General features: G+C 39.9%; 2 protein-coding genes and 2 pseudogenes across 4 annotated transcripts; 2 read left to right on the top strand and 2 right to left on the bottom strand.

Moving 5' to 3' along the window:
* Positions 1-5,280: 5,280 nt before the first annotated feature.
* LOC129061897 (protein FAM118B-like) lies at positions 5,281-14,329 on the bottom strand (annotated as a pseudogene).
* Positions 14,330-14,901: 572 nt separating this feature from the next.
* On the top strand, positions 14,902-288,410 carry STK39 (serine/threonine kinase 39). Its single transcript, XM_054562783.1, has 18 exons — positions 14,902-15,223; positions 69,824-69,936; positions 83,451-83,559; positions 86,677-86,818; positions 87,993-88,048; positions 108,143-108,252; positions 108,503-108,604; positions 110,727-110,860; positions 118,523-118,571; positions 118,674-118,739; positions 169,256-169,378; positions 169,481-169,510; positions 174,077-174,139; positions 175,902-175,969; positions 226,493-226,545; positions 230,858-230,926; positions 273,088-273,152; positions 286,860-288,410. Exons 1-18 carry the CDS (start codon positions 15,028-15,030, stop codon positions 286,932-286,934), a joined length of 1,623 nt encoding a protein of 540 aa, XP_054418758.1. The 5' UTR covers positions 14,902-15,027; the 3' UTR covers positions 286,935-288,410.
* A 74,038-nt stretch (positions 288,411-362,448) lies between these two features.
* Positions 362,449-472,486, bottom strand: B3GALT1 (beta-1,3-galactosyltransferase 1). 3 transcript variants are annotated; one of them, XM_054562305.1, is made up of 4 exons: positions 472,306-472,486; positions 403,102-403,229; positions 366,044-366,108; positions 362,449-363,702 (listed from the first exon to the last, which is right to left on the bottom strand). In XM_054562305.1, exon 4 carries the CDS (start codon positions 363,471-363,473, stop codon positions 362,493-362,495), a length of 981 nt encoding a protein of 326 aa, XP_054418280.1. In that variant the 5' UTR covers positions 363,474-363,702; positions 366,044-366,108; positions 403,102-403,229; positions 472,306-472,486; the 3' UTR covers positions 362,449-362,492. The 3 variants fall into 3 exon arrangements, with proteins under 3 accessions (XP_054418280.1, XP_054418281.1, XP_054418283.1); XM_054562306.1 differs by having other exon boundaries at positions 472,422-472,486; XM_054562308.1 differs by lacking the exons at positions 403,102-403,229; positions 472,306-472,486 and adding an exon at positions 398,590-399,429.
* LOC129061896 (lymphokine-activated killer T-cell-originated protein kinase-like) lies at positions 425,290-426,230 on the top strand (annotated as a pseudogene).
* Positions 472,487-487,587: the final 15,101 nt, after the last annotated feature.

The following is a 487,587-nucleotide window of genomic DNA, read 5'->3' as shown; positions in this document are numbered from 1 at the left end:
GAGATCACCTCCATTCTTAGTTTTCTATAGACAACTATGTCTCTGAAGTTAAGTAATTTAAAAAATCTAATGCTGGTAATTTTTTAATTCAAGTAAGAATTTCACAAACTGTAGCTGTACTGATACCTGGTGGATTGGTATTTAACATCTGTCCTCTTTCTGTAGAGTGGAGGATGGAAAACTAATAACTATAATTTTCAGACTCTCTTGCAGCTAGGGTTTTAGATGTGATTTTTTTGGATCAACCAATCAAATGCTCTTGCCACTGTGAAACCTTGGCTGTACTTCTACTGCATTTTTTCCTCCACTGATAGAAAAAAAAAACAATGATAGAGACATTTCATTTTCCTGTCGGAATGTTAGCTAAAATCCCACTGTTCAAAAATCATTCCCTGGTTTCTTAAGAGAAGCTATGAACTGTTTGCACCAGTTGTGGCACAGTTATGGAACCAGTAGAAGTTGTGATCCTTCCCAACCGTGGCAGCTACCTCTTTCTGGTTGGTTTCCTGAGTGTAGTACTTTGCTGGTCTTTAAGTCTTACTAACTAAGAAGATAAAAATATAGCTCTAGAACTGGAGGATCTCTTACTGTGAAAACTTAAACAGCTCCCTTAGTACCTATATTAATTTTCTAGAGCTGCCCTAACAAAGTACCATAAATTGGTACTTTTAAAACAATGAAAATTTAATTTTTAACAATTCTGGTTACTAGAAGTCTGAAATCAAGGTATCAGTAGAGTCATGCTCTTTCTAGGGTTATGAGGGGAATTGTTCCTTGCCTCTTTTAGTTTCTTGTCTGTGGCAATTCTTGGAATTCCTTGGAATTCTTGGATTGCAGATGTACCACTCCAATCTTTACCTCCAGCTTCCCATGTTTTTCTTTCATGTGTCTGTGTCTCTTCTGTTTTCTTTTAAGGACACCAGTCATTGGATTAAGGCACTGTAATCCACTTCAACCTCATCTGGATTACATCTGCAAGATCCTATTTCCAAATAAGGTCACATTTACAGGTTTCAGGAAGACAAGAATTGGGGTGGAAGGAGACTATAGTATTCAACCCAGTACAGTGCCCCAATACTGCAATGTAGATATTGAAATCTTTTTTGAAAATTCAATCCAGACTCAATCCCCTTATTCCCCCACCAAAATCTGAAAATCTTTTAATATCCTGTAATAAATGTTTTTTAACTAGCTCAAATCGATTCTATTCTTTGCAAATGAACTCTGACAATATGTCTTTATACATTATTTTTCCTTAAGTGTTCAACTGAAGGCTTTGCTTTTTATCATAGGTATTGGTAAAAGAAAATGCTTTCTAATTTGAAACCTAAGTCTTTCATAACCAGTACCTTTGAAACCTCAAGAATTTTGTTTTTAATTGCTACTTCTGGGTCTACCAATAAAGTCCTAATTAGATACATTTGGGAGGAAGAGAGCCCACATTTATTGAGAGACTGCTATATGCCAAATACTTTATTGGTTAATTTGGCAGTACAATTTGTTATCTGAATTTAACAGAAAAGAAAAGTGAGGCCTGGAAAAAGAGAAATAGCTTTAGCAATATTTTGCTGCTAATAAGTGGGAGTCTAATTAATTAAACAATAGTTTCTTTCCATTACTCTATTGTTCCATGAAGTACTTTATTGGAGGGGAGAGAGTCGTTAAAGGATTTTAAGTGTCCCTAATTGATAAATCAACATAGCATAAATATGTAATTATCAAGCAATGAAACCAATTTAAAATAATAACTTATAAATCTAAGGAAGGTTACTTACAAATAAGTCAGATTGGGAGCTATGTAGTGATTTCAATTATTGCCCCAGGTTGATTCAATCTCTTCTTTTGGAATTGCCATTAGAGCTAGAGTTATGCTCATTGGAATATCCTCAATAGTGAGATTTCTTTTTCCTTTTGGGTTGCTTGGGTTGCTTTTTTTCAACTTTTTTTTAAAGACCAGGCAAAAGTCATTCAGGGCAAAATGTAGTGAATAAAATGGTTGATCAAGCAATGATTAGTGCAGCACACAATTCCACAAATGTTTTAGAATTTCTGCCTAATAACCCCTCTACCCAGTTGTATGATCCTGTAGATAAATTCTGCATGGGCAATACCACTGATATTGAAGAAACAAATTAACACCATCTTCATTTGTGATGCAGGCAGGCCTACTTTCTTAGATCTTTGGTTTCTTGGAGTTTTTCATTTGAGATATTGGCTTCTTCTTTTTGGGCTCTACTGGAAATACCGAGTTTCCTCAAGTATCTACTGCCCTGAAAAAAGCGTTACTCTGTCCAGCTTTTCCTGAAAGGTCAGAATAAATGTCAAGTCTGTGTGTCTGTTCATCACTCCAAATGCATGGCAGAGTCTTCACAGTACCTTTGCTTTTGCTCAAGTTTTCTTTTGAAATGAAGATGTTTCACGGCTTCTAAATACAGAAAAAAAAGACACTCAGCATTCCTCCAAATAAGAAAAACAAAGTTAAGTCTACAAGTACACTTTTTTCACCTATCTGATGAGCAAAGATCAAAAAGTTTAATAACACAGTATACTGCAAAAGAAGCCTTCATAAATGTTAATAGGAGTAAAAATTAATATAACCCCATGGTAAATAATTTGTCAATACCCTTCTAAATTAAAAATGCACATACCCTTTGATCCAGCAAGTCCACTTGCAGGAATTTTCCCAGAGGTATATTTGGACACATGCAATATCATGTGAGTATATATTATTCACTGTGACTGTGTTTACAACAGCAAAATAGTCCATCAATAAAGATATGGTTAAATCAATCATGGCACATCCATACAATGGACTATTAGCTCTTAAGAAAAATAATTATTGAATATTCTATATTTTGTTTTAGAAGGTGGTTATATAATGTATTCAACTTTCAAAATATAGCCAGCTGTACCTATGCATCTTAGTGAATGCAAATTATACCTCAATTAAAAAAACAAAACAAAACATGGCCAGCATAAGAGTTAGATTTTAAAAACTCCATGATATCCTCTCCAAGACTTTTTTTTTTTAAGATTTTATATCCCAGAGAGAGGGAAAGGGAGGGAGAGAAGGAAAGAAGCATCAATGTGTGGTTGCATCACATGAGCCCCCAACTGGGGACCTGGCCCACAACCCAGGCATGCGCCTTGACTGGGAATCGAACCAGCAACCCTTCAATTTGCAGGCTGGCACTCTGTCTGCTGAGCCACACCAGCCAGGACAGCCAAGACATTAATTAAGTGAACAGAATGGAGCTATGGATCAATATGTATGTTACTATTAGTATAGAAAACAATATGTGATTATAGTTGTAAATGCATAAGTATCTCTTGAAGGATGCAAGAACAATTATAGGATTTAATTCTAGGAAAGAGAACTACATGGGTGGAAGATAAGGGCAGGAGGGAGATTTAGTTTTCACTCCACACTCTTTCTACCTTTAAATTTTTATAACTTGTACATGTAATATGTATTCAAAAGGAAAACAATTTATTTAAATGAAGCACTTTTGTAATCTTCATTTGTAATAGTCACTATTCCCATACTGAATTGCTTATTTGAAAGAACAAATCTCTAATTCTGTCAATAGACATATGAACCCTTTGTCCTGGACTGCTACTTTCCACTTCACAATAAACATTCTTGCATTTATGCCAATAAAGAATTTTGACATAATATTACCTCCATAGGACCTTTCTTTTAGTATGGCGAGTACTCACTTGCTGAATTATATCCATATAATATCTATGGAAAATACAAAATGGGCCACACATTTTCATGAGAGAGGAAAAAATAATAACCAGCACTGGTTCAGGTAGTGACCAACCTATTTTCAAAGCCCAGCTGCAGGAACACAAAATGGTAAGCCTGCTATGATTCTCAACATTCACATAATATGTGCATTAAATGACTTGAAAATAACACCAAAAATCATAATTTTATTTTTCCAACTTTTTCTTTCATGTTCCATTGTAATTTTTAAAGACTTAAACTAAATAAAATGAAAAATATTGGGTTATTTGTTAAAATGCTTCAAATTTCTTTAATATTATTTGGCCTTTTCTAGTCTCTTGAATTGCTTATATGTACCGCTATCTGTTGTGTCTGATTTGAAGATTATTCAGTACCTGACGGAATCAACTCCTCCAGCTAGTTAATGAACCATGAAATACTGTTACATAGCTTTTTCTTAATTTGGAGATCAAACTAATAAATTGTTTATATTGATAATTCAAACTAAGAATTACTTCAGCATTTTTAAAACAGATTAATAATGGCCATTGTTCACGGAGTTTTGTCAAAGGTGCATGAAGATAGTTTTGGAACTAATACTAATAATATTTGGATGGAAGAATAGAGGTACATATGGAATATTTGTCTCCAAACTACAAGTTGCTAAAAACTGGTGCTTTAAGAAGGAACGCTGTACTCCATTTTGGTGATGGTTTCCTGGCTCTCTGTACAGCCTTACCTTCTAGTTTTAAGCGTCATCAAGCTGCATAGCACATCAGTAAACTTTTGTTTAAAAGTTTTAATGTAATAATAGCAAATATGCCTTTGTCAAGAGATTGAGGAATACAGTGAAGTGTAATTTTCAGGCTTTAGGGTTGAATGGAACAAATTTCAATCTTTGCTCTGCTACGGGTAAACTGTGATTAGGGTTTGGATTAAGTTATTTAACCATTGTGACGTTCAGTTACTGCATCTATGAAAATGTGATCTATATCATCAGGTAAGATGAATATTATTGACAACATATCTAAAATGCTCCCTACAGTGTCTCCAAAACCTGGAGTTACTGTTATTGTTGTAAACAGAAATTTATAACAATGCTTTGCATTGTCAACATTTCTGAAAATTATCCTAAAGCTATATATTAAGATCCAACGTTATCTTTGTTATGAGGATTCAAATTTCATTTATTCACCGATGATACATTCACACATGGGGTTCTGAAAGAGAAAGTCACATGATGTCTCCTTTATATCAAAGAAAAAAATCTCTAAATATCAAGGAAAAAACTTAATTTTGTGTATAACCCTGATTAATTTATGGTAAGAGCATTCTTTCAAGACTGGTCATTTTTGAACCTTTTGTATGTTAACAATGTGGGAAGTTTCAGTTGTTTTCAGTTGCCCTTCCCCTTCCTGCGCTCTTCTTTCCCAGCTTCGCTGGGCTCTCCACCAAATCCAAGCCGCCAGAGAAGGGTCAAAAGAGGACCCTTCGGCCCAATAATGTGAATGTTCTAGTTTTGGAGTCTTTGAGGCAAAACTGTAATCTTACTCACATGACCAGTCTATCTCCCTTTCCCTGAGGGACAAGTTGTTCCTCCACGTGGCTGTCCCGATTAGCCAGTAGCTCCTCTGGGAGCAAGGACTTGTCCCATTCATCTTGCCCTCACTTGACAGTCCCATGCAGAAAGCTTGCACATGGTAGGTACAGTTTGTTTTTTAAAAATAATTCAATTAATAGTGTTTTATTCTGCGTTGATGAACTTGCTTAAAAAAACAGTTACTATTTCAACAGTTATTTAAATTTTCTTATTTCAAAAAGACTGAGTCCTTTGTAACGGGCATCTTGCCTTCATTGTTATTTGTTATGACTAATTCAGGAAAGCCACCAGTGACCACTGAGCATTTGCAGGTTGTCTCCTTGCTAGGAGCCTCTTGACCTGGTGCTTTTCTAATTGTTGTGGCTTTCCTGTGTCACAATGGTGTTCTCAGTGCTGTCACAATTATTTTTGACTCTGGCTGCACATCAGAATAGCTGACCAGTTTGTGTTTGCAGTTATGGTTTAGCAGAATACAGGTGATGCCCAGGCATGAGGAATTTTAACAAGCTGCACAGGTGATTCTGATGCCCAGCCAGGCTGAAAAACACTTGCACCACCTGTGCTTTGCTTTGGGGATGACCGAAGCGCTGTTCTTCCTGGTCCAACCTGAGCGTGGGCTCTAGGCCTTTTGAAGCCCACTATGCAAATGCTGCAGAATGGTGCTCCACCGGTTGGCTGGGGCCTGCAAAGGTTTGGCCTACACAGTATTATTGTTTTATAATTGTGACGTATTTCAAACATACAGAGCGGTAGGAACAATAATGTAATAAAAACTTATGAACCTACCGACCGGTCCACCAAATATTATTTTCTTATATTTAATACAGATTTTTATTAAAGCAATAAAACATTGCAGGTGCCATGGAAGCCCTTTGAGTGTCTTTCCCCTGCCTCTCTCTCCAGGGGTAACGACCACCATGAATTTGGAGTTTACCATTCTGACCCATGTTTTACTAAATATGTATTTATTCAAAGACGGTGCTTCGTGTTTTCTTGTTTTCAAACATTATGTATATGGAATTAGATTCTGTGCAGTATTTTATAAAGTTGGGCCAGTCTTTACAAACTGAAAAATTTCACATAAAATCAGATTTGTTGGCTTCTCTTGAAAGAACCAGAAGATCTGGCAACATTAGGCTGGCTTTCTGGCCTGGCCGTGTGCCGTGCTGGGCCAGCGCTGTTCTGTGTGACACAGTCCCACAGCTCACACTGTGGAGACATATGCGCCTGCACCTGTACTTGTCTCCTTTGATGCAGGTTTGGTCCCTTGTTCTGAACTTCCTTCCATTATAATCCTTTTCTTTCTTCAAGGCCATTTCTGCTGTGCTCTCCTAACTGCTCAATATCAAATGTATTTACCTCTCAATGTACCCCTAGCTGCTTCTAATCTCTTCCTCTCCTACTCCTGACTCTCTTTTGTCTGGTCTTCACTTGAATTTTCTTGCCATTTTCTGTCATTTTGCTTAGAGTTCTTGACTTTAGCACCAGAAAGGCATGCATTTTTTGTTTTTGTTTTAGATTTTGCCAGTTAATAGTAAACGAAGTTATTTATTTTGGTCAGCAAATGAGCCCATCATATTACATTTATTTCTGTGACATCTGGTTTTGGCTATTTTCCCTATTTTAAGTGTCATTCACATGTTTTGGTAAATTTAGGGGGCAGCTGGGGTGTTCGAAGACTGGCCATTAAGTAAAGTGGGGTTTTATGGGTCACATTTCTTAAGGACTGAAATAAAGTTGTCTTTTATTTTCCTGCTGCATTTGGCAAAATGCCATGCAAATTATAGTCCCCAAAATAGATTTGCTGAATGAAAGAATATTAATAAGTTGAATTATAAGTGTTTTATTACACACTCCTTCTTACAAGCCGGAGCAGCCCCGGCCCTCCTTTGTTTTGCAGAATGCACGTAACCCAAGAGGCCTCTCCTGATAAAGATCTGGGCCTGGCAGGGAGGCCAGAAAGGCAGAGATGGAAGTGTATTCAGGGTTGGTAGAAGGATTTTTAATAGAGAGGAAGAAAGGAGCTTTGAGACATTCTTGGTGTTTGGAAAAACCTGAAGGTGAGAGGGTTGAACAAAACATTGTCCGAAAGTGCTATTTTGTGTGCTGAGTGGGATTTGTATTTGTGGCTCTTCAGTAAAGACAGGGCTAAAGAATAGAATTGCTTTTAATTACATTTTTACGCTCTTCTACCTGGGACAGGACTATCAGGTTTTAGACAGATTACATGGTAAAAGAAATATGTATGCCGAGCAGATTTACTACAGTGACTTTGGATGTTTTAGCAAAGGACACGCCTTGCTAAATACAGAGGTCTTCCACTGTGTGTAGAGAAAGTAGGGCCTCTTGTGAGACCTCTCTCACCAGGAGTCAAATCATGGTCAGAATCCTCTGAGGTTAATGAAGAGGCATTAACTACCCCCAGAGCAATTTTGCCTGCAACATAAAATGCAACAGAAAGTCAATATCAAGAGCTGGTTGGGAAATAAATGAAAACACATGTCTGGAAGTTATAGTTCATATAAGTTTAATTCCTTAAATCATATGCTATGCATTTAAAACACAGGGTCTTTGTAATAATTCGGCTTAAAATAGACTTAAGTCTCTCTTTTCATTTATGGTTGGTAAACAGGCACTCATGACACCTTAACACTAAATTGTGTTAAACCTAATAAAATCAAATCACTCTAGTGTGGACATGGGAAAATCTGTAGCATCAGCTGTGTCCATGAAAGGCCACGACATCTCTGACAGCCTGCCAAGTGTAAGACGTCTTGGTCTTCAAAACTGGAAAGGTTCATATATTCCTGAATACATTTTTCAAGTGGACATTTGCCATCTCTGCCAATAATTCATTCACATATTTACTCTGCTGTGTTTTTTAAAATTTAAAATAACATTAAAAACAAGTTGTAGTGTAAAGTTCAGGGCTTTGGTAGAGTGGTGGTTCCACAACAGTGGCGAACTTCCATTAGTGCTCATTGTAAAGTTGGTCTACATAAAGTGCAGCTGGCTAAAGAGCAAATCCTGTAATCCCACTGCATTAGTTCCCTTGGGCTGCTGTAACAGAGTACCACAAACTGCGGTGCTTACAACAATGGAAATTTATTCTCTCACAGTCTGAAGGCTAGAAGTCCAAGATTAAGGTGTTGGCAGCATCGATACCTACTGGAGGCTCTGAGGGAGAATCTGTTCCGTGCCTCTCTCCTAGCATCTGGTTGCTGCCAGCAACCTTTGGCATTCCTTGCCGTGTAGACATGTCACTCCAATCTCTGCTTCCCTCATAGTCACATGGCATTCTCCCTGTGTGTCTGTGTCTCTGGGTCCAAATTTCCTTTTCTTATAAGAACACCAGTGATTGGAACACAGCCCAGCTTCATCCAGTTGACCTAATCTTAACTCAGTTACATTTGCCAAGACTCTATTTGCAAATAAGGTCACATTCACAAGTATCAGAGTTTAGGATTTCAATATATCTCTTTGGGGGACACAATTTAACCTATAATACCCACCTTATAGGCCACCACCCTGGAGTCCCTCCCAGTCGTAAACTCTGGAGCCACAGTGCATGCCATGGGTCAGGTGTATTACACACGCCAGCTCACTTCATCCTTACAGCAACCAGTCATCCTGGGATGACTGTCCTTACGTTATGGAAACAGAGTCTCAAAGAGTTTAAGCTGCCACCTAGTAAGTATGGAGCAGATATTTAAATCCAACTATTACTGGCTTTAACCCATACCTTTTCTCTTATTCCCAGCCATCATCCTAACAACAACAACAAAAAAGCATTGTATTCTTGTCTTTGGAACCAATCATTTAAATCAAATATAGCTCTTCAAACAACTTTCCTCTAGAACATAATTACTTAAACAGTCAGTAGGAGAGAGCTGGGGATGACAACTATCATGATAGGTTTTCTTCAGACCTGGTCTTTCCCGTCGTTCAAGGGCAGTGACTTCAGACTAAATGAGAGGTGAACCATGGGAGGAAGACCATCTACCGATCAAGAGAGCCTCCTTTCCTTCAATAGATGAATTTATAAAATATTTTATGAATTACACTTGTGCATATCTCCTTTTTAATTCATTGAGGCATTTGACATTTATTGATTCATTTCTTTTTAAAGGAATTCTTTTTAAAATTGATTTTAGAGAGAAAGAGGAAGGGGCAGGAAGAGAGAAGGAAAGAGAGAGAGAAAGACAGAGATGGAAAGAAACATTGATTTCTTGTTCCCTTTAGTTATGCATTTATTGGTTGATTCTTGTATGTGTCCTGACTGGGGATCAAACCTGCAACCTTGGGGTACTGGGATGATGCTCTAACCAACTGAGATACCTGGTTAGGGCCCAATTTGCCTTTTGAAGGAATCTTATCTATCATCAAGTGCCATTTAAGTGCTCTTTAAATAATTCTTAAATCTACCCCCTCATCATTATACTCAATATCATGCCTTTATTCACATACACATTTCTCTAACTTGACTACTGCATTGGCCTCCAAATAGGTCTCTCTGCCTCCACTTTTCTCTCATCTAATCCACCCTTCACATTGCTGATTCATTCTGATGCTTAAAAGCATGTTTTTATACATTTAAAAAGTGTTATATTCATTGAAGAAATATTTACTGAGGATATTCTGTGTCAAATGTTATTCCAGGCAGTAGGATACAGCAGTGAACCAAAGGAACAAAAATCCCTGCCCTCAGGCAGCATATATTCTGTACAGTTCATGATTGCCATTATTATATATTTTTCTCTTATATATTTTGCTACAAATCTTGGCAGATAAGAAAAATGATGATAATGTCATTGATGAGGGTTTTTATCTTATTGAACATTTACTGTATATCAGCCATTATGCTAAGCTGTTTGCATATAAATTATGTTGTAACACCTTATGTGCAAGTTATTATGAGGCTAATTTTGTGAAGAAGGAAATTGAGACTTAGAGAGTTTAAGTCCAAAGTCAGAGATTAAAAAAAGAGAAGTTGGAGTCACAATTTGAATCTGACACTTTCTTTCTTTAAGGCCTTGGCTCGTACACTACAAATCTCCTGTTAGATGTTCAAAGTGTTTTAGAGGATGAAAACATTTTTCCTCTAAGCTCTCAAATTTAATAACTAGAGGCCTGCAAATTAAACCAACAAAAGACATTAGCAAGAGGAGAAAAGGTTTATTTGCCTATGCAATGCACATACACAAGGGAGTACTCAATGATGAATAATTCAAAAGGTGATATGAATTGGGGGCTATATACCATTTTTAAAGAGGGTGATAAATTGTGGAGAAGTGACTAGACAAAGGAAAAGGGTGTTTGGGCTCCTAGGCAGGATAAATTGTGGGAAGGTGACTAGGAAATACATGAGGGAAACTAACGGTAGATATGGATTGTTTATGCAGATTCATCTCACCACCATCTCTGGCGATAAAACTCATTCTTATTTTCCTGCTATCCAGTGCGGGGGGGCACCTTTACCAATGGAAATTTTCTTTATAAATGGAAATTTATACCCTTATTTTAGGCACTAGGGGAAGGGCAGAGAGGTCATCCTGTGTCTGCTGTTTCTTTTTTTCAAATGAACAAACTTTTAATACAGCGCAGGTATGTAAAATACTGCACACTGTAAACGTTCTAGAAAGCTAGAGCTTCAAGCTTGTTTTACAAAACAGCCATTAAGCTTAACTGAAAACCCAAGTATAGAGAATAAAGCTGAAACAAGGGCCATGGTGAGTCCATGGCATCTACACCCCAAGGCCTTCATGCAGAGCAGCAGCCTCTCTCAGCAGATTTGATCCCGATCTGCTGTGTAGACATGAAGAGTGTCCAGCCAAGGGGTGGGCTGGGAGCTGCACTTGGGTCCCATTGTCACTTGGGTATTTTCGAACTGGAACAGGCCGCATAAGACCCAGAACCAAAAAAAGAAAAACAAACACACAATAAAACCCCAAGAACCAGCTGGCACAAAGTAAACACTGTCGGGGCAGGGCCTTACACCTCGGTCTACTGGTGGGGACTTCTGCAGTGCTCGCAGGCACTGCGGTCTGATCTGGCCCTCCGGGGACATCTTACAGGTCAGTCACTAGAAATATTCGGAAAGATCAGCATATTCATTTCCATAAGAGACAACATAAATCCCTTTGTCCTTTGTCCTCCATGTCTCTTCGAAGCCTCTGGAGCTCATCTGCCTCTCCTTTCTGAACCAGCATGAACTGCTGTATGTCAGATTTATTTTTGATGGCCTCTGGTAAGGAGATTGGAAAGTGGAGTCATATCCACAGTCCGGCCACAATCCAGGAAAAGGAATGACTTGTTTTCACGGAGTATCTGACTCTCTCGTAGCACTTCAGTGTTCCAGGGCACATTGTGACACCCAGGTGGATAAAGCGCACGCCACTAGGGTTGGTGTAGACCTCACGGATGTGTAACACGCTCACCTTCTGCTTCTCTTCCACCCACTCTAGGACCTTTTCTTCATCGGTCAATCAAGGGATTCAAGTTGTTTTCCCTGACCTGCTGCATACAGTTCCAGGAGACTGTTGCACCTTTTAGTCAATGCCAGGGCTCCATTTCCATCGGGCGGAGGACTGACCGAAGTAGCTCTTTTCCAGAGTCTTCCATCTTTGACACAAAGCCAGGGAATGCTGCATATGTATGGCCCTTGAACCTCATGGCTTCAACAGTAGATACAAGTAGAGAGTTTCTGAAAAAGGTCCTGGGCAACATGAACAGGACTCTTGTGTCCACAGAGACAACTCTGAAAATTGTCATGGTCCTCACGTGTTAGAAGTGCAGAATCAACGCCTTCCAGGACCTTAGGGCTGGAACCTGAGGTGTCACCATAGCACTAATGCCTACTCTAATCACCAGCACAAGTCCCCCAGGCTTCTTACTTGTTAAGCTTGGAGGCACTACCCTTTTGGTTGGGGGTGCATCACAGGAGAAGCCAAAAATGTGTGGATATGTAGGAGCCACTGAGTTTCCAGGTCTGTTTTAAACGCCAGTGCACTCTAACTCTGTCGTTTCTTAATTGCCTTTAACTCAAAATAATCCTTATGCCAAAGTGGCATATTTTGGGGTACCACAATATGATCCCCTTCAGCATTTATGAATAAATACCTGAACACTATTTAAACTCCTTGCAAATCAAATAACAACTTCAGTGCTCTCTTTATAAAATGCCAATGTCGTATATTCAGTTTCCCTGAAACAGTGCTTTGCTCTTAGGGGACATTTGGCAATGTCTGGAAACACATTTGAGAGTCATGACTGACAAAAGGGTGTTACCAGCATCTATCTTATGGGTAGAAGCCTAGGGAACAGCCCTCCACAACATAGACTGGAGAATTGTCTGGCACTAAATAACAATGTTGAGGAACCCTGAGGCAATTGTAAACACAACAGAATTTCAGCTCATGTTTTTCCTATCCTTTAAAGTCTGACTGAATGTATACTTTATGTATTGAAATTAATCTTGTTTATATTTTAAAGCTTTCCTCTTCCGACATCTTTTAGTAATGGGTTTTCCCTGAATTTACTGCATATCAGTTAAATACAATTTAAATACAAATATTTCTGCATTTTAAGTACCATTTTGCTCAATTGTTTATGGAAACATCGACTTTAAATTCTAACCTGATGCTTTTAGATAACTTAAAAATATATTCGTATTCTGTTCTTTATATATAAAAATGATGCCAGAGAGTGCTGAGAGTAGACATCCTTCTTTAGACTGATTTACTGGTAGTAGCAATAGGCCTACACTGAGTCATCAGTTTTTGCAAGTCATCATCCTGGTAGCCATTTGGAAAGTGATGGCCAGGTACAAATAGCTGGTATGAGGCTATTGAACACTTGTTCTTTGCGGGAAATTAAGTGATCTCTGTTTGACCAAATTTTATTGATCTTAATAGCATCATGTTTTCCTATTAAGTTCCAAGAACTTTCCTCACCTTCACAGTCTCACTTCATGGTTTGAAAGTTAAAATTTAAATTCATATGGCAAAATGGAAATCATGTTCACTTAATCATTTTTATTTTCCCTTACAAATAGTTCTCAGAGGTTCTTTGGGGTGCAGCACTTGAAAAGGTGAGCAGGTATAGAAAGCTCCCTTGTTTTCTATTCCTTTCCACTTAACACATCAGAGGCCTAGAATTTATTGGTTCATGAAGTTGTCTGTTTCTTGACAGACATTAAAATCTAGACACAGTTTTAAACACCCATGCAAAAAAAAAAAAAGTACATTTTTTAATTCAGCATAAATTTCTGCTCATACACTAGAACACCATAGTTGCTTTATGTGAAGTGTTCCATAATGCTAAGAGATTAACTCATTTTAGTTTACATCAATGTTTTGATTAGATATATAAGGTTTCTAATTAATTTCTGGGTTTCCTCTGAATTATCTTTAAAAAAATATAAGGTGATTTTTGTGCATTAAAGCAGGAGACAAAGTATCACAATTAAAAAAAGGTTAATGTTCATTATTTTTACTAATTTATTTAGTGGTCATCACCATGAAAACTACCTAAGATAATTTTGGTCAAATGACCAATATGAGCATTGGTTCGCTGAATCTTTTCGGCTTAGGACAAGGATGGTGTAATCTTGGTCATTTCAACCAACGGAACACAGAGAGCATTCAGAGTTAAACATGACATATAATTAGAAAGACCTATAGTTATACCACAGCAATTTTAAGGATGAGGTAATCTGGGGAGAGCTGAAAAAGCAGCAACTAATTAAAAAGTTTTCAATGCAGTTTATTTATGCTGCAGGGCATTCTTTGACATCCAGAATGCTCTGTAAAAGAAACTCCTTCTACCTGTTGTCCTAACGGGTTAATGTCGCATGTAATTAATGGTATAGAAATAAAGTGTCCTAATCTCTCTTACTTTTCATATTCTAACTTCACAGGCCTTATACCACCTGGGATCCATGCGGCTTGGAACAAACGAAAAAAGCCTATGAAACAGCCAGAACCCTGAAGAATCATGTTTCAGTAAGAAAAAGTAGAAGGGCGGCGATTAGATTAGGCAAGGTGGGAAAGTGATATTGGCAGGTAAAGCGTTGGAAAGTTACAACTTGGGTTATTTTTTAACTGGCGTCCTACAAACGGCCGGCGTGTAGGCATCTCACTCGCTAACTTGTAAATGAACTTCAGGTTCTCTTTAGTTGGGGAGACTGCTGAATCTGAGAACCTGGCGGCGGTTCAACGACCCCGCCCTCGGGGTTCCCAGGGGGCATCTTCTGGAGAGCCTGATTGTCTGGGGCGAAGGCGCAAGGAAAGCAGGGAGTCCAGGGAGCCAGGGCCGTGGGCCCCTAAACCAAACACAAACCGGCCTTGCTCCCCTTGGGTGGAAACTTCCCCGGCCGCAAGCAGAGCGGGAGGGAGTGGCTGGGTGGCGGTTCCCCTTGCGGAGGCAGAGAACCGCGAGCACGAGGTTCGGGGCGCGCGGCGAGAGCGGCGGCCGCCGCCTCCTCCCCTCCCCGCCTCCGCTGCCTCCTCCCTCTGCTCGGCTCGGCCTCCCTAGCTCCCTCCCCTCGTTGCTGGCTCCGGCGGCGGCGGCGGCGGCGGCGGCAGGCGGGGAGGGCGTGCGCCGGTAGAGAGGTGTCAGCGGCGAGGAAAGGGAAGTTTCAAGTGGAAGGTCGTCCGTCGACCGGCGCGTCCTCCTGCTCTCCTCCGGCAGCATCATGGCGGAGCCAAGCGGCTCGCCCGTGCACGTCCAGCAGCCCCAGCAGGCGGCTCCGGTGACAGCGGCGGCGGCGGCGGTCCCGGCGGCCGCGACAGCAGTGCCGGCCCCAGCGGCGCCGGCGGCCCCGGCCCCGGCGGCACAGGCCGTCGGCTGGCCCATCTGCAGGGACGCGTACGAGCTGCAGGAGGTTATCGGTCAGTGCAGCGGGCGCGGCAGGGCCGGCCCAGGCTAGGCGCTGAGGCCGGGTGGGAGGCGCGGCCGGGGGCGGGAGGGGGCGCGGGATGCTCGGCTCGCCTGCATGCATGCCCGGGAGGCAGAGCGGCCGGCTTCGGGGCCTACCGGCTTCAACATTTTTTTTTTTTTTAATTTATTTGTTCGTCTGTGAGCGCTGGTGCTGCAGGAGGCGGCGCGGCGGATGTGACTCGCACTGCAGACAAGCCGCATGCTGCAAACTTTTATCTCCCAGATCGCCGGGGCGGAGGAGCAGGGGACCCGGCAACCCGCCGCATCTCCCTCCACCCGCGCGCCGGGGCCGCAGTCCGTGGCCAGTGGCCACGCGGGAAGGCAGCTGCGGGAGGGGTGGGGTTGTGGGGGCGCCGCCCTGGGCTTCCAGCGACCCCGCCTCGCGCCCCAGGGGACCCTGAGGGCGCAGCCGCGCCTCTGCTTTCCAAGCTCCGCGTCTCTGCCCCTAGTCAGCAGCCACTCGCCGTGGGTAATCGAGCTACGTATAAGTCTTGGAGGCCCAGGTTCTTCCTCGAGGCCAGGAGGATGCTGGCCTCCCTCCCTGTCAGCCACTGCTCCAAGTCCGCCGTGCAACCCGGCTCTCCGCGCCGCCCGGGTACCCGCCTCTCTCGGTGCCGGGGCGCGCCGCCTGCTGCCCAGCCCGGCAGCCCGCGGAAAGCAGGCGCCCTGGCCTCCTGCCCTGCACCGGGCGGATGCTTTCTTCTGGTATAGGGCTGAGCTGCTAGGGTGAAACCCGAAGCTGTCGGTGATCTGCTCCCTGCCTTCGGTGCCTTCTAGTCGGCTCACAAATATCACCTTATCTTACATTTTTAAAAACCTGGCCAAGTCGACCGGCAAGAAGCCGGACTTACTTTCCTGGGGCCAAGCACGAGAAGGGCCAGGAGATTTGTTTTATCCCTTAGCACCTTTCCTATTCGATCATCCTATTTGAGAGGCTTGTTAAACCCAGTTAGGGAAGCATTCAGGTCAAGTGCGCCCTCAGCTTCTAACCTTACCGGCGCTGGGATGGGATGCTGCCTTCCCATATTTTGATAGTTAAGTACGGTGATGAAAAAAGGATTCAGAATACTTACCTTAAATACTTTTTTGCTTTTCATTAAAATAATTCTCCAACCCGCTCTTTAAAAAAAAGGTAATTTCATTAGGTGTTTAGATAAGCCTTTATCACTTGCTGCAGTGTGAATGAAACAGTGCAGACTGGAATTATATATATGGGAAAATGATGGGCAGAACAGTAATCTAGCATATAAAAGCTTCAAATAACCTAAAATGGTATGTCTACATAAAATTCTTTGAAATCCCAACCCTTTCGTAACTTTTGGCAAAAGACTCTCAAGGGATGAGTCTTGGTCACTGCCTGAATTGAATAACTTCAAGAGTGTCTGAAAGCCTAGAGTACTCAATGACAGTCCCTTGAACCTGGCATATAAACCCTGTTATGTTTCCAGTTTTACTACCTGCCCTCAACTCTCCCATGTTCTGCTTACATTAATTGTACCCGAATAGTCATCTGTCCCAGGACACATCTGATCTTTTAGTCCTTGCTGCCTTTGCACAGGCTCTTAAAGTGCCCATCTTTGTAGTGAATCTCATTCAGCTTCCAAGGCTGCCACAGTGCATGTTCTTGAGAAGCCTTCTGCTTCTTCTGAGGCAAAGTACTGTGCTTTTCCTACCCCTCTTTACATACCTCATAGTATGAAACCCCGTAGTGTTTGTTTGCTCTACAGAATCTGAGGGTCTTCTGTGTCCCTAGCATTTTGCTGGGTGCTTGCAGTATAGAAATTAATAACAATGGTCCCTGCCCTCCTGGACCTCAGGTATTTATGTAAATGATTGTGTAGGATGTGACGAGTTAGTACGGGGAGAGCACAAAGGAGGGAGTGACTGTTAGGAGAAAGAAGGAAGCCGGATATTCCACTGAAGACACCGAATTTGAGCCAGATTCTGAAGTCTGAGTAAGAGTTTGTAAGGTGCTTAATTATTTCTCTTTCTGCCCTCTCTAACCATCTGTGAACTCCAGGGTGGTCTTATTTAAACCTCTGCCTGCAGCTTGTTGGGATGGTCCATACAAATTGAATTATGATATCTACCCCATAGTTTTCCATAGGGTTGGGACCAGAATTTACTTATAATTAGTTTATATGCTTATTTTGTTAATTTTTAGGGTTAAAATGTAAGCTTTGTCATTTGAAAATGTAAAACTTTTAGTTAACCAGTTTTGTGAAGTAATGAATAAAATCTTATTTCAGTTTAATTTAAGTGATGATATTAATTGCAGGGCCTCTTTTGGCTTGCAGTAACAGCATTGTTAATTATGGTTGATCAATTTAATAATAATCAAAAGAAGTTTACCTGAAGCACCTGCTTATTATTTCTGTCCTGATTTTTTCACGTTCATACTGTGGGAAGAACTTTTCCGTATTTTAAATTTATCTCATCTTTTTCCAATTAAAAGAGATGGCCTGTGTGGAGGACATGCTATATTGAAAAGTCAAATTGTTGGAATAGATTTTTGCAAGGGCTTTATGTTTATAGGGAATTAAACCATTTCCATTCAGTGTGTAATGCTAGTTGAGTAATTAAGAGTGAATGTGGTTAAGTTCTTTTGCTTAAACATTACATGCAGAAGTTAGTAGTTTAAACACTGAATCAGTTTGGACATGAATGTGAGGGGACAGCCTTTGCCTTTCCCCCCGCCAAACAGCAGGTGACATCTGATAGGGTTCCAGCAATGTGAACGGTGACCAGCAGGAGGCTCAGATGTGCCTGAGCAGAAGGCCAAGGTGTTTCACTTTCCAGCGTGGCACGGAGCACTTTTGTAAAAATTTCCTTCTGGGCAGAGTTTGGGGCCTCCAGATTGGGAGAGAATAGGTTTGCTAATATTGAAACAAAGCAAGTTCAGTTGTCTGACTTCTGTTTTAGAAAAATAAACACAGGGTTTTGCAAGTCTAAAAATAAAGTTTCCTCTTTGTTGTATTGTTCTTGTGTTGTAAAAGATCAATGGAGAATTTGTAATGCTCTTAGGGGTAATCTGATTCAGAAAGTTTTACATAACCTAGAAATGATGTAAACTCTGTGGGAGAGAGATTTATACTTTGAGAAGGGTTAGCAATGTTGTGAAATTATTAAATTTTCTTTTAGCCATTGGTATTCTTTGTAGATTTCAAATATTTATGTCTTCTATAGGAGTAACTGCTCTTCAGAGGCTTTCTAACTTATTTATAGTCTTCAGGTTCATTAATCTTTGTTTCTCCTACCACCCCCCATCTCATCCCCAGATTCCTTTTTTAGAAGTATAAGGGCACACAAAGGTATACCATCTGAAATCTTAGTTTATTTGTTGATGCTATTACTGTGATCACCTTGATTTACTAAATAACAAAGAATAAAAATGAGCTGTGTACATGATGACTTGAGTATCCCTAAAAGAATTGAACAACTTCAAGGAACCTTTCTGTCAAAGAGGGGTAGTCATTGCAATATCACCTTCTGTGTTTGAATCAGACAGTGCTAGCAAAGCCTGTTATCTTTGCTGATTTTCCTCACAGAAACCACAAATACACTTGTGCCTCAAAGTATATTTGATTTTATTAGATTTTTTTTAAATAGGATAAGACCTTCTGTAGTTTTGCACTTGATTTCTCAGTGTTGTTTTGCTTTTATCCTGGGTGGTCATTTAGAATGATCTAGAAGTAACACCTACTGAATTTGTAGTCCTAGGAAACAAAAAGAATTTGATTCCTAGACTCCTAGCCATAGTTTGAAGAGGGGTCCTTTGAGTATTTTGTTCAGTTCTCTTTTGAGGCTCTGTTGAACCATTCAGGTGCAGTTTCCCCTGGCCCAAGTAGTAGACCCATTGGTGAGGTCTTCGAGGAGCAACAGCCTTTCTTCCCACATTGAGACCCGCAACAGCCCAGAGCACTTCTGCTTTTCTCTGGGCCCTCAGAGTTCCTGTGGAGTTCTGTGGTTTGGGGATTAGACCTGGTATTAGAGACGTTCTGGAGGGATCTCGAGGACAGTAGGAGCCACACTGGGTCACTGTTGTTTTTGAAGGACCTCAGATGGCTAGAGCACTGAGTGTGTATTCTGGCCTCTCAGCTCTTTAAATCCGTCTTGTTCTGTCGCTGTGGCTAGCCTGTTAATTTGGCATTTTGGTTTTTTTGTTTGTTTGTTTGTTTTTAACTAAAAAAGTCCTGAGATGCTTAGCCTAAGAAAGGACTTCTGATTTTCATATTTCATTTTGCTTTTGGTAAAGAGAAAAATTTATCGAGAAATACTCTTTTTGTATTTTTTTAAATTATTGTGGTAAAATATACAAATATACATAGGATTTAACATTTTGACTATTTTCTAAGTGTACAGTTCAGTGGCATTAATTACATTCATAACAATAATGCTCTTTTAAATGTGCTCTTCAAACTTCCACATGGGAAAAAAATCTGTAAGTGAAAAGAAAGCTATGGTAGAATTACTACGATACTTGCTTTATTCATGTATTTGATTTGTGATAGATAATATTATGAAATTTTTCCTGATTGTTAGAGTCTGTTGCAGACTACATTTTTGATGGTATTTGAGAGTAAATTAAAACATTGCGGGCTCTGGAGTCAGAGGGCCTGGTCTATTTCATATCTTGGCAATGGCAGTCACTGGCCTTGCGACCTTGAGCAAATTACTTAGATGTGTCTGCATTCAGATCCCTCATTTGTAACATTGAGATGATAAAAATAGGGTTGGGAGAATTGAGAGAATGCAAAGCACTTTAGAATAGGGCCTGGCACAGTGCGTACTCTCAATAAGTCTTAGCCGTAACTACTATAAACTGCATTTGCTAATCAGATTCAGGTTATCAGGAGAGAACACAGTCTGTCTCTGGCAAGATTTTGGAGTGGCTTGAAGTTTCTTCTACTGAGTTTCTATCAGGGGGGAAGCAGGAGGAAGAGGGTGCCTTGTAGTCTCCTCCTTCCAGTGGGTGGCTAGAAGGTGGCTTTCAGAGGCCCACGTGATACTGGCTTCCCCTCGCACCTCTGCGCCTCTGCCGTGAGAGGAAGCTGGAGAGGCCTGTGGAGCTCCTGGTGATTTGGGCAGCCCAGGGGTTTAGGTGCCAAATGGCCCTCTGACAAGTGGTGAGAGCACCCTGCGGGAAGGTGGCTGGGAGGAACGGCCCATTAGGAAAAGGCTCTGAGAACAACCTGCTAAGACTGCACTTTTCTTCCACCTCTGAGTTTGCCCTGTGGAGGCTGCCATGCTGGCAGGAAATGCTGCTGACTAAAAGAAATAGTCACTGTCCCAGTGAGTGAAAGGACAGGGGCATTTGTTTTCAGATAAAGTCATCACTATTGCTCCCCTATCGCCTTCCTTCCCTCTCTGCTTTTCCCTCAGCTTATAAATATTCTCAAATCTCTCTCTCTCTCTCTTATCTTGAACAACAAAAGAGAACAAAACAAGACACTCTTACTACTCCTTCCTCCTCAAGCTACGACCGTATCTCTTTCTTTCCTTTCACACAGCTGAGCCCTTTGAAAGAACCTCCATTCACTTCTCAGCCCACTGCAACCTGGCTTCTGCCCTTCTGCTGAGAAACCAAAGTTGCAGTCTCTACAATTACCGTGACCCTTCTGCGGCCAGAGCCAGTGGGTGCGGCGGCCTTCTCCCTTTTCCTCTCTGCAGGATTTGACACCATTCTCCTTCTGCTTTCCTGCCTGACCTGCTCCAGGATCCACTTCGGTTTCTGTCGGAGGCTTCAGCCACCACCTACAATCCCGAGGGTCTCCTTGATCTTTGGGTCGGTGTGTGGGCCTCCTTTTATATGTCCTTGTTTAGATATTCTGTGGAACTTCATACTCAAAATTAAACTCACTGTCTTTCCACTTTGCTTCAAACTTAATTCTACTCCTTCACCATTCTCTGTCTTCCTTAAGACCCTCAGGTGGGAAACGGAAACCTGCCCGTCATCCTCCACTTTCCCATCTCCCTCCATCTCCGACGTGTAATCGGTCATCAGTCCTAAATATTCGGCATACGTGGTGTCTGTGCTCTGTCTCTGACTGTTCTTCTTGGCCATCACCAGTTTAGTTCAGGCCCTTACCCGTTCTTACTTGGATTATTTGTAATGGCCTCCGAACCAGGTTCTCATCTCCATTCTTGCCCCCAGCCCTAGTACGCATGGCCACCAAAGTGATGCTGCTGTCCCCAAATTTTTATCAGTTACTCTCAGGCTTCAGTGGCTCTCCCATCATCCCCAAGATGAACTCTGAGCCCAGTGTTGAAGGGCTTTTGGGAACTGTCTGTTGCATCCCTTTCCAGTCATACCTTGTCATTTCCATTCTCAGCTCAGACTCCCAGCCTGTACAGACCTTTCGCAGTTGCTGAAATGCTTCATGCTTTGCTAGCCTCTGCTGGGTAAGTTTTCCCCTCCGTGGAAAACCATTCCACCACCCTTTCCTTCCATTTCCATCTGTTTAACACAGAGCTGTGTCTTTTCTTTTGTCTCGCGTTTATTGAAGTATACTATGCATGTGGAAAAGTGTACACATCATACGTGTGTAGCTTGATGCGTGTTCATAAGTTGAACACACCCTGATCCTTTTAAGACTTGGAGTAAGTGATCTCTCTTCGCAGAAACTCTCTCTGCCCCTGAGCCTCCTTCCCCCTTTGCCCCCTGCTCTGGCAGGTAGCTCACCCCCTAGCAGTCCTTGCAGTGTACAAAAATTGCTTGCCTTCTTGCCTGTCCTGGTGCTAGATGTTAATCCTTAATTCCTTCTTGAGTACAGCATCTCTTGCCTCCATACGCTACACCTCACATTAAGTATTTGATAAGTGTTTTCTGGATGAAAGTCTGAATTCTGGGAATACTCCCTCCTTGTGGAAGAGGAACAGTGTTGGACTTCTAAAAATTTGCCTCTCTGGTTCCTGAAGATTTGCTCTGTCTATGGCTAAAGACGGTGCTTAGTTATTTGCATTTGGACGAGTCAGCTTAAAGGGTTTTGTGTAAAGTAGCTCCTTAATTTTCCCAGATCAAGAGTAAGCCCTTAGAGTGCTTCCACCTGCCTGTGTTGTGCAGGTGGGCGGGCAGGCAGAGGCCAGGCTTTCCTGGAATCATCTGACTGTGAGGTGGCCTCTCTGGATTGAAGGACCCAGAGCTCCCTGCACGGCTGCGACATCCTTATACTCAGACATTGCAGGGCAGGACAGGAAAGTCCCAACACCTCTCTCTTCTCCTCTAGAACTTCCCTTTCTTGAGTATACCCACGCTCTCCCTCTGGTTTAAGTGTTTGTAGGGAACCCAGCCTCTTGAAGAACTCTGCGGGGCCTCTTGCTGAGAAGAAATGGGGGCTGCTGGAGAAGGTCAGGGATTCAGGTGAAACACAGGAGCGGACCGTCAGGACAGGTGGTTTTCAAAGGTGGTTATAATGGCAGGGGTTGTGTTTTCGAAAACAAAAAGGAACCAAGGGTGATAGGATTGGTGTGGTACGTGCAAAAACCATAGAACAGGGTCTTTTTAAGTGAAAACCCATCTAATAGGTGTTATAATTTCCTTTGTGGTTTTTTTTTGTGGGGGGGGCTTTTTTTTCTATTTAAATAGAATTCCTCATTTCATCATGTGACATTTTACATTCCGCCCCCCCCCCCAGAACAGTTTTGTTTCAATTATAACCAAAACAACTCCAAGATGTTGAAGTGATTCAAGTGTTTCAAGTATTTCTTTTTCCAAATCTGCTCTCCATTGGTCAAGTTATCGCTACTAAAGAAGAATTCAATATGTTAATTAAAAAGGCATTTTAGATTTGGCTTAACTGGGAAGCAGAGAGGACATAGCAGTCCTTTAGAGAATGGATTGGCAGTGCTTTAACTCTAGAATTGATTTAGATAAACACTTTGGAAGCTGATGTGAGTAATGCTGATGTATTTCAAGTTTCTTCTCACTTGCCAAACAGTTATTTGAGCATAAAGTCTGGCTAAGCTTTAAGAAACTTCTTGGATGTTGAGGAATTACATGAATTGACCTTTTAAGCTGATTGTATATTTTGGTATATGGGAAAACATCATTTTAAGGTAGTTTTATTTTCAAACTTCTTCTAAGTAAGTGGCATTTATTGTAACTCTCAGAGGCCTAGTGCTGGGTGTGCTCATGCAGTTCTTCCCTTAGGTGAAAGTACACATTTTGGTGGCATCTGTGGGGTTTAGGTTTCCCAATCTTTACGCGCTACTAGCGAGAGCTATTTACCAGAAGAATTGGTATGATAAGCAGAGATTGATTGACTTTCTGTCATGTGAATGTTAGATCTTCATTTGAGGAGTATTTTGAAGCCAGTGACCTGTGACAGTTCTGAGACTTCTCACAATCAGTCCACTGATGGTTGAGGTCTTAGCAGAATCTGTGATCCTGTTTTGAACTGGTAGCATCAGCTTGTGTATTCCAATTGCTTTTGTTCCTGCCCTGTTTAGTTTGGAGATTGAAAAAGGGTTGTATTTTCTGGCTTGGTGCCTATTGGCTTATCTCGTGTTGCTTATTTTAATTTATCTGGTCAGTTTGTCCTCCCTCCCTTGATCCTTCCTTCCCTCCCTCCTGGCCTCCCTCCCTCCCTCCCTTCCTTCCTTTCTTCCTTCCTTCCTTCTTAATTGGCAATGTCACTATCCCCTTGGCTTAATTGTGAGTGACTTAAGAAATCGGGGGAGAGTGCTCAGGGGAAGGAATGATAAGTCCGTGCTGGCTTTCACAAGTCAGCTCTTAAACGAGGAATCGCAGAAAAACGTAGAGGGATAATGAAATTTAATACTGGAGAAGACTGAAGAGAAAATCCTTTCGTGCTCCTTTGTTTTGCAGCTGAAGACCCTAACAGCCTAATTTGAAGTAATTTGTCCCTGGTCCAGAAGTTCTTAGACTCTCAGGCTCATGATTCCTACCTCGTTCACGGCTTTCTTCTACTTACATCACATTAATTCCTCAAGAAATTTGAAAAGTATCAACTCAGTGAATTTTGTAACTATCTATCTGGGAATATATTTACCATGGAGATGGCATAGTAAAAGTCTTATTTATTCATTTAGAGGCATTAAGATCAGATTTATCTATGTTTTTCATTCTTTACCAGGCATGCTTCTTTAACACGTAAACCAGGTGATTTATAAACATAAAATAGTTTCTTTTCAACCATCATCTTTTGCCTGGTCTGTTACAATACTGTATTTTTAATCTTTGGTTATAACCTGTCAGTGAGGAGGAGGAAGGGTGCGCGTGCTGGAAAGTATTGTAAAAGGTTGAGGACAGCAAGTTGAGGGCGGAGACGGCACAGGAAGCAGATGACTTCGCGGCTGATCGTGACTGGAGCAAAGTTTCTGAAGACTGGCAACAGCTTTTCTAGCAGAGCGTCTAGCTTTAAGCTGTCCAGTACGGCAGCCACTAGCCACATGTAGTTATTTCAATTTAAATTAATTAAAATTAAATAAAATTGAGGAGAGGGATGACTAGACAGAGCGCAGAGGACATTTAGGGCAGTGAAACTCACTCTGCATGATATTATAATGGTGGATACATGTCATTATTCATTTGTCCAAACCTGTAGAATGTACAACACCAAGAGTGAACCCTAACGTGAACTATGGACTTTGGGTGATAATGGTGTGCCAATGTAGGTTCATCAGTTGGGACAGATAAACCACTTTGTGTGGGGGATGTTGTTAATGGGGGAAGCTATGCGTGTGTTGGGGGAGGGGATATATGGGAAATTTCTGCCTTCCTCTCAGCTTTGCTGTGAACCTAAAACTGCTTTTAAAAAAAACACACAAAACTCTTTAAAATAATTAAATAAAATACAGTCCCTCGGTTGTACTAGCCACATTTCAAGTGCTCAATAGCCAGTTGTGGCTAGGGCGCCTGAAGGACTGTATTTTAATTAATTTTAAGTCTATAATTCTTATTATTCTATAAAGTACTTTATTGGGTAGTGTAGATACAGACTATTTCTATCACCACAAAGTTTTATTAGCACTGGATGGCCGTTTGTCAGAATGTTTAAAAAAACTGACTAAGTATTACTGTGATGGCTGTAAATGTCACAAGGTCCCCTCCTGATAACATGCTAAGGCAGTGCCGCTGACTTAGAAATGCAAAAAGGAGACAGGCAATGCTAACCTGACTAAAAAATAATCTTTCATTTTTACTCTGTGCTCCATATGAAAGCCAATTGATTCATATTTTCAGAACAACAGTCATTCCTCTTTGAGTGTGGTGAAACAGATACTCCTGTTGACGTAGGAAGGTAGTTTTGAGGCATGAGTTTTTATCTTACCCACTTAACTCATTCTGGGATGTTCTTGTGACTACTATTAACACAAGAGAATCCTCTCAAGTGAAATCCAGTATTTTCATAAGTATCAAAATGTTACATTTTCTTAAGAAATCTCTTCAGAGGCTTGGGGTTGGATGTGGTAGACAGAATCACTTCAGTTTATCTTTTATGCTCCGAAGAAGGAACTGACTAGGTTTTTTGTTTTTTTAAATGAAATTTCAAAAAAGTTGTGAAATTACCTCTATTTAGAAAAAATACCTAATTTAAGTCACTCAAACCATATCTTTGAAACATGGTCCCTTCCTTTCCCTTGAGTTTAAAACATTTTGATATTTGAATAATTAAAGAATTAATGGTTTAGCCCAGGTTATAATATCATGAAGTAAATAAAATATCCAGTATTAAGTCAGTGCATTAATAGAAGTTCAGACTCAATAATCGCTTTTGGGTAGGATGCCTGCTTTGTTGCGAGAGGGAATCAAGGACTGGGGGGTGAAAAAAAAAATCTGTGTAAAGAGGTTAACTGGATTTAATTTTGGGCATTTTAAGTACAGTCTCTACTTTCTCACAGTTAGTGTTCCTTGGGTGACCAGGGCCGTAAAAGAGAATGTTTTACTGTGTGATCCTTTATTTTCCCTTGTAGATGCCCTTTCAAGTTTTGGAGCCCTAACTCCAGTGCCTGACCTTCAACAAGGGTTGTTGTGGAACCATTTTTAATAGGGGGCCTTTCCTGGGCACTTGGATGGCTGAAATAGGGCTAGGAGAAGTGTTTCTGTGTAGTTTCAAATTGTGATCATTAGGACAAACAGTATTTTTGGCATAAGGCAAGATCAGAGCTAGATTGTTTATCTTCACTAAAATAAATATTCATTAGTTGTTTAAAAAGTGACAGTCTCTAGGGCTAAGAGATAACGAGCCTTCCAGTTATCTCCCTGTTTCCATAGAAGCGGCAAGACTTTTTAAGGGCTATAATTTTGTGTCCTGCTTTTTAACACCCATTAGAAATAGACAGTATAGGCAGCTTTGTAGCTTGTATATTTGCTTGGGTAGTCTTAAAGGTAAAGGGGGATAGCAGATGTGCAGTCGCTAGAATAGGTAAAAGTTACAGTCAGGCACATGTTTTGCTGTGCTTATCGGTGAGAGCCCATTTCGTTTCTCATATTAAGAGTGAATTGTTTTCAGTTGTATGTTGTTGTTTTAAAATTAAATGTTCCTTTGTCTCTTAGAGCTACTCAGAAGCACGAGAGGGACAAAAATATGAAACATGATCTTTTCGAGGGAGACTTGACTTACCAGAGTTTATTATGTATTATTATTATGTATAAAGAAGTTCTGTTTCCTTTAAGGGGACATGGTGGACAGTATCAACTTAGAATTTATAGCTACATTTTATTTTAAATTTAAAAAATTACCCATTTCTATCAGCCTTCCTAATGAAGAAATGAGACTGATTTTCCAATGTGACAGGACTCTGCTCTTAAGATATTTCCAGAAATGTTTGAAATAGTTGTGGCCCTACTGGAATAATTACTTAACATTACAAAATGACTCTAGCTTGGAGAATGCTGTTAGCTGTTTAAAGTCAGATTTGTTTACAGTTATTTTTAATAGATTCTGTATCATTACTTCGTGGACGTAATGAGATTATCCAGGACTGGGGACTGGGATTACAATGAGCTGTTTGTAACAAAAGCAAGAGCAGAAGCTGATGGTGGACTGCGAGGATGAGGGGTAGAGTGGAGGGTAGGATTCCCCCATCAAATCTGCAAAGCCAGCGACGCGATGGGATGCCTGACATGCAAAGACTAGCACAAGGCAGCCGAAGACCTCATACCTGAGCAAGGGTAAGTAAGAGAGACAGAAATCAGGGAAGTGTCCAAGTTTAAAATTTTCAGGGGTTCAGCAAGAGGTCAAGGCAAGCAGGGACAATGTAAGTTGTTTTCCAGAAAGTTTTAGTGGCAGCATTTTGTTGAGCCGGGCACCTCATTTGAAGTTTTACCTTGGGTGCTTCTGACACACTCAAAGCCTCAGTGCTCTGAGTGTGGATTTTTGCCAGTCTCTGTATCAGCTATGTATAGCTGTGTAACAAACCATCCCAAAATTTAGTGGCTTAACATAATGACCATTTTTTATGCTTACAATTCTGTGGGTTGGCAATTAGGGCTTGGCTGGGCTGGGCAGTTCTGCTTGTCTCACTTAGGGGCAGTCCATGGCCAGTTGGGCTGGGGTGGCCTATTTTAAGATGGTCTGCCTTATGCGTGTGGTGGTTGGCGCTGGCTGTTGGCTGGCCCTCTCTTTCCACAGTTTCCGCATTGTCGAGGAGCCTTGCCTGTACGCCATTCCTTGCCTGTGGCAGTGTTCCAGGGTGGCTGGAGAGGAGCTGCAGGGACTCCTGGGGCCCAGGTTTGGTAGTCACACAGTGCCGCTCTGCCTCATTCATTTGGTTGGAGCACATTGCAAGGCCAGCTCAGATTCAAGGGAAGTTGGCTCCCCGCTTGTTGGGACGAGTGGTAGAATCACATGGCAAAGGGACACGTGTACGAGGACGGGAGGAGTGCTTACTGCCATGTTTGTGAACTCACTACCACAGAAGCTTTATTTAGCTCAAGGAGGATGAATATACATCATTTGTCATTCATTTAACTTTTGTTTTTAGATTGTGATGGAGGCGTTAAATCTCCAGTGAACTTTACCCTGGTGGTGGTAGTGTGGTTATTATAGGTTTCATAAACCAATTGGCTGTGTGAACTATCCATCAGAGTGATTTTTGCTTGAAAAGTGACTTTAGAAATGTATAACTTGCTAAAAAAGTCTAAAGATGTTGATTCTAATGTGACATTTGAAGGGCGAAAGGGGGTGTGTGTGTAAGGCTGATCCTTTTTAGCCTTGAGGTGTTTTATTCCAGACTGACTTTCTTAAACTTCAACACCACATTAAAAATACAGATTGTTTGCATGCATATGTAATTATTTCTCCTGCCACCTAGAAGTTAGCGAAGTAGATCTATCACAGCCCTAAAAATAACACGTCTATGCATCATCACTTGGTTTGCGGGTAGATTGGTGCTTAGGCAATTATGAACATTGCTTTACTTTGAAGTCAATCCAGCAATATTTTACTGCCAGCTGTATTGTCAGTTTTTTTTAAAAAAGAATTGCTGTCTATTAGGATAAAATGATGACAAACCTAGTAATAGTTATTGACATAATTTGCCCATTTTTCTTTAGTTTGTCATATACTAGTGGCAGAAAGAGGAGGGTGAGAGATATGCAGGTATACCATTTATTAAATCGCCAAGTTTCTGGCAAAAGCCCTTATCATAAAATACCTGCTATTAGATGTGGAAAGAGGATTGAATGTTATCTTTATAAATTTACAGATTTAAAGGCTAAGTGATTTGCCCTTTATTTCAAAAGGGAGACAGATCTGTACAGGGATTAGCATCATGGGGTGCCCTGCTGTGGTTGGCCGCCGCGTCTTTGTCATGTAAGGAAGGATGAGAAAAGAATGTTACCCAGACCTCTGAGCAGTAAGAAACTCCAAGCTGATTTATTTTAAACTTCCCAAATATTATACAAGTAATTGAAATGATCATTATAGAAAATGGTGTAATGGGGAGGATAAAAAGGGGAAAAGTGACTAGTTAGCTCGTCACCCAAGGCTAGACCCTGTTTGAATTTTGGTACAAGAGTGTAATTTTAAGTGGGAAAGGAGTTTTTTTTAAAGAAAAAGTAAACTGATATTTTTGGAAATGGGTATTTTTTAGCATGCCAAGAACTTTCATATTTAATTTGTTTAGAGTAAGAAAAATAAAAGTAAAAGTCTTAGATTAATAACTACTTGGCAAAAGTGATTCGTTTCTTGAGAATTTGGTATACACTGAGAGCCAAGCGCACTTTATCATCTCTGGACAGAGTATGTATGTGTATTTCTCTTACACGTAAATGGTTGCAGAATGCCAGAATACATTTATAAACTAATTTTAACACCTATGTTACATTTTCGTGTTTCTTAGAAGTGCCTGTTATACTTGGCCTTCAGTCCTCTGGGTGCCATGGATTGCCCTATTCTGATATTTGTTACTTTGCGAACTGAAGTTCTGGGATAGAGGGATGTCAAGAGTAAGTAACTTTCTCTTGTGCTTGTGGGTGCATTTGAGCTCTATGTTTGATATGAGAGGTCATATCAAACATAGACTGGCCGTGTGAGAATTTTCTAGGTTGGTTAAGTATGTGATCTCTTTGTACAACTAGTTATTGATTTCATGGGAATGTGGGAGAAATGAATCTCTACAAATTTAATTTGATGATCTGAATGTTGAATTTTTGTCTTTCAAATTTCAAGGATTTCAGAGCATTTTGAACAGAATCACTAGTGGCATTACTAGTCTTTATTTAAAAAGGCTTTTAAACTACAGAGATATAATAAATACGTTTCTATCAGTTAGGTCAAAATAGTACCCCTCAATTTTAATTTCCCAGAGATTCCCTTTTATGGTCATTTTGGTGCATATCTTTCCAGATGTTTTTCTGTGTATATACATATACACAAAGATTTTTCCAAAATACCACTATTTTACATCTAATGTGGTAGCTAGGCATATTATTCTACAACTATAAACTTTGCTACTACAAAGTAATATATATTACATGTATATTTTACCTCTGTGTATTTTCTGAATATATTTATAGTAAAATAAACAGCTGTCATTCTAGACCATTTCTCATAGATCCACCTCATTAAAAATATGCCAGTTTATTTTGGTTCTGGGTCCACTTCTATCCTGTGCCTGTATCAATACTTTAACTAATTCTTTATTGATTAACGTACTGGTTGCCTCCAGGTTTCCATAGTTCTGTAGGATGGTATCTAGAAGGAGGATTGCAGAGGACAAATGGTACTGCATTTGTACTTTTGATAGATAACTGAAAATTTCCTACAATTGTTTTGCCCTCAGTTAATTGCCTGCTTAGTTGTTCTCCTTTCTGCCTTACAGGTCGACGGGAAGTAGTTAGACTGAGAAGGCATCCTGCCTTACTCCTTATCTGACCCAGACCTAAAATATCTATGACTGCGAGGAGAAAATGGTGGATGGGGTGGGGTGTGGTGTATTGGGAAAAAGAAAAACTACCATCCGAGTTTAGGAAATGAAAGTTGCATCATTTTATGGATGACAAAATATGAAATGTCATGGAATTTAATGCTATGAGAAAATTTATGGAAAGGTTTTCTGAATTGGTGAAAAGTCTAGGGTATAGAATGTAACAACTTTGATTAATATGGCCTTTTGGTTACAAGGACTAGAGATTCATTAAAATTACCCACAAGTTAACAGGTCATTCCTTATAAAGATAGGTGTAGGACTAGGGAGGCAGGAATCTCATCCTGAATCCCAGGTTTTCCAACAGCCCGGGTCTTCAGGAATTGCAGTCCAGTGTGTTTTCATGGACTTGGGGAGTGGACATGACCTCAGCAGCAGGAATTTGCACCTCAGTTCTGGGTCCTCTGCCCTCAGCGTGACAGCCAATCGGCGTGTATGTGTCTGCCTTTGTTCAGGGTTACCTGTTCATCTCTTTCTATCCTGTACTTTTGGCTGAGTCAGAATTTTGGCTCATTGAGAGCCTCTATGGTTCTTTCAGCTTCCCTCTTCACTATAGCTACAGCTGCTAATTGTTGTGTTCTCTTTTTATTTCACAAATTTAATCCCAAAGATTGAGAAGCCAGTTTTTACCAGGGTCCCCTGTATGGGACACCTGCCAACCTATGAATTGCTGCCTTAAGCACAGATGCTCTCCTCCTGTAAGTGTTGATAAGGGTGTAATATGGAAAGCTCTTGCCTGGGAAGGGAACTTGGGTGTTGTGGCAGGTACTACTGAGTTAGAATTTATGTAACATTACCGTTAGGTTAGGAACCTATCCAAAATGTAATCCTGATTAATGTACTTTGTTGTTAAAAATACTTATAATGTCTTAGAAAGCATTTCATCCTTTAAAGTCATTAAATACTTTTCCTGGGAAGCGTCCTCCCTTTTTCCATATGGCGTGTCAATTGGGAAAATTTGTGCCCCTTCTCAGCTGTAAAATGTCAATTCTGAAATACCGATGTCTGGAACTATGAAATATGGTCATGCCTTTCTGCTGGACTTAAAAGTACTGTGAAACAGCTCATTCAGTTTGTGTAAAGAAGGCAAAGCTCTGAAAATACCTGGAACCTGATACTGCTGGAATAACTCACCTTCTCATGTGAACAGGTTTATCTCAGATGTGTCTTCCGCTTGTATATTGGGAAGAGAATCAAGTCTTCCCTAATTTTATTAGGTGTTTGGCACGCCATTGTTTCAGAGATGAGAGGTCGTTAATATTTCTCTGAACATTTCTCTTGGATGCTTTGTTTTCTTCCTGAGGGTCACAGTCAGACATCCTCTTTTTTCCTGTTCTCCCTCCTCACCCTCAGTCCGCTTCTCTTTCAAAGTAATGGCTGGCAGGTTGAGGGATTTAGTGGCTTGAATTCCTGAGCCCTTAACTTCAGTGTCTGTTTCTTCAGCATCGCAAAGGGCAGTTTCCCTGTTATATTTTAAAAACGAGAACCATGCTTATAAAATGCTCTTTTAGTTTGGTTTCAGATCACTTGAAATGTAATCTGATTTGAGAGGCAGCATAAGCTCCCATTTAACAAAAGGTTTTGATTGTCATTTTGTAGGAATTTTTGTTGGGTAAAAGAAAGATGAACAACATATTTGCCTTTGGAAAAGACAACCAAATGGTTTTCTTTAAATTTGGAAAGTTTCCTCTGGTGGTATTGAATTCTGTGTTTTAATTTGCTTTAAAATGCCTTTTTAGCACATAAACAAAATTAAACATTGTTTTATTAAAGTCTGTGCAATGTTCTTTATTATTTAGGAGAAAAAAATCTTTTAATTACTTTTTGGTAAGGGCGTGTGTAATTTAAAACTCTCATTTTGACAGCCTGATCTTAGCTGATAGACATGTTAATCTCGATTTGATTGCTTTGGTGGGTAGTTGAAAATGACCTAATGCCTGGCTTAGAGTGCGCTTATAAATGTTCTTTATTTTGGTTTTAATTTTGTGAAATAATAAAGTAAATTTTCCTGCATTTTTTTAAAAAAATAGATTTGAATATATTTTTTAATCTGATTGCCAGATTTAAAGAAAAAGTTACCCATTTTTCCTCTTGGTTATATGTCCCCTTTGTTTGTTTGTTTTCTTCACATTCTGGTGTCTGTGTGTATGCGCAGCAAGCCGCCCTTTCATCAGTTCCTTTGTAGCAGGATAGTGCTCTAGGAAAGTGAGTTTTCTGGCTTTATAAGAATTTCTCACTCTCTTCTATGTAGGTTTAATTTTCGTTACACTCTTTTCTTTCTCCCTTTGGAAATGCCGAAAGGTATGTAAAAATGATTGCATGTGCAAGTATTATATATAACTACTTATTTTATGTATGTAGAGGCAAAAGATGTATGTCTGTAATTATATATGACCAAAGAAAAAAGTTATTTGACTCTTGGGGGAGAATTTAATTGTATTTCTTGAGGTATAGCGACCTTTGGGAACAAAGTTGAGAAATAAAATTCTTGGTGGGTTTTTTTCTCTATAACATTTAGATTTGAGGCCATGTAAAGGTGATTCAAGCAGACAAGGTGATTCTGGTACAAATTTACGGAGTACCCGCCGTGTGCCAAGGACGAAACCAAGTACTTTACAAACTTTTTGTCTCATCCTTATCTCATTCCTTCCAGGATTGGTATGATTATCCCAATTTTACAAATTAGGAAGCAGACATGGGCCCTCGCGTGATCTTCCGAAGGTCACACAGCTGGCCCAGAACCCAGAGGCCTCTGGTTGCAAAGCCCCGGCCCTCCCCAAGGTTCCCATTGCCTCCTCTGCTTTTGCTATCTAATCGCCTCTAGGATTCTCAAGCTATCAGGGCAAGGAGTTAATTCTACAAGAAGCGTCCCTATTTTTAAAGCAGCATCACATGGCAGTTAGAGCTGAAACTTGCCCATCAGGCCGACTTGGGCTTGGATCCCTCTGGCATCATTTACCAGCTTTGTGACTGAGCTGGTTTCTTGGTCTCATTGTGTTTCATGGTGTTTTATCATCAAAATCAGGACCATCAAATCAGCCTTGCAGGATAATATAATGCATAATAAATAATAATGGTGATGTTGATTATAATAATAACATTTAGCACTGAGGAGCTATTATGTGTCATCCTCTAGGCTAAAAGCTTTTATTTAATCCTCACAACCCAGTGGGGCAGGTTCAGTTATCACTGTTTTATATACAGAATAAGGCTTTTTTTGTTTATATTTTCTACACCGTGCACCTTTCCATTGGTATAGACAATTGAGTATTCACTGACTTAGAGAATTCATTGTCATTCAATAAACTTTAATTGACACCTATTGAATGGTCATTAAGATAGATAAAATTTCTTCCTCCAAGCCTTTCATTTTAGTGATAACTTTTTACATATAACTAATATTTCAACAGGTTTCTTTTGTGTTGTTAAAAAGTACTTATTTTGCCCTGGTCAGTGTGGCTGAGTAGGTTGGGCATTATCCCACAGACTGAAATGTTGCGGGTTCTATTCCTGGTCAGGGCACATGCTTAGGTTGTGGCTTGGTCCTGGTCATGGCACATTTGAAAAGCTACCGATCATAGTTTCTCTCTCACATCCATGTTTTTCTCTCTCTCATTCTCCCTCCCTTCCCCTCTAAAATCAATAAGCATGTCCTTGAGAGAGGATTTTAAACAAACGAAAAAAAAGTATTGATCTTATGATAACTAAACACTGATTGAACATTCTGCAAACAGATCATGGATGGAAGTGCCTATATTCCAGGCCAGTTTTTATGTGTCCTCAAAATAAACTAGTGCTAATACATTGGTAGAAATGGTCCTGGAGATTATAGGAGAGGGCAAGGAATCTTTTAAAGTATCCTCTCCTAATCGACCTCTCGTCTTTTCTTCTCTATCATATAAAGTACCTAAGAATTTAATCAATAAGTAGCTACATAAAGCAGCAGTCCTCATGGCCTGTCATCTACTGAAATCAATGATGGGGACATTGAGAGGTTTAAAAAAGTTATTAATATTAATGCTAATGTGTTGACAACTATAAAGAACACAGAATTTTGGCAGTGAACTCAAATATATTTCATTGTAGAAGAGGGAGAAAAGCATAGGGCTTTTGTTCATGTACTTCCCAACATTGAAACCCAGCTAAAAAAAGCCCAAGCACTGGACTATTAAATATTTAAAAGAAAAAAAATCATGCCAGCACACTACTCTCTAAACACGCCTATAGTAGCCTGGAATCACCTGGTAGATAGTAGGAGACTTGGTATTGGTTCAAAAGTTCTTACATTTTGGAGACAGTGGAACCATGCTTCTCAGAGCTTGAGAAAGAGGATGGGGAGAGTCATGAGTCCATTCTTTAGAAAGACCTGAGCAATTGTGAGCTGGCTGAAGGTCAGAATTTATACTTGCCTGTGTTTACTTGATCAGAGAGTAGGTTAATTGTCTGTCCTCTGTCTATTTAGTGGGTGTATTTTGAGCTCTAGTGTGTGCCAGGCATTGCTACATCCTGGTGACATAAAGAGGAAGCCCCTTTGGGGTCTTATCTTGAAGAACTTAGAAAATCTACGGGAGAAAACAGAGAAGGACCGAAGTACCCCCAATGAGGCAGTGCTCTAGTGCAGGTGAGTATCTGAAATTCAGCGCTAATTGCCTCATCTCCAAAGCCCTTCTGTATTTCAACAACAGCATGTCACATATTTATTGTCAGAATCCTAAAGGAAGGAATTTAAATTCAGTTTGTGAAATTCTTGCCATATGCTGTGTGTTGTAAAGTTTGTTCCAAGGCAGAATTATAGACAGAAATAGACAGGACTAACGTTTTAATCAGTCTTGGTAATGCTCTTTATAAAACAATTTCTGTAGTTTAGTGCTATCTATACAAACGTGGGGTACAGGCTAATATTAGTTGAATATACAGGATGGAACAAAGGTAGGTTTACAGTTGTATGTGAAACACAGGGTTTATCCTTGTATTATTATTTATTAATTATTGTATTATTTTCCATATGAACAACTATAAACCTACTTTTGCCCCATTGTGTGTATGTGTATCCGGCTTTTTGATGTGCATATATTAACATAATACTTTTATCTTATATGTAAACTGTGGGCTGTGAGACAATCAGTGTTTAAACTTTCAACAAGGAAGAGAAATAATGACAAGGAACAATGGTTTTTTGTTTTCCCAGTAACTAAATTTGCCATTGTTCTAAGAACTCAACAAATGACCACAGGATGTGAATTTAATCAAGTTGTGCCTTTGAACAAAGGTATCCTGGTTATAGTGGATTTTTTTTACTTCCCATTATCCTGTTCACGTCTCCCTGCGTTGAAATGGACAGTTCGCTGTGATTTAACCAAGTTCACAAATAATGATTTCAATACTAAGGACATAGATTTGGGAAACAAAAGGAAGGGTTATTTCTGACTCCGTCTTTTAGATCAGCATTTGAAGTCAAGGATTTTTACCTTTTACTGGGAAAATAGTTTTCTAGGTCAGGTGGCCCCACTTTAAAATATAACCCCTTTAGTGCAGCCTAGATTTAATTGGAGACGCTTTGATTGGCAGTGAGTCAGGATGTATCATCTTAATCTTTCATCTCCTCAATTGCACACAGGTATAGTTATCTTTGACAATTTAAATAAAAGGCTTTTTTTGGTCTGTTTTTGTTTTTTGTTTTTGTTTTTCCCATTCAGAAGAAACTAAAGCCTTTAGTGGAGAACAGTTTAGAGCCTGAACTTTCCTCAGAAATACTGGCTTTCGTTTATGGACTGACCCATTTACTTCATCATTTACTTGATCCATTCGAAATGTCTTGCCTTTGATTTTGATGTCCCTTGGCATGGCCTGCGCATGTCATCTCCGAGAGGCTCTGAGTCCATGTGACTAGTCCTCTCTTACACTTCATCCGTGCTGCTTTCATAGCTCCTCTGCCGAGTACTTCACAAGCACATCTCATTTAATACTCGCAGCGAGCCAACGAGGAAGCCAAAGCCTAAAGATTAAAAAAATTGGCCAGAGTCTCTTCAAAGTCTGTCCCCCTTGCCATTTCTGCAGTTAGAGCCTGGCGTGGTTTTCTCTCTGTCCCTGGAGAACTCTCTCTGGCTAAACCTGACAGCATAGTCCCTGCATCCCTGTCAAAGTGCTTTGTTTAGTATTTATTGTTGTTGCTAATGGAGGCATTTAGTTTCATTCCATTACTTCTTCTCACCTCAAAATTTGTTGATTATCACAATTATTCAAATACACAAGCAAACGCGACTCTTCATCTCTTTTCTGTGTGAGTGCTCCATAGCATGCCATTCTATTTGGAGGTGCACTCCACAGTGATATAAGCAAATAAATGCTTACATGATACAGTTAAAGTAGCTTGTGACTCAAAATTAGCAATATATGAGTACTTATAAAAAGTAGTCGACAGTAGGAAAAACGGGTTCAAGAAACTGGACTTGTCTTCCATTCTAACATCAGGGTAAGCAAGGGCGAAGTTGCCTGTGAAGTTGCGAACATGGACTCATCTTTTTAAAGGTTGATTCTAGGAAGTGGCTTCTTTTGTTCCTAAGCCTGAATCCATTAGACGACACTGGGATTGCTAGGAAAGCAACTGAGAGACCAGAGAGTTGTTTTTCTTTATTTTATTATTATTTTTTTGCATTGAGGGAGAAGTGCCAGCTTGCTCCACAGCATGTGGAGAGAAGATCAGAGAAGAGTTAGAAGTGTTCTTTATCAGAGTGCATCTGAGCGGCATGGGGTTTGCACAGCAGAGGACGGAGGAGGCCTGCAGGCAGCCCTCCGTGCTCTGATAGGAGGGAAGCAGAAGAAGCTGAGGGAAAGCCTTCTCTTTCGCTGAGGAAGGCGGCCGGCGAGGACTGGGCTGTGCGGCCTCAGCACGGGGTGCAAGGAATACCCCTTAGTCGTGACTTGCCTGTGCTCTGTGAGGCAGCTGACCAACACATTGAGAGTTAAGTATACATGGAAAGTATCAGAACACACCCAAAATATCTGAAATTTTTCTTCCTTTCTTTCTTTTTTTCCACGTACGGGGCATAGACATTTTTGGGCCACCAACGTGCCATAGGCACCACATGAGACTGGTGAGAAAATCAAGACTTTGCTTGGCTCAGATAACACTGCTCCACAATGGCCAGTGTTACCCTCCTGGCTTCCTGGGGTCACTGCTCCTCTGTTGGACCAATTCGGTGTCTCTTCTTTCTGCAAGAAACAGTGCTGAATGGCAAAGGGACCGAGAAAGGCAACAGTCATCCCGCATTTCACGCTGCTCTGCTTGGTTCTACTTTGAAGGTTGTGCCATCAGTGAGCATAGCAGGTGACGCTGGTTGCCCGGATATCTCTCTGCTCCTCCTACTCCAGGCATTGCTAGTCTGCTGTTGGAGGATTCAGCTTCTTTCTTATGCATTATTTAAGCTCATCCATGATTTGTTTCCAGTCTGCTTTTTTTTAAAGTGATCTTTCATTATTCCTCATTAGTACTGTTTCCTGCTTCCTGAAAATAAATGGCTAGTCCAACTTCTTTTGCCTTCGTTGCTCGTTTGGCCACTTTCCAGAGTGCTAGCATCTCTTGTTATTTTTTTATGTTTTTGTTGTTTGTTTTGTTTTTATCTTCTAATATATGTTTTTATCTTCTAATAGATATTATATAAATCTGTTAAGGTTCAACCCAAATGCCCATCCCAAATTCTTGACTCATACAGTTCTTAGCAAGAAAATCACCTATAGTTGGAAAATGCAGCTGTTTAGGCCTAAAGCTTATTTGCTCTGGTAGATTTTAAGTTCCTTGAGAATAGGGAACATGTCTGTCCTAGGTTTTGTATCCTGAGCGATGTTTAACATGGGTCTGGTCATGCAGAGAGAGCTGGCCAGATAGCGTGGCTGCAGGAACATTGATGTGCTAACTGCTTTGGTTCCTCTGTGCTCTGCGGCCCAGGCTTTCTCATTTCCCTTGCAGACTTTTTTATTTATTTATTTATTTATTTATTTATTATTATTATTTTTTTGTATAGAACACATGAGTTTCCAGGGCTGGCTTTGAGATCTATATATCTATGTCTCCTTCATATGGCTCTCCTTCTCTGATAAGGAAGGTCAGTGGGAAATTGAACTAGGTAGATCTATCATGGAATACCTTCCCTGTGTGACTTCAGAAATTCCAACACCTTTACTTTCCAGGCACCTGTAATGTGCTCCTTGGATAACTTGGGAGAGTGGGATGCTTTGGAAGATCCTGGTAGAGCTGCAGTGAAACACACATCACTTATTTGGGTTTTGGTAGTTTGTTCAGATTCATAAGGAAGTGTCTTGTGGTAATGGAGTCCCTAGTAGGCCTGCGAGAAATCCCTTTCATCTGACACAGCACATCTCTTGTGGCACCTGGGCTGACTGTTTAAAGAACGTTGTCCCCAGGCACTATTGGGGGGAAACTCCCCTGTACTGAGAATGGGCGGCATGTGCAGGCAGTCACCGGGCCCGGGAGTGCCTGACACAGGCCTGATGGAGACCTCGGGAGATCCAGGTCCCCTTGTCCTTGTGTCATCGCTGGATAAGAGGTGCCCTGGTGGAATGAGCTTCGCCTGTAGAAGGCTGAAAGCACATGGATTATTGTCTTCTTTTGAAGGTGGCTTATAACGGTGTTTCTTTGCCGAAAGACTTGAATTTCTGTAAGGTTTACCCAAGCTAAGAATGGGGATTTGCCACTTAATTAGATGACTGACTTCCCTGAAAAATGACATGGGTGCCCTTCTGGACTGCCCCGACCCAGAAATTCCTTGCAGGAATTCCAAGAAAATTTTTAAACAAGCAAACACTACTTGGGTCTGTGTGTAGGCACACTTCTGTTCTGTCAAAATAAATTAGACCGGTCGGCCATAAATTAGGAAAATATTTTTGTGACTTGTGTTTATTATTTAACAAGTAGCATAACTAGCTGGCCTCAAGAAAATAAAAAACAGACATAAATCTAAACTAATCCCGGGTTGCCTGACAGAAGATCTCTTACTCTTCGCCAGCAGTGAGGATGTGCCTTCTCTGAGAGATGGAAGCCTTCCCCTGTCATCCTCAGATTTTAGTCACTGTTCCCTTGCGTCTTTCTTTGGTCCTCTAGCTCTGACTGCCGTGCCCTGTGGCCAGGGTGGGGAGGTGGAAACCTAGGAGGGAAGTGCCTGGGAGGCCTTTCCATATCTTCACTGTTTATTTCCCTTCTTTGCTCCTTGTTACAAAGTTTCTCCTTACTTTGCTTTTATCAAGTCTATGAATGACTCCCTTTGTTAAGGCTATTGGAATGCCCTGTGGGAGGGATGCTATGCAAAAAAAATAATTGTATTGCATAACTGTCCAGCCCTTAGAGATGCCAGATTGCCCTTGGCACAGGAACAGACCCTCTTCTCTGGCAGGTCCAATGAGAGCAGGGAGCAGTGCATCTGAGAGGTGGCTCTGTCCTCCGCCCAAGTACCACGGGGATGACCTTTACCCTAGCTCTGATAAAAGGCTTATTTTAGATTTCTGAAATGCTTGTCTTTCCTTAGCCCAGAAGGGAATGTTTCCCCTGTGTCTATTTTCCCCGGAGTGATTCTTTCCAGCTGCTGTTTTTTCACAAATGTCAAGTTTGTCCCTTCTGTGTCACCTTGAGGCAAATGACATTCGTGACTAATTATTTAAAAGGGCAGTCTTTTAGTTTATTTGGATGAAAACAGAATCCCAGAGAACTCTATTACATACACTCTAATTGAGCAGGTGACACTCTGGTGTTCGGGGTTTGGAAAGTAGATCCAGAAGCGAGTTTTTGACATGATAGTTGGAGGAGCCAAAAGCTCCAAGGCGAACTTCAGGGACTTATTACTGACACTGTGTGTATCCTCTGAACTAATTCCAGGCCTTTAAACTTAATACCAGACAGCCATGCCAGGCGGTCACTGGGCTTAGGGGAGGACCATCTGGGAGCAGAGAAGCATACAATGAACTCCTATGCAGCTAACTTTTTTTTTTCTCCACTGTAAAATCAAATTAAACCAACTTTGGTTTAGAGGGTGGGGAGTTGGAGGGGGCTTCATTGCATGCACTCTTTTAGCTGTTTGTTGGAAGCAGTAGTGGTTGAGGGAGGGGTTTGGCTATGAAGGATGCGTATTAAATAGCTCTAAGAACTAATTTTAGAATAGGGTTTGATTTCGGTATAGGCAGTTGCATACCATATTCGATGCTTCATTATTAAACTTCTATTAATTGGCATATTATGTATGATCAGGTAAAGGAAGTGGAAAATGTGTGGATCATGGTAGTGCTCTAGAGCTTCAAGATTACAAAGGTGTACATACTAAAAAGAAGAGAGTTCAAAGATATACAAGGTCTGTCTGGAAAAAGTCCAGCCTTTGTTAATATAATGAGAACAGTTTGCTTGACATTGATGTAACCTGGCAGCCAAGGAGAGTGGACTGGAATGCATATGTGTGAACAGTGGCGACTTCACTGTACTAGTCAGTTGGGTGGTAGATGGCATTGAGTGAGCATGTGTACTGAGTGGCTGTCATATTCAAAATGACTGAATGAGTAGAGCAACGAATCTGCATCAAATTTTCCATTAAGCTTGAACATTCCTCCATGGAAACTATTCTCATGATTCAGAAGGCCGCAGCTATGGGCAGCTGGTGATTGGCAGCTTCGTCATGACAACACGCCCGCTCATGCATCATGTCTGGGGCAGAGTTTTTTGGTGAAACATCAAATCACCCAGGTGACTCAGTTCCCCTACAGCCCAGATTTGGCACCCTGCAACTTCTGGCTTTTCCAAAAACTAAAATCAGCTTTGAAAGGGAAGAGATTTCAGACTGTTGATGAGATTCAGGAAAATACGATGGAGCAGCTGATGGCAATGGGAGAACTGTGTGAGGTCCCAAGGGGCCTACTTTGAAGGGGACTGAAGGGTCATGGTCCTATGTACAGTGTTTCTTGTGTCTTGTATCTTCTCCAATAAATGTCTCTATTTTTCATATTATGTGGTTGGATACCTTCTGGACAGACCTTGTATATCAGTGGGTAGAAATAGCAAATGGCAAAGAATAGAGGTGAATATCATTTCTTTAAAACAAAACAAAAGGAAACAAAAAGGCAGCAAACCCAGACCATGTTTGGCTCCCAGGTGTAGAGGATTTACCTGTCCTGTGTCACATGGCACACTGTCACCATTTGGCCGGGCAGGGCTCTTCTCAGAATTATGCTGTATCACATGATTTTTTGGCTTTCAGTTATGCTTGTTCCCCTTACCCAGTGTTTTCCCCCTTTCAGCCTTTGTGAATGGTTATGTATTTATTCTTGTAAAACATTTTGTTGTTTTGCATGCATGTATTTTTTTCCTTAAGGAGAAATTCAGATAGTGTAAGGTTAACACTTTTTGAGCAAACAATAATCAGTTGCATTGAGTACATTCACAGCGTTATGCAACCACTGCCTCTATCTAGCTCCAGAACTTCATCTCTCTGTAATATAAACACCCAGGGTTTACTCATCAGCTATTCTCTAGCCTCCCCTTTCTCCAGCCTCTGGCAACCACCAGTCTGCTTTCTGTTTCTAAGGATTTACCTATCCTGGGTATTTCATAAAAGTGGAATTATACAATATGTGACCTTTTGTGTGGGTGTGTGTATTTTAAAATCAAGTTTATTGAGGCTTAATTTACGTAAATAAAATGCACACCTTCTTTAGTGGACCTGATGCATAGGTTTTTTGGTTTTACATCTTTCACATTTATTTACAGTGACCCCACGAGGGGCACTGTCATCGCCTTGGTTTGGCAGGTGGGGACCGCGGTTCAGGGATCACCTGCCGGTGACCAGCTCCTGAGTGGCAGACAGGATGTGAGCGTGGGCGGGCGGGCTCCACAGCCCATGCTGATGGCCACTGCTGTCCACTGCCTCTCAGGCCTCTGGCCTGTGCATCTCCGGAGCTTGCTTTTCCTCACACAGCAGTATGGATTTTCCCACATTGACAAAAAGTGGCTATAATATATTCTGCTATTTGCATGTGCCATAACCCCATTGATGGATTTTGGGGATGTTTCTTTTTTCAGTCACGAATTATATAGTTTTATTTTTATTAAATAGCATATTTTTGTTATGAATTATGAAAGGAACACTAAGGACCAAAGAAAGTTCTAAAGGAATAGTCATTCATTACAGAAATATGGCTGAGTAAGGAGAAGCTAAAACACACATGATTCCCCTCAGAGGTAACTACTGTAAATATCTTTAGCATAGCTTTTCAGTCTCATACATTTTTTTAAAACAGGGCAAAAGAAAGCCCTTTAGGGAAAGGATGATACTGTAAATGAAGTTTTATAATAGAAGGTTTACACTATATTGTGAACATCTTTCAATCTGATTAATGACAGTGAATATTTACTGAGTGCTTAAAATATGACAGGAACTATTTTTAGTGTTTTATGCCATTTCACGGGAATCATGTGATGTATGTGCGGTTATTGTAGCAGATGAGGGGATTTATGTATGTTATAAATTTACATAAATGGTTTCGTTCTCTAGCTCTTACTATTTCTTACTTTTAAAATTCAGCCCTATGTTCTGATGAGTCATCTATTTACCTTGCTGTGTTTACCTAACATTGGTTCCCCCCATGGATTTCCTTATCCTTTCCTCCAACTCCCTGCACGGGACTCCAAGGGAACCTACTTGGACCTGCCCCCATGGAGCCGTGGGAGGAGCTGTTGGGACACACGTCGGGGAGCAGGATAAGTGGATCACGAGAGTGTGGACGGGGTGGGCAAAAGTAGGTTCACAGTTGTAATACAAATAAATAATGCAATAATTAATACGTAATAATACAAGAATAAACGCTGCTTTCTGTACTCACAACTGTATGTACTTATGACTAAGTACTCACAGAGGCAGATTCTTCTCCAGAGTGACTGTGCTGGGGTCTCCACTCCTCTATGTTTTGTGTGGTTTCAGAGAAATGTGTATAAATGCCTAGGAAAAGGACCAGCGACACTGCGACATGCACTGGGGCACCAGGAGGGACACGATGGTCAGAGGGCACTCGAGCCTTATTGGTCATGATTTGATATATTATAAGGGGAATGTCTGTGTGTGTCACTTGTCATTGTAATTTACTGTTTAGGAAAGATCTGGGAAGATGACCTTTATCTAAAGTTTACAGTTTTATTCGGTGGACACATTTGGAATTAAGAATGTGTGGGTTAACATTAGTCATGGCACATGGGGAGCTCCTTTGCAGCTTGGTGCTTTTTGAGACCTGCTCTGAACCGTTATCCTAGTAATACCTGTAAGTCCTCCTTCGACATTTAATTCAGGTCCCCCACATGTCGGGTGGCTCAGAGAGGGTAAGTGATATTCCCAGGGGCCCGGGGTCAGGAGACCTGGCCGAGTTTGATGTGGAGGGGCGGTGCTGCAGAGGAGGGCTAGACCTGAAGACTTCTTTCTGGAGGCCATATTGATTTTAAACGAAGTTTAGGGAGGAACTGGGTGCAGTTTTCCTGCAGGTGAGATGAAGAGGAAACATTCTCAGGAACAGTAAGTTTCAGTAACTTCCTTGTGCAAACACTTAACTGAATGAATGTATTAGTCTGGCCTGTTTACTAAGTGCAAGGAATTAAGATAATCTTTGCCAAAGATTAAGGCAGTCTTTGCCAAGCGCTTCTCTATAAAAGAGAGTGTGTGGTCTTCAGGTCAGGACTCAAGCTTCCTTCTTTTCACCTCTTCTAAAGTGAGAAAAATAAAGATCTGATTGACTGAAATGATGTGTTTTAAGGTGCCATTCAGGTTCCTCTTGGAATTTTTTTTTTTTAATCCTCACCCAAGGCCATGCACGTTGATTTTTAGAGAGAAGGGAGGGAGGGAGGGAGGGAGAAAGAGGGAAACATCGATATGAGAGAGAAACATTGATCGGTTGCCTCTCGTACCCCTCTGACTAGGGACCGAACCTGCAACCTAGGCATGTGCCCTGATTGAGAATCAAACTGGTAGGTAGCCTTTCGGTTTACAGGACAACGCTCCAACCAACTGAGCCACACCAGCCAGGGCTCCTCTTGGATTTTAATTTCAACTGAGATGCCTTATTCTTTATATAGAGCCCGAAATGAATAACAACAGAGCACACTTTAAATAATGGTGATAGAGCAGGGCGATTTTCTACAAGGATCTCTCTTAAGTCTCTGGTCCAGTCACCTTCATCACACCCAGTGGGTGTTTGGGTCTGAGTTTCACTTTCAGAACTAAAAACAGGAATATTTACACAAATTCATGGTGCTGAAAGAGGAGGTGTTTGCACACAGCTACACTGATAGGTTCTTTTTCACTGTAGCCCAGCGATAATACCAATAATGAGACAGATGAGCAACTCAGAGGCAAAAGATGGAATGTTGGTGATACTTTATGAAGTACACATGTGTTTGCTGCTTACAACTAAGTAAAATAAAAAATTAAAGAAAAAATTGGAAGGCGGACACAGATATAAAGTCACATCTCTAAGGCAGAAATGTTCCCTACCACTAAATAGGTGTAGGAACTCACTGGTTTAGAGATTAAAGGCACAATGCATGGTTGAGAAGGCAGACCTTCCCGGCTTGTTTGTTGTTCCCAGGGTTGGTGAACTCTGTATAAACTGTGGAACAGAAATGACCCTTATAAACAGTTGCACACATGTGATAAGTACCTGATGGATGTGTGCTGACCAATAAATAATTACTGCTACTTCCTCCTGACTCATACGGTTGAAATAAAGCATAGTCACTCTAATGGCAATACATACTTGTTCTTGAGCAGGGGCGTTGAGCAATCCTGCCACATTTGGTAACACTCTTGAGGTGAAATAGGTGGGTTTGTCCTTGTTTTCCTTTTAGGTGTGAATCCAAGTTAAAACCTTTTTATTGTCTAGATTTGTAGCTACTTCATAATCTTTTGCCCTAGAATATTAAAGGTGCAAGATTTTTAAATTGGGTTGAGAGAAATTGAAGTTTCAGTTTGTTCGGTGTGATTAGATGAACATGGAGAAAATGGGCTAATTAATTACACTTTCCTTTTAAACACTGTGATGGTTGATCAGGACCGAAATGTTGGTGAGCACATTTTTGCTTTTTTTCAGAGAAAGACAAGTGGAGTAATAATTAAATTATATATCATTTTGTGTAGATTGTCTTTTAGATAAAAAGCAAACAAAAGGATTAAAGATTTTTCTGAGTGCAGATTTTATATCCTTTATTCAAACTATAACAGTTTGCTTAACTGGTAGGTAAACAAATGGGAGTCTGTGTCTTGATGTTTCTGTGCAGCTTGTAGGATCTGAGAACTGGTAATGAAATTCACAATACTTGTAAGCTAGAGTTTGTTTGTTTGTTTGTTTATTTATGAATGAAACCACATATATATATATTTTCTTTCATAGCTCTTTTCTGAACCTGCAGGAAGGAGTGGGGAAAATGGTGATCAATGACTTTTGAAGTAAACCTTTGATATTTGCATTACAGTTCTGTGGGTTTAAGATTTTACTTTTTACAATTGCAGGTGATATTTGTAAGGAGTGTCAGTTTCCAGTATGTTCTGAGTAGTGGCAACATGACCCTTAAAAAAAAAGTCAGCACATGCCTATTTTATCTGCTCTGACGCCTTCAGAGTTGGCATGCCCTTGCAGGGTGAGTGGGAATTGAGATTGTTTCATTTACATTAGTTTTGAAGTTATATATCTAAGTAGATATTCAACTTCATGATTGAGCCTTTTTCCCCCCAATTAAATGTTTTTTTTTTCTTGTGATCTCTTGATAATTTCCATTTTTCTTTTTAAAGTCTAGCTTATTAAAATTCATTTGGTTTTGGTCTTAAGCCAAAATCACCGTCAATAAAAATTTGTCAGACTGCTTTGTGCAATTTCTTCGTCTGGGCCTGGGGATACAAAGGAGAGGGGCAGAACTTAGATTCTGGGGGTTAAGCAAGATAGAAGGTAAATAGGCTTCGCTGGGTTTAGGTGGCAGTAGGTGGAGAATTTGATTTTAGATGGAGTTTTGGTACCCCTGGGATGTCCGCCAAGCCTGTTCTGTCAGGTAGGTGAGGGGCTTTGGTGTGGTACCAGACAACCCTGAAATCACAGGAACCTCCCACAACTACAGTTATTTCTTGCTCTGAGCCTTCTGGGAGCCTGCGCGATGCTCCAGGTAGGCGGTCCTTCCTGCACCAACTCAGGTTGCCTCCATCTTGTGGCTTTGTTTTCTGGTTGCTGGGAGGCGGTCAGTTTTGGGGAGCTTTCCTCTGCCTCCTTGATGAAGAGTCACTGGTCACTGCTCACAAGGGCCCAGTCGCTTACATGGCTCTGTCTTTTGCAAGGTAACACAGTGCTGTAACTCTGTAGGCGTCAGAGCAGATAAAATAGGCATGTGCTGACTTTTTTTTTAAGGGTCATATTGCCACTACTCAGAACATACTGGAAACTGACACTCCTTACAAATATCACCTGCAATTGTAAAAAGTATTGCTGAACCCTGATGGTGTCTACCACGTCTGTCTCACTGTGGACTGGCATATCCGAGAAGAGGCTGGAACTAGAAATCAAGATGTAAGAGAAGTCATTTACAGTAAGTGGAATGGTGGAGTGAGTTTATGAGGGAAAGAGTTCACTTAGAGAGGGTGGAGTATTCCATGATGGTTTCGCTGGGTTACGCTTCCTTCAGCACCCGGGGGTGTGGTGCTCTAGAAGAGGGGTAGGGCTGACTCTTGCTGCTTTCAGGAAAGTCTAAAAGATTCTCTTGGTCCTGTTGTTGATTTTAGTTCTATATTGACATTGTCTGCCTCCAAAAGTTTACTTGCACTTGATGGATTGATCATTTTAGGTTGGTGTGATCTTGTAGGTGAGCAGATCCTTAAATCTTGAGGACGGCAGGTTGTCTTTGCCAGAGCTTAGGTGGAATCTGGTAAAAATGCTTATTGTTGTTGTTGTTGTTGTTGTTGTTGTTATTCTCAATCGGATTAGGAGAGAGTTTGTATGCACTCTGTTGCATATTAAACATTGTGAGGACACTGGTTTTCTATTACTTTCTTTTCCGAGAGTGTTTGTTTCTTGGCTTCGGCATTGTGATGTATAACCCTGCTACTTCTGCCACTATACCTAGAGCATCCACAGAGAAGCAATCTGCTGGGTCAGATGATGTACTTTTTGTGGGTGTTTGTTTACTGCTCTGGTTCTTCATCTCTGGTCTTGCCTTTCCCATCCCTGTTCTTTCTTCTCAGCAACTCTTCCCATTTACTCTTCCCTCCAAGGTCTTGGGGAACAGGTAGGCCTGAATTTAGAACTTATTCCTTTGACCAGATGTTTGACTTTGAGCAAATCACTCTCCAAGTCTCAGCGTCTTTATCTGTCATATGGGACTAAATAAAATAGCTGCCTCATGGGATTTTTCGTGTTTAGGGTTTAGGGATGCATGCAAAATACCACAGTACGTGGTATGTTTAAATTGCTCAATAAGTATTAGCTATGATTAGGGTATTGTCATTTCTCATAGTTCAGGACACATGTTAAATAATTTTTTCATGAAAACATCTCATTCTTTCACCAGACAGTGGATATGATTTACTCCATCGAGCTGCCAAAGCACTTTAGATCTTTGTTGACATTTTGTGTTATTCTTTTTGTGTGCTTATATTGTGCACTGACACTTAACGTCCCACAGGACAATGGGTATCCTTCATTCATTGCTCTGTCTGCTTCATTGGCGTGGTGCAAGTAATAGGATTTCAATTAAGGTTAAAGTTTGTCAAAATGAGATATAAGGGGAGAGGGCTCTAATACACAAGATCTGTCTAGAAAGCATCCAGCGATGTAATATGAAAAATGCTATTTATTGAAGAAGATACAATATACAAGAAACATTGTACTTAGGACAATGACTCCTCAGTCCCCTTCCAAGTAGGCACCTTGGGACCTCACACAGTTCTCCCAGTCACCATCAGCTGCCCTGTCATGTTTTCCTGAATCTCATGGATGGTCTGAAATCTCTTCCCTTTCAAAGGTGGTTTTAGTTTTGGGAAAAGCCAGAAGTCTTCTGTATCTGGGCTGTAGACATCTAGGCTGTAGGTAGGGGGCTAAGTCATCTGGATGATTTGATGTTTCGCCAAAAAACTCTGCATGAGATGTGAGGCATAACTGGGTACATTGTTGTGATGAAGTTGCCAGTTACCGGGTACCCATAGCTGTGGCCTTCTGAATTTCCATGGAGGAATGTTTAAGCTTAACACAGAATTTGATCCAAATTCCTTGCTCTACTTGCTCAGTCATTTTGAATGTGACGGCCACACAGTACACATGCTCACTGAGCAGCATCTACTGCCCCCACTCACCACTACAGTGAAGTCACCATTGTTCCTGCATGCACATTCCAGTCCACTCTCCTTGGCTGCCAGGTTACATCAATGTTGCTCAAACCAGTCTTGTTATATTAACAATGGTTGGATTTTGTCTGGACAGACCTCGTATTTATAAAATTGTTTCCCTATTTGGGTGAATTCTCGTAAGTTGGAAAACATAACCAGTCTTGAACTAGTACTTAATTACGTCCCTGATTAGAGTATATATATATTCTCACTGTTTATGTAATTGAAACTTCATGCAAAAAGAAAAAAAGAGAAAATGAAAAGAAATAAGGAACACCATGCAGATGGCATAAAGGATTATCATTATCATAAAGTAGCAGTTCATGAGTACTCGGAGGAGAACAGAATACAACCTTGGTTATTTATACAGCTGAGAAGGTAGCTTTCATTTCTCTGTGCTCAGCAGCTTGCAAGACTCGCAACTTTCTGACTGGTTCTGCCTGGTTATGGGAAATTGTATCTGGTAAAGTAAAAGAGGACTATTAAATGAATCTCTCCTGAAGTTGGAGTGTCATAAAGTGGGTAGCTTTACCTGGACTTATGCTCATATTCTGGACCCAGTTTGCATTAATGGAGTTGGTTTACTTTCCTCTGGAAGGGCATGGTTAGTCTTCTTGCCTCTCTGCCCAAGGGCGTCCCAGGAAGCTTGGAGAGGGTGGATGCGATCTCTTCTCCCTTAATACCTACCTCCAATTGATCACCAGCCATCTTTGAACACCGGATTGTCAAAGATACCCATGAGAAAACCTTTGTTTTTTTCATTTCTTTATTCTCTCCTAGAAGTGAATGAAATGTTGAGTATCTATAATACTATAAAATGTTAAAGAATGTAGAGACACCGTAGGAGGCCAAGACAAGCACTCTCATTTTACGGTTAGAGGTCTTATGATTTGCTCACCGAAGGCACCTTGATCTCATGTCTGCCACAACACGACTCATCAGGGATATCGTTTTGCTCATGCCAGGAAGTAGGTATTGTCCTCTATGCACTGGACAGAGAAACAAGAGTAGATGTGACAGCTGTCTTTGAGGAAACTAAAGGAGGCTTCCATGAGGACATTGCTGTCGGATTGTGCCATGAGTTGGTGGTGAACCATATGGATGTTATGGGGCTGGTAGAATTATATGATTTGGGGAATTTGACTTGAAAATCTGCTTAAAAGGAATGACTACTAAAACACAGTATCTTATATTCTTGTTTTAATTGTCACAAGTAAGGCTTATAGCATCCTCTTCTGCTGAGCTGCTGCTTCAAAAATTTGCTAAGAGTGTTGAACTATATTTAAAAAAATCCACTGCAGTAAAACTCGTTATAGTCCATATAATTCTCAGTAGTAAGTAATTTAGATTTGGCTTTAGAGGTTTTGTTTTCTTAAAGTAATGTTATAAAGTAGTTTTTTTAGTTGCAAAACAATGCATGTTCATTGAGGAAAAATGTGAAAACATAGAAAAACACAAAGAAAAAAAGTCACCCATAATCCTGTCTCCAAAAGAGAAACAGTATTTTAGTGTTTACTGTATATTCACAAAATCGGGATTATTATTGTATGTAATACTTTATAGCCTGTTAACTTCTATTAAATATATTATTAATTTCTCCTTGTTATTACATATTATTCAAAGATAAAAACAGTTATTTGAAAATCGCTTTCAGCATTTTCTTATGAATAATTTTCAAACATGCAACAAAGTCAGAAGAAATTTACAGAGTCCATCACCTGTATTCTTCCATCAGCCACCACCCCCGGCCCCCAATCCATTTGCCAATCTATCTTACTGCTTTTCCCCTGCATTTCTAAGTGAATTTTAGCATGGCATATTGCTTTTAACCAAACTAGTTTACCTTCAAAGTGGTGTTTGGTTTACACCAATATTCAAAAGGATTTGCATTCTCTGAGTACACACAAAGGAAAGCCCAGAAAACTTTCAGAGTTTTGTTGGGTGTAGTGAGAAAGGACATCCAAGGATTTAAAATTTGCCCTGGAGCTGAGTGTGCATCTTTAGCATCTGAGGAGGCAAATAAAGAGCCAGGAAGAATGTCTTCCTTCTCACTCCTCAGCTTTTATGCTAAGTCACTCTCCAGCATGGGGACCAGGAAAACCTCCAGAGGGGCTAGTACTTTTCTCCCATGTGATTCTCAACACTCTTAGAAATTCTGATGCTTGGTAAATGGGGAACCTGGACTGACTTGGTAGGAAGAGCACTTCAGCCTGGTTCCTCACCTGCAGGCTGGCGACTGCCAACTGCCCTGTGGACCAGGATCCTGTCCCCTACACCCCCTCGACTTTCTTCCACGGTTTCCCTGGGTGGGAGGTTGAGGCACTGTTGCTCTGCCCTGTAACTTCACTCTGCTGTAGACAAATTTCTGGCCAGTTTACCTGGCCTTTCTTTTTGAATGACAGGTTCTTTGGTATTTTGGTGGTGGTGGTGGAATATTGAGGGCCCAGCACAGGATGACCTCAGAGGCACAGAAAACATGTCTTGAATGTATCTCTCCAATACCCTCTTCAAAGTTGCCTTAAGCTCTATGTCCCAAGGGGTAAAGGCCAGGTGTGAGGACCTTGCTTTGTGTACAGTTCCCATCATAGCACCTCATGTATTTAGGCACTTGTGCGCTGACTGACAAAGAGCCTGCCCCGGTTAAACCGTCCTAAATCCCTGTGGTTGTTCTTCCCTGTGAGCATGTGGTACCTTTCACAAGCATTTCAGGATCACTTGTCAGTTCTCCAAGTCATATAAGCTTTTCTTGTTCCTTCAAGTGCCTGGAGGCCCTTAAGAGAGCGCAGGCTCTGTTTCTCCCGCCACCTTCTTTCTCACGGTTCATGTTCCAGAGGGCTCAATCTCAGTGTCACGTCGGCATCATTTAAAATGATAAGAAGCCTCAACTCTGACTTTGGTGACAGCTCCGACATGTTCTTTCTCATAAACTCAACCTTGGCTGGAGCCCCCTCCTAGGAACGAGGGTCTATGGAGCCCTGGCTTTATGTAACCGGGTCTCCTGGGCAAAGAGAGTCCTCTTTTCTTCTTTGGTCCCCATCTCTTCTTTTTTGTTGTTTTCCTGAGGGCGGCCTGTCATCGGCCATCGCAGGCAGATCATTCAGTGTCTGGGTTACCCAGATACCACGGTTTTTCCCTCAGGCAGTTTCAGTTCTCAATGACTGGCCTGGCCAGGACCTTGACACTTGGATAGGACATCTGGTTTTTCTCCCATACCACCCCTCTTCCCTCTTTCAGACAAATACCCCCTTAACTCATAGTTGTGGTTCTCAACTGAGGGAGATTTTGACCTCTTCTCCCTCTATTCTCTGGGACATTTGTCAATGTCTGGAGACACCTTTGATTGTTACAACTGGGGAGAGGTGAGAGAATGCTACTGGCCAGGAATGCTGTTAAACATCCTACAATACAGGACAGGCCCCTACAACAAAGAATGATCTGGCTCCACCTGTCAATGGTGTCAGGGTTGAGACACCCTGCCCTAGATATAAAGTTGCCTTTTTTTGAAAATCTTCCCATCAGTAGTATTATATAGTCTCCATGCCAGTACTACACTATTGCCTATCAGAAAGTTCTTCCACGTATCTAACCTAAGTCCCTTATGTTTCAGTCAGTTGGTCTGAAGTGGAGGTGAAAATGTGTGCTCATCATCTTCTGCATGTGATCCTGGTCTGATCTCAGTTAACTTTAAAAATGTATACTCTTATAGCCTCTCTCCTTTTTTTTTTATTTTTTAAATTTATTTTTGATTTTAGAAAGAGGGGAAGGGAGGGAGAAAGAGAGGAAGAGAAACATCAACGTGAGAGAGACACATCAATTGGACGCTCTCCGTACATACCCTGACTGGGGATTGAATATGCAACCCAGGCATGTGCCTTGACTGGAGAATTGAACCAGCAGTCTTTTGGTTTGTGGGACAATGCCTAACCAACTGAGCCACACTGGCTGGGGCTCTTTTTTAGCCTCTTGAGGTGTTTCCTGAACTCTTCATGTATTATGTCTCTCAAGTTGTAGTGACCCAGTCCAGAGGCAGCTGTCTGGTGGTTTGGCCAGTGCCGCATATCATGGAAGTGGTTATCCTTGGGTGAAATTGGGGGCGGGGCACGTATCGTCCCTGACCATGTAAATGACCAGTAGGAGGGTAGATAAATAGTTGGTTACTTCTTGTGCTTAGTAGATGGAGTCACATCCACACCAGAGAGACCTGCATCTGTATGAAAAGCGATCTTGGGCCTCAGTTTCCTGAGGCATAAAATGGGGATAAAGTACTTCCTAGGGTTGTTGGGAGTATAAATGAATTGGACTGTGTCTGTACTGATGATCATTAGCACTTGTGAGTAAGCAGGGACCCGGCGTTTTAATTTATTGTGCCCTTTATTCCTGTTGGAGAAGGAGGAGCCTTAGCTTTCTTAGGAAACCTCATCTCTGGCTAGTTGTTTTCTGTTTTCCTGGGACCATTGACAAAGAATAATGTTTTAGAGCTATTTCAAGAAGGACAAAACTGTTTTGTTCTTGTTTTTAATGACACCTAGAGAGATCTTTTTATTGGATGGTCTCCTTGAGCCCTACTTTGACTTAAGAGTGCTAAGTCTTTTGGGAACCAGCTCAGAAACCCAGGCTGGGAAAACCTCCTTGTTCATTGGCTGATGGAATTGTGATTTAGGGCGGGGATGGGGGAGGTTGGACAGAGATGGAGTTTATTCTCAACAGGGGTTTTGGAAGTCTGTGGGGAAAAAACAGGTGAGACATGCACAGGATTTTATCCCAGCTCTAAATTGTATTCCTTTAGGAATGGGATGAAAATGACCATATTCCATCCACTTGCAAATTATTTATGTCTAGTTCGTCTTTTCTCTCATTGTATTATGCCTGGCAATCTAGAATATTGACTGCATTCATATTTTAAAGAGTTTTTGTTTGCATTTGAGGTTCAGGGGATGAGCCTGGCTCACCGAGTGGACCTGTGATGACCAGAGCTTGCTAACGTCTAAAATGCATGTTGGTAATTTCCTGACATAAGGACAAAATAATCATCCCAGGCCTGCCCAGAAATATATTTTAGCGCTTCTCCTGCGCCTCTCTGCTGGGGCTGTGAGTGAGTATTCTCACAGAGCTCTTTTGCTGTGGGATAGTTTGACCCACACTTTTTTTTTTCAGGCACGTCTTGCTGCCAGCCAAGGGTTGGCCTCTGCAATTTGGGACTTGAGTCCAAAATATTTAAAAAGGAAATCTTGGAAGGAATTTTCATCACTTATTTAATAAATGGAAGTGTGAGGTAGAAATTAAAAGTCAACTGGGGAATGTAGTTGGAAAATGTAAACCATGTGAGATGTGCCATTAGAGTTTTAACTTCTTGCTAAATTTCTTTTTTCTCTAAGTACCCCCTTGAAAGTCCTGTCAGTTGAATTTAATGAGCTTGAAGTTGTGAATGTGAATCTTCCATGAAAAGTATGTAAATCAAAGAGTCAAGTTGTTCTTGGTTGCTCTTTTTCAATTGCACATGTAAGATTTTTGTTAAAAAGTCTTAGCCTGATGGAGTTAATACGATTGTTCTGTTTGATATTTTTGGGTCCCTGAGCCTATGGCAGGTAGACATTTCTGTAGATTTCATCATAATAAAACCAAGTAGAGGACATAAAATTATTTATAAACTGGTACAAATATAAAAGACAAATATTTAATGGTTAAATAGTAGTGAAAAATGAGAAAGAAAGAATGAGCTGAACTGAGTAGTTTTTTATTCCAGTTTTAGTTAGAGGTATTTTTTAAATACATTTGATTTTAAGAGTTGAAAGTGAGGTGAAATGGTAGTCGGGTGTGCATGTTTCTCACAGATTTACAGTGTGTTGATTGCTAAGACCAATGGCATTGCATTCAAATTTTCTGTGGATTTTTTTTTTTTTTTTTGTCTACTTAGTCAAAGCCTTTCCCGCTTCTTAAATAATTGGTGAGTAGTCTTTGAAAGACAGATGAAAAAAAGCATGGCAATGTTATTTTAAAGTTCAAGAGAAAAATGAAGGTGAATGGAAAATAAACTTTGTGTTGGCCCTATTTGGTCACTTTGGTTCTGGCTGGAGAATGTGAGGAATTGTAATGCAGGTCAGATACTATCGTGAAACATAATATGACCTGCAGATACCCTTATAGCCAAACATTTCCAAGGCCCTGCTGACAGCTTAATTATTTCAAGCAGTACTTGATAGGGCTGAATACCAGTTGTCCAAGAATTTGGACGTCCTTTGGAGTCTTTGTCCAGTGTAAGCCGTGGAAGATGTGGAAGTCGTGGAAGCCTGCACTGACATGCCGTGAAAATCCAGGGTTACTGTTTCCCTTTACAAAGGGAATCATCATGGAATGCTGTAAAGTGGCTCCACCAGTGGCTTTGAAGTATGGTAGTTTGCAGAACTCCCTTAGCCTTTCAGGATGGAGTATAGCCTCTCTCCCGTGCTGAGATCGGATCTGTAGATAGCCGTCACGTTTCACCCTTCTCGCATTCTCCTGGAGTGGTTGGACTCAAAACTTAAGAATGGCGAATAAAAACACGGGAGAGGTGACCCATTTTGGTCTCGAAGCCTCGTGAGAGTCCTTGCAGACTTCCTCTGGTCTCCTTTGAAAGCCGAGAACAGACTTCAGTGGAGCCAGCTTCTTGTCTGCTGAACAGTATAGCCCCTTGAGTATCATGGTATCAAGGGATATGGGATTTTTCTTTTAAACATTTCCTGAAGCTAAAGCCCTGCAGTTCCCCCGCCCCTCTGCTACTTTTAGCATTGCCTAAAATATGGTGCCATAGTGAGAATGTGGAGGACAGCTGGGACCCTGGCGATTGCATGAGCATGTGACATTATTTTAGACATGCATTGAGGAGTTAGGAAGCCTGAAAGGAAAGACACCTTTAGAACACAGTACAGTATTCTGTCCATATATAACACGCATCTGTATGTTATTTACATGTCTGAATTACCCACACATTTAAATATAGTAACCTATTTTAATGTAGTACTATTCTTAAACCATTCAAAGAGTTGTCCCTTGCAGTGTTTCCATCTGTGGACTCTTAACAGTACTTAGCCACCTGGCGAAAGCTAAGACTTGGGTGAAATTCTAGTGCAGAGAATGTGATGTCCCGTCTGAGTCTGTGGTCCATTCACTCATTTAGAAAAAAAAAAGTTCACATTTTCGATGTGGGTTCAACTGATTTCGTGTTGTGCTTTCTGAAGTATTCTAGTATCCTAGGTGAATAATCCTGGAATGCAATTAATGTATTTCTTTTTACTCACTTGGTTTGGCAAATCATTGCCAGATAAATGATTTTATAAGTAATTTAGTGAGTTACCAAATATGGTGACTTTACAAGAGCCTCGATGCTTATGCATTTGACATTGTTTTAGCTTTTATTTGCACCAAAGGTGGTTTATCCCTTTAAAATTATTATACAAGACTGAGAGAAAGGAGGATTCAAATGCCCAATTTTAGGGTTAAAGGCAGTAATTTCTGGTTCAGTAGCAAGTTAGGATGTTGTGTTGCAACTAATATAAACATATTTTAGAAACACGAAAAATGTTTATAACTAATTCACAATGTAAGTAGCAGAATACAGAATCATAATTATTACTTTATATATGTGAGTATATAAATTATGCGTGTGTCTGTGTATGAATAAGGATTAGAAGGTAATATGCTGCCATGAAAATAGTTGTGTTTGGGTAGTGGAATTTTTAAAAACTTACTTAAAATACTCTTTGTCATTTTTATTTAGTATGGTTTAATTTTAGGGAAGAGAAGGAGAAAGTATCATTTGACTGATTAATTACTTCTTTTCAGCCTCTAAGAGTAAAATAGTAGGATGGGAAAAATACCTTTAAATATCAAATGTATATATTTCTTCACTTGTTTTTATAAAATGCTTCTTCATAGGGGACAGTGCACACAAAATATCCCTTTGTAAGAGATGAGTGCACAATTCTTTTTTTTCTCCCAGGACTGTCTCTTGAGTATGTGGAAACACATCCCCCCTCTTGCCTGCCTCTCCGCACTGAGTAAGTGGGAGAGAGCAGGAAGGAGGCTTTCACATCTCCTTCTCCTGCCTCCTCACCCTTCCTTGTTCTGATGTTGGAGTTTGATCAGACTGCATGGGAGCCCAAGCCTTTGCAATTGTCATCTGGTGATGGACCAACTCTGGTGGCAGAATTTTGGGGAGGACTCTTCGTTATATAATGCAGTGATGATTGTAGTAGAGGTGAGCACGCATTTTGTTTTAGTACCTAAATGATTTCTTCCCCCCTCCCCAGATATTTTCCAATCCATCAGCAAAACCTGTGGCTCTACCTCCAAAAATATTCCTAGTTCAACCACTTTTCTCCTTCTCCACTCAGTCCCCCCAGCTCCCGCCGTCGTGACGTTGTGCCTGGACACAGACAGCAGCTCACACAGCCAATGTGCTGCTCCTGTTCTTGCCCCACCTACCCGCTTATTGCCACAGAGCCGCCAGAGTGAGCTTTGTAAAATGAGAGCTAGGTCACATAATTCTTCTTTTCAAAATTCTCCAGGGCACTTATTTTAGTCTCGAGGGCTCTTCGCATGTGTCCAGTCCCCTTCCGCCCTGCCCGGCTGTCAATTTTCCACCAGCCCTTTCAGTCAGCAAGCTGTCGCCACACCACCCTTGTCTCTCTCTGTCCCTGGAGCTCCCCAAATTCATTCCTTTATATGTCAGGGGCTGATCAAACAATGCACGGGAGCCTAAGCCGTTGACATCGTCATCTGGAGCGATGAGAATATAGGCTGGTGGAGGGACCAGCTCTGGTGGCAGAAGCCTGGGGAAGGACTGTTCATTATAAAATGCAGTCTCGATTTTATAGATGTGATCACATATTTTGTTTTACCAGCTAAATGTGTTTTCCCCCAGATCGTTTTCTGGGGGGAAGGGGCTTCGGGCTCTTTATATGAGCTGCCCCTTCCCCTGGAATGCTTCATCCACAGAGGATTGCTGGGCAGCCCCTTCTCATCAGCCCAGATACTGGCTCCTCAGGGAGGATTCCTGACCATCGCGGGTCAGATGCCCTCCTCACCAACCGATGGCATGCCTTAGTTTTATTTTGATTGTAGCACTTACCACTAAGTGAAATGATCTTATTTATGATTTTTAAAAAATCTACTCCTTCCTCCCTCCTATTAAAATATAAACCATATAAGGGCAGACACTTTTTTCTAGCACCTTAAGTAGTGCCTGGCATATTCCAGAAGCTCAATTAAATCTGCCAAATGAGTAAATAAGTACGTATTCTCTGTCGTTACATGATGGTATGAGTTATAAATTGAAATTCTTTCCAACTCCAAGATGCTGTTATTCTTCGTGTGTGGAAGGCATTGATTGTTCCAATTGTCATAGGTACATAGTAGATCTAGTAGATGATGTGCTCTGGTCGCTCCTGCCCACCCCAGCTCTGTTAGCATGGTGGTATTGTAACGCCTGTCTATCCAGTTTATTCTCCTTACCAGGTGGATGGGCTGAAGTAACAAGGGGAAGCTAATTGACGCACGAGGAGACTAAATCTGAAACTTGGGCTTTTTCAGGATTTTAGTCCGTGTTCTGTACCTATTAGCCCAGAGCCCAGCCCTGAGGGCTTGGCCATTATTACCAACAGGTTTTTATAGCGTTGTGTGCAGGAGGGGTCATCTTGCTGCGAACAAGGCAAATCAAGGGTGTAGGTAACTACCTTCTGAGAGCTTAGAGTTCAAGGCAGAAATATTAGTTGACCAAAAACTTGACATCAAAGACATAAAATTAAATATTCTCATTTGTTGAGTAAATGAAACGAAAGGAATAAACAAGTTGGTTTGTTAAAAGATCAATTTAACAAGTACTTATCAAGCTAATCAGTCTCGCTATCAAAAAAAGGTAATAAATTGGTGATTCTGAGTCATATTTAAACTTCCAGCATCCTAATCAGTGCTCCATAGAACACGCACCTGCTGCCCAGTACAAGTATGGTCACAGATACCGAGACTTCATGCCATAAGGAAGTAGTTTTAATTAAAAAAAAAACCCTCCAAAGAAACCAATATTTGTAATGACTTTTTTACTGGAAATATTGTACCAGGTAATCCATTAATGTTGAATTTAGACACACTGTTGCAATGAGAAGGGTAGTCATTAAGTGTGAGTGTGACTGGGGGCCGAATATATGTTAAATTAAAAGCATATATAGTGATCTGGCTGTTCAACTTTGTTTACTGTGTGTCCTTAACTTACCCGTGATAGCTGAGGAATTATGTTTTCTGGGTCAATAAAATACATTTCTAGATAACTGAAGCCCAACTAAATTTCAACCATGGATGCTGAAAACAACTCTGAAATTTAATTGCACTTCATCCATTGAGGCAGGAAGGTGTAGTTGTCCTCGTCTTTCATTTGTAGTGAAATTTCTGAAAACATACCTGAACAATGGGATAGTAAACTTACATATTACAGGGAGGAGCATTCACTCTTCATTTCTGAAGGGCTAAATGCACATAAAATTCCCCAGTGGGGTTCCTTGGCGAGGCATTTGCTCCTCCTGGACTCCTGCAGGCCCGGGAGTGCCCTCCCCAGGCTGCTGCCTGTCCTCCCTGACTCTTCAGGCGTCTGCTTTCCCAGGACTCAAGCTTCCCTCCCTGATCTGCTGGGGACTAGGAACGGGGCAGGAAGTTTCTAAGCCTTCTGCTCCTTTGTGAGGAGGTGGGTACCAGCAAACTTTTGGGTGATTGGTGTCAGCGGTATCCCCTAGCTCTAGCAATTCAAAGTGGGGCCTGTGGACTGGATACATCAGATCCCCTGGAAGCCTGTGCTAACAAGGATCTCAGACCCCACCCAAACCTACTAAATCGTAAGTCAGCATCGATATTTTCACAGGACATCCAGGTGACCCCTTATGTCCTCTGCACATATTGTAGTTCTAACACTTTGGCCCCCAGACCCAAGACTAAGGGAGGGGGAGTTCTCCTGATGTCCTGCCAGCCTCCCACTGGTGTAAGGTGGGACCTTGCTGGTAGCTTCCATTAGGAGGCTCCCCCAGGTGGGGCGGAGGCAGGAACTGAAAGCATGCTGCTGCTTCCGGGCCTAGTGGGTTGTTAGGGCGCTTCATGAAGCGTCTTTGCTGTCATTTCAGAATGTGGCATCATCCCCCTGTTTCTGGGTGAGAGTGCATCAAAAGGGAGGGGGAGGGAAGAACTCTATGCTGTAGGTGTTCCTTTACTTCCTGTTGTGTGGTTTTAACTTGGGGTAGAGCCTCAGGTTGCTAGGGGAGAACAGATAAACAGGAATTCGATTAAGTAAAATCAAATCAGATGGAAAGATAGGGAGGGGTAGGTGGCATTAATGTGAAGGTTATTTTTCCCTTCTGTCCTTGAGCTCGGAGAAATTTGTTAGGTACTTACTGTTTCATAGATGTAGTTGGCAAGGATATTTGATTACCGGGGAAGCGGATCTGGAACAATGAATCATTTCCCTCCATAATCTTCTGTATACCCAATCATGTGGTATAGAAGAAGTTGTCAGCGCTGGCTACCCAAAGCAGGGTTCAACGAGATGGCGCTAACAAGAAGCTGGCAGGAAATGGGGCTCTGTGGGAGCTGAGATGATGAGGGAGGCCAATCACTAGGCATTTTCTCAGAAACTGTAGTAGACCTAGTATCCTTCTAGGTGTCTAGGGTCATCATATGGTTTATAATATTTACAGTTAAAAGATGATTAAACACTAAAGTGCCAGGTATGTGCGTTTGTATTATTAATGTTTGCATGCATTATCTCATTTAATATTAAAAGCCATCCTGCGAGGTCGATGCTGTTGTCATTCTCTCTTTATAATTGATGAAATTGAGGCACAGACGGACGCACAAGTGGCTCGCCTAGGGTCACATGGCTGGAAGAGCTGTCTGGCCGCAGACTCCCACTCCTTAGGTACTGCATGGCCAAGAGGAGGCGCAGTGGCTTGGGCTGGGCTTAGAGGGACAGAGTGAACATCTCGGGAGTGTAAGACACTAAAAAGGGTCATGTTAGGAATTCTGTTTGAAAACAGTGAATGAGAAAGGTGGTGGGGGGAGCGGGGAAGCCTGGCCTTTGTTAGGTAGAGCTTGGAACAGGCCCGCCCTCTCCTTGGAACTGCTGCGTGCTGTGCTCCCTGGGCTCCCGATTAGGTGGTTGTCTTGAAGCGTTAGACAGACCTTTCTAGACTGGCATGTGTACTGGACTGGCACTAGGCAAAGCACCTACCTTTCTTCTTTGCCTGCTGTTTCCCTGTTAAACCTTCTAATAGAGGGTGCTAGGGGGATTCTGGGAAGCTGGAGGAGGGAGAAGGGATACGCGTCATCCTCTTTGTCTGCTGTTCCCGTCAGCTCCTTCCTGGAAGCGTCTTTCACTCTGCCGGCCACCGTGGTTCTGGTCACCAGCTGCCCTTTCCATCCTGGCGCCCCTCAGAGATGCCATCCGTAGCCATTCCTCAGGAATTTGGCCCCAGCCCCATGTGGACTCTCACTGAGTGTCCTTCCTCAGAGATCCTGAGGGTCCGGGCCTGCCCCTGTGAGATCTGGGCCTGCCTTTGTGGGACTCTTCTAAGCGGTTAGATTCTTATCACCACGCGGCTCTTTGATTTCCCTAGCCCTGGGGGTGGCTGCTGCTTCCTAAAGTCCCTCTGCTCTGTGTCATTCAGTCTTTTCAGGTCTCTTAAAACCTGTTGGGCCAATTATTTATATTAAAGAATATTTGTTACAGTACCTAGTGTAGCTAGTTTTCCAAACTGTCCCCTGGCTACATGTCCCCAAGTCCTGGTGTTCTGGCCTCCTGGCAGGGGAGGAGAGGAGAGAAGCTGCTATCCCGGATCCATGGTTTTCAAGACGATAGGGGAATGGCTGGAGAAACTTATTAAGAATGCAGATTCCAGGCCTCCAGTTACAATAATTCTGATTCAATAGATTCGATATGGGCTTAAGAATCAGCTTTATAAACAGACATCTTAGTTAATTCTAATGTAGTTGTTTGTCTCAGAGGCTTTGAGAAAAATCTCTCTTAACCCAGGGTCTTCTCATGGGGCTATTTCTTGAGTGTAGGGTTGTTGTCCTGGAACTTAGAAACAAACTTATTTTATTGTTTTTCTAGAGTGGGGGCTGTGCATATGCTCATCTTTGACCTACGGCCACCAAGGTCGTACATTGCGCCTGGAGGCCGAACATCTAACTAGTTCAGCCCAATGAGCTCTGATGCAATTGGCTAGAGGAAGGAGCTTCCCCTCTAACTGCACTGCCCACTCGTCAGGCCTCGTACTCCCACATTGCTGCTGTCCATTCAGTCCCATTCTTCTTCATACAAAGGCAACATTCATGGAGCTGAGAAGGGGTGAATGGGACTGATGTCAAAGTAGATACTGGCTCTTCTTTTTGCATTTAGATCCCGTCCCATTTCCATGTGGCCTCAGGTTGGAGCCGCAAGGAATTGGAGACCACCGTCCTGCCGTCCTGCCGTATTGGAACCAGGACATTCGTGTCTCTTGGCCTTTGTCAGTGGGTGTATCTGTTTATCTGTGTGAATAGCAATGGACATTCCTTTGTGGAATGTTGGCTTCTGTTTGGTCGATTTAATCAGTAAAATGAGTGGGTTTTGCCGGGAGTTGTTGCTACCCCCTCAGAGCAGAACAGGAAGTTTTTCAGTCCTGCCAGATCATGGGGCTTTGAGTTTGCGGGGTACCAGGGCCTCAATGTGACCTTTAACAGTATAAAAATCCAGTTTGCTCTGTAGGAATGTGTCCCTCCTGCAATCTAGAGCCTGATGCCGTGTTTCCTGGGGTGCATTTTGAGGGCTGTCGACAGCTCCTATCTGTCACCTCTTCACGTTGTTAGGTGTTTTATATCACCTCTTTATATGCAAGTAGAATTATAGAAGGTCCTGCTTTATTTTAGCCTGCCTCATTTCGTATGGCCTCTGTGTGCTCAGCATTGACTAGGGGGTTCAGTTTTTTTTTTTAAGTTGAGGCTCCCAGCTCGTTCCAGTGGAACATTGCTCCTCAGTATGAGCTTTCCTGTGACTCCTGAGTACAGAACTGAAAGGAGTGTTCTGCAGATCAGAACAGCCTCCAGGCAGATGACAGATGGCCTACTTCGGTTCGTTCTTGAGCACAACTGCCACATCCACCAAACATATTGAAAAAAGTGCTCTTTTTCTTTGCGTCTGGGTTATATAGTCTCTACTGGGTGTACTCTCCTGTGTGTGGACCTGGCTGTGAGCACAGCTTCACCTCCCTTGTCCACAGGTGGCCTCCCTAGGGATGGGTTGGTAGAAGCTTCATTCACTTAGCAAACCCTTAACAAGGGCCTCCTGCCCAGCGGACTCAGTGAAAAGGCTGCTTCTAGAAGTAACAAGGCTGAGGGAGACTGCCCCATGAGGATGTCAGTGCTACGATGAGGGAGTAACGAATCTTTGGGAGCAGAGAGGAAGTTACTAACTCTGCTTGGGGTTGTTAAAGGAGACCGCATCTCAGGTGATTCATTGCCAATCCCTGGGACTGGGCTGTCGACAGCGGGGTCCCCCCAAATCAAAATAAGATGGCCTTTTTCTGAAAAAAAGTCCATTCACTGACAGCAATGATATGTTTGCTCCCTGTTTTGTGTTGGTCAGTGTCAGTGCTAGGGTTAGGATCCTAGAATACAGTTTTCCTTTTGGGGGTCTGGCCTCGGAGTACTCTTCAGACTAATCTTTATTTTTTTAAACTGGCAATTAAACATATTCACAGAATGATTATTTAGCTAGTGTGTGTTATTAAGAAAACAAAAAGTGACTAGGTGTAAATCCCAATATTAATCACATTGGATAAGATGGAAATTTAATTAGATGGATTAAGGAGTTATTTAACAACTCCTTATCACATATAAACCATTCCCTTTTAAAATTGGTGCTTAGAATTTCTCTCTACCTCCTTGTAACTTCTTCAATGATTTTCTTTGTTAGATAATCCCAATCCATCCCCTTTTGATTTTTAGTAAGTGTAGAAAAGGTTTTTTTTTTTTTTAAAGGGTTTAAACTTTTTTTTTTTTTTTTTAGGTCTAAGGTGAGTTAATTGACATTTCATTTATTCCAGTTTGATTCTACGCATCAGTTTTCCTCTATCTCTCTTAAGATCAGAACCCCAGGGTACTTTCTGTTTTCCTTTGCTATCAGATGGTTCTTGCTGAGTTATATAAATGCCGGTTTTCTTTGGTAAGGTCTGTGACCTCTAAAGGTATTAACAAGCCACACGTTCCCAAGTTATCCAGGTCAATGGTGAAATGTAGCACACTCACCGAGTGGCCATTCCTCCACCTCACCCCGGTCTTTATTTATTTATTTATTTATTTTGGGATAAGCTCTAAATCTGCTCCAACAACCTCAGAAGTCAGCTCTACTAACTCGTTCTTTTGATGGAGGCAGAAGGACAAAACTCAGACAGCTTGGCTGTAACACAAACCAGGTCACTTGGGAGGGTCACCTGGTTGTAGCTGCCTGGATACGCGAGGCCTTCCTGTGTTCAGCCCGGTGTGTACACGAGGTCTGTGTACCATCTATCCAGCAGTCGCATCTGTTTTGTAAAGGAATCTGTATGGCAAATTGCACATAACACCTGCCTCACTGTTTCTGCTCTTTGCATTTGACTTCACAGTTGACAGTGCTCATGTTTCTTCCACATACAATGCACCAAGTGACCGATGAATAGTGCTGATACTTTTCTCTTTGGGTGAAATAGTAGGATGAGGTGGGATGGTGACACGCAGTGAATTGGTTTAGGCCTATATCCTGAGTCCATTTCTCTTTTACGTTGAGCCCTAGGAAATGTGATCGTTTTTTATCTAGGAGAATGGCAACTTCATATGTGTAATCTAATCAATAATTTAAAACTTGGGCCATCCAGTAAGGAAGTGTACACCTTTGAAGCCCAACAGCAGTAATGCAGGGAAGTAGAGATCATGGCCTACAGAAAGCTTTATGTGACTCACAATATTTCAATATTAAAAAAAATTAATTGCTAGCGTTATCATATTAGGAGGTCTCACAGAAAATTCTGAATTTTTAGCTTTCCTGAAAAAATCAGAATCTTGCCATGCTAGGTCAGCCATCTCACACAGGGACAATGGGAAGAAGCAGAGTGGCAGCTGACCCCTGCAGAGCTCACGTGTGTCCATTCATACTCTGGCCAGCTCTGGCCCTCATGTGACCTGATTGCCCACAGGGGCTCTGAAGTTGGACACAGGAGATAAACAGAGCACGTAGAATAAGCTGGGTAAAGAGAGGACAGGAAGAAATCGTCAGCGGGATCCAAAGCCGTTGGTTTTGTTTACTACACGCCCCCAGCCAGCAACTCTATCTATAAAGAAAGCCTGATACAGCCCTGGACTGTCACTGAGAAAGGGCAGGTAAGCATATCATTGAGAAGTCCTTTCATGTGCTAAGGAGACGGGCGAATGCTTATTCTAAACTTGGCCTGGAGCTCCTCATTTTACTTGGGCGTAGTGACAGAACTTCCTTCCACTGGCCACCATTCGTGCCCGAGGCTAATGTAGTACCTTTTGCTGGTTTATTTTTTTAAATCCTGACATTTCTGGGCTTCTGGACAGTTGACTACTTTGTGTCCTAACTTTAACATACAGAAATGTTTGTAGACTAACCTATATTTTAAAAGTACCAGATGTTTATTGCTGTACTTTTCCTTGGGGCGGGGGCTGGAAATAAAGGGAATACTCATCAACACGAGAAGGGCTGAATAAATTGTGGTACATCAGCATCATGAAAGATTATGTAGTATTAAAGCAACAAATTGGCAGGACACCAGTTGACCTGGAGGAATTTCCCCGAGGAGCAATACTAGCTAAGATTCAATTAGTGCTTCCTATGTGCTAGACACAGTTCCAGGAGCTTTCGCTGTATTAACTCATTTGATCATCACAGCCACCCGATGAGCGTGGTGCTGTTCATCTTATAAATGAAGAAACTGAGGCATGGAGAAATGAAGAAGGTCATCCAAGGATAAGCAGTTAATACATGGCAGGGCCTAGGAGATGAACTCATGGACTCAGGATGGACAAAGGTTTTTTAAAATCAGTTTTTAGACTAATAAAGTACATTGTCAGTGAGAAATTTAACTGTAGAATATTAACTCATAGCTGTTCCTTAATTTTCTGGTTTATTCTCTTATATTTTAGATACTTAGATTCATCATATCGTATCAGACTTTAGGCATCATTTTGTCTTAGCCATCCTCCCTACTTTTAAGCCAACTGAATATTTTTGGTAAGCAAAATAAAACTTACTCATAACCTGGAGCTACTTTGCCCTCTCTCTTTTCTCTTGGGCACCATATAAGCTACAGATAGAGTCTACCCCTGTCATGTTACAGATGCATAAGTGAACCCCAGAGAGAGAGCCGGACAGTTATTGAGTGAATGTTTCCAGGGACGTGAGCCCCATTATATTATTAGGCCTTACAATTAGATTTTATTATGCCCATTAAGGAATCTGAGGCTTAGAGAGAAATTAGGCCCAACATTACACAGGGAATCAGTACTAGGATCCCTGTCTAAGCTGCTTTTCAAGGGTCTTGCCAATCTAAGACTTGGGAACAACAGTGGCCTGCCAGAGGCCCTTCAGTTGAATCTTTCCTCTTATTGCTGTAAACTTAATTAGGAGGTTCTTGAGAACTTCTGATTTGTATGGCGTTATTTACCGCACGTGATAGTGGGACAGTGACTTAGAAGAGACAATGAAAGGCTTTTGGATTAGTCATCTCGGGTTGCCATAACAAAATGCCAAAGAACGGGTGCATTAAACAACAGAAGTTTATTTCTCACTGTTTGGAGGCTGGGAAGTCCTTATGAAGGTGCTGGCCCACTGGGTTTCAGGTGAGAGGTCTCTTCCCTTCCCAACCTCCTTCATAAAGTGAGGGGTTGGACTTGGTGGTGTTTAAGGCTCCCTGCACCTCTGATATTGTTCTTGATCTCTCTTGTAGTTGAAGGGACTCTTTGGATTCAAAGCAGGGTCTCCCAAATTGTCTCATGAATGGTTATAAACCCAGTCACGCTATGACAATAATCTCAGGTCAGGAAGTTGCATATTTATTCTCTCTGGAGATGAGAAGCTACCAGTCGTTCTTCAGGCAGCTGTAGTTGTAAAGTGATAACACTTCTCCAGTTGTAGAGCTCTAATAAAAGCTCTCCCCTAGCGCTCCCTCCTGCCCATGGAATTCTTACTTGTGTCCATATTCTCACATGTGTCTGTGGAAGTCAGGAGGCTTTAATAGCCAAGGACTTGACTATGAGAGGTAGCCCCCCATTACATGCACTTGTTTTGTCCCTTCTGGGAATTTGCTTTCTTTTTCCTGTTTTTCAGTTCCCCGATTAGAGAATGTTCCGAAATGTGGACTGAGGTTGGAAGGGTGGGATTGGAGGGAGATGTACCACAGGTAGGGCTGAGAATGGCTTCCCATCAGCAGCTGGTTAGAGATGTTTATTGGTTTCTCCACTGGCGCCAGACCCGCAGCTAGCGAGCTACTTACCCCTTTTGGTGCTGCTGCTTCAGTGATGACCTCTTGCTCTGGGTGCTCTGGAGACCTTGACTGGGAAATGCACTTTGTTGTCAGCAGGGTCCTTTGTAGTGTTTGGCTCTGGTGTCTGCAGTGCTGTGGGTGCGTCCTAGCATGCTGTGATCTGCAGGTCAGTGAGGCCAATCCAGTGGGGCTTGGAGTAGCAGCCGAGGGAGCAGGCATTGAGGTTAGGGACAGGGAGCCCCTCTTTAATAGCCTCTGACAATACCACCCTCTCCTGGAACTGAGCTCCAGAGAGAGAGAGGCTGACCCAAACCTTCCCTCTTGGTGGTTTCTCTTTTCTTCAATGATAGAGGGCAGAAGAAAATATTTTCTTAGCAAGGCCACAGCAAGTGAGGAAGTGAGGAGCGTGCTGTAGCTTGTATGAGGTAGGAGCAAGTCTGGAGCTTGGGGTCACGCAGACCTGCCTCAGACCCCAGCTCAGGCACTTAGCAGCTGTGTGGGTAAGTATCCTGAGTCCCAGTCTTCTCACATATGAAATGTGTAAAGGCTAATACAAAGCGTAAACCTTGTAAGGAGAATCATATGAGCAAAGTGCCCAGTATGTGTGGATTTTTCTTCCCTAGTGAACCTGGGTTGGACTTCCTGGAACAGGGTCTTGAAGTTGGAGATTGGGGTTTGGAGCATTAAGGTGATTTGCTCTAGGCACCAGGTCAGTCAGGTGCCAGAGCTGATGATGAGACCATAGGGCAGGAGAAAGGGCAGAACTTTAGCTCTAAAGACACCCATTCGGGCTCTTCCTTAGGCTGGTAGAGACTTGCTCTGCATTAGAGATGTCTTGCCTTTCTGTCAATACTGATCTCTCTTCCTTATAGCCAAAAGGTGCTCCTTCTCCCCTTTGAAAATATTTCATGACTCATTTGGGAAGTAGTGTCTAAAAAAACTTTAAGGAAAAAGGTGTATGGTCGCATCTGGCCCCCCTTTTGCACAGTCCTGAGCACAGGCTGTTTTTCTCAGTTGGCCTATGTATAGTGGCAGAAGATTTATGAGATTAGAGTGGGATTTTTGGTATTCCTTGCAGAATTGAGATGCCTTAACCTAGAGGTTGTTTTTGCCCCTATGGAATAGAAATCCGATTAGGAGCTCTTTGTGCTCTGCCACAAATCATTACATGTCTACATTTTGCTCTCATAAAATATGAATAACGACATGACTTGGTCTCCTAGGAGTTTTGAGTGCATTAGCTAACGATCACTAAACCTTAGGAATAGGAAATTCACGTGAATGCCGAGAGAGCTTTTGTAATTACACATTTACATCATTTGCTTGGCATCCTTGAAAGTCATGCTTTCCACATGCGAATACTCAGGTTGATTTCTGGTTTTCTAATTGTAGAGCAAGCTCAGAAGAAATAATCTCAAAGGGTGCTCGGAGCAGATAAGTTGCCACAGCACCTCATAGAAACCCTGAAGTAGCCCAGGCTGGAGTGGTTTGTTTTGGGCTGAAGTGGAAGAAGAAAGAGCCTGAGCTTTTGAAAAGGCACTGAAGTTAGAAAATATCAGGACTGGAGGATAGTAAAGGCTTCCATGCAGGGTTGTGCTTAGATGCTCATGTCCTTGTCCCTGTTCCCTCAGACCCGGCACTTTCTCAGCCCTTGTTCTCAGGTGGCAGTACACAAGCTGCATTGTGATGGGGCTCTTTTGATGGGGGTCACCTTCCTGGAGCACAGATACTGTCTTTGTATCCTGTACCAAAGTCCAGTTTTTCCTTTTTTTCCCTCTCCAGATAATTATTTTCATACTTAAGAAATTCTTTTGAAAAGATGTCAAAAGAGCCCCGGCCTGAGTGGCTCAGTTGGTTGGGCATTGTCCTGCAAACCAAAAGGTTGCAGGTTCGATCCCTGGTCAGGGCACATTCCTAAGCTGCGGGTTCAGTCCCCGGTTGGGGTGCATACAAAAAGCAACCAATTGATATTTCTCTCCCTTTCTTTATCCCTCCCTCCTCCTCTCTCTCTCAAATAAATAAATAAAAGATGTCAAAAGAAATTCTTTAAAAAGATGTCAAATGATAATATTTTGAATACCTTGAATATTCAATATCTTTGAATTCAATTTCTTGAGTATTGAATGTCTTTGAGGCCTTTTTTAAAAAACAGATATTTATGAAGGGGGTCATGAATAGTTATCAGAAAGTGTGCCATTTGATAGCTGATGTTGTTGTTATTTTGTTTCAGGCAGTGGAGCTACTGCTGTGGTTCAGGCCGCCCTATGCAAACCCAGGCAGGAACGTGTGGCAATAAAGCGGATCAACTTGGAAAAATGCCAGACCAGTATGGATGAACTATTAGTAAGTAAAAGTGACGGCGATACCTGCTGGTTGCTTTTTTTTTTTTTAACTCATGGTATGGGTATGTGGAATGGGTGGGAGAAGCAGGAGAGGAGAGAGCTAAGGCAGCTGGGTGTGATCTCCTGTTTGGACACATGCATTCCTTGGAATGCCGCCCACACCACTTTTTCCTCCCCCGTTCATTATCTTGCGTGCTATGATTGTGTCGTATAGTGTACAACTTACTTTGCTTTGACAAACGGTATTTTGCTCAGTCCTCCTCATTCCTGGGTGGGACTGGTCTCCGTGTTGACACTCTATTTTATGAAACGAGGGAACAGGCTCAGATGACCTAAGGTCTTGTGATACTGAGTCGGATGGGGAGCATCTGGCCCTTGGTCTGGAATCATGACACAAATGGAAATTACTCCCTAAACAATTTGTGGGTCATTTTGGTTTTCATAAATTACAAAATCACCTACAAATACCAGTTACTCAAAATACTGCAGGGTAGCATGCATTTGGCCAAAAAGAGGACTTTGTTTTTGTATACCGCAACTTGCCCTTCTTCTTGTAAACGAAGGACGTCACATAAATAATTGGTTCCTGTCAGTATGTCTATGACACTACCTAGTAGCATTGGTTGGTTGAAGGAACATTTGCTTTTGGCTTAACTGACTCATTATTAAATGAGCAGCTTGGCAAATGGTTATTAGTTGCCCTGCAAACTGTGAAGGGTTTGAGAGTTTAATCTCATAAATATAGTTGTCGTTCTGCCTGCCAACTTTCTTTGCTTTTGGCCATTTATGTGAGGATAATAGAAGACTGCAGTGGAGGAGTTAACTGACTGGTTATCCTAACACTAATCCCAGTACAAATATTAGTCCAATAGCCCCATACAAGCTACAAGCTATAATGACGGTTGGCTCCAAATGAAGAAGGCTTTTGTTATATTCTACATTGGGAATGGAATGCCATTAACAAGAGCTTTTTGTCTTTACTCAGAATATAGCTTTTATTTCAGGCTTAATTACAGCACACTATAGTATAAATTAAGTACAAGGATAGGCTGTATTTTTCCAGATCTGTTTGCGTTACATTTTAAATTAGGCTACACAAGCCATTAGATTTCACTGGGATTGAAGCAACAGATTGCCAGCTAAGACTCAGATTAAAGCGAGGGCTTCCATAATTTAATATGAACTTAAAAAATGTGTGTACATTTAAGGAATTTACTCTCTTTGTGCTTTGCTCTTACTGCAACTATTAGAGTGTACTTGTCTTGTGTTGCTTGTTATTCCCGTGACCAGTAAAATTGTGCCTTTGTCATCTGACCAGTTTTCAAGGTCACTTACCCTGAGCAGAAAAAGTGTTTCACAAACTGGGGAGAGTCAGCTCCTGCTTTTGCTACCAACTTGTTTTTTAACTGTAGCTACCTAACAGCTTTGCCCTGTTTAAAAAGTTAAATTGGAAGATCTCTAAGATCCTCCCTCAGGAGCCTCCACTTCTGTGGCTGTTACTAAGTATACGTTAGTTTCTTTAAAAAAATACTTGGGAGTATACCTTTGAACTTATGCAGTGTTTGAAAAGATCACTGAAGAATTTGCCCAAGTCTTTGATTGTAGTGCTCTGGGGTAGGTGTCACAGTCACCTTTCTGCCATCAGTTGAACACTCTATAGAATATGTGTAAGGTGTATGGGCCTGGATCTGACAGTTCTGGAACCAGCCTTCTGGGCCACTGCTGTGGTCCTTGGTCTCTACCAAGACCTCATAGTTGCCCAGAGCTTCCATGTTTCCCCTCTACTGGCTTTTTATCAACAGTCGGCTGTAAGGAGTGGTAACGCTAAGGGTCTGAGTTGGGGTCATCAGGAGACAGTCATTCCAGTCCTTTCCTCTGTGACCGTGGGACCAGGGAGCCTATTAGTATCATTTGAAGATACAAGTAATTTAGGCAGAGCTGCCAATGTAAGGACTGGCATGTGTATGGTTTTGTGCTTACCTCCATTACTCTGAGGATTTAGGATTTATAAGTTTGTTTATTACCAGTTAATTAATCTGTCTTGTTCTCCCCCCGTTAATGCCCATATTCTGTTAATAAATTCATATATGCATGATTACTGATTTTCATTTAAAAAGCTGTATTGTTTTGTTGCTTTGATCTTTTTTAAAAATCTTGAGGCTCTGACCTTGATATTTCTCGAGATGGGGTGGTGGTGCCTGTGGTTTTCCAGAATATGTTACTCCAAGATCCTTTTCAAACAAAAAGAAATGGAATTTACAGTATAGGTTGTCTAATGTTGCTAGGCTTTTGTGGCCTAGCTATTGGCACATGAGATTGTGTGGCACAAAGTTGCTGTAATCCTTTCCATTTCTGGCCCTGCTGTTGCCAGCATTTTTATTATCTCTGGGGGTTCACATTTTGGCAGTGTTTGGACATCCGGTCTCCTAATAATCCTTTAATTCCATGTGTGTACGTATTATATACAGGTCAGTGCTCTGTATCATTTCACACCCTGTGCCATGTGTTAACTGGAAACCATTGTTATTAAGAGGAACAATAGTCACTGGAACCCTTATCTGGTGTGTGTTATGTCATAGAAGTCACAGTTATCAACTGTCTGTTGGCTCTCGGAACATCTGCCCCCCCCCCACCCGCCGCCACCCCGCTGAAGCTATGTCACCTCCCACCCCTTACTCAGCTCTTCCCTGCCCTCTTAAACCCCAGCTCCCATAGCAAGGTGGGAGTTACACATAGCGGTCCGATGTGATGGAACAGAACAGCTTTAGACAGCTGGCCCTGAACTGCTTCTTTATGGGGTAGAGGCTATTAGTAGGTACTCCTGCAGTCATGGACTTTGTTCCAGGTTTTGCTGAAGAAGGATTCAAGTGGTTGCTTGATTTCTGAAACATAATTAAATAGTGCCAGCTTCTCTTAACATGAAAGGAAGAATGTTAGATGAGATCACTGGTGCTAAATAATTGGCCATTTAAATAAAATGTGTACTATTGAAATGAGTACAGTAATATTCCTGAAAGATAGTTTGGTTCTAGATCTAATGTACATTTATTAATTTATTTGATAAATACTTAATGAGTCTCTACATTGTGTGTAGGTCCATAAAAAGGAAGAGTTTTGGCTGTATATATGGGAGAACAAAAATACATGCTCACTGGAAAATTCCTTTTATTTCAACAACAATTAAAACACTTTAGAATAAATGTTTTCCTTGTCATATGAATAGCATTTAGTTCATCTAAACTAATTATTTTTGCTATGCAGGCTTTTAAATTTTCATATATGTTTGGGACTTTGGCCTTTAACCATGTCCTGATCTGTCTGGGTACGATGGTCTTGGTGGTTAATTGTCCAGGAGCCAGGGGAGTGTCTCCGGTCTATTCTGTGTTCCTGGTCATCGCAACACAGATGCTTAGATAATTTCTGAGATTAGTTAACCCCACATTTGTTATTTGTTACGAATCCCACATTTGTTAATCCTACAGTAGTGTAAATGACTATAATTAACTTAACACCTGTTGGGAAATATTTATAGTTTTGGAGCAGAACTTATTAAATCCATAATTAGACGCTACTAGATGGTAGGAACCGAACTAGGTGATGGGAAAACAAAGAGCGGTCGTGTTCCTTGGGGAGCCTTTGACTAGTAAATGAGTCATACGTGTCATTTCATTTTTGTATTGGGTCAGTGAGGATTTTTTTTTTAAGCTATGGATATCATTCTGCACCATTATCCTCCATTTGCCTAGAAATGATTTAGCAGATTGATAGAGTCGTTCATGTGTATTCCATTGAGGAAGTTCTTGCTTTCCAGTAGGAACTGACGACTTGCTAAAAGGATCTGACCCACTGTCATGGCCTTGAGGTTTCTTGAAAAAGCTTGGTTCTCTGGTTTGTGGTCAACCTCAAAGGTTAGAGATGCTACTCCAGGGCACACTTGGCTTCCCTTCAAATCCATTACATGAGCGAGGAATTAATCTGCCCTTTCTGAAATCATCTCTCTTTTCAATCTCTATCACCAGGTGACAGTGAATTCCATAAATGTGAATAGTCCTTTTATTTATCCTAAAGCCCGCTTTTCCAAACTCTGGGGGCACTCTTCTTTATTTTTATCCAGGGATTGATTAACATTTTGATTCATTATTGTACTTGACTTTATGATTTTTAGACTTTAACCATATCATTCTCATTTTTTTCTCTAGACTTGGGTTCTTATAATTTTAGTCTGTCCTTAGTCAGTCATAGAAAACTGAGTAGCATTTTCTCATTTTTTTCTCATACATCAATCACCAAAACTTACCGTTTAATTCTTAGGGGCAGGTGAGCTGTATGTGTAGGAGAAGTCATGGCCCCAGGGCCAGGCAAAGTGCTTGTTTCTTTAAAAAAAGAAAGAAAGAAAAAAAAGTCTAGTCTAGTGATTATGAAATAATATGTAATGATCATTAAAATATTTTAGTTTGTATTGGGTGACAAATGTGAGCAAAGTTATTTAAAAAAAGAAAAAAGGGAAAACTCATGGGCATGGACAACAGTGTGGTGATTGCAGGGGGTTTATAAGGGGGATAAAATGTAATGGAGAAAATACAATAAAGATAAATTTTTAAAAAACTACACAGAAGTGATGAATATAGAAACATATGACAGAGGGGAAAGAGTTTGCCGGGTCAGAGGGCTTATGTTCTTCACTGGGATCATGGACTGTGGACAAATCAGCTTCACTTCTGGTTTTCAGTTTCCTCGTTCATTCAATGAGGAACTCTACTCAATGGTAAAAATTTATATTCAACATCAAAGTTCTTTGGCTCCATGTATTTTTAAATGAATTATGTAATGAAATTGCTTGAATCAAAACAAATTACTAGAGAATTATGCTTTATAACTTAGGCGTTAAGTCGCTCCGGTAATGTGGTGTAACAATAAAAATCCACTCTCAATTCATAGATTTGAACTTAGAACCTGCCATCTGTTTCTCTGATGTCCACAATGAAGGAGTTTCTCAGCTGAACTAGAAAAATTCTGGCATATTTCCTTCTCTTCCTGTATCATCTCTATAAAGATATTATATTCATTTCATCGATAGTATTAGTAGATAAATCAAGAACTTTATTTCCTCCGAACAAAGCCACTGCCCTCATTTTGCTTTCTGCTGCAGTGTTGTTTTATTATTTCTCATTTCTTTTGATTTGCTGTTCCCAGTGTACTCCCCCTCCCTTGCTCCCTCCCTTTTCTCTCCCTCTTCCCTTCCTTTCTGCTTTCTTTCCTTTTCTTTTGTGGAATGAATTAGCTATGATTTGTATGTTATTTTGGAGGATAAGATTCTATATATTTACTTTGCCTAATGGTAATTTCTTTTTGCTATTTTTACGACATCTTTATTCTTACTTATTTATATATTAAATTTGAAAGTATAGTTATTCCCTGACCATTACTGACACAGGCTTTTCTTATCATTTTAAAGTTAAATTATAATACATGGGGACCTCTGGGCAGTTCCTCTAGTCATAAGTGTTTTTAAAATTTCTTTTAAATTGAGGTTTAAAAAATTAAAAAAAATATTTTTTGTGCTGTTTTAACTAATCTCTGTAATTATGTTAATATGTTTGCATAGCTTATTTATTGTAGGAAAAAAATTATACCAGTTTAAGGATGTCAGCCTAAAAGTTGGAAGCTATAATGTGTGTGTGTGTGTTCTTTTTTGTAGCAACAAAAGTATTTTTCCATTCTCCTTCAACTAAAGAATTTTCTAAGTAGTAAATTAATTACATTCCAGCTGATCCTTCATCATACATGGTAACAAATTACATTTGGCTGTTTCTTATAGAATATTTTATACCAAGGATACAGAATTAAAATACAAGCCTACTTAACTGTATATGGTACTGTTTTGAGCATTTCAGTACCATTGAATTTTGTGTTGTCATTTGTCTCTTGACACTTAGCTTTGTAATTATTTTTACCCTTGCCACTTAGTTTTGTATTTATTTTCATGTGATTTGGTGTTTTTATTTACCTACGTACAGTCCAACTGATAGCACAATGAGAAATGGGAAGTCTTTGGATATTTTGACGATATACATTTTAAGAAATTAGAGAATAAATACTATGTATGTAAGACTAATTTATTTTTACAGCTCTGAAGTTACATTATCTTAGGAATGTGTATGATTGGTTGGAGAAAATAATTTTCATTTTTGGAACATCAAATTTAAAAGTTATATCATAGTTGACTCAGATAATTAAACTAATTGAATTTACTTTTAAGTGTTTTTACACATTTGTTGGAACTGGCTTGCTAAAATGTTTAACATTTTATTAAAAAAAAAAAAGTGGAAATGAACATTGCAAGGACATGTGTTTCTGGACTTACACATGCTCAATAACAAAGAGACCCAACACAGACTCATCTTCAGAGTTGGAGAAAGTGGTGAAAACCTTCTCAGGTTGAATACAGCTTCAGTTACTTTTCTTTTTTTTTTTTGTACCTCATTTTTGCCATCTTTGTAGACTTCTGGAAAAATGCTGTTGCTTGGGTTGTTTTTTCCTATATTATCTTCTTTCTTATTTTGGTTTGGTTGTTTCCACAATTAATTAAGCTGCCCCTTAAAGAGATGGACTCAGAAAGAAGGTCAGAGAGTGTTAGGCGAGGTTTCTGCTGCTTTTTGTAGGAGGGTTGTTCCCTGGCAGAATCCCAGACTTCAGGTTGTACCCAGGAATGGGGCAGGACCCACCACAACAAAAAAGACACCTCTCTTTTACCCCACTTCTCCTCTTTCTGTGATAAAACCAAATGCAGCAGCAGTGCTAAAGGTTGGCCTGGTGGTTTCCAGCAGCGTGAATCGGCTGACTAGAAAATTTCTTCGTCTTTCTGTTAACGAAGTCTTCCCCTTTACTTTTTCCATACTCCCAGTCATTGACAGTTAAATGATCACATAGTCGTCATTGATGGGTGAGTCTGAGTCCGATTCCATGATGACCAACTGCAGAGCTTTCCGAACCTCTAAGGCATCCTTAGGACTGCTTGCTGAAGAACCTTTTAGCCAACGCTAAAAGAAAATGGCTCTTCCCTGTTGAGTTTCCCTGTAGTATTTCAACATCACTCTTTTATTCTTTGCTTTCTCCCCCTTCCTTGTGTCTTTTCACGAAGGTAACCATACCAGTGGCTTCTACATTTTCAAGAAAATTCTTTAGCTTGTTTTCAGACAGCTTTTGCCAAGCGCCTGATTTTGTGACATCATAATCAATGTCCTGGGAGGTACGTTCTGTTCTGTCAGCAAGTAGATATTTACCCATCATGATTTCCCTGGGAATTCTGAGGGATTTTCCAGACCTCCAGTTCCCATGACACTTCACCTTTTTAAAACTGCTCTCTATAGCTTTAAAAACTTATACAAACACTGATTAAGGCTATCGCAGAATTTTTGCTTCCCTTTTTCTGATTTCTTAAAATGTGTCTCTATTTTCAAAATATGTAGACTTACTCTATTTCTAATCCTGCCTTCAACTGGACTCTACTCAGATAGAGATACCAAATCATATGAAAATAATTACAAAAGTGGTAAGGGACATTGGTTGATTCATTTTTAAGTGGCACAAGTCAGAATATTTGACTTACTCTTCCTTGACTTTTTCCCTATTGCTTCTGTTATTCTAAAAGAGGCAAGAGTTTTCTGCATGTGTGGTATAAAATTTCTCACAATGATATTTTTCATGATTGAAAATGACAGTGCAGAAAAAAAATGCATGACTTTTATAAGAGCTTTGTCAATCTTTTCTTCCATTGCTTGGCTGACATTTGGAATCATTGAAGTTTATGGATTCTTTTTCTTTTTGAAAAAACTCTGCTACTTAACATATTGGGTTATTTAGAATATTGATTAGGTCACCCTTCATAATGATGCCGATGTGATGGATGTACAAGCTGGAGAACAACTTTCTGCAAAGGTTTATTTCATTTATTTATTTGTTTATTTAACATGGTTATCCTCCTATCATTTAGGGAATTCTTTCAATACTTAGATGGTGTTCAGTACATCTTAAAGATGTACTTGGTTATCTCTTGCATTTGGCAGTAGATTTCTTATTTAATAGTATTTGTAGAGCCTATCTAGTTTTTCCTTTTTGGATTAAGTTGCCGAGTAGAAATGGGCCCGGGTGGCAGGTGTGTCTCTCAGCATTTCCCTGGAAGGGCGATGCATCTCAGTGCTTCGCTTGGACACAGTGGTTTTCAACCTTGGCTGCGCATTAGAATCACCCGGGAGCTTTTGAAAATTTTTATTCCTAGGCCATATCCTAAACCAATTTACATCAGTATCCCCGGGGCTGGGATCCAGGCATTAGTACTTTCTAAAGCTCCCCAGGCGATTTCGGTGTGCAGCCAAGGTTGAGAACTCCTGCTTTAGAATGTCGTTAGATGTAGCATCTCCTCCGATTTAACAGTACATAATGTTGGAGCGTAGGTTTGATGTCTTAACTAAGGCTGCGTAGGATATTTTGCCATCAATATCAGATAAAGAAGAATTTACTTAGAATTTACATAAGTTGTGAAAATATGCTAAATTTGGGTAAGTATAGTTTAATATTTTGAATTCAGAAATCATTTAAACTTTTTTTTTTTTTCAGTGTGAATCTCATGGCCATAAAGGACAAAACAATCTAGGCTTTAACTTTTCCCTAATTCTTATATCTTTAAACTCTCTTATTTTCTTTGATCTGAGCCCTTTGCGAATGTATGTGTTTAGATTTCTTATTCCAAAAGGGTTTGAGGCAGTGTACAAGGATGCATGAAGTATGACAATGTGGTATAAATTACACGGGATGACATGAGATAACTAGGAAAAACTCAGGCAGGGGCCTTGGAGGCTCAGGAATAAAGCTAAAAACTCATGGCCCAATGACCTGTGCACAGAAGACACTCCTTGAGCCAGCAGGGCGCACAGAGTGCGTTCTGTGACGTTTCTCTGGGAAAAGCCGCTGCCAGGGTCAGGCTCTGTGCCTTTGAGGTTCAGTCTGGAACTTGGGACACTTGAGATTAGTGATCAATGTAGGGGGTGCTCACAGCCTAAGCAGGGACTGAGGCATTGAGAGACTGACTTTTAACATTTCTTTTATGTGCTAGGCATTTTGTAAGGAGTTTGATACATCTCATTTCACTGACGTCAAAATCATCCTATGTAGATGGCATTCTTAAGCTCCTTTTATAGGAAGGGAAACTGACGCTCAAATATGCTTCATAATTTGCCCAGGTTATCAAGCTGGTCAGTGACATAGCCTCACTTCAAAGCCAGCTGTGTCTTAGACTGTAGCTCTTTTTATATGGCTCCTGTGGGTCACATCCTTGTTAATTACAGTTTCTGCATGTCCTCAGTACTATTTATAGGAGAATAATTTGGCAGGGGGCAGGGCTGGGGGAGGGAAACAAATGCTATATAGCCATATCAGAAAATCTCTCATGAATGTTTTTGTTTTTTTGCAGTTTCTTTTCTTCCCAGGCCCAGCATATTTCTAGAGTAGGATACTCTATGAGTTTTGTGTCCCCCACCAAACCTAGTGTATCGCACCGGAGACGCCTGTGCCACGCCTGGCCTCACGGCTCCGGCTGGGCTGGCGCAGCAGCAGTGTGGGCGCTGGCCCTCTTTGGTCTGTCTTCTGCCCACACGGCGCCCAGCAGAGGTGTGCTGCTGTGGCTGCCACTTCAGTGACAGCAGATGCGAAGGCCTTTTACTTGCTACCCCATTTTAGGTTGGTTTTCTCACTCTCGTGAAATCCGATCTGTGACATGTTTCAGATGAAGCTGCACGAGCACACCCAGCTCTCCAAGCCCCAGGGAAGATTAAATACTGTGCCATAGCGTGGTTTGGTACTTGGTGACATGCTCAAGTCTCATTTCACTAGACTTTGGAGGGAGACACTGTGTCGTATTCCTTGACAGTAGTTTCAGCAAATGCATTGGCTGGATTTCAGAGTCCTTTGAGTTCTTCTGTCTTTGACCTCATGTTCTTTTTCTCCCTTTGACTTTTTACCCTTTCCCCTAGTTGTGAAATTCAAACCATCTTTGCTTTCTACCCCTTTTTTCAGGTCAGACGCAGCTGGGCCACGACGCCCGGCCTGCTCTCCTGCTCAGGTCTGTCTTTCTTGGTCCTGCCACCCATGTGCCTCTCTGCCTGCCCTCTACCACTTTGTCACTCAAAGTCTGGGTTTTGAACCTGAAGCCTATTAGAAAAGCAGACTCTCAGCCCCTCCCCCTGCGCCCCCCCCCCCCCGCCCTACTGGATCAGAACCTGCATTTTCACAAGGTCCCCAGGGGATCTGTGTGCATAATCGAGTTTGGGAAGCCGGGCTCTAACTCCTGCCTCTTCCATAGGTTGTGTGCTAATTATGGGAACAGAATATTAGCACTCATTCATTCTATAGGAAGAATTGGATGAAAAGGTTTTTAAAATCATATCCATTTATTCTTTGGCCAATACTTTTGTCACTTTTAGGGACAGGGAGAAATGCATATGTTTGGCAATAAATGGCTTGCCTACTACCCTGTGAGTGAAGGTGGGGCATTGGGAAAAGCTGGATAGTTGAGCTGATAGATTGTCACCAAGAAATGATTCCAAAAAGCAACCATTGTCACTGTTTTGAAAAGAAATGGAGAAAGTTCTGCAGAAAGACTACTTGAGCCAAGAAATACTTACATTTTTCAAAATATAAAGGATAAAAATATATAAAACTGTCTTAATTAGTTTGGGCTGCTGTACCAAAACTACCACAGACTGGGTTGCTTATAAACAAAAGAAATTTATTTCTCACAGTTCTGGGGGCTGGATGCCTGAGGTCAGGGTGCCAACATGTTTGGGGGACATCTTTCAGGTTGCAGACTTCTCATTGCTTCCCCCCAGGGCAGAAGGGGAGAATGAGTTCTCTGGGGTCTTTCTTATAAGGGCACTGATCTCATTCATGGGGGCTTTACTCTGATGATCCAGTCACCCTCCAGGGCCCCCCCCGCCCCCAGCGCCATTGACTTTAGAATTTCGGTGGGGACACCAACATTCAGACCATAGCAAAAATATAAACATAGAAATTTCGTACCTCTCTAGAAGACAACTACACAAAAAGTTTAAATATGAACCAAAATATGGGTTGGACAGGCAGATAGAACACCTAGTTCTGTCTTCTTTAAGTTTCCTTCTATCCCATTTGTGGAAATATTTCTTACCATGGGGTTTCAACGGTAGCACAAGGAGGGGTAACTAGTGTTTTTCTTTAAGGCAAGTTGTGTTATTCTTTAAGCGTTAGAGGCTCTACCGCATGGAAAGGTGGTGCAGTAAAATGGATGGCGTAGGAATGGGGGATATGGACCCCATGGCCAGGCAGTGAGGAGGAACAGTGAGGGTGCATGGAAGAAGAACGTGAGGTTATGAGTGGTCAGACTGAGGCAAGTCCACTCTCAGACCCTCTGCCTCTTTCTCCATCTTCCATGGGGGCGTATTAGTTAGGGGTGGTGTCTGTATTCCTTGCCCTTTTTTTCTTTTAAATCTTCAGGGCCTTTGATTGTCCAGCTGGTACCATAGCTCATCTAAAAGAATTCCTCCCTAGGTTACTTAAAAGAGTTTCTCTTCCTCCCATCCTCCACCGCCCCCCAACCCCCAATATCCCCGCCCCCCCCCCAGCCGCCTCCCCCACACACAGTTTTCACAGTTTGCTCACCACCATATCAGAGAGCCTCACACTCTGGGTAGGAAATGGCACAGGCCATCTAAATGCAAAGGGCTAAAAAAGGTGTTTTTCCACCCTCCAACCCAACTTTGCATCAATGCAAACGAATTTCTTTTCGTGTGACAGTTGTTTATTGTGCGTTTTGATTAAGATTTAAAAGTTTGAAATTTGAAAGCTGGAAAGGCATTCATTTACATTAAATACGGAATGGTGAGAATGCAAAGCACACATATTTTCAAGAAACATTATTCCCATTTCCGTGAAAAATGGAAGCATCTGTTTAAACTGGACCCTCCCTAATGCTGCAGGCCTTCAAAGTGGGCCATCCCCACCACGAGCAGATGCTAGCGACTTGAAATAGGAATGGCCCGGGCAGTGTTCCATTTCTCCTTCAGAAGCATCTTATGGCATCAAAACCTAACACCAGAGACAGATGGAAACTGGAACTCAGGTTTCAGATCTTGTTCAAAGGACGGGAGTTGCCGTATTGAAAAGTGTCAGATTTAGAAAACCTGTAATCAGTTAAATGAGGGAAACAATGAAGGGAAAGTGTTGTTAAATAATGAAAAGAAAATGGAAAACTTAGTGATTTTCCTAAGAGTTTGTTTCAGGTGTATGTATGTGTTACATGTCATGGTATTTTGGCAAAGTTATCTGACATATAGGGTCTTAGTAATTTGAGGATTAATTAGTATCGAATATGTAAAGATTGTGGCCCAAATTGGAATGTTATTGTCAGGCAATTTTAAGTTAACTAGACACTCATTGTTATTGAAAATATTTATAGGATGTGTAAATACTCTTTTTCTTTCATCATAAATACTTAATAGCATAAAATGAGGTTTCTCTGATGACTTAGGTTATTCTTGTGGCTTTTACCTTAAAAGTGAGTTACCCTCGTCTGATACCTTTGATTACAGGTTTTCTTTTGGCTGAAGCTTTATAGGAGTCATCTGGCAGCACCTTACAGTGACAAACCAAAACCAGAATGCACTTGACTATTGCAGTAATGTGTAGTTTCCTAAAGTTTCCCATTTGTCTGGTTTCAAAACTGTGCTGTTTTCTGTGTATAAAACTTTTTTTTTTCTGCAGTAGTGTTTTCTAAACTGTGACACATAAAGATTGTTTTCCTGCGTGGCTAATCTAGATTCAACTGTGAGTTTATCTGCTGCAGGACCTCTCAGGGCCTTTGACAGTACTCATATTCCTTGTGACTGACTCCTTTAGAGTGAGATTCAGTATCTGATGTTTCCCAAGCCAGTTCTACTTTACCAGTCCCACTCTGCCCCTTTACTTTCTCGATGGAATATCTCCCATGGAAGATAGCGTGGGAAATGATACTCGAGCATTTTTTCATGTATTTTCTCGTTTATCGTCACAGCAGTCCTGGGAAACAGAAACAGTTTTGTGGCCCCATTTTAGATGAGGGAGGAGCTACGACACGCACCAGAGTTCGTGCTGGCACCGGGACCCATGTCTCCTAATAACTCACCCAGCCTTGTCTCTGTGGAGGCCTTCAGTTCGGGGCGGAGGCACCTAGTCACGTAGGGCGGGGGTCTGTGCTGGCAGAGTTGGGGGTCATCGGGCCTGTGGCTGGTGAACAGGGCTCTGGGGTCTCCTGGAGATCATGAGGGTAAGCAGGTTAGTGCTTATGTAGCTCCTTCAAAGTAAAGGTTTAGGCAGCCCCTCCACCCCCACCCCAGGTATACTTTCAAGCAGCAAAGTTAGCTAGATATTTGACTGTGGTTCATTTGTGTTTTGCTTCCTGATTTTCACCTTGTGATACTACTATGTCATGTTTTGCTTTTCTTATAGAAAGAAATTCAAGCCATGAGTCAGTGCAGCCATCCCAACGTAGTGACCTATTACACCTCTTTTGTGGTAAAAGATGAACTTTGGCTGGTCATGAAATTACTAAGTGGAGGTAAGTGGATTTTGTCATTGTTTGTTTTCCTTCCGTGCAAACCAGCCCATTGAATAAGATTTCAGATTTGATCCCCATACTCCTCTATTTAAAAGTTTTGCTTGATTTATTATTTGCTTAGAGATAAAGTCCAATTCAGCTTAACTCCTAGAATATGTGTCCCCTTGCATCCTGGTCTTCCGGTGTGGGTCAGTCTCCTTAAATACCTCTGTACTCTAACGTCTCTCTGGCCTCACCTACGCTGTTCCTCAGCCCCAGATCTCCCCTTCCCTCTCCACGCGTTCAAGTCTTAAAAGGTCACCTCCTCTCTGCAGCTATTCAAAAAAGTTAACCTATCCTTCTTCTTAAAAACCTTTGTTTATAACATTATTCAAGTCCTTAGCGCTTTGCCATGTAATGAATTATTTCCATGCTGTGGCGGTGGAAACATCCTGTAGCTGTGCTCTCCAGTTTCTGCTAGTTACATGTGGCTCTTGAGCACTTGACATGTGGCTGGTGTTACTGAGGGAATGAATGTCTATGCTCTTCTAATTCACTTAGGCTTCAATAACTTGGGCGGCTAGTGGCTGCAGTGTTGGACTGGGCAGATTTACATTGTGGACTTCATGAAGAAAGCACAGTAAAATGCTCTTCTAATCCATTGAACCTGGTGCCCAGCGAGTGCCCAGTAAATGTTGTCTCAACTGAAATGGAGAGAGACTTCTTGCATGCTGAATTATTTCTGTGCAGTGTTGATCAGACGTGGTACTGTTTTCATCACATGTTTGCATTTGGGCAGGGAAAACAACTTTCCCTCACTAGCCTCAGCTCACTGAAGTTGTAAGAGCCATGGACAATATAATTAATGAAGCATTTTCGCATTCCTTTATTTTATTTCTCTTTATCTCTTAACTTCACTAATTGATAGGGAATGATAACAATAACCGTTAACTTTGCTGAACACTTAGTCTGTGGCTAGATCCTGTTCAAGGCTATTTACCTTGTTTCACTTAATGTGCACAACACCCTTAAGGGGCAGATGGCACCATCCCTGTTTTTCAGAAAGTTCACCAAAGCTCAAGAAAGTTAAGCAGCTTGCCCAAGGTCACACACATAGTAACTGTTAGTGTTGGAATTTGTGACCATTGGACCTGTTGACCTTAAAGCAACACTGGAGGTATTATCACATTTATCTTACACACCCCAGAATTGAAGCCTAGGAAGAACGAGCTAGTCCCTTCCTAACACCCACCACGCCCCCTTCTCTAGTGTGTTCTCTTTCCAGGGCGTCACTTGCTGCCTACCTCCCTGAGACATGAACTGTGGTGTAGGAGCAGAGGAGAACATTTTGTGGTGCTGAGAGGAAGCCAAAACTGGCGTAGCAGAACTTACACTGTACAGCCCAGTTTTATGGGCAGACCCACTTCCAGCTAAAGCTCAACCAGGGAGGCATTTTAATTTTTTTTTTATTATTTTTATTTTTTTTAAGAAAGTGTCTTGGATCAAGCAGACGCCCAGAAATGAGATGATGAATGCATTGTAATTGTCTCGGGTCTGCCTGTGTCGGGCTCAGTAGGGAGCCTGGAGCTTTTAGTTGGGTTCTGTTCCCAGTCTTGTCATCAATCCTATTTGTCATTGTTTCCTTGAGTGCCTACTTGGTTTTTAATTAAAAAGTGAAAGAAAAAGGAAAGAAAAAAGCAAAAGGAAGCTTGCTGGAGCTGGATCACAGTGTCTAGTGCCAGGCCTGCTTCTTGGTTCTTTGGAGGATGGTGCTTAAGAGATCTTAACCTGGTGGTAAGAGATCTTAACCTGGTCTCTCTCCTGTAGGGTCCACCAGCTGTGAGGAAACAAGAAATTCTGGCCACCTGGGACCCTGGGTAGCCCCAAATATTCTGTTCAAGCGAAGGATTTTACTTCCTCTTTTTCATTTATTTTTATCCCAATTAACCTTTTATACACCTGAGAGTCTCTATCCCCTGTCCACTCTGCTGAGGATTTGATAGAAAATTTCATTGTGTTTTTAAAAGAATACAATTTAATCTCATGGGCTTTGGTGGGTAAGAGGAACAGGTTTCAAACAGGTTTCCACAGGGAAGGGGAATGTGGGTGGATGTGGACTCTTGCTCAGTTTTCCTTCAGCAAGCCAGAAATACACATATGCCTGGTATGGTATATTCTAATAAGATAAAAATACACTGTTTTTGGAGGTATAATATTCTGAATGATCCAAAAATCCAAAGGTCTATGAATAAACATGTTTTGTTTTTTTCTGAGGTAGAAAAGGTGTATATGTTTTCTTCTCTAATATTTTATCACATTCAATCTCTTAATGAGGGGTGGGTGGTTAGTCTGGTGTAGTAATATCTGATGGGGAAACTCAGACCTCTTGGTTAATCATTGAGAGCCAAAAGCCAAATTCAGGTCCTGAGGTAAGCTAGTTGTTAACTCTTCAGAAATGTTGAACCCCCAGGTAATTATGGTTTTTAAAGTGACCTGGAGGGCGGTTTGGAATATTAATTAATACGTGTTGAAACATGAATTCAGCTTGCCAAGGATACTAATCTGTTTATTGTAACACAGTACTGTGTATTCATTTCTTTATTATAAAAGTCAGTTTGCCAAGCACCAAGTAAGTAAAAATAAAGATTGCCTAGAGGCACAGAAAGGAATCTTCTGGTGACAGGCAGGGTCTAGAGGCACTATATCTTGTTCTCTCCCCTTCCACCTGGGCTTCAGACGTCACAGAAGAGCAGGCCACTCGCTCTGAGGGGTCCACTGCTGCCTCTCTCCTGGCCTCCTGTTCTTTTTCAGTTCAGACACCTTGAACCCTCTTTTGAACCTGTAACCAATCGCATGTTTGGGGAAAAGGGACTAACTGGGAAGTGGCCCTGAATAGTCTTCGGGTTCCTGACCCAGAATCCTTCTCATTTACTTCAAGCCGAAAGTGAGTTTGCAAACTTGCACGTAGTGTGTCTGGCCACGAGCTGCCTTGAGATTGTATGCCCTGGGAATATTTGTGTTAAATAAACAAAGGCCATTTTTATGTCCTCACTTAGTTTTCTAAATTAGGGACCCTATTCTGGAAAGGTAATGAAAATGCTTACCTGATTTTTTCAATTCTTCTCTCTGCCCACTCAGGTTCAATGTTGGATATCATAAAATACATTGTCAACCGCGGAGAACATAAGAATGGAGTTCTGGAAGAGGCAATAATAGCAACAATTCTTAAAGAGGTTTTGGAAGGCCTAGACTATCTACACAGAAATGGTCAGATTCACAGGTATGACCTGTGCAGAGATGTTTAAAGTCACCTCTATCTTTAGTCCTAGTCAGTAAAGAGTATCAAGGAAAGACATATTACAGGTAGTAGGTATTGGCATTATTTCTGACTTAAGCTAAATAGGTAAAGGAAAAAAGTTCTTAAGGAAGAAATAAGAAAGAGAATTTTGATGAAATATATTGATAGCTTCAGAACTGGCTTATCTGCTTTCACTGGAGTAAGAATAGGATATAAAAAGTAATGAGTGTACTCATTAAAAAACATCAGTTAACATACTACTTTTGAAGTATGCTCATTTGAACTCAATATCATTTCTGACTTTCTAATCTGTGCAAGACTGTTTTAAGCATTGTAATATGTTAATTACTTTTTACAGAATGGTGAGAAGGAAGGAGGAGGCACTGGTTTTATCTTCCTTGCGCCATAAAATGCCAATTTAGATAGCGAAACAGCATAGGCTATGATTGCCTGGTGTTTCTAATGGGTTCTTAGGAATAGTTGCAAGTAAATAACCATTTACCAGTGGTACTTATTTTAATTTCCCTACCCTGAACTAAGTGAGCTATTTATTTTCTTTCAGTAATTAGGAAAAAAATATTACTTTAGAAATCAAACTTATAGATTGTCATTTTTCTTTTTTTTTTCTTTTAAGTTTTAAGACTACCCAGCAACACTTCTATATAGTGAAGAAATATATTATAGAATATTATAATTAGTGTTCATAATCAGTCTCTCCTCAGAGGAGAGACTGATGAAAGCAATTGTTTAAGAGGCTGATAGGATTAATTTGGAATTACACCGCAGACAAATTTAAGTGGAAATAGAACAGCTTTACATAGGCTGGGCTTTAATTCTTGATCAAATGATAGTATCGTGAGTATACAGACAATCTCTAACTATAACATAAAATGAAGAATTTACTCACTGTTGATTTAATTAAATCTGGATAATGATTTTACATAAAATATTTGTTACTAAAATCCTAACCATTCCCCAGGAGCAAACTATAAAATCATATGTATTTTGTAATGTTAAAAATCTATGATATAATTTTAGTATTTATAAAATAATGTCAAATAGCTTCTTATATTATATGTTTGGAAATCTCCTTGAGTGAATTAATGCAATATAATATCTGTATTGCATAATTTATTCTTTTTTTTTTTCCTAATAGGGATTTGAAAGCTGGTAATATTCTTTTGGGTGAGGATGGTTCAGTGCAAATAGCAGGTAAATTTGATAAAAGATTAAAAAAAATTCTTGTTTACAGAAGTGATACATTTTCAAGGATTATGGAATCATTCCTAAAAATGAATAAATGCATGTAATCTGTTTTAAGAATGTATTTGGGCTGCCATGTTATAGAATATTGGGTTCTTAGGTATAACACGTTTTCCTGTTGTTCTGATCAATCTTTGTTAGATCATCCTATAAAATGCTATTTTAGAATATAGCCCTTTGATAAAGAACAATTTTACTTTTAATTTTATATTTTCCACCTTTTAGATTGAATAATGGTAATATTTATATAACTGCAAGAAAAACACTTTCAGAGTTTTTGATGAGTTTGAAAGTTTAAAACATTGTACACATTAATTTAAAACCTTTTATTTCTGAAGAGGTGGCTGAAAGAATTGTGAGCTCTTAAAATCTAGGGCTTACTGTTGCTCTTAAATCTGACCCTGCCTAGCTATTCTTGACAGTTGTTTGGCGTGCCTCCAAGTAAATGTCTACTGAGTAAGTACACCAGCCCAGCCTCTTCTATGTATAGAACCTCTCGTTTTGTAGCTGCTCCTTGAGTAACCCGAGTGGCCTGGGGTAAAATGCAGCCATATGCAGATTGACTCTTGTTTTACCCCTTGTCCATGTAGGGGTGTCTGAGCAATCCTCTTAGCTCTCTGTGCTTTTGGAACTTTTGGCTGAACAGTCCTTCCGTGTAATGGACTGTCCCTGTAATGGAAGGGTGCTCAGCCTTCGGGCCCTGGGCGTTAAGAATTACTGGCAGCGTGCTTGGTGAGAATCTGTTCTTGAAGAATGTTGACGTTGGCCCCAAATGTTGAATCAGCCTAATCTGCTTCTTTTTGAGTTGGAGTGAAAGAGTCCTATTTTTTAGTGTAGGATTAGGCTCTTCACATGAATTTTGTTATTAGACCAAAGTTGATCACAGTCCTTGGTCCCAGTCTTATTTCCAGACAAATCTGAGGGTTTGGGGTTATTACTGAAAATGCCAGAGTTTCAACAGAAAACAGACAAAAACCCAGCACAAGGATAAGCGTTGAGTCATCTCTTTGATTTATTGCTTGCAGCCCTATGTTTAGTGTAGAACTTCTACAACATTTCGATTTTAAATCATGTAAAGTCTGGCTTAGTAAAACAAATGAAAGTAAATGACTCAGTAAACTTCATGAACTCTCAATAGTCAAAGCCATTTTCAAACCTCTTATTATGAAAATTTTCAAGCATAGCCCAAAGTGGCGAGAAAATTGGAAGAACCTTCTTGTACCCATCACCTGGCTCTACTAATTACCAGTTTTTGGCCCTTCTTGATTTATCTGTCTTCTCCTTCTCTGCTTTGGTGACGTATTATTAATGCTGAGTTTTGTTCTGGAGGCATCCAAGTTAGTGCCTTATGTATGTGTATCTTGTCCGCATTTGAAAGAGTGGCTCTTATTCCACAAGCTAGGGGCAGTTTGGAAAAAAAAAAACTTAAGCCAAACAAGGAACACCTGAAAAAAACTGCAGACAAAAGCTTCAAACCATCCAGCACCAGAGTAGCCCCTAAGAATTCAATCTCTGGGGTCATTAGGCTTGGCTAAAATTCCTAAAGCTCTGTGTGACCTTGGTCAAGTTACCTAACCTCCTTAAGACTCACTTTCCTTAAAGGGGAATACAGATGTAACCACCTTATCATTTCTTTCTTTCGTGTGTGTGTGTATGTGTGTGTGTGTGTGTGTGTGTGTGTGTGTGTGTGTATGATATCAAATGAAGCTTTTTATATTCTGTGACTTTCCCGGTGGCTAGCGTGCATGTAACAGGCATGCAGTGCATAGCCACAGCAGTTGCGCTGCTGCTGCTGCTGGTATTTGCATCTAGTACTGTTACTACTGTCACTCCTGTCATTGCTGTCATTACAACCAACAAGGTCTCACTGACTCTCGCTTGCACTGCCTGGACATCATAGGTGCCTCAAATTTGTTTTGTAAAAGGTTTAACTCTGAGGGGCTTTATGAGTTATAAAAAGGTAATGCTTACTAATTATGAAAACTTAGAAGTCAGCTTATTAATCTTGCTCTAAGCTGATAAGGAAGTGTAACTGACTTTCTCTGTTTTGTGATGAAATGGTCATTTCTCACTAAGATGATCAAAATAGCAGTGAACTGCCTTTGAAACCTGGAGGTGGGTCAACCCCTGCCTTATTCTGCCACGAGGTACCCTGACAGTCCCCTCATCCCATTATTCTCGTAGATTAATGACCTGAGGGCCTTCTCTGGGTCTTTGGGAGCACATTGTCTTCTTTTTCTCAGTTAGGATCCCCTGAGGTTAAGTTTCCTGACCTTTCTCTCCCTGTTGGGCCTTTGGGACTTTTCTTCACAGTGGGTGGTGGTGTTGGGTGTAACCCAGGACACATTTGTTCTGTGGGGGCTGCTGGGTTCTGAAGGGCCACGTGTGGAAGGCCACCACCTGGGTTGTTGTGAGGATTAAATGGGTCGAAGTGAAGTGCCCAGAACAGTGCCTGGCACTGTAGTAAGGACTTTGTGTACAGCCACTCTGGGCTTTCCTTGGTACTCTTTTTGTGCCTGTGACCTCAGGCATGTGTAATAAAGAAAACAACTGGAATTGCCATTCCCAGATGCACCTTGATGGGTTAACAGGCACTTTTATTGTAGTCTCTGCATCCTTGGAGCTGTAACTTTCAAGAATTCACCTTTAATTTTCTCCATATCCTCTGACCTGAGCAGAACATTGAATTCCTAAAGTATTTAGAATTAATTTTTTTTGTTTTTGTTTTAACTGTAAGATAAGAATTATTGCTTTCAAAGCATTTGGAATGTTTCCTTGGAACAGGTAGGTGTTGCTGCTCTCCCCGTTTGATAGGAGTTTGACGACTTGGGCAGGCGGTTGGTCATGGAACAAAAACTGGACCCAGAGTCATAAGTCTGTTGCTGGCATCTGTGTCTGGTGGCGGAGCTGAAAGTGGAGACTCCCAGCAACAGCAGAGCTCGGCCGGCTCCTTTTGTTGCTGCCTATTGTATGTGAACAAATAGCCCATTTCTTTCACTCAGGCTGTTTGTGCCCTCTTCCTACATCTTTATGCTCTTTAGGCCTTGTATTTTGAAATAAAAGTTAAGCAGGGGAGAAGTTTGCATTTATTACTTTGAATGCGGTGTTTGCTTATCTTGAGAGTATTATTATGAGCATTGTTTTTAAAAAGAGTATTTTTGTTAATCTAATAGAAAACAGAATTTTTATTTTTAAAAAAACACTCCCTCTACTGTAAATACACATATTCCTTTTCTCAGAACTTGTTAAGAAGGGGAAAATTAAGGGGCCTGGTTCAAAGCACAAAAAACTCCCACCCAGTTATGCAGCCAACAAGTGAGAATAAGGCTAATATACTTGGTTCTATTTCCAATAGTGCAAATTTGTGGACATAATATATACTTTTTTTGACTGGATATAAAATCAGGAACTACAGTAATGTGTATTAAGTGCTTCCTTTGTGCTCGGCCAGGTTCTCTGTGCTGACACTTTGTGACTCATTCCGTCCTCACCACAGGCCCATGGGGAACGTGCTGTTCTTATACCCATTTTATAGACGAGAGGCTGAGGTTCTGCAAGGGGGAGGGAGGAGCCCAAGTCACACGTGGAATAAATGCTGGAGTCAGGCTTCAGCTACGGGCAGTCTGGCTCCAGAGCCTGGGACTCCACATCTGTGGGATTTCCAGGAGGAGAGACTCCCAAATCTGGGTTGAGATGATCTCCGTTTTGGGTGGAAGACCAAGAGCAATCACTCACTCTTCTACATTTCCGGATTTTTTCCGGAAAAATCTACATAAATGGATTTTATTTGGGGATTTTCAGGAAACATAGTCAGCACCTTTTCCCCATTTTTCAAGTTGAGACACACAGCATCGTTGGGGAGGTTTTAGGGGAAGCCGTCGTCTGAGGTTCCACTTGGTGCAGAATTAAGCTCCGTGGTGGCACCACACTCCTCTTAGCCTGGAAACATCAGGTTTGATGTAATGAATGAAAACCCAAGGACTGTCTCCTCAGGGTTTAAGAGAAAATGCTTTACTTCTTATTATTTCTTCTGTGCTTGGGCAGCCTGTATGTATGACTTACTGATAATAAACCTGGTCAGGATGCCTTGGTAAGTGTAGTTGCTTTTGCTGTAATATACGAGAGAAAGAGTGGCTCTTTGAAAGTCATGCTCTTCCCACGGTCTTGCATTTTATTTCCCAGTTTCATGCTCTGTCATATTGTCAGGAAGAGCTTAGTGCTTTGTCTGGCAAGTGACTAAGCCAGTTTGTCCGGAATTAATGAGAGATGGTATTCTAAGCAAACAGAAATTCATATAAAACAGGTACCTTTGGGATGGTCACTGTACGTATATTTGTCTTAAGAGTCTTTTAAATAGTGATCACTCTTAATATACTACGAAAATGCTGATTTCACATTTCTTTTCTAAAGAACTTTTTAGAAGCATATTATTACATTATATAAGGTAGACCTCATGCTCATTTTTTACTTACTTTTGCTTTTCTAGGTGTGCGTCTGTGTGTATATGTGTAAATCTGAATTTCCCATCCCCAGTTTTCCTACCAGAAATCAGATCTGGTTCTGAGTTAAGGCAGCCAGAACTCTGGAACATTATCATCGTGTCTCTCTCAATGTATCTGAGGCCATCAGGTCAAACTTAAGCACCAGGCGTTTTACTGCCTAAGGCACATTGGTTATGACTTTGGGTAGCATCTTGATTTTCTGGAAGGGAGACATATCCTTAGTCAGCCTTTGAATACATGTTCAGCTGCAGTCTGCATCTCGAACAACTGAAAACCCTGTGACTAAAACTTCTGCCAGGAAAACAGGCAGCTAGACTTAACTTGCTTCCAGTGTCAGAGGGTGATGTGTAACGTAGAGCTTTTATGCCCATCGCTGTGAGCTTCTTTTTTTGTCCTTCTGTGTTCTTTGCCTTCAGTAAAGTGCACTTTGATGGAGAGAAAAAAGAAAGTATTTCACGTGTTGTAAGGAAGACAGGCTGCTGCTTCCAGCAGGCAATGTGGGCTCCTTGAATCCTAGTGTCAGAAAACTGGGAAAGCTCCTGAGGCATCCCGCTCAGGAAGTGAGGATGTCATCGTCTTTAGGAGTGTGTGGGCTCTGCTGTGAGACTGCTGTGGTTCACATCCTGGCTGTTGAACGTCTAACCCTGTAACCAAGATATTTAACCTCTTTGCACCTCAGTTTCCACATCTGTGCAAAGGGAAAATGCTAGAGGGTTGAAGGAGTTAACACCCATTCCAGTTTAGAATTAGTTTGATTGCATTGCTTTTGTATTAAAATGGGGATGGTGCCCCTTAGTTATTTAGGCTGTTGTAATATCAGGAGGAGGCAGCGAGGGAGCCCTGGCTGTAGGCACCCCATCGCACCTGCTGGATCATTTCTTCCTTCCTCCTCCTTTACCCCTTTGATTTCCCTAATATGGCCAGAGTGAAAAAATCTACAGTGCCAGCCTGACCAGATAGTTCCCTGGCATCAAGTTAAAAACTGTTGCTGATGGAATAAAGCGCCAGCTCCCCTACATGGCACAAGAAGCCCCCGCCTGTTTCTCCCATTTCCCTGCCCCGTGTGCTCCCCGCCCCGTGCTTTCTGCTTCACTCCTTTGTGATCCTCCTTCTTTACCTGATTCACTTCTCTTTCATGACTCAATTTGGAGCGTTCTTTCCTTGAGAAACCGTTTCTCACCCTGTCTCTACTGGCCCCACCCTCACTATGTCTAGCCCTTACCTTGGTGACTTGAAGTACACTCCTTTACACACTCCAACTAGATGGCCTGTGACGCAGGTTAGTGAACTTGGGTATGCGTGTCCCCCTTTTCCCTCCAGGCCAAATACTAACCAGTGGTAGACGGTACATGGTGTTCATCTCGACACCTCCCAGGAGTGCCTGTCACCTGGCAGGTGCTGCCATACTTTTGGTTGGTGTGGTCTGAACGGCAGGCGTGCCGGACACCCCATCTCGTCAGGCTGCGCCTGCGCCTGGGCCTGACGGTGGTAGAGGGTGCTGTGCGCATGCCAGTCCCAGCTGAGAGCTCACACAGGTCCGAATGGATCAGCTTAACAGGGAGGGAGGCAAAAATATTTCAGATAGGTATGTATACTAATACAGAGTTTTAAGGCTGAAAATAGTTTTTTAATGACCATTTTTCAGCTCTGATTTTAGGCAAGCTCTGCCTTAGCTAAATGACCAAGAAATAATTAATAATGCTACGGGAGAGTGAAGCAGAGCATGAGTTAGGAGACATTGGGTGCACTCAGACAGCAGAGGACAAGCTCACAGTCAAACCTTTGGGGGCATAATGTGCTTTATAGTGAACCATACAATATATGGTTTGAGTTCAAGGAAGTTTATAATTGTGTGAATTACGGTTAAACAAACTTGCCAAAATTCTCATATATTCTTTTTTTGGGGGGGGGGTAAGTAAATAAGGTCAGCAAATTAATGTGGTCCCTGAGTTTGGGGATGTTGTTAAATGATAACATCTGTGAAGCCTCTAGCAGGCACGGAGAATGCAGTCAGTTCTGGAAACTTGGTTTTCCATTCCATCTGTACACCATCGGTGAGAAATACTGGGGGAGATTTTAAGCAGCTTCCCATCCCTGGAACAGCTGCCGGCAGTTGCTTGAGTAACAACTTTAGGGAGCCTTACTGGGTGAACCCCAGGGGGGAGAATCGCTTTGCTTGCTTTCCTGCTGGAAGTTCTCCTCAGCTGTGCATGTTTAGCGAGCAGCGTAGGGGACAGGGCTGCGCTTCAAGGAAGAGTGTCTGGGAGGACATGAGGCAGATGGCTTTAGTCGTTCTTCCCTGCTTCCTCCCTCCCCCCTTCGTTTCTTCTGTCCTGCCTTAAAGGGCCTTCTGTGTCATTTTTAAATTAAATTATTCATCTATTATCATAAGCTGTTCAAGTCTGGGAAAAACAAGGATTTTTAGACTGCAAGCAGAGCAATTCAAGTCAGTTCTCTGCTGGATCTTTTCTTTTTTTTAATTTAATTTTTTTTCTGTTTCCCAGAACCTCCATTTGTTAAAATAAAAAACGGTCCTTCTGTGAGGAACAGGTGAACATTAGGTGTGTGGGTTCATCCATCCTTGAGTGGTCAGCTGACAGATTTTTCCTGAGTGTTTACCATGTTCTCAGCACAGTCGTCTGAGCTGATACGGTGGTAAGCAGTGGAGACACATGTCTACTCTCTTGGAGCTTACGGTTCAGGTGAAACAGGCATTAAACAGTTAGCTGTAGAATTAAATCTCAAAAATTTGTAAGTGGCTAACAATGCCTACACTTGAGGAATCTGGTAGCCACGTTGGATCTAGTTTGGTAGGTAGTCCTAGGTATTGTAGCTGTGAATGATTTAGGAATAGCTGTTTTTGACTAATAACACAAGTTACTGCATATGTCATAAGTAGATTAGAGATTTTTTAAGAAATTTAAACAGTTCACAAGTATTTATACTCTATGGAATATGGTTTAATACTTGATTTTATAGTGTGTACTTGGGACCAGTAGCCAAGGATTATCCAGCCCCCTGGGTCACTAACTTTGTGCCCTCTGCCAAGTTCTTTGCTGGCTCTGTATCACCTGTGAAATGGTGTTCTTGAGTTCTTGAGTTTTCCTTCTCGTCTACAGAGTGTATCCCAGCCATATAGGAGAACTCTGTAGCCCCAGATCCCCAGCAAATTGCCCTTCTCGCAGTCTTCCCCACTTCTAATAACAGCTCCGTCCTTCTGTTGAACAGACCAGACATTTGCTCTTCCTCGATGCGTCTCTTTCTCTCACACCTTATGTCCTGTCCAGTTTGTCAGCGAGTCCTGTTGTTAACCATGTCTCCCCACCTCCCCTGCTGTCATCCTGGTCCCATCCACCATCAGCTCTTGCCTGGGTTAATTCGGTCACCTCCTGAGTGGTGCTCTTCTTCTTGCTCTTCCCTTCCGTGCTGACTCCTGGCACCCAGAACGATGCTGTTAAACTAAGTTAAAGACTTGTCTCGTGCCTTTACTCAAAACCCTCTAATGTTTCTCCATCTCAGAGCAGAGTCAAAAGTCCTAATGGTGGCCGACTGGGCCTTACAAGTTTTGGGGCTTCATTATCTTCTTGACCTCATGTCCTGCTTTCCTGTCTTTCTTTCTCCACTCCAGTCAAACTGGCCTCCTTGCTGAGCCTGCTTTTGCCCCAGGACCCTTGCCTTGGCTGCTGCTCCTATCTGGAATACTCTTCCCAGTTCCCCCTTCAGATTCTTGCCTCCAACATCACAGCAGTGAGGCTTCCGTGGCCACCCTGTGGTCAACTGCAGCTCCCCTACCCCTCCTCCCTGTCTGCTGATCTATGAGTGGTTCTCAAGGCGTGATTCTAGACCAGCAGCGTCACCCATCACCTGGGAAACTTGATAATTGCAAACTCTTGTGCTTTTCCACCCCCAGATCTGCTGAATCAGAAACTGGAGGTAGGGCCCAACAATCTGTATTTTTAAGAGCCCTCCAGTGATTCTGGTGCCCACTGAAGTCTGAAAACCATTGCTGAACATTATGCTTCATACTTTTGTTTATTATCTGTATTTACCGCTTCACCCCACCCCCGCCCCAGTTTACAGTTCCTCTCCACAAAGGCAGGGGCTTCTGTTCTGTAGTCCCAGTGTTTTGAACCGGAAATGACACTTAGCAAAGAGCTCCATAAACAGTTGTTAAAAGAATTTCTGAATATATGACTGTGTAGTAAATTCAGATTAAAAGAATACTGAGCACCAGAGTTTAATGGGTGATCCTCATATTTTAGTGACTTTTCAGGGTTAGGAGTTTTACTGTAGATGTAAAGTTTTCTTTATCACAGATTTAAAAAACTCCAGATTCTTTGAAGATTCTTTGAAGCCCCCTTGAGTCCTTTGAAAAACAATGTGGAAATGATGTAAATTGTTGCTTTAAATACTTGTGGCAACTGGAATTGTGCTATTTTAATCATCTCCCATAGGGATGATCTCTTTAAAAGTGTACAGATGGGTTATTCTGGTTTATTGGAAGCTTCTAATAGTTAGTGGAAATTTGTATGGAAAAGGCCACCTGCAGATATATGAATATTGCATTGGACATTTAGACTTATTAATATTTGATCTAAGTTACTTATGCCTGTCTTTGCGGATATGGCCATCCAGGAGCCCCCATTGACTCCAGGGCATGCTTCTGGCTTGGGAAATGAAAATACCTATGTAATATGCTTAATATGCTTACCTAGTGCTCTCCTTTTATAGCAACTCTATCAGTTCAGCTGAGTAGGTCTGATAGATGAGGTGACTGAGGGCTGCTGGGCGATCGGGGACTTATTTAAGGTCATTCTGATGACTGTAAAAGCGATCACTCTCAGATCCCCTGGTATCACTGTCAGACCTTGACTTTGCCTGCCCCCTGCTCCCCAAGCCCCCTGCCCTCTTGCCTCTTCGCCGTATACTTTTTGACAGTTCAGCCGCCCAGGGGTTCAGTTTTTTTTACGTATAAAATAAAGAAGGTTGACAGGACTTTCTCCAAGGACCTGTGTCGCATCAAAATGTTCTGAATGTCCCCTTCATTAGCCTTAGTTCCCAACTGAAAGCATTCAAATCAGAGGAGGGCAAGGAGGGGAGAGGAGGCTGAGTGTTTGTCCTGTGGCTACTTTTACCAGAGCATCTTAAAAAATATCCTCCTGCCTCCCACTGGGAGCCAGGGAATAATGGATTTTTGATTTAGAGATTATCTGCGGTTTTCCTTAATGCACTGTAATTATCGTGCTTGATAGAAAGTTGACCACTAGTGAGTTCTTGGTCATGCCTGTCATTGGGCTTGACAAAGCCAGCCCTTGCCTGGCACCTGCAGCACAGCTGGCCTGGGTTTACTGCTCCATCCTTTATGGCCCTCCTCCCTTCTGCCCCACCAGGTGTGGCGTCTGGCTGCAGTCTCACTAGAAATTCACCTGCTCTCGGGAAGGGTCCTGTGGCTCTTACATATGTGGGCAGATTATCTGCAGTTTGCTTTTACCTTCAGCTAATGCTCTCCTTCACACTGTGTCTAATGATCTGTATTAGTCAGCTGAACCATGAGCCAAGTGTAAATTGACATCACCCACCATGTTTTTTCTATCCCTTTGTCCCCTTTAAGCTTCTGTTGTCTTGATTGGGAGAAGGTTGAGGAATTGGGGAGAGACACAGCTTATATAGCCTTGGCATTTTTACCAAGAATCGTCCCTTTTGAATTTTTCTTATCATTTGTCTATGCCCTCGTAAATTGATGTTGATTCCATGTACAAAGTGCAAGCAAGTGTTCCTTCTCCCTTATGAGTAAAAATACAACACATTTGAAGGATACCAGTTGATGGCAATTTCAAGAGCCTGCCCAGATGAGATGCCAGTCATGGGAACGTTTGTTTCTTTGTGTGACTTTTATTTTGAAAGGTGAAACTCTACCTTCAGGGAACAATAAGGCTATGTCTTCTGATTTCTTTTCTTCTTTTGCTGTCAGGAAAGGCTATAAAATTGTCATTCTTTGATGTTTCAAAGAAGGTCAGGACTTCCTCTCTGTCATTCATAGATGGGAAATATGGATTTGACTAGAGCAGCTGAGAAGTGACTCTCTAGGCCCCAAACTCTGGAAACAGGGTAGATTGTATTTTCTGACAGTGAAATGCCTTGGACACCATGCCTTGGGTTGGTGGGGGCTACAGCCTATATAGAACGAGACCAGGTCATTGAGCACCATTTGCTTGCAAGACGGAATAAATGCAGTTGAAAACCAGGAGTATAATGGGAGGGAAGGAGATTGGGTGAAGAACGAGGGTTTCAGAAAACTCTTTATCGGTTCTGTCCGGTCCCTCTTAGAGCCCCTCCCTCCTGGCAGGCCAGGTGGTGTTTCCCAATCCATAGTGAAGTGGTGTGTGAGTAATTGATTACTAATTGTAGATCAGGTGCCTACATAATTATTACTGACTTGCTTCAGATTCAGTGTTACCGCTTTAATAATGTACTGACACCACCTGCACACAGTTGCATTTCGGAGGCTCTCATGAGCGGGAGGGAAAGCGTTCGTGTTACAAACATCTGCGCTGAGAACGATACTTACCTGCTGCTTGTCTCCTCTGAGCCCCAGCCCCTCCAGTGAGCAGCTGTTACTAATGGACTGTTAATAATATTATGATTTTAAATTTTTTTCATGTATTAAAAAAAGGTTTTGCACAAATCTGAGTATTCCCATAGAGGTGTGCCATGTGTGTGCATTTGTTTGTCCTGCTTGTGTCCCTGAGTCAGACAGTTCTGCGTAGGATATGATTGTTCCTTTTAGTATAGTTGTCCCCTCTTATCCGTGGGCAGTATGTTCCAACAGCCCCAGTGGATGCCTGAAACCATGGATAGTACCAGACCCGACATATGTTTTCTCCTGCACATACAGACCTATGATAAAGTTTAAACTACTCTTGTACTGCAGGGCCGTTATTAAGTAAAATAAGTGTTACTCAAATCACCAGCACTGCGATACAGGGACGGTCGGTCTGATAACTGAGATGGCTCCTACGTGACTGACGAGTGGGTGGCATGTACAGGGTGCGTATGTGAGACAAGGGATAATTCACATCTGGGATGGGACACAGTAGGATAGCAAGAGATTTTGTCACACTACTCAGTATGGAATTTAAAACTTACGGCTTTTTCCCGCCAGGAATTTTATTTCTGGAATTTTCCATTTAATATTTTTGGACTGTGGTTGACCACAGGTAACTGAAGCCGTGGAAAGTGAAATGTAGGGTAAGGGAGGACTACTGTATTGCCCTTGTTCTTACTGTGTCATAAGATACATGAGTGTGTGCTGAGCGATTTTCCCTGCTACTTTCTTTCCACTCCCATGGTTCTCTCCATCTCAGGGGTGAAGGAGGGAAGCTGTGGACTGGCTGTACGTTGAGGGCTCCCAGTCATACTGAGTCAGTCCATAGCCCTGGAAGGAAGGCAGTGTTCCCGAGCTGTGCGCCTCCAGCGTGAGCATCAGATCAGCTGGGATCTTGCTACAATGCAGATTCTGATTCAGTGGGACCAGGGTGGGACCTGAGATTCTGCATCTCTTCACCACTCCCAGGTGACACTGGTGACTTTGGTCTGGGGACCCCATTTTAACTGGCAAGGGTCAAGGCCAGAATGTTGAAGATGCTTTTCTCTCCTATTTTCCTACAATTATATTCTTCTGTTTCTGAAACATCTAAGTGCAGCCCCGAACAGAAACAATTGGCAAAGAAGTGAAATAGAATCTTCTTGCAGTGCGTGTTTTACGCCTTGGGACGTCTGTGCATTTATTTGTTTTGATTTGTGCCCCGGGCATTAAAAGCCACACTTAATACTGGAGCTGTTTAAAATTCCAAAATTGCACAGTGTGCTAAATTGTTTTCTTGCTGATTTTTTTTTAACCAAGTCCTTTTGGGGATTGCAACCACTTTGGCCCCTGATGCAATGCTTAACCCGTAGCAGTCAGGGAGTATGAACAAACATGGCTGGACTGGGAAGGACGGGGCTGTAACAGCTAAGAAGCCTTTGGGTACAAATACCAGAGTGGTCGACTGGCGGGAGATTAAGCAATGCGGACATTTAATTATCTCACATGACAGACGTCTCAGACATTCGTCACTAGGGTTGGTGCAGAAGCCCATGGATGCCACAGAGGTCATGGGCTCTTTCCTACTTCCTGTCCTGCACCCCAGTAATGTCAGGCAGCTCATGTCCCCATGGGCGGTTCTTGCTCCCAGCATCACACCCTCACATGACAGTGTCCCAAACAGGCAGATGAGAGGGGAACAGAGAGCCTTATAAGGTGGTTCTTATATTGAGGTGAAAAATTTCCCTACAAAAGCCTGCACCATAGTTCCCTTGGATCTCATGGGCCTGGACTAGGGCAGACCCTCAGACCATTCGCTGGTGGGAGGAACCAAGCTCCTTGCTCGCCTAGATCACTTCAGTTAAAACAGTATGGCATTACGTACGCAACAAATAGTATGCACTACAGTATTACTGAGAACCTAAAATCTATATTCTCTGCTCCCCATTTTATAGCACGTTAAACTGTTGTTCAGATAAGCTACGTAAACTAGCAGGGAGTGTAATTGGGATCGCACGCAGGCCCATTAGATTCCAGAGGACCCCCTCAGGTCCTTCGTACCCCATATTCTCCCGTCTCCGCCTCTCCTCTTCGTTTGAGTTTCCGGGATGGGTGACTGCAGCTTCCCTAGGAAGGGTCGGGACCCTGTGTATGCCTCTGCACTGGCCACACATCCCACACCAAGGCATCACTCTTTGGCCTCTTGCTAGTTACGCTCACATTCGTGGTACAATGGAATATCACTATTAGAATTGTGAGAAAACTTCCTATGAGCGAAGTAGCATTATTTCAGAAGGAAATGAGCCCAGTGAGTGTTGGCAGCTGCCGTCCTAGACGTTGTCATGTTCTGACTTGGTCCCCTGGGCTCTGGGCTCTGTTTCTTGCCCTGGGTCTACTGAGTTCTGCTGAACATAGCACAGGTACCCAGGAGAGGTATGGCATCCACCGGGGGCCTCGATGCTTGCCCTCCACTCCGCGCTCTCCCCTGCCTCGGTTTGCAGGGATTCCCAGCAGGCACAAGAGGCAGCACCCCGCCCCCCGCCCGTTCCCACTCAGACTCTTCTTGCCTGGAGGTCTGATGACACCCTGAGGATGGCAAGGCTCCAAGAGAGTGAGCAGTTGTTCCAATTTAATATGAAAACAAAAACCCAACAAACAGAAAACCTGGTAGAAGAGACTAGGTTTAATTATACCTTAAGAAATATGTTAAATATACTACACTCAGAACTAAGGGTGTCATCTTCAGTTTGCTGGTAATTCCTAGATGCCCTTTCCCCCAGATTCTCTCTGTAAGAAAACGAAAACACAGAGCAGGGAAAGGCACGGCTTTCGCAGTCACGGAATCAGAGGCGTGCCTCGTCCAACTACGGACCAGATTCCTTGTTCCATCCAGAATAGCTTTCCTAAAAGGCACTTCTGATCATAGTACTCTAGTCAAAATCTCTTTCCCCACAGGCTCTTGAGGAAGAACAAGGTAGCCATACCTGGCCATAATTCGTCATGTGTTTGGAAGCTAACAGGCTTCCAGTACTGTTTCCTTCTAACTGCAATGCTTACCCAATTATCACACCCTTTAGCAGAGTGTTTTCAGCTTCTTGAACTGACCACATCATCCAGCGTTGGTGGTACAACATTGAAGGAAACCTGTGCGTCTCCGGCGGGCCGGATGCTGGCAGCCCTGACAGTGTTCCTAGGTGTTGAGAAGTACATTTCAGTTTAGCCAATAGAGTCTTGAGCCTCTCACGAGAAGAAACAAAACAAAACTGGGAATCAAACCAGATTACGAAGGGATTGTTTTTTGACCGTATAAATATGACATTTAGGATTAACGAGAGAAGCTCAAACAAGTTTTCCTTTGTTGGGTAATCACAACTTGATCTTTACTCAGAGAAGAGCCTAGGAGTTGTGGAGTATTAACCCCATTATTTCATTTTACATTTCCTTTTCATTACAGAAGAATACACCAACCTTTTCCGAAAAGGAGACTGAGGCTGAGTGGCTGACTCCTCTGTGAAGTAACAGTCGATTTCATTCAGCCCCTCAATAACTTGCTGTGTAGTCTTTGGCTAGTCATTTAATCTTTTGTTATTCCTTCCTTTCTGTCAATTCCAGTAGCCACTAAGTCATCCTATTTTCTTAAGGATTTGTCTATCCTTTTGCATTTCCAGAATCTCTATTGAAATACAGGCCTTGTTGCTTTTACTCCTAGGCTGTAGCTGTGATACTCTTCTTTGCCTCTAGTCTTCCTCATTTCCTGAACACTCCTGCAGGATTGCTCCCTGCCCCCTTCTTCACTAGAGAGAGGGCAGCCGAAGTCCAGGTGCTAATAGGATCAGGGACAGCTTCCCTTACCTGCTACTCAGACTCCGTGGCTGGGCTCCTCAGCAGTCTCAGTGCTTCTTTGCTTTTCTCAACCGTGGCCTCTGGAGAGAAGAGGCAGCTTCCAGCAAGGAGTTGTGAGGGGCCCCTGCAGCTCTGGTGGCTCCCGCCCCCGCAGCCCTAGCCAGCCACTCGGAGGTCTGAAGGGGTCAGTACTGTAACCCATTTTGGAATACATTTCAGGAAACTCTGAACTATCAAATGTTGATTCCATTACTCTCTAGCCAAGTGTTGAGTTGACCTTAGGGATTTGCTTCACGCACAACTCCACTTCCTTTCGTGGGTACTTTGAGGCAGGTAGGGGTTGACCTCTCAGCTACATCATCACTCCCAAGTTTTAAGGAAATTAAGTTTCAGGCCAAATTTTGCCATTCATCAGCAAGCAAGCCCCTAAAGAGTCCTCACAGTTTGTTCTGTAAGCGCCAGGAAATCCCTGTTCACTGTTCTTCTAGGTGAAAAATTCACTGGAAGCACACACGCAAAATTTCAGGTGCAGTTTTCTTGTGCACTTGGACTTGGCTGGCATCAAGAAGCTCACTAGATAGAGAACTGGTTAGGGATTTAGCGTATACTTAGGCCTAGCTGATTTCTTTCTATTCATGCAAAAGTGGGCAGTATATCTAAATAGTTTTAGCTACTCTCTGTGTGCTAACTACCTTGACTTTCACCAATGAAATCCCATTTCTAACATGCGTCATGCCTGTCAGCATGACTCTCTTCCCTGATCATATCCTTGTTTGGGGCATTTACCTAGCTCATACTTATCTTAGATACAGAAAACAGAAATATATCCTGCAGCTGCCTCTGGCGTCCTGAATCCATTGCTGCCAAAATTCGTTCCGCACTGGGCATTGTGGGTCAGAATGCCAGGGGACCACCTGGGCCGTACTATCATGGCAACGTCATGTGGTGTGTGTTGATGTATTTTAGGTAAATTTTAGACACCATAACAACACAGCCGGCAGACTAGTTTTACAGGCTAAATCAAGCAGGCAGAATTGCTTTATTTTGCTTTTCCACTAAAAAAAAAAAAAGAACTTATTCCAACAACAACAAAAAAAGAGGTTTTACATAAAAATCTTGATGTTTGGCCTTCTCTGGGAAAATTGGAACATCTGCAACACCCAGTCCACATTCCTCTGCGGCAGCTCTCTTTTCCTGCTGAAGGGCCCAAGTCTGTCTTACACTGAGAATGGTCTCCTGGGAAGGGCCCAGCACTTCCTAATATCTCCTTGTGCTGAGAACAAGTGCCAAGCGCCCTTAATCGTTGAGATTGTGCAGTTGGTTTTCAGGGCCCTTTATATTCCTGTCTGGCCCCTGGAAGTACTTGAGTTTTTGACCCTTGCAGCTGTCGGGCAGTTTTTCTTGTTGGCTCAACACTTGTGCTTTGCTCATGCTGATTCTTAGGAATGTCATTTCCTTTCAGGCTCACCTGTCCAAATCTTAACCTCATCCTCAAGGCCATGTCCAAGGCCCACTGGGATGCAGAGTCTCGCATGGCTATTATAGCCCTGGCTCCTTGTGCACAGCATAGTGTAGCATTGGGTTTAACACATTGTTCTGTTGTTTATTGTTTCACATCTTCTTTCTCATAAGTGGTAATATGTTTCCTTAAGGTCAGGAAACATATCTTTCTCATATTTTGTATTGATCAGTTAAAATGTTAATGCTCAGCCTGGTTACCTCATTTTTTTAAAAGGCAGAGAACAGTACCTTATTGATTTATTTAACAGTTATTGTAAAGCATATTTATACATGGTGTAAAGAAGTAGGACAGTGTTATAAATATGAAAATTATATAAAAATAGGTGTGACCAAGAAGTCTGATAAAAGAACAGAGACCGAGCGAGGGTAGGTGCCTTGCAGGAGTCACGCAGTTGGCGGATAGCCTAGCCTTCGCTCTAACCACTGAGCTACCCGCCCTTGCCAGCTAGGGCTGCGCAGTTTCCTGGGGGACCTGCCATTCTGCAAATCAGATAGCTAGCTACATTGCAAAACCCTGCAGATCTTCCTTAAGGCTTAGCATTCGCATATCAAAATAAGACAACTCCCAAAGTTACTTTAGTAGCACACCACAAATTAGGCAAAGGTGATGGATGCCCATCAAACTCTCCACACCCTGACACAAAGGGGACTGCGAAAAATCCCCGAGGCACGAAGAGTCAAGATGCCAAAGATGCTTCCGGCAGCAGAATGGCCTCTGCTGACAGCCCTCCGCTTAGTGGTGGGGGCAGCGTGGCCCGGACCGGACAAGGCCAGAGTCTCGAGTGCAGAGGCAGCGCTGTGAGGGCAAGGAGTAAAAAGTAAGCAGTTTAGCAGGCCTGGAACTCAAGGTCTGCCTCTAGGCGTAGCGACAGCAAGGCAGGCAAGGAAAACGAGTCAGATTTGCGTGTTGTGCCGAGGGATTTTGACTTTCTCCTGGGGGAGCTGGGAGGAAGGGTCTGGTCTGGTCTGGTTGCTGGAGCATGGCTCCGGGGAAGCAACAGCAGGGTGGTGACTTAGGGGGCTGCCACAGGAATCTTGGCTTGACCTGAGGCAGCGGCAGGGGGCTAGGAGAGAAGTGGGTGGATTCCAAAGAAGTGAGAACTTTTGAAAAAGTTACAGGATGACAGCGTTCTTTCTGGGGTGAGACCCAGTTATTCCTGGAGACAGGAAGCAGGGCTGGCCAACTATGTGCAGCCTTGGATTCCATGTGTCCAGAGAAGTGTTGGTGGCTTCTGACTCAGGTGTCGTTGGCTCTACTCCCTTTGGCTGTATGGATGGATCCCTTAGGAAACAAGGGTGCTTTTCACTGTTCCTGCTCGGCCACCTCCTTCTCCATATCATATGGAACCTGTCTACACAGAATATAGCAATTTTCCTGTTTACACAAGCACACTATGTACTTTGGTCAAAATGTCCTGTTTCTCAGTACACGTAAGTCTTTCTGCATACACATTAGCCATACACAGGAACAAATTGTATTTATTCTGTAGTCGTCAGTGTGAGTAGATGTTAAGGGTGGTGTTTTCTGCTTATGGAATTTTTTGTTTTGGGCTTTAAAGACGTTTAACCATCTGTTTATGACTTTAAAGTGAGTGTTCTAAGTGGAAGCTATGAATACATATGTGAATCATGAAAGATATATTGAAGGGGTATGTAGTATAATGAATTGCTACTATACATCTTAGCTGTTTTTGCAGCTTTAAGAAAACGGTCTAATGTAATCAGATGGCATTTTTAAGGAATTTAAGAAAATCTAATATTAAATGTAGTCTTTTAAATCTATATTATATCTTTTAGGGGAGAGACTTTGAGTTTGCTTCAACTGCATTTAAAATAATCTTTTTTTTTTTTCCTTAAAGCAACTTTTACCCATGTTCTTAGTTATTTACAGATGATATGTATTTACAGAATATTATGTTACAAAATTATTTTAATAAAATGGAATGTCTGATTCATTGTTGAACTTCTTTTCAGAAATATAAATAAGGTTGAAAATAATATTTTTGAAAGCCTTGTCATATTCTTTCCTCCAGCCTAACAAATGATGCAATTCACCTTGCTCTTCCATAAGAGAATGAATTTTTTCTTCTCCCTGCAGGTGACTGGTTCACAGGTTCCAGAGATTCCACCTCCCCCCACTCCCCACAACAAGCTTCATTTTTCTGACCATAATTTGAAAATTCTAAGACTTTTAGAGTTTGGTCCATATGTGCAAATTAAATTTTTTAGCATTTTCAAAATATACTTCTCAATATTAACATGAGAATAGCTGTTGGAACAAAGATTCCATTTGTCAGTTTTATTCCATTTGCTTGTAGTTGACATCCATTGGGATCTGAGTAAATTTAAATGTAAATAAAATGAAATACTCAGCATTTTCAACCCAGGGAACAGTGTTATTGCGTAACTCAGTGCTATAGACCGAAAGCTAATGGTAATATATTTTGACCTTGGTTTGTACTTGATGTTTTCTGGTACTTGCTGACATCCTGGCAGTCAACAAAGGCGACCAGCAAAGGAGAGGTATATGAGAGCCGTTTGAAGGGGCTCATACTGCAGGGTTTTGAGGTGTTGACTGCCCTTTTTCTTACTATTTACCAGCTTACTATCAAGCTGTTCTTGAGTTGGGTCCTACTGGTAGGTCTATACTAGCCCTAAGTAATTGATGTTTACTAACTAATTTTAACCTTTAGTAAGAAGTTAAGAAATCATTGGGCATTTCCTTATCTACTGTCATATACAAACACCACTTTTTTGCATATATGCATGTATGTATATATAATGGGCCTAAGTAACCTACTCTCTCACAGAAAGAACTTATAGTGTATAGTGGATATGAAGAACAGTATTACTTCGTTCCATCTATACCTAGGAAAATTGTCCAGAAAGCAGACACTGGAAAAAAAAACAACCTCACCGTTTGAGCTTTTTCCTTTGTTTGAATTGAAACATGGAGACAAACCTGGGCATGTTGGCTTTAAGCACATGGGTTTGTGGATGTGCTATTACCATTTTAGGCTAAAGTGTTTTGTTGAAGCAAGGGCACGGGGATGTGGAAAATGGATGATATTCATCCTTTTGTTTAAAAAAAAAATTTATATCCTAAACATTGATGGTATGGAATTAAAGAGACTAGAAAATAATCATAATAAAAGAAAAACAAAAAGAAACTGCATCACACACTGGTTTTATTGCCTCTGCTGTTGTTCTTATAAATTATTTTCCAAAATGAATATCAGCTAAATGCCAAGATCCTTTACATTTAGGGCTTTGGGAATGTGTTTATATTTTTGTTGAGGTAAGCATTTGTGGTTAGTTAGGACTTTTGATACCTTTTCGGTGGGCACTATAATTTGGTAGGCTGAGCTTTTGGACCAGTGGGCTTGCTGACCCACCTCTGGCATGGTGTTCTCTAAAGTGCAGCGGATGGCGGACGCCAGGACTTCCCTGGTGTGTAACTGGGAGAGCTCCGTGGTGTCTGCGACAATTCAGCGCCACTGGAAACCTCACCAGGAAAGGAGATGTTCATAAAGTCAGAATTTGTAAGCAATGACGGCTTCCATAAAATAAGGGTGATTTTTTTTTTCCTTTCAGATTTTGGGGTAAGTGCATTCTTAGCAACAGGGGGTGATGTTACCCGGAATAAAGTAAGAAAAACCTTTGTTGGTACCCCGTGTTGGATGGCCCCTGAAGTCATGGAACAGGTAAAAAAAAGTGATGATTTGATTGACATAGTGCAGTAGTACATTATTAGTAATATACTGACATTTCATTCAGATCAACCGTTTTACTAGAACGTATTGTGTAATTGAATTTTAATTCCCACTTGCTGGGCTGTAACAAACTAGTATCAAAGGTCTGCATTCACAGCTGTGGACTTCCGACACAATGTGGACTTCATGATGTGTGATGTGCCTGTTATATAATTTTGTTTTTTCCTGGTTTCTTTCTTAGGTGAGGGGCTATGACTTCAAGGCTGACATGTGGAGTTTCGGAATCACTGCCATTGAATTAGCGACAGGAGCAGCGCCGTATCACAAGTATCCTCCCATGAAAGTAATTACCTTTGGAAATCATATGTCGGGTTTGAAATATGGCTTCATGGAATCTATTCTGTAGTCCTCTTAAACATGGTCATTTTTCTCTGAGACTTGAGGAGAATTAATAGAGGAATGCAGCCAAGTTAAATGTCTGATGTTCTCAGTGGACACAGTAGGACAAAAGTAGTAAAATGCCCGGCTTTGAAGCTTGCTTTACATTCTTAGCACACAGCTGAGGAAAGAATGTGAACAGATTGGTCAATCTGTTCGAAAAAACAGATTATAGGGATTATAAAATCGAAAAAGAGATTATAGGGATATCGTCTTTTCAGATGAATTTCCCAAATTTTCAGGCCTTTTAAAAAAAAATCTCTAAATTTTACTTCTGTTTTCATAGTGTCATATTGGTGACTCATTTGAAATAAGCAAGCCTAGTATTTTTGGAAAACAACATACATTTGGATACTATTTTCAGATTTTTGTTGTTCTTGTAACTGGCCTATATTATTATTTCTCTTAGTTTTTGAGAGGATGGTATCAGGGTGAATTTACCCATCTGGATTTTGTTTTGAGGATGAAGTAGTTGAATAGAAATTATGAAGGTATTTTACAGAGAATATGGTCCATGTTTTTTTCAACTTTTTCCTAGGAAAATATTGGAAGAATTTAGGAGGATTAAAAAAGCCCATGAGAATAAAAAAGTTAAATAATTTTACTGATTAAAAAGTTAATACGTACTTAGTGTTGAAAATCTAGAAGTACAAATAAGAATAATGAAGAAAACAATCATTTATAATCTCATCAACTACAGATAATCCCTGTTAAGGTTTTAGTATAATTCATTATATCCTCTCTCTCTCTCTCTCCAAACACACACACACACACACACACACACACACACACACACACACGTATAAATATATATTTTTTTAATATAATTTAAGACTTTGGTGTGCATACCTGATTTTGTTAGTAAGTTGTGTAAACAATTGAAGTTACCTTTCAAAGGAAAAGCACTGAAGCAACTCTGAGGATTTTTTCCTTCCATTTGTTTTTTCTGTATTATTTTTTTCTTATTTCTTGTTTTCTTTCTTTCCCTGTGTAGTGTTTCCCTCCTGAACCCAGAGTCACATTGCTAATCCCGGCCTAAGTCCTGGGGACTTTTCTTCAGACTTTACAGTTCTCCCGCTTTCTTCTGTTTGCTATTATACTCCACAAACAATAAACTGTCACTCTAATCCTTCATCTATTCACACATCTGCAAAGTATTTGAAAAGTGGCTTGGCATGTATAGCATTTGCATAAATTAAGACTGATTTATGCATTAATGAGCTTTATTCATTGCATAGGTCAGTAGTTTACTACAAATTCTTTTTCTTAAGCAACTAATTCTGATGTGTGAAAGGGTAGAATTTTTACCTTTTTGATTTGAAGCTGTATTTTACTTCGTTCCCTCCAAGAGCAGCTTCGCCTTTTGCTCTCGTTATGGTTTTTAGCAACTCAGCTGCATTCTGGGTATCTCTCTGTGTCTTTAACTCTCAGTGCTGCCAAGCCTATAAGTGACTTTCTGTATGTTTTTTTTCACTTAAAAAAAAAAAAGGAAATCATGTGCTACCTTCTGGGATGTTGTGAATTTATTTTTAGGGTTGGTAATGTTACAGAAGCCTTGAGTACAGGCAGTTCCTTGCTTATGAATGACCTGTACTCATGAACATTCACTGCTGCCCTGGCCCCACCCCCCGCCCCCTCTCCTCCCCTCCCCCCCTCCACCACCCCCTTTTCCAGCCAGAGCCCTGTCTTCTCTAAGCCCAGGCTGGAGCTACGTGCTTCTCGAGGCTGAGTGAGAGCCAGTTCCCAGGAAGTTCTGTCCCCGTGGCTTTGGGAGATCATTCTTAACACATAGAGCAGATTTTGTAAGTTCTGTCAGTGGAATAACAAAAAGGTTAAAGGGCACATGAACAGATGATTTGCAAAGAGAAATGAATACTTTCAAGACACATTTTCTGTAAAGTTATAATCATGGGAAAGCACGTTTGTGCCTAATCAAGGTTGGGGTTTGATGTTTTGCGAAAAATTAAAACCTCAATTGTAGCAATTGCTATACTGAGGTTTTGTCTTTATGTTTGTTTCTGCTGCAGGTGTTAATGTTGACTTTGCAAAATGATCCACCCACTTTAGAAACTGGAGTAGAGGATAAGGAAATGATGAAAAAGTATGGCAAGTCCTTTAGAAAATTACTTTCACTGTGTCTTCAGAAAGACCCTTCCAAAAGGTAGGTCAGACTTGCTGGATCAGTTATTGACCTGGTTTGAGTCACAGCAAAGCTTTGTTTGTGGGGGTCTGGGGAAGGCTGGGTGAGGACACCTGCAAGGTCCTTCCAGTTCAAGGGAAATCCCACTCTGATCCCCAGATTTCCAGCCTGTTAGTGGGAGACAGCATGGGTCCAAAGGGAAAGAAGTAGATGGGGATAGGGGAGAGGCAGCGGGAAATTTTAGTGGCAGTAAGATTCACTGTGCTTGTTAGGTGTGGGCTCTGTCATCAAAGGAAATGAAAAAACAAATCAAAAGAAATTGGCAGCGGTGCATTCGGAAGCTGAGCTAATATTCTGCACTGTGTAGGTTGAGCTGACCTCTCAGGATTTGAATATCCTGCTAGCTCCAGTCTAAACCAGGCAGGGCTATTGAATTTTACATGAGCTTCCTTTTAGCTGCAGAACAAGTTGTTTGTACTGTTTCAAAGATTATCAGTAAAGAAGATTAATATTTTTGCACTAGAAAGATTAATCACATAAACAGAAGTAAATTGTTTTAAATTAACTTTAGAATTTCTTCTTTATTCTCCAGTGGTCCCCCCCATACTGTAGTGTGTCTGAGTTTGTTTCTTCCTTTTAATTTCTGAGACTTTGCAATATGCTGAGTGGTAATAATAGAGCAGGTGTCCTCTGTCACTTAAAGGAGAATGTGAATGATATGAACCACACATTCTACCCAGGCCGGGTCTGGGTAGAGTCCCTTTGGAGGGCTTGGCTGTGTGTGACGGCACCCTCCTAACGGACGGCGAATGGAGGTTACAGGCCTGGGGAGGTTACAGGCCTGGGGAGGGCTCCGAAGTTACTTGCTACCCTCCTCCACCCTAGGGGTCCAATTTGCTACTTATATTTTAAAATGTGAAAACTGGCTTCTTTTCTGAAACTTTCTTTTTTAGGTAGGGACCCTGCTTTTTAAAAAAGAATTCCTTTATTTTTATCTTCAATTCCTTAGGAAACTTAAGCCCTTTAGCATTACACAGTAATCTACTGTTTGAGGAGGCCATCCTTCTCTTCATTAAACACCATTGACATTATTTCATCCATGCTTTGTAGTTCTTCATTCTTTTACACTTTACTAACTTCAGCCTTTTCTTTATCAGTTATCTTTCTCTTGGAGTCAGGTCTAAACACTGCTATTAAGCATCTTGAAATTCTTTATTTTAAAAGGATGATTATTTTGTCACCTTTTTGAAATGTTTCTACTTAAATATCTTAGTTGCCCTTTTTTATTTGATTTGTAAGGCTTGTTTTTCCTCTGAAGCTATACTGCTCTTTCATTAAGATTACTTCTTCACTCTCCAATTTGGTGAAAATCCTTCTAGATTTTAATTTTGTTCTTCAGCCCTTGCTTACCTTCCCCTGGTATTTGGTGTCATCTCCAAACATAAATATTTGGCATCATCAAGGAAGCAGTTTAATTCTCCATAGCCCGACGAGAGAAGTACTTGTCTTCCCAGATGTGTTTTTACTGATGGTATTTGTGGTGCTTGAGCTGGTTGAGATCCCACCTAGTGGTGGTGATGTGTAATGTCACACAATTCCAGCTCCTCAATAAATGACTCTGTAGTGTAGAATTGTTAGTGTGCTTACTGGTGTAACAGTATCTTTCTTGAAAAGATCTGTAATTTGGTCAAAATAAATTAGATTAGATCATTATACATTATATTTAATAACCCATCCTTAATAATCTTGAAAGTCTTTCCAGGTTCTATTTATTTTATGAATTCAAATACCAGGTATCTACTACAACTTCCCCAAAAAGTTTTTTAGAAAAGAGCCATATACCCAAATTTTCACATAGTCTTTCCCTCAGAATTACTCTTTTAGTAACATGATTGATCTATGAAGTATTAATAGTTTAAGGGCTTCTTTTAGATATTGTTTCTGTATCATAATCTATTCTCACTGTTGTACAATTGTCCTCTGTAGCAGAGTGCACAAACTTCCCACATGATTCTTTATTTTACTAAAGAGACATGGATGTGGGAAGTTTAGCGGGGAGGAGAGCTTCATGAACTGTGAGAATGGAAAAAAGGGAATACTGTTTAATTACTTATTATATATGATGCAATTTAAAAATATGTATTCATTCCTGAATTAGAAAGTCAACATTAAATTACTGCACAATTCTGAAGAAACCACAAATATTTCCTGCCTTCTCTGCCTTTGCTTATGTTGTCCAAGGGTTCTTCCTTTTCCCCTCCCCTTCCCACCTGTCTTTCTACACCGAGTTCAAAGGCTCCATCTTGTTAGAGTGAGATACCCCATGGGTGAGATTCTTAGCTCTGCCTTATCGTCATCTGCATGACTTAGTTTCCTTGTCTGTAAAATGGGCCTAATAACACCTACTTCATAAGATTGCTGTGAGGATGGAGTAAGATAATATGGTTAGAGCAGATAGCACAGTGTCTGAGGTTCCTAAATATTCAAGAGATTGGGATTGCCATTCATCATTTGCCTTTTTCTTCCTCATCGAATGTAGTTTTTGCAAAGTTTAGTTTTCCTACCTTATGTTGAATACATGTCCCTTGTAAAACTTATCACACCATGTTCATATATTGACTTACATATCAATTTCCTCCTGAGTTTGTAAATTTTTTAGAAAGAGAGCCTGTGCCACTCATTTTTATATCTTTCTGTCTGTCTCACATAGTCAGTGGTATTTCTTGAATAACTGGAGACACTTGAGTGTTTGCAACTTGGGGATGATTTTGGACTCACTCAGAGGGGTTTTAGAAACAACCCCATTCTAGCAGGTTGAGGAGTGAATGCAAGATTTTTGATAATTTGTATTTATTTGTTGTCTGCATATAGATTATATACTTATAATCTGAAAGCAGTTGGATGGTGCCAAAACCCAGGCCTTGCTCAGTACCTTTTTAGCAGAGAATGGAAACATATCACAGGGCAACAGGGACCAGGACAGAGTCACTCCAGAGCAGGAGCCCTTGGGCTAGTGGGGAAGGGGTCATGCCTTCCCTCACCCTTGAGACTCATGGAACTTTCCTAAAAGAAGAGAGTTGGCATGTCTGAACCGTTTGTCTCATTTAAGTCTGTGCGCTCTGCATAGGCATAGACAAAGAATTCTATTTGCATAGCAAAAGGTTTTGCTGTTTCTTTAAAAAATGAGCCCTAATCTTGTAGATTTCATGGTTCCTATGGATCGCAGTATAAAAGGAATGAGAATTTCCTCTGAGCAACAAGGGTGTGGATGTTGCATAAATATATCCATTAGAAACTAATAAAACCTGAGTATTTCATTTGGGGGGAAGGGGAGAAATGCAGCTCAGCCTGAGGTCAGCGAGCTATTAGGAATTATAATGCAAATTGTTAGAACTACTTATGCTGTGTCATATTCATCCTGAATCCTTTGAAAATTATTTCAAGTCTCAGTGGACTTTGGTTCATCCATATGTATTAACTGAATTCTTTAACAGATTTTCTTTTGAGAATGTTGGTACTTGCAGACTCCCGCATTGTTTTTAAGGTTTTAAAATGGAATCATCATTCAAAACTAAGACTGTTATTTTGTTTGCTGGTATAACATTTCTCATAAAACGGTGTTTGTATATATACTACATTGCGTTGCTTGATCACTGATAGCAGCCGTGTAAGACGCAACTGCTTGCAGAATTCCTTCTCCTGTAGTACTTAGCTAAGAGGCGGGCAGCATTAATGGTTCCACGTTAACTCTACACTGGCGGTTGCTATGGCATAAAACTAAAACAAACAACACACACAAAAAGCTGAAGTCAGGTGGGTAGCACACACCTCAACTTTTCTCATACCTTATATCGCTTTCTTCTCTGTCGCACTTCCTCATTCCTTCCAGTTCTGTTTTTCCATACTTTCTCATTGGGTCAGTTTGACACATGGGTTTGACTCCAAAGCTAGAGACACCTGAGCTAATTTGAGCACCAAAGGACCTGCTGTTTAGTACTCCGTTCAAATAGAAATCCCCTATTGGTTAACATAAATACTAAGCGTATATAAAAAAAAAAGAGTGTGCCTTCTTTAAACCCTTTCTCAATTCTCGTGTCATTGTATTTATTGATGAAAGCTACAAGTGGAGTGCAAAGAAGGGAATTTTCTCTTGTAGCCTGCTTTTTCCCTTTACAGTTTGGTTGCCATGGAAATGACCTTGCTGGGGAAGGGAAAGTATTTTCCCAGCCCTGAGTCTCAAGGTATGTCTGGCATTTCCCAGCCTTCTCTCTACGTTGGTCCTACACTTGACCCTTCGTGTGCAGAAGGAGGGGGTGGGGGTGCAGAGGAGAGATGGAAGCATTTTGGCTCTTCACCTCAGTACATTCACTGTGTACAGACTTTCCCGTTTTGGGGGGATGGGGGGTGTCTCTAGCATGAGTCTTATTTTCATTACATCATTCTATTATTTCCTTCTATACCGAACAGATGTTTAGACTTTGAGTGCTGACTAAGTCTAGCCCAAGGAGTTATGGTTCTGTGTCTGAATGGCTAGTAGCATTTCCTTTACTCTGTTTTTGTTGTGGTATGACATTGAGCTGTAGCCATTTTCTGCTCTGTGCTAGGCATTAGGTAGATAAAAATGAATACTGTGTGGTGCCTGTCATGGAAGGGGTTATAACTTAGTGGGGGAGGGGGGAAATGTGGGGAGATAGGAACAGAAAGTTACAGAATGGGAGAGTGGCTGGATTGGTATGTGAGCACCAAGTAGGGAGCAGTGAATTTGACTTGTAGAAACTTGGAGGAGTATCTCTGAAGATGCTGACATTTAAATTGGCTCTTGACCTCTGAGCAAGGGTGTGCCAGGTATTTACAAAAAATGTTAAAGCAAGAAAAGCAGGGTGTGCTTTGTCATGAAAGAGATAGGTGGGTGAGAACATCATTGCAACTGGAAGATAGAGTTCACATAGGATGTGATGCGAAATGAGGATAGAGATGTCAGAGCCTCTCAGACCACTGAAATCTATTAAGACAAATAAGAAGTTGGGTCTCTTTAGAGGCCGAGTTTAGGGCCGCTGGAGACGTATACAGTTTGTACATCACTGCACTCAGTGACGTTTCCTGATTCTTTTATATGCTTGGATGGTGGGCTGGAATGAGGAAGAGAGAAGTGGCAGAGAATCTACCTGGGAGGCTGCTATAATGGTTTTGGCCAGAGGCAAGGAGAGGTTCAACCAAAACAGTGGCCCTGAGTTCTTTAATCATCTTAATTGCCCTAGGTTTCTTTTCACTTTTAAAACATTCAATCTAAGTTATTTTGTGTGCCTCCTGGTTTTTTGAAAATTTGTTTCATGTTTTGAAGTCCCACACATGGCACCAGATCTTGCTCAGTCCCTTGTGTGACGCGTGGTTCTCCTGCGCCGTCCTCAGTAGCCCTCCCCTTCCTCCCAAACACGGTTCTGACGCGCCTCTTTCAGCCCAACCTCACACGCTCTTATCTGCCGGAAGTCAGCTGCTGAAGGTCAGATTTATATCTGTCATATTCGCTTCTCCTGTAGTGTGTCTGTCATGTAGTGTAATGCCTGACAGATAGGAGATGCTCAGTAAGTATGCATTTACCGAGAGAATGAAAGATGAATTTGGCGTAGCGGGAAGCCAGAAACGTTGCTGGTGATCAGTAAGAATACATGTTAAAATAACAACCGAAGTTAAATCACGTAGAAGAGTAGCATCATTTTAGTTCTAGTGGCTGTTTAACAAGGTACATATTCATGAATTTGAATGAGTTTACCAAGGGATTTGGCATAGAAAATGCAAACCGTGGCCCACCTGTTGTTTAGACCGTTATTTACTCAAAGCAGTGAGCAAGTTGCACTTGTTTATTGCAGTAGATGTGGCCATTGGGGGTCTTTTCAGGTACCTGTAGCCAGTGTTCCACTTGATCACAAGGGAAAGAGCAGTAACAATTTAAATTTCCGTTTCTTTGCACAGAAATACAGTTTAGGGCCCTTTGTAGGCTTAGGCAATTTGTGCATCATTGCACTTAGTGACATTTCCTAATTCTTTTATATGCTTGGTCTTGGTCCCTGGAAACATTTTAATAGAGCTTCCTGGTTCCAAAGAAGTGGTTTCTACCCTCTTCAAATATGAGAATCCTTTTCAGCCTGCCCCCTATTAACATAATGCTATTTGTACCTTTGCTAATCGTTGCCTGAGAGAATACCTAATGATACTCAAAATGGTTCTCTCCCTCCGCCCATTTTTTTTGTTATGAAAAATGTAAAACATACAGAAAAGGCAAAAACACAGTACAATGTTTACCTCTATACCACCATCTAGATTCAACAATTTTTAACATTTTTCATATCTGCTATATCTATTTATCTACATTTTACTTGCTGAACAGTTTGAAAATAAGTAACAGACTTAATCCTTCAGCTTGCATTCCATACAAATAGAGACATGTTCCTACGTAACCACAGTACTTTTCCACATCTAAGAAAATGAACAGTCATTTCCTAAAATTGTCTAATACCTGGCATATTCACTTACCTCTAATTATTTCCAAATGTCTTGTGTAGCTTCTCCTTCCCTTTCAAATGCAGGATTCAGGCCAGGGTCACATGTTGCAATTGGGGTTAGGTTTCTTTAGTCTTTTAAGATCTGGAACGCTACCCTTACACCTCCCTTTTTCCTCTTTGACACTGATTTTTGAGGCGATCAGGTCAGCTGTCTTGCTGACTGTCCTGAAGTCTAGATTTATGTGATTTTACGAACAATTCTTCTGCGTTGTTGCTGGTTTTAGAAGGAACTGTCGATGAAGGAAGTTGTTCTTTATGGAATAGAGCCAGCTAACAAACCACAGGAGTAGAAAAATCAGTATTGTGCCACCTCCTATGAAATATTTATTTAAGGCAAAGATGCTAATATCATCAGGTAAAATGTTTTGGGGAATAGGAAATTCATGTAGTGGAAAGATTGCAGGCCTGGGGACCAACCAGTTAAGCTTAGCATCATCCCTTCCAGTGAAATTGCCTAACATCCTGTGCTCCTGACATGCTGCAGTGAGACGCACGCGGCGTCATCCAGGTAGCATTTCCCCCAAATGCTTGATTCATCCTAGTCAAGCCTTCAGACCTGACGTTCAGTTAATAGGAAATGAATTTGCATTTTATTAATCACCATCACATTTACCTTCCCCTGAAGAACAGTACCCTTGAGACAGTGTTACTTGGTGGGGGGCGGGGGGTGGGCTTGCATGCACTGTGTGTGGACCCCCTTGCAGCTCCTGCCTCTCTTGGGGAATCTTCGAGCCCTGTGGACGGTAGTTTCTCGGCAGAGTCACACTGCAGCTTGCGTGGCTTCTTAATAACTGTAGGGATTTAGCGCACAGATGTGTCAGTGTGCCTGCTTTTAGAAACCCTGCATTCGCTTAGGGAAGTGTGAGGATGAAGGATGGAAAATGGAGTGTGCCCCAAATATTTAGCTTAGAGGAGTGTGTGTGTTTTTCAGTAGCGGAGTTAGGAAGGAACTGGAAAATTAGCACTATTTTATTTGGTGCCAGCTTGTGATTAATTTAGTGTCTGGTTTTGCTCTTCCTAAAACCGGTCTTACAGAAATACTCTAGGATTAAGTTGTTTCATCAAGGCAGTGTATTTATCGAGTGGTCATTGTTTCAACTCTAATTTATTATTGATCTTTCAGGCCCACAGCAGCAGAACTTTTAAAATGCAAATTCTTCCAGAAAGCCAAGGTAACATGCTTAAAAACCCAAGTAAATCTGCTATTTTGAAATCGCTATGAATTTCTATGTATAGTATTTGATGTTAAAGTGTTGGGAATATTTGTTTTGCAGAACAGAGAGTACCTGATCGAGAAGCTGCTCACAAGGACACCAGACATAGCCCAAAGAGCCAAAAAGGTAAGTGCTGTTAGCCCTCCTGACTCAGTGGGAGCTGCTCCCCACCCAGGAAAACAAAACCCATAGGAAAAGGAGGAAAGAGATTTCCACATACTCAGGATATGATTATTTAGAGGCTATCTGATTAGGGGTTACTCACTTAACTGCATTCTGCCTTTTGGTTATCTCAGCTTGCTGTCCCGGGTCTGGGTGTGGGAACAATGGGAAGCTCAAATGATTTCATTTTTCCATTCATCTGCTTTGCTTAAAGAAGGTCAAGAGGGGAGGGGACTGTCATCAGTTTTGAACACTGGAGAGGTAAAATGCCCTTGAAAACCTTTTGTCTGGATTTTACAGAAGAGGAACAGTGTTTTTAAAGCAATTTTAAATGACAAAAGGAAAAACAGAATTTTGTAGCGGTTATTTGGAATATCTGTAGCATATACATTCTTTTCCTCATAAAAGACCCTGTGGTGCCTTTTAGAGCCTACTTTATGTTAACTAAATTATATTAATGATGACTTGAGAAACTCTTCATTCTAGCTTTGAGAATTTTACAATGGAATGTATCTGTGAGTGTATTTATGTGTTTAACCAGAGTTTTATTTATCTGTAATTACTGATTTCATTATGAAACCTAACAAAATTTAAGCTCTGTTTTGGTTTAGGTGGGTCTTAAAATTGTATTCAATATTTATAATTAAAAATAGTTATGCAGTCACAGATTCAGAGGGGGAAGCCCTGTTTCCCCCTTTTTTACAGTCATTAGGGAAGCCGACGTGACTCTGGGTTGTCCGCTCTGTAGGTGAAGTTGTCAGAGAAGTGTGCATTAGTGATCGCGCCTTATCGTGCCTTGCCACACATAACTTTGAATGTTAACTTCCAGACATTGCCTTTCTGAAAACACTGTGTGTGGAATGCATGTAGCTAATGCTTTAGAATTGTTTTAAATAGACTTCAAGAAATGACCCATTCTGTTCAGGTATCTGAGGTGCCTTCGCGGGGCCAGCAGACTTCTGTGGGGTGGGCTGGTTCTTGGGCTGTGGGCCTGGGCTAGGAGACGGGTTGCTGTGCAGAGACCTGGGCAAGGTTGGCCTGTGGGACATCTCTGAGGGGAAAGTGAACGCTGGGCAGATAGCCCTTCAGAGTGGCACATCTCCAGGGCAGCAGAGAGAGTGAAAGCTCCCGTTAGAGGCCGCTGAAACTAGAAGTGCCCGACCAGAGCCTGAGGGTGCTGCAGAGAAAACTGGAGGAGGAGCCTGGAGAGATTCCCTGGGGCACCACAGTGGAGCACGAGGTATTTTAATCAGATGTCTAAAATGTCAGCCCGAGTTGGGAAAAAAGCTGTTAGAAAGCCATTGGTTTGTACAGTGTATGTCCCCAAAGAACTTTTTTTTCCTTTCTATTTTTGGCTGGGAGTTTCATTTGATCTCGTCCTGTATATTCCCCGAGAAAAGGTTTCCCAGGCCTGCTCTCCCCGTAGGGCTTCAGTGTCACACCTCCAGCTCCTTGCTACGTGGCCGGCCCGCCTCGCAGGTGCAGTGTTCCCAAAGGGTTTCCTTCCCTCCCAAACCTAACCTCCCTGCTCCGTGCAGCTTTCTCAGTTGCCCAGCCTCAGAACAGTGGGATTGTTTTTGTACGTAAGACTCCTTTCTCTCCTTGTCTTCCCCGTCTAATCCCTCTCCTCATTTCCTTCCACAACATGGCTCCAAATGTTTTCCTCCTGTTTTTAGCTGGACAGTTGCAGTAGATTTCTAACTGTTCTCTCTTTATTCCTCTTTTCTGTTTCTTCTTAGACACTAGGGCAGGGTTGACTTTCTGACCACGTCATTTAACTGCTCAAAAGTGGTTTCCAAAATTAAGCAAAAAACTAAAGCAAATAAATGGTGGTCGTGGGGGGGCAGGGGGAGGGGGAGTCCTATCACATAAAAGCCAGGCTCATTAGCCTTGAATTCATGGTACCATTTCAAAGTCTAGCCTTATATTCTAAACTCCAGCTACTTGAACCCCTTAGAGTTTTCACTGCACCATCCACACTTTCCTTTGGAACTTCTTTCATCAGCCTGAGAAAAGGGAGACTCTATTCAGGCTGTGACTTTATTTCCTTCCTTTAAAAAAGATATTTCAATGATTTATCACATACTTGTGTGCTATGCATTCCAGGTCCTGTTTGGTACATATCTGAAACAAGAAGCAGCTAGAGTTTGGGGAAATGTGATTTTTCAACCCTTTCACGTGCCATTTCCTTGCTCTTTGATTTTAGACTTAAACCTTGGGGCTTGTTTCCTCATCCATCCCTCACGTGGAAAATGGCCACACATCTCAGTGTCCCCTGGAGGAGTAAAGGGAGAATGTAAATTACTTCCTTAAACATCTTATACAAAAGGCTCATTGTAATATCATCCTGAGCTTCATTCAGTTGGCTGGGTTCCTGTCATAATGATCATTTTAAAGTGCATTGGGTTCTGAGCTCCACTCCACTCCCTGCTCACAGGTTTGTGGTAGGTATGCTGACCAGATCAACACTGTTCACAGTGCACATCCTGTTCATAGTAAGTGCCCAAGGATGTTTGCTTGCTCAGTGACCACCCGCCCTTGAGTGCACCAAGGAAAGATTGTTTGAATCTGTTGTCCACTCTCCTGAATCCCCCACGTGCTTGGCGTACCCTTGTTCCTGGGATCCTTATTAACAGCAGACAGGCCTCCTCTCTGGCGGCTCATGATGTTGAAAGCAGCCCCGCCGTTCTTTGTTTGACACTTCTGCTGCAGCCTGGCCACCCGGAAGTCAATATTATTTTCATCACCGCATGCACTGATAACCATTGTTGTAGGATGTCTTTGCTTGTCTTAGGTGCTTACCGTGTCTAAGTAAATTTAATTTAGAAGTTGGTACAGGGGAGTCTTTCTTTGTGTTGTTTGTGTGGCTCATTTTTGGACTTCTCTTCATCGACATCTGCTCAGCTGCGACCTTTCCTGTTTGCAGTGGTGCCTCCCTCTTGATGGAGCTCTGGTTTCCTGGTGTAGGTTTGCTCCTCAGAGACTACTTGTTGATGTTAGTCCTTTGGTTTTTGTCTCCTCAGTTTGTTGTTTTTTTAAGGTAGAAACAGACAGTCCATTGATATACCAGTGTTTACATGACAGCTGGGCCTGTGGACCTACCTCTGGACACCTAGACAGCCATGTTGCTTTGAAATGTGTTGTCCTAAACAGTTTCTTTTCCTCTCTGTGGTAAACAAAATTAAGAAATATTTTTCAAGATGTATTTTTATTTACCATGAATGACTCATATTTAAAAGAGAGAGGGGCTGTTTCTGTAGTTATTCTCAGGAAGTTGCATGGAGCCCACCGGTGTGCTCCTTCGCAGGGAGAGAGGCAGAAGCCTCTCACACTGATGAGTTTGGCTCAAATGTGAAGCATTAGTTGGAAGCCACATAGTTCCATGTGAGTAGGTGGTCTTGTCTTCATCCTGATGGACTCCTTTCAACCAGGGGAAAAATTATTAAAAAATAGAAACAGAGCAGAGTGGCTTCCCTGGTAATTCAGTGATATAAATGATTTTGTGTGTGTGGTAACTGTAGAAATTAGCAATATTTGTCTTCTTCCTGAAGGCAGAGTATTTGGTCCATTCTGGGTTCTTTTGCTGATAGGCAGTGTGGTTTAGGAATCATCTTAATTTTCTTTTGCCCTAATTTTTCGGTCTGTAAAATGGAATTTATGTCTGACCCAGGGATGTGGTGAAGAATAATGAGAGGTTTGATATTCCTGGGCCATAGTACACTTTGTAAATTCTAAATGAGGTCATGCTGTTAATGACTCAGGAGAAAAGAGCTAAGTGCAGCTGTATAACTTCTTTTCAACTTTTCACTTATCCTTGTACACGAGAAGAAAAGACTTCATAGCCATTACTCCTTCTCACATGACTTTTTAGGAGCCTGTCTCCAGCCATCTTTTAGGGTTTGAAACGTGACCAGGTGGTGTTCTACCATTTACTGGATTCACTGGGTGGGGATGGGCATAAAGTATTCTGTTAAAATCAAACACTTGGGGCTGTGTGTATTTTCTGTTGGAGCATCTAAGCTTCAGAGTTGGCTGGTGTCTCTGAGTTACGTTAGTGAGATGAACCTAGAGTCACCACATTCACACTCATAGCCACGTATTTTCTGTTGCCAAACCCACCGATAACAGGACAAAGGACAAAGGGTCAGAAGCTACACAGATGTCTAAATTCCAACTGCTCAGCTAAAAGAAAACCTAAGGCACAGCTCTTTTTATTTCAGTGGCTTTTGTTTTCATGGGAAGTGGAATCACTGGAGGATTTTTGTTTGAATTTTCTGAATTGTGAAATTGAGAAGTTAGAAATAGTCATTATCAGAAGAAGGGAAGGGATATTTTATCACTGCTGCATTTGGGTGGAACTATTGTGAACTGGAACAGCTGAGATCGTCTCTGTGGATCCCCAAATTTCTTACGTCAACCTGTATATTGGTTCCATAGGAAGGACTTCATTTCATCCTCCTTCATGCTTAGGAGTAAATGATAGGGATATTGTAACTCACATTTATTTAATATAGTTGGCCCTGGAACAACACTGATTTGAACTGTGTGGGTCCACTTATATGTAGGTTTTTTTCAATAAATACACAGTCAGCCCACTGTGTCTCTGGGTTTCACATCCACGAATTCAACCAATCTCATATCAAAAACAGTACTTATTTCCAACCCATGGTTGGGAATCTGTGGATGTCAGGGGTCGGCTATACTTAATATGTGTTCAATTATTGTCCTGTTTCTGTATTTTATTTTAAAATAACCTCAGACATACAAAAAAGTTACAGAAACAGTAAAACAAAATTTTTGTACATATTTTCTCTCTTACTGTTTTTAAAAAATATTTCAAAGTTGTACACTATGATGCTCTTCGCCTTTAAATATACTTCAATGTATATTTCCTAAAAACAAGGACATCATTAACATGTAATTATCAAAATCAAGAAATTAACACTGGCACAGTTCTGTTATTTAATTTTCAGATCTTATCCAGATTTTGCAACTAGTCATTTATCTGGTCTAGGATCTAATCCAGAATCATATGGTTATTCTGTCTCCTTTAGTCCCTTTAACTCTGGAATAGTCTTTCTTTCCCAATTGTGACACTTCTGAAGAATATAGACCGATTACTTTGTGGGATGGCCCTCAGGTTGGGTTTGCCTGATATTTCTTCAGAATTAGATTCAGTTTGTGCATTTAAAATTTTTTTTAAATGTTACATCGAGCTAAATTTTTTAAATGATTTTATTTATTTTTAGAGAGAGAGGAAGGGAAGGAGAAAGAGAAGGAGAAAAACATGTGCAAGATCAGTCGGTCGCCGCCCACACACCCCAAACGGGAGACCTGGCCCGTAACCCAGGCCTGTTCCCTGACCGGAAATCAAACTTGAAACCTTCCAGTTTGCAGAGCAGCACTCAGTCCACTGAGTCACACCAGCCAGGGCAGTTCATGCCTATTTTGACAGGAATATGATGCTGTGTTCTTCTCAGTGTATCGGTTAAGAGGCACATGGTATTGATTTATTGCTTTACTGGTGATGTTAACTCTGACCATATGATTAAGGTGGTAACTGCTATTACAAAAACTTCCTTGTAAACACAGTTGCTTCTTTACAGAAGGGATTTATTAATATTATATTTTTTCATTATAATAAACATTAAAAGGTAAAGTGAGTGTTACTTACTATACAGGATCATTTTTCTTTTTTCCAGGAAGCATTTATGCTGTCTGTCATGCCGGCCATACATTCACAGGATACTGATGATAGGATTTCCCTGTGGTTTCTAAGCAATCTTGCCGACAGAGAACACTTTGCTAGGGTGATGTTCAGATTCAGGCAGGAAATGGGAATGGCCTCTGTGTCTGGTGTGGAAGCAGCAGTAGCTGGATCCGTGTGCTTCACTGGGGGAGCTGGCTGGTCTCTCTGAGCCTCACCCATCAGATGGAGCCAAGGACACTTACATTGTGTGGCCCTGAGGGTGAGATGGTCCATGTAGGACGTCTGGTTCTGTGTTTGGCATGCAGGGGTGCTCAGTCCCGCCGCGGCTGCCGTGTGACCCCCCAGGTAAATAAAGAGAATGATTATTTTGGTTACTTTTGAAGTATGTGGTAAGATAGGGTGTGAGGAAAGAGTCGTGGTAGAAGGGTGGATGTAAAGGTTGTTTCTCTTTTTCGGTTTCTTTGGAAGGAAGGCAGAAATAGCGCGCGAGACCTCCCAAAAGAAGGAAGAGAAGGACATCGCCATTGTCTCTCCACCTGCCTTCATGTTCTCTCTTCTGCCCCGCCACGCTGCTGGCAACCATCTTCTCTAACATGAGAAGTGCAGGGGGTGTGTTTGTGAAGAGCCTTAAGAATAGTAAGAATTAAATAGCCATGGTAGCTGACATCCATTTACAGCTTTTAGAAAATTGTCATATATGCTTCTTTATTCTAAACAATCGTGCTTGAAGACAGGTAGGGCAGGTATTATTATCACACATCACAGATGAATATATGAGAGCTGACATGATTTGCCTAAAGTCACAAGGCTAATAACAGGTAATTCTTATTTTTGGTTCCATGCTGTTCCCAGTAAATTCTACCTCAGAAGGTAGAGGATAGGAAGGAGATACAGACGGAGAAGAGTAGCGGAGTTCAGTGGCGTAAATTGGAAAGGGGGTGCTGCTTTTGTCATTCTCAATGCAAGTAGCCTGCCACCTCAGATGTGCTGGGGTGTCCACACCATTCACAGGCACTCAGAGATGCTGTGAGCATCATTGTAGGAACCTGGAAGTTTGCCAGAGTTCTAGCGGATGTGGAGAGAATAGGTAGTACAAGGACATTAGGGTTCTGAAGGGGAGAGAGATGGCTCGTGAGAGTTTGGTAGCATCAGTAGTTGTTAAAAATCTGCGAGACGCTCAGCTTCTCATTCATAAAATTGGGAAACTAATAATACCTATCTGTGCTTTTTGAGGCCACATTTGAAAGGGTAGAAGTATATAGCACAGTGGTTGGCACAAACTAATAAATGGCACTCGGTGTTATTAAAATTACAGTAAATTTTATTTTTTATGATCCCATATATTGCTTTATTATTCGTTTTCTTATTATAAGGTCATTATCATTTTTGTAACTTTTTTTGTTGCTGCTGCTGCGGGCGTGACTGCTGCTGCTGTAACAGTGGCTGCCATTATAGCCACTGCTACCAGTGACGGGCACTGAGGGGCAGGCAGGTAAGGGACGCAGTCCAGACAGTGAAGCTCGCCTTTTGGTGGGAACACAGTGCAAGCATCTCAAGACATGAAAGACTTGAGGAACAGCAGAGAGTAAGTGCTTGAGGATATGGTCATAGAACGAGGGCAGTCGGAGTGGGCAGAGTCATGGAACTGCTGCATGGGACAGCCGGGGGGGTGGGTGGGGAAGAGAAAGAGGAAAACTTCACACTTATTGTGCTCCTTTGTGCACCATACTAGACACTTGGTTTACATGGATCTCCATTATTGCAGCCTTGTAACAATCAATGAAGTCATGAGTAACAGGACTGAGGGTAAGTAAGATACGTTAGGTTTTTAAAACTGATTTAGAAAGAACACTATAAATATTTTGAACTATGAGTGGAAAAGAACAATGAGGATCCTAGTTCACAAGCCTCTAATTTGAAGACTTGATAATTGAGACGCAGAGGGGTGGGGCCTTGACCAAACTCACACGTCATGTAGTGGCAGAGTCTGAGGCCCGGCGACCAGTTCGCTACCATTTAATGTCTCCTTTCAGGCAATAAAAGGGGGAAAGTCACTATGAATTTCTGAAAATATGTCTTTTTTCCCTTCCTGCCATCATATATTAATTTATAAGATTTTGAAGGTTATATACTATCTAGAAACTGGAGAAGAAATAAGGTGATCTCAAATGCTTTACAAATGGATTTTAGTTTTGCTCCAAGTTTGCCCAGTAGAGGGCAACAATGGGTTTTAATTCAGTGAGGTTGTGCAAAGCAAACGGAACAAAAGTTTCTGACTTTGTTGAAGGTCTCATATTTAGAGTAGAAGGACTAAAGGTACGTTAGGTCCTTACTGAGCCATGAATGTTAGGCATCTTAGTCAGTTGGAGGGTTTTGTTTGTTTGTTTGTTTGTTTTTACTGGGCAAGAGGATGAAGGGTGATAATTTTAAGCACTTTTTACTATTACCACTTTTGTTTTAAGTGACAAATCAAAGTAATCTAACATTTGTATTTTACATAATTCATGTCAAAACCAAAAATCTAAATGTCGAAGGTGGGTTTGGAGTGTTTCTAGTATTTCCTGGTCAGACCAATGCAGTTCTGGGGGGCGGCAGACTATTTGCAGAAAGTTCTTTAGTTCCTGCGGTTCCCAGGGCCTAGTAAATACAGGAAGGAGGGAGTCGAAGTGTTTGAGAAATCTGAAGGAAGAGTGACCTGATCTCTGTAGTGATCACATTTATTATGGGTTTAATGTAAAATAGTCCTGAACATTCAGGTATAGGCCTGAGAGTGCGTGCTCGCCTATTACTTTGTGTCCCCCGCACTATCACCCCGCCCCCCCCACACCCCCAATCCTCTTGTTTACAAGCAGCCATCTGTGTCAGTGATGTATCTTACTGAGGAACTCACATGCTCAAAGGGAAGAAGGAGGAATATGTGGTGGTTGAGGTTGTTATTTTTCCTATTTTAGAGAGAACAGGTGGCCAGAGAGTTTCAAGTTATTGGTTTAACTGACTCTGTAGCTGGGACAGATGTTCCCTTAGTATATAAGCCCATGGCTGTTTTCATTAATTTTTTATTTTAAATGCATGACTTTGGTCAGTTGCGAATATAGAGTCAGAAAAATGCTTTTGGACACTAGGGGGTGCTATCAGAATAGTTCATTTAAGAATCTGTGCCCAGGAATTGCCTACAAGTCTATGAAAACCCCAGCAGTTACAGATTTTTTCCTTTGCACTGTGCCCACTGTAAGGAGCTTAACTGATGTTTGTGCTGGGGATGAACTAGGCAGAGGTGAGGACAGAGGAGAGAACAAGTGGAAAAAGCATCATAAATTACTTTCAGTTCAATCAGTGATGGGAATAAAAAATGCATGCATTCTGGGTAAGTGGCCCTTTCTGGTAAGCCAAAAGAATCCACACTGGAAATTGTGATTTGCCACCCCGATAGCCCCATTTAGGGGGGATATTTGTATTTTCAGATTGAGGCGCCTTTTAAAGATACCAGTTGCTTGAGAGAGCTTTCTAAATTTTTACAGATCTTATAAATCCACTTTTAGAAATTTAAAAATAATAACATACATTTTGTAAATAGCATTTTGAGCAATACTCTCTGTACAACTGTACTTTGTAGAGAACTGACTGTTTTCTTTTACTGGAAATGAATAGGCAGAATCAATGACCTTATTTCATATCCAGTTAGCTCTTTGAGATCTGTGTGTTCAAATGCATTATGTGACTCAATTTTTTCCCTTTAGGATGTTTGTTAACCCTTCCAAAGCTTGTGTACATCAGCTAACTGTTCTGGAACTTAACTGGCATATGTGTGCCCAGAGAAGTCCTCAACTACCTGCTCACCCAGCGTCCACTGAGCATCCCTTGTAACGAACGAGCACTGACTGCCACGAAGGCGGCTTAATTTTTTGCACCTTTCCAGCTCACTCTAATACCAGCGTACCCTTTCCTTTAAAAGGAGGTACACCAGGAAGAGTGGAAAGGAAATGGGCTGACGTTGCAGAAAAACTAGTATTAAAAGCTAGATACCTTTTTGGTCATGTAAACTAACGGTGTGATTATGCCTTCTCTCTGGTTTAAAACCCTTCCATGGCTTCTTGTTAATTATGGGATAAACTCCAAGTTCCTGCTGCTTATAGGATGAGGGCCACATCACTTAGGGGGTAAGGACCACCCAAGGCTCCCGTGACCTCTGTTCTGGCCACTTCTATAGTCTTCCCATCGGCCACCCACCATCTCACCCTTAACACACATCCTTAGAGAATTACTGATTCTACTTTTCTACCAATACACTCCTGAAATTCTCACATGTGTTTTCCATAAAGGAGCATGTACTGGCCCTTCTGTTCAAAAGCCTTCTCCTTGAACTCATATCTTTCCAAGTCTAGCACCTCTTTGGTGAGGCTTTCTCATACCATCCCCCCTGCTCCCTAAAGAGTTCATCAGCCTTTTGTCTTTACTGCTTCTGTACTTTGTTTTCGTCTTTACTGCTTCTGTACTTTGGGCATAATTCCCCGGTTGCACTCAGCATCATATATAGTTTATTTCCTCACCATTGTGCCTTCTATACCAGACTGTGAGCTCCTTGGCTGCATGAATATTGTTAGGTTGTTCCCTGGGTCCACAGAACCCAGCACAGTGTCTCGGTCGACCAACAACGATGTGTACAATTGGAGTTCAGTGAGCCAGACTGCAAAGTGATGGTGATGGCCTTTTCCGGAAGTTGGTGGGAGAGCACAAGGGGAGACAAAGTAAATCTGCTTTTATTTTGATAGGAGAATAGTTAAGATGTTTTTTTAGTTGGTGCTGTATTGTTTCACATTTAGGACTCAAAGTTTAGGTTTAAAATCCTTTGTTATCACCAACTTGCTAAGGTTCTTGAGTGAGCCTATTAATTTGACACACCTTTGCCACCTTATCATAAAATAGAATGGTTGGATTTTATTTTCTAACAATTGTGTATTTTCTACTTTGGATTATTTAACAGCGAAAAATTAGTCCTTAGCACTCAGCATATTCTACATTGGCATTTCCGTCTACAGCTGGCATGTACATTAAATTTTCCTGTTACCTGAAGCCACATCTAATTAGAAGCTATTTCAAAACTAGATTTAAATTAGCCTTTAGTCCTTTATAATTTTAGACTAGCTGTTATTTATCCCCTCGTTTAGGGGAAATAATTTAAACTTTTAATTTAACTATATATCATGATCCTATAAATCTTTAAAATGAATATGACATTTTGGAGATGAAAAGGTGAAGGAGAGATAAAGTAATGGAATTTTTGTGCGTAACTGGGAAGGGAAGAAGTCTATGCTAATAGAAAAAATCCAGGCATCTTCCTCAGCCCCTTACACTGCACTCATTCAGGAAATGCGGTGAGGCCAGCAGAGGGCGTGATACACATACTTAAAAAATCCTTGTGGGTGGGGGGCTCTGCTTGTTCTATTGTATGCTAATCAAATTGGATTGTTATAATAGAGATGCAGGGGTTTATAATATTTTTAAGGCCAGATTTTTTTTTTGTAGTTTCTTTTTACTTTGATATTAAGTAGTTTTAAAACAAATTAAAATTGAAGAGGCCCAGTTAAGCCTGCGCTTTGATTCAGCATTTTCTAAGCTTCCCATTAAATTACTTCTCACAAATTCTAATACTGATTTAGAAGAGTGTATAATAACTTTTAATTTTTTCTCACATATAGAAAGGAAAGGGGCCCTTGTTCAACTTACAAAGCAATAATAGAGCTAAGAAATTAAAACAATAGTCTTTAAGCCTCATTTAAAAGGCCATTTGAAATTGTTAGGGTGGTTATCAGCCAGGCTGTTCGCTGATATAACTCAGTGGAGGAGAAACTGGGAAGATCCTGTTTTATGTAGACTGGAAGAACCCCTGAGGGCATAAAGACAAAGTACTCAGTGGTGGGCTTCCTCTGTGACTTTTCTCTGTGGAAAGCAGCATGAGATCATAAGAAGAAAAAGAAAGAGGCAGGTAGAACCCAAGCCTGGAGAGAGGTAGAAAAGGAACAGCACTAGCCCTCTTGGCCACAAAAGCATGTGCTTGAAGGTAAGACCAAGCGTGGACTCTAGCCAGGCCTGGCCAGGCCCTGGCTCTCCCACGCATTGTTGGGTAAGCTTGGGCATTAGCTGAGCACCCCCCCGCCCCCGCCCCTGACCCTTTGCCTCATTGGTGACATGCAGTTTCTTCCGTGGCTTCTCAATGATTCTCTGGGTTGAAAATCAAATTCTTAGTTGGGCCTTCAGTGCTTGGCATGGTCTAGTCCCTTCCTCCTCTTTATAACCTGTTTCGTACTGTCCTTCCTCAGTTTTCCATATGTCCATTTAGCCAAGGCTCTTGCACTGGCTGTGTGTCCCTTCTGCTTGGAAGTGTCAGCTGCCTTTATCCTCAGCAGACCTCGGTGTCAGCTCAGAATCATGCGTTTGTGGCTCTGTGAGCGACCTGCGTTTTCATTTAAGACACCTGTGGGTCAAGAAACGTACCTTTACTTAATCATTTTTCATGGCTGCAAGAATTGCAAGGATGACTATATTTAATGATCCGTTCTTTCTTGATAGATGTTTAGATTATTTGCAGTTTTTAAATTGTTAACCACACTGAGATGAATATCACTGTGTATTCATTATTGCATTTAGTGCTACTTATTTTGTTAGGCTATGTTCTTAGGAATTGCTTAGTCAAAGAGTGTGTGTGTGTGTGTGTGTGTGTGTGTGTGTATGCCCTGTAATTATCATGCATATGGGCATACTAATGTTTAAAATTAATGTTCAAATCTCAGTCCAAGTCTTAAGTCTTTCACCTGTAGAATAATATGCTATTTATACACATACACAAATTCAGTGCCCAGCATATGGTATTTAATATTATTATTATTTATTTTTGGTCGTGATATGTGTTACTGTGCCGTTGTTTTATAGGGTTAGCCATAAAGTTCATTTAGTCTTTTTTCTGTACAATGGCTCTAGTAGTGCTTAGTTGGCTTTATTAGAAACAGTTTTGTTAGATTGTATTATGACAGCTGTCATATGAGCATGCATTTAGAAGAAAAACTTTTCCAAATTGGTGAATTTTTGTGCAGCCATTTTAATATTGAAGATGGAAGAAAATAGGTAACATTTTTGGTGTATTATTCTTTATTATTTCAAGAAAGATAAAAATGCAACTGAAATACAAAAAAAGAAAAGATTACTGCAGTGTATGGAGAAGAGTCTGTGATTGATCGAATGTGTCAAAAGTGGTTTGTGAAGTTTCTTGGTGCTATTGACATTTTGACCAAGTAATTCTTTGCTGTGGGGCTGTCTTATGCATTGGGAGATGTTTAGCAGCACCCCTGGCCCCTACCCACTTGAAATCAAGAGCAGGAGACAGCCAACATACTCAAAATATCCAAATCAATAATGTTATTGGTGAAGATGAAAAATGTGTCTTTTATTTTATGGACAAGACTTTTTGGCCAACGCCATATTTCATTTTTTTCCTAGATATGCAGGTAGCTATTCTGTAGAGAACATTCCAGGTCTTCTGGCAGTTTTTGCAATCTTGAAACTTTGAGTAACTTTAGAAAAGAATGTACCATGCACTGAAAGCTGATTGACATCGAGCCTGTTATGGGGTCACAGCGAGGGGTCCTGAGCTCTTAGGGCCACTAAAGGGAGTTAGAGAGCCATCGGTGGTGAGAACTACGGGTGCAGCCCTGTTGTGCTGCAGCCTGTCCTTGGATAAGGAATTACTTTCAGAGTAGGGAATGGGGCTGAGTGTGCGCTGTCACGAGGCGTTTTTGCTCATTATTCTGTCACTGCAATCTCTCCTGTCCAGAACAAACAAATGATACACCAGCTGCCTGCCCGAGAGTAATGATCAAACCATTTCCATCATCCCCGGGTTCCTGGTTTCAGAGTGCTCATTACAGAGGTTCGACGCCAGCCCTTTGTGCTGCACCAGCCTCTACAGTCACAGGAAGCACTGCGCAGTTTGGATACTGAGCTTTTCCTTTTTTATTTGCTTTTGTCATATACTAGCGAACTGCTTCAGATCCCCTACGATCTTAATTATTTATAGCTTTTAGTGTGGGAAACCCCATATTTCTGAATCATTGCATAGATATTTTAAAAAATATAACCTTGTGATTACATCCTCACTGCCCCTTGGTGGGCACCAAACCTTGGGTGAGTCATTTGGCTCCTTTGAGTCTTGATTTCTTTACCTCTCGAACCTCCGAGGGTTTTGGTGACGTTTAAACATGACAGTTTATATCAAACACTTATGCAGCATCTGGAACATAACAAGGGATTCCATAAATGCTTTTGTCTTCTCTCTTCCCTCACACATAAGGGAAATGTTTTCTAAGGAGGGAGCTGTGTGTTATACAAGAGGGCATAAGGAAGTGTTTAAATGTCATGCGAGGATTGCCTTTTATTTTCTAAAGGAAATTAATGTCTAAGGTTAGTGAATTTCATCTCACGCTTTTCCTCTTTCTGTCTCTTTAGAGCCCCAGTAGCTAATCCTTGTTCTTCAAATAAAACTGTTCTTGCTCTTCCGGCAACACATACAGTCTTGCTAGTTTCCTTAAGGACTTCACATTGTAGAAGTTTATTTAGAATTCTGTTTTTCTTTTCTAATTGTAAGGTTTCTGATTTCTTCATTTATTTATGACTTTTAAGTTATAATTAGAAAGGTTTCCTATTTAGTGTATATGATTAACAATTATATTGAATTTACCTGTTAGAGCAAAGTAAAAGTTTTCTGAAATAAATGACTTCCAGATCAACCTCCCCCACTGACTTTTCTGTAATATGATATTATTTCTATCGGTTACCTGCTGCACTTCTACTACTTACCACTTTGAGAGATGTTCTCCTGTCCCCTTTCCTTACAAAAGCTTAATGCCTACTTGTTCTGAAACTTACTATGCGGATTCCCAGGCCTCTTAACTAAAGATTCACACTCAGTAGGCGGGGCAGTTACCCAGGACCTTGCAAGTGACTGAGACAGACCTGGTGTGTCTCCAGGTTTGGAAGGAAACATATTGCTAAGCTCGCTTTAATTCTATAGACATAATTAAATGCCCGTGTTTCATCTACTGCTCTTCTCCCTTTGCCTACTGGCCTCTGGGCAATGCTCTTCCCACCTCTGTGTCACTTACACTCTGACCTCTGCTGGAGCAGGACCTCCTGGCTGTTGCAGGTAAGGTCTATCTTATCTGCATCCTACTAGTTGCAAGGTGAGCAATACAATGTGAAGCAGAGCTGCAGGATCTTCTTAAACCACGGCTTCTTTTGGCATTGCTTAATACATCTTATATTCATTATTAAAGTGGGCACATCTGTCTTCAGAGCGCTCTGACTTTACTAGCATTATTAATATAGCCGCTCATTTTTACCATCCTCATAATGCTAGTTTCTTTGATGCATAAAATAGGTGTGTGGCAGCCTAACAAGGCAAGATGGATGAATGAGCCCTTGTTCTGCCCTTGTGCAGAGTGGGGGATACGGTGATGTGGATGGAGAGTTCATATTTGGACAGTGAAGAGAGGGTTCGGGAGCCGCTTTGAGCTCATACTTTAGGAGAGGTTCTCATAATGGACATTAAAGATTAAATAGGCTGGAATTAAAAATCATGAAGGAACGGAAGAGACCCTAGCTGTCATCTCAGTCAGAGCTTCCCCACCAGTGGCCAGTGCACACTGGTGGGGTGGGAGTGGGTTACAGGTGAGCCATAGTATTGATCCCCTTATCCCTCAGGGCATTTGAGCAGGGCGTGGGATGGCTGGAGGTCTGGGCCAATTGCTGGGAGTCACTTTAGCAGATTATCCCAATATGTGGTATAGATGTTATCATTTTCTGCATGTGCCATGAACTGCACAGTTTGTAAAATTATTTTCCAAATCACTGGTATTAAAATCCTGTGAGTCATCAAAAAATCTCATCTGGAAGTCCAAAAATTTGCATATAGATTTTGAGAAAGTTTAGGAGTTCAAAGACTTCAGTTTGAAAGCTACTACTGACTGGTCTGAACCTGGTCAGATAGCGAGTTCTGGGGAGAGGGAATGAATTTTTAATCAGTGACCAAGACCTAGATCACTGCCTTTCACTCCTGGTTCAGTGCTATATTTTTTTTAATGTTGCTTAAGCCGAAGCTAGATGACACAAATTAGAAGAATTAATGGACTGCAAGTTCATCAAAGAGCAGGGACTCTCCTGCTTGTTCACCTTCAGTGCTTACCGTGCTCTGGGACAGAATAGGGGCTGAGCAGACTTTGGCCGATGAGTTAAATGTGATAGGATTTCCTTTTGTCTCTCCATAAATGTGATAGGATTTCCTTTTGTCTCTCCGGGAGGTCGGGCTGGAAGGCTTTAATCCTCCTCCAGTAAACATTCAATATTTGTTTTTTATCAGTATTTGCAGCGAAGGAGGGCAGGCTTTTTTTTTCTGTTGGAATTGAGGACAGCAAAAGCTCCTCCATGTTTAAAAATGGCAAGTCATATTTAAACTTCCAAGAGCCGTAGGAAGTGCAGAAGAATTAGAAAGTGGAATTTAAGTAGATATTGAAAACTTCTCTTTGAATTTGTAAAGAAAAGATTGCTCATTTTTTGGAATGAATTTTGCTTTAAGTTTTAGCGTATTTTTTCCTTACCTTAAGCAGAGATTACATTGTATTTCTGGGTTTGCAGAAAGTGGAGACAGCATGTAAAGATCGAAAAGAGAAAGAAAAAGCCAAAAGCTGAAATGTGAGCGGGGTGTTGCATCTGATGGTAAATGTCGGTGTCTGCTCTGCAGCAGCGAGAGAAGAGCACGGTGTCTCACCTGTTCCGCCTGTGCACTGATGTTTTATTTATTCTTAAAGCTGACAATTAAAAGCTCTGGCTGAGACTCCTGAATTAAGCTAACAGAAAGGTGGCTAAAATGTCCCTGAATGGATGATGTCTCTTGACTTTTGGCAGAAGCAAACACAAGTATTCTTGGAAGGAACAATTTTCTCCGAAGATAAATAAAACATTAGAAATAAACCACTAATTTAGGTGCCCCCCTAAAGAAATTCAGATATTGGAAATATCTATAATATGTATTCTATATAAATAATTATATATGAAATGTTTAAATAAATAAAGGATACAGTCATAAAAATGAACAAGAAACAAAATGTAAAAACTGACCAGGCAGACTTGAAAAAGAAACAGCTTTTAGAAATGAATTGTATAACTGTTAAAATAATAAAAATAAAAACAAACAAGCAAAACCCTCAGTGGAAGGAGTTAGATGAAAAAGACAAATTAGTCATGATAAAAAGAAAATCAGGGAACAGAAGAAATTACCAAGAATGCCACGCAGAGAGACAGGAAGGTGGAAATTACGAAAGAAAGAGAGGTTGACAGATGTAGGGGACAGACTGTGAAATGGTGAGAGAAATCTAATTATTGATTCAGAGGAACATCGAGAAAATACAGGTGAAGTAATAGTTGAATAATTTTTCAGAATTCATGAAAGATAGCAGTCCACAGAAATAGGAAAAATATTGTGAACAATCAAGATACATAAAGAGAAATATGCAGTTTGGTATTTTGAAGTACAACTGCAGAACTCAAGAGATAAAAGGAAGATCTTAAAGTCAGGTGGAAACATAGAACAGATCACCTGTAAGGGAGCGGTAACCAGAACAACAGCAGGTGTCCCAACAGCAACAGTGAAAGCCTCTGGACAGAGGAGAAACAGTATCTTCAAAATATTGAAAGAAAATCAAGATTTTCATGAGTGAGGATGAAATAAAGGTATCTTAACATGAACAAAAACTGAGAAAATTGATCCTTAATAGACCTATGTTAAGGGAACCTCTGGGAGGAAGGAAAGTGAGAAGGAAGGAGTCGATGAAGGCATGAGCAAAAATTAATGAAATCGAAACAACAAAAAGGTACAACAAATTAACCTACAATTGCAGGAGAGATTAAAAAGAAACTGTAATAATGCTATGACTTACTATGTGCCCTATATCTAGAGGAGATGGATAAATTCTAAGAAAATATAACTCACCAAAACTGAATCAAGAAACAAAAAGAAAAACTGAGTAGTCCTAAAGGGTAACAGGACAGTATATTATTTATTATTTCTAGTACCTTATTAAATAAATCTAACAAAGTATATGAGAATTTCAGGTGGAAAAAGTATAAAACTTATTCAGAAGATATTGAAGAAAACCTAATAACTGGACAGAAAAATCATGCTCATCAATAAGAAGACTCGGTATAAAAAGGAAATCAGTTATCCTCAAAATGATTGATAGAGTCAGTGCTGCTCCAGATCAGATTTTCTACAAAGATCTTTGAGAAATTTGACAAACTAATTCAAAAATTTATTTGCATAAAAAAGGCTCACAAATACACAATGTCACTTGATAAGATGTTGTGATACTGGGGAGAGACAAATGATCAATGGAATAAAATAAAGAACTCAGAAACAGAGCCTTGATAGATGGCGGAGATGTATTGCAGATGTGGATAGAGGGACTGTTATATTAAGTAAATAGTTTGGGGACAAGAGATACATATATATGGAAAAATATCCTATGTTGAAAACAATGTAAAGGCAAAAGTTTAAAACTTTTAGAGAAAAGAAAACATTACTTTGGAGCAGGAAAGTTTTTCTTAAACAAGATTCAAAAGGTGTATCTGTAAAAGAAAAGACTACTAAAATCACCTGCATTAAAATTAAGGACAACTGTTCATCAGAGGATACCATTAATTCAATAGAAAAATAAAACTTGACCTAGGAAAAGATATTTTAAAGACATACAACAAACAAGTGATTGGTGTCTATAATATATAGAGAAATTATTCAGATCAATAGAAAAATGAATATAAGTACACAAACAAGCATTCCCCAGATGAAGAAATACAAATGGCCCAGAAACATATCAAGAGATGGTATTAACAGTGTGTTTAACGCTAGAAAAAAATGTTAATTTGAAGAAAATGGAAGCTAGGAGCTGACAAAGGCATGAGCAAATATTGGTGAAATTTGAAACAACAAAAAAGATACCACAAATTAAACTACAGTTTCAGCGCAGATTAAAAAGAAACTAGATGGTACCAAACATATCAATATCATTAGTATTCAACAAAATGTGAACCAGAAAAACAATGTGGTACCATTTTACCCATATTAGATTAACCAGAATTGAGAAGTGTAGTAATAGCTCTATTTTGTTGAGGATGTAGACCTGCTGCACCTCTTATAAATAGCTGGGCAGTAAAGAGTAGTACAGTTTATTTGAAAGGGAATGCAGTTTCTTTTAAATTACATTTCTATATCTTTTGCACACCATGCCAGGAGACATGTATGAGAATGTTCAGAACAGCATTGCTTGTAATTATAAATGCAAAAAGTTACCCAGATATCCTGATGCAGGAGAATCATTAAATGTGTGCCCACATAATAAAATATCATATAGCAGTGAAAATGATCAGGTAAGTTTCAGAAATATAGCACTGAGAAAATAAGCACACTCCTGAAGTCTACAGAGCATGATACCATTTTTATAAAGATCAAAAACAAGCAAAACTAATGATAAAACATTGAGCGATATGTATTTGAGGTATTACTACTTTTTTAAAAAGGTAAATGACAAACAGAAAATTCATGTTAGTGGCCAGGACTGGGACCTAACTTACACAATGATACATACATATGTTCATTTGTGTGTATCAAATATCAGATAACATCAACATAAAGAATGAGTCATGGCACCTCTGTTCCCCAAAGATTGAACAGTGGACCAGTTACCTGACCTCTTCAAAGCTCAGTTTCCTTATCTGAAAAATGGGCGATAGTAGTATTACCTGCATCACTGAGTTGTGATTATTAAAGGGGACACTCCACAAGCTAGAGCCTAAGACAGGGGAAGTGCACAGCATATTTGGTTTGTGTTATTTCCTTATTTTTCCTTAAAGCCGGATGTGTGATGCTATGTACTTCATTCACCTCGAATTAAAGGAGATAGTGCTCCTACATGGATATACACTTCTGTTCTGGTTGTGTGATAGAGATGAGATGTTCACAATATGCATTTCAGTATGCATCGATAATACATACTGATTTATTCAGAAAGGTCCATGAGTTAAGTAGCGATTTGTTGCTTCTTACAGACCACAGAATAGGCCCTCTGAAGGGAGAAGCACATTTATGCCCCCTCAGTCTTTCAAATTCTGGGATGTTAGCAGAAGTGCTGCATCATTCCTGAACTACAGCCAGGGGATACTGGAGAAAGGCAGTTTTCTAGAGTGGGTTACAGGTTGCAATACTGCGGGGTCGAGGCACTGCAAACCATCTGTGGTCTTGACTTGGTGGTGGCATTTACTGGTAACTCCAGCAGTTATGAATGGCTAGAAGGCATTTTAGAAAGTGTGCGATGGATAATTTAATGGCATCCTGTTTCTTCTGGGAGCTCCTGGGTGAAGTCTGAAACCGGCCCCATACTCAGAGGGCAGGGAGACAATGAAGAAAGAGGGAGACCGCTCCAGGTTGATAGCTGGCACGTTCAATAAGAAAACTTACTTCCCAGGCTTGTCTCGAATGGTCACATGATGAGCAGTTTTCCGCCCCTGCCTGCTAGGATCTTACATGTTTATATAGAGGCCTTAAAGGGGTTCAGTCATGTAAAACGTCCAGAGAGTGTCCACACCACATGGCGCTCTCAAGGCTGTGACCTTGAACACTGGTCCCACTGTTGAAGCAGCGGGGAGAGCGGACGTTCCAAGCAGAGGAGGGGGGGTGAGCAGCCTCCGAATGCCATGGTCTCCAGGTCCAGCTCCCAGGTCAGCTGGCGGTCATGCCCTCTTGATTAGCTCCTCCAACACATTCTGTAGTAAGTAGAATTTTTCCAAAGTTGTTGAAACAACAGTTGTGTTGAATTAGGAAGAGAATATCTAAAAATGGTTGGTTTGAAGAGTTTTGACCGCACGCATTGGGAAACACTAACTGGATTTGTCAAAAATAGCATTGTTATCACAAGAGCAGAAGTTTCTGTAAAGAGAGTGATTCTTTGGTCTATTACCTGAAGCTTACGAAAGTATAAAAATGTTTTTCTCTGTGTGGTCACAGGGCATAGTCACCATGAACAGAGTTACAGTAGCTATTACCACTTTCGGTGGATTAATAAAGAATGTGAAAGTGAGTAAAATTCCCAATAATATCCCACAGTTTGGGTTTTATTTGCACATATTTTTATTTTACTATTCAATGTAACTTCAAGGCAAACAGCAGACCAGACGTTACACAGGGCAGTTCGTATGTTTCAAAGTGGAACGTAGGTACGTAATAGATATGAAGTGGGTATTTTTTGGTGGCGTCAAGTAGGCAGTCAGTGAGTAAAGATTTCCTCTGAGGGCAGCTCCCTGATAAGAAGAAATGTTCGAGCCAGTTCCACACTTAAGTGCTTTGCAGAGGCCGACAGACAGACACAGTGCTTGCAGAGCAGTAAGTATAGTTAGTCTCAGGTCTTTCAGGACAGGAGCTTTCTTCTTTCAAGTAGGTACGTGGTAAGTGAGGTGAGACATCATGTAGAAAGCCCCAGATGCCGAGGTTTCCCTATAGCAAGTGGTGCTACAGAAGAGCTCCCAAGTTCAACCCAAGGGTTTTTGAAAGACCAATTCATCATGCTGTAAAGTTAATTCATCTGAGAATTAGAATCAGAAAAAAGCAGAGATTGCAGTATTTGAGAGTAAAGCCTGAGGATAAAATCGCAGTCACCCTCTGATTTTCAATTAAATAGCCATGAAGTTAACCAAAGATTACTTTTAAAGTATTGTTTAAGTAGTGACACAGATCCTAATGGATGTTTATGGTAAAATCACTAACTGTGATAATTTTTTTAAAGGTAAAGCCATTTCATATGAAATAACTGCCATTCTCCAGGTGACTCATCGACGATAAAAATAGATCATCAAAATGATTATTTTTGAGTGAGTTTTATATTATCATGTATTCTTTAATTCTAGATTACAGTATAAACTTTAACCCAGGTGCAGCTTAATCTGGAATATAATCTCTTCTTTCACATTTTAGTTCTTAACGTATGGATAGTCAGTAGGACAGAAGGTAACAACCATAACAGTAACAAGAATAACGACAATAATAGCTCATCTTTATTGAGCTGAAACTACACCAAATACTGTGCCAAGTGCTTCACTGACATTTTCTCATTGAGTCATCGCAAGATCTATATAAGGCAGGTACTAACGAACCTTCGTATTGTAGGTAAGGAAACTGCGATGCATAGGATGTAATTTGTCTGGAGTCTCCCAGCTGGTGTCAGATTGGGGGTTTGTACAGAGGCGGTTTGATTCTAAAGCTAATGTTACAAATATTATGCAGTCTTGCCTCCACACTGAGTATTGTTACTTCAGACATACATCAGAGTCTTGATATATTACTGTTCTCAAAATCCATGCACTAGGACAGCAAGGCAAGACTGCCTTGAACAAAATCCTCCCTGCTTTTTAAAGGAAGACAGCATTCTTATCTTAAATTTCAGTGCCAAAGTGAGGGTATAGAATAAATACAACCCTTCAATAGGACATAGCCGATTTCATTTCTCCCAGAACTGGAGTCATAACTCACACAAGGTCTTGCCTTTATTGTTATGAATCCTGCAAACTCTGCTTTTAAAAATCTCAATTAAGTGTGTACCGCTTCATGAAATCCTTCTAAAAGACACAATTGCTATTTCCTGCAGATGTAAGCGCCTCTAAGAAATAATGTTTGCTTATTTAAAAATTTCCCTCTAATTTTGAAGATTTTATAGCTGTACTTTGTCAGACAGAACTTGCATTTGAAGTTGATTTACAAGCAGACATCCTTTCCCAAGACCCTTTATTTTTATGCCAGATAGATCACAGCAGGTTGTGGGGGTTTTCTGAAGTAAGTCCACTGGAAGAAGGGAGTTCTGAGGCCTGATCTGCTGACTTTATTGTTTTATACAATGACTCAAGGTACAGGCAGGGTCGGAACTGGTTTGCCTTTGGCAGTTGGTAAAATCGTTGAGTAGCATTGTACCTAATGGCTGTGTTTTGTTCCCAGTGAAAATCAAGTTGGAAAAGATCAGGGAAAGGCTGTGATGCTATTTGGAATGAGTAGAATGGATTGAGTTCTCTTTTATTCTCATGTTAATGGATTTTCTGGCTGTAAAGGTTCTAATGAAGAAGCACTCTGAAAATCCAGCCTACCTACCACTGCCAGAATCGCCTTTTTGAAATTGTTTTTCATGTGCTTATCTGCCCAATATGAACATAGAGTTTTAGTTTTTACTCATTTACAGTTCTTTGCCTTGTCTTTTTTCATTGAATACATTTCCACACCTGCATGCAACTTCCTTCATTCTTTTTTGTATTGCTACCCAATATGGATATACTAGTGTAAGACATACTACAATTTATCTAACCAGTTCCCTACTGTTGGGCACCTGGGTGTTTCCAAAGTTTTGCAAACACAAGTATTACTTCATTAATTATTCTTGTATACATATCATTTCATATGTATTTAAATTTTTCTGTGGGATAAATACTCAAACTAGAAGGGCAGGATCAAAGGGTGTGTGTGTATATGATTTTGGTAGCTATTGCCTAGTTATCTTCCAAAGCATCATGGTTTTTCGAACCCTCATTTTCCACTACTCTTCAGTTGGAATGCTAAGCTTCATCTAAACTGAATCGGAGCCCTAATTAGTGGCATTGGCAAATACATAGACTTTCACCTGTTTTCTGAATTTATGAAAACATTACTTTCTTGTAGTCTATTCTACTGCTTCACACCTTTCCCCCCAAATACACAGGAAACTCCCCTCTAATGGGCTCTCAGCTTCACAGTTTATGTTGCTTTTCTTTTCTGAGCTTTTATGGTCTGTGCACACTGTACTCCTGTTGAAACTCCATCTTCTACTACTTGCAACTTAATTGTTTCTTTGGCAATGTCTGGCTTTTCAAGCATGATTATCAGCAGTTTGAGAATTCTTTGTTTTCTTTATCTCATTTTGTATTCCTTCTTCATGCCCAGGACAATGCTTTGCACATTGTGGGTTTCTTTTTTAATCTGCTGAGGAAAAGAGATTTATTGTTTTGGTAAAAAATAATCCATACTTATTTTGAGGAAAAAATGATACAGAAAGTGCCAAATAAGTAAAAACTCCCTGAAATATAACTATGCAGAAAAAATTACTCTTGGCATCGTGTTACATATTCTGCCATTTATCTCTTTACACACACATACACATATTCAGATAGTTGTGTAGTTTTACACATAACCTCACTATTACAACTGTTGGGTACCTTGCTTTTCTTCAATGATAGGAGTTGGATCTTTCCCCATGTCAACTGGTGTGACTATAATTTTTAATGACTACATAGCAGTTATTTCTATAAACAAACCTTAGTTATTTCAGTCAATGCTGAAGTGATTGACATTTGTGGTTTATAGTTTTCTGTTTGAGTTAATGTAGCTGTTGGCACTAGTGAGTGCAGTTACCTCCTTAGGTAAAAGGTAAAAATCTTTGGCATGAGAGAGCTGTGTTAAAGTGGGGGTTCACGTTGTGGGATCTAAATAAACACTTAGATAAGAGAAGAAGGTTTACAGAAATGTTGAGTTTCTTTTTCCTAGGCAGCTGTCAAGTTCTAATAGTTAGTGGAGGCCTTCGGTAGCAGCATTCAGTCATCAAAAAGTATTGAGAAATTTTATTATGTAAATAAAAGGAAAAAATCTCAAAGAGACACTCTAGGAGAAATAACATTTGCATGTATTCATAAGTGTGCAAATGAATCATTGCTTTCTTCTTTGTATCCTGCTGGGTGATAACTACCTGTCTTTTTCCTTCCCCAAACAGTTTTGGGAAGCTTATCTAATTTAGAATATTAAAAACGCATTTTCCCTCCTGCCAAGGTACAGGGAAGAGCAATGTTTTCTGTTCTTAGAGAACAGTTTGCTTAGGAAAATACATTCTCTAACGAAAGGGCCTATAGCTGGGGACTATTTTGAAGCCCACTTAGAAACGTTTTGGGGTGATTTTTTTCTTTAGTACGACTCCACTTGATTTCAGAGAAGATTGGGGATGGTTTACAAAGATGCCCACAGTGGGCTGGGTAAAATTGGATAGATGACAAAAAGGAAGTGAAGGGAAAATAAGGCTAAGAAAGTAAAAGAAAGCCAAGGAGTAAGGTTAATTCACAAAATACACATGAAACACGAAATTTCCATCTCTGGAGTTCCAAAAAAGTTGAATATGAGCAATTTTCTATCGTTTAACCACAACCTTAAGTCCTTTGCACTTGCTTGAGGCAAACATCAGATTTGGTTGTGAGCCAGCGCCTCTTTGTTGTATGATAAGAACACAAACCTCCGACTTAGAAGAAGTCCAAATGTTCCTGCTGTTGAGGCCAAAGAGAAAATTCACTGAGAGGAGAGATTTTTAAACAGTGTAAATTCATGATCCCAGAAAGTCAGAGCTGGAAGGGCCTCGAGGGGCTGCCCTATTCAACTTTCTTAGGGTTTCGTGAGGCCTGGTGGTTGTCAGTGCGTGAGCGGGGCCTCTGTGGGGCGCAGAGCCTGCATGGACTCTGACCTTGATTCAGTGGCTTAACCTCTCCAATCCACAGCTTTCTTGTTTTTGAAATAGGAATAAGGATTGGTTCTTACCTCCTAAGGTGGTCATGAAGATTAAATAAGATAATGCAAGAGAGGGAAATGCAAATCCAAACTACACTGAAATTCTACTTCATACCCAGAATGTTGGCCATAGTAAAATAGACATAACATGTATTGGTAAGGATGTGAAGTAATTGTGACCCTCACACATTACTAGTAGGAATGTAAAATGGTGCAGCTGCTTTGCAAAAAAAAGTCTGGCAGTTCCCCAGAAGGTGAACATAACACTCAGAAATTCCACTCTTATGTACATATTAAGGAGAAAGCACCACACTTGTACACAAATGTTCATAGCAGCATTATTCATAAGAGTCCAAGCTGAAACAACCCAAATACCATCAGCTAATGGAAGGAAAAAGCAATGCTGCATTGCATGATTTTATGTGAGATTTCCAGAAGAGGCAAATCCATAGAGACAGAAAGTAGATCTGTGCTTTCCTAGGGCTGGAGGCTAGGGGGAAATGGGGAGTAATTGCTATTGGGCAGGGGGTTTCTTTGGAGGTTGGTAAAATTTTTTCTAGAATCGATTATGGTGATGGTTGCACAGTTCTGTGAATGTATTAAAAACCATTGACTTATACACTTTAAATAGGTGTCTTGTATGGTAAGTGAATTCTCTCTCCCTTCCCCGAATATATGTATATACGTGTGTGTGTGTGTGTGTGTGTTTTGTGTGTGTGTGTGTGTGTGTATAAAAATAAAAAGATGCCCTGGCTGGTGTGGATCAGGGGATTGATTGCCAGCTTGTGAACCAAAGAGTCGCCTGTTTGATTCCCAGTCAGGGCACATGCCTTGCATGCCAGGTCCCCAGTAGGGGACATGTGAGAGGCCACCACACATTGATGTTTCTTTCTCCCTCCGTTCCTCTCTCTCTAAAAATAAATAAATAAAATCTTTTTTTAAAAAAGGACCCATGGCAAAGTTCTTAGTATAGTATAGTCAGCAGTATACTACATAAGCACTCCATAAATGTAGTTTTTTTTTCTTCTCTAAACAATGATGAAACTGGGGTTGAGAGCAGTGAAATGCCTTGTCCTGACCTCAACTTGACCCTAGTTCTCTTGCAGACCTGAATCAGCGTGCTTCCCGCTGCGGGAGAGCAGCTGTGAATGTCTGCACTGGCTTGCTTTCCCTTCTAACGTGGTCCTCAATTGTTTAGACTTCAGTTAGCCTTCGTTTGGTCTTGAACTTCTCTGCGGTAAAGATTTTCAAGAATCTCAATTTTGGATGCAATATAAACCTTGATATAGTCAGCAAAATTTTCAGTTAGCCATGATAAGCTGTTTGAAAAATTGATTCATGGCCCTGCCTGCTATTGACTTTTCAGAGACTGATTTGCCTGTCTAAGAATCACCCAGACACTTTGTTTTCTTTCTTTTTTCCCCGTTCAGCCTGTCTTTGGCCGTTTCACTTTTCAAATGTTTCTATTTGAAGTAGGGAGGGCAATCAAAAGCAACGGAGACCTATTCCTCCTGAGTTTTCCTAGAAGCAAATCCAGCATAACTTTTGAATTTGTAGTGTTGGTATGAAATGAAGTTTGTGTTTCCTATTATAGTTTTTTGTATGTTTATGTTACGGTATTTAAAAAAACAACTTTATTTAGCTACTGCACCTGGGTAATGCTGTCATTTTGATGTAAAGAAATTATGAGGCTCAATGTCAACCTAGTATTTTTAATCCAGTGAAACTGACAGGGTTGTAGATCATTTAAATTTTATTAGTTTGCTATAGATTGGTGTTAAGAAAAACATAAATTATCAACAACCTGAACAAGATGCATGGTTAATTTTGTATAACGTTTAATACTTTAAAGGGTATAGCTGAGGGTTTGACAAATATCAGTAAAATAGAAGCTTTCTGAAAATCAGATTTCAGAAATTCTCAGGTTTCTGTAGAAGTTGGGGAATAAAGTAACAGGTCCCCTCTTTGGAGCATGAAATTAGCCACCAAGTAATAAACATTAATTAATACAAAATTAACAAGAGATGAACTCTTCATTATAATAGCCCACTTTTGTTTGGATTGGTATTTTCACTCTGCAGATGTTAAGGCACATAATGTATTTGGCCATATTGATTATTATCTGTTGGTTATCTATTGCTGTATAATGAGTCATCCCAAAATGGAGAGGTTTAACTAAGCGGCGATCATTTTATTATTATCTCTCATGGTTCTGGAGCATAACTGGGCTCAGCCAGTGAGTCCTGCTTGAGCTATACCTTGTAGTTGCAGCATGAGTGACTGGTGGCTTCTTTAGACGAGCCCGCTGACATGGCTGGGGGCAATTGAAGATGGCTGTTGTCCGGGACGTCAATTGGGACAGTTGGCTAGACACCGAAACATGGCCTTGCTGTGTGGTTTCTCTTCCTTGTTACATAGTGACTGGGTTCCTAGAGTGAACTTCCCAAGAGTACGAGGCAGAACCTGCATGGCCTTTTATGACCTATCCTGGGGAGGCACGTAGCATCATTGCTTCTGCGGTTACAGACTTACCCAGATTAAGGAGGAAGGAATGTAGATTCTATGATGAGTGTCAGTGACACATTGTAAAAAGAGCATTTGGGATGGGAGATCCTGTGATTCGTTGGAAGATGCAATCTGTGCAGTCACTTTTTGAGTAAAAACCATTAATAGGAGGAGGAGGCGGTGGCAAACAGAAATAAGGAAATTAACTTCCGGGGTTGGTCGTGGAGTAGCAACAGTGAGCTGCAGCCAGCCTAAATGAGAGCAGGAGACAACGGCAGGAGACAGAACGGCTCAGGTGAAGGTGTGGGGGAGGCAGGACAGACATTCCCTGGTGAATAGGGCATCCTTGATACTTACTGGGCCCATGGCCATAGGAACTGTACCGGAGGGAATGCCTTTGACAGTAGCCCACAGAGGAGAACAAGGTATATTAACTAATCATGTTCAGCTTCTGGAAAACAGTAGAGTTTCTCTCTAGTTACTCTAATACACTGGCCAGGAAGTGGTAAAGTAACAAATAGGTGAAGTATCAAAAATCACCTTGTGTTTGAAATAAATTTCTAGTATTCCTATAAGGGTAAGGAAAAGATACTAGTGTAAAATGAATGTGTAGACCTCGAATGAGAAAATGGGTGCTTATAGTGTCCTTTCTTACTTCCTCCTTCCCTTGCAACAAATATTTATTTTTACTATTAAAATACGTACAATTAATTAAAAAGTCAAATATTTATTGGGTGCTTACGACATGCTAGGCACTGTTTTAATTTGGGGTGTTTTACTGAAGAATAGTGAAGAATAAATCTAGTGATCATATAGTATTATTGTTTTGTACAGTCATTTCATTCACCTTTTATGAATTCTGAGAAAGGATTAGTATTATCTTGCTCTGAGGCATCCAGTAAATCATTTAGCTTCTAAATGACTCCATTTTTCAGATTCTATCTGTAATACCCATTTGCACAGCTCTTGTGGGTATTGGAGACATGTTTGTAAAGTGAAAAGCACACAAGGAAACATTTCATAAATACTGAATTTTATACCTTTATAGACAGCGATTCAAGCAGATGCTGGAAAGCAGCATCCTGTGACACACTGATATAAATTCAAGCCTTTAACGATTGTATGCATTCATTCATTCCACTGATCTTAGTTAAACACCTGGCTTGTGACAGTTAGTGTTCCAGGCTCTGGGATTCGAGGATGAACAACCTGGAGTAGTATCTGTTCTGTGGAACCTACATGAGGAAAGTTCCTCAGGAAAATCTGCAAATGTGCCCTGGCTGGTATGGCTCAGTAGACTGAGCACTGGCCTGTGAACCAGAGGGTTGCTGGTTCGATTCTCAGTCAGGGCATGTGCATGGGTTGTGGGCCCGGTCCCCAGTTGGTGTGCAAGAGGCAACTCTACATTGATGTTTCTCTCTCAGTCTCTCTCCCTCCCTTCCCTTCTCTCTGAAAATAAATAAATAAAATCCTTTAAAAATTTTTCTTTAAAAAAAAGATCTAAAAAGCTTTATGACTTACTGAAAAGGTGAAATGGATACATAAGGAAGTATAGTCACCTGTGTGCATTTTCAGAAGGGGTACTTATATTTCAGGTAAATATGATGTGGAAAGGGTTTTGAGTGGCTAAAAAGCAGTGATCAGCAATGAAGCAGTAGAATTTGGGTGTTTTCAAAGAAGTCATCTCTGAGTCAATGCATTGCCTGAATAGTTTTGGAATGCTGGATAAAAATGGTTTATTTGGAGGTACCCAGGCTGGTGTTAGAAAATCAAGTTTAGGAGGACAAGGACATGTAGAAGCGTGTGGTAAGAAGGAAGGATCATAGAACGGTGAGTTAACAGCTTACTTTTTTCTCTCCCCTTTAGTTTTTGGGCACAATTTTATCTGTTGCAAGATTTTTTCCTATGCTTACTGACTCTATGTTTTTATATATATATATCTAATCCAGGATGTAAATATGAAAAAAATTTCTCATAAGGAAGTTTATTTTTAACTCAGACATTATATCATTAATAATTTAAATCTCATAACATTATAACCTGAGTGCCACATCCTTCTTCCTATAGGAAGACCTTAGAGAAAAATTCTGGCCTGATGCCATCTTCATTCATTCATTTATTATTAGTGTTCATAATGATGATCTCAAATATCCAAAAATAGCTTAGGCCATACACTTCTAAGAAAATAGATAAGTTTGTGGTAGGTTTTTAAACTCTGTGTATTTGGATGTAGTCCACAGTGATTCATTATCTGAGAGTTCTGGAGGTTGAAGACATACCCAATTTTTGTTTTTTTCCAGAGTATGATCAATGCAAACCAGAGTTTTTAGACACATCCTATGTTTCGGGCACCAGACTGTTTTATACACATTGTCTCATTTGTCCTTATAATAACCTGTTTAAGTACATGGCGTCGCTCAGTTTTGTAGGTGAAGAAGCCAAGACTTAGGCCAAGTGATGATGTCCAATGAGCTGTCAAGTTGGAATTTAGTGTCAGGTCTGTTTCATGCGAAAGCCCTTTTGTTAGTAACTGCTATGTTGTACTGTGGAAGGATTCTAAGTTTGCCCTTGTTCTCTCCTTATTTCCTAAATTTTCTATCAGTGTGAATGAATTTTATGTACTAAAAATATCAACCACTATAATTTAAAACGTGTTGTGATACAGTTAGATTTCGAAGCGTATTTTTGGTGTCTGGTGTGAAAAATATAAAACTACATAAACCTGAACACTATAACCCCACATTTAACAATTAAATTGATATTATAATTAATGCTTAAAATGAAATGCAATAGACATACACTGTGAGTATTAAGTTTTCTCCTTCAGTTATTTTTTTCTTGGAAAGGTAACACTTGTTGACTTTCTATCTTTAGTTCCAGATTCTACATGAATTTTACTTCATTGTCAACACGATTAGGGAATTGTCTTTTGGCAAGGACAAGAAAAGTATATTCTTGTTTGTAGGCATTTATGTATATAAAGCAGTTATGATTTTTGAGGAAGTTTGGTGATTCAAAGAAGAGAGAGATACCTGAGTGGCCAGAAGACTCAGTAAAGGTTTCCGATGATAGCGGGGATTTGAGCATGTTTTCCCTCTTCTTCCCCCCTGCCCCCACCATAGTTTGATTTCTGGTTCTGCAGTCATTACTGCAGGACACAAATTAATTTAGATGATTAAATCATCTAAATTTAACCGGTTTCTTTAGTTCTCCCTCTCTCTCTCTCTCTCTCTCACCCCCTTCCTCACACACCTACTTTCAAAAGCTCATTCCTTTTTGGCCTTAAGCTTGTCCCAAAGATCCTTTGAAGGTTTTGCCTCGGGGCCTTGGACCTGGAAATCTGAATTTTAACAAATGACCTAGATAAGTTGTATAGTCAGGCATATTTGAGAACTCCTAAGCTAGAGTAAAGCCTGTATGGAGAAAAGCAGTAGAAAATGAGATTTTAAAGTTGGATGGGCCCAGAATGTGTAGAGCCTTAGACCGTAAGCCACGGGCTTGGGAGGTGGTGCCGTAAGCAGCGGGCAGCCGAAGATGGGCACACTGCAAGTGGGGACGCGACTGTAGACGTTGAGTTGGGAGGGGCAGCGGAGTAGGGGACAATCTAAAGGAGGAGGTGGCGGTGGGCAGAAATTGGTACAGACATCTCAGCATGACCTAATGAGAGTGTGAACTAGAAATGTGGCAGAGGGGCGGGAAGGAAGGAACAAGAGTGAGCGCTCCTGAAGCTCGGGGCTTGGAAAAGCCTGAGGAGCGATGGGATGTGGAGGATGGATCACAGGAAGGAGGCAACAGAAAGGGTCTGAGGCTCTGTGGCCAGAAGGAGGGTGATGGGGGGACATTTAGGAGGGAAGAGGGATGTAAGTGTGTTGGCATCTGTTTGAGCGTGAAGTTCCACTGGGACCTGCACTTGAGGCGTCCTGTAGGCTGATGGAAGTGTGTCGCTCAGGAGAGACTATCTCTGAAGAGGACTATATTTGGCACTTTTTCCCATGGAGATGATTGTGGAAACCATGTGATTAGATGAGATGGCCAAGGAGGACATTACAGAGAGGTGGAGGTGTCCTGGGGGAACAGTTCAGGGACAGGTGGAGGAGGAGAGAGCTGGTAGAGGACAAAAACGGAAGTGCTGTCACAGGAACCGCGGAGGTGTGGAGGTGGTCAGCAGGTCTGAAGTTTGCAGAGAGGGTAAGGAGAATGAGGTCTGATAAAAGGACATTGGATTTAGCTCAGTTTTAATAATAAAGAGGGGAGCTGGATGGTAAGATGTAGTAAGTAAAAAGATGGTGAGGGAGTTCAAGTAGGCAATTTTGTAAAGTTTTATGGTAAAAGGCAGACAGAGACCTTCATAGCCTGGCATGTGAGAAGGCATTTGAGGTCAGTGGAGACTTATGTATATTCAGAAGCTCAGTGTGGAGGAGGAGAAGGACGAGTGAGGTAGGGTGTGCGTCATGGAGGGCCCTAGAGGGTGGTCGTTCACAAAGACAGGTACTCCTTTGGTGCACACCTAGTCCTCATGTTCAAGTTCAGGACTGCAGTCGGGCTACGGAGATAAGACTTGGTCTTATCCTGTAAGTAACCCCAGAGAAGAATGAAAGTTGACAGTGTCAATTTGAGACTGGGTGACTCGAGGTGGAGGCCCCACAGACGAGGGGAGGACTTGGTCAGGAAACCACAGTTGGGCATCAGGATAAAGACTACGATGACACGGTATACAGAGCCCTGGGGCTTGTAGACAAGGGCGGAAGATGAGATGGACAAGGACTTCATCAAGGACGCAGTGCGTTAGTTACCCTGTGCAGGACACGGGGCAGCCTCCCTTCACCAGAGGCAAGGAAGCGTGTCTCAGGTTGTGGGGGGTGGTCCAGCATGGGCAGATTCTTCAAATGTATTGGAAGAACAATTGTCTGTATGAGTGAAGCAGAGAGAAGATATTCAGAGGCGAGGCTGTGAAAGTGGGCAGGGGCCAGAGCAAAAAAATGTCATGTCTCTTGATGAGGAGTTGAGAGGGTGTGCGTGTGTCTGTGTGTATGGGTTTTTCCTGGAAGCTCTGGGGACACTGTGATGAGGATTTAAGCAAAAACATCCAGTGACCTAGTTTGCCTTTACAAAGACTGCGTTGGCGGCAGCATGGACGCTGGCTTAGAAGGGCAACACTGGAAGCCTCAGCCAGGTTCATAGGCTGCTGTGTAGTCCAGGAGAGAATCCGTGGACTTTAGAGTAGAGCAGGCAAAGGACAGGTAGAAGAGATTTAGGAAGGAAAGTGGATGTGACTTCAGTTTTGATAGCTTTTCGTGGGGATGGGAGATTTTGGGAAAAGCTGAGGTTGACTTCCTGCTTTCTGCAGAGACTGTTTGGGATGTAGGAGGAAACAATTTACAGGGGAAGATGCTGAATGTTTTCAATGTGTTGGGCTTGCGGTGCTCACGGGATGCCTCACCTCAAACGGAGAAGCAGGGTGGATGAGTGTCCGTGTGGACAGGTCATGGGAGGGCGTGGCCTGGAGAGGGAAGCAGGACGGCCTCTGCACAGCAGTGGTAGCTAAGATGAGAGAGTGCAAAAGATACCCTGGGAGAGCGTGGTCCCCAACGCCCACCGCGCGCGGACACAGCCTCCAACTCAACTAGTGATCCATTTTCTGTATTTTCTGGAGGGTCTTCTGCCTTTCCATTCTTCGCTATCTACAGATTAGCTGTTGGACTCCTATCAGGATTAGGCAGAAAAAGAAAAAAGATGATGGCACTCCAATATATGTAGTTTCACTACCAATTAGCAGATGTGCTGAGAGGATTGGATCCTTAGAAGAGGATCCTATCCCACAGTGAGACTGGGATTACTTGTGAAACTCATGTGTTGACACTTGCTCTCCCCCACTCCCTACCAAGGACCCTGATGCTCCTATTTAAAAGAAGAAGAAGAAAGGAAAAAATTCACCCCATGAAAATAGACAACTATGTTATTTCTTTGTTTCTTTTTAAAATCAGTGGTTGGACAGATACTGTCTTCGTTTGGAAAATACATGAATTAGAATATATAGTTTTTCAGAATCTTTTATTTTGCTGCCCTGGCAATCTCTTTTTGGTCTTAAATGAACTAACAAAAATAGAATTTATGGCCTCTTTCAGAATTGAATTGAAATACAGTTGAGACATTGCCCCAGAAATAGAACTCCCGTCTAGAGCATTTTTACACTGGAGCTTTTATCATGGCTTTCATTTATTACGGAGAAGTAATTTTCCCAGTGATGTAAAGGATGTGAATGCTATCCCTGTGCGGGGGGGGGGGGGGGTGTTTCCTGGTAGCAGTAGCAAAACAACGAAGTTTTTACACTGTCCTTTCAGTTGAAAAAGCAAGATCTAAATCAGAGCTCGCTTAAGTGGGTATGATGACTGGCTTCCTAAGAGAGACCCTGATATGAACTGTGTGTAAATTTACAAGTGGAAACCACATGTGGGCCTTCTTTAGACCCTGTTTGGAATAAATAAATGGAAAAAGATATTTTTGAGACAGTGGGACAAGATGGAACATAGGCTGACATTACATCCCACTGAGGAATTAGTGGTGATTTTGGTGTGTGTGAAAATGATATCGTGATCATGTTTTAAAGCGTCCTTATCTATGAGAGATGTGTGTTGAAGCATTTATAGGCAAAATGGTATGATGTCTAAGATTTACTTTAAAACACTGAAGCAAGAAGAGCTTGGGTGCTCAGATGGAAGCTCAATGGCAGAGTGTTGATAATTGTTGATGTGGGTGAACACACTTCATCCTACTGTCCTCACCTTGCTGGAATCTATGAACACTTCCTTTTTAAAGAGCTTTATCACAGGCGAGTAAGGTGATAATCCTTCTGCCTTTCTGACCCAGGAATCAATGTGACAGCTAGGATGTGTTTCTGAGGTAATAATGTGATAGCATCCGGACTTGGGCAGTGATCTCGGCAGTTCCTGTTTCATCCTCCTTGGAGGCTTTGGTCTCCAGGAGAAATGACCATACAGGGGATCCCTTGTCTCCTCATATTTTTGACACTTTTCAATGAGTGAGACATGGGCTGGTAAGTTGGGTAGAGTGATCTGTAAAGAGAGATGGAGTGGAAGAGTAGAAATTTAAATATGAACCATGTTTCCACATGTAGACCTTGTGATGGAGTACATGGGCCCTTCTTAATTCTGACCTGTGCTGGACTGAGACCCTTCACTCTCTCAAGCCAAAGTGTGAGTCAGGGCTGTGTGGGGCTTCTTTTGCACTGAACTCCCACCTGCAGCCTCTTCTCTTTGCGGACAGCAGGATAGAGAAGCAGTTGGTTACAAAGGGACTGTGATTTCAGTGACCCCACAGGACCCTGGTTGCTGCTTTGAATTATTCCCAGCACAGCAGGGTGTTAATAGCTCATCTCAGAGGCACACAGGCCCATCGATTTTGATCACCATCCTTGCTGTTATTTGGCCTTTAGAACCACGCCTTCCCTCTCAGACTCTTCAGAGGCTTAGGGGAAGGCCCAGAGTTTCCCTGATGCCAGCTGCTGCTTTGCTCATGGAGGTAGAATGAGTTAAGCCCTTTAGCCTCACAATACTTATCTGGGCTCTGTCACCACAGTGCCATGGCCCATGATGGCAAAGAGTCATGTTTCCTGAGGACATGATAAAATGCCTTCGAGTTGCAGGTTGATATATCGTGGCCCAGAACAATCCCGTGCCTTTGTATTCCAGCCCAGAATAACTTATTCATTTGATCAACTAACATTTATTAAGTACTTTGCACTTACTAGTGGGGGTGCACTGTTGGGTGCTGGTTCACAGACCAAGGGTTTGTTCATGGCAGCACATTTCAGCTCTGTCCTGGATCTGGGGAATATGGACATGAAGATGTGAAAGGGTTTCAGGACATAATGGGGTCTTAACTCTGCTTTCCCCTCATATCCCTTCAGTAACTCTATGACTCTGTGTCTCCAGCCCCTGACATCCCTCTCGGACGGGAAATGGTGGGAGAAGGGTAGGGAGAAACCTTGGTGCAGGATTTTCTTTTGGCAAAGCTTTTTTTTGGGGGGGGGATGGGGGCAGCTGAAAAGTGTTATTCATTCATTTAACAAATTTATATTTGGTGCTTATAAATTATAAGATACTCTGAATATAAGGATTCAGAACAGATATAACTACATCTTACCCCCAGGGCATGTGCTTTCCCAGCTTCAAAATTTCTTAATTTATAGTAAATACCAGAGTAACAAAAGCAACAGAATCCATTATTCTGTAGACCTAATTTAGAAGAGCACAGACTCATCTACCTCACTGAGAGAAACACAGGGCAGAGCATTAGCAATCAGGAACTCTTACCATTATATTTCCTATGTGTTCAAAAATTTGATGATATTTTCATGGACTGGACCAATAGTTTATTATAATGAGTTTATTTCAGAATTCATTGCATAAACATCAAATATTAAAAATTTCAGAAATCCTAAATTGTTACATTTATTGCAATAAAAGCTAATGAACATAAGTTAATACTCTTGTTTTGATTCTATTGTCATGTCAAGATTTCAGAAGTTTTTTTGCATTTGTTATTTCTTGAAAATTTGTTAGGCAACTCATCTTTCCATCAGTCCCTCCCCTCTGGAAAAGTCACAGTCCTTAAACATTTTTTTTTAGAAGTAGGAAGCAGTTACTTTACTTTCTGTTTTATACACTACCATGTTGTCTGAATTTTTAAAGAAAAGTTTTATTTATTTCGAGAGAGAGAGTAAGGGAGGGAGAAAGAGAGGGAGAGAATCATCAGTGTGTGGTTGCCTCTCACGTGCCCCCCACTGGGGACCTGGCCCAGGCACGTGCCCTGACTGGGAATGGAACTGGCGACCCTTTGGTTTACAGGCCAGCGCTCAGTCCACTGAGCCACAGCAGCCAGGGCATGTTGTCCGAATTTTTTAAAAGAAGTATGTCTGTCTTTAATTATTAAATACTTGGGTTTTGACTGACAGCATTATACATAATTATGGTAAAAATTCATATGATTCAAGACGATATCCCAGGTGAAGAGGCAGAGGAAATGTTTCTTCTCCACTGCCAGTGCTCTTTTCGCAAAACATTCCTGGCCTCTCTCCGCCCAGTGACTTATCTGATTGGTGAGCCTGGAGCGGGAAGTCAGGCACGAGTGGCCCAGCGCCTTCCCCTCCCTGTCTCCCTTTTGCCAGCCTCCTCAGGGAGAGGCGCTCTCAGTCATTGTGGCCCTGCCTGGTGAGGGAGCAGCGGCTGGTCATCCTTGCTGGGGACTGGATAGGTAAGTCTTGTCTAACTAAATGCAAGGGTCGGCTCATCAAGAAAGGGTGCTGGCTCAGCATTGGAGGCCACATGCTCAGATACCACCTTTATAAGGAATGAGGCGACATTTTGACCTCTCTATGCTTATTGGCCTTATTTCTTAATTAGTGAAGGACTAGGGAGGGGGAGAAGGGTGTTTCTTACTGCAGTCCCCTAAGGTGCACGGTATAGTGGGAAAGAAGTTCCTCGCTGAGCCCACCATCACCAAGTCCTATAAGTTCTTCCAGGAATGCTCTGTGCATATACAGAGGCATCTAGGAATAGGTGTGTGCACTTCCCTTCTTTTTATGTTAAACAGTGACAAATGTCCTGTTCTCAACTAGCTTTCTCCATTTTGATGATCTATTTGATACCTGTTGTTGGCTGCATACTATTCCATAATGTGGATATTATACTTATTTTATAACCAGAAGGAATGAATTTGAGCCTCACACCCTGATAAACCATGAGAAACTGTAGGCCTCTGCTGCTGGCTGCTTTCTGTAGTTTCTTTTTGATAGTGAAGAAGCATGTTATGTACCTCAAGGTCCTTGGTCCTTGGTATTGGAGAGGATGCTGGAAATCCTGAATGTGGGGACCTACTTTTTTCAGAGAACCTTCTGTTGACATTTAACTGGGAACTATAAGCTGAGAAATAGCTAAAATGTGTCGTTAGGGCAGCTGGTTTTCATGAAGGAACGCCTCGGTACTGGCATCTAAAAGTCACTCTAAAATGTTTAAAAACATAAAAAAAAATAAAATGTATAAATGTGTATATTTTAAAAGTCAGATATCTTGGAGAAATTATAATATTGCAAATATTTTCTGTATTATAGCCTGTGTGAGAGTTGCAGAGTCTATATGCAATTTCCATTCTACAAAACGCAATGCATTTGGGTATCTTTCATGGGTCATTACTCCCTGTGCAGATTTAGGTCTTGCCTCTGGTGCTGATTGTTGGTGCTGATGTTGATTGTATTATTCAGGATTAACAGAATGATGTTTAACCAGTAGCCCCTAATCTTTATGTTGGGTGTTTCTACAAGGCACGACCAGCTTGTGTTAAGTTATGGTAGTTCATATCATCTCAGTTATTTTTTGTTTTATTGTCCTTTCTGTTCAACCCTCATTGTATCTCATTTTGGGACATTAACATATTCCATTACCAAAGACCAGTGGATGCTGTTAATTGGTATCGCTCTTCTGCTTGCTAACTTGCCTTTGTTTTTCAGTACCAATGGTGAGGTCGCTAGATTTAGTGTGTGTGTTAGTCAGGCCACAACCGGAGAAGCAGACCAGCAGGAGATATATGAAAAGATTTATTGCAAGCGATTGGCTTACGTGCGTACAGGGACGGGCTAGGCAGGTCTGACATCTATAGTGCAGGCCTTCAAGAAGGGCAGGCTGGGAACTTGAGGGCATGGCTGAAGCTCTTGTCCGCAGGTGGAATTTCTTCTCCAGAGAAGCTTCAGCTCAGCTGTTAAGGCCTTTCAACTATTGAATCAAGCATATCGAGATCATCAAGGATAATTTCCCTCGTTTAAAGTCAATAATGGGCTTTAATCGCAGCAACTAAATGCCTTCACGACACCACCCAGATCCCTGTTTGGCTGAATAACTGGCCTGTAGCATAGCCAAGTTACACCTAAAACGGACGGTCCCCGTGTGTTTCTCTGTTGCTTGTTAGAATTCTTCTGGTCCTACTGGTCAGTTATGCTGCCTGCCTGGAGTTGTATTCAGCTGGCTGTATGCCCCTCTTTCTCTTTCCCACGCCTCCTTTTTCTGCAATTAAGTTAACTTTGCAACTTATTGCTGTATCCAGAGCAGCTCTGACTCCAGTGCCGAAGAACATTTCTTTTCTCTCTTTTTTTCTTTTTTCCCTTTTTGGTTTTATGTGAAGTGTGTTTTCTTGTTTGTGTTATTTGTCTAACCAGGACAGAGCGTTCCATTGTTTTCTTTATTAGCTAAAGTTACAGATCAGCTTGGCACCCATTCCAGCAGGAGCTTTAGTTCTCAAAAACAATAGTAGCAAAATTGGATGCTGCTTTCTTGGCTCCTAGCTGTTGTCATTGTTCATTGTCACCCTAACTTGGGGAAATGCCATATTGGAGGTTTGATAGGACTAAAATGGAATAAGGAGTTTAATTGCTTCTCTGTGTTTTGTGCAGCTTCTTCATAGTAGCTCCCTCATAGCTTCCAGAACATTCTTTTTTAAGACATTGCCCTTTGATGTTGTATTTTCAAAGTTACAAAATTCCATTATCATTACCTGAAGAGCAGCATTTATCAAATTTGATTCTTTTCACATGAGAATATGTTAAACTATCATAAGGGAGTTGCTACAAGTGTGTCCTTCACTGAAGTAGCCCAGTTTTGAATTGTTATTATTGAATTATAAAAGTTTTTGTTTCTCTAAATTTTTTCTAATTTTTTACAGAACACTTTAATATTCTCATTCCTTTACTCTATCCTTTTACACTCTATGAAAAGGAAATGCTAGATTTTGGTAGAACTAGATAAGCATTGAATTAATTCTGAGAGGTCAAAAAAATGTTAATAGGAATCATGGGCAAAAAGGTCTAAGATTTAGCTGTAGCCACTTATCTGCGATTAGTAGAAATGGGCTTTTTTTTTTCCTTCTTGGTATTTTAATGAGTAATAACATGGTCAGATGGAAAATATTTGTAAGGTTAAATTAAAATCTGAGTATACAGAGGCCCAGCGTGCCCACAGAAAACACTGACCCAGAAACAAAGTGTGGTAGAGTCTGTTAGTTTTATGGTGAGGGGTGTCAACTCTGAGCTACTAGTTTTCAAAGAATTACTAAGTATACAGAAATGGAAATGAAATTCAAGAAGTTACTTTATGACTGTTTTTGATTATCTGTTGCTGTGTAACAAATAAACTGAATTGTAGCAGCTTAAGACAATAATCATTTTATTCAGTTTCAGTGGCCAGGGTTTGGGGAGAGCCGGGCAGTCAGACCTTCTCAGCAGGGGGCGCAGCCCGTCTGGGCGCCCACAGCACCGAGGCTGCGAGGCAGTCAGGCTGCTTCCGTGGGGGCTGAAGGCACCGCTTGTGAGTGTTCCGTGAGCAAGGTGGAAGTCGCATCACTCTTTCTGACCTGGCCCTGGTAGCCACGTTGCTTAGTTCTGTTGTTTACAAGGGAGTCACAAATCCACCAAAATTTATGGAGAGGGCACTGGACTCCATCTTTTGATAGCGGAATGGCAAGGTTTTGGAAGAACACACAGGACAGGAGATACTGTTATGGGTGTCTTAGGAAAGAACACTCTGCCATGGCCTACTGCCTGCCCTCAACAATTCACATCTCTCCCACGTGCATAATATACTCTTGCGCTTCCAGGACCCTCCAGAACTCTTGTCCCATTAGTAGCTTCAGGCTCAGGTTCAAAGTCAGGGACCTGCCTGCCATCTAAATCAGGTCTGGGTACCAACGACACTCCTCAGAACCAGTTCCTTGGGAATAATTCCTCGAGTGCCCTTCTCAAGTGTCTGCCCAATGCCCACCCAAAGCACAGCAGGAGGACAAGTGCCTTAAAGGAGGGGTCCCCAATCCAGGGTCCCTGTCCCGTTAGGATCCGGGCGCCAGGAAGCTCTGCCACCCGTCGTCGCCCCGCCCCCACCCCACCCCACAGTGGGCGAAGCTCACCTAAGCCCCATGCCGTCCCTGGTGCCAAAATGGGTTGGGGACCGCGGCCTTAAAGGCCTGCCCCAGCGCGGGGAATGGGAGCACACGGTCCGTGGCAGTCAGGATTCCAGCCAGATCGGCCAGGTCCTCGGTGGTCAGTTCCTGTCCGCTGTTCCCCGTGGCTCTAGCGTCCGCTCTCCGAGCCCTCGGTTCTGCTCGCTAAGTCATCCGTTTCCAGTAGAAGGAGCCAGCGTTTGCAGCTGGGTAGCCTTCTCAACACTTCCTGCCCATAGAAGTTTGGGGCTCTTTAACTTTGTATTCATTCTGTTTCTTTTAGTCTAACCTGGCAATAATTGTATAGTACAAATACCTTTTTTAAAAATTGCAGATTTTCTGTGAATCTTGTTGGGTTCTTGCCATTAGACAAGAGCCATGATCTCAAGATGCTTTGTCTACCATGGGCTCCTTGTGAGGCTGCTGAGGGACAACACCCTGAAGATTGGTAGGAGCTTTATTATTTAATGTGGAGTTTCTACAAGGTACGCTCGTAAGACCCATAGAAGGCCTTGGTCCGTTTGAAAGTGTCTAGGAGGCAGTGCCTTAAATCGTTCTGAAGTCTTAACAAAGTGTCAGGCCATCAGGCCCGGATTTGATCCTTGCTCTGAAGCCGTTTCTTGATTTGAGAATTGCATGACATCTGGGGAGGCTGGAAATGAGAAACAGTTTTATACATAACACTGTGTTCTTTCGCCTTCTCTCTCTGCTCACATTTTATCTTAGGCAACAGGCAGAACCCAGGTGTCTCTTTAAGTATTTGGCCTGAAAATCTTTGTAGTTACATCATTGAGTTCACCGTGTACATTCCCATTTTTCACTTTCCCGTACATATCAGCGTTGCCAAACTGTCACCGCATAGCAGCTCCTCTTTGTCCTCCAGCTTCCGGTAACATTTTCCTCACTTTCCTTTAAGCCTTCGCTGACAACCTTCTTCCAACAACAGTCTTTTCATTGTCTCGCACTATTTTTGTGTGTCAGGAATCAGGGGAGGCTTGTCCTGACTCGGGGTCCTCACACATTTGCTGTCAGAACGCATGCACTTGTGCTGGGGCCCTGCGCAACCGAGGAAGCCAGTCTGGCCGCCCCGGGGCCCCTGGGATTGTTGTTGCTGTAAGTCACTCGGTTTGGGGGTGATTAGTGGCATGTCAGTAGTAGCGAGGGAAATGAACAGTACTGATTTCTTTCTGGCCTTTGTCACCCTCAAGCCCCAGTACATGTTCAGCTCAGGAGTCCAAATATGGTCATTCCCTTCCTGTGTTTTTTTCCGTTGTCTGAATTCTAAGCCCTCGGACATCGTGTACAGCAGAGGGTACTAACTCACACACAAGTTTATCCCGTGGATGCACCATTTTTCAGGCTGTGCAGGAGAGGTTTTTTTTTTTGTTTTTGTTTTTTAACTTGACATGCTTGTTAGCATTTTTAAAAAACCAAGAGCATTCACATAGCACTCCACACCGTCCACTTCTCTGGAAGGGTCAGAAGACCTGGCAGCACTGAGTCTGCCTTCCTGCGGCGGCGGTCGCCTAACGCTGGGCCTGCCCGTGGGAGGGGCAGGCCCTCTCCGGGTTACCCAGGTCCTCACTGGCTCTGCTTCCCATTTCCCGCCTCCCTCTCTAGTCCTTTGAATTTGCCAGTCTTGTAGTACAGGTTCTCCACACAGCTTTTCCAGCCTTATTCTTAGTTGTTTCCTTAACCCACTCCCTAGGCCCCTGTGCCTTTTGACCCAGCCGTTTCCCCGAGGCAGCAGAATTGGGTAAGTTCTTACCTTTTCTCAGGTGGAGTGATTTATCTGCTTCCTCTGCCTGGTGGGCTCTAGGAAGAGCTCCATGAACAGCCAGCCTCCATGCGGTCCTGCAGTGATGGACAGGTGTTCTGCAGTCTCACAGCATTCTCATCTTTCTTGTAGCGTTCACGTTTTATTGAAATTATTAGTGAAAATGCCCGTTCACCTCCCTGGATTGTGAACTACTCCAAGGCATAGGCTTTTGTTTTATTTGCCTTTTCTCTAGAACTTGTCACGTAGGTATTAAATAAAACTTTGTTGACTTAATGAATAAATAGGTGATTGATTCCTTAAAAAGGCTAAGGCTAGCTTTCTACCCTGAAGGAATTTACAGACTGGCATGCCATTCATTAACTGTAACACAGCGTAGAATGGTGTGAAAAGGCGCGGGCAAAATGCCAATTGAGAGTGGCAAAGCCTCTTCGATCAGAGGAAAAGAGGGAAGTAGAGAATGTGGAAGGGCAGATCAGGCCAAGATATGTATGTAATAAATATGTAAAAAGGCAGAGTCTTGAAGGTATGTAGTTTATACTCAGCTGGACTGGAGGTATTTAAAGGAACATGGTGGGAAATAAGCCTTGAAAAGGTAATTTAGAGCTTGTGTTGCGGAGAGACTTGAATACTAAGGAGTCTAGACTCATTCTGTAGGCAATCATGAACTCTTATTGTTGTTTTCTGTTTTGTTTTTTGTTTTTTTTGAGAAAGTGCTAATGTCAGACCAGCAGCAGGAAAAAGGATAAAGGAGGCGAGAGATTAGAGGTCAGAAAATTGGTTAGCAATGTGTGTGGATAGGAGGGACAAGGGATCGACGTTGAAGGGGACATGACCTAGCACAGCAGAAGCTGAGGAGTTAAAATTTGCTGAATATGACGCTTGATAGATTTGGGTTGTGAGAAAGATAAAATGTATTATGACAATAGCACCTGTCATGTCTTGAGTGTTTATTAGGTGCCAGTGTCATGTTAAGGACTTTATATGACAGTGTCCTTTGCCAGGATGACAGGTGGGAGAGTTTTGGAGGGTTTTTTTTTTTTAACCCAAAATGAAATTTTATTTTAAATGCTTTGTGATTCAAATAACTTACAGGGATTTTATGCCTTGTTCAGCCAATATCCAGTGAATACTACATGCAGACCATTTCTACAAGTGTATATCTAGTGACATGCTCAGTAGAAGCAATGCATTTATATATTTCTGTTCTCCTGGGATTACAAGGTACAAATAGTAATATCAAACAGACCAGTACTTCTTCTTTTACGTTTTACTTTTCCCACTTATGCTATCAAATAATCAAGGTTCCAAATTGTTATAATCAAAATGAATAATTTTTCAGTGACATTTGTGTTTCTCATCAACCTATTATCAATATTTGCAGGACATTTGAGAACCTAATTTTATGCTTTAATTGACAAGCATCTGTATTTTCATTTTGCAGAAAAATTACCAGGTGTAAAATTCTTGTTCCCATTTGCAAAATTTATCTTGCATCTCTAATTATAAAGGAAACTTGAAAATAATGTGGTATTTTTCCAAATTTAAAGATTAGAAAAAAAGTTTTCTGGTCCATTTAAACATATGAACACTCGGGAACATACATAAAATATCTACATATAATAATGTATCAGTATAATTATATGTGACAATGTTAAATAACATGTCCATACAGAACTTTTTTTATTGAGAAATACATTAGTGGTTTTCCTTTCTTACTTTGTATGAAGCAGCGTTGCTTAGGCTCCTGACGTGCGGAACTGGCATTGGCCGTCAGAGAGCCGGTTTTCGCATCGCCCTCACAGTTCTTCGGAGGGCACCCTTTTGACTTTCATTCAAAATACATAGCACTGGTGCTGCTCCATGATGCTTTTGTAAGAAACGTTATCCAAGCCACATGTACCAATTTGAGTAATGTTAATATTGTTTCCCCCTCCCCAGGACTTATGTTGGTGTACATTTGGTACATAAAAATCAGTGTGTCACTTTTAAAGGTGAAATTTGAGAGTCTTGTACAATAAAATTGAGATATTTGCCATTGTAAAGAAAAGCACTCATTCCCTGGAATAACTGCTAAATCCATGTTAGCTGCGTCTGTCAGATTCTGTAAGAGTTTACCCTCTGTGGTGTGCTGATGGGCCCTGGCCCTGGGGTGCGGGGGGGGGCGCACAGCATGTTCTCATTTCCGTTGTATTAATACTCCCACTCTGGCCAATCGTGAGTGACTCACGTGAAGTCAGCTGTCTGGCAAACTTTCTGAAACTTCACCAGCGGGCTCTCCTGAGCCAGTGTGAGGCACCGCCAGCGTGGAGGTGTTGATTCTCGGAGACAGTGCTGGAGAGGTGCCAGGACGAGGCTGGGGGTGGAGCCTTCACGAACGGGTTGGAGAGGGCGAGCTAGAATTGGACCAGTGGTTCATACCTAAAACAGCATTTGGAGAATGCTAAGGGATGAAGTTTTTAAAGGCATCAGCTTAAAATAGGCAAGGAGAGGGCCTGGAGAATGTGTGTTCACTCAGAGAGATACTGCGTAGTGAGCTATGAGTATGCAGTGCCCTCAGAGTAGCCAGGTGTATGGTAAAGACCGAACGAAGAACGGTAGGAGATGGAGAAGGACGCGGGGAGTAGGAGGAGGAACGTAATGAACTCAGGCTGGGAGAGAACGGGAAGTGGAAGAATGGGATTCAGCTGTGTCTACCAAGTAGCCCTGGAGCAACAGAGAGGAACCTCTCTCATTCATTGGCCAGGTTCCTCTCTGTTGCTCCAGGGCTACTTGGTAGCTTGGAGAGGGAGGGAGAAAGTGCAAGTTTTGGAAAATGGATGTAGAGGAGCCGGGGCCTGCCTGTCAGTGTCTTGAAGGAATAAGTGAGTGGATAAATGAGGAAAAGAAGTCCAGTCCTTACACACAGGAGGGAAAGAGGCGGACAGCAGGGAAGCGTGAAGAAGTGTATTAGGAGCAGAAGGTTGGGTGTAAGTTGGTGCTGTCAGGGTAGCACGTGAAGGCATGCGGAGTGATTGGGCTCTCCGGTGAGTGACAGAACCAGGGGCTGGCAGTGGACAGCTGGGGTCAGACCCCGGTCTCACTGCCTGCTAGTGTCTCTCCCAGCTGTATGAGCTTGAGCTGGTATGAACCACACTTCAGTTTTCCCTCTGAAAAATGGGGTGACAAGGTGATTGTTAGTTCATAGGGAAGCCACTGTAATTAAAGTGCTCAGAGTGTGGTTAACTATCATTATATTGACTACCATTGGTATTATAGGCTGGGGAGAGGAATAGGCTAACAATGAGTGAAAGTATCGTCTAACCCAGTACTTACTACACCTGTGTGAGAATATGAGTCACCTGGGGATCTTGCTAAAAGGAAGGTTCGGATTTAGTGGGACTGGGGTGGGTGGGGCCCGTGATCCTACGGCTGCTGGTCCCAGGACCACCCTCGGAGTGGCAGGGGTGTAGCAGTATTAGGGCCCCCGCTAGGAGGGGCCGGTGGGCGTCTGTCACAGCAGCAGGCAGCATGGCTGCTCTCCGTTTGTTCAGGACTACAGAACGGCTGTCCCGGCTGAGCCCGTGGCCTTCCTCCCGGGTGTGGATTGGGCAGGTGAGGGCACAGGGGCGTGAGGTACTCATAAGTGCAGCATCGAGAGCCAGCTCTGAGCTCCAGACCTCATATGACGGGGGTGAAGCCAGCAGGGGCTGATGGGAGAGGCAGGGGAGGACGGACGGCCGCAGAGCACGGTGAGGCGGACAGCAGGTGTGGGACAGAGGTGTCAGAGAGGTGATGGTTATGGGGTAATGTCAGAGTGAAAGATGTGGGACTAGTAAAATGTTTACTGCTGAAACCTCACGGAGTCTGATTTCATTTTTAAATTTTTGATGATTTAGAAAACTTTTTGTTTGCTTGGCAGTGCCTCAAGCACATTATAAACAGCCGTTGATTAGAGACATGACTTATACTTCTGGTCAGTAGAATGCCTGACAAGACAAAAATGACTGGGTGTTTTCTACCAGACCCAGTCCGTCCTGGGTGGGCAGACATGAGATGGGTGGGCGCCCTGGGTCGCTCGGGGTCGGGCTGCAGTCAGGCGCGTGGTCTGTCCAACCAGGGGAGAAGTGGGTGCAGGGTTCCCAGGGATGGGAGCGCCATTCCAAGGAGACTCGGAAATCCCACCTCCGGGGAGAAGTTACTGTGACAGTGGAAGCTGCTGGCAGGTGCCTTGGAGTGGGGGGAGGAGACACGCACGATTGGACAGATGCTATAAATTTTGGTCAGTATGTCTTTGTTTTCTGCCTTCCTGGGGTCAGCAGTAAAATCTTTACACAAACAGCAAAGCAGTCACATCTGTCCTTTATTTAGAGTGTATTTGAGAAACACACTTCAATTCTAACATTTAACACCCTGTAAACTTAGTTCATGCGCAGGCTGTCTCATATTCTCCTTCCTATCCTTCCTGTCCTGGGGTCAGGGACCAGGTGGCAACCGGAGCCAATGTGTGGAGACCCTGGGTCCTGATATTTACAGAAAGCTCCTGTTCAGAGGGGCACTGTTGGGAAGACGAGTCAGACCCCTCCGGCGACTGTTTGCCTAGTTGCTGTTCCGCCCCCGCCCCGGCTGCTCCACCCCAGCTCTGCCTGTGACACCTGGCCTAGTGGCCACCAGCACGTTCCTCTGTCTGTCCGAGCCTGACTTCTTTTCTTGGGAGAATCAGGGCTTCAGTTCACTTCTTTAGTGGTTTTTCATAAGGAGGCTGTTTAAAGAAAGAAAAGGAAATATTACTTTCCTTTCCAGATATAAGTAGAACTGCTCAGTTGTGGCTTACCTCCAGTCTTGGGAATAAATGTCACTGCACGTAAAACTTTTCCAACCTCACTGTTGTCAGCTGTGACCTGAGGAGTTTGTGGGTTTATGAATGTCTCTAGCTGCCACTTACATTGAACTCATCTCTCTGAGAATCATTGGATTATATTTTTAAACCTGCAGCAGGGAAAAAAAAATCATTGTATCACTTCTTTCTTGGCTTTATTAAGTGAGTAAATCACCTACTAGAATAAAGAGGAATGTAATGATAATACAGAGTTCTGAGGGTGAAAACCTCCATTCTCTTCATTGTAGGGGTTGGGGAGAAGGGCAGCATTTACACACATCTTGTTTTGCAGTTTTCATTCTGTAGAATATTCTTCAGTTCCTAAATAAGAAGCGTGTTTTATTAAACTATGTGAAACTTAGTTGCCAGGGCTCTGTAGGGTAGAATTTGTTTCTGGTCCTCTCTACAAATGCCTGCAAGGATGTAACTTTGTAAAATTGCTTTCTGGTCTCTTCAGGGGAGAGGTCAGTGTCACATAAATACACAATGAAGCCTGGATGTCAAATTGTGCAAGCAAGATTTTTCCCGTCCAGTGAACTGAGAGGACATTCTTAATAAACAAATATGCATTCTTATTCTTGCTATTGTTATACCAATATTTTATGCTACATAGATGTTTGAATGTTCTTTGTCTTAATTTCTACATTTATTTGTTCAGCCAATATTTATTACTTAAAAGTCCATGCTACCATTTTTTTTTCAATGTTTGAGCCTATAGTGCAAGACATTTTGCTTTATCTTTCTCTCTTCAAGCAAATAAAACCAAGAGGGAGACAGCCAAGAGTTCTAAAGTAACATAGAAATAGAAGATGGCCATTTTATTGTCCGTTGCTGGATCCTTCTTGTAGAAATGAAATGACAGATCTTACCAACACAGTGAGAGGAAAAGAAACATAAACTAAATGTTACAGTGTTAGGCTGTGGTATATTTGACTATTTTCAGAAAGAGGGAGATTTCCTTAGTATAATCTTTTATATGAGTACTTGAACACTAATTTATCAGCCATGGTTGCATTTACAATTTCAGTAAAAGTAGTTTCATTCTATTTCTAAAACACAATTTTGCTTGTTTTCTCACTGTTTAATTTGTTTTGTAATAAATGTGGCTTTAAAATCTTTCTTTTAGATGTAGCCATTAACAAATTTTCCTCTATGCTGCTATCATGATTAGTGTTGTTAAGAAAATAATTAATTTTGTTTTATGTCAACAGAAAATTATTTTCTCTCCTCCTATCCATTTCTTTGTAGCTTTAAAATGAACAATCTGTTCAGAAAAGACTGAAGTGCATTTCAGCATGTTTTCTACCACACTTTGCCAGCCTCTATAAGCACCATTAAAATCACTGTCGTTAGGTCTCAATGATTTAAAATGCAAGTGGAAAAAAATAACTTATTGCCAAACACAGAAGGGGTTTTACTAAGTGCTAAGTGTTTCAAAGGAGAATTGATTAAAAAAAAAATTTTGGAGTGGAGAAAAAGCTTTTTATTCCTTTTTCTTTTTAAGTTGAGCATAACTGTTTGCAGTTATGAGTAAAGAACTTTTTTTTACTTGCCTTTTAACTTTCCACGTTGGAGCTCACATCTTGAGGACAAGTGGTCAGGCTTACTGTTTCAGCTTCCAGGCGGTCAAGTCTTATTAAACTCAGGCCCAGACTCTGAGCTTGCACTGTTATGATTTCATATTGATTGGACACATGTGTGTAAATGATTACTTTACATACAAGCTCCGTGATGTTTCCCTTGGGATTAGTGAAGCTCCTGCAATAACGAAGGAGTTTCTATTAGGGAAAATAACCCTCCTTCACAATCATAGTCTTTCAAAATCTTCACAGGACATTTTTAGACAACTTCTTTTTCACAGTTATCAGTCAGTGGTATAAGAAGACTCTTGCATTTGATTGGAAGTTTGAAAGCTTTTTTTCTTGCCTGAATTTTGCTCTTGTAGCTTTGGTCTTGGGTCAATTTCTGGGCCTTTGTTTTTTTTATCTGTAAAATGAGGAGGTTGAACTAGATAGTGTCCAGGGTCCCTTTCCACTGGAAGTTTCTCTGAATCAGTGGGTCACTCGCTTTTGTGTTCAAATTATGTTCATCTGTTACATTGCTTTGTTTAATTATGTCTCAGTCCTTTTCTTTTTTTTTCCCCCTTTAAAGCAAATAACTTTAGTCAGAAGTTCATCATTCTCAGTCATCCTATCCTTTTAAAAGTTTTGCTTTTTCAACCACAAAAATGTTTGGAAAGCGATGCCCCATGGATGATGTCTCTACCCTAGTTAAAAAAAAAAATTCTATTTTAAATAATTGCAGAAGACAGATTGTAACCTCTGTAGACTCTCTGGTATGGCTGCTCATTATCTTGCTGTGTCCCTAGCAGTCTCACAAGTCTCAGAGTGTGCCACAAGGTGTGTTAAGAGTAGTCTGATGCTGTTTTGTTTTGCTCTGATTAGAATCGTGGGAAAACAAGCTTGATGTCAGGTTCTGGAAAAGAACAACAACAGGAATATTTGCTTCTGTCTTAGGTTTAGATTGCCGATAGCTCTCATCTAGTGGGCTTCATTAGGCTGCCTGCCTCCCTGCCTTCTCTCAGTCAGCAGTCTGTTGCTTGAATGCCTTTCCTCAGGCACTTTTGAAGCTTACCATGTGACCTTTTCTGTGTAGTAATTAATAAAGTGTGCACTGCAGCAAAAGCTAAAGATGAACTTGATACTTAATGGCTGATGCGTGTGATATTCTTCCAAAATATTTGGTTCTACACGTGCATCGTAATGCATTTTGAGAACACAGCATCTTTGGAAAAGAGGCTGAGTGTGGGAGTCTGGAGGCTGTGCCGTGTGTCTGGGTGTTAACTGCTAGTGATCCCGGATCCGTAACCACTTATGTGATTTTCAGGGTAGATGTGGGCTGTGTAACCCAAGTGGCAACACCAGTGAGCACTGTTCACATTCGACTGGTGAAGAATTGGAGTTTTTTTTCCCCTATTCAGGTGAGAAGAGTTCCTGGATCAAGTGGTCACCTTCATAAAACCGAAGACGGTGACTGGGAGTGGAGCGATGATGAGATGGATGAAAAAAGTGAAGAAGGGAAAGCAGCTTTTTCTCAAGAAAAGGTAAATAGCACCGATGATGATTAGCCTGCCTGTGTAAATTTTATTTTTGTGGTATTCTTGTGTGTATGTGTGTGTATTAATTGATACTTAATTATTTTACAGTCACGAAGAGTAAAAGAAGAAAATCCAGAGGTGAGTGGTAGTTATTAATTGATTTAAAATTTTTTTTGCCACTTCATTTGCCACCGCCCCTGTAGTATCAAGAGTTTTATCCATTTGAGGAAGAGACTTCAAAATACCGTTCTCATGCGGTAGTGGAAAAAAGAAAATGGACATAGATTTTGCAGGTCCCGATTCCTTCTGAATTACTTTTGACCTGTATGAATCAGAGCAGGCTCCATCACCCTCTCAGCCTCAGTTTCCTCCTCTGTCGAATGGGATGATCACAGTGCTTATCATGTTGCTGTGAGGATCGTTGAAGGCACCCCCATAACGCGCTCAGTGGAGCCCTCAGTGCAGAGCAGGAACACGGTCTTAACTCCTGCTATTGCCGTTGTTAGGAAACATAGTAGGCATACAGGAACAATTTCTTGTAGGTTTATGGTTTTCAATAAAGCAAGACTTTAAGATGGTTAGCAACTCTAGGTTGAATCTGTTGGTCTTGATTTTTAAATCTCCTGGGGAAATAAGTGGGGAGGGGACACTCTTTTGTCAGCTTCCCTTTGAGACTTGGTCATCTTCCTGTTAGCATTAGTTCCTCCATCTGCTTAATTATCCTGATGCCTAATGGGTAGTGGCAACTGTAGTTCAAAGGACTTGCTATTCCTCCTAGAGGAAATTGGAGCATATTTAAATGGCTCCAAATATTTTGCAGACCTAGTAATTAATTTGTACCTTGATAAATGCTCATGAAGAAAACAGAAGACTTTGGGTTATAAATGAATCCATCTTAACTATTTTTTAAACTAGCAGACATTTTCTTTTGGTGAAATGGAGTAAATCCTATTCCGCTTTAAGTGGCAATAGCCAGCTGGTCCTTCTAAGAAGATGACATCAGAGCCACAAGCCACTCCTTCTCCTGTTATTGTCCCCTCCCTCTGTTTTCTTTTCATCCACGAGCCACGCTGATAGGCCTTTTCAAATGGCTTTTCAGCCTGCCTGCCTCCCATGGAGAACTCTCTTTTAGATCCTGTTTGCTCCTATCTTATCAATTTATCTTTCTATTTTTTACGAGAAATATAAGCTTTGGTCAAGGAGGGTACACTGTGAGTTAGGAATGACGGTGACGAACTTTGCAATAGGACACGTTGACTACACAGATGCGCTGGGCATTTAGAATGATCTTAACCAGGTATCATGAATTCTGCCCTCGTTTTGCTCTCTTTCCTACTGTATCTAGAGTAAAGTGGAGAGTTAACGTTTTTTTTCATTTATTCCAAAAAGTATTTCTAAGTCAAATTGTCAGTTCCTCTTAGAAACAGAGTAAGACATCATGATCCAAGTAGCACCACAGATCCAAAAAGCATGCACTGTCGGTTCATAACAGGGCATCTACATTGGATAATATTCACTGAGTCCTTCCATGCTAGTTCAGACTGAGGATTTGTTCATTTTGTTGTGGCAATATCTTACTATGTGCTCGTCAAAATTGCTCTAACTAATGTGTTACTTGGATAATAACAGTATCTTTTTGGTAAGAATATTTTCTGCATAGGCAGGAAAGAGTTATTTATATGTACATTGGGGTGGGGAGGACCTCAACAACAGAAATTTATTTTCTCACAATTGTGGAGGCTTTAAGTCCAAGTTGTTGGCAGGTTTGGTTTCTTCTGAGGCCTCTCTGCTTGGCTTGCAGATGGCTGTCTTCTCACTGTGTCCTTACAACGTCTCCCCTCTGAAGTGCTAAAAATAAAAATAATAATAATAATAATAAAAATAAAAATAGGACCTTTAGGGTGGGCCCAAATCAATCTGACTGGTGTCCTTATAAGAAAAGGACATTTGGACACATGAGACAACAGTGATATGCGTGCACAAGGGGCATATTGAAGAATTTTGTTACAGAGTCTAGGCTACGGTAATTGTGCACTGTTCTGTTTCCCAACTCTGATTATTTATTTTCTGCAGAGGAAATACTTTTTGGTGTGGATTTAGGTTGAGTTAATTTTACTACAAACTAGTCACAATGTGAAAGCTAATGTTACTCCAATAAGTACCATGCGTGATGATTATTAAAACTGTGTTTAGATTAAAAAATTTTTTATAACATGGTGTTTTCCAAATGCCTGTTAGAGAGAGAGAGAGAGAGAGATGTGTGTGTGTGTGTGTGTGTGTGTGTATACATATATATATGTATGTATGTATGTATATGTAGGGAAATATTTGATTTCTCCCTCCAAATTTTTATACTTAGCCCTTGAAATCTCAGACAACTTTAATTTAACACTTTTATGGTACCACTTATTAAAAGGTAGTCTTGTTGCAGGTGATTGGCTTTCTGACTAGCTGTAATAAAACTTACATTTTGAAGAGAAATCAGTTTTCCTGAAAATCTTATTTTGGAATAATTTTAAATTTCCAGAAAGGTTGCAGAGGGACAGCACGTAGTCTCCACGCCCCCCCCCCCCCCCCCCCCCCCGCAGCCAGGCCCCTCCCCCGCATCAGCTGCCCGTGCAACCCTGGGATGCTGTCACAGCTGAGAAACCCGTGGTGCTGCATTACTATCCACTCTGCCCTCCCTGTCAGGCTTCATTTGCATGTCACTAGTTTGCCCACAAACATCCTTACTCTGTTCCGGGATCCACCGCAGGTTGACAGGTTGCATTTAGCCGCAGTAATTTTAAAAATAGAAAAAGAGAAGATTAGGCAGAGCTCTACGAAAAATTAGAAGGCAAACACTGTCCCTTTCTTCTCTCCATTCCAGGAGGTTTTCCTCTTTTGCCCAGTCCTGGGGGCCTATTTCCAGGACGGTGTCCACTACAAATCTGTTGTTTTTCCTTCCCCCTCCTATCAAAACACCATTCTCTCAAATATTCTTATAAGCAAACTGTTTAACAGCTGAAAAATATCAGTAGACAAATTTATATTATACTGTTGATGAAAGGCAGCTGCTTATTGTGTTAGCTTTCTTATAAGTTTTTACATGTGAAAATGTATGCTCAAAAGGCACGCCCTAAACAGGTAGAATGGAGCCTGTAATGGTGAGATTCGGGAGATTACAGTTGGTTGTCAAGGAAGATGTGATGTGGAGGGAGCCTTCCCCTCTACCACTCCCGTGCATCTCTGCCTGTTTTCAGAGGAGTCTCCTGTACTGCTTGTGAACCAGTGAGAGCCTAAGGCTGATCCCTTCGTTACATGTGTGGTTGCATCTGCACAGTGAGTGAGTTTACGGAGGGCGTGGGGTTCCAGCCCCGAGTCAACTGATGATCGCCCAGGAATAAGAGGGCTTCTCGGACGAAAGAGAGGTGATCGCCTCTAGTAAATGCCATTAAGGTTTCTCAGATTACAGTGATTCTTTGCCTAAATGTGGAGATATTCTGGAAGTGCTGATGTGTCCTTTGGTTGCATCTCAAGCTTTAATTAAGATTGTGGACTCAGCCCGGAAGATTCTTTATAAGAAGTCATTTAGTGTAGGTCCAGGCCCTCTGTCTGGATAAGGAAGACAGGTCATTTGTTCTTCTGATGTAGTTATTTTCCCCCAACAGTTTAGTATGAAAACATTTTTAAATGTGGGGACATTAAAAACATGTTATAGTGAACATCCACATGCCTATCACCTAGATCCTACCGTTACTATATTTGCTTTATCACATGCACATTTATCGATTCATCCACCAGTCTATCCTCATTTCGTGATGTATTTCAAAGTAAATTGCAGACACCCATACTCTGCCCCATTACTTCATTGCTAACATAGTTATTTTTGAGGAAGCACAGAGACTAAGAATTTTAAACCCTTATAGAAAACTCTTGGTACAAAGAATTTTGGATGACTTCTTATTTCAGAATTTATAGTAAATTTAGAAACGGACACTTCTTTTTATTTTTTTCATATTTGTTTCCTCTTTGAGGTTTTTTTTGTTTTGTTTTGTTTTGTTTTTTTGTCTTTCAATTTTGTTCAGGGCAGAGTTCAAAAAAGCGGACTTGAGGCTAAAATATTTTGGGTATCACATGAGGGTCAGGTTTCCAACTTTGAGAGAAAAATATAACCTATCACTCTGGCATTTCTGTTTGAGAAAATGTTTTAAAAACCCAGCTACCCTTTTATATTTTTGAAATCCAGTGAATAAGTTGTTTAAAGTAATCATGAAAGGGGCAGCTTGTATTAATCCTTATATCCTTTCATTATTAGGAGGCCGTTAAGTTGAGGTGAAATCATGGGATAAGAAAAAGTGGGCCTGGGACCTCTTTCTGATATAGAGTTGAAAATGTCAAATCGCCCATGCCTTTCACTTTAGCTCAGTGGTTCTGTGAATGCACAACCACTGATCATCTGGGACACTTGTTGAAGATACAATTCTTTCTTATCTTCATGAAATTCTGAATTAGTGTGGGTGGGGCGCAGGAATCTTTAATACATGTCCTAGGTAATTCCAGTGCAGCGAGGGAAAGGACAGAATTCTGGGAAATAGCACTCTTAACATTACTTAAATTATTTAAAAATTTTTGTCTCTGATAATTGGGGCTAATTGTAATCGCACTGACCCTGATGTCTCATTTGGGTTTCCCTAAGTGCTGTAACGGTGGCTCTCTTAACAGATCGCGGTGAATGCCAGCAGTATACCCGAGCAAATACAGTCCCTTTCTGTGCAGGACTCTCAGGTATGTTTTTCTGCCAGTCATTTATGTTTAAGATGCTTTGTGAACAGTTTTTTTTTTGTGTTTTGGTTTTTTTTTTTAGAAAAACTCACACTTTAGAAAGATAGACAGTTTCGGTGTAGTGCTTCCACATCGGGGTCTTGTAAATTCTCTTTTTTAAATTGATATAGAGAAAAGAATACGGTCACTATTGACCATGGTTTTCAAGACCTCCAACCTTTAAACGATGGGTTCAAAAAAGAATTGATTACCGGACTGCTTCTGAAATTGCTGGTACTCTGTGAAATAAGGAAACAGAATCACTTACGATTCTGTTAAGATTCCAACCACAGAACACTGTAGTTAATTGATACTTTTCTTCTTTGCTCCTGGTTGGATTTCTACAACCTGTTTTCATAATTCTTTTATCATTGAATTTCATGGGCCAATTTATCTCTACAAATTGCCCTGTAAAAATAATAGTTGCGTTACTGTGAAACGCATTTTATAGTAAACGTTATATGATGGAAGACGTGTGCCACGTGCCGTGTTGGGTGCTGATGAAGGGCAAGGAGCGGGACGGGGAAACGAGGGACGTGGGGCCTGAGTGCGGGCGCCCACTCTGGTTGTGCTGTATCCTTAACGGGCACGCCCCCTGCTCTCACTCTGGTTATGCTATCGAGCTTTAGTAGCCTTAGGAATCACAATTTTTTTGCCCCAAATCTGCATATTCGGTTGAAATTCACTTCTATCCTACATGATCTGTGTTTTGTGAAACGGCTGTATACTGAGGAGACAGAGTCTGATTTCATGGTGGCAGAAGCCTGTCTGAGGTCAGATATCTAGTCCTTGGTCCTTATTTTACAGCTAAGGAAGCAAAGATTCCCAGAGGTTAAGTGGCTCACCCAAGGAGGCACAACTGGTTAGCGGCGGAGGCAGGATTCAGTTTAGGTCTTTGCACTGTCTCGGGCAACTCAGTAAAACACCTGGAGGTAAACTGTAAGGATTGGTTGAATGATGAAAGGCAAGTTAGGAATAATAATGAGTCAGAAGGCAAAAAGAGTCAATAGGAAAAGGGATTAGGATAACTAGTGTTGTATAACATGTTGTAGTTTATGCCTTACTTTAATTTATTGTTTTGTTCTCCCAGCAACCCTTTGAGGCAGGCGTTATCCCCATTTTACAAATGGAAAAATTGGTTCAGAGAATGACTTGCCCTCAGTTACAAAGCTAATGAGTGGCCAAGCCAAGGTTTGACCTGAAATCCCTTATTTTCCCACGCTAACAGGATGGTCTCCTCATGTCCAGGGATTCATAGGACTGGGGATAGGCTATGTAGTAGAGGCATCCATGGTGGAAGACCTGTATTCAAGGAAGCGGGATCTAGGTGAGAAAGGCAGGAAAGCTGAACAGTGGCCTGACCTACTGGGTTCCACCTTCCTCTGCATCCTGAGGTTTAAGGCGCCCCAACAAATCTTTATGCATCACCAAGGCAGCAAGGTGCCTGATTAGATGGCTGTGCCTTCTTCTTTGGACTTACTGAAACTTGTACCAATTGTTTAAAGGTCTCATCCTACAATGAGGCTGCCTATGTGAAATATTAGTGTTCACAGTTGTGATGGGAATGAAGCGTCATTCTAACCTTCACTCAGAGGTGGTTATGTGGCTAAATAAGACTAGCACATGTAAAGATGTAGCTTTGAAATTTCCAGGAAGAAAGGAATATATGAATCAAGGGATGTCATGATTTTATTTGTTTCCTGAGCTTGCTGTTTTGTTTTTAAAGGGCCTACCCAACGCTAGTGAGGACCATAGAGAATCTTCTTGTGCTGTGAACCTCGTTTTAAGATTAAGGTAAGCAATAGTGTTGTTTATTTTGCATTGTTTATTGTGTAGTAAGATATTCTGACCTTCTCTATTAACTTTTCATAGTATTAGCACAAAATGAAATAAACTTATTTGATTTCCCGAATGAGCCAGTGTGTGCTGTGTTCCCGGGACTAATTGCTCTCGTCTGGTTGCTTGCTGGAAGGGCATAAGAGAGAAAAGCGCCATCTGAGTGTGTTGCAGGCTCAGGGTGCCCTTCATTACGTTTTTTTTCCTTGCTTTTCATTCTTGGGTTTTTCTTTTTTCTTTTTTACAATGTGAGATCACAGTCAGAGATTTTTAATGAGTTTCCTTCACCCTTCAGCAGTCGGTCTCTGTCAGAAAGAATCCATGCTTGTGCTACAAGTTGCCTGTTCAGAACATCTTTCAGTGGCAGGTTTGATCAGCCACTGTGGAGAAATGACAGCTCTGTTTTGAAAGAAACCTCAGTCTTGTAGCACATGGATACAAACAGAGTGCCTGGCAGTATAGTCTTTGTATCTAGTGAATGAGAAGCTCCTTCCAGTTCAAGGATTTTTAAATTTGAAGGTCCAACTTAATGTATATTCTTTGTTAAGAATGCGGTATCTCAAAACAAAAGAAATAAGCTTAAACTTAATTGTAAACAGCCTAATGTACCAGCTCAGTCAGAGTACGGTCACATTCTTGAAGGTGTTTTAAAGTAAAGTTATACGCGTTTCCTCTGACAATTAAACACATAAAGCACATGGCGAATGGACCATTTTTAGAGCCGCGGCTGTAGAGCGCAGGTTCATTTTCAAGGTTAGTTTCCAGCCCTCTGCTTATCGTAGTCTGTCAGGGCAGATTATCATTGCCATAATCACCCCTTCCTTCTGATGGTCATTTACAGTGTGCGTTGCATTTTCACACACTTACCAGGGGACCCTCACAACAACCCTAGATGTGATTTAATTCAGACTTGATTTCCCATTCAAGAAGTGAAATTATTACAAGACTGCTTTCCTTATATTTGAAAATAGGCTTGATTATGAGTCACAATTAGTGTATTCTGCAATCCCCGAAGAATGAAATAGCTCATTCCCTTCTCATTTGACTGTGGAACCAGGGAGTCCTTTCATTTATTTTTCGCTTGCTTGTTTATTCCTTCAGTCCGCCTGTATTTACGAGAAGCCCACTCTGTGCCTGTCCCAGTGTTTGTCACTGAGATGCAGGGGTGGGCAAGACTCTGAAGGGTGCAGTCTAGTCCACTGAGTGTGCAGTGTTGGAAGTGACCTTTGGAATCCAGTCATCTGCTCTCTTACTTACTTTATGCAGGAATATTTACCCAGCCTCTGTGCATCCTTCAGCTCACTCTTTTTCTATAATTACTCCTATGAACCTAAAAAGCTTTCATTGGGATAGCTTATCTTCCTCCTGAAAATTCAGCTGACCCTCCTGTTCTGGGCTCTTATAGGCTCCAATTCTGGCCCTCAGAGCAACTATCAGTTTCTCTGGATAAAAGTCTTCTGAAGAGTGTATTAAAATGCATACTTAAAGCCTCACCTTCAAGTATTATTTTGTTCAAACTATTAGAACAATATAGAACTAATGCATTTTCTCATTTTTCTGAGAGTTGTTTGTTCAGTATAAGTCATACCTCGGTATTTGAAAGCTTCAGAACTCGTCAAACCCTGTACTTGTCGCATTTTGATGAGAAAAAAATGTTTCAGCACTCGGCGCTTGCTAAGGACTCGCCGCAATTGCTAGCACTCACAGGAGTCGTGAGCTGCCTCACAAGAGAAAATGCTCCGTTGTCAGTGTTCTTTGGTTTCGATACTTGTCACAAGTTCTGGAACAAAGTAATGATGAGTACTGAGGTACCACTGTATTTGTAAGGCTTGTTTTTCTCTTTTCTTAGGCACAACAGTGCATTGAACTTCAGCCATGCTTCTCATAATAAATTTCTGTATCCCCCTCATAATCCTGGTGGTTCACTTTTACTGACATTTAGTCTGCACATGCTTTTGTTGCTTTTTTCCTCACGGGTTTAGGTGGTGGTTTTCCCGAGCTTGTAAATTAAGAAACAGTGTGCATGGCATCCATGTATTTTACACACACACACACACACACACACACACACACACACCCACCCCCCACCCACCCCCACCCCCACCCTTTTTTGGAAATCACAAGGAACATTCACACACGCCCCTTTTTTGGAAATCACAAGGAACATTAACATTAAAGTTCTAAGAAAAGTCTTGTAGGAAAGGAATTGTAAAAGTTATTTTACCTCAGGATCCTCTTTATGTACTTGTTTTCCAGTTTAACATTGTTGCTTTTAAATGTAGCCCCTATATTTACATACAGGCCTCTAGATGTGGTCTGGGCAGACTGGAATGAGGTAGTAAGATGTGTGACTTCGCTATATTTTTCCTAAATCAGCTCAAGTTTCCATTGCCTTTTGAAATATTCATGTCCCTGGGGGGCAAATTTAGCGTAACCTTAACAGTCAAATTAAACCTGATTTTGATTTTTTTACTCATTTGCAGGGCAATCAAGCCTAACTCTGAACTGCAATGTGTTTTAACACTCTCTCTGTCTTAACATTTATCACTACAGTAATGAATCTGTTGGTTTTGACTCATCACCTGCCCACCATACATTTCATGTCAGTGTGTCACATTAGTTGCAGTGTTTGGATATTATCACTTGCCAACCTGATAAACCTATCTCTGACACTTTATCCAAAACATTGCTTCACATGTTCTCAAGTAGAACAGAGCCTCTGGCATCTGTTAGAAACTTCTCACTGTCTAAGTGACTTTCAAGTAACTAGTATTTATGTTATAGTGACTCAACCAGAACCCAATCCTATCGACTTCCTACCTTTAAGTGGATGTTAAGTCTTCAGAAGGATATCATAAAAGGATCCATTGAAGGTGTTGCTGAAATTGACATACTATAACATGGTATTGTCCTCAGTCGAACCACCTAGAAACACCTTCAAAATATGGAAATGATTTTTAGTATAATTTATTTTCAGAGAACATATGTTGTTGCCCAGTTGTTTATATTCATTTTTCCCCTGTAGTTTTACAAGATTTTTGTTTAAATGTGTTTTTTATATTTAAGAACTTGTGAATCTTTCAGAATATACTGTTAGACTTCTTGAAGGGTAGTCCTTGTACGTTAGCTTGAGAAATAGCCTTTGAAAGTTAAAAGTTAAGTGCTATCAGTTTTTTGTGATCATTCTGTGCTGATATAAATGTAAATAGCAAATATATTCTTCCTATAAATATTTATTAGGTACCTACTGTGTGCATGGTGCTCTTCTAGGTGCTGTGTAAACACATCTCAGGAGGAAAAAAAAGACAAATTTTTGCCCTCTAGAAGTTTACGTTTTAGAGGTGAGGAGAGGAATGATTCAAATATTTATATTATAATGATACACCAAGTTCTCTGAAGGAAAAGCTACAGCAGGAGGACAGAAGGTACATGGAATGCTATTCTATATTGAGGAAGGCATATTAGTTTTCTACTGCTGTGTCACAGTACTATCTCACAGTTTCCCTAGGTCAGAAGTCTGGGCCCAGCCTCGATGGTTTCCCTGCTGTATCTCGCAGGCTGTCATTCGGGCACTCCCATTCGGAGCTCGAGGTCTCCTCCCAGGCTCATCTGGGTGATGTCGGAATTCAGTTCCTAGCAGTATAGACTGACATCCTCAGCTCCTTCAGACCCCCTCGTTCTACAACGTGACTTTGCTTATTTCAGGGGCAACAGGAGACCATCTCCCTTCTCCTCCAAGGACTTAGTCTCCCTGTTAAGGGTTTAAGCCAGTCCTGTTAAGCCAGTGCTATCTAGGAGTAGCTGCCTTTTTAGTAAGTCAAAATTAGCCAATTTGGAAATTTTCTTACATTTGTAAAATCCCATCACCTTTTCCACGTAACGTAACTCAGTCATGGGAATGGCCGCCCATCATATTTAAAGATCCCATTCACCATTGGGGTGAGGATTATGTGGGACATATAAAAGGGAAGACCCCCCCAAAACTGGAATTTATTTATTAAAAATTGTGTGTGTATTCTTACATGTTTAACTTCAGTCACCTTCAGAGCACTCTCCATTTACTGCAGTGCACCTATCAAAACATTTTTTCTACTGTTCAAAACAGTTTTTGAATTTTTAGAGTTTGATGCCTTTTAGTGCTTGTGCAGTTTTTTGTTTCACTGTTTCCATATGGGGAAAACATGTTCCTTTGAGGACTTTTTTTCATCCAGGGAAACAAACAACAAAAGACACTTGGGGTGAGATTGGTTGAATAGGGAGGGTGGAGCGTAGGGGTCATGCCGTTTTTGGTCAAAAACTGCTGAACACTCAGCACAGTGTGGGCAGGTGCACTCGTAAATCAGCCATCATTAAATGGGCAATATACTGAAGGAGTCTTAAAAAAAATTCATTGAAGCCGGTCACAGCCTCTCACAACAACGCCAGCTGGTGCACTGATACTGATAAGTTCCTAGAATACCCACATAGTGGGGGAACCTTGTACTACAAGGGGCCCGCCCTCCAGAAGCTAATTCTGGCTTTCATGGGTGTCCTCTCATCCACCTGGGGGATGGGAATATTGGAGGCATCATAAAGTTCTGTTCCCACAGAAAGGCTCTCTAAATAAAGTGACCTTTGGGCAGACCACTAATGGAACTGAGGATTCAAGCCATACAGTTGTTTGGAGAAAAAGTTCTGGGCAGAGCAACCAATGATTGCAAATGTTCTGAGCGGGAAGCATGTTACGAGCAGCAGTGAAAAGAGCCAGGACACCAGACTGGACAAAGAGGTAGGGGATAAGGTCAGAAAGTTAGGAGGAGCTGAATTCTGTAGCACTGTGTAGCCTGTGGTTAAGAATTTGGATTTCATTGTTGGTGGGAACCGTTGGAGGTTTGCAAGCAGAAGAGTGTGATATAATGAGTTAAATTTTAAAATGAGCACTGTGACTGCTTTATGGAGAGACATTTCAGATGGAAGCGGAGAGTATGACGTGGCCTGGACTAGTGCGGGGAGTAATGGAGGTGGCATGCAATTATTGGGCTCTGGTGGGAGGAGAGAGAGAAAACTCAGAGATGACTCAAGGTTTGGGCCTGGAAACATGGATGATTAGAGTTGCTGTTTCCTGAGACGGAGAAGAGAGTTGGAGTTGCTGGTTGGGGTAGAGTCAGGAGTTCAATTTTGGACACATTAAATTTGGGTTGTTTAATGGACATCTATCTGATGATAGGGTGCATGAGTCTAGATTTCAAAGGGAATGTTCCTGGGCTAGAGATAAATATTAGAGAAGTGTTGGTACATAGGGCACTTAAAGCTACGAAATGATATGAGATCACGTAAGGAGTGATGCAGGTAAAGAAGGGGAGTGGTCTGCTGTGCTCTCTGGTGGTGCCTGCACGTGGAGCAGTCATCTGATTGACAAGGAGAGGTGGCGAAGGCAGAGGAAAGAACCGGGTCCCGTAGACAAGAGGAAGGGTCTCAAGAAAGGACGGGTGAGAAAAACTCCATCTTGTAATAGATCAAGTAGAATGGGAAGTAAGAATTCATCATTGTATTTCACAAAATGCAGCACATTATTGACCATGGCAAGAGTTGTCTGGACTGATGGAGACAAAAGCCTGAATGAGCTGGGTTCAGGGCACAGTAGCAGGAGAGAACATGAGGCAGCGAGGATACGTAACTTGTTAGTATAACCAAGTCTTGGTAGAAATTTGCCACATACAGGGGACTAAAGAAATGGGGTGATAGCTCCACGAGAATGTGGGGCGAAGGGATTTTTTTAAAAAAGCATGTTTATAGAGTAGGGAAAATGGAATGAGAGAGGGGACAGTGTAAGACTGATGTCCTCAGGTGGGTGGGAAGGGCTGGTAGCTACGTGTGCACATAGATGTCAGCCTTAGGGGCACGGAGAGGCTACCTGTTGGATAGGGCAGCCCCCGCAAGGAGGCCAGGCCGAGGTGCAAGGAGATGGGTGGATTCGGGTCAGGACGTGTGGAAGTCCTCTTCCTGTGAGTCTATTTCCACAGTAAAATAAGACATGTCATCATTTGAGAGTAAGGAAGGGAAAGATCAGGGTTTGAGAAACGGGGAGATGACTGTGTAGGCGAGCCGGAGGGTAGCCTTGCCGGGGAGATGTGGGGGGATGGACAGGCTGCACCAGCGGTCACTTGAGAGGGGTGATTGTGAGTTTAAAGACATGGTCCTGGAGTCTCCATATAAATGTTGTGTCCCCGATAGTAATTGAAGCGGGAATACAACATTGAAAACATTCATGGAGGCTTCTATGAGCACACACACAGGCCCCAGCTTTGGAATCAACTGTTTACATTGTAAACAAATATGGTTATAGAATTGTTCTCAGTGACCTCTTGTGTGTAGGGGGCTGGTCTTCCACCCCCTCTGTCACCACCAGCACCCACTCATAGGTCTGACTTCTTCTTTTAGAACCCACAAAGCCACAGGCTCTTTGAGTACCAGAAAACTGCCATACGATTTCTTTATGCCTCACTCCCCACGTGACATTCACTGTGGATCACTCGCACCACCGCGGGGCCCAGAAAAGCCACCTCCATAACCAGCCTGTGTGAGACGAAGCTGGAAGGTTGTTCTGGCCGGTGTTTATCGGATTTTAGAAAATGCATGCCCTCTGTTACCCTTCTCATTCCTTTCCATTTCCACATCAAGATTCTGATACATGTGTATTTATATATATAAATAAGCACACATACACACACCCAAATTTACAGTCTTTCCAATCGCTGGCCTAGACAACGTGTGGCTCTCGGTATTGGGAGAGAGCATACCGTGCTTGCCTTTCACATCCAGAGGTCATTTGGGCATGACATTTATGTGCATTATGCTCCACAGGCTAGTGGGTAGAGACTTCAGTTCAAGCCAGCCTTTCATGAGTTCATAACTAATGCTGTAGGGATGGCTGCCCTCTCCACCTCTTAGAAAGGTCATTCCGGCTTTCTTTTTGACATAGCCTTTTACAGACCTACCTGCTAGGAATGCGCTTCCCCTACCCCAGTCCCTGGTTGCCAGGTAAACCTCACCTTTATTCTGTAAGTAGGAAACCGGGTAGTATTTTACTTCTCAAAATGTCATATTCTGAAAGAAAAGACAAATACGTAGTAGCTACAAGTAGTGTATTTATTTCTGCCTTAATTTCATTATTCTTTTCTGGTAACCGTAGGCAAAAGACTGAGGAAGCAAAGGTTAATTCCTTCCTTGAAAAAAAAAATATAATACTGCTTTAACTTTTAAAACTGACTTGTTTTACCTAAGGATGGAGAAAAAGGATTTGACTTTAGATTTCAAAGTTAAATGCTGGATGGAGAGAGTTAAAACATAGATTTTTTTAAAATGTACTTTTCTGTAAATGTTCTCTTGTCCATTGTGTATATCATAATGTAAGCTGTTATTTTTTTAAAAAAAGACTGAGCATCATAAAGTTAGATACAAGATAAGAAAATCCTCTTACACACATCTCAGAAGGAAAACACAAAGTGGGCCACCTCATAATTTATATACTGTCAGTAGATGGTAGTACAATTTCTGGCTTGAGCTAAACATTATACCCATATTTCTCCATTAGTGTATTTTTCATAAGATAGAATAGTCAGGTATTTGACATGAAGCATATGTTTTTTAGAATCAGGATCAATGATTTGTTAAAACAGTGAATTTGGTTAAATTGTTAATTCCTTTGTGTCGGATACAGTTCATACTTTGACAGCTCTGCCCTGTGGATTATGGTTACGTTTTGCTGAAGGCAGCCATGCCAGCTGTCCTCATACACAGATGCTGTGGTATAGCTTAACCCATCAATTTGCTCATAATGAATTCACCTTGTCATTATGTAGCACTACCATTAGACCTTCAAGGGCCAGTTAAAGACCCCAGACAAACAAAACAGCTCTCCTGCTTATAGGGAAAAATGACCTTTAGAATAGGATATTTATTTTAAAAATAATTCTTTGGTATGACAGTATTGCCTCATTTGGCTTATTATTTTAATTTATTTAAATAACTGAGCTTATAGTTAGTAAATTATAATTTCATAAAGAAAGTTGAAGTTGATAAAAAAAAACAATGTTGATCACTGTTTTAACATCAGTATTCCTGAATTCAAATTCCAGATCATCATCATTCAGGAAGGATTATAATTGTTAAGTTGTTCTCTAGCCTGTAAAAAAATCAGGTTAATTGCATATTCTTACTAGTCAAGTGGTTTGAAGGCTTGATTAATTTTTCCCCAAAAGGTTAAGTAGTATGGGCCTAGTGTTCAATTGTGGCAATGTTTTTAAGCGCATGTTGTCCCCCTCACCCCCCAGCAAACCACTTATTTATGGCTCTCTTTGTGTGCATGGCTTTGTTGAACATCCAGAGATGGGTTTCTGCACTCAAAGAGCTTACCGTGTAGGTGGAGCAATCAGACCCCGCACAAGTGACTCTAACACAAGGTAGAAAGTGACAAATGCAGTAAGAAGATGATAAAAAGAAGGGCTATGGGTAGTTAAAGGAAGGTGAGAGCGCTTTTCTCTGAACGCTACCTTTGGGCTTCTTGTTCCCATAGTAACCAGTGTTTATTTTTTTCACCATCCAAATTTCGAGTAGAGTAATGGGTAGGTTGAATCTAGGGGCATTGTCAGACTATGGTCTTTGATAAGGGCCTTATCAGACTTAATAATTTCTAACAAAACCATGTTTGTTTTCCAGTAGCAGTATGTAGTATTATGTAGGCAACAAATTACAAGAAATGCAGTTTTTCAATAGGAAAAGCACTTGGCATTTTACTTAATTTTTTTTAAAGTTCTCTTTTGGTTATTTCCATTTCTCTGGAAATTGAAGTCATTGTCACACATGTTGGCTTTATTGTTAGTGAGGTCCTTCAATAAGCTGGCATTCCTGTGTGTGCTTTGTGTTGTTTAATCGTCATAAAATCTCCACAACATCAATTCTGTTACTGGTATCTCATGGCTGAGGAGATCAAGGTGTAAAATCATGGCAAAAATTTTTCCAATGCTGTACCGCTCAGAAGCAACGGAAACGGGTTTTGAATCCAGGTCTGTTTAGGACACTGGTCCCTGCTCTTTCGCACTTGGCCATACTCTCTTCAGTTCCATTTTAAGTGCAATAAGAAGCTTAGGTACTTTGAGGACCATTACATTTACCTGTCTTTCCATTAATGTTTCACACAAAATTTCTTGGAACACTGTTTCCTGATAAGGTCGTCATTAAATATTGTGGCAAGAATACCTGAAAATATTTTGGAGGAGATGCTAAAGACAATGATGCAAAGAGCAGCCAACTTTCATGGTGTTTTATAATTTCGAAAGCACTGTCACATCACCTGCCCAATTTTATTTTTCCTTTCATTCTGTTTGTGTTGCCCACAGATTAAAGGAAAGATTGAAAATGTAAAGTAACTCTCCTACAGTCACAGCTTTAACAGCCCCCGGCTGGAGACTGATGTTAATTTAGCATTGTTGGTGGTACGGTGCAGGGAGATTGGGTCAGTATAGGTGATACGGAGTAGTAGAGCGCTATAGGCCTTTTGCATTTACGAAATTTTCCTGCTGGTAAACATGCTAAAGGAAGGCAGATTTATATTCAGAAAAAAAATGTAGTAATGGAAGGGAAGCAAATTAGAAAAATTAAAAACCATTCTTTGTGAGATAATGCCACTTTTTTCTGACAAGATGTTTATGAGTACAAATACCTTCAGCATTAGAGAATGTGTAGACATTTTTTATTTTTTAGCAATACATGGTCATCTTAGAAATTTAGAAAGTCAAAAAAAAAAAATTAAAGAAAAATGAGAACAAGAGGTCTTGGGTTGGCCAAGAGCATTGTTTAGTTTTTTCTGCACAATGGCTCTCGTAGCGCTTAGTTGGCTTTAACTTCAGTTGAAACAATTTGGTTAGATTGTATTGTGACAGCTGTCGTATCAGAGTGCATTTTTTAAAAACTTATCAAAATTGGTGAATTTTTGTGCAGCCATTTTAATATTGAAGATGGAAGAATATACGCAATATTTTCACCATATTATGCTTTATTATTTCAAGAAAGGCAAAAATACCACTGAACCACAAAAAAAAAAAGATTTGTGCAGTGTATGGAGGAGGTGCTTTGTCTAATTGAACATGTCAAAAGTGGTTTGCAAAGTTTCTTGGAACTATTGGCACTTTGTCCTAGTAATTCTTTGCTGTGGGGCTGTCTTATGCATTAGAAGATGTTTAGCAGCACCCCTGGCCTCTACCCACTAGAAGCCAATAGTGGGAGATAGCCAACATACTAGAATTTCCAAATCAATAAAGTTATTGGTAAAAATGAAAAATGTGTCTTTATTTTACAGAAAAAAATGTAGCAGAATTTTTGGCCAAGCCAATAAAATCCTTCTTAATCTCAGTACCCAGATATACATCACTATTAGCCTCTTGATAAATATTCTTCTAGCCTTTTTTCTGGATCTGTGTTAATGTGTAATTTACATTTTTTAAATGTTATTGTGTAATTATTTTTATTAAACATAGTGTTTTATGATCTTCATTTAGTAATATCTTTGATCTTTTTTCATATTAATAAGTCTACACAATCCTTTTAACTGGCTGCCTTATATTTTGATTGAATGTGCCAAGACATAATACTTTCAAATTATTATTTGATATTTACAGAGTTCCCAGTTTTTAAGTAAAACAACATGTAAAAGCTTAGATGTGTAAAAATGATGTTTGAAAACGGCCCAGTAGAAAAATCCCTTATAGCATTGAATTTCGACCATGGGGAAATGCTCTCAGACTTTGAGAAACCTGGAGATACATAACTAAATAAGCCCAGAATCAAGGCACATGGGGATTATAAGGGCTGGCTGTGGCACTTGGGCCGGGAGAGGGTGTCACTATCCACGTAGCATCTGGCACCGCCTCCGCACCCTGTGTTCGGCTGGATTCTTACTTAGCACAGCGTCCTAACTAAGGCTCTGCAGTGAAGCTGCGAAAGTGTGGGATTCCTGAGTGTGACTTGCAACAATAGAATACAAACACAGGGTTCCATTTTTGCCTCTGTTCTTCGGGGTTCTTCCTTTTGGTGCATGTTCTTTAAGAGATCCTCCCCTGGCTGCTTGCAGGGCTTAAAGGAAATGATGTGTGAGACACACATTTGGAGAGGTGACACTATGTGTGTGCCTTTAGAGGTTTACACAGCACCTAGCATGTAACAGACACTTCGTAAGTGTGTGGGACACAAGTGCCAACTGAAGGACTCTTAACTAGAGGCATGTTTCACAAGCGCCTAGTATCAAGATGCCTCACAAGACCTTTGTGTGTGTAGCTTTTTATTTGTGATGTAGTAGAAATGTGTACAAAACAAAACTTTTTACTAGATTTCCTCTTCAATAATTCCCAACTAAGGTAATACTTTGGATATAATGTCTATATCATACTTTGTAAAGCCCATGGACTCCAAGCCGGAAGAACTGTGAGACATATGTTCTGCGGCAGAGATATGGAAGTCGTACTGAATGATGGTCCTTACAGGAGCTTCTTCCTCTTCCCTTCCTAGCCACACAGCTGGGATTTCTTCTCCTAGGGTATCCATTGGTTCTTCCTGACTCAGGGTCTCAGGACCAAGTCTCAGCATGTGAGTTTTCTGTGTGATATCCTTCCTCTTCTAGACCGCCTCCCTGGTAGAAGTTTCCCTAGTTTAAAAAAAAAAAAAAAAAGCCTGCCTCCTTAGGCTGTTCCACAGTGGGAGCTGGCAGCCTCTGGAGTTTACCCGTAACTGCAGCGCTGATGCAGGCTGTTTTCAGGGGGATCTTACCTAACTTCAGAGAACCTCAGTGACTTGTGCAGTGTCACATGACCAGGCACTGGCAGTGCTGGAAACAGCGCCCCAGCACCAGCCTGCCCAGGAGCAGCGGTCTCTCGCTATAAGTGCTCTGGCCTGCTGATCCTGTTTGCTGGACTAATTGTTTTGTCACATTTCTGGACTTTCATATCTTCCCTGAACTCTTCTTTCCCAAGAGCTTTTTAATGTCATTGCACACATAGACATGAAGAGGAAATATATTAAAAATAGTGGATACCTTAAAAGCTTTGGTGGCATTTAAGTGAATGTTAATTACATGATCCCTTGGCTGGTAAGAGCCTGCAATTTTAACAAATGCCTTAGTGTTTCAAGTTATCCTTTCTGTGACTACACAGAGGCCATCTCCCTTACCCTTTTTATATTCTGCATGTCGTAACTGCTTCAGAAGTAACCTGCTGCTCTTAGCGTTCTAAAAAATTCTCCTCTGCAGTTTTATTGGGGAATGTTATCTCTTAGGACTTGTCCTCTTGATCAGAGCTGAATAATTCTGAGGACTATTTGCACAGTTATTTCAGTTCTTAGTTACCATATCCCTGGAGATAATGAGTGGTAAGGTTTCTTTTTCGAAATGTTGAAGGTAACAAGTATCTTTCAGTTTGGAGGCTTTCTTTGCATTAACTTTTCTTTCCCTATTGAAATCAGACTTCCTGGAATATATGTTCAACCTAATTTTGCAATTCCCAGAGTTCTAGAAAACTTTGTTCTCCTTGCAGTTGTTAACTGGTAATATAGTGGAAAACCTCTGCTCCTTAGTGAATTTCACTGGTTGGTCTTTGTATTAGTTTTCTATCTCTGCCTTAAGAGATTACCACATGGTAGTGGCTTAACACAGGACGCATTATTTTCTTACGGTTCTGTTAGTCAGAAGTCTAACACTGAGCTAAAATCAAGTAGTCAGCTGGGCTGCGTCCCTTTTAGGAGGCTCTAAAGGAGAATCTGTTTCCTGGACTTTTTTGTAAGACTTAATTTTTTTATAGTTGTTTTAGTTTTACATCAAAATTAAGATATACAGACTTCTAATTTACCCCCTGACTCCACAGATTCATAGCCTTCCCATTTGCAACATCCCCAACAGTGTGGTATATTTGTCACAACCTATGAACTTATTTTGACCCATCCTTAATTACCGAAAGTCCATAATCTACATTAGGGTTCACTCTTGGTGTTGTAAATTCTGTGGGTTTGGGCAAATGTGTGATGACATGTATCCACCATTATAGTGTCATACAGTATTTTCACCACCCTAAAAAGTCTTTGCACTCCATCTATGAATCCTCTTCCACACTTCTGTCAACCACGGATCTTTTTTCTGTCTCCATAGTTTTGCCTTTGCCCAGAATGCCATCTAGTTGAAATCATGCAATATGTGGCCTTTCAGATTGGCTTCTTCTGCTTAGTAATATGCATTTAAGGTTCCTCCATATCTTTTCATGTTTTAATAGCTTGTTTCCTTCTCTGTGAATATTATGCATTGACTGCATGCTCCACAGTTTACTTACTCATTCACCTACTGAAGGCCACCTTGGTTGCTTCCAAGTTTTGCAATTATGAATAAAGCTGCTGTAAACATCCATGTGCAGGTTTTTGTGTGGTCATACATTTTCAGTTCCTTTGGATTATTGGAAAGAGCATTTTTAGTTTTGTTAAGAAATTGCCACATTGTCTTACAAAGTGGCTGTACCATTTTATGTTCCACCAGCAATGAATGAGAGTTCTTGTTGCTTCACATCCTCATCAGTATTTGGAGTTGTTGCTGTTAGTGTTCCAGAATGTGGCCCTTCTAATAGGTGTGTAATGGTACCTTGCTGTTGTTTTAATGTGCATTTCCTTGATGACATATGATGTGGAACATGTTTATTTGCCATCCGTGTATCTTCTTTGGTGAGGTGTCTGTTAAGATATCTGGCCCAATTATCTTTTCTCCTTTGTTTTCTTATCATTGAGTTTGAAGAGTTCTTTGTATGTTTTGGACCACTCTCCTTTATCATAAGTGTCATTTACAAATGTTTTCTCCAGATCTGTGGCTTGTCTTCTCATTCTCTTGATACTGTTGTCTTTCACAGAGCAGAAGTTTTTAAATTTAATGAAGTACAGGTTATCAGTTATTTCTTTAATGGATTGTGACTTTGGTATTGTATCTAAAAAGGCATCACCATACTCAAGGTCATATATGGTTTTCTCCTAGCATTTTTGTAGTTTTGCATTTTACATTTAGGTCTATAACCCGTTTTGAGTAAACTTTTATGAAGACTGTAAGGTCTGTGTCTAGATGATCTTTTGCATGCGTACATACTGTTGTTCGAGTACCTTTTCTTGAGAAGACCATCTTTGTTTCATTCTGTCATCTTTACTCCTTTGTCAAAGGTCAGTTGACTAGATTTATAGAGTATATTTTTGGGTTTTGTAATCTGTTCCATTGATCTAGTTTTCTGTTCTTTCACCACTACCACACTGTCATGATTTTGCAGCTTTATAAGTTGGGGAGTATTGGTCCTCCGTTTGTTCTTCACCTTTAATATTGCGTTGGCTGTTTTGGGTCTTCAGTGTCTTCATATAAACTTTAGAGTAAGTTTGTTAGTATCCACAAAATAACTTGCTGGGATTTTGTCAGAATTACATTGACTCTAGTAGGGAAGAACTGACATCTTGACAATATGGGTTTTTTTATCTAGGAATATGGAATATATCTCTATTTATTTAGTTCTTTGATTTCTTTCATCAGAGTTTTGGAGTTTTCCTTATATGTATGTTGTACATATTTTACTAGATTTATATCTAAGTATTCCATAGGGGGGTGCTAATGTAAATGATATTTATTAAATCACCTTTTTTAACAGATATTTTTTTTTCATCCTCACCCAAGGACTTTTTTTCATTGTTTTTAGAGAGGAATGCGGGGAGAGAGAGAGAGATGGGGGGAAGAAGGAAGGCAGCGAGGGAGGGAGGGGAGGAAACATGGATATGAGAGAGAAACATCCACTGACTGCCTTCTTGTTCATGCCCTGACTAGGGATTGAACCCACATCCTGGGTATGTGCCCTGACTGGGAATCAAACTTGTGACCTTTTGATCTATGGGACAACGATGCCCCAACTAACAGAGCCATACCAGCCAGGACGGTGCTGTTTTTAATTTCCAGTTTTACTTGTTTGTTGCTGGTATACAAGGGGGGGCCCCAAAATTACCAGAATTATCTCCTGCAGGGTAGGCCCTTGTAGTACAGGCTTCCCTCACTAGGTGTTCTAGGAACCCATCTGTATCACTGTACTAGCTGGAGTTGTTTTGAGAGGCTGTGTTTGGCTTCAGTGATTTTTTTTTTTAAGACTCTTTCAACTCATTTGTCCATTTCATAATGGGTGATTTACAAGTTCACCTGCCCATGCTGTGCTGAGTGTTCAGCAGTTTTTGACCCAAAATGGCATGACCCCTGTACTCCACCCTCTCTATTGACCTGCTCTTGCCCCAAGCAACGGTTTTTGTTTTCCCCCATGAAAAAAGTCCTGAAAGGGAAAAGTTTTGCCAATGTGGAAGAGGTGAAACAAAAAGCAACAGAGGCAGTAAAAAGCATCAAAATCAATGAGTTTGAGAACTGTTTTGAGCAGTGGAAAGCATCTCAATGCATGTACCCCATCAAATGGAGAGTACTTTTAATGGGACTGAAGTTTAAACATAGAAGAATAAATACACAATTTTTATAAATAAACTCCAGGTTTTTTGGATTCCCCTTCATGGAGGAAAGCAGTGGAGTTCTGTATATTCACCTTGAATTCTGTGACCTTGTTATTATTACGTATTAGTTCCAGGAGTCTTTTTTTCACCCTCCCTTTTTTTTTTTTTTTTAATTTCTACATAGATGATGGAGTCATCTATGAAGACAGTTTTATTTCTTTCTTCCCAGTCTGTATACTTTTTCATTTTTTTATCTTAATGCACTGGCTAGTACTCCCAGTGCGGTGTTGACAAGAAGTGCTGAGAGGGGGCATCTCGGCCTTCCCCTGGTGTTAGGGAGAAGCTTCGAGTTTCTCGACATCAAGTATGACGTTTGCTGTAGGTATCTTAGGTATCCTTTATCAAGTTCAGGAAGTTCCCCTCTAATCCTAGTTTCCTGAGTTTTTATCGTTAATTTACCTGAACTTAAAAGCATAAACTGAGGAAGAGGTACAAAGTATGCACTATATTTTAGGGAACAGTAACACGATTAAGACCCATTACTTGATAAGGACCTTAATTATATCAGAATTTGGCTTCACAACTAGAGATTATCTGAAGGGCTCCCAGTCTCTGGGCATAAGGAAATCAGACTAGCACAGGAGTATGAGAACTCCTCCTTTTAAAACTTTTCAGAAAGTAAAACTATACTCTCCTCTGGTAACTTACTTATCTCAGTAAGTTTCCCCGATGAGGTAAGTAATTAAGTAACTGTGATCTCCAAAAGAAAATGAGTTTTGATGGGTTTTTAAATAAATTTGGATACCGGAGATGCTGTAAAGTATACCTGGCCACAACATGTTTGTGTAAATCGTCTTCAAAACCTTTGGCTCATTTTTATTTTCAGAAGTCTGTCTCTTTTCAAGGAAGTGCTGGAGGGCTTCTGTCCTGGGTAAGAAAGCAAACCACTTTCTCTGACTCAGGGAGTCCTGGGGATCTGGGGTTGGCTTTCCATACTCATTAGTTTGGGGCCCCCTGTTTGCACTGATTGTATAAGTCAGAGCACATGGCAGTGGGTACTTTAAGATGACTTTTTAATTCCCTACATAGAAAATTTGCCTGTGTGCCAGCTGATTGCTTTGTTGGCTTAATGGAGAAGCTCTGGGGATTCAGTAAAATCATACTTCACATTTTGTCTGAAATTAGTTCTAGGTTTTCTGGCAGTGGAGTAGATAAAAGGTCAGCTCAGTGAAAAAGCTATTGGGTTTTTGTACTTTGATACAGTCTCTTTTTATGGCTTCATTGTACCATTTTGCTCCCTCCTGCAAACGGAGAGCTTTCTTTGAGAATGTTCAGATGAAGTATTAGTCCTTTAAAAGGCTTAAAATGAATGTTTATTACCACAACATGGGCTACACCATTTTAAACTCTTACATTGTAAATCACACCAAGGATCCTTGTCACGTTGGCCTTTTGACTGCATTAGGCTAACTGCTCTGTTGAAGGAAAGTATAGATTTTGTTTAGAGTATTTTTAGCAATATCCAGGTAACTAAAGTGAACCTTTTTTATTTCTCAAAATATTCACTCTCTCTCCCCTTCCCCCTCCCAGAAGGTCTAAAAGAAAATGAGAAACTGAAAAAATCAGGACTACTAGATAATTTAATTCTTCCTTTCTTCCTTCCTTCCTTCCTAAATTCTTTCTTCCTTCTTTTTCCGTCATTTTATTGGATAATCTATACTTTCTAGTATAAAGAAGTGAAAGTTTTATTTTTCTTTAGTCATTCACTTCAGAGAGCTTTGTTGAGTCTTCCATTCCCATCTTTTAATGGCATATTGTGCAGCAAACCATCATTTCCCAGTCAGTCAGGATATGAAAATCAAGCCTAATCTAGACTTCGACCTTATATTCCGTTTAGCCTTTATCCCCTCCCCCACCTGTCCCCTCTGGCTGAGAAGGGGACCCAGTGAGCTCTTTCATCCTCCCTTTTCTGAACTACTTTCTCCTCTTGGTTGTCCCCTTTTTCCTCAAAGACTAACAGCCAGTGTCCTCTGAGGCAGTTGTGCAAGGCTGGCTCTTTGGTGGGGACCTGAGCGGGGCACTCTGAAAAATTCTAGGCCAGATTCAATTCTTCCTGTCACCCAGGCAGGTGGAAAATAGGTCCTCAGGAGTAGAGTTGTAGCAAGATGGCTTGATTTGGCTACTTTCCAGTTGGCTCTTCTGGCAAATTATGCCACGAGCATGTCTGTAGGCTCTACAGCTCCTGCTTCTCTCTGCTATCCTGTGAGTTACCAGTTTTCTTTTCCTCGTTCAGGTAGTTAGGGGTAGGGCCAACAGAGAAATTTTCCCCGGAGCAAATAAGCATCTGGGGAGTGAGGCGCCAACCTTCCCTCCTCGCAGATACCTCTGGCGTTTTGAGCGACTCTTTGGGAGAATGCCACAGTAGGCCTGGTAGCGAGGAGTCCCTTCACACTGCCTGGACTGATGAGTCACAGCTACAGATTTCCTCTCATTCTGTACCTTAGCTCCGCCCCTCCCAGTTTTTCTTTTATAGATAGGGGCTGAAGGAATCAGAGGTCATAGTTGGGTCTAGAGAGCTCTTTTAGCCACTTACTAGTAAGTGCTGGAGGGACAGACCCCTAATATTTGCAGCTCTCTTTAGAATATGGGGTGCTTGATGCCTGTTTATTTTTAGCTTAGCATCCTGGGAACTAATCCTTGGGCAACAGGAAAAGGTCCACTCAGTATCCACTGATACAGTCATTCATCCCCGAGTAGATTGAACTACTTCTGAGCAAGTCACCATGGGGAATATCGTGAAACTTAACCCTGGCCTTCAAGGATCATAATACATTTCAGCTTCAGGAAATAAAGATATAAACTTAGGAAATAATAAATAATTACATTAGGCAGTATGTAATGAATTGCTCAAATAAGTATAATTGTGAATAAATCGTGCAGTTTTTTAGATATCGGTGTCCGTGGAGGAGCCCAGCAAGGCTGCCCCTCTGCCCTGGTGTGAGTGTGTGAGTCAGGAGGCAGCGGGCGGTGATGCCTGCCAGGTCTGCTTGTTGCGGCTCCCGGCCGTGGCCCGCAGAGTACAGGCACGGGAGGGACGGGAGGGGAGATGTGGCAAGGTACCAGTGCACAGTTGAGAACTGACTTGATTTTTTTTTTTTTAACCAGACTGAATTTTGAAATAGCATCATATCCTTTAACATGGGGCGGAAGGAGGGTCTGTCACATTTTCTAAGGCATAAATGAGCAATATATACTTAAGGATTGTTCCTCTACTCTTCAGGTATTAAATAAAAGTTGTAAGGACCTTGCTGTTTACTAACTGCTTTACTTTCTTGTCTGTTATCAGGTTTATTCATCTTCAATGCACTCATTTATTTTTATTCTGTATTTATTTGAAAGGAGAATTTACCATAATTACCCATTTTGGCAGTGGTCCTGCTAGAATTGTTACTGTGTTTGGGCTTTTATATATGGTTTGTTGGTTTGCCCGGGGTTTGTGGTATGCTGCATTCTCCGCTGCGTTCCCCCAGTCTTATGAGTCTACTGCAGACCGTGCCCAACCAGCTTATTACCATCTTTGTTCACTCTAGAAGTTTTCACTCACCACCCCAAAGAGATGTCATTGACTTCCCTGGGTTTGCCCTACCACAGTGCAGCAGAGAGTGCGTGAATTTGGGTGTTGGTAGATTTGGTGGCATGCATATTTTAATCTTTCTGCTTTCTTCTCTTTTTGTAAAGTCTTGGTCTTTTTACACTTTCTGGTTCTTAGAAAATTACTAGAGGCTATTCTTTTCAGTGTTTTCATCTTTTCTATAAACAGACTCAGGGTCATATTTCAGTATTTTATCAAGATTAATGACAAACCAAGCTGATGCTAAGGAACTTCTCTGAGGCTACAATTGACTTTATGACGTTCATTAAGTCACCATGTTTAAAGACTCCAAATCTCATAATGGCCTTGGACTTCAATTGCATATCGACCGATAAGGAAAAGATTTTTTTCTCCTTTTATTCTCTAGTATATTATTAGTGCTGAAACTGTGGAAAGGTCTGTGAAGTCTAAGCTTACCTTAGAGGGAAGGTATCTCTGCCATTCAATTAACAGTGCCCTTTATATACTCAACAGTATTTCAGGAACCTTTCCCTGTCCCTCAAAAGTCAGCTCCTGTTATTTACTGTGCTCCTGCATAATTAAGGAAAAAGGGAGCCATGTAAAGATGATACATTTTAATTGGCTTTTGGATACATTCAGTGGCCTGCAGAGCTGCTGTCAAGGAGCCTGGGCTGCGGACGCTGTCTTGGCATTGCCTGCTGCCTTGCTCCAGCTCGCTGGCGTCTCCCAGAAAGGAGCTTACACACTTGTCTGGAGCCACACTTTTTGCAGTTGCCACCAGGGACACCTCCAGATTACCTGGTACTGGTGGCTAATGGGGCTTACACTTGCAGCCCCTCAGGACTTTACATGTTTGCATCCTTTTATTTTTTTAATCAAATTTATTGGGGTGACAGTGGTTAAAAGGGTTATATAGGTTTCAAGTGTACAATCCTATGGTACATCACCTATATATTGCATGGTGTGCCCACCACCCAAAGTCAGATCTTCTGGCGCCATGAATTTGACCCCCTTGACCTTTTACTGCCACCTCTTTCCTTCTTTCTGGTAATCAACATACGGTTGTCTGTGTCTATGAGTTGTTTGTTTTTGTTTTTTTCTTGTTCATTCATTTGTTGCGCTCAGTTTTATATCCCATATATAATTGAACTCATATGGTTCTTAACTTTTCCTGTCTGACTTATTTCACTTTGCATGATATTCTCAAGATCCATCCATGTTGTTTCAAATGTCAGTATTTCATCTTTTCTTATAGCTGAGTAGTGTTCCATTGTGTATATGCACCATGCGTTCTTTATCCAGTCCTTTATTGAAGGACACTGGTTGTTGCGTATCCGGGCCACAATGAATAATGCTGCAATGAACAAGGCTGCCGCCTGAGAGTCTGGGTTCCGGTCATCCTGAATCTAGATACTGAGATCCTCCCTTTAGGACACTGACAGGTTTTGGCACATCTTCAACTACTGGGAGCTATTAAAGATGTAATAGGCTGCTTGGACAAACACAGAGGCTTGAGAGAAGACCACGATTTGGGGCAGAACTGATTAAAACGTTCCATTTCTTACGTGTGCCCACTCCTTCAAGACTGGAAGAGCTGGTTTTCTTATACACCATCACAGACCGTCAAAATGAAGAAAAAGTGGAAACACAGAATGGGCGAAAGTAGGCTTACAGTTGTGAGTACCTGAAACATAGAGTTTATTCTTGTATTATTATATATTATTTATTGTATTATTTTCCATATGAACAACTGCAAACCTACTTTTGCCCACCCTGTATATTCCAAATGGGAGAATACAATGAAGCCTCAGAAAAAATTTTTTTACTGAAATGGAGAAAACTGATTTACCGCACAGAGTTCAAAGTAATTGATATAGAGATGTTCACCAGACTGGGGTAAAGCGTGAATGAACACAGTGAAAATGTCAACAAAAAGATGGAAAATATAAGAAAGTACCAAATAGAAGTCACAGAGCTGAAGAATACAGTAATTGAACTGAAAAGTACACTAGAGGTGTTCAAAATCAAACTAGATGAAGCAGAAAAAATGATCAGTCATCTTGAAGAAAAAGTGGTACTCACCTAATCAGAGCAGAAAAAAGAAAAAAAGAATGATAAAATGTGGAGATAGCTTGAAGGACTTATGGAACAACATCAAATGAACTAATTTGCACTATAGGGGTCTCAGAAGGAGAAGGGAGAGAGAGGAAGGTACAGAAATACTATTTAAAGAAAAAAATGGCTGAAAACCCCCCCCACCGTGGAGAAGGAAGGAGACATTCAGATCCAGGAATTCCAGAGAGTTAGAAATGAGCCCAAAGAGACCTACACAAAGACAGACACATTATAAATAAACCATCAAAGGTTAAAGACAATGAGAAAATACAAAAAGCAGCAAGACCAAAAACAACTTGTATACAAGGAGACCCCATAAGACTAAGAGCAGATTTTTCAGCACAGACTTTGCAGCTCAGAAGAGAGTGTCGTGATATGTTGAAAATTCTAAAAGAAAACAGACTTCCTACCAAGAATACTCTGCCTGTCAAAGATATCATTCCGAATTAGGTAGTTTTTCAGAAAAGCAAAAACTAAAGGAGTTTATCACCACTAAATTGACCTTACATGAAATGTTAGTGTACTTCTTTAAGCTGAAGAGAAGGGGTGCTAAGTAGTAACAAATACACACATTAAAAAATAAATTTCATAGAAAAAGTAAATATATAGTAAAGGTAACAGATTACTTACTTATAAAGCTAGGATGAAGGTTAAAAGACAAAAAAGTAATAAATATTACTACATGTAGCTAAGCGGCACACAGTATGAAATATAACATCAAAAACATAAAACATGGGAGAAGACTAAAAATGTTGAGCTCTAGAATGGGATAAAACTTAAGTTATTTTCAACTTAAAGTACACTGCTATAGATATAAGTTGTTATATGGAAACCACAAAGCAAAACTCTGTAGTAAATACACAAAATGTAAAGAGACAGAAATGTAAGCATATCACTAAAGAAAGTCATCAAACCACAGAGACAACAAGAGAAAATGAAAGGAACTGAGAGGAACACAAAAACAGCTAGAAAACAATTAACAAAATGTCAATAAGCACATACCTATAAATAATAACTTTAAATGTAAATCAACTAAATTATCCAATCAAAAGACATAGAGTGGCTAAATGTGTTTTAAAAAAACAGGACCCATCTGTAAAGGGGTCAGTCCAACAAAAGAATATAACATTTGCAAATATTTATGCATCCAGCATAGTACATAATATATAGCAAATGCTACCAGACATAAAGAGTAATAGACAGCCTTACAATAATCATAGAGGACTTTAATACCTTGACTTACACAAATGATTAGATCACCCAGACAGAAAATCAGTAAGGAAGCATTAGCCTTGAGTAACATGTTATAACAGATGGAGGTAACAGGTATTTAAAGAGCATTTTGTCCAAAAGCAATAGAATACACATTTTCCTCAAGTGCACCTGAAACATTTTTCAAGATACATCACATGTTAGGCCATGTAACAAGTCTTAGCAACTTTAAGAATATTGAAATTATATGAAGCGTCTTTTCCAACCATCATGATATGAAACTGGAAATTAATTACATAAAGAAAATGATAAAATTCACAAATGTTTGGAGATAAACAACATGCTGTTGAATAACCAATGAGAAAAAAAAGGAAATTAAAGAGGCAATAAAAAATACCTTGAGAAGAACAAAAATAGAAATTAATGTACCGGAATTTATGGGGCACAGCAAAAGCAGTTATAAGAGGAAGTTGATGCCAATAAATACCTAGAACAAGAAAAAAAAAGTCTCAAACCTAACTTTATACTTCAAGTAACTTGCAAAAGAAAAATGAAGCCCAAAGTTAACTAGAAGGAAAAAGTTAACAAAGATTAGTGTAGAAATGAGTGAAACACACTAGAAAGACAGTAGGAGTATCAATAAAACTAAGAGCTTGTTCTTTGAAATGATAAAATTGATAAATCTTTAGGATCACAAAGAAAAAGGACTCGAAATCAGATATTAAAGAGGAAGTGTTACATCTGACACCACAGAAATACAAAGAATCATAAGAGACTACTGTGCACAATTACATGTCAACATGTTGGACAACCTAAATAAAATGGATAAATTCCTAGAAACAAAAAACCTATCAAGAATGACTCATGGTAACATAGAAAATCTGAACAAATTACTGGCAAGAAGATTGAATCAGTAATTAACCTCCCAACAAACAAAAATCCAGGACTAGATGCTTTCATTGAATTCTACCAGACATTCAAGATATAAATAATATCAGTCTTTCTCAAAATTTTCCAAAACATAGAAGATGGTGGAAGTCTTCCAGACACATTTTATGAGGCCAGCATTACCCTGATGCCAGAACCAGGCAGGGATGCCACAAAAAGAGAGAGAGAGAGAGAGAGAGAGAGAGAAGGAATTACAGGCCAATATCCCTGATGAACATAGATGCAAAAATCGTCAACAAAATATTAACACTCATTTCAGTGATACATTAAATAATCATCCACCATGATCATGTGAGATTTATTTCAGGGATGCAGGGATGTTTCAACATTTGCAAATCAGACCACATTAACAAAAGGAAGGGTTAAAATCCTATGCTCATTTCAATAGATGTAAAAAAAAGCATTTAACAAAATTCAGCATCCATTTATGATTAAAAAAGAAAATCTCACAATAAAGTTGGTCTAGAGGGAACATACCTCAACATAATAAAGGCCATATATGGCACACCCACAGCTAACATCTACATGGTGAGTAACAGTGAAAAGCTGAAATCTTTTGATGTATGATCAGAAACAAGTTCATTCACTCTTCCCAATTCTATTTATCATAGTATTGGAAGTCCTAGCCAGGGAAATTAGGAAATTAAAAAAAAATAATAAAAAGCATCCATATTGGAAAGGGAGAAATAAACTGCCAACTATTTGCAGACAGTATGATTTTATATATGGGAAATCCTAGAGACCCCACAAAAAAACTGCTAGACCTAATAGATGAATTCAGTAAAGTTTCAGGGTACAAAATCAATATACAAAAACATGTTTCTTTTTACAAACTATCAGAGAAATTATAAAAACAATCCCATATAATTGCATCAAAAAGAATAAAATAACTAGGAATAAATATAACCAAAGAGATCAAAGACCTGTATATTGAAAACTACAAGGCATTAATGAAAGAAATTGAAAAGGACAAAAATAAAAGCTGGTGGGTTGGAAGAATTAACATTGCTAAAATGCTCATACTACCCAAAGCAATATACAGATTCAGTGCAATCTCTACGAAAACCCAGTAGTATTTTTCACAGAAATACAACAAGACAATTCTAAAATTTGCATGGAACCATGGAAGATCCCAAGTAGCCAAAGCAATCTTGAGAATCAGAAGGCATCACTGTTCCTGATTTCAAACTTTATTACAACAGCTATAGTAATTAAAACAGTACAACATTGGCATAAAAACTGACACAGATCAGTGGAACAGAATAGAGAGCCCAGAAATAAATCCACATGTGTATGGTCAATTATTTATGATAAAGGAGGCAAGAATATACAATGGGGAAATGACAGTCTCTCAAATAAATGGTACTGAGAAAATTGGACAGCCACTTGCAAAAGAATGAAACTGTACCACCATCTTATACCACACACAAAAAATAACTCAAAGTGAATAAAGACTTGAACATAAGACCTGAAACCATAAAACTCCTATAAGAAAACATAGGCAGCGAGTTCCTTGACAGTGGTCTTGGAGATGATTTTTTTAATCTAACACCAAAAACAAAACAACAAAAATGAGAAACGTATTACTACGTCAAACTAAAAGTAAACAAAAAACTTTGCACATCAAATAAAACCAACAAAATGAAAAGGTGACCTATGGAATGGGAGAAAATAATTACAAATTATATATCTGATAAAGGGCTAGCACTCAAATATACAAAGAAATAGGTACATGGTAAGATCCTCTGTCTATACCATTGATCATCAGGGAAATGCAAATAAAAACCACAATGAGCTATCACTTCGCAGCAGATAGAGTGTGTGTTATTATAAAGCCCTCAGATAACAGGTGTTGGCGATTATGTGGAGAAGAGGGAACCCTGTGCACTGTTGGTGGGAATGTAAATTGGTGCAGCCACTATAGAAAACAGTATGGCGGTTACTTTAAAAATTTTAAATAGAACTACCACATCGTCTAGCAATTCTGCTTCTGGGTATTTAGAGAAAGTGCAAAGTCTTAATCCAGAAAGATATCTGCATCACTATGTTTATTGTAGCATTATTTACAATAGGCAAGATATGGAAACAGTCTAAATGTTTATATCTCTGATTGAATGGATAAAGAAGTGGTAGCATATATACACAAAGGTATATTATTCGGCCATAACAGATAATGAAATCTTGCCATTTGGACAACACAGGTGGAACTCAAGAGCATTACACTAAGTGAAATAGAGAAAGACAAGTAACTATGATTTCTCCTATAAGGGGAATCCAAAACAAAACACGCCAAGCTCTTAGACACCAAAGATTGCAATGACGGTATGCTGAGAAATGGCTAAACTGTATTTGTTGTTGTTGTTGTTGTTTATTTAAATAAATTGAATAATTATTTTTAAAACTTGAGGCAATGAGTAAAATAAAAATTATAACATGTTGCAGATGCGAACAAGGGCTTTAAAACAACTTCTCTAGAGTTGTTTTAAACTGAATAATTACTAATTGCTGTCCTCTCCCCTGTTTGAAAGGTTGCTCTCCACTAGCTAAATCCTCAATAATAATGCCCATGTTTATTATTGTTTTTATATAAAGAATCATGTGGGATTTCATATAAAGTGATTCTCCCTCTAGGGGATTTGATAATCTGTAGCCTCTTGAGTTCATATCAAAAATGTAAATTAGAACCCTTTATATTTCAAGTATATACAAAAATGCTGCCAAAAATACAAGGTCAGAAATTATGAGAAGAAAAGTCTGCACCAGCTACGATGTGCTTATGACAAAGTTTAGGAGAGAAACCAGGGAAAGGACTGCAGAAGGACTGGTGGCCTTAGCCGCATCTTTGACAGGTTCAGAGACTGTGCCCGTGTTGTGCTTTGACTTCATTGTAAGCTAATGGAGCTCTTCTCGCCGAATCACTCCTGCAAGGAGAATTTGCAGAGAAAATTCACATTTGCATTGCTTCCATGTTTTAAGATTTAGAAGCAGCTGCAACATAATTTAATCAAGCAGGGAAATATTGTTTAGCTATATTTGGGGGGTTGTTTGTTTGCCTTTTTTCCCTTTACATACACATTTAATTGTTCCTATTAGGTTTATATTTTTTTCAATTAAAAATTAGGAATCATTAGCCTCCAGATTAGACTTGCCTCTATTAGTTTTTGGTAGTGTTTTTGGTTTTGTTTTGTTTTCTATTTTTGCTATCAACAACTAATAAATAGAACTCCTCAGGTTAATTAATTCTGTTTGTTCAACAAACAGGTTTTTTTAGTGCCCACCACATGTCAAGCATTGTGCTTGGGGGTACAAAAATGAATAGAACAAGTTAAAAGATAAAGGGAAGTGTGCTCTGTTTTCTGAGTGAAAGGTGACCTTTGTGTTTGTTGTCCACATTCTGCTAGTTGACAATTGATTGGATGGAGACAGGCAATAGGGACAGATGGATGAAACAGGTAATAGTTCTTTACCTTTGTATGGGCTGGTTATAGAATTTAAAAAATCAGATTAAGCCCTGGCTGGTGTGGCTCAGTGCACTGATCACCCATCTACGAACCTAAAGGTTGCCGGTTCGATTCCTAGTCAGGGCACATGCCTGGGTTGCAGGCTAGGTCTCCAGCTGGGGATTTTTAAGAGGCAACTGATCAATGTTTCTGTCTCACATCGATGTTTCTCTCCTCCTCTTTCTCCCTCTCCTCTTTCTATAAATCAATCAATCAATCTATCTATCTATCTTTATTAAAAAGTCAGATGAAGCTATGGCGTGCCCACCCATGCCCTAAGTGCTTATTTAACATTTATTTACAGAGCAACTTGTGTGCAGCTTGGGTGGGTTTGCTGACCCTCAGAAATGTACCTGTAGACCCCCAAAATCCCCTGGTTTAGAAGAAAGGGAGCTAGAATTAAAACCCTTATAGCCTGTTGTTAACTCTTACTTTTCCATAAATGCCCAGGCTCCATCAAACCTCTGTCTTTGAACTTTGCTAACCTGACTCAAAATATAACTTTGTGTTGTCACATATTTTTTGGCTGTTTGGAATATGCCGAGGGAAGATTGCTCATGTCTACAGTGAAGTGTAGACAATGTGCAAACGTGATTTTTAAAAGGAGAACTCTTTTGTGAACAGGCAGATAGATGGTCTGATACTAATCCAGTAGCAGAGCAGAAGAATTAAAATTGCCATAAATGTCCTCAAAATAATTTCTATGTATTCGACTCCTTTTTTTAGTTTGTACTCCTGCTTATTGTTCATTGAAATAATTAGATATTTGTGAAAAACGGAACAGGAAAGGAGGTAAGTAGGGATTCAAGCTAGGAGACATGAACAGATAAAAACAAAACAAAACAAAACAAAAAATCAATAAAACCATGCATTTAACTCAGATGCCCATGGAAACCCCACAAGCTTCAACCAGCAGGCTCTCTCCTTCTACCCAGCGTCTATGTTCATTGGCGTTTGCTTCCATCTTGCTTCCCTTTCTCCATTCCCAGAACCCTAGATCATCCTCTGGCTTCTTACCTTATTTTTCACTTATCTAATTTGGTGATTCCCTTAGATGTCCTTCTGGAGTTTCTTTTAATTATCAGCTCTACTTTCTTCTCTATCTGAATTTGTGTCCTCCTTTGTCAGAGGCCAGAAATATAAGAGAGGAACCAAAATAACCCAACAACAACAACAACAAACCTGAAATTTATTTATTTAAAAAATGTGTGCGTACTCTTACCTGTTTAAACTTCAGTCACCTTCAAAGTACTCCCCTTTGATGCAGTGCCCTTATTATGATGTTTTGTCCATTTCTCAAAAACAGTTTTTGAACTCATTGATTTTGATTCCTTTTAGTTCTGTTGGTTTTTGTTTCAGTTCTTCCATATCAGCAAAACATTTCCCTTTGAGGCCTTTTTCATCCCAGGGAACAAAAAAAAGTCACCGGGTGGAATAAGGGAGAGTGGGGCACGGGGGTCACGCCAGAGTTTTTTTGGTCAAAAACTGCTGAACACTCGGCACAGTGTGGGCAGGTGGACTCACAAGTCAACCATCATGAAATGGGCAAATCTGTTGAAAGAGTCTTGAAAAAAAATTCACTGAAGCCAAATGCAGCCTCTCACAACAATGCCAGCTGTTACACTGATGCAGACGGGTTCCCAGAACACTACCTAGTGAGGGAAACCTGTACTACAAGGAGCCCACCCTAAAGAAGATATTTCAGGTGTTTTGGGGGGTCCCCCCTCGTATCCCACATGAGCCAGTCTCCAGGCTCTCTGTGAAGGTATGCTGGTAGACTAAGACATAATTCATGAAAAATTATGGGGAGACTTATATGTGTTTGACAGTATGCTAGCTACTGGAAATGGGGGAGTAAACATTGTAAGAAAATATACATTTTAAAATTGTGTTATTTTAAACTAAGCAAGAATTACTTAACCAGAGGAGCTTTGTGATGTGCATGGAAAACATTGAATAATGACTTGGAGAGAAATGGAATTGACGTGACATACCATAAAGGTTTTTAGAGGAACCAAAATTTAAGTAAGCATTGATTTAACCGCATGAAGTAAATGAATGATGCGTTATTTCTACCTTGCCTTTTTCCAGAAAAGATTTGAGGTAACTTACAATATGAAAAAATAAAGTAGGAGAAGGAAAATGCAGCCAACATGAGTTTTTAGTAGTATTTTGAGACTGGAAAGAGAATTGGACCAGGAACCCAATGTGATAAACTTACAATCACTGAGAAGAAAATTTAGCTTTCAGCTTCTTAGCAACGAGGCAATTATAGTTGTCTATATAGTTCTCTCCTGATAAATGTAAACCTGTACAATTAAAAGATTATATAGAGAGGAAGCTTTTGCTTGAAACTGAAATCATGAGAAATTTATCTCATGGTTCTTTTTGTAAAGAACCTTGGTTAATGGGAGAAAATTTAACCTATTGTGTTTTTTCCAAAAAGTGCAGAAGTGTTCTTGAATTGCTTCTTCTTAGATTGGACCCACCCCCCCAAGAGTCAAGGGCTTGTCCTCATTGAATTACAGCATAAAGTTAATTCTTTAGGGGGTAAATTAAGTTTGAGTCTTTTTTCTTTTTCCTGTCTTGTGATCAACTCTGACAGGGGCTGAGCTTAGAGAAGCTAGGGCAATGCTTTCAGCAGGGAGAGGAAAGCAGCTAGGTCAAGTTAAGGGTTCCGACAACCAAAGCGCTTGTTTGCAGTTTACTGATCAAAGGGAATTCTTATGTGTACATATTACAGAAGCAGCTAGCAATGTTGCCATTCTCACAGGAACATTCAAGAAGCTGTTTTGTCTGTCACCCAGATGGAGGAGCCCTCATTTGTAAACATGCCGCAGAGAAGAAGCTGTGGGGATTGACCATGTACATTTTTTAAAAATGGGTGTCTAATACTTTTCTCCAACTATTCAGTTTACACCCCACAATTCTAAACTGTACATATAAGAGAAGTGCTTTTAGCATGGGCAAATCACTTTGCAAGTAGTCATGACCAATGGCTTCCTCTTCCAAAAGCCTGAGGTACATCCCTTGGAACTTTGATTACGTTAAATGCTGCATTCTAAATTCATCTCTAAGAATTTGGCTTTAAGCGTTGGAAAGATTTGGATATTTTTCATTTTGGTGTTAGCAAATATTTATCCTCACAAACAATAAATTTGGTTTTTGCATGCTAATATTTTACTTGTTAGGAACAAAGTCAGAAAGATCAGCTGCTCCTAGTGAGAACGGTCCTGTGATGTTCTCACTAGGCGGTAAGCTCCCGGCAGGTAAGGACCAAGTATGTTTTGTTCACCTGGTTATGGTCTGTGCCTAGCATGGTTTCTGCCAAAGAAAACACTTGTTAAAGAAAATAAATGAAGCACATCCTTACCTTCCTGTATGCTATGTTAATAGGCATAATACCAAGTAATTTATAAACGAAGATGTTACTTAGATGCATTGATGAAAGAAATGGGAAAGAAGCCCTTTAAAAGTGGAATAGGTATGTTAGGATATTTTAGAAGATATATTATGCCCTCAGTTTCCATAGTGCATAAAATTTAAGGGGGCGTGTGCATGATTTGTGCAGCTCTCTCTGTGTTCATGTAGTAAAAGAGAGCTCTTCTCATGCAGCCTGATTATTTGAGGTTGAATGATTATATGAAGTCTCATATATTCAGATTGAATGAAATAGAGAACAAAAAGACGATACAAAAAATTAATACAACAAAGAGCTGGTTCTTTGAAAAGATTAATAAAATTGACAGACCCCTGACTAGATTCACTGTGTTTAACTTTTTAAAATAAAACTAACAGTTTCAGAAGTAGATTTTCCATTGTATATTCCTACCTGCAGTGTACGAGAGTTCTGGCTCTACCACATCCCTGCTGGTACTGGGTATTCTTTTATTTGGCCATTCTAATGGGTGTGTAGTAGTATTTCATTATGGTTTTAATGTTTATTTCTCTGATTAGAAACACTGAGAATTTTCTCATGTGATTAGTAGCTATTCAAAACTTTACTCAATATTTTTTATTGAATTTTGTGAATTCTTATTACTGAGCTGTAGGAATTCTTTAGATATTCTGAATATGAGTCCTTTGTGAGAGAGAGAGAGAGAGAGAGATAAAATATTTATATATATTTATATATATAAAATATTTATATATAATTTATATATATTTATATATATAAAATATTTATATATAATTTATATATATATAAATTCACTATATATATAGTGAATTTCTTTTTCATACTATGGCTTGCATTTTGGTTTCTTAATAGTCTCCTTTGGAAAAAAAGTTTTAAATCTTGATAAAAAGTTTAACTTTTTATGGTTTATACTGTTTGTGCACTATTTAAGAAATTTTTACCTACCTTGAGGTTGCAAAAAGAGTGCTTTTTCCTCCTATTTTTTCCTGTGTTTTCTTCCAGAAGTTTTATCATTTTACCTTTTACATTTAGATCTGTGGATATTTTAAGTTAATGTTTGCGTATGGGGTAAAGTAAATGTTAATGTTCACGGTTTTTCCTTATAGGTATTCAGTTGTCTGAGCCTCGTTGGTTCAGTGAGCTAAACATTTGAAATAAGTTCATCATAATAAAAATTGTGAGGGTTTTTGTTTTGTTTTTTCAGGGAGTGGGGTATTTCAAAAGAATAAATGCAGTCTCCCACCTAAGCGATGCACCTGTCAATGTTTTGGTGTCCTCCCCGCGCGCGCGCGTGTGTGTGCGTGCGTGCGTGCGTGTGTGTGTGTGTGTGTGTGTGTAACGATACCACACCAAGGCTTTGTAACCAAGTCCAGCTACTGTCATGTAACATTTCTCTGAATGTTTCAGATTATCATCTAAACGTCACCCAGGTCGTTCCTCTTTTACTGTCCCCCCAACCATTAGTGACCAAAAGACACATACTGTGATGCCTTTATTTTTTAAGTTTTAGCTCAGTTATCTGCCTTTTCAAGTCTTTTTTTTACCTAAATGATGCTGAATCATAGCACAGCATCTCTTTCAAATCTTAGTAATATTTTTAAAGGAACTTTTTATTCCCCTGCATTATAAAAGTAATGGATATTTATTAGAGGAAAAGTGCAGACAGTTATAAAAATGAAAATTACCCATCAAACCACCTTTCAGGGATAAGCATGATTAACATTTTGGTGTATTTTCTTCTGTTTCTTTTACTCTACATTTTTTTATTGTTTTAGTTATATTACAAAGACAGTTTTGCACCCTGCTTTTATACTTATTATTACATTATTATACTTTCTCATGTCATTAAAAGCCTTTTATAAAGAACATTTTAATAACTATATAATATTGCATCCTGTGGTTGTTCCACTGCAACTTATTTAACTATCTTTCTAGCATTGGAAATTAAATTTGGTTCTAGATTTTTGCTACACAGAAATGCTCTAAAGATTGGTCTTATTCAGAAAACTCAAATGTATAATTTATTTCATAGATGTAGAATTGGTATATCAAGGGGTAAACCTCTTTTAAAATTCTGAAAACATATTGCCAACCTACCTTCTCAGAAGGTACTTATCAATTTATATTCTCTATAGCAATGTAGGAAGGTCTGATAGACTGTATCCCTGTGAGCATTTCACATTTCCTATTATACCATTCTGTAATCTTTGTTAATTTAATTTGGTAGATTAAAAAGTAGTTATATTTTTTTTAGTTTGCATTTCTGATGAACCACATCTCAAAATCCCCCCGTGGACAGAGTCAGGGAGGACATGACAAGATCCTTTGATCATTATAAAGTAAAATGATTTATTCCCTATAAGTAGAAACTGATATTTCTATTATTACTCTAAAAGAATTCACACCATGTCCCAAAATGTGCATTGATCTTAACAAAGCACGCCTAAGGCTTTCCTTTGGAATTGAAAGTTTATCATCATAATGAAGAAAGAAATTAGGTTATTCCAAACTTATTGTTCTTAGCGATTATCTACTGGAGTCCAGTGATCATTATTTTTTCTTTTGAGTGCTCTCAAATCATCCCTTTAATAATGAGATGCTGAGGAGAAGCCTCTTCATAGCTGCCTCTTTGTTTCTTTTCCTTCCCTGACTTTTCCCTAAAATGACTTTGCCAATGCTCTTGGCCTCACCTGGCTCTATCAGTGGCCAATAGGACTGCTGTTGCCAGGTATCCTCACGGGCTTGTAGAAAGCAGAAGCAAAGCACCTGGGGCAAACCCTGGACTTACGAGTGTCCAGTGGACGCTACTCTTCTGAGAGGTTCACCAGCCAGAGATACCCAGATAAGTCTGGATATACCTCGACTTCTCCCTTTAAAATCTCTGCTCTTGAACCTGTTGTCTAATTATTTGAATAAACGTTTTTGCTCCATTGAGAACAGTGAAGCCCATTTTTAGAGAGCTTAGCAGAGCTATGGAGCCAATACTGTCTTCTCAACTCTAGGGCCAGAATCATTAGGCTTTCCTGACAACAGAAAGAAATCAATAATATGGCATCTGTTTTCCCCTAAAAGCACATGCTGGTATGTTTCTGACTCTGCTGGGGTTCTGTAGTATAACCTTCTAATGATTAAAAATTACTAGACCAGGTAAGGGCAGGGAGTCTACTCCATGAGCTTTCTTCACCAGCTTTATCATCTTTTGACTAAAGCTGCAAGTCTCTTCCCTGTGCAGCTGCGCAGCTGTGCACTTTTGGCATTGGCAGAGTAGCCACGTGGGCTTGGACTGAACCCACAGAAAATATACCGAGTGATGCATTGTTCCTCGGTGAACCCATTCTCATCTGTCTTAATGTAAGAAACCTGCAAAGTGATGCTAAAATTCCTGTCACTTTTTCCCTAGTTTGATAGACTTGACTTTTACGCGTGTACATGTAAGTTCACTTGAGGAAATGTGGAGTCTAGGGATGACATTGGTTCTGTTACCACTTCCTTTATAGTATAAGCAGCTCCTAGCTCTTTAAATACGTGTGTTTAAGGAGACAATGGTGGGATGGGGAGTAGCAGGGTGTGATAGTGTAGATGTTCGAAAGGTAGAGAAAGAAGCTCATGGTCCCAACATCTGAGATCACAATTCTAAGGGACAACACACCAGTTTTTTTTAGGATTGTATTTATTTTTAGAGCAATGGAGAGAGAGAGGGAGAGAAACATCAATGCATGGAGGAAACAACCATCAGTAGCCTCTGGTACGTACCTCCAGCTGGGGACCTGGCTCCACAACCCAGACGTGTGCCCTGACTGCGAATTGAACCAATGACCTTTGGCTTTGTGGGACGACACCCAACCAGCTGAGCCACACCAGTCAGGGCCTAACACGTTTCATGCACTTTAGCTTGTTCACCTGTAGAGTTTCTCTCCAGATCTGAATTCTGTGATTGGTCATAGGCTCATTGAGCTTTGTTGGTGCTTAATTTCACCTCTTTATGTCCTCTTTTCCCAAGTCTTTCACGTTGCCTAGATGTGTCCAGTGTGTATCTAAACTGAGTGAGTTTCTCTACTTACCTCACTTTTAACTCACCATCCATGTAACATCGATCTTAGTTCCCAGATTTGATTACATCTAATCAACTAAATGGCATATTATGTATTTCTTTTGAGGTTTAAAGCATATTTTACTTATTTTTGTCAGAAGAAAGGGAAGGCAAAGTAAAATATCAAACTCTTATTTTCTTTTGAGAACTACCCATTAGTATATTTCAGAATTGTACAAGTAATAATATTTTTATTTTAAATTATTAGTCTAAAATTGAAAGGAGCTTATAAGAAAGCATGTTAATGATCCTACATCAGGCACTAAAGTGAAATTAAACCAAGTCTTAATGTGTCCCAAGCAAAGCAAGGGCATCATCTTACTTCCGGCTTTTACAACTCCTCAGAAGTGGAAGTCTCTTTTCATTTGTAATCAATCAAAAGTGTAAACAGCATTCTGGATACAGGAGGTTCCCAGAACAAGCTTGTATCATCTACAGCCAACCATGATACCAATTCCAAGTTTTTCAAGCACACAGCTGTTTGGCAGCCAGATCCAGGCTCTAGTTATAAAAAGCCTTTTCAGGTCACTTTAAAATGTTTTATAAATGGCCACATCAACAGGCTGGAGGAGGTCAGTATGCTGAAGCGCAGATAGAAATGAGCATCATGTTTTTGGGTTTTTTTCCCCCCTCCCAGTTGGGGATACTATTAGTGTTCTAAAAAGTTGTATAATTAGCGTGGCACCCGCTGCTCATTTGGTGAGCCAAACGGGTTTTTAATGTTCAGAATACAAAACATGGAAATGTCATCCTCATAACGCTCCATGCTGTCACTGATAGCCGAGAGCATTTCTGAATGACAGATCCATAATAACAGTGATGATGAGAGCCACAATTAAATAGCACTCTGAGCTTGGGGCACCATTCCTTCAGGCCTTCCCGCCTCCAAAGAGGCCCTGGACGGTGGAGAGTATGTAATGATGTATGCGCTGCACTGTCTTCTTGTGCAAAGGACGAAAGTTCCCAGAAATGCTGGCTGAACCACCGACAAGATGAATACTTTTCTTGTCTCTTTTTCTCAGGGAATTCCCCAACTCTGACAGGTAGGTTTGCGTACCTTAGGCACATTTCCATCTTAACTGCTATACTTTCCTACCTTCACTTAAAGCAGAGAATTTAAGTTATTCATAAGAAAAAGAGGTATGGGATGGATTACCAGGAGAATTCCCTGTTCCTCGTGTGTCCATTGCATTGTTGGAGGATTCTCAAGGATTCCAAAGCAGCTCCAGTTACCAGTCTGCATTTCTCCACACCCTCAGCTGGAAAGTCCAACTCCAAACAATCGGGCCCTAGTTATTCAATCATTGTTGGGATGTTTAAAGAGATAGAGAGACCTCTACCCCCTGAAATCTTATGTTGGGGTTTGTGGTTAGCTACATTCCTGCTCAGGTTAGGGGAAAGGATGAGAAAGAACAGCTCTCAGGGCAGGGTCCAGTATCTGACCCCTGATGTTGGTAACCCGTGATAACCCATGGAGAACTCAAGGGTTAAAGACTATATTTATCTTGTGTTGTTTAACCAGTACTGAAGGAGGACTTGCTGTCTGTCACTACCTAAACCTTCTTATACCTAATCCTCTTAGCTACCTACTTGGTAGTTACTGTTAGAGATAATGGTAGAGAGATATACTACTGATAGAGAGACTTAAGACTTGAAAGGTTAAGTGAATCACCAGAGGGTCTTATAGTTTACCAACGGTACAGTCGCTGTTTAAATTCATGAATGTTTTCTTCAGAAACCAAGTTGTAACCGGCCAAGTGGACCTCTTCAAAAAAGATGTTTTCTTCTCCTTTGATTCCCCATAAAACCAGCTCAAAGCTTAGAGGTAAGGGTAGGGGAGGAGATGAGGTGGAAAAGAAGCCTGTTATCAGGAGATGTGCTCCCTTGGCTTCTATATGTAAATAAAAATAAGTATGTTACAGATACTAGAATAGCCTGGAGCTCAGTGCACAGCTGTAGCATTTTCTAACTGTAGATGTAAAACCTTTTCAGCCACCCGGAGCCTTGGAGTCAGGCAGACTAGTCCACAGCTTATGTTTAATGCAAGTCTTGTTCGGGTTGAGCCCACCACCCCGCATGTTGACTGTTGGCTCCCTGCTCCTGGGAAATAGCTGCTTGGTCAGAAATCTCTTCAATATAACAGACTCTCATTACCTCTCCCACATTCATTCTTAATGTGATATCTATCAATCATATCAATCACTGAATGCCCTCATCCCAAAAACTTTTTGGGGGGGAAGTTACTGAGTTGTTTATATAAGGCTGGTTACCTCCATATGTAGGAGCTTTGTCAAATGTGCTTACATTTAATATAATGTCATGCAACAGGTAAGGAGGAATAATGTACTGCTTGATCCAATTCAATTTCTTGAATATTCAGCTTCCTTATGTGGTCTGCCCTGTGCTAGGCACTCCTGGGAGAGACACAACATAGCAGCACAGCATCCATGGCCCTTCTTTTGACTTCTGTATATTTGCTTAGAATGCCTATAGTTGTTCACTCGTACCATTCCTTCATCTTTCTTAATGGATATTCAGTGGCATGCGTAAATTTTTTTTAATCAACTAATGCTCTTAAACTTGACTAATAATCACTGGTTATTTTATTTTGCCTCAAGGCGATAGAGAAAGGGCCTACTGTTATGTTAATCATTTTGGAGCCCCCTGACTTTTCCTGTGAACCCCATCCCTTCCCTAGTCCAGCAGCACTGTTTTTTGTATTCCCTTCATGAAAAGCACATGTATCAATTTACAGTAAAGAAGCAATAGAAAGTTGTTTGCAGGGTGCACTGTATAAAATTTCTCTAGAGTGAGAACTCTTTTTTTATCCAGCCTGACCTACTTTATTCAGTTTTTACTTATCAAGAGATTTGGAAAGCCAATTAGTCTTAAAACTTGTCAGAGATCAACAGGCAGGATATAAAGGTAGGTTACTGGGGAAAAAAATCATGAAGGAAATTTTGGGGTATACCTTTTTATTAGTGATTCTTAGATAAGAGAAGTATGGGATCCCCAGCCTCGGTAAGCCCTTCACTTTGTGGTGCGGTTACATACATGGGAGCCGCTAATTAAACATTCTCAAGCACGTTTTTCAAAAATCATCAAAAATGTGAGGATGGTTCTAAAATAGGGATTCTATGACTCACACATGAAAGTCAGTTACATTATTTGACAACCTTGCAGTGCGAATTTGAACCCAGGCAAACAATTGTTTTGAGCATTTGGAATGAGATCATGTATTACATGGGTCTGCTTTTGAGCCTTCTGCTCGCCTGCGCCATTCATGGTGGAGGTGGTGGGGCACCACTGCAGAATCAGTTTCATGACTGAGCCAGGGGTCCTTCCCGTTTGGGTGACTTACCGGTACTTGGAATTTTCCAATTAGGGTGGCTTGATTTCTGTGCTAAGTGATTAATGCCATTTTGTTCACTTTATCTGAAAATGAAAGGGGGATTGTTTTTATACCTGAGGCGTTCTAGTATTGAGCGCCACAAATTAGTGCCCCAAAGACCAAGCACAGATTTAGTGTTTGCCCGTGGTGTAAAGGTTGACTTATCAAGATTCGCCAGGGTCAGATGAGAAGAGAGAAGGCATCGCACGGTGGTTGCACTTCATGGACCACTTGACAGTAGTAAGAAGAGTTGTGTGTTGAGGCCCCAGTGGGGCTTTCGAAAGGGCATCCAAGAGATGCAGAGAGGATCAACTTCTGACTTCTCTCACTTGTAGCAATCTGCAGATTTAGAATGAAAATCTATCTTGTAAAAATACTGGAAGCGTTTTCAGGTATTAGCCTTCACTTTAAACCATGCAAATAGCAAACGCCTTTCCTTCCCTTTGTCTTCCCGGGGTGTGATAACCCAGACAAAGGTTCTCGCACTCTGCTCTTGGGCACCTGCTCTGCTCTTAGTGGTTTTTGACCCTGGGGGTGTCAGTGGCCACCACTGTGGGGACGTCCCATAACTTCAAGCCAGTGGCTACTTTTTATTTGTTTGTTTGTTGCTTTGTTTGCCTTGAGAAAGTTTTTGGATTTTTTTTTTTTATTGCTTTTACATTATTTAGAATAAAAGGCCTGCCCTAATCCAGCCTCCTGACAAGTGTGGCCTGCTGTGCTCTAACAGACATAGATTTCCTTCCGATGCCCACCAGCAACCTATCAGATGCCTAGTAGCAAGATTATTCTGCTGAAGCAATTTCAGAGAAATCCATCTTGAGGAGTAATGATGTCTTTGCCAAAGGATCATCCACACCAGACTGTACATACATTTACTTATAGGCCATTTCTGTGAAATGGATCAAAAGGGAAAATATTTGTTCATTCTCATTTATCATTAAATTTGATTGTCTTAAGACACCACCAGTGGAAAATCTGAGAAGGATTCTGCTTACGTTTCCGACCTACAGGACACATTATTCATTAGTACTTTATACTTTTCTCTGTTGTTGAGTGAGTATTTTAAAACTAATTCAAAGTGATCATGTTCCCTTTAAATTCTCTAGTTTTTCCATGTGCTGCCCCTGAATGTGGCGATACATATAAATTAATAGGAAATTTATAAGAATAGGAAAGTTACAATAAAACATGGTTCTTGCCGCTTTTGTGATTACCTGGCTAAAATGTAAAGAATTTTATTGTTGTCTGCTCACTTCATAGTATCGAAGCTTACACTAAATTTTTTTTAATATGGTTAACTCTCTTGAGTAGTAGCACACACCCTTTAAAACTTTTAAGCAAAATGTTACCCTTTCTCTGTTCTAAAGCAACAAAGTTTGATGTTCAGCTGAGCATACATCCAAGTTCTTGGCCAGACACAGAGCTCCCTTTTGAAGTTCAGACACCCTGCAGCCCGTCTCTGCTAGCAGTCAGACAATTCCCCAGGGGAGGACGTAAGTCTGTTTCCTGCACGTTCATAGCAGAATGTGACTTCTGCATCCCTCATGTTTTAAGTAAGGTGAGAGATCTATGTTTAATCAACACACAGGCCGCCAGATGCCTTCAAATACTTGTCAGAGTTCAGTCATGACATCGCCCATTGCAGAACTTAACAAAGGTAATTTTGTGGCATCAGGAAGCAGCCTATATAGGCCGTTCATTTCTCCAGGTTCTTGGAGCTTCCTTTATTGAGGTAAATCATCAGGAAACAATGTACCTCAGCTGTATTATTTCCGTTCCCAGCAGAAATGCCATCACTCAGGTAAGATTTAATATTGTGCCTTCAGCACATGGGAAAAAAAATTCTCATCTTTTGCACTGCAGAGTTGAAGACATTTATATGAAAAAGTTTCTGTCTTCTATAGCACAGAGTTGAAGACATTACTCAGTGTCTCTTATAAAGTGGCTTCCACAAAAAGTTTCTCCTTGGTATTAATGCCAAGGGGGAAAAAATTTTGCCTTGCATGTTTCTTTTTTGATAAAGTAAGAACTGTATCATGCACTATCCTCCACCCTTTTTTCCTTCGCTGCAGACAAAGCTAAATTCAGTGCTCAGTGGGAGTAACTGACTATATATAGTATCTCTTTTACTATTCTCTTTAATTTCTGTTACTTGTAATAATCAAATGTTCACTTGTTTATTTGGTTTAATTTCGAAACTACCTACTACCCTTTTTGTAAGAATTAAACCAAATAAATTCTTGGCAAGGAATTAACCTTCCATTATTTCAAAAATGTACTCATCCTGGAATCTGCAAACATGTGCAGCACCAACCACCTCCGCATATACTACTGTATTGACCTGTTTAAATATACCAACCATGACATGATGTCCAGAGCCCAGACAGACATTTATTGGATCAATGGCTTAGAGATGGCTTTACATTTTTTAGTATAATGGACTTGGTATGTTGACTTGGAAGCGTGTTGCGTTCGAGAGAGCTGTCTGTCGTGGAAACATGGAGTCTGGTTTTCTGCAGTTAGCCCTAGCACACTCCAAACTTTCAAGCACAAATGATGCTAATAAAGGCAGTTTCTGTACTTAGGTCAGTAAGTTTCTATCAAGAGACATACACAAAATCTTCTAAGTAATAAGTGTCCTTAACAATTTTCCTTCTACTAAAAAATGTGAACTTTGACTAGACTATAATGTTGCTGCTCCTCCCAGCTGTACATATGATTGTAGTTTTTATGAGGCCATTCCATTTCCCTTTCACCCTATAGGTAGAAAATCAGTTCAATAAATATATTCACAGGACATTCTAAATGCTGAAAAAGACTGCTACCCATGAAAATATAGTTCTGTAACCCTGACATGAAGCAGAGTCCTTACACAGTAATCTGTTCACTCAACGATTTGCTGCAGTTGGGATGTAATGCAATCAATTTTGTATTGTAAGTTAATATTAAAAATGTATGTACTAAGTTCTGAAGTAAAAATGACAAATTGTTACCATTTCAAAAGTTCTGGATGGTAGGTCATGTGCATTTATTTTATTACTGTTTCCACTTTCTTGTATGTTGAGATTTTTTTCATGATTTTCCAAAGCATGTACTAGAACAGAAAAATAAACGTGTTTGTTTAGGTTGGAGAGTGGGGGAGAGAGAGAGCGGAAACAGCTATGGCTTCCTCCTGGCAGGCATGGGGATTTTCAAGAGATTTCTGTTAAAGGGAAAGAGGCTTAACTGAGGTCGATGAAAACAGGGGGTTTTTTTGTAGACAGTAAAGACAGTTATTGATGATAATATTTTTGCATATGATTTATTCACGGTACCTTTTAGAGTGTCAATTTCTCTGTGCCGGGCTCTGCACAGGCACCTAATTTAGGTGTCAGCTGTGTGAAATCATATACAGCCAGACTGCTCCCTGCTGGTTACAAGTCTATGGTCCCCCAGGCTGCCCAGTACCCACAGAGAGGCATCCAAGTCCTTAGCCTGAGGTTTTTAGTTGCAGAAAACCCTGCAGACAACTGGTATGTAAGGTCAAATTCTTTAAGATATGTCCAGATACCTTATTTGAAGAAAATCTTGCTTGTGTGTGTGCACATGTGTGCATATGTATGTTAGTCTCTGCTCTTTCTGTGCTGCTGCTGTTAAAGGGGACAATAGGAGGACTCCCTGATCTATTTGACATTGACCATGGGCTGCGTGATGCTGCATGGCTTGGTATAGTCTAGAATTGGATGCAACCAAATTACAGTAACTTCTAGGTCCTAAGCATATTTCTGGGTGCCTGGAACTACAATGCTGAAAGGAATTTTCATTTTCACTTTTTAGGAGACTCACTGCTCCAGGAGGCTCTTTTGAGGCAAGTCAAATGCAAGGCCAGGGGTTGGGGGAGCGGTAGTTATATGACTGAGTTATTCACCCACCCTCAGAGCACATAGCTCATGGTAGATGGAGCTGTATGCTTCTAGGAGAGCTCCCATTTCAGGCAGGGCTTTGGTGGAGCACGGTCACAGAGGGTACAGCAGTAGCTCTCACCTTTTATTTCCGCCACCGCATCCATGAGATGCAAGACACGTTCTCATCTGTAACATCTCTGCTGTACTTCTGCATGCAGTACTTCTTAACGAGGTGCAGGGGTGTGATTGTGGGGGGAAGTTCTTTCATTAGAGGTTGCACCTCAGCTCATCCTGCCTGCATTTTGGGAACCACCAAGTGAGAATAAAAAGCTATCATCTGGAAGTGTTTGTCCCACGTTTGGGTGTCACTTCTGCTATTAATGGCTCCTAGGATACGCTGGACACCTAGTAGGTAATCAATAAGTATTTATGGAGTGCGGCATGAACTAACCAGCTGTGTAGTCTTAAGCAAGACACTTCATCTCTTTGCCTTCAGTTTCTTCACCTATGGAATGAGGGGAATGGATTAGGTGACCTCTAGGGCCCCTTCCAGTTGTGTAATTACAAGATTCTGTGATTGGACCTTTACCTCAGAGACGATGAATTTGACAGGAACGTGAAGGATGAATGAAATGAGGGGGAAATGCTCCTTTCTCTGAATTAGCCTATTTCTTTCTTGAGTAGTATTTTTTTTAATGCTTATTTAACTCGGGGTCTTCCTGGTAGTTTTCCACACGTTAGCTGTCATTCTCTGAGAAGATTGTAAGCTCTTTAAGGACCAGAACCGTGACTTCCCCCTACTTCTGCGCACCTCCAAATATGATGTCGTAACAGCAAACAGCAATGCGAGGGGGTCCACAGGGTTTTCACGCAGCTCATCTAATTCATAAGAGAAGCGTCATCTCCCCTTTTTTCCTGTAGAGGAAAATGAAGGTTAGAGAGGTGATGTGGCCAACTGGATGTCACTGCTGCTGAGTGGCTGACTTGCAGTTAAGCTCAGCTGGCCACTGAGCAGGTGGGTGTCTCTGGTTTTAAGGCAGTCTGGTTAGCTGACTCAAAGACCCAGCTCCAGGAACGCTCAGGGGAGGCCATAAACACTGCTTCCGAGCAGCCATCCAAGCTGGCCACGAGAAGCTGCTTTTTCCTGTTCCTGGTGTTTTTTTTTGTTTGTTTGTTTGTTTGTTTCTGGCCTTATGTGATAGGCGTCCTTCAACTTATTGTTATATTGGCACCATTTTTCACATCTCATGAAGTCCAACAATTTTCTTCCTGGGCTATAACATGGTCATCTGTCAAAGATTGCCAGGAGCAATAGGTCCCTCAACCTTTTAAGGCCCTTTTCCTTTTTGCTGTTCATCTCTGACTTCCCTAGGTGCATATGGGTGGGGTCCATGAGTGTGGATAAAATAGCCTTTGTTCATTACATCTTTTCTTCTCATCTTTGGCAGATAGTGGTGACCTGCCCTTGGTCGGTAGTAGCGGAGTTTTAGAGAAATCTATGATTTGAGAAATCTTAAGGGGGTATAACCCACAGGTTACGCTAGTTGGCTGTTACCACCACTTATTGTTGCAGGGAGCAGAGGGAGAAAAGTGCGTTTGAAGGGAAAAATGGTGCATTCCATTTTGGACGTGGTGAGTTCCTGTTTAGACATTGTGTGGAGAGAGGCTCCGGGGCAGTACCTGGGTTTGAGTTGTGGGTTCGGAATTAATCATCCACGGAGAGAATGAGAAGACAAGATGGTGGAGGATGAACATTAGCGTTGACGGCACAAGCAGACAGAGGTAGGGGAGTGTCGGGGGCACGCAGGGAAAGGGCAGCTGGGGAACTGGGGATGCCCGGGAGAAGGTTGCCTCACAGAGGCCATGACTTGTAAACTCTTCATCCATTCATTTATTCATGTATAGACTCATTCACCAAATACCCTCTGTGGGCTCCCTAGGCAGCTGTGCTGGGTGCTGAGGGGAAGAACAGTGAACAAGGCAAGATGAGGGCCTTTGTCTTTTGGAACTTACTGTCTAGTGGGTGAGACACGCACTGAAGTAATAACCATATGATTGCATCTGTGTGAAATTGAGCACAGAACTGCAGGCTAGAGGAGCAAACAGGAAAGGGGCTTACCCTCGTCTGCCCGCCTGAATCTCCTTTCCTCGTCGCCCTGGAAAGACAGCCAGGTCCCGGAGCATGACTGGTGGAGGGAGCATGAGAGTGACAGATTTCCAAGCAGGAGGAGAAGCTGGCTCCTCCAGGAGCAATCTTGTGTTCCCTCCCTCATCATCAACTTCCCTCTTTATTAGCTATGTTTTACTGGCACACATATGTTTCTCTTCTCCCATCTTATACACACCGTCTGTTTACCTTGTTACAGCTATTCTCTTCATCCCCTTACAGCTGAATTTTTGAAAAGCCTTGCCCCACTTCAATTCCTTTTCTACCACAGTCTCCTGAATCCACTCCTGGCAGGCTTTTGACATCCCTGCTCCATTCAAAATGTTAGTTGCAAATTTCAGTCTGGGAAAGGCGGGCAGGTGAGAGATGGCGGCCAGGTGAGCAGGGGAAGACGTGGGCGAGACGAGGGTGGGCAGACAGGCAGAAGCAGGTCCTGCGGGGCCATGCTAAGGATTTTGAATTTTGGTTTAAGAATGAAGGCGAAAGATGGAGTGTTTCAGCAAAGGAGTGACACGGTCAGATTTGCAGGGAACAAGATGACTGACCCCACTGCAGACTGTGAGCTTGAATAAGGAGACCCGTTGGAGCACCTGCTGATGTGCAGGGTGGGGCCGACCCTGGCTGGGGAAAGGGCTGTGCACTGCAGAAGGGGGTGGGTAACGCTTACCAAGTTTTAGATTTAATTCAGATTTGCTGTTCAGAAACATGTTTTAGAGACATCCTTTCCCTTTCCCAAGCCAAATCTGTAAAATAATAGGGGGTCACAGCCATCCTTGTTTCCAGGGCTGTTTCCAGCATGGAATGAAATTACCTATGTGAAGCACTGAATATGTACCAGCAGAGAGCAAATGCTATCAATTATTATTTTTCCCATCTCACAGTTGAGGAAACAGATCACAGGGGCCACATAAGTAGCCAGTGGACTTGAACACAGACCGCTGTCTGCACAGCTCACACGATCTCCCCATTCTGCACCCGGCCGCCTCCTGGTGTGGAGAGAAATGCCCAGCTTGCTCAGTGGGAACTGTCGTCCCATGTCTCTTCCTAAATCTGTGGGAAAGGATTTCATTCCGAGAGTGGGAAAGATGCAAGCTGAACTAAAAATATAGATAGTCCTGATTCTTGGCCCAGCTTCTTTGAAAGGTCCCCGTCCAGTCCCGAGAGTGGGGGAACATTCCAGGAGTATGTGGGAGTCCCCTGGGAAGTCCTTGGCCACCAACAGCTTCACCCTGACCTGGAGTTTCAGGTTAAAGAAAGAAAGAAAAGGGCTGTTGGCTAAGAAAATCCTCAGCTGCTTAGGAGGGTGGGGCCCCTCTGGGTCCCTGAGAAACACTGTACCTACCTTACAGGGTTCATGGGAGATGTTGCCCCAACCGCAGCCCTCCACCTGAGCTTGGGAAAGTGGGTGACATCCAGCCGCACTGGGAGCACCCCTGTGATGGAGGGTATGCAGGGCCAGTGGTCGTTACACTTTATAATACCCTTTGTCAACCCGTGGACTTCAGACTTCTAAGCCCTTTGATCGCATCCGGTTGTTAGGGCGTGCGTGCCCCCATGCATTGGTTGCCATGGGCAACCAATGTGGAGCTGAAGCATGCAAATAGTCCTCAGCTGGCATTTTGGCTTTGGAGCCCTCCAGGAGCAATAACTCTGCCCGATTGTCCTGACAGGATATATTAAGAGGTGCAGAAAAATGCTACATCTGGTAAAACATGTCTGTCTACTGCATGGGCCTTTTTTTTTTTTAATGTTTTATTGTTTGTGCTATTATAGTTGTCCTATTTTCCCTGTAACCCCCCTCCGCCCGGTCTGCCCCCCACTTCCATAGCCCATCCCCACACTGTTGTGCATGTCCATGGGTCCTTCATGTATGTTCTTTGACTCATCCCTTCACCTTCTTTCAGTCAGTCCCCACCTTTTGTTCTCTTCCACCAGAAAGGGTTATGTGTGCACCTGAGTGTTCGTTGTCACCACCCCTCTTAGGCAGCTGCCTCGTTTGGTCAGTCTGTTCCCTGCAGACGAACTGAAAGTGCAAGAAGAAAAACATGACAATCTGTATCTCTGAACTTCCTACTTTGCATGGGGTGGGGGAGGGAGGGAGAGAGAGAGAGAGAGAGGGAGAGAGAGAGAGGGAGAGGGGGAGGGGGGGAGAGAGAGAGAGAGAGAGAGACTGATTTAACACAGTTGAGCCCCCTTTCCTAAAAACATGACGATCTGTATCTCTGAACTTCCTACTTTGCATGGGGTGTGGGATGGGGGAGAGAGAGAGAGATTGATTTAACACAACTGAAAGTGGTTTCCTACCTGGCCTAACCAGCTGGTCCTGAGTAGTAGTTACCCCCTTAAATGGCTAAGAACCTTTTCAGCTGGTAGTTACCCCATCTCCCTGTTTTCCTTTTTTTAAATACATTTTCTGCTTTATCTTGTTTAAAGTTCCTGCAGTGGTGCTTACAAATAGTTTGTGAGAGCGTAAATTGGTACAATTATGAAACGAAGGGATATTTGACAGTCTCTATCAAATTGCAAATGTATAGATCCTTCAATCAAGCAGTTTGCCTCTAGAATTTATTTTTATACTCATATTTGCAAAATGACATACGAACAAGGTTATTCATTGAAGCATTGTTTAGACTAGTGGAAGACTAGAAACAGTCTGGTTGTAGAATGGGAACTGGTCTTTTAAAAAAAGGATATAGTATACACTGGCATGCTATATAGCTATAAAAAAGGTATGAGAACACTCTCCTGTATGAACCAATAAGGGGAAATCATTCCAAGGTATGTTACTGAGTTTTGAAAAAAAGGCCAGGTGCAGAATACTGCATAGCCCACTACCATTTGTATTAAACAGAGGGAACTGTGTGTGTGCATTTGCTCATGTATGTGCAGCAGATCTCAGGAAGGATGCAGAGAGAGCCTGCAGCAGTGATCTCCTCTGCGAGGGCAACCTGGTAATTGGGTGGCAGGAGTTGGAGGGTGAGTTTTTATACAATATCCTGTTGTACCTTTTTATTGTCAAGCCATGTAATGGTAGCACCTATTTAAAAATATTTGTTGCCTGAACATTTGTGATGCAGTACATACATACAGTGAGAAATAAGGGTCTGTGCCATCCCAAATTTAAGAGTTTAGTTTTGGTTGTTTTTTTTTTTTTTTAAGGTTTAGGGAGTTTTATTAAAAGTTATCAAAGGTGGCTTGGGTCTTGAACCTGTAACTCTTAACGTTTTTAATGTTTCCTCTATTGAATTACACAGACTTATTAAAGTTTCTGGCCTTAAATCATACCTATTTCCAGCTTCCCTGAAAGCAAGGGTACCCTGTGCCATATCAATTAAAGTAAATGTACTTTCAATTAAAGGTGTTAAGTATGAGTCTGAAAAGATTAATTCTGTATAAAAGTATGACCTTCAGTAGTTAGATCCAATTAGGCATTTTCCCAACTACATTTCATCCTGATTGGATAAGTCTACTACTCACAATCAATCACTGTGATCTTTTCAAAGGTGGGTATTTTAGGTTCAGAGTCATAAAAGGATGACTTGACTAGGCAACCTCTATAATTTGAGCATTAGTTGATGCAGATAAGAAATTATGGGAGCTGGATATTACTTTTGTGACATTAACATTTAAAGAGTCAGGGTGTGCCTTAAGATATTCTAAGTACAGTCCTTACACCTCTCTTCTTACGGCCTTAGTAGAACAAAATAATTTAGACAAGACGAAAGGACAGAAGGGAAAGGAACAATGACATCAATTAGCATCAAACCAAATTCTTTTTCATGCTTTTATTCTTCTATCATTTCATTATTAAGGCACTATAAATACTTGCTTTCCTGGTGACCCTTTTTTTTTATTTGTTAGTTTTAGTTCTAATTCAACCTTCGCTGATATACAGCACACACAAACCAAGGCTAAATGAACTAGATAAATGAATGCATGTAGATCTTTTTATGGTAACATAAAATCTTGGGGAATTTTTTTCCCTCAAAAATGAAAGGAATTTGGCATTTCTATTTGTATTAGTTATTTCCAATATAGAATTCTTGGTCCTCACTGCCACTCGTCAAATTTATAAACTTGGAAAAGCTTCGAACATACCTTAAACCAAAAAAAAAAAAAAGAAGGGGGAAACAAATAATACCTACTTTGTATACCTCAAAGGTTGATTGTGGGATAAAATGAGATTTAATATGAGTGTTTCTCAAAGTGTGGTCCTGGGACCCTGTAGGGATCCTTGAGACCCTTTCAGGGAACCCATGAGATCAAGACTACTTTTATGATAATATTAGGAAATTTGGCCCTGACTGGTGTGGCTCAGTGGATTCGGTGCCGGCCTGCAAACCAAAGGGTCACTGGTTCAAAACCAAAGGGTCGCCTGGGTTGCTGGCTGGGTCCCCAGGATGGGGCAGGCAAGATGCAACCACACATTGATGTTGCTCTCCCTCTCATTCTCCCTCCCTTCTCCTCTCTCTAAAGATAAATAAATAAAATCTTTTAAAAAAGAGAGATTATTTGCCTTCATCACTCTTATTCTTTCAGACATGTACAGTGAAGTTTCTCAGTGGCTGGCTACATGACATATGTGATATTACAACAGAATGAAAATAGAAGCAAATGTAAGAATCCAGCTATCTTAAGCCAGATATTAAAGAGGTTTACAAAAATAGAAAACAGTGAACTCTTCACCGATTTGTTTTTCTTTTGGAAAGTAATTTTGCATAAAAAATTTTTGCAGTATCATGTGATGGGTTAGTGTCCTTTTCAGATAAGGTAACATGTATTTTAAAATTTATCAGTTTTAATTTCCAATACAATAGATCTTGATAGATATTATCACTGTAAACAAATGCTCCTTTGGGGTCCTTACTAATTTTTTAAGACTGGAAAGGGTTTCCAAGACTAAAAAGTTTGAGAACTGCTGATATGTATGAAAGCACTATGTAACTGTGTGGTACATTGGTAGTTTATGGAGAAAATGTAGGCTCTTTAGACAATCCAGCGCGCAGGCGGTCTTTGCACCGCAGGCACTGGTCACTCTGGGCACACTCCACCTCCAGGGTAGGGTTGCTCATTCCAGGGTGCGAGCTGATCTCTGAACCACCCACAGTTGTCTGCAATGTCATGTGTTGTTCATGTGTCTTTTTTTTTTTTTTTTTTTTTTTTAGAGAGTTCAGAATTTTCACAGTATTCAGGTTCTCAGGAGGTCCTAAAAGAAGCACAGCTGTAGGAATTGCTGATGTCACCAGCCCCATTCTATGTCTGAGGGCCTGAAAAGAGAGGCAGAGTTGTTCAGTGGTCTTTCTGTCTGTGGCCTGCACTTGAGCATCCCTTGACTTCTTGACTCCCTACTTCTCTGCGTGTGGAAAGGTGTTAGACTTGGGCCGGCGTCCTAGGCACTGGGGAGAAGGGCTTTTCCTCAGTCCCTGCCATGCTTTTGCCGTCTTTCTGGGCTTCCTGGCACTTTGAGTGGCAGGATGTGGTAGGATATAGAGACGAGGACATAGCACCCAGAGTTTGAGAGTACCAAGCCTGGAGTACTAATGGGATTCGATCGGACTCTCGGCACTGGGGGGTCAGTGTTTAACGGTGGGTGTTCAGGCTATTTCTGTGTCTTGGACCCCTGAGGCAGCTGAGCACGTAGTGGAGTGCTTACAGAAATTACGATTTCATATTTTCTGCTGCAGTGTTTCAAGGTGTTTGTATTACTTTTAATTTAGCATCTGTTAAGTTAGTCATAACATTTAAGTGTTCTTATGAAAATTTAAAACCATTCTAATTATAGCTCATTGCCACTTATCATTTTTTTAAATTAATATGAATAGAAAACTCACATCTTAGTTACTTGTTTCATAGTTCCTCAGTGTCACTTAATTTTTTTATTGACTCTACACAAGGTGGGGCAAAAGTAGGTCTATAGTAGTTCATATGGAAAGTAATATAATAAATAATTAATGATAATACAAGAAGAAGCTGTTTCATGAACTCAAAACTCTAAATCTACTTTTTCTTTACCCAGTGTGTATATATTATAGTTTTATGTAAGCATTTTATATTCACTGAAATAAAGTTTTATATATTCAGTAGGTAATTTCACAACATTCAGACGTCCCCTTCTATTTAGATTTTTAAAAAATTAACTCTAAAACACATACCTTACTTTGGGCATTTTGTTGTATGATTTAATGTATAGTGCTGTCATGAACTTTATTGCCATAAGTATTTTCTCATTTCAGTTTAAAAAATAATTTGATAAAATACTATTTTCTCAGAAAAATATGAAAAGTATATTAAATATCACTTATTCTAATCTGGAAGCTTCTGAAAATTTGTTATGAAATTATATTTAAGGTTACTGGTTTAGTGTAGATTTATAAAATGAACATTTTGTTTTTTGATTTTTATGATATGAGTAGGTTTATATAAATAAGGTCAACTCAATCACTCAAACAAATATCTCCCTTTATTATTGTCATAACTATCACTTTCAGTTGAGGAAGTGTTTGGAGGTAACCCAAGGCTGTAAAATGCTATCTATATGTTAGTAGCATCTTGTAAAAATTGTAATATATTTAGTTTGATTAAACTCTGTTTATTATACCTTAATGTGCTGTATGTTATATATTTCAGAAACTCCAGAAAGGAACTCAATGATATACGATTTGAGTTTACTCCAGGAAGAGGTGAGTTTTAACTGAAATTATTTTTTTATTGCTACCAAGAACATTTCATAAATTGATTACAAGCACATATTTATAATTTGTTATTCAAAAAATGCTTTTTCTAAAAACAAAGGAAAGGAGTTAGGGAAGGAAGGACTTGCAATTATTGTAGGGAATCCAAAATGAACCACTACTGACTATATAAATTCCTGTGACAAGTGCTGCACCGTGTGTGTGTGTGTGTGTGTGTGTGTGTGTGTGTGTGTGTAAATCAAGCACATTAGCTCACACAGGAAAGGAAGTACTGGCATGGTGGTGCAGGACCTAAAGGATATTATGAATGCAGTGAGAAGCATGTAGCAATTCTAAGGAGGGCTGAGCAGCAAACAGTGAGATCATGGCAAGAGGTAACATACTTGGCATCTGTTCTCAGTTCAGGTTACACAAAGCCCGTGTTGGGGAGTGTCTATGATCTCCGTTTGCTGCAGACACAATCGGTAGGAATAATGCCAGTAATGCAGCTGAACACAGTTTTAGTATTTCAAATAGCTACTAAAACAGCTTAAGGACTTGACTGGTTGCTTTTTCAGCTCCTGAACGCCTGGAAGGCATATTCTTGGTCTCTCCTATCACCTGGCAAGAGGTGATTTTTGTAAATTAATAGATAAGCAACACATATGAATAGGCTTCAGAGACCACAAGACTAATTGTTTAACAGAAATTGCTAATTTTACTGTGTAGTTTATAACCAAAACAATCTAGAGAAGTAAAAATAAGATGCAAATGCTAAGGCTCTAACTGCTATCCCTGACCTCTGGTTCCAGACCTTCATGTACATGAAAACAGCCTCCATGTCTATATTGAGTATCTTTCTAAAATACATTAGTCTCCTACATTTGATTGTATTAATTGATAAGCTGATAACATTGTATTTATTTTATGGATTAGATCTCCATGTAAATTTTGATTCATTAGTAAATAAATTGTATTTGCTAAAATTTTGCTAACCCTGAATTACTAGATTTTTTTTTAAAATTGGGGTGACATTGGTTAACTGCTTGAAAAACACAAACTTGAAGTTTACAGGAGCCAAAGTTAATGGTGGGGACTTCGAGAAACTAGAGAGTTTCGTCTAAATACATTCAAGTTCAGATTTTAAAAAATACTGCCAGTCAAACCAAGTATGTTCCTGGGCCACACATGCTAGTGGACACACTGGCTCTGATCACTAGTCCTGTGTACGCACAAAGATCTAATGATTCCCTTAGTATTTGAATTGAACTAACATTTGGAGCACCTTTTACAAAATAATATAAATAAGGCCCTGATGAATTTGCTAATTGATCTTTCTAGGAACATCCATCTTTCACAATTTCGAGCCTGTCTGTAAAATTGTACAGTGCAGGTTACTGCTGTCAAAAGGCTATGTATCTAAAATGTTTTTTCTCTTTTTTTAAAATTGTTGTTCAAGTACAGTCATCTCCATTTTCCCGCACCACTCCCCACCTCCCGCCGTCAGTGCCTTGGCCCCATCCATGGGTCCCCTGCACACACTCCCCAGTGACCCCTCCCTTTCTCCCCCCCCCCCCCGCCGTTATCCTCTCCGCCTTCTACAGTATTTTGTCATAATATAAGAATACTGACCACTCAATGTGTTGATAAAATCTGATAATTATATAATAAATGCTTCAAGTACAATAAATAGGAGAACAGATTCTTATTTTAAGGTTTGTTCTTTTCATCTGATTGTTTAAAATTGATGGTGGCAATAAAAATCAATTTTAATTTAAAGAGCTAACAAAGAAATGAATTTCTGAGTGGAGGATATTTGGCGCTCACACAGCCCTATCAGCATTACCTGGCCCTTTGTGCTGGCTCTGGCAGCCTCGTTTGTCATAGTTAGATCAGGAGTCTCTGCTTTTGTTGCCTGGACAGAAACCGTAGCGTTAGCTTCTGGGTGATGACTGACCTTCCCTGGGCAGCGAGCACAGGCCCCTTAGTAATGGAAACATCGTGGATATATCACTGTGCCTCTGTGATCCCTGATGCTGTCTGCATTTCAGACATTGTCTGCACCACCTCTGTGCATGCACACCGCAGAGGTGCTGTGTCTGCGCCGTATATGCACATACTTTTGTACATACGGCTACAATACATAACTCACACCTATCCAGTATTCTCTGTCCTCCTTTGTGTCTATTATGTCACTCTGTGTTCTGGAATCCAGAGCATATATGATTATTTAACTTGTTTATACATCAAGAATGATAAGCAGCTTGAAGAAAAATTATCAATTACCTTCAGGTTTCTGCTCTACCCTATTATTGATATATTATTTATGTGCATACAAAATAACTGCTTAATGGCACACACACACAAACATGGAACATTCCATTTTTGGCCAGCTAGCATGATCTGTTTGCTATTTTAATATGATTCATTTGGTACCTAGAAGTCCTGAAAATAGTAGGAGATGCTGTACACTTTAACCATTTGTGAATGTCATTTGCTTTGGTTCTGTTTGAGTGCTAGCCCTCAATGTGGCTTTGATTATTCCATTTTTAACTGCATTCTGTGATTGTAGCTCCTTACTCAAGTACAAGGTCTTACTGATACTTTGGAGATGATGGGAACACATTTAGGTGCTTTAACAGATGATCAGTCGATAAAAATATAATGACTTCCTGCCGTGTGCCCTAGTAAGCCCCTTAATTCAATAGGCTTCTTTTCCTGAAGTTTCTGGTGTCGTTTTTAAAGATGGAGATTGTGAGGCTGAATGTTCTGGTCGCCTTCATAAGTCCAAATCACATTCAGAGTAGAACCTTTCATTACGCTGCCATAGGTTTCATGGTAGGTGATCATTTTATTCCAAGGAGAATTTTTTAAGGTGTTTTCCAGCAGTAAGGACAAGGCCCAAGATAAGCCTACCTTACATGGAATTTTATAGTTTAGTTAGATCTCTGTATATTTATTTCCCATTTCCATTTTACTTTATTCATTATGAAATGGAATAAGTGAAATGACAGAATACCACAATTTCTTGGAAGTACAAAGAATACATATTGACTCTCAGGTTTTTATTAGAGATTTGGAAATTCAGGCCATGTATACAAGGGGAAAGGTAGTGCACAAGAGTGTAAGATGCATATCGGAAGATCATCTCTGCTTCATCATCACCACAGTTTGTTAATTGAGTAATTACTGTGTGTCAGATACCGGGCTGAGCCCTTTAAAGCCCCAAAATTATGAAAGATAGTTGTGCTTCCGTGTTACATGTTTTCGAATGCATGTGTACACACATGGTTACAAGATCTAAAACACAGATTAAGCAAGGAAACCGTGTTCAGGGCAGCCTGTGGCATATCAAGCTGCAGTCAGCTTAGATGCTTGTTTGATTCAGTAGCTATACTTTCACATTTTCCCTGACTTTAGAAGACACAAAGTCAAACGTCTGTCTAGGTTGTTACTTGCCACTAAGCTGGTTTCTTTTTATCCGGCTACAGTTTTGGGTGTTTCTGAGAATATCAGAAGGCCATGGAGACCACGTCCTCTCCCTTACAAAAATTTAGGGGTGCATAATGGTCCTTTTGAGCACATTGCAGATTATCGATTTCTCTTTACAAGGTCTTCAAAGCAGACTTCTTACTATCACCATGTTCATTCATAGCCTTTCAATTAAGTAATTTCAGCCATATTCACTTGCTGCAAGCTGTTCAGTCCCATCTTTATGAGATTGCTAACTGCTGTCGCTTATCACCGAGAACTGTATTCTTTTATTCAACTACTTTTTCTGAGGAAATGAATCTGTTGCTATCAAGTGATCAGTGTCATGTTAAAGGAATTTCCTAGTAGCTTACATTTAAGTAGCTCATTTCAGTAGTCCAACAAACACATAGATGCTTATACCAAATATAAAGCTGTATCAAATGCTACCTAGTCAACCCTTGCCATAAATTCTGACTCAGTAGCTGCTAATGATAGAAAAAGATAGGTGGTGACTGGAACTGACCTCAGGAAGAGAGCGAAGCCGTGCCAGAGGAGCAGTTATGAGGTAACTTCTAGCGGTGCATCTGACGATTAATTTAGGCTGCATTAAAAGGCAGAAGTTTTTTGGTTCACCAAAACTGAAACAATAATTGTGTATAACTTCTGTTGAATAAATAGCAAGATGTGAATTGTACATGGCAATGATTTTTTCCTCCTGATAGAGAATCTGAATTGTTGAATTAAAACACATGTGGGTAATTTTTGTAAATTAAAGTATATTTTTTACATTGTACTGGATTGCTGAATTTTTTCGTTACTAATACATATTCATTTCATGTTTGGACAGATACGGCAGATGGCGTTTCTCAGGAGCTCTTCTCTGCTGGCTTGGTTGATGGTCATGATGTAGTTATAGGTAAATCATCTTTTAGTATGCGGTGTCATTTTGTTGATATCAAATGGAAATGCATTTAGAAAAAAACAGTTTCATAAAAGGAATTATGTATTCTATGGATTTTTGAACATTTCTTTTTGAATTCTCATCTTTAATGTGAAGGAAATACATATATTTAAGAGTCATATTTAATTTTCTTTTTAAAAAACCTTTTAATGTAATTCTGACCTATTTATCTGGATATGATTTAGCCAATAAGGAACTTGTTAGAAATATAACAAAGAACCTAGTAGTAAGACCCAAAAGTCCATGACATAGCAAAAATAAGATGCTGTCAATTCTGCGCACCAACATACGGCATCTCTGAGGTCCTTTAATGAAAGCTTCTCTGTTCTTTCTTTGCCCACAGTTCTAATAAACTGAGACGTTAGTTTTGTCAGCCCTTGGTAAGGTTCCTCATAAAGCCTTAAGGCCGGACTTAAAGATCATTCCAGCCAGTTCTGTCATCGTGTAGACAAGGAGACAAACTCCTGCAGTGATTCAGTGGGTTGCCCAGGCCACACTGCGGGGTTGTGGCAGACCCACTCACTTGGAGACTATGGCTCTTTCTGCCACTTTTCGAATCAAGGGAGCTCCATGGAGACAGGGATGCCTGCTAAGTAGCAGATACATGATAGGAGCAAGAATTGACGGGTGGCCTCCGACAAGGCAAAGGAAGCAGAAGGCTGTAAGAAGCAGAGCTGCCGTCTAAGAAAAAAGGAGAGCCTGATTCTATTTAGGGTGAGGGTGAATAGCTCCACATTCCTCAGCAAATCTCAGTTATGAAGATTTTATAATCTCAGTCTGTTGCTGGATATTCATAATGATGTCCCTAAGTGATACAGATTAGTTCGACATTATGTTAATGTTAATTATGGCATTATGTTAATTATATTGTGGATTATAATATTATTATATTAGAGAAATATGTATTGTGATAAAACTTTCTTCAAAAATACTCAAATCAAAACCAATGCTTAAAATGAGTTGGACCCCTTAAATGATACATTTTAACTAAGAAACCCCACTTACTCAAAGTAAGTCGTTCCCCAATAACGCTGCAGCGTGTGACTGGGAGGGAGCTTGAAGCAGATATGCTCACCCATCAGAGTAATTTCTTCGTAGCAACTCGATAACATAGATCATTATAAAGTGAATTATTTTGTTTAAATCAGAGGGTAGTCATACCTCAGTACTTCTCAGCTTCAGACTTGCCAAACCCTGTGCTCGTCGCATTTTGACTAGGACAAAAACGTTTCAGCACTCCGTTGGTTGTCCACTCGCTCCCCTCTCTTGCGTTGAAACAGAGGTTGACCTGTCAGTCTCACGGGAGCTGGGAAACAGCGTGGCCCGCACTGGTTTCCGCCCTTGCTAGGAGTTGTAGAGTGAGTTAGTGATGAGTAGTGAGGTATCACTGCAACTGAGCTTTTAGTGGACAATTAGAATTATGGCTAAAGAATCAATATCTTTATTAGATACTGATCATTTGTTTATTATTCATATACAAATACTATTTCATAAATGTAAGAATACAAAAAAATCTTTGAATTTGAAAAAATTAAGCTTTTTCCTATTATATGTAAAATGTACACATCGATTTCACAAGGTAGCTCTGATTCCTCTGCCAAGTGGTGTGTGCATAAGGAGATAAGGTATTTTAAAGGAAAGTGTGTGTGTGTATCTCCTCATATATTCTTTCTTTCACACTTTAAAATCTTGCCACATCTCCTGACCAACACAATTTTTAGCTAAGTTTTCTGAGCTAAGTAAAAAAGTCAGTTAAAATTTGTCACCTACTGTAAATTCTGTATCTGAGTTCTTTATGTTAATAGTTCCTACATAACATAATAGAGGAAAAAAGTAATCAAAAAAACTTCTTTTAAATAATTAATGTCTCTTATTGGACTAGCAGTTGAGGATCAAATAATCTTGTGATTTGAGTTGATCCTGGACTGTGATGGGGAAGATGGAGAATAAAAAAGATTCATGAAAAGATACCAGGTTACGTCTTTCTTTAAGCATGGCCCTACTTCAGGTACTACAGTCAGATTTAGTGTACCTTTATTTACCCTATGCTCAGCTGACCCTAAACTAGAGGGCTTTTCTTGGTTGTTGAGGGGTTTTTTTGTTGTTGTTGTTTTAGTTGCTGTTGGTGGTTTTAAATTTTTATTAGTGTATAGGAGACATAAAATATTATATTAGCTTTAGGAGTACAACATAGCACATCAATATTTATGTCCCTTAACATTGTGATCGCCACAAGTCTAGTAGCCATCTGTTACTGTACAAGGTCTTTACAGTAGTGTTGACTATGTTCCCTATGCTGTACATTACATACCCGTGACTTATTTATTTTATAAATGGAAGTTTGTACCTCTTTTATCCTTCACCTCTTCCCCCGTTTTCCCTCCACTCCTGTATGACAAACATTAGTTTCTTCTCTGTATCTGTGTCTGTTTCTATTTTGTTTTTTGTTGTTTTTTTTAAGTTCCACATAAAAGATAGGGCAAAAGTAGGTTTATGGCTGTGAGTACATGAAACACAGTTTATCCTTGTATTATTGTTTATTAATTAGTGCATTATTTTCTGTAGGAACAGCATCGTGTTTTTGCGGTCATCTATTGATGGACCCCTAGGCTGCTTCCAGATCTTGGCTGCAGCGAGCAGGGGAGTGCACACAGCTTCTTGAAATAGTGTTTTTGTTTCCTTCCAAAAGTGGAATCACTGGGTCATGGTGTTCTATTTTTAAGTTTTTGAGGGACCTCCATACTCTTTTTCATAGTTTCTGCCCCAGTTTACAATCTCACCAATAGTGCACAAGGATTCCCTTTTCTCCACATCCTTGCCAACACCTGTTATTTGTTGTCTTTTTGATAATAGGCATTCTGACAGGTGTGAGGTGATATCTCATTGTGGTATTGATTTGCATTTCCCTGATGAATAGTTGAGCATCTTTTTATATTTTTATTGGTCATTGGTATGTCTTCTTTGAAGACATATTTATTCAGGTCCTCTGCCCATTTTTAATCGGATTTTTTTTACTACTGAGTTGTATGAATTTTTAAATAAACTTTGGATAATACCCTTTATTGGATATATGATCTGCAAATATTTTCTTCCATTTATTAGATTGTCTTTTGTTTTGTTGATGGTTTCCTTCGTTGTGCAAAAGCTTTTTAGTTTAATACAGAAATATGTTGCATTTCTATGCACTAATAATAAACTATCAGGAAGATAAATTAAGAAAACAATTCTATTTACAATTGCACCAAAAAGAATAAAATACTTAGGAATAAATTTAACCAAGGAGGTGGAAGTCCTGTACCCTGAAAACTATAAGACACTAAGACAACACAAATAAATGGAAGGATATGCTGAGTTCATGGATTGGAAGGGTTAATATTGTTAAAACATCCGTACTGCACAAAGCAATCTACAGATTCAGTGCAACTCCTATCAAAATACCAATGGCATTTTTCAGATATCTAGAAGAAAATAGCCCTAGGGTTTATATGGAACCACAAAGGACCCTTAATAGCCAAAGAAATCTTGAAAAAGAACAAAATTGGAGGTTTTACAGTCTTTGATTTCAAACTATGCTACAAAATTACAGTCATCAAAACAGTATAGTACTGAAACAAAAACAGGTGCAGATCAATGGAACAGAAAAGAGAGCTCAGAAGTAAACCCGCATTTATACTGTCAGTTAATCTACAACAAAAGAGGCAAGAGTAGACAACAAGAGAAATAACAGTCTCTTCAATAAATGGTGCTGGGAAAACTGAGCAGATACATGGAAAAAAAAATGGAACTGGACAGCGTTCTTATGCCACACACAAAAATAAACTCAAAATAAAGACCTCTAAGATTTGAAACTATAAAACTCCTAGAAGAAAACAATAAGTAAACTCTTTAACATGGGCCTTAGCAATAGTTTTTAGAGGCTATGTCTCCCCTGATATGGGCAACAAAAACAAAAATAAATCAGTTGTTGAGTTTTTTAAAGGTGGACATTAAGGCATACATCATACACAACTTACTGAATGTGTTTTCAAAACAGTATATAACCAGAAAGCTTCTATTTTTTATGATTTAATTACTTATTCTTTCAAAGTTGTTGTTGTTTTTTTTTAATTTTGCCTTTTTTTCTCCTTCTGGGAGCTAAACAGTAATAGTGGAGTAAGATCAACTATGTGATCTTCTTTGTTCAGTAGCATAAAAGAGACCTTATAGGGATAGGATACCTAAGAGTTACAAACATCGTTCGCATATTTCATTTGGTCATTATATCAATTTTATAAGGTAGAGGGGGCATGTAGTTTTTAATCAGTATTTTATGGATGAAAAGGGAAGTGAAAAAAGTTTCTGGGATATTGCAACGTGTCATGGTCCTTTAACTTGGATCTTTTGACTCCAAGCCCAGAGTATAACCCTGACACTCTGTACAATTAATCTGATATCTTCAGCCTTGAAAAATAGGTTCTGATCGATTTAAATGGTGGTCATTTCTGTGTGTCCTGGGGGGAAAAATAGCTTGTATTCCTTACTTGATTTTCCTGCATCAGTGGGTGACTTTATTTTAATTGTTGACTACTTGACAGATGCGTTTAATTCTGCTTCCTCTAACCTATCTCAGCAATTTGCTGCTCCCTCCTTTAGCATCTCTTTCCCCTCTAATTGAATTTGTCCCACCAGCATATGAATATATTTTTATTTCTCACATCCTAAAAAAGCCCCCTCCTGCCTCGCCTCCCTTTATAGCTCACCTCCTCAAAAGAATTGCCCCCCCGACTTCCATTCCTCGCCTGCCGCATCTCCTGACCCCACTCCGGTCAGTCCTTTGACCTCCTGTGTCCTTTCAAAGCCGTGTCGGGGTAAAGCTCTGCCTGGCAGATGACATAAATGCAAAGGTGCAGCTAGAGTGGACGGCGAAGTTAAGTGGCCTGTGAATGGCTGCCATGGTCCCTAAATCTAGTGGTTCATTCTTAGTTCTCTTACTTGCTGTCAGTGGCATTGGGCACAGTTGACAACGCCCTCCCCTGTGATAAGCTTTTTCATTGGATTTTTAAGACTGTGTTCTCTCCTTGGCCTCCCATGATTCTGGTGTTTTCCTCTCAGTCTTTTTTGGTGGTTCCTTCACATTTCTCGGACCTCTGAATATTGCCATGCAAGGCCTCTTTCCTTGCATCTCTTCTCCTTTCTCTAACCACTTGCTCCTTGACAGTCACATCTCGTTTCATGGGATTGATGCCTTTCATTCTCTATCACTCACATTTACATCTCCAACTCCGACCTCTCTTTTGAATCCCAGACTTACACGTAGCTCACTTTTTGGTATTTTCACGAGCAGGCTAAGAGGCCTCCCAGGTTTCATTAACTTCAAAACCCACGCCCTGGGGTTTCCTCCCAACCTGCCCGTCCAGGAGCTTTGCACTCTAGGTTGATGTCAGCTCCTTCTCTTCAGCCAAACACCTACGAGTTGTCCTTCATTTTTCTTTCCCTCTTACCCAGATCCCGCTTAGGTGACTGTACCCATGACCCAGCCATGACTCACCGCCTTTCCCCCGGGCTGTTTGGAGCCCCTCCTCTCCCAGCTGACGTGCTGCCTTCATCCCTTCACGGGTCTCCCTGCCCCTGTCCTGCCTCCCTTTGGCCGGCTCCCAGCTCAGCAGCCGGGGAGATCCAAGTAAAGAATGAGTCACGTGTGTAAGGCCACGGAGAGTCATTCCATTTATATAAAATGACCAGAATATGGAAACCCATAGAATGAGAAAGTAGGTTAGTGGTTGCCAGGGCCTGAGGGACAGGTGGGAGAGGGAAGTGACTGTTATCGGGTATGGGTTTCTATAGGGGATGATGGAAATGTTCTGGAATTAGAAGTGGTAATGTTTACACAACCTTCTGACTGTACTAAAAACCAGTGTATTGTGCACTTCAAAAGGGCGAATGTTATGGCATGCGAGTTGTATCTCAGGGAGAGTAAGCCAGATCACATTAATGCTCTCTGACGGCTTTCCATCTCCTACGTGACCTGTCCGGTCTCCCTTGTCACCCCTTTTCCTCTCTTGCACTCTCCCCATTGCTCATTCTGCCCCCAGCCACACTGGCCATGGCACTTCCTATTCCTTCTGCAGGACGCTCCTTCCCTGGCTACATCTGCGTTTATCTCCTGGCGCTTAAGTCCTGCTTCTCAAAGGCCCTCCCTGACCAGGCTAGTTCAAATTGCAGCCCACTCCCAACTCTCTTCTCACCTCCCTTACTTTTAATACTTTACCTAGTCTCTCCCCATCTAATAGGTTCCATGTTTCATTTACTTATTTTGTTAAATATACCAGGTTTTCCTTCAAAATTTAGTCTCTCGAAGGCCAGGATTTTTATCTGCTTTGTTAACTGCTGCGTTCCCAGTGCCCCAACCTGTGCATTTCCCATAGTAGGCATATTCCATAAATACTTGTTAGAGATAAACTCCCTTTTGAAATATACAGATATCTCATAACATTTATTTTAGAAAGAGACTATTTGGAATATAGGATTCCAATATTTTAAGTCTTATTTTCGAGAGTGCAGAATTCAAATAGCATTTATAAATATGAAATACATTCACCTGACAAAAGCTGTGCATGAGAAATCCAATTCAGCTTAGAACATTGCCTTATAAAGGTTTGAGTGATTTCTCGTACGTGCATTTTTTTTCAGCTTTCATACTGTAAAACAAGTAACATTTAAATAGATTAAAAATCTTTTTTTTCCATTAGAATATTCTCTTGAATTGGAGTAAATGTTTAAGGCAACTTGAAAAACCTGGTAAAAAGCAACAGTGTATGTTCCGGAGCAGTGAATGTTACCGCTTTTACTATAATGTAGCAACCGTTACCGAAAAACCTTCAGGAGCCAGCCGCAGGGTAATCCGCCTGTGGCCTGTGGTGTGTGAACCACTGCAAAGCAGAGTTTGGCTTGGAAAGGCCCTGGTGTAGTGACGCGGAGTGATTGCTTTTGTGCCGGAGCAGAGCAGTATAGAAATTCAATTCAATGCAATGGTTATAGACTGAATGGGGGGCTAAAAAAATACATTTCCTCCCACCTTCTAAATTCTTCTAGCTGGGCTAATAATCATATTAATGGAGGTGGATTAGCAGGAGAAAATATCCACAGTTTGTTATACGAATGCCCATCTAGGGATGCCATATGAATGAGACCCGAAATGCAATGGGCAGTGGAGGCTTATATGCCATATGGACAGAGGAAAAGGGGGGCAGGGGTCTGGGATTCCCAAGGGGAAATAGGCAGTTTACAGGCAGCCAAGACAGAGCTGAACACATGGTTAGACAACTCCCTGCTAGGCCCCCAGGAGCAGTGGGATGCTGGGGTCAGTCCCGCTCACAGGCCTCCGCTGGGATCCTTCCTACCTAATGCCGAGTGGACCTGCTAAGTTCCCTTCCTGGGGCAGGCATTTCCATCTTAGTCTCTTAGGCGGGGAAAGGGGGAGGTCAAAGGCTCTTTCTCAGTCTTTTATTTCATAATAATCAGCATAAAATCAACATCCCAAAAGGCACATTTTGGGGAAGGAAAACTTTAGTCCCCTTTATCTGAAATCATAAACCTCCTTCGGTCAGCTGTGCTTAAATAAATGCAGCACTGCCCTAGGCAAGAAGCAGGAGACAGTTGTAGGCCTTGTATAAAATGGAAACTGACAGGGTTGGTAAGTCCTCCTGGGTGGGTGTTGATTAAAAAAAAAAAAGTCAACTTTGCAAGATGCAAGACTTCATGATGTGCATGTATAAATTTGCTTACCTTGCCAGGCTGGGATGCCTGACAAGTGGAAATGAACCAACGCATCTGAGTCCCCTTTGCAGTTGTTTCAAAGAGGGATCCCAAGGGTGACCGATACAGCAAGGCAGCAGAGAACCTACTGTCTTTGCCTCCCAGTGGAACAACACCAATCAGTTTTCCCTGCAGTAGGAGCACAGGGGAGAAGAACAAAACTCATCTACAAAAAAACAACCAAAGTTCTGAATTCTCTTGAATAAATGTTAGAACTTCAGCAAAGGAGGGAACACCTGTAGGTGTTTTCCTAGTTGCCGGGCCTGCTCACTTGCTCCGACAACGCTCCTGAGCTCCTGTCTGCACGCCCCACGCAGGGGCCAGGGGGCTGCAGTGAGTGAACGGGGCAGAGGAAGCCCCTGGCAGCTGCCTTCCAGAGAAGTGCCTACCAACTGTTCTGCTCGTTTTTTATGTCTCCATTTCCTGGCTTTGTAACAACAGAAGTCTGTTTTTTTTCCCTTCAAGGGGAGTTTAGAACCAGATGTTGGCATTTCTGTTTCCTGACAAGGGAGCTGTGTTTCTGCATTCATTTGTATAATTTTCTTTGGATGGATTTGAGCTGAGCTGACTAGTTATCACCACACTGGAAACTGACTTTAGCTGTAGATGTCATAAGCTCTGTCGGGGGGCTCCGGAGATGCTCTTCCTGTCCCTGGGGCGCTCTTTTCCTGCACACAGGCAACCCTATTCAACACCTGTCTGCCCTTCTAGATTCACCATGTATGCCACCTCCATGAAGCCTTCTCTGATGCTTCTCCTCTCCCTAACAGACTCGGGAGGACATCTTTTTTGTCTCGAATGCCAGAGAACTGTGTTTTTACCATTTTTAGTGGCACATGGCTCTCATCCTGCTGTCCTGCCTGGTGCCCATCTTCTGTGTGTATGGAGGTTGCGGGAGCCTATACAGCAGGCCTGTCGTTCTATTTTATCCTGTTCTTTACCATCTTTGCCGCTCATACACATCGAATGCTTAGCCTATTCATAAATGAATACCTTTAATTCCATCTAGCAAATCCTGGAATAGTTCATGAATTGATGGTTTGGACCATACAAATAGTTGTACACCCTCAAAGCTGAAGATTAATTCACCGTAATTAATCTCTCTCTCTCTGCCCCTCCCTCCCTCCCCTCTTCCTCCCGCCCTTCCTCCCTTCCTTCCTTCCTTCCTTCGCTCCCTCCCTCCCTCCCTCTCTCCCTCCCTCCCTCCCTCCCTCTCTCTCCCTCCCTCCCTCTCTCCCTCCTTCCCTCCCTCCCTCCCTCCTTCCCTCCCCCCAAACTGACTTTGCACATGCCTTTTGAATCTGCCTCTTGGGAAGATATGTTTGGTGTAGAAGGCCTCTGTCCTCTGGTGCTTGCTGAGGTTACAGTGTCCACCTCAAAGTTTGGATTGTGAGGTGCCTACATCAGAATCTCATCTTGGGTCCTTATTAAAAACACACATCTCTGGGCTCTGGGAGTCTTGGGCATAGAGTGTGGAAATCTGCATTTTGAACAAGCATCCAGGTGATTCTTACATACAATGGAATGTCTGTGGCCACTTCTTTAGTTTCTGCTTGCAATAAACTTTGGAGACTCTTTCAGCTCATTTTATCATCTGTGTCTTCTGTCTAATTTCACTATTTTCCTTTGGTTTTCTGCTTTACTTGATTCTCTTCTCTCTTTAGGAGTTTATTTTAAAACTGTGCCAGGTGCCTTTTTAAAATCTTGTGTGTGTGTGTGTGTGTGTGTGTGTGTGTGTGTGTGTGTGTGCGCGCGCGTGCGCGGTGCAGATGCGTGCGAGATCATCCTCACTGGTGTACATTTTACATAACGAGCCATCACAGTTTTTATTAAAACTGCTGTTGCTGCACAGGGTGCAGTAAACCTTGCAGGTGGCCTTTGGCATTTATATTTCTATGTAACAGCAAAGCATCTTTGGGTTCCAGCATATGCCGGCAACGGAATCTTTGCTCATTCATGAGCATATGGCTGGATGTGTGATGTGCTTTGTTCCCCCAGCTATAGTCAGGATCTGTGCATCAGCTGTGAGAGATCCAGGATTTATTGACCAGCAGCGCACCCTTACAGTGAACGGCTTGGGGAAGAGTGAACATGTTCTCTCTCTCATATGCGATTCAGTGATTATGCTGTGATGTTTACTGATGTTGAAATTCACTGAAGAAAAACTTCCATGCACAAAGTAGTGTCTCTATTACACAACTGTACTATGATTTTAAAATGGTGACAGATTTTAAAGAAGGGAACAAAACTCCTTAAGAAGCCCTTTCTGGGTTTAGACAGGTTAGGGCTTAGTTGGATGATATCAATAAATACAGTTAAGTGATTTCTGATTAAACGTTGTCTGTATGTTACTTTTAATAGTCCAGGGCAGTAGGAACTAGAAGTGGCTTGGGAGCCCTGTACTGATTACTTTTCTTATCTATTTTTAGCAGAAATAATTATTGAACAGTTTAATGGGGCACAGGGTTACCATTTTCAAGTATGCGCCACTGCTCTTGGTTCCCCAAATACCTTCTCTCCTTTAAAAATATCTTTATTGAGGTATATATTCCCTAATTAAGAAAATTTAATATTTTAACATTAAAAATTAGTAAACAATTATTCTAAAATACTTAGAAATGATAGCTTAGACTAATATAAAAACACTGTGCATAACTGTCATTTCCAGAGGAATTAAAACAGTTGAAGTCTGTGGAGATGTGGTAGAATCATACACAGCGTTGCTGTGTAAATAGCCAAGGAGCTGTTTGCTCTGTGAAATGCTGGGGACAAGGCCTGAATAAATGTGCAGAGAGCTGGCACTCTCGTATGTGTTTGCGCGTTCTCTCTTGCTCTCCCTCCCCCCTTAAATTGATATTAATGGCCTAAGAGTTAATGTATGTTTAAGTTTATTCAGTTGCAACAGAAAGACATATGGACTAAAGTAAAATATAATTCTTGTTTTAAAAAGCATCATTTTTATTATCTGATGACCGTACTCCCCTGACCCTCAAAATTCAAGGCAATTAAACAGAAGGAAAATTTTCCTAACAGATCATGTCAGAAACTAAAAAAGCTGCCCACTCCACTGCCAGCCCCGACCCCGGCCCTCCGACCCCCGACCCCGGCCCTCCAACCCCCCACCCCGCCACCCCCATGGTAACTTATGTGCCAGTTCTAACGGCAAATGATTGACTGTCCAGATCAGCATTGGCAGAATTCTTTATAAAGACATTCTGATTTGGAGGGGAGGTATCAATTCAAAATTACCTTTCCAAATATGAGCAAATGTTATTTCCAGGAAGTCCTAAAAAGCATAAAATAACATCTGTAATTTCCCCAAAGATGTTCTCAGTTTCTGTGTTACATGATTATGAATCAGTGCAGCAGTAAACCACACTGTAAGCCCTGATTTTCTAATTAACTTTGTCACTTTTTATTTAGTTAGGAGTTATGGATCCTCTTTGAAACCATTGCTGTAGCCAGACTCCAGTGTAGATCTATAATTAATTTCACTTGCATGAAACCAGAGCCTAGCCAGGAGATTCGTTTTAGATATTCACTAAATCAGTAGAGTCTTACTTTTCTCAGTTACTTTAAATTCTTCTGTTTTAATTTGTAATCTTTCTTTTAACTCTAGAACCAGATATCCCTTAAGATTATACTCAGTCCACCCAAACTTCCTGACTACAGATTTACAATAAGCCCCAAATTACTGGTCCCTGTTTGTAACAAGAGAATATCTTTCCAGTGGAAGTAAAGTATGTTTATCTGCTGCAGGAAACCTAGTCTTTCTGATAACATGCATATTTTTAACACTACCAGGTTTGTAAGATTTAAATTAAGTGGCTCTTTTCCCAAACAGTCTGCTCCATGAGATGTTGATCTCTCTTCGGCAATGGTTATAGTACATGCACACATGTGTGCGTGTGTTGCCCACTTCAGAACTCTGGGCTTACCTGAATTTTAACTATTCCATTAGTAGTACAGTACCAGTAGTAGTACAGATATAAGTAGATACCCAGTTGTGCTTGTTAATAGATTGATAGGTGGATCTAATCCCTAATCAAATTTCTCTGCTGGGTTTTGTTTGTTTTTTACACTCTATTAGGTGAAATAAAAGAGAATTCACTGCCATACATAACAGAAAATAGAACTCCCAGTTTACCAAATCAAAAACATTCTAAAGTAAAGAAACACAATTAGGTCAACATTTTCGATGCGATGTAGGCTTATCACTATTTTTGGCTTCATGTCTAATTATAATCTGAAATTTGATCCTGTATCTTGCACTCAGTTACCATTTTTTAAAAAACAATGAGGACCTTTTTGCCAATCCTGAGAAAATCTGGTGCTTAATTTCACACTCCTTAAGCATCCCAAAAGGATATAAGAAGGCTTTCGCCCCAGATTCTTTTGAAGGCAAGAGAGACCCTGAGTGGTCACATGCTTGAGAAACATGTCCTTCCCGTTGTGTCCAATTTTGTTCTTGAGCTACCGTGTTTTGGAAGCAGCCACTATGCTGTGTAACTCTTGGCAAGCATTCCTTAAAAGCAAGCTTTCTGGGAGGATTCCATGTCCGATGTAGAACCGTCCGGCAGGAATTTGTCGTCAGGAAAGCACTTGGTGAGCCAGGGGTGCAAACTCGTGGGCCGGCCTCTGTGCCCCTCCTGGCCAGGGTCCCCTGTGGCGGAAAGTAAAGGGGGAGCTGCCCATTAAACTTGGAGGCAGATTTTTTTTTTCTTTTGGTCTAATTTTTAATAGCAAAATGCATTAATCTTCACCCTTAGGGAACTTGGTCAGCCATGAGAAGTTTGTTAGTTGAAGCGAGGGTAGCAGATTTAAAGGTTCTTTGCAGTAATAGATCCCAGGAGGGCTAATTTATAACAGATTTTGAGACTTCTTACCAGCTTGTGATTGTTACCTTGATCTTTAGAAACTCAGGGTTCTTAGGACTCATTTCTTCATTGGGTGGAGGGATCTGGGGTCAGAATTCTGGTGCCAAACCTCGGCACTTTCTCATCTGCCTGTGATAGGCAGGGTCAGAAGGACAGGAAAAGACCTGCAAATTGCTTAGGCACTAGCCTTGCTCTCCCGCCCTAGGAGTGGACTATTAATACCTCACATATCCCTCTCACTGTTTTGTTTCTAATGCTTGTACCTGTCAGTGGAACTGAGAGATAAGGTAAGAATGGCATACACTAGAAATTTAACATCTAATAGAAAGGCAGAATACAGATTAAGGAACTTGATTTAGACAGCACTACTCTTGGGAAGTAAAAAACTGCTATAGATTATTCTGACTAATGGGCTTCTCAGCTGCTGGCATGGTAGACTTGCTGAAGCTCTCAGGATTTCTTTAAAAAATTGTCTTTTCTATTTAGTGCTTGTGAAAATTGTTATTCGGTAAGGAATGAGTATGAGAAATTAATTTTTGATATTTTTTTCAGGATGGATTGTTAATGTCAAAAATATAGAACTCTGCACTTAATATAACTCTAAAGTGGTTTCATATGGTTAATTAGCAATAATTAAATAGAACAGCTTAGGCTTTTTGATATAATCTGAAATATTCATGCTGTACAAATGTCTGCTGAGTAAATGGTCCTTAGCCAATTATAACAGAGAACTCCCCTGGGATATTACTGGGAGTCCCCAAAAGTATGTGTCCTTGAGTCATTTTGTCAGCGCTGGTTACCATGCGGTGGGCTCCCCGGCTCCCCTTTGTTCCCTGCCCAAGAGGCTGCTTAAAAAATGCTCCCCGTGTCCCCGGCCAGCATGAGGGGCCCAGTGTCCACAACAGTGGTGCCGCTTGCACAGTGTCCCGGGGTCCATTCTTCTAGGAGCAGGCCAGAGCGCTACTTTCTTTATTGCAGACGTGGTCAAAAGGGCCCTCTGTCGCACTTTGTCATGCCAGCCCCAGAGCTGTCCTCTTCCACTTATTCAGTAAGTAAAGTATGTCATCTGCTCTGTGCTGGGCACAGGCAGGGTCTTCTTCTACTTCTCCTCCTTCTCCTCCTTCTCCTTCTTCTCCTTCTCCTTCTTCTCCTTCTTCTCCTTCTTCTTCTTCTTAGATTGATTGATTGATTTATTAGAGCCGATAAGTCCTATTGGGGAAGGGACAGAGAAAGAGAGGGAGAGAAGCACAATGCGTGGTTGCTTCTCACGCACCCCCCACTGGGGGCCTGCCTGCAACCCAGTCATGCATCCTAACTGGGAATCATACCAGTGACCCTTTGGTTCACAGGCCGGCGCTGAGTGCCCTGAGCCACACTGGCTGGGGCAAGCGTTCTTGCCCCTCATGATGCTTCCAGTCTAACAGGAAAGGCAGGCATTAGGTAAGCAAATAAATACACAGGTGTGAGTAAAATTACAAATAGCGAGAAGTGCTCTAAAGGAAAAGCAAAGCAGTAAAGAGAGACAGCAATAAATGGGGTCCTCAGTTAGACTTAAGAGCAGGGTCACCATCTGGGGGAGGAACATCTGAGTGAAGCCTTTGATTTGGCCTGGCTGCGCTGGGCATAGGCACAGCATGGGCAAAGATAGTGAACTTGGAAAAGGTGACCGGTGTGGCCAGAACAGGTGAAGGAGGAGAGCGTGACCTGAAATAAGGCCAGACTGGAAGCAGGGACCAGAGAGGGCAGGACCTTGTAAATAGCCATTTGCCATAATGCCTTGTGAAAACTAAGTCCTCATCATTCAATTTCAATTGAGTCTCTCCGTAGGTGAAGTATAAATCTTGTGCCTTCCCTTCCTTTTTTTGCAGTTGAAGAAGGCAAATTAATGTCACCTTTAACCTCATTCATTCTGGTGATAGTCTAAATATGCAAGTGTATGTGGGCTAAGACTCCTTTGCTGCCTGGCCTTGAGTCCTGGTTGAGTGAGGGGAGCGGAAACCATGGAAGGACAGGACCATAGGCCTGAGGGGCTGGAAAAATAAAAGCTGGAATGATGTTTCCGCATTCTAGGTTCATTTAAATTCAAGGACATTGAAAAGTGACTGGTATTTTAATGTTTGGGGACCAGGAGATCTTCAGAGATACCTTCCAATAACTCTGAATCCAATTACTGTATCAAAAGGAAATTAAGATTCCTAGAAAGGGCAAAATTTGGACATTAATTGCAGACATTTTCTTTATATTAATTGGTAACCAAAAGGCCTTCACATATATTCCCAAAGAGGATGGAGTATATTTTCCATTTCATAATATTGCCCTATTATTCTCATACAAATTATGGCGTGGGTTAAGGTAGCACTTGCCATTTCCAGTCATTAATTGCTGTTGAATTTAGTGAATTTTCTTTCGAGGACGAAGACTCTAATTACCCAAGTCAAAGTAGGCATGCAAGTGGCCCCAGGCTCAGGATGCAGGCATAGTAAAATAGCTTCCCGGCTAGCTTGCTTTTGTTCTGGTCTGCCAGGCGTAGAGCTGGGACAGTGTTTTCTCACAAGAGTGATTTCCAGAGTGTCAGTGAGCTAGCAAAGCTCTCTCATAGTGCTGCTCATTGCTTTTTATACCCTCCCTTTATTGTCTTTATTCTTTATGCAACACTTTATTTCTAGGAAAAAAGATAGAAATTACCGTATACAGGACTCTGTATAAGCTCCATTACTACACGGGTTCCATTAACTGACTTCTATAATTATTTAAAAACTGATTTCAGATCAACTGGTCATTGGTAAATTTTTGGCACAATCATTTTTTAACATGTCTCTTGAGTGGCCACATGGCTTTCCACATTGTTTACTGCTTTTTGTGATTAAACTGATAAAACATCCCCCATCTTATTTCTCAGACTCTCTCAAAGTCTGAAACATATGGAGACCTTGAGGTGTAGGGAAGGAGTGCTGGCTTTTGAAACAGATGCAAGTTCAGATCCCCGCTCGGTCCACTAATGGATGTGACTTTGGAGGTTACTTAATCTCTCTCGGCCACATTTCTTCAACCATGGACTGACCCACTTGTGCAGCTGTTTGGAGTCTGTTGTTTACGTGGAGTGGCTAGTGCAATGGGCAGGGCTATGAGATACTCAGTGAGTGGTAGTTATTTCCTCTTCCTACTTTGGAGTCAGTTTGTTGCCAGGAGAGACCTGGTTCTTCTTGCTGATGCGTATAAAGAATGACATATCACCAAATCTATTAGCATGCAATCAGAGTCTATTAATGCCCCATGCCTGTGGAAGAGAACAGGCCCAGCTGACATGGGGAGAGGGCGAAAGGCAGAGGTTCAGGGCAAAGCAGAGCAGCAAAAGGGAGGACAGCTGCAGGCCACGGTGGCAAGTCTCTGGGAGACCTGAGGCCGGGCGGCCAGAGAGCCAAGGGCGGCCAGAGAGCAAGTCCTTTGTTCTGAGGACTTATATGGTTGGTGGGATGGGAGTAAAAACGTTTCATATTAATTAATGGGTAAGTGTGGTGCCAGCTTTCCTGGGGGGATGTGACTCCCCAAACTTGGGTATGTGTGGGGGTCTGTTAGCCCGAATCCTTATCTTGCTCCAGGCTTCATTTGTTCATCTGGTTGTAAAACAGATATATGACAGGAGGCAGTTAATTAAACTTGGGGCAGTCACCCAAAGTTATTTATGGGCTGCTTCTTTGGGCACTGTGGACCCTCTCCCGCATTCCAGGCCTTGTGATGCATGCACAGTTTCAAGGCTTTCTTTCCCAGATAGTGGAAACGCTACATAGAATTTCAAGGATTTCCTCCTTCCTTGCTAACATAGTGTTTCTTGCGATGCTGGAACACCTGGTAATATTATCGCACCAGGCTCAGCACTGCTGAGGTAGCACATGAGACGTGTCTCCCTCCCCCTCCCTGCCTTGGTTTACTATTCATTCTACCTAAGTAATGACAGGTGTCTCCTGGCAACCAGGATGCTAGACACTGGCCAGTAACGGCAGTGCAGTCTCTCAGTTCTTCCTATGCTGTCTCCTGCCTCAGATCCATCTGGCCTCCTATCCAATGTAAGAATTCTTTTATGAAATACCAGTCAGAGAATAGAAGGCAGCCTGTGGTTTCCCCAAATAAAAGGAGCCTCAGGTCTCTGGTGGGAGCGGAGGCAGAGACTCTGTGTGGGGAACGCAACCGAGGCACTAGAGTCCCTGGGAACCTACCGTGTTTGCCTGGGCCACCTCCGTGCTGGCAGGGGGCTCGCTATCCCCTCTTACTCCTCCGGCCCCAGCAGTGCGGGGAAGTGGTACAAAAACAACAAAATGAAAACAGACACTCAGAACTCTAGTGTCACCTCCTTGTCAGGTTTTCTGCCTGCTTCCCTGGGGCAGAAATTGCCCTTTCCTCCTGCCGGGGAGGACGCCAAGCATGTATGTGTGTGCAGCTGGGCCTGAGAAGAGCAGTTCGGAGAGAAATGGGGATTTCCTTGTCCTCCTGAGGCTCCCCTTTTGAGCTCTAGTTCCTTAGCCGATGTCCTGCCGCTTTCTCTCTCACCTAGTTTTGTCACAGAAAACCTCCCTCTTTCTCTGATGCTTGACAACAGAAATGTCTGTTCACCCCAGGGAGTTTACACCCTTATCTCAAGGAAGCTCACAGTTTTTCCCAGGGGAGTGTGGCTGTGCTCAGCAGCCTCAACAGGACCACCCAGACAACCCAGACAGAAGGCAATGCAAAAAGCCTAGGATTTTTACAGAGGAATAGCCGTCCTCCATGAACTTGACCCACCACATCAAGCGACGCTGTCAGTTCCCTCTGTAAAACGCGATGCCCGGGGCGTGCAGGGTGCTCCGTGTGTCCCCCGACTGCACTCCCCTGTCTGTTCCCACCAGGTACGGGCCGTGCTCAACAAGAGTTTGTTCCTAATTTGTTTATGCAGGCTTGCATCTTATTAAAATTTTATCATTTAAATAATTGATAACATGAGTTCAAAAATGAGTTTTTTCAAAAAAAAAACAACAACAAAGAAGTAGGATGCTTTAGGAAATCTAATGGCGAAGGCAGATTGTTAAAATAAACCCAAACAGTTGTTAAATTAGGTATGGAAAAGATAACCTTAAAATTAGAGAGATTTTTAAAATCTAGGACTTTTTATTTTTTATTTATTTATTTATTTTTTTTTTTTATTTACTTTTTAAATACATTTGTCTCTGCCTCCCTGCCCCACCTCTTTCCCTTGCCCCCTCCCACCTTCCCTCCCTCAGCTCTTCCCCTTTGGTTTTGTCCATGAGTTAAAATCTAGGACTTTTTAAATGACCTTGACTCTATATCACAGGATTGGTAAATACATGTACATTACTATGATTTCAGTTAAAACTTTAGATTTAAGGTTTATTTGCATCGGTCTTATGTTCCCTTGCATAAGCTCCCTTTTCACATTAAACAGTCTGGTATCGCTGCCACCTCCATCAGATAAGAGTGTTTCTTTTATAGCGGCGCACAGAACCAGCACATAATCTGCAGGGCCCAGTGCAAGATGAAGATGCGGGGTCCCTTGTTCTAAAAATTAGTAAGAAGTTTAAAAGGGTAAGAGCAATGTATTGAAGCCAGTGCAGAGCCCCTCTAAGCCTGGGCTGCCTGTGCGTCTGCACAAGCCAAAGTCCGTGCCAGCCGGTGCTGGGGCTGGGAAGGAGGGGCGCTGGGGTGTGGCCCAGCTCTCTGACTCCTGTTAGTGCCCTAGAGCTTCCCTTCTTGGGACACAGCCACTCATCGCCGAGATGCTGCTTAGAAGGTCTTTCCACTGAGCCAAACCCACCCTCCTGTAACACTGTCCTGCAAAGCAACGCAGAACATTGCTAACCTCTTTCAAGTATTTAAAACTGCCAAACATCCTCCCTGTTTCCTCCTCTTAATGAACTTTCTCAGGGGGCAAAATAGTTCTTTAAACCTCCTTCATCTCACCTCTCTTGATTGTCTCTCGTTTTCCTGTGTCCTTCTGAAGGATCGTACACAGGTTCCCAGGTCCCAACGTCATATGGGGGTCACAGAGCATGGGACTCCTCATTCCTGGTGGGAATACTACTCTTCCACTAATGTCATCAAATACTGTATTAGTGTTAGAGAATATAGATACTCTTTTTTTTTTTTTTTTTTTTACTGAACTTATTATTAGCAAAGAAAACCACTTACACTCTTAAAGGTTTTAAATGTTTTATTATGAAATAATTCACATTTACAGAAAAGTATGTAAAATACTATAGGCTTAGACACTTACTGAGATTTTATTGTTATTGACATGCTTGCTGCAGATGACTCTCCCGTTCCCACATCCCCTTTTAAAATCTTTTTCCCAGCTGGCTGCTGTTTACCCAGGGTACTCTTACTCTGTGTGTGTATGATTGAGTTTTGTGACCTGAAGTATTTAACTCCGGCTAATATTATTTTTCTTGTTTGTGTCTATGTATAGAGTCTCCTTAGCTGTACTGGAGACTTCTTTCCAAGGAGTTCTAAAACCGACACTCCTTCTGGCACAATTTTTAAGTTTATTAAAATAAATTCCATGAAATGAACCTTGAAAGCATTATGCTAAGCGAAAGAAGCTAGATGTGAAAGGTCGCATATTGTATGATTCCACTTATGTGAAATATCCAGAATAGATAAATCCATTAGAGACAGAAAACAGATCACCAGTTGCTAGGAGCTGGGGGAAGGTGGGCAGGAGGAGCGACTGCTTGGTGAGCATGGGGTTTTCTTTCAGGGCGATGAGAAAGTTTTTGAAGTGGGTAAAGGTGGTGGTTGCACAGCATTTGAATGTACTAATTTTCAAATCTAACTAGTTAATTTTATGTTATTTAACTCTCATCTCAAAAAGCATTCTATGAAACAATATTAAGATATTTGAAATTTAACATTGTATATACATATTGGAATCAGTAATGTTGATATTTCTCTACGAGTAACTGTATATGAATGTTGTTGACTGTGTACCCGATCTGAAGTGCTACATTTTCTTGGTAGGGGGAAGGTAGTTATTGACAGTGTAGCAACCCTTGCATGTCTGCGGTGGTTTAAGAACAAATGAAGTTCCTATAACATTTAAGACTGTGGTTTCATTGTGCTCACAGCAGTGGAAAGGGCTGTAACCTTTTAGAAAGGTCTTGGGGAGTGGTACGTACTTCCTTTCCCTTCACCGAAGCTGCTCGCTGGCTGGTGTGACACTGTACTCCAGAGTGACAAATGAAAGTGGCAGAGTCAACCCCAGGAAGTTTTCCTTTGGGGAGACTCCAAAGGAATGTCTTTTGGACAAAACTGTAAACATTGCTCCATTTGTATTTAGCCTATTAACATTTATTTCCAAAGAAAATACATTATTTTTCCCTGTCTGGTGACTCGGTTGGTTGGAGCATCACCCCATAAACGGGAAGGGAAGGTTGCGGATGCGGTTCCTGGTCAGGGCACAAGCCCAGGCTGCAGATCCAGTCCCTGGTTGGCGTGCTCACAAGAGGCAACTGATCAGTGTTTCTTTCTCTCTTGCATCAATGTTTCTCTCCCTCTGTCTCTCCCTCTCCTCCCCGTTTCTAAAATCAATAAGCATGTCCTCAAGTGAGGATAAAAAATACATTATTATTAACGGATTATGCTGTTTTAAGAAACTGATAAGAAGGTAAGACAAAAGGAATAGTTTCTTCTAATTGTATGTGTTGTTGTAAATATGGACACAATCAATGCCTATCAGAAAACCGTAACAGGGAAAACTTGGAGAATGTGCAAGGCAACTCTGTACTCTAGGCAAAAGTACATTTTCCGTCAGCGTGGTTTAAGCTGCAGGTAACAGATAGCTCCATTAACATGATGAAAATAATTTTAGCTTACAAAACTGGAAGTCCAGAGGAAGGGAAAGTTTCAGGGTTGCCTAGCATCTCAGTGGCACCGGTCCGAACCTGGGTTCTTTCCGTGGTCGGCCCAGCTCTCCACAGCTCTGCTTTCAGACCAAGGCCTGTTCCCTTCGGTGTCCTCAGCCGCTGCCCATGGCAAACTGTGCTACGTGGTTTCTAAGTCACATTTAGCTTCTCATGGTCCTCACTAAGGGGCAAGAAAGGGTCTCTCTTAGAAGCAAGCCCCCAACAGGCCTTTCCCCTGTGTCATGGGCGTGTTGTCTTACCACCCACCCCTCACAGGCCCCGTGCCAAGGGACGGGCGGGGGTGAGACCTCAAGAACTCATGGTGCGGCATTGGCCACAGTATTTTGTGCTGACCCCATAATATTTAATATTTTTGTTACGTAGCCTTAGATAATGCTTTTTAAATTGTCTTTTTTAAATTGTCTACATTCTAGGTCTAGACAGACCTTCAGAATATTATGTTGTTTTCAGGTTATGCCTTGCTAGTGTAACTTCTCTTTTAAATACGCTGTTGAGATGTGCTGTTTGAAGCCCATTTTTGAAAAGTGAGGAATAATAAAAAGGAAGAAGAAAACAAAATGTACCTTTATTTGTGCTCATATTTTCTTGGTGAGTGTTCTCATACTTGACATAAGAGCAAAATCGAGTTGGTTTATGTACCTTTTTATGGATTTTGCATGCTATATAGGTTTCTTTTTAATAGACAAACCTTGTTCTAAGGTTGGTATACACTTGGTGCTTCATTGCTGATTGTATTGTTTTGTTCCATTTACTCAACTACATTTGTATGCAAAAATTCAACCTTAATTATATATTATAGACTTTCCCCTGACTTTAAGCCATGAGTCTTTTTGTTTGAATATTTAAAAAAAATAAACTCCAAACTCTGAAAAACTGATTTTTAAAATTACTTCAGCCCACATTTTCTTTCTCAGTGTTGATTTAATCACAGTTCTTGCGGCAGTGAACCTAGGCAGTCTTAATTGCATGTCTCTTTGCCTGTGGAATTCTTTTCCTCTGTTGGCGTACCAAAATTGAAATCTGTTGAGCTCCTTGAGTTTTTAGTGCAAAGCCTCTAAACCACATTTTAATCAATAATCCACCCCACATTCTTTTTTCTGCTCTGGTTCCAGTTCCTGAGAGTTTCTTCGGGGGTTTTTTTCCCCTCTCGGATTTGTTGTTGTTGCTGTTACTGTTGCTGTTGTTGTTTTAATGCAGAGGTTGCAATCTCCTGGCCCAAGGCTTGGATCTTGTCTACAAATGTATTTTTAAATATTTTTAAATTTTGGAATTAGTGGCCAACATTTAAAAAGGATGAGAGTTGACATAGATGATCCAGTTCTAACTTGTCATAGAAAAACTAGGAGATCTGGCCCTGGCCAGGGAGCCCAGTTGGTTGGAGAGTTGTCCTGATATGCCAAGGTCATATCCCCGGTCAGGGTACATACAGGAATCAACGAGTGAATGCATAAGTAAGTGGAACAGCAAATTGATCTCTCTCTCTGTCTCCCTCTCTCTTTTTCTCCCCCTCCCCCCCACGAATCAATAAATAAATTTTAAAATGTTTTAAAAGAACAAGAAAAACCGGGAGATCTGAAAACAATTGGGCATAAAATCCCAAATGGCAAAAGTCCTGCCCCTCTTTTCCCAATTCCCTGGTCTCTCTGGCCCATGAAGGCATTTGAGCTTCTGACCCCTGTAGATAGCATTTGTGCTAACCAGTGCCATCTTGTTTTCTTTCTAAATAACACAGCATGTCATCTCTGCAGACCTAGATAAAGTTAAAGGATAGTTCTCTAAGCAAAGCACAAGTATGATTGTTCCTCTACCGACGTAAGGCTCCATAGCTTTTTAAAGACTGCCATCCACCTTGCTGGAAATCACCAGCATCCTTAGACGAGCTCTTGGACCAAAAGAATTCAGTGCGCACCTAATTGTCCCGTTTTGGGAAAGGTTTAATACCAGACTACTAGACCATAAAGTCGTAAACTGTTTCCTTTAAGGGAGGAGCCATCATATGTACCCATGAGGATGGGTCCTTTGTGGCCAAGGAGACCCACAATTCTCAGGGAGCCAGGCCCTGAGTCACTCATGGCTTAGATGCCTACAAGAGCGCCAGCCCCTTAAGAACGCCCACTATCGGGGCCCCTCCTGCTGATAGTCTGCTATACAGATTCCTGGTCACTTATTAATACTTTATTGTTGGAGCTCATTAGTGCTAAACTTCAGTATGTGCTCCCCACCTCACATAGAAAACTACAAGCCATATTCGTATGACTAGATAATAAAGCAACAGCAGCAACACACAGTCTTCTTGCTCAAAGGTAATTACAGTATCATCATAATATCCCCTTACTGCTCTTAAAGACCTAATTCCATGATCTCTTCCACCTCCATCAGACAAACTCATTTTAAAACTGACTCAGGTACATTATTTTAGGCAGACTGTCAGTTCTTAGGTCATCCTAACCCCACCCCCCACCCCACTTTCTGAACACCAGGATGATGCCCAGGGCTGCATTCCAACACCGACGACCCCTTCAGACCATGCACTCGAAGTAACGTTCTGTTCTTGGCTTAGTTTTTCTAGTCTGACTTAGATGTCTGTTATGGGAAGTCCCACCATTGGGGAAGAGTATAAGTTGGAAGAAACACATATTCTCAGTAGTGACTTAGTTGGCCATGGTAACATTTTTATGATAAATAGGATTTTTCAGACTAGCAAGTTTTGAACAGTGTTCGCAAATGTCTGCTAAGCATTTGTTCCTTTACGCAACGGGGTACTCTGGATTGTCCTTGAAACTGGAGCCAGCTGCTGTGCCCCATTTCACCGCTGCATCCCCTCCCAGTCCAGGTTCTGATGGGTTGATATCACTCAGGACTCTGAGCATTGTGGCTGGTTAATGCCTGGGAACATGCAATTTCTGGAGAATGCTCAGTCGGTGGCTTCATTGAGAGTTTTCTAATCACTGGACTAAGCTCTACACACTTAGGGATTTTTTTGTCTGCTTTGTTGACTGGTATGTCCTGGAACACTAGAATAGAAGAATAGAAATAAGCACCTAGTAATTACTCAGTAAATATTTGTTGAGTGAATGATTGAGTTAACTTAAAACAAACCGTTGTACCTCCCATAAAAATGTATGAAGTACTTTTGGTTATTGGATTTTGCTGGTTTTAATCAAATCACGGGCATGTGTTAGCAGCAAAAATTGGGGGTCCATATTTGTACTGTTCAGATTTATAGATTAAGCGGGAGGGGCATTCCAGAGTTTTCTGTCTTCCAGAATTATGTCTCAGAAACCAGAAGCTGGAATGTAATCGTTTTTTACTACATTACCCAGGCAAGAATGAATTCATCATTTTTATCTTGCCATTTGTCATTAAAAGCCTAATGCCAATATCTCATCCAGAACGGTGCCAAATTTCATCCTGCTAATCTAAGAAGTGAATGTACATTTGAACAGCACACTGTGGGCCTGTGGCAGATTAACTCTTTGGAAATGGGAAATATATATATTTGACTGACCTCCAGCCCGTCAGAAATAAATCCGCTGCATAATCTTGCCAAAATGTCATTTGGTTGTGAACAGGGCCCCTCATTTGTCTTACGAGAGCCTGCACACCACGTGCCGGCCGCCGCGGTCCTCGCTGCTGCTCCTTTGTCCTCCCGGCTGCCGCGTCTTTGATAAGGTGCTGAAACCGAACTCTCACCCTTTCCTTTGTCATTAGCTGCATTCTCACCTTATTGCGACATCTGTTGGATTTAGGTTTTTGTTTTAGTTTAGCTTCTTATAATCATCTAGTTGGTGTTTGGCCATGTTTCTGATTTGTCTTCAAACTTTCAACATGCAGCTTCTTTTTTTCACGATGTTTAAAAAATAAGTTCACTGAAGCATCTGGGTGGACAACTTTGATCATGATTTCCTTTTGCTTAACACCCTGTTTATTTAGCTATTCTTCTCATGGGAGATTGATGTGTGTGTGTGTGTGTGTGTGTGTGTGTGTGTGTGTGTGTGTGTTTAGTTCAGAATTTCCTGCAGTTAAAAAAATTCCCTGTCTGTAATGTGTGTGATATTAATGACACTTAATTAGACCAAGGGACTATTTTAGTTTTGCTCTTACAGAAACATGTCCCTGTATGTGGATATATGCAGACAGATGAAAACTTACAGGCAAATATCCTTTTAAAATTTCTTGAATAATTATTCTGCATCTAAAATCTGAATCTTCAGCTCAGCCCCAGTCATGTCATCACCCACTGCTGTGTGACCGTCCCCACCAGGGACCTCTTAGGGGTCAGCGTTCCCACCTCTCTTTCAGATTTGGTTGAATATTTAGCATCTTGATTTTTCTTGTTCCTCTTCTTCTTGCACAAAAAGTTAAATGAATTTCCTGAACCAGGCACTGTCAGTTCTTTGGGGACAGTAGATGGGAATGCCTTGGGTAGCAGCGGGAATTCCACCGGAGAATGAATAGCTGTTGAGTGAGGACAGTTCATGTGATTCTTCGCCATAAGGATCGATTCCCTGGTGTTATGACCAAGCTTTGGACTTTTGAAACCACATGCATGGACCCACGTTCGCCAGTTTTGTTATTCCTTGTGTGGGCGAGAGACTGGCTCTCTTGCTTAAAGGATGATCCGGGTGATCATGCTCACAACGACTGGGAGTTTGAAGCCTGGAAGCAGCCGATACGTGATGGGACCCGGGTCACACTCCTCAGCCCCCCCTCTAGCCTGGTCTCGGCTGTTCCCACCAGTGAGGTCAGTATGGAGGGAGGGAGAAAGGTCACAGCGGGGGGGCTCCTCCCCGTGGCCTGAGTGGGCCGAGCGCTGCGGTCTCAGGATGGCGTGTCTTCTGTACTGCCCTCGGTAAGACCACGGGCCTTTGGTTGCTCTCCATTTGTCATTGTGGCTGCCCTTCACGCAAAGCATAAAAAGCACAGGCCCGCAGTGAAGCTGCCTGTCTTCTCAACCCCATTTGCCTGCTGGAGACATTTTTCTCAATATACCCAAATATAATAGTTTTTTAGGTGGTTTTAAACATAACTCATGCTCTCTAAGAAACTGTGTGTCGATTTCTGAAATCATCATTTAATGTAAAGTCAATCAGCGCTGTCACCATCTTCTATTCCAGTGACATTTTTTTCCCCTTATATTAACAAGATGAACTCTTCACCTAAGGAAAAAAAGTGTTGTTTCTCTTAAAACAGAAAGAAAAAAAAAACATAGAAGCATCAACAACACAATAATCCTCAAAGGAGCTCTACTTTTGTGCAGCTTTCACTGGGATCAGCTGTCAAGTTTTTGAGTGTTAGGTGTTTAAAAAATCTTGCCTGAAAGGCACTAAGATCAAAAAGACGATGGTATTTCATGGTGTGAGGTATTCTCCCCAGCTCTTTCTAAGATGGCCGTGCTGGAGAACATGGAGGGCTGTTTGATGTGTGCTTCACTTCCTCTCTTGGTTCATTCACTATTCAGGTCCCCAAGGGGAACTTCATATGAGCCTCGTGACAGCTTTACGGGAGCAAAATTGGCTTGTAGACGAGATGGGAGCCCTACTGGCACCTGCTCTTTGATGTAGGGGAGGGGACCCCAGACAGGAGGGGGCACCGGTACTGCCTCTTAAGCCCTGATGATTATTTTAAGTACCTGCCTTAAAACAGTAGCCATTTGTTTTGAGAGGGAGATATCTGAGAGGCCGCGTGCACTCTGGTTATGTGCACAGACTCTGGAGAGCCATGCTGCCTGCGTTCAGGTCCAGCTCGGCCGCTGCCCAGCTGTGTGGCCTTGGGCAAGGTGCTTCGTCTCCCTGTGCCTCAGTTTCCTCTGTAAAATGGGGAAAAATGCTAGTTCCAGCCTCAACTTGATACACAGAATACTTGGTAAGACCCAGTCTGTGTTATCTTTAATCAGTAATAATAGTGTATTTATTCAGAACTGTTTCATTATTCCAGTTTGCAGAATTCGTCAGTCAAACTGAGAAGCTGTCAACCTAGGGACTTGCTCAACCAGTGGTCATTAGCACTCACTGAAATTAAAATCTCGTTAAAAGAAACACAGAAAGGCATACTTATATGGGGGTTTCAGAATTCCCTGGGTGGCTTAGTGCATAATGGTCTTTGATTGTGAGCCCCTCAAACTCTCAGCCAGCTGCGGTTACCTCTACTGTGTTGTTCCTCGGATCTGATTAGAATTTCAGGGATCATCTCCTTAATGATCTCTTTTATTAAATGATTGGACAGCCGTGAACAAAATACAGCAATAAAAAAGAGAAATATTATTTGCCTTTTGTCTCCAGATTAGCATATCTTTATTTTTTCACAATTACCCCACGGCCTTCCATAGTTACCTCCGCTGCCAGAGAGGTTCTTAAGAAGGGGAGCAATGTTATCAGAGTTTAAGAAGGCTGCAGAGTCTGTACATCCTAACTCGCCTCACAGTTGGCTAATCTAAGTGTGTTAATCCTCTTCTTGACACCCCACAAGTATAGGCTTTTGATAAACCTGGGGAGGGGGAATGCAGGGAGAACCTTGGCCTCACCACGGCTCTACAGTGGGGCCGGGGCAGCATTGTCTTTGCTTGTGTACCCTCTTTTGAACCAGGAATTAGTTGCAACTCACAGCTTTTAATTCTACTTCTTCCAATCAGTAGGAAAAGGCAGATACGCCCAAAGTTAATGAGACCTTGCTGCCTTAAACCACATCATAATAAGCAGTGCTGACTTGTTCTCTCTGAGGCTGCACGTACAGCCCACAGCCTTGTTTGCCCTTTTCACTGCTGTCAAACGTTCTTCTGATTTTTGTTCCTTAGTGCATTATTGATGATCATCCTCCAGTCAGTATCCCTGTTCTGGCTTCTCTTCTGCGTTTTGATTGCTTATGACTCCTCTTAGTCATCAGTATCATTACTGCACGAGGCTGAGCCCCTTCTCCATGTCCGCCTACAAATGGCTCTCTTCTGTAAGGTAATAAACAGCTTTATTTACACGGATAGCAAACTACCTGCATCTCATAATGACCTCATGGTGTTCCTTTCTCATGTCTTCCTTTGCCAGAAGTGTTTTGTTTGTCTCCTTCTGTTTTTACTCCCCAAATCAATGTGACATCCATTCTACTTATTTTTTATCTGCTACCTGTCGTAAGAAGTCTAAATCCATTTGTTGTGCTCAAGTATCTGAGGCTGAAAGATAACAAATTGGTTATCATCTCTCTTTCTCTATTAGGGCGGGACTGGAAATATGAAATTCAAATCGTTTTATGATATTTCATGTACTTGTGAGGAACTTGTGATGTCTGACCCCTTTTTAAATGCATAGTGTTTTGAAAGTTTGGTAATCCTTAGTTCAGAAATTCCAATATCACTGCAGGGACCAAAGCGAAATTGCAGTAGTTGTCCCCCAGGTTGCCTTGGGTTGCTATTTTTAAGCATAAGAATGATTTGCTTCCGCACCAGTCCTTAGAGACCCAGCACATCCTCACTGCAGGTTGTCTTATTTCCCCTGCCATTCTTTCAAATAAGTTCTGATAATGATAACAAAAAAATCTTGACTGTGTCAGCATTGAGGGCAGCGTTTTTGAAGTGTCCATTGAAGGTCATCTCTGCTTTCCCCACCCCAGACCGTTTCCACGGTGCTAGCCAGGCACATATAACTGGTGAATTCCAACCTGGAGAAATACCAATGGGATAAAGACTTAGAAATGCTGTCACTGTGGACGCTATGATCTAAGTATTTGGCATACTCAGTGTTTTCTTCCTTCCCAAAATATCGTGTTTTAATTAATGAGTAAGTTAGAAGCACAGGCCTGTTATGACAGTGAGTCTTAGAATGCTAAGAGTTTTAAATGTAAGGCTGTTTTGAAGCCTTTGAATTTTTCAGGTATTTATTTACCAAAAACCTTTTTATGACTTGTAGTAGGTGCTGAATGAGTGTCTTGATTTCTCAAGCATGCAAGTTAATGTTTAATATTAATAATAATAGTATTCTATTTTGCCATGTATAATGAGCACTTTTTTGCCCAAATTTTTGAGGGAAAAATAAGGATGTGCATTATACATGGGTAGTACCTGAAATACCTTGTATCTGTTCTTTTGTTCTGTAATTATTTGTTAAATAAAACTTCGTGTACCATAATATGTTCAGAAATAAATGCAAAAATTCCTTTACAATAACAAAAAAACAAGTATCTAAATATAAGTAAATAAAAATAGAATTAAAAATTTTAAATGAAAGACTTTTTTCCTGGAAGTTTGGACCAAAAACATGGGTGTGCATTATACACAGCAAAATATGGTAAATGCGTATGTGGAGGCTTGACTGCTTAGGTAACTACTGTCCCCCTAAATCAATGTCATATATCCACGAAAATTCAGTAAGGTTAGTGGTTTCACTCAGATGCACTACCAGGTAATAAAGATGTAACCAGTGTATTATGAAAATGGATAATGAAGGAAGATGGGAACTTCCTTCCTTAGATACCTCAAATGTAGGATAAACAACTTCCTCTTGGTCTAGAATGATGTTCCGACAGTACTGCCCGAAGAAGAAAGGTTGGCGTTGGTAACCCCTGGATGTCTCTTCTAACATCAGGACATGTGATAAGCTGCTTTTCCATTGCTAATTTTATTCATATAGTGTGGTGGGGAAGCAAACAAATGTACAAACAAAAAATCGATTCAGAATTTCTTCCACCAAAGATGACTTTTTCTCAGTGTTGTTTTTATCTTCTTTGTAATAATAGTTCTTCTTTCTCTATTACCCTGGTCGTCAGCAACAATATCAGGAAAGAAAAATGAATTCCCTGGTAGGGATTTTTACCTGTTCAATTAGGGCAACTTATGTGGTAAGATACAGGGATTTCTCAATTAACAAATCATCTGAGGGGCGCAGCTCTGCCACATAAGGTCAGTGACGTTAAAGGCCTTACCCCGTGCGTGCAGGCATCTTGGACCGTGGGAGGTGGATCCACCTGCCAAAGTCAGCAGGTGTAAAGCCTACTTTATCATAATCCAAGCAATGTGCTTTATTTTTCCATAGTCTCCATGAGAATTCTATATTTTACATGGACAGTAAATAAGAACACTGGCTGTCCATGCATAAAGCTTTCATGTATTTGTTGTGTATTAAAAAGTTGACATAGTTAATATGTTCAGTTCTAATCAGCACATATCATATGACTGTTAAAATATTTTCACTTTTAGAAAGCCAAATTAAAATTGTAGATTTCTTTCTCCAAAGGATTTTTTTTAAAGATTTTATTTATTTAGTTTTAGACAGAGGGGAAAGCGGGGAGAAAGGGAGAGAAACATTAGTGTGCAACAGAAACATTGATTGGTTGCTCTCACACGCTCCCCAACCAGGGACCTGGCCTGCAACCCAGGCACACGCCCTGGCCGGGAATCAAACTGGTGACCTTTCAGTTTGCGGGACAATGCCCAACCCATTGAGCTGTACTAGTCAGGGCTCTCCAAAGTTTTTATTATAAACAGTGATGTTTTTCAGTGTGTATCCTTACCATCATTAACTGATGGCAGGTATAAAACCATTTTCCTATGAGATAGAGGCTGTACTCATCGGTGGACAAGGCCTAGGTGATTGGCCCCTGCCGGGTTCCTCACCGCGTCCTCTGTGATCCTCGGCCCCAGCCTCACCCCAGTGTCTGGATCCCTCCATGCGGCTCTCAGACTTGTTCTGCCCCGGTCTTTCACGTGCTCTTGCTCTAGACCTGGAATGCTCCCATGCACCAGGCAAACTCCTACTCTTCTTTCAAGACCTAGGTTAAGTATCGCCTCTTCCCTGGATCCCACCCAGAACTCTGCAGGCAGGTTGCCTCTGTGCTGTCCTGACACCTCATTTCTGCCCCTCAAACAGCACTTACGGTATTGGGCTGTGATCATTTGTCTCTGAATCTGCCCACACACCACACAGGCAAGGTTTGCATTTTGTGTGCTCCTATGCAATATCTCGCAGGAAAGCCAGCTTATGATGCACACTTTTGTAAGAATTTGTTTAATAGCTGAATGATCATACTACACATACTAGAACACATACCTGCATCTTTTTAAAAAATGGATCTTAATAGACAACAGCTTGAATTTCCTTGTACACAACTTTTCCACACTCCATCCCCACCAGTCTCCAATCTTTGTCCACAACACAGGCCGGGTTCACTGTGGTCTCCTCATGAGCTACTTTCTCATGACAAAATTTACATCTGAAGAATCTTTGAATACGTACTATCACTCACCCCTTTTGAGACTCTGCAGGGTTAGAAACAGTAGAAATTAGAATCCAGAAGGCTTGAAATTTTCAAGTTGGGAAAGGATCAGGCACAGGAAGGCAGGAGAACATAGCCCAAGCCCTGTATTATAATTTAGGGAAGGAAGACCCAGGGCATGTTTTCAGGGCAGATGAATAATCTTACAAGAAAGAGTGAGTGCTCCATAGCCAGCTTCCAGCATTTAAGAGGCCTTGCAGAAGGGAGGGATGAGGATGCCTCAGGTTCAATGTACCATAATCAGAAGGTGCACTTGAATGCCTGAACTCTCCTTATAGGTTTAAGTCATTTTCTGCAGGAAAAGCTTTTAAAAGTAACTGCACCTCTTGAAGGAGACCCTGAGGCTGCGTTAGCCAACTTGTGTCTCCTGGCGTTCTTGGGGTCAGTGACCACACTACTGTCCCCCGTGTGGATGGTAAATATCAACAAACATTTTGTGTGGGTTACATGGCGTACTGCAAGAGAAAATTTGGTACTTTTATTTAACATGGACTTTTTACAAGGATTCAATACAAAAAAAAGAAAGTGATTACTAAATAAGAAAGTAAATAAATAGTTGTAGACTGATCTCATACAACAAATCTCAAGAATCGCTCTAACAAGAATGTTGAAACTATCCTCTCTCTGCTCTGTGGCGGGGCTAGTCAGCCTTTAAATTGTGCATACGTTTTATGTTCACTAACCTCTAATATTCTGATGACTCCAAGTGGTGGCCTAACAGCTTTCTGTATTTTGCGGGTACCTCAGATTTCTGGCAGGGCCATCAGCATTGACTGTTTCTGCCACCACCACGCCACCCGGAGCAGTTGGCTATCCCCGGCCCTCCCTTTCTGATATCAGTAAGCTCTGCCCACTGTCCTTCAAAGAGAGGTGGGGGCAGGTGGGTAAAGGAGAAGGTTGTAGAAATGCAAGGGCCTTTCAGATTTAACTGCTAACGTGAGGCCTTTGTTCAGGGTAATCATGTCTGTTGCTTTACTGGAAAAGATCAAAGCTTCAGGTCAAAGTAAAAGTCTGCCAGCCCCATCCCCACTTACTGTCATACAACAATTGACAATAATTTGTTTTAAGAAAATAAAAGTACACGACAAATATTAAATTCAATAAGACGCTAGGACAAGAAGCTTCTTTATGAAGTATTTAACTCTTATATTCCGTAAGTTCTTTTCTACATTACCGTAAGTTTTTCTGTGTCTCTTATTCTACCACTAATTGTGACGGTTCTGCAAAAACTTTGATTTAAATTCCATTTTACCTTGTTATTAGAGATACTACATGACATAGCCAGTTTTCTTATACTAATCCAAACCAATCCGTCAAGGTTAATATTATTTTGGAAACAGTCTAAAATAGTACTGTTCTAAGTGTGATCCATGCACTGTCTTATGCTGCAGTGTCAACCAACTACATTATTAAACGCATTGTACAGTACAGCACACTTATTATTACTTTTTTTAGTAGTAAGACTTTCTCAGTGAAGGAAGCCGTGGTTGATTTACGTCCTGCTGTGCGCACCGTACCTCATGTAGATGGGTAAACATGTCGGCAGCTGGCTACTTGGAGTTTCACAGGTCTCAGGCTCAGGGAAGGTGATTTTCTAGTTTTGTGTTAAGCATTATAAACAGGATCAGATTTCACGCCCTTTATTTTTTAGGCTATGGCCTAACCCAGAGTACAGTCCCAGCCAACCCTTAAATTGACTTGACTTAGTATTATTAAGGAAGTGGATTATTCAACCTTGCTCTGTACCTTTTACTGGCGGCTGAACCCTTACTTTAAATGCTTTGGGCTATACCACAGGTAAAGGGAAAAAAAAAGTAACTCAAGGATGAAGATAAAATAGATGTCCTCTGGGGCGTCACCACAAAATGTAAACAAAGCCCAGCTCTCTCCTGTTCCACGTGGGCTGGCCACCAGCGTGAGAAACGCGTCTCTGTGGAAAGCTGCCATCGCCCGCCAGGCTCGGCGTCCTTCAGCCTCCCTACTCTGCGCGCACGCCAGATGGCTCTACCTTAGTTGGCTGCGTTGGCCCATAATTTAGGTAGCATTTCTTGTATCAGTGTGATTACTGTCTCATTAATCTTAACTCTTCAACGCTTCTCCCAGTCCAGACACCAGGTTAACTCTCAAGCTGTGTCCTACTAATATGTGACTATTAAAAAACCTTTATAAAAAACAGATCAAGATAATGCAAGAGCGACAGGAAGAAAAAGTTTATCCTATGAAATTCAGTGTTTCAACTCCCTGTGGCATGTTTTCTCTGACTGATTTTAAGTTTTCTAGAATTGGTATGATTTGACAAGGTCACCGAAACAGCTTAAAGCTGATTAAAAACGAAGTGTTTTTGTTTTTAATCAAGTTATTACAGATATTAAAGGAGACATGCATTGTTTTTAGTCTTACACAGAGCTGCCCTGTTGTCTTAATTTGTAGTACTTGCTGCATGTAAGTCTTCCCTCAACAATGGCTATGAGATTGTCAGTAGAATCCTAGAGTGTGTTTTATCGTCACACCAAAGTTTTGCTAATATTTCCAGACTGTGCTTCTGGGTGTAAAACTCTTCTTGGAATCCAGACATCTAGCATAATTAAATAGACCTTATTGCTGTGGCAGTGAAAACCTGGAAAGGCTTTTTTTTGTGCCTCTCGAAATCACAGCTGGATGGATTTCCTGTGTCTTACCTCTTCTGCTTTCCATGATGTGGTCATTTCCTTCTCTCAATTCTACTCAAACTCGTGAGCTACACATTTAAAAAACCCTGGTGGACGAGGGTTGTGGTTTCTGAACTGTACCAGTAGGTGATTTTCTCAGATACCAGCTGAAGTGGCTTGAGCTCTGTCTGGTGTGCGTGCTATTTACGTGATGAACTAGAAGATCTGATAGGCACTCTCTGAACATCTTACCCCTTGAATGAAGAAATACCTGTGGTTCCTTAGCAAAAAGGCTTTTGGGTTTTTTTGTTTTGTTTTTAGAAAAAGCCTTCTACTTAACCCAGCTAAACCACATTTGCATTTATGGAAATCCTTCATACTTTCATATGCCCTTTTACTTAACACTTCCAATGCCCTTTTCCTTTTTTTAATGAGAAATCAGCCATTAGAATACACCACCGAAAATACACACATGAAAATATGCTCTATTAAGGAGATACCAATTAAAACCACAATGCGATATCACTATACGTTAATTAGAATGGCTAAAATTAAAATGAGTGATCATACCACGTGTTGGCAACTATGTAAAAAATGAAAGCAAAACTCTCAGACAGTGCTTGTGGAAGTATAAAATGGTGCCGTCACCCCTGAACACACTCTGGCAGTTTTTTAAAAAGTTAAACATACATCTGCCATATGATCCAACCATTGATCCAGCTATTTTAATCTTAAACATCTGCCTGAGTGGAAGGAAAATGTATGTCTATATGAAGACTTGTAAAAGATTTACTTGTAATAGCAAAAGCTCGAAACAACCCAAACATCCATCAAGAGGCAAAAATATAAACATAAAAACATCTACCTGAGTGAACGGACAATGTATGTCTCTATGAAGACTTATAAAAGCTTTACTTATAATAACAAAGCTCGAAACAACGCAAGCATCCATCTAGAAGTGAAAATATAAACAAAGTGTAGTGCGTCCATACAATGGATTGGTACTTAGCAAGAAACAGGAATGAACTATTGATAAATGCTACAATGTGGATGGATCTCAAAACAATTATGATGTGTGAGAGAAGCCAGGCAAAATGAGTATACACTATATGACTCCATTTATATAAAATTTTAGAAAATGCAAACTAATCTATAATGATAGAAAGTGATTTTCTGGCAAGAGTAGAAAGAAGAGCCGGGAGGGGCAGGTGGGAGAGTTACAAAAGGCAGGAGGAAATGTTTGGACGTGGTAAATATGCTTATTGTCTTGCATGTGGCAATGGTTTCACTAGTGTGTATGTATGTCAAAACTTACCAAACTCTACACTTTAAATATGTGTAGTTTATTATATGTTAGCTATAGTAAGACTGTTACAAACATACAAAAGGCCCCGCCTCTAAGAGAAGGTGTTAGTAAGCGTGTGGGACAGTGAGTGTTAAGACTATAAAGAACATGACCCCGCTGAGAATCTGGTGAAAGCGACACAGCCCCTCCCCCGAAATGTACACACAAACTTTTGCCTATAACTTAGAGGATTACAACAGCAAAAACCGCAGGCCAAGACACCTCTAAAAGTCATGTTTTTGGAAGAACCAAAATACTTTCCAGCAACTGTGTCTCCCAAGCATACTTCTCTTTGTTTTCACAAAACAAATAACTCAGGTTTCCCTTCATCTCAGGTGAATGTTAGATATGTTTGGCAAGCGTGATTTTAAAGCTTAGCCATTCTTCACGCAGTATTTTTACTTATTTATTTATTTTACTTTCTTCGCCTTCATTCTAAAGAGGAAGTCAACTATACACACAGGGGTATATCACCTCCACCAGCTAAATGAAGCTTCAATTTCATTAATTATACCATTTCATTGCTTTCAAAATAAGCAATAATAAATAGCATAATGAGTATTGGGAACTTCCATTACCGCCCTGTGGTCCAGTTCATAAAACTGTATCTTAAAGACAAGAAAGAAAGTTTAGGATCAAAATATTAATTTTATGATTATATTTTAAAGGACAGATTTAATACCAGCCAGTTTAGCTACTCTAAGCTGTATCACAATTTTTTATTATGCCAAAATAATACTAATGAACTGGCATTTACTTGAGCCTTAAGGAGAATAGCAAGTGCATTTCTGTTTATTTCCCGTAATCCCTTCCTGTTATATGTAAATAATACTAATATTCAAGTCTGTTTGACATTTTGGTCTCAAAGCTGCTTGCTTTTCGTGCCTGTAACATTACTAAAATCTATTCTAACTACTGCTTTTTTATCACCATCCAGAATTCTGAGTGAAATGCAAAGAAAAATTCCATGTAATTTACATATCTCCCTTGTCCTCTAATACTTACCATTTACACTGTCTTGTATATTTGATAATGGAAATGGCTTCTAAGGTGATTGTCCCAAGTTGATCCTTGGACAGAGTCTTAAGGTGTCCCAGGAAGGACTCGGAGACATAGGTTTGCACACAGGCAATTTTTTGAGTAGTACTTTCATGGTCGACCTCTGTGAGGGAATACAGGAAGTGGAATTTGGCAGATGGAGGAATCAAGTTGCCACTGAATCACAGCAAATGCCTCAGCTCAGTCCTCAGGGAGCTCTGGATCTGCGATGACTCTTAGAGTTGTCCTTTCGGAGGGAGCAAGGCCTTTCTTCTCTCATTGCCAGTCACTGGATGCAGGCTGTTTTAGGGAGAGAGCCTGACCGTGGAAGATACAGCACTCTTTGCCTAAAGGGAATTCCCTAGAAGGAATGAAGCTGACAGTCATCGGCCACCAATAACCCCAGCAGATGGGAGGACAGTTGCCTCCTCCCTGACGAGGAGATCTGGGCTGCACACCGCAGTATCCACGCCAGTCCTCATAATGCACGGATGCACCTGGGGACGGTTACTCCAGGAGTGGCCGGCCTTTTCCAGGGAGAGCTGTAGGGGGGAGAGTTAAGTTAGTGTGACTTCTAGTCCCCACGGCTGCATCGAGTCCTGCAGCCACACTGCTACTCAGCATGGTCACCCTGTACTACCCATTATGGAGTTCCTTCATCTGGGATACCACCTCTGCTGGTGTGGGTGTGAGCCGGGAGTGACCAAGGCTCTCTCTGAAAAACAAAACAAACTGAGTGAAAAACGGCCAATCTCTAAAATCATGGTTGCCTAGATACCTCATATTCATTTGAGAAGAGCCCACAACTGGTTTATTTGCTTTTTAGAAAACTAAATGAGACTGCTGCTTAAGAGACACATTTGTTGAAGTTCAGCTAAGATGGGACTAAGTCTTTGGGTCTTAACCTGGGGTTTTCAGAACCTTGGAACCCTGTAAATGGACGTGCGCTGTATGTCAAGCACTAGGAACGTGGTGAACAAGACCGACGCAGTTCCTGTGCTCATCGGAGCTTATGTTGTAGATGTGGGCGGCGAAGTGGAGGGCCACGTCCAAATTTATTCACGAGTATGGAGTATGTTGGGTGCTATGAAAAAGAAACATTCTGGGGAAAGAAATAAGAGGGTGAGGTGACAGTGGGGATGTTAACAGGCTATCCAGGGATATTTGAGCAGAAGGAAGGAGAAGAGGGAGACAGTCATGGAGGAGGAACCTTTATTTCAGCCTAGGGAACGGCAGGTACAGAGTTTCTCAGGGAGCCACCTGCTTTGAATCCTCAAGGGTTAACACAGAAACTGTTGGGGCTGGAGCAGAGCCCTGGGGAGTGAGGTCAGAGAGGGAGCAGGAGGCCTGAGTGGGTGGCTTTTATAGACCACTGGAGAGACTGTGACTTTTCCTCTGAGCTGTAATGCCATCAGAGGGTTTTGAATGGAAAAGTGACATGGTCTGATGACGTGTTAGAAGGCTCATCTGACTGCTGGGGGACGGCCAGGCCACCGAGCGACAAGAGCGGAAGCAGGGACACCACGCTATTGCACTAGTCCAGACAGGTGGTGGTGGCGGCCGTGCTTGGGCAGTAGCAGCAGAGGGGGGGAGAAGCTGTCAGTTTCTGTGTGTGTGGGTATATTCCAAAGATTAGCCTTTTTCAGAGGTGAATACGATTTTGTCTGGGTTGTAAGAGAGTTTGTACATCTAGTGAGGATGTGAGATCTGTCGTAAATGATTGTATCACATAATGGTAAGAGCAGTGGTAGAGATCTTGAGGATAGTGGGTGCTTTTGGAGCCCTTCTTGGGAAAATCCAGAAAATAAACTGAAGAGGTAGGTTGAGACTAGGCCATGGAGGGTCTCATGGACAACATTAAAAACGTAGATTTTATCCCAAAGTTGATATGAACAGTTAAACGGTATTACCTGAGGCGATAACACATTCCAACTGATGATTTAGAGTCCCCAAGTAATTCTGCTGAGCATGAGAAAGAAGGGCTCATGAGGAGTTAACAGAAGGAAACCAGTTACTAAATATATGCAGTTGTCCAGGGTAGAGATAATAAGCTAATAAGCTAATATTTATTATGCACTTGCTGTACATTAAGCACTGTTCTAAGCACCTCGTGCGTATTAGCTTGGTTATTGAAACAACTCTATCAGGTAGGCGCTGTTAATATCCACATTTTATAGATGCAGAGCCACACGCACAACAGGGCTAAGGAAACCTGCTAGGTTATGGCTCACACAGCTGTAAGCAGAAGGCAGGATTTGAACCCAGGCCATCTGGCTGGATAATTCAGGTTCTTCTATACTATGCTGCACTCATCAACATGAGAGCCTGGAGATTTTGAGGAAATAATGGGATAAATCTCTTTCATTTTGTCCCAACTGTGTTGTCAGTAAGCCACGCTTTTGCATTAGTGTTATAGCAGTATCCGTAAGAAACTCCTCATATCATCTCCCTTTCTCCGTACTCAGTGTGGACCCTCTTTTGGCACCCATGTCACTGTCTTTCCGTGCTGCCTTGCGCTGCCTTTCGGAAGCAGTGCAGTGTACGGCGCAGGTGTTCAGGGTGTATCTTCGGATAAAACAATGTTGTGGCATCACCTTGTCAGGTAACCCAAGTCTGTGCTTTTGTGTTATCTCGGAAGTTCTTACTAGCAAAATCCATCAGACTTGATGTTCACCAGTGATATCTCAAATTAAATAAACTCACTGCCCCCGCATCAGTACTGTATGAGATTGTTGTGAAATATACTGGTATCTGGGGAGAGAAGTGTATCTTTTGACTAATCACTCAGAATACAAACAGAGACTGTGAAATAGTCATTACAAGACTGGTATTTTTCTAACTGTCAGGATGTGGGGAGTCTGAGTAGTACAAGGGTTTTCTAGAGACACCTGTCTGGAGAATACCTGGCTTAGTTTGCCGAAGAAATTGTGGCTCTGCCGCTTCGCCTCCGTGTACGTTCAGGGAGGGGTTGAGCAGCAGCATCTTTCTCATGTGGTTGTTAAGGATATTATGACAGTTTCCTAAAGCAGAGTACTTACCATACATTAGGCCAAGTGTTATCCAGAAGAGCAAATAGAAACTTCTAGTCCCAATAGGTATTCAAGCCTAAAGCGGGACACAGAGATTGAGAAATGGCAGGAAATAGCCTGCTCAGACAAAGGCATCGTGTGGCCCCAGTGGTAGGGCAAGACGGCCCCAATCCCTGGGGTCTCAGTGAGTGTCACCTGTGTCCTTTGTGACCAAAGACGAGAGGGCTGGGAGGAGAGAAGGGACGATCTCAAAGAAGATTGCACAGAGTCTGCATTAGAAACCAGGGGAATGAATTTTATTTGGGGAAAGCCAGGGGGGCTTGGAAATGAGTTGATGGCCACTGAGTAAACAGGGTTCAGAAGTCCCGTATTTTTTGGAAACGAGAATTCCTTAAAACTTGAAGTTTAGTGTTAGGAGCACTTGAGAAGCTCTAAAGTAACACCAGCCCCACCTCCCAAGCCCTTTCTTCTCAGCTCACGTTCCAGGTAAGGAGCATTTTTATTTTTGATACCCAGGTGCACAGTCAGAAGGGAGAAAACAGTGACACCCATCTTTTTAATGAGCATTGCTACTGGAAGAGAAATTAGCATCACCCTGAATTTTATGTGATGTCAGTTAAATGAAGGTGTTTTATAGCACTTTACAACAAATTAGAATCAACTAAATTGAAAATAAGCCTAGCAGCTGGGATAAGTAATCAGGTAAGAGGCCAGTTTTGCTATTTTTGCTTTGAGCTGAAGACAGAATTTGAATTTCTAATGACCCCTAGGTTCACAATTGGGGAAGCGTGGTTTCTGGGATAATTGTTTAAGACGCTAGCAGCTCAGTCTTGCCCTCCAGTCTACTACTCGCTTAGCCACATTCCTTGGAAACTGGCCCTGGCACATACACACATACACCAGAGAGAAGGGTGGGAATTAGTGCAGGACAGAGCTCTGCTTTTGGCAGCACATTAGAGAACAGACTGGAAATAGATGACCCAGAACAAGGCAGTAAATCATCCACATTAACGGAGAGACTTTAATGAAAGGCCTGAAATTCACATGAAAACTTTATGGCCACTCGTGAAACCGGCCCAAATCCGAGGAACTGTTAGAACACTTTCATGTTTTAAGAAAACAGTGACTGTGTTCAGCTGCTGCAACTTGCATGTGGTCAGGGTGCCCTGACATTGTAAATACTGGCTTTTGTGGACAGGGTTGTACAGCAGAGCTTTTCACTCCATAGCTCATGTCTTTGCCTTGGACTACTAGATGATTTTAATATCTGAAATATGTCAGGAATCTGTCAATGAGGCCAAAAGAAGCTCGGTGATGACAACTATACAGACTGGTGGCCCAGTACATACCTGATGTGTATGTGTAAGTTTCCTTGTGTGGACCAAAGAAAGAGGAGAAAAAGATGAGCGGGAGACTTGTTGCCACAGATGAAACTTTGAAGATCGCTCAGGATGGAAGTGTTAAAAGGGCAACAGAGGAAGGTAAAATGGTGCTTGTAATTACGGTTTGTAAAGAGAAATAGGCCGTATCGAGTACAGTACTCCCCCCAATCCCTGGCTTTCTGTGGTTTCACTTACCCATGGCCAACCTCAGTCTGAAAATACTAAATGGAAAATTGCAGAAATAAACAGAGCTTAAACTGCACTCATTCTAAGTCATGTAAAGCTTAGCACCATCCAGCTCCTTCCCAACCCTGAGGTGAATCCTCCCTTTTCCCAGTGCACCCACCCTGCATACGCTCCCCACCTGTTAGGCACCCAGTAGCCACTGTGGTTACCTTATCAACTGTGGGAATAAAACAGGGGTTTTGGTCAGGGAACCTTATTTTGCTTAATAACAGCCCCAAAGAGCAAGAGTAGTCTGCTGGCAATCCAGATATGCAAAAGAAGTTGTAACGTGCTTCCTTTAAGTGAAAAGGCAGGTATGTATAGGGAAAAAACATAGAATATATAGGGTTCTGTACCGTTCAGTTTCAGTTATTTTCTGGGCACCTTAGGACACATCCTCTGTACATAAGGAGGGGGGGCTGCTATGCATAATTTTCATTTTTTTTTCCTTTGTGGCTGATGCCTTAAATGAAACAAACTAATTTACATAAAATATGTATCTAGGTTTTCGGTTAACCTTATAGAAAAATAAAATTTGCAGATTTCTTTCTATGTACTTATAAGCTTTTAACTTGAAACCCTTTTCTCAAAATATTTATACATTTATTATTTAAATGTTTTTATTTTAAAATATTCCAATAACTTTTCAGATCCCTAATTACTGAAGCAGCAGTTAATTTGATAATGAAAAACGAGACCTTCCCTAATTTCTTTGATAGTAACTTCTCCTTCGCCAACCAATAGTCCTTACTTGATTTTCAGTACTGTATACTTTAGGTTTGGGTATGGAAAGAAGAAGGTATTATATTTCCGTCATTACTTTTTGATAATGTTGTTCATAATCTGTACTGTAAGCCAGAGGAGTCAGCAGGAAGAGCTGACTCCTCTGCGAGAGTATCAAATATATCCTGACACCCTGGGGAATGGGACGGCTCTCTGATGACTCTGGCTAATAGTGAAAACGGATCTCCGCTACTGAGCTCCAAACTGACAGCCTCGAGTGCTTCATTCTGTTCTGCCGACTTGGGAATTGTTCAGGGTAGCACTTTGCTAGTTTGACAGATCACTGTGTTCTGAAAACATTAAAACATATGCCCAAGTCATAAAGATTATCCATTGTAATTTGTGGCTTTGATAAAAATAGGTGCAGAGATTTGAGTGAATTTATAGGACAGGTTCAAATGTGCTGCCTGTTATTTCCAAGGAAATGGCATCTAGCGGCACCTGTCAGCACCTCTCCTCCGGGCTTTGTCCCGCCCTCTCCTGGCTAACACATTTCTTAGTAATGAGCGTTGAGAAAAACCAAGTGGTGGAAACACTGGTATCATTTCTACTTTCCATTAAAAAGTAATATGTCGTTTTCTGAAAGTGATGTCAATGTATAGTTAATTCAGATTAACTATATATTAACTCAGATGTGTTGAAGATGTAAGTTGGTGTAGAAAATGTATGAGAGTAATTTGGTCACTTATACGGATTTCATACTGTCTGTAAAAAGAAGTGATTTTGCAGCTAATTGCATCATTAGTCAAATTCCCTGAATCATTGATGTGAACATCCATTGCTATTGAAAATAATCTGGACACTTTTTCCCATGTTTGTATTTTACAGTGGCTGCTAATTTACAGAAGATTGTAGATGATCCCAAAGCTTTAAAAACCTTGACATTTAAGTTGGTAAGTGGAAAGTTATAGAAATAAGGTAAATATTTTGCCAGGTGGTGCCATCAGGGAATAGTAGAATTTCATACCCTGCTCCGTAATTTTGTTGCTGTAGTTGTTTTCATTTGGGATCCATTTTTGCATTCATCACCTGCCTGCGCAACATTTGGGAACATTTATTAATCATTACCAGAAATGTCCTCTTCTATCAGCGTAGCTTGTTCTTTTACCATTGCATCTTTAATGGAGAGTGGCCACTTGAGTAATCTTGAACACTGTTCTCTTTTGCTTCCAGTTTGTATGGCAACTTGACCATATAGAACAAAATTAAATTGAATTCCAAGCAACACTCTTTCTTTTTTTCAGGATTAAAACATTTATTATTTGGACGAAGTATTTCATAGTTTTCAGTAATTGTTTTTAAAGAGTATTTTCATTTTTTTCAATCACAGTTGACATACAATATTATATTAGTTTCAGGTGCACAACATAGTGATTTGACAACAATACATGCCGTACATAGCAAAATGTTGACTAAGTAGACCTTAAATTGCTTACCGTGTTCTGACTGACCCTTGATACAATTAATATATAATTTTTAGAATGAGTCCGTTAATATTACTATTTGCTAAAACTTTTACTAAAGCATTCCTAGAGTGAAAGCTACGTGGTTCTACCTTTTAAAAATTGAGGGTGATTTTTGGAGAAATGGTTTAGGTGATTGGATGCAATTGTAGAACAGCTCACTGAAGGCTCGTGAAGAAAGACAACGTTCTGACTCCATGTTTCAGATCACAGTAACAGCTCCTCACAGGAGAGATTCCAGCAGTTTTTCTGCACAGGTGGATTTTTACTTTGATAACCCGGGTGGCCACAGAGATACGGAATACTGAGCACCTGGGGTCATTGTGAAACCAGAAGATGGTGGTGGTGGCTGGAAATGGAGAGAAGTCCAAATAGTCAAAAATGACTGTTCCTTGAAAATGTTGACAGACATCACATTAAGTGACTCGTTTTTAAGCTACAAATTAATCTTAACAAGGGCCAGTCAGAATGCTGCAAGCAGTTTAACGTCTAGATGACCAACACTTCGCTTTGTGCAACATGTATTGATGATCTGTCTTCTGTTTCTTGTGAAAATTTAAAGGAAAAAATATGTGGCAAAATTGCTGAATGATTATTAGTTACAGTAAATGTTAACCTGGTACTAATTAGCTTTGTGGGTCTTGCTTCTCATCTAATTTCAGGCAGGTAGGCTATGTGGAAAAACACAGATTTGTGTAGGATTTATCTCAAGAAGTTTGTTTTGATAATTTAAAAAATAGTGTTTTATTCAGACATGGAGTGATAAACTGGCATTGAAATTTCACCTTCTTAGGACTCTGTCATCTCTTATGTTTCTAATTCACCTACATCTTTGTAAATATTTATGAAAATATATTGATGAGAAAATGACACCTTGTGCCAGCATTTCAAGCAATATTATTTCTTTATTTATTGTTATACTCTTAGAAAGAAGTTATAACATACAACCTCAAGAATATTTTCCTATAACCCCGGACCCTTTCCTACTAGTAAAGGTTTTATAAAAATGGCTGCTAAACTGTCTGTAAACAGAAGAGTAATGTGGAACCCGCCCTCATCTCCCGCTCTAATCAGTTTTTTCCTTCCTGGATTCTCTCGCTTGATCGAGTCCTCAACTCTCCCTGCCATTTCCAGCACCCTGGTGGGGTCCTCTTACCTTCCGAACCTGATCTTCCTGCCTGCAGTTTTTCAACCTCCAGCTCTGTTCACCACACTGTGGCAATAGCCAGAGTGATTCTACAATTCCCAAATGCTCCAAATACTTTAGTGGTTCTCCACTGACCTCTTCTAAAACTCAGACCCCTGAACGTGGCTAAGGAAGCCCTCCCTGGTCGGACCTCCTGTTAGGTCGCCTGCCTCACCTTTCTTATTTTGCCTCCCCTTGTTCCCTTTGGTTTTCATCGGTTGCCCCTTTGCATGTACTTTCCCCTCTTGGCAAAATATCCTTGTTTCCCAACTTCTCCAGGCCCCTTTGTCTCACCAATGCCTAGACATATTCCAATTTTCTGCCTAATTTTCACTTTCCCTGGGAAGCTCTCTCTGATTTCCAGTCCTGGCTTAGGTGCTCCTGTATTCTCCCCAAAAAGGATTATATTACATTGAAAGTGTGTAGAATCTTTTTCGTATCTCTGATAAGCCTAGAGACTCCAGGTGGGCAGAGATTTCTGTCTTAGATCCCTCAGCACCTAGCACAGTGGCCTAATTATAATTAAAATATATCAGAATAATATAAATCTCATTTAGAAAACTTCAGCCTAATTTTCATAAGACACATCTTGATAAAACCAGAGATTTGAGTTTATTTGCCTTCATTCATCAAATTGGTTATTTTGTTGAAGAATAAAAGATCAAAGTATTTTATAAGCATTTTTCTTCATAAGCCACTGCTACTTGTAGCCCTTTTATCTCTCAGCAGTTTATCGTTTTAATCTCACACTTCTGTTGGCTTTCTGAAGGAGAATGTTAGGGGCCTGAAATTTGTCTAAAGAACTGTAGTATCTAGGTACTGTGATCTTTATTTTGCTAGACACTGACTTCACTCAGGGGATGATGGGGACAGTTTAAAAAACTACTAGTGTCTGGATCCCACACCAGATATCCTAAAGTAATTGCTCGTGGTGCAGCCTAGGCTTTGGGGATTTTGAAAACACTCCCTGGTGCTCCCAGTGTTGACCTGAGAAGCATTCCATGGGCTCCTTCTCCAACCTCTTTCCTCGCCCCACTTGCGCCACTAATAGAAGCATTTGGCTCTGGTTTGAAAAAGTGTCTGTTCTTATCTTGTCCATCTGTTCATATAAGAAAAACAGTGGCACAATGTAAAAGGATATTAGTTACATAAAGTTGTGCATTTACTTGTTTCTCTGCCCAATCTTGAGCTTTAGAGATATTTAGGTGCATTTGACAGATGAGTGAAGTATGATTTCCATAGTTGACATGGCCAGGGACAAACAGATCAGAACACTTTTTAAATCACTTTTAACAAAGTGGTTCAGGCACAGAGGGCATTTCTGCTCAAGTATAGTGTGCTTCAGATTTGACATGTCTGTACTATTTTGTTGTTTTAAGTCTTAAAACAAGGGTTCATAAATTTTTTAAGCCATTTTTTAATTGCTACCTTGCAACTTTGTAAAGCAAATGAGTCTTGCTGCTTCCGATGTGGAATCTTTGAAATTGCACTGGTGAAAATCTGAAGGTATTTAATTTGCCCTTGAAGGTAGATTACAAATAGTAAGTACATGTAATTACCATCCAATTGGTACACATTTACATAAGTATTATATTTGAGCTACCGAAGGTGAGTAACATGCATTGCAGGTAGCAAATTCATAAGCATTTAGTAATTAACAAGGAAAGGGTATTCACCTTTGGCGTAGTTGGAGGCTGCGCGAGAAAGGGGGCATTTTCCTAAGAACATAAAGCTGGGAGACTCAGTTGAGGAAGGTCCAGGAAGCAGCCCCCCGCCTCTTGCTCCAGGTCTAAGACAATGGCTCTTCTAGTGTGGCCCCAAGACTGTCAGTGTCAGCTTCACTTAGAAACTTGGCAAGAATGTGAATTCTAGGGCCTGAACAATCAGAATCTGTTGGGAGCATGGGGTCTAGGAATCCGTGTTTTAACAAGCTCTCCAGGGGATTCTGATGCAGACTCAAGTTTGAGAACCATTGCTTTAAAGGAAACTTGGCAGTTCACTAGGATAGAACAGTAGCGCTCCACTCTACTGAACCTTTGAGCCACCTGGGGCTCCCTGTGCCCAGGTCACATCCCCAGACCAGCCACTACCTCAGGGGTGGACATGGCAGTGGTGTGTTTTCAAACTCTCCAGGTGGGCCCAAAGTGCACCCAGGTTTGGGGTGAAGGGCATCCCTGGGGTTGACATTGGAGGATTCAGCTCCTCCACGGGCAGCAGGCCACACCTGCAGGTCTGGCAGGAGGGGTGAGGGCTGGGAGTTTTCAGGAGTAGAGACGCTTGAGTGAAAGCATGCATCATTACACGCCATGCTAAGTTCCTGGGAAGGTATGCATTTCCCTGTGCAGCTGAGCTTTACCAAGTGTGGGTCTTGGAATTCTGAGACCCTTTTTAGGAGATATTGGGTGAGAAAACTCTTCATAGCGATACTAAGATGTTACTTGCCTTTTTCCATTGTGTTGACATTGATAGAAAAGCCATGGTGGTAAAACTGCTAATGTTGCCACAGATCAAGGCAGGAACATCAGATGCACGCATAGCCCTCATGTTCTTCAAAGCCATGCACACGCTCAGTCACTGTAAAGAAATAAAAAATTTAAACACAAAGCTAGTTTCATTTACGAATTTTCCCAATAAGGCAAGAAACATTATAGAATTTATCAGATCTCTACTTGAGGACACATGTTTTTTAAAACCTGTGTGGTGAGGAAATGGGAAGCACTTCTTCAGTACCTAACGGCCAGTGGTTGTGTCCAGGAAGAGCACTTGTGAGACTGAGTTTTGAGCTGAACTGCCCATTTGCCTTTTTTTTTCCATGGAATACCATTTGTACTTGAAACAATAACCAACAAACTATGGTTATTTAGACGAGGGATATGGCAGCTGCTTTTCCCAAAGTGAACCAAGTAAGCTTGGCAATTCAGGGAAAACAACTGACAGTATTTATTGTCAATAATAAATTTTAGCTTTTGAGCAAAAACAGGATTTTGGAAAATTCGTATCTGCCACTCTGTATTTGACAGCCCCCCAGAAATTAAAGACTTTTCTGATGAGATGGGTGATGTTAATGAATATGATTTGTTGACATGGCATAATGACATGTTGATATTATATAATGCAATACGTCAACATTAGAAAATCTGCATAACTCCATCATGCGGAAAAATCATGTGTGAGCAAAAGATCCATTCAGACTTCCGTGCAAGACAGCAGACTAAGTAAACTCTGTGCTTGCCCTCCCCCATGAGTATATCAGTATTATAGAACAAACATCATTGAGAACCGCATGAAGACTAGCTAAAGAGAAGTTTTATAATTAAGCATATAAAGAAGAAGCCACAAGACTGGTAGGAGGGGTGGATATACACACCCACAATGTGGCGATGAAGAACGGGGAGGGATAGCTTGGCTGCGCAGATGCCTCCTGAGGAGGAGGGGCGCCAGGCATGGGCACCAATGCCAGGAAGAGGGTTCCTCATAACACCTGGCTGTGGAAACCAATGCAGACTGCATCTGCGTGAACTAGAGGGCCGCTGGAGTCCCAGGAATCCCTCTCGAAGAGCCCGTACATGGACTTGCTTCCTCAAAAACTTACTTGTTCTGGCCTCCAGTACAGGGGCAGCAGCTCAAAACGCGCAAGGGACACATGGGAAGGAAATGAACTGACTAGCTTTAGGGCGAGGGCTGGAGGGGCGGCGATCAGGGCAGCTCTGTAAGGGGTCCGAAGCACTGGCAGGCTTCCCTGGTCCTTAGCTGAGCTCTTTTCCACACCCTGCTAGCAGGCATGCACCAAATCTGAGCTCTCCATTAACCTGGCTGACACCGTTCCCCTCAGCACTGGTGATTCCCTTAAGTCCCCACCCCACCCAGCTTGTGCGTCAGGTCCAGGCCTTCCAGTGGTTTTTCCACATAAGCAGCCTGCTTTGGCTCACGCTGTGGACTTCCCAAAATACCTCAAAGGTCTACATACTTCAGAGAAGCAGTGACAGGCCTCAGTGTGCCCTGTATCTTTTATAATACTAAGCAGACACAAGCTTGGCACAATTGGCACCTGGTCTCAACTTGCATTCTAGAAACTTCCATCAGGCGGCCAGTGCTGGCTTAGAATGTAGCCTCAACTGAGCGGCCACAAGCCTGGCACAAGTGGCAGCTGGCTTCAGTGTACATTGTGGTGCCCACCAAAGGGTCCCAAAGCTCAGCACCGGTGGCAGCCAACCTTGGTTCACAGCAAAGCCTCTCCCAAGTGCCTCTAAACCCAGCACAAGCAGCAACCAACTGCAGATCACTTTGTAGCTCCCACCAGCTGGCCCCAAACTGGGCACGAATGGAGGCTGACCTTAGCCTGCACCAGAGTATCTCCCAAGAGGCTCCAGAACCAGCAAACTGTGTGGCTGACTTCAGATCACACCAGAGCACCGCCCAACCAGCTTCACAAATCCAAAGGGCAGAGCCAGCTGGCACATGAAACCCGCTCAAGTGACTCCCACTCTGTGGGGCTTACCCCTGCACAGCAGCTTGTCCACTGTAGTCATAGCCAGCCCTCACAGCCAGTCAGCCTGAGGGTCAGTACCACCGACTGATGTGCCAGCAGCAATCAAGGCTCAACTACAACAGGTGGGCAGGCACACAAAACCCACACAAGGGACACTCCTGAAATACTAAGCCCAGGCGGCCAGGGAGACTGCAACACTGGGCTCCACAGGACCCCTACTACAACCAGGAGATGTAGCAGATCTACTTAATACATAGAAACACATACAGGGAGTCAGCCAAAATGAGGCAACAAATATCCAGGAAAAGAATGAAATGAAATGAAGACAAACAGTCTACCAAATACAGAGTTCAAAATACTAGTTTTAAGGATTCTCAATGAACTTACAGAAGGAATAGATAAATGCAATGAGAATTTCAGCAGACATAGAAACCATAAAAATGAACCAGTCAGAAATGGGAATATAATAACTGAAGTGAAGAATACATTAGATTAGAGGCAGTCAACCACAGGTTAGATTAAATCAGTGATCTGGAAGACAAGGTAGCAGGAGACACCTAATTGGAACAGCAAAAATAAGAAAGAACTTTTAAAAGTTAGGATAGTTCAAGGGGCCCTTGGGACAACATCATTTGCATCATAGGGGTACCAGAAGGAGGAGGAGGAGGACAAGGGATTGAAAATTTCTATAACTCAGCAAAAAAGAATTGACATACATATCGAGGAAATTCAGAGGCCAAAGCATGATGAACTCAAATAGGCCCACACCAAGGCACATCATAATTAGAATGCCAAAGGTTATCTAAAAAGAGAGAATCTTAAAAGCAGCAAAAGTTATTACAAGGGAGCTCCCATAAGATTATCAGCTGATTTTTTAATAGAAACTTTATAGACCAGACAGGATTGACTCCAAGTGATGAAAAGTAAGGACCTACAACCAAGATTATTCTACCCAGCAAGGCTATCGTTTAGAATCAAAGGAAAGAGAAACTGCTTCCCAGACAAGATAAGGTTAACAGAGTTCATCACCACTAAAACAATATTAAAAGGACTTCTTTAATTAGAAAATATTAAAACATAGAAATAAAAGAATATGGGAAAGAAAAAATTCTCTCTGACAAGGGCAAACACTTAGTAAAAGCAGTGGAACAAACAACTATAAAGGTAGTAAAGGTTAAAAGGCAAAAGTGGGCTGATCATCTGTAATTACAACAGTAAATTAAGGGATAAACACAAATACATGCAAAAGAAGTAAAAAATAATGAGAAAAACATTGATGTGATGGGGATGAATAAAAATTATAGTGATTTTTAGAATGTGTTCAAATTTAAGTGACCATCAACCTAAAATAGACTGCTATAAACATAACGTGGTATATAGGAAACACATGGTAACCCAAAACCAAAAATCTACCAGAGATATATAAGAAATAAAGAGAAGGGAATTCAAACAACTCTATAGAAAGTAATTGAGCAAGAAAATAAGAAAGGAATAGACAACTACAAAAACAATGAGAAAACCATTAAAATGACAATAACTATGTGCCTATCAATAAATACTGTAAATGTGAATGGACTAAATGCTTCAATCAAAAGACTTGGGGTGGCTGAATGGATTAAAAAAACAAGACCCATAAATATTCTGCTTATAAGAGATCCACTTGGGTCGAAAGACACAGACTCTAAACAAAGGGATGGAAAAAGGTATTCCATACAAACATAAAAGATAAAAAATGCTGAGGTAGCAATACTTATATCAGACAAAGTAAACTTTAAAACAAGGGCTGAAACAAGAGAAGGAAGGGCATTTCATAATGATAAAGGGAACAGTCCAACAAGAGGATATAACTCTCACAAACATCTCTGCACCCAACATAGGAGCACCTAAATATGTAAAGTAAATACTGACAGACATAAAGGGAGATGAACGGTCATAATAGGTAACTTTAACACCGCATTGGCATCAATGGATACATCATCCAGACTTAATTGGCATTTTTAGAACATTTTACCCTAAAGAAGCAGAACATTTTCTAGGATAGACCACATGCTAGGCCATAAAAAAAGATCTCAATAAATTCTCAAAATTGAAATTATATCATGATTATTCCCTATCACAATGGTATGAAACTAGGAATCAGTTACTATTAGGAAACTGAAAAATGCACAAGCACATGGAGGCTAAATAACATGCTATTAAATAATGAATGGGTTAACAGTGACTATAAGGAAGAAATTGAAAGATATCTTGAGACAAATGAAAATGAAAACACAGTGATCTAAAAATCTATGGGGCATAGCCAAAGCAGTTCTAACTGGGAAATTTATCTCAACAAAAGCCTACCTGAAGAAACAAAAATCTCAATCCAACTTTCAACCTAAAGGAACTAGAAAAAGAGGAGCAAAACGTAAAGTGAGTAGAGGGAAGGAAATAACAAAGATATGAGCAGAAATAGAGTCTAAGAACAATGGAGGAGATCAAGGAAAATAAAACTTCATTCTTGGAAAAGATAAGCAAAATTGATAAACCTTTATTTAGCCACATTCATCAAGACAAAAAAGAAAAGGCTTAAGTTAAATCAGACATGAAAGAGGAGTGATACTATATTCAGAGAATCCTAAAGATTCCACCAAAAAACCATTAGAACTAATAAATGAATTCAGTCAAGTAGCAGTATACAAGATAAATATTCAGAAACTAGTTGCATTTTTATACATCAACAACAAACTATCAGAAAGAAATATTAATAAGACAATCTCATTTACAAGTGTATCAAAAAACAATACCTAGGAATAAATTGAAACAAGGAGGTAAAAGACCTATACTCAAAAAACTATAAGACATTGAAGAATGAAGTTGAATAAGATACAAATAAATGGAAAGATACACTATGCTCATGGATAGGAAGAATTGACATCATCAAAATTTTCATACTAGCCAAAGAGATCTATAGATTCAGTGCAAACCATATCAAAATACCAATGACATGTTTCATACAACTAGAACAAATAATATTAAAACTTATGTAGAACCACAAAAATTCTTGGCTAGCCAAAGCAATCTTATGAAAAAAAAAGTGGGAGATATCATGCTATCTGATATAAAACTATACTACAGAGTTATGATAATCAAAAATATCATAAAAACAGACACACAGATCAATGGAGCAGAGTAGAAAGCCTAGAAATAAACCCACACCTATGTGGTCAATTAATCTATGGCAAAGGAGGCAAGAATACACAAATATACAATAGGGAAGTGACAGACTCTTCCATAAATGGTGTTAAAAACTAGACTGATAAATTCAAAGGAATGACACTGTATCACTTTCTTACACCACATACAATAATCTCAAAATGAGTTAAAGACTTAAATGTAAGACTGGAAACCATAAAACTCCTAGAAGGAAACACAGGCAGTCAACTCTTTGACATTGTTCTCAGTGATATTTTTTGGGATATGTCTCCTCGGGTGAGGGAAACAGAAGAAAAATAGAGATAAACAAATGGGTTTACATCAGTCTAAAGAGTTCTTGCACACCGAAGGAAACCATCAACACAGAATAAAAAGAACACTTACTGAATGGGAGAAGATATTCACCAATTATTTATTCAGTAAATTTTTCATATCTATAATCTATCAGGAACTCATACAACTTAACACGAAGAAAACAAAGAATCTGCTTAAAAAATGGCCAGAGGATCTGAATAGACATTCTCCAAAGAGGACACATGGATGGCTAATTGACATGAAAAGATGTTCAACATCACTAATTATCAAAAAATGCAAATCAAAACCATACTGATTTCACCTCACACCTGTCAGAATGGCTATCATCAATAATCAACAAATAAATTTTGGGAAGGTAGAGAGAAGGGAACCTTAGTACACTGTTGGTAGAATTGCATATTGATGCAGCCTTTGTGGAAAATAGTATGGAGGTTCTTCAAAAAATTAAAAATAAAACTACCATATTACCCATCAATCCCACATCTGTGTACTTAACCCAGGAAATCCGAATCACTAATTCTAAAAGACATATGCACCCTGATACTCACTTCAGTGCTAAGTACAATAACAAAGATAATAGAAGCAACCTAAGTGTTCATCAACAGAAGAATGAATAAAGTGGAAGTGGTAGGTATAGACAATGGAATATATAGCCAGCCATGAAAAAAAGAAAAGAAATTTTGCCATTTGTAACAACATAAATGGACCTAAAAGGTACCTGCTAAGTGTAGCAAGTCAAACAGAAAGACAAATGTCATGTAATTTCACTTATACAATATATGTAATGTAAAAAATATGGAAACAAAGTCATAGATACAGAGAACAAATTGATGGTTGCCAGATAAGGTGGGGGGAGTCACTGAAAAACTAGAAAGGATTAAGTACAAATTGCCAGTTATAAAAGCAGTCACAGGGAAGTGAATGTAGTCAATATATTTTTATAACTATGTGTGGTGTCAAATAGATTCCAAACTTACTAGGGAGATTGCTTTGTAAGTTACATAAATGTCTAATCACTATGTTGTACACCTGAAACTAATGTCATACAAGAGGCTCACTTATTGTATGTCAACTATAATGGAAAAATTAAATTTAAAGATCCATTCAAAGTGCAAGGTCAACCAGTGGATTTCAATATAGCAGAGTATGAAAAGTTCAATGCATGGTTTCAGATTCCACATTACAACTCAGCTTTAAGAAACCACCACTTGGCCAATTTGGGTATAGTAACGAATAATATCCACAGTATCTAGAAAGGTTATTAAAATAAGTTTTTTTTAATGTAACTTTTTTTAAAAAAGACTTTATTTATTTTTAAAGAGAGGGGAAGGGAGGAAGAAGGAGAGAGAGAGAAACATCAATGTGTGATTGCCTCTCGTGCCCCCCCGCCGCCCCACCAGGGACCTGGCCTGCCACCCAGGCATGTGCCCTGACCGGGACTCAAACCTGAGACCCTTTGATTTGCAGGTTGGCACTCAATCCACTGAGTCGCACCAGCCAGGGCTAAAATATTCTTCCCTTCTTCAAGTACATATTTATGTGAGGCTGGATCGTCTGTAGAAGCTATTCAGGGAAAACAACATAAAGCAATAGATTGAATGCAGAAGCAGATATGAGAATCCAGCCATTTTCTCTTAAGCAAGACAGTTAAAAGATTTGCAAAATGTAAAGCAATGCCAATCTTCTCAAATGCTGAATTTCCTTTTTTTGTATAAACTGTAGCTATTTTTCATGAAGACTTTATAGCATGCAACGAGTTTATTTTATGTTTAAGGAATTAGTGAATATTTTAGAAATTTCTCAGTTTTAATTCCTAAGGCAGTATCATAAATATAACCTATATAAACATGTTTTGTTTTTAAATATATTTTAAGGATAACATCAAATTTGTTAAAGATATAAAATTTTTGTGTTTCAGTTTCTAAGAGACATTAGTACAATAAATATAACCAACATAAACATAAGCTTTTGAAGTTCTCAATAATTTTTAAGACAGTAAAGGGATGCTGAGATCAAAAAGTTTGAAAAATGCTGCTTTAAGGGTCTCTGCTTCCTTTTCTCTAGATTTCAGAATCATTTGCATATTGTCCCCATTAGTGTTTTGCAGGCCACAGTGAATGAGAGGGACAAGGACTGAGCTTTGGCTAAAGAGAATGAGTGAGGTAGAGCTTGGAGCAAGGGCTGAGTGCCTTGAAGCAGAGCCAAACAACCTGGCCTGCGTCCCTTTGCCAGGAAACGGAACTTTCCAGTGTAGCTGCAGGAGGCGCTGGGGACCGGCGTGGGCTGGTGTCTCCCTGAAGCCTCCCTTTGTGATGTGCCCACAATAACCACCGGTTTGATCCCCCACTCTCATTGTAAATTTTCACTTTCATTACTCTTCACAAAAAAGGATTTAATGTGTTTCTTTTATTTCTATTCAGTTTAACTACTCCTGGATATTTTATTTTTCTTTCTAATCATTTTGACTTCCTGCTATTAACGTTACCAAATTCCTGATGTAGCTTTCAAATGCACTGATGTGCGTCACACTTGCCAGTCTGGCCTTTTTGTCACCAGCAGCAGTAATTTGTCCTCAGATGTTTGTCAGTTCCCTATTAATGACACAGATCGTCTCTGCCCCCATTCAGTGGGCTAAGTAAATGACAGAGTAGCTAAGCAGGAGACAAGAAGGGAAGGCTAAAGGGGATTGATAAAGAAAAAGTGATAGTAGAATGAGAAAATTGGTAGGGGAGGTGACTATTACAGCATCAGTATGAAAACACCGACCAGCAAATCTCAGCTGAAAGCCTTCGATGCCTATAGTGCTTTATTATAAGGGGTAAGGAAAGGAATGTTTCTGATCCGCCCTTGGCAATGCAAACAATGAAAATTGTACTTCACTGAATATCTCACCTGTCAAGTAAAACTAGAAAAATCACTGGATAAGTACAAAGTAAGTTTTTTTTAATGCTAACTAACGTTCCCCTTTAGGCTACCTATTTTCTTACATAAGCATAACTACTCACACTGAATGCAATTTTAATGGTAATTACTTTAAAATATTCCAGTTACATGTTCTAATTAGCTTCTTATTTTAAAGGGGGCTGACCCAGGGCTGCGTGTCCGCACTGACTTGTGGGGCAGAGCTAAACTGGTGGGCTCTCTGAGCTGTTTGCCAAGGGCCCCTCCCAACTCCCCGCGCACACAGGGCACTCATTATTTTGACAATAATTTAGCAAGAATTAGGCCAAGAGAAGGTTTGTATGGTCCTTTGGTAATTAGTTGCCCATTTCCAGTCTTTCATTAGGCTTTTTCCAGTTCCTTTTGATTTTGAAGAAAAATAATAAAGGATTTGAGACACTATATTTTGAACCAATTACTACAAACAAAATTCTGTCTTGGAAAAAAACATGTATTATGCTTTGGTACCTTTTCCTGTAAAAATTACTCACCAGTATTTAAAGAACAGTTACCTATGAAGAACGATTCCACTACTTGGTGGCTGCTATTTTTTTCCTGGCCAGTTTTATAGAGATGACGACTTTGGTAAAAGCCAAATTACCCCCTGAGAGATTTGTTAGACCTCTTCTGCTCATTTTCATAAGATTCTTTTAACAAGTATTATTAAGGAGCTCTAACTTGAAAGTCTACTTAAAAATCACGTTAGTTGTTGAAAACTCATACGCCGTTTCCTGGCTGTCATATGGCTGGCTCCTTGGCAGTTCCGAAGCCGAGCGCCTGGGCCCGGTGGTGTTTAAACAGGTAACGCATCTCCTCCCTCGTTTTCTGGGTTTCATAGCACAGTGGCCAGATTCTTACAGCACTAGTCATTTATGGGTTTGACTCTCCTGGAAGAAGCGGGGGACACATGGCCCCATATTAAATACGCCATCACTGAACACATTTGTAAAGACCAGCAGCGACAAACCAGCACTCAAGGTTTTTGGGTTTTGTTTTTTTTCCCCATTTTCAGGCTTCTGGCTGCGATGGATCCGAGATTCCCGATGAAGTGAAGCTGATCGGGTTTGCTCAGCTGAGTGTCAGCTGATACATGTCCCTGGATGGGCCCCGATCTGTCATGCCTCCCCTCACCACACCCCCTCAGCCTGTCCTTCCCCACATCCTCCCACCCCCTCACTCCCAGTTCCCAGCAAAATCGGAAGATTGTGAAGAGGCCAGCTTCGACGAAATGGGATAAAAAAGAATTTTTTAAAACTTAACACTCCGAATTCTGCTTTATTCTCTAGCAATCCACACTATAAGAACAAGCAAATGCCACAGCTGCACGACTGTTGCTAATTTTTCCAAAAGCTATTTAATATTCTTAGCAAATAATTTGGATATCCCTTAAGTGAAAAGAATCTGAAATACACTCAGGTGGTCCTATTTATTGGCAACAAAAGGAATTTTTTCTATCAGAAGCTATTTCTTCTTTCATTGTTGTTCTTTCTGTTATACTTTAACTGTATATCTGATAATGCTGCCTCTTTTATGTTGTATTTAGAAATTAATATACTTATAAAATTAAGATTTATTAGCCAAACTTGAATTCTAGTTTTAAAACTGACTGTGAATTTTATTTTTCATATATTTATGCATTACACACCTTAGCTATGAGAAGAAAAGTTTTTGATTATATGCTTCTTGCAGTAAATCTCTTGTTATTTAAACAAAAAGTTTCAGGTCTATCTTTGGAGTATTTATAACTTCTGATTTTTGAAATGACTGAATTAAGAACTAGGATGCTTATTCTTTTGGTTTGTTTGCCTAAAAACCAGTCCACAATCTGATTGTCTCTTGGGAGAGGGAGGTGCCTTGCAAACTTTCATACTAAGAATGTGCCTGAGGCTGCTTTACTCTGGAATAGTCTCAGATTTAAAATTTCCTCTACATAAAGTGGCATCTGTAAGTTTTGCTTCATTGGAACATTTAGAATGCTATATAAAATGTTGCCATTCTATTAGATTGCTAATTATGTACCCATCTCTGATTTGACTTCTCCTTAAATGATAGAATTTGTTATCCCAAAGGTGATAAACTTGAAAAATACCAGAATCTGAGTTTTACTTGAAATTCTGCAAAATACCCAGAAGGAGTTGGGGGGGGAACAGAAAGGGTTTCGTGCAATGACTAAAAGGTTGAATGCTGTTAAGTTTCAAGAATAAATATCAATACTTTCAATTCAAATAGCCCTCTGCTTGACTATAAATTATGGAACAGTAAACCTTAGAATTTTCAAAATTGGAATATAAACTTTCGGGGAGGCGGGCTCCCAGGATGGTACCATTTGCTCTTTCCTTGCTAACCCTAGATATGGCAGCTCTTTAATGTCCTTTAAAAAGCAAATATATATTACTAAGGAAAACAAAGTTATTTATAATTGCCTTGTCATAATTGTTAAGGTGTTCTAGAGCCATTTGCATACAATTTAATGTAATATCATTCCATTCTATTGTTTACACAACGATTACTCAAAGACGACTGCAAAGGTAAAAGGAAAATAAAAGTGTATTGCACAAAGAAATTGTGTCCCATTGTTTTGTTCCTCCTTCAGGTCTTATCTGCATTGCTTTCATAAAAGTGTCTAAGTAGAGAAAAGTGTTCTGGAGGAAGAATAAGCCATCCATCCAGTCACAGAGAGGACAAATAACTTCACGCAGACAGTCTTTGAATTAAAACCATAGGGCTAAGGAGACAGACAAAGCAATTCCCCATGAAGAAGAACTGCAGGGTGACTGAACAGTTTCTGCTCAATTCTGCACAACAAATAAGAGAGAGAGAGAGAAAGAGATAACACATAGGACTGGGTGGGAGAGATGGAGAACACAGTATTGTGGGAAACCCCACACCCCAACAAACTGACATGCAGTGCGGAGGGATCACTGAGGAGACTGTGCACAGACTCACAACCCTGAGACACAGCAAAAAGTGGTTTAAAGGACACCGGAACAACATGAGAGGAAATTCATTTACTCACCATAAAGCATCTGCCAAACGGGAGGGAACTGAGGGAGGGAACTCTCCATTGTCTGAGGCACCAAGAGTGCTATTTATCGCACCACCCCTCCACCTTGACTGCTTGGGCAGGATCATAATCCAGGTGCTCTGACCAGCTGGCCAGTGCTATCCCAGTGTGCACCACGCCAGCTCATCAGCTCGCACAGCACACGACTGCTTCAGCTACACCTCCAGGCCCCAGCGCAGCTTGTGCTCAGGGCCCAAGTCTGCTCCAAGTACAGCTTAAACCATCCTGCTAAGGCAAAACCAGCACAGTTGGTACTCCCTGCATTCTTTCTGCTTCACTACAGGCCCTGGCATGACTTGCCTCTGGGATTTCCTGTGGTCAGAATTCACTCCACGTCCATCTACAGCCTGCTTGCCAAGGCAGCCCCAGCTTGCCTTTCCCCCCAGGTCTTCCCGCAGCCCACACTCACTTCAGCTCCAACTCCAGCTTGCCTGCCAAAGACATGTAGCCTGCCCATTCTACAAAGGGAAAGCTACATAAGGCCACTCCTCCAGACCTGGAGAGGCTGCTCTTTCTCTTAATTCAGGAAACAAAGTCAAAATGAGGAGAGAGAAATATTTTCCAAATGAAAAACAAGGACAAAACCTTGGGAAAAAAACTAATGAAACAGAAGCAAGCAGTCTTCTAGGTATAGTTCAAAACAATGATTATAAAGATGCTCAACGAACTCTGGAGAATAGATAAGCTCAGTGAGAACTTCAACGAAGAGACAGAAAATGTGAAAAAGACCCAATAAGAACTGAAGAATACAAAAACATGAAAAATACATTAGAGGGAATTAAAAGATTAGAGGATGCAGAAGAATGAATCAGCAAGCTGGGGGACATAGTAGTGGAAATCACCCAATAAGAACAGCAAAAAGAAAAAAGAATTTTAAAAAAGTAAGGATAGTAAAGGACTGCTAGGGCATGAAGCATACCAACACATAGGTGCATCCCAGAAGGAGAAGAGAGAGAAATGTACAGAAACCTAACTGAAAAAATAATGGCTGAAACTCTCCTAACCTGGTCAAGGAGACAGACCTCCAAGTACAGGAAGCACTGAGAGTCCCACAAAAAGAACCTAAATAGGCCCAAACCAAGATACATCATAATCAAAATGCTCTCAAAGAGAATCTTAAAAACAACAAGAGAAAGAGAGCTAGTTGAGTAATTATCAGCTGATTTTTCAGCAGCAACTTTGTAGGCCAAAAGAAATAACACAATATATTCAAAGTGATAAAAGGGAAACTTAGAACCAAAAATACTCTCCACAGCAAGGTGATTACTTGGAATTGAAGGAGCAATGGTTTCCTAACAAGCAAAAGCTAAAGAAATGCATCACGCCAAAACAGCACTATAAGAAATATTAAAGGGACTTCGTTAATAGGAAAAGCTGAAACTAAAAATAAGAAAATATACAAATAAAAAAAACTTAGAAAGGCAAGGATTTAGTAAAAGTAGTGGATCATGCAATTATAAAGCTAGTATAAAGGATAAATGACAAAAGTAGTACGATCATATATCAGTACAGTAATAAGGGACACAAGGATACAAAAAATGTAAAACATCAAAAACTAAAGGTGGGTAAAAATATAGTACTTTAAGAATATGTTCAAATTAAGTATCAACTTAAAATAGATTGCAATAAACATAGCTTGTTGTATGTGACTGTGATGGTATGAGTATATAAATTACCTATAATAAATGTACAAAAATAAAAATGAACCCAAACCATCACTAAAAAAAGAATTCAATATATGAGAGAAGAGAGCAAGGGAAGAAGAAAGGAAGAACAAGGTCTTAAAAAAAAAACAACCCTAAAAACAAGAAAATGACAATGGATACATATCTATTCATATTACTTTAAATGTAAGTGGACTAAATGCTCCAATCAAAAGACATAAGAAGACTGATAGATAAAAAATACCCACACATATGCTGCCTATAAGAAGCTCACTTAAGGGAGAAAGACAGTGAAAGTGAAGAGATGGAAAAAGATATTTTATGGAAATAGAAATGAAAAGAAAGCTGGGGTAGCAATACTTATATCAGCCAAAATAGATTTTAAGACAAATACTATAATGAGACAAAGAAGGGCGGCATTTCATAATAAAGAGATGATTCAAACAAGAGGATATAAATCTTATAAGTCTTATAGTTATCTACCCACCCACTGCAGGATAACCTAAATACATAAAAAATGTGTACGTATACACATACAAAATATATTTAAAGGGAGAGGTTGACATTAATAAGAGTAGTATTCTTTAACAGCCCATTGACGTTAATGGTTAAATCTTGCAGACAAAAAAATCAATGCAACAGTGGCCTTAGCACATTAATCCACATGGGCTTAATAGCTATTTACAGTACATTCTACGCCAAACCAGCAGAATATACATTATTTTCAAGGGCACATTTTCCAGGACAGACCACATGTTAGGCCACAAAACAAGTCTCAATTAATTTAAGGTGATAGAAATTATATCAGCCATCCTCTCTGATCACAATGGTATGAAACTAGATATCAATTGAAAGAAGAAAAATGGAAATAACAAGTTTAGGGAGGCTAAACAACATGCTTCTAAACAATCAGTGAGTTGATGAATAAATCAAAGAGGAAATAAAAAGTATTTTCAGGCAAATGAAAATGGGAAAAATATGATCCAAAATCTTTGGGACACAGCCAAAGCAGTGCTACAAAGGACACCCGTAGTGATACAGGCCTACCTCAAGAAACAAAACCTCAAACAATCTAACCTTTCACTTAAAGGAAACAGAAAAAGAACACAGATCTAAATGAATAGAAGGAAGGAAACAAAAATCAGTGAGGAAATATATAAAATAAAGCTAAAAAATAATAGGAAAAAATCAAACCAAAAGCTGGTTTTTGAAAGATATATAAAATAGATGAAAGTTTAGCAAGACTAAATAAGAAGAAAAAAAAAAAAAGAGGGCCCAAGTAAAATAAGCAAGAGGAGAAATGTAAATAAATGGACACCACAGAAATACAAAGGATCACATAACAATATATAAACAATTATATAATTAATTGGACAACCTAGAAGAAATGGATAAAATGCTAGAAATAAGATTTACCTGAATCAGAAACAAAATCTCAATGGACAAATAACTACTAATAAAATCACATCAGTAATCAAAAGTCCTGAACCAAATCACTTCAGAAATGATCCTACCAAAAATTCGAAGAGTTAATACCTATCCTCCTCCAATTATTCCAAAAAAAATGAAGAGGAGGAAAGCTCCCAAATGCATTCTATCAGACCCACATTACTCTGCTACCACACCAAGACAAAACAATGCAGAAAAATCAAATCACAGGCTAATACTTCTGAACAACATAAATATAAAAATCCTCAACAAAATATGAGCAAACCAAATTCATCAATACATTAGGAAAATCAAGATGGCAGAGGAGTGAATGGAAGTCACACTGATCTCCTCCCAGGACCAATCTGGAATTACAACTAAATTGTGGAAAAATCTCCTAGAACAAACAACTGAACAGTAGCAGGAGAGGAGCCTTATAACCTTGGACAAACAGAAGACTCGGCATTAGCAAAACCTAACTGGTAAGGAGTGTGGTAGAGACTCGAAAAGGAGTGGGGTGCCCATAGGCGGCAGTGCCAGAGGGATATTGAAATGGTCCTTTGGATCCCCCTGAGATGAGCACAGTCTAAACCGTAAGTGGGGATCTCCAGCCTGCAGCACCAGAGCCCAAAAAGTACACAGATAACAGCCAGCTGCAAAAAGCAGCAGGGTTGCTCTCTATCAGAGACAGGCAGATGGAGATGCAAAAAACTGTTTCAAGGGCCAATGCATACATTTTTATTTGCAGCCACTACCCTGGTCTCTGGCAAAGGCAGGGCAGAGTGGGCTAGAGACACCTGAGGAGAGACTGGCAAAGGAGGCTTTGGGGAAAGAATGGAGAGAGTAGCTGGTGGGATCCCAGTGCAGCAGCCATCCCCCATCCAGCAGCAGCCATCTTGCTCAGGCAGAGATTACTACTCCCATCAGCAGCAGCAGTGTGAGAGGAGCCAATAACCCCAACACCAGTAGGGACTCTGTCCTGCCCTGTGGTGATTGCTGAGTGAAGAGTAACTAGATTAACAGTTGAAAGAGACAGCCACAGATGGTAGATTTCTGCAAGTCTTGAACAGACTGCCTAAGGTCATACAAGGTCAACAGCTGACATCATCAGAGGCAGATCGAGAAAGAAAAGAGTGGTCTCCTACCATAGAATTTCACATCACAAAGTCAGGAAATCAAGACAGATCAATTTAAGAAGCAGGAACAAGAAAGAAGAGTCTCACAAATAATGGGAAGACAAAGAAACACCCGCCCCCCATCGAAGGGAAAGGAGGACTCCCCACAAAAAGAAATAAATAAAATAGAAGCAAGTAAAATATGACATAATGAGTTCAGAAACAACGGTTCTGAGGAAACTCAATGAGTTCAGTGAGCTCAGAGAGAATTACAAAAAACTACAGGCTACAGGGAAACTACAAGGAACTTAACTGCAACCTATATCAGCATGATAAAGGACATAGAAACTATCAATAAGAGACAAGAGTCAATGAATACAATTTCTGAATTGAAGAACACAGTAGAAGGAATCAAAAGCAGGCTAGATGAAGCTGAGGATCAAATCAGCAAACTGGAGGATAAGGTAGAAAAAAGCTCCCAGAAAGAGCAAGAAAATAGAAACACTCCAAAAGAATGAAGAGGCATTGAGGGAAATGCAGGACAACCGGAAATGTAATAATATCCATGTACTAGGGATACCAGAAGGAGAAAAAGAGGAGCAAGGGATAGAGAACCTGTTTGAAAAAGTGATGGAAAACTTCCCTAATTTGAGGAGAGAAAGTGTCACACAAATCCAGGAAGCACAGAGGGTCCCATTTAAGAGGAACCCAATGAGGCCTACTCCAAGACACATTATAATTAAAATGGCAAATATCAAAAACAAACAATCATAAAGGGAGCAGGTGAGAAAGAGGTAGTAACATACAAGGGAGCCCCAATACGACTAGCAGCTGACTTCTCAACAGAAACACTACAAGCCAAAAGGGCATGGCAGGAAATATTCCAAGGAATGAAAAGCAAAGGCCTGCAACCAAGACTGCTCTACCCAGCAAGGCTCTCAATTAAAATGGAAGGTGAAATGAGTTTCCCAGACAGAAGAAGGCTAAAAGAATTCACCTCCACCAAACCAGCATTACAAATTATGCTAAAGGGACTGCTTTAAGAAGATGAAGAAAAAGAGTCTGTAAATACCCAGTTCCTTTCACAGTCATCAATATTTGATATTACCAATATTTTTAATACTTATTAATCTGATTGTGACAATGATGTGTTTTGTTACTTTATTATTTGTTGAAACTAAATGTTTTTTTTTATATTTCTTGCTTCTTTCTACTATTTTTAAAAAGCTTTAAAGAACTTTTTGGTATTCCTTATCCATTTTTTGATTAAATGTTTATAGAATTTTTTCCCTAAAAAGAAAACTACTATTAACCCTTTTTTAGATATATTGCAAATACTTTCCTATTCTATTGTCCTTTAACTTTTTTATATGTATATTACTGTATAGTCTTAAATGTTTAATGTAGTCTTATTGTCATTATTTTACTTTATATTTTCTGGGTTTGAATATTTTACTTCAAACCCAGGTAAAAAAAGTTTTATTTTGTCTTTTCTCTGAAAACTCCTTAGGTTTTACATACTGACTTTTAGCTCACCTGAATATTTTTTGTATAATGTGTGAAATAGGGCTCTATATTTCTTTTATTTCAAGTAATAGTGGTCCATGCACCTTATTTGTTGAATAAGCCTTATTTTTCCCATTGATTTGAAATACCAATTTAATCATATATTATATTGTTAGATACATATGTTTGTTTGTAGAATGCTCATTTTATTTAATTGATCTACTTGATTATTTCTGTGCTGATGTTATGTTTTAATTGCTGAGGCTATAATGGATTCAAATATTTTAATATTTTATAATGGATTTTGACATTTAAAAGAAATAAATAAAATCAATCTGCATTTTTTAAAAGAAAGAAAGAAAGAAAGAAGGAACTCCTACCTTTTGCGACAACGTGGATGGGACTGGAGAATATTATGCTAGGTGAAATAAGCCAGTTGGTGAAAGACAAATACCATATGGTATCACCTATAAGTGGAATCTATTCAACAAAATAAACTAATGAACAAAATAAACCACAGGCATGGAGCAGACTGAAAGTGACCAGGGGGGATGGGGAAGGAGGACAATGGTGGAAAGAAGAGGAAGGGACTAAACAAAGAACATGTATGAATGACCATGGACATAGACAACAGTGTGGGAATTGATTGTGTGAGCCGGGGAGCAGGGCTGGGGAGGAGGGCAGGGTGGATAGGTAGAGGAGAGCAAAGGTCGGGGCGGGGGGGATTGAGACAGCACTAATAGAATAAACGATTTTAAAAATAAATTTTTTTTAAAAGGGAAAAAAATTCATCAATACATTAAAAAGATTATAAACCATGGTCAATTAGGATTTATTCCTGGAATGCAAGATTCATCCAATATCTGCAAATCAATCAACATTATATACCACATAAATGAAGTGAAGAATAAAATATGATCATCTCTCCCTGACCAGGTAGCTCAGTTGGTTAGAGCGTCATCTCAATACACCAAGGTTGCAGGTTCAATCCCTGGTCAGGACACATACAAGAAACAACCAGTGAATTCATAAATAAGTTGAACAACAAATCTGTGTCTGCCTCTCTCTCTCCCCTCCAACTCTTCCCTCTCTTTAAAAAAAAAATCGATAAATTTTTAAAAAGTTAAATGTGATCAGAAAAAACATCTGACAAAATTTAACATTCATTTATTATAAAAACTCCAAACAAAGTAAGTAAAGAGGTAACATATGTTAACCATAATAAAGGCCATATATGACAAACCAACACCTAACATCATATTAAGTGGTAAAAATCTGAAAGCTTTTTCTCTAAGATGAGGAACAAGACAAGGATATCCATTCTCACCACTGTTATTCAAAATAGTATTGGAAGTCCTAACCAGAGCATTAGATGAAAAGAAAGAAAACGCATCCAAATTGGGAAGGGAGAAGTAAAGCTGTCACTATTTGAAAATGATATGATACTATATATAGAAAACTCTAAATACTCCACATAAAACTTGGAATAAATTCAGAAAAGTTGCAGGCTCCAAAATTAATATTCAGAAATATGCTGCATTTTTAAGCAATAATTGTCAGAAAGAGTGATTAAGAATCCCATTTACAATTGCAACCAAAAAAAGAAAATACCTAGGAATAAATTTTACTGAGGAGGTAAAAGACCTGCACTAAGCAAACTATAAGACATTGATGAAAGAAATGGAAGGAGACATAAGTAAATTGTAGGATGTATATACTGTGTTCCTGGATTGGAAGAATTAATATCATTAAAATTTTTGTATTTCCAAAAGAATCTATAGGTTGAGTGAAATCTCTATCAAAATATCAATGGCATTTTTCACAGAACTAGAACAAATAATCCTAAAATTTACATGGAACCACAAAAAGCCCCAAATGGGCAAATAAATCTTGAGGGGAAAAAAAAGAACAAAGTTGGAGGTATCATGCTACTTAATTTCAAATTATACTACAAAGCTATACTAATCAAAAAGTATGGCACTGGCACACAGAAAATTAATCGATTAATCAAACAGATTAGTGTGCCCAGAAATAAATCCATGCTTATATGGTAAATCAATTGATGTCAAAGGAGAAAAGAATATACATTGGGGGAAATTACAGTCTCCAATAAATGGTACTGGAAAAACTGGCTAGATACATGCAAAAAAGTGGAACTAAAACATTTTCTTACATCATATACAAAAATAAATTCAAAATGGATTAAAGACTTAATTTAAAGCTCCTGGAAGAAAATATAGGCAGTGAACATTTTGACATTGTCCTTTAGCAATAATTTGTTTTGGATATGTCTCCTCAGGCACACTAGCAAAAATAAATAAATACAAAACAAATCAAAGTAAGGAACTTCTGCATAGCAAAGGATTTCATCAACAAAATGAAAAGGGAACTTACCGGGTGGAAGAAGATATTTTCAAATTATCCAATAAGAGGTTAATCTCCAAAAACATATAAAGAACTCATAAACTCAATACTTAAAACAAATAAGCCCATTTAAAAATGGGCAGAGGAACTGAAAAGACATTTTTCCAAAGAGAACATACAAATATAGACATGAAAAGATGCTCAACATTACTAATCATCTGGGGAATGCAAATCAAATACAAAATAAGATACCACTTCACATCTGTCAGAATGGCTATTATCAAAAACTCAACAAGAGTAAGTGTTGTGAGGATGTGGAGAAAAGCAAACCATTGGTGGTACTATAGACTAGTACAGCCACTATGGAAAACAATATGGAGGTTCCTCAAAAAATTAAAAATAGAACTAACATATGATCCAGTAATTCCACTTCTGTGTATTTATTTGATGAAACAAAACACTAATTAGAAAATATATGTGCACTCCTATGTTCATTGTAACATTGTTTACAATAGTCAACATATGGAAGCAACCCAGGTGTCCATCAATACATGAATGAAAAAGACATGGTATCTATACACTATGGAATATTACTCTGTTATAAAAAATGAAATCCTGGCATTTGTGACAACATACCTGGATCTAGAGAGTATTATGTTAAGAGAAATAAGCTGGACAGAAAAAGACAAATGCCATATGATTTCACTTATATGTGGAATCTAAAAAGAAACAAAATGAAACAAACGAACAGACAGATATGGGAAACAAACTGCTAGTTGCCAGAGGAGGTATGTACAAGTAGAAAGGGATTAAGAAATAAACTTCTAGTAGAAAATAAGTAATTGGTATATAATACAGAGTATAGGGAATACAGTCAATAATAAGTATACACGGTTACAGATGGTTACTAGACTTATTGCAGTGGTCATTATCTTGTACACCTGAAACTAATATAATATTGTATGTCAGCTATAATTTAAAAGAAAATTTTTAGGTTTTATGAGACTTCCAGTCAAGATGGAAGCATAGTAAACACAGCTTGCCTCCTCACACAACCACAGCAAAAATTACAATTAAACTACAGAACAGCTATCACTCAGAACTGTCAGAAAATTGAGCTGCATGGGAGCCTGACAACCAAGGAATTAAAGAAGTTACATTAATTCAGCCAGTTAGATGTGGAGATGTGAAGATGTGAAACAGGCTGGTCCCACACCTACATGTGGTGAATAAAAATTGGGAAGGATATCTTGGGAGTGGGGGATCACAGACCACCCAGCCCAGGGCTCCAGTGCCAGGAATGTAAGTCCCCAAAACTTCTGGCTATAAAAACCAGTGGGGATTGGGGCAGTGGAAGGAATGCAGGATTCTCAGGCATCTCCTCTTAAAGGGCCAGCAACATACTTCCTCAGACTCACTGCCTCTGGGCTCTAACACTAGTGCAGCAGCTTGAAGGGCACCAGTGGCATGTGGGGAGAAACTGAAGTGTCTGGCATCAGGGCGAGAGCCAGGAGACAGCTTCCTCCTGGAGAAAACTCCACAGGCCAGGCAGCGGCCACTGTTCCTTTTCTGAGCTCTCCCACACACACAGCCACAGTGCACTGGCACCATATCTGAGACTCCATCAACCTGGTTTGGATGGGTTGCCCCGTCCTTCTGATTATGTAAGGCTGTACCCCATGTAACTTACAGGCCTACCCAAGAGGTTAACACTGGCTTTTCTATTAGGCCATACAGCTAAGACAGGAAGTCAATGCAGCATTACCTAACATATAAAAACAAACACAGGGAGGCTACCAAATTGAGGAGACAAGGAAATATGGCCCAAGTGAAAGACAGGAACAAAGTCCAGAAATAGAACTAAACAAAATGGAGATAAGCAATCTTTTAGATGCAGAGTTCAAAACACTGGTTATTAAAATGCTCAAGGAACTCCATGGGTACTTCAACAGCATAAAAATGATCCAATCAGAAATGAAGGATATACTAATAGAAATGAAGAAAAATTTGTCCCGGCTGGTATGGTTCAATGGATTGAGTGCCAGCCTGCAAACCAGAGTCACCAGTTTGATTCCCAGTCTAGGGCACATGCCTGGTTTGTGGGCCAGGTTGCTGGTAGGGGACACACAAGAGGCAACAACACACTGATGTTTCTCTCCCTCTCTCTCTCCTTTCTCTTCTATATAAAATAAGTAAATAAAATCTTTTTTAAAAATGTATGGGGAATCAACAGTGGAATAGATGAAGCTTAGAATCAAACAATGATTTGGAACATAAGGAATCAAAAAAAATTCGGTCAAAACAGCAAAAAGAAAAAGGATCCAAAAAAAAACCACAAAACCCAAGGATAGGGTAAGGAGCTTCTGGGACAACTTCAAGCATACCAGCATTCACATCATAGGAGTACCAGAAGGAGAAATGAAAGGGCAAGGAATTTGAAACTTATTGAAAAAGTAATGAAAGAAAACTTCCCTAATTTGGTGAAGGAAATAGACATTCAAGTTCAGGAAGCATAAAGAGTCCCAAATAAGATGGACACGAAAGGGACCACACCAAAACACATCATAATTCAAATGCCAAAGGTTAAATATAAAGAGAGAATCTTAAAAGCAGCAAGAGAAAAGAAGATGGTTACCTGCAAAGGAGTTCTCATAAAACTGTCAGCTGCTTTCTCAAAAAACACTTTGCAGGCTAGAAGGGACTGGCAAGAAGTATTCAAAGTGATGAAAAGCAAGGACCTACAACCTAGATTACTCTATCCAGCAAAGTTTTCATTTAGAATTGAAGGGCAGGTAAAGTGCTTCACAAGCAAGGTAAAGCTAAAGGAGTTCATCATCACCTAGCCATTATTACATGAAATGCTAAAGGAACTTATTTAAGAAAAAGAAGGCCCAAACTATGAACATTAAAATGGCAATAAATTCACAACTATCAACAACTGAATCTAAAAACTAAACTAAGTACACTAGCAGAACGGGAACAGAATCATAGATATGGAGATCACTTGGATGTTTACCATTTGGTGGGAGGCAGACTGGGGGAAAAGATGCGGAGATTAAGAAGAAAAAATTGGTAGTAACAAAAAAGGCAGGGGGATGTTAAGAACAGTATAGGAATTGGAGAAGCCAATGAACACATATGCATGACCATGGCCATGGACTAAGCGGGGGAGGATTGCCAGACGGAATGGCAGGTACTGAGTGGATGGGTAGCAAAGGGGAAAAAATTGGGACAGCTGCAATAGCGTAATCAATCACATATATTAAAAATAAATAAAAATTTTTAAAAACCTCAAAACCATAGAGGTTTTTAATAGGGAGAAATTATTCTCTCTTGTCTCCTGCACAAGTCTTCAGCTTTGTGCAGTGGTGCTTAGGCTTGGTGCGTCTAAGAGACGTGTACGAGGCTCTTTACAGAGCTCCCACCAGAACTAGGCCCCCAAGGCCCTAGTTTCTGGGCACCCGAGCATGTTCTTAACATTCTTCTGCACAAAATCATGGGCAGAAACAGTACAGAGACCATCGTCTTGTACTCAGAGAGTAAAAGTACATGAAGAACTGGAGGACTCTTATTTTACAACATGTTATCAGATATCATTTCATATTTATATTCAATTTTTACCCATATTTTTCTCATGCTGTTTGAGGAGTTTATATACATTCATATAATAGGATAAAGATTTTAAAATACATAAAGAAATTAGGATGGAGGGACAAACACTGGTCAACCAAATAAATGCAAGGGTAAAATTAGTACACAGAAATTAATGAGGTCCTCCATAATTGCTAGAGGAGTGCACAGATTAGAGCTTCCAACCCACCAAGGGTGAAATGTCTGATCAGACACAGCCTACTCTTTTTGTAACTTTTTTTAATATTAGGAGAAAAATGAGTGTTCCTAATACTAAAGCCCGATATGAAATTCTTCTGGAAGTTAGAGTTATATATTCAGAAACTTAAAAATTCTCAAAACATGCATGCAATACATACAACGTTTTGAACATTTTCTTTGCCTAGTACTTTCAGTGGAAGCCCAGCAGTAAATTACATGGTAGGACATGTGGTCAGCAAGGAGCTGAGAGCATATGGTCCAAGCAGTTAACACTCACTTGTGGTTTAAAAAGATATAGTAATCAAAGTTAAAATTAAAAGGAATGATTGAACTACATATTCCCACCCACTGTGACTGTTTCTCTTAACCAAGCTTTCGATGAAAAATGACATGCAGCAAGACAATGTTGTGGTTCTGTCCACTGACAAGGATCTAAACTTCACTAAATGCAGATAGTTGGTACATATTTGGACAGATTCATAGGCTTTGACAAACATCAGGGGGCACAGTCTTACTAAAATCAAGACACCCAGCTCTCATGCACCTACATAATGCAAAAACCATCTGCATCCACAATACCCCTACTGTGGTCGACTGGCAAAGATGTAAAGTGGAAATGCCCTTTTATCTTAACTCTAATATATTGCTCTTAATATGAACAAAATAGTTTTCTGTATTTAAAACAGCTTTTAAAGTGGTCTATAAATTGTGTGTGCTGGAATTTCCTAATTAAAAAAATTGTCCTTGTAACATTGTCAAGTTCCCTATCTTATACATCACGTACTGGTGTATGTGTTAGATGGCCACCTCATATTGTCTGATTGAGTAGGGTAAAGTAGTAGTCTGTAGGGGAAGAACCAAGAATTCCCCCCTAAAATGAATATAGTGCTAGATACAGTGATTTGAGCATGGAAAAATTTCATATTAGGATTTTCAGTCACTCATTCCAATAATGTACCTATGGTCTGTTTAGTGTTCAGCAATGTGCCTTCCTGGTGAACCTTCCAAGTCGGTATTAGTTAGCACAGAGGCCTTGGCTGGGTAGCTGACTTGGTTAGAGCATCACCCTGATATGCTAAAGTTGCAGGTTTGATCCAGGTCAAGGCACATACAAGAATCAGCCAATGAATGCATAATTGGAACAATAAACTGATGTTTCTCTCTTTCCCCCTACAAAATCAATAAATGAAAATTTTAAAAATAAAATAAAATTAGTAAGCAGAATCTACCATTAAGTAAACAACAGAAATAGTGATTATGAGCCAATTAACATTGAAGGGCTTCTGCCAAAAACTGGAATTTGCTTGCAATACTAAAAAATCTTAGAGTTTTTTCCTTGGAAATATATTTGATAAGGGAAGCTGTTGCTTAGTGAGGCCCATTTAGTTTGATAGTAAAATCATATGATCAGTTTAAAATAGAATGTTTGTCCATCCTTTATAGTGGAGAGCATGCTTCCAGCTTATCCAGAAGTGGCTTTATGCAATCACAAATCAGACTAAAGGGAACTCAAATATGCCCTTGTTTCTCTGTTGCACACATTTTCTGGTCAGATCTACTACTCTAAGAACTCTGACTCTCACAGGAATAGTGAGGGACAGCTTGGGTATAAGTCATGATCGTTTGTGGGTGGTACTAGAACATTCCCTCAGGGCCACAGTGTCTCAGCCTAGAACGGTGTAATGCTTTCCAGGTTCTAGGTTCCAAGAGGTCTGCCATTCAGCACAGTAGCCATAAACAAATGGCTTTTAAGTGACAATGTCCACTGTGTATTGGCATGAACTAAACATTCAAGTATAAAGCTTCTGTAAGAGTGTTTCCTTTAAGCTGATGCAATGCTTCTGGGAGTTGGCTGCGTGGGACATCCACTACCAGGAATGATTAAAGTATTTAATGCATGGAAAGTGTGTGGACTGTAAGAGCATATGTTTAAAATATGATAAAGTGACTGACTCACTCAATGGCCCTCGGTAAAATGTCTATCAATTAACACCCAAAACACCACACAGATAAAGGGCTGGCATTCCACTGGAATAGACAAGCCTTTGAAAAAATGGTCAAAAGTACCTGTTTCTAATAGAGCCCATGGATTCCCTAGATGCTATTCTGCTGCAGAGAAATGCATGGTCATATCACAGTGATGCCCCTTTACCTGCCTTCCTGTGCCATGCTCGGCAATCCAGCCAGGGCTAGTTTGGGAATCTAAGAGCAGCGAAGAAAAATTTGCAAAACCAGGTTATCAGCTACTGTGCCCTTTATGCCAAACCAATGGATGCTCTTTGTTCATCCATCCCCACATGAAAAATGTAAGACAGACAAAACTTGCCCTACATGAGTTGTGGTTAACAAAACAAGCATCATAAGTTCAAGAGACTTACAAGTCCATAAAATTTAGCTCTTAACTCATTGAAGGGCAAGGAATGTTATTAAAAGTTACAATCTTATGTTGTTGTTATTTGAATTTGCTACAGAATAATGCAAGGTCAGTAAAAGAATAATCATTCCAAGAGTTTATTTATTCCTCATGTAGAATACTGGTTTGAGAAACCAAGACTTGCAATTTGTTACAGAGCCAATCTGCTTATTGTTTAGGTAGAATGTTCAGTAAGTAAATGTGTCCATACTCTGGGAGAAGATAGTGCCCTTCTTTAAAAAATGGTATAGACAATGCTCTGGCCCAGCCTCTGCCCTGATGAACAATTCGGCGTTGAGCAATGCTGGCAGCAGTGCGTAGATGTGTTAAGTAGCATTAAGTTCAAAATGAACAGGTGACCAGGGTTAGCACATTCAGGTAGATTTTTCACATAGTTAAGTCTTTTTTTTCTCCTCTAAATTCTATGGGATTCTGAAAAAGGAAGTAAGTGAATCAGAATGAAATGGAGGACTGAGAAATACAAGCGTGTAGCTTTCTGAGACACCAATGCTGTTCATGCATGTTATTGGGAAAGCCTGACTTCTGACCCAGCACTCTTTATCTTCCCTTTATAGGGCATTGTGTGAAGCATACAATGTTCTCAAAGCATATATATTATTAAATATGTGTATTTGATAACTTACATTATCAAATTTGAATCACACAATAGTCCTGTGGTAATGTGTATATGTAACAACATGTATATGTAACAATGCACTGAGTAACAATGTAAGATCTATTTCTTACTGTAGATTGTAACCAAAATGTTTGAAAGCCACTGCTTTAAGGCACTTTGAGTGTTGTTGTTGTTGTTGTTACTTGAGCCGAGAGCAGTCACTCTGCTAAGCACCTGACATCATTTCATTTAATCTTAAACATCTCTATTAGTTTTATTACCCCACTTTAAAGTTGAGGAAACTAAGGTTTAAAAAGAGTAAGCTTCCCAAGGTAACACAGAAAGTACTGGAATATGAAGCAGGCATTTGAATGTAGATATATATCTGGTTCTAAAGCCTGCTCTCTTAATCATATCAGAAAACCTCCCTGCATAACACAAGGCACACTTTATTGCAGGTTTGCTATGGCCAGGCACTAAACCAAAGACTTTTCCTGCCTTGCTGAAACCTCACACAATGCTAGGAAATCAGTTTCATTATCTGCATTTTTAAATTTTTTTAAAAATTTATTTCAGAGATAGAGAAACATCAATTTGCAACTCCTCTTATTCCACTGATTTATGCATTCATTGGTTGATTCTTGTGTATGCCCTGGGATTGAACCCACAACCATGGCATATTGGGAAGATGCTGCAACCAACTGAGCTACCCAGCCAGGGCTCATCATCTGCATTTTATAGATAAGGAAATGGATGTACAGAGATCTTAAGTTATCCAAGGTTAGCCAGCTAATAGTTAATGGAAGGGAAGTGAATCCAAGTTAGTCTGACTCCAAAGTAATTCTACTATATCTTAGAGAGCTGCTTCTCTAAGGGCAAATCCCAGTCTTATGGGATCTGAAGTTTATATACACTTTGGGGTAGGGAACCCTTTAAGTCTGGACTACAAAATTATTCCTAGAAAATTCGGTACCGAGTGTTGCAATGGAACTTGAAGATTACTCCTGCTAACTCTGCCACTGAGTCATAATGTTGCTCTTGTGTTTCATTTTGTGATTCGTATTCATTAACTTTTGTGTATATCAGAAGCTTTTGTGATGTGGCTTCCAAATTCAGTCAGGTAAGTAACTTTCCCAAGATCAAAGAACCAAAAATACTTGTTTGAGAAGGGACAGCGTCCATCTGAGTCTTTATCTTAAATGTCTTTTAAAAAAACTAAAAGAATTTAAATAAAAAATAAAGTACGTTCTTTGGAATAAAGCTGTAACACCAGAATGGCATCTGCTCAGGTTTTGTTGCTGTCGGTGTGACCTCACCCAAGTTCCATTCCACTTCCCTCAGCCTCAGTGTGCTATTTTTATATCGAAGGGGATTAATTAGTTGATTATGAACTTCTTTTCCAACGCGGACATTCTAAAAGCCTAATTGAGCAAGGAACGAACAATCTGGTTGCTACTTGACTGAAGTGGTCCATCCTCTTTCCTTCCCAGTGTAACAGTTGAGCTGTTGCTGAATTGGGTTTGAGAAATTCGAATCAGCTAATTAGAATCCTTTGTTATACAAAGAGTTGTACAGGGAGAGTTAGGACCCACCTCAGGGAAGTTAAAAGGATGGATATGTTAATTTGCTTGCTTGATTGTGGTGACTATTTCACTGCATATATCAAAACCAAGTTGTATACTGTAAATACAAACAATTTTTATTTGTCAGTTATACCGGGGGCGGGGGGGGGGGCATCCTAGGGGGAAATAAGAGGTGGGGGGTCCTACTCTACACCACAGCGTTACTGCTTTCTCCTTTCCCTGGAGCTTCTTGAAGAGAGCAAGCTGGTGGGAGGGAGGAGAAGGGGTGGGAAGAAGAAACAACAGAATGGCAGCCTTCCTGCTGCAGGAATCATCAGACAGCTCTGGGCCCCTTACTGACATTCGTAAGTACAGTTTGTTCTTTGGATGCTGTATTAGCTTGTGGACGTGGTCTGAAAATACTTCAAAAGTTTCTATTCCCGGGCTGCACCCTAACTGCAGAGCACTGTACAGGGGCTGTGCTTCCTCACTCTTCTCCCCGAGCGCTCCTGTCACAGGAGGACGCGCAGGAGTGTGTGAGGAAGAGAGAGCAAGGAAGGAGACCCCCGACACACGGTCCAGCCCCCCATGGACAACGACAGCCGCAGTGTCCTTATGCACTCCCAGGACCCAGGTCAGAACCAAAATCTTACAAATTGGGTATTCCCAGCATTTTTGTTTTGTGAAGCATTCATAATAATTTACTAATTTAAATTATTAAAATATTTAACATTACTAAAAATAGTAACTGCAGAGTGTCTACCTTATTCCAGGTATTTTTCGTATGTATTAACTCCCAATCTTGTATCTATATGAAGTAGGTATACTTGTTCAATTTACAGATAAAGAAAATGAAATTCAGCAAAGTGAGATAACTTATCCAAGGTGCATAGCTAGTAAATAAATGGCAGGACTGGAATTTGAACTTGCATTCATAATGTCTTCCTATCGTACCACATTGTCTCTCAATTAAATCTGCATTTTCCTATATTATAATGTTATTTGATTGTTTTTCAACCTGCCAATAGAGTATAAGGATCTGTTTCAAACAAAACTTGATAATATTCAATTGTTAGGTACCAGACCCTTACTCAACATGTGTTGGAAAATCTAACACTGTAATATTCACTCCCCTCCACCAAAAAAAATCCCTTAGGAGAACTATACTGTTGAAAATCAATGACGGCAATTAGACCAGCAAAGAAATTTAGCTATAAAAATGGCAAATTGTAGTTGAAAGCCTATCAGGAAAAAGGCATTCTGGTTGGGAAGTAGCATTTTTCAGCTGTTTCCCTGTGTTGGCAATCTTTCCAAGCCACATGACTATTAAATGCATTAGTATAAGGAAGCCTGTGATAACACCACAGTCAGCTGTGCAAAATGAATTTAACAGTGGTTGACAGGTAAGTAGACTTGAAGAAGCAAATTGCTAAAGAGGTCAGCTCAGAACTGTGAAACATACAGTGATGATATCTTAGTGTGGGTTAAAAGAGAAAGAGTTGATTTGTCCATCACTAGAACTACATTGGGCATCAGCTGAGTATTTCTTGAACTTCTCAGTACCAGCATGGTATAGAATAGCATTAAAGTTCTTGAAGTATCACTTTGCCAATGTTCCCTGCCATAAAAAAGATCGCCTTTGAGTCTAAATCCTTTCTGCCCCTCGTTTAATACTAAAGCTCCCTGTTCTCTATCAGGAAGAAAGGAGACTTGTTTTTAAACAATGATATAACACTGGACTCTATTTGAGAGAGTCCTGTAAATTTCAGAAACTACTCCAATGTTGCCTCTTAAAAACAGTATTTCAGTGTTTATGCTCCATTTGTACAAGGAGGCTTTGCATTTCTTGGGGTAGACATGGCTAAGCAATCATAGCTGATATCTTAATTGGGCCTCAGAGTATTTTTCAAAACAGGAATCCAGACAATCTCAACAATTAGGTGCCTGTGAAGACAGCTAAACCATGAAAACAAGCACCTCAGATCTATTTTATCAACAACCATATAATCATAGGACTTAGCTTAGAATAATTACACAATAATTGTTGAATGAATGAATATATGGCATGGCTGATTTCTACCAATTCCCTCAAAGTTAGACTTATTGAATATATTTTTGAACCATGATTTCATTGATCATCTGATCTAATCTCATGGCAATCTTCCTTGGAACCCAAGCTTTCTAACTCCCTACCTTGTATTTCTTACACTCCTCATAGAAAGATTTTCTGTTATTGTTAAAGGAGAAATATCATACAAATATGAGACCAGCCAGCTTTCTGCTAGGGCCAGGGTTTGTGTTTCTGAAGTTTATCATTACAGAGAAAATATATTAAATGTAGGATGATCCCCCAATTATCATCCTCAAAGACACCTGGTCTGGTAAATAAGCACGTGTGGTAAATAAGCAAGGAAATACTTGTTGTATGAATCGAAGGTTTCACCAAATCACCTTGAAGCCCTTAACTGCAGAGAAATTATGAATCTATTAATAATGAATGAGCCAGAGAAATTTTTCTATTTATTTGTTTTCTGGTGAAGACTGTTGAGGCTCTGTATTCATTCCTGTCCTTGAATTGGCAATTCATGTCTATGAGGCAACCATACATGGAAAGTCAGCCTCAAAGGAGAGCTTTGACCAAAGCCTGCCCAAAATGAGAAAGGAGAGCCAAGCATTCAGCTAGGATGACTTTTCCTTCAAACACTTTCTCCAAAGAGCAGCACCTTGTCCTCCTAGCCTAAAATGCAGAAGGAAGGGAATATAGGTTTCAATAACATTTTCAACTTCCTTATTTTAATATGAAGCTTTGTATTACCTTGTATTGATCTTGAGAAAATACAATCAGTTCCTAATCTACAAAACAAAAATTCTGATGTATAAGATGAATCTTCTGTCTCCCTTTCCCATTCTTGTCTTCTACCAAGGACCCCATTGAGTCCTGGCAATAGGGATGGAGAGCTACGGATCTTTAAGCTGCCTGGTTCCACATCCCCTGCATGATCTCATCTACTGCTCTCCTTGATGTTCTCTCAATTTCCTCCGCACAGACCTCCTCGCTCTTCCTTTAAGACACCAGGTGCTGCTTTAGCTGTTCCTTCAAAGACAGGCTTCTCCAAGATCTTGTTTAATTCCCTCCCCTCCAAGTTCTACGTAAATGTTTCTACCTCAATGAGGCCTTCTTGAATTCTGCATTTAAAACTACAGCCTTCAGCCCGCCTACCCAGCACTCTCATACCTCCTTACTCTGCTACATTTTTGCCCAAAGCACTTATCACCATCAAAGTCTTTAAAATATACTTACTATGTCCAGTACACAGTTTCTCATTCTGCTCCCCAAGGTTAGAGATCTTTGTTTTGTTTACTGATGTATTTAAACTTCTAAAACAATAACAAGCATATTTTAGTCTCTCAATAAATACTTGCTGATGTCTTAAGGGAAAACATGGGAAACGCTGTAAAACAAGGGCAACAACTCCAAGAAGCTAACCAAGCGAGCTTCCTTCTGGAGCTTTTCATTTTCCCTTTCACTCTGCCAGAAATTTCACAAATTATAGATTTATTTGAGTTAAGAGATGTTATCTTTTAAAATGCAAATACTGTGGTAGCGTTGCTAAGGACTTTCCATTACTAACACAATGTTGTGGATCAATTTGAGCTCATCACTCTCTCCCAGACTTTAATGGAGATCAGCCTCCTGAGGAGAGCAGGAACGTAGAGGAAGCTAGGACTTTGTAGAACACAGACCTCTCTGGGGGGTATGGAAATGCTGGGTGGCAGCCAGCATGGGGAAGCTTCAGGCAGCATAACAGGGCTCAGTCGGGAGAGATGGAAATGCTAATACCACATTTACATATTAAAGTTTAGTTCTGTGATGATCTTTTCAAAATCCCTCCAAGAAAAGCTTGTTTAGATCAGTGACGTCCCATCCCTAAATTGGTAATATCTCTTGGCCAGGTATAGCCTACTTCTCAAAATGTGCCCAGCAGGAACTTGTTTAAAGGAGTAAATGGGAACACGGATGGGCATTTGGCTTCCTGGATCTCTCCATGTGTCTCTCACCAGGAGACCGAAAATGCTTATCAGATTTGCTTCATCTAGAAAGAATGGTTCTGTATTTCCCCTGCAGCTCTCTTCAGGCTGGTGCAGCTGATTAGCTACCCAGATTTCACTGCCTCACATTGTGGCACTTCTGTAATTTATTTGGCCACCGTGAATAAAACCAATATTACAGCCCACACTAGCACAACTTTATTGCTATTTTATGATTGTTAGATTGTTGATGGTCAAGCTGTTTTCAGACACAACCCATCATCCTTTAATGTCCACAGATTTCAAAACCAATCAAAGATTTGAATCAAATAACTTTGGGATAATGATGAGGGGCTGCGTGGGGTTGGCATAAGCCGCAGTGTAGATTGAAGAGCTCAGGCTTCAAAGTTTAGGGCCATTAAGTTATTCACACTCTATAGGGATGCAGAAGCTTAATGAAATAATTTTCCTTCCATCCTCCCTGGAAACCAAATGACTATTTGTAGAATTATTTGAGAACTTTGAGAAAACAGGAAGAGAGAATGGGATGAGAAACCTGTGAGCCAAATGGAAGGATGTCTTTACAGAAAAGCTGAAAATTCCACTATAAACTCTCTGAATTGAAAATATTCTGCAATAAATAATAATAGCTATGATCTGCTGAATGCTCACTCCTTACCAAGCAGTGTATATATAAGACTACATTTATGATAGCTCCTAGACATGAGTGTTATCCTTGTTCTACAGATGAAAAAACTAAGTTTCAGCTCATTGAATATCTGCTCAGTTTCCCAAAGTGAGGAGGGGGCAGAACCAGGGCCTAAACCAGTGGCTGATCTAACGCCCATCCCTTCTTCACTTTCTTATACTTTCTTCTTACAAGGAATATGAAGGGGTATCTAAGTCTCTTGGCTCTGTCTGTAGAATGTTCCAAGAGATTTGTTTTACATCAGAAATTTCCCCCATTAGAGCCTCGTGTCAGATTTCAGAATGAGAATTCCCTTCATTCTTGTCTTTTCATCAAGCCCTGTGACTAAAAGTGTGAGAACTCAGCCTCTTCCTCCCACCTGGCTTTTCCACTGCCCATAGAAAGCGCATACATTCTTTTTGCTGCTCAAGTCTACGGGCTTCATATGGCCAGGCTTAAAGATTATATCTAAAGAGCAAAGTCACCAAGACAGCAACTAGGACATTCCTGACTTCACTCCTCCTTACAGGAGAAACAACTAACTATTCATGAACAGGACGCCACTGAGAGAATCCTAGGACAGCCCCCTGCACCACAGAGATCAAGATAGATCTCATTAAAGGGGGAAGAGAAATAGCTACACACTGACCACATTGTTCCTCCCCGAGACCAGGGCTGTACCATGCAGGAAGTCCTCCTCTGAGGTGTCAGTTCCTCCAGTGGGAAAAGAGAGACAGTGGGGACAACCTGCTCCCCCAGCTCTGTTGGAGACTCTACTCTGGTCTTATGGAAGGGGGATTACAGGAGCATCTGTAGAGCTCAACCACTGATAATCTGACTGTGATGGAATGGGGGGGAGGGGCTTACAAATCCAGCAGACCAAGGTAATACCTGGGTGCCTGAGTAGATATCCCAACCAGCCACTCTGTTCATGTGCAGAACCAAGTTGCTAATGTACTCTGACAAGGGAACCTGATGGAGTGGAGTACATATTTGCCTGCTTAGAATCCTCAAAGAAAGAGTTTTGTGGGCCCTAAATATGGTTTGAACATGCTCAGAAATGGAGCTGAGTCACAATCCCACCCACTGGAAAGAGCATTTCCTTGGGCCCATCTGGCCAGAGGGGCTGGTAGTGGTGTAACCCAGAAACACTCAGGTCAACAGGCAGTAAGGCAGAGCTCATTGCCCCCAGAGCAAAGCCAGTACTGGCCAAGGAATGTGGCACTGTTATACCCATGCAGGGCAATTAGTTCATAGTAGAGGCTGAGGGTAGTTCCCAGACCCTCCTGATTGGAAAGCTTGTTCTGGAAAAACTGGGAGGCCTAAAGTAGCCCCTTCCCATCATCCCCAGACAAAGGAACTGAGACATAGCCCTGCCTGCTGTGGAGAGTGTCTCCCAGTGTAGATTGGGTGAGAACACCTAGAAGCTACATTAGACAGCAACACTCTAGCCAAGAGACAAGCAGGCATAGCAAATAGTTTGCAGAGCAAAGTCAGTGGTCCTGTTTGGCCAGGGAACTTGGTGTACGGGTTGGCTTAAATTTAAGACAACAAGGAGCTTTACCAGCTTGAGAACTGCTTCTCCCATTGTACTCAGGCAGGGAAACTAATTCATAGCCCCTTTTACCACTGAATAAAGCCTTCAGCCTGTCTAACCAAGAAAGCTAACCAGGGCACATGAGAAGCTGTGCAGCCCATTCAACAGTCCTATGTGTTCAAATGGCACTTGAACAGATAGCACAGTCTGTGGCTTCCTTATCTATACAGCAAAACCAACAACCTCACCTGACCAGGAAGTTCAAGCAAAGTGCAAGGCAAGTGCACATTTTGGCTTGATTGAGGTCCCCAAACAATGAGCTATACAGGCCCTGGGTGCTGCTCTGCCACAGTGAGGAAGTTTATTCATAGCCCCATACTGAATATAGGATCCAGTCCCTACCATCTAGTATTCCTGACAAGGGAATCCAGGCAAATATGGAGCCCATTTGATAGCTTCACTTGGGTAGCAATCCCATTCAACTATCCTCATCCATTTGTACACCTCCCTATCCCCAACTAAAGAGCTCAAACAGTTGCCTCACCCCAAAATAGACCATAATTTGCAGGCCCACGTGCCCAAGGATATTATCAGCAGACATATCCAGAAATCCAAATTGAGCAGACTTGTGAAAATCTGTCTATGACAAAATAAGCCTGTAAAGTCTGGAAGAGAAGCCTGAATATTGAAATAGTCACATACCAATGTATGAAATCAAGGATTTAAAAACCATGTAATATGACACCACCAAAGGAAATAACACACCTCCAATAACTGACCCTAAGGAAATGGAGATCTAAGGAAACGGTCAGACCAATAAATTCAGAATAATCCTTTTAAGGAAATTTGGTTACCTACAAGAACACACACATAACTAAATGAAATTAAGAATCCAATGCATGAACAAAACAAGAAGTTTGACACAGAAACAGAAATTGTAAAAATAAATAAATAACCCAGGCAGAAGTCTCAGAGCTGAAATATATAACTATATTCAAGAATTCAATAGTTTCAAAAATAGACTTGACCACGCACAAGAAAGACTCACCAACCTGAATTATGAGATATTTGAAATTATCTAGTTAGAGGAGCAAAAAAATGAAAAAAGAAAAGTAAAGAAAGCCTAAGGAAATTAAGGGACACAATGAAAATAAACAATATTTGCATTATGGAAATTTCAAGAAATGAAAAAGAGAGAGGGAAAGAAAATATATTTAAAACAATGAAACTTCCCAAATCTGGGGAGAGAAATGGAAACCTAGATTCATGAGTCCCAAAAGATACCAAATATGTTAAATCCAAATAGGGATACTATGAGACACATTATAATTAAATTGTCAAAAGTCAATGACAAAGAATTTTCAAAACAGCGAGAGAAAAGAGAGAAGTTACATGCAAGGGATTCCCCATAAGGCTACTAGCAGACTTCTCAACAGAGAATTTTCAGGCCAGAAGGAATGAAATGACATATTAAAAATTCTGAAAAGAAAAAGAAAACTGTTGACTAAACATTCTATACCTCAAAAAGCTGTCCTTCAGAAATGTAGGAGGGATAAAGACTTTCCTGAAAGTACAAAACATGAGGGAATTCATTACCACTACACCTGCCTTACAAGAAATGCTAAAGGAAAGCAAAAGAATGTTAATTAACATCATAAAACATAAAAAGTAGCACAAAACTTACTGGTAATGATAAATATACAAAGTTAGATTCTGTAATATAGTAATGGTGGTGATAATTCACTTAGAGCTCTAATTTAAAAGTTAAAAATATATGTAGTAAAATAACAATTATTATAATAACTTGTTATTAGTTATACAATATGAAAATATGTAAATTATAACAGCAATAACCTAATATAGGAGAGGGAAGAGAAGTAAAAATGTGAACTGTAGGAATACCAATTGAAGTTGTTGTCAGCTTACAATAAAGTGCTATAACTTTAAAATATTTTATGTAAGCATCATGGTGATGACAAGGGAAAAACCTATAGTAGTTACACTAAAAATAACCTGATAAAGAAGGCAAAACCATACTAATATCAAAAGACATCAAAACATGAAAGAAAAGTCAGCAGATTAAGGAACAAGAAACAATGAGCTTAGAAAACAACAAAATGACAATAGTAAGTCCTTATCTATTAATATTTATATGTAAATGGATTAAATTATCTAATCAAAAGACACAGAATGGCTGAATGAATTAAAACAACAAAAAGATCTAACAATATGCTACCTCCAAAAAAATCATGTTAGTCTTAAGGATACACAGGTATAGTGAAGGGATGGAAAAAGACATTTCAAGAAAATGGTAGCCCCCACCACACACAAAATAAGTAGGGATAGCAATATTTCTATCAGACAAAGTAGACTTTGACCTAAGAATGTTTAAGAAGAACAAAAAGGTAATTTTAAAATGACAAAGGAGCCTATACGTTAAGAAGTCATACAATTATAAATATGCACCCAATATCAGAGCACCTAAATATATAAAGCAAAAACAGAGCTAAAAAGGAGAAATAAATAACAATATAATAATAGTTGGAGACTTTAATATTCCTTACTTAACAATGGATAGATCGTTGAGACAAAGAACCAATAGGGGAACATTATATTTGAACAACATTAGAGACCACCTGGCTCTAAAGACAGATACCAAAAAATTTTATCCAACACTAGTAAAATACACATTTTTCTCAGTGCACAAGGAACGTTTTCTAGGATAGACCATATGTTAGGCCACAAAACAAGTCTTAGCAAATTCAAGATGATTGAAATCATACAAAGTATCTTCTCTGACCACAGAGCATGAAACTAAAATTCAATAACCAGAGAATAACTGGAAAATTTATGATACAAGGAAATTAACACTCTCTTGAACAACCAATTAATTCAAGAAGAAATTAAAGGGGAAATAAAAGTTTCTGAATACAAATTAAAAAACACCACAGCATACTAGAGCTTATAGGATGCAACAAAAATAGTTCTAAGAGGAAAGTTTATAGCAATAAGTGCCTATATTAAATAAATAAATAAAGAGGCCAAAAAGATCCCAGGTACACAACCTAATTCTACACTTTTAAAAACTAGAACAAGAAGAGCAAGCTGAACCCAAAATTATCATTAGGAATGAAATAATAAAGACAAGAGCACAGGTAAATGAAACAGAACAGAAAAACAATAGAGAAGATTAACCAAACAGAGTTGGTTCTTTGAAATGATAAATGAAATTAATAAAATTTTAGATAGACTAGCAGAAAAAGGGAGGGGGCCCAATCAATTAGATTATAAATTAAAAAGGGGACAATGCAACTGATAGTACAGAAACACAAGGGTCATAAAAGGCTACTATGAACAACTATATGCCAACAAACTGGACAACCTAAAAGAAATGGAAAAATTCTTAGAAACATACAACCTACCAATACTGAATCAGGAAAAAATAGAAATTGCTCAGATCAATTACTAATAAGGAGATTAAATCGGTAATCAAAAATCTCTCAGTGAAGAAAAGCCCAGGACCCCATGGCTTCACTAGACAATTTTATCAAACATTTAAAAATGAATTAATACTAATCCTTCTCAAATTCTTTGCAAACCTACTCACCCAGCTGGGATCCCTTCTGATGGCTTTAGACTCTCCACATCAGCAATGTCCAGTCTTGGCACTTACATAGTTACTCCCAAATTTCCTCAAGCACCACATAAGTGGCAGATGGCTTTGGCTCACACGATAGCTTGTATCAAGTGGCCTCAAGCTTGACAAGGGGGCGGCCAGCTTCTACTCACATTGTATCTCCTACTAAGCAGCACCAAACCTGGCTAGCACAAGTGACAGCTGGATCTGGCTCTTATAGCAGTTCCTACCAAGTACTCCCAAGCCTGGCACAAATGGCAACCAGCCTCAGCTCACACTGTTACCTGCCTCAAGTGCCTCCAAGTCCAGCATAAGAGGCAGCCAGTTGCAGCTCACATAATTCCTAGCAAGGGGCCCCAAACCTGGCACAAGTAGTGGCCAGCCTCAACTATGTCCAATGCCTTCCAAAAGGACTCCAGACATAACACACCCAGCCTGAAATGGCACCAGCACTCCGCCAAAGTGACTCCGTAACTGACATATCCCTTGTGACCTCCAGTGTACCAAAAGCTGGCTAATGTAACTCCAATTCTGTAGGGCCAGCCCCCACACAAAGCTCATCCCCTGTAGTCACGGCTGATCTTTACAGCCAATCAGCATGAGAGGGTCAGGCCCATCAACTGATGCGCCTGTGTCAACCACAGCACAACTGGAAAAGGAAGATACACACAAACCCTGGGGCACCTGGCCTGGTAACCAGGGGATACTATACCACTGGGCCCTGCAGGTAACCTTATACATAAGGTCACTATTTCAAGACTGGAAGGTGAAGCAGACCTACCTAACACACAGAAACACAGAGAGACAAAATGAGGAGACAGAAAGATATGTTTCAAATAAAAGAACATGACAAAATTCCAGGAAAAGTACTAATTCAGATGAAGAGGGGCAATCTACCAGATAAAAGTTCCACATAATGGTTATAAAGATACTCAACAAACTAAGGAGGAGAATAGATAAACAACGTGAGACCTAAACAAGGAGGTAGAAAACATAAAAAGAACCAATCAGAACTGAAGAACACAAACTCTGAAATGAAATATACACTAGAGGGAATCAAAAGCATATTAGATAATGCAGAAGAATGATTCAGCAATCTGAAAGACAAGACAGTGGAAATCACCATCAAAATAGTAAAAACAAAAAACAGTTTAAAAAATTGAAGATAGTTTAAGGGACCTCTGGGACAACATCAAGAACACCAACATTTGCATAATAGGGGTCCCAGAAGGAAAAGGGATAAAAACAATATTATTTGAAAACAAATGACTGAAAACTTCCCATTTTAGTAAAAGAAATATACATTCCAGTCCAGGAAGCACAGATAGTCTCAAAAAATATGAACCGAAAAAGGCCTACAATAAGACACAGTAGAGGTAAAATGCCAAAATTAAAGATAAAGGGAGAACCTTAAAAACAGGAAGAGAAAAACAAATATATATGTACAAGGAACCTCCATAGAACTATCAGATTTTTCAACAAACTTTGCAGGCCAGAAGGAATGACATGATATATGCAAAGTGATAAAAGGAAAAACCTACCATTAAGAAACTCTCCCAAGAAAAGTTATCATTCAGAATTTAAAGAAACATTAAGAATTTTCCAGACAAGCAAAAGCTAAAGAAATTCATCATCACTAAACCAACATTATAAGGAATGTTAAAGGGATATCCTTAAGAGGGAAAGAAAATGCCAAAACTATAAATAAGAAAATATAGAGGAGAAAAAAATTCACTAATAAAGGCAAACAGTAAAAGTAGTGGGCCCACCAATTATAAAGCTAGTATGAAGGCTAAAAAACAAAAGAAGTAAGATCATGTGTAAATACAATAACAGATTAAAGTAGACACAAAATATGTGAAGTATAATGAGAAAACCATGAACATGGGGATGAGTAAAAAAAAAAAACATGTAGTGCTTTGAGAGTGCTTGAACTTAAGGGGTCATTAACTTAAATTGACTGCTATTAACATAGCTTCATGCACATGAGTCTCATATCAAAAACATATGATATACAAAAGAATAAAGAGGAAGGAATCCAAATAAACCACTATTGAAAGTCATCAATGTACAAGAGAAGAAGGCAAGAAAAGAAAAAAGAAACAGAGAAAAACAACCAGAAAACAATTGATAAAATGACAATAATTACATACTTATCAATAATTACTTTAAATGTAAATGGACTGAATGCCCCAATCAAGAGACACAGGGTGGGTTTAATGAATAAGAAAACAACACTTGTATATATGCTGCTTGCAAGATATTCCAGATTAAAAGATACACACATATTGAAAGGGAAGGGATGAAAAAATATTTCATGTAAATGGAAACAAACAAAAGCTGGCATAGTAGTACTTATATAAGACAAAATAGACTTTAAAACAAAGGCTGTAACAGGAAACAAAGAAGGTTATTATATAATGATAAATGTTTCAGTCCAACAATAGGATATGTCTTGTAAACATCTATGTACCCAATGTAGGAGCACCTAACACATAAAGCAAATATTAACAAAAATAAAAGTAGCTACCCAGCCAGAGCAGAATACAGATACTTTTCAATCACATGTGGAACATTTTCCTGGATAGATCACATGTTAGGACACACAAAAAAAGTTTCAATAAATGTAATAAGAAGATTGCAATCATACCAAATATCTTTTTTGATCACAGTAGTGTGAGATTAAAACTCAATTACAAGAAGAAAGCTAGAATCTCAATAGATGCAGTAAAAGTATTTGATGATGGTTTCTTTGATTGGAGAACATATTGGCCAATAATATAACAGAAAAGTTTTTAATTTACAATATGATCATCTCAATAGATGCAGAAGAAGCATTTGACAAAATTCAACATCAACTTATAAGAAAAACATTCAACAAAGTGGTTATTAAGGGAACTAGACCATATATAACATACAGCTATCATATTCAATGGGAAAAAGCTGCAATATTTTTCTCTAAGATAAGGAACAAGACAAGATGCTGAGTCTCACTACTTTTATTCAACATAGTTATGGAAGTCTTAACCACAGTAACAAGACAAGAAAAAGAAATAAAAGATATCCAAATTGAAAAGGTAGAAGTGAAACTCAGCATTTGCAGATGACATGATACTACATGTAGAAAACCCTGAAGATTCCACCAATAAACTATTAGAACTAGTAAATAAATTCAGGAAAATTTTGGAATACAAAATTAATATTCAGAAGTCTGTTCCATTTTTATACACTAATAATAAGCTAACAGAGAAATTAATAAAAGAATCCCATTTACAATTGCATCAAAAAGAAAAGAATACCAACAAATAAATTGTCTATACTATCCAAAGCAATCTAATGATTCAATGCAATCAATTAAATTAAAATGCCAATTGCATTTTTCACATAACTAGAAAAAAGAATCCTAAAATTTACATGGAACTACAACATACTCTGGATAGCCAAAACAATCTTGAGAAAGAATAAAATTGGAAGTATCACATTACTTTATTTCAAACTATACTACAAAACTATAGTAATCAAAGCAGTATGCTAGCACAAAAACAGACACATAGATCAGTGTAACAGAATAGAAAGCCCAGAAGACAACACACACCTTTATAGTCAATCTATAACAAAGTAGGCAAGAATATACAGATTTAATATATGGTGTTGGGAAACTAGACAGATACATTTAAAAAAGAAAAAGAAAACTGGACTATTCTCTTATGCCATATACAAAAAAACTCAAACTAAATTAAAGACTTAAATGTAAGGCCTTAAACCATAAAATTCCTGGAAGAAAACATAGACAATAAACTCTTTAACGTTGATCTTAGCAATGTCACTTCTCAAACAAAAACAAAAGCAATAATGGACAAATGAGACTAAATCAAACTAAAAAACTTTTGCACTATGAAAGAAACCATCAAAAAAAAACAAAACACAACAAAACAGACAACCTACTGAATGTGATGAAATATTTGCAAATAATTTGTCTGATAAGGGGTTAATATCCAAAATATGTAAAGAACTCATGTAACTCAACATTGAACAAACAATCTGATTAAAAAATGGACAGAGGCCTTGAGTAGACATTTCTCCAAAGATGACATGCAGATGGGTGACAGACTCATGAAAAGATGGTCAATATCACTAACCATCAGGGAAATACAAATCAGAACTACAGCATCACCTCACAACTGTCAGAATGGTATCAAAAAACAACAACAAATAAGTGTTGGTAAGAATGCCCAGGAAATAAAATCCTTGCGCACTGTTGGTGGAATTAAAAACTGCTGTAGCCACTATAAATAACAGTATGATGATTCCACAAAGAGTTATAAATTGAACTACATTATGCCCCAGCAATCCCACTTCTGGGTATTTATTTGAAAAAAACAAAACACTAATTTGAAAACGCATAAGTACATGCATCCTTATTTTTACTGTAGCATTATTTACAATAGCCAAGATATGGAAAAACATCTAGGTGTTTATTGATAGACTAATGGATAAAGAGGAAGTGGTACATATATAGAGAGTGAAATATTGTTCAGACATAAAAAAGAATGAAATCTTGCCTTAGGCAGTGGCTCAGTTGTTTGGAAGGTCATCCCATATGCCAAAAGGTTGAGGGTTCAGTGCTTGGTCAGAACACATACCTAGGCTGAGGGTTCTATCCCCAATCAGGGCGCATATGGAAGACAACCGTTCAATGTTTCTCTCTCTCTTTCTCCCTCCCTTCCTCTCTCTCTAAGATCAATGAACATATATTTGGGTGAAGATTAAAAAAAAGAGAGAGAGAATGAAATCTTGCCATTTGTGACAACATGGATGGACTTAGATGGTATCATGCTAAGTGAAAAAATTGAGACAGAGAAAGACAAATGCAGTATAATTTCACTTATATGTGGAATCTATTGGATAAAAAACAAAATAAATGAAAGAACGTAACAGAAACAAACTTATAGATACAAAGAACAATCTCAGTTGCAAGACAGGCTTGCAAGACAGGCTCAGTTGCAAGATGGCTGGGAGTGGATGAAAAAGAAAAAGGGTATTAAGAACTACAAACTGCCAGTTATAGAATTAGTCATGGGAATGTAAAGCATACCATAGGAAATATAGTCAGTAATATTTTAACAACTATGTATGATGTCAGGTGGATGCTAGACTCACCATGGTGATTACTTCAAAAGGTATACGAGGTCTGTCCAGAAGGTACCAAGCCATGTAATAAGAAAAATAGAGACATTTATTGAAGAAGATACAAAATACAAGAAACATACATAGGGCAATGATGCCTCAGTCCCCTTCAAAGTAGGAAGGTTGGGACTTCACATAGTTCTCCCTGTCGCCATCAGCTGCCCCATCATATTTTCCTGAATCTCATTATTGGTCAGAAATCTCTTCCCTTTCAAAGGTGCTTTTAGTTTTGGGAAAAGCCAGGAGTTGCAGGGCACCCAATCTGGGCTGTAGAGGAGCCGAATCACCTGGGTGATTTGATGTTTCACCAAGACACCCTGCATGAGATAGGATGCATGAGTGGGCATCACATCATTGTCATGATGAAGCTGCCAATCACCACTTGCCAAAGCAGCAGGCTTCTGAATTATCTTAATAGTTTCTGCAGAGGAATGTTCAAGCTTAACACAAAATATGATGCAGATTTGTTGTTCTACTTGCTTAGTCATTTTGAATGTGACCACCACACAGTACACATGCTCACTCAGTGGTGTCTACTGGCCCCACTGACTAGTGCGGTGAACTTGTCATTGTTCACACATGCGCATTCCAGTCCACTCTCCTTGGCTGCCGGGTTACATCAATGTTGTCACACAAACCATTATTGTGATATTAACAATGATTGGACTTTTTCCAGGCAGACTTTGTACAAGTATCTAATGACTATGTTGTATACATATAACTAGTATGTCAACTCTACAGAATGATAATTTAAAAATAAGTTAAAAAAGAAGTCAAGATATATTTATATCTCAACACAAGCATATATATATATATAAATTTGTGACAACATGGATGGATCTTGAAAATATTATGCTAAGTGTAATAACTTGGAGAGACAAATATTGTATGATCTCACTTATGTATGAGTCTTTTTAAAAAATCCCAAACTCAGAAGAAGAGATTAGGTTTGTGGTTAGTGGAGGCAGGGTATAAAGGGAGGAAGATAGTCAAAGTAAAAACTTCCAGTTATAAGATAAATAAGTACTAAGGTTACAGTGTACAACATGGTGACAATAGTTTTAACGCTGCTCTATGACATGTAGGGAAGCTATTACCAGAGTTTCCATCACAAGGAGAATTAATTCTGTTCTTTTTTTATTGTGACTATATGAGACGACGGATGTTAACTAAACCTACTGCAATCATTTCACAAAATATGTAAATCAAACCTTCATGCTCTATACTTAATTCTTATACAGTGATGCATGCCAATTTTCAAAACTGGAAAAAACCCTGAGTTGAATAAATAAAAATATAAAAGAGTGGTATATATTTGGTGGGGGATAAAGGGGTTCACATAAAAAATAATTGAATTCACTGGCATGTGCACACTAATATAGGAAGAGTAAGAAGAGTTTTTAAAAAAAAAATAAAGTATGTACTCTTAGACTAAAGTAGACTGTTCATAATCAGGAAGTTTTGTCTAGCTTCTCCATTAAGACATGAAATTCTTTTGAACATTCCTAGAATTGCCTTTCTACTCTCATTTAACAAAGCGCCATCACCATTGGTCCTTGAAATTTTAAGGAATAAAAGGCAGAGCAAATGAAGCAAGGTCTTGGTTTATTTCCTTCACAAAATGAACCAAATGTTTTCTCTTCTGAAGCAAGAACCCAGAGAGTTGTTATTAGTTGGTAGCACTGATGTGGGGATTACGAGACCTCACGTTGCCTCCTTAAGTGTTTTTAAAACGGGTTAATGTGAATGAACATTACATTTCTCTGTTTTGAAATGTCTTTGGGGATCTGAAAATAAATAATTTGGGTAAAAATTGGGAACATGTTTAAGATAAATGCTTTTCTTTGATTGAACCGGGACTGGTTGTATGAGCCCCAATGTGCTGTAATTCGGAAGGACTGCCAGAGAGGAGCCGTGCATTTCATTAAGTGTATATTCAGCTTTTATGCTAAACTTTGTAAGTGCTTATACCAGTGGGTATCACAGAAGGGAAGTTGAATTAGAAAGGCTATACAGTCACACATGAGCAAAAGAAAGTATAGAGTAGAAATTTTCTCTAAATTTTTTTTCTTGACCCATAGAATGCCCTGGATCCATTTGACTGCTGAAGGATTTCTCTACTTTGTATGCTTTCTTGTACTATTCACATGGTATCACCGCCACAGGATACTTTTTTTTTTTTTTTTTTTTTACTACTGTTGGGTTGGCCAAAATGTTTTAGTTTTTTTCTTAAAGGACACATTTTTCATTTCACCAATAACTTTAATGATTTGGATATTTTGAGTATGTTGGCTGTCTCCTGCTATCAGCTTCTTGTGGATAGATGCCAGGGGTACTGCTAAACATATTCCAATGCATAAGACAGCCCCACAGCAAAGAATAATTTGGCCAAAAGGTCAGTAGTACCCAGACACTCCACAAACCTTTTTGACATGTGCGATCAGTCACAGCACCTTCTCTGCACATTGCACTAATCTTTTATTTTTTTTGCATTTCAGTTACATTTTTGCCTTTCTTGAAATAATAAAACATACTATGCCAAAAATGTTGTGTATTTTCTTCCATCTTCAATATTAAAATGGCTGCACAAAAATTCACCAATTTTGATGTTTCTTTTTTAAATATATGCAGTTTTGACAGCTGTTACAATCTAACAAAATCATTTTAAATGAAGTTAAAGACAACTAAGCACTACTAGAGCCATTGTACAGGAAAGGCAAACAAACATTTTGGCCAATCCAATATAAGCAAGTCATAAAAAACAATCCATAATGAAAACCACAAAAGCTGATAACTCAGAAATGAAGCACATATATTTCCAAGTACAGGATGGGGTAATAGTAGGTTTACAGTTACTCGTATGGAAAATAATATAATAATTAATAAATAATAATACAATAACAAATTGTTTCATGTACTTACAACTGTAAACCTACTTTTGCCCAATGCTGTATATTATTTTTTCTTAAAAGAAAACATAAATAGCATACTTCTAAACTCCATCAAATAGTCAAACTAGAGGCTAGTGAAATACTGTTCTTTAGTGAGGGAATTGTCTTTTGTCTCTGTGACAATCCTAAATAGGGAACTTTGTTCATGCCTATCTATTCTTGTAGTCCCAGCTTGGAACTAGATCTATGTATATCTTGGTCAATATATACTTTTTTTTTTGCTTATATTACAAAGCATGTAGCCAACAATTATTTTTATAATAGCGCTAAAACTGACTGCCAAGAATCCCTGGTGCTTAAAAAGAAACCGATATATAGAACATTAGGAAATACAGAATACCTAGCCAGCGAAGCTCTCCGTTTAACTAAAAGGAACATAAAAGGTCAGAATTTTCAGCTGTGACTGAAAAAGTAGGGTAGAACGAGTTCTCAGTTAGACATACTCCACTGCAAGCCTGTTTATCAGGTGTCTTGCTAGAATCACCAAAAACAGAATGGAAGCTAGACATCTACTTTCTCATCCACAATCTCAATTACCACATACAACCAGAGCAAACTGGAGACAATATAGATTTTTTGCATAGTCAGTAATCAATTTTTACCAAGCTAACTATGGCTCAGGTAAACAAGTAGACACGCAAAAAATGCATGTGAATAAGAGAAGGAATGAACAAATACAGGGAACAATCACACTAAGCTGTTTTAAAAAAATATGTCTTTTCCCATTTCTTGGCTCTTGAAAATAATGAACATATACTACCTGAGAGGACAGACTCTGGAGCACATTCTTACAGAAGTCATGAACTTGAGAACTTCTATGCTCCAATCATGTCTGTTCACATATGAAGAAACGTGGGCCCAGAGAGATGAAGCTCATTGCCCATTTCACACAGCTGAGTGGTGGCCTACCCGGGACTAGAACCCAAGCAACTGCGCACAGGCTCACACTCTTCCTTGCACCTGCCAGGCTGCCTTCTCTTCACTGTGACTAGTGTGGCGCCGTTAATGACTATCCCTCCCTCCCATACTATTCCAAAACTCACTGACTTTCTATAAATGCTAACTCCTCTGAGGTATTTGTAAAGGCAATACCTCAATTATGCATTGAATCAATGTATAATTTTGTATGATGTTACAGTAGTCTTCCAGCACCCTGAGTGTTGGACAGGCCACTGAACAGACCCACCTAGTTGGATACTGGTACCTGATCTGCTTATATTTTACCTTTTTGTAGCTGAATACACATTAAAACTTTTTATTTTTCTTTTCTAGCTTTAATAGGGTATAACTGACAAAAATTGTATATATTTAAGGTGTGCAACTTGATGTTTTGAGATATATATATATATATATATATGCACATTGTGAAATAATCAACATGATAAACATTTTTTATAGTGGCTTATAATTTCAATAAGATTCAACCCCAAAGAAAATACCTTGTGAAGAAGTAGTATTGATTCCAAAATGACAATGTTAAAGTAGCAAAAGAAAGAAACATTTTGAAGTGGAGAGAGAGTTGATTTTTTCCCTTGGAAAGCTCAGTTATGCTTGTTTAGCAGAGCATGCTTATAGTGTGACAGCAGCTAATGTATTAGCACGTGTCAGCCATTATATTCTTGACAGCAAACTGAGCACAGATAAATGGGACCTTAGGGAAACTGACTCCTGAATCCATACTTAGACTGGGAGACAGAGAAAAGGCAACAAATACACAAAGACATAAATACGCCTGCCTGGCAGTGGAGTGATGTTCAGCGCTGTTTGGGCACCAAAAAAAGCTGGTTGAACAAATGTAGATGTTCCACACAGAATTTTTCTTTTAATGTGAAGTTATCTTTTTTCCCCCAGTGCATTTCTGCCACATATGGTCACTTTTGTTAGTTGAGCAGGTAGTTTTCTGAAGCTGCTTTACCTTCTGCATTAGTTTGCCAGGGCTGCCATAAAGTACCACAAACTGATGGTTTAAACAACAGGAAGGCATTGTCTCTGGTGACTGGAAGTCCTTGCTCAAGGTCTCAGGGCTGTTTCTTCCAAGGGCTGTGAGGGAGGGCCTGATCCTTGCCTCTCTCCTACCTTGGGGTTGTGTGCTGGTAATTTTTGCCTCTCCTCCTTGCAGGGAAAAGCCAGGTAATGCTATTCCGGCCAATGGGAGCAGGTTCTGGGCAACATCTTAATGAAAGTTGCTTGCCCTCCACTTCCTGCCCCGCTTCCCTTCAGCTGGAACGTGGGCATCATACGGGCCAGCTGCAGCCTTACAGCTGAAGGCCACTCCCTGTGGCACTGGTTCCCAAACCTCATTTTCTGGACTCTTTTACACTCTAAAAACTGAGGACCCCAAAGAACTTTTATTTATGTGTGTCACATCTATTGATATCACATTTGAAATTAAAAAGTAAGAATACTTAAAAATATTTATTATTTATTTCAAAATAGCAATGAATTTATTACATGATAATGTAACATTTCTGATGAAAATAATACTTTTAAAAAATTATGTGAAAGCATATCACTGTTTGGCATTTTTGTAAATCTCTCTGAAGACTGACAATAGAAGACAGCTAGATTCTCATATCTACCTTTGCATTTACTTTGCCGTAAATTCATGCCATGTAACTTGTAGAATACCTCAATGTATATTCATGAGAAAATAAAAATGAAAAAGGCAAAAAAATGCCTTCGTATTCTTATAATTTTGATCTCGTAAACCCTTGAAGAGCTCTCAGGGACTTCCCAGGAGTCTTGACACAAGACGTTGAGAACCACAGCTGAGGACAAGATAGAAGAACCTGGAGTCCCCCCGGACCAAATGGAACAGAACGCTCCATCTACCAGCACAGGCTTTCGTGTGAATGACAAATCTCCTGTCTTAAGTGAGCCACTGTCCTTTGATCTCTGTGTAAGCAGTCAAACCAACATCCTAACTAAGAATCACTTTGGTGACAGCGTGTTCTTCTTAAAACAGAGTTAAGAATGAGGTGATATTTCTTACACCAAGTCTGAACTAAAAGCAGGCAACAAAGTAATCTAGAAAGTCTTTGTTTTCAAGGTAAGTGGGAGGAAGTGAATTGCCTTGTAGAAGTTACAGATGTCTCCAGGCTTTCAGACCCAAAGCATGCCTGTCTCACTTTTCCCTGCCCACTCGGTCAGTTATGATACAGGCCTACCTCGGAGGTGTGGCAGGTACACCTCCAGTCCACCACAAAAAAGTGAGTATCTCAATAAAGCAAATCTTTTCTCTCTCCCTCTCTCTCTCTCCCCCTCCCCTCTTCCTTTGCCAGTGGTGGGTCTGACCTTCAATTTGTAAAAAACTGAAACACCTATGAAGTGCAATGAAGTGAAGTGCCATAAAACGAGGATGGCCCCAGTAGGGAAATGAACCCGTGGAGACTAGGGAGGTTTTGTGGCAGGAAGGTGACATGGTCAGACCAATGCTTCAGGAAATCATTCTAATAACCCTTTGGGAAATTGTCTGGAAAGGAGAGAGCCTAGCAATGAGCGCCAGGCAGCTGTAGGCTACTAGAAGATTCTAGGAGAATTAATGAGGACTCAGGGTTAGGTCAGGGGAAGGAGCAGAGTGGGTTAAAACAACGCTTGCATCTCGGTTATGGACACTGTGATAGTTACGGACAACCACGGCACAGACCATGCCCCTCTCTGCATGCAGACTAGTATTTTATTACGTCTGGTTTTCAAAATCCTGACAATTGGCTGGAATCATGAAGGAGCATCAAAGAGCCCTTTAAGTCTTTTCTAAAGCTGCCAGTAGCAAGGTTTCTACCCGCAGAGCCAAATTACCGCCCACGCCCAACCCACTCCCTGTGCTGCAGAACCTGAAGCAGGAGACACATGGGCCATGCTCATCACTAAATAGGCCGGAGAGGAAAGAGAGTTGCCTGGTCCAGGCTGCCTGTCTGAAAATCCCGCCAAAGGTCCTGCCCCCGAGTCTTGGGATGGAAATAAGAGGTCATTGGCCAGGGTGGTGGCCCTTACCTGTGTCCGTTCTAGCCTTGGTGGTTCTTGGAATTTATCATAGCTCCTCCTCTCCAAGAGCTGGAATGAAATATAAGGATGTGTATTAATAATAGCTAACACATGTAGATAGTTTCTAATGTATCAGACAGTTTATAGTTTATTAGGCAGTTTTTATACATTAAGTTTATTTAGTCCTCATAACCACCACTTAAAAGATGTACTAATAGCCTCCCCATGTTACAGCTGAGGGAACTTAGGGAGAGAATGTTTAAAAACTTGCCAAGGTCATATGTCTAGTATCTGGAGGAGTTTGGATTTAAACCAGGACATCTGTTTCCAAAGCCAGCAGTCTTAACCACAGCGTTCTTCCTTCTCGTATATAGTGCTAAGTGTTCAAGCCTGAGTTCTGAAGGTTAGCTGTTTCCAAGAACAGGAGAAAAATAGGAGGCAGGGAGAGCTTGATATCTTGTACCTATTCCCAGCACCCAACACCCAAGCAAACAGAACCGGAGAAAAACTCGATTTTCTTTTGTACCTTTAGAGCACGTGCCCAAATTCACCAGGACCTCGTGTGCCAGACACAGAATAGAATCAAATACGAGTCTAAAATGATGAATCTGGAGGGCTGGACTCCTGGTTTTAAATCCAACCAGGAGCTCTCATTTATAAACTCTTGACCATTAGGGAGAATTGTCCCCAGGTCTAGGTTGCTACTGGGCTTCTATTTACACATAACTGAAGGAAGAATCTGTCACCAGGGGTGACACCTTGGTGCAGTCGCAGTCTTACCTGCAATTCTCTGAGGACGTCAGCACTCTTACTTCATCCAGGAAGGGCCTGGTAGGCACGTTCTAGAACCTCCTGTTTTCCTCACTACATGGGAAAGAATTTGGCTCAGCTGGTCAAAGGCCATGTGTGTGTTTTTCTTCCAGAGTAAGTTCTTATTTGCTGAATCCGTATTTATGCCCTTTGCAACTACGCCAATTTTCTGCTTATTTTAAAAATACCAGCTCAAACGTTACAAACTCTGATACCCTTTTTCTCCTGCAACAGGAAAACTCCCTGTCCTGGAACTTTTCACAGCACCCTGACCATGACTTGGCTTTAGCACTGACTAAACTGCTTTGTTTACGTACTTGTTCATTCACTAGATTATGAGCTTAAGACCAGGGCTGTACCTTATCTATCTTTTAGGCCTCTGCACTGAGCACGGTGGTTTTACACATAGTAGGTTCCATGGTTACTGAAGAAAAAATCATAAGAATAGAAAGTAAAAATGAGAGCCAGATAATGGCATGGACACCCTTGTGATATGATTCAGTGTCCTGAAAAGAATTCTTCAGTCCCCAAAAACCTCCTTCCTGGGTCCTGCTTCTCTATGTGACATGCTACCCTAATCAAGGAGTTGTCAAAATGCAAACAGCACTGAAAAAGCAAATAATTCTTCATCAGCCCATAGCTGTTAGATAGGGAATGATTTTTAAAAGGTGAGTTTCAGGGAAGAAGAGACTAGGATGTGATGGTACCCACAACAGGTCGTCCCAGGCAGAAGGGAAAAACGCCAGCGACACTGAGTTCCTTGGCAGGCGAAGGAGAGAAGGGCAAAGGAAGAGGAAAGGGGGATTTCACACAAATTTCCTTACATCACAATTATCTAGAACTAGCTCCTAAGGAAAAAAATGTGATTATTCCGTATATCCCATTGACATATTTTTGGATTCCTGGTGCTTATTTTGGCCTCAAGTTCATGTGTAGATATCAGAACTATAGCAAGTAGTCTAATTCTCTTGGCAATGTGGGACCCGATGAACCAAACTGTTGAAGTATTTAATTCAGTGCTTTCAAGGCGAAGGCAAATGTTGCATATTTAGCCTTCTTTTTTTCTGAATAAATGAACTAATCAACCCACTGGATGAACCCACATTTCCTTTTCACAGCCAAATCCCACATAACATGATAATGATTCTCCAGCTCCCAATGGTAGTTTAGTCTGGAATTGGTTGTGCTACACCATGTGGTGGCTTATTAAGCACTTCAAGAGACCTCCATGACTGCGTTAGACCTGGCAAAGCGAAGCCTGCCAGCCAGAGCTGCCGTGAACTGTGGATATGAGGTTTATTTCTTCAGGGACTCCAAACTTCCCACTCCCTAACCGCTGCTTCCCATCCACTGCCATTCACTTCTCTCCCCTCCCCTGGGCTGCCTACCTTCAGTGTCATTATTTACTCTTCCAAAGCCACCTGCTCTTTCCCATCTTTGAGTTCCCAGGGGCCAGGTCTCTCAGATTTGACCTTGGGAACCGCCAACTCAGAGCTGGGAGGGCTTTTTCCCTCTGCAGCAAAATCCATTTTAAAAAAGCAGGGAGGGAGCTGGGCTTCTCGTACTTTCCTTGCTGGATGTGTTCGCGGCTGCAAAAACCAATTACTGAAGCTCAGCTGTAAGAAATGAAATGTATTTAGTCACAGGTAAAGTTCATGAACACGGTGTTAGCTGCAGAATGTGTGTCGTAGTATCTTTTACAAATGAATGCATATCCTGGATCTGGCTCCTTTTACAAATAAGCCATCTCTAGAATGATATTGATGGCAAAAACAGAAGCAAGTCTAATGGCCTGGCAGCCTCAAAGCGGCTCAGAATAATGAGCTATGGCACATAGCACTTTATCTTCATCAGATTTTTCCCTCTGCTTGTTGAAAGCATCTGAAATGCCCATATTCTCTTGAGATCAAACAGGCTAATAGCCCCACAGGAAACTCTTCCATCCACACTTCCTGGGATAGTATCTGAAGTTGTTGTACCAAGAGAAATTATTGCGTAGAGAGAACTCAGAAGGCAGATGAAGGCACATATGGATGACACTTTGGCTCCACCAGCGCTGCTCCTGAGCATGACAGCATGGTTCCCTTCCAGCTGGCTTGCGACCATTTGGGAAACAAAGGAATACACTACCAGATTTAGTTGGCCTGTGCACGCTAGATATGCACTTTGGTGAAAATGATTTTTTAATTGAGAGGGCATCTTGCTTTTGATGAGTTGTGGTTGCAAAGAGAAATTAAACCTGGAAGACCACCCAGTATCAAATGTTATTCTACATGAAAAGGGAAGGCTTTCTAAAACCACACATCTAAAAGGACCTTGACGAGGCCTTGAGAAGTCAGACTTTCTGGGCTGCTGGCTTACTGTTAAATCATTAGATGAAAGGCACTTGTGTGGTTGACTTTGGGCTTTCAGCCGTGGTCTCTGCGGTAGTTAGCTCTCCCTGGTTTTCCTCCCAACAGGAGATAAACTGGCTTCTCAGGCTGACTGCTGGTTACACTGTCAGCTCCCTTATCAATACTGCTGAGTGGCATTAGGTTAATCCCACAATACTTCGTAATTGTTTTTAACTCTCCTTTGTTCCTTCTTTTCTACTTGGAGCCACTATGGGGTTTAAAAAAAATCTGAAGGAAGTTCAAACTTGAAAAAACAAAGAATTTGTTATGAAATATAGCAAATGCTAGCAGAGACCTTTGTCCCACTCAACTCCTCTCACTTTTGGCCAATAGCCTCATTTGCTTCCTTTACTGGGAGGACAGGTGTCCTCAGGTGTGTTGTTCTCTCTCTGGTACCTTCAGAATTCAATCTCCATACAAATCCTCTTCTCCTGTTTCACAATCTCAGATACTGCCTAGCCCTTCTTTCCCAGGCTCATTAGCCAACCCGAATTCTTAAACCAATGCTCTTCTCTCCGCTCCCTCTGTGACTTCGCTCCTTTACATTTGTTTCCTCTTCCTCGGCACCTTCAGTTTCTATTCCTGGCCTGCCTCACCTTCCCAATTGCCTGCAGATATGCACACACCTGTCCCTGGGAAGATTTCACAAGCTCTCCTGCCAGTTTACTTCTGCTTTTCCCAACCAAGACCCTTGGCTAAATGCCACCAAGCATCCACTTCCAGTGTTAGTAATAAAAATAAGAAATGATATCTAACATTTGGGTGCCTACTCTGTGTTAAGCTATTTATATTCATTGTCCTTTTGCCTCACAAAAACCCTAAGAAGTGGCTAGTATTGGTCCCATTATCTCCATTTTAAAGACAGGGGAAATGGAGGCATAAGGAGTTAAACAGCCTGCACAAGGTCACACAGTGAGCTTGTAGCAGAGACAGGAATGAAATCCGGGAGGTCCGATCTCTGAGCCTGCAGTTCACAGCGGCTACCTTGTACTACTTTGCTCCCCGTACAATCAGCTGTTCCAGCATTCTGAATCCATACGCAGGAAGCGCACTGACCACATAAGAGCTTACTCTGTTGACATTATCAGTTTTTTGTTTCCATCGGCTTCTTCTGCAGCATCTATCTGATAGGGCTGATGTCCTGTCCCCATCTTCCCATTGACGTCCCCCTCCCCTGGCTGTCTTGCCACCACACCACTGTGGTTCTTATCCTTTTTCTCTGACCATTCTTTCTCTGTTTTCCTCGCTTGCTCTATTTTTTTCTCTTAATAAATATGAGCATGGCCCATGTTTTAATCATGAAGATTTTGTCACTCTCAATATAAAGTCTCTCACCCCATGCCTTCAGTTGTGTTATTTGCCGATGAACCTTAGCTCTGCAGCTCCAACCCCGTGGCCCCTCCTGGCACCAGCCTTGGATCCCCAACTGCCTGGTGGACTTTTCCACTAGATTATATCACCTTCATTTCAAATTCAGTCCGGGTTAACATAAATAAATCGTGCTTTCCCCTAATTGCCAGGACATTGTTCTCCTCTGCCCCCTGCTTTTGTTCAATGGCACTGTTACTGAGCCAGTCACCCAGGCTTAACACGTGGGTGTCCTCTCTGAAACGCCCTCATCATTACCATTGAGCGTTATCTAATCAAAACTAAGTCTTTTTAGTTCTTTCTTGCATGATTCTACCAGCTTTATCCCCAATCCCGTCCTCCTTCTACTGCCAGAATCCAGTAGATGCCTTTGTTAGTGAATGCTTCATCTACAGCTTGAGCCAGTCTCTGACCTTCTTGCCTCTCTTGCTGACCTCAGACGTATGGCTGGCTGCCAAAATGTCATCAGTCTAAAACACTACTTCCATCACGCTATTACCCTGCTCATAAATCTAAAGGGGCTTCCTATGAGCAAAACCCAAACTCATTAGCCTGGTATTTAATTCCATCTTTGATCTAACCACAATTTATCCTTCCAGGTCTCTGTTCTCCAATCCAGGTGGGCTCTTGCCTGTATCCAAACATTTTCAGCTCACTCTTGTGCCCACACCATTGCTTTTCTCCCTGGGAGACACCCTTGCTATTCTCCAAAGATGACCTGCCTTTCAATATCCAGCGTCAGTTCTCATTCCTTCAATCAATATGTTATGACCACATTCCCCAAGAAGTGATCTCGTTCCTCTGAATTTTATGGTAATGAGCATCTATGCTATCAGTTTAGCACTTAGCATTTCCTGTCTATTTTTTCATGTGATATGTATTTCCTCCCCAACTATTTTTTTTTAAATACATCAAGCAGTTGTTAGAGCCTAGGCATTATATTAGGTGTTTTAAAGTCATCATATTTTAGCAATAATCGTGAGAAGTAGGTGTTTTATCTGTATTTTACAAGTAAGACAATTGATATCTGAGTGGAAGAGAGAACAGGCTAAGGAAGCTGCTAACATGGGTCTAGCAGAGATTTTTCCCAGGGGACTCCACTCTAGGGTACATGCTCTTCCTGTGGTACCACATCATGTCCTTTCAATGGTCTTGAGGGTGACAATGCAATTTTATGTCTCCCTGTATATTTCTGACATGCAGCGCAGCTCTTGAGCATAGTATAGTGCTCACAATGTTGCTGTATGGAAAATGTGCTGCCAAATTAAAAAATTTCCTAACATAAAAAGCGATGAATAAAAGCAGAAGACAAATTATAAAGTGGGAACTCTATTGTCATTTTGAAAAGAACAAGAGTTAACCTTAGTAATATAGAGGGGGAAACTTAAATTTAAAAAATTAAAAAATGTAGTTATTCATTAATTCATTTATATAAATGACCCCCAAAATTCAAAATTCAAAAGGTTCAGAGGAATATTTTCTTAGGTTGGGTTTCATGGGGTAAATAGATACTTAGGTGGAGATTCGCTTGTAGGAGTTTATTGAGGAACTACCTGGGTATCTGCATGAATGGGGGAGCGAAGGAAATGGGGTTGGGCAGAGGAAAAACCTGAACAGTGATGCAGTTTAAAACCAAGACCTCAGCTGGTAACACAACCCCATGATCCAAGAGGAATCCTGAGCTGTTGCCCCGATTTTTCCTGCCTTGAGGTGGGGGGCAAGCTTTTATAACTCCCTCTGCCCATCCACTTCATTAAGCCTGGCTGCTGTGCCCAGCCAAGGGCAATTCCTGGAGAGGGACTTGCCTGAGAACCAGACACTTTGGCAGCTGGGGAAATGAGTGCTCTGATCTGAAGGGGAATCTGGTGGTACAGCAGAGCACCCACTAAAGATATACAAAGAATAGTCTCTCCCACCCATGGCCCCTAGGCACCAAGTTACCTCCTCCAGAGTTAACCAGTGTTGACCATTTCCTTTTCTATTTTTCCAGAGAGGCTCACAACAATTAAGCACACACACAGACATTATTTTCCTCATTTTTACTGCAGAATCCCTTGCTTTTTGAAAATTTGTAAGAAATCTACTACAACCATTTGATCTTTTTGATTTTGGAGGAATGAGGTGGGATAGCTTTTTGAAATAATCTCTATCTCTTCTGTTTAATATGTTTTTATATTTTATCTGTACTTGAATATGTTTTGACATAAAAATTATATTTACCTAGAAAATTATTTCTTTTATCTGGATTTTCAAACTTAATTACTGAAAGTGAGTAAAGTTAAGTTTTATGATTCCTTTAATTATTTCTATAAATATAATTCCTTTCTCCTTAATTGCTTACTTCGTGTATTTATGCCCCCTTGTATTTTCTTCATTACATTTGTGATGAGCTTACCTACTTTATTTTTCGAAATAATGTAATTGGCTTCTTTATTTATTTATTAGTTTTATTTTGCCCATGTCTTATTACTTTCTGCATGTATCTTTATTGATTATTTTATTCTGCTTTTCTTTATTTTATTGCTCCTTTTCTAAATTTTTATGTTGGATATTAATGATTTGTTTTTATTCTTTTTTTATTAATATGGGTATTGAAGTCTCTGCATTCTCTTCTGAGTGCTGCTCCATCCAATCACACAGATTCTGACATGTAGTATTTTTATTATTCTTGTTTGAGATATTTTAAAAATTGTTTGGAGTTTCTCTTTTCTGTATAGTTGATTAAAAGAAAGTGTTTAAATTTCCATGTAGTTTTCAGGTTTTGCTATTAATTCCAAGTTTTACTACATTATGGTCAGTGATTATACTACCTCTACTACTCCCTCTACCTTTGGAACATAAAGAATTTCTCTTTGTGATTTAATCAGTTTTATGGCCAGTCTATAGATTCTTGAAAGTAGGAATGTTCTCTGTTTCCAGTATAGATTTTGATATACCTATTTATTATTTTATCCAGTTGCTCAGTCATTGCCTGAGAGAAATGAATTAAAGTTTTCTTTTTAAGGCGGAATTTCTGCTTTATCTCCTTTAAGTCCCGGAGTTTATGATTTATGAATGTTGCTGCGAAGTTACTTGCTTCATAGTCATACTTTTTACTACTTTATCAGGAACCTTTCATAATATAAAGTAGCCATCTGTGTCCTAACTATTGCTTATGGTGCTGAATTATAACTTTTCTGACACAAAGATTGTGAGCTCTGCTTTCTTCTTGTTTGCACTCCTCTGTGTCCTCAGCAATTCTTTCATTTCCATCTGTTTGAATTACTTATTTTTTAAAGAAATATCTCTTGAACCTTTAGCCTCGAGTTTGGTTTAGCAATTTCAATTTAAATGACTTAGCCAATTAAAAAATCAGAGCTATGTAGAGTCATGCATTGTTTACTACTGGGGCTACCGTCACAGAAATGCACCATTAGGAAGTGTCATCCCTGTGTGAGCATCATCGAGTGTCCTTACACAAACCCAGAGGGCAGAGCCGACTACACCAAGGCTGTGTGGTGTAGCCCCTAACTCCTACACCACAAACCTGTACAGGGTGTTACTGTACTGAACACTGTAAGTAATTGTAACACAATGGCAAGTATTTGTGTATCTAAACATAGAAAATGTACAGTAAAAATATAGTATAAAAGATAAAAAATGACAATCTTATATATGGTACTTAGTATGACCGGAGCTCGCAGGACTGAAAGTTGCTCTGGGTGAGTCAGTGACTGCGTGGTGGGCGAATGTGAAGGCCTAGGACATTACCGTAAACTTTATAAACCCTGTTCTGTAAGCCTCCCTCTCTTCCTTCTAACAAGGTCAGAAATAGACCATCCAAGTGTCAATCACACTTCATGAGCTGGATTGATTGGAAATGTCCAGGAGAAATTGGCTGGGTAAGACACAGATCAGCATAATAACGACTGTCGGGAGGGACAGAAATGTGGCCTGAGCATCACCAGTAGGAATGAGAAATTAAGATGGAGAGACAGAGGAACAAAAGTGGTTTTCATGGCAATGCAATTTTGGCCATTGCATGTTGAAGCAGAGGTCAGATGAAGGAAATTTGTGGTATTCAAAACAGAGGGTGTTTAACATGGAGTGTGTAGGACTGAGGACTGAATATTTTGACTTTAGAAATTTGATTTTGGTTCCATTATCCCTATCTGGCACGAAGGGCTCCCTCTGGCACTGAATTGATGGGAGAAATAAAACTTATCTATGTTTTACATTATTACAACCTGAAAATATGTCAAAAGTGCTGGCTCAACACCACCACAGAAAGCTGTCACCCAAGTGGCAGTGGCTTTTACTACTTGTTGAGGTAGCTCCTGTGGACATTTGTCCTTGGCAGGAGTGTCCAACCTGTGGCCCGTGGGCCACACGCAGCCCAGGATGGCTGTGAATGTGGCCCAACACAAAACCATAAATTTACTTAAAACACTATGAGATTGTTTTGTGATTATGTGTCACAATGTATTTAATGTGTGACCCAGGACAAGTCTTCTCCCAGCGTGGCGCAGAGAGACCAAAAGATTGGACACCTATGGCAGGGCCTGAGGTTCTCAACAAAGGATTTACAGCAAAGCACTCTGAAGACCACCTGCTAGATCTGGCAGGGCCGTAGCGCCCTCTGAATACATACCACTGGTACGACAGGCTCCTCTGTGCTGAAACAGGTTAGTGGCAGATGGATGCGATGTGATCTGTGCACTAAAAATTCAGGTGCTGTGAGTGAGAAGGATCTGTTGTCAAGCCCCACAGATATTGCTCCCATCAGAGGAAAAAAAATTCTTCCTAAATCACATAGCCTTCCATTTCTTACAGGAAATTCAGCTCCATTATAATCTCATGGGATCACTGCCATCTGTGTTCCATGGTTGACTGAAATGTCATTATGTGACACATGACAGTACAAATATTCATGTACAAGCATGATCATTAAAGTGGAGGGTTGATTAAATAAATTATTCTATGCTCAAAATATGTAATAATATATAAAAATCAAAATTAGATTGAATAAAAATGACTTAAACTGTTTAAAATATAGATATTTCACATGCTATATAAAATATATTAAGTGCTAAAGCCAGTTAATGAATAAATGTGTAGTTTGATCCCAACATTGATATCCTTTCCCATATCTTTATTCCTATATATCTATATAACATAGCTATATAAAAACTGGAATATGTGTATAAAATATTAACAGCTGTTACACTTAAGTGGTAGTATTGAAGTTGGTTTTAATTTCATTCTTTGTGCTTTTCTGTATTTTCTGAAGTTTTAATATTTATATATTATTTTATAATCTTTAAAATGTGACTTTTTCTCAAAAAATAAAATAAGAAAAATCTCATTTTTAAATTATTTGACACTAAAATCCTGGCAACAGTTTCCCATAGGCCTCCTTATTACGTATGTGCCATATTGCCTCAGCATTCTGGCAGGAATCTAGAAAGTACATGGTTTTCCTTGAGGAGAGTCCTCAAGGCTTTGGCACCTGAAGGAAACTCATCAGTGTCCTCACACTTTCCCAGAAGCTTCCATCTGACTGCCTGTGACGGAGTGAAGCACCTTCCTTCTCTCCTAGGGTCCCCATTTTCCTTCAGGCGCAGCGCATGTTGCTTCTTTTTACCTACAGATCTCTGATGTTTCCCCATACCAAGAATTCCTCTCAGAATAGTTCCCAGAAGAACAGGATGTTCATTTTCTTCCTTTTATTCACTTTGTTTACTTGGGAGACATGAACACTCCTTTGACTGAAAAGCTGTCAATTTTGTTTTTCAGCTCCTTCAATGGGTAATTTAACTGTCTCATTAGCGTTTCTATGAGCAGATTTTGAAAGAATTCCTTTGAGTTTTGTTGTTCTTTTACCAGTTGATGTGGAGACACAAGCTATCATTATAAAGCCTCTTAAGAAATTAAAACCATTGCTCCAAAACAATCTCCATAAAGAACTCTCAAGATGTGTGTTTTATATCTTAGGCAGGACTTCTCTGAGCAAATTCTTTGTCAGCTTCTGAGACTGAAGTGAAGCTTGTAAGTGCTTTGGGTGTATTTCTAATTTTGGGAGGGGTGTTGTGAAAGCACTTGCAGCATATGTTTTTGTTTTGATTTTTGTGCTTGTTTTGTTTTTAAAGATGTGGCTATTTCAATATCCAGGTTTGGGCAATTATATAACCACTCAAGGAAAAGAACTGTCTAAAGACGAAACTAGACAAAACAAAAAGCAATCCTTCTAACCATTAACTTCAGCTTCTCTCAGTATAATCTGTGTTGAGATGACAGTCAGAGTAAGAACCTATAATTTTGTTGTAAGTGTATTATACTCCTTCCTCCTGTTAAATTTCTGTATCCAATTTCCCGGGGAGTTCTTTAAAACAAGTACTGTATTGATTAGTCTTTTATACTTCACTTCTTTTTTTAATTTTATTTTTTTCTCCAACTCTTTTTTTATTGTTTATTCTATTACAGTTGTCCCAATTTTTTCCCTTTTGCTCCCTCTACCCAGGCCGCCCCTCTCACCCACAGTCAATCCCCTCTCCATTGTCCATGTCCATGGGCCACTCATACATGTTCTCTGACTACTCTTTTCCCCTTCCTTATACCATTCCCCCTCTCCCTCCTCCCCTCCTACAGCTATCAGTCTGTTCCATGTTCCCATGTCTTTGGTTCTATTTTTTTCATTAGTTTATTTTGTTCATTAGATTCCAGTTATAGGTGAGGTCATATGGTATTTGTCTTTCGCTGACTGGCTTCTTTTACTTGGCATAATAGTCTCCGGTTCCATCCATGCTGTCACAAAAGGTAGGAATTCCTTCTTTCTTTCTGCTGTGGAGTATTTCATCGTGTAAATGTACCACAGTTCTTTAATCCACTCATCTACTGATGGGCACTTGGGCTGTTTCCGACACTTGGCTATTGTATATAACACTGCTGTGAACATAGGGGTGCATAGGTTCTTTATATCAAATCTACTGCTAGACTGAAATAAATCTGACCTAATTGATAAAACCAAATACTTCCTCCTTTTTGTCACAACCAGGGCCAATTCTAGGGTAAAAATCAAGTAAGCACAGAGTGTTATTGTCTCTTCTCCTTTTTTGGTTCTTGGTTGGGGTCCCAGCAATAAACCCCAAGCATCTGTGTTTTCTTGAAACATCCCCTACAGCAAACACTTCCCACGGGTTGCATTTGTTTGGCAGATATATTTTGTGTGGCTTGTACACTGCGAACAATCGGTAAATGTCACATCAAAATTCAAGTGTCAGAATCTCTTAGGAAACTGAAAAAAAATTGATCCATAGAATGGAGTGCTACGGAATAGCAGCTCACCTTTTCTTTTTTAATTTTTATATATTTATATCTGCAAATAAATACTGTATAAAGTATACAGTGTGATATCTTGATACATGTATATATTGTAAAATGATTGCTACAATGACTCTTACTACCCAGCCATCATCTCCCACAGTTACTTATCTTTGTGTGTGGCGAGGATATTTGAGTTCCACTCTCTTAGCAAATTTCAAGTTGTTATTGACCGTAGACACTATGGTGCATCATAGGCTTCCAGAATTTATTAATCTTGTAAGTGAAAGTTTGTACCTTTTGATCAATATCATTCCTTTTCCTTTTTCTCTGTTTGTATGAGTTCAGCTTTTTAAAATGTAGATTCCACATGTAAGTGAGATCATGAGATATTTATCTTTCCGCATCTGGCATTTCATTTAGAACCTGTTCTCCTGGTTTATTCATGTTGTTGCAATGACAGAATTTCCTTATTTTTTAAGGTTGAATAATATTCCATTGCACTTTCTTTATTCCTCTGTTGAGGGACAGTTAGGTTGTTTCCATACCTTGATTACTGGGAATAATGTTTCAGTGAACATGGAAGTACAGATATTTCTTCAAGATAGGAAATGTATTTCCTTCAGATAGATACACATTAGTGGATTGCTGGATCATATAGTACTTCAAAGTTTAATTTTTTGAGGGACATCAATCATGTTTTCCATAATGGCTGCACCAATTTATATTTCTACCAATAGTGCACAAGGGTTTCCTTTTCTCTACATTTCTCTAACACTTCCTATTTTTTGAATTTTTGACAATAGCCATCCTCACAGGTATGAGGTACCTCATTGTGATTTTGGTTTTCATTTCCTTGATGATTAATGATATTGAGTAACTTTTTTACAAATCTGTTGATCATTTGTAAGTCTTCTTTGGAAATGTGTTTATTCAAGTCCCTTGCCTATTGTTAAATCTGGTTATTGTGTGTGTGTGTGTGTGTGTGTGTGTGCGCGCGCACGCGCGCTATTGAGGTTTATAAATTACTTATATATTTTGGATAGTAAGCCCTTATATAAAGTATGGTTTGCAAATCTTTTCTCTCATTTCAGGTTTCCTTTTCCTTTTGTTGGTTGTTTCTTTTGCTGTGCAGAAACAACATAGTTCAATATAGTTCCACTCATTTATTTTTGTTTTTGTTGCCTATGTTTTTGGTGTCAATTCCAAACAAAGCATTGCCAACACCAATGTGGAAGTGCTTTCCTCCTATGTTTTCTTCTGAGACTATTATAGTTTCAGATATTATGGCTAAATCTTTAACCCATTTTGAGTTGATTTTTGTGTATGGTGTAAAATAAGGGTCCAATTTTCACATCGGTAGCAGGAGTCAGGACCTGCTCTGGGCTCCGGAGCGGGTGTGCGGTCCTGGGAGGGCGCTGTGCACCACACGGCCTCAGAGGCTGGGGCTCGCCGATGTCCCGGCGGCTGTGCTGGATGAAGGCGTAGGCCCGCGGCCGCACTGCTAGGGCGGTGCCTTGCAGGTGGGGGCCTTCGGCAGTAAAGACTGCAGGTGCTCTGCAGCCACTCTGCTGGCTGCTGCTGGTGTCCTCAGGGCTGTCTGCTGAGGCCCCTGACCGATCCTCAGGGATGAAAGCCGCAGGAGTCGCCAGGGCTGTGAGATTCTCTGGGGTGAAGGCTGCTAGGGTCCTCCGCCGAGCAAGCCATTGGAACTTCGCTCCCGGCCAGGGGCTGGTACTGGTAGCTCCTACGTTCTTTGTTCCTAGCACTTAGCTCTTTGCTGGGCTCGGGGCGGGGCGAAACCAGTGCCGGTCCTTCAGGCAGTGCCCCAAAGTGCCGAGAAAGCTGGTTCATCCCACTTTCCTCTTCCTGAGGAGAGGGCCTCCGCTTCGCCCTGAGCTCTGCCAGCCTGTGGGTGGGCTGAGGCAGGAAAATCGAACTGTCCCTCCCACCTGTTAATGTGGTTATTCTCAGGAGTGTTGCTCCACTGTACTGCTGAAGCCTCCCAGGTGGACTTGGGAACTCTCCCAGAGCTATTTTCATTTATGGATAGCTAACTGCTGTTCTTTGTGGGGGTCCCAGGGCGGGGCTCCTACTCTGCCATCCTGGTGATGTCGCTGGCAGCTCACTCTTTGTGCGGGGCACATGCTCTTTCTCTCTATTTTGCTATGGTCCCCACCACTCGTTGTTTTGTACCTTGTTCCCTTTATTTCACTCAATTATGCAATTGTCATTATTCCTGAAGGTCTCTGAGTTTGTGTTTCTTTCCCTAAAGCAGAAACTGATTAAGACTTAACTTCAAGGTCGTGGTTCTTAAACTTTAGCACAGATCACTATCATGTGGAGAGTTAGTTAAGGCATTGGTGGCTGAGTTCAACGCCCGCTTAGTAGAAGATCTCAGGTGAGGCCTGAGAAATTGCATGCTAACAAATTCGTAGGTGATGCAGATACTGTTGTAGCAAGGACTACGCTATGAGAACCACTGCTTTAAGGTATTACTCCTCTACGGGATATCTGTGGTTTCATGCATTCAGTCAACATTTATTGCAAAGTGCTTTGCTCTATATTGAAGATTCGTTAATGGTCTCGTATGTATGGTTCTTGATAAATAGGCAAAAAAAAAAAAATTCGCTTTGTACGTAGCTGTATAATTACACCTGTGACAGTGTTGTGAACTCAGGTACGGCTTCCCAGAAGAATGACATTAAGCCAATCTGTGGAGGATAAGTCGGACTGGGTCAGACAGATTGGGGAGGAGAGGGAGCTTCCTAGGTCATGGGAAGAGCGTGTGTGAAGGTGGGCAGAGCAGTCTCTTTGGTCTACATCATGACTCTCTGATGGGGATTTCAAGGACCGTGGCAGACGTCTCAGGTTGGACTAGCTCCCAGGCATCATTACAAGGAGCCAAGTGCCTATTCTAATGACTTCTGAGGCTGAGAGTTTCCAAAATTGCAGGGTATGAAGCCAGGAGAGAAGGAACCGTCGGTCCCGGTGGTCTGATGCATCAGTCCTAATGAAGTGGGCTGCATAAGGGAGCCATGGCAAAAGTTATTTTGAAATCCTCCTGTTCTGGAGGAAATACCTGTGGCATATTGACAGCTCCTCCCAGTTTCTCTCTATCCAGTTGCTGGGCTCTGAGCATTGGTACGGGAAGAAAAAGGTATCAAACTGCAAGACCAGTTCATAAACATTTCAGGCTTAGCTCACTTGTGCTTTGGCCCTGGATCATCAGCCCTTTGTTCCTTGTCACCTAAGCCACCTAGGCCGCAGTTCCTCCTCATATCTTCGGTCTCAGTCCCTCCCTCTCACCTGTGGCTGGTGACCTCCCACCTCATCTGTGGACTCTCCTTCTGCACCATCTGAAAGCATTTATTTTTAAATCTTGGCTGCATCGCTCTTTCTTCTTATTCTCAGATGTTTAAATGTAGAAAAGGTGTTTTTTTGCCTTCTATTTTTTTCTTTTCCCTTTTTGTCACAATCTGTAAACAACTATAACTCCTATTTAAAAATTGTCCTAATTTTGCTCTGGAACTTCATCTATTTTTTATATTTGTACATATTTAATTTATTCATAAATAAGAATGTTTAATTCAGATTTCCAAGCTTTTGTTTTTATTCTTTCCTTTAAGAAAATGGAATGTTTTTGACATTGCCAATCACTTTTGGCTCCTTTCAAGGCTGACTTGTTTGCTACCTCTTCACTATTCCTAATAGGTTGTCTTATGCCTCGTTTTCTAATATTGTAGTAGTATGGAATATTCTTTATGGTCCCATTTAGTCCTGAAATATTATTACAAGGAATTTGCTTCTCTTCCACATACGTTTTGAATGAATTCCCAGCTTTTAATAAATTAATTTTGGTTATTTTCATAGCATCATCATCATCTTTGAATAAAAAACAAAACAAAAACCAAAAACATGCCTTTTACTTTACAACTTCTCTTCCGCCTTATCAAATTAATTATATTAATGCTACTAGCCAACTTCTTTTTTAAGTGCTTTTATTCTAAACCCTTAAAGTGGATAACTTTCCCTAAAAGTGTATCTTACACACTGATTTTAAGTACTTGATTTGTAGGTTGCTTTTGTTCCCATCCAGATTTTCTCAAGTCAGTGGAATCCTTATGCTGCCTTTCTTGTATGCAGAAAACACAGCAGAGCCTCAAGTAACTTTCTCCTCACATTTCTTTTGGGAGTCCATACAGTTTACGAATTTGATCTTGTGCCTGTCCAATTACTATCCATGTTTTCTCTTTCCAAAACAGATTTAACAAGTCTTCCAGAATCTCACTGATAATCCAGACTTCACAAAGAAATAAGCCCCATAGTTTCCTCTTTTTAAATATGTTTTTGGAGAAGGTGCAAATACCAGTCCCTAGTTCCCTTGTATCTGGTCAATTTTGCCTCCCTTCTCATATAAGACATTTGCCACTTTCTTTCCTCGTGGCCTGATAGCATTGTCAGTTTTCAGCTTCTTTACTCTGTTTGTATTATTTTTCCAGTTTAGGTCATTTTTATTTACCTGGTTAAGAGTTCCTTTGACCTCACTCTTTTCTTTTGACTCCTTGAGTTCTAACTCTTGCCCTTCTTGAGGGTGCTATGTAATTCCCTTCTCCTGCATTTGAATTTTTTATAGTCTGCTTTATTATTTTCATTTTCTTTGCTATTTCCCTCAATGCTCTTTCCTTTTCTACCTCTCCTCAGGATTTTAAATGGGAGATATGTCATTATCCTTAGGTAACTTATGATGTACTCATATCATTTTGAATTCTATTACTGGTAATCTTTATGGTGAACATGTTTTGATTTATATTTCTTGAATTGCCCCACAGAAAACATAAGACTTTTACTTTTGTCTACATAGGCTAAGGAATTTAGTAAATCTTTACTTCCCCTCATCTTTTTAAAAAAATACATTCTAGTGTTCTTTATAATATATGAACTCTTTCACTATGATTATTTTCAATTCATTATTAATTTAGTATTTTGAGTCTTTTAATTTCTACTTTTAAAATGTGTATTTAGTTATATAGCCATATTATAACAAATTTTATTTAATCCTTTGTTCAAACACTTTCAATGCTAGTCATCCAGACTTTTCCTATCCTGAGTTCAATATTCTTATTCAGCTCTATATCAACTTGAATATATCTTACATTTTATCAGAGATGTTCAGTCAAAATATATGGGACTCTCTTACTATTGACTTGTCCTAAGAAAGACAACTTGAATATGTATAGATTTTGGGGGAATACAAATTTTTCACCTTGACAACTTTACTAAGTGGAAAGAGCACAGATGTTCATCAGCATGGGGTTAGTTAGCTATATAGTGGTTTATCAATACAACAAAATACTATGGTACTATTTTTTTTTTAAAGAAAGAAACAAAAAGCTCTCCCAACAGCATAGGGAAAGATCTCCAAATGATAACACTGATGAAATAAAACCAACATGGTACATTGCACATCAGTGTTCATAGCAACGCAGTTCATAGTAGCTAAGCAGTGAAAGCAACTTAAGTATATCCATGGATGAATGGAAAAGCAAAATGTGGTATATGCACACAATGGAATTATTCAGCCTTAAAAGGAAGGAAAATCTGACACATGCTACAACATGAATGTTGAGGACATGATGCTAAATGAAATGTTAGATCCCAAAAGACATACTGTAAAATTCTACTTAAGTGAGGTATCTAGAGTAGTCAGATTCATAGTAACAGAAAGTAAAGTGGTAGTTGCCTAAAGCTGGGGGGAATGGGGGTTATTGTTTAATGGGTGTAGAATTTCAGTTTTGCAATATGAAAAAATTCTGGAGATTGGTTACACAGTAATGTGAATGTACATAATACTTCTGAAGTGTACACTTAGACATGGTTAAGAGGGTAAATGTCATGCCATGAAATTTTTACCACAATAAAAGAAAATCATGGTTTAGCATATGAAAACATCAAAGTAAAAACAGTTAAAATATATATGTGTTTGTAATTATTTGAATAGGAACAAACAGTATAGCATATACAAAAATATATTAATAGTGCTTAAGTTATAAGTGGGAGAAATTGGGAACATACAGGTGTGTGAATCACTGGGAGGGAGACCGACCGTTCATTGGAATATCATTTTCATATTCTATTTTCAACCATGAGAACATATTACTAATCCATTAACAACAAAGTGAGTAAACACCAACAGTGAGTAGATGGAGGTGGTATTTATGTTCCCCCAAGTCAATCCCCCATTTTCCAGTAGCAGAGGTCATGTGTCTGATAGGGAGAGAATGCTTCTTGAAGACCCCATTTCCAGGGTCCTAAATGTTTCTTTTTTACTGATAAAACCTATTTAGTGGCTGTGGTAGGCAGAATCAAGGCCTCCAAAGATATCCTCATCCTTATAGCTGGAGCCTGTGAATGTGTGACTTCACATGGCAGGGAGGAATTTCGGTTGCACATGGAATTAAGTGACTAATCAGCTAACTTGAAGACAGGGAGGTTACATAACAGTGGAAAATTATGTGGGAAACTGTAACCCGCCCCACCATTCTTCTGACATTGTTTCTGTAAGTGCTGACTCTGACAAATGTGTAGATGAACAGCATGTTTGTCTAAGAATCCTAGGAACTAACTTCAAAAGAGACAGAACCCAACCTTCAGGCACCCCAGCTCTGGGAGATTTGCTGACCTTCAAAGGTGGAGTTAGGATGACGTGAAGCCAGGATGACGTAAATTCAGGATGACACACATACACCAGGCCATCTTTGCCTCATTGGAATGGACTGTGCTAGTGAGGATATAGAAAACTTTCAACCCCCTCCCTTGAGCTCTTTGTTCTGTTCCCTTCTCCCACCTTCTAGAAACTTCTGCCTCCAATGAGACGAAGAGCTGGTCTTTGAGACATGAGTCCCCCATCTTCCAGGTGGCCAGCACCTGGGAATAAATCACTTTTTAAAATCAGCACCTGCCTCTTGAGTATTGGCTTTTGTGGTGGCAGACAGCCAGACTTATATTTGGTTACAGTTATTCTGGGCTGTCTGGTAGGCTCAAGTATCATCACAAGGGCTATTTAAGGGGAAAGAGAGGCAGGAGAGGAAGTCAGAGTGATGCGATATGAGAAAGACTGTACCTGCTGTTGCTGGCTTTGAACATAGAGGAAGGAACCATAATTTAGGGAATGTGGGAGCCTTTAGAAACTGAAAAAGGCCAGAAAACATGCCTGGAGTACACTTTCTAGAGTGTCCAGAAGGAACGCAGATCTGCCCACACCTTGATTTTAGCCCGTGGAGACTTGTGTAGGATCTCTGACCTACAAAACTGTAAGATTATAAATCTGTATTGCTCTAACCCATTAAGTGTGGGGTCAGTTGTTGCAACATCAATAAAATACAGTGACTGTGGACTGGGCTGAGGAGATGACTAGGAGCAAAATAAACTCCAAATAGTCTCTTAAAAACCTAATTGCTTATCACTTTCTGAATTAAATTTGGATAAAGTTGAAAAATAAATAAGCCTCCTAGAATATTGGCACGTTGTCACCCTTCTTTAATACAGGAAAGAAGACTGGAATCAGAGTGAGTCTCTTCCTTCAAAAGTAACATATTTCTCTAGTTCCCTAATTGTGTGATTTCCCTTCTCCCTTCATCCTTGAAATAATAACAATAAAAAATTCTGTCAATATCCAATCAGAAAATAGAAAACACAAAGGAACAAGAATCATTCTTCCAATTAAAAACAAATCAGTACATGTCTAGGCAGGGATTCCATTTCCCTCCCCACCCCCGCCAATGTTGTTATATTGGAGTTCTTCCTTGGCATCAGGCATGGTGCTTTAATTCTGAATCAAGTAGGAATGATTAACACATTCTACAGGTGATAAACACAAAGCTTTAAAAAGATGCGTCTTTTTCCAAGCTAAGTAGTTTTGCATCCAGACTGTTGACTAGGGGCCCACAATCTTTTTTTTTTTTTAATTTTTAAAATACATTTATTGATGGGGCGGGGGGAGAAATGATTGGCCACCTCCCAAACATGCCTTGATCAGGGATCGATGCCCTGACTGGGAACTGAACCTCCAACTAGCTGAGCCATACCAGCCAGGGCTCATTCTTAACCATGGAGGTTTTCTGCTATCATGCTCGGCTTCATGTCTTCCTGGCTGTTTTTTAGGAGCGCTGCCTTCGATATGTTGCTGTATAGCCTCTGGCCTCTCACATAGAATTTCTTGTCCATAGACTTCATTACATTACCTTTTCCCCTCACATTCTGTTTTTCATATCATTAATCCCCATTTTCCTAATATCGTCTCTGTTCTTTACTACTTTCAATGTAGATTTTAATATACTATTGTTCTCTTGGTGCCCCCTTGTGCGTTTTTTAATTTGACCCTTTTAAAAACCTGATTATCTGTAATTCTTTGAACTTATTTTTTTCCATCTCGTGACTTACAGAAACACAAGACACAAAGTAAATGTGTCTAACACATTACTTTCTAACTTTTTCTTCTGTTTTCTATGACAGATTCCCCCACCTGTTTCAAATACATGGCACCTTTCCTCCCCTCTAGGATCTTAAACCCTACAGAAGATAGCTCTATCTGTACCAAACATTAGGAACCAATGGTTCCCTTGCCTTCCACAAGGAGGCTGGGGGCATCTCTTTGGAAGGTTTTGACTTGCAGGGACTACCCAGTATTGATTCTGACAAACATGCTCTAATGCAGCTCTCTGGAACTGAGAAAAGATTGCCTACTGCTTCCTGCTCTTCTGATTCACCAGAAAGAAATACGTCCTTTCATATCAGACATTTTCTGAACATTTTGCTCATATGTAGCCCCCTTTCGACCTTAAGGCTGCCCACGACATCCTTTCCGGGAGGCCCTGCTGGGCTCTTTTCTCCACCCTCATGTGCTTTTCCTCACCATACGTTACACTCAGATGATTTATTGAGTGTCATCTGTAATATGCCTTTGATTCCCTTATACTGGCTGAGAACCTTCTGTGTCCCTAAAGTCCCTAAATGAAAAGCACTTGGCAGGTAGTTAACCTTATCTTCCTTTGACACAGTTCTATTTCATCCTTGTATCAATGAAACCAATTTGTAAACTGTCTGCTACTTTTACTGAAAACATCCATATGTCACTATCTGTCCTTAAGTCATAGAATCATTGATCCTTAGAGTTGAAAGAGGCCTTACAAGGAGATTAGTTTTTAGTGCCCTGGCCAGTGTGGCTTGGTTGGTCATCATCCGACAAAGCGAAAGGTCGCCAGTTCAGTTCCTGGTCAGAGCACATGGCTGGGTTGTGGGCCTGGTCCCCATTCTCCCTGGAGTTGTGTGTTAGAGGCAACCGATTGATGCTTCTCTCACACACTGATGTTCCTTTAAGTCCCCTTCCCCCTCCCTTCCCCTCTCTCTAAGAATAAATAAATAAAACATTTTTAAAGAAGGAGATTAGTTAAATGTGATTTGAGGGTAGCATGATATAAAATTAAACAAAATCATCATGTGTAACGATATATACAATATGACTAGGTATGAGTGTGTCCTGGAAAGTGGAGAGGTAAACATACATCACAATGTCAACATGGTTCTGTCTGGGTGGTACGATCACTGGTACTTTTAATCTTCTTTCATGTACTTTCCCATACTGTCCAAATTTGCTTTAATAAGCAATACCAGATTATAGAAAATACTGGAGAATTGCCTTCAAAATTCTGAGGTGAAAAATTTTCAGCCTAAAATCTAATGCTGATCTAATTAAGTATCATTTCAGACTAGAATAAATACACATTTGACATGAAAGTACTAAAAAAACATAGCTTCCATGTTTAGGAAGCTCAGTGAAAATGATTTATCACAAAATAAAGGAATATACCAATGAAGCCGAACACAGGATGTAGGAAACAAAAAACCTAAATGAAAGAAAGGATTTGAAGAAATTCCTAGGATAACAGACATGCAAATTGTTGTGGGAAAGAATCACCTTAAATTAAAGAAGCAGAGGCTAAGAGGGAAAGCTTGGTCCCCGCCCCCGCTGCTCCCCGCCAGCCCCCGCTCCTTTGGGAGAAATAATGGAGAAATTAGCTTTGATATGTCTCTAAATGTCCGTTTCAATGGGTAGTGTCATTCATACACTCATTACTCAACAGCTATTTATTAAGAACTTATTATGTGTCATTGCTTAGCTAAGTGCATACACATAATAGTGAACCAAAAAATCTTTTGTTTTTATGTAGCATAAGAAGATAATGGCTGTTATATCTTAATTCCCCCCACAGCCCCCTCTTATAAATGAAGTTGTCTCCCAAGTTATAAAGAAGGAAGTCAAGTCCTTCTTTAAGGTTTCAGAGGGTTCACATAACTTGCTCAAGTTTGCCTATTAGCAAGTACCAGGGCTGGGAGTCAAACAAGGACCTCCAGCCTGTGCTTTCTTTGCTCTGTTTAAAGTTTTCTCTTTGGGGGAAAAAAAAGTCTTTGCTAAGAAATCTGCTTTCTTAGAATTCTATACGTAGCAAAAATGGTGAGGAAAATAATTCTGAAAACTCCCCTGGCTGGCCACTTTGCGGATGATGCGTCTGGATGAATCTGAACCTGACCGTCTGTGACCACACGCTCCCTGTACAGATGGACACTCAGCAGATGATGCTGCGGATGGTGCTGTGCTGCCGCCTGAGCTACTGCTGCACCTCCCAAAATGTCTGCTCAGCATAACTGCAAACTGAAAATGAACTTGTCAACCATTGTCAGTGATGTAGTTCAAATACGTTACATGCTGATGGATCTTTAAAGTTGTTTTTCATTATAGTCTGCCATTTTTCAATGGGCAGAATTCATTTGCTTCACTTTAAATGTGCCCAATGAGGGGAAAATGGCTCTTGAGAGGAAGACATGCATCTTATTTCTGGGGGCTGTGGTGAGATGCACCCTATTCTTCATTGCTGGGGTCATTGTCTTCCTTCCTCTCCCCACCCCATAAAGCTCCGTCTCCAACAGTCTGTCACTCTCAGGCAAGCTGTTCCAAGGTACTCAGACTCTGTATGCAGCCAAGAGATGTTTGCTAGATGTGGACAGGTGTCTGTTCAGTCCACAGCTTCTCTGCAATTAGGTTTGTTACAAAGCTCTAAGCCAACCTCAGGCTTGCTTAACACAATGGTTTCAGACTTTGACCCTTGGAAGCAGGACTGCCTGGGTTCTAATCCCAGCTCCAACTCTATCCAACTAGCTATGTGACCTTGGACAAGCTTCATAGTTTTTCTGTGCCTTAGTTTTCTGCAAAATAGGAATGACAATAGCTCTTTCTTTGTAGGATTTTAACAGGAACTAGGTGAGGTAATCTTTGCAAAGCACTACATCAATGTCTGGCAAAGGTTATGAGTGATTCTGGGATTTTATGAAATTATTTGCTTTCATCACTAACTTTTTTTCACCATGTCTTCTGATCCTCAAAATACTTTGCCCCAGGATTTTAAACAAAAGATTTCCCACAGACAGTATGATCTGTCTACACAGAAAAGCAATCAGTTTTCACTCCCAATCTGTTCTCACTGATCAGACACTGATCCTTAAGAAAAAGTAGTTAGCGCAGATGCCTTGCGTCTGGTAGGTTCCTTTTCTGTGAGAGCAATAAATCCTTAGGCTCCGACACTTCTTTCTCAGTGGAGAGAGTTAAGTGCCTTTCTCTGCCTACAGCTGCTCTTCCCCCAGCATCTTACAATACCTGCTAACTTGGGAAATCTGTGGTAAGGATTCTGGAAATAATATAACTGGTAACTTTCTCAACGCTTTATGTTATTAAGAGGTTTATAATGGTCAAACCTGATTTCAAAAAGGAAAATACTTCCTCTCAAACTGAGAAAGTGTTCCACATTAGCTGTATGGGCTGTTGTGTCTACTCTTGAACACTTAAGGCGATCTACCTGTTTGCCAAAATGCCTCTGTGTGCTTCCCCAGGCAAGCGCGTCTCTGGCAGCTCACTGTCAGAAGTTAAGGAGAAAAGCCTGTGTCCAGTCTGCTACTAATCCTCAAAGACTCTGCAAACTAAAGTCAACAAAACCGGTGATGGAAAAGAAAGCCTACCATTTCCTTAAAAACTGGGGTTCCCCCAGGATCTATCCTCGGCTCATCTCTACCGCCCTTCATGACTCTTTCCTCTACTCCCCTCTCCGTGCTTTACACACTTTTAAGAACCATGTTCACATCCCAGGCTTCAAACACTCTCCCTAAGGTTGTAGATATCTGGGAGAAAATTGGTCTCCACTGTCTCCCTACTCTTCTCCAAGGAAGAGGAATACTCACCTGGTGAGTGGCCCCTTGCAAAATCAGGCAGAATCACTGCTATTTGGATTCTCAGGTGGGTCCCCCCACCCCACAAACACTTCTCCAACACCAGCTGCGTGTCCCACAGTTCAAATCAATCCTGACACTATCTACCTGGAGATCGCATCAGACCCCAGACATTAAGGGCTCAGTCCCACGAGACTGCCTCCCGCTTCAGATGCCAATCCCAAGTCCAGTTGTCACCTGTGCTCTGACCACTTGGCTATAAAGCAGAGGTTCCCATAACCTCCCTCATCTTTGGATTTGATATATTTGCTAGAACAGCTCACAGAACTCAGGAAACACTTAGATTTATCAGCTTGTTGAAGGACGTGATAAAGGATACAGGTAAACAGCCAGGTGAAGAGACACATAGGGTGAAGTCTAGGAGGGTCTTGAGCACAGCGGCCTCTGTCCCCATGGAGATGGGGTGCGTCACCCTCCCGATGTGGGGTTCGTACCCCTGAAAGATCTTCAGATCCCCTACTGTCGGAATCTTATGGAGGCTGCCTCACGTGATAGTCATTTCCAGCCCCTCTTTCCCTCCCTGGAGAAGTGGGGGTGGGGCTGAAAATTCCAAGCTTCTAACTGTGGCTTGGTCTTTCTGGTGACCGGCACCCTGGTCCGCCCCCCACCCCCTGCAGGCTTCACCCAGGGGCCCACCCAAGAGTCACGTCTTTAGAAGAAAAGTTGCTCCTGCTGCTCGTATTAATTCAGAAATTACAAGGGTTTTAATTCTGTGCCTCGAACTGGGCAGAGACCAATATATACATTTTTTGTTATCTCACAATTGCATCTTGAAAGATCAGTCCGTGGGTATGCTTCGTTCGTTTCTTTCTCTCTTCCTCCTGGTTTGAATATTACAGACTGATTTTTGATCATCCGTGAGAGGAGGCTCTGCCACTTCGCTGCCTCCCCTCGCGGTCCAGCTGCCCTGGTTGGCCGCTCCAGCGCCTGCTGCTTCCAAGTGGGCCTGGCCGCCATCTGCCGCTGTTGATTTTTCCTGGACGGCCTTCTTTCTCTCCACCATGGTAGGTGTGATTAGGGCCAGGGTGCATTTTGCATGGGATAAAGTTTCACTTCTATTTCCTTGTCTCTCTCTTAACTTCTCTCTCCCTTTCCTTTTTCTTTTTCTCCTACATAGCAGCTGAACTGTGGCAGCTACTGTACTTGGAGCCTTGCCTGATTAAGAAACAAGACTTGGGGACAAATGTCTTATATAGATTTTTTCTCTGCGTTTCTTTATTTTTAAATATTTGATTTTTTTTTTTTTTGTTTGAGAGCGAGAGAGAGAAACATCAATTTGTTGTTCCACTTATGCATTCATTGGTTGCTTCTTGTATGTGCCCTGATTGGATATCAAACTCACAACCTTGGTGTTTTGGGACCACACTCTAACCAACTGAGCTGCCCAGCGAGAGCCTAAATATTTGAATGTCTAATGTACATTTGACTCCTGATTTTTATTTTCTCCCCCGAGATCTGATGGATCTAGGCGTATTTTGCAAATTGAGATTTATTAGCTTGGAAACACGCAGGTGTAATAGACCTCTGTTGTTTTACCTCCTAGCATCCTCTTACTCTGTTCCTGGAAACAGTTACCCAGTTTGTTTCTGGGAAACCTCCCTGTTCCTTCAATTCATGTTCCCATCCCACGGAGCGTGTGTCTCAGGCCTGGGCAAGCAGAGCAGTGTATTGCCTGCCCCAGTGCTTGTTTCAGAATCCAGGAATTTTGAGACTTCTTCTGGGAATATTAGGAAAATGCTCTTTTCCACTAGACTGGAGATGGGAAGATGTGATGGTGGAACTTCTGGCAGCCATCTTTAATCACGCAGGGATAGCCTGCCCGGAATGGAGACAAGCCACAGGAACGTGTTTAGATATGAAATAGAAGGACATCTGTAATAGTGTTAACAATAAAAATAAAGTTAAAAAAGATAGGAAATAGAAAGATACCTGGAGACCGAGCTACAGGACAAAGTATCCCTGAAGCCAGCACTACTTTTTATTTATAACCAATAAATTCTCTCTTTTCTTAAGCCAATTTAGATAAGATTGTCACTTAAAATGGAAAAATACTAGTTAAAGAAGGGGGTTTAATTCCAGGTTCTCCAATTCACTTTACCAGTTTTCATCATTCAAATTTGAGATCCATACCCAGTTAATAATACAATAGTGCTGTCATTTCTTTAGCAATCTCTTCCTTATGCTTTTATCTTCCCCAGGATACTATTAATGGGGCAGATATTGTCACCTGGATTCCTTTGAGGCAATATCTTATCAACACAATCAAAATTTCATCCAAATTGGATACTTCTTAGTTCTATATTTTTCAGACCACACTTTTAGCTTTTATAATTATATCTATGGCCCATTTTGAATTAGTTTTTGTGTATGGTATGAGGTAAATGCCTTAAAGTCTCTCTTTTTTTTTTATGAGAATATCCAACTGTAGCAGATCATTTGTTAAAAAGACTATTCTTTTCCTATTGAATTGCCTTGGCACCTTTATTAAATGTCAGTGGACCATAAATATTAAGGATTTATTTCTGAACCCTCAATTTAATTCCATTGATCTATATTTCCATCCTTACACTGAAACCACACTATTGTGACTCACTTTGTATTAAGTTTTATAACTGGGTGATATAAGTCACCCACGCCCTTCCCTTTCCTTCCCTTCCCAAAATTGTCTTGGCCATTCTGGGTTCTTTGCATTTTCATAAAAATCTTTGGATCAGGCTGTCATTTAAAAAAAAAAAAAGTAGTATCTTCGAGGTATGCCTGTATTTTGTTTCGAATACTGTGAATGAAATTGAGAGCAGTATGATTTAAAAGGAAAAAAAAAAAAAAGCCTTTGGACTCAGGTCAAAAGACCTGGGGTTAAAGTACTATCTTTCCAGTTATCAATTTTTAACTCTGGAGAAGTCACTTAATTTCTCTCCTGGATTCTTCAACCCCCAAATTGTACCAATAATACTAGAACCCTTACTTGGGAGGCAGTACCTAGTTTCTGATTTCATGCCAAAAAGCTTCCTTTCTCCAACTGTAATCATTCTTCCTCTTCAAGAGGTCAGATTACTAATTTGAATGGTCATTTTATGACCATGATTAGGCCATATTTATACCTGTGAGGGGTCACTATTTGTTAACCGATGACATGTGTGTGCGTTTCTCTCTCTGCTATTTTCCTACTGCTCCTGCTGCTTCCTGCTCTGGCTCCAAGAGCCCTGAAGTCTGGCATCCGTGTTTCTCTGCACTACACGGTGCTCCTATCCTTAGGCTTCGTAAGAGTTTGGTGGTTGGTGGAAAAATGAAGCCGTCTTTGACGTGCACCTAAGTTATGAGTTCCAACTTGGTTTTGAGATAGAATCTTGTAGTACTGGGCTTCCCATTGTTTTTGTTTCTTGGGGGTATTGCTTCCTTTAGGACCTTAACTTTCTCCCCTAAAGTCTTAGTGAAATCTGTGTACAAGATTTTAAAAGAGTGAGTTTCTGACCGACAACTGTACTAGAGGCTCATACTTCACCTTAATTTTTAATACCTTCCAACAAGTTTCTGTGAAAATTTAAAGAGAGGATGTATGCAAAAGCCCCTGGTATGATCCATAATAGGTGCATAACAAGAGCTAGTAGCTCTGTCCAGAATCTAGCCTGGACTCCTGGAGTCTTGCTACTATGGGCAGTCCATGCACAGGCAGCATCTGCATTGTCTGAGAGCATATGAGGAAATCAGAACCTTGGGTTGTACTGAGCTGCCAATCTGCACTTTTGCAAGATCCCCAGGTAATTGCAAGGTACCTTACAACCTGAGAGGCGCTGCTGTAGAGCACACGTGCCCCTCACGCTGTCCTTCCTGCTCTCACGGCCACACCGACTGTAGCTTGGATCGGCTCTAGGTCCGAGGAGCGTATTGTTACAAATGGCATGCTTCCCTAGTTAACTCAGATACTTCTGCCAATAGTTTGAAGAGAAGCTTGTAGTTGCGAATTTATCGTTTCCTAAAGGAAATGTGAACTAGCATAGGCTGAAGAAACCAGGAGAAAGGCTGCACAGGCAGGTCACAGAAGCAGAGCTCCTCAGTGTGGTATGAGGCGGGTGTGGAGACAAATCCCCGAGTGCAGAGAGGGCTTGCCTTTTTAATGAGCAGCAGGTGATGGATGCCTCTCCAGAGGCTCCTTTGCTTCCAAGAGGGAAAAAAGTATAATTGAATTTATAGATTGTTCTTTCTACTCTACAGAAATGTGTGTGTGAGAGCTGAAGGACAGAAGCTCTATTAAGTTCCCAGTTGAGCTGGGCTCCACTCTCAGTGCATTAGGGTTATAGATTTTTGATTTGTACCTTCTTATTAATATTCATAAATTTGAATATTATCAAATCAATGGTGATTTATCTTAAAACTCCTAAATTTGTTACTTGTACTTTTATGTCGATTAACTATTCTCTTAAGGTTTTTTTTGTCTTTTTAAAATTTTTTCTCTTTTCAGATTTTCCCTTTTCTTTCTACTAAGTTGTCATATGGGTAATCTGAAGAACATTTTTCTAAACATTAAACATTGTATATGATGACTACTGAATAAAATACAAATCTCAAGTGAAACAGAAGTTTGAAGAGATCAATGAACGCCAGAAGCTGAAAGCTGGGGGCCGATTACAAAGGGGCACGAGAGAATCTGGGGGCGGTGATAGAACTGTTCCATATCCTGATTACGGTGATGGTTATCCAAATGTATGCATTTGTAGAATCTCACAGAACTTACACTTAAAAAGGGTGAATTTTGAAGTATATAAATTATAACTCAATAAGAAGGATGAGGGGTGGGAAGTTCCAGTCTGAAAACAAATGAAAATAATTACACTGAGTTCTTAGGCATGGGTGTGGTGGTAGGGTGGGGATATATGTTCTTACTTTTTAGAGGCCCATGCCGTTTTGGTTAGGGGGACTGAGTTCACCCGGTAAGTTACAGAATTCTCTGTTGCCTTAAGTTTTTTGACCTGTCAATTGTGTTAACAGAAGCATCTACTTGACGGAGCTATTGTTAGGATCAAACAACAATGAAAAAACAGAGGCATGTGCACTGGAAATTTAAGTCCTTGTAATGGGAGGCAGTCTCTGATGTTTTCTTTCCCCTCACCTCACCCTTGGTGAGGTCATCCTTGTCTCTGCTGAAAAACAGTCTTCATCATGAACCCCCCACACGGAACTCGGCTCAACCTGCCATGTTAGGCAGCCACTGCTGAGTAAAGGCTCTGGAATAAACCTTAGAGTGAGAATAAATCGCCTCTCACGCCATGCTCCCTCCAGGTGAGGACTGAGGTCATTGCAAGAGGCATAACAAATAGTCGACATAATGTACCAAACTAATAGATTCTATAAGGAAAACTAAATGGAAAATTTTTCTTGAGCACTAGGCAACTCTGGCTGAAGAGATAGCAGAGCCAGTGTTATTATAGATGTAGTTGAATCAATAATACTTTTTCATTCATTTCTTTTCCATTTCACAAAAATGCCTATTTTGACCAGCAAAGAGGGAAGGAGATATTATCAAGGGCAATTTTTCATTCTTACACGGATTATATTCTGGGACATTGTTCTTCTAAATAGCCCCATTTGTTTTTTGTTTTTTTCTTCTCTCTCAGAAATGTATTCAATTTTCTTCCAGCAGCGTGAATTCATCTGGAAAGCTATGACAATCAATTAAGTAAATGGGAAAATAGAATGCTTGTAATTATGATAATCAAGCTATATGAAACCCACCCTCTTAGGTCTAATACCCACACATCTTTAAGCAATATATTAATTAAGCTTTGGGTAATTGTTACAATTAGAATCAAGCTTTTATAATTTTTAAAAATCACTCAGAGAGAAAAAAGAAATATTTGAAAAATATATGCAGCTGTTGGTTTTTACTGCAATTCATTATGACAACTATGCTGTTATTTCCCTAGTTGTATGGAGACAATTCCAGTACGCTTTATTGATGTGATTCCTCATATACAATTGGAGGACTTTTGTATGTAAGCATCTTTTTCAGATGTTTCCCTGTTCCTTGAAGTAAGAGGTGGGCAAACTTTTCCTGTAAAGGACCAGATAATAAATATTTTAAGCTTCAAGAGTCACAGTTGAAGATACACGGAAGTACTTATATAACAAATTTCCACAGTTTTTACATTGGTAGAATTAAACATGTAATAAAATTATAATTGAGTCCTTTTGTTTTTTTGCAATACATATCTACGAATGAGAAGGGCGAACTTCTTGCTGCTGGGATAATATTTTGCTTAGTGGGGTTTCAATGTTAGTGTCCACTAACATCAAGTCATTGCAAACATTCATCATGAAACCATTCCTAGCTCCTGGGCAGCAGGCTAGATGTGGTTCAAAGTGTGGTTTGCTAATCCCTGCTCTGGATCAGTATTCCCAACTTCAATGTGCATCAGCGTCACCTTCGGGGCTTGTTAAAACAAACTGCTGAGTCCCTACCCCCACGTTTTCGGTAGGGTATTTCTAACCAGTTCCCACTTAATGCTGAGGCTTCTAGTCTGAGACAACACTTGTAGAACACTGCTCTTGATGTTGGTCCTTCTAAAAAGTCACATTGAGTACAAATATATCTATTTTATGTTTTCATTTACCTTTTGCAACTCTGAGGTACAGGGGTAATACATCCAACGTTAAATTTCCATTAAAAAGTAAAGAAGAGCTATTTAGCTAGATCGGGTTTGATAATAAAAGGAACTTTTGTCTCTTAAAAAGCTATTAAGTCTCTTGCTTACAAAGTCAGGCATCAGCAATCAGCATCTATTTGTCTGCTACAAAGAATGCCTGAATTGCACTTTTTCAGTCTGATCAAAGTTTTAAAACAGTATGCAATATTCTGAAGGATATATGTGGGTGAAACATAAGAAAAACAGTTTTGCTTTAGGTTCAACATGTACTAACTCACCAAGAATATAAACAACATACCGTTCTCTGGATAGGACTTGTTGGCATGTTCAATCCATAGAATGTACCACAAAGACTTTCCTGAGAGTACCAAGGGGCAAGGGAAATACCAGTTTCCTAAATCTGGGAGCTGCCCATGGCCCACCAAACCAAATCACCTCTAAGTGGACTGTCAAGCTGCAATGGGCTCTCATGAAGAGCTCTGAATGGTTTGAACTGTTACCTATACTGAGATTGTGGAGAAGCTCATTGCTGCCAGGGCACTGGCTAATTGAAACGATCACATCTCACCAACAAAATTCTTTCTGAAAAGAAGCAAAGTGGAAAGTATGGTCTCCTTCTGTTTATTTGTCCCAATGGTTTAAAAAATCAGCTTTATGGATCCATAATCTTCCTCATGACAGATGGACTTATACATTAGCATCGTGCTTTCAATCAACAGTTTACATTTCAAGAGGAAGGTGAAGAAACTGAATGTAAAGACATCTTCTGCATCTATTTGTCATTTCCAGTTTTATAACATTGATACAAAAAATAGTATTCTGATTAGCAGCTTGATTGGCAACCCATGTAACCCTAAACAGTACTACAAACCTGGAGAGTGCACTTTTACAGACAATTACATTTGGCGAAATAGTATGTACAGTTTTGACAAATAAATACATAAATACAATCATTCATATATAACGATATACCTAAATGTCAATTATCATCAACAAATGTTTCTAGTAAATTACTTCTTTCATTCACAAGTTACTTTTGTTGCTTATAAAAACTATCTTCACCTTTACAGAAGAAATGACATAATCAATTCCCCCACTAAACCCACATATTAGGAAAGGTAGAAAATGAATCCCAGATGCTTTATGTAAATATTTCATTGTCTTTTGATAGAAGAGATTTGATTGAAAAACTCCTTTCTTAGCTTCTCTGTTAAGAGTTTATTTTCACCATATCATATCACACAAAGGGGTTTTGTTCGTATGAATTCAATTCAAATAAAAAAATGATCTTCATTTTTTGATTCTCATTATTTAAAAATACAAATTGAAACTGGCATTTCAGCCAATATAAAAGGACATAAAGCCACAGAAGCTAGCCAAAAATGATTATACATTTTTTCCCAAAATAATTGAAGAAAGAAAATGTACAGACACTAATTATTAATACCTTTTGTTATCCAATGCAAAATGAACAAAATGTAGGGGACAGTCAGAAGGTTTTTGTAAAAACTGTCTGAATGACTCCTAGTACAATACTATCTGAAATACTATTTTATACCAGAGAAGTAATATTAATTTTTTAAAAAATAGCATCACAAATAATCAAAACCATAATTTGGCCAGTGTCATAAAATTAACAATAGTAGAAAATTAGAGCTTTTTCTGATCACGTGACTTAAACATTTTTTTTTTGAACATTCAAAAAACAAAGGGCAAACATGCTTTAGGCTACTTTGTAACTAGACAAATGGCCTTGCTTCACCAAGCTCCATGCAGAAGAAAATGTACCCAGCAAGCACATCCTAGCTATGTGGAAAGTTGGGGGGAAGAAAAAAATACCTTTAAAATATATACATATGGACTTGGATGAATATTTACATGTTTGTCACATGGGCACTACCTAGCATAAAAAAAGTTAGGAAATAATTCTTTAAGACGTGATTCTCTGATTTTTTGCTCCTTTTAAAGATTAGGGCTCTCTATTTATAATGTATACACATACACACACCCCAAAATTCACAGATGTACATGTATGATATTTATAATACATAATTCCTTGACACCAATGGTGACTTGACTGAGCATCAGGTAAATGCAAGGCGGTAGCATGAGACAGAGGCTTGACTCAGCCACACGACTGAAAGGTGAACCAAGTACAAAGTCATGAGACTTCTGCCGTGATCAAAAGTCACAGCAGTTAAAGGTTGGGCCAGAGGGTGGCTCACCTGGGCTAATCCATCTCTCCCCAGGCTACCCAATGCTGCCTCTAATCAAACTCAGCAGTACTGCTGACAGTAAGATGAAGATGTATTAAAGGACTGAGAGGCCTGTCTAATATTGGGCTCTTTTGCGTTGGCAATAAAAGACCCAATGTCTTCAGGAAATAGGCCAGAGCTTCCATTTACTCATTTTTTTCCTACCAGTTGGCTATCGGCTTCTAGGGGGGCTTCCAGAGGTTAGATTAAAACAAAAGGTCTGCTCTTTCAGTTGTGGGCCTTTGTTTTTGTTTGAATGAAAATGAACAGTTTTCTAATGAGTGGTAGAAAATATGGAATGTGTGGGTTTGCTGAGAGCCTATTCTTCTGATAGAAATGGACTAGGTCTACCCATCCTCCAAGCTGTTGCTGAGAATTCAAATCAAGTGTTTCCTAAGATCTAAGTGGATGTGATACATTTAGCGAAGCGGTGCTTCAATTGCTCTAGGATGCCCCTGCCCAGAGGCTCCTCCTCAAACAAAGCCAGCTGCCTTCACTCAGCACCCTGGCTTATCAAGGCAATGGGCTGAAATAATAACTTATTCGCTGAAACTATAAGAAAAGACAGAGAAATTGAAGCTTCCCTGCACCCCTAACATTTCCAAGGAAAAGTCTTAGAAGAACCAGGTTCACTAATAGTTCATATTTGATCTATATTTTGGCAGATTTTGTCCTAAAATGTTCCTACTACTTCTGACCATCATTGTAATTATGTAACTATTTTAGCATTTAGCATAATGCACAATACATTGCATTAAAGTAGCACCTTTTAAACCAAGGATCTCAAAAAACTTAGCAAATGCGATTTGCTCTCACAGCACCTGTGAGGTAGGTGTTTTTTCCAGCCATTTTATAAATGAGCACATTTGAAGCACAGTATGGTAAAGATGTCTGCTCACATGACCTAACAAGTAGGATGGCATCAGTAAAACCTGAAGCCAAGCTTCCCCCCTTCTTTCTCATGAACCTCAATTCTGGAGCCTCAGAACACCTCCTACCAGCATTGCTGCTAGAGGTACCCGAATGTTTTGGATATTAGAGAGTATTACATCTATCAGCTGCAGGGATGAATCATTCAATGTTCTTGGTATCTGTTAAAAGATTTTTCTTATGTACTTTGCAAATATGTGGGAGGGGCATCTTACACTATTGCTAAGCTGATGTTAATTACAATGCATATACAAATTTGTATTTTCTCCATGTGATTTATTGTTCTTCTGGCCTCCCGCCAACTTATTTCTACACATGTGCCTGCCTGAGACAGAAACTTTAAAATGCACTTAGCGATATGGTACAGAGGGTAGCGGGTAAGATTACATTTGGCAAAGTCTACTTGGAGGCACCAGGTAATGTTTGTTGAATGAGCAAGCAAAATTGTCTTCCAAACTTACAAAGTATTTGATTCTCAAGTTTAAATTTCCACTTATTTCACTGCAGCCTCCCTGTCAGTACTGAGTTCATTCTTGTTGGAACCACAAATACTGCACATGCTACATGGCAATACATGTAAAAACTTGACATAATAGCACACCAATATTAATAGTCACATCCAATGTGTCCTCCTGACTGTGCATTATTTCTGATTTTTTTTTAAAAAGAATTACTTATTTACTTCTGCAGAGATGCTATGAAGACATTACTGTGAGCTTCGTTTCACAGAACCAGATTTTTATCTCAGATGCACAGCATGTAAGTCCTAGCAGTTGTTAGCAAGTTGCTTTTTGAGATAAATGCAAGGCCTTAGGACCTAAGAATAAAACCTGGCCCTTCTAACTTACGCATTGTTTCTATGATCAGAGCCTAACATTTGTAAATTGGTAATCCAGGAAAGGAACTAGGAGTGGGAAGAAAAAGCTTTTTACAAAACCCCTTCACCAGTTCATTTCTGGTGACACCTGTAAAATACCAACACCTTAAGCCCCATTTCTTAAAAAAAGGAAAGAAATGTATTTACATTGGTAAAAATCCTAACATCTGAGATGTTTCTTGCTCGACATGTCATTCCAGATTCTGTGCATTTCTTCTGGAGAGATCTGATGCACAGTGATAACTCGGCGATACCTACACAAACTATAGGCCATTTTCCAGTGATTAAAGCCACTGTTCTGAAAAGGATGTATGCCCAGCTTTCGGAGACACAGTCCTACATATACATCTTCAAGGTGCAGCAGCCTTGTGTGGAGTGAGGTCTTGTAAATGAGTTCCGCTACATCGGCTGAGAAGATATAGCCGGTCCCCGAACAGAATGGTGGGTAGTTACTGTCAGGGTACAAATCCCTGGGCATATACCACTTACTGCGGACGTCCCGGATTGGCCCTCCATTGATGACATAGCCAGTAAAATACCTTCTTCTTGGCTTGGTGGAGGGTTTTAATAGTTTATAAATAAGGTTGTCCATGTTTACAAAAATGTCACTATCTGTTTTCATGACATACTTGGCTTTTGAACAAAAAGTGGCCACCCATCTCATGCCCATTAATGTTTTGAGGGTGAGGTTGTGATAGGAGTCAATAAAGTCCTCCACGATAATGTCGTGGAAGATTTGACTCTCTTGCTCCACCATCTGATTCAGAACAGGGTCAGCGTTCTTGCCCAGGAGGAACAGAGTAGCTATTTTGATCCCTTTAAAGTTGTTCTCATCCCCCCACGTCTCTCGGATTGCCTGGCGGGCATCAAATTCTTTGTGGGTGGTGCTGATAAGAATAACAAGGAAAGGAATGTTTTTCTCACATTTGTTGGGCTCATTTATAAGAAATTCAAAAGAATGTGGGTTTATAGGTCGAGTTCTTATGTTGCCAAACGTGAAGTTTTTCCTGGCAACTGTTAGGTGGCTGAAGGGCTTGGAGCCAGTGTAGGAAGAAGTAGGACGAGTTACGCTCAAGTACCAGAGAGCGCTGGCCCAGCACACGACTGTCAAAACATATAAACAGGACACTTTTGAAGCCATGGTCTTGAGAGCACGTCTATTCCAAACACCGAAGAATATGCCTTCTTGGCATTAGTTTCTTTTCATCTCTCAAAGGTAGCATATTACTACTTAATCTTGAAGTTCGACAGAGACGTATGAGTGTAGGATTGTCCATGGGTCTTAGAGGCAGTCTGGTATCTCTGCATTCATCCTACTTTCTTCCAAACCTGATGGAAACTTCCATGCTTCATAGATCTTCCTCTTAACTCTGTAAAATCAATAAAGTCAAGTCATTCATATTTATGTAGTCATTCATATTCTCAAATAAACATAATAAGGGTGTAAGAATTGCTCACGATGATGAAAATAAACATAATTATTCCTTTCCATCAGTACTGAAAACTTCCTGACACAACCATCCTCCCTTTTCTTCCCTTGACAGAACAGGTTTATGGATAATCATACCCAATAACAAGGACATAGATTATAAGCTCTAGATAAATAGGAAGTCAAGTGAACATTAGTAACTAAAACTAGTCCCCCCGCCCCTTCTTTGCAAGCGGCCTTCTTTGTGGTTAAACACTTTCTGACACTAACATTTTCTTTAAGCAGAAAAGGCTCACGCATGGCCTCATATCTCTTTTCTGTTTTTCAACTCTGAGTTTTTGTTTGCTTGACTCCGATGAAGTAATCAGTTCTCAACATCTTTTTTCTCTGTCTAGCCCAGTATTTGAAAATGTGTCCATCACCGCTGGAAAATCTCTGCTAAAATTGTCTCCTTTAATTCAGACTTAGAAGCAATTCCCAACTTTTCCTCACTTTTTCCTTACTTTCGCTCTCTGAAGTGTCACATGGAGACTATCTTTACTCCTCATACATGAAGACCATCACACAAGCATCTTTTCAGACAGCTGGCAGCATTCATTTTGGAATTGGTCTAAATCGTGTCACTTTTTGTAGTTTTCAGCAATTCACACTTATGCTCCCTTGATGAAATTATACTGACCTTGCTAATTCTTTTTACTTAGTTACACTTCTCTAAACACATCAGGAATACACAAGAGAGACAACTGAGCTTGGGGCCCACAAATTCAATGAAGTTGTGACCCAGCACTTTAATTGATGTTCAAATAAAAAAGTTGTCCTTTGGAACTCAAATTCTTTCTAGAAATTTAGCTGCTATCATGCCAGTTAAAAATATGTGCCAAGTTACAAAGTCCATTCATGTAAAAAATTGTCTCTTCCTTCCTGGCTAGAACAAAATGGTTAGTCCTGGAAGACAGAGATAGCAGATAATGAATATCGATTTCAACAAAGTCTGCTTCAAAGAAAACTGTGCGCTTAAATGTACAGACTGTGTTGAAAAATTTAACTGGGATTACAGGCTGAAAATCATGCTTCCAAGCACAATAGTCATAATGAAGTGAAAAGACATGATGGGCAACAGCAGAGATAATACACATCCTCTTGCCTAAGCCAAGAGCTAACTGTGAGTATACGAGCCTTGTGAGGCCAGCAATAGCTCAGTGCGGTTACAATTCTCACTAAATGAATATCAGAATGGCCTCAAGCAGCAGGACTCGGCATTGTCAGGGCTTCTCACCTTGGGATTTACAGACATCACTTCCATTTGAATTCTGAAGGGACGTGAGTCTCTAGAAGACACTGGAAACCAAACTTTCTCCACCATTATTCTACTCCCATTAGCTGATTCCTATTGGCCTGTCTTTATCGTCAGATAGCCCTCTTGCCTTTCATACTTTCCCATTAAATTGTGAGCCACCTATTACTAAGCTGTGAAGAGACCCAAAGAGCCCCACGTGGAAGAGGCTCTTATCAAATTCGCTACCAGAACCACTAACCAGGCTCTTAATGGGGGAATTAATGGTGTGTGAGAAGTATTGGAAAAACAGAAATAGAACGCATACTCCTCACCAAGGAATTCATACTCTTGAGGGAAGACTTCAAATAAATGGTTAAATCAGTGGGATAAAAATGTCCCTCACAAGGCTATTGGAGTACTCAGGAGAGGTGGGCTGGTGGGCAGGCTGTAAGGGAACTAGGGACAGTCCCGCAGGCCACACACAGTCCCGCTCCAGAGGGCGCCATTCTCACCGACTGCAACGGGACCCCACTCCTCCATGCCATCCGGAATCAGAGGGCGGGTTAGCCCCGCGGTGGGGGGATGCCTCGGAACATTCAGAAAAGTCATCTGAATGGAATCTTCACGGACTTATCTAGATGAGAGTTGGGCACCCCAGGTAACGGGAACAGAATATTGGAAGGCGTAAAATGAGAGAGCAGGCGTGTGCCGGGACTGCCGGCAGTGGAGCCAAGGAAGGGGACAGTGACGTGGAGGAGGGTGGGGATGGTGAGGTGGGGGCCGTGGAGATGAGCAGGGGCCCGGGGTTGAGTGGCGCTCAGAGACTGCCCTGAGCTGAGTAGCTGGTTACCCATCTTTGCGATCTACAGGGCGGAAGGATGGGTTTTCCCCTCCTCAAATCCTACCCACTGATTTCAAGAGCAATTCATTCTTCCATATGAGAGATGTCTTTCCGCCATAGTTCCATGTCTCAGAAGGGTAGGTGATGACTGGTTTTATCCCATACCTTTCTGTGTGATTTTCTGGGGGGAGGGACTCCATAAACACAGGTACCAAGAGATTTAGAAAGAGCTAAAAGAGGGAGAAATAGAAGAGAAATAAGTGAGATCACAAACAAGTTAATGTACTTCTAAAGACTTTTTATTGATGGATAAGCATTTTCCCCTGGAAGGCTAACAAACACACTTCCTACTGTGGTTATGGTAGGCCTCATTTTAAAATGCGGACATGCGCCAGGCGCTGTGCTGTGTTCTATGCCATATATTTTATAGAGCTTCATTCCCTACAGCGTTATGAGAGGTTTCTCCATTTTACAGATGACAAAATTGAAACTCAGAGATATGACGTAGCTTGCTCGCGATCACATGGTGAGTGGGTGAGTGAGTGGCTAGTGGTTATTTCAAGCCTCCCAGGCAAAATCTTAGATGGGGAACCCCGGGTGGCAGGGAGCATCTCAGGCTGTTAGTCTCCCAGGGGTCCATATGTTCATTTTCTTACATATGGTCACTGCTTGGATTTTGTTTCTAGTTCATTTTGGTTTGCTACATACCGCACGACAGCAATTCTGTTGGGATTCTTAATTATGAAAAATAATGACTGGCAAAGAACACTTTAAAGCTTAGAGATGCCGGGGTGGAGAGAGAGCTGCAACTGCAGAAGAGGTTCAGAAACACTCTGCAGTTCCCTATCTCTGAGCTCCTGAAACACGCACACACACACACACACCACACATACACACACACACACTGAATAAATCACTCTCTATTGATGATTTTTTTCCAAACATGAGAACAAAAGCAGGCACAGTATTGTATCTTGGCCACTAGTAAATGCGAGTCATCATCTACACAAACAGAGGATTTGAAATGGGACACAGAGCCAGCCTAGAAGCTGACGAGTGGTCAGTGGTAATGATAAAAGGGTGCTGCTAAAAATGTCCTCTGTGCTTACAACAAAACAGATTTTTCCTGACCAAACAGGTAGAAATATAAGCCTCTTGACCAGAACTAGTAATATAAGTAATGAGACAAGAGAGTAGTATGGGGTATTTAACTCTAAAGAGTAATTTCATATATGCTGGATGAAGTAGCCGGTGATGGGCTGGATGTTTGGGTTTTACTCCTTGAGAAATCCGAACTTGCTCTCTGGTTTTCTGTGCCTCAGTAGCTTTCAGCATAAAATAGGGGCAAAAATAGTGCCTGCTTAATCTCCAAATACGTTAGAGGTATTGATGACCGTTGCCAATCATTTGGGTTTCAGGGGACAGGCAGATGGCATTATGGTACAAAAAGCAGGATCCAACAGGGATAAAGGATTACATCAGCTCGTCAGGTCATGGTTTGGGATCCAGAGCACATGTATCAATCGATTCATCTAAATACATTGGGTTGGTATCAGTTTTTTGGTTTGTTTGCCTAAGGTTAATGACTATACTCTATAGATTTTCCTGTGAGAGAATTCTATTTTCTTCCTGGAAGATGAAAAGCTGAAGAAGGTCCACTGAAAAGCAAAAGTCAATTGAAAAAGTTCTGGGGAAGGAGCTGAGTATCACAAAGCACAATCCTCTGGAGGGTTTTTTTTCAGTATTCCAGGATTTAAAATCTTGTTTAACCGATGTGTGAATGTATCAGTAAAATAGCAAGTTGCACACACAACATTTGTCATTCCTTTTAGCAGCCCTTCCACAATCACAGACATTGAAGACACATTAACTTGTCATCCATTAAATACAAATCCCTCTAAATAGAAACATTTACCAGAACACTTGAAAGATTTTTCCCTCAGGGGCCTCACTGTGTCTCAGATTGCCGCATTCGCAGACCTCTCCAGTAACTGTCCACCTGCAGCTTTCAGGAAGTTAATGGGGCAGAATTTTCAATTTAAAAAGCACATGTTTCTCCTAGAAAATGCATGGTAGATATTTGCTATTTTGAGTAATTTATTTTTTAAAAAGTCCCTAAGTTTGCTAAAGTTCTGTTGTATGGCCAGAGGTAAGTCCTCGAAGCACGTGGGCAGTGTCTGTCCCGTAGGTGGCCTGTGCTTAGTTTGGGGTGCCAAGTTCTTGCCTTCCCCAGTTGGGTTCAGTTAGGCATAAACCACACCGATTTCCTATGCCTCGGTTACCACTTAGTTGGCTTGGCAAATGTTCTATGTTCCCTATGCTCACTGGCAAGGCTACAGGGCCCCATCAAATGGCCTGCTTACTCTCTCTGGCGCCTCAGAAAACAGCATCTCCAAGTTCAGGTTTTCCTTGGATTTTCAAATCTAACTTCATGTGTTCATCAAAAATGTACTGAACACCTCGTAGGTGCCAGGCATTGGTCTCCTAGTGGTAGGGCAGATGGGGCGCTTACCTTCTAGGAGAGGGAGGCGGAAAATAAAACACATGATAAATAAACACAAAAATAATTTCAAGGAGCAATAAGTGCTGTGATTAAAAAAAAAAAGTGGAAGTAATGGGATAGAGACCAAACAGAAGTGGGAGGGGAGAGGGAGGGTACTTTATAAAAATTGGTCACTCTCTGAGGAGGTGACATTTAAGCTGAGAACAGGATGCCTTGCAAACTCTGCTTCTGTCTTTGAGTCTTTAAGTTTTTGTTTATTTAGTTGGTTCTTTGGAATTAATGTTTTTTTTTTAAAGATTTGAGTTTATTTACTTGTTTATTTACTTTTAGAGAGAAGGGAAGGGAGGGAGAAAGAGAGGGAGAGAAACATCCATGTGCAAGAGAAACATCTATCAGTTGCCTCTTGCACGCCCCCAACCGGGGACCTGGCCTGCAACCCAGGCATATATGTATGCTCTGACTGGGAATTGAACCGTGTCAGGATCAATTGGTTTGCAGGATCACACCCAACCCACTGAACCACTCTAGTCAGGGCTGTAATTAATGTCTAATAGGAACATCTTTTTTGGTTTTGACCTCTGCCCCTCCCTGGTCTTCTGCGTCTTTTTGGCTTCCTGTTTTCCAGCTGTGGCCATTCCACCCACAGCCTCTGCAAATGCCCTCAGCCTCTGGAGATGGGAGTTATGCACTGTGTTAGTTTTCTAGGTCTGCTGTAACGAAGTACCACAAAATGGGTAGCTTGAACAACACAGATGTATTGTGCAACGGTTCAGAAGGCTGGAAGTCAAAGACGATGTTGGCAAGGCTGGTTTCTTTTGAGTGCTGTGAGGATGGATCCCTTTCATGTTTCTCCCCTGGCATCTGGTGGTTTTCTGGTAATCTTTGGCGCTTCTGGCTTAGAGATGCATTGCCCAGATCTCTGGCTTCAACTTTACTTGGCTTCATTCCCTCTGTGTGTCTGTGTCCAAATTTCCCCATTTAATAAGGATGCCAGTCTTATTTGATTAGGGCCTATCCTAATGACCTCATTTTAACTAGATTATCTCTAGAAGGATCCTGTTTCCAAGGAAAGTCATGTTCTGGATTACTACCAGTTTGGATTTCAATACATCTTTTTGAAGGACACAATTCCATCCAAAACATCTACTTTTGGGGGTAGCAACAAAGTGAAATATTTTGCTCTATAAAACATCACATTTTATTTTCTTGATTTGAGCAGGTAAATTGGGTTTTGGTAAACCAACTTTTAAAGGGTGAAAAGTTTGTAATTAGCATTCAAAGAAGCATGAAACATGAGTGTGAAAAGGGACACCAATTTTGATTTACTGTTAGATTTTTTAAAAGCTAATTCAGGTTATATTTTTAAGACCACGTGAAGACTATGGCATAGTTTTAAGCATTCCCTTGCTCCTGTCACTTTCTCTTTCCTCTTAAAAACACTAATTAGTTTAGAAAGATAAGCCGGGATGAGGCACATTTTCCAAAAGGAAGGGCCCAACAGTCCCTGAGCTACCAACTAGTGTTATGGGGTGCGAACAATGCTGCTGTCACCTGCGCAGGTGTAAAACACCGCCAGCGTTCCTATTATTCAGGGCCAGTTTTGACTATTCAGAGACTGCATGGCATTACGAAAGTGGTTTTAACATTAAAATTCACACAGTACCTTGAAAAACGTGGTGCAGAAAGATAAGACAGTTGGGAAAAAACAACTTTAACCAGTTGAAAGAGAGAAAAGAAAGGAAAACAGAAACTGAGAGAGAGAGAGAAAGAAGAGCCTATTATTAGTCCTTATGAAATGGACGAGAAGCTGGCTATATAGTAGTACATCATGATGGTAAGCAGGGTGAAAGATTTTTTTCTGAAAAAATGTTTTGATGTCAAATGACTTTCCTCAGTGCTGGTGTATGAGTGAAGTAATAATAATAATAATAATAATAATAATAATAATAATAAAACAACCTTCATTCTATTGGGAAATACAGGAACTCAGACAGCAATAAAACTAATTGATAAAGGAGCCCCAAAGGCCAGAAATTCTACTTGGCTGCATTAATTTGGTGAATGATTATCTTGATGTCCAACTCCCTCCCTTCCTCTTGCTCTTGTAATTATGCTCTAAATAAGCACAAGAGAGGAAGAAATAAAGGACTATTAGCCCTAGATAATGGTCCTTGAAGGAAGAATTTCATAAACCATTATGTTATACAGCTTGCTAAATTATTATCTCCCCAAATCACAAGAGGGCTGGCTTCCTCTCCTAGCCTTTCTTTGAAGTAAGACTCCTTGGCTGTGGAAGGCATCATACTCCTAGAAGACCAAATCCCTGAGTGCTCATAGCAGTGTTCTGACTCCTCTGCCTCAGAAAGACAAAGAGCTAATTTGTTCCTTTTAAAATTTTAATTATGAATCCTTTCAAAGAGCCCCCATAATTGAACTCGCCCAACAGATCATTTGCTACAAGGAGCTGGCAGAAAGCACAAGGTGGTATTCATCATGACTTGACAGCTGAAATCACTTCTCTCCTAAATCTGGAGGAAATTATTTGAACCTTTCTCCTTTTAGTTTGATATACCTTGAAGTTTATTGGAAGGGTCTCTATAAATCCCTGCATTCAGAAGAACAGGGTCAGCTCAACAGGGGAGGGGTCTGGGTGAGGGTGGGTCTTGCTATTCTGATTCAATGCAGAGAAAGTGCACTTCAAATTAGAAGGGATGATTATAGCTTTCTTCAAATCAATGTGTTGCCCTAGTTCGAGACAGGGCCCAGAGAATTTTTAAACTTCACGACAATCCTCTCAGGGAAACATGAAAATGAGGATATCTTATTATTTTAAATAAACTCTTGGCTTCTTTAGCAGTGATGGATACCGTATCCTGACTGTCTTATATGAGACACATTTTTAACGATGTGCCGAGCAATCACTTACTTAATCACGGGAGTCTGGGAGCCTGGCAGGGTGGCTGGGTAGGGTTTTTCCACTGGGTAAGGAACTGCCAGGATTTTTTCCAAAGCCATGGAAGATGATGAGAGGAAAGACGTTTTAGTAATATAATCAGCAGCTGGGAGAATTTAAAAATGATGAGCTATGTGATACCACAGAGTATTCATTTCACTCATTATTTGGGGGAAGGGGTTGATATAAATAGATATTTTTAGAAACCAAAAAGATGTTAGTGTATTTGCTATCTAAAGTTTACGAAGTCTAAGGTGGTATTTCTAAGACAGCTCATCATAGAGAGGTAATTTTTATTTTAGGTCATATTTAAAAGAATGATATTAGTACATGCAGCAACTGACAACTTATGGACGAGAAGTTACAAGTTTTATTTTCCTTTTCTATCTCGAATGCTCGTTTGTACGTATTAATTTATTGGAATACATAAAAGTCAACAACAACTTATGTAGGTGCTGTCAATGAGAAATATTTTGTAGGCAGTCAATCTTATGGCACTGGGAGACCAGGATTCAACTTCCAGATTTTTAGTTATTGGTTCTGAACTAAGTGCACTTTTCTGCCTTGTTTTCTCATCTATGAAATGAGAACAACATCTTCTCATACTTTGTGGGATCATTGTAGGGATCAAATGAGATACTGTATATGAAAACACTTTGTAAGCTGAATACTACTATGTGAATGAAACGTATGATCATGATAAATAAAGATAAATCCCGAGATGAGCAATGGCTAGTCAATGCATTCTGACTGTTTGGTCCAAAAGCAGGTTTTTTTAACTTGGCTGTTACTCAAAAGAAAAAAAAAAGTTGGCATTTCCAGTTGACTGCTTTCATAAGAAGTTTCAATTTCACTTTCTTATACCAATATAAAAAGGTCTCGTGCTTCAGTTAAAAAAGTGGGGGGTACACAAGTTAGAGAAAATGTCATTACGACTATTATTACTAGCATAATATGATGTAGAATTAGAATTTTTTTCAAATATGACTTTAGAATATCAAAAACCCACCAGATTTAAGTAACACTGAGTACCATTTACATGGCCATAATCAATATGCTATGTACACTAAAATAGCCTGAGGTGGCTACACCGTGTTTATTTTATAGATATTTAAGTTAAAACCAATACAAGATTCATCATTTTTTTCTTCATAGGCTTGTCAGAATTGTAATAAACCTATCCAAAAAAGAATATTACAAAGTATATCATCATTTCACCACTTAACAGGGGAACTTAGTGTTTACCATTAAAATCGGTTTCATAAATTGTTCTCGCAATGCACCCAAAGGAAGGCCTGGGGGACGATGACAGTTTTATCTGGCAGAGGAGCTTTTTAAATGTGCCCCTTGGTTTCTGAAATCTGGGTTTTGTGTATAATTTTCTTAAATTAGTACCTACTGGCCAATCAGATGAAAATGCTGCCCTTTTTTCTATTCTCACCCTTAGTCATCTAGCGGGGTCTTCACAGCCTTTATCTCTGCCCAGTCCCAGTGTCTCTCTCCAAAATTATTCACCAAACACTTTCTCAGCTTCACCCTCACCAGACATGATTTGATGCTTGAGATTTCAATTTCTACACATTCCCCTCTTTTTACAATTTCTTTTTTGTTTAAGAATCTTGTTTTCCCCCAAGGTTAGAAAGCCGGCCTGCCAGTTCTCATCCTGCTGATGGGTTGAACTCTTCACCTTATTCGGTGCCTTGAATTCTTTGCAATCAACCTTATATAGCTCTTGTGTCTATTTGAGGATACACTGGTCTCATCTCACTTGGATTACAAGGGCAGGGATTACAATACCAGTCTCCCCCAAGACCTTTGCGGTTCAGTTCTCATTCCTGTGTCACTTCCTTTCTCCCTTCCCCATTGCATAAATTCTCCACTATTGTCCACCATCTTTATTCTTACTCCTGAGCTTTTACATATTGTGAGGGTAAGGTCTCATTATCAAAGAGACTGACAATTTGGTCTGGACAAAGCACAGTACTGACACTCAACAGGAAAAGATTCAAGTTGTAGCTTTACTGTGAAATCTTTTTGGAAATATTTTCCCCCTAAAAATCTCTTAGTTTTAAAATTGTATTAATCTTCATTGATCAAAATTTCTCTCACTGGCCCTTGTTTTCTCAACCCACTGGATGAAGGACTTTTCTAGATTTGGCATTTTCAGTCTCCACATTCCCAGAAATCTTTCTGCCTTTGCTTAACAAAAAAAGAAAAGAAAAGAAAAAGAAAAACAACGACAACAAGAATTACAACAAAAACTTCCCTTGACCCTGGCGTCATTTCCAATTATTATCATAATTTTCTCATTCATTTCATATGAAGAGCTCCAAAATAAGTGCATTTGTCTGCTTTTTTCCATTCCCTCTCCTATTTAACTATTACAACCTATCATCATGCCATGTGATGTCATTCTGAGTAAAGACATGAGACCTTCTCAGTCCAAGTGTCCCTGCTCTCACCTGCTTTGACATGTTTGGTCACGCTCTTCTTTCAACCCTTGCCTAGGGCTCTTTCCTACTGTGCTCTCACGTTGCTCTGCCCACCTTTCTGGTGGACCATTGTGTTTTCTTCTCTTCACCCCTTTCTGCCTGCTTGTCACGTTCTATCAACTTGCCAACAGCATTCACTGGAAAGGTAGGTGGCAGACCAATGGAGTTTTCCTCCCTCCCTGTTCCAGCACTCTTCTCTCTCAGGGAAAAATGTAAGTTCATATCAAAACAGGGCGTCATTTGCCTTCCTTCTGCTTCTTGGCTACTTTTTCCATGCCGAAAATATATTTCCAAACTCAAGTTTTGACACCAATTTCTTTAAACTAAGAAATTTATATAATAGACAAAGTTATCAGGCATATAGAATAGGTTTTGTTGATGACAACGCAAGTAAACAACGATTCTGTGTTTTTTGTTCACCTACATATCCGAGAGTTTTACTTTTCTTTATATCTGAGATGTCAGGCTGTCTCTGAAGCTGTTGAAATGTTGTAAAGTTCCATTCAAAGTATGTTTTTACTTGGCTCATTAGAGATGACTTTACATGAAATTCTGAGGGTATTTTTTGTTTAACATCTAGGTTTTAACAGTCATTTTTTTTTTTTTCGGTAAGTCCGAGGCAGATAGTACAGGTGACTTTTCTAGGAGATTTCAAACTATTTGCTTTCCCTTTCCCTTATTACATAATTTGAAAACCTATCAGATTATTTGAAAATTTTGTAAAAGTAGAATTTAGAAAATGTCTCTAAGTATAATTGGAAATAGATCAATTGTGAAAGGACATAAGTTCTTTTTTTTAAAGAAACACATGAAATCACACAAGTATAAAACCATCAGATTAGTGGGAATAAAATATGCACTTTCCATTCTCTACCAAGCCTGTTTAGTCAAAAGTGTAAGCATGTTCATGAGGTGGTAGATTATTAAGGCACAGCATTACTAAGATTTGTTAAATCAAGATAGTAACATTCAGTAACTAATTATTTTGAAGCATTTTTATGTTTTTCAATTTATTTAAACTAAAAACCAAAAGAGGTCACCCATGTCTCCCACACCCTATCCCCAGCTTCTGGCATAGCCTATCTGTTCGCTATGTCTATGAATGTTATTAAATTTTTAAAAAATATTCCATATGTAAGAGAGTTCACTTAGCCTAATGCCCTGAAGGTCCATCTGTGTTGTCGCAAATGGAAAGATTTCATTCTTTTTTATGGTTGAGCTATATAGTTATATCTATATTTATTCACCATTTCTTTATCCATTCATCCATCAATGGACATTTAGGCTGTTTCCATATATTAGCTACTGTAAGTAATGGTGCAGTGATCATGAGGGTACATAGATCTTTTCAAATTAGTGGGGTTTTTTTCTTCACATTAAAATTGGTTTTGTAAATTGTTCTAGCAATGTACCCAGAGAAAGGCCTGGGGGACGATGACAGTTTTGTTTGGCAGAGGAGCTTTTTAAACATGCCTCTTTGTCTCTTAAACCTGCGGTTTTGTGTATAATTTTCTTAACTTAGTACCTACTGGCCAATCAGATGAAAATGCTGTCCTTTTTTTTCATTCTCACCTTAGTCATCTAGTTGGGTCTTCACAGTCCTTATCTCTGCCCATCCCCCCTGCAATTTGTTTTCTTTGGATAAATGCCCAAGAGTGGAATTAATGGGACATATAATAGTGCTGTTTTTAATTTTTTGAGGAACTACCGTATTGTTTTCCAAGTGATTGCACCAGTTTATATTCCCACCAACAGTGAACAAGGGTTTTCTTTTCCCCATGTCCCCACCAAAATTTATTTCTAGTCTTTTTGATAACAGCCATTTTAACAGGTATGAGGTGAGATCTCATGGTGGCTTTGATTGCATTTCCCTGGTGAATAATGAGGCAGAACAGGGGTCACCAAACCCCGGTCTGTGGCCTTTGAGGAACTGGGCCACACAGCATGAAGTGAGCGGTGGGTAAGCAAGTGAGGCTTTGCTCGCATCATGGCCTGAGCTCCACCTCCTGCCCCCTACATCCCCCATCCCTGTCTGTGGAATGGGGGATGTAGGGGGACAGGAGGTGGGAAAATCGTTTTCCACGAAACCAGTCCCTGGTGCCAAGAAGGTTGGGGACTAATGATATAGAGGATATTTTCAAATACCTGTTGGCCATCTGTATGTCTTATTTGGAAAAATGTACCTTCAGATTTTCTTCCCATTTTTAATCAGATTATTTGTAGTTTTACTTTTTATTTTACTTAAAAATTTTGCTATTGAGGAGTATAGTTCTTTATATATGTTGGGTGTTACCTCTTATTGGATACATGATATACAATTATCCTCCCATTCAGGAGGTTGCTTTTTCATTTTGTTGATGGTTTCTTTTATTGTGCAGGTACTTTTTTAGTTTGTTGTAGTCCATTTATTTATTTTTTACTTTTTATTAAAAAATGATTTTATTTACTTTTAGAAAGGGGAAGGGAGGGAGAAAGAGAGGGAGAGAAACATCATTGTGTGGTTGCCTCTCGAGTGCCCCCTACTGGAGACCTGGCCTGCAACGCAGGCATATGCCATGACTAGGAATTGAATCAGTGACCCTTTGATTCTCAGGCCGGCACTCAATCCACTGAGCCAGACCAGCCAGGACTATTTTTTACTTTTTATTTATTTATATATGTAGCTTTAAGTAAGATTTATTCTTTCATATCTGTTCTTGTTACTAATTAGTGCCCCCTTTTTCAACTTAAAGAAGTCCCTTTACGATTTCCTGTAAGGCCAAGTTATTGGTGAGGAACTCCTTTGGCTTTGCTTGTCTGCAAAGCTCTCCTTCACTTCTGAAGGGTACCTTTGCTGGGTAAAGTATTCCTGGTTGCAATTCTTTCTTTCAACACTTTGAATATATTGTGCCACTCCCTTTTGGCTTACAAAGTTTCTGTTGTTATATGGAAGTTCCTTGTATGTAACAAGCTGTTTCTCTCTTGCTGCTTTTAATATTTTCTCCTTGTCTTAACTTTTGACATTTTAATTATACTATGACTTGGTGAGACTCTCTTTGGATTCCTCTGATTTGGAACACTCTGGGTTTTCTGGATCTGGATGTCTACTTCCTTTCCAGATTAGGGATGTTTTCAGCTTTCAAATACGATTTCTGCCCCTTTCTCTTCTTCTGGTGTCTTATAATGCAAATGTTAATCTTTTGGTGTCCTATAGTCCCTTAAGTTATTTTTAGTTCTCATTCTTTCTTATCTTTTTGCTGCTCTGATTATGTGAGTTCCACTGCATTACCTTCAAGTTGATATATCCTTTCTTCTGCATCACCTAGTTTGATGTTGAATCTGTCTAGTGTATTTTTCAGTCCAGTTATTGTATTCTTTAGTTCCGTGATGTCTTTTTGGTACTTTCTCATATTTTCTATCTCTTTGTTGAAGATCTCACTGTATTCATCCAGTGTTCTCCCAAATTCAGTGAGCACCTTTATGACCATTAATATAAACCCTTGATCAGGAAAACTACTTACCTACATTTTATTAAGGTTGTTTTCCTAAAAGTTTTATCTTTTTTTCCAAATGGAACATAACTTTTGTTTCATCATTTTGCTTAACTCTCTATGCTGTTCCCATACAGTCAATGGAATAATCACCTCTCTTAGTATTCAAGGAGTGGTTTTCTGTAGGAGTTGAATATTGTTATTCAACTCTGCCTCAGTTCTTGGTTGTCTCTCAAACCTTTGTGCTTGTGCTTTGAAATAATATTTTTAAACAATAGTTTCTATTTAATCAAAACTTATTTGTTGTTAAGATTATATAAAGTGCTTGAAAGTCTTAGCGGAGAACATTGGCAGGAAACTCTCAGATATGCCACGCAGCAATTTTTTCACTGATATGTTTCCTAAAGCAAGGGACATAAAGGAAAGAATAAACAAGTGGGACCTCATGAAAATAAGAAGCTTCTGCACGGCTAAAGAAAACAGCAAAATGAAAAGGGAGCCAACCATATGGGAAAATATATTCGCTAATGATACATCAGATAGAGGTTTGATCTCCAAGATATATAAAGAACTCACTCAACTCCACTCCAAGAAGACAAACAATCCAATAAAAAAATGGGCAAAAAACCTGGGCAGACGCTTTTCCAAGGAGGAGATACAGAGGGCCCAAAGGCATTTGAAAGGATGATCAGCATCGCTAGCCATCAGAGAAATGCAGATCAAAACCACCATGAGGTACCACCTCACACCGGTCAGAATGGCCATCATAAACAGATCAACAAACAACAGGTGCTGGCGAGGCTGTGGAGAAAAGGGAACCCTAGCACACTGTTGATGGGAATGCAGACTGGTGCAGCCACTGTGGAAAGCAGTGTGGAATTTCCTCAAAAAGCTGAAAATGGAACTGCCTTTTGATCCAGTGATTCCCCTGCTGGGACTATACCCTAAGAACACCAAAACACCAATACAAAAGAACCTATGCACCCCAATGTTCATAGCAGCACAATTTACAATAGCCAAGTGTTGGAAGCAACCTAAATGCCCATCAGTAGATGATTGGATCAAAAAGTGATGGTACATATACACAATGGAATACTACGCAGCAGAAAGAAAAAAAGAACTACTAAACTTCGCGACAGCATGGATGGAACTGGAGAGCATTATGCTAAGCGAAATAAGCCAGGGGGCGAAAGACAAATACCATATGATCTCACCTATAAGTGGAACCTAACCAACAATACAAAGATGCAAGGAAAATAAGACCAGCAACAATGAAAGGAAAAGAAATCAACAGAGACAAGAGGGAAGGAGGGAGGGGGGGCAGGGACAAGGAAGGGAAGGGGAAAGTCAAGGAACATATAGCAAGGACTCATAGACAAAACCAAAGGGGAAGAGCTGAGGGAGAGAAGGAGGGAGGGGGCAAGGGAAAGTGGTGGGGGGTTGGCAGAGACAAATGTATTTGAAAAAATAAATTAAAATAAAATTTTTTAAAAAAAGAGTTTTTTTAAAAAAATAAAGTGCTTGAAAATAACTAACTGTATGTATAATTTACATATTGAGAGGACACATCATTGCTTACTGCCTCTACTCTCATCTATGATGTTCTCTATAATTTTCATTCAATCTTATTAACAATTATAAGAAATAGGTGTCATTGTTTCCATTTTATAGAAGAAGGAACTGAGGCCCAAAGAGATTAAGCAATTTGCCTCCAAGTTATTAAACCTGGATTTGAACACGTCTATTAAATAGTAATGTATGGGTCCATACACTATATTATGTATTTCATTTTTTATATGACAGCCAAACTAAATTTTTTGTTCCTCTTATTTCCTTTAACTATCTGTGGTGTAATATGAGAAGTGGGGAAAAATGGACTCACAGCTGCTATGGATATTACCAATAATTTCTGGTCCTGAGAACCCTAGTTTCATAACTTAGATGTATCAGTCATTATTTTTTCATGAGAACTTGATCGAGCATGAAAAACTCATCTCCATTCACAAGATTACTCCCTTCACAATATTAAGACATCTAGAAACAAAACCAATAATGATGCTTGGAGTTCATGTAATTACAAGTTAAAAAGAAATAGCAGCTAAGACTGGGAAAGACAAGGATGTCTGCTTTCACCTCTCTTATTCAACATAGTCCTGGAAGTCTTAGCCACAACAATCAGACAAGAAAAAAAAAAGGCATCCAAACCAGAAAGGAAGAAGTAAAACTCATTATTTGCAGATGACATGATACTGTACATAGGAAATCCCAAAGAAACTACTGATAAATGAATTTGGCAAAGTAGCAGGATACAAAATTAATATTCAGAAATCAGTTGCATTTTTACATGCCAATAATGAACTAACAGGAAGGGAAATTTTAAAAAAAATCCCATTTGCAATTGTTACAAAAAGAATAAAACACCTAGGAATAAACCTAACCAAGGATGAAAAAGATCCGTATTTGGAAAATTATAACACTGAAGAAAGAAACTGAAGAAGATACAAAAAAGTGGAAGCACATACCATGTTCATGGATAGGAAGAATTAACAACATTATAATGTCCATATCACCCAAAGCAATTTATAGATTCAGTGCAATTCCTGTCAAGGTTCCAATGACATATTTCACAAAACTACAACAAATGTTTCAAACATTTATGTGGAACAACAAAAAGCCCCACATAGCACAACAATCCTGAGAAAGAAGAACAAAGTTGGAGGAATCACACTACCTAATATAAACTATACTATAAGGCCATAGTAATCAAAACAGCATGGTACTGGCATAAAGACAGACATGTAGATAAATGAAATACAATAGAAAGCCCAGAAATAAACCCACAACTTTATAGTCAATTAATATTTGATAGAGGAAGCTAGCACATATTTAGCATATACAATGGGCTAAAGATAGTTTATTCAATAAATGGTGTTGGGAAAATTGGACAGATTAGTGCAGAAAAATGAAACTAGACCACCTTCTTATACAACACACAAGAATAAATTCAAAATGGATCAAAGACTTAATTGTTAGACCCAAAACCATAAAAATCTTTGAAGAAAACATAGGCAGCAAAATCTCAGACATTGCATGTAGCAATATTTTATTGGATACATCTTCCAGGCAAGGGAAATAAAAGAAAAATAAATAAATAAATGGGACTACATCAAACTGAAGAGTTTCTGCACAGGAATATTTTAATTAAGGTCTGAAGTCCAGATGAGCTACTCATCTCTATCATAGTGAAGTAGTCACTTTTCAGGGGAAGAGTGTAAGACTTGATATCTTTGGCTCTGCCACTTACTAGCTATGTAACTCTAGTCAAGTAAATTCTCCATTTATGGCAGTCTTGGTAGTTTAGCTAACTGATTTCCCAATATAATCCCCCTTTGGCTTTTCTCCAAGAAACTGGCCAGTTGTAAAAGAAGGTGATGTCCAAAACTGAATTTCCCAGATTTCTTTACAACTAGGAAACAGGCATATGACCTAGTTTCCACCAATAAGATGCCTCTGGGCAAGTACAGACACAGGAGTGAGTCATGTAAGATGGCCGTGGCTTCCTGGTGATCTTGACTGACTGGAAACCACATGCAATGAGAAAAGTGTCTGGTTCCTCTGCTGTGATGGAATTCCAGCTTCCAAATGTGAACATCATAGGTGTGAGTAGAGGCAGTAGAAGCAATAATGAGTCCTTTAAAACAACTCCAAAGAATTATCAGGCACTGTTTGGGTTGTGTTGTTCATGGCCATGTTGCTCTAGCCAGTGAGTAACTGAACCTGGGTCTTGTCCTCCCCGAGAGGCCATGAACTACCTAATCCCTTACAACGAATTCCTTTCTTCTTAACCTGGTAAAATGCATTCTATTGTTTGTAAGCCACACACCATTCTCTCTACTTCTTTAGGTATAAAATGAGACGCTGATAATCTAGTTGTGAGGCTGTTGTGAGGTACATCGTAGACTTTAAAATGATATATGACATATAGTATTAAATTTTTGTTATTATTAATTGGTGGCCACTTAAGCATTGCTTAAGAGAACTAACAACTATCACAAAATAAATAAGCCCCTGCTGTACTCGCCTTGGAAAATGCTACGTAACATTGCTTGTGTGAGGAGCAGCCTATTGAATTAAGAATCATATTTAAAAACTCTGTTTTCTCTATGCTGTTTAATATGCATGGCATGTGTTTTTTTTTTCACTAAATGCCACATGGCCCTCTGTTGTTTTCTTGCCTAGGGCAAGATGCCTTATATGACAAGTGATTATCTCTTTCAGAGAACTTTTGTGTGCCTTTCTCCTAGGTGAATTCATTGAAAAAAAGGCAGCTTTCATTTTAAAATAGGCCACCATAAATACACTAAAAAATTGCTGAACATTTATTTGTTCTTTTTCCGTGATATGTTCATTTTACTTAAAAAATTCCACATGTCATTATACCTGTGCCTATTCTTGAGTCTGGAGACATACTGAACTTATTATTCTCTCTATTCTTTGGTACTAAAAAAGAAGCACTATGCTTTTGTTTTAGTTCATTTATTATTATATTTGACAATCTCAAAATTAAAACATAAATATTATATTACATATATAAAATAAAATGCAAATTCCCTATGTTTAAGGAGCTTATAGCTATAATAACTGTATGTGGGAAGAAATAATTAGAGGTATGCTACTATAACTGAAATACTTAAGTCTTAAAGGGGATGATTGGGCTAGGTTCATGGAAAAGATGAAATTTTGACTTTGATATCATATTTAAAATAATGGATGAAAGAATCCTAATAACAAAAAAAATTAATTATGGGGAGAGACATTCAATGGTAAGAGGAAAGCATTTGTGAAGAAACGAAGGTGTTGTTTGATTTATTTGGAGTATAGGGAACTGGTCAGTTTGTCAGAGTGTTGCATTCATCGAAGAGAGCTGTTGAAATTGAGAATGCAAATGTAGTCACTGCTCATGAGTATATTTTTTTCTCCACCATACCTTTATCATTTCTTCATCTTCAATATACTTTCATATTTGTATTTTAGGTTGATTGTTCCCTTACGTCATATGGAAAGATCCCTCAATCAACAGGCTAGTTTCCTCAACTACTTTTAACTGTGCCTTCTGGATAAACTGTAACCTTTGTAAAGGAAAAGATTTTATCTGGATTTATCACAATTTTATTACTTCCATTAGTACGTCTATTTTTAGTGCTATGCTTAATAGCATATTACAAGAAGTATTGTAGTTGATGAAAAAAATAATTGTTGAGTAAGTGTCTTCCAGAGAGCCATGGACAGAAATCTGTCATTCAAAAGTAGCCTTGACAAGAACCCCTTGCCGAGATACCATAGAGAAGGGGATCCTATTCTAGAGCACACACTTATGTGATGTTCTAGAAAGGTACACTGAAAGGTGATTTGTAGGTTGAGTGTATGAGGTGATTTGTCGTTTGAGTGTATGACATCTTCTTCCATGCCTAGCCCTTTTCACTATGCTATTCAAAGTAAATTTTCAGCCTTATAACATTATAATGTTTCTAGATAAAAAATAATTTTATTTAATAAAAGATAAAGTTTCTATTGAAGCCAATAAGCATACACAAACACACACATGCAGCAGTAGTAGAAGAGAAATTCAGGAAACATAATGTAGAATCTGAACCTTTTCTGGGGTGAGCATTTTTCAACGTTTTTCGCAAGTTGTCAACTGTCAAAACCTTGAATTATTCTTTCCCAAATGTCTTTCTGAACTGGGTTTTAAATAAATTTTCTGGCTTGCTGTTATGGTGGGTCATTTGTGATTACATTCATCTTGTCCAGTTACAGCAGTAACATGTGTAAATTGGATCTCTAAGGAGTGATAAATAAATGCAAATAGTGCTTTTCACCTTGGGTTACCATAGCCACAGTTAAATTTGCAATAACTACTGTGCTGTGTTCTTCTATGAAATCCCCTAACAATATGCTTCACCTTGTGTCACATCCAAGCTGCTGATAAGAGTATCTACACTGAAAAGTCTAGAGCCAATACAATTTCACTGCCAAAATTGTTCTTCCAGGAAGTTATCTTCAGAACTATTTTATATTGGTTTTAACATGCTTGGAAATTCTTTGGAGACCATATTTTGTCATATTCAAGAAGATAATTTGCACTGCAAATAATGGGACTAGGAATAACCCTCTAATAACTAGAAAGTTTTCAAGGCATGAAGCCCAACAGCAATAATGGGTTCCATGGTTCCCTGGGCATGTGTCAGTCCCAGAAGATTAATAGAGAAGTGTAGCTGCTTCTGGGTTTCTGGGGAGATCTAAGGCAATTGTCAGAAATCAGCATTATTATTTATCTTCCACTTGGGTCATAGAGTTAGGCAAATAAGTAAATGCCCAACAGAACTAATGTATTTGTGTGGCCTGATAGAAGTTTTTCAAAGTGCTGCCTTATGAGGTAGAGTATATTTATTTGCATATCCTTATTACTTGGGTTGTGAGATATGAATGGGTGGAAACACTGGGTTAACCAAAGTTCTTTAGACTTGTTTACTGCAGGACTGCTCAGGGCCTTTAATATGACCTATTCCTTTGAGAATCCCAAAACAGAAATATAATATGGCTTACGGAATTTTGTTAGTAATAACAACTTCCTAGGAACACAATTTGGGATGCCATGCCCCATTGGAAAGTTAAGATGCTCTATTACTTCCCTTTTGGAATTATGAATTAGTATCATTGTTTTTTTGATATTGTATTTTTTGTTTCTTAAAAAGGTGATCTGAACATGCAGATTGGTCACAACTTTTTGATTACTTTATGGGGTAAATATAGTCCTATTAGAGTACCTGTTATTTTAAAATTCTTATAAGCCTAGTATCTTATTATTCCTGATTTTCTTAACTTCTATTTTTCTAATAGTCTATTTTAAAAATTTATTAATAAAATAAATAAAAGCTTTGAGGAAGCTTTATTTTAGTAGCACAAAAACAACGCATACTTAAGAAGGAAAACTTAGAGGCTCAACATAAGCAAAAAGAAGAAAATAAAAATCAAGCAAACATGAGCACTGTTGAAAAGCAGATGTAGACCTTTCCTCTGTTTGCACTTTATATATTTTAATTTATAAATATAGGGTATGCTGTGTGGGCAATTTTATGTACTTTTTTCCACTTAGCAAGCCCTATCAACACGTTTACATGCCGTATTTCAATCACTGCCATATTTCTTTTATTTAACCATCCCTCCACTGATGGATATTTAGTCTAACAGGCTTCCTACTCTTCTCAAGTTTACTCTGTTAGCACTCTTAGAGAGTCCAGTGATGAGAATATTAGAACAGCTGACAGTGTTCTTGGTTCTGTAAAGCCTTGTTCTAGAAACTTCATGTGTCTCAATTGCAGGGTCAGACAACAAAAGCACCAACAATGTTCTGCTTCCTGGAGTCCCTGAAACTCCATTCGGTGCTACTGACAGTCCTAACTTCCCTACCTGGCTCATCAATCTGGAACTACAACTCATTCCCAGGCCACTAAAATTTCAAAGAAGCAATGCAAGCAATTGGAGCCTACAATTTATGAGTCAAAGCCACAGAATAGGACAAAGTCCTTGGGATGAAGGGATCTGGGGGCCTTTAGGGTGAGATATTCCCCTGTTTCATGTGAAATATTCCAGGCCATGTATCTTAGGACTGGTTCTGGAATGAATGCCCACATCCCTCATACCATACATAGTATCTTCAGTACTGCAGAAGCAGTTATTAAGAGGCTGAAATCAGCACATCCTGAATTCAGGTAGTTGGTTTGATGAGCCAACTCCATTGATGATTTGACCTGACTGCCAAATACTGAGGACCCCATCAGAAGAGTCATCATGGACATTCTTCTAGGCATCTGGTCAGGCGGGACATGAGGGAGCCTGCTGGGTTGGATTCCGCTGGTCTAACTGGAGCTCTACTGCAGGCATGCCATCCTGTGGCGATAAGCCAGTCCTGGCCTTTGCCTTTCATCCTAGTTTCTCTAACGGTGAAGTGCCCTGAAGTAATACTTCATATAAAGGAAGTCAATTTGGACTAGAAATACCTTGACTATCTCTATGAGTCAAATGTTTATGAAAATGTGCAACTACAAACGTTTTTAATTCCAGGATTTTGGCTTTTGTCAGTAATTTTGAAAAGCCATTGTTAAAAGAATTGTGCCAAGAGGCAGTATCGTGAGGTGTCAGACAACTTGAGTTCAAATTTTGCCATTTACTAGCTATATCACTGTTCTGCAATTATTTCCTCAGCTGGAAAACAGAAGAAGTGTGCCTATTTCGGATTCATGAAAAGGAAATGAAAGAAATGTTAGGAAAGCAGTCTTGCTTTCATTAGTGATTAATAAATACTATGATTATCACTTAATATTTAAATAAATTATAACTACATTTAAATATTTTAATACAATTTATTATTAATAAGGATGTTATTGTTATCTCTACTATGTGCAGGTGCTTGTGTTAGTTCCTGGGGATAAATGTTGAATAACATACAGTCTCTAAGGAGTTGAAGTCTAGACAGTAGTCACCTTTAGTTTAATTCAAGATAGTGTTGTAAGCAATGAAATGAATGATGTACGGCATGTGTGAGATGTTGTGAAGATGTGCTGCTCAGTGTAGATGGATGCAGGGATGGCTTGGTGGGGGTCACACAGCACAGGCGGTGGATTTTTACTTGCTGGCTTCCCACGGGTTTGTGAACAGCTGTGGTTGGGGCTTCCCTAGAGAGCTTTAAACTCAGGCTTCAGTTGAAAGAACTCGAGAGATTGCAGTGTTTTTGTTTTGTTCTGACCATTGGCTTTTATAGTTTTAAAGATATGATAAAACAAGTTCTTCTTATTCTCTGTACAAAGTAACTTTGTAATAATATGTATCTTCATAATAGCCTAGTTCAAGGAGTAAATTTTAATTCATTTTTTTCAGGTTCTTTAAAATTTAATACCAAACCACAAGCTATTCAAGTGTTTAAAAACTTGGATCAAATCAAAGTAATAGTTTCTGGTGTTTAATTAAGCAACAACAAGCAAAAAAAAAAAAAAAAGACAATAATTGTATTTTAAAGGAAGCATACCATGGTAGGGTGAAGTACTGAAACTATCTTTCCATCCTTATTTCCTGCAGTTTATCATATTTTTCCTTTGCCCTGGGGTATTCTCTTGTCAGCAAATACAGAATCTTAAAATCTATACTCACAGTAATCATTTGGATTTCTTGTCTTTGTCTGGGGCATTGTACGTGACTAATTAGGACCTTGCTTCAGTGTCTGCTGGCTAAAAATCAGCCTGGTCCTGCTTTTCACCCCGTGAGGAAAACGGGGAGCCTGGACTGGACCTTTGGTCCTCATTAGATGGCTGATACCTTTCAACTGCACATTTTACAGAAGCTACTCAGGCAAGTACGGCAATGGCACTATGGCCACGTTTGCTAATTGGAGAATGTGAAAGAGCACTCATATAATCTTCATGTCTCTGGAGAATTTGTTGAATTGGAGATTAATCACATTCTCTTGCTTACCCTAAAGGCACAGAAAGGCACTATCTCAGATATCTGGTTTCCATTCAGGCAAGTGGCTCACAATGATCAAATGTCAGATGTGAATGAACCACAGAAGCCAATGTTCTTGTCTGAAGGGTGAAGGCTTTGGGCAGATCCATGTTGTGTTCTGACCCTGGATGGAGGAGATGGCTCTGGAGTAGGCTTTTTAAAAATCTGTTCAAGGAAGTTGTGAGTATCATAGGTTTGTTTATCAAGTCATTCTCAGTGAAATGAATGGCAGTATGTAAAGCTGTGGCCAAGTTTCTTTGCTTGTATAAACAGGATTTCGATGTGTCTGTAAGCATGATTAATTTAAGAAAACTTCATTCCTATAGTTTATAGGGAGAAAGTCTGTAAAGAGATTAATCATTTGAAGCCAAAGTAAAAGAACCAATGGACTCTAGAGCTGGAACTTCGGTGTCTGGTTCTATAAAGAGACTTGTTATCTTCTGGAAAACAGACTACACAGTGTCTTTCTCAGATGGACAAGCCAGTGTAAGCTGGCCTTTCTCCATGTTCCCACATTATGCCTTTACAAAGAATGCACACTAAGAAGACCATTCAGGCAGGGCTGACTTTTAATGAAGAAAAATCTAGGCTCCATTTGGATGCCATCTATTTATTGGGCACACGTGTTTATACAGAAAACAGTTAAATGCACAAAGTCTCCATGATACAAAATGGAAGTTCCTTTCATTCTGAGTAGGTATAAAGATCCTGTGACACACAAGAATGCCATTGTTCTGACCTGTGTTTTTTTTTAAATGGAGACCAACACACCCTCTTTGTCCAGTAAAGTTTTCTTTTTAGATAATATCCACTGTACAATAGAGTTTAATTTAATTTTTCAATGATACAGAAGTCCAACATTGACTTTTTTTTGTTAAAAACTCAGTTTTCATCCCTACAGTCTGAATTTCAATGCTAGAAGTAGTCTTAAGAGGTGATTTAAGATAATCATCTACCCAAGGAATAAATCACATTCTAGATGTGAATGTATCTCAGGGGCTATAGGAATAGAGTTTCCAGAACTTCCCTTGGAAATTTGTACTAGGATCTGATCATGTTCACTTACAGATGTCATTTAACATGTATAAACTAGCTATAGTCCTATAACCTCAGCACATATATTCCAGTTTTACCCTCAGACTTGGTGGAAGTCATACCAATTTTCTCTTACAGTACTTCTACGAGAACAGATTATTAAGTTTCAGCTTTCCTTTGCCCAGATTAAGACATGTCCATTTCAATGGTAGGAGAAAAGAAGTTTACACACACATAGTTGTTCCAATGTTGTCCAGTGTCAGTTTTCAATGAGCAATGCAGGAAATAGATTCCTTTGGATAGTGATTTGCATCTGACATATCAGCATGAAACATCATCAGGATCTTTTTGAATTTCACTTAAGGAATGGAATTTCCTTGAGATCCTCACTGTATGATTTCCAAGTCATTGGTGCCTCTATTTTTGTTTTTTGTTCATTTCCTTATGAGCGAGTTTTGAGCTCATAACCTCTATAAGGAGACACAGCCATCTGCCATATATGTAGCTTAAGCCCTGAGCTGTGGGCTTCGAGGGGTATATCTCAAGGACAGGGACGCCAAGGAGGGGAAGGGGGGCAGTTTACTTTCAGTTTTCATGGACGACAGTGGAAGATAATCTAAATTCTGGCAGGAGATGGCATTAGGTACCAAACTGACATTGTCATTTGCATAATGTATAATGAGGTGTTGTTTCATCTCTGGTAGAGATCAGGCATGTTTAGGGAGGAGAGGTGAAACTACGCATCACCCCTCTGCCTGCCCCTTAAGAAATCAGTCACATTCCTTCTTGCCATTAGCTTCACAGAGACAGAGACCTTTCTGCTCCATGGAACCTGCGTCTAGTCTCCACCTAGCAAACTGAGTAGGGGTGTTGGCTCTTCCCCTGCTGTTACCTCTGATGCCGCTGAGTGTAGCTGCTCCTCTCCCAAAGGAAAAGAACCCACATAAATGTTTCCATTGGGTTTGGATGCATTGTTTAAATTTTATTTTTTAAAAATTGCATCCCACCTCTAAATAGGACTTACCTTTTTGAAGACTGTGGTGGAACATATATGTTCAGAAAATGCTGTGATATTAAAATTGAACCATTTGAAGTTAATGTAACTGCAGAGTAACTGATTTTAATAGGCTCTTTGTTGAAGGCAGATGTTTGACAAAAAATTTTTATATAGCAGAGAATTAAGAAAACGGTGCTGCTATTAGAACATTGGAAAGTTCCAATTCTCATGGACATGTATCTGTTTGCAAGTTTATGCAGCAGCAAATGCCTTTGTTTTAACAAATGGTTTCTTTCATTTTAATAAAATTTGTAATGTTAAATATTTCGCAACACTTGTCTTTTTAATTAGACAATGGACAGCTTTGACTTTTATAACATTGTCTCACCTATATCCCCTTTCCCATCTGTAAAGTAATGGTATTGATTAGCACATTCTCTCGGGGGACCAAGGGCAGGAGGTTTCTAAATCCCTTCTACCATAAACATTTTCTAACTATTTATATAAATATTTATTATAAACATTTTCTCTAATTCTCAAATAATCACCCTTCTTTTTAGCAATGAGGAAACTGAGGCCCAGAGTACTCAGGAGACTCTTCCAATTCCTTTTCATTGAACAACATGGAATTGCCATTTATGTAGCTTAAGAATGGTTGACTATTAGCAGCCTTATTGGCTCAACCCAACAGCTATTCAGGAGATTCAGGATTCAAACTCAAGTCAACCAGGATCAAAGTAAGCCTTCTTTCCCCCGTCTCATGCTGCTGCCTTGTTTATTTATATTTTTGTATTGCTCCAAATATCTAGCTTTGGATGTATTACACACTTTATATAATATGTGGTTAATAAATATTTGCTGATAGGCTTTTTAAAACTGAATTTAGAGGAAGCAACATACAACTATGTTTTGTAACCATTTAGCAAAGTATTAGACACTTTTGTTTTTAGTGCTGTAAATCCAGGTAGTCATAAAGTACTATTAGATACTATCTCTTGAATCATTAATTCCTCTGCTTTCTACATAGGGTACAGTTTCCCAACGTCCAGACAACTCTTACTAGTGATGGGCTCTTTTTGGGAAAGGTGAAATCCTGCATCGCTGATCTCTTTTCCTTGGGTGTTTTTCCCTGCCAGCCAGGTTTAGCAATTTCACAGGTTTTATGAAATGACTGAGAAAACAGTATAATCTGCCTTCAAAATACCCCTCGCTCTTTTTTCTCACTCAATTAACTTCTCCATTCCACACTTTCATTTCTTCCCTCTTTAACATTTTTTCTCTTCTAGAGATAATGCTCTAATATTTTGGCCATGGTCAAAGCCCTTATATTGACCATTTTAAGAACATACACATTTTGGAAGAACCCAGGTGGTTTTCATATTTAGTATGTCCAAAAGATATGAATTTTGAGAGCAAATCAATAACTGCACAATTTATGGCGTAATTACATAGTAATTACTCAATTTGCTGTGAGCATTGAATCCTCTCCATGGGTTTTAAACAGATGTCACAGCAGATGCGCTTCATTTAAGGGAGAATTTTCATTAACTATATCAGTAGTTGGGCTTATTATCTTTAGTGGTGCTGAATTAAATTGATAGTAGAGGGCACTGCTGGAAACTACTAGGCAGTATCATTCAGACAGGAGAGGAGCAGAAGTTGTCAAAGGTAGGAAAGTTCCAACTGTCATGAGTAAGTGTATCAAATATAGTGTCAGCCTTTCAAAGCGTTGACAAATACTTGGCCTTGGGGTTATGCGACACTTGCTGATAGTAATAACTGAACTATTCCATTCAATTATCACTGGAACCTCTTACACAGGTATGCCTGTCCTGAGGCTCAGAGAGCACCCAGGCTCTTAGAGGGGTTGTGTAGAATGGCCCCAGCCAGAGCCCAGGCTGCCTGCCTCCCTGGCCACGTACCGCCACATCACACTGCTTCTTCCAGCAAATAGTCCGCTAACTCAACGAATCGATTAGACTGTGCATGTGTTTTTAAACAAATTGACTGACCTTTTGATTTGTTAATTTAAAATCAAAATAATTGACTCACTTGTTTGTGAAAATACAGGTCAAGAAGCACTTGTTTATTGTTACCTCAAACTCTTGGTTTTGTTAGTATTTATTTTCAAACAGCTACAATTTAAATTGGTTCTTTGTGAAACATAGGAGGCTGCCAGACATGTGCCAGTCTCTTCAACTAAATTCATAAACATCCAGGATCATCACACCTAGTAGCGCCATCTTCAAATATGTAGAGTAAGATGCCCATATTGATATTGATGGTTTAAAATTATAAGCAAGTTTGAATATAAGAATGTGCAAACTCTTCCAGTTGAAATCTTGATAGCATTTTGCTGAAGGCTGGGAAAAGCTTGCATATGTCCTTGACAGTCCTTTCTGACTTTTCTTTTCTTTTTCCTTTCTAGTACATTATTTTTATTTTTAGCGTGAACTGATCCCTACTCTATCCCATTCCAGCTTTATGTCTTTTCTCATCCAGATCAGGACAGTGGTGTGTTTATGCAGCGGCCTGCCCACTGCTGACCCCTTCTCCTTGGCCTGTGAGAAAACGCCTGGCCTTAGTGAGGCTTGTCATTCAGGAGGCTGCTCAAGTTGCAAAGGCTTGAGAGAATTCACTTTTGCTAAGTGCTGAAGGCATGTGCCTGGGCCACGACTTCCAGAAGGGGGTGGTGGCCGGCAAGAACAACAGAAACAAATGATCTGGTTGTCTGTCAGTAAGACCCCTACGGAAACGTCAGAGCTCGGCTAGGAAAAGCTGCTTTTTCTTTCTGTGTGGTTCTCCTTCTTTGTTAAAAACAAAAACAAAAACACACACACACACACACAAAAGCAATGCTCTCTAGAGATTTCTTTTCCTGTCTCCCCAAAAGCTCTGTGGCTGCTTGTGGCTCCATCTGTTATTTTCATTTTTTCAGCAGAAAGACCGGCTGCCTCACTGTCCTCTGCCCTTACCCCCAGCCCACTTTCCTTTCTCCTTTATTTATCCTCCTTGACACTTACACTCCTCTGTGGAACATTTGCCCTGCTACAGCTTCCCCTTCCAACAGCATCTGTCCTGTCCTCTCGCCGTCCTCCTACACGGCTGAGGACTGCTTCCCCGGACTATCTCATCGGGGCCTGTTAGTTAGCCAACACGTTAGTCTCAGCTGATGGGGAAGTGAAGATGGGGCTGATGAAGAAGAATGCCAGCAGAGGAGGAGGAAGGACGTCAAATGAGACTTGCAAAGACTGGGAAAAGGGGCAACGAGAGGCCTCTGGAGCCTAAAAATAAAACTAATATGTGGAGTCAAGACTTGGCTCTTCTGCTCTGCTCCAACTTTATACATAACAGTCTGTATATTAGAAATATATCAATTAATATAATAAACAACTAATTAGCATGTTAGAACTAGTTAACAATAGTAGTTAATTAATATATTAGAAATAATTTTATAAAATATCTGACATAGTAAAGGGAACATGACGGATATTCAATACAAGATGCTTATTACCTTATTGCTTTTTTAAGACCCAAAGTGATTCAAATAAATATAGAATTGCACTCAAACCATGGAGCAAAATCTAGTTTTAAAATAGCAGCACCGTTTTCTTAGTCCTCTGTTATATTGACTGTGACAGTCAGTTATGAGGGATGGTCAGGAAATTTATAATAATAGTCACTAAGTACTGAAATTTCAGTACAATGATTTTGGAGACAGGGGAGTAGAAATGTAAAGACCTGAACTATGGTCCTAGACATGTATTAGTCTTGGAAATGCTTTGTAACCTCTACAGGCTTTTGTTTCCTAATCTGCATTATGAAGACACTACAGAACGAACTGTACAGTTTTTCCTTGCTTACATGTGATTATATGTGCAAAGCTCATGGCGTGGCACTTATCACATAGTGAGCTCTTGGTAAAGGCTGTCCATTACTGGGCTGTGATTTTAAAAATCAGAGCAGAAAATTCTAGTTTATCCTTATAAAACCACCGATTTACTCACTTGCCTTCTGATTCACTTTCTTGAGAGACAAAGAAAGTGGAATTGTTTAATTAACCTTCTGGGAGTCTGTGGCCCATGAGAAATTCATCTCTTATGTGGACTGTGGAAGAAAAAAATATCAGGAACCACTACAGTTGGGTTATCATCAACTATATGCCACCTGCCTACCATATTTCTGGCCATTTCAAATGCTTATAGAACATTTTTCCAACAGGGTGGTGTTCATTAGTTTGTAAGGGACTTAATCATATGCTAGACTTACTTCACTAGGGTCTGAGGGATGTTTTGGGTTATTAGGAAAGATATGAGGAGACATTCGTGGGATGGCATGTAGACTGTTAGTGAAGGAAGACTTGTTGACCATTTCATATTATAGTGCATATTCCAAATCCTGAAACTATATGGTACATGCTAATTCTTTTGACCAATATCTATAGAGCACCTGCTACTTTCTGCTCTGGGCTGGGTGCCAGGGAATCAAAGGTGTATTACACATGTCAGGGCCTGTTGAGAAAGCATGGGCGCTTGCACACAGCTGAATAAATATTTGTCGAGACAACTCAGAAATAAGCCCTTACGAAACCATAAATGCTATTTGTTAGAGAGCTAAGAGCAAACTACCCTGGGTGGGCAGGGGAACGACCCCGGGTTGTGACCAGTTTGCTGCCTGGAAAGTCCTTACTGAGCTTAAACATCCCTCTGTGCTATCTTTCTAGGACTCAGGGAAATCTGCTGAAAATTCCCACGAAGTCCAAGAACAAAGCACTGTCATGTGGCCAGCCCCAAACCCAACTTTCTTTTTTTATTTTTTCAACCTAGGAATTGTGTCATGTTTTGGTTTCCATTTCAGCCTGCTCAGCGGCTGAGGCACAGCTGGGGAAGGACCTTGGTTATACAGAATCCAAGGCCAAAAGCAAACACAGCATCAGAAAGGCAAACTCCTGGGCAGCAGCCATGCAAAGAGGGAAGATGCCATGTCCATGGCCAGAGAGAGCAGGGCTGAGTGTTATTTGCAGAAAACAAGCCTGAATCCTGGCTCCTCAGCCCTCCACTGCCCACAGCTGGAGCTGCATAGCTCCATCTTGCTCATTCAGTCTCACGCTGGTACGAATCCAGGCCTGCAAACACAGTAGCTGAGGATGCCTCAGATCCACAACTGAACACATGTTCCTCCTTTGGGAATGGAACCAACTACATTTAGTTCTGTCCTTTGTCTAACTGCACCATCCTATATCCTGCCTCCTATACCTGGCACACGTCACTCTTGGGAGCTTTGTTTCTGCAACTATCAGAAGACTGTGTAAACACCTACTTGCAGAGCTGGTTTTAGCAACAAATGAGATGACCTGTGAGGTGCCAGGCATGGAAAAGATGTACAATTTGTGCTGATGCCTGAGTCTGACCTTTGTGTGTTGTCATGTTGGTGTTCTTGGGACCTGGAATTGTGCCCCTGAACATGAAGCCTAACTGTTTTGGCATGGGAGACATCTGGTAGACCACAGTGTAAAATATGTGTTTTATTGACCCATATTCCTGTGGGCTAGAGGCATCCCTGACTCTCCTCCATCCCTTCCTTGAGCCTTATTCCCTTACCCTCAGCCTGCTCAAAACAGAGTGTCTCTTAACCAATTTCCTTTGAGGGTTTGGGACTCAGAGACCTCCTCAGGGGCACAGAGAGACAACAGGCCACTGAGCTGGAGTGAAGGAGCTTGAGATACCCCAATATCTCCTGTCTCTCCTCTTCTTCAGCTCTGCCTCTACTGCCTGTGGAGTTGATCTGGAAGTGGTCCACCAGAGACCAAAGAACACTGCCTTCTGCCCTTCCTATCTCTCTCCTTCCCGGGTGCTGATTTTCAGACAGGTGAGGAGCAGGCTGTGAGCCCTGGAGGCAGAGTGGTGGGGTGGGCGGAGCATAAGAGTTCAAGTCAAGTGACAACCCATCCCCAGCTGTGTAACCAAGGGCATTTGAGGAATGAAGAAACCAAATACAGATGGGGCTTACTATTCTGCCCAGCTGAAGAATGTGAAGAAGACTCCATCTGGAGGGAAACTGCATGGCCCACATCTCTATCTAAATAAAAAAAGAAACCATGCCTAAATTAATGCCTCAGCTTGCAGGACTGAGAGAGAAGAAATCAGGGAAAACATTTGAACACTTGGCTCTGAATTCATTATGGTACAAGATCTTTATCCGTGTTTCATTTAAAAAGAAAAATAAAACAACATGCCAGCCTCACAGTGGATACGGAATTACAACCTGGCTAATTCATCGAATACCTTAGCAAAGAGATTAGAGAGTGAATCCAAGTACTGTGGCACCAGCCCCCCAGCCCACTCCTGCCCAAGCCCAGAGCAGGTGGAGCAAACGCACCATCGCTGATTCTCCCTCCAACTGCTATGGGGGCCGGAGTGAAGGGTGGGGAGCTCTTTTGAACAACCGCCTTGGGCAGGGCAAAGAAAAGGGGTGGGTCCCCTTTCAGAAGTGCAATTGAAAAGGATATGCTGAGGGGTACATTTCTGATGGTGTGATCTGAATATGATAACATGGAATTAGCAAGAGAATTATTTTCCATTGGCTGCCTATCTCTCAACAAACTACTTTGGCTGGTAGTAGGGGGAAAAAACCCAAACCTTAAAATTAATCTTATTTAAAACAAAGAGATAAAGGATTTGGGGAAGTATTTCCAGGAACCCCAGGCGAGAGTGGGCATGAGGCATGGAGGAGACATCGGGGGGGAGGGGTGACCGGAGGGTCCCTGCTGTCCTCTGGTTTTCCTAATACAGACCTTCCTCGTTCCCTCCCCTTCCCACCCATCTGCCATCTCCTGTCTCCCCAGCTGCCTGTTGGCTGCCAGGAGCCCCCGCGGGCCTGCTTTACGTTTCACCCTGATGCGGACCTTGTTCCATCGGAACGGAATGGTTTATCTAAAAAGGAATTCACAGGAGCTGGTGGAGGCTGATACTGGTAGTCTGTTAGGTGACATTTGTAATTTACCAAGGAGTCCTTTAGGGCCTTATCAGAACAAAGGGGAGGAGGCTTTTATTTTACAAGTGTCACACGTCATTCACAGGGCAGGGATCTTTGAATGGAGGAGCAGGACGGATGGGCAAGTTCCACAACAATTCCCTAAATCACTGCATGGACAGTTATAGACCAGGTCTGATATAGAGACTTCTGCAGTCTCTGCCTTTCTTGTCCTTGCTGTCTGCCTGTGACGCTTTCCAGAGCACTGTGACGCCATGTTGAAAAAGACTGTCACTGTCTTAAAAATAAGGAAGGACATCGATCGAACACTTATTATGTTCAGTCAGTTCTCCAGGCCCTTTATGTTCATTAACTAATTTAGTTCTCACAACCATCAGAGATGAGGCATGGACTCATTGAACCATCTGCCTAAGGTCACAGGACAAGTAAATGGCAAAATCAGGCTTCACACACAAGCTGTCTGACTCCCAGGCTCCCGCTGGAAACTGAGATCTGGAATGTAACCCTAGCAACTAATGCAGTGCCGGGGTAACAGTCGCTACTTCTGATTTTCCTTTTACGTCTGTGTGACGGTTAGTTTCATGGGTCAACATGAGTGGGACACAATGCTCAGATACTTGGTCAAACGTTCTGGAGGTTCCTGTGAGAGGGAGCCTTTAGATGAGTTTCACATTTAAATCAGTAGACTTTGAGTAAAGCAGTTTGCTGTCCATATTGTGGGCGGGCCTCAGCCAGGTAGAGAAACTGAGTAGCAGGACAGGCGGATCTTGCTTGGGCATGAGGGCGTCCTCCAGCGGGCTGCCTTGGGACCCTACGGGCGCCTCTTTCCTGTCTCTAGCCTGCTGGCTGGACTTGTCAGGCTTCCACAAGCATGTCAGCCATTTCTTAAAATACACTCTTCTTATATATACACATCCTATTGGTTCTGTTTGTCTTGAGAACCCTTACAAATAGAGTCTCCTTTGCCAAGAAGTTCCTCCAAGTTAGATCCCAGGGCCTTTTTTTCCTTCTCAGTCTAAATTTTGCTTATTTTCTATGCAAATTTTTTCCTGCCTATCATCTCAGTGACTATCTATATGCCAATAATTCTCAGATTTATCCCCTCTTGTCAGATGTCTATGACGCTCCAGATGTACGTATCTGTCTACTTGGCCTGTGTTCTTCCATATCTGACAGGCACCTGAATGAAGCATGTACAAATGTAAACCTATGATCCCGAAACACTGACTCTTTTTCAAGGTTCTCTATCTCTGCAAAATGTACCTGTATTTATCTGAAAGACCAGCAACCATTCTTAACAACTCTCTCTACCTTATCTCCCCACTTAATCCATCACCATCTCCTGCCAAGGTCGCTGCAGAAATTTCCCAGATCTTTTTACTTCTCTCCATCTCCACTGCCCCCACCTTACATAACCTACGGGCATTTCTTATGTTACTCCAATGGTTAACTTTTTAAGTGGTCTAGTTGCCCATTCTGTTTCCCCTTTAATCTTTTTTCTTCACATGCCAGCCACAGTAATCTTTTAAAAATATAAAGCTGACCATCCCATTCGGTATCATACCTGTTTGGAACCATTCAGTGACTTTTCATTCTGCTCAGGGAGAAGGCTAAATTCTTAGCCTGACTATGTGGTGGAGCCCTGCATGGTCTTGTCCTGCAGTAATTTTCTTTTTGCTCTCTATAGCCCACCCGACCTTTTTTTTTTTTCTTTGTCCCTTGAAAGTGCTTCCTCATATCACTGGTCCTTTGCAAATACCTTTTTTCTTTTTGAAAATGTAGAGACTTATTCGCAGCCTCTCAACTCTCATATCATGAGTCACTTCAAGGGGAAACTGTTGTGTTCCACACACCCCTCCCTCACTCCAGTCAGATTCCTTTGTTACACCATCTCATAGTACTTATCTAAATTAACAGGAATCAGAGCTAAGATTTAGAGTGCTTGCCAAGTTCAAGTGTAAACACAGTGCTGAATATTTTACAATTATTATGTAAATATTATCTAACTAAAATTACAACAAAACCTGAGAAGTAGGTGATGTTATTATTCCCTGTTAGAGACTAGAAACCTGAGAACCCAGATGGGAATCTGAGTGCATTCGCCAATGACTGGGCAGGCATTTGGCTCTCCCATTAGGTTGCGTGTTTGGAGTGAGTTGGGGCCAGGTAAGTAACCAATGGGCACTGTTAAGAGGACTGCCAGGCATGTAGAATGTGTTCAGGACCTAGCTGGTGATTGAAATAATGACGAAAATTTGAATGATTAATGAACTAGAACACATTTTAATATTGAGACTAACTGGGTAACCCTTTCACTCTCTAAGTTAGTCATCCATGAGATTATTTACAAATTCTAGACGTTACTTGCACATGAGAAAATGGCATTCCCAATACTAGAGATGTTTAGAATACCCTCTACTCTATGTTTTGATGTCCATCTGCTCCATTTCTGAATGAGGCAGCAATTTAGTTTAATTTTGCTCACAGTGAAGGATAATATTTTTTTTGTACCAGTTATTCTGAGGCTTCTAAAATAGGAGTCACACTCACACAGACACACACTTACAAACATGGACATGCTGTGTTAGGTAAGTCTGCACTGGCAGCTGTAAGAAACAAACCCTAAATTTCCAAATTTAACAAAAAAGTTATTTCTTATTTGTGTAACAACCCGCTGAGAGCGTTCTTGCTCAGCCAGACAGCTTCTCACCTGGTGAGCCAGGACTCCAGGCTCCCTCCGTCCCTGAGAGCCTGAGTTCTCTAGCCCAGGTGGCAGTGAGGAGAGCCAGCATGAAGAAGGCATGCCTGCTTCCTAAAAATCTTGGTCCAAAATAAGGCATGTCACATCCACTTCTATTCCATCACTAGAAATTCATCATGTGGTCACACCTGACTCTAGGGAAGGCAAGTAAATGGTGTCCATTTATATGCCCAGGAAGAAAAGAGGAAAAATATATTTGAGTGAGTCACCTGCCATCTCTGCCTACCTCCCACCCTATAATACAAAACTGACAGATGCTTTAAGAGTAGCACAAAGTGCCCTGGAGTATGGGAAGATGGAGCTAAAGTTTAATGGTGGGCACTGGGAAGGCTGGCAGAGGAGAGGGTTTTCAGTGAGTCTTGAAGAACAGGTGAGTCCTCGATAGAAACAGATCCTAGCAGACATCTCTGCGATGGAGCAGTGTCCAAAATGGTGAGGTCCGAAGTCAGGAGGGAGTGAGGATGTGAGCAAGAATATATGCTGTGCCTTGGTCTGTGTGTGTATATCTCAGTATCAAGTTGAAATTATTTTAATAATCTCTTTTCCTGAATTCCTTCTATAAGTAATTAAATAAACAGAATTATCCCCTCCACCATAAATATCTTAGTCCCTAATGTAAAGGTATGAAATAATTAGAGAGTATGCTGTGTATGAATTTTAATGTCATGGAAAATAGTACAGTATATTCTCAAGACTGTGCTAATCATACACAAAGGGAAGGCTGAACAAAGGGAAGATGTATAATTAGCAAAGCACAGCTTATTATGTACAACCAGATCTGTTTAGAGGCTCTTTTGACTCTAGATATGTAATAAATCAAGAACGATCTAGTATTTGCCTTTTAGTGGACAACTCTGGAGATTTTAGAAATATAGGGCCTGGCCATTTTGGGTTTGACTGTGGTGATGATGCAGGCTACCACTCTAGTCTAAGTGGCATAGAGGAAAGAGCAGGGTCTCTGGAGGGAGATCTCTGCCCCCTTCCTCGGTCTGCTCCTCATTGACTGGTTGATCATAATGCCTATGGGCTGCTTTCTCCACTGTATGGTGATGCTGATATTTATGAAAGTGCCATTAGTGCCAGCCAGACCCAATAACAAAAAACATAACTAGAGCCAGACAAGTCAAAGACAGAGTTGAGACTGACCAGACACTGATGCTCGTGTTGATGCATCAGCATATTGAAGGACACACCTGGAGGCTCATGAATATTCTGTTGCGATCCTCCCCTGAGACTTCTTCTAAAATCCCCACCTTTAGAAAACAGATAAAAACCCTAAAGGCAAAGGCCCCAGTGCCCACTCCCTTGAGCATGTCCACGCCTCCCTTTCCTCAGGCAGGAACTTATATGTTCCTTTTCTTCAGCTCCAAGGGCCCTTCTTTTGCCTGACTTTGCAGTAAGCTTAAAGGAGCCCCACCTGCGTTCACTTCGGTTCCTGTTATCTTGCTTCATCTATCCTGAGCCTTTCCTTTGTTTCACTGTCTCTAGCTTTAATAAATGCACTCTCAAAATCACCTGGACTCATGTCTTGAATTCTTCTTGCACAAAGTCAAGAATCTACACACTCCAAACTGCACTGGGACAGACCCGCCTTAGCTCAGTCCCTTTCCAGTGACAAAACCACTTAGAACTGAGCCGGAAGTATATTAAAGACCCATTTTACAAATTTAGATCCATTTCCCTTTTCTTTTCCTACCTTAGTTTTCTTAAGAAAAATTTCATTCCCCTCAATAAAAGCCCTTAAGACTTTAAGAACTTTGTAAGAATGACTGTAATGTCAGATGGATGTATTTCCTTTAAGTCTACCAAACTTTAATAAAGGCAGTTATATCAGTGGCTCTCTCTGAGCCATGTGAAGGATAAAGAAATACCTTAGTTGTCAAATCCAAGGAGGGCTGACTCAGCCCTTCTTTTCTTCCAAAGAAGATAAATTGCATCTCATATAATTTGCTTTTGGCTAGGGGGTTTTTGTTTTGTTTTCAAACAGGATCTCTAGTGCAAAAGACAAACTCTCCTATGTATTCATTAGAAAGGGCTATGAGGAGTCCCATAAAGGTTTGGGCTTTTCCCTAGATTCTGTTGGCAGAATATTAGAAATTGACATGAAAAGCAGAGAGCTTAAAAATTGCACAATACTACATATTATTCAATTGCAAAATGCAAAATTGCTGCCCATCCCAAGCCTCAGCTCAGCTATGAATAGTCTATACAGCCAAGTGCATCTCAGTGTTGACTGAAAGGAGAGAGGCCCTCAGCTCCTGAGAAGGCGCTGGGATTACATTATCATATCAATGGCCCACATGCAAAGTTCCTGATAAATGATCATAATCCAGAGGCAAGAGATAAAATATGAGAGTTTGATTTCTGTAAACAAATCAAAGGTATTTAAAGTCAAGCTACTTAATCTACGTTATAGCACTGCCAGGAATATAAACATGAGAACAGCCTCAGAGCCAGAACAGGAAGGAATTAAGAGGATAGAAAGAATTTTAAAGATTATTTGCTACTTTTCCCTGATTTACTATAATCCAGCCGTTTTGGCCTTCTTTCACGTCTGTGAACCAGCCAAGCTCTAGGCCTCTCATCTTAAAGCCTCTATAAATCATCATTCTACCTCTTCACAGATGCCTCTTGTAACAGTCAGGATTGTCTCCATTAAGCTGCATTAACAAATAGCTTCCCTATCTCAGTGCCTTAAGGCAGTTAAAGTCTGTTGTTGTTTTCTCATGCTACTTGGTCAGAGTGGGTTGGCTGAGGGGGTCTCTGTTCTTTGAAGTCACATAAGTTCCAGGCTAATCGAGTAACCACATCTTGGACCACACCACCAGTCAGAATGCCACAAGGCGCTAGAGCAACAATTAAGTGCTCCAGAAATGACACAAGTCATTTCTAAGCACAACACAGTGGCCAGACCAAATCCCATGGTCCTCTGAAACCTCAGGGAGAGCAGGGCAGTGCAATTCTGTTCTGTGCCTGGAAAGGGAAGGGAATAGAAACAGCTCTCTTGACTCTCACCCCTCCCCGGACCAACCTTTTTGAAGCAGGTTCTAGCTCCTCACTGCCTTAGCGCCCCTTTTGTATTTTTCGTAGTGCTTATCACAATTCGTAATTGCATTATTTACTTAATAAATAATCTTTTATTTTCAGTCTTTTTCCACTATTGAACTGATAGGTCTGTAAGAGGAAGGCCCATGTCAGCACACTAATACTATATTGCACAGGTATCAAAACTGGTCAATCTGCCTAATGTATTTGTCTTGAATTTGGAGAATCCTTACAGCGATAATTTCATGTCTTTCAGCCCAAGTCCTTTCAGGCTGTGTGCTGACGCCTCTCCATGGCTTCCTAGCTGAAGATCCTCTCTCTACAAAGTGGCAGGGGCTAAAGCAAAGACAAACTGGGCATCCCTTCAAACGCCGTTTTGAAACGAATTGGGAAACTATCAACTAAAATCTCACAGAAATCTCCATAGGCCCCAGAAAACCAACATATCCAATGTAAATTGTTGTGCACTTTGTAAATAATGAACAGAATAAAGAAATTTGGTGAATTGGCATTTCCTTGAATTTACTTTTGGCAAATCAGCTTGCAGGGAATTTGCTCAGAGCTACCCTCTCACCCTCCACCAACAGATGTACTTTATTGACCAACTGAGCCCGGAATTTGGAAGTCACTCTGAAATAGCTGTCCTTTTATGGGCAAAATAACATAGTTCAAAGAGATTAAGTTACTGGCCCAAATCACAGAGGTGACAGTGGGAAAGACAAAAGTGGGATTCAGTCCTTCCTGCCAGTGCAGGGATCCTCTCCCTGAGTCACCCACAGGCCGACGGAGATCATTTTCACAAACTTATCATGCTGTTTAGGGCAAATAGTAAGTGTATACAGGAAATTTTGAGTATTTCTCTTGCTTTTGAAAGTCACTGCCAATAAAAACGTTTTCATGATTACCTGTTATTTTAGATTCTTCTTTATAACTATACCATCATTTTTATACTATACTTTTCAAGCAAAATAAGAAATAGTTGAAGTACAATTGCCCATGAGACAAGGTTATTTCAGCAAAGAAGTTTCAAAAATCAATTAGCTATGGCCTTGGAGAAATGGATATTTAAGTAGGTGTTCTCTCAGGTGACCTAAGGCATGTCTTTAGTTCCCTAATATTTCATCTTAAAAGTGGCCACCACTAAAATCAGCCAAAGGTTTCTTAGGTAGTAAACATGAATTTTAGAAAAGGACTTTTTTTTTTTTAAAGCTATCATGTTCTTTCTTCTACTCATTCAGGAACACAGCTTTTATGTCAAGGGGGTTTTTACATATTATAACTGGTAAACATTAATAAAAGAAAAAATTAAACTTTTCTTTCTATTAGTCCTTAGATGTTGATTTCTGATTTTATAGAATTGCTGTTATTTTCCCACAGCGACGGCCTCCACAACAGAACAGTGTGTTCTCCTCCTACCTGTTGGGCGGGGCTTGCTGGGTTCTTCTTACCCCAGGGGCTGGGCACAAAGCATGGTCTCAGCGTGTGATGAGGAGGACTGTAACGGCTCGTGCCCGGGGAGGCTGCTGCTTAAAAACTGCAGAATCCTGTGGGGGTAACAAGAAAAAGAAGACATTAGAAAAAATGAAAATTAATCAGGCTCTGAGAAATCAAGGCAGAATTCTGTCATTTAAAAAAAAATAGACGTATTTAGTTTATAAGCACAGTACACAAAATGCATGGCATGTGGGTAAGCACTAAATAGAGGTTGATCAAATGAAAAAGAGAATGAATAAATGAACAAATGAAGGTCAGAGCTGGTCCTAGAATTGCAAACCATACACCCACAAGACCAGGCAAGCAGGGTGAATGAGGGAGCAGACCGTGTGTGAGACAGCAGGGAAAGGTGGGGCTGTCGTGGGCTAGTGCGCTCATATCTCACCTGAAGGGGGCAGCCTGCTCATGTCTAGCTGATAGTTTTCATTGATGCCATAAGGAAAAACAAGCTCAATCATGCCGCTACTGCAGATTTTCAAGGGAAGACAGAAATACAGATTTCTATGCGAAATCTCTTGAATTCATATTTAGAATTCAATTAATCAAAACAAAACATTGTGTAGGTCAAACAAGGCTAAAGTGAAAGCCTCCTGAGGGTCAAGATGAACTCATGGGTAGCCAGCTTCTACCTAAGATCTAGGGCAATATCTTTAATTCCCAAATGATGAAACGGGCTGAAGCCAGTTGGGCAACCACACTCTGTAACTTGTGGCAGAGCTGGGGTTTTCAGGCACGAGTATCTTCCCTTTAACTTAGGACCGTCACTGTCACTTATGACCACTCTTAGACTGGCTGAATCTGATCAGACCTGTTGAAATAGCAGATCAGAAGCCAACCAGCAGCTGCCTTCAGTTGATCTGATCCTTGGGTCTCAAGCTGTATTTATATAGATTTTCATAATAGAAGGTGTAATTTTCTGTTCTCACCATTTGTATCATGGGAAGCTGAGTGACTGAGAGATGAGATGGTTCCTCATAGGAAATAATACTCTGATTACAGGCATTTGTTTGGAATGGTCTTTGAGCAGTGTGGCCAGATGCGAAGAGTAGCGGCGAGGGGTATGGGAGGAGGCATGAGCAGGGCCCACTGGATCCAATTGCTGGTTCTGGTTCCTATCAAAATGCTTCTCTGTTTATATGAAGGTGGTGTTGTGTGATGGTTAAGTATATGAAATAGCTTTAAACATTGACTCAGCTGCTTACTGTGACTTAAGCTCTTTAGATCCCATGTGTAAAATAGTGATAGCAACAGTACCTGAATCATAGAGCTGTACTGCATAGAAAGTGCTTAGAATGGTATTTGTACAAGATAGGCACTTGGTACATATTTGCTACCATTTGTAACAAATGCCAAAACTTGTTGAATGCCTACTATCCACTAATTTACTGATAGTTACTATCTGTAATTATCTCTACAATCCTCTTCATTTTATATATTATCTTTAATAATGAGAAAATCATGACCTTGGGACATCAAGTCTTTTGTCTAATGTCACCCTGGCAGGTAGTGAACCGAGTGTTTGAAACCTAGCCATTTGTTTAACCCCTCTCTCCAGCATCTTGTAAGTGTTCAACTGAAGATACTATTCAGATCTTTAAATGGAGATAAAAATCAACTTTGGTCAAACAACAAATACTTGTCACATCAAACACCAAAGCAAAGGAGTCCCAAAGCAAACAATTAAAAACACTGCATGCTTGATAATCTTTTGTTTCGTGTAAAAATGTATCCGGAATGGAAGTGTGCCGCATGGCTAAGAATGAGACAGGAGAGCATGTGGTCAATTTTCAGTCTGCATAAGCCCCCATTCTCACCCTCTGAAATGCTATGGCACTTAATAAATTATTTGTTTAATATTGATCAATTTCCATGGTGGTAGCTTTTAGAATTAAAACATGTATTGAATGCTGATATTGGGAAAATAACACCGGGAATATTTTACTCTCACATATTTTTTCTTAAAAAAGTTCTTGCTTTTATATAATTTTCTATGCCAAGAAAGAGTGGAATAAAAGATAAACACTTATAAAGTATAGGAAGCAACTTACATAAAACTATTGAATGAAGAAAAGAAAGGAAAAAATGAAGGAAATAAGCAGTTACTGACTTCTAACATACTAACATGAACCAGGTCCTATGCCAGGTGCTTTTATCTACATATTATGCATATTAGCATTTACTGAAGGAAAAACAGCCAAACCAGGGACAAAATACATGTAGAAATGTATATATATAGCCAACTCAATTTTTCATGGGCAGATATTTCAATTTAAACATCTCAAATCTTACTTAGACATAACTCCTTACCTTGACCATTCATTTTATTTAATTTTTTTTGACAGAATAATTTTTAATTGACTTTAACCAAGCAAGAGAAGGGAAGGAGAGTGTCCTTTCAACTGAAATATTTAATTATCATACGTGCTGAGAAAATATAAACTAGAAACCATATAAATACAAATTTTCCCTGCTTTAGGATGAACTTAATATTAGATAATGATACCTAGTCTCAGCAATAATATAGACAGCAGGAATGTATTATACAAGAAAAGATTAAAAAAAAACCCCACTTTCTTCAGTCTGATTCTAAAGTGTAATTTCATTATTTGAGTTACAGGCATTGCAACTTCCAAGAATATAAAATGCATCCACATTTGAGTGTTGGTTTTAGAATACAAAACAATATTTTAAAACCAAATAGGAATGAATTTGTTCACTAGCCTCTCTTTTGGATAATTGCCATATATTGCTATTTTTTTCCCTGGGCAGGTAATTGAAAATTGACTATATATAAATTGTCATGCTTTTCTGGGGAAATAGCCTAGACTCAAACTTTGTCACCCACATTTTTATCTAAGTTACAATTTTACCAGGCCTAAAAATTATAGCTATTCTAGTATATTATCCTATTACATCTCATTAATATATTCTCTTCTTTTTAGCTTCATGTGGTATAAAGGAATTTTGCCAGTGTCATTTATGTCTAAGAAATTCATTCATTTTGTGTTCATCTATATCAGAGTTAGCTATGAAGTATTTTAGTGACAGAATAGGACGAATAAGATCACAGCAATATTTGAACATGTGATTTAGTCTTCCTAGTTTTGCAATAACCCTCTTTATGACAACAGAGAAATTTGCACTGTGAATCTCAAATACCAGCACCTGGCCACGTTTGACCCAATTTGTGCATGGTCTGTGTGCAACCAAAGACTTGAATAAAGACCCACAGAACAAAATGGAAAGCAGCACTAACTTGTCTATTTATTAATTTATCAAGATGAGTTCTGTGACTCATCAGGAAACTGGGTTGAAGTAATAGTTGATCTAATTAGTTAATGGATTTAGTAGAGGGAACTGAAGGTTTTCACTCTCTTAAGAGTCAATAATAAGAAACTTAACTTTCAAGTTCTCCTTGTCATAGGTCAGGTCCCTGGGACACTGACTTGGAGAATGAGATGTAAATGCAGGAAGCTTCTGGGAACATGTTGCCGGAGCAACACCTGTGCTGAGAGGCGAAGGAGGGATGGGAGGGAGAGACTAAAATGTGACAGGGTCGCAGCAGAGGCCCGAGACCCCCCCAGGAAGCTCCGAAGCAGGGTGGGGCCTGCAGAGGTCCAGGGCTGGCTAGAGCTGGCGCAAAGGGGCTGGGGCAGAGCTCTTCCCGACTTCACAGTAACATCATGTTGATACCTTAAATTTGGAGGCATGTGTGTTGGATATTTACAACAGGGTGACTGGCAGATTCTAGAAACCAGAGCTTCTGTCACTCCCCTCTCAAGTCCTCTACATCTGGAGAGCGGATTTACCAGCAAACCCCCAGGTAAGAAAGATTGATGTGCCCATCTCCCTGCCCAAATTCAGTGAATTCTGTGTAAGCACTTAATTGCACAAAGTGCTACACAGGGAGAGAATGACATAGTGGGTTGGTCAATTGTCCTTCTAGTTTTTTCTGTAAAAGACACATTTTTTATTTTCTCCACTAACTTTATTGATCTGGATATTTTGAATATGTCAGCTATTTCCCACATAGTATAATATTGATTGTTCTCAATTAATGTCTTGATTTGATTACTATTAACTTCATCTAGCCTCTCCGACCAGGGAGCATCCATCGTCCAGTGAGAGAGATCTCCAGCACAAAACTTCACAAACCACTTTTGATATGTTTGATCAGTCACAGCACCTTCTCCATATGCTGCACAAATCTTTTGCGTTTCAGTTGCCTTTTTATCTTTCTTATAATAATAAAGCATGATACGCCAAAAATGCCACTTATTTTCTTCCATCTTCAATATTAAAATGGCATCACAAGTATTCGCCAATTCTGATTTTTTAAAAATGCACGTTGACGTGACAGCTGTCTAACAATCTAACATAATTGTTTTGAATGAAGTTAAAGACAACTAAACGTTACTAGAGCCATCGTACAGAAAAAAACAAACACATTTTTTGGACAGCCCAATACGACACTCCTAGGTCTTGTACTACTGTAATTTCTCCAGGCAAGGTGTCCTCTATTCTACACAGAGAATTACTCTGATCCCAGGATTTCTAGACCTGCTGTGTTGTGAGTGATCTTTATTGTTGCCTTTCATTTTTCTTCTTTAAAGATTTTATTTATTTATTTTTAGACAGGGGAAGGGAGAAAGAGAGGGAGAGAAACATCAGTGTGTGGTTGCCTCTCGCACGCCCCCTACTGGGCACCTGGCCTGCAACCCAGGTATGTGCCCTGACTGGGAATGGAACTAGTGACCCTTTGGTTTGCAGACTGACACTCAATCCACTGAGCCACACCAGCCAGGGCTTTTCTGTTGCCTTTCTGAAAGAAGCAACTGAGCTCCAATGGAAATGAAACCACTGCTGTATCATACAGCTTGATGATATGACCACCAAAGCCTAAATGACAGAGTAATAAAAAGAGTAAGTACTGACAATGATTGAATAACATCCTGGATAAATACTTAGCAAAAGCTAACTGAAATGATTTTAAAAAGTAATGCCATTTCTTCACTGGTAAACATGGTCATTCATACCAGTAAAGTAGAATGATAAAAACTGCAGATTGTCTTTGTTTCATGAATTCATAAAATACTTCTCAAGCCATTTTAGAATGTATACCATAGGGAGAAGATGGTTTTAACTATATTAGTGAAGGCACATAATGAATTTGGGTTAAAATCATTCCAGCTTTTAAAAAAGTTAATTCTCAAGAAGAGGAACTAAGCCGATTTCTATATTTGCAAACATCAGTCTCTTTAGGAAACTCAGAGAGGAGCTGTCAGGGGTTCACTGCTGCCTGGGGTGGCAGAAGATTTTAGGGGGGCCATTCTGAAAAAGGCTGTACATCTCTCATAGTTCTTTCTTCTTCTGAGTCCTTTGCTCCATAAAAAAGAAACTAAGGGAGTGCCCAAGTTTTAACAAACAAACATTATACAGAAATTCTTCTCAGCTTTGTCCCTTACATACTCAACCCACACAAAATCCTGGCAGTGTGGCAAATGTAAAAACACCACTTAGACATTCAATGTAGGAAAAAAACACAATAGCCATCCAATGGAGGAGGACTTATAACTTTAGTATACTATGCTAGATTGAGGAAACTCAGTAAGAAAATGTGGGTGCTCCTAAAATTCAATGATTAAAAAGTGACTCAGTACTGACTACATCTATTCTACCGTCTATTACATTTCAGTAACAGGCATCAAAGCAGACTGGAAGTGGGGTGTCCAACAAATGTTTTTTCACAACATAAAAATCATCTGGTGCCAACTCTTTTATGCATTGCAACTCAGCACAGAGTCTCACTCATGGTAGGGATGCAGTCTCTCTCAGTATCTCGTTCTTAGATAAACTGCTGAAATATAGGTAGGGCCCCATTTGGATTCTATAATCAACTTCTTAATTCCTCTCCTATAATGTCCATTGTTTTATTCATCAAAACTATGTTGAGCATTTTCTATAGTGTGATATGTTAACTAGGAGCTGGAAATACAGAGGAACTTATATCCTACTTGAGACATATAATTAAGATATTTAAATAAAGTAATGGAGATACTGAAGCACAGAGGAGTGACCTGGAGCTGTGTGTATATGTGTGTGTTTTTGTATGCAATCAAATGCATTTTTCTCTTGAATGAAGTGTTTGGAATATTGATAAATAAGGGCAGTAGCTTCTCTTATACTGACTGAAAATATGAATGCAGCTAATGTTTCTGTTAATCAAGCAGGGGATATTGTGAAGATAAAGAAATGTAGCATGGAGTCCTAAGAATAATCTTGCTTATTTTTCCTGGTTTAAAAAATGGATCTGCCTTTTGACCCAGCGATCCCACTTTTGGGAATATATGTGAAGGAACCCAAAGCACTAATTTGAAAGAACATAAGCACCCCTATGTTCACTGTGCATTACTTACAACCACCAAGATATGGAAATGCCCAAGTGTCCATAGGTAGATGAGTGAATAAAACAACTATGGGACAGTTACACAATGGAGTACTACTCAGCTGTTAAAAACAAGAAAATTTTACCCTTTGTGACAGCATGGATGGACCTGGAGAATATTACGCTAAGTGAAATCAGACAGTCAGAGAAAGACAAATATCATATGATTTCAGTCATATGTGGAATCTAATGAACAAACTGAACTAATAAGCAAACTAAAGATAGGCTACTAGCTAGAGAGGAGGTGAGGGTACAGGGTAGAAGGATTCAGCTAAAGGAGAAAGGACTTGTGGACATGGACAACCGTGTACCGATGGGGGGAGGGAGTACAAGGGGACTAAACAATAATGAAAAAATATAATAAAAAAGAAAACAAATGCATATTCCTGGGCCCCATCCCAGGTTCACTGAAAAAAAAAAAGCAATACCACTGAGACAGTCTTTCAACCATTCAACAATATTTTTGTTTCTCTTTTAGGTACAATTCATATGTTAGGTTCTGGGGGCTTTGAGAAGAAGGACGGATATTCAAATTGCTTTCAAAGTCTTACTAAATAAGAAATTCCATATATCTGATATGCGTGAGCTTTTTAAAAGTTTGAGATAACTTTGATATTTTTCAGGAAAAACATATTCTAACTCATATTTTTTTAAATAAAATTTTATCCTGTGAAAATGAGTTGTTTCACAAGTGATTTTGGCAGAATATGAATTCACCTTTACAACAAGCACACATGAAAGAATGAAATAGATTCTTGTTTGTCTTTGGCTGTCAAACTTTTTACCTACAACTTTAGGTCTCTGTCTTTATAGATAACAGAAGTGGTTCTGAAGGTTAAGGCCATTCCTGAGCATGTGTATAAAGGAATTTTGCAAAGCTCACATATTGACTGAGTCAACTACTGCTTTGCTGGATTTTTCAGGTCATGCTCACCTTACCTTGCAAATGTTGTTATAGTAAATCATGCCATGGAAGCTCACGGAATTTGAATGTGACTTCTGACTTTGACATGCATTGTCTCCAATCAGTTAGCTACCATGAAAATTGAGTATGACCCATTTGTAGGCAACTGCATTGCTTTTATCCCCCTTTTTCTATAGGCATTTTATCCTAGATCAGCCTCTTCAGCAATGAATATGGCATCTGTCCCTAGAGACAATGGGTGACAGAATAGGCCGATGTCTGTACAAATATTTTACCACTGTTGAAAACCAGGAAAACAAAACCAACAGCCTAAAGTACATGCCCTACAGATGACTTAAGCAGCAATAGCATCTCTTAGTTTGAAGGGTAGCATCTTGACCGGACACACACCTGGAAAACAATCTTCTTCCTGACCTAAGAGGTACTCAGGCACACAGAGCGCAGGTGTCAGCAGTCATACTAACTAGAGGGAGGACTGACAGAGCACCTGCAGCAGCTCCTGTAGAAGGTGGGAGGTTCAGGTCAGACTACAGAGAAGTCCCCTTTGCGCCTGATGGATCACACTGCATGGGGATTTCTGCCCTGTGAGATCAATGAGACTGGCTGAAGTTGTGACATGGCAAGCAAAAGGCCCAGCGTGGGAGGAGTGCACGTTTTTCTCTGAAATAGAAAGCTCTTCTCTCACCCTGTTTTTTATTGATGGGCACTCCGATGTAAAAAGAAAATGCACATCTGTTACTTTGAAATTGGGCACATTTTCCTTAGTAGACCTTCCAAAGGAATGGGGAGTTAAACCTGTCACTTTGAAAGTGTTTTCCATGCCTTGGCTAAGGTGTGAGAGAAATCACTTTGGAGATGTCATGAGTGAAGAGGGAGATGGCTAGAACTTGTGTTAAAAACACAAGTCCTTTTGTTTGGAAAACAAAGAACCATGACTGTAAGACTAATGACCTTAGAGAAGAACTGAATCTGAACATCACTCAGGAAAGAGGTCCTAACAGAAGGCTTAAAATTTTCACTGCAGCTATGCTACATGAATGCATTTTATACCTGTTACTCTAGCACTTTACTTAATGCTATTTTTTTTAAACTCACTCACTCACTAAGGGTCCTGGAATCCACTTATATGTCGCTCCCTTGACAGCAAAATCAGCTGTTATCATCCTTTGCTGTCTTGACTCTCTCTGACGTTTAGGCAGCCCACCAGGGCACTGACAACGGGGAGAGGGAGCTGCATCCTCACGCTTTATTGTCCTGTTATTTTTGTGTGATTTCTTCCCAGGAGGAAATTGTACATTTTTACCAGGCAGATATTAGAAAAAGAAGTGATTTTCCTCCCCCCAAAATTACAGAAAATCTGTGACATGCAGACTTTTCTGGAATTTTATTAAAATATTATCTGACAAGCTGCCTTTAGGTCTGTGTTGTTCTCTTTGTGTGAGGGAAGAAGCGGCTGTTACTTAAACTTTAGGCAATAAACAAAGACATGCTTTCTAGCGCACAGACGGTTAGAGTGATCAAATGGAGAGGTGAAAGTTATGGTAGTCTCCTGTTATCGGGGGGATATGTTCCAAGAACCTGGGTGGATGCTTGAAACTATGGATAGTACTGAAACCTATGTAGATGGCAATGCCTCAAATAACATCATTTGTTCAATGTTGTTTTCTTATCATGTTGATGTGGTGATATAAACTTTTGTTTATATCAATTAGATTATGGTAAAACTGGTTTTGCTATGCATCCTTTGGCTTAAAGCTTGGCTTAACTTTGTATATACCTATGATCAAATTTAATTTATAAACTAGGCACAGTGGGAGATTAACAACAATAACTACTAATAAAATAGAACCAGTATAAAAATACACTGTAATAAAAGTTACGTAGGTGCCTTTGGGGCCAGCCATTTTTAAGGAAAGCGAATGGTTACTTGAGCACAGGCACTGGGGTACCACAACAGCCATCTGATAACTGCGGCCACTACTGGGGGACTAAATGGGCAGGTGGCTTCCATAGCGTGGGCAGGTGCGGCAGAGAGATGCTTCACGTCCCAGGCGGGACGGGGCTGGGTGGTATGAGGTTTTTGTCATGCTGCCCAGAACAGTGCTCAATTTAAAATTTATAAATTATTTCTGGAAATTTCCATGTAATGTTTTTGGACTGCAGTGGACCTTGGGTAACTGAAACCATGGGAAGCGAAACAATGAATAAGGGTAAGACGACTGTAGACTACGGTAAGAATTACTTGGTTCTGTCTATAGTCATTAAATTTAGTGCAATAGTAACCCCAAAGATTTGGGATCTGAAGCAGTCCATCTGTTCCCTCTATTAAAAGCTTTTTGGTCTGGCTCCTAAAACCCAATCCGTTCATTTTTTTCTTTCAGTGAAAAATAAGAGAAATTTTGAGAAAAGTTACAAATCATGGCAAATATATATATATATATATATCTCCTTGTAATACATTTCCCCTGGGAAAAATGGTAATAAATACAAAGAACTTGTGAAATATGCTTCCATTAAAGTAAAGCACAACTCTTTCATAGGACTCAATGCATACCCAGCCCCGCTCGCTGCTCCATGGGACTGTGATACGCGCAATGGAACCAGCGTGTAAATGGGTCACTCTGGGTGTTCTTCATTAAAAAGAAATGTATCCTTTGGGAAAATTTTGGATAAATAGACTGAATGTTCTTTCATTTCTGAAGCCTTTGCCTAGAACTATGAAGCCAGGTATTCGGAGCAAAACCATCTGCTAAAGATCATGGAGCTGGGTGAGCGGCTGCTACGCCCCGGCCTCCCCGCCCCGCCCCGTGTGTCTGGGTGAGGCTCCACTAGAGGCACAGGCAGCAGCCCGTTTGCTCTGCTTCCTTACCTGGAAGATGCAGGCACCTAAAATCAGACAGAAGCAAACACGTATTTTCCTAAACCCACAAAGCGGATGGCATTGTGAAGTCTCTAGGATAACAGAAAACACCACATATACCCACACTATACCACCACCACAGCAACTGTTTTTATTTTTGTAAAGCAATTATCAACTTAAGTATAAATGAATACAGTATTTGAGATCTGAGATCCTTGGAAAATCTGCTGTTGCAATCAAAACATAATTGAGCTATTTTGGAACAGAAGGCCTACTTGCTCTTCAAACACACAAATATCTAAAAATTAAATGCTGACCCATTTAGAACAGTATTACTTCAACTGTAATTTTTAAAGGGTTTAATTTAGATGAATTTCCCTGCTTGGTGCAGTTTCCATAGTCCAATACTGATGTTTCTGAACCTCATGTGTGCGTGCACACGCGTGCGTGTGTGTGCATGTCTTTGTCTGTGTTGAGGGCGCGCAGACACAACCAACAGTGATGAATTAATTTCCTCAGGTGATCTGATCCACAAATCCACGTGCACACCAATCATTATTTTCAACCTAAATAAATAATGCCTTGTACATGTATATACTATTTTTTTCAAATATGTAAATATGCTCTTGTGATAAGAAAAATGTGAAATTATTTTGAAGTGTTATAGAATTCATTGTAGATTTTTGTTATTACTATTATTCAATATGTGGATTATAAAAACATAGCAATTATCTATAGAGCTAACCACAACATTTTAAATGTTAAGAAGTTATCCTTCCTGAATCAAGTGCATTGTGGTAATATAGTTCAAGAGTTACTGATAAAAGAGTTATAATAGGGACTTACTGGAGATATACAATATAATGGGGGATATAATAGATATAATGGGATTTTCAATTATAAATGAATCCCATTATAAGAATCATTAAACCATTTGGTTATATTAACTTTAAATGTTCAGTCCTAGCCCCAAAATAAAACACTCAGAAAACCATTACCATCCATTACCTTTGAGGATAGGAGTAGAATAGTGTGAGCAGTCGGTGAGAAGGCACTTATTTCTATTCTGTATACCTCTATTTTGCTTGAATTGTTTACAACAAACATAAATTCAAGTATTACTTTTATATTTAAGAAGATTACAATAAAAGCGAGCCCACGGAGGTGCTGGCTCCTGAGTGTCTCTCTCCCTTCCCCTCCCTTCCATTAGGCTTATGTTAGCTGCCTGAGAATTACTTCGCATCCCTTGCAACTTTGAAGGGTGCTGCCAACCTGACAATCACGTTCCCCATGTGCCAAACCCTCTGTGGCCCCGGCTTCACATTTCACATGAAGTCTGAGCTCCCAGGGAGGACTACAGCACAAGCTGCCATATCCACACATCCGTGTGTTTGGTGGCTATAGGACAGTAGTAAATTTCCACTCAACCATGTCTTGCAGTTCAACTGCTTGTGGGTGCAGAGCAAAAAATGATTCTTGGCTTCTGCCATCAAATGTGCTGGGACATGCTGGGGAGCATTTATGAAGTCCCACTCTGTCCTGTACCAGGAGATGATTACAGTTGGCTGATTGATGGCACCTTCTCCCTACAATAACTCCATGATAGCTGGTATTTGGGTTAGGGATGCACAGGGATCATGTGATATTTAATGTATTTAGACTCAAAAAGCTGTAGCAAATTCTGTGTACCACTCGCCAATGTGTTAACTTAGTCTAAAATTCTTTATATTCTGTCCCCCCAAAATGCGGGCATGCTGAATTACCCCAGCTTAAGTACTGTCATGTTGTATTATGGCATGACATTCAGGTAGCTCATTGTAGCCAATAAAAACATCAATACCCTTGGGGGAGATTTCATGGAAAGCAGATGCACTGCTATATTTTTTCCTAAGAAATTTAGTCCACTTTTAGTAATGCATATGTGAAGTGGATAAAAGACCACAAATATAAAACTCCAGATTTTATTTTATGTGTAAACTAGACCTTTAAAATTTAAGTATATAATCTGAGGAAAAAGAATTATTTAAATCAAGCTTCACAATTTCTCTTCTGTTGCCCATATTTACGATTTCCCTTATTCAAATGAAGGACAAACAAGATGGGTGATTTTGATTTAGGACCAATATATACCAACTGGCTTTACTTTTGCCAGTATCCCTAAGGGTCTAATATAGCCTCAGGCCTCAATTTTTGCAGTAGAGTGTTAGAAACTATATATTTATATGTACTATATATTACATACATATGACAACTATATATAGAGGGGGCAAAACTAGGTTTACAGTTGTGAGGAAAACACAGTTTATTTTTGTATTCTTAATTATTGTATTATTTTCCATGCAAACTGTAAAGCTAATTTTGCCCCATCATGTGTATATATATATATGAAAACCATATATAGAAACCTATATATATATATTGTTTTAAATACTCTTTCAATTCCCTCTCTTCCCCCATATATATACTTTTAATTTATTCAGAGTCTGATTACATAATCTAGCCAGAGCATGCATTGTGAAATAGCCAGTGCATTAACTCATTATTTACCTTCCACCCTGATGAATTTCTGTCACAAAAAAACAAGCCTCAACGAATATCAGTAAGTGACTTTTGAAAGACTTTTTCACGTATGGTTTCTGAATTCAGGCCCAGAGAGTGTTTCTGTCCTGCTCGCACTTTCTCTTGACCCCGCCCTCTGAGGCTGAGAGAGCCGCTCCCCCCCGCCCCCCCACCCCCCGCCCCCCCACCCCCCACCCCCCACCCCCCCGGCCCCCGCCCCTCCCCGCCCCGCCAGCGTCTGCACCCTCTGCCTAGGCTTCACGAGGCCTATGCAGACTCACCCAGGACAGGTCACATCACGCAATTTTCCATCCCCAGGCACAGACAGAAACGAGGATCAATGGACTCTTTTGGTTCCCCAACCAAACCTCTCTTTTGTGACAGTGAAAGATAAGTTTAAGTATAGTGTGAGGTCATGTTTCCAGAGGGCTTTTCAATACTAAATAATAATTCCAAAGTCTCAAAGATCTACTGGTTAGGTTGGGAGGCTGAGTTACAGATAATACTTCTAGTGTATTTATTACTTTCATTTTAGTTTGGACCTGTATTTATGTATCTTTATTTTTGTTCTGATTTTGCTTTTTTGGGAAAGAGAGTTTAGAGAGAGTCCTGTGAATTGGATGGTGTGATAATGGGTTATGGGGAGAATGGTTTGGTGGCAGTTTTCCCTCCACACACATTTGATCTAATGGGGGGGAAAAAAAAGACTGCAGAGGTTGTTCGATCATGGGAATAAATAATCTTGAGGCTCCAAATTGTAGAAGGCATTACACAAGGACGTTCAGTGCTGCCTGTCCTGGGAGCTGCTTGTACGCCCCATGCTTTTCCTGCTGGGACGCCTGTCTCAATGATTTCATGTCTCTGAAAAAAGTAATGGAAAAGATCTGAACGGAAATGGAGCTAATTATAAAATGCTATTATTCCCTGAGCATGAACTTTTTATATCAACTCAACAAATGTCTAAGGAGAATACTCAGTGTCAGGCATTATTCTAGGCACCTGGAAATACATCAGAGCACAAAACAGAAAAAAAATTCCCTGTTCTGGCAAAAGTTATATTCCAGGGGGAGAAACTGTACGTATACATACCTAGTGTGTGTACATAATTCATTAATAGAACCTTTATTAAGTCAGACAGCAATTTTATTAAAACTAAGAACTTTTGTCTGAGGGGTTCATACACACTCCAGATTTCATAAAGCAATTAGGTTGCCCTTTAACATTTGCTTTAAACTTTCCCCCTCATTTTTTAATAAGATTACAATATCTCTTCACAGCTTGACAAGAGCAGGCACCAGCCACAAGGAATAAAACCACAAAGAGCCGTTGAGCATGTTCTAGAAAGCATGACTTCTCAAAACTTAAGGGGTGGTGGTTCAAAATGTTGGCATAGAAAGATCCTGAACTCAGCTCCTCCTATGGACACACTGAATCCACAGCTACACATGAAACAATTTCCTCTGAAAATATGTTTCACTGAAACAAATTCCTCTGAATGTTTGTTTCACTGAAACAAGTTTGTAGACTGAATGGCTGAACAGCTCCTTTACAACAAAGAATAAAAGGGCTACATTGAGATGGAGAGGAGAGGCTGAAACATATTCTTGCTCTGCCTCCTGCAGTGGCAGCGCGTATTTGGGAGAACTCTCACAACTCCAGGGCTTCTCCCCGAGGAACGAGGGGCTTGTGGCACATCAGGCGCTCCGTGGCGCCTGCCCTGGAGAGGTGAGCCCCCGAAGCATCTGTCTTTGAAAACCACCAGGATTTACATCTAGGAGACCCAAAAGGCTCGAACACTGAGGCTGCTCTTAAAGAGCCTGCAAACATACTCACTCTTCCTGGGGCCCAGTGCGCAAGCAGCAGCTGGAAAGGCACCTAGGCCATATATGAAGAAGATTCGTTTGCTAATCTTGAAGCCTGTGCCAGAGGGGCAGGGGCGTGTTGGGACTCTCCAGGGGCGGAAGCATCGCTAGGCCCCATTTGTGTGCTCTTCCTCTGCATGGGTGTTGGTGGGCGCACGCAGTCCCTGTGCTCTCCTGCTGCCGGACTGACGCCCGTGGGCGTGCCCGGGCCCTGCCCACTCCCACTGCTTTGCTCAGCTCTCTTGGTCCCTCACTGAAGCTGGAGGGACCATGCAGTCCACACAGGATGCTTCTTGATCACCTGGCTTTAGTGGCAAGGGGGGCTTGGACTTCTGAGTGCCATAAAAGTATAACAATCAGAAAGACAGTTCTTAGGAGGCTACCAGCCCCAGGGCACGGCACAGACATCCACCTGAAACACATCCTCCTCATTCTGTGAAAAAGGCCTATTTTCTTGTCCTGGAGCTTCAGCCTGAGGGAGGGGCTTTATGTTCACTACACATCCAGAGGTGACAGAGGTGCCCTCAGGTCAAGTAGGCCAGGGGATGTCACCTTTGCACTCCCCTCAGCTTTGATGTCGTTGGAAGGCACAACCCAGGGGAGCCCCAGTATTTGCAACTGTTGCCCAGGGGCTATCTCCAGATCACCTGGTCCTGAGGCCAGCGGGGGTTTATGATTGAAGACCCACACAGCTGTATCATTTGCATACTTTGAAAGCTGCTGCCTGAAGGTCTGGCTTCTAATCAGCCTGAAACTGGATGCTGACTGAAATACCTCTCATTGGAAAACCGACAGGTCTTGGCATACCCTCAACAACTGGGACCTGTCAAGAATAAATATGGAGGCTTAAACAATCATAAAGGCGGGAGAGGTAACTAAAACCTAGGGCAATGTTGAACAATAAGGCTTGTTACATAGACAAGGTCACTCATTCGAGACTGAGAGAGGTAGCTGTTCTACCTAATACATAGAAACAAAGAAACACAGAGTAAAATAAAATGAAGAAACAAATGCATATGCTTCAAACAATAGAACAAGACAAAAACCTCATGAAGAAAATGTTAATGAACCGAAAATAAGAAATATACTTGATAAACAATTTAAAGAAATGGTCATAGAGATGCTTACTAAACACTGGAGAAGAATGGATGAATGCAGTGAGAACTTCAGAGAGATGGAAAATATAAGAAAGAACCAAACAATAGGTACAGATCTGACAGTACAGTAACTGAGCTAAAGAAATACACTATCAGACTGGATGAAGTAGAAGAAAGGATTAGTAATTTGGAAGACAGGGCAGTGGAACCCACCCTAAAAGAACAGAAGCAAGATCAGGAACAGGAGAAGTATGCCAACTCTCGCCACTTTAATTCAACATAGTATTGGAAGTCCTACCCAGAGCAATTAGGCAATAATAAAAAGGCATCCAAATTGTAAAGGAGGAAGTAAAAATGTAACTCTTTGCAAACAACATCAGTTTATATCTAGAAATCCTGAAGACTCCACCACAAAAGTGCTAGAAATAATAAACAAATCAGTAAGTTTGTAGGATCCAAAATGAATATGCAAAAATCCATTGTGTTTCTACATACTAACAATGAAGTATCAGAAACAGAAATTAAGAAAACAATCTATTTACATTGCACCAAGAAGAATAAAATTCCTAGTAAGACATGTCACCAAGGAAGTGAAAGCCTGTACTCTGAAAGTGACAGGGCACTGATGACAGAGACCGAAGGAAATACAAATAAATGGAAAGACATTCTGTGCTCACGGGCTAGAAGAATGAATACTGTTAAAATGTCCATATTACCCGAAGTGGTTACAGATTCAATGTGATCTTGATCAAAATTCCCATGTCATTTCTACAGAAATGGAACAATCTTAAAATTTATATGGAACCACAAAAGACCCTGAATAGGCAAAGCAATGTCGGGGGCTCCTTGATTTCAAATTATATGACAAAGTCATAGTAATTAAAATACTGTGGTGCTGGCACAAAAAACAGAACGCAGATCAGTGGAACAGAAAAGATGGTCAGAAGTAAACCCATGCATATATGGTCGATTAATTTATGGCAAAGGAGGCAAAAATATACAACAGGAAAGGGCAATCTCTTCAATAAATGGTGGTGGGAAAACTGGACAGCCACATGCAAAAGAATAATACTAGACTACTATCTTAGACCATACACAAAAATTGACACAAAATGGATTAAAGACTTGAATGAAGACCTAAAACAATAAAACTACTATAACATTGTTAGAAAGCTCCTTGACATTGATCTTGGTGATAATTTTTTTGCTGTGACTCTAAAAGCAAAGGCAACAAAAGCAAAAAATAAAAAAATGAGACTACATCAATCTAAAGAGCTTCTGCACAGCAAAGAAAACCATCAACAAAATAAAAAGGCAACCTACTGAATGAGAGAAAATATTTGCAAATCACATACCCGATAGGGGGATAATATTCAAAATACATGAAGAACTCATACAAATCAATAGCATAAATACAAACAATATGACAAATAAAATGAATATAGGATCTGAATAGACTTTTTTTGAACAGGCACATGAAAAGATGATCAACATCACTAATCAGCAGGGAAATGCAAATCAAAACCAAGGAGATATCACCTCACACCTGTTAGACTGACTATTATCAAAAAGACAAGAAATAACAAATGTTGGTGAGGATGTGGAAAAAGGGAACCCTTGTGCACTGTTGGTGGGAATGTAAATTGGTGCAGCTACTATGAAAAATAGTATGGAAGTTTTTAATTAATTTAAAATAAACTACCGTAAAATCCAGCAAGTCCACTTCTGGGATTTATTCAAAGAACACAAAAGCACTAATTGTAAAAGATAAACAGAGTGGGGCAAAAGTGGATTTACAGTTGCTCATAGGGAAAATACAATAATTAATAAATAATAATACAAGTATAAACTGTGTTTTGCATGCACACAATTAGAAACCTAATTTTGCCCCAACCTGTATGCACCCCAATGGTGACTGCGTCATTAGTAACAATAGCCAAGGCGTGGGAACAACCTAGGTTTCCATCTGTGAATGAATGTATAAAGCAGATGCGGTGTATACTACACAGCCATAGTAAAGAATGAAATCTTGCTTTTTGTGGTAACATGGATGAACCTTGAGGGTATTATGCTAAGTGAATAAGTCAGAGAAAGACAAACACAATATGATTTGACTTACGAGTGGAATCTAAAAAACAAAACAACAAAACGAAACTCATAGATGCAGAGAACAGAGTGGTGGTTGCCTGATGGAAGGTGGTTTGGGGCATGGGATAAGTGGTGAAGGGGGCCAAGACACACGAACTTTCAGTTATAAAATAAATATCATGGGAAGTAATATACATCATGTGACTATAGATAGTATCACATTGTGTATTTGCTAGTATCAAAAAATAAATCTTAAAATTCTCATCATGAGGAGAAAAAGTTTGTATCCTTTTGTATGGTAATGTATGATAACTAGAATTACTGTGGTGATCATTTTTCAGTGCACCCAAATATTGAATCACTACGGTGTACATCTGAAACTAATAAAATGTTATATGTCAATTATATCTCACTTTTAAAAAACACTTAAAATCAGGTTTAATGATTTGGTTTGAAAAAATTGTTCAAACTTTCTCTTTACATTTGTTGAACCATCATTTTTTTCAAAAGTTAGTCGATTACAAAATCTTCCCAATATATTCTGTTAATTTTTCTTGGCTTCTGAAAGAGATAATCTGTTTTTGACAGTTGATTTTGATACATTTTATGAAAAGCTGGACAAAAGGTTGATGATAGGCTTATTTTAATCTGATAATATATGTTCCATTCACAGACAAACCATTATAGAGACAAGAGGCTGCGTTAAGCACCATATTATGTAATGATATCTATGGCAACATGAATCAAATTGCTTTCATTGAAATCATAAGGTTGGAAAGCACCTTGAAACTTCACACAGGAATGCCTCTGAATAAATAAAAACTCACTTGGCATTGAAAATATTTATTGAAGCCCTACTATGGGTCAGATATTGTGCTATGTACCTGGAATGAGTAAATCATCAGTCATGTTTTTAGAAGCCAACAGCTAATAAGGCCTCAGTAGCACAGACAATCTATAACTCAGTGTTATAGTAATTGCATCTTTAATGTGATGTAAAAAAATTGCCCAAAATGTCCTTCATTTCATGGTCCCTCAAATGTGTTCCTGCAATCTCCCTTATCAACCTAGCACACTAGGCAAAAACCTTTCTTTTCACTAATTGCTGCTTAGTGTCTTGTGTGATCCATTATGTTCATTTATGTTTAACTTCGTTCTCAGAAAGATACAATATCTGATTACCATTTCTTTATAAAAACCCTTCCTATGTTTTAAAATCTGAAAATTATTATACTAAAACAAGAATTTTTTTAATTGTTGAATTTACTTGTATGCCATCTCTTTTCAACAAAATATTCAAGGCATAAAGAAGACATAACTGTAAGACAAAAGAAATGGAAAAAGAGACCCATGTTATAAATAATCAGATAAGTTAAACTACAAGAGTTATTTTCACTAGTAGCTGGAGGCCTTATTTATATTTGCATTTGAGCTTCCTGGCAGCCAATGCAAGAATGAGAAACATGACAAGTTAGTTGCATTTTAAATATGAAAGGAATAAATATGCCAGTTTCTCAGAGGAGAACAATTTACATTTTACATTAAACTACAAAATAACTTTTACATGGTGGGGGGAGAATAAATTATATAATGGCCACCATCCAAATGTTGAAGCATAATTCATACAACCAATTATTAAGTCAAGTCCATGATGCAATGGAGTATCTGGTTTTGCATCAGAGCAACATAAAATAAACCCACCGCATTTGGAAATAAAAGAAATATAAATCAAGTTCCATAAAAGCCAAAGGCAAATGTTAAAGCACAATTTAGTGTAGGTAATTCCAGAAGGAGGCAGATCATTATGACATGAACACATGGCCCAGGATATGAATACATGGACAGATGAATTGCCTTCTATTTTCCTTCATATCACTTCCATCTTATATTAGAAATATCTGTATCACTGACAATGCAAGATAAAGTCTCTGGAAAAATCCTTGGAGAGCTAGTTTTCTTAATGCTAATTGATGGTGGATGGATGGTCTATAAACTTTGAAATTTAAATCAACCCGTGGTAGGGTTGTGCGTTTCCCATGAAAGATGAGACAACCACGCCAGCGTGGCTCTCTGCTTGTACAGGATGTGGGGGATGGTCCATCTTCACACAGATATGCTCTAAAGGAAGCAGGGTTTTCCTCAGACACAGACAGCACTGGACTGACTCTAAGATTTGAATATATATCCCCAAGAGGGCCATAGAGCCAAAAAAAAATAATTTTATGGACAAGTTATTTTTAAGACAGATACACCGTAACCAATTATTTTAATTAAATCATGCAATTAAAAGGACAATTCCATCAAAGAAGCATTGATGGCTTTACCCAGGACAAAAACAAAGCAACGCAAATGCAAAACAGAGTTGTTTGAAATTTTTTTTTCCTAATTAAATTTTTCAATAGGGAACAACGGTGTCACAGTCCAACAATATTCATCCCCTTTGGTTTCTGTTCTGGGACAATGTAGTATCAAATGGTTTCTACCTTTCTTTATAATTTGTATCTTTTAAAATGGTTGTTTAATTCTCTTGACCATATATCTGCTACACAGGTGTTTAGAAAAATGCAAGTTATAGTTTGTCAAAAAAGCAAAGGCAAGTTGAGTTTGACGGTGGACCCATCTCTGCCGCCATGGTATTCCCTGAGACCGCTTAGAAGCCCGATTCCCTCTCCTACTCTACCCATTTATTTTTTCCTATTCAGAACCCACTCTGCAATCAGAAAGCAAGTGAGTACTGGAGGCTCTGAAATTTATTTTACATCAATCCATTTATAATTTCAAAGGTGGAAAAGGAAAGCCATTTCTTTTTTATCTTGATATTAGTAATTGGAGCTCTGTGACTGTTTACTTCCATCTTCCATGGAAGCAGTGAGATTAAAGAAAAGTGAGAAATAGCTTAGTCTTTGATCATTCTGACTTTGTGGAATTGGGTGACCAGGATGAAAGTCAACATTGTGTCACATTAGTGCATTCCAACTTAAACTTTTTAAAAGCGGGGGAAATAAAAAGAATTTGTTCAACAAATAGGATGTTAGGAGAACAGTGACAATGAAGTTGACCTTTCTGTTACAACAAAGGGATTTGCTAAGTGCCTTATGATAAATTTCAAGGTTGAGGGAAGTAACACAGCAAAACTTTCTGGGGTTTTGATTTGTTGGCTCACCTAGAGAAGGGTCAAAATCTTAAACTATCAATAAAATTGGGTGCCTGCTAAATGAGGGAATTATCAACATAGGGTTTGTTTATTAAATGCCCTGCTTACTGTTATGCAAAGTACATCAAAGGAGAAGTCAACTCTTAGCACAGTTTTTTCCACAATGGTGAATCAACAGAAAGAATTGTATTTTTACTTTATGAACAAAGGCGACACATTCCAGAGTCTGTGTTTCTTCATCTCAAACATCAAATTTAACCAGACTTATTTGAAAAAAGACATACCTTCATTAGGCTCACTGTTAGGTTTTAGTTTATACAGCAATAATAAAGCTAAAAATTGAGTCAGACTAGTGGTAAACACAGAGGAACAAATTTATGTTTCACAAGACATTAAAAAGATTTCTAAGTAGAGACAGAACTCTGGAATATAAGAAAAACTCAGAGGACTGGGGTTTAAGCAGCAAGAAGTACATAATATGTTCACCAAGGCTCGCTCTTCCTACTAAAATGTCTGGTGGTAGAGAATCTTCAAAATTCCCCCCTTTTGGAAAATCTAATTTGAAAAATGGGCTGGTTTGGAAATAAAATGTGAATATTCTTTGTAAGTTTGTTGGCTTCAACACACTGCCAACTTCTTGAAGCCAGGGGCTGAGCCTTATTTATTTCTGAGGCTCCAGTCCTCAGTCCAGTGATTTACTTATCCTAGCTCTCTAATAAGTACTTCTGGAGTGGAATAGAAAGGTGGGAAGCTTTAACTCAAGAGAGCTTTAGTTTCAGTGTCCGAAATGCATGTAGTGTCTCTGCTATCTTTACCTTAAGCTAATGCCATGACCTGATATGGGGGAGTTCAATATGACAATAACCAGAAGCCCATCAAAGAAATTAGAGCTGCTGACCACCCCGAAGTTTGCAGGGCTGCAAGCGTGCTTTTGAAAGCCAGGAGGGCAGTAACGGTTGCGGAGTGCATGCGTTGGCCGGTGGTCGCTGAGGTAGTCGCAGGGTCCTGTTGGGGACCACTTGGGACCAGTTTTTAAGACAACATTAGCTTGAAACTCTTGTCATCTAGCCGTTCTTCTGTTGGGAGTATATCTGCCGTGCCACATGGCTCAGGGCCTAGAATGATTATTGCAACAAAAGAAATGAATAATTTTAAGACACCTAGCAAATTATCTGAAAAAAGGAAATCTACATTATGTTCAGCTTCATGTATAAATATTTCTGCTTCTCCGTTTGTTTACACAGAAGCTTGGCTTTGGCACAGGAGTAAATGTTTACCTTATGAAAAGATCTTCAAGAGCTTGTCTAATTCTCCTTGGGGTATGAAGAAAATTAATTCTAGATGTAATGGTCATTATCAAAGTATGTATCAAAAGAGACTAACTGATGAAGGTACGATTTTGAAGAGCCTTCAACATCCAAACATTGTAGGTTATCTGCTCCCACTGAAGCCAGTGATGGTAGTCTATGTCTTGCTATGGAAAACCAGGGTGAAAAGTGCCTAAATGACTTAATAGAAGAATGCAATAAAGACTGCTCAAGGTCCTTTTCAAGCAGACATAATTTTTAATAAAAGTTGCTTTGAACATGTAAAGAGGGTTAAACTGTCTGTACCAAGATAAGAAATTGCTTCATTGAAACATAAAGCCTTCAAATGTTGTAATTAAAGATGATTTTGAAACAATTAAAATCTATGATGCAGGAGTCTCTCTCCCATTGGAGGACAATATGACTGTAACTGACCCTCAGGTGTGTTACATTGGCACTGAGCTTTGGAAAAGCTTGGGAGAGTGGTTTTACAGACAAGGCAGACATAGTGGCCTTTGGCCTTACTCTGTGGGAAATAATAACTTTATTTCACACGTCACACTTTCAGATGATGATGATAAAGATAAAATTTTTGGTGAAAGTAACTTTGATGATGAAGTATATTATGCAGCTTTGCGAACTAGTGCATCTATTAAATATGGAAGAGCTGAACGAAATGTACCAGAAAGTAATCAAACTCTTCTCTGTGTGCACTAATGAAGATCCTAAAGTTCGTTCTTGTGCTGCACAATAGCTGAAGCTTCGAAATAGTGATCTCTTCATATTCATAACTATCTGAGCTCCAAGTATGGCTCATGTATATAATTGTTCTGTTTACTGTAATACATTTTTATAGTTACTATGATAATCCATTATTATTAGATTCTTTGGAAGGGGCCTATCATAGGACTGTAGCACCTTGTTAACATTTGGACTATTTCTATTATAAAGGTATTTCATGTATATTTTTGATGATCAGTAGTGGATTTCCTATAAAGTTTAAGAGACTACTTTAAATTCAAGAAACAATTATTTGACCCTGACCAGGTAGCTCAGTTGGTTTGGAGCATCATCCTATACACCAAAAGGTTGCTGGTTCAATTCCCAGTCATGGCACATACCTAGGTTGCGGGTTCAATCTTTGGTTAGGGCATGTACGGGAGGCAGCCAATCAATGTTTCTCTCTCACATATATGTTTTTCTCTCTCTCTTTTCCTCTCTCCAAAATCAATCAACATATCCTTGGGTGAGGGCTAAAAAAATTTTGTTTTAAAGAAGCAATTATTTGAACTTGTTCATAGAGATTTAAAGCACTAGCAATAAAATGCTGTAAACTCTTATGTTCAGTATTAATTTGGGTAAAGTGACCAATACTTTTATGAATGATCTTTATCAAATATTCTCTATTTCAGTGGGCCTATTGAAGTTAGTACTTTGTGCAGTACCTTAAAGTATTGGGTTGGCCAAAAATTTGTTTTGTTTTGTTTTTCTGTAATATGGCTCTAGTAGTGCTTAGTTGTCTCTAACTTCATTCAAAACAATTTTGTTAGATTGTATTGTGAGAACTGTCATATGAGTGTGCATTTAAAAAAACACTCATCAAAACTGGTAAATTTTTGTGTAGCCATTTTAATATTGACAATAGAAGAAAATACGCAATGGCATATTACTTTTTATTATTTCAGGAAAGGTAAAAAGGTAACCAAAACACACAAAAAATTTGTGCAGTGTATGGAGAAGGTGCTGTGACTGACTGAATGAGTCAAAAGTGATTTTTGAGGTTTCATGCTGGAGATTTCTCTCTGGATGATGCTCCATGGTCAGGTAGAGTGGTTGAAGTTTGAAGTTGACAGCGATCAAATCAAGACATTAATTGAAAACAATTAACATTATACTACCTAAGAGACAGCCAACATACTCAAAATACCCAAGTCAATAAAGTTACTGGTGAAAATGAAAAATGTGTCTTTTATTTTACGGAAAAAACCAAACAGATTTTTTGGCCAACCCAATAAAGGGTTTTGCTTATCTTTTTAAACATTAAACTTTTTGCTGGTCTTTCTTGGCTGAAGTGCTTATTAAATATGGCCACTGGAAGCTGAGAAAATATGGCTTGAAAGAGCAGCTCTTTGGGTATTTAAAAAACATTTTTGGTTAAAGCTTATCTTACCCTCTTTGTTCTCCCCAGATCTTTAGTTTTTGCTTTTATTTACTAAACATATTTTCTGCACTGAGATTGTTTTTAAAATTTTTTTATTATCTATATCTTAAGCATTTCACCGTTCTGATATAAAAATAATAAAACTTTAATAGGATGATATACAATAAAGGATACCTTAGTTATCAAAAAAAGAAAGAGGGAAAGAGAAATTAGAGTTATTGATAAATGTCCTCTGAGAAGTCACAAATTGCACTAGAAATGATCAAAATATGAATTGCTCAATTCATAAAGAAGTAGTTACTGCGTGTTTACTGCATGCCCAATATTTTTGCTTTTTTATATTTTTCCTTTCTAAGAGTAGGCTAAATGCCTTTTGACCTCTGTGAATTCTTTTGAAAAATATATAAAATAAATATAAGCTCCAATGATCAAAACAATATAATGTTTATCCCTATTTTCAGGGAGAAAATATAATTCTGGTTAAGGTGTATCGCAATGTTCACAGAAATATGTCAGCCTTGTCTGTGCTCACTTTACATAGAGTTAATTTACAGCTTTCTCTGTAATTTACAAATGGGTTCATTATACGATGCCCTGGGCACTTGTACTCTACATTAGAGGCCTAATCAAATGATTATACTGACAGCAAAGACAGTGAGGAAATAAAATCCTATAGCAAAAAATTCTTCATGTTCATCCTTCAGAGACTACCCAAATAGTCTCAGGCAGGCAGAAGGCTGAATATCGTAGCCAGATTTTGGATTTATAAGACTGCTTAAATTTGAGATTTGTCTAATTGTGTCTTGAAAAGGCACTCAGCCATATAGAACCCAGTTCCTTCCAGATCTTAAGTAGTAATAAAATCACCTAGGTCAGGAATTCTTTTTCACTGAAATAAAGAATGAGAAAATGGCTTGTATGACACAATCAGGCAATGTGGTGTACTGGTTAATGCATGATCCCCAGAGTAAGGCTGCCTGGGTATAAATCTTACGACTCACTGGCTGTGTGTTCTTATTGAGTTACTAACCCTCTCTGTGCTGCATTTCCCCACATGTAAGTGGAAGTAATAATAATGCCTAACTATAAGGTTGTCATGAGGATTCAATGTACTAATGTTTGTAAAACACTTAGAACACTAGCTGACACACAGGAAGTACTATGTAAGTGTTTGGTGAATAAAGAGTAATTTGTATTCATTTCCTGAAACAGTTGCAGCAAGTAAAAATCTAAACTGGAGCCCTTTGCATTTATGCTGCATCTAGGTAAAAAGGAAACCAGAAGAAAATAATGTAATAATATAACTAGGAGAAAAGGGAGACCTCTTGTTTAAGAACTTAAGTAGGTCAATATACATGGTAATTTCAAAGCTTTGCCTGGGCATTTTGTACTTAGGGGAACAGCCACTAAAAGTTTTGAAAAATTGTTATTTTAAGCAATTCTCAATGGAACAAGTGGTGGTACAATTAGACAGGTAAGGAGGACCAGACGCTGATGGAAGGAGCCAACCAGAACGTGGGCACTGATCCCATTTTGGGGAGGGTGTGAGAGGTGAAGTCTTTCAACTAGAAAAATGCCTCTGTTCTTTGAAATCAGTTTCAAAGTCCTGCCTCTGAGTTTCTGCTTGGGAAGTGTATAGTTGTATAAGTCAGAGTTGAGGTCGGCTGGGTGGTCCAACAGTTGCCTGCTAGATACACAGAAGAACAGGAAGGCTTGGCCGCAGCCTGCCCAGGTGGAGGGATCTCGGGCGGAACCAGACTCGCAGTATTCATGCAGGTCTAGAAGGCCAGCAATATATAATATCCAAGCCTACTCCGACTGCCCTAGTTGAGCCCCAGTGGGGTGTTGGTCTAAACTGAACAACTCTGCCTTAGGGAGATATGCCTCCAGAAAAGGGTGCCAAAATCTCAGTTAAGACTAACTCACTGGGTAGAATCAGATTTCTCAAAAGGTGGGTTGAAATGTTTTCAGTACAATACAGATGATATATTGTAGGACTGTATACCTGAAGGCTATATAATTTTAATGTCACCCCAATAAATTCAAGTTAAGAAAAAAAGAAACGTTCTCAATCGATGTGCAAAAGAGTGATGGGAAACCAAGTTCAAGGGAACAAGATTGGGAACTTGAGTGCCCTTCAAGAACACAGCAGGGGAGGGACTGATTTCTTCTGGAGCTTTCATTATACGAGGGGAAAGTCTGGTGAAGTATATAGTTCAAAAGAAATCCACGCCTCTTTTGTGATTCTCTTTAGTCATCTCCCACCTCTGCAAGTCTGAACCACTTGTCCATTCTTGCACAGTGGTGGTTGTGGGGAAAATAAAGGAATGTGGCAAAGGGGAGAGTGGCTGTCCCACATTCACCCTTCTATTTGCATTTGTGCAGATTTGATCATATTGTTCCAAGGGGCCCGTGTCTATAATGTCTGCACTGTAACCACTGGGCACAGAGGGACTGTGGGTCCATGGTGGAATGGGGAGTTGTGGGAAGAGCAAGAAATGCAGAGAAGCAGTGGAGAGAGATGGAAAACTCTAGATGGATCTATAGCAACATCTTCTTCCCAACATATATATAAGGGGAAAGTGTCCTTTCTGTGGTAATAATAAATATTACCATTTGCTTTGAAAAGATTCTTTCGATATGATGGCTATGAATGTAATCATCACCATCATTATTATTATTATGTTGCAACCTACAATTGTTGAGAACTTACATGCTAGGTCCTGTGCCAAAGACTGTATTTATACTCTTTCATTTAATCTTAAAATAATCCTGTAAAATGGATACTATGCAAACTTTTTTAAGAAAACCAAGCCAGCCCTGGCTGGTGTGGCTCAGTGGATTGAGTGTTGGCCTGTGAACCAAAGGGTTGCTGGTTCGATTCCCAGTCAGTAAATATGCCTGGGTTGTGGGCCAGGTCCCCAGTTGGGGGCGTGCGAGGGGCAACCACACATTGATATTTCTCTTCCTCTCCTTCTCCCTTCCTTCCCTTTTCTCTAAATAAATAAATAAGTAAAATCTTAAAAAAAAAGAAAGAAAGAAAACCAGGTCAGACAGTTAACAAAACATAACCAGTGTTATGTTGTTGTTACTGACAGAACCAGGATTAAAACTCAGGTCAGTCCTCCCTGTGTGTATTAGGGGGTTAGGACCATCAGGAGAAATGCATAATAGAACAAAACCACAGAGGTTGCAGGAAGAGCTATAGAAGTGATCCAATGATCTGTCTCCTGATGTGTCATAACAATTGAATAAATTATATGATGTGTGATCTAATGGCAGGCACCTATTTTAAAAAAATGTCAGGCACATTTTACCTTTAAAGAAATAGAGAGAGCTGTTATAGAACTAGGATGATGTGTGTCAGAAGAGCCTTGAAGCCATTTCAAGTCATCTGTGCATTTAGGGTCTGGCACTAGCAGGGAGCATGAGGCCCTCTGCATGTGCTCAAGAATATAATATGAGCTGGTCTCAGTAGGAGGCTGTCATACAGCATCATTAATTTTCCTGAAACCATTTCCTCAAATCTGTTCCACTGGTTCTCCCTTCCCCTCCACTGATTGTCATCCTGGGTTCATCCCAGAGATTTTCTACTTCATCCCATAGATTCCACTTTGAGGCAGTAGAAGAGTTTCATTTTCTAGTTGTTGAAAAGTCAAGTGTCATCTAAATGAAACCTCCAATCTCTCATCCAATTTAAAGAAACTATTTCCCAGCGCAGAGCTGGAAGGCAGTCAGGCAGGGGTGGGGGACATTGTCTTTTGCTTCACATTGTTCTTCTACTACTTTCCTCCTCTGCACCCCACTCATTGAGCTGCGTCTGGCTTAGCCAGGGGCAGGAAGAGGGGGTGGAATGAGAGAAAGAGAAAGGCAGCAAGGTCTTACCTGACTGGGGCTACTGTAATCTGGCATCAATATCCTTTGTAATGGCAGAGGCCCAAATGCTGGCTCTTTGGCTCATGGGTTAGGTTCATGATTTCCTCGTGTCTCTAACTACCACTTCATTCCTCACCACCAGGACCCTCTGGCCTAGCTCTTGTTATTGACATAGGTGCACTCTCCAGCTGACCTACCCTCGGATCCTGTCCTCTGGGCTAAGGCTGCTCTGCCGTCGAGGGAACTTCTTGGGGAATATCCTTTAAAGAGAACTCTAGCCCAGCAGCATTTAGCAACATGCTGTGTTCTGGAATTGGCGATGGGGTAAGGGTTCGCTGCCCCTTGACATGTCTTGCATGAATGGGTAAATACTTCTTTTTGTAATGTGATGGTATATACTTCCTAATTGGTCAGCTCTGAGCTATCAGCAGAAACTTAAGATATTGAAAAAAGTTCCGTTTAACCACTTATTTCAAGACAAATATGATCAGATACCATAGAACCAGAAAGCTTTCATTTGATTTAGGTGGTAGATCCTAATCTGCCGTTTTAGCATCAAGGTAATAGTTCAGACCTTCTTTATTCAGTTTGTTTACCTCTAATGAGGAAATTGGGACCTCTTTTATTGTACTAATTATCAGTAGAGCTATCATTCTTGAGTACCTGCTAGTAACTGTATTTCCTGATATAAACTTTCATAAGCCCTGTATGCTAAAGGGCACACATTGACGGTAACCGTCAGAATGAGGCAAAGCCAGATATTGCCCCACACTGGCCCCAAAGTCTGTGCTTTTCTCGATAGAATTGCATGTCCACAGCAGAATTTAGGAAGCAACTAGAATAGCCTTCTAGTTGGTATAACTATAGCCTGGCCACACCATAATCATGGCCCAAGGACTTCTTACTTCTAGTGATGCAGAGTGTAAAGCAGTGATTCCAGCCTTGATTGTACACTTGAATAATGAGGAGAGCTTTAAAAAAAGAGAGAGAGAGAGAGACAGAGATGCCTGAGACTAATCCACAATCAGTAAAATCAAAACCCCTGGAGCCGGGTGGGTTTATATATGTATTGTGCCCAAGCTCTTGAGGTGTTTCTAAATGCAGCCAGAGATTGAGAACCTCTCATTTACACAACGAGATAAGTCTTACTTTAAGTACCTGCCTGGGTTGTAGGTGAGAGTCATTGTCTCTAAAAGTAGGCAGGAAGTTTGAAAATGAAATACCAAGAGATACTTGTATATAATGGTAGGGAAAATGGAGCCAGTCAGTCTCCGTCACCCGGATGTCCGGGCAATTATGATTTAGCAGTAGTCATGTAACCTGAGTATGGGCCTGCGGGCACGGAATCACGCGCTGTTGTGTAACATCTTGGCACCCTGCTGGCTTTGTGTGCATTTAGCATCTAAGGGAGTTGGGACTTCCTGCGGCGTGACACGTGGCTTAGGGTGTACGTGGGTCGCCCCACTCCTGAACAAAGGCATGTCAGGCATCCCCATGGCTCTGTGAATTTCCTTCTGTCTCCTGAGTCCCATGAATCCTCCTGGCCTTGACGGGCTGCAGGGCAGTCATCAAAAGGGAAGTCGTACTTGATATTTACATTATAAATATTCCGTGCTCCTAATTGACACTCTATGTTAACATATGTGATAATGAAGATACAGTTATTATATTTACTAGTTCCTGCCACTTAACTTACCGTTTTAACTTATTTATAACATGGAGAGAAGACCAAACACAGAGGCAAGATTCTTCTGGCAATAACCTGAGATCACATTACTAAATAAGCCCTGCATAAGGGTAGTAAATGCAGCCAACATAGAAAATGAACACATTAACTATCAAAGCACCATTCCTTTAAAGAGAATCAAATAATGCTGTAGAGATTAATTACCATTTCCCCATTAATGAGCATTTCATTTGATCTTCATAACATCCTTGGAAGGCAAGTAATGCTATTACTCCTGTGTAACAGGTGAGGATCCTGAGATTCTATGTGTGAACAACATACCCAAGGTAGAACTAAAACCAAGGTTTCCTGGCTGAAAATTCCTTCTTTTGACTACTTTGCACTACCAGAATTGATCTAGATTCAGCAGATCTTTAGTGATGTCAAAGCCAATCCAAATTCACAGAGAGGCAGGCCTGCCTCTTGTATATGTGTTGATCTAATAGCTATAGTGATTCAGAAAAGCTGACTTGTGGGAATGATTGGAAATGACCAGTGGAAATTGCTTTCAGTGCCGCTCTCATGAATCAATGGTTCTTGCTGATTTGAACAGCTGAAAAAAGTTTACTGATTCAAAATTGGAAAAGTGGTTGAAGAAAAGCCCTAAGGGTGAACGACCTTTGTCAACCTTCACAGAGGGAGTTCTGCCTTCTCATTAGACCTGAGGAACAGTGAGCAGGATGAAGACAGAGGCCTCTTTCTAAAGGAGAGCCCCACGACAGGACGGAATCTGTGATTTGGCCACTAAATTCATAAAGAAATCCTTACATGAATAATTCTGTATCAAAGCACTCCTGTTAAATGCCTAGCAAAGCATGACATTCAAGGATTTTATGCATTTTGTTCCAATTAACTACTTGATTCATTCCAGCAACAGGAAGTAAAATATTTCTTTTTTTAAAGTTATTGCTTTTATTTTGCGTGTGAGAGGGGAAGAGTGGGGGCAAGGGGAGAGGTTTCTTTTCCCACTTATTTATGCATTCATTGGTTGTTTCTTGTATGAGCCCTGACCGGGCATCAAACCTGCAACCTTGGTGTATCAGGACAATGCTCTAACCAACTGCGCTACCAGGCATGGGAAAAAAAATATTTCTAAGAACATGACCTAGACCATATGTATTGTGGTGTTCACCATTCAAAATTATTTTGTTTATTTCATACTCTGAATTCACATGACTTTATTGCTTAACTATGTGATTGGAAAGGTACATGAACTCTTTCTAGAAAAGCGAAGATGGGTCCTGTCCAAGGGTTCCTGTGTCATATCATCAAAAATCTTAAAACAAGGACTAAGGAGAATAAAAAGCTGACCCTGAATGTTAACCTGGTACCAAGGCCTTTTTGGGATCTGCTTCTCAGTAAATTCCTCATTCCAGTCTGTGTGTCTGGCTGTTCTCCCTTTGTCCTACACTCATAGGACCCTGCCGTCCTTGCGCACGTCCCTCACTGTGCTGCTACCTCAGCTCTGGTTATCGGCCTCCGAGTCTCCCTTTGTCTGACTCAACTGTGACCACAGGAGCAGAAAGCAGAGTCAGCACTTACTTTTAGGAAAGGCCAATTATATATTGCTGTGATGCACTGACTTTTCCAGGGCCACCAGTTTATGTCGATCTTGTGGTATAAGTCAAAGTATGCATCAAATGAATGAGCTCACTAACGTGCATGGCTGGTTTCAAGGTGTTTTTATACCACAGCAATAAATACTATCTTTAAACTTTGTATTTTAAAATGGCTTTACAGTTTTCTGTTAAAAACAGCCAAACTGAAAGTACCATGAAAATAATACAAAGTTCTCATTCACTCTGAGCATTAATTATATAGAAGCGGGTGGCCCCTCCTATTCTTATCATTGTTCAGATGTGGTTGTCACATTGTCATAACATTTTATTGTATTGTGCTGGGAATAGTGTGTTCTCTTTTTCAACATAGCGTTGCTTTACATAGGCTTTCTAAATATGTACACAGTCCAGATATTCATCATTTTCATTGCCACAGACTTTATCCCCATATTAAAGTTTGAAAGTTTGTTTAATCACTCCTTCATTGTTAAACATTTGGGTTGTTTCCAGTTACCATAGGTGCTATTACAAATAAGGTGGCTATAAATATCTTTATACAAGTAGCTTTATACAATTATCTAAAGCTATTTTCTTTAGATAATTCCCTAAGGTGGGGATAGTAGCCCAAAAGGCATAACCATTTTATTTAGCATGTGCAGTGCCAGAACACCCTGTAAAAACAACACACTGGATTAGCAGCAACAGTCAATGAAAGAGGGCACCTGGGCACCGCTATCCTTTTTCCCGCCATGGATGTTTATACTGTCCTTAAAACAAATACTGCCATGGCTACAGATCTCAACAAAGCCATAGGTTGTAAACATCCTCTGCAGCCCAGGGTGCCCACAGGACCCCTCAGAGGCACGCGTCTCCCTGTGGCAGCCCACCCATGTGCGAGCCCTGTGAGTGGCTGCTATGTATGCTCATCACTTGGCGTGCGCCCTTTGTGCATTTTGGCTGGCTTCCTGGAGGTCAATATTCCGGGGAATTCTTAGGGAACAGAATCAGGGAGCGATGGTTTGGAGTTTGAGAAGGAACCAAGTTAGATAAGTTGCCTGGAATTCTCCCAGTTCTGCCAGCTTTAAATTCCTCGTGTAATCTACTTTCATGCCGGTTCACAGCTACCATTGGTGCTTCCTCCCCCAGACTAGCCCTCCTGGTACTGCCACTGCACATGGTCGTGCTTATTTCTGCGCCATGTAGTCATCAGCCCTGGCTCCTGCCAGAGGTTGCTTGGAAAAACTGCCTTGAAATCTAATGAGATGGGTGTTGTCCTCAAGACAGAGGAAGTTAATGACCATGGCAACTTTGCTGACTTCCATTTCACCTGCCTGCAGGAGTTGGCACTTGAGAACCAAGATTAGCTAGAAGGGCACCTTGTCTCTTTGACCTCCCTTCCTTGCCTCCCCAGAGCTGCCAGGGAGCCATATGGACAGGCTCATAGGGTTTCCTCCCCGCTCCTCTACCCTTGGCAAGTAGTCACTTCATCCTTCCATATTATTTGCTCTTAAAAGATCAGCTCTTCTGGGGATAGGAAAATAAATTCCCAACTAGATTCACTTTAAGGAAATGTGTGGAAAATGAGTATGTATTTCTTTCAGATTCCAGAAAAATAATTTCCACTCTGCTGGGGGATGCATCACATAGTGAGTCAGAGTCAGGCATTAGGCAGAGGTGGGAAGGGAATATAATGGACTTCACTTGGCTCAAGGAAAAAATAATCTCAGAGACCATCGGATGTTACCATCCTTTCTCTCACAGTCATCAGTTGTAGTTGACATGAAGATAAATAGAAAAATGACCTCTTGGGGGCCACAAACACTTGGAATTTTTTTCTCCTCTATTCCTGCTGAGTTCAATGATTAAACCTCATTGAAAGAAGTATTACATTTTTGTACCTTCTTTATTCTTTCTAATCACTTTTCCTATCCTTTCAAACTCCACTTGTTTGGTATGAGATTGCAGGCATAACAGAAAGCAGAAGTAGTAAATTTAAAACTGTCTACCTTATTCCCTGCGAGCCCAAAACTGCAGCAGACAGGCTGCTTTCTTGTTCTCTGCCAAATCGCTACGAATTCGACACCCCACCAGACTCTGGGCCCACACATTTGAGAGAACTCTCCAGTAACCAAACGAATCATATCTCAGAAGCTGACTTGTATTTCAAGTGTCAATTTCCTTAATATATTCTTATTATTTTCTTTATTTTTTCTATTAATTTCATGATCATATAAACATAGCTTTCAAAGGGGCTTTGATAGATGATGATTCTACTCACATTTTTAGGAAGGTTTCATCAACAATTCCAGGTTTTTAGAAAGTATAGTTAGAAAAGTATTTGCATATTTTTTTGCTGAGAATCTTAAGGTGCATGCTCTGTTAAAATAACATTCCCTCCAGGCATTCAGAAGGGTATATAATGACCTGAGATATACTTAAGGAATAACTGAGATAACATATCACATTCATCTGAATGAGCAGATCCCTTTCTTGTGTTGTGTTTAAAAGCCTACAGTTGGTTTTGCTTGGAAAGGATATTTGTAGGATGAGATTTATATTACGAAAACACATAAACTATTTGCCTGAATTTGTACCCTATCTTATCAGACAGGTGCTGACATTTCTTGCTGTAAGTTAGAAGATGCCTTGTCCTGTCTCCTGGCCTCTTTGCTAGGCTTCAGAGTTCCCTAGGCATATCCCCCTGAGCCCCTTTAAACAAGCCCTGTGCACCCACGCAGACCCATGCAAGGGTGTAAAATAAAGGCACCACCATTCTTTTCAGAATTTCCCCTGGCTCCCTTCATTTGCTTGCTCCATTGCTGCTCTCTCATCTTCTTAGCTTCTTGCTCAAGCCTGCATCTGGATTCATATACTCCACCCAGGCTCTGCATCCTGAACTTAGTATGGGATTTGTTATTTTAGTTTTAGCCTTCACCATTTTTCAGTCTTCATACCTTCTGGTCTCTTCTCTCTGGCTTCCCCCATCACAGCCATGAGCAAGAGGCAGCCAACAATCCCCGCAGCCGAGGTGTCCAGGCTGGGAGAAATCAACCACAGTCTATTCTGTATCCAAGAGGGGGAGAGGATTAGGCCCTCAGAAATAAGCTGAAAATGTCGCATGGAAAAAAATCAACACTGGAGCGTGAGCAAAAATTCTTTTGAGTTTTCAGATGCTTTATAGCTTCATCTTCCTCTTCGGTTCCTGAAACTTATATACAGACATAACTGACAAGGAAATGACAACGTGCCTTATTAAATGGAGTTTTGTACTTATCTGGGCAGATTTTAACTTCAAATAGAAACAGGAGACAAAATTCTAGTTTGGAAAAGAGCTTGAAAGAAAACCAGTTAGATTTTGCCGGGGGGAGAGGATGCCACTGTGTCTTCTAAGAGGAGTCACTACCTAAAATGGTTTTAAAAATATTACTCTTTGCTTGATCAAAAAAAAAGGACACACAATCATTGTATTTTCTACCCCTAAATTTAATAATATATGGAAACCTGGGTAATAAAAAAATACTAACAAATCCTCAATAGAGCTTATTTACAGTTTTTACTGTAGATGACTGATAAACTTGTGATTTTTTTATCAATGGTTTAAAAAAGTTTTCTGTATAACTTCAGTTATCCTGAGAGGCTTTCTTTCTCAACTATGTGCTGGGCTCCAGGCTGTCTCTAAAATTGCATTTCTTTGATTTTAAATGTGTGCTTTTAATTTTAAAATTTGAAGTGAAACTCATATACCTTATTGATAAAATTAACCATTTTGAAGTGAACAATTTGATGCCCTTGCATACATTCACAATATTGTGCATCACCATCTCTGAGTTCTTCTAAAATATTTTCATCACTCCAGAAGGAAACCCTGTATCGGTTAAGAGACCATTCTCCATCCTCACCTCCCTTCAGTCCTTGGCAATCAACAATTGGTTTTCTGTTTCTATGGATTTACCTATTCTAGATATAACATATAAATGGAATCATAGAATATATGACCATTTGTGTCTGGCTTCTTTTACTTAGCATAATGTTTTCAAGATTCATCCATTTGTAGCATGTATCAGTAGTTCATTTCTGTAATACATGTGTTTTTAATAGCTTAAGGCTGATGCTTTCCAGACATCACTTGATAAGTAAAAGACAAATTCATGCGGTCATATTTCATATTCAGCTTCACAAAAAACCAAAGTACTGTTTGTCCAAGAGCTGTTGGATGCTTCCCTCCATTATGTGCCCCCCTGATTTATTGGGCCTTCCCTAGTGTTACTGAAATATTATAAATGGCTACTCCACTGCCTATTGAAGATCTTCAATGTTAAAATTCTCCTTTTTATTTGAAGGAACTTTCTTCAATGGTCTTGAGCCCTGGGATATACATACAAGAACAGAGAAGCTTTTTATGTAGCTCTGGTCCCTTTGCATTCTGTCCATGACTATAAAATGACACCCTCCCCATTCACTGAAGCTGCCTTTCAGATACACTAACACCTGCAGAGCAAAATCAAGTTGAAGTCCATCACTGAAACTTCAGTATAAGTCCCGTCTCTGGTTTCAGAAAAGTGGCCTTTTGGTAGTGTCAGGAAAAAATTCTAGAAGAAACTGCTTCCAAAATATAGCCATCTTGTCAACAAGTAGGGCTTTATGAACAAAGCATGCATCTGTAAAGTCTGTCAAGATGTACTGACAAAAATATGTGAAAGAGTTCCGAGAAGCTTTAAGAACAGACTGAGTTCTGTTGTTGGAACTGACTGCCTATTTAAAAGTGCTTGACAATGAACAGCTGTGTATACATGTCATCACAATAGTTGTTTTCTTCTTCTTAATGAGTTCTTACAACTTTAGTTGGTCTTGAAGAGTATAAAATGCTTGTCTTAGAGCGTGAGTACTAAAGTTGACTGTTGAAAGCAGTGCTCTCAACCTTTTATATACCAATACACATGCAGGAAATTATATTAGAATAGCACATTGGGGTCAATGGTCAAGCTGATCACTCTTAGAGATGACTGGATCAGGGGTTCTGGCCACTCTGGTCCCTATAAGCCACTGCTAGGGTTCATACTTCAATATCTTAGCATACCAGCTTGGAAACTCTGACCTAAAACATGGTGTGCAATTCAATAACATGTGTAAGCATTTGCTATGAAGACATACAGATGGCCAACATAGACATGAGATGATGCTCAACATCGCTAATCATCAAGGAAATGTAAATCAAAGCCACAAAGAGATATCACCTGCACCTGGTAGAATGGCTATTATAAAAACAACAACCCATAAGTGTTTGCAAAGGATGTAGAGAAAAGGCAACCCTCATGCACTGTTGGTGGGAATATAAATTGGTGCACCCATTGTGGAAAGCAGTATGGAGTTTACTCAAAAAATTAAAAATAGAACTATCATATGATTCAGCAATTCCACATCTGGGTATTTATTGAAAGAAAACAGAAACACTGCTAAAAAAGATATACACACCCTCATATTCGTTGCAGCATTATCTACAGTAGCTAAGATACTGAAAAACCTCAGTGCCCACTGATGAATAAATGGATACAGAAGATTTGGTATATACACAAAGCAACACGCTCATTCATAAAAAAAGAATGACATCTTGCCATTCACAACAACATGGATAGAGCTCGAGGCCATTATGCAAGTGAGATAAGTCAGACAGAGGAAAGACAAACACTGTACGATCTCTCATATGCGGAATCTGGGGGGAAAGCCAAAAACAAAAAAGGCCAAGCTCCTAGATATAGAGAATTAGTGGTTTCCAGAGGCAGGGAGTGAGGGGTGGGAGAAATGGATGAAGAAGTTCAATTTACTCAAGGCAAAAGAAAATGGAAAAGAAAATTTAAAGATTCTCTTAGTCACAGAAAGACTGTTTGTAAAACCTGCTTTGAAATCTTGATCCACTGACTTGAACCACTGTCCTAAATACAGTGTAGCTAACACAGCAAAGATAAAAAATAAACTCTTGTAGTATATTTTCTTAAATCTCTTTTAAACTTGAGTTTTTTTAATATAACACTTTTTTATTGTTTTATTATAGTAGTCCCGATTTTCCTCCATTACTCTCCCCTGCCCTACAAACCCCCCATCTCCCACAATCAATCCTCTCCAACCCCGTTGTCTTTGTCCTTGGGTCCTTTATACCTGTTCCTTGACTAGACTCTTCCCCTTCTTTTCCTCATCTCCCTCCCCTCTGGTTGCTGTCAGTCTGTTCCGTCTTTCCATGCCTCTGGTTCTATTTTGTTCGTTTGTTTGTTTTGTATGTTAGGTTCCTCTTATAGGTGAGATCATATGGTATTTGTCCTTTTACCCCTGGCTTATTTCACCTAGCATAATACTCTCCAGTTCCATCCATGCTGTCGCAAAATGTAGGAGTTCCTTCTTTCTTTCTGCTGCGTAGTATTCCATTGTGCGAATGTACCACAGTTTTTTGATCCACTCATTTACTGATGGACACTTAGGCTGAGAACTTTGATCCATGCAGTGAGATAGATTTTGGCAGTTAGCAAGAAAGTGATTTTTCTAATGTTTATGGTGACAGTTGGATTTAAAATTTTAAAATGTTGAATGTTTTTAGGCTATCTGATATTAAGTGTAAGGGACTACATATGTGGTAAATCTTTTAATAGTTTTCCAGAATTCTGTGAACAGATGGATAGAACTTTATCATCTAGTGATTACTCTGAAATTAACAGTTATGGGTTTGAGTGGCATTGTGAGAAAAATACAATATGTGATGTTCTAGTTCTTACTGGGGTTTGTTTTTTTTGATGCTTGTTTTCATAAACCAAACATTCAGATTTGTCCCTGCCTGCTACACACTGAGCCACAGGCCTGCCACACACATGAAATGACTGGTACCTACACGTTAGGGAGAGGCACGAATAGCCCCTCAGGGCATGCGCACCAAAAGGGTTGTATTTCAAGAGTCATTCTCAGTGTAGCAGCTGTGATCAATACATACCAAACAATGAAATAAATGCTTACTAATCCAGGCTAACTGCGTCAGAAGAACAGTTCATCACTGTGGATGTATTGTATGCAAGTCAGAGCCTTTCCACACCAAAAGGAAATGCAGCTGTCATAGCAGGTAACTTAAAGAAAGCTGTTGTTCTTAAAATATTTACCAGCCTGAGACATTTCCGCTGCTTTCCCGATGAGTCTGCCATTCCTTTCCCATCATGCAGATCATTAAATTCAGATTATCTACACATGGCAAGAAATTCCATGTGGCTCTGAATGTCTTTCTTCTGCTATGTAGCTTGCTTAAAAAGCCTAAAAAAATGTGTGAAGAGAGGGGGAAAAATAACCTGAATATGCTATCCAAATACTTCACTTAGGTCTGGCATCTGATAACGTTCAATAGATGGATGAAAACAGTGAATGAATAAAAGGTTACATTTCTGCTTGGTAAACCTCTTTTATGCTTTTCTGGGCTTTCAGGTGATAGTGCACCTGCCTAGATTTATCCTCCTTCCAATTCTGTGACCAAAATATTTGCATTTGATGTCATTGTTAATTGATAGGTGTCTCATCAGGAGGTAAATAGAAGATGGTTATACGAATCAGCCCATGGACCCTTTCTTTCCAAGGAGGTGCTGGAGAGCTGCTCTGACTGAGCCTACCCTGCAGTCCAGCAGAATGGGATAAGTTAGAGAAAATGACTTGCTTTAACCTTTTAATCAGTTCCTAGAGAATTTCATGCTAAAGGGTTTGCTACATACACTCATTTGTGCAGGTTGATACTATTTTATAAGTCCTTTTTTCCTCGTGAAAGTGTGGTCTAAAAGAAAACACAAGATTCTACTTACTGAAAGGACATAGGGACATAAGTTACCTATAAATCCAAAGTTTTCCCCAAATCCCAAGGCAAGGAGAGGACAAGCAAAATACTTAAATAGCTGGCCTCTATTCCATATGCTCATAGAAGAGCATACTGTCTCCTTTTGCTGTATCTCCACAAATAAAACTTAGCTTAGTGTCTCTACACAGTTTATGCATTGATAGAAAAGAATATTTAAACACTTAAGAGGTATTAAGAGTCTTAGAGGTATGAAAAAAGAATGGGAAGATAAAAAATATGAGTGAAAAAAGGTCTGTAGAGTGGGTAGTAGGGAAGCCAAAGAAAACGGACCTGGAGGAGTGGATGAAAGGAGAAGCAGGGAAAGGAAAAGGAGAAAATAAAACACAGAGGAGACAGTGGAGAGAACGTGCACACAGAAATATAAAGCAAGTAAAACAGTGAACTGATTCAGAGTTAAGGAGAAAAAACTGTTTATAATTTTATTATTCAACTGCAAATGTTCACCCACAGAATGCGGGCAAATAACTATTTGTCATACCTCGCACTGGTATTCAGTACATGTGGATGGAACAAATGGATGTGTCTCCGATCATTGCTAAATTCATTCTTGTTTTAGCTGAGCGTTTTCAGCCTCAGAACTACTGATAATTTAGGCAAGATAATTCTTTGCTGTGGGGGCTCACTTATGCATTGTAGGACACTTAGTGGCCTGTCTCGCTCTTACCCACTAGAACCAGCAGCATTGTGCTCCCCGGACAGCTGTGGCAAACAAAAATATCTCCACCATTGCCAAGGATCGCCTGAGGGCATGATCACCCCCAGTGGATAACTATTGTTGTAGATATATGGACACACTGGAATATACCTATTCAGTGATGTGAAACATATTGTTAAATAATGACAATGAAGTGTGTAGACATCAAGATAAAAATATGTCACATTGTTTGTAGTTAAGAAATTATAGTATTTAGTTGTTTTCATGAGATTGTCAAAGTCTTCCTTTGGAGGAATGGCCAACAATACTATAGGAGGGTTTTGTTTTTTTTGTTTTTAACAGAAAATCATTTAGTTGTAAGATGTGATCATTAATCACGATCATTTAAACTTGGTATATTGATAAATGTTATTGTGTTGTGTCCATATTACATATGACTGTGGTTTGTTTACTTTTTCATTTTACATTTCTGTTATTGCAAAAACTCTATTATAAAATGTTCTCCCTAAACTCTATTAAATAGTTTGTATATTTTTAGTTCCAAGTTAAATTGCTATATGCCTGATACTCAGAAAAATTAAATGTGATTTTAACGGTCTCTTACTCTTCTTCTCTCCAATATTCATTGGGAACTTACTGTGATCCACTTTCACTCTGTATATATAGATCATTACTTGACCTTAAACAAAAAACAAACAAACAAACATACAAACACACAAAAAAACCTTACTCAGTGCATAAACAGAGAAGCAACCATGCATACATGGAGACCAAAACCAGAAGACAGGATTTTAAGTGGAAAGTTTCTTTTTTTTTTTTCCGAAGACACATCAAAGCTATATTCAATGTATACAAATGTAAACGGAACTTAGGAAGCTATTTTGAATGTTCCTCCTGCTGCTCTTATGATAAAATCATATCTGTAACTATAGGCTCTCGGATGTTTAAAAAGCAGACATTGAAATCATATAATGTCCCTGTTTCTCAGACCAGGAAAGCAAGGCAGGGGGCAGAGGAAAATAAATTCATGTTCCTCCAGCAATATGTCAGATGCAGAGAAGCAACGAGAGTGGAGACCTTGGCCTGCAGCCCTGTTGGTCAGTTCACGTTCAGGCTCTGCATCAATTCCAACTAAGCTTGTCACGTACCTATGAAGGGTCGGTGCTGCACCCAGCTCATTCTGCTGTGTTCTCTAACTCACTGCTCAGAAAACCTGTGTCATCAGTTCTGTCATTCATACAGGCAGGAGAAGGCAGGCTTAATAAGGTGAAGTCATTTTCCTACATTCAAAAAAGTCAATGGCAGAACTGAGATGTGGACATGGGTCTTTTAAGGTCAGGGCTTTTCTTCTTTACCATGTTAATTTCCATAGTGGGTTTCATAAGCTAATTAAAAATAATTTTCTAATTATACTGTGTTACAAGTTTATTGTAGGAAACCCTGAAATGATAGGAAAAAATGTAAGAAAGAAGAGACTAACATCTGTAGTTCAGGGACAATTGCTCTTACCGCTTTGGGCGGTTTTTCTTAGAGTATGACGTCCACATGTATATGCACGTACACTTTTTCTCTTTCTCCGTCCCTTCCTCCCTCCCATTCTCTCTCTGGAGACTTTCCAAATAAATTGGAATTACATTCTTCATAGATCATATTTTATATAACATATCATGAGCATTTTACTGTTATAAATACACCTTTTACTGGATAAAAAATATGCCACCATTTATGTATACTATAATTTAGCTAATTTCATACTGTGAATATTTAACTAGCTTAAAATTTTTGTCTGAAGTAACAGTATAAATTATTTTCTTATTCACAAATACTTTGTTTGCTTCTATATTTATCTTCCTTCTTGCAGAGTTCTAAAGCTCAGTTTACTGGGTCAAAAGGCAGAAAGGCGGTAAGCCTTCCCAGGAAGGTTAAATTTACTACTACAAGTTGCATATGGGAATGATTATCTAAAAGTAACCTCATCAGCATTAAACATTATCAGCTAAACATTAGTGCTTTTGCTCTAAGAAGCAAATGATAATGTCCTATTGCTACTTTAATTGCGTTCCTTTGATTGTGAGTTTGATTTTTAATAAATTTATTAATGTAATTAGGAATACACAGTTCATTAGCTTGAGTTCAAATTCTAAGAATAAACACTTGAAAGCTTAGAGAGGCAAATATCCAAAGAGTAATTGTTTCTCCAGGTTCATATGGAAAGATAAAACTCTTTAATGACAATGGCAAAGAAAACTTTACATGTCTTTGGTTATATTCTAATTCTGATGTGGGCTGTAGGGGCTCACCCAGGCAGTTTTACAGGAATGGTGGGGGGCTTTGACTTTTTAATCCATACTTATTCTAGTGCTGACTAATAATAAATATGCAAATGGTGATTATTACAGATTTGGACATACTGGGTCACATAGTTGGTTTTATTGTAACATGGGATTCTTGAATCAAATGGAAATTATTTTCCAAATGATAGTATCATTACCTGCTTAACAACCACAGGATGGTTCAACAAATAAATGAATATTAGGTTATGAAAAGAGGTCCTATAAGTGTAGGCTTACACAATAGTCTTTTAAATACTTCTAAAAATGAGGTGCCATTTCAATAGAAATCTCTAAAGCATGAATCTTTAAATTGAGCCTTTAAAGTAGGTAGTTGTCAGTTCAACCTTTCAAGTAGCTCATTACCAACACTCATTCAGGCTTGGGGCTGACTTTCGTTAGGTCAGAAGAATAAGGCTCCCTCACATGAGAAGATTGGCAAGAATGAATGACCATTTGGACTTGACTGTGGTTGCCCCCACGATGTTTTGCTTTGGAACTGGGTAACAAAGTAAGCAGAAGAGAGATGAGAGATCAAAATATACATGATTCTATGTGGCTCCCACTGCGTTTGGAATTCTTTCCAGAAACACTGAAGTACTGGAGTTGAGCAGCCTATGTGGAGTGAGGAATCTACCAAAGGAGCCTAGAAATATGAGCTCACTGATTTTTGTAACTTTAGCTTGGGGAGGGGTGTGTAGAATTGAAGGGTCTGGCCACCATGTTGGCCTTGTCTTGCTCTTCTGTGGTTACATTCTTCCCCCTTCTGTTTTTTATTTATCATCAGGACTAGTCAAGGCCCCAAACTTCTTCTTTGTCTACTGCTTCTGACCTCCATCATTTCATGCCTTTTTATGCAGTTCATTGTAGATGTGATCTAGTTTATATAGTAAAACATTGAAAAGAACCAGTCACGAAGACATTCCATGAACTGTAAATTAAATATCATGGAAATGTATAGTAAATTAGGGCAAAGTAAACTTGATACTGCCTTCCTTAAAAAATGTACACATAAATAATACACACAGCTATAACTTCAAATGTAACATATATAGTGCCAAAAATTGCTTCTAAATTATCTAGTTCTAAAATTAATTCTAAGTGGGCAAAACTATGTCTCTATGAGCTAAAATCTGTAGATAGATTAATTCATTAATTATTTCATCCATCCTAAAACATTCATTGAGTTGAAATTTGCTGACAGTCTCATTCATTTATTCATTCATCAACCCAATAAACATTTATTAATTCTCTCCTTAAAGTAGTGCACTGTGTCATGATGAATAGAATATTGCCCTTCCCCTAAGAAGCTGATAGAAATTTTTACAAAAGTGACATTAGAGGCTCCCAGATCTTCTCTGCCTAAGGGGTTAAGAGAATGTTTTCCTTTGGCTGGGAAAATTCTGCATTTAGAAAATTAGGAAACATTTAGACAACTCTATTAAATGATAATTACCTTCTTGACAGGTATCAGTAAAGTTTAATCAGTATCATGCATATGTTTAGATGAGCTTGAGAAGAGTAATATATGCATACTTTGTATGTTATGCATTTTAAAGTGCTAAAATATTTAGGAGATTAAAAGAAAACATGAGTGACCTTTAATCTTATAATTACAAATTGAAATACATATGCACCTAATTAAAAGGCCCTATACTGAATAAGTAAAAGTAAGGAATATTACTGATTTACTGGGTCTCCAAAATTGAGACGGCATGTTTTAGAGAGTGTTCCTACAGGCTGTAAACTATGCAGCGTAAGGAGATAATGTATAGTAATTTAAAGCACGGCTTTCCAGTTACACAGACTTGAGTTCAAATTCTGAGTTAGTCATTCATTAGTAATGTTAATGACTTGGGGACAGATATTGAACCTAAACCTGAAGTATCCTTGTTCATAAAATAAGGAGAATAAAACATGCACATCACAGGGTTATGATAATTAAATTAGATAATGTACAAAAAGCCTTAAAGACACTTCCTAGCATTGAGCAAGTGCTTAGTTAGTAGCACTATTATTATAAACCTTATATACCTTATGTTGCTTATAATGACCTTATATAAATATAATCATAATTTTGTTTTTTGATCATTTCTGAATATAACCAATTTAAGGGCACTTACAGATCGCATTAGGCTGTTTCCAGCACTTGGCTATTGTAAATAGCACTGCTACGAACATTGGGGTGCACAGGTTCTTTTGCATTGGCATTTTAAGATTCTTAGGGTATAATATGGGCAGTGGAACTGCTGGGTCAAAAGGCAGTTCCATTTTTAATTTTTTGAGGAAATTCCATACTGTTTTCCACAGTGGCTGTACCAGTCTGCATTTGAACAACAATTTAAAAAAAAAAAAGAAAGAGAGAAAAAGAAAAACAGAGAGAAAAAGGGAAAAAAAATAAAGCCCATATCCTATTGTAATCATAGTGATTATACAAAATAAAAACATTTAATCTATTAAAAAAACGATATTGCATTAGTCTGTGCTTCTAAACTAATTTAGCAGTTTACCTTGTAGCTTGTCTATCAAGCAACATGATTAACCACTTTACCAACCAATCTAACGTCTGGGACTAGAAACTCTGCCAGCCTTTTTGGTTCCCTCAGTTAGTCATTAACAAACTATTTTAAATAGAAAAATCCATTTACTTCAATAAAAATTTGAGATAGTAATACAACATAGCATAACTTATATTGGATAAGTTATTGGTAATGATCTGGCAAGCAGATCATGAACTGTACCATCTCAAGTTTGTATTTAATTATTATTTAGTTTATTGATCTCCAGGTTCTGATTAAGGCTGCTGTGCCAAACTCCAGTATGTGTGCAAGGGAACTGTGCCATGAATACTACCCCAGGGCTTTCCCTGTGCCTACTCCTGATCCTATTTCATTCCCTGTACTCTCCTGTGTATGAAGAGCAGGACTGAGAAGAGAATCTATTGATAATGGCCATGTGGAACCATTTTAGTTATCTTTGCTAAAAATTCATGTATACATAAAAGAATATATTGATTCACAGCATGATAGAGGTTTCAGTTATTCAGAACCAGAGTGGCTGTTAAACACATGCTTATTTAGAATTGGATGGAAAAAGAAAAAGATGAGAAAATAACTGTTTACAGAGTTCTCCGTATCTGTCAGGCACCATGAAGACTTTTCTCACATCGCCACACTTAATCCTCACAACCATCTTAGAAGGCATCATTAGTCCACATTTTTTAAAGTCAGGAAATGCTATGCAAAGGACGTGGGTAAATGCCTGCCTCACAGTCAGGAGGCCAGCAAGATGTGGAGTTGTAATATGAATATACAGCTGAGTGCAAAGCCTATCTTACTTGTACTACACAATGCTGAAATAATAAATTCACTTTTCTGAGAGGATTTATCAGTTCTTAATAAGTGCTTATAGAATGCCTAGCTGCTGAAAAGAATGGAGCTAGGGTGAGGCACAGCGATAAACTTGTGAGATGTAGCCTTTGACTTCAAGGAGCTAGAAATCTAAGAGGGCTTTTAAACATCTGTCTGACATCTTAACATTTCTATGTCCATTAATACTACTCAAAATTCACAGAGTACTTAATGACCTCATTAAAAGGCATGCTGGTACGAAAAACTATAAACCTTTTAGAGTAAAATAAGAGAAAAACTTTGAGACCTTGGGTTAGGCAAAGATTTCTTAGATTTAGTGTCAGTGTAATCCATGAAAGGAAAAAGTTGATAAATTTGACTCTTTCAAGATAAAAATTTTGCTTTGAGGAAGACTGTTAGGAGAATAAGACCAGCCACATAGTGGAAGAAAATATCGCAAAACCACATATCTGACAAACAACTTGTATCCAGGATATCTAAAGAATTCTCAAAACTCAACAACAAACAACCCAATTAAAAAATGAACAAAAGACTTGAGTGGACACTTTGCCAAAGATAACATACAAATGGCAAATAAGTACATGAACTAATACTCAATTCTCATTAGTCTTTAGGGAAATGCAAATTAAACCCTCAATGAGATGTTAGTATGTCCCTATTAGAATGCCTAAAATGAAAACTATATTAAACAACCTAGCAAACAAAACAACCGACAGTACCAAGTGCAGAGGAGGCTGTAGACAAACTGGAACTTTCCTGCATTCCTGGTGGGGATGGCAAATGGTACAGCTGCTCTGGAAAACAGTTTGGCAGTTTCTACCACAGTTACACATACTTATTATATGGTCCAGAAATTCTACTCCTAGATATTTTAGATGAAATAAAACTCCCTGTTTTGCCCAAAACCCTGCATGTATTGTGTATATTTACCCCAATCTGGCAATAACCCAAAGTCTCTCAGCTGAGAAACAGATAAATTGTATTATATCATTATAATGAACTACTACTCAGCAATAAAAAGGAACAAACTATTGATATATGCAAGCACATATATCTATCTATATCTTTATATAGATATCTACATATGTTTATGTATACAGATACCTGCATTCACGCACATATATTTAAAACATACAATTTGGAGAATCTATACTAAGCAAAAAAAGTCAGGCTCAAAAGTCTATATATGCTCTACGACTTCATATCATATTCTGGAAATGACACAACTACAGAGAGAGAATAGTTCTCTTCCCTGATAAGGATGGGGGAGAGTTTGGCTACAAAGATGTAGCATAATGGATTTTGGGGGGAATTTGATAATAGAACCATTCTGTGTCTTAACCATGGTGGCAGTTATGTGGTTACATTTACCCAAACTCATTGAAATATACACTAGAAGGGGAAGAGCTGAGGGAGGGAAGGGGCGAGGGAGCAAGGGAAAGTGGTGGGGGGTAGGCAGAAACAAATGTATTTGAAAAAATAAATAAATTAAAAAAATAAAAATAAAAAAGAAGGAAAACTAAATAAAATAAAATAAAATAAAAAGGGTAGCTAAGTGGATAGGAAAACATGACTCACAAATATGCTGTCTACAAGAGACCCAACTCAGAACAAAAGATATACATAGGTTGAAAGTGAAGGAATGGAAAAAAATATTCCACACAAAAGGACGTGGAAAAAAAAAAAGCTGGGGTAGCAATACCTGTATCAACAAAACATACTTTAAAACAAAGTCAAGAACAAGAGACAAAGATGGTCACTTTATAATACTTAAGTGAGTAGTCCAACAAGAATATATAACTCTTATAAACATATATGCATCTAATACAAGTGTACCTAAATATAAAAGAAAATATTGGAGGATTTTAAGAAAGAGATAGCAATACAGTGAATGTGGGGGATTTTAACACCCTGCTGTCAACAATAGAAGATCTTCCAAACAAAAAATCAACAAGGATATTGCAGAATTGAATGATACTCAAGATCAAATGGACTTACTTAATATTTATAGGACATTTCTCCAAAGAAGTAAAATACACATTCTTCTTAAATGTACATGGATCATTCTCAAAAATAGACCACAAAACAAGCATCAATAAATTCAAGAAAATTGAAATCATATTAAGCACCTTCTTGGATCACAATGGCTTGGAACTAGAAACAAACCTCAAAACAAAACAAAACAAAACAAAACTCTAAAACATTCAAGTACATGCTGGTTGAATAACATGTTATAAAATAATGAGTGGGTTAATAATGAGATCAAGGAAGAAATAAAAAAGTATATAAAAATAAATGAAAATGAACACACAACAATCCATAACCTATGGGACAGAGCAAAGGTATAACTGAGATGAAAGTTCTTAACAATACAGATCTATCTAATGAAGATAAAAAATTCTCAGATAAACAACCTAACCCTACATCTAAAAGAACTAGAGGAACAACAAACAAAGCCCAGAGCAAGAAGGAAATAAGGTCAGAGCAGAACTAAATGACATAAAGGCAAAAACAAACAAACAAACAAATAAAAAAACAAAAGAGTCAATTAATCAGTAGATGGTTCTCTGAAAAGATTAAAAAAATTGACAGTTAACTAGATTTGTCAAGAAAAAAATAAAGAGGACCCAAATAGATAAAAATCAGAAATGAAAGAGGAGAGATAACAACTGACACCACAAAAATACAAAGGATTATAAAAAAAATTACTATGAACAACTATATGTCAAGAAATTGGACAACCTGGGTGAAATGGGTAAATTTCTATAAATCATATACAATCTTTCAAAACTGGATCAGGAAGAAGCAGAAAACCTGAATAAATTGATTATAACTAGCAAAATTGAAGCAGTAATCAAAAAAATATCAACACACAAAAGCCCTAGACCAGATGGCTTCACAAGCGAATTTTACCAAACATACAAAGAAGAACTAACACTCATCTTAACAAACTATTCCAAAAAACTCAGGAAGAAGGAAGACTCCCAAACTCTTTTTATGAGGCCAGTTTATCCTAATCCCAAAACCAGGTAAAAATACAACAAAGAAAGAAAATTACAGGCCAATATCTCTGATGAACATAGATGAGAAAATCCTCAGTGAAATACTAGCAAACAGGAATCAACAATACATTAAAAAGATTATACACCATGATCAAGTGGAATTTATTCCAGGGATGCAAGTATGGTGCAATATTCACAAGTCAAAAAAAGTGATACATCACATAAAGAAAATGAAAGACAAAAATCTCATGATCATATCAATAGATGCAGAAAAACCATTTGATAAAATTGAGCATTTTATGATAAAAACACTCAGAAAAGTGAAAATAAAAAAAAATACCTCAGCATAATAAGGCTATATATAAAAAACCTATAGCCAACATCATATTCAATGGGCAAAAACTAAAAGTGTTCCACTTAAGATCAGGAACAAGACAATATTATTCACTCTTATGACTTTTATTCAACATAGTAATGGAAGTTCTAGCCACAGAGATCAGACAAGAAATAAAAGGTGTCTAAACTGGAAAAGAGGAAGTAACACTGTCATTATTTGTGGATGGCAGGGTATTCTACATGGAAAACCCTATATGCTCCACTAAAAAACTACTTGACCTAATAACTGAATTTGGCAAGGTAACTGAAGTCAGTGTTTGGAAATCAATGGCATTTTTTGTACATTAACAATGAACTACCAGAAAGAGAAACCAAGAAAAAAAAATACCATTTACTATAGCAACAACAACAAAAATAATAAAGTACATAAGAAGATACTGAACCAAGGAGTAAAAAGACTTGTACTCAGAAAACTGTAGAATACTAAAGAAATTAAGGAAGAGACAAATAAATGGGAACATATACCCTGTTCATGGGTTGGAAGAATTCACATAATTAAAATGTCCATACTACCCAAAGAAATTTATAGATTCAATGCAATTCTTATTAAAATACCAATGGCATATTTCACAGGAATATAACAAATATTTCAAAAATTTATAGGTAATCAAAAAAGGCCCTGAGTGGCCTGAGCAATCTGAGAAAGAAGAATAAAGTTGGAGAGATTACAATGTCTGATATCAAACTGTACTAAAAGTCTATTATAACAAAGACTGTCTGGTATTGGCATAAAAACCAGACACATAGGTTAATAGAACATGATAAATAACTCAGAAATAAACCCATATCTCTCTGGTTAATATTTGACCAAGGGGGTACAAACACACAATGGAGTAAAAATAGCCTCTTCTAATAAATGGTGATGGGAGAACTGGAATTGTAAATGCAAAAAAAAAAAAAAAAAAAAAAAAGAAAAGAGACTAGACCAACAACTTAACACCATACACCAGAATAAACTCAAAATGGATAAAAGACTTAAATATACATCATGATACCATAAAAATCCTAGAGGAAAACATAGGCAGTAATATTTCAAATATCCTACATAGCAATATTTTTGCCAATATATCTCCTAGGGCAAGGGAGATAAAAGAAAAACAACTGGAGCTACATCAAACTAAAAACCTTCTGCAGGACTAAAGATATCATCATCAAGAAGAAAAGGGAACTGACTGTATATGAGAATATATTTGCCAATGATACATTGGACAAGGGTTTAATCTCCAAAATATAAAAGAACTCACATGACTCAACACCAGGAAGACAAACAATCCAATCAAAAATGGGCACTGGACCTGAATAGACACCTCTCCAAGAAGGATATACAGATGGTCCATAGACATATGAAAAAATGCTCAACATCACCAGCCATCTGAGAGATGCAAATTAAAACCACAATGTGATATCACCTCACACCTATCAGAATGGCTATCATTAATAAATCAACAAACAACAAGTGCAGGCAAGGATGCTGAGAAAAGGAAACCTTACTGCACAGTCGGTGGGAATGCAGGCTGGTGCAGCCACTGTGGAAAACAGTATGGAATTTCTTCAAAAAATTAAAAATGGAACTGCCTATGACCCAGAGGTTCCACTGTAGGAAACACCCTAACAATCCTGAATGACTAATTCAAAAGAACTTATGCACCCCAATGTTTATAGCAGCGCTATTTACAATAGCCAAGTGTTAGAAACAGCCTAAGTATCTATCAGTAAATGAATGGATTAACAGACTGTGTGTCATTTACACAATGGAATACTATGCAGATGAAAGAAAGAGGAAGGACTTCCTACCTTTTGCGACAGCATGGATGAAACTGGAGCCTATTCTGCTAAGTGATAAGCTAGTAGGTGAAAGACAAATACCACATGATATCACTTATAAGAGGAATCTAATGAACAAAATTAACTACTGATCAAAGCATAACCTGAGACATGGAAAGGGAACAGACTGACAACTGCTAGAGGAAAGGCGGTGGGAGGGAATGGTGGAAAGAAGAGAAAAGGAGTAGTCAAAGAACAGGTATGAATGACCCAGGCACATGGATAATAGGGTGAGGATGGACTGAGGGAATGGGGAGCGGGGCAGGATGAAGGAGGGCAAAGGGAGGAAATTTGGGACCACTGTAATAGAATAAACAAGAGTAATTCTTTTAATGATAGAGATAAAATAATCAAATGTTTGCTTTTGATATTTCATATGTTAATAGATCATATATAAGATATTATGTAAATTAAGAAATCATATATTAGAGATATTGCTTTGTTCCCCTTGATATTCATGGAACACCAATTTAGACTTCCTGGGATTGAATCTCAGTTCTGTCACTCAATAGTTGTAATCTTGGACAAGTTTTGTCACCTGTAATGTGGTAATAATAATGTTTACTACTGCTTAGGTTGGTAAAGCTCATATGTGGGACAACAACGTGGCACAAATTAAATGCCAAATAAGTGTTAACTATCACTATTAGTTTCTGTATATGCATCTTACATTCTAACGTCTTGGCTATCCAAATGATACATGTGAAATCATCCAATATGCATCTTCACTTTTGTTCAACCTATGTGAGATTCTTTTACAATTATAACACACTGTCACTTAATTTTTATTATAAGTAATAAATACCATTTGCGTTACTAGAAAGAAAGGAAGGAAAGAAAGAGGAAGAAGAAAGAAAGAAAGAAAAAGAAAGAGAAAGAGAGAAAGAAAAAGAAATTCTGCATTTCTTCAGAACATTTTTAAATAAAACAAGACAGCAGCAATTCTTATTTACCCAAAAGAAAGAAGAAAAAACATGTTTACACAATAAACCGGTGCTTGAATGTTTACAGCCTTGTTTTTTCTAATGCAATAAGTCTGGAAAACCCTAAATGCCCTTCAAGGGGGAAAAGGAATAAAAAAAAAGTGCATTGTTACACTGGAAAAAAAGAGTAAACTCTTGTTATACACACAACTTAGATGGGTCTCAAGTGAGTTATGCTGAGTGAAGGAAGGCTGACTCAAAAGACTAAATATTGTATAATTTTATTTATATTACACTGTAGAAAAGACAAAATTATAGGGTAGAAAATAGATGAGTGGTTACCAGGGCTGGGGTTTGGAGAAGGGGCTGAAAACAAAGAGAGATGGAAAATGTTTTGAGGTATTAAAACTGCTTTACTCTTGTTTGTCATGTTGGTTACTAGGCTGCATATGTTTGTCAAAAATTATAGAATTATGCACTAACAAGAATAAATTTTATTTTAAAACAAAAGCAAAAACAAACAAAAAAAGAAATATACACTAGAAAGTGAGTCATATTGTACATAAGTTTTTAAAAGACGAAAGTGAAAATTCAAAAGAACAAAAACATAAGGTACCGAGAGGTAGGAAATTCAGCAAGACTCTCTTCTTCCCTGGCCTTGGAGGAGAGAAAAGGCACCTGGAGGAGCTGAGATTGGCTCTGGTCTCATTTCTTGTCGCGCACCACACCTTGCTTTCTTCAGGGTGTGTGCAGGCTGAAGTGACAGCTACACGCCTCAGAGTTCAGAGGCTCCTCTGCGCTAACGGGGCTGGCCCAGGATCTTCCGAGCTGCTGCACTGCCTGTCCATGGGCACAAGGTATCCCTGGGAGGGTCCAACTAATTCAGTACAATTTCAAATCTGTTTTTCTCCCTACTGCCACCTAGCTCTTTAGAGATAGGTATAATAGAAGAAAATTCTTATATTAGTTAATCCTTGAAAGGTGAGAAAATTAGGCAATTCTGAAAAAAGCATATCACCTTTCTAAGAGGACCAGGGTATTGTTAAGCAATAATTTCCTCAGTGAAGTAGCAAAGGTAACAAGATTCTAATTTACGATCAAGGCATTAGTAAAAGCAAATCAGATCCAAAGACACCTTGACTATTGTTAGTATCATCCCACAATTGATATCAAGCACAGTCAAATCTTGTGATTTCCAAATGTCTCTCATATACTTTAGGAAATCTTAAGTGTATTTTTAAAAAGTAGGGAAGTTTTAGGTGTCTCAGTGAATTGCTGGGGACACCACCAAGAAAAAGATGCATGTTATGAAGTTGTCCTAGGCAAATGTCATTTTACACACCGGGAATAATCTTTGTTTTTCCAGGTGTCAGTTTAAGTATCTAACATTTTAATTTATATTCTGATATCTTTCAGAATAAGTGTGTTCCTGTCATCAAAATAATTGCCTCTACTATGAGTGGAATTTGTAATTGCATTTTCACTCCATAACCTCTCACTAGAGTGGGGATGTCACACAAATTAACAGGCCTTCATCAGGGCGCAATGCCATGAACACTGAGTGGGGAGGTCTTTTTGCCTGCCATTTCTCAAACCACGATGACTTTTTTTTTCTTTAAGGAAAAAAAAAAAAAGAACTCCAGCCAGATGTAAATAATCCTAGTCCTACTGTTTGGAGTAGAGAAAAATGTTCTCTGCAGGGAGACATTGAGTGAATATAAGACTTTCGGTGTTTAAAAATTTCTTCACATATTTAACAAATGCCTTCCTAACTAGAAGGATAAAGATTTATAAACTTTTTCCTTCTACAATTCTTCTTTGGAGAAGGTGCTTTATAATAAAATTTATTTAATTAAGGCCAAGTTTAAAGTGCTCCCTTTTCTCCACAACCTGGCAAGTTAACGTATATATGTAATTTTGCTACATGGCTGAGGCTTCTGTAGGAAAGTTTATTTCCCTGAGTTTTTACCTCATTGCCTAGCAGTAACAAAGAAAATAATGCTCGGAGACTCATATACTATTGAAGTGTTCACATCATTGATTTTAAATAAGCCACTGCCAATCACAAATCTCTTCTTCGACACTGTTCCAAATTTGATTTCTCAGTGATAGGTTTGCAGGCAGAAAGATCTTTGAATATCAGTAGCCTAAAGGAATCAAATCACTTTGCATCTAGCCCGTGTGTGTGTGTGTGTTTGTATGTGTGTGTGTGTGTGTGTATGTGTGTGTCTGAGTCTGTTGGGGGCGGGGAGTGAAGGTCATTTAAAACACCATGGACTGTTAAGGAGAATGCTATTGGTAACCCCTCCTCACCCCGCTGCAGAGAGGCAAGCAAAATAGCTGGCAGATAGGTAAAGGAAGTGTGCTATCATTTGGTCTTAAAGATGTCATTCACTTCTCAAGTAATGTGTTAGTGCATGGCTGTAGAGTTTACATGTTTCTGGAAGAGCTTTCGCTAGAGCAGAAGGAAGGTATCAAGTAGGTGTAAACTATACACTTTACAGAGTCAATTCCCACTATTTACTAGTTCTATCTTTATTCAATGAAGAAAAGACATTGAAATGACAAATGAATGAAAGAGGTATTAACTGAGTTTAAACTTAGGGTTTACATCATTTTTAAGTGTATGTATTATCAAGTCAAATTTGGTATTCTGTTACATTGTCATAAAAATAGTACTTGTTCTTATACAAATAATATTTTTTATTTGAGATAACAGAAGCAAGCCAAATAACAAAGAAATAAGATTCATTTGGCCAACAGGCAAATTCTGGTTATAAACCCAATTGTTTAGAAATAAAACCTATTCTGAATTACCTTGGATCAAAAAGATTTATCGATTGTTTCTGTTTGCCCACAAGCGACATGTCATTTGTTCTAAGTAAGTTTGACAGAGATTACACCTAAGGGCTCCAACTTCCGTGTGCACTCACAAATTTGCCATAGCTCCACTTGAAACGGAGAGAAGGTTCTCATTAAACACCCATTTCCTTTCAAGGTAACTGTTCACCTTCCACATGCAGATACACAACAGTGATCATACACAGCCACATAATACTTCTGTGAGGAATTATGAACCAGGTGGCAATCCAATTGCAGGCAGGACTCGCCCTCATACCAGGCTTGGTCTCCTGGCTACCTTTTTTTCCTTTTTAGTTAGCCATTTCACACAGCCACAATGTTCAAAGGGTGATATTTAATTAAGTCCGGTAACTTCAGAACTGACAAGATCCCTGCTTCTTTCAAAATGCCAGTGAGAAGTACTTTCTGAAGTAGGTCAAGGTTCTTGCCTCAACATTATCTGGTGACAGGTCACACTCAAAGGCATGGGATGCCAGCAATTCCCAAAGAAGAAGTCCATGTAACTACACCCCTAACTTGCTTTTTCTGGCCTTTATAAAGCATGGACTACCAACGCTTTCCTGGTTCATGCCCAAGCAGTCAGTCTACCAGCATGGGCCACGATCCAATGTAGGAAGCTATTACGTATTTTCTGTTCTAATGTACTCATGTTCTAATAAATCTAGGGCTGAAGGAATGCAATATGATAGACTCTTAATTTGCATTCATTATTTGCTCTGTTATGTCTTGGGCCCTAAGCTAATTTGGAGTAAATCAAGAAATAATTATTTTTTTTCTCAAAAAGTGTGTTTATCTAGGAAAAGAATTACAAAACTCATTAAACTCTGAAAATGTGTTTATGTTACATATTTATAAAAGTGTATTTAAGATGCATACATAAAATGCATGCTTTTTTTTTAAATTTATACCAACCTAATGTAGGCATTTAGAAAACAGTAGCAAGGTAGGACTATTTCAGGTACTAACCCCGCCATGTCTTCAGGCCTCAGCGAGCATCTGCACACCCCCGTGCCTGAGTGCACACCTCCTTCTGGGCTGTGCAACGGCAGCCTAGTACTCTTATATTAGTAATCTATTTTGTGAAAACTATGAACTACATCATATAATTGAAAGGGAAAATGGGAGCTAACTTTGTAAAATTACAATCTATTTAGGATAATTTATTAATATAATAGGGGCTAATGCTAGTAATCAAATGAGGATTATTTGGAATTCAATAACTTTAATAGACCTGGGGAGTTTTGTGAAAGAAAGGGGAACTTTGTGTGTAGTGTAGGCTATTGTGCTATTTGGACCTCTCAAACCTAAAAAAAAGGGAACTTCTCCATTATAATAAATGCTCTTCTGATCACTATTAATAGAAAAAGCCAACTAAAAGTTGAAAGAGAATATTAGTTCCCCTGAGCTTCACTTTCATGAATATTTTCAGCATTTATTTTATGTTTCGAGAAGAGGCTGCATAGTTATCCACTATGACATTTTTAGAATACCTAGGATTATTCTGTACTCAAGCTAGGTTGTTGGTAAATGTTCAATGTTTTGACTTGTTTTAACCATAAATATGGCTTAATTATTATAAAACCTAGAGATCAGTTATCAAATATATAATTTGTATTTTCTATGAAGAAAAATTTCACTTTATGAACAGACGTAATTTTACTACATGGCTGACGAGTCTCAGGTTTATTCACCTTCTGGGCAATGATAGAAATTGTTTTAAAATCACAACTCTAGCAGTTCTTTGATACTCTAAAGCAAGCATTTTTGGTGAAAGGTTATTTTTACTGAAGAATTCTGCCTTTGGGATCTTACGGGTTTTCTCACTCTTTTAACGTTAAGTTAGCTAAATTGAGCTATTTCTGAAAACCTTCACGACAAAATGTTCAACCTAAATTTCTCTCAGAGAAAAGTCATTGGAGTTTGTTCTTCACAAAGGAGCCAGGGCACATCCCAAGCTCTTAAGTATAAAGAGGCATCAGCTTAATCAGCACATAAATAAATCATTAAGCAAGAAAAAGCTGTCTTCTTAAAATTTACCCTTTCAGTTCATTAGGTTGTTTCAGTCTAGACTTCTTCAGTATTTATCAAGCAGTTTCTTTCTTTAAACATGTCTTAAGACTTCGATGGCATTTGGTTGACCCAAGTGGCAGGAGTGGTGGCCTGCTCTAGAGGAAGACCCATTTTCTTTGTCATTGAAATTTAGTTATACTCTCAGCATTGTCATAGTGACAGTGCATTTTCTCTCAAAAGATCATTACAACGACGAAGAAATCAGAGTAGAAGGACTAGTTCTCTTTTGAAATGCCATAGTCTTGGTCCAGTAATTTGAATTTCATGTGTTGGTAAGTTTGATGTTTTTAATGGGTTTACATAAAATAGTTTTAAATTTTATTTTCATTCCATTATGAAACACTTTTGTGCTCGAAACAGTAGGGAATAAAAGAAAACCATTTAAAAAAAAGGAGTGTGAAAACTATTGGGTGGTATATAGTGGGTGTTAGTTTTTAATTACTTATTAAACAGTGCATATATATTATTTACTTTTCCCTATGTATTTTTTTAAATTGGTAAAGAAAAAAATGAGAAGTTGGAATCTAGATCTTTTCCACTGTAAATCTAGATTTCCTTGCTTTCTCAGTGTTCCAGGTCAATTCAGCTCACATTGATTGTGTGCCTCTATGTGGCAGGCATCGTGGTGGGGAGTGTCATCAATGAACAAGCAGTAGATTGTTTAGAACTTGGATATTTAACAGAAGTGGAAGTCTGAGATCTGACAGTGTTCTTAAATATGCAGATTAAATGATTTGGTTGAATGTATATGTAGAAGTCAGACTTTTTGATCTGTAGAGATGTTAGGGGTGGGGAAGAATCAGTCTTATCTCTATTTTCAGAGATGCTTATAAAATAGCAAGGGTTTCACTTGCCATGGTTAGTTATGAATCTATGAAGTACGGGTTCATTGCCTTGGGTTACCATGTAAGAGTTCTTTCAAGAATATCTCTCCTCTTCCCAGGCTTCAGCTTTCCCTTAAAGAGCCAGAAGATAAATGGAAAAATGCCTTGATCTACAGTATCACCATATAGCATCATAAGAATGGGTAAAATAAATATATACATACAGAGAGAAAAGAAAATTGCTGTGAATCTACTGCCTGGAAATGTGTTCTTCCTAGGAACACATGCCCAACCTATGACTATATTTCTAACTTTTACAAATGTACCTTTTCCATATAAATGCCATTTCTCCAATGAATGAAGATCTGATAATGGCAAAACAGCAATGTTCTGAGGGAAATGGTGCTTTGTAAAAATACAGCATTATTATTTGAAAATCTTTTCTTTTGCCGCAGAAGAAAAAACTGCTACTAAAATTCAAACTTGAATTTGTTTTTGTTATTACAAGAGGGTACTGATAACAGGCTACACTATCATTAGGTGAGCACTATTTCACTATGTCTATTACTTTTTCATTTGCAAACATTATCAAGACCCTTGGAACAATGCCACCATGAGAGGCTGTTCTCAGGGAGCTTAAAGTCAATAGTCAAATGCAGCAGAATTATAGAACATCCTGCCGCACGCCCTGTTGCACCCAAAGCCCTAAGTCTAGTGCATGTAATGGTATATATAGTTAAAATGTCATAAGCACTGCAACATGAATGCCAAAGACATGGGTGATATTTTTATCCCTTTTTATTACTTCTGCAGAATGTTACATTATCATCACATGGTATTTATTAAACATCCTAATGCACAGATAACAACAGGAATGAGCTATACTTATTAGGTAGCTTAAAAAACTACTGGAGAAGCAAGGCATGTAAATGCCAACGACTATTCTTTAGATCAGCCTATGTGTGAGTAGATTTCTAAGATAAAATCATCTGGTAATGGTAGACAGTTTCCTTATGTCTAAAAGGAAGATCATAAGAACTGAAAAACAGTTTAGCATTTCATTTCATCTCCGAGACGAGGGTGACTGTGATGTCATGGGCCTGATTTTTAGCAGGTTCTCCCTGTCATTTTAATGTATGGCACTGTCCCTGATTACCTCCTTGCTCAGCATGTTGCAGGTTGGAGGCTGGCCCGATTATTTTAGAGAACAATGGCTGCTGTGACAGTCATTCTTTGTTCATCAGGACAATTCGCTTGCCATTCCCAGGTCCTTATCCTCTGAGTAATTCACAAAAATGTCACTATCATCATAATTCCAGGCAATACTATATATTGTGACCTCTAGTCAAAATTAGTTCTTTTCATTTATTATGGAAGGGGATCTTTTACTTTAATCAGAAACTTAAACAAGTATAAATTTTCCTTCCCTGTTCTAAAACAATCAAATAGCATAAACAAATCTTCGTGGCTATTACTTTTGTGTTAAATTTTTCATGTGAAGTAAACTAAGTATGGCTGTATCCTTAAAATGAACTTGCAAGTCCTATAACAATCCTCTTGGCTGTTAATTAGATTTTCAAACTCATGCCTCAGGTTGAGACTCCAATGATAATAGAAAATCTTGAGCTAAATGAATCCACAGACACAGTCATGTAATTTTCATACAATGCTTTCCCCAGGAGCAGTTAGACTTAAGTAAACAAGCCCTCAAAATGGTGTCTCAGCTATAATGACACCCTAATAGACCTAGAAGAGCACAAAGCTCATGCAAATCTGCAGAAATTCTGAGCTTTCCCATTATAACAGAATGTTCGCTTTGCAAGATAACAGAGGAGCTCAGCACAGGCGAGGCTGCAGTTGCCCCCAGCCACACGGGCAGGCCTCAGTTTCCCTGCATGTTGCCTCTCACTGCCCCACCGATGGAGAGAGAAGCTGCTGCACCTAAGGGTGGCGCAGTGGGGAATAGCAGCCCTGTGCACTGGGCTTTCAGCTGTGGCCGTACCCGCTCGCTACTGGCTTGTTCTACCAACTGCTTCTCAGCAGTGGCTTCTCTAACTTCCACTTTCTCCTTTCTTCCTCTCCATGGCACTTCATGGATACCTCCATTTTAACACTCAGGTTACATTAGAAAATACGGCTATTCTTCAGTAAGATGTCTCTGTGTGCCAGTCACTCTGCCAGGTGATATATGTACACATTTTTATGTTATAACATCATGCAAGTAAGAGATTACTGTCTCCATATTCCAGTTCTCCAAGAGCACCAGGTTGTGTGGCTGCTGAGCTCATTTCCCGAGCATCCTTCCTTCTCTGTATGTTCCAGGTACAAAGCTGCACCTTACAAATGAGGAAACTGAAGAAACTGGATCCTAAGAAAGTTACAGTTGCTCAGCTACTAAGTAGAAGGCCTGTGATTTGAACTGGTTTCCAAAGCCCATACTCTTAGCCATTGTCATACGCTGCTGCTCTTTGTTGTTGCTAGTCCGTGGGCACCTGGAGAATGAGGACAGCATTTTAGTCAATCATTTTCTCCTTTGTGTCTTATATAGTGTTAAAATTTTGTGGGTGTATTCCAGATTGTGGTCATCTTTAAAAAAAAAATCTGTTATTTGCCATGTCTAAGGTAAAGGCTCAGCCCCCAGGGCCAACTGGGTAATCAGGAAACACTTTAAAAATTGATTTATTTTTTAATTTTTTGATTAGTTTACTTTCAGTATTGTTTTGTATTGATTTCAGGTGTACAGTGTAATGTTTAGATGACTGTATACTTTACAAAGCTTTTCCCCTGATACTTCTAGTACCTACCTGGCACCATACATAGTTATTACAATATTATTGGCTATATTCCCAATGCTGTATTTTATTCCTGTGACTATTCTGTAACTACCAGTTTGTACCTTCTTAGTCCCTTCACCTCTTTTGCCCAGTCCCCCGACTCCTCTCTCTTCTGGCAACCGTAGTCTGTTCTCTGTGTCCGTGTCTGAGTCTGTTTCAATTTTGTTTGTTCATTTATTCTGTTCTTTAGATCCCACATAAAAATGAAATCCTGTGGTATTTGTATTTCTCTGACTAACTTAATTCACTGAGCATAATACCCTCTAGGTCCACTCATGCTGTTGCAAATGGTAAGATTTCATTTTGTTTTAATGGCTCATCAAGAGATGAGTGGATACAAAAGCTGTGGTATATATAGATACAAAGGGAACATTTTTGATGGGCTTCTTTTTCTTAGCTGTAGGAAAGGTGCTGCAAGGCTGAGGACCTCCCACACCCAAAGCTTCTCTCTGTACAAAGCACCCACAAGAGGACTGTGCCCAAGTGGACGTGTTTTGTTGCAGGTGGCACAATTACTCTGGACTGCAGCTGCCTGGATTAGGGACCTGAGCCGGGCCATCTGTAGACCAGCTTCTGTCCTATGAGATAGCTCGATGTGGGAGCACTGTGTAATAATTAAACTAATCAAATACCCTCCCCGAGAGTTTAAATGTGAGACTCACAGAGATGGCACTAATCCCAAGAGACACACAGAAAAATATGCACTAAACAGGGGTCAGGAAGCAACAGAAGACATGAAGCAGCTGGCCTGTGGGCCGAGAGCAGAGCCGTGGTGGGGAGCAGAAGCAAAGGAAGCAAAGTCAGCGAGGAGACTGGACTCACTGTGGGGCCGCCAGAGCTGCGGGAGCGCCCTCCGTGGCGAGCCCGTTCTCCAGGAAGCCTGCCCCCTGGGCTCGCATCCTTCCTTTGCATCCTCGTTACTGAGACCATCTCCAAGTGTCTCAGAGCCATTGCCAAGATAAAAAGGGGTGCAAATTGGTGGTAACAAACAATAAAAACACATGGTCCCAATCTTTAGGGAACTGTGATTTAATGAGGCAGACAGGGTTGTCCGTAGGTGATTATAATCCCAGACTAAATATGCTTGGATGGGCTGGAATACTGAATATATATCAGAGGGTTCTCTAAAAGGGGCTCCTGGAATATCATTACGTGTTCTCATTACAGGCCTATTTGACAGAGCTGGGAATAGAGGGAAAAGAAGAAGAGGGGGAAGGGTGAAATCTGGAAAGACTAAAAAAGCAAAACTTATTATAATTCTGCTCCCCTTTGAATTCCTATATTTCATTAATTGCCTGCAGTACTAAAAGAGAACCTAGCCTTTTTCTTAATATCATGTTTAATAGAAACTATCTCTTAGTATATTTTGAGTGAGTTCGGTGCTCATTAGAGTGAGAGACAAATAGCAGATGAGTTACAGCGCTGCATAATGAAGCGGAAACCTGTGACAATTTCTTTAATCCCGAGCCAGGGAATTTGCTTCTCTCCTTCACCTGGGGAGGACTCATGACACATTCTGAATTGTGCGCTGGCCTAATAATGTTCACCCTGGATGTCCCAGTGCTGGACCTGGCTCACGAAGTCGAAGTAAATTGGACATCAAATGAAATCAACCAGAGGCTGGCCTTTGTACGTACAAGGTCTGAGAAAGAGAAGGGCCTTTCTCTCTTTTTCTGACTTTGATCGGTTCTGTGAATACGATGGAGATGGCCACATCCTTCTGGAACTGGAACTGCTTATTCTTTTGCTGCCTGGAATCAACCTACCTACATAGCCAGGAACTTGAGGTCACTAAAGGGCAGTTTTGAGAAAGAGTGCCTCTTGCCCTCCCGGACTCCTAGGGTCCCAGGGATTGCGGAATTAACCCACGGTGTAATGATTTTGTTGGAATGGGTAGACTTGGATGCTGTTACACGTAACCCATCATTATACTACACTGAGTGGCCATGAAAGCAAATTATGGCTCAACTTAATAATAGTTTACATTTTGTGAATGCTTATAGGGTGCCAGCCCCCTTGAAGGCATGTCTCCTTTACCACTTCCGCTGAGGTAGTAATGATACTCATTATTATTAGTTCCATAATACAGATAAAGAGAAGGATACTTGAGAAAATAACTTTCCCCGAACATCATGGCCAATCAGTGGAGCAAGATGCATTTGAACCCATTCATTTGGATCTGAGAAGCTCCTCTATTTACTGCTCTAAAACACGGCTTCCCAACATTAGAAAGAGAATGGAGTGAAACAGATGGGTGTCCAGCTTCTGCAATAAATTGACTGGTCCTTCCGGCTGATTTCTATTCAAGCCCCAAGAGTCTCTTGGCTATCTACACTGTTTCTTTCTCTTTCTGCCTCTGGAATTCTGCAGTTTTACTAGTATATTATTATTATTAATCTCTGCGAAGTTTCTCTGGTTGAAATACATCATCAGAGAGCGATGATGTGAAATGATTTCTTCTGCCCCCAAAAGTTAGCTATTCACTAGTTTAGTGCACGAGTAAAACAATGCATATTTCCATTGCTATTTCCTGAGTAACGACAGTCTGCTGTTTTAGCCTGCCGAAGTTAATGACAGATGAATATCAAAAGAGAACAGTATTGATTGTGGCATATCACTAAGAAGTGCAAGTTTGTGTTAACATGATTTGCCATCAACACTAGGTACATTTACAAATACTCAGAATGGGCGTTCGTGTGCATTAGCTGACACACTTTTCTGTTCTGGCAGAACTCAGAAATGAATCATATCTTCAAATACTTGTCCCTTTGCCTCTATACCCAACCCTTGCCCACCACACAAGCATTGGTGTCTTAATTGTCTTCATATTGGCTGCTTCAAAGCTTAATGTATAACCTTTATAAAATCTGAGTATTGGGAAGTAGAGAAATAGAAATGGTTGGCATAACAGTGAGAACCATCCATGGGAACAGACTAGGTAAGGATGTCTAGACAAGTCCAGCCTGCTTAAAATACTCGGTTCTCCAAATTAATATAAATATGTCTCTTTTAAGTTCATGTAGTTCTAACATTATGCTATACTGCATGCCATTTCAACAATTAGATATTTTTTAAAGCCTCCTTTAAAAGGCAATAAATATACCCTGGCAAGTGAGGGGATTATGGGTCATTTATCCACTTAATCAAATCTATCCACATTTCTTTTTATTACATTTATTTAGTTCATTCAGATTGACTAACTTTAGGAATGTGAGTTTGGACTAGAGATGGGGGTGGAGGAAGAAAATTTTGTCATCCTCTAATCCAGGTCAGAGAAAAATAAATTCTTCCTCTCCTTTTCTTCTTCTAAAAGGCTTCATGGAGACAACCTACTTCCCTAACTCAGCCGGGTAATTTAACCCATACTCTGCTTTAATTGTGTTATAAATTAAAGAGCCTTTTGTGTACTGGCTTAAGCAATTAACCAAAGTGTTTGGTTAAGGTTTCCAGAGGAAACTACACTCTAAGTGTTGAATATCTAAGTAACAAACCAACATTTGGGACAGAGTTTGTTTGAAATTGGGGACTTTCTGTGCATGGCTCCAGGCTGTATCTTCACCCTACATCCTACAACATGCTCATCAGACACTGTCCAAAGCATGGAAACACAAAACAGAAGTATTGAATGCATTGCATGTCTCTGCACACAAAGTGAAAACATCTGGATGAACTGTAGTTTAAGTATGAGACACAGATGCTTTAAATAATTTGTAGGACAGACAATACATCTGTGATTGATGCTTTTACTTTCATTCTTTTGGTACTGAGTAGGCCTCATTTTTATAACTGCAGCGTTGCTTACTAAAACCTGCTTTTATTCCTGAGAAACAGGAAGTATTGAACTCAGTGGGTGCATTGGAAACCGTGGGGGATTAAGCCCTGTTCTCTTATAAGATGTGAACTTGCTGTGATCAGGAGAAGGGGAGCCAGGTGAATGATCTGGCTACATATGCTCCTTTTTATCCTTTCTTCCCTTTTGGGACTTTACTGTGAACTAGAAGCTTGATCTCTGCTTCAGTTATTTTAAGACACTTAACTTTCTGTCCTCTTTCTTATATGTGTCCTGTGAAACCTAATTCAAAAGCAGGATGTAATTTATTGTAGTTTTTTCTCAATTCATGACCAACGGCCCCAGGCAGAGAAACAAGTGGGGTATTTAGTATGAATGCTGATCCCTTGGCCCTCCCAGGTCTTCCGACTTGGAGGATGTGCACTGGGAATCTACCTTAAATAAACCCTCCATGCGAGTCTAGTGTGGACTTAAGGGAACTAATGCACTGCAGCCTTTTACTAAGTGTTCTATCTCATGAAACGTTCACTCCGCAATTCTGTTAACTTGTAGAACCTAGAAATCAGAGGAACCGGAAAAGTTATAAATCTAGGTATCAGGATGCTTCTGAAAATGTAATGTAAGAGAGTTAGGAACTTGATAACAAGTCAACAGAGATCCTTGCTCTAGAATCTATTCTTAAGTATGTCGGGCATTTTTCTATCTGAAATATGATTTCCTTAGAAGATCAATAACAGAATACTGTATTTACATTGCCAATATGATAAATATTTATTATTTGATTTTTACAAAACTCTTGCCTCTAAGCAATTGGCATTCAAACCAAATCATTCCTTCATTAGCCATATTTTGCTGCCTTTGTCCCGAAGTGTTCATTTTATTTCCATTATTGAGTAAAGCAGCCACAAAATTAGCAAATCCCAGTTTATCACAGTGCAAATTGAATGGAGAGGCTAAGTCAATGCCTTCTAGTTGGTTTTCTCCCTTATACTAGCAACTGAAGGAATTCATCTTCTCTGAGAGCTTCATGTTGGTCTGTAGAGAGGATGTCTAAATGAAGGTCTGCAATATAGAGTTATAACTGTTCCAAAATCATTGAAAAGCTAATTTACTGCAATTAAACCAATATTAAGTGAGTTATTTGGCATCAAGACGAACCACCTTGTGAGAAAGTGAATTTTTCCACATTTTCACAGGAGGAGCAGAGGGAGGGATATGAAGACTGTGGGGACAGAGTGTATTCCAGAACCTCTATAGTAACCTGCTCAGTGGGGACATAAGAGCTCCTGTAAGTGGGAAAAAAAAACCCTGCACAGGATGTTTTTTAGTGTCTGAACTCAACTGTCTGCATGAAAAGTTGGAGGTTAAACAAGTGGCTTAAGGACCAGGAACCTCCGAGCCAGACCCAAAGTTTCACTTCTCAGCAGGTTAGTTGGCTGGGTTTCCCCTGCTGGTTAGGGACTATTTGCAGTCTAGCATGACTTTAGATCAACAGCCATCACATAATGAGGGACCCAGGGCTTACTAGCCATTTCCACACAGGGGCAGGACTCTGGGTATTTCTCTACTCTAGGCTTCCTCTAGTGGCCTTTGCTATTACCTTGGTTTTCCTATTTTATTTTCTTTACTTAATGAGTATTACTCACATTCTTAAGTTTCAAACTTAGGTGATTAGTTGGATTTGGGTTCTCAGTTTCCATGAAATGACCCCTCTCTCCAATATTCTTCATGCAGTGGGACCTTCATCAATGCTGGTGGGCTGTCATAAGATTGTTTTCCAGAATCAGTCTCGGACCTACAGGTAGGCAGATATTCTAACATGGCTCGTACCCAAGCCCCAATTTTCATACATAGGTTCATCCTGGGAGCCTGGGAGTTGAAGGAACTGAGTATAATCAGAGCTGCATTTAGCTGTCTTGTCTCTCCGGCCTCACTTAGGAGGTATCTCAATTCTGTTTACATCAAATTCAGTTCCTCTTTTCCTGTCAGTCGAAGAACAGGTCCCCAAATGTGTTGCCAAAGAGCCAGGAGGCTCTGAGGATCTGATCTAAAGGGATTTTTTTTCCTTTTCCTTTTAACAGATTTTTTCACATAGGAGATGTTAATTTCTTGGACCTGGAATGTATTTTTCCTCTCAGGCAAATCTTACCCACAGAGGCCACTAATTATAAAGTTAAAGGGTGGCTATTATTCTCTACCAACCACAAATCCTGCACTTTATTAAAGAATAAATAGAGTAGTTCTTTTTGCAAAATGTATAATAAACCTACACAAATGGTATACAAAGTAATCTGGGTCTCCTCATGGCTAGAAAAGCAATAGGCTTTACTTTTACATTGCCTTTATAAAATTAATATTAAGTATTCTTCTTTACTTTCATTTGTAAGTACTTTGAAATTCTTTTCATGAAAAGTAAAAATGTTTTATGAGTATATAAATATACACATAAAGGTTAAAAGTATTGTTCTCTTTATTTAGAAAAATTCCTTCAATACAATAACTCTACTTGAAATGTCTACTGAACATAATACCTATTATGCTGTTCTTTGTTTCTACTCTTCATCTTGAAAATGCTTCCATTTTCAAGATAAATTCTCATTGAATCTTTAAAATCTTTTTACAATGTAAAAGCACTTTATGTGACCAAAAAAAGAGTAGACAATATGACTTTCAGTAGCTACGTCTCTCAAGGAACAATGCAGTGTTAGCATAGTATCTGATTTTACTGAGGAGGTATGAATGATACTTTATAAAGTAAGAGTTCATTTATAACTCCAGTTAATTTTTGTTGTGTGTGAGTACAATGCCTAGAACCCCCATATGGTCATTTGCTAGTTCCTGTTCTTGATGATCCCCTTCTTCAGCCTCTGTAGTTGGGAAAAACTTGGGTGTCCAAGTTATCTGCTAAATAACACAAATTTCCATTTTTCTGAATGTCTCATCAGCCACTCCTTGCTTCTTTCCATCCACCTCCTTCCCCTCCATCAGCTTCCCCAACATTTCCCCAACACAGATACCTTCTACCCGTCCAAAGTGGTGGCTACTGAGCAGCCCAACATTTCTACTGGGATAGACTCTCTTTTCTGAACTGCTTACTAGGCTACAGACAAACTATCTTGATAATTCCTGGTTCCTTGAGCCCTTGGATGGATTCTGATTTGGATGGACATACTGGCAAGAATGGTTCATGGTCTGAACTTCTTCCACAGCCAGGCTCTTTCCTCGACTCCCATTTCAATGCATTTTACCCCACGTTAGTAATACCTGTGGAAACATACTAAATGGGTCTAACTGTCTGGTACACTCTGCTCAGGTCTTGCTCAGTTCTCTTTTGCCCTTTACTCAAGCACTTGTTGTCTAGGGTCCTGTAAACCTTGAATAGGGACTTGCTGATGTTAGGACACATTTTAAATAACTTCAGTTTAAAAAAAAATCCCTCCACTTTGTATGGACATGTGAAAAAAATTATGCGGTCACGACTTCTTTAGTACTGTGTGAAAATATGATCCCCAGAGGGTTTATACCAGGGATTAGCAAACTATAGCACATAGGCCAAATCTATCCTGCTTCCTGTTTTTGTCAATAAAGTTTTATTAGAATACAGTCAGCATTACTGCTTATTCATGTGCTGCTTTGCCTGTTTTGTGCTACCAGCTGAGCTGAGTAGTTGTGACAGAGACTGTATGGCTCACAAAGCCAAAACTATTTACATCTGATCCGTTATATAAAAATTTTGCCAAACTCCACCTTGTACTCACCCATTACTTCATCTCTGTGTCCTAAATAGAGTCATACCTGAAGGGCAAGTACCCAGGTACTAAGATACCTACTTTGTTGAACTCCAAATAATGTTCACCAAAAGGGACAAAACCTATTTTTAAAATTAGTGACATCTGCCTAAATACATTAGTGTAAGTGAAAAAAAACCCCACAAAGCTGAGCCCAAAAATTTGTAGAAGGAATTATTTCTAAAAATGCAGCCCAGAGAGAGGCAAAGGAGATAAATTGTTAACAATTATTGTCATTTAATAGAGAGTCAGAAATATCAATCTCACTCTTCACTGGGTACGTCCTTTGCAGTTCATTTCCTCTGACCACACCCTACTGGGGCTAGACATTTGAGACCCACTGGATTGAAGAAAGAATTAGAATTGATTTTCTCCCATTAAATGAAATATTATACAAAGGCATGTTTATAAATGGTTATATCACCAAGGACTGCAAATAGACAAAGTAAAAAAAATTCTTAATCTTATCTGCTAAATTGAATGTGATAGAAAGAAAGCAACATTTTTCATATAAATAAAATGACTAGATATGCTGACATTTAGTTTCACAAAGCAGTCATTCTATAAGGGTACACATATAACTACTAAAATTTAAAATCGCTGAACAAAGCGTTTAATGCCCCATTGTGCCAAATTTTATTTTTTCCTCTGCACTGATGAAAATAAAGGAGTCATCATTGTCAATGGGCAGAGCCTGTTACCTTGCTTTTACCAAATGCAAGAAGGTGTAAACACAAACTGTAAAGGGGAAGAGAAAGATCATGACTCATTGTCTGACAGCAAAGCTATTAAACATAATCAAAGACTCAGAGTGAACTCACATTGCTTTTCAACACATTACTAAAAATCCTTTTAGCTGTAAAACTAGCATGAAATGTCACAATCCTGACACTGCTATTGAAGAAAGTTGGTTTAAGGTATATTTAACACAACTTTAAAACTTCAAATGAAGAGGAGTTACTTACCACAGGAGAAGCTATGCTGCTTTTAATCTGGACACAGAGCGCCTCTAGTTGTTATCAATAATCGATTAAAAGTTGATTTTTCAGGGCATTATAATCTGAAACTTCCGGACACTTACTAGGGATTCAAGTACGTAGCCTGTTGCATGAGCGGAGGCTCATGTATGCCAACAAAATGAAAGCTTGTTGTCTCTTACAAAAATACAAGGACAGTGATTTATTCTCAGGAACACAGTTGGACCATGAGGTGAAGTACACAGTTCTATATTGGGAAGGGAAAATCCTGTCTGTGGCGTAAGATTCCAGAACCTTGAGTGAAAGGAACAGATGGGCAGGAGGATGGGACAACACGAAGGTGCAAAAGATATGACAATTCACAAGTTCTCTGAATGTTACCTGAAAAAAAGCCTACTTATTTTCTGCTCATCAGTCCTTTAAAGACATAAAGACATGTGTCCTCAAGGTCAACTTGTTACAGAGGATCAGCCTATGAAAAGGTTGTGAACCATGATTTTACAATTAATCAAGTACCTTCTTGGGGCTTAGTCATGACCATTTAAAAGGTGAAGCTTGGCCAGCCTCACAGAAACACACGTAACTTAGCTATGCCTGGCTCACTGGCATCTTACACATGCCCTCTGGACTCCAGCTTCCGGAGCTCTGACTACTTTCACTTGACTCTCCATGCACACTCAGCACAGAGTCCAGGACACAGTAATCGCTTACTAAATGCATGTGGCAGAGATTTCTTCAGAATTGATTTTACTCATTTATTATTAAGCAGTATGAGAACACAAAGCTCGAAGATGCTGAGCTGTCCAAGGAACACTTACTCTGGCAACACCTGGCGATACCCACCTAGATCCTGGCCCAATAATTCTGACCCCAGACCTTTCTCCCACATACTCCATAAAAGTGAGTTATAAACATGCACATTTATTGTGGAGTCCAATGAGACTAACTTAGAGAATTCTGGCTTCATACTCTGACTTCAACACCTGCCTCTGGCCCCTTCTAATCTGTGGTCCATTAAGTTTCCCCTTCTGAAATTCTGGATCATGCACGCCCACACAGTTGCCCCCTTTAAACCTCCTTTAGCCTTGGTGCCTTCTACTACCTTGGCTCAAAAAATCTGCTCTAACCTTTAGCACTTTGGTATCTTCCAACCGCACCTCCCCCCACCACCCCGGCCCTGCCAACACTTAACTATGACAAGGAGGGATCGTGACCCAGAAGGAATAGTCTCAAAAACAGAAATACCCTGTTTCCTTCCTTGAAACCTATAGATCTTTGAGAATTCCTAGCAAAGGTGGGAGTGGAAACTCTTTTCATCAATGATGAAGTGTCAGGATTTTCTGCCTAACTCATCTCAGTGGATAACTGATATCTTGCCTTAGGTGATTGGCATGAAAGTAATGGTCGCTGCACCTGCCCCCTCCCCTAGCTGCCAATCCTTATAGCAATGTCTGAATGTTATTTATAAGAAAAAGGTTGTATATGACATTGTGCTTTATCTGCACTTCCCAGAGAGCTCACATCATAGTCTACCTTTCATTATATTTATTGCTTTATTTCCTTCTTGAGGCCCTTTGGTAGCTACGCAGGAACAGCTTTTTCATTTTTCTCATTCATTGTATTCCCCAGAGCATGAGTAATAAACTTATATAAGTAAGCACACTAGACACACTTACTAAATATAAGAAAGGACAGAGGAAGCATATGCAAACAGATCCAACTCTAGAGCTTGGAGAAATTAAGATTTAATTATTGGATTGAAATGAGACTTTGACTAGAATTACATATGTGTTCCAAAATCCTGTATATACGATAAGTAATCTCTAACCCTTCGGCCTCCTTCATGCTTTTGATCATCTGCAAGTTAATTTCTATGCTGCCCACTCTCTGGGATTCTTGCCTACGGTGATCCCAGGTGAAATTATGCAAGAAACTATATGCCCTGCTCTGTGTTCATATCATAGGGTGTTCATGTGAATGTTTTTTTCTTCCTTTTTAAAGAATTCACAATGATGAATAAAGATGGGCAGAAGATGAGTTTCTCTTGAGCCACTTCAACCTCTTGTTGTTCTTTCTCTGCTGCTGCAGTGGCCTCCTACTGCTCTTCGGATGTTCTGTGACCTCATCTGGTCCCTAATCTCTTTCAAACTGAATCTCTCTAGTTCTCCTGACAAAATGTGGTCTCAGGCTAGTTCTGCTGGAGAGATTCCAATATATGAATTAGTCATATGATGTTAATGAATGATAGCAGCTTAAGACATTTTCTGGCCCAGAGGGATTTGCATTTTGATAAGGGGCAGTGCCCTAACCCAAAGGATCAAATTGCTAATGGTAGAGTCTAGGTCTTCAGGGATGGCATCAAGGGTCATAAAGTCTTCCAACCCCATCACCGTGGCTGCCAGCTCTAACAGTGCAGAGGACTCTCACTCCCTCAGCGCTGTCCACCTTTATCACCATGAATAATCAAGAAGTTATCTTTTAGATAAGCCTCAAATGCTGACATTCACAAATGCTCAACTCATTATAAAAGGGAACAATGTCAACACAGTGACTCCAAATAATTTCCACATGTGGAGAGAGGGGGAGGAGAAAGCAGTGAAAGCAGGAAGGGAGAGAAAAAATTAGGAAAGAAGAAGGGCAGTCAACATAGAGGGTAAAAGAAGTATCTCTTTTATCTGAACGTTATTACAGTATATCATTAGAAATATAGAATGCAATTTTTTTTATCCTTTCCTGAGGACACATTTTGCATTGCCGAGAGAGAGAGAGAGAGAGAGAGAGAGAGAGAAAGAAACATCGATTGGTTGCCCTCTTGCAAGCACCCTGACCAGAGCTTGGGCCCACAACGTGGATATGTGCCCTAACCAGGAATTGAACCTGTGACTTTTTGATCTACAGACTGACCCTCCAACCAACTGAGCCACACCAGCCAGGGCATAGAATGTATTTGTGATGCTACTTCTGAGATCTAACTGTATGTGTTAATCCAAATTTTTTAGGAAATAAAGAAAAGATAGATTTTAAATCTGTGGGGAAGAGGTACTTAAAAGACAGAACAAATATAAGGGCTATTAAACATATTAAAATTTTAAAACAAATTTTATAATTGTAGCTTTGTGACTTAAGGTAGTGTATAGCAAGAAATCTAATTTTGACAAACAGGTACCTAAATACTTTTTACCAAATTACTATTAACTGAAGTGTAGGGCCAATTTGTCACTGCTAAGAATAGTAGGAACTTCTGCAGTCACATATTTTTTAAGAAAGTCAATAAGAAATAAATTTACTCAATAGAAGGAGATTTCAGCTGTATTTGTTGAACTCATAATTTTTTGATATTGTTGGAAAACAATAAATCCCATACTCACAGAACGTGGTGCTGGTCTTTTGTTAGGTCCTTGTGCCTTCTTACACGCCTGGGTAAAAGGCCCAAGAAGGTTGAGGAGATGATCCCAAATCAAATAAATCAAGGCAGTGAGCTTAGAAATGAATATTACTGCATTAACTCAAGTTTCTCAACTAAAGTTTGAAACTTAATAAAGATCTCATTTTTATTTGTCTTTTAAAACAAGTAGTAATAGTTAAAAGGTCTTTTAAGTGAAAACATCACTTATTTGTACAACGTGTTACAGATATTCTACAACAAACAACAATAATGATAATGGTTATTAATGTAGATTACCTAGGAAAAAATTAATGTGGCTCTTCTATTTTTTGAAATGACTCTACTACTTCCTAAATCGCCCTTATGGTATTACTCCATTTCCATCTACAACCCACTTATGAGATTTAGGAGATTAGATGCAGATGAAGACTTAGATCTGATACAATTCTGTAGACACAAGAAGACAGAAATTATTAAACAGAAATTAAGAGACATGGAGAATAATATGAGAACATTAATCATATGTATGCAATTGTAGTCTCAGAAAGGTTTGAGATAATAAAAGAGATGTAATAGTTAAATTCAATATGGGGTTGAAAATTTTCAGAACTGATACAAAATATTACTCCACATATAATTGAAGCACACCATATACAAAGAATACATTTTTATAAATCCACAATTAGACATATCTAGCAAAACTGCCAAACACCAAAGATAGAGATGTTCTTCAACATAAGCAGAGGAAGACAGAACAGTTAAAAAGGATACAAATTTGACTGTAAGATTCTTAACAACAGTAGAAGCAATAAGCCAATAGAAGAATATATTCAAAGTGCTGAGGAAAAATAATTTTTGAAATAAATATAAACTACTTTTTTAAATGAGGATAAAATAGAAGTATTTTCATTATAGAAAAAAACGAACAACAAAACAAGTTTTCTAACAATGGGCAATTACTAAGGAAATATTGAAGCTACAGTCTTCTTAGGAGAAGAAAATATTCTCAAAAGGAAATTCTGAAGTGCAAGAAACAATGGTAAGAAAACATTGCTTAATAAGCAGATAAATATAAATAAATACTGCCTATAGAAATAGCCATAAATTTCTAATTTAGGGAATAAAAAAAAAGACAAACAGTAATGTGAAAGTGAGGAGAGAGGGTAAGCAATAATAAACATTACATGTTCCATGATCCTTGTATAATTTTAGGGCAGGATTAACATTGATTAATATCAGACTTTATTAAGTATGCATGTTAAAATTTCTAGGTCAACAATTAATATATAAATAACTTCCAAACCAGGAGATGAAAAACAATGGAATAAAAAAAAATGCCATCTGTCAACCCAAAAAGGGGGCAAGGGGGAGAGAGAGAAAAAAGCATAGACAGTATAAAGGTGATAAAAATAAGTCTGAGCATATTTGTAATCACAACACATGTAAATGATCTTAAATTGCCAATTAAGAGTAGAAATTATTAGATTGCAAATGAAAACAAAACCAGCTATTTACTGCATATAAGAGGCATACCTATGAGAAAACAGAAAAGTTGAAAATAAAAGGATGGGAAAGGCATACTATGTAAATGTTAACCAAAAAAAGCTGGAGAATATAAAATATTCTTGAAGAAACCTTTGGAAATAGGAAGGGTTAGTACATAATGATAAAAAAGGTCAATATGATAATAGTTATAAGTCTATCTGCACATAATAAAATAAAAAATTATAAGGAAAGAATTGGAACTACAGTTATAGTTAATGCTAGAGTACTAAAATTGCAAAGAAACACCTCTTATCATAAAATAGTTCAATATAATCCTTTAAATTATTAATAGATCAAGCAGATAAAAATAATGATCAATACAATTAACTGGCTTGATTTACTGAACCCTGCATACAGCTAGAGATACTGCATTTCTATCAAGAAACATTGGGCATTTAAAAAAAATCAACATACTAAGCCATTATTGTTTCAATGCCAGAAAATCAGTACATATGAATCATTCTCTCTGACAAAAATTCAAATAAATGAGAAGGTAATAATCAAAGGATTAATAAAAATTTCCATGTAATTGGAAATGAAACACACATTGTTGAATAACTCGTAAGTCAAAACATTTTTAATAGAAATTAAAAGATTTAAATAGAATGATAATGGTATATTCAAATAGTACTCCAAGAAAGTTGTCAACCTTAAAAGCTGAGGTTAAGTCAGCAAGTTAAGAAGTTAGAAAAACTAAATCCCAAGAAAGCAGAACAACAGAGATGAATTTAAAGAACTGTTAAAACAGACACACTAGTAACCAGACTGATTACGAGAAAAACAGAGAAGATGCAAATAAAAGATATTTGGAATATAAATAAGAATATCACTGCAGCTACATCAAAGATTTAAAAAAGAAAACAATGAAAAGACATTCAGAGAAATTATGGCAATAACCTGGAAATTTAGACAAAATGGACAGGAAATATACCTTATCAAAACTCTCCATGTTACCTGTTCCTACACTGCAGTGTAATCTGCGTCCAGCAGGTGGGAAGTGGCCCGGCTGGAATGGGGATGCCAATGTCTTTCATACAACAACAGATAACGACCACACTTAAGTTGTAAAACTATGAAAACATTTCAGTTGAGAAATGGGCCAAGATAAGAACAGGTATTTTAAGAGACACAAAATCATATGTAAAGATGTTTTTGCTCAATTTCATTAGTAACCAGGGAAAGACAAATTAACACTGAAAATGATAAACATTTTGTTTTTTTCCTTATTTGGCAGAAAGACAAGAAGTTTGACTATATTAAACGCTGCTAGTGCTGATATGTTTCAGTGCAGGGCTGTCTGGTGTTTAAACTGTTGTAACTACTATAGAAAAAAAAGGCGCTATCTTGCAAAATTGAACCTTCATAAATGTAAATTCAAGTAATTCTTCTGAAGAAACTCGTGCTCATGTGCATTAGAAGAAATTGCTTGTAATAACAAAAAGTCTGGAATGTTTAATAACATGAGGATAAATCAATGTGGCATATTCCTTTGGCATAGTAGGTAGTGATGAAAATGAATGAACTATAGCTATAAGAGCTATATATCAATAAACTTTAAAAATAAGTCATGGAAAAATTAAGTCATGAAGACTATATGTAGTATAATTTTTATAGTTCAAAACAAAGCAAAACTAAGTACATTGTTTAGAGATATATACATGCTAAATCTTTTTAGTGATAAATCTTTTAAGTGATAAAACAAAATTCATTACAGTCTATAACTCTGAGCAAGAAGTAAAAAGCAGGTTAGAGAAGTAAAATACCTATGCAACAGTGTTAGAATTATTTTAGTTCAAGTTGGTGATAGCTTTATATTAACCATATTAATATTCATAACTTACACATTTAAATGACTATTCAGATAATATATAAAACAAAATTAAAAAATAGAATTAAATAATTTCTGTGGTGACACTTTTTTATAACTCATTAGTTCCCAAATTAGGTTCCAAGTAATTAGTACGATGTTCTAGATGCAACGTCACTTCTTTCTATGTTAGGTCTAACATTGTACCTTTCTGCAATGTTAAAACGGATTTCTTTTCCCTCATACGCCACCACATACTCATAGTTTAGTATTGCTGCTTTATTCTCCTTTACCAAATATACAATACATTATATGCTTTTGTGCCTTTTCTTAAAATACTTCCTCAGCTTTCAGTGCCTTCACTTTCTCCCCTGGAGTCTACAAATCTGTCCCATCTGTCAGGACCCAGCTCTCTGTCATCTCCCTGGTGAGGACTGACTTTGCCAGCGTCAGTCCTCCCACTCCATGTTACTTGGAGCCACACTGCAGTGTAATCTGCATCCAGCTGGTAAGAAGCGGCCAAGCTGTAACGGTGAGGCAGCTGTCTCTCATGCAACAGATAAAGACTACACCTAAAGCCATCTTGGAGCAAGCACTAATGAGAAAGCGAGAGTACCAAGCGCTGCTAGAGTAGAGTGACCTGGCGAGGACCGGTTGGCAGCCAGAATAAGAGATGCACAGAAGAGCACCAATGGATGAAGCTACTTTAGGAGGAACATTTACTCTTCCAGAGTCACTATGGAGGCTGTTCTTTTAGCCACACCTGGCTGGGAGATGTCATCAGTTCCTCAGTAAAGACAAATTAAAAGTATATATCAGCTCTCCATTTTATAGCATTAATATTTTGTGGCTATAATTTTCCTTATCCCATTGAGACCTTCACAGAGTCTCAATTAATTCCTAAGCTGGCTTCATGCAGTACTGAATGAAATACTCCCTGTTGCCAACATAGTTCTAGTTAGCCAGATCTATTCCATTATTGCAATCAAGATTTTGGGTTCTATATGATCAAAGAATAGCATTCTTTAACAGGCTTATTTCTGCCAATGTGAGCTTCAAGCTACAAAGATGGCTTAGTGTGATTGATTGGTAGTCGTTTAACAATGGCATATGAGGTTTAGGGGCCTGAAGGCAGTGGGAATGGGCCACCCTGACAGGAAGGTGAATTTTATCATTGCGCTGACATTGTTTAGACCTGGTGATAGTAAAAAGACTAACGTTTAGTCAACTTTATTATTTAAAAAAAATTCTCTTTAAACACGCATTTCCTTACTTTCCGTATCTACGATGGACCACTCTCACCTCAATTTTGCAATTAATAATAATACAAGAATAAACACTGTGTTTTGTGTACTCACAACTGTAAACCTACTCTTGCCCCACACTGTATAGATGCCAGCTGGCTGCTAGCAACCACAGAGGCTGCAGGAATCCTTGTCCATGACAAAGAGAATAAAAAAAGAGTAATTGCAGAAGCTACGGCATCAGAGCAAGGAAGCTTCTTTTCCAGACCTTGCGCTCCATTCTCCTTGCCCTGGCCTGCACCATGGACTCACCCCTGAGCCAGGGAAGAAGGGAGCTCTTCCCAGAGATGGGAAGAAAAACTGAAATGTTTACCAGACAGAGTAGGGATGAAAACTGAGAGGCCACCACAGTGCCCACAGAAGGATTAACGTATAATGAGTTGTACAGTGGGGTTGGAAGGCAGGTTTTGGTTTTCAACAGAATTTACAACATTGGGCAAAACTGAAAAATAATCAAATATATATGAACCATTCCTAGCACAATTTTCATTTATACATACAGTTATTTGTATTTCTTTAAAAATTTAAAAAAATTTTTTGATTTGTGAGGGAGACATCAATTTGTTGTCCCACCTATTTACGCCTACATTGGCTGATTCTTGTGTGTGCTCTGACTGGAGATGAAACCCCAACCTTGGTGCATTGGGATGACACTCTAACTAACTGAGCTACCTGGCCAGGGCCAGTTTTTGTACTTCTAATATTTTACTTTTCAGAGTATTTGCATAAAGATGATCTTACCTGTTCCTTGTTATCATGCAGTGGATATCAGGAAAGATATTTCTGTGCTGTACACTTTTTATTGCAGTTTACTATGTGACCTATTTATGTAATGTATTTGCAAAGTATCAAAATCTAATAGTTATTCATTATCATACTAATAATACTGCTTTACTTGCCAGATTTGACATTGATTAAAAGAAAGTCCACAAAAGAGTTTTATTCAGTATTACTTTGCATCCAAGTCAAGAATGCCACAGGGGCCATAGATATCTCACTATAAGGTGTTTTCACTAAGGTGTTCAAGAACAGCATGTACTAACACTTCCAGAAAGAAATAAGCCAAAGAACTCTGAAAATTCTGTATTTATCCATTAAATTATATACTTTACTTTCTGTCATGAAATAAGAGAGACTTTCGGTATCATACATCTTTTGTATCGCAAAAAGTGGATATCTGAGAAACTATTAAATGTGTTCCATTTACCCTAATCTGGGTAGTACCAAACACACTACTTTATTAGTTTCCCTAATAGAATTACTTTTAATGCAATGTGGGTTATAATAAAAAAGCCTGTCTCGCCATTCATTCATTCCTCGGTTTCACAAATATTTATGGACAAATCTTTGAAATGATGGGGAGTTTACAGTCTAGTGATATACCCATAAATATATGTTAGGTGGAGAAAAGCACTTTGAAGAAAATAAGGTAGACTAGAATCAGAAAGAAGGGAGAGAAATGCTAACTACCTAGAAAATATGTGGTTGAGGAGAACACAAATCATTTTCCTATATTTTTTAAATATGGGGAAAAAAAGCTACTTGGATGACAAGAGTTTTGACAGCAGCTTTCAGCAAAAGTTTTTAGCCATGGTGCTATGAACAAATATTCCCTGATTCCCATCTCTAAGGTTTCCCCCATGCTTTCCTTCCTTGGACCAAGGAAAATACTACATTTTATGGCTATCTCTTTTCTCCTTTAGGGATTATTTAAACTTTTCCTCATTACATCAAGCTGCCCTGTAAGGTATACCAGAGCTACAGGTGAGTCATGGATTTAGAAATTACATTTGCTTACAAAAAAGTTAGATACAACAATTTAATTCAAAAATATCCCCATTTGATAAGGTAGAGTTTAGAATCATAGCCAGTTTATCCTTCACCATACCCCTGCCCCAATTTGTAACAGCTTAGGCAGCTGAACAAACTCAATCCAACGTAGAGCAAGAAGGGCAGGGGGAATGGAATCTGGATTGGAAGTAATCATCACAAAACTAAAAAATACGGTAAGTTGAGCTTAGAGAGACAGACTAGTTCACATCTAACCATAAAGGAATGACTGTGTATAAAAGTGTTTTAACAGTTATACATTTCAATATAAGACCTATCAATGTCAGAAATTGGAATATGTTAAGGTCACATGGAGTTCAAAGGCAACTTTTTCTTGGTTTCAAATATATACAAGAATTGGTTCCATAATGGAAACAAAAAACAACAGCAGCAATCAGAAGGGAGATTTTGACTTTTCTCTGAAACGTTTAGCTATTCAGAAAGGCTAAGAAGTCTCAAGTTGCTATTTGAAATCTCTGTTTTGAGAGGTTTTAATGGTAATCTTGTCTTTCTGGAGAGAGGTTCTAAACTATATTTTGTGCTTGTGTGTCCATGTGTATGTACGTCACATAAAAAATATCAGGGGTATTTGAAATTGAAAAAAGGAAACATATAAAAAGCACACCATGGTAGTGATTATTTTGGAAAATATCACCTGAGAAAAGCTACAGATGAAATTGACTGCAACCTCAGAATATTTGTTGAGTGGCTTTTTATCATTCTCATTGTGTTCATCATTAAGACTGATTTTATAGCATTTCAGAACTGAATTTGAATTTTTCACTCATTAACCCATATCTATAAATAGTTGCAATCAACCAAGAAAGTCTCTATCAATTAGGAATGTCACTTCTCTAACTTGTTGATATTATTTATATTCCCTAAAACTTGAGTGGAGTTTGTTCTCGTCAAAACATTTTCTTAGGAGTTATCTCATTAGTTCTTGCATTAATTTTCTTTTGTTTTTATTGTGGTAAAAGAAGCACATGACAAATTTTACCATCTTAGCTCTTTTTAAGTGAACAGTTAAGTACATTCATGTTGTTGTGCAACAGATCTCTAGAACGTAATCTTGCAAAACTGAAACTCTATAACCTTTGAATAACAATTCCCTCTTCCCTCTTCTCCCTTGCCTTTGGCAGCTGCTCTTTTGTTTCTAAGAGTTTGACTACCTTAGATACCATACATGAGTGGAATCAAGGTAGTATTTATATTTTTGTGACGGGCTTATCGCACTTAGCAGAATGTCCTTAAGTTTCCATTCATGTTGTAGCATATGACAAGGTTTCATTCTTTCTTAAGGCTGAATACTATTCCTTACAGATGTACCATATTTTGTTCGTCCATTCATGTGTTGATGAACAGTTAGTTTGTTTTCACTTTTTGGCTATTATAAATAATTGCATGGGTTTTCTTACAAACCAATGTCATTTTAGAGCTCAAGTGGAAGAGCTCAGTGCTAATGCTACTGTCATTATAAATTCTTCTCTCTAGTCCTCTCTTTCTATTGGAGGATTCTTGAGTAGAGGAAACATGGGATCTCAGACTCAGGAATTTTAGCACATTTTGTGTGTGTGTTCGGGGTGGGTGGGTGTTATAACCATTAAGCCTTTGCGTGTTTATCCATGGATTCTCCATTCTGGAAAAGGCATCTAGTTTAATTAATCATCCTGTATTTAAATTTCCCTTCCAAAATTTCTACCAAGTGTTTTTCTGACCTATGCTACAAATCACAATGAAGGGCTCTGTCTGAGGCAGAACTGACACCATTAGGTTGCTCCAGTAGAGAATTCTTCTTTAACCTAAGCTAACATGCAGCTTCCACTAGCTCTACTCCATTATGAACTGAAAGTTTGTATCCCCACAAAATTCCTATGTTGAAACCCTAATGAGATGGTATTGAGAAGTAGAGTCTTTGAGAAGCGATGAGGTCATGAGGATGAAACCCCCCATGATTGGATTAGTGTCCTTATAAGAAGAGGAAAGAAAGAGGCCTCTTTGATCTCTGACATGTGAGGATAAAAAAGAAGATGACCAACGGCAAACAGAGAAGAGTATCTTTACCAGACACTAGTTCTGCCAACACCTTGATCTTGAACTTTCCAGCCTCCAGAACTATGACAAATAATTGTGTTTGTTTTTTAAGCTATCTACTCTATTGTATCTTGTTATGGTTGCCCTAACTGATTAGTATATACTCCTTGGATTCATGAAGACATATCATAGAGTCACAGAACATCAAAGAGCCATGGAAATATTCTCTTCCTGAGCCCTCCATTCACAGGATCATTTCATTTCCTTCAAGGCAGTTCTTCAACTATATGAAAATAGGACCATACTGAGTCTTCTGTTTTCTTGGCTAAACATTGTTGGCTCCTAAGGTCCCTTTTCAGCTGAAGGGATTGTGAGCTCCTTGCCCTACAAATAGTTCTTTTCTGAGCAGACTCCACTGACCTGTATTTCTTTTAAGCTGCATGATGTAGAAATGAACAATACACAGCTCTTTTATGCTGACATGCTCTATTAATCCATACCTCCTGAATATGATCATTTGACCAACTATGAATACAAATTAAGAGCTCAGGCTCTGTCATCAAAAGGCCTGGGTTTGAAGCTAAACTTTTTATTAGTTACATAACACAGGAAAATTAACTAATCTCATTAAGCCATTTTTACCTCATCCATTATTTAATAGAGAGTATATAATACTAACCTCATGTAACAAAATGAAATAATACTTTGCACAATGCCTGGCACACAGCACATAATTAATATAAGTTCCTCTAAGCCCATACTTTCCACATATTCAAAATCAACACTCTGAGTGACAAGGGATCCAAAGAGTTAAAGAAGAGATAAATATTGGAATTACATATTTTCTAAACTGCATTGCTTGTAAGAGTAGTTTTATCAAAGGAACGGGCATCATTAATTGCTTTAACCCTGTAAAAGGAATTTATTAGAATGAGTTAGTTTTATTCATTTTAGAATTCTAACATCTGGAACTTATTCTAGTTGAGTTCATGCAATACTTTGTATTTCTTAATCCAGTTCAACAGAAATCTGCTAATTCTTCATGAGAAATAGAGTTAACTGGATGTGCTGACCCTGCATTTTGGAGATGGCGCTCTCCTCCCACCAACATAACCTTGAATCCCCAGTACATTCTGAAGGGGTCCTACATGAATGACAAGGATAACAAGATGCTGATGGACACTTCCCAGGCATGCTGAATTACCCTTTGACTTAACCCTTCTAGTACTTGGGCTATATCGGTATGGTATTTACATCTGGAATGAAACAATTTTTATTCTTCTTCAGTATGGCACTAAAATATATTTTTGGTGTTATATTTCCATTGTCTCAAAAGACATGGTTATATAGTGAAAAGCACGTGGATCTGGAATGGTCATTATGGAATCTGAAGTCAGTTGGTTATTGTTCAAATCCTGGAACTGCCACCCACTAGCTCTGTAACTTGGACAAATTATTTTACCTATGCTATCCTTTGATTGCTCATCACTAATATGAAAGGAATAACATTACCAACTTCAGAAAATTATTGTAAATGAAATGTATATAAAATGCTTAGTGCAGGGTCTGGCTCAATAAATCATTCTTCTCCTTTTTCTTCCTCTTCCTCATCCTCATTATCATTAAAATCTAGATTCATAGAAGCCCTACCATTTAGTAGGTGGCCATCGGCAAGTTACTAAACCACCCTATGCGTCCATTGTCTTATTTTTTTAAAAGGTATAGTTGTAAGTACTTCATAGGGAAATTGTAAAATTGAATAAGGTAGTATGTTTAAAGCACTTGGACAGAGCAGAAGCACAGTGAATCATCATATATTATTTCTTTCCCTTCCTGTCCTCAACCCTTTTTCATCCTTTTACTCATTACATATATGTATTTTTATATATTATATAATGCATATTATATATATTTAATCTGCAGGGAGAGATGTGTGCTTTTTTTTTTTTTGCATAACTAGCTTAGAGCCAGTAAAAATGTTTCTCAAATATTATGCTACATATTATCAAATATAAGCAGTTCCTGCTAAGAGGCAAAGGTAGAAATAGATTGAAATCTATATTTTCATTGCTCTTGCTCTGTGGTTGGCCAATTGAGATGTTTAGCTGATGTTGGGGCAAGAGGTCTCTAAGACAGTCTATTGGAATTTCATCTGCCAAATGCGGGAGTTAGCAGAGACCAAGGAAATATATTAAAAAGGCATGGCTCCCAGAATTTATTGGCAAGTCCAAAGTAATAAAAAAGCAAAATTTGATATAACCCAGGGCTCTTCATACTATCATTTTTCACCTTTGCCACATCCTCTCTAGCTGACCTAAGCTATTTCTCAGTGTGGTTTGGAAATGGGAAGGGGGCGGGGGGTCAATGCCCTGCTCAAGCATGCTTTCACTTGGCTCAGGGTGATTTATATCTCAGATTGTATCCTTTCTCCAGAGATAGCTGGAATATTGCTGAAGTGATTTTTTAAAAAATACAAAACCATGTGAAAATTCGGTTATTGACGAAAGAGTGAGGAGATGATGGCAGCATAAGCAGAAAGGGAAGCGAAATAAAATACTGAACATATTAAAAATGAGAAGGGGCAGAAATATGGCAATTATTAATGAGGTCCTATTTGAAACTAGTGGAAAATCAAGAAAGAAAAATGGATGGAAACCATGTATAAAAGAGAAAAATTGTAAAAATCAAAGATGCAGAAACAACATGATAAATAGAAGTCAACTGACGTTGAGTACATCTTCCTGTCTCCTCTTTACATTATCTTCTTGCTTTAATAGAAAAGAGTTTCAGGGATGATATTCAGGAAGCTGGATCACAAAAGAGAAGGACATTTTAGAAGAGAGCCTTTCAAAATGTATTGTCAGTTCTCTAAGATCCATATTTGAGTACTTTTAAAAGAGTGGCCATTGCGGCTGTTGGGACTGCCTGCACAACGTCTAGTGCTCTCAGAACAAATGGGTCTTGCTGCCGATTTCCAGGCTGAGGACTCGCATGATGCATGGGACTCTCACTCACATAATTTGTTTTTTGCTGATGTCTGAGTAATCTCTGAAGTTTCCCACGCATTCAGAAGAGAAACTGAAAAGTTGCTATTGCCCTAGAGCAATAATGGCCTGGAAATTGCTTTAACTTGATGTTACAGCAGCAACCAGAAGCAAAAAACTTGTAAACCACTAGGAAATGAAATCAAAGACCACTGCTATTTTTTTTTTTCTTTATATCCTGGCTTGGGTGAATAATGGCTGGACCAACACATGTTTGGTTCCTTAGTGATTGCTCTAGAATATATCACTGGGGAATTTATGCTGCAGAACATTCCCTGGACTCATATTTCTGAATCTTTGTAGCAACCAATAATTTTTATA

Source organism: Pteronotus mesoamericanus, unplaced genomic scaffold, assembly GCF_021234165.1.
Source record: "Pteronotus mesoamericanus isolate MK-2021 breed Mesoamerican mustached bat unplaced genomic scaffold, CSHL_Meso_final scaffold_651, whole genome shotgun sequence".
Taxonomy (NCBI): domain Eukaryota; kingdom Metazoa; phylum Chordata; class Mammalia; order Chiroptera; family Mormoopidae; genus Pteronotus; species Pteronotus mesoamericanus.
Note: the sequence above shows the minus strand (reverse complement) of the source record. Positions and strands in the feature narration are given on the sequence as shown.

Bases quoted from the DNA above. Each gene is read 5' to 3' on its own strand.
- STK39 (XM_054562783.1), top strand. From the start codon at position 15,028: ATGGCGGAGCCAAGCGGCTCGCCCGTGCACGTCCAGCAGCCCCAGCAG. The intron at 15,224-69,823 runs GTCAGTGCAGCG...ATTTTGTTTCAG, and splicing joins CGAGCTGCAGGAGGTTATCG to GCAGTGGAGCTACTGCTGTG. The intron at 169,379-169,480 runs GTAAATAGCACC...ATTATTTTACAG, and splicing joins CAGCTTTTTCTCAAGAAAAG to TCACGAAGAGTAAAAGAAGA.
- B3GALT1 (XM_054562305.1), bottom strand. From the start codon at position 363,473: ATGGCTTCAAAAGTGTCCTGTTTATATGTTTTGACAGTCGTGTGCTGG.